This window comes from Bufo bufo, chromosome 5 (genome assembly GCF_905171765.1).
Source record: "Bufo bufo chromosome 5, aBufBuf1.1, whole genome shotgun sequence".
NCBI classification, from domain to species: domain Eukaryota; kingdom Metazoa; phylum Chordata; class Amphibia; order Anura; family Bufonidae; genus Bufo; species Bufo bufo.
In genome coordinates, this window is record NC_053393.1 from 532932008 (window position 1) to 533508723 (window position 576716).

Genomic DNA, 576716 nt, shown 5'->3' on the forward strand with positions numbered 1-576716 from the left:
CTTCCGTTCCTGTGAGCGCGCGCGCCTGTGTGCGCGCGTTCACAGGAAATCTCGCCCATCGCGAGATGACGCATATATGCGTGACTCTGCGCAGGGCTGCCACCTCCGGAACGCGATCCTGCGTTAGGCGGTCCGGAGGTGGTTAAATGACGTTTATAGTAAAAGCTATGACAGAAAAATATCCAGCTTTTTTTTATAGTAAAAGTTAAAAATTTTCTGCAAAGTTATTGATACTAAAAAAACTAAAGCAAAAAACATTAAAAGTTTTTGTAACAAACAGTATGAAATATCACAAAACAGTACTTGGTATGAAGTTGTACAATATAGTGAACATATTATTTATGGTGATTGGTAAATGACAATTTTTTCCCTTCATTTTCCATAATGTGCTATTTATTTATTATGCCTAAAATAACTTTTTAAGCACATAAAATGCATCCCTTTTAACGGAGCAGGTCTATAGTGTAATGGCAATTGTTCTGTCTGCCACACAGAAATCCTAATGAAGACCTGTTAAATAATTTATTTTGTAGAAGTAAAATGAGGAGATTTATTAAGATAAATATAAATTTTAATATCCCCTGCTCTGCTGGAGGATGTGCCTAGTTTATGATGAGGCTCAGGCCTCATCATAAATTAGGCGCATCCTCTTTAACGGTCCATGCACCTAAACAGAAATCTACGGCAGCTCTGAAAACTGGTGTAAATTAAGATAAATTTGTAGTGGCTGCTGGCCAGAAACCCTTATTACCCCCCTTTCTGAAAAGTGGTGAGGACAGCGTAAAAATTTGCGGTTATTTTTTTTGCGGTTTGCAACTTTTTATTGCCACTTTTTGGACACATGGGAGACCATAAATCTCCCCCTATGTACTAGAAGAGGGTCCCTCCCCCAACCCAGCTTCATTCACTGAACTGAATTGTAATGAGGCTGCCAGCCCACTTGGATCTGCGATGTTCCTGCTGGGAGTGGACGGAGGGGCAGAGTCCTGATGCTACAGACACTGCCTGTGAGTGTTGCATCGAAATGTAACAAGGTACAGGTCACAGATTGCAATTACGCTGGAGGAGTCAAAATGCACTTAGAACATCATTTATACACTGCTCAAAAAAATAAAGGGAACACAAAAATAACACATCCTAGATCTGAGTTAATTAAATATTCTTCTGAAATACTTTGTTCTTTACATAGTTGCATGGGCTGACAACAAAATCACACAAAAATAGAAAAATGGAAATCAAATTTTTCAACCCATGGAGGTCTGGATTTGGAGTCACACTCAAAATTAAAGTGGAAAAACACCCTACAGGCTGATCCAATTTTGATGTAATGTCCTTAAAACAAGTCAAAATGAGGCTCAGTAGTGTGTGTGGCCTCCACGTGCCTGTATGACCTCCCTACAACGCCTGTGCATGCTCCTGATGAGGTGGCGGATGGTCTCCTGAGGGATCTCCTCCCAGACCTGGACTAAAGCATCTGCCAACTCCTGGACAGTCTGTGGTGCAACGTGACGTTGGGGGATAGAGCGAGACATGATGTCCCAGATGTGCTCAATTGGATTCAGGTCTGGGGAACGGGCGGGCCAGTCCATAGCATCAATGCCTTTGTCTTGCAGGAACTGCTGACACACTCCAGCCACATGAGGTCTAGCATTGTCTTGCATTAGGAGGAACCCAGGGCCAACCGCACCAGAATATGGTCTCACAAGGGGTCTGAGGATCTCATCTCGGTACCTAATGGCAGTCAGGCTACCTCTGGTGAGCACATGGAGGGCTGTGCGGCCCACCAAAGAAATGCCACCCCACACCATTACTGACCCAATGCCAAACCGGTCATGCTGGAGGATGTTGCAGGCAGCAGAACGTTCTCCACGGTGTCTCCAGACTCTGTCACGTCTGTCACATGTGCTCAGTGTGAACCTGCTTTCATCTGTGAAGAGCACAGGGTGCCAGTGGCGAATTTGCCAATCTTGGTGTTCTCTCGCAAATGCCAAACGTCCTGCACGGTGTTGGGCTGTAAGCAAAACCCCCACCTGTGGACGTCGGGCCCTCATATCACCCTCATGGAGTCTGTTTCTGACCGTTTGAGCAGACATATGCACATTTGTGGCCTGCTGGAGGTCATTTTACAGGGCTCTGGCAGTGCTCCTCCTTGCACAAAGGCGGAGGTAGCGGTCCTGCTGCTGGGTTGTTGGCCTCCTCCACGTCTCCTGATGTACTGGCCTGTCTCCTGGTAGCGCCTCCATGCTCTGGACACTACGCTGACAGACACCGCAAACCTTCTTGCCACAGCTCGCATTGATGTGCCATCCTGGATAAGCTGCACTACCTGAGCCACTTGTGTGGGTTGTAGACTCTGTTTCATGCTACCACTAGAGTGAAAGCACCGCCAGCATTCAAAAGTGACCAAAACATCAGCCAGGAAGCATAGGAACTGAGAAGTGGTCTGTGGTCACCACCTGCAGAACCACTCCTTTATTGGGGGTGTCTTGCTAATTGCCTATAATTTCCACCTGTTGTCTATCCCATTTGCACAACAGCATGTGAAATTGATTGTCACTCAGTGTTGCTTCCTAAGTGGACAGTTTGATTTCACAGAAGTGTGATTGACTTGGAGTTACATTGTGTTGTTTAAGTGTTCCCTTTATTTTTTTGAGCAGTGTATAATGCAGTAAGGTTCAGTGCTGGTGTTTTATTTTTTTGTGTGTGTATGTAACCGGAAAACCCCTTTAATTTATGGAAAGCAGCTATAAGCATATAGAGGTGACAGTCACACAGGACACTGGTGTCTGAGGAGAGCCAGAGGCTCCTGTACCACCTGCGAAACCAGTATTATAAATGGCACATGGCAGGTGGGGCCCCTGTTCTAGATTACTGCATTTAGGAGAGCGTTTCTTCTCTACCCTCCTGTTTTGTTTTGTCCAAGAAACGTAGTTAAAATAAATATGTTTTACCTTTAAAATAAACTTAAAAATGCTAGTAAAGCATGAAAATAACGCCTTCGCTCTACATCTTTTGCTGCAAATGCGGAGCCGCCGGTCTGCAGGACATTAATCTTCAAACGATAAGTGACATCAAAAATCAAGTTTAACCGTTCTAAGCATTTCCTTTGCACAAGCTGAAGTCTGAAGTTTTCTGTCTCTCGACGATGTGGTATATGTACTGTGCTTTTTTTGTGTTAGGCTAAAAAACCATTCAGGCCTCATATATAATCCTACGAAGGAAACGTCAGATCTGTAAGGTATTTCTTAACTATGTTTTATGGGTCTCTCCGGTGTCGTTCTTGGACCACAATCTGTTAATATAACCTTCCATGAAATCAACTGCGCCCAAACGCTTCAAGAAATATAGCTGCAATGCTCTCAAGTAATAGCTATACGACAGCCTACTCCATTCGACTTCCTAGTCCTTGTACAAACAGCCTATTGTAATTCCCTTTTTTGGAGTATTATATCGTCTTTGCAGCAGATTACAGATAAGGCCGGTCTCGTTATGTTCATGGTAAAGAATCGTTTATTATAATCATTTCAAATAAATAAGTTCCATGAAGCCAACCGCAATAAATAAGACGCAGCGATATCCCTGTAGATCTCAAAATTTGAATATAGAGTTCATGAAACCCAAGTGGAAGACCACATCTGAGGTCTTCAGCCTGGTCCAATTTCTGGAAACCACATCTGTATGCAATCATATCTCACTCTGAATGGATTTAATATAACTGTGCTAAGCATGAATTCATGGGCCACAGGCAGGCTAGCTTGCTCTATATGGCTGTTCCAGAGTTTGGGCTTGTTACTTTGCCTACGGCTCTTCTAAGTGCTAGAGTGTGATGGACCTCTAGACCCTTGCATGGCTTCTGATTATGGCTGATGAATTGTTTATGGAGGAAACCAGGGTTACCAGGAGGGCTGTTTCTCTTGTTCTCAGGATTTGGGGGTGTACTATCTCTCCTTGGGGAGAGAGTGCCTTAATCGGCTTGAGGAGACGTATAGGCCATACATGCTCCTCTGGAATTCTGGGAAGAAAGGGCACCCATTTCTTCTCATTCTTAGCACATGGTGGAACACACAGTTTCACTAAGCAGCTCCTACTCCATGTTCTCACCTGATTTTTTTTTTTCCTTTATGATGCTACGACTGCATTCCTACTTGGAGAGTCACTGTTGGAGAGACCATGCCAATCTATGGTCCAACTTGGTGTCAACAGTCCATTACCTTAATCTAATTAAACCTCTTGTTTTATGGGCCTAATTATTATGGTATACATAGTGTGCGGCTAAAAACTTCACATGCAACATTCTCATCTGGTTTTCTGGGTCTGTTATTTGTAGAAAGGGGATGTTTTCTATTGAGAACAGCATTTGTTCAAATTGTTCTGATTACCAGGAAACATGAAGAATATCGATTTACTTCGAACATGTCTGTCACTTTGACTTTGTAGGTGAAGGTTTGTAAAACTTTACAATTAATAGTAGCTGGACTTGTTCTAAACATGTTATCTGGGGACAGAATAGCCTATTAGTGTGGGCCATGTAAGATCCATGGAAGTTCAACCTCTGGGACCACTACTGATCAGAACATGGTTTACACAGCCACAAGATCTTGTGTTCGAGTGACTGTGCTTGATACTGCAGCTCATTCCATTACCTTGCGGAAAGAGGCTGAGTCCTCTTCGTTGTGGTGGTCTTGGAAGTTGGAACCCCTCTGCTCAAACACTGAATGTTCTATCAAGGACAACTTTTGGTTTGATATAATTCCCTTCATGCCTCAGGAGTGACCCCAGACTTCATATTCTCTTTACCACAGGAACACCTGTTGAGTATTGCACATTGTGTGAACTGGCAAGAAAAGTGGGGGAAGAGAAATGACAATAGCTCTGTGCACAATTCTAGCTGATATCAACCTGTTGTCCTAACAAACGAAGTGGAGAATCATGATAATTCTAGGAATGATGCCCACTGTGAACAAGTATTTGGAACTTGTTGCCTGGACCTGCCAGCCATATTGTCCTTTCTGGCCACCATCACCATGTTTCGTAAGAACATTAATGTCATAGGCCTGAATGAGCCAGCACACAATTTGTCTACTATCTTCAGCAATTATTTGTGAATTAGTATGCACATGTTTTCATCCAGGAATAACTAGCGTTCTGGCTGTGATATAATTCTTTTAATTAAAATACTGGCACACAGCGAAATATTAGTACACCAGGGAAGGACGGGAGACAAGGGCTGAGATTGTCTGCACAATACAGAGAGACGACAGGATGTCTCGGCTGGGCTGGCCACTATTTTAACAAGAAGCTGAAGGTGGAGAAGGACTGGCGGCACTTGAAAAGATCACAGCAAAAATAATGGTGACATTGGTACATTCAGTTACAGATTAATGCTGTGCTGGTTGTGGTTGACATTGTGCACTCAGGTTGACAGTTCTACAGCTTCTTCTTCCCCATCACCTCGGTTGGCGCGAATCTCAACCAGAGTACGGGCAAGCCGGCCCCATTCGTCACTGTGTGGAATGGCAAACTGCAGGGAGAAAGGAGAAGATGGTTTGTGAGAGAAAGGGCAAGCGCTACATACATCGTCAGACATGTAGAATTCAGAGAAGCAGAATTCAGAGAAGTTCCTCATTATCTTCCACATCTCACAAAGGCTTTTTATGCCAGAAGCTACAGCTGCTTGTCTCTGCCTGTGGGAGGATCAGCTTGTTTGTCTCCCTGTTTCTAACCCTGTACACCTTATGCAATCTGGTTTCCTTACAGGCTATCGATCAATACAAGGGTTAAGAAGGAAGGTTTATTATCCCACTAATTATTAGAACAATCCCTTGAGTGAAGCACAATGCAGGACCTGGAGATCACCTCATAGACCTGACAAGTCATGAGTTGCTCTATCTCCATCGTGACTTATCAGGCCTACTACTAATGGAAAGATTCACAATTGGTCCAAGTCTTCTCAATTTCTTGAACATGGTCCTAACTTGAGGTCAATGGAGTTTAGAGTTTAACACACTGATTTCTATTTAACGTAACTGGGCACATACTATCTCGCGTATTGATATTGGTAAAAGGATGGCTGAGGAAAGTGAATGGAAGAAAAGTCTTGGCTTCTTTGTTCCCAGGTTTATTTGCAGGACAGTTGCAAGGTGTTTGGGTCAATCTGTCTCAAACAATATTCACACACAGGGAGTTTGCCACCGCTAACGTTTTCCTCTGTCCAAAAATAGTCTCCCGAGTTGGCCAAACTCTCTTATTTTAAGCAAACTGTTACTGTGTGATAATTCGAATCATGCGATCATACAGTAGCAGAATCAGGACAAGACACAATATGCATGTTATAAGTACAAAGCTGATATTCTGAATTATTTGTTCCATAAATGATGTCCGTATTTTATTGCTTGTGGTTACTGTTCAACCAAAGCATACAGTAAGTTGCAGCAGATTTCCATGCTGCGCAACGCTCCACAATCCAAAACCAAAGGTCAGCCCTTCTCTATCTTAACCCTCTATTCACAGAACTGGTCCATCTTTGATTCCTCATGTTAAATAAAAGATTCTCTTTCAACCACATACGTGAAGATATCCTCCTTTCTGTTATCACTCACCTCTAATGATTAACCGTTCACACTGGAACGGGGTTGTAAAAGTACACAATGCGTTCTTAGTCACAGCATGTGTGGTCAGAGCTTCCCTGATCTAATAGGTGGTGACCATATGAGTCATAAAAAGTGCCAGTGGCTAATTGAAAACCTGAAAAGTAATATGCATCCCAACAAGCCAAAATATTGGTGTAATTTAATATGTCTCATAAATGTAATTAACCATCAGGAACATTAAAAGCAAATACAAATGTTGTGGTATAATACCGAAACAGGCTGTCAAGAAGAGCTTGTTTACAGCTAGCTGCGTTTCTCCTGTTGCTGACCTTGCCTTTACTATCAATCTTCCTGCGTAACCCCTTGGATTCTCTCTTGGCACTTGTTCTCCTCGGTTTGACTTCAACTGTGTTCCACACTATGCTCCCATTCTATGTAATCCTGACATTCGTTGTCTACCTGCTGCTGACTCTTGGCATGTTACTGCCTCCAATCTGAACCTACTTCAGGAGTTGTCACCTAGGGATTTCCTGCAGCAACAACCAGAACCCTGTATATGAGTAAAAACCAGGGAATCCCTTAGGTTCCCCAGACAGAGCAAATCAAATTGTGGCTTAGATTGTTCCCCACTACCATTGTCTTCACAAGTACCACTATGTTCCAAAAAAAAAATAATAATCATTTGAAATGCTGCAATTTCCAGAGTTTTCCCTTAGCCAAGAAACTTTCTTTGACTCCTATAGCCAAATGGCCATCTCAACTGTGCACCAGATATGAGTTGCGGTGAGCTGGTTCTTCATTAGTATTGGACTACAACCTAAATGTAGACCAAAATATATCCCCTTTCCCTCACCTCTATTGTACCTTTTTTTCTTTTTAAGATATTTAATTGCCTTGTCGATATCCCAATAAACTCCGTTAACAAAATGATCCAGTGTTTTTTTTAGGTGGGGGTGTAGACAATGGATGAAGCAGTTTTTGGTGGCTTTGAACGCTTGTCTGCTGATGGTATTAGAAAAGCATGTGGACAAAATAATTGGAACCTCAACTAAACTAACAACCTGAATGAATCTTCATCTGAATATATTATGAGAACATGCAGCTCACTGGTGAAGACAAAGATGCTTGGAAGACATGAAAGGAGAAGAGCATGTGGGTGACCAGCAAAAAGATAATCGCTAAAATGCTGAAGCATCCCTGCCATGGCTGACAATATTGTCTTGGCATGAGGTCTAAAGTAAGACCATAGGAATGCATGGCTTTTTCCTTTAATTAGATCTAAATGTACTGCATGACCATTTATTCCATGGAAGTGCCTCGCGCCCAATCAGAACATGTACAACATATGTTGTGAATAGGCATCCTCCACAGGAACCTGAATGGTGGCAAAACTACAACCCTGAATGAGTATGTCCTAACATTCGAAAGTCTGAGGTGGAGTTTCTCTTTAAGAAGCGTGACATTTTATATGACGGAGCACAGCATTTATGGTGAAAAGAATGTAAAGGTGTTTTTTCTTCCCATTTCAATATTCTATCGTAATGAAATTTGGGAAGGAGGTGACCTGCCAAATAGTCTTACCGCTGTCTGGCCGTACATGTCGCAATTCTTATACCTTGTATCTTCTACAGGAAGGAGAAGTCATGTTTCACCCTTGAAATTAATTTTCAACGTAAACCTCCCAAAGATTTTCCGTTTGTAATATAAATATTGCAGAAACTGTGAAAGTGACCACAAGTTTTAATGAATGAGGGCATAAAATATCCTGGTAAGAACTGCCATACGGTGATATGGTTGGTACCTGTTTCTCTGGAGCCAACGGCTCCTATAAAAACGACTTCAAGCAATGGGCTAAAAAAAAAGTCATGCCCTATATGCCTGCCCTTAAGCTGTCTGAACCCACTAAGGTGGTAGGTACTTCAGGTTCAATAGAGGGGGCAATTATACCCACTAGGTCAGCTTTGATAGGACACCATGCAAATTCCTTAATCTAAATGATACCTTTTCTGGTTAAAGGACAACCATTATGTGATGGATTCATAGAATGCTAAAGCCTGTACTACACATCCAGTTTTCCCCCAGAACCCCCTCCAGGATACGGTCATCTGGTTGGGTTTCCTATGACGGTGGTATATAATGGGATCATCATTTGTAGTAAGCGCATCGTTAATTCTATATGTGTTACACTGCGCCTGCCAAGCACACTTCAGCAAGTGGCTAAGATATATTAAGCCCGTTCCAAATGCCAGCACTGACTCAAGAAATTTAATGTGATGAGGTCATGACAACACCATACACATTTCGGTCAGAGGCACAGCTTGTGGCTGGAGTGTCGCAGAATTTTTTACAGAACCCAAGTTGTCAGGTGGGAGGATGTGTCCCTGATTATTACTCTCTGGAGTCCGATTATTCATGGAGAGAGGCCGGACCTGATAGGAGGATGGTGGATTCATGGATGAGACAAGACGTAGTTATTTATAGAGCAGGGTGGAGCAGCTCTCACCCATCTCGTAATTCCAAGCTCCGCCATGTGTCATCATGAAACATTTTTTGGCTCTACTTATCCACCATGGACTAACTTCACCGGCCCCTATGGGATATAAGTATGACGTTGTCTGTGACTGCACCCGTGATGAATGGGTTCTGATCAAAAATGGTTAACACATGTTAAGTCTACTTTTTGTTTTTGCATTATACAACTTTTTGTAAATATTCTGTTGATCTTCTTTGCTGCTTGAGACGTACAGCAGAGCATTACATCCCATTGAAATCGAAAGTCAATGTACTGAGTTGCATCTCCTGATCTATGGAGTATAAGCCGATGTTGTGGGATATGGCGCTGGTACCGTTGAAGAGAGATTTCAGGTCAATGATGCCTGGACAGAACTCTTTCACGGCTGCCTTGGTGTGACAGATGATCATGTACGTTAGGTAACACATGTCTTATAATAAATCCTCCAGACATAAGTTGAAGTAGTGGAGTTTACCAATATGGATCGATGCTCCATGCCCCTTCCTCTAATATCAAGGACTTGTCCTACCTCGACCACTGATGACCTATCCTGAGGATCGGTTATTCATTTTTAATTCCCGAAAAACCCATTTAAATAATAAATGCCAGACTATCTTCGTTGAACGTGCAGACACATGGGGAAGCTTGGACAACCAGTAGCTGAAAGCGATCAAATATCCTTAGTATGTTCCCTACATTGAATTTTCTCTCAACTAACGCCCCACCTCAAGAAGAACTGGAATTCTTACACTTCAGTCAAATGACCTCCACAATTGAGCAACATTTTTATAATGCTGCCTACAGTCTACCTGTAATTACTGGTGCTAGCCCTAAAGGAGGTGCAAGCGTTATGGCTCCCGTAAAAATACAGGCTAAAATATAAAACCCTGTGTAGGTAAGGGCACTGCCGGAAGAATCTGCATCACTATCCGGCTCCATTCACTACAACGGGGACCGGCGGTGATTGTCTGCTATGGCCATAGCAAAGTACCTAAATAGAAAGCCAACAAGCATCCCATAGACTGCAGTAGTATACTACTGCAATCTATGGTAGATGCGATCAAGCTATTGTATGTGCAAGCCTTCTAAGGGGACTAAAAATGATAGGAAAAAAAAAAAATTGCCCTCCCCTTTCCCAAGTTAAACATCTAAAAATAAACACAATTGTTATTGCTGCGTAAGAAATATTAAAATAGAAAAAACATTTCTTACGCACTGGGAATACTGTAGCCTGTGGGTCAGCAGCCTCTGGCGCCCCAGCTGTTTCCCAGCATGCACACTGGCTTGACTGTTCTCTAAACTACCATGAAAGTGAATGCAGCGTGCTGGGATTTGTAGTTACACAACACTGCTGGGGATTGCTGGGGAAAAATAAAAAATGTAAATTCATTGTTTGTTTTTTAATCACCTCACCCCCCACCCAAATAAATACATAAATTAAAGAAAATGTTAACTGAATAAAAGGTTGCAAGGAGTGTGAAACACAGCAGCAAAGCTGGTTGGGATGTTATGCAGGGCTGTCTTCTGTTCCCTAGTGCAGCTGTCCTCTACCGTTAGGGTAGAATTTAGTGAAGTGGATGGAGCCTTAGAACAGAGATCAGCAAGCTGCAACAGCCAGCAGTTTTGCAACTACAACTCTCAGCATGTTCTATTTACCTCTATGTGAGTTCCCAAAACAGCCAAGCAAGTGCATGTTGGGAGCAGTACTTTTACAACAGCTGAATTGCTCAAGGGTTGCTGATCCGTGCCTTAGACTAAGGAACTTAAGATCCATATAAACTCTGTCAGATTATCTCCTGCCCAGAACTAAAGGATTGGGCGTTGAGGTTCAAATTGCTTGTTCCCTCTTTTCCCCTGACAGATAGATGATGTGTTGGGAGCCTCCCATACATTGTATATAGTGGACGGGCACTACCGAAATTATCCAGTTCAACCATCAATAATTGAATGTAAGTAATGTAATGTATGTACACAGTGACTCCACCAGCAGAACAGTGAGTGCAGCTCTGGAGTATAATACAGGATGTAACTCAGGATTAGTACAGGATAAGTAATGTAATGTATGTACACAGTGACTGCACCAGCAGAATAGTGAGTGCAGCTCTGGAGTATAATACAGGATGTAACTCAGGATCAGCACAGAATAAGTAATGTAATGTATGTACACAGTGACTCCACCAGCAGAATAGTGAGTGCAGCTCTGGAGTATAATACAGGATGTAACTCCGGATCAGTACAGGATAAGTAATGTAATGTATGTACACAGTGACTACACCAGCAGAATAGTGAGTACAGCTCTGGAGTATAATACAGGATGTAACTCCGGATCAGTACAGGATAAGTAATGTATGTACACAGTGACTGCACCAGCAGAATAGTGAGTGCAGCTCTGGAGTATAATACAGGATGTAACTCAGGATCAGTACAGGATAAGTAATGTAATGTATGTACACAGTGACTCCACCAGCAGAATAGTGAGTGCAGCTCTGGAGTATAATACAGGATGTAACTCCGGATCAGTACAGGATAAGTAATGTAATGTATGTACACAGTGACTGCACCAGCAGAATAGTGAGTGCAGCTCTGGAGTATAATACAGGATGTAACTCAGGATCAGTACAGGATAAGTAATGTATGTACACAGTGACTCCACCAGCAGAATAGTGAGAGCAGCTCTGGAGTATAATATAGGATGTAACTCAGGATAAGTAATGTATGTACACAGTGACTCCACCAGCAGAATAGTGAGTGCAGCTCTGGAGTATAATACAGGATGTAACTCAGGATCAGTACAGGATAAGTAATGTATGTACACAGTGACTCCACCAGCAGAATAGTGAGTGCAGCTCTGGAGTATAATACAGGATGTAACTCAGGATCAGTACAGGATAAGCAATGTAATGTATGTACACAGTGACTGCACCGGCAGAATAGTGAGTGCAGCTCTGGAGTATAATACAGGATGTAACTCAGGATCAGTACAGGATAAGTAATGTAATGTATGTACACAGTGACTGCACCAGCAGAATAGTGAATGCAGCTCTGGAGTATAATACATGATGTAACTCAGGATCAGTACAGGATAAGTAATGTATGTACACAGTGACTCCACCAGCAGAATAGTGAATGCAGCTCTGGAGTGTAATACAGGATGTAACTCAGGATCAGTACAGGATAAGTAATGTAATGTATGTACACAGTGACTGCACCGGCAGAATAGTGAATGCAGCTCTGGAGTATAATACATGATGTAACTCAGGATCAGTACAGGATAAGTAATGTATGTACACAGTGACTCCACCAGCAGAATAGTGAATGCAGCTCTGGAGTATAATGCAGGATGTAACTCAGGATCAGTACAGGATAAGTAATGTAATGTATGTACACAGTGACTCCACCAGCAGAATAGTGAGTGCAGCTCTGCAGTATAATACAGGATGTAACTCAGGATCAGTACAGGATAAGTAATGTAATGTATGTACACAGTGACTCCACCAGCAGAATAGTGAATGCAGCTCTGGAGTGTAATACAGGATGTAACTCAGGATCAGTACAGGATAAGTAATATAATGTATGTACACAGTGACTGCACCAGCAGAATAGTGAATGCAGCTCTGGAGTATAATACATGATGTAACTCAGGATCAGTACAGGATAAGTAATGTATGTACACAGTGACTCCACCAGCAGAATAGTGAATGCAGCTCTGGAGTGTAATACAGGATGTAACTCGGGATCAGTACAGGATAAGTAATGCAATGTATGTACACAGTGACTGCACCAGCAGAATAGTGAATGCAGCTCTGGAGTATAATGCAGGATGTAACTCAGGATCAGTACAGGATAAGTAATGTATGTACACAGTGACTCCACCAGCAGAATAGTGAATGCAGCTCTGGAGTGTAATACAGGATGTAACTCAGGATCAGTACAGGATAAGTAATGTAATGTATGTACACAGTGACTGCACCAGCAGAATAGTGAATGCAGCTCTGGAGTATAATGCAGGATGTAACTCAGGATCAGTACAGGATAAGTAATGTATGTACACAGTGACTCCACCAGCAGAATAGTGAATGCAGCTCTGGAGTGTAATACAGGATGTAACTCAGGATCAGTACAGGATAAGTAATGTAATGTATGTACACAGTGACTGCACCAGCAGAATAGTGAATGCAGCTCTGGAGTATAATGCAGGATGTAACTCAGGATCAGTACAGGATAAGTAATGTATGTACACAGCGACTCCACCAGCAGAATAGTGAGTGCAGCTCTGGAGTATAATACAGGATGTAACTCAGGATCAGTACAGGATAAGTAATGTAATGCATGTACACAGTGACTCCACCAGCAGAATAGTGAATGCAGCTCTGGAGTGTAATACAGGATGTAACTCAGGATCAGTACATGATAAGTAATGTAATGTATGTACACAGTGACTGCACCAGCAGAATAGTGAATGCAGCTCTGGAGTATAATACAGGATGTAACTCAGGATCAGTACAGGATAAGTAATGTACACAGTGACCTAATTTTGGAAAAATGATGCCGAAAGGTGGGTTCATGTTACTGCAAATTGGACATGTTTTAAGCACAATGCCATTGATTTGAATGGACTGTTACTGTTATTATCAGATGCCAACAGCAGCAACCTCTTAGCAGTTCCATAGGGTCACATCTTTCACGGACTTCACCAATGTCGCCTCCTTGCCTCTATCTATGACCTGATCACTGTGACTGGATTTCCCTTTTACACCCAGTATGACTCCTCGGCATCCCACTCTAATTGCTGTTTATTGTCGCCTGCCTCACACGAGCAGCTATGACATAAATCAGATGAATGAAGGCTCTCGGCGATATTCCACCCTTCTCTTGTTTTTGGAGTGCACGTTCATGAGCCGTCAATGGAAACACAGCTGTGAAATCGTAAGATTCAGAACTGAAAGGAATTACCAGCAAGAAAAGCAAACATTCAATAGTAATAAAGGATTCTGCAGCAATGTCAAATATTCTTGGAAGCGACATTTGAATAGTGTTAAAAAACAGGGGAATGACTGCCAATGGAGGATCGACTTACCAACCAGGCGGTGGGCCTGTACTGAGGGGGCAATATCATGCATTATTACAGGGGGCATCTGGGGACACAGAAAAGGGCAAAGTGGACCTTTTCGCTTTAGTACTCCACCACCCCAACCCCATAAATCAATTTTAGGTAAGGCTACTTTCACGCTGGTGCAGGCATGGCCAACCTGCAGCTCTCCAGCTGTTGTAAAACTACAACTCCCACCATGCCCTGCTGTAGGCTGATCGGGCATGATGGGAGTTGTAGTTTTGCAACAGCCGGAGAGCCTCCGGTTGACCATCCCTGCACTAGCGTTTTGGCTTTCCGTTTGTGAGATCCATTCAGGGCTCTCACAGGCGGTCCAAAACTCATCAGTTTTGCCCTAATACATTCTGAATGGAAAAGCATCCGCTCAGAATGCATTAGTTTGCATCAGATCCGTCTCCATTCCGCTCTGGAGGCGGACACCGAAACTCTGCTTGCAGCGTTTTGGTATCTGTCTGACGAAACTGAGCCAAACGTTTCAAGGGTGTTCAAGACGGATCCGTCATGGCTATAGAAGACATAATACAACCGGATCCGTTTATGACGGATGCATGCGGTTGCATTATGGTAACGGAAGCGTTTTTGCAGATACATGACTGATCCGCAAAAAACCCTAATGTGAAAGTAGCCTAAGACAGCAGACGATGGGTAACAACCACTGATGGAAGCCATTGCATTGGAGTTGTCACTCAATCTTGCTGGTTATAAAAAGTGATATTTTATTACGACTGGACCTTCAAATTGCTCTTCGGTCACATTAACATCGCCAAACCTGGACTTTGATCCTCTGTCCCAGTTCAGTAGAATTATAGGGGTTGTCCCACAAAGAATATTCAGCTATTTTTTTAAACTAACACCTGGATCTGACTACTTATTTTAATTCAATGTAAATAAAAAAAAATATTATAGCCACGTAGTTATTCAATAAAATATCTCTGTACAGCGCCACCTGCTGTCTGTTCTTTTTCTTCTATATCCACTTTGTTGACGTGGACGCACATGCTTCAGCTACCTCCTGAGCTAAGAGAGGGGGAGAGCTGCAGCAAAAACGGCACACCCCATGATCAGCAGCAGAAAGGCCGTGTCTCCTGAGCGGTCAGCAGAAAGGCCGTGCCTCCTGAGCGGTCAGCAGAAAGGCCGTGCCTCCTGAGCGGTCAGCAGAAAGGCCGTGCCTCCTGAGCGGTCAGCAGAAAGGCCGTGCCTCCTGAGCGGTCAGCAGAAAGGCCGTGCCTCCTGAGCGGTCAGCAGAAAGGCCGTGCCTCCTGAGCTGTCAGCAGAAAGGCCGTGCCTCCTGAGCTGTCAGCAGAAAGGCCGTGCCTCCTGAGCTGTCAGCAGAAAGGCCGTGCCTCCTGAGCTGTCAGCAGAAAGGCCGTGCCTCCTGAGCTGTCAGCAGAAAGGCCGTGCCTCCTGAGCTGTCAGCAGAAAGGCCGTGCCTCCTGAGCTGTCAGCAGAAAGGCTGTGCCTCCTGAGCTGTCAGCTTGATATAAATCTAGCAGAACAATAAATGGGGAGATCTCTGGGTCCATGTGAGGTACAGGGCTGGTTCTAGCTGTGTTAGAAAGAGATTGTCGTCTGCTATATGATGCCTGATTTTCAATTTTTTACATTAATCATGATAGAACCCCTCTAAGGGAAATATTTTACTGTAGGGAGCAGGTGTTTTTCTTGGAATGCTGTGTTCTTTTTCCTCCATGCATAAAGCCCCTTGTTATGGCCAAATAACTACATTTTAGTTTCATCAGTCCACAGCACCTTATTCCAAAATGAAGCTGGCTTGTCCAAATGTGCTTTAGCCCACCTCAAGCGGAGAAAAGGCTTCCTCTGCATCACTCTCGCATACAGCATCTCCTTGTGTGAAGTGTGCCGAATGGTTGAACGATGCACAGTGACTCCATCTGCAGCAAGATGATGTTGTTGGTCTTTGGTGCTGGTCTGTGGTTGACTCTGACTGTTCTCACCATTCGTCGCTTCTGTCTATCCAAGATTTTTCTTGGTCTGCCACTTCGAGCCTTAACTTGAACTGAGCCTGTGGTCTTCCATTTCCTCAATATGTTCCTAACTGTGGAAACAGACAGCTGAAATCTCTGAGACAGCTTTCTGTATCCTTCCCCTAAACCATGATGGTGAACAATCTTTGTCTTCAGGTCATTTGAGAGTTGTTTTGAGACCCCCATGTTGCTACTCTTCAGAGAAAATTAAAAGAGGAGGGAAACTTACAATTGACCCCCTTAAATACTCTTTCTCATAATTGGATTCACCTGTGTATGTAGGTCAGGGGTCACTGAGCTTACCAAGCCAATTTGAGTTCCAATAATTAGTTCTAAAGGTTTTGGAATCAATAAAATGACAACAGTGCCCAAATTTATGCACCTGCCTAATTCTGTATAAACAATTATAGCACACTTTCTGTAAATCCAATAAACTTCATTTCACTTCTCAGATATCACTGTGTGTGTCTCCTATATGATATATTTAACTGACATTCTTTATCGTAACAACCAACGATTTATACAGGAAAATCATGACGATTAACAAGGTTGCCCAAACTTTCGCATCCCACTGTAACTTCAAGGGGGTAGCAAACTGTTTGGCGGGTGTTGCCATTGCCATGGTGTATTTAGCCATGGAGAATCCTCCGCCAGCTAAGAGCAGCGGTCATGTGATCTGTTGTCATGGCGTGGTGGCGCGCCCAGTATAGTATAGGTCATGTGATCGCTAATGGTGCGATCACCTGACCTGTTACCTAGGTGAGGGAACGCTAATGTATCGGACTACAAAGGCCATATGGACGAGGTAACGGCAGTAGCTCTATTATAAAAAAAAATGATAAGCGCTCAGAGGGTTCAAAGGTTAATCTCAAACACCTCATTCAGACCATACGGGTTGAAGCGGTTTATAAATCCAGTACATCTTGCGGCGTCTTATACATTGTAGATTCTTGCGCTGATGAACTGGTATTTGTTCAGTGGGGGGTAATTTTAAAACCTGAAAAAACTCACCCATGACAATTTGCAGCATGTCTTAAAACACTGTTTTTGAAATGTCTTTTTTATATTTGACCTGTGTTTGTTTAATCTGTTGTATAGTGTTTTTAATTTTGCACCTAACATATTGTAGGACATTCTAGGACATAGATCACATGCGTGGAGTGTGAATGGTCTCTTTTTATATTTTAGAATATATATATATATATATATATATATAATCACAGTACTGCCCATAATTATTCATACCCCTGGCAAATTTTGACTTAAAGTTACTTTTATTCAACCAGCAAGTAATTTTTTGACTGGAAATGACATCGGTGTCTCCCAAAAGATAATAAGACGATGTACAAGAGGCATTATTGTGGAAATAAAAACATTTCTCAGCTTTTATTTACATTTGAGCAAAAATTGTCCAGTCCAAAATTATTCATACCCTTCTCAATAATCAATAGAAAAGCCTTTATTGGCTATTACAGCAATCAGACGCTTCCTATAATTGCAGACCAGCTTTTTGCAGGTCTCCGCAGGTATTTTTGCCCATTCATCTTTAGCAATGAGCTCCAAATCTTCCAGGTTGGAGGGTCTTCTTGCCATCACCCTGATCTTTACCTCCCTCCACAGATTCTCAATTGGATTCAAGTCTGGACTCTGGCCGGACCACTCCAAAACGTTAATGTTGTTGTCTGCTGACCATTTCTTCACCACTTTTGCTGTGTGTTTTGGGTCATTGTCATGCTGAAATGTCCACTGGTGCCCAAGGCCAAGTTCCTCTGCAGACGGCCTGATGTTGTCGTTGTCAATCCTCATGTATTGCTCTTTTTTCATGGTGCCGTTTACTGTGATTATGTTCCCTGGTCCATTGGCTGAAAAACACCCCCAAAGCGTTAGGTTCCCACCACCATGTTTGACAGTGGGGATGGTGTTCTTTGGGTTGAAGGCTTCTCCTTTTCTACGCCAAATGAAGGAAACATCATTGTGACCAAAAAATTAAATTTTTGTTTCATCTGACCATAACACAGAAGACCAGAAGTCTTCTTCTTTGTCCAGATGAGCTTTTGCAAAGACCAAGTGAGCTTTTGTGTGCCTTATCTGGAGAAGTGGCGTCCTCCTTGGTCTGCATTGTGCAGTGTCCGTTGAATTGTCTGCCTTGAGACATTGCCACCAGGATGGCCTTGGTGGTGATCCTTGGATTCTTTTTCACCTCTCTAACTATCCTCCTGGCCAGCACAGGTGTCACTTTTTGCTTCCGACCACGTCCTCTGAGATTTGACACAGTGCGGAACATCTTGTATTTTTTAATAATACTTTGCACTGTAGCCACTGGAACTTGAAAACATTTAGAAATGGCCTTGTAGCCCTTTCCTGTCTTGTGAGCAGCCACAATGCGCAGCCGCAGGTCCTCACTGAACTCCTTTTGTCTTAGCCACAAACCAACTGCAGAGAGCTGCTGTTTTTCACCTGTTGAGTTGATTAAAACAGCTGTTCCCAATTAATAAGGGTAATTAGGATGCTTTAGAACAGCTTGGACTATTTGGAATGGTATAGAACTTTTGATTTTCCCACAGACTGACAGTTTTTGAAGGGTATGAATAATTTTGGACTGGACACTTTTTGCTCAAATGTAAATAAAAGGTGAGAATTTTTTTTTCCCCACAATAATGCCTCTTGTACATCGTCTTATTATCTTTTGGGAGACACCTACTGTATGTCATTTCCCATCAAAAAATTACTTGCTGGTTGAATAAAAGTAACTTTAACCCCTTAAGGACTTATGACGTACCGGTACGGCATGTTTCCCGAGTCCTTAAGGACCCATGACGTACCGGTACGTCATGTGTATTTCCAATCACCGCCGCCTGGCGGGCTATGATCGGAACCCGGTGCCTGCTCAAATCATTGAGCAGGCACCTTGGCTAAATGCGTGGGGGTGTCCCGTGACCCCCCCGTGTCGGCGATCGCCGCAAACCACAGGTCAATTCACACCTGCGACTTTTACCTGCGGTTGCGGCGGCAGGGTGTGGTGCCATCGGGTCCCCATGCGGCTGTAGGGGGGACCCGATGGCATGGAAGGCAGCGTGATGTCTAAGGAAGGCATCACGCTGCCTTCCTGTGACGTGCCTGTGAGATCCAGCCCCCTGGATTGGAATGCATTGTAAAGGATTAGACCCCCAAAAGTTCATGTCCCAAAGTGGGACAAATAATAAAGTGAAAAAATAAAGTTTTCCCCCCCAAAAATTAAAAGTTTCAAGTAAAAATAAACAAAAACGTAATTTTCCCCAAATAAAGTTACAAAAAATTTGTAAAAAAAATTGTAAAAAATAGGGGGGGGGGGAGGAAAGTATACATATTAGGTATCGCCGTGTCTGTATCGACCGGCTCTATAAAAATATCACATGACCTAACCCCTCAGATGAACACCATAAAAAATAAAAATAAACACTGTGCTAAATAAACCATTTTTTTGTCACCTTACATCACAAAAAGTACAACCGCAAGCGATCAAAAAGGCGTTTGCCCACCAAAATAGTACTAATCTAACAGTCACCTCATTCTGCAAAAAATGAGCCCCTACCTGAGACAATCGCCCAAAAAATAAAAAAAACTATTGCTCAGAATATGGAGACACTAAAACATCATTTTTTTTGTTTTAAAAAAACTGTTATTGTGTAAAACTTACATAAATAAAAAAAAAAGTATACATATTAGGTATCGCCGCATCCGTGACAACCTGGTCTATAAAAATATCACATGATCTAACCTGTCAGATTAATGTTGTAAATAACAAAAAATAAAAACGGTGCCAAAACAGCTATTTCTTGTTATCTTGCCTCACAAAAAGTGTAATATAGCAACCAAAAATCATATGTACCCTAAACTAGTACCAACAATACTGCCACCCTATCCCGTAGTTTCTAAAATGGGGTAACTTTTTTGGAGTTTCTACTCTAGGAGTGCATCAGGGGGGCTTCATATGGGACATAGTGTAAAAAAAAAAAAAACAGTCCAGCAAAATCTGCCTTCCAAAAACCGTATGGCATACTGGTCCCTAAAAATTGGGTTTTTGAAAATTTCTGAAAAATTTAAAGATTTGCTTCTAAACTTCTAAGCCTTGTAACATCCCCAAACATGAAGTAGACATATGGGGAATGTAAAGTAATAACTATTTTTGGAGGTATTACTATGTATTATAGAAGTAGAGAAATTGAAACTTGGAAATTTGCAATTTTTTGGTAAATTTGGCATTTTTTTATAAAAAAAATAAATAAATTTTGACTTCATTTTACCAGTGTCATGAAGTACAATATGTGACGAAAAAACAATCTTAGAATGGCCTGGATAAGTCAAAGCGTTTTAAAGTTATCACCACTTAAAGTGACACTGGTCAGATTTGCAAAAAATGGCCGGGTCTTTAAGGTGAAATAGGGCTGAGTCCTTAAGGAGTTAAGTCAAAATTTGCCAGGGGTATGAATAATTATGGGCAGCACTGTACACATCATTCATTATTTACCATATGGTAACTTTTATTATAGGTATCCATAGCATGTATTTTACAATGGTATTTATTTTATATTATTTTTAAAACATATTTTTCTTTTTTAAAGGCATGTCATTTATCATCATTTTACTTGTGTTTAACTTGCGCAACCCATTCAGGCGTATACATACGTTTTGAACAAATCCTGTCCTTTTTTATATATGTTCTTTCTACATGCGGTTCTATATGTCGTTCTCACCACTATATGTGGAAACTACATTTTGTTTCCCATAGGATCACTGCCGTTACCTCGCCCATATGGCCTTTGTAGTCCGATACATTAGCGTTCCCTCACCTAGGCAACAGGTCAGGTGATCGCGGGTGTTGCGATCACGTGATTTAAACTGAGTTTGCTACCCCCTTGAATTTATATCTTTTTGACACTAAATACAGTGCCTTGCAAAAGTATTCACCCCCTTGACTTTTTTCGTGTTTTGTTACATTACAGCCTTAAGTTCAATGTTTTGTTAATCTGAATTCTATGTGATGGATCAGAACACAATAGTCTAAGTTGGTGAAGTGAAATGAGAAAAATATATAAATAAAACTATTGTTCAGAAATAGAAAACAGAAAATTGGCATAAAAAGCTCTGGTGCAAGCAGTTACCTTCAGAAGTCACATAATTAGTGAAATGATGTCACCTGTGTGCAATCTAAGTGTCACATGATCTGTCATTACATATACACACCTTTTTTGAAAGGCCCCAGAGGCTGCAACACCTAAGCAAGAGGCATCACTGACCAAACACTGCCATGAAGGCCAAGGAACTCTCCAAACAAGTAAGGGACAATGTTGTTGAGGAGTACAAGTCAGGGTTAGGTTATAAAAAATATTCAAATCTTTGATGATCCCCAGGAGCACCATCAAATCTATCATAACCAAATGGAAAGAACATGGCCCAACAGCAAACCTGCCAAGAGACGGCCGCCCACCAAAACTCACGGACCGGGCAAGGAGGGCATTAATCGGACAGCCAGCACAGAGACCTAAGGTAACCCTGGAGGAGCTGCAGAGTTCCACAGCAGAGACTGGAGTATCTGTACATAGGACGACAATAAGCCGTACGCTCCATAGAGTTGGGCTTTATGGCAGAGTGGCCAGAAGAAAGCCATCACTTTCAGCTAAAAACAATAAGGCACGTTGTGAATTTGGGAGAAGGCCTGTGGGAGACTCCCAAAATGTATGGAGGAAGATGCTCCGGTCTGATGAGACTAAAATTGAACTTTTCGGACATCAAAGAAAACACTATGTCTGGCACAAAATCCAACACATCACCCAAAGAACACCATCCCCACAGTGAGACATGGTGGTGGCAGCATCATGCTGGGGGGATGGGAAACTGGTCAGAGTTGAGGGAAAGATGGATGGTGCTAAATACAGGGATATTCTTCAGCAGAACCTGTCCCACTCTGTGCGTGATCTGAGGCTCGGACGGAGGTTCACCTTCCAGCAGGACAATGACCCCAAACACACGGCTAAAGCTACACTTGAGGGGTTTAACCACTTCCCATCTGGGCCCTTTGCCCCCTTCCTGACCAGGCCAAATTTTGCAAAACTGACATATCTCACTTTATGTGGTAATAACTTTGGAACGCCTTTATTTATCCAAGTCATTCAGAGATTGTTTTCTCGTGACACATTGTACTTCATGATAGTCATAAATTTGAGTCAAAATATTTCACCTTTATTTATGAAAAAATCCCAAATTTACCCAAAAATTTGAAAAATTCGCAATTTTCTAAATTTCAATTTCTCTGCTTTCAAAACAGAAAGTGATACCTCATAAAATAGTTATTATTTAACATTTCCCATATGTCTACTTTATGTTGGCATCATTTTGGAAATGTCATTTTATTTTTTTAGGACGTTAGAAGGCTTAGAAGTTTAGAAGCAATTCTTCAAATTTGTAAGAAAATTGCCAAAACCCACTTTATAAGGACCAGTTCAGGTCTGAAGTCACTTTGTGGGGCCTACATAGTGGATACCCCCATAAATGACCCCATTGTAGAAACTACACCCCTCAAGGTATTCAAAACCGATTTTACAAACTTTGTTAACCCTTTAGGCGTTCCACAAGAATTAAAGGAAAATGGAGATCAAATTTTTAAATTTCACTTTTTTGGCAGATTTTCCATTTTAATCAATTTTTTTCTTTAACACATCGATGGTTAACAGCCAAACAAAACTCAATATTTATTACCCAGATTCTGCGGTTTACAGAAACACCCCACATGTGGTCGTAAACTGCTGTATGGGCACACGGCAGGGCGCAGAAGGAAAGGAACTCCACATGGTTTTTAGATGCCATGTCCCATTTGAAGCCCCCTGATGCACCCTTACAGTAGAAACTCCCAAGAAGTGACCCCATTTTGGAAACTAGGGGATAAGGTGCCAGTTTTATTAGTACTATTTTTGGGTACATATGATTTTTTGATCATTCATTATAACACTTTATGGGGCAAGGTGACCAAAAAATTGGTTGTTTTAGCACAGTTTCTATTTATTTATTTTTACAGCGTTCACCTGAGGGGTTCAGTCAAGTGACATTTTTATAGAGCAGATTGTTACGGACGTGGCGATACCTAATATGTATACTTTTTCTCATTTATTAAAGTTTTACACAATAATAGCATTTTTGAAACCAAAAAATTATGTTTTAATGTGTCCATGTTCTGAGAGCTATAGTTTTTTTATTTTTTGAGAGATTTTCTTATGTAGGGGCTCATTTTTTGCGGGATGAGGTGACGGTTTTATTGGTACTATTTTGTGGGACATACGCGTTTTTGATCACTTGGTGTTGCACCTTTTGTGATGCAAGGTGACAAAAATTGCTTGTTTTGACACAGTTTTTTTTATTTATTTTTTACGGTGTTCACCCGAGGGGTTAGGTCATGTGATATTTTTATAGAGCTGGTTTTTACGGACGCGGCAATACTAAATATGTCTATTTTATTTTATTTTTTCTATTTTTTTTTTTTTTTTTTATTCCTTACTTGGGATTTTTTTTTTTTTTTTTACATGTGAACCTTTTTTTTATTTTATTTTTTCAACACTTTATTTTATTTTTATTTTATTTTACACTTTTCGTCCCCCATAAGGTCATACAAGACCTCTGGGGGACATTTACTTCACTTTTTTTTTTTTTTTTTCACAGTTGATTTCTCCTGTAACTGGGGCTGAGATAGTAGCCCCAGTTACAGGACAAATGCACCCCTATAGAGGCTGTACAGCAGCAATCCTGCGCTGTACAGCCTCACAGCAGGGCTGATCGAGGTCTCTGAGAGACCTCACACAGCCCCTGCACTCTCCGGTCCCGGCGGTCACATGACCGCCGGGCCGGAACAGGAAGCGCACAGCGCTTCCTGCTCTGCAGACACAGCGCTCGGCGAGCGCTGTGTCTGCAGCGATCGTGAAGGCAGGGACACCTGGGCACTATCCCTGCCTTATCTCTGGGTTGCCCTGCTGTCACTGACAGCGGGCAACCCGATCAGCAGCTGCACGATTAGCGTGCAGCTGCTATTTCTGACAGGACATTTTAAAACGTGCTGTCAGAAATAGACGTCCACCCATAGGACGTTTATATCCTATGGGCGGACGTGAGGCGGTTAAGGGGAAACATGTAAATGTGTTGGAATGGCCGAGTCACAGCCCAGATCTCGATCCAATAGAAAATCTGTGGTCAGACTTAAAGATTGCTGTTCACAAGCGCAAACATCCAACGTGAAGGAGCTGGAGCCATTCTGCAAGGAGGAATGGGCAAAAATCCCAGTAGTAAGTTGTAGCGACTGCTCATAGAGACTGATCCAAAGGGACTTGGAGCTGTGATTGCTGCAAAAGGTGGCTCTACAAAGTATTGACTTTAGGGGGGTGAATAGTTCTGCACATTGACTTTTTATGTTATTTTGTCCTATTTGTTGTTTGCTTCACAATAAAAAATAAAAAAAACCATCTCCAAAGTTGTCGGCATGTTCTGTAAATTACATGATGCAAATCCTCAAACAATCCATGTTAATTCCAGGTTGTGAGGCAGTATTATAGTAGTTATACTCTTGTACATAGGAGCAGTATTATAGTAGTTATATTCTTGTACATAGGAGCAGTATTATAGTAGTTATATTATTGTACATAGGAGGCAGTATTATAGTAGTTATATTCTTGTACATAGGAGGCAGTATTATAGTAGTTATACTCTTGTACATAGGAGCAGTATTATAGTAGTTATATTCTTGTACATAGGAGCAGTATTATAGTAGTTATATTCTTGTACATAGGAGCAGTATTATAGTAGTTATATTCTTGTACATAGGGGCAGTATTATAGTAGTTATATTCTTGTACATAGGAGGCAGTATTATAGTAGTTATATTCTTGTACATAGGAGCAGTATTATAGTAGTTATATTCTTGCACATAGGAGCAGTATTATAGTAGTTATATTCTTGTACATAGGAGGCAGTATTATAGTAGTTATAGTCTTGTACATAGGAGCAGTATTATAGTAGTTATATTCTTGTACATAAGAGGCAGTATTATAGTAGTTATATTCTTGTACATAGGAGCAGTATTATAGTAGTTATAGTCTTGTACATAAGAGCAGTATTATAGTAGTTATATTCTTATACATAGGAGACAGTATTATAGTAGTTATATTCTTATACATAGGAGGCAGTATTATAGTAGTTATATTCTTGTACATAGGAGCAGTATTATAGTAGTTATATTCTTGTACATAGGAGCAGTATTATAGTAGTTATATTCTTGTACATAGGAGGCAGTATTATAGTAGTTATATTCTTGTACATAGGGGCAGTATTATAGCAGTTATATTCTTGTACATAGGAGCAGTATTATAGTAGTTATATTCTTATACATAGGAGCAGTATTATAGTAGTTATATTCTTGACAATTTTCTTTTTATTGAAAAGTAGCAAAAAGTTGTTACACCAGTGACCTTGCATCATAGTGATAAGGCAAAAAGAATGTACCATTGCAGCACCAGGGTGGATAGGCACATCCCCCAAACATGTCTAAGCAGTATTAATAATGCAATTAAACAGACCAGAGATATAGCATGAGGCAAAGATAATACAGCATAACCTCCATATGATAGGCCCTAGTTAATCCTTGTGGGGACACGCCTTGGACATACATTAGTGTGTACTTGTGTCGGTCACATGGTTTACAGGGACAATTTATCTAATTGGTGAACAGCAAGGCAACGGCCTCACAAAAAACATACATAACCGTAACGTAAATCTCTAAGCACATCTTGTAGAAGTATAAGGTAATCTGGTGTTGGAGGTAAAGTGAAGTAGTTCAGATCGTAAGGGTCAGATGACCTTTATTGAGTAACTGATGTTTGTGACAAGCGATAACGCAACCAAGGGTTCCACATTTTAGCATGCTTCTCATGAGATCTATTCTCCCAGCTGGCTAGTTCCTCCAGGCGCTGTATATGATCTACCTTATTCATCCAATGGGTTAAAGTGGGGGGATCTACACTCAGCCACCTTTGTGGAATGATCAACCTTGCCGCTTGAATCAGTTGAGTGGCTAAGCTATTCTTAGAAGGGGAAAGATCTTTGGTGGGTAACCATAGAAGGACCAACTCAGGAGACAAAGGTATCCTCTTGTGTGTAATAGAGTTAATGGCCTTAGATACCGTCGCCCAAAACGGCTGTATCAGCGGACAGGACCAAAAGATATGTGAAAGTGTACCCACACCATCTTTACATCTCCAGCACTGATCACTGGGACTCAAACCCCTGAGGAACAACTGTTTCGGTGTCATATACCATTGGGTGAGTACTTTAAAAGAGTGCTCTTGTACCTTGACGCACCTGGAGAAGCCGTGCGAGTGTGCATATAATCTAAGAACCTCCGTCTCAGTGAAGGACCTATTTAATTCTGACTCCCAGGTTTTCAGGAACAGAGGAGTGTCATTAGCTCTGGGTACGTTTAGGCCTAAATAGAATAGGGAGATCAATCTACTGTGTGGCGAGCTGGAGGACAGGATTTTCTCGAACCATGTTTGATCCTGTTTAAGAATCTGTTTATCTATTAGACTCTAATAATTAGAGTCTTACTAACTGCCTTAAAATAGTAGTTATATTCTTGTACATAGGAGCAGTATTATAGTAGTTATATTCTTGTACATAGGAGCAGTATTATAGTAGTTATATTCTTGTACATAGGAGGCAGTATTATAGTAGTTATATTCTTGTACATAGGAGCAGTATTATAGTAGTTATATTCTTGTACATAGGAGGCAGTATTATAGTAGTTATATTCTTGTACATAGGAGGCAGTATTATAGTAGTTATATCCTTGTACATAGGAGCAGTATTATAGTAGTTATATTCTTGTACATAGGAGGCAGTATTATAGTAATTATATTCTTGTACATAGGAGGCAGTATTATAGTAGTTATAGTCTTGTACATAGGAGCAGTATTATAGTAGTTATATTCTTGTACATAGGAGGCAGTATTATAGTAGTTATATTCTTGTACATAGGAGCAGTATTATAGTAGTTATATTCTTGTACATAGGAGGCAGTATTATAGTAGTTATATTCTTGTACATAGGAGCAGTATTATAGTAGTGATATTCTTGTACATAGGAGGCAGTATTATAGTAGTTATATTCTTGTACATAGGAGCAGTATTATAGTAGTTATATTCTTGTACATAGGAGCAGTATTATAGTAGTTATATTCTTGTATATAGGAGGTAATATTATAGTAGTTATATTCTTGTACATAGGAGCAGTATTATAGTAGTTATATTCTTGTACATAGGAGCAGTATTATAGTAGTTATATTCTTGTACATAGGAGCAGTATTATAGTAGTTATATCCTTGTATATAGGAGGTAGTATTATAGTAGTGATATACTTGTATACAGAGTGCAGCATTACACTAGTTTTATCCATTAGTTACAGCTCCGGACAATTTAAAGTCATAGTACAATTTCTTTCATTGTCACTATAAAAAGACAGATATGTTGGTAGTATGGTACATTAAAGGGGAAGATCAATATATTTTCAGAATTTTAATTATGAAGTTAAGTTCTGTTTTAATTGCAATCTGATGTATTAATCAGAATCCGAAAATAAAGAATAGAAATGTCACCACTTATGATGGCATAAGACCAGACGAGATAACCTTAATGATCTCCTGCTTTAATGTGCTAAATCCACTAATTATCGTCTTCAGCCTAATACATACCTATAGCGGCTAATGGTTATCATACTGTACTTAAATAATTAGGACAATGTAAGCAGTCCTGCCAATTAAGCGGAGCCTTCATTTTAAGGCTTATTACAAGGACAATTATCAGTGATTCATTTAGCGAATAAAACTTCAAGAGCAAGTAAAAATTATCCCTGCCTTTCATACCCGCAATATTGTGTATTAGGACGGTGCAGTGGGGGTGACATTGGCGCTGACACACAGATCAGGAAAATTACCGCTACAAGAGGTTCTCAGCTGTATAAAAATATACAAGTGGTCATAAAAAGCACAAATACGTACGGAACAGAAACGGCTGCCAATCATAAGAAAGTGCAGTAGTCTCTGAATATTAATACTGCTGTATTTGCCAACTTGTGACTCTCCAGCTCCTGCAAAACTACAACACCCCCGTCCATGCTGGGAGTTGTAGTTTTGCAACTGCTTAGGAACTGCTGGTTGGTAAACACTGCAGTAACAAATGCCTTTTACTCCATCACATGGCGCCACTTTTTACCATCAGGTTAACTCTAACGTCCTGCGCTTTATTATGTATCATTACGGCGGTCAGAGCTCCAAATCCAAGTCAAAGGGTAGGAAATAACAATTAGATCGGTGGGGGGTACCAATCTCTTGGATCACTGTGATCATGAAAAGGGAGGTCCTGTGACCCCCGTACGAATGAAGGGCTGGTTGAGCATGGGCGCTGTTCTACACCTATCTATGGGACTGCTGGAGACAAATGGGGCTACCTTCACACTTACGTTGTTAATTCCGGTATCGATATCTGGCAGAGGGTCTCAATACCGGAATTAAACGGATCCGTTTTGAATTTACACAGGATGCGGTTGTGTGAAATCAAAATGGAAGATAAAGCAGATTCATTACTAAATACATTGAAAGTCAATGGGTGACGGTTAAGTTTTTTTTGTCTCACCATTGACTTACATTGTTTTCAGTGCCCGATCCGTTTTTTTCCCGTTTTCATGACCAGATACAAAAATACAGCTTTTAGCGGTTTTGTGTCCAGTCACAAAACTGAATGCTGCCGGAATGGAAGACATCCTGAACGGATCTCTTTTTATTCAGAATGCATGAGGACTAAATGGAAATGTTTTCTTCCGGTATTGAGATCCTCTGCCGGATCTCAATACCGGAAAACAACAACGCCAATGTGAAATTCGCCTGAGCACAGTGCTTGGCTATGTCCAGCAGTCCCATACACACTGAACGGAGCAGCAGTGTGAATGCTCAAGAGGCGCTCCCATGAAATGGGGGACTTTAGACCCCCACTTTCATGATTGGTAGAGGTCACGGCAGTCATACCCTTACAATTCTAGCATTTATCCTGTAGTGGATATGGGATAATTTGTTGTAACCGGAATACCCCTTTAAGCATGGTGGCTCAGTGGATAGCACTGGTCCTTGCAGAGCTGGGGTCCTAGGTTCGAACCAGAGCAAGGTCAACATCTGCATGGAGTTTGTATGTTCTCCCCGTGTTTCCTCCCACCCTCCAAAGACAGACTGATAGGGACCTTAAATTGTGAGCTCCACTGGGGACAGAGTGATAATAATGTCTGTACAGCGCCACGGAATATAGCAGCGCTATATAAATGCGTAAAATAAATAAATAATTGATAAACTTATGTCTTTTATCATCCACCACTAAAAGGGACTGTCCAGTTGGCAAAAATGATAGAGCAATATATTTGTCCAAATTATACAAAAAATGTAACTAATTCCAAACTATGTTTTGGTCACGTGACACTCTACAATTACCACGAGATGATCACATGATCTCCCCTCCCGTTTGCCCCTTCGAACAGAGCGTAATGGTCAAGCTGTTCTACAGCACAGGATATGCCGGTCAGTTGGCAGGTTGCCCAGATGACCGCTGTGCTCAGCCCTAGAGGGCGAAGCCAAAGGGGAGGTCACATGATCTAAAAACCCATACACCACGTACTCCGCACTCCGAGCACCCAGTCCCCCGCAGAACGTAAACGTCACTACAACATGTCAAGAGTCCTTTAAACGTTTTGCCCTGAATTAAAAAATATATGGCTGCTTTCTTCCAAAAACAGCACGGCAGGCCTAAAGGCTCATGCACACGACCGTATTTCCTTTGCGTGTCGGTTCAGTTTTTTTTTTTGCAGCCCTATGCAGAACCATTCACTGCAATGCATCCGCTAAAATACAGAAATTACTCCGTGTACACTCCGTTTCTGTATTTCCGCAAGTCCGTTCCACAAAAAAAAAAAAGAACATGTCCTATTCTTGTCCATTTTGCACACAGGTATAGGCATTGTTACAAATGGTATAGCAAAAAAAAAAAAAAAAAACGATGCAACACGAACGTCCTGCGTTTTTAGTTTATTTTACAGATGTGTGTTTTTCGGGCTGCAAAATACATACGGTCGTGTACATGAGCACTTAATCTCAGAGCTGTTGTCAGCGCCCTTCTCCCACTCCAGTTGCACTCAAAATGCAGGAGGCGACAGTGAGCACCGGGATGTTACTGGATTCTGTATGTCATGTCACTTGCTGGAAGCAAAGCTAGAAAAGTAGAGCAATGGTACAAGCTGCAGGAGGAAATATACTGGTCAGGAAATCAAAGTCGCATGAAGGTGGAAATCTAAATACCCCGTATTTTTCGCCCTATAAGACGCACCTAGGTTTTTGAGGAGGAAAATAAGAAAAAAAAATTGTAACCAAAAGGTGGGCTTTTAACTAATGGTAGCCTGTGAATGACACTGTTATGGGGGGGTCTGTGGCTGACGCTGTTATGGGGGGTCTGTGGCTGACGCTGTTATGGGGGGGTCTGTGGCTGACGCTGTTATGGGGGGGTCTGTGGCTGACGCTGTTATGGGGGCGCCTGTGCATGGCACTGTTATGGGGGCGCCTGTGGATGGCACTGTTATGGGTAGCCTGTGCATGGCACTGTTATGGGGGCGCCTGTGGATGGCACTGTTATGGGGGCGCCTGTGGATGGCACTGATATGGGGGCGTCTGTGGATGGCACTGTTATGGGGGCGTCTGTGGATGGCACTGTTATGGGGGCGTCTGTGGATGGCACTGTTATGGGGGCGTCTGTGGATGGCACTGTTATGGGGGCGTCTGTGGATGGCACTGTTATGGGGGCATCTGTGGATGGCATGACACTGCTATGGGGGGGATCTGTGGATGACAGATAAATAGCATCTTATGCTATTTGACATCCACAGATCCCCCCCCCCCCCCCCATAACAGTGTCAGCCACTGTGAATGACCCCCAATACAGGGGTTGGGTGCTGGCATCTACACTAGTTTTTAAATGGCAGCGGGGGCCCAGTGCAGTCACTGTATTCTACTGCACCGGGCCCGGCTCACTGTACTAATCGTATCTACTGTAACTGCAGGCAATGTTTAACTATAGATATGTTTGATCTAGCAGCTTGTACTTACGATCATAGCAGGCTGGAGGCAGGAGGCTGGGCGGGCGGGCACTGGCAGCGTAGCTCGCTACGTCACGTGCCTGCGCCGCCTGCTTCATTCATAAAGTGGGCGGAGCAGGCACGTGACGTAGGAAGTTACGCTGCCAGTGCCTGCCCGCCCAGCCTCCTGCCTGCTATGATCGTAAGTACAGGCTGCTGGATCGAACATATCTATAGTTAAACATTGCCTGCCTGCAGTTACAGTAGATACGATTAGTACAGTGAGAGGGGCCCGGTGCAATAGAATACAGTGACTGCACCGGGCCCACGCTGCCATTACAAAACTAGAGGCCGGCCCCCAGCCCCTCCTCCCTCCTTGCTGATACACACGCCGGCCGCGCTGTGCAGCATGCGGTCGGCGGTGTATCAGTGTAAAAACGGCAGCATTCGCCCCATAGGACACACTGACATTTTCCTCCCACTTATAGGGCGAAGAATACGGTAAATGAATCCATTTCAATGCATATGTATTATACTGGCCTGCAGCAGTGCTCCACATGGCGGCTGAGCCAAATATCAGTATACTGTATATGACATATATGTATGGCTCCTCGTCACTTACATCAGTGCATCTGACTTCCACATCCAGCACGATTCTGCTCTCTGAGATACTGTCTGCGTAATGTCCTGCTTCACTTCAGCCATGATGACAGATTTATATTCAGTTGTATTTTCCCTTCTCGAATGTTGTGCTATGTAATTTTCCAGGGCAAAGTCTTTCACATACAACCTTTCGACACCAAGGAGTCACTGCTCTGACTCATCAGGCCACGAAATATATCAAAGCTGCTTATGGATAAAGTGCAGCGTATATGTGACATTTGTATCACGCTACATGTTAGCAGGCTGCGGCGGGTGCCAAAATTCTCATTCTAGTACATGAGCGTCTGCAGAGAGACTCGGAATATGCGCCAGAGAGGGTCGGTGGATGAATTATGTTTTTTTTGTTTTTTATTTAGAAGAAATTGTTTTGCATATGGAAAAAAAATGTTCAAAAGTTAGTAAAAATTAACTAATAGCAAATAAAAAGAAAAGAGCAGTCAAGAAAAAATGGGGAAAAAAATAAAAAATAATTGATAAAAATCTATACGAAATTAAAGTATTCAATGAAAATGAATGAAGCAAAAAATAAAAACAGTAAAAAGTAGTCAAAAATAAAAAAGTTAAATCAGAGAAAAAAAAATAACCAAAAAAAAATAAAACATGAACAAAGTAATAATTGACAGTCAAGAAAAACTTTGAAATTAATAATCAATAAAAAAAGAAGAAATAATGACATAGGGTCAATAAAAATATTCATTAAAAATCAGGGGAAAAAATTGAAAAATAAATAAAACAATAAATATATTAGAAAAAGCAAAATTAAACTAATTGACCAATTAAATTAGTTTTATTTTTAATATTTTATTCATTTCATAACCGGCAAGGAAAGGCAGGGGAGACATGGGTTTTGTCTCCACATTTGTGCGAGAAAATATATAAAAGTTTAAAAAATATATATAAAAATTGAAAGATTGAACAAAAAATGTTTAATTTTTTTTTTATGTTAAAGGGGTTATGCCATGACAGATGTAAAAATGAAAGTCATACATAATCTAGTAGATGACAATCTCTTTCTAACAAAGCTAGAACCAGCCCTGTACCTCACATGAATCCACATTCATTGCTCCGCTAGATTTTCTTCAGCCCGACAGCTCAGGGGGAGTGTCCTGTCTGCTGCAGCTATCTTCGTATCACAGCTCTAGGGAGTGTCCTTTCTGCTGCAGCTCCCTCCCTGCCACAGCTTCTAACAGAACATATGACTGGTGACAGTTGAAGATATTAAATTGAGCACGTGCGACCAGCTTAGTGAGATGGACAAAAAATTAAGGAAGAGAACAAACAGCAGGTGGCGCTACACACATACATTTTCTTGAATAACTTAGTGGCTATACTAAATTTTAAATTCCATGCAATTACTAAAGTATTCAGATCCAGGCGCTGGTTTGAAAAATGTAGACTGTTTTGTGACACGACCCCTTTCAGTTAAGGAAATCTTCCCATAATACATTAGATAAAATACAGAAAGTTTTTATAGTAAAACCAATGGATGTTTGGGGATTTTTAGCTAAATGGAAAACCAACTGGGATACACCAGGTGCGAATGAGTGACCTGTGGGGCAAATCCACTGTGGGTCCCTCTTGTAAGTGAAGCAATAGGTTGGTCTTTGGGGTTTGGCAGTTGCCAGGCCCTCAAGGAGTGCCCGATTGTCCTCAGTCTGACCATGGGGACAAAAAAATGCTTCCAAGGACATAAAAACATTATGACAAGGGGAATCTATAAAATGCCAGAAGATCTATATTAAAGGGGTTATCCGAGACTATAAAAAGCTGTCCCATATGCCTGGGCCCCTCACAATGAATAGACTTACGCCGCTCCCTGCGCGCTCCTGGTCCCCGCACCGCCGCTGCTGCTTCTCCTTGTGAGCGGATGAAAACATCCGGTGTTGGGGGGAGCAGCCAATGGCAGGCGGGGACGAGCCTCCCTAGTGTCACCCGCGAGGCTCGTCCCCGTCTGGGCCTGACTCCCCCCGACACCGGATGTTTTCTTCCGCATACGAGAAGAAGCAGCAGCGGCGGTGCGGGGACCAGGAGCGGGAAGCCAGGGTAGTATATTCATTGTGAGGGCCCCGCATACAGGACAGCTTTTTATAGTTTCGGATAACCCCTCTAAGAAGAACTTGGCATTCCTATGACAACACCTACTGCCCTTTTACTGTAGCAACTCCGTGTTATTATAAGACCTCTGTGACAGTAAAGGAGAAGGAAGTGTTGTCATAGGGTCACATGCACACAAAAAAAAATCCCTGGCTTCTGGATAACCAGGAACCTGAATTGAAACAACCTACGGGTAAACGAACACGTCCAGGATTTCTGGGAGGAGAATCGCACTGAAATCCGCAGGGAAATCCGCGCTGACAATCCGCATAAATTGGTGCGGATTTGATGTGGATTTTCCGCATGCAGATTTTACTCTCCTCGATCAAGTGAATGGAGAAAATCCGGTCAGGAAAAATAAAATAAATTGACATGCTGCGGATTTTAAAATACGCACCGCAGGTCAAAAATCGGAACAGAAAAAATCAGCATCTTGTGCAACAGAGAATGTAAAATTCTCATACAATACAATGTACATGACCTACGCTGCGGATATTTCCGTACACATATCCGCACGCAATCCTGATTGTGTGAATTTAGCCTGCTGGAGACTTAATAAAGATTTTCTTATAGGCGTTTATAATAAGTCCTTCACATTTATTACAATAATATACAAGAAAATTCCTTTAAATCCGCACCCAACAGCATGGATAACTAACGATGATGAGGAGTAAAAAGCGATAGCTTTATGTTTTATGTAAAATTCCTTTTAATCCAGCAGTCACAGGTAAAAATTCTGGATTATCAGAAGGTCACAAAAATAAAATACTTCTCTAAGGGTAGAGATGGGTTTAAAAAGGGCAAAAATAACATTTTAAAATGTCAGATGAAATCTGTGAAATTCTACAAAATAATGCAAAATAAAATTCTAATTATCCTAACTAGGGATCGACTGATTATCGGAAGAACCGATATTATTAGGGCTGCAGCTAACGATTATTTGAATAATCGATTAGTTGTCGATAATTTCATCGATTAATCGGGAAAAAACACCAAAATGACAAAAAAAGGGGTTTATATGATTTTACTTGAAAAATTATGTTCAAAGGCCATATTAAAACAAATTGTGGATGGCACTGTTTTGGGGGGGGGGGGGGGGTCTGTGGATGGCACTGTTATGGGGATCTGTGGGTGACACTGTAATGGGGGGGATCTGTGGATGGCACTGTTATGGGGGGATCTGTGGATGGCACTGTTATGGGGGGATCTGTGGATGGCACTGTTATGGGGAGGGGGATCTTTGGATGACACTGTTATGGGGAGGGGGATCTTTGGATGACACTGTTATGGGGGGATCTGTGGATGGCACTGTTATGGGGGATCTGTGGATGGCAATGTTATGGGGGGATCTGTGGATGGCACTGTTATGGGGGATCTGTGGATGGCACTGTTATGGGGAGGGGGATCTTTGGATGACACTGTTATGGGGAGGGGGATCTTTGGATGACACTGTTATGGGAGGGGGATCTGTGGATGGCACTGTTATGGGGAGGGGGATCTGTGGATGACCCTGCTATGGGGGAGATCTGTGGATGACACTGTTTTGGGAGGGGGACCTGTGGATGACCATGCTATGGGGGGGGGATCTATGGTTGACACTATATAGGATCTTATGCTATATGTGTCATCCATAGATCCCCCTCCCCATAACAGTGTCATCCACAGATCTCCTCCATAGCAGTGTCATCTACAGATCCCCTTTCCATAATAGTGTCATCCACAGATCCCCCTCCCCATAACAGTGCCATACACAGATCCCCCTCCCCATAACAGTGCCATACACAGATCCCCCTCCCCATAACAGCCTCGGCCCCGCCTCTCACAGCAGTATTCCTTAACCGGCAGTAACTTTCACTTTAAATCACCGCATCTTTATCACCTTACAATGAAGCTCCAGTAACAGGCAGAGCGGGCGGCGGCGTAACGTCACTTACTCACATGACGCGCCTGCTCCGCCCACTTTATGAATGAAGCAGGCGGAGCATGCGCGTCATGTGAGTAAGTGACGTAACGCCACCGCCCACTCTGCCTGTTACTGGAGCTTCATTGTAAGGTAATAAAGATGCAGTGATTTAAAGTTCAAGGACCCGCAGGCATAGCGCCTGACCGCCCGCTCCCGCCCGTATAGCAACGAATCGGCCGATTATTCGATAACGGGATTCGTTGACAACGAATCCAGTTATCGAATTTTATCGATAACGTTGATTAATCGTTGCAGCCCTAGATATTATCGGCCGATATTCAGGATTTTGTACATTATCAGTTTCGGCATCTAACCTTGCCGATATACCGATTATGCGCATAAAGCGAATACTAGTGAGTGCTTCCATTATGGAAGCGCGCACTAGTATGCATCGGGTGCCGGGAGTGGGGAAGAAGCGCAGCAAGCACTTCCGATACTCACCCTCCCTGGTCTTCTTTGATAGGGCCCGCGCTGCACTGTCTTGACCCCATACAGCGTCAGGATGTAGTGCGAGCACTATGACCTGACGCTGCACGCTGTCAGGTGACAGCGCAGTGCGGGCCGGAGATACAGGGGAGCAAGACGCCGGACCCGGAGATGAAGAGGAGCCGCGGCGCAGGATAGGTGAGGAGTTTTTAATTTTATTCATCTGAGGTCTGATAGGGGTTAATAAAGGTCTGATCTGAGGTCTGAATCTCATAGGGGTTAATAAAGGTCTGATCTGAGGTCTGATAGGGGTTAATAAAGGTCTGAGGAGGGGTGGATGGTGTGGAAATTGGTATTTGGCACTAGTATATTATAAATGTAAATTATAAATTGACTACCAACTAAGGGCTTTATTAATTTATAATTTACATTTATAATATACTAGTGCTAAATGCTAATTTCCACCACCTCAGTGACTACCAACTGTCATAATATATATTATGAGATATAAAATATCGGTATAAATTATCAGCTATCGGCCTGAAAGTTCACAGATTATCGGTATCGGCTCTAAAAAAAAATCAATATCGGTCGATCCCTAATCCTAACCATCAACCTATTCCACTGCATTTTCCAGATTGTAAGATGCCTGTCAAAAGGAATTTCACAGAATTTATATTTATCGATGACTATCTAATAGTCCAGAATATTTAAAACGTCCCGGTGATTCCAGATTATAGGAAGTTTACGGAACCGGAAATGGACCCGTCTGCCATGGAAGCTGCGTTGAGGTTTTTTTACTGTAATATTCTCAGCTGGAGACAGACCTTCTGGGTCGTGGACGCTCATGTAAGTCGCTAATTAGCTATAGCAGGACCAAAACGCCTGCCCAGAAAATTTAAATTTTGTGAAAACTGAACGGGATGCTTTGAGCGCTCTCTCCATCTTGATAATATAACGTCCTGGGCTGTCACTCTCATCGGGGGTAATAGCACATAACACATGGATTTGATGATCTGCAGCCGCTCACATTTATATGGGAACTGATATTCTAATGAAAAACATGATAATGGTCAGACGAAGCTGCCCGGAGCCCACCTCACCCCCTGCCAAGTCCACCGACTTAAAAGACTGGGCCAGTTCAGTAATAATCAGGGACGGTTAACAGCCTTCATAAAACAAAGTCATTACATTTACAGGTTTCAAAAGAAGGAATTTTCTACAGACATAAATGCAAAGATAATCCGGAGCCACGTCTCCTGACGAACAATATAAAGAGCTAATAAATTCCAATAGTTATATCTCATTATTTATACGTCCTGCAGCCAAGAGCGTACATCCCATAGAAGTGCCGCAGGTAATGTTATAGGGTACTGGTTGGACCCCTTCCAATAGCTGAGAACTTTTCAGAAGAGAAATTACAAAAAGTAATAATTTTTTTAAATATGTCCCACCCATTTAATAGGATACGCCCCCTAACTACATCTTCTGAATCACAAGTAGTACATATGACATCACGTTCCAAAATGAACATAGACCCAAGACCAGACCCCTAAACTAATACAGACCAGACCTCTAAACTTATACAGACCTCAGACCAGACCACTAAACTATTACAGACCTCAGACCAGACCCCTAAATTAATATAGACCCCAGACCAGACCCCTAAACTAATACAGACCCCAGACCAGACCCCTAAACTAATACAGACCCAAGACCAGACACCCCTAAACTAATACAGACCAGACCTCTAAACTAATACAGACCCCGGACCAGACCATTAAACTAATACAGACCCAAGACCAGACACCTAAACCAATACAGACCCAAGACCAGACACCCCTAAACTAATACAGACCCAAGACCAGACACCCCTAAACTAATACAGACCCAAGACCAGACACCCCTAAACTAATACAGACCCAAGACCAGACACCCCTAAACTAATACAGACCCAAGACCAGACACCCCTAAACTAATACAGGCCCAAGACCAGACACCCCTAAACTAATACAGGCCCAAGACCAGACACCCCTAAACTAATACAGGCCCAAGACCAGACCCCTAAACTAATACAGACCCCAGACCAGACCCCTAAACTAATACAGACCCCAGACCAGACCCCTAAACTAATACAGACCCCAGACCAGACCGCTAAACTAATACAGACCCCAGACCAGACCCTTAAACTAATACAGACCCAAGACCAGACACCTAAACCAATACAGACCCAAGACCAGACACCCCTAAACTAATACAGACCCAAGACCAGACACCCCTAAACTAATACAGACCCAAGACCAGACCCCTAAACTAATACAGACCCAAGACCAGACACCCCTAAACTAATACAGACCCAAGACCAAACACCCCTAAACTAATACAGACCCCAGACCAGACCCCTAAACTAATACAGACCCAAGACCAGACACCCCTAAACTAATACAGACCCCAGAACAGACTCACCAAGTAAATACGAACCTTAGACCAAATTTCCTTAATGCAGACCCTATACCACCCCCCCCCCCCTAAACTAATACAGACCCAAGACCAGACCGCTAACAAATACTCCCCTCAGACCCCACATGGATACTCACATTTTCCACTTCCTGCAGTCCTATAAACTCCCAGGAGGTGCCACCCCACACAAATCCTATATCAACCTTGGTGTCAAACGTCTGCAGTGGCATATGGGATTGAGGTGGACTACAAGAATGAGGGGAGTTGAGTATTTAGCCTGATCTTCCGGGCAATCTCTCCTTTTCTCAGAGCCTCACAGTCATATTGGTAGAGGTGGCACGTCCACCCATTCTCTTTACTAAGGTAAGAACCTTTGTAGGACTTTCCACTGCCAAAGGGCCATCAAAAGGTCATGAAAGGAGGAAAAAAAATCATCAGGCCATTCTTTTCTTGATCACGGAACTTTCATAGAAGACCCATTTTGATCCTTGCTATTGTGCCGCACTGCGGTGCATCCTTTTTATGTACGCCTCTGCCTGCGGTGCTGGCTGCATTGGTCAATTCTGTCAATTTCATGGGAGGCCAATCAACCTATTAATATATATATGTGGCCAGCCATATGTTGGATGATACCTTGTAGTATCTTTTGTTGGTGCTCAACCCCAGTGTTAAAAATCCACACAGTATATATAGTGACCAATGGTAAGTGCCACACAGTATGGTACCCACTATGGTGCATACATAAATCACTTCTAGACAATGTCACTACCAGCTGAGAGCTGAACGTTTACTGTAAGCCAATGTACATCTCAGACAAAACCAGATACAAAGGCCTTTATGTTGCCCTTGATGGCCAGAATAATGTATTCTGCTAGTAAAAATGGATCTCATTATAGTTTAATTGGGGGGAGAGGGGATTAGACTGCTGGTACTTCTGGTACTTCCTGTATTCTGACCTTGGCCTCGTTCCCGACCTTGCGTTTGTCTAGCACCTTGAATACCTCGCCTTTCACTGCGTTGTTCTTCCAGTCCTGATCTCTAACTAGCCCATGATTACGCTTCTGGATAATCCCTTGACTTGACGCCTCTGCCTGTACCCCCGCCTAGCACCTGAACTCCTCATTGCCAATTGTGACACTAAAGAGACAATTTGAGACTACTTAAGGGATTGCAACCTCAGGTCCATATCAGTGTACAGGGGTTAAAGGGTCAATACCAGGGACTCCCTTCACACTCCACATCTTGGTTGAGCGAATGCCAATAGAAATGCGGCATCAAGGGTCCTCGCGTAACCAATACAACCCTTAGAATTCTTCACTGGTCCCCCTGTTCTGATGTAGGAATAATGGCCTTGTGGGCAACCGTTGACAGCCTGTCACAACCAGACAGTTGAGAAGCTCTGACAGGAGCTTTCCAGATCCTCCTCCTTGAGTTTCTTTGTTTTGGTTAAGTTCCTCATCTCGTTAGTCTATCTCAGCTGTCATGCAGTTGGACTGATTGCTTCCCCATTTGATTGTTGGCCATCAAGTTGGCTTTTGAGGAATGGCGCCATTGGCTAGAGGGAGCCAGACACCCTATTACCGTGTTTACTGACCATAAAAATCTGGCCTACTTGGAGTCAGCCAAGCGTCTGAACCCGAGACAGGCCAGATGGTCTTTGTTCTTTTCAAGGTTTAATTTTGTTGTCACGTTCCGCCCTGGGGTTAAGAATGTGAAGGCAGATGCCCTGTCACGTTGTTTTCCGGGAGGTGGGAATTTTGAAGACCCGGGTCCCATTTTGGCTGAAGGTGTGGTGGTCTCTGCTCTTTTTCCTGAATTGGAGGCAGAGGTGCAGGCAGCCCAGTCAGAGGCTGCTGACCTTTGTCCTCCTGGGAGGTTGTTTGTGCCTCTCGCTTTGAGACACAAGATTTTTAAGGAACACCACGATACGGTCCTTGCTGGGCACCCGGGGGCAAGAGCCACACTGGATCTCATCGCTCGGAGATTCTGGTGGCCTGCGCTTCGTAAGTCGGTTGAGGGTTTTGTGGCAGCTTGCGAGACTTGCGCTCGTGCCAAAGTCCCTCATTCACGGCCATCAGGTCCTCTCCTTCCCTTACCCATTCCTTCCCGTCCTTGGACACATCTGTCCATGGACTTCATAACGGACTTGCCTCGTTCCTCGGGGAAGACTGTGATTCTGGTGGTGGTGGACCGTTTTAGCAAAATGGTGCATTTCATCCCTTTTCCTGGTTTGCCCAATGCTAAGACGCTGGCGCAGGCATTTATTGACCACATTGTCAAATTGCATGGTATTCCTTCAGACATAGTCTCTGATAGGGGCACGCAGTTTGTTTCCAGATTCTGAAAGGCTTTCTGTTCTCGCTTGGGGGTTCGGTTGTCATTCTCTTCTGCTTTCCACCCGCAGTCGAATGGCCAGACAGAGCGCGTCAATCAGAATCTGGAGACATATCTGCGCTGTTTTGTGGCGGAGAATCAGGAGGATTGGTGTTCTTTTTTGTCTCTTGCTGAGTTTGCTTTAAATAACCGTCGTCAGGAGTCCTCTGATAAGTCACCATTTTTTGGTGCATATGGGTTTCATCCGCAGTTTGGGACTTTCTCGGGAGAGGGGTCTTCTGGTTTACCTGATGAGGACAGATTCTCCTCGTCTTTGTCATCTATTTGGCAAAAGATTCAGGATAATCTAAAGAGCATGAGTGAGAGATATAAGCGTGTGGCAGATAAGAGACGTGTGCCTGGTCCGGACCTGAATGTTGGTGATCTGGTGTGGTTGTCTACCAAGAATATCAAATTGAAGGTTCCCTCCTGGAAGTTGGGTCCTAGGTTTATTGGGCCTTACAAGATCCTGTCTGTCATCAATCCTGTTGCCTACCGTCTTGATCTTCCTCAGACTTGGAAGATCCATAATGTTTTTCATAAGTCCTTATTGAAACCTTATGTTCAACCTATTGTACCCTCGCCTTTGCCTCCTCCTCCGATTATGGTTGATGGAAATCTTGAATTTCAGGTCTCTAGGATTGTGGATTCTCGTCTTGTCCGGGGTTCCCTCCAGTACCTCGTTCATTGGGAGGGTTATGGTCCTGAGGAGAGGATGTGGGTCCCAGTGACGGACATTAAGGCCACTCGTCTCATCAGGGCTTTCCATAGGTCCCATCCTGAGAAGGTGGGCCCTGAGTGTCCGGAGTCCACTCGTAGAGGGAGGGGTACTGTCACAACCAGACAGTTGAGAAGCTCTGACAGGAGCTTTCCAGATCCTCCTCCTTGAGTTTCTTTGTTTTGGTTAAGTTCCTCATCTCGTTAGTCTATCTCAGCTGTCATGCAGTTGGACTGATTGCTTCCCTTTAAGTTCCTCCCCATGATGCATTAGGTTGCGGCTTATACAACTTCCTGGAGTGTGTGTGCTTGCTGTTTCTATTTCCCAGTCCTCTGCAAGATAAGTGCTGTTCCTTTATTTGTGATTTTCTGTCTGCTGGATTTTCAGGTGACCTTGACTCCCTCCGTGTCTAGTGTAGGGAGCCGGTGGTCGTGTCCCTTCACTATTGTAGGGTCTTCAGGTATTAGATAGCCGAGGTACGTGGATATGCGCCCATCCACCTTTGGGGTGTTCGCATAGGCTGAGCAATTAGGGAGAGTGGCAGGTCTCATGTAGGGGTCTCCCTTTTGTTCATTAGTTGTGGATCCAGTGAGTCATTATTGTATTGCATTGTCTCGTTTCCTGTACACCATCCGTGACACAGCCATGGTAACGTGCCAACCCTAAGTTCTCCCGTATATTATCACATATTCCAACATAGGTGACAGATGTATGACTGGCATATCTACCACCGCTCTTGTTCAAGAGATGGCTGGGGATCCGGTCCAATCATACACAACCAGACTTTGTGGGAAAACTCCTTCACTAGGGATAGCATGCCACCACGGTTGGCAGCAACTGGCCATGTGACTTCTTCGTTATGGACATCACATCATTGTAATTGGCTTCTGCCGTCAGGTGCCAAAGTCATTATTGTCGTAAACGCTGAAGCAATGGAGATCAATGAAGTTTAGGGTGAAAGGAAAATAATTTTATGATATATTAGAGAGTTTATTATCTTTTTATTTGGGGATCCGTCAGGGGGTTTCCAACTGGTAAAGGGGTTTAATATTTATGACCGATCCTCAGGTTAGTCATCAATATCATATAGGTGGGGGTCCGACTCCTGACATCCCTGCCGATCAGCTGTTTGAGGAAGCTGCACGGCCTCCTCTCAGCTTATCGGGCACAGCTGCATACATAGTTTAGTGGCTGTACTTGGTATTGCATGGTACTGAACTGCGCCTAGGTCACGTGATCGATGAACGTGCCGTCACTGTCCTAGGAAGAGGCTGGAACGCTCACCAGGAACTGGACCCCCACTAATCTGATATTGATGACCTTGAGGACAGGCCATCAATATCAAGACCTCTTTCATTTCCCTTAATGACGATATTCACATAGGGGGTCCCTGAGATGGTATCCATAAACTTCCCCTTACGTTGTCAGTTAATAACATGACTAATATAAGTCAGTCCAAGATTCAACATTTTCTATTCACGACAAATCAGACTCTGAGCCAATAAAATGCTCCAAATTTTCATTAACTTTATAATCTCCCGGGGAGTGTACGCCTCGTATTATTATAACCATGCTGCAAATTGCAAAGGCTTTTCACCAATTGACAGATAATCAGAATTTCGAAAAATAAAAAATAAAAAAAGTCCAGGGTAGAAAATGGTGACTGTGAAATTACATTGCAGTTTATTTCTATAAACTGCGGCTTTGAGTCAAGGAAGGAATTTACTGTTTCCTTCATTTAATATGCAGTAATTGGGCCCCTGCCTTATAAATAATACCGTATAAGTACAAAGGGAAAACAAGGATTTCACATTGTGCCTTAACAGGGTTTGGTGTTCTTCTACCATATCCAGGTTCTTGTCTGCATTAATTTATAAGAGAGACTTTTCGGGTCATGTTACCCCCGGAGGCCATTTCCTGATCCTTGGGATAAAATACTAATAAATACCTTCAAATACGCTATTAATAAGTATATGAACTTATTTAAAGTCCTACCATTCATTAACATTGGCTCTATAGTCAGCAAATGTAAAATCCAGCTTCTCTGCTATATATCTGCATCACCTGTATAAAAAAAATATGTCTAATTTCTGCTAGCTGGAAACCATCAACAAGCTGCTGTTGATGGATATGTCAGTTTGTGACATATCTGCTTAGTACGGTGGGTGCACAAGGGTGTTCTGAGGTGTCTATCGGTCTGAATGACTTGTTAACATAACGATATGACCTAGAGGGGCATAAGAATCTTACAGTGGATGGAAAAGAGCAGTTCCTGCTCTGAAGGACTCAATACAGCTCCATCCGTATTACAAACGTGCTTTCATTGATTGCCCCGGCTCATTAGCCTATGGATCTGCAAAGTCAGATGTTAATGTACGAGTTGGATGTTCGTGTTTTGATGAACACCAGATATTACGCCATACAAGACGTAATGTAATTAAAACTAAAGTCATACTAGGATCTGTACAAAGCAACTAGCCTTCTTGTTGATGGTTTCCAGATTGCAGCAGATTTTCTTCTAAACTGCGCAATAGGTGATGTAAAAATGGGAAAAACTACCCAGAAATGATTAACGTTGAGGAAAAGGCATAAAATATCCTAGGCTCCTCCCAATACTATGGCCACACCCACTACAATATTTTTTACATGTTACCGTCAACAGTACCTGTGAAATAGTTTCAAAAAGTTCCGCCATAATAGTGCTATGTAGTACATTGTCAGTATTACAAAGTATTTCAGCAATGACCTAATACTGCCAGATAGTGCTTATACTACAGCGCCATACAGTAACCAGATAATACCGCACTCTCTTTATATCAGGAGGGTCTCTACATTTTTGGTCAGTAGGAAGTGTCCATTTCACCTGATGTCTGTGGGTGCAGCTGTCATCACTCTGAGGCTGTGGCTAATACCACTTAGTTTAGATTTGCGCCAGTCTACCACTTTGACAGAGGCTTCTACAGGAATGCATTATTTTATGCAACCGCAACACCAGGCGGCATAAAACTTGTTCTAAAATAGATCTGCACAATCTTACCCATTCAATTCTACATAGAAGCAACTCATTTTTGGAAAAGTTGCTAAAATATTCTAAATGGCGTTAAAGTTGCAGGAGGGTCATATAGGCATATATGTTCCCCCCCCCCCCAACATTAACCAGTCATATTCCAGGTGGCATTTCTCAGGGATATGACTGGACGCCATAGCTCAAAGCCGTCATCTTTCTTGTCTCACTATAAGGCGCTAAGGCTTTTGCAGTCACACAGAGGTTTCTCCAGCTACAGAAACCAGCGCGAGTGTGGGGCTGTATATACAAGCCCAGAACTGACCCTAAAAGGGAGATTTCATGCAGCATAAATAGCGGTGGAGAGTCGAGCGGTGATGTTATTGAGCAGGGACCACAGCCAGGGCCGGCGGCACTATTTTATACACCTATTCTTTCTTAAAACCTACAATGTGTTTCTCATAACGTCGTTCTCATAAATCTCTGCAGCAATAAAAATATTTCGGAAAAGTAAAATGTGTGCAGATTTTTTATTTTATTTTTGTCCAGTTGGCTCCGCGAGCTATGTCTGTAGGGTCTCCATCAGGAGGACTCATGGGATTAATAACGGCTTGTTCCCATGGTCTTAACAATTTCAGGTTGGAGAAATAACTTGGTGACTTATGTTCCTGTACAGATCCATAACTATATGATTGGAAGGTGTCGTGTTGTCATGGGCCTTGTGTTATCCAATGTTAGGACTTTACATTGATAACAGCAACCTACAGCCAGGTTGAGGTACCATAGATTACTGACAGTGGCCTCTAGGTTCCAAGTCACATCTAGATTTGAACCATAATGTAGGAGAATCACAACAGGCCACTGTGAAACCGCTCCAAAAATCCCCCTCTTTGAGAAAACCACCTCTTAGCTAGACCAGATTACCTGTGACAGATTTTACTTCCACTATATATTATCCTATTGGCTATCTTCTTTGAGAAAACCACCCCTCATCTAGACTTGTCCAGAGTTCGCTTTCACCATGTATTATCCTATTGGCTATCTTTTTTGAGAGGACCACCTCTTATCTAGACCAGATGACCTGTCCAGAGTTCACTTCCACCATATATTTTCCTATTGGCTATCTTCTTTGAGAAAACCACCCCTCATCAAGACCAGATGACCTGTCCAGAGTTCGCTTTCACCATGTATTTTCCTATTGGCTATCTTTTTTGAGAGGACCACCTCTTATCTGGACCAGATGACCTGTCCAGAGTTCACTTCCATTATGTATTATCCTATTGGCTATGTTCTTTGAGAAAACCACCCCTCATCTAGACCAGATAATCTGTCCAGAGTTCGCTTCCACCATATATTATCCTATTGGCCATCTTCTTTGAAAGGACCACTCCTTTAGAAGACCACAGAGGTTTCAATGTAGATACCTGGAAAGGGTGCCGTAAAAAAGATACAACTTGTGCGGCAAAAAAAAAGGCCCTATATAGCGGTAAAACTTAAAAAGTTACTGCTGACAGGAACACCTATAAAGGGAGTCTGTCACCTCAATTAAAGGGGTTGTCCAGGATCTTGATATTGATGGCTTATGCTCAGGAAAGGCCATCAATATCAGATCAGCGGGGGTCTGACATCCCACACCACCGCCTATCAGCTGTTGCCTGTAGTTCCGCCACTGGAAGTATGTGCTGGAACTACACAGCTCCATCCATTTCTTAGTGGTCAGAGCTGGTTACTGCAGCACTGCTCCTGTTCAAGAGAATAAGGTCAACATTGCAGTAACCAACTTCATCCACTACACAATGGACGGAACTATGTAGATCTGGAGCTTACTTCCAGCAAAGGAGCTACTACCAAACAGTTGATTAGCAGGGTGCCATGATTTGGACACCTGCTGATCTGATACGGATGATGTATCCTGAAGACAGGCCATCAATATAAAAATACTGGACAGCCCCTTTAAGGACCAGGTGTCTAACAACTTGGAAACTTGTCAAGTGCTCAGAACCTAAATCAGAATGAAAAAAATTATGGTTTACATCAATGATGCTACCAACACAAATATTTTGTAGAACTAGAACTATTTTGTAGAACTACAGAATGATCAAGGAAGTCAAAGTCTAAAGACTGTGGACTTTACTACATCTGGGACAAGGGACATGACTGAGCAACACAAAGTGTCCCCAGTAGTAAGAAGTCCAGGGATGGTATTATCACCATTACAAGTAATCCTTCCTTACCTTCTAGAAAATTGGGCTCATAGCCCTTTTAGGCCCAATAAAAGACATGTCTGAAGCTGAAAATGGAATAGATAACTTTTTATTCATCTTCCAGACTTAGAAACGTAGGAGCTCTGAATTAATGGAGCTGTTCATTAGAATAGTCCCTCTGCACAGTGACATCGTAAGTCCTACCACCACAATTTGCCTCCACCTATGACCAACTAGACTTCTTGGCCAACCATGACTGTGTCCACCACTCTTAAGATTCTGGTGATTTTTCTCAAACTGTCAATAAAATTCCTGTTCCTGACGAGACTCTCACATGTCCATTTGTTCCCCAGTCACCACTTAAAACATGATGACCTCCAGTCATTCCTGCACGGTGTCTCCCAAGAGATATAACATCCCGTGCCACTTTATGATACTGATATTCTTTCAAAAGCCGTGTTTCTCATCCTACCACGCCAACATCTAAAAATCAAACAACTGATGGTATCTAGTCTTCGAGCTAGTGGGCAATGTTCTTCTGTTGTGACTGTAGCTATGAGTCAGAAGCTTTTAACCAGACTCCCACAATTGGAGCTGTGGTGAGAGCCCCCCCCCCCCCCTTGTCTGAAAGTCAGTTAACAAGAGGATGAGGAATGATTTACACAAAAGGGGTCATTGATATAAAAGCAACGGAGAAGTCGAGGAGAACAGCCGGGGTCATTCTACTCTAAGGCGCCTTGTTTCACATGTTCAGTCTCTGCATCGTTTTCTTTGTGGCTTATTGGGAAATAAGAATGAGAAACCCCTTTAAGGACACTTTAATATAACATGGACTCGGCTCTATTAAGGAACTTTTTTTCTTTGTTTTTAAGGCAGAAGGGTAAGTTTTTGTTTCCTCGATATCTCATATCCTGTGCCTCGAAAAACCATTCAAGTTGACTTGGGAATGGGACATTCTCTCATTTGACTTCCTTTTAACAGGTTGGCCCATCTGTGACATTGATGGCATAACGCCTGGATATGCCATCAATGTTAGATAGGTGCTGGTCCCACCTCTGAGACCCACTCTTATATCCAGTCGCATAGCGGTGAATGGAGAGCGCACTGCGCAAGCGCAGCCACGTCTCTATTCCCTACTATGGAACTGCTGGAAAAAGTCAAGCTGGAGCTCAGTTATTTTAAGGGCTCCCATAGTGTGGAAGAAGGGAGGGTGGCTGCACAAAGCCCGGCTGCTCTCTGTTCACTTCAGTGACCCCCATTCTGGAGATAGGAGCGGGTCCTAGAGGTGGGACCTGCACCTATCTGACACTAATCGGATATCTTAATGTGAACATATCCTATAGAGTTCAGGCGCGTGACCCTGGGAAACACGGTCCATGTGCAGCCACATCTTCCAGGCTGAACGCGGCTTCCCCGACTTAGCAGTCGACTGAGCATCTTCCTTGTAATAACAGTTCTGGAATAACTTTTCTTAGGACTGTATGTTGTGCCATTCTTTTATTATTCCTGCTAGAAGTTATGAATGAATTACTAGCGTTACCTTTTGGGGGGTGTCCTTGCACAGTATGACACAATTCAATTTGTGCTGACACTGACAGACCGTGCAGGGACACTGCCAACTGGTAAAACCCATCTGGACCTGAAATTAGAAAAACATGGCTGCTTCTTAAAAAAAAAAGCTACACCTGTCCATGGGTTGTGTGTGTTAATGCTGCTCAGCGCCACTGAAGTGAACGGGGCTGAGCTGCAATACGATACACAACCTTTGGAGAGGTGTAGCGCTGTTTTCTCCTGTACAACCCTTTTGAATGCCAAAATTCTGTCTGTCTTAAGTCACCACTAGAGGGAGCTTGTTAGTTTCTGCATGATGTGTTATTATTGAGTTTAATGTATCAGTAGTGTGCCGTAAGCTTCCAAGGGGACGTTATACTTTACGAAATAAACTCAGCTGCTGCAGAACCTCTTTTTAAGGGGAAACTAAACCTTTATGGAAGGCATTAGTGGCATAACATAAATTGGCCTGGGCCTTTTCAAAATCTGGTTTTGCAGACACTAAGGGGTGTGTATCTGTGGCATCCACAGTGCCTCATGAGAGTTCCAGCCTCAATGTCCCCCCCCCCCCCTCAAAATCTACTAGAAAAACAAAGCTCTGGACGCTATAAAGATATCATTAGAAACGAATCAGCATAGCAGATAAGATCTAGAAGAGGGGTTGTGCAGAATTACAAAAACATGACAACTCTCTTCCAGAAAAAGTGCCACCCTTGTCAGTGGGTTGTGTCTGGTATTGCAACTCCGCTCTTTTGAACTGAATGGGGCAAGATGCAATATCACATACACGGGTGTGGTGGTGTTTTTGGAAGTAAGCTGCCATCTTTTTCTAATCCTGGACAATTCCTTTAAAGAGCACCTGTCAATTAAGGCAGGCATAGGGTTGATCCTGCTGATGTAAAAATTAGTTTTGGAGTTCCCGAGAGAAAAAAAAAAAAAAAGACTTTCAATCTTTATACAAATGAGGGTCGTGGCCAGCACTAGAAAGCTGATCAGCTGAGGTGTACTAATGGTCTCATTTGCATAAGGAATAAAAGTCTCTTTTCTCTGGAACACTGTAACGGATTTTCACAAGACATGGGTCATTTTAATCAGCAGGGTCAACCTCACCATACATTGTCTGGTTTAACAGAGTTGATCATGCTGACAGTTGCACTTTTACTGTCTTGTACTGTGAATACAGAGCAGTTTCAGAAGCAAAGCTTAGAAGGAACCCAAAGGGTTAATACACCCACGCTCCTTGGAAGTGCACCCAGTACAGAGGGATGTGTACAGTAGGAAAACATTAACTGCATCTAATAGGAGCTGTAACTGAAGCGCTGTGATTTTATGGCCGATGGGCGAAATTGTTGCAGTATGACTCACGAGCTGGCGTCCCATGCGGCTGGGGACTCGCCTTCCCTCGCACATGATTGCTGAGCTCCTCAATAAGTCGTTAGCATCATTCTCTGCACTGTCAAAAGCCATTACAATGAAGCATCTTCAGCAGCCGTCGCCAATCCACGGCTTGTTTTGTTGCGGCCTCTTCGTTTTCCTGCCTCTTTTTACATTTGGCACTCATAGTCATGGCCCTGTCAAGTGCCATTTCCTCCTCACTGTGTCACCGCCATTCAGAGGAGTGACGAAAGAGGCCGAGATGAAGAGTGTAACTGTCAGTGCCAAAGCTACGAGACCTGGCGAGGAATTATAGCGGATTCACACACAAAAGAAAGGAAGGTAATTCAAAAACATACAAAAGTTTGCATGGGCTGAAACGGGCAACTGCATGGTTTATATATCAATGAGGATGTCCCAACTGGATGGCAAGTTAGTCACATATTGTTGGCCATACACAGAGGTCCTCCAGTTTGGAAGATGCTCTTGCTCTATCTGGTCTTCATTCTACTGCAGCTAAGAGGAGAGAGAGGATCCGCAAGTAGGTGATCTACCATCTATGATGTTCATACAACCATCATGGAAATCGAAAAGGGGCTATCCAGCTTGGAATTTTTTCAGATACCTCCATACTGAAGACCTATACAGTCACCTTCTGTAATACACACTAGGAGTAATCGAAGCCACCAGCTTTTCTGCAGTATTGAAGGTGACCATGCCGTGTTCCACTAAAGAATGAAGATCCAATGTGTTGACGGGCAAGTAGCCATCTAAACTCATTGGAGAGCTCCTCGAAAACTCCTCCCTTGCAGAGACTTCAAGTGAAAATGATGCGGTCCCCAGAAGCGTATCAGGGAGTTTTAGTCTAAAGGGGTTTTCCAGGTTATTGATATTGATGACCGATCCATAGGTCATCATTAACAGCTAAAACCCCTTTCCATGCTTTGACGTCAATGTGATGTTGAGGAGCTGGAGGGTGGAGGATGTCGATCCGCTATTATTCTACTCATCAATCAATTTTTTTATGGAATAAGTGGAATTGTGGGTAGTAATTAATAATATAAATGGAAACAAATTGCTTGAAGATGCCCAATGAAAGGTGTCCAACTAAAAAGACAGGGATCAAGGGGTGGGCATAATGCAGGCTTCTTGGGAAAAAACTGGTGCTGGAGATGAAGGTCACTCCCTATCAATTTCTTATTCACAACCAGAAAACTCGATTGGGCAACGTCAGTGATTCCCAACAGGAGGAATTTCTTTTCCATTCCAGGGAACCCTCAAAAGAACCTGGGGGTACATACAGCCCATGGTCTTGAAATGACTCCACCCTGCTCTGTACTGATGAACAAGTGTCTGCAGATGGGTTTCCTTTTGGAGAAGGCTCTTGGTTTGACTAATATCCTTAGCTATGTCAGAAGGCCTGTTAGCTACCTCCAACACGTGGCACTACTGAGACAGATTTATTTCTTTTGGAAGATAGCTTATCTGCATGTCCTGTTTCCCAAGAAGCATTGCAAGGTCTTTAAGACTCCCTACCCCAGCTCTGGTGCTCTCCATAAGGACAAACAGTATCCAGTGAGATCTACTGTCTACAGCGGAATCTACCTTTTGTTTCACTCCTATTTCTTCGTAAATTGTAAGCTCTTGTGAGCAGGGCCCTTTTGTGTCTCTGATTTTGTCTGTGCATGTACCCTCTGATTTATAGTGTGATGTGGAATCGGCTTCACTCTATGCACTGTGCATGCGTCGTAGGGCTCCAGTCCTGTTCCTTTCCAATGCCCGTCCTCTGTTCCAGTGTTCCTTGACTGCACAGTTCTTGCACAGTACATACTGTGAAGCAAGGCAAGATTTGGCAGAAGGAAACTGTGACATTAGATGGAAAGGGGGAGGCGCTAGGACTTATTTAGAGGGGAGGGCTTGGGCACTTGGTGCCTTATTAACATATCAAAGACAGTTTTCTGGGTGATTGGAATGCTGCAAAAGGGACAAAGGTATGTTTGACATGATATGTGTCATTTTTAGTCCATGAAAATAAGGTGTCAAGCTCCCTTTAAAGTCTGCCAGTGTCATGATATAGAGCAGGAGGAGCTGAGCAGATTGATATATAATATAATGGAGAAAAATGTATTATAACTTGAAACTTATTGATCTAAACCCCTGCTTCTCATGCTTAGGAGTCCAGTGGGCGGTCTTACTCAATGACCGCCCACCGGACTTCTAAGCATAGATAGAAAAAGCAAGAAAATCAATAAAATTACCCCACAAAACTATGTATCAATCTGCTCAGCTCCTCCCGCTCTCTAAGGCTACTTTCACATTAGCGTTTTTCTTTTCCGGCATAGAGTTCCGTCACAGGGGCTCTATACCGGGAAAGAACTGATCAGGCATATCCCCATGCATTCTGAATGGAGAGTAATCTGTTCAGGATGCATCAGGATGTCTTCAGTTCAGTCATTTTGACTGATCAGGCAAAAGAGAAAACCGTAGCATGCTACGGTTTTATCTCCGGCGAAAAAAACTGAAGACTTGCCTGAATGCCGGATCCGGCATTTTTTTCCATAGGGAATGTATTAGTGCCGGATCCGGCATTCAAAATACCGGAATGCCGGATCCGTCCTTCCGGTCTGCGCATGTGCAGACCTTTAAAAATGAGAAAAAAATAAATACCTGATCCGTTTTGCCTGATGACACCGGAAAAACGGATCCGGTATTGCAATGCATTTTTCTGACTGATCAGGCATTTTTCAGACTGATCAGGATCCTGATCAGTCTGAAAAATGCCTGATCAGTCAGAAAAATGACATGCGTTTGCATACAGTTTGCCTGATAAGGCAGGCAGTTCAGGCAACTGAACTGCCTGCCGGAATCAAACAACGCAAGTGTGAAAGTACCCTTACATACTGCAGGCAGAAAAGTGATGAATCCAAGGACTCAGCTTTACAAAGGTAAATCGGAAAGGTGAAGAATCACTGTACGATGAACCGTGGGTCGCACCCGTTCCATTCTTGACACTGGTGTGGCATGGAAAATGCAGAAGACACTGAGGTCATCCATGGTCTGTGGTGTCTGGAAGAGGAGTACTCGTTCCATGCCGGCTTCTCACATCGACAGCTTTTCAAAATTTCGAACAAAGGGCCCATGAATAATTGAAGGGCGCTTCGCGATTATACCTGGTGGTAAATGTCAGCGGACGTCTTTCTGTCATCCTTCCTGAGGGTAGAGCTGGAACAGACGTAAAAGCCTTAACCCCAGGCATTCCTGTACGTTGCGCTCGGTCTTGCTCGGAGCTGTGGGTGCTCTGGGGTTCCTGAGGTTAATCTCACTCTGCATGCTACGAGCAGATGTGATATCTGCTAGATGAAAGCCACACGCGGCCCGGACAAGCGCTCTTAATTAGCATGCCTTCCTATACATATGCTGCTTCTATATTTTTGGCAGTGAGTAAATAATCTTGTTAACATAACATGGTTGTAAAAATTCATACATCACCTCGTGAACTGCGAGTAAATGAATGCATTACACTGGCAGAGAACATTCCCTTTCCTCCCTAAAGACTAATAATGGACATGTCGTATTTTTTTTTTAGTCAATAAGAGAAGCGGAGGAAGCCGTGAGGGAGCATGACGTCAGCTCATATAGCAGATTATAGACCCGTCACCAGCGGCTGGCGTTATAGGTCGGGATCAGAGCGCTACATATTGGGTAATGGCCAATTAGAACACTGACTCCTATATATAACCCTCCCCAATTAAGGACTCCCATAATGCCACGGCTAAACTCGGGGCTCGAGACGTTTTTTAATTTCGCTCTCCGAGGTAACCCCGCAGGTTCCCATGCTGTAAGTAAAACTTCTGTAGAATATCAAATAAAGCCATGGAACGATTTAACGGGGTTGTACGTCGTCTGCTTGGATCAGGAAAAGAGGGAGCTTTGACGTAATTAATAGCCTAGGCCATACGGGTAATGAATAGTGCAGAATATACATCTACGATTAATTACCCGGATCAGAGTCGACAGGTACGGGGGGGGGGTTAACCATGTCTTCTTCTTCCACCGCTTGTTTTATTTGCTCCTTTTACTGCTTGGTTGCTTGAGAGATTGCTCAGCTATTGCATGTACAGAGGCGTCGATAGCACCAGGCATCCAGACCTGGATTTTTGGACTGGCGCCCTGGAACTTTGGTTAACTGCCACTTACAACTGCATCTCCATCCTCAGGACGTAGATACGGTTGAATACTGTGGCAGAGCTGGGAGCCGTCAGCTCCCTGGTTCTGCCATTCCGTCTTGGGCCGCTTTTGGTCTGCAGCCCCACGAGACACCAGGGTGGCACTCCTCAGTAGCCGTTATACCACATTAGGACGCGAGGGACCGTGTCTCAAAGACTGCAGAATCTATGTTCATCGGGAGGTAAGTATTCGTGTTTTTGTTTGTTTGTTTTTCATTGTGGTGCTATCCCTAGGTGGGAACAATAAAAGTGGGCACTATTATTGAGAGGATGGCACAGAGGGGCACCATAACAAAGAAGGGGGGAGCACTATTACATAGTGTGGAACTCTAAAGGGTGCCAACGTTACATTGTGTAAGACACAATGGGTACACCATAACAAACTGAGGGCACTACGAGGTATCATTACTTACTGGAGGCACTAAGGGGCCCCAAAACAGAGTGGGGTGGCCACCAATATTTAGTGTGGGGCACTGTGTGGGTGCGACTACACTACACTAGAGGACATTAAGTTGGCAACAATACTGGGAGAGGGCACTTGTGTGTGGGGGCACCATTACTGTGGGGGCACAAAGAGTGCCACTACTACTGTGGGGGCAATAAGGAACCATTATTGCTGTGCACTATTACTGTGTGGTGCATTATTACTGTGTGGTGCATTATTACTGTGTGGTGCACCATGGAGTGAACAACTTTTATAGGGGGCACCTGAGGAACCATTATTACTGTGTGGTGCAGCAAACTCTGCAGTTTGAGGCAGTGAGGTAGTGTATCTAAACCTAAAATGTCTTCCATGTTGTTTATAGCTATGCTGTCTTCAATATATTTTTTGGGGTGAGGGCAAACATATACCTCAGGGCTCGTGCCCCTGATCTTATTAGATCTTAGCAATGCACTTGTACAGGTACTTGTTTAACTGTGTACTTATGAAATTATGTTACTCCATGACCGTACATCTTTGGATTATGGGTTGCAGGCGATGCATGGTAGCTGACAACGAGAATGATTAGTTTCTAGCAGGAGGGGTTGCCAGCATCTGAGCATGAGAGCACTCCATTGCACAGGTAGAGGCAGTGGCGGATCCAGAGCCTGGTCTCGGGAGGGGCACTTCCAGATTATTTTCTGTCCGCCGCCACAAAACAATGGTGCTTATAGAACAGACTACACAGTGTAGCGGACATAAACATATTTCACATGAAAACGTACAATTACTTGACTTGGCCCTTGGGGATCTCGGACACCACTTCACCACTTCGCCGGGGGCTCGGTGGAGCTGATGTTGTGTTTTATCCTAATGAGAAAGATTTCATAATAAGGATTTGGAGAAGGGGCAGAGGGATAGCAGAGCAGGGAGAGGCTGGTGCTGCTACTAGGGGGTCATACCATGGGGGAGTAATAAAGCCCATCATAATGCCCCCAGTAGAAATAATTCTCCTTATAATGTGACAGTGCAAAAAATACCCCCTTGTAATGCCCCCAGTTGAGCTAATGTCCCCATAGTGCCCACATAATGTGTCAGTATAAAATACCCCTATATAGTGCCCCCAGTAAATGCCTCCATAGTGCTCCTCTCCCCCTTCCTCCTAGTGCCCCCCATAATGTACCAGTATAAAATACCCCAGTAGATGCCCTCAGTGTCCCCCATAAGTATAAAATAAGTATAAAATACACCTTCTTAGTGCCCCCCGTAGATGACCCCATAGTACTCCTCTCCTCCCTTCCTCATAGTAACCACCATAATGTGTCCCAGTATAAAATTCTACTGTACAGAGCCCCCCATATAAAACACCCCTTCTTTGTGGCCTCAGTAGATGCTCCTATAGTGCCCCCCATCATGTGCCAGTAATGACAGCCCCCCCCCCCTTGTGCCAGTAATGACAGCCCCCCCCTTGTGCCAGTAATGACAGCACCCCATTATGTGCCAGTAATGACAGCCCCCCATTATGTGCCAGTAGCCAGAGACCCCCATTATGTGCCGGTAGCCAGAGACCCCCATTATGTGCCGGTAGCCAGAGTCCCCCATTATGTGCCAGTAGCCACCAGTATTGTACACAAAAAAAAATAAACACTTATACTTACCTCCTTGGCAGGCCTCTTCCGGCCTGTGTCCTGCGCTGTACGGCCTGCGCTGGCCTCTGATAGGCTGCCGGCCTAGTTCCTGCAGCCTATCAGAGGAAGGGAAAGGGACACGCCTCTCCCTCCCCTGCCTCAGCACAGTCATCTGTATCGCTGTCCTGAGGACGGCGATACAGTTGACTATGGAGATGAACGCTTCCACAATGGAAGTGTTCATCTCCCTGTGCCCGCCGCCGCCCCCCCCCCCCCCACACTTCTGAGCAGCTCGGGGGGGGGGGGGGGGGCAATTGCCCCGTTGCCCCCCCCTGGATCCGCCAGTGGGTAGAGGCGGGCTGGAAGCCAAGACGTGTCAAGTGGGGCCTACTGAGTGAATACGAGTGTGACTGGTGGGGTCTGGTAAGGGTTCCTACAGTTATACCGTCAGCCATAACAGCAGTGACATTCTTTCTGAATAATAGAGTTTAAGGGGTTATCCGGGAAATAATACTGATATCCACAGGATAGGTCATAATATCACATTGGCGGGAGCTCCCAGTCCTGGCACCCCCGCCAATCAGCTGTTTCGGGATGCTGCTATGCTCACTGGAGCTCTGGTGAGTGTAGCAACCCCCGGGCGCTTACCAAGCACAGCACTGTACACCGTATAGCAGCTTTGCTTGGTATTGCAGCTCAGCCCCATTGACTTCAAATAAGAGTGCTAACTAGAATGAACTGCAACCATTGAGCTTTAGTGCCCTATATGAGAGTTGTAAACACCTAGCATATTACGCCTCTGTACTGTGAAGAAAGAAAAAGGAAATGTTCTCTTTCTTCAAACACCAATATTACAACAAGTCTGTACTGTTCTTTTCAGCTTCAACATGCCTGTGCTGCACAGTTTGGGAAGGGTCCCCTTAAGTTGAAATGTGGCCCTATTGAATCCATAGCTCGGAGAGTTACACTGTGTAAGCCCATCTCAACCTTTTACAGAGAGATAATGGGGAACCAGGAGTCACCACTGAAACGCTCGTTTGATAGATAGTGTGAAGGAATTGAGCTCTACATGGCGGTCCACGGCAGAGAGTGCTAGAGACCAATTTATTCAGGTTAAGTGGCTACACAGGGTGTACCTGACACCGGTGCGTTTATTCCTTATACGTAGCCTTCCCAATCCTTCATGTACCAGATGTGGAGAACAGAGGGGTTCGCCGTTTCACATGATTTGGTCTTGTCCGGTAATACAGCAGTATTGGAAATGTATATCTGAGTTTATTAGCTCTAAATTGGCACTTCCAGGAGTCAGCTCCCCAAAGGTTTGTCTTTACTGGGATTGGTTACAGATCTGATTCCCGAAACGGTTGTATTGACTATGTGTTCCCGCGTCAACAGATGTTGATCTCAGTACTGGAGGAAAAGGTGACCTAGGAGCCTCAGACACCGAACCCAGCAGCAGAGACCAGGTAGGTATGATCAATACTGTGGATCAGACACTCTGGGAGGCCTGTCTTACTCTTGGATAACCTCTTTAAGGCCTTTATTTGATGTCTTTTTGTGAAAATAGTGTCCATTTTACGGAAGTCTTTTGAGAGGCAACAGGAGGGGTTCTTGAGGGAGAAACGATTAAAGGAGCTGATCTTTTCTGACCACTGTACTCATGGTAACAGGAAAGCAACGAGGGAGGAAAGCTACTGGTTGGAATTATTAAAAATCAGGAATGCTGCGTTGACATTACTGGGATTCGAAACTGTCGGGGAAATGTCCTTTTTAATCAGGAAGATATAAGGTTAGAGTTATAAAGGCCTACAAGTGGGGCCTCTACTAACGAGATGGATTCATATCCGAGTACCATTTCTTTCTCAGAATTGATGGAAGTTTGAAGAACTCTACTTGAGGCGCAGATTACAATGGCCGACCTAGTGAGTGCTGTCAATTCAATTAAGGGTAATACGTATCCAGGCTCTGATGTCCTTCCTTTTGAAATCTATCAAAGATACAGAGAGATGTTGATCCCATGTCTATCGGAGGTTATCATGGAGTCTGCCAAGGTCGGGAGGTTCACAGATTCAATGCGGAGGCGATTATTGCCATTATTTTTTTTTTTATGGTAAAGACCCACTTGACAGGGATTCGTACAGACTGACATCCCAGGTATTAAATTGGTTGAAAAAATTCTGTCTGGAAGGCTGAGCAGTGTGAATTTATCCAAAACAAATACACTTTACGTCTTCTCGTTGCTGGAGGGGGTCCGGCTCCATCCTGTCTTTGGAAGCCACTAAGGAGTTTGAGACGGTGGAGTGGGACTTCCTCTGTAGAGCCATGGACAAGTTTTTTATCGGTTGGGTAAAGTAGTTGTACAGCTCCCCAAGTGCTAAATTAAATAGTAACGGGAGACTTGAATTAACTATTTGTGTATCCAGAGTTACACCTTACGGCTGTGCTTTGTTCCCATTGTTGTTTGACATATTTGATAAACCACTGGCGTTATCTATCAGGCAGAATAGTGAGAATCGTGGCTTCGGTCCCGGTGGCAGTCGTAACAAGACCTCTCCAGGCAAACGGCATTCTGTTTTGTATGAGGGACACTGCCAATACCCCTTCCAAAGATTAAAACAGGCGGTGGAGGAGGTTGGGCACTTATCCGGACGTGAAATTAATTGGTCAAGACTACTCTTCTTCCATTAGAGGAAGTGCCTCTGCCTACCTTCAGTCAATATTTGGGTATCAAAATTACAAAGAATTTGGAAAAAATATGTGAAACTTAATTTGATGCGATTAATTTTCAAGACTAAGGCTACTTTCACACATATATCAAAGAAATCTGCCGGAGTTCTCATGATCCGGCATAGCCGGAGAGTGCTGTATGCGAACTCAACCCCATTGACTATAATGGGATGCGGCAGGGATCCGGCCTCTCGCCGGCACATCAGCTAGGATTCAACGAGGCAAAAATTGCTGAACACAATGGAATTTGCCCAACCGAATCCCCACCGCATTCCTTTATAGTCACTGGGGTCCAGTAGGCTATTCAGCACATGGCTAAGAAGAGCATCGGAGCATGAACTGCTATACTACATTTTTTAATTATATGTAATCACAAAAGTGTTCAGATCCAAGAGCTGGTTTGAAAACTGCAGAATATTTTTCCTGGGACAATACCTTTAATAAGTGTTGGATAACTTTGAAAGAGATGGTTGGTATTAGGAGTTCACCTGGATTTACCCCTTTATGTGGCAATTCTAATTTAAAGGAGATTATTAACATGTCTGATGTGTGGTTTTGAAACAGAATGGGTATATATTATATTTTACCGGTATTTAAACCGGGTGATACTTCTCGATCGTGGGAACTGGCGTAGGAATTATCAATTACCGTATATTCACCATTTCTTAGATCCAGTGACTCCGTGTTGCTGGATATTGAATCCAATGAGTGTATTGATTATTTGGTACAAGAACCAGGAAGTATGGGGAGGACGCCTCAAGTATATAAATTAATATTTTGCGGTTCCTTAGAGGAGATAAGTCACCCTTTCCTAGTCAACTGGGGTGGAGTGGGGATGTAGAGGCCTGAATCAAGAGTATTGGAATAGGACATATAGGAATACGGGGAGAGTATCACTGAATGGTAATCACATTGGGGTGCAATTTAATATTCTTCACAGGTTATATGTTGCTACAGAATTTTTGAGTAACTGAGTATATTTTGGCAAGATTATTACAAAAGTTTGGATGTCTAAAGAGTCTCCAAATTTACAGGCATAACCAGGTACATAAAGTAAGGGATCATGAAAGAATATTATATAAGAGCAGAAATATACAAAGGGTTGGTTAAACATTTGGTCAAGTTGGGATAATTGTTAAATATGCGACAGATATTTCCCCTTCAGAATTATGTGGATGAATCCTTAAAGAGGATAAGTCATTAATCAGATCGGTGGGTGGGTCGGACACCCAGCACCCCTGCCGATCAGCTGCCGGCACCAGAAACTATAAAGAGCGCGGAGCCTTCTGCTTCAAGCTCCGTTCACTCCGTTACAATCTATTACTGTCATCTCTCCCCCTTTACTGCGTCGAGTGAGCCCAGGGTGATGCAGGAACTTTTCTTCATGTCATCACCCCTTTACTACTCACAGCCTGTTAAGGCTACTTTCACACTTGCGGCAGTGTGATCCGGCGGGCAGTTCTGTCGTCGGAACTGCCCGCCGGATCCGCCGATCTGCCGCTGACTGAAAGCATTTGTGAGACGGATCCGGGTGCGGATCTGTCTCACAAATGCATTGCAAGGACGGATCCGTCTCTCCGCTTGTCATGCGGACCGACGGATCCGTCTTGTACATTTTTTCCCATTTTTACCGATCTGCGCATGCCGGAACGACGGATCCGGCATTCCGGTATTCTGAATGCCGGATCCGGCGCTAATTCATTGCTATGGGAAAAAATGATGAATCCGGCGTTCAGGCAAGTCTTCAGTTTCTTATTTTCGCTGGAGAGAAAACCGTAGCATGCTACGGTTTTCTCTTTTGCCTGATCAGTCAAAACGACATCCTGATGCAAACTGAACGGATTACTCTCCATTCAGAGTGCATGGGGATATACCTGATCAGTTCTTTTCCGGTATAGAGCCCCTGTGACGGAACTCTATGCCGGAAAAGAATAACGCAAGTGTGAAAGTAGCCTAAAGTGGTCACACACATTAGTCTAAAGTTTATCAAAACAGATAATTTTAGCCAAAACAAATCTGTTAAAATTCATTGACGAACAATCGTTTTAGCAGCCCAATGACAGACCATCACTGTGTGAAAAGAAGTCGCCCATGTTCAATAGTTTTGTCCGATAGTCAGACGAAAGAACTTTCGTTCAAAGGAAGATCATTTGTGGATGAAAGATCTTTCTTTGAAAGAACGTTTCCAGAAAGATCTTTAGTCCATCGCCCAGTTTCATTGAATGTGTATGGCTAGTTTGAGGAACTGTAATGGCCAACATGTACTACGTGTGGCCATGTCTGTGAATCAATCTTCAACCAGATGACTGTCCAACTGCTGTTCAACCCTCAACCAACTTCTACCTAATGTGTATGGCCACTTTTACAGTTGTCTCTCCTCCTGTACATCCCATAGTGACCTCGAGGGAGGGGGATAGAGGAACTTTTCTTCATGTCATCACCCCTCTTTACCAATCTTAGAGTGTTACGGTCATCATTCATCCTGTACCAGTGACCCCAGAAGGATACTGGAAATGTTACCAAGCAAAGAGTGAAAGCAGCTACTGATCTAATCATCCCCTGTACTTCATCAGGCCACTTGTCAACTCTGTGACTCAGATATTTAATGGCATCTAAATTGCAGAGATTTATTTAATCTCTTTATTTTTGGTGAATATTTGATGATATGTACATGTTGACATATACGTAGATATAAGGGACATGGATGAACTATGGATATCTTGAACTTCTATTTAAGGAAATGATATATATTTAAGACTTTCACAGCTTTAATTCAAAATTGCATGATGACGCCCAAAATTGTATAGTTTTTACTTTTGTGCATCATAAGTAATGAAAATTGTCCTGAAACCACACACCCACACCCCCATAGTGAAAAGGTTGAAGGCACATTGTCATTTGAAAGTTGGCTTAGAAGAAGTGTCAGACGGGCAAAGTTAGACATGGGTATAACACTAACAGTCTACTCTGAGATAATATTATAAGGGATGCAGGACCATGATCAAGGAGGACACATCGACAACCTATGCTAATGAAAAGGAAGAAGAAACAGAGATGGCCCAGTTAACCACAGTCCATATGGTCTATAAGGTCACATCGACGATCATAGGCGATGCTCGGACCTCCCTTTATAAACTAGGACAGAGCGATGCCCTGTACTTGGGGAAATCGAGCCGTCCTTGTATTACATAGATGTCCATTACATGGGCAACCATATAATATTTTATAGTTGGCTGATTTTTGGTGGTTGCCAGGGGCAGGACCTGAAAATATCACCTGACTGGCACGGCAGTTGTTTTCTGAACAGACAATCCCTTTCAAGAAGGTGGTAGGACATCAACTAAAATGCTCCTCTAGCCAAACACGAATACTGGCCAACAGACTCCTTTCGTTGAGTTGTGTTTTCTTCTCATCAGTTTCTGACTACTCCCCGTCAGCCATTTTAGCTCTCAAGGACCTAAATACTCTGTCATCTGGTCACCTCCAAAAATAAAAAAATAAACATAATAGTTCTCCTGAACCCTTATGTATCTATGTTCAGCTTTTCTCTTATCCGCTCATTCATTTGTGTTCCAGACATCTCCTCTCCTAAGTTTATGGTACAAAGGGAGGTTACTTCCTGTCAGCCATTTTTATTCGACAGGGCCTACTATCTGTGTCACCTGTTCCATTTGGAAATTCCTATTTTTGGCACCTTGCGTTGGAAATTTTAGCCTTCAAAAACCCCAAGCTCTGCAGATACAGAGATATAAAAGAGTGCAGAACACCTATCAATCTTTGCTGACAGGCAGTAACTTCTTGTGTAAAAAAAAACAAACTGATGTCTGTAGCATGAAGTGGTCCAGGATCAGGAAAACATGGCTCCCTTATTCTAGAAACAGCGCCACACCTGTGAATGGGCTGTGTCTGGTATTGCAGTTCAGCAAAATTTACGTAAATGTCAACAGATGTGGTGCAATTTATGAACTTAAGTGGTCACGTATTACATACCATGGACAACCCCTTAAAGAAAAGACAAACTTAACACAGTTTCCACCATCCTCAAGCTCAGTAAGGTTTTCATTGTTGGCAGGAGGAGTGCATGGAGTTATATGACAAGCTTTCTTCTCATCGTAATTCTCAGAATTTCCTTTGGGTTTCCTTGGTTTTAGCTATCAGCGTAACATAATAGATATATCCAAGGCTGTTGATGTTTCTTCCTCCAGTCCAGCTTATATCACCACAACTGCCTGGAAGCTGCAGAGAGCAGACCACTGATCTTACCACCACCAACTAGAGAAATGAGGGTGAGGGCACAGAGCTACAGTGAGGCCCCTCCAAATGGCCACCTCCTTATCTAGACCAGATTTCCTGTGAGAGATTTTAGTCCTGTCATATACTTTACCTACTGACCATCTTCTTTGAGAAGACCACCTCTCCAGGAGGCCATATTGAACTGAATTTTGTTTGGTTGTCGCAAAGAGGTTTTACTGTAGTAGAAAGTAATGGATCAACTATCAAAGGGGTATTCCCATCTCAGACAGATAGATAGGTGAACAGACAGATAGACAGACATATATGAGATATAGATAGATAGATAGATAGATAGACATATATAAGATAGAGATATATAGATAGACAGAGACAGAGACAGATATATAGGATATATATGAGATATATAATAATAGATACGAGATAGATAGATAGATAGATAGATAGATAGATAGATAGATAGATAGAGATAGATAAATAGATAGATAGATAATAGATAGATAGCTTTCTATGCTGTAAAATAATGAAGTAATACTCAGCTCACCGATCCTCTGCCCCCCCCCCCATTCCATTGCTTGCGGCACTAGGGACATGTGACGCTGCAGCCAATCCCTAATCTGCTACAGACAGTGATTGGCTGCAGTGGTGCACGTCTGTCTTGAGAGAGACCATAAAGTAGAGACCGTGATGAGATCCAGAAAGCACCGGAACAGGAGTGACAGGGGATCGGTAAGGCGAGTATAGCTTGTCAGGTGACAACGGTCACAAGCTGAAAGAATGTAGAAACCCTACTGCCACCATGATGCAGCATGCGGCCCTTTATTATGGGATTTTTAGAAAGTTTCACCAATGACAATCAATCGTATAACACTGAATGAAAGCTCACCCCTGACTGGTACATATATCACATGCTTCATACCTCTCCGACATCGTAGATCCAGATCCGTCCTTCGGAGTCGCCGACCGCCACTTCTCGGCCGCTCTGAGCCCAGCGGACCCTGTTGAGCGCGGACGCTCCTTCCACGGTTGTGCTCGCAGTGGGGACCTTCCATTTTGTTGGAAAAAGAAAACATAAAAACTATTACTACGGTGGGCGAGGACAAAGATAATACAGACTTGAAAACAGTCAGTGCAGTTAGATGGGTTGCACGCCCCCCTGCAGACATCTCCTGGTAACTCCTGGCGTGGGAAAACAGGGATTTATTGTTCTCGGATCACATCCCCCACTGGGCAAAAAAATTTAATAAAAAAATACAAGGTATATTTTTCCGTAATATATGGCACAGAGTTTTATTTCCCTGTTATTCCCGAAAAGTATGCAGTGCAGACCACAACAGCCTAACATCCGGCCGTGCGGCTCTGAGCACTTGATAACTTGGAACATTCCTTGACTACAACTCCCAGCATGTCTGCCTAACTGACAGATAAACCATCACTCTACACCATTATTCTCCATGCGCAAATATGTCTTCTATGCAACTGCACTCCTTTCGGGAGTGAGTTCTTTTGCCTGTCCTTTAAAGGGAGCCTGTCAGCAAGAAGGTACCTAATAAGATTTTTCCTGAGTGGGATTCGGTCTAAAGCCGGCCTTAAACACATCCCCCGCCCCAGCACTGCCAAGTCCATGGAAAGTTAATGAAGCGATGATTTTGGAATGTGGAAGGGAAATCAAATATAAGAAATTTAAAAGGGGTTGTCCAGTTTAGAAAACCCTTTTTGATGCAGAGGGGGTTCCTCGTTGAGGACCTTCATGTATTATTGCCTACTCCACCTCTGGAGGACCTAGCAGGTCAGTGCATTATATGGACAGTCAACTGATTTCCATGAGAACTGTGTAATACTTAATTTCCCCTGCGGAGGCGCTGCAGGGAAACTGAACACTTCCTGCCAGGCTCCTACATAGATTAACCTGATCACTGTGAATTCTAGCAATGGGACGCCCTGTGGTCAGTTTATCATCAGTAAGCGACTGCACATAGCAGGCTACCCCCTGAGCTGCTCCTACACATCCGATTCAGCTTGCCCAAAATCAGCCATTGTGGGTAGGTGTGGCTTTTAGGTGGCATGCTGTACCCTAACAGTCCTCCCAACAACAGATATCAAGAAAAAACCTTCACCATCCTGATCCTTTCTTGTGCCCCTGTCACCCTCTCCCACTAAAATGGCCCATATTAGCCAAGTGCATCTTCATGTTTACCGAGAAGTTGGGGGTGATGGCGGGCCAAACTGGTACGGCGGTCTCAACTCATAAGCATGGCCAGCATCACTGGATATTGCTGGAGCGCTATGCATTGTACTGACCTAGCGAATAAGCACTGTGTGTCTATGGCCAGATTTGCACATCCATCTAAGGCTACTTTCACACTTGCGTTGTTCTTTTCCGGCATAGAGTTCCGTCACAGGGGCTCTATACCGGAAAAGAACTGATCAGGTATGTCCCCATGCATTCTGAATGGAGAGTAATCCGTTCAGTTTGCATCAGGATGTCTTCAGTTCAGTCGTTTTGACTGATCAGGCAAAAGAGAAAACCGTAGCATGCTACGGTTTTATCTCCGGCTAAAAAAACTGAAGACTTGCCTGAATGCCGGATCAGGCATTTTTTCCCATAGGAATGTATTAGTGCCGGATCCGTCCTTCCGGTATGCGCATGCGCAGACTGAAAAAAAGGTGAAAAAATAAATGCCGGATCCGTTTTTGCCGGATGACACCGGAAAGATGGATCCGGCATTTCAATGCATTTTTTCGACTGATCAGGCATTTTTAAGACTGATCAGGATCCTGATCAGTCTTACTAATGCCATCAGTTAGCATACATTTTGCCTGATCCGGCAGGCAGTTCCGGCGACGGAACTGCTTGCCGGATCTCTCTGCCGCAAGTGTGAAAGTTGCCTAAGGCCGTATTCACACCTGCAGTTTTCGTGCAGTTTTATTTATTTATTTAATTTTTTAGCCAAAATTAAGAAATAAGTACAATAAAGTAAAGCAATGCCTTTTCCGCTCTGTTTAGGATCCACTCCTGGCTTTGGCTAAAAAAAACTGCACCAGAAACTGGACTGAAAATTGTATGTGTAAATACGACCTAAACCTCATCTGTATAATTTGGGCTCACGTAATATTTTGTAGCAGTAAGGGCTCATGCACACGACCGTTTTTCACGGATCCGTTCAGTATCTGAGTTTATTTTTCCTCTAATTTAAGTCCTCTTCCGTTTCGTTATTGCACAAAACATATCCGTATGGTTTCCGTGTTTGATTCGTTTTTTGCGTATCGGAAACGGAAACACTAACTTATTAATCACCAAACACATGAGTAATATGGGCTGGGCAGAGCATTTCTACAGTATGGATGACGTACGGATGTGTTCCGTGTGCGTTCCATATTTTTCGCGGACCCATTGACTTGAATGGGGCCTCGGACAGTGATTTGCGGACAATAATAGGACATGGGCTACTTTTTTGCGGAACGGCCATGTGGACAAACGGAAACGGAATGCACACGTAGTACCTTCTGTATTTTCTACAGCCCCATTGAAGTGAATGGCTCCGCATACGGTCCGCAAAAAAACAAAAAACGGAACGGAAGCGGAAAGAAAATACGTTTGTGTGCCTGAGCCCTAAAGCAGTGTCTGACCATGTGAATACACCCTAAGGGCCCGTTCACAAAACATTTTTTGCCACTGATTTTCATTCGTTTTCTGCGCCAAAAAACACTCCCAATCTTTTTTTTTCCACGCTGAAAAAAACAAACGTGGAAAAAAGAAGCAGCTCGCTGCTCTGTCTTGGAGCGGAATCCGCGCTGATTCTCCCATTGAAGTGAAAGGGAAGCTGGGAAAAAAAAAAAAAACGCCCCAAAAACCAGAAAATCAGCTAATTTTGTCAGCGCGGTTTCAAATCCATTGTGTGAACATTCCCTAAGATTTCTCTCATGAGCCTTTTTAAGTCCTTTACTTGAAACGTCCCTAATGTCAACGCAAGCCATTTTATCCCCAAAAAAAAAAGCTTCAACCAATGTCCAACATCAGGAAAAAAAAAAAAAAAATTCCGGATGTGCCAAATACGGACCGAAAAACTGAAGTAAACACGACCTGTTTTCAAGCTTCATAATTATTTCAGTATGAATGAGGCCTAAGAAAACAGGCGAACATCTGTCCGACCAGACACAAGCCTTACAATACTAGGTCTTAGCCCAATAGAAGTAAAAAAAATTATTTTTAGTTTTTCCCTGTATTCATTTAATTACATACATTCTTTTTGCATTTTTATGCATTTTGTTTTTATAGTTATTTACACAATCATTTATTTACTTTTATGCCTTTATTACAGACGCCTATATAAACCTATATACTTTGCCCTGATGTATCCCTTTCCATTTTTATAACAAAGCCACGTAGCGCGATATATTTTGCCCTACCTTTAAAAAAAAAATTGACGCCCGTCCGCCATACGGAAGGGTGTATAAACAGACCTTTTTGTCTGTACTAAAATATAACTTGGAAACATAAAAAAAATTAAAAAATAAAAATTGGGTAGAACGGGCGTCGGTCCGGATTTCTATGCAGGATGCCAGCTGTTCTAATGGCCGTCCACTCAATACAGAAAAAAAATTCCGGGCTAAATACAGTGTTTTTTTTGGTCTGACACATTAATATCTGGATGCTCATGGCGTCTCTTTTTGTCACAGCTCCCTCAGCGGAGACTATGAAAGTGAACCTCTGTTCCTTGGAACAAAAGCACTCAGCATGGCGAGCCATCAATTCTGCCGACCGGTGAACTGCGACTACTCTACAATTCTCAATGTGAGTTAAACTACTGTACTGACACAGTCCTTTAGCGATTGGACGGGGGTAGCAATTGGCAGAGATGAGACTACTATTTGATTTAATACAAATACTATTGTACCGGGCCGCATTCGACGGGTTGCGGAATACCCCTATTTCTCCATGCAGGGCCCTCCTAACGTATTATTAAATGGCGGATGGGATTTAAGCTCTGGAGAGAAAAGTATATTCATGTAAATGCCATGTACTAAGCTGTTGGCTGGACTGTGTACAAGGAGATTCAATCCTTAACCCCTAGTGGTGCCATGCCAAATGTTAAAAAAAAAAACGTAATCTGGAATGATTTTAAAAAAATATATAATAATTCTCAAAAATTTTCAAAAAATTCACTTAAAAAATTGGAATGAATGAAGCAGGGGATGATTTTTTTTTTTTTTTTTTTGTTTCTACATGTAAATGAAGCTACAGGAATCTGCAGTGTAATTATGGAATTAAATCAGTCTTTTACTGAATGGCTTTGGTCACATGGTTCTTTTATCCGTCCCCCTTTTCAGAAAATATATCAATTCAATTGGCGAAGCCCGCTGTTACCCTACTGACGACCGTTTATTATAACGTAACCAAGAATGAAGAAAAATATATCTAAAAAAAAAATAAAAAATGACACGTCGTTCCTTAAAAATATGGGGCAAATGCACTAAGAGAATGTGTTAAAAAATAACGTGTTTGCGGCTGGCCTGAGTATTATTTTTTTATTGAATGGTATATATTGGTTTAAAAAAATATATAAAGCTTAAAAGCTAAATTTTTCTACTGTTTTTAGAGACGAGAGTAGTCATTTTCTGGAAGTTGGGTAACTCCTTCGCCTATAAGACGTCTTATAGGCGAAGGAGTTACCCAACTTCCAGAAAATGACTACTCTCGTCTCTAAAAACAGTAGAAAAATTTAGCTTTTAAGCTTTATTTTTTTTTTTAACCAATATATACCATTCAATAAAAAAAAAATATTGAGATTAGACAAATTTTCAGACCGTCAAAAATGATCTCCAAGCTCAAACTAATTTCAGGTTTTAATTACCAAGAAATCCTTTACAATGTCATTAAGTTAATAAAGATGTATTACAAGCCAGTCCAAAAAAACAAAAAACAGCAAAAATGACCTGCACTGATTCTTAATAAAATTTACATTTAATATGAAGTCCCTCTTAGGAAGAAAAAAAACAAAGTTTTTTTTTTTTATAGTTTCAATTAAGCTGTTCAGCAAAATGATTAACAGCCTATTTTAATAAGATTATTTCTATATTATAACAAAAGATTTTGGCTGCAATTAATACGGCCTCAAATGTATTTTTTTTTTAAGTTTTTCATTTTAATAATATCTAAAGAATATATTAAACTATTTCCCCCCCCCAAAAAAAAAAAAGATTTTTTTTTTTTCCAGCTCAGTCAGCCTTCTATATCCTCCAGCACTAGGCTTCCTAATTAAAAAGGCTGCCGCACTTCCTGCCTGAAACACTTCAAAAGCTTCTCCCAGGCAGTCTCGATTGAGATACGGTAGCAGTCATTTACCTGTAGCTGAGTAAAAACCACAAAATTGGCAATCCCCTCCAATTATAGAAAATCAAAGAATATTTTTTTTTCTAGAACGTATTTGCAAAAATACATTTTTAGAAAACAATATAAAAAAATAAAATGTAAAATTAAAAAAATTAAAATAATAATTTCTAAACTATTTCAAATGTTATTCAAAATTAGATTTAAATTTCTTATTTGCTATGGAATTTATAAAGGAAAGACAAATCTTTTATTATAAAAAAAAAAAAAATTGTAAAAAAAACAACAAAATTTGCCGTGGCCTTCTAGACCTCCATATTACAACAGGGTGACTGTCACGCTGCCTGATTTCCCTTATTTTATTTTACAATAGCTGAAAATCAAAGCTCCTCCACCAATAATTAGATGTTCAATTCCCCGAACCGCTTCTCGTTCCAGGTGAGGAATGAGCGAATTATAATATCATTATCCGTCAGCCCTCAAACGCTTCATTCATCATTAAATTACAGATGTGATTAAACTTTTATACATTTTACCAATATAATAAAAGCAACCTCCTCAAATAAAAAAAAAATTGTATCATTTTTGGTTCAATGCTGAAACAGAACGAATTAACCTCATCGTTACCAGCGGAAAGTGGATGATTTTAGAAATATTTGGCATTTTTTCCCCCCAAATGGTTCATTATACGACAATATATATTGAGCTTCATCATCAATTGGGGCGATCAATACAACAACGGTGTCAAATCTAATGTAGGGGGTGATGGAAAATTAGCGCGCCCACCTTTAAAAGGAATTCTAAATTTTAGAATTAGATCGGAAATTAACACAAATTTTTTTTTTTGGGGGGGGGGGGGATAAAAATTCTGGAGCCGGATAAAATGTCCATTCAACAAAAGAAATGTAAAAACATTAAAAAAAAAAAAACAAGTCAGTAAAAATCCTTCATTCTGGCAGCTGAATGGTGAGGAACTCTGATAGTCTGGAACAGAATCAGAAAGCTGGGGGGAGATTTAGAGACCCCCAAAGTGTGAGACAGGCGCCCAGTAATCCAGAAAAATGTAGGCTCATATTGTATTCATGCCGGATTAAAGGATTTGTGTTTGTTTTTACATCTTGTATAATGTCACATTAGAATAAAAGCCTAAAAGGGACTAAAAAAAGTGATAAATGTTATGCGCCTTCTGGTGCGATGGCTGATTGACCCTGGGGATTTTTTCAATAATTAAAAAAAAAACAATAACAATAATAATAATATAATAATATAAAAAATATTGATAATAAAAAGGAATCATAAAGAATGATTATGTATGGGAACCAGAATTTATAACCCCCCCCCCCCCCCCCCCCCAAAATTGAGGAGACAGACAAATACCTAAAAGTCATCATCAACATACTGAAGGTATCGGTTTGTGGTAAAATACTGTAATCTAGAAGATACCGCCATTATAAACAAATCATTGGAATAATTAATATGAATAATAATAATAATGTTAATTTTTACTTTGGAAATAAGTGCATAATAATAATAGGTTTTCAACTCATCAAGACAATAAGTGTGATGCACATGCAATAATAACATAAAGATAAATAATGCAAGAAAGATACATGTAAAATGCAGTATTTATGGCACAATGATAAGAGTAGTAGTAGTAATAATAGTTATGATTATTAATATTACATGAACAGTAATATACACAATGTCTTAGAAGTTAACGGCGCGCTAAAATAACTATAAAATGGATCACAAATAGCGATATAGCAGTAGATGTAAATATATAACTATAATATCATGATAATATGGAACACAAAGATAAATGCTAGATATGAAGTAATGATAATATAATTATTATTAGACATTATAATGTGAGGTGGAAAATAAATTACTAAATGTCATCGATGTAAATAGTAGTAAAACAAATTATGTCCAATATGTGTGACTTTAAAACTGTATGAAACATACACAATATAAATATTACATTTTAATTTGCTTTTTTTTTTTTATTAGATGACATTATAACATTTTAACTCAATCATTTAAAAAATGTTAAAAAAAAAAGTATACTAAAAATGACTAATATAGAAGATAAAAATAAAATGTAGAAAAATACAAAAATGGCATAAAACAGAAGGTAAAAATAATCAATATGAAAATAAAAGGTAAGAATAATAACTAGGCAAAACATTTAAAAAAAATAATGAAATAATACTGTTAAAAAAAATATGAAAACGATAAAACCTAAAACAAGACCTGTATAGAGCTAAATGTGGAGCGGCCGGAGGAGAAGCGGTGACAGGCGCCGCTCTTCTCACCTCGGTGTCGTTGTTCAGGTTCCACAGGTCCAGCCGGCCCATCCCGTCCACACAGGCGAAGAGCGCGGGGTGCTGCGGGGACCACATGACGTCGTACACATAGTCTGCGTTATCTTCGAAGGAGTAGAGCGGCTTGTTGTGCTGGAAGAGAGGACAGGGCTGAGCTCGGCGCCATCATTACTAACTTTACACATTTCTCTCATAAAAAGTGCAGAGACGTGAAGGGGCCATACTGGGGCGTCACTGTGTGCCCGGAGGGGGCCCCCCATTATCAGGTACCGGCTCCCCTGCACTATATAGGTGGGCAGGTAGAGGAAGTGCCCACCACAGGGGCACCAGGAGGGCTCCCTGCACGAATGACTCCAGCCGCAGCTGATAAGGAGACGGCTTCCTATGAGAAGACGCTGCGGCTAACGACAGGGCCGGATCTGCTGCAGGCTTCCGGCGCCATCTAGTGGACGCGCGGCGCCATGACAGCCGGTAGAGTTCTACTGAGAGGCGCGCGCCGCCCTCTCCTTCCATCTCCTGACTTCTGCGCTTTCACCCTCCTCAGGCCTAGTTCACATTTCCATTTAGACATTAGGCCTCCTGCACACAAACGTTGTGTGGCCGTATTGCGGCCCGCATACGGCAGGTCTGCAATACACGGGCACAGGCCCTTGTGCACTCCGCATCAGGGATGCGGACCCATTCACTTGAATGGGTCCGCAATCACGGAGATGCGGAATGGAAGCACGGATCGGAAGCACTACGGAGTGCTTCCGTGTGGTGTTTCTGTCCGTGCTTCCGCACCGCATAAAAAATAGAACTTGTTCTATTTTTTTTGCGGTGCGGACGGATCACGGACCCATTCAAGTTGAATGGGCCTCGATCCGTCCCAGGCCACCGCACAGACGTTGTCCCGTGCATTGGGGACCGCAAATTGCGGCCCCTAATGCACGGAACGGATGCACGTTTGTGTGCAAGAGGCCTAATAGGAGATTCTTTGGAAATTAATGTTCAGCTGAGCAACATCAGTGAATTACGGATGATAAAAACGGACACGGTGATCCTTCACGGATGAAACACGTACGCTTTTTTTCACAGACGTGACACTGACACGCAAATGTGAACGAGGCCTCGGTGGTTCCTTCATCCTTTGTAGCTGATGTTAGTTTAGTGTTGACAGGAGTTGTTACCTGAGCATTTGGCTGCACCTTGTAAACCAGGCATCAGAAACTACAACTCCCAGAATGCTCTGTTCACTTCTTCGGCTTGCACGCTGGGAGTTGTAGTTTCACAGCAGCTGACGCTTGCTGACCCCAGTTCTAAACAGTCCAGAGGTGGAACCAGAAGCTCTTGGGCCCCAATTTAAGATCCGACCGTAACCATCATGTGTCTTCTCATGGGACAAAGGAGCCTCTGGTGAAAAAATGGGGAGAGGGGGTCTTATCCAGCATGCCTCAGGTACCCCTGCATTTCACACAAACAGTCAGCTATAACATCCAACCATAGAGATAGACCTCCTGGCCACTCTGGGGTCCTTGGATGGGGGGGGGCTCAGTCCCCTTTTGCTAACCTATGCAGACCTTCTTCTCCAGAAGCAGAGTTGTATCTAGATTCTCCTCCACCATGGCCACCGTTCCGGTTTTCTACACTATTCCTGTATCTAAATACCATGACCAAAGCAGAGCAGCGTCTAGGTGCCCCCCTGTCACCCGGCACTAGCTACGGCCCTGTCCAGAAGAACCGCAATGTTGGCCAGAAAAAAGGGAACGGTAAATTGATCCAAGAGTCAGGAAAATGGGGACGAAAGTACAAGAGGGCGTCCTGTCCTGAGTGCCCCAGCACCATCATGAGCTGAGAACATGTGTGGTCCGCCCAGGAACCCCCACACACATCCAAGGAGCACCCCATTCTATACACCTATTTGGATATGCTTCACCTACTTTGCGACCAAGAACATTAGGACCTCCCCAATAGGGCATCTTATAAAGGGGACACAGGACAATTGTAGTGACACGTGCCTTTAAATGGCTCCTGAAAGCTGATCTGGTGCGGATCCGTGGATTCAAGTCTTATCGCAGTTTGCGGTCCCCAACGCACGGGCAACATCTGTGCGGCTGCTTCAGACGTATCCAACTTGAATGGGTCCGTGATCCGTCTGCACAACAAGTTCTATTATTTGGCGGTACGGAGAGCGCTCCGTAGTGCTTTTGTGGGGTTCCGTGCCTCCGTCCTGCACCAACCTTCTGGATTGCGGACCCATTCAAGTTGCAGGGGTGCATGAGCCCTAATTGTCCTCTGCAGGATACAGCAGCAGCAAAGTGGATGAGATTTTAAGAAATCAGCAGAATGTGGGGAAAAAATCAGCACGGAAAGTGACCTGCGGTGCGGACTTTGAATCAGCAGCATATCAAGTCTTTCTGCGAATTTTCACTACAAATTTCACTCCACATTTGGACGTAGCCAGTGGTAAGGTCATGTTCAGACTGTGGATTTTGGTGCCTTTTCCTCACCAGAGCCCGCCTGGAACCTGCTCTCAATCTGCCCCCTATTCTTTTCCATGGGAAATAATTTTTTTCCCATGCATTAATTGATAATTTGCATCATGGGAAAAAAAATCATTTTAGTGCAAATTCAACAAGGAAAGTCCCATTGAACTCAATGGAGGGCTAAACACGACAGCAAAATCTGCACCAGAAATGGCTACAGAAACATACATAAAAAACAAACAAACTGCTAAACCGTGAGTGGACACCTGCCGAATGGAGCTAAACCGTGAGTAAACACCTGCCGAATGGAGCTAAACCGTGAGTGGACACGTGCCGAATGGAGCTAAACCATGAGTGGACACTTGCCGAATGGAGCTAAACCGTGAGTGGACACCTGCCGAATGGAGCTAAACCGTGAGTAAACACCTGCCGAATGGAGCTAAACCGCGAGTGGACACGTGCCGAATGGAGCTAAACCATGAGTGGACACTTGCCGAATGGAGCTAAACCGCGAGTGGACACCTGCCGAATGGAGCTAAACCGTGAGTGGACACCTGCCGAATGGAGCTAAACCGTGAGTGGACACCTGCCGAATGGAGCTAAACCGCGAGTGGACACCTGCCGAATGGAGCTAAACCGTGAGTGGACACCTGCCGAATGGAGCTAAACCGCGAGTGGACACCTGCCGAATGGAGCTAAAACGCGAGTGGACACCTGCCAATGGCGCTAAACCGTGAGTGGACACCTGCCAAATGGAGCTAAACCGTGAGTGGACACCTGCCGAATGGCGCAAAACCGCGAGTGGACACCTGCAGAATGGCGCTAAACAGCGAGTGGTCACCTGCCGAATGGAGCTAAACCGCGAGTGGACACGTGCCGAATGGAGCTAAACCATGAGTGGACACTTGCCGAATGGAGCTAAACCGCGAGTGGACACCTGCCGAATGGAGCTAAACCGTGAGTGGACACCTGCCGAATGGAGCTAAACTGTGAGTGGACACCTGCCGAATGGAGCTAAACCGCGAGTGGACACCTGCCGAATGGAGCTAAACCGTGAGTGGACACCTGCCGAATGGAGCTAAACCGCGAGTGGACACCTGCCGAATGGAGCTAAAACGCGAGTGGACACCTGCCAATGGCGCTAAACCGTGAGTGGACACCTGCCAAATGGAGCTAAACCGTGAGTGGACACCTGCCGAATGGCGCAAAACCGCGAGTGGACACCTGCAGAATGGCGCTAAACAGCGAGTGGTCACCTGCCGAATGGAGCTAAACCGCGAGTGGACACGTGCCGAATGGAGCTAAACCATGAGTGGACACTTGCCGAATGGAGCTAAACCGCGAGTGGACACCTGCCGAATGGAGCTAAACCGTGAGTGGACACCTGCCGAATGGAGCTAAACTGTGAGTGGACACCTGCCGAATGGAGCTAAACCGCGAGTGGACACCTGCCGAATGGAGCTAAACCGTGAGTGGACACCTGCCGAATGGAGCTAAACCGCGAGTGGACACCTGCCAATGGCGCTAAACCGTGAGTGGACACCTGCCAAATGGAGCTAAACCGTGAGTGGACACCTGCCGAATGGCGCAAAACCGCGAGTGGACACCTGCAGAATGGCGCTAAACAGCGAGTGGTCACCTGCTGAATGGAGCTAAATCATGAGTGGACACCTGCCGAATGGCGCAAAACCGTGAGTGGACACCTGCAGAATGGAGCAAAACCGCGAGTGGACACCTGCAGAATGGCGCTAAACAGCGAGTGGACACCTGGCGAATGGAGCTAAACAGCGAGTGGTCACCTGCCGAATGGAGCTAAACCGTGAGTGTACACCTGCCGAATGGAGCTAAACCGTGAGTGGACACCTGCCGAATGGAGCTAAACCGCGGGTGGACACCTGCCGAATGGAGCTAAACCGCGAGTGGACACCTGCCGAATGGCGCAAAACTGCGAGTGGTCACCTGCTGAATGGAGCTAAATCATGAGTGGACACCTTCCGAATGGAGCTAAATCATGAGTGGACACCTGCCGAATGGCGCAAAACCGCGAGTGGACACCTGCCGAATGGAGCTAAACCGCGAGTGGACACCTGCCGAATGGAGCTAAACCACGAGTGGACACCTGCCGAATGGAGCTAAACCGCGAGTGGACACCTGCCGAATGGCGCAAAACTGCGAGTGGTCACCTGCTGAATGGAGCTAAATCATGAGTGGACACCTTCCGAATGGAGCTAAATCATGAGTGGACACCTGCCGAATGGCGCAAAACCGCGAGTGGACACCTGCCGAATGGAGCTAAACCGCGAGTGGACACCTGCCGAATGGAGCTAAACCACGAGTGGACACCTGCCGAATGGAGCTAAACCGCGAGTGGACACCTGCCGAATGGCGCTAAACAGCGAGTGGACACCTACTTAATGGAGCTAAACCGTGAGTGGACACCTGCCGAATGGTGCTAAACAGCGAGTGGACACCTGCTGAATGGAGTTAAACCGCGAGTGGACACCTGCCGAATGGCGCTAAACAGCGAGTGGACACCTGCTGAATGGAGCTAAACCATGAGTGGACACCTGCCGAATGGAGCTAAACCGCGAGTGGACACCTGCCGAATGGAGCTAAACCGCGAGTGGACACCTGCCGAATGGAGCTAAACCGTGAGTGGACACCTGCCGAAAGGCGCTAAACAGAGAGTGGACACCTGCTGAATAGAGCTAAACCGTGAGTGGTCACCTGCCGAATGGAGCTAAACCGTGAGTGGACACCTGCCGAATGGCGCTAAAAAGCGAGTGGACACCTGCCGAATGGAGCTAAACCGTGAGTGGACACCCGCCGAATGGAGCTAAACCGCGAGTGGACACCCACCGAATGGCGCTAAACCGCGAGTGGACACCTGCCAAATGGAGCTAAACTGCGAGTGGACACCTGCCGAATGGAGCTAAACCACGAGTGGACACCTGCCGAATGGCGCTAAACAGCGAGTGGACACCTACTTAATGGAGCTAAACCGTGAGTGGACACCTGCTGAATGGCGCTAAACCGCGAGTGGACACCTACTTAATGGAGCTAAACCGTGAGTGGACACCTGCCGAATGGAGCTAAACCGCGAGTGGACACCTGCCGAATGGCGCTAAACCGCGAGTGGACACCTGCCAAATGGAGCTAAACCGCGAGTGGACACCTGCCAAATGGAGCTAAACCGCGAGTGGACACCCACCGAATGGAGCTAAACCGCAAATGGACACCCACCGAATGGAGCTAAACCGCGAGTGGACACCCACCGAATGGAGCTAAACCGCGAGTGGACACCTGCCGAATGGAGCTAAACTGTGACTGGACTTCAAGCTGTCCACACACTGCGCCAAAAAAGGAACATGCTTTAAAACGCCAGCCCACCACCGGCTTTACTACCTCTCACTGGGGGGGGGGGGGGGGGGCACGCCAAAATTCTGCCATGTGAATGGGCCCTATAGAGATTTTCTAGGTAAAAACCACTGGCGGCCTTTCCACCACAGGATTAAGTTGCTGGTGTTGTCTTGATAGTATAAAGTTGGTGTCCGGTGGATTATACCCTACGCCTGGTGGTCCAATAATTTGTCGACTGCTCCCGTGCTGGTCACACTTCTTACGTCTACGTGGTCCGGGCTGCGCTGAAGAAGGTTTATAGCAGATCCCCTTGGACATAGATGGGAGCAGCCCATACACGAATCTGAGCCGAGGTCATGTATTGACCTGCAATGTAAAACCGCAGCTAACACACTGAGATCTGCTCCAAGCGACAAACTCGACTCTGCTGCGCCTGCGCAACTACATGCTGTACTGTACATGCAGATTCCAGGAATGGAGAACGCTTATAGTGAACACATGAAAGGATCACGGCAGGGATGTACGAGGAGCCTGCGGTGGAGTCAGTCTGCGTGCTCCGCTGGGAGCATTAACCCTGTCACTGCCGGCCTCTCTATAAATAGCTTCAAGCCATACGATGACAGAAAACGGTATAGGAGAAGCAGGAATCACGGTGCGTAACGGACCGGTGCCGTCCCAATGAGAACGTGTGCTTACACCAATATGGAGTGAAAGCACTAAGTAGAGACACATAATAGGAACAATAGCTCTGTCAGCAGTAGCCTACTGCTTTCTGGAAACAGTCAACAAGAAGGTACAGATCACTTTAACTAATTAATATATGATGTAAATGGACACGATCATCAGGATAGGTCATCAGTATGAGATTTGTGGGGGTCCGACCACGGCCGCCTTGCAGCTTACCAAGCACAGCGCCATACATTGTATAGTGGCTATTCTTGGTATTGCAGCTGAGCCCCATTCACTTGAATGGGACTGAGCTGCGCTGAGGCCACGTGACCTAGGAAGAGGCCACGGAGCTCTGCAGCATCTGTCATCAATATATAAATCCCCGAGAACCCCTTTAATGATATGAGAATCCCTAATACTTGCACTGAGTAAGGACTCATGCACACGACTGTTGCCCGGCCGTGACCGTATTGCAGGCCGCATACAGGGGGTCCGCAATACACCGTGTGCATCACGGATCGCGGACCCATTCCCTTCAGTGGGTCCGCAATCCGGGAGATGCGGAACAGAGGCATAGATCGAAAGCCCAGGGAAGCATTACGGAGTGCTTCCGTGGGTTTACTGTACGGGCCTCCGCACCACAAAAAAAGTAGTGCATGCACTACTTTTTTGCGTTGCGGACAGATGACGGACCCGGGTCTGGATCTGTCTGCGGCAGCCAGACAGATGTTGCCGTGCATTTGTGATCCCCAATGCACGGAGCGGCCAGCACGCGGTCGCGTGCATGAGCCCTTAGTAAGCATGTTGGCAGGGCGTATTAAAGTGATAACGAGCCAGACAGGCGCACCCACAGACCAGGAGGCCAATTTGCACTCAAAGTACTAAATAAAGGCACAGGATCTGTCAACAGCAGCTTTCCAGACAGTTTTTTTCAACCCTATACAGAACACTCGGTGAGAACAGCCCCAGAACGCCACGAAGATGTTCACCTGCCGACAGTAGCGCCAATCTTCATTAACGGTGAAGCGTCCCTTTAAAGGCCTATGGTGGTTTCTCAGCTCTTTATGTGCATTTCCTTCCCTTCTGAAGTGTCGTTAATGTTTGCCCGCGATTCCCGTCGCCCTCAGCTTTCAGAATAAATTCATTTTATTTTAATTATACCTCCCATTAATTTTCTTACACCTTCCCATTACACATATAAACAAACCGTACAATTAATGGATTATTTACAGCGTGTTAAATAGGACGCTATGAAATCCATGTATTATGTGCAGAACAGTGACCCCGTAATATGATCTATGGGAACGGGGATAGAAAACAACTAAACGACTAAAATACTACATAAATATATTTTAAAAAAATAACAAATCTTAATCATTTATATGTAGATATAATATATAATACAGTATATTCAATACTCCATATTATTGTCCATGGTTTTGGAATGAAAAGTACACATGGATGTACTGTTTGGGGGCACATACTTTTATATTGTCATTACATCCTAAAGCAGCTGTCAGCATGATCAACCCTATTAAACCAGGCATGCCACATGGGAGGGTTGATTATGCTGATTAAAATGATACCTTGGTCTGTGTAGTGCACCATTCCATGGAAAACAGCATTTTTATTAATATGCTAATTAGGCAGTTGGAGCACCGAGGGACCGGACAGAGTCCTTGGAGCACCAGCTTGTGAACAACCATGCAGCCTTAGCTACTCCCCCCCCCCCCTTCCCCTGGATTGACAGGGCTGGATAAGTCAGGGGAAGGGGGAGTGGCTAAGTATGCAGGGGTGTTCACAAACTGGTGCTCCAAGGGCTCTGGCTGGCCCCTCAGTGCTCCAACTAACAAATTAGCATAATCATAAAAATTAAGCTTTCTCTGGAACGGTGCATCGCACAGACATAAACAAGGCATCGTTTTACTCGGCATGATCAACCCTACCATGCATTGTGCCTGGTTTAATAGGGTTGATCATGCTGAAAGATGGTCCTTAAGGGAGGCCACCATTAAAGCCCTTTAATGTACACCAAGAAAGTGAAAACTTTTTGATAGGCTTCCAGGCTGAGAAATTATCATTTTGGCTGTGCTACTAAGAAAATCTGATGACTTATTTCTTGCTGATTTCTCTCAGATCCAGTGTTTTAACGAGGATTTTGTGTGGTGACAAATTGCAGTGACCCAGAACAGAGTTACTGCAAAAGGGTAATTGCCATGATGCTATGTTGTTAAGTGAAATGTATGCCTAACAGCATTGTATGGGCAGTTTAGAGTTAACACCTTTGCTCATCCCCTTAGGTTGCCATGAGATGGACTTGGGTCTGCCCCCTGGTTAGTCAGTAGACAGTCTAGTTCTGCCTGAAGAACAGTGAGTACCTACATGTGCAAGTTCCTAAGAGCTAGGCTCAGAGAACCTTTATTTTAGGTGACAGAATGTCCAGAATCTACAAGGCCGTGCATTGGAGACAGTCAGCAAGGTAATATGCACATTTATGGCCATTAGAAATTTTGCTGCTGTGAGAGGGAACATTGCTTGTGCACCCTTCCATACTATGAGATAGTTTGGCCAACCATATCTTAAACCTGCACCCCTCAGCCTGGAAATTGCAGAAAAATGTACAAGGAACCTCACTGCTGCCTGTGGTTCTGTGGAGACACTTTAGAGAGTGAGAGGAGTACTAAAACCTCCATCATGCTGGCGTCCATACATTGCTATTGGAATTGCACTGTGACCTACTTGCTCTACTTGGAACAGTGCCTTGTTACTGCTGGATGTACTACTACTCCTATTCTGCACTTTAGAAAAGAGAGTCTTTATTTACACCCACTGGCCTGGCTATTGACGCCACTATATATCGGCCACTGCACCTGCTCTTCTGCCTTGCACCCAGGTCAACACCTAAGATCAAGGTGCACCCCAACTACCACCAGGCAGGAACCCGAACATCAGAATGTGCCAGAGAGATGAAGGGGTGCACCCTCCATTCACTGCGCAGCCCTAGGGAGTGCAAGTGTGAGGACTGCCATTGTGATTTGTGAGTACAACTATCACTCCCTTCCTCTATCCACTCCTCCTGGACTGCTGCGAAATGACCACATAGGTCAGTGTTCACACATGTAATCACATAGACGTCTCACGACAGCATTGTGACCCATCTCCGATTTAGCTGGTATGAGCTAATTTGCATACTATATAGCAAGCTCAGTGGGTGTGTCCTTTCTGTTGCTGCTCTCTCCCTATCACAGCTCAAGGAGCATGTCCTTTCTGCTGTAGCTCCCTCCCGATCACAGCTCGGGGGACATCCTTTCTGCTGCAGCTCACTTCCTATCGCAGCTCAGGGGAAGTCCTTTTTGCTGCAGTTTTCCCTCTCACATCTCAGAAGGTGTGTCCTTTCTGCTGCTGCTCTCTTCCTATCACAGCTCAGGGGACATAAGCTTTCTACTGCAGCTCTCTCCCTATTTCAGCTAGGGGGGGGGGTGTCCTTACTTTTGCAGCTCTCTGAATATCACAGCTCAGAGGGTTAGTCCGTTCTCAGGGGCGTGTCCTTTCTGCTGCAGCTCTCTTCCTATCACAGCTCAGGGGACGTAAGCTTTCTGCTGCAGCTCTCTCCCTATGCCAGCTTGGGGGGTGTCCTTACTGCTGCAGCTCTCAATATCACAGCTCAGAGGGTTAGTCCTTTTTCAGGGGCGTGTCCTTTCTGCTGTTGCTCTCTTGCTATCACAGCTCAGGGGACGTATGCTTTCTGCTGCAGCTCTCTCCCTATCCCAGCTTGGGGGGGGAGGTCCTTCTGCAGCTCTCTCAATATCACAGCTCAGAGGGTTAGTCCGTTCTCATGGGGCGTGTCCTTTCTGCTGCAGCTCTCTCCCTATCCCAGCTTGGGGGGGTGTCCTTACTTCTGCAGCTCTCTCAATATCACAGCTCAGAGGGTTAGTCCGTTTTTTAGGGGCGTGTCCTTTCTGCTGCAGCTCTCTTCCTGGAACTTTAACTTCTACCAGTAGACTGAGCATGTGCAACCACCTCAGTAGGTGGACATGCACATCACTACACAGATTAAACACCAGGGGGCGCCATTATAAGGAAGTAAAGAGAATATCTCACAACTGGGGCATTTTTGTAACAGAAAGTAAATGACAAACGTATCTTGTTTTTCATGGTGAATTATATTAAAGTAACATTTATCGGCAGAGTGACCCTGGTTCAGAATCAGTGCTCCTCCTGTGATCGCATATAACCTCACAAAGTGATTCATGTCAATATATGGACAACATCCAGGCATTAGGCAGGTGGGATCCCATGAGATCAGCGGTGCCAGCCGACGGTGGCCGCTTATCCACACATATAAGAAGAGTCCAGGGGAATACGGTAAATCACGCAGCAGTCCCTTGTGACCCTGGTCCTCAGCCCTAATAAATGAGGACAATGGAAAATTGGTTCCTTCCAAGACGTCCTTCCTCCATTCTTTCCTATCCACGGACGATACAATGTTACATAACGACGGATACAATGTTCTGATGGTCGGATGCAGAGTCCGGGAGCTGCCAGTGTGCACAGTGACGTGCTCGGTGCCAGGGACTGCCTCCACCCGTCATGGTCCTGTATTGTTTTCTTTCCCTCTTTCCACCCACACAATCCATTAACCACACCAACAGCCAAACATCAGCCCATTGTCGCCTCCTCCCTCCTACACCGACGTGGGCAGTTGCATTGTACGCTCGCTAACAGGCGGCACTTTACCCTCTGGTACTGAACAGGAACTAACAAGGCAGCCTGCCCTGTGGGTGTCAGAACACCCATTCTTCTATACAGATGTAGCAGAGCTGAACGTGTCATTTAACTCTTTCTTTTGTGTGTTCAGATAAGTCGCTGAGATAAAATTCTGTAAGTCTACCTTAAAGGGGTATTCCCATCGCATACAATGGGGGAATATCGCTAGGATATGCCCCCCATTGTCTGATAGATGCGGCTCCCACCTCTGGGACCCGCACCTACAAGGAGAATGGAGCGGGGAAATGAATGGAGGGCACACTGCGCATGCGCAGCCACCCTCCATTCATTTCAGCGCTGGCTCAACTATTTCTGTCTGCCCCATAGAAATGAAAGGGAGCAGGGGCTGCGCGTGCGTAATGCGCTCCCATTCACTTGTACGGGAGCAGCGCTTGGTGGTGGACGGACCCCGGGAAACCCAGGGTTCTCCAGTCACAGCTCTCCCCGCTCCGTTCTCCTGGTAGGTGCGGGTCCTAGAGGTGGGACCCGCACCTATCAGACAATGGGGGCATATCCTAGCGATATACCCCTATTGTATGTGATGGGAATACCCCTTTAACTGCAGATAACACACAGCAAACTCAGGTCTACTACACAGACAAATGCATCCCTGACAAACATACAGAGGGGAAAATAAGTATTTGATACTCTGGCGATTTTGCAAGTTTTCCCACCTACAAAGAATGGAGAGGTCTGTAATTGTTATCGTAGTTACACTGCAACTGTGAGAGACGGAATCTTTAAAAAATCCAGAAAATCACATTGTATGATTTGTAAATAATGAATTTGCATTTTATTGTATGAAATAAGTATTTGATACAATAGAAAAACAGAACTTAATATTTGGTCCAGAAACCTTTGTTTGCACTTACAGAGGTCAGACTTTTTTCTGTAGTTCTTGACCAGGTTTGCACACACTGCAGCAGGGATGTTGTCCCACTCCTCCACACAGATCTCCTCTAGATCTGTCAGGTTTCGGGGCAGTCGCTGGGCTACATTGAGTTTCAGCTCCCTCCAAAGATTTTCGATTGGGTTCAGGTCTGGAGACTGGCTAGGCCACTCCAGGACCTTGAAATTCTTCTTACGGAGTCACTCCTTAGTCGCCCTGGCTGTGTGTTTCGGGTCATTGTCCTGCCGGAAGACCCAGCCACGACCCATCTTCAATGCTTTGACTGAGGGAAGGAGGTTGTTGGCCAAAATCTCGCGATACATGCCCCCATCTAACCTCCCTTCAATACGGTGCAGTCATCCTAACCCATTTGCAGAAAAGCACCCCCAAAGTGTGACGTTTCAACCCCCATGCTTCACGGTTGGGACGGTGTTCTTGGGGTTGTACTCATCCTTCTTCTTCCTCCAAACACGGCGAGTGGCATTGATACCAAAAAGTTCTATTTTGGTCGCATCTGACCACATGACCTTCTCCAATGCCAACTCTGGATCATCCAGATGGTTAGTGGTGAACTTCAAACGGGCCTGGACATGTGCTGGCGTGAGCAGGGGGATTGCATGCCCTGCAGGATATTAATCCATGATGGCATAGTGTGTTACTAAGGGTAATCTTTGAGACCGTGGTCCCGGCTCTCTTCATGTGATTGACCAGGTTCTCCCGTGTAGTTCCGGTCTGATTCCTGGCCTTTCTCAGAATCATCCTTATTCCATGAGGCGAGATCTTGCATGGAGCCCCAGACCGAGGAAGATTGACAGTCATCTTGTGTTTTTTCCATTTTCTAATAATTGTGCCAACAGTTGTTGCCTTCTCACCGAGCTGCTTGCCTATTGTCCTGTAGCCCATCCCAGCCTTATGCAGGTCTACCATTGTGTCCCTGGTGTCCTTAGACAGCTCTTAGGTCTTGGCCATGGTGGAGAGGTTGGAGTGTGATTGAGTGTCTGGACAGGTGTCTTTTATACAGGTAACGAGTTCACACAGGTGCAATTAATACAGGTAATGAGTGCAGAGTAGGAGGGCTTCTTAAAGAAAAACTAACAGGTCTGTGAGAGCCAGAGTTCTTGCTGGTTGGTAGGTGATCAAATACCATATTTTTCGCCTCATAAGATGCCCCTGCGTCTTATGGGGCCAATACTAATGAGCGCTTCCATTATTAGCAGTGATGAGCGGCAGGGGCAATATTCAAATTCGCGATATTTCGCAAATATTTGGCCGAATATTTGTCATGAATTCGAGAATTCGCCATTATTTTCTCGATTGCGAAAATCGGCAATGTAATATATTCAAAAAGTTCCATGTCCTGAACCATGAATCTGGCAAAGAACTTGTTCACCATCATTTATGTCGCAAAAGCGCTCTGACCTAGTCTTATTTTCACATTATTGTTTGTTACAATGTATCAGTGCAGTTCTGTCTGCTTAAAGGTACAATACAGTCATGGTCTTTTCTGACTGCGTTATGCCTGATACAGAGCGTGAAGAGGCGGAGCATGACACAGGGATATTCTCTTCGCTGTAAGCCCTGCATCATAGACTTCCCCCTCAAGTCCAGTGCAGTACCCCAGAGGACTTCTGCAAAGGGTTAGCTAATGCTGAAAGAGTTAATTTAATGTTTCCATGTTATGCTGTGATTCACTGTTAAGGTTTTTAGGGTGAGATCTGCCAAAGGCCGGCATTTTTTTTAGACCTCATGCGCTGCCGGATGATGCGCGGTGTGAAGACGCAGGCCTCATCACATGTAAGGGTACCATCCTCTAGGTTTTAGGCTAGAATTAACTCTACTGCAGCTTTTCAGAAAGTGGCAAGGGCAGTGTAGAAAAACCACTCACGACAAAATTTGTCGCAAGTGTCATTTTAAAAGTCGCAAACACAGTGTTTGCCACTTTTTATGCCACAAAAGTGGCTCAGGGAGATGAAAACTGTTCCTGTTAATTCTTTATTCCTTATGTACACCTAATAGCAATGTATAGGCAATGAACTGTTAATATTAAGACTGGTTACGTTGCCAGGGTGATGAACCAGGTCCTCCTCTGGTTAGTTAGTTGTGAGTCTAGTCTGAGCCGAGGTACAGGAAGGACGTGTGTGTGAGACTTCCTTCAGAACTAGGCCAGAGCTCATAGAACCTTCATCTCTGAGACTACAGCTGCCAGAGAAGACATCTCACTAACATAGTACCCCTGAGAGAAGGAGATGAGACATCTTAGAAAGTCCACCACCAACAAGGCAGCAAGGTATTGCGCTCACCTATGGCATAAAGACTTTGCTGCTGTGAAGAGGGAATATTGCTTAGGCCTCCCCCACACTTTGAGATGTACTGGCCATCCGGATCTTAGTTCTGCAGCCCTCAGCCCGGGATCTGCAGAAGGGGTTAATGAGAACAGGATTGCATGCCTGTGGTTCTTGTGGAGAGGCTGCAATGTGTTTAGAGAGACTCAGGGACTACTACCAACATCATTGCTACTACCACTCCTTCGATCCGCGCCTCCTCTCCTGCACTAGGCCTAAAACAGTGCACCAGTTTAACCTAAAAAACAAGCTATGTGAATGGAAAAATAAAAAAAGCTATCCCCCTTTAAAAGGCAGGGAGGAAAAAATATAAAAAATTATGAAAGTTAAAAAAATCTTATCTACATGCCACGGAAAAAATCTGCAACAAAGTCTGCTTATAACTTGACCTGCGGTGCAGATTTTAAATCAGTTTAGGGTACAACCACACTGTCGTGTCTCGGTTGCGACGTGGCCGCCTTGCGGTCCGATACCGCGCGGCTGCAGCTGGATCGTTTTGTCGGTCTGCATTATTAATGGCGCGCGGCACCTTCAATGCTGCTCGGCCATTAACAATACAGACCAACTAAACAGTGAGGTCTTCATTAGTTAGAAAGAGCCAGCTGTGGCCGATACGACTGCGCGGCGCTTGCCCCGGGCATGGTCAACATGGCCCAACAGTGCCATATAGTGGTACCCCGAAGGTGCGGGTTTTTACGCCCCTCTTCTACCCTCCTTTGCAACGCAGAGGGGAAAATCATCAGCGGCAAATTCCGCAACATTTCCATGACAAATTCCATCCTGAAATCTGCTGCTTTTGATGTGGATTTTGCTGCTGTGGAATTCTGGCCACGTACTCGGGACCCACCACGTATGACCAGTAACTTTTGCTGACCGCGTTGGGGGCTCTGTTTCAACTCGCTCTCACAAACAAGAATGCAACATTGTAACAAGCAGGACGCTCTGTGTAAACACGTGCTGGAGGTGTCTGTGTAGGTCTACCAGTAGACGGAGTCCGCAGATACCACCATGATTACATTCTTGTGGTTTCTTTCAAAGGAAGAACGTTCTTCACGGCTGAGCTTCAAAAATAAATAGGAAAAAAAAAAAAATGAAGGATGTGTTCAGTTGTTATGTCAACATGTTCCGCAGTGCGTTGGGAAAATCTCCCGGCACGTACCCCTAAGAGTAGTAATAGGACCCCATTGACTGTATGGAGACCAAGAGAGTGGCCTTTTTTGACCACCGATGGACTGGGATACCATAGAAAAGAGTTCTTTACTATGCTTTTTCTTTTACCGCAAAGGCATCCCGTAAATACAGTTGTACCACGTGGAGTGGATCTGTAGTCAGTCCGTGCTGTGCGCTCCCATCGTGAACACATTGGACTCATCATGTGTCCAGTGTGTTCTTGGGTCATGCCCATGCATGACTCAGTGGTTACAACAGCGGCTTTGAAATGTTGGGGTCCTGGGTTCAACTCTGCATTGAGTTTGTATGTTCTCCCCGTGTTTGTGTGGGCTTCTTCTGGCTGCTTTGGGTCACTCCCATGGAATAACATAGCATAGAGTTGAATAAAATGTTTACCGACATATACCAACCAGACAGAGGCCAAAACGGCAAGTGGGACCCTACCTATAGTTTGACATATGGGGCTGGAGCTTTTCTGGTGCCTATGCCAAATGGAGACTGCAGTGTGAATGCATCCTTAGGCAGTGACGTAGTTATCGGGGTTGCAGGGGCTGCAACGAGGGGCCCTACCGGTCAGCTTCCTCATCATACCGATTGGATGGGTTTCCAGCTCTATAGCGGCAGCTAGTGGTATGAAAAGAGAACTGCAGTAGAATGCACGACTGACAGGAGCTGCATCGTGTCCTAGGCGAGCAGTGGCACCCCCAGGGTTAAGAGAGCTCTAAGTCAGTAGGCCATGTAAGATATAGGCTGTTTATGTACTGAACCAGTGGCGGAGGTGAGACCCCATATGGTGAGAGTGCTAGGAAGATACAAAACCAGATAGTTAGTTAGGAAGTAGAGGTGAGTGGCGCTCGTAACTTATTGCACAACCTCAGGGCCTAGTGAAGGCTGAACGTCTGCAAGAGGATAGCCTGGAGCTGGGGTTCCTAATCCCTGAAACCTTTGAGCTCACCAGCCTAAAAAAAAGGTAAAAACTAACAAACATATAAGTAGTGCATTATATGAACAGTCCACTGTATGCCAACATGAAGTCCATGTTCACATGGTGGATTCTCCACACGGATTTAGTACATTTTCTGCGCCAACGTCCACGCCAAATTCATCTTCTGTTGTCCACACTGCTGTAGTTCATACAAAGCAATTTTTTTCTCTGCCCACAGATTCATAAGTCGCATCATGAAATAAAGGCAACATGTTTGTGTGGCTCCCATGCTGTATAAGCATGGGTGCCATTGACTGAATCGCACAGGGGGATAGGGAAGGGTTAAATGGCCGTGGAGGGCTCTCTCTGGACCGAGCGCGCCGCAAGGGGGGTATATATAAAGGGTTAACTCCTCCCCTGCTTCCTCTTGGCGTGCGCTCGGCCAGTGAAGAGTTTCCCACCCTCCCTCCCTGTGTGTTTTTTTTCTCGGATTCTGCGGTTGATATGTTAAATATGTTTGTTTTGTTTTTGGTTGGCTCACGATGCCGGTAATTTCAGATGCCACAGCTGGCGGAGGGAGGACCTTGTCTAAGAAGAAGATGGAGAAGTGGCAGTCACCTGAAGTTTCCACAAAGACACGCTCACCGTGGCCAGGCATGCCAGGTGACCCCCCTGTGGCCTCCCCTCCTTTTTACCACAAAGATAAGATTCCGTGTATTTATTTGATAGATAGAGAACCCCCTGAGTGTGTTGGATGGTCAATGTCGCTTCAGTCATTTTTGGGGCAGATTCCGTATGGAAATTTCCATTGAGATGAATGAGAGACCTAAAAAACACATCAAAACGGCTTCAGATGGAAAACGGCATCAAAACTGCTTGATTGGGGAAGGAGGGGTAGGGGGGTTACACACAGTGGGGCACAGTGGGGTACGACAGGTTAAGGCCTCTTGCACATGAACGTTTTACTTTCCGTTTACGGTACGTTTTTTGCTTTACGTATACAGAACCATTCATTTCAATGGATCCACAAAAAACAATGGAAGGTACTCCGTATGTCTTTCATTTCCGTATTTCCGTTCTGTTCAAAGATAGAACATGCCCTATTATTACGGACAAGGATAGGACTGTTCTATCAGGTCCCAAAAAACGGAATGTACACGAACATCATCTGGATTTTTTGCAGATCCTTTTTTTGCGGACCGAAAAATACAGAAAAATCCATACGGTCGTGTGCAAGAGGCCTAATTTGGTCTAAGACTGGTCTAATTAGTATGCGCGTGAAAATGTGGCGCAAGTGAGCTGAAATTAGGCGCATGTCTCCATGAAAGTAGGCAAAATGTGGCGCAGCTCTCCACTAAAACAGACGCAGAATAGTACGCCAGCCCTGGAGTGGAGTAGAAATTAGACAGTTTTTTTTACTAAAACAGGTGCAAAATAATGCGCATCTACAGTCGTGGCCCAAAGTTTTGAGAATTACATAAATATTGGAAATTGGAACAGTTGCTGCTTAAGTTTTTATAATAGCAATTTGCATATACTCCAGAATGTTATGAAGAGTGATCAGATGAATTGCATAGTCCTTCTTTGCCATGAAAATTAACTTAATCCTAAAAAAAACCTTTCCACTGCATTTCATTGCTGTCATTAAAGGACCTGCTGAGATCATTTCAGTAATCGTCTTGTTAACTCAGGTGAGAATGTTGACGAGCACAAGGCTGGAGATCATTATGTCAGGCTGATTGGGTTAAAATGGCAGACTTGACATGTTAAAAGGAGGGTGATGCTTGAAATCATTGTTCTTCCATTGTTAACCATGGTGACCTGCAAAGAAAAGCGTGCAGCCATCATTGCGTTGCATAAAAATGGCTTCACAGGCAAGGATATTGTGGCTACTAAGATTGCACCTCAATCAACAATTTATAGGATCATCAAGAACTTCAAGGAAAGAGGTTTAATTCTTGTTAAGAAGGCTTCAGGGCGTCCAAGAAAGTCCAGCAAGCGCCAGGATCGTCTCCTAAAGAGGATTCAGCTGCGGGATCGGAGTGCCACCAGTGCAGAGCTTGCTCAGGAATGGCAGCAGGCAGGTGTGAGCGCATCTGCACGCACAGTGAGGCCAAGACTTTTGGAAGATGGCCTGGTGTCAAGAAGGGCAGCAAAGGAGCCACTTCTCTCCAAAAAAAACATCAGGGACAGATTGATCTTCTGCAGAAAGTTTGGTGAATGGACTGCTGAGGACTGGGGCAAAGTCATATTCTCTGATGAAGCCTCTTTCCGATTGTTTGGGGCATCTGGAAAAAGGCTTGTCCGGAGAAGAAAAGGTGAGCGCTACCATCAGTCCTGTGTCATGCCAACAGTAAAGCATCCTGAGACCATTCATGTGTGGGGTTGCTTCTCATCCAAGGGAGTGGGCTCACTCACAATTTTGCCCAAAAGCACAGCCATGAATAAAGAATGGCACCAAAACACCCTCCAAAAGCAACTTCTTCCAACAATCCAACAACAGTTTGGTGAAGAACAATGCATTTTCCAGCACGATGGAGCACCGTGCCATAAGGCAAAAGGGATAACTAAGTGGCTCGGGGACCAAAACGTTGACATTTTGGGTCCATGGCCTGGAAACTCCATGGCCTGAGAACTTAAAGGGAACCTGTCACCTGGATTTTGGGTATAGAGCTGAGGACATGGGTTGCTAGATGGCCGCTAGCACATCCGCAATATCCAGTCCCCATAGCTCTGTGTGCTTTTATTGTGTATAAAAAACGATTTGATACATATGCAAATTAACCTGAGATGAGTCAGAGCTTGAAAATATGACTCTTCTCTGGTCACACAAGTAAGATATGACTCTTTTATGTTCATTTGCATATGTATCAAATCATTTTTTTTACACAATAAAAGCACACAGAGCTATGGGGACTGGGTATTGCGGATGTGCTAGCGGCCATCTAGCAACCCAAGTCCTCAGCTCTATACCCAAAATCCAGGTGACAGGTTCCCTTTAATCCTCAAGAGGCGGGTGGACAAACAAAAACCCACTAATTCTGACAAACTCCAAGAAGTGATTATGAAAGAATGGGTTGCTATCAGTCAGGAATTGGCCCAGAAGTTGATTGAGAGCATGCCCAGTCGAATTGCAGAGGTCCTGAAAAAGAAGGACCAACACTGCAAATACTGACTCTCTGCATAAATGTCATGTAATTGTCGATAAAAGCCTTTGAAACGTATGAAGTGCGTGTAATTATATTTCACTACATCACAGAAACAACTGAAACAAAGATCTAAAAGCAGTTTAGCAGCAAACTTTGTGAAAACTAATATTTGTGTCATTCTCAAAACTTTTGGCCACGACTGTACACAAATAAGTCAGAAAATAGGTGCAAAAGTTGGAAAGCTTCTGAATTAGTCTAAAAAATAAATAAAAATAGTCTAAAAATAGGCGACTGGGGCACAAATGCCTCCAAAACAAGCGCATTTTCAGTAGTAAATGAGACTAAAAACATAGGACTGTCTAAAACAGCATCTTTACACCTAAAAACTGGCGCAGACACTATAGTAAATGTGCCCCAGTGCATCAGCCCTCAGCCTGGATATTCTGTAGGAGCAGTGTCAGACTCTTCGCAGTCTGTAGACATTGCCAGGTTTGACAAAAACTGCCATTCTGAAGGAGGAGTAGACAATCTGGGGTCTGACAACTCTGTTCCAACACTATGTAATAGAGAGGCTCATGTCAGAGCGGTGGGAAGGATTCATTAACTGAAGAAAGGGCCATAGTAATTCCACTGAGGACTGAGAAAAATGCAGCATGCAACACGCCAAAGGCATGCAACAACAGCGCCACCCAGTGGCTGGGAAGTAGACTGAGGGGCGTCATGCATTTCTCTGAAAGATGGAATATAAGATTTATCTCACGCAGCCTCGAGTATTTACAACTAGGGATATTATCACCTTAAATGTGTTTTCTAAGAAACTACACTTAGGTTCTGGATTTCAGCATATCACATGGATGGTCTAAGGTCAGACCCTCAGTGTGTATTCCTTTGAAGGCCCCTTAACGGTTGTGGTATTTTTAGGGGTTTCCCACTCAGACATGTATAGTATATCTATTGGATGTTTTTTCTATGTGGGGGGTCCAACCATTGAGTCTCTCATCAGTCCCGAAACTTGGGGTGACCAGCGATCGTGAATGTACATCCTAGTGTAATGTGAGGAAGCCGGGGTGGAGGGAATTAACCCCTGTCCTCCTGACCCCAGGGTGGTGGCATCAACCAAAAAAAACAAGGAGCCTAGCTGTTATCTGTTCACATCTATCTATCTAATATCTATCCGCTTGAGAACGGTCCCAGTAAGTGGACTGAAACGCTGCGTGGGTAAATAAAGGACTACACATTTTTTCACCATATGGAAGTGCCGCCGTCTTTTCCTTTTTATTTATTCTTTGATGTTTGGAAGCATCTAAACTGATGAAAAGATAACTACAAGGGGTGACCTTATTAATACTTAACTTTTAATATAGTTTGCAAATAAAAATAAAAGCCCATAATCAAATAAACATATAGATAAAGGTGACGCGCGCTTGTGCAATGGTTCACAGTGCGGAAATACAAAGCACGGTCTTACCAAAGGGTCGTATGGTGGAACCTAATGAGGGTCTCATAGATCCGTATGCGGGGTCTCTTACCCTGGATTACCCTACTGGACCTGCGCTAATAATGCTGCCCAGGGAGCAATGTGCTCACCCTCAGAAGGGCGACCCCACTGAGGTGCTATGATAGGACCCTTTGGTAAGACCGTTCTATCTATCTATTTCACATCTATCTATCTGTCTATCTCATATCTATCTATTATCTATCTATTTCACATCTGTCTATCTCATATCTATTTCATATCTATCTAATATCTATCTATCTATCATCTATCTATCTATCTATTTCATATCTATCTAATATCTATCTATCTCATATCTATCTGTCTATCTCATATTATTTTTGGGATTTTATTCTTCGACAGGTAGTTCAAAAAATCTTCAAGACAGAGGCAGAAACTTCTCGTCATCCACAGGAGAGAAGAAGGAAAATAAACACCTGACTCTGGGTTTGCGTCTTTAACTTTTTACACAGAAAATGCCTTAATCTTCTCTTCGTGTGGCTGGGCCGGGGCCAGACCTCTGGCTCCAGAGGTAAAGTGGAGGAACTTGGAATCCTGTCTGAACAGGCCGCCCCACCCTCCTCCTTCATGTCAGTTTGGCCTCCTTCCCAAACCTTGTTCTGAAGTGGATTCATTCACAGCCGCAATTTTGGAGCGAGTTCAGGATCCCCGCAAGACAAGCAGAACATTTACACGGAGCGGTTATTTATCACCCTTTTGTTATGGCAAAAAAATAAAAATAAACTGACTTGTGTCAAGTGAAAAAAAAATAAATAACAAACTTGCTCCTGTTGGGCACGGAAAATTGTAAAAACAAATGTGTGTAAAAATGCAACACAAAAAATACTACATAAAAATCTTTATTAAAATAGAACATAAAAGGCAAAGAAAATCTTAACAAAAATACAACAAAAATTCAAGAAGCCTGGTGATTCCCCTGCAGCAAAGTCCAGACCCCTGTATAGGGTTAAAGGGTGAAAACCAGGCGACTACCAGGATGACGCCCTTAGGTTTAGCCAGATCTGTTGGTCCTACACCCACTGCCGTAACATGCTCTAATTGAGTCACTCACCACTCTAACTTTGTGGCCACAGTGATGGTCTGACTGAAAGAGTTAAGCGAGCCTGTATTGCCATGCTAAAAATCCAAACAAAGAGGAAGAAAAGAGCCAGTAAAGGAAGCAAAATACATGGATTAACCTTTAAAAAAAAATACATCAAGAAAACCATCCACCTGTTTTATATAAAAAATTAGAATAGAATATTCACACATAGCTCTTTTTTATGGTAGTGTCCCTTCACTAGATATTTATAACATTCAGATTTTGTGATACAGAGCTCCAAATCCTCAGTATGCACATAAGGTTAGATGATAAAATTCCAGCTGCCTGCAGCCACCACTAGGGGGAGTTTACGAGCTTATTGCACACAGTTTTACTATCGAGTTCAATGAACGAACAGAACTGAGTAACCTCTCCCTAGTGGTGGCTGCAGGCATCTGAAAATTGATCCTTTAAAGGGAACCTGTCATCTGGAAATGTGGTTTATCCTCGCGATACGATCGGTGGGAATCTTTCTAGGCCAGTTACATCATGTTCATTTGACACATGACCTAGGTGCAGCTCAGTCCCAATCAAGTGAAAGGGCCTGGGCTGGAATACCAAGCGCAGCCGCTATAGAATGTACAACGCTGTGTTTGGTAAGCTGTGCTCACCGGAGCGCCATGGCCTCTTCAGACAGCTGATCGGCCTGGGTGTTGGGAGTCAGACCCCCACCGATCAGGCAAGGATGAGAAAAAATGATCAATATAGAACTACTGGAAAACCCCTTTAAACAGGGCATAATGCCTTCTGGAGAAAAACATACTTTTAATCCATATGCAAAAAATCTGTTAAGTGCACCAAGGGCGGCCCAAACAACTCTATGCACCCTTGCTCCTCCTGCCTCCTCTGTCAGTCCCTTACTCTCCTTCTTAATTGACAGGGTCATTAGAAATGGTTATGCAATCAAGTAGGAAAGAGCGGGACTGGCAGAGGAAAAAAGGGTGCGCAGAGTGGCTTGGGGCCCCCTCGGTGCACTTGACTGCTCATTTGCATATCTATAAAGCAGAAAAGGTGTCAAAATGGAAAAAACACTGCAATTGCGAAGTAGACCCTCCTTGTAAAGATATATATATATCATAGTAATAATTTATAAAAGTTATGGACACCTTCGAAGCAATTTTTTATTATTGCATTTCACTCATTTTGGACTAAAAATATGTTATTATATTACAGTGCCTTGCAAAAGTATTCACCCCCTTGACTTTTTTTTCGTATTTTGGTGCCTCACAACCTGGAATTAACATGGATTGTTTGAGGATTTGCATCATGTAATTTACAGAACATGGCCGACAACTTAGAAGAAGTTTTTTAAGTTTTTTTTTATTGTGAAGCAAACAACAAATAGGACAAAATAACAGAAAAAGCCAATGTGCAGAACTATTCACCCCCCTAAAGTCAATACTTTGTAGAGCCACCTTTTGCGGCAATCACAGCTCCAAGTCGCTTTGGATAAGTCTCTAGGAGCAGTTGCCACATCTTACCACTGGGATTTTTGCCCATTCCTTCTTGCAGAACTGCTCCAGCTCCTTCACGTTGGATGTTGGCGCTTGTGAACAGCAATCTTTAAGTCTGACCACAGATTTTCTATTGGATGGAGATCTGGGCTGTGACTCGGCCATTCCAACACATTTACATGTTTCCCCTTAAACCACCCAAGTGTTGCTGTACTGTGTGTTTGGGGTCATTGTCCGGCTGGAAGGTGAACCTCCGTCCAAGCCTCAGATCACGCACAGAGTGGGACAGGTTCTGCTGAAGAATATCCCTGTATTTAGCACCATCCATATTTCCCTCCACTCTGACCAGTTTCCCATCCCCCCAGCATGATGCTGCCACCACCATGTCTCACTGTGGGGATGGTGTTCTTTGGGTGATGTGTTGGGTTTGCGCCAGACATAGCGTTTTCTTTGATGGCCGAAAAGTTCAATTTTAGTCTCATCAGACCAGAGCACCTTCCTCCATACATTTTGGGAGTCTCCCACAGGCCTTCTCCCAAACTCATAACGTGCCTTATTGTTTTTAGCTGAAAATAATGGCTTTCTTCTGCTCACTCTGCCATAAAGCCCAACTCTATGGAGCGTACGGCTTATTGTCGTCCTATGTACAGATACTCCAGTCTCTGCTGTGGAACTCTGCAGCTCCTCCAGGGTTACCTTAGGTCTCTGTGCTGCCTCTCTGATTAATGCTCTCCTTGCCCGATCCGTGAGTTTTGGTGGGCGGCCGTCTCTTTGCTGGTTTGCTGTTGTTCTTTCCATTTGGTTATGATAGATTTGATGGTGCTCCTGAGGATCATCAAAGATTTGGATATTTTTTTATAACCTAACCCTGACTTGTACTTCTCAACAACATTGTCCCTTACTTGTTTGGAGAGTTCCTTGGTCTTCATGGCAGTGTTTGGTTAGTGATGCCTCTTCCTTAGGTGTTGCAGCCTCTGGGGCCTTTCAAAAAAAGGTGTGTATATGTAATGACAGATCATGTGACACTTAGATTGCACACAGGTGACCTCATTTCACTAATTATGTGACTTCTGAAGGTAACTGCTTGCACCAGAGCTTTTTATGGGCTTCCTAACAATTTTCTGTTTTGTATTTCTAAACAATAGTTTTATTTATATATTTTTCTCATTTCACTTCTCCAACTTAGACTATTGTGTTCTGAACCGTCACATACAATTCAGACTAATAAAACATTCAACTTAAGGCTGTAATGTACAAACCGGATTCCAAAAAAGTTGGGACACTAAACAAATTGTGAATAAAAACTGAATGCAATGATGTGGAGATGGCAAATGTCAATATTTTATTAGTAATAGAACGTAGATGACAGATCAAACGTTTAATCCGAGTAAATGTATCATTTTAAAGGAAAAATACGTTGATTCAATATTTCACGGTGTCAACAAATCCCCAAAAAGTTGGGACAAGTAGCAATAAGAGGCTGGAAAAAGTAAATTTGAGCATAACGAAGAGCTGGAAGACCAATTAACACTAATTAGGTCAATTGGCAACATGATTGGGTATAAAAAGAGCTTCTCAGAGTGGCAGTGTCTCTCAGAAGCCAAGATGGGTAGAGGATCACCAATTCCCACAATGTTGCGCAGAAAGATAGTGGAGCAATATCAGAAAGATGTTACCCAGCGAAAAATTGCAAAGACTTTGCATCTATCATCATCAACTGTGCATAACATCATCCGAATATTCAGAGAATCTGGAACAATCTCTGTGCGTAAGGGTCAAGGCCGTAAAACCATACTGGATGCTCGTGATCTCCGGGCCCTTAAACGACACTGCACCACAAACAGGAATGCTACTGTAAAAGAAATCACAGAATGGGCTAGGGAATACTTCCAGAAACCATTGTCAGTGACCACAATCCACCGTGCCATCCGCCGTTGCCAGCTGAAACTCTACAGTGGAAAGAAGAAGCCATTTCTAAGCAAGATCCACAAGCTCAGGCGTTTTCACTGGGCCAGGGATCATTTAAAATGGAGTGTGGCAAAATGGAAGACTGTTCTGTGGTCAGACGAGTCACGATTCGAAGTTCTTTTTGGAAATCTGGGACGCCATGTCATCCGGACCAAAGAGGACAAGGACAACCCAAGTTGTTATCAACGCTCAGTTCAGAAGCCTGCATCTCTGATGGTATGGGGTTGCATGAGTGCGTGTGGCATGGGCAGCTTGCATGTCTGGAAAGGCACCATCAATGCAGAAAAATATATTCAGGTTCTAGAACAACATCTGCTCCCATCCAGACGTCATCTCTTTCAGGGAAGACCCTGCATTTTTCAACAAGATAATGCCAGACCACATTCTGCATCAATCACAACATCATGGCTGCGGAGGAGAAGGATCCGGGTACTGAAATGGCCAGTCTGCAGTCCAGATCTTTCACCAATAGAGAACATTTGGCGCATCATAAAGATGAAGGTGCAACAAAGAAGGCCCAAGACGATTGAACAGTTAGAGGCCTGTATTAGACAAGAATGGGAGAGCATTCCTATTTCTAAACTTGAGAAACTGGTCTCCTCGGTCCCCAGACGTCTGTTGAGTGTTGTAAGAAGAAGGGGAGATGCCACACAGTGGTGAAAATGGCCTTGTCCCAACTTTTTGGGGATTTGTTGACACCATGAAATTCTGATTCAACATATTTTTCCCTTAAAATGGTACATTTTCTCAGTTTAAACTTTTGTTCCGTGATTTATGTTCTATTCTGAATAAAATATTAGAAGTTGGCACCTCCACATCATTGCATTCAGTTTTTATTCACGATTTGTATAGTGTCCCAACTTTTTTGGAATCCGGTTTGTAACAAAACACTAAAAAAGTCAAGGGGGGGTGAATACTTTTGCAAGGCACTGTATATGCCATCAGATGACAAGATCCAAAGAAAACAGAAAATGACAACTTGCACATTTTTAACCCCTGTATCTCAAAAACGGCTGAAATCTTTTAATAAAAAAAAGTCCAGAAGAAAAAATTATTTTTAGCCTAAAATAAATAAAATGCAATCATAGAGGTATACAGAGCCTTTAATTCAAAGAGGTTGTCTCATCTCAGACTATGATGGCATATCACTAGGGATGAGCGAACCCGAACTTCATAGTTTGGGTTTGTACCGAACTTTGCTAGTTCTGGTACCCGGATTTTCACTGAAGTCCGGGTTCGGTGTTCGGGTGATTTTATTATTTTTCGTTCTAACATGGTTTATATCGGAAAATAATAGCATTCTTCAGACAGAATGCAAAACAATATGGCCATTTAAGGGTTTTTAAAAAAAAACTCCCCTCATCCACTCGATTGCGCTGCAGAAACTTCTTCTATCTCCACTGAACAGAACCTGCCAAAGGACCTGCCATGTGCGCGATGATGTGGATGAGGGGAGTTGTTTTTTTTTAACCCCTAAATGGCCATATTGTTTTGCATTCTGTCTTAAGAATGCTATTATTTTCCAATATAACCATGTTTTAACGGAAAATAATAAAGTGAAGTTCAGGACCCCATTGACTTCAGTAGGGTTCGGGGTCAAGTTCGGGTTTGCTCATCCCTACATATCACTGCAATATGCCATCAAAGTCAGAGAGGTACAGGTCCCACCTCTGAGACCTGCACCTATCTCCATTACCCCCCCCCCCCCCATCCCAAAGTAAAGGAGAGCACACCGTGCTTGCGCTGGTATTCTCCATTCACTACTATGGGAGTCCTGAAAATAGCGAAGCGAGTGCACGCGGCTATTTTCAGAAGTCTCATAGAAGTGAATGGAGAGTGCACTGTGCATGCACGGCCACCTCTCCATTCATCTGTAAGGGAGATACGTTGGGTCCCACAGGTGGGACGCGCAACTATTTGACTTTGATGAAATATCCGAGCTACATGCCATCAAAGTCTTTGCTGAGGAATAAGAAGATGTAGGTGGATTACCTGCAGTCCAATGATAATATAGACAGCAAACTATAATGATTTTTGCCAAATGACAAACTCAGATCTGCTACATCTCTATATAAATGCATGTGTACACATATATAACATGTAAGTCCATGTGTTTCTGCCATAGACAACAGCATGGCACCACATATAGCAGCTTGCAAGGTCACAAAGGGTTATGGCGTTCTGAGATGGGAAGGCTAAAGAAGTCATGCATTAATGATTTTAAAGGAGAACACACATAATTATTGTGAACCCTATTATATAATAAGCAGGGTCTCCATTATTATGTACTGTGCCTTGTAGACGGCATAGCAAACCCTTCTCCTAATAGGTTCGGCAAAAGTTATCAACATAAATTACAATTCCTGCTGCTAAGTGATGAAATCCTACTGATTTCCATAGAGAAAACCAGATGTCTGTCATTTTTCTACTATATGAAATGCTGGTTTTTCTGTAATATAAATTAAAAACATCTGATTCAGACTACAGTAATATGCTGCACTGGATTAGGCCAGCCAGAGAATTCCAAGAGGGAAAAGAAAGAAATATGCACATATTGTAAAATCACAGAATGGAGGAGGCTGTTAGCTCAGGACCTTTTCTTTATGAGGTGTGCAGGTTGTATGATTGCTAAGGCATAATTAGGGTTCAAAAATGCAAAAATAATATATTCCAACACAACTCAGAACGGCAAAATGAGCATAACAGTCTGCAAACATGAAATATGATGTGTACAGGAAAATTTCTTCAATCTGGTATCTTTTCAGGTAAAAATTCTGAACTGTAAGAATACAACTACTATAAATACTGCCCCCAATATACAAGAATATAACTACTATAATACTGCTCCTATGTACAAGAATATAACTACTATAATACTGCTCCTATGTACAAGAATATAACTACTATAATACTGCTCCTATGTACAAGAATATAACTACTATAATACTGCTCCTATGCACAAGAATATAACTACTATAATACTGCCTCCTATGTACAAGAATATAACTACTATAATACTGCCTCCTATGTACAAGAATATAACTACTATAATACTGCCTCCGATGTACAAGAATATAACTACTATAATACTGCTCCTATGTACAAGAATATAACTACTATAATACTGCTCCTATGTACAAGAATATAACTACTATAATACTGCTCCTATGTACAGGAATATAACTACTATAATACTGCCTCCTATGTACAAGAATATAACTACTATAATACTGCTCCTATGTACAAGAATATAACTACTATAATACTGCTCCTATGTACAAGAATATAACTACTATAATACTGCTCCTGTGTACAAGAATATAACTACTATAATACTGCCTCCTATGTACAAGAATATAACTGCTATAATACTACTCCTATGTACAAGAATATAACTGCTATAATACTGCTCCTATGTACAAGAATATAACTACTATAATACTGCTCCTATGTACAAGAATATAACTACTATAATACTGCTCTTATGTACAAGAATATAACTACTATAATACTGCCTCCTATGTACAAGAATATAACTACTATAACACTGCTCCTATGTACAAGAATATAACTACTATAATACTGCCTCCTATGTACAAGAATATAACTACTATAATACTGCTCCTATGTACAAGAATATAACTACTATAATACTGCCTCCTGTGTACAAGAATATAACTACTATTATACTGCCCCTATGTACAAGAATATAACTACTATAATACTGCTCCTATGTACAAGAATATAACTACTATAATACTGCTCCTATGTACAAGAATATAACTACTATAATACTACTCCTATGTACAAGAATATAACTGCTATAATACTGCTCCTATGTACAAGAATATAACTATTATAATACTGCCTCCTATGTACAAGAATATAACTACTATAATACTGCTCCTATGTACAAGAATATAACTATTATAATACTGCCTCCTATGTACAAGAATATAACTACTATAATACTGCTCCTATGTACAAAAATATAACTACTATAATACTGCTCCTATGTACAAGAATATAACTACTATTATACTGCTCCTATGTATAAGAATATAACTACTATAATACTGCTCCTATGTACAAGAATATAACTACTATAATACTGCTCCTATGTACAAGAATATAACTACTATAATACTGCTCTTATGTACAAGAATATAACTACTATAATACTGCTCCTATGTACAAGAATGTAATTACTATAATACTGCTCCTATGTACAAGAATATAACTACTATAATACTGTTCCTATGTACAAGAATATAACTACTATAATACTGCTTCTATGTATAAGAATATAACTACTATAATACTGCCCCTATGTACAAGAATATAACTACTATAATACTGCTCCTATGTACAAGAATATAACTACTATAATACTGCTCCTATGTACAAGAATATAACTACTATAATACTGCTCTTATGTACAAGAATGTAACTACTATAATACTGCTCCTATGTACAAGAATATAATTACTATAATACTGCTCCTATGTACAAGAATATAACTACTATAATACTGCTCCTATGTACAAGAATATAACTACTATAATACTGCGCCTATGTACAAGAATATAACTACTATAATACTGCTCCTATGTACAAGAATATAACTACTATAATACTGCTCCTATGTAGAAGAATATAACTACTATAATACTGCTCCTATGTACAAGAATATAACTACTATAATACTGCTCCTATGTAGAAGAATATAACTACTATAATACTGCTCCTATGTAGAAGAATATAACTACTATAATACTGCTCCTATGTACAGGAATATAACTACTATAATACTGCTCCTATGTACAAGAATATAACTACTATAATACTGCTCCTATGTACAAGAATATAACTGCTATAATACTGCTCCTATGTACAAGAATATAACTACTATAATACTTCTCCTATGTACAAGAATATAACTACTATAATACTGCTCCTGTGTACAAGAATATAACTACTATAATACTGCTCTTATGTAGAAGAATATAACTACTATAATACTGCTCCTATGTAGAAGAATATAACTACTATAATACTGCTCCTATGTACAGGAATATAACTACTATAATACTGCTCCTATGTACAAGAATATAACTACTATAATACTGCTCCTATGTACAAGAATATAACTGCTATAATACTGCTCCTATGTACAAGAATATAACTACTATAATACTTCTCCTATGTACAAGAATATAACTACTATAATACTGCTCCTATGTACAAGAATATAACTACTATAATACTGCTCCTATGTACAAGAATATAACTACTATAATACTGCTCCTATGTACAAGAATATAGATACTATAATACTGCTCCTATGTACAAGAATATAACTACTATAATACTGCTGCTATGTACAAGAATATAACTACTATAATACTGCTCCTATGTACAAGAGTATAACTACTATAATACTGCTTGTATGTACAAGAATATAACTACTATAATACTGCCCCCTATGTACAAGAATATAACTACTATAATACTGCCTCCTATGTACAAGAATATAACTACTATAATACTGCTGCTATGTACAAGAATATAACCACTATAATACTGCCTCCTATGTACAAGAATATAACTACTATAATACTGCCCCCTATGTACAAGAATATAACTACTATAATACTGCCTCCTATGTACAAGAATATAACTACTATAATACTGCCTCCTATGTACAAGAATATAACTACTATAATATCGCTCCTATGTACAAGAATATAACTACTATAATACTGCCCCCTATGTACAAGAATATAACCACTATAATACTGCCTCTTATGTACAAGAATATAACTACTATAATACTGCTCCTATGTACAAGAATATAACCACTATAATACTGCTCCTGTGTACAAGAATATAACTACTATAATACTGCTCCTATGTACAAGAATATAACTACTATAATACTGCTCCTGTGTACAAGAATATAACTACTATAATACTGCTCCTATGTACAAGAATATAACTACTATAATACTGCTCCTATGTACAAGAATATAACTACTATAATACTGCTCCTATGTACAAGAATATAACTACTATAATACTGCTCCTATGTACAAGAATATAACTACTATTATACTGCCACCTATAAACAAGAATATAATTACTAGAATACTACTCCTATGTACAAGAATATAACTACTAGAATACTGCTCCTATGTACAAGAATATAACTACTATAATACTGCTCCTATGTACAAGAATACAACTACTATAATACTGCTCCTATGTACAAGAATATAACTACTATAATACTGCTCCTGTGTACAAGAATATAACTACTATAATACTGCTCCTATGTACAAGAATATAACTACTATAATACTGCTCCTGTGTACAAGAATATAACTACTATAATACTGCTCCTATGTACAAGAATATAACTACTATAATACTGCTCCTATGTACAAGAATATAACTACTATAATACTGCTCCTATGTACAAGAATATAACTACTATAATACTGCTCCTATGTACAAGAATATAACTACTATAATACTGCTCCTATGTACAAGAATATAACTACTATAATACTGCTCTATATGTTTAGGAAATACAACTACTATAATACTGCCCTCTATGGATAGATAGAGTTTCTTGGTAATAAATTCCTACTGTTAGACTCTTCATTGTGCGATAATTCTGTTTTCATCAATTCTCTCTTATAACGAGCGCACTGCATTAATCACACCGGTATAATCCTCCAGTGTACACAGATTACGCAGGAAAGTGATGAAGAAATGTTCGAGGAAGTGATGTTCAGCATGAGGTCCCAGGATGCCTTACCTCAGTCATGTCTGGGATGTAATGAGGCGTGATGAGGCATGAGGTATGACCGCTCTCCACGTGTCTTGCAATAGCTGTGAGTCTGTTTTAATCTCTTTTACTACATATAGGAATAGGACAGGAGAGGGGGCTACGGCGACCATGATAGGAAACGGGAAACTCTACTGGTTAGTTGTATGGGAAACTGAACAAGCTTCTTTCGCTCTGGACATCAAAAGATGCCTATTGGAGTCAGCAGACTTCCTGCAGAGTTTATACATAGCTGCCAATCTGCTAAAGCAGAGCTGCAGTGTAAAGCATGGAGGAGAGAATGGAAAATATGTAAAAAGTTGTTATTTTATAACATTTAAGTATATTAAATATTCTCAGACCTGCTGTTAAATGGGCAGTGCACCCCTATCTGCCCTGCTGTGAAGCACCTAGAGGCAAAACATGGACCTATTTGATGTCATGCACACCCCCCCCCCCCCCCCCCCCCCCACCCACAACATCTTGTGACCCACCATTTCTTGTGTGACCCAGCAGAGTAGTGTGACTAGACACAACATTTTGTTCATGGTTTGCCAATAGATTCTGCATATCTGTACTAATTTATGGGCCATACCATTATGCAGTACAAAGACCGGGGTATGCTAGCTTTGTTGTAGGAATTAATTAAAGAGATTTCCAGGACTTAAATATTGATGATCTATCTTCAGAATATGGACCTATCCTGATCAGCTGTTTGAAGGATTTTCCTCAACCAGTGACGTCACGTCCATCAGTCACATGGGCTTTGTGCAGCTCAGTCCTGAGCTGCAATACCAAACACAGCCACAATACATGTACGGCGCTGTGCTTGCTATGCTGTGAAACTAGCACCAGGAAGTGGAAATCTGCAGGGACTGCAGTAGCTTTTGTGTTAGGCAGTGGGTGTGGAACCATTGTGTCAACCGAACAGATTTGACTTGGGGCTACTCCAAAGTGCGTTATTCTGGCAGTCCCCTGGTACTCACCCTTTACCCTTTATACAGGGTAATCTGGATTTCGTTGTAGGGGAACCACCAGACCACTATTTCCTGGAGTAGTTTCTGTTTGGTTGACTGCAGACCCAAAGGTGTCAAGAGACACTGAAATCAGGCATAACCATAGACAGGGATAGGGTCAGAGATCAAGTAGAAGTCAGGTCAGGAAGCAAAAGGATGAAATCCACAAAAGAAGCAGAAGTTGGCACACAAGCAGATACACATAGAGATTGCACATCTTTGCAGGACACTAGAAGAGTAGAACTTATTTCTCAGGCACCCTCCCAGACCCAAAGGTGTCAAGAGACACTGGAATCAGGCAAAACCATAGACAGGGATAGGGTCAGAGATCAAGTAGAAGTCAGGTCAGGAAGCAAAAGGATGAAATCCACAAAAGAAGCAGAAGTTGGCACACAAGCAGATACACATAGAGATTGCACACCTTTGCAGGACACTAGAAGAGTAGAACTTATTTCTCAGGCACCCTCCCAGACCCAAAGGTGTCAAGAGACACTGGAATCAGGCAAAACCATAGACAGGGATAGGGTCAGAGATCAAGTAGAAGTCAGGTCAGGAAGCAAAAGGATGAAATCCACAAAAGAAGCAGAAGTTGGCACACAAGCAGATACACATAGAGATTGCACACCTTTGCAGGACACTAGAAGAGTAGAACTTATTTCTCAGGCACCCTCCAGACCCAAAGGTGTCAAGAGACACTGGAATCAGGCAAAACCATAGACAGGGATAGGGTCAGAGATAAAGTAGAAGTCAGGTCAGGAAGCAAAAGGATGAAATCCACAAAAGAAGCAGAAGTTGGCACACAAGCAGATACACATAGAGATTGCACACCTTTGCAGGACACTAGAAGAGTAGAACTTATTTCTCAGGCACCCTCCCAGACCCAAAGGTGTCAAGAGACACTGGAATCAGGCAAAACCATAGACAGGGATAGGGTCAGAGATCAAGTAGAAGTCAGGTCAGGAAGCAAAAGGATGAAATCCACAAAAGAAGCAGAAGTTGGCACACAAGCAGATACACATAGAGATTGCACACCTTTGCAGGACACTAGAAGAGTAGAACTTATTTCTCAGGCACCCTCCCAGACCCAAAGGTGTCAAGAGACACTGGAATCAGGCAAAACCATAGACAGGGATAGGGTCAGAGATCAAGTAGAAGTCAGGTCAGGAAGCAAAAGGATGAAATCCACAAAAGAAGCAGAAGTTGGCACACAAGCAGATACACATAGAGATTGCACACCTTTGCAGGACACTAGAAGAGTAGAACTTATTTCTCAGGCACCCTCCCAGACCCAAAGGTGTCAAGAGACACTGGAATCAGGCAAAACCATAGACAGGGATAGGGTCAGAGATCAAGTAGAAGTCAGGTCAGGAAGAAAAAGGATGAAATCCACAAAAGAAGCAGAAGTTGGCACACAAGCAGATACACAGAGATTGCACACCTTTGCAGGACACTAGAAGAGTAGAACTTATTTCTCAGGCACCCTCCCAGACCCAAAGGTGTCAAGAGACACTGGAATCAGGCAGAACCATAGACAGGGATAGGGTCAGAGATCAAGTAGAAGTCAGGTCAGGAAGCAAAAGGATGAAATCCACAAAAGAAGCAGAAGTTGGCACACAAGCAGATACACATAGAGATTGCACACCTTTGCAGGACACTAGAAGAGTAGAAATTATTTCTCATGCACCCTCCCAGACCCAAAGGTGTCAAGAGACACTGGAATCAGGCAAAACCATAGTCAGGGATAGGGTCAGTATGGAGATCAAGTAGAAGTCAGGTCAGGAAGCAAAAGGATGAAATCCGGAAAAGAAGCAGAAGTTGGTGCACAAGCAGATACACATAGAGATTGCACACAGGACACTAGTAGAGTAGAACTTATTTATCAGGCACCCTCCCATAGGGGAAGGTGCTTTAGGTTCCAGAAGGTGGCCAACTATTGGCGGGTGCGGATTAGGGTGCTCGCTGGCTCTTGCAGAATTGTAGGGAGTGTGCGCTCTCTTCGGGCAGAGGAGGGAGAGGCGAGAAGCAGGTCGCCTTCTGCGTGGAGAGGCAAAACATCTCCAGTGACAGGGCCTGCTGAAGGAAGGGGAGAGGACAGTGGGTATGCACCACCGGAAACAGATGAGTATTCATTATTGTTATTTTAACCCATTCTGTATCTTTTTGCTGAAAAAAAAATGATTCCACCGCAAAACCCTTTAAAGAAACAAAAAGCAAAAAAAACAACTTCTCCAATTACTTCAGACTTTGGTGGCACTGATGAATTATCAGCTTCCGTTTCGCTTTGTGTTTCCATGCAAAATCAAGTCGAGATGTTACGCGGTACTGTAATTACCTTTTCTGGATAAATATTGAACTGTAAATTTCGATATTTCCTCGGAAACAGTCGACTAGAAGCTGAAACTGCTATTAAGTTCTTTCAGCAGCTTAGAACATGTGTCTAGAGAGTACAATGAGTATTGTGTCCCTGTGACTGCAATTTAGAAATGAAATGAACACGAGGCAGTTTAAATAGGATTAATGGGAGAAGACAAGTGATTTGCTTTACAAGAAATAAAATTAGCACGGCTCTAACTTCAAGTTAAGAAATATCATAAAATATTAGAAAATTCCTTGATGAGCAAATAAAGAAAAAAAATATGATCATGACTGATGCGGAATGGAACTCAGCCACATGAGCTACCAGCACCAGGCAGCTGCTGCCAAGCCAACGGAATTATGTTTACTAATAACGGGCAAAGGGTGACCTTTGTAAGATTCCCTATGTAAAAGCAGAGACATACAGAGGTGCAGTATGGAGCCATAGAAATACATGGACATGGAGATATCTAGACTTTTGTCATCTATGTGAGGCCTAACAAAGGGACATAGAGGAAATATGGTTTCACCATCTGCACACATGGTAGCCAACAGTCCCGAATTTGCAAGGACTGTCCCTAATTTTCAGAGACAGTCCTGGCATTTTAGCCGTTCCCGTCCAAATTTGGGCTCGGGTTTCTATAAGCCCCACCCATAAGTGGGCAGTTCTGTGCGGGATTGGGCAATTCCAAGGGCATGGCTTATACAAAGTTGGTAAGTATGAGTGTCACGGGGCGCCAAAGGCACACTCGGTCTCCATTCAGCCGCAGACCTGCTGCTTAGCTTCGGGAGCGAGGATCTGTGTTTGGCCTCGTTCCCAGGGCGGCTTTGCTAGCTGGGAGGCTCCCTTCTCCTAGGTCTGCCTTGAGCGCCAAGCTGATCACTCGGTGCTCGACTTGTCTGTCTGTCGGTCATGTGACGCTGGCCACGTCACATGACCCTCAGACCCCACTATAAATACAGGCAGCCTGCTGGCCACAGGTTGCCTGTATATTCTAGGTTCCTGGCTATTTGTTGGACTATTGAATACTACCTGATCCTGTTCCCTGACGATCCTTTGCCTGCTCCTGTACTGCGCATCTCTCCTGGTATCCTGACCCCAGATTCCACCTGACGATTCTTTGCGGACTCCTGTTGTACTTCGTTTCTCTCCTGGTATTTGACCTCGGCTTTTCCTGACTATTCTCTGCTCATTCCTTAGTACAGCGTAGCTCTCTAGGTATTGACCCGGTCCGTTCACGTTCCGTTATTTGTCTTGTCTGTCTTCCCAGCACGTATCCTAAGTCAGGGACTGCCGTCTAGTTGTCCCCTGTCATTAGGACTTGCTAGGCAAGTAGGCAGGGCCAGGGGTGAGGGTGGAGCGCAGTGGTCACTATCCTCCCCCCTGTGTGTAGTGTACGTGACCGTCACAATGAGTATAGAAGGGGTTCTTTACTGTAAGAGCAGGTTAGATAATGGGACTCTTCTCAATGTTGTAATGGTTAATTCATGAAATGACTTGGAAGAGTCTATTGCATAATTCTAGAGGCTGGAGATAGACAACCGATCCAGAAAACTAGGACCATAGCCAAGTGCCCACACCCCCCAAAAAAGTCCAGATTGAAAAACATTGAATTTATTTCTATGATCTTATGAGTAGTGTTGAGCGCGAATATTCGAATTTAGAATTTTTATCTCGAATATCGCAATTTCCAGATTTCGCGAATATTTCGAATATAGTTCCATATATTCGCGAAATCGAATATTCTTTTTTTTTTTTTCTTTTTTTTTTCATCTGAAAATATATGATTCCTCCCTGCTTCTTGCTTGTGGGTCAATGAGCCATTGGCCCACAAGCAACTGAATTGAAGCTGGAAGGAATCACGTTTTCAGATGGACCGGAATATTCAAAATAAAGAATATATTGCTGTATATTCAATTTTAGAATATTCGTCCTATTCTAATCTAAACCAATAATCTCGGTTATAATATTCGAGTTCACGAATATTACAACAGAAAAATCGCAATGGTTAATACGTGTGCCCGAGCGCATGACAAAATCGTTATTTAATCAACTTCAGCATACAACAAACACCCCGACAAGCGTCGCCGTCACCATGGGAACGCCTGTGGGTTAGAAAATACCATCGGATCTGAGTTTTCCCTGAGATCGTAAAACCTCAGATCTGATGGTATATTCTAACCCACAGACGTTCCCATGGTGACGGGGACGCTTGTCGGGGAGCAGTATGCCAAAGTGGAATATTATTGCTCTAACTTCGTCTTTTAAAATATTCGTAATATTGTTCTAACTTCGTCTTTTAGAATATTCGTAATATTGCTCTAACTTCGTCTTTTAGAATATTACGAATATTTGTAAAATACACATAGATTGTAATTTAGCTAATATAGTGCTATAATCCTTTTTTTTTTTGTCAAATTTTTTTTGCCTCTTCTGAACTTCAGTTTTGGAAAATATGTACAATATAAAAAAAATTACTTTAGCAGTATATTAGCTAAATTACAATCTATATGTGTATTTTACGAAAATTTGTAATATTGCTCTAACTTCGTCTTTTAGAATATTACGAATATTCTAAAAGACGAAGTTAGAGCAATATTAAGAATATTCGTAAAATACACATACACTGCGTGCAGAATTATTAGGCAAATGAGTATTTTGACCACATCATCCTCTTTATGCATGTTGTCTTACTCCAAGCTGTATAGGCTCGAAAGCCTACTACCAATTAAGCATATAAGGTGATGTGCATCTCTGTAATGAGAAGGGGTGTGGTCTAATGACATCAACACCCTATATTAGGTGTGCATAATTATTAGGCAACTTCCTTTCCTTTGGCAAAATGGTTCAAAAGAAGGACTTGACAGGCTCAGAAAAGTCAAAAATAGTGAGATATCTTGCAGAGGGATGCAGCACTCTTAAAATTGCAAAGCTTCTGAAGCGTGATCATCGAACAATCAAGCGTTTCATTCAAAATAGTCAACAGGGTCGCAAGAAGCGTGTGGAAAAACCAAGGTGCAAAATAACTGCCCATGAACTGAGAAAAGTCAAGCGTGCAGCTGCCAAGATGCCACTTGCCACCAGTTTGGCCATATTTCAGAGCTGCAACATCACTGGAGTGCCCAAAAGCACAAGGTGTGCAATACTCAGAGACATGGCCAAGGTAAGAAAGGCTGAAAGACGACCAACACTGAACAAGACACACAAGCTGAAACGTCAAGACTGGGCCAAGAAATATCTCAAGACTGATTTTTCTAAGGTTTTATGGACTGATGAAATGAGAGTGAGTCTTGATGGGCCAGATGGATGGGCCCGTGACTGGATTGGTAAAGGGCAGAGAGCTCTAGTCCGACTCAGACGCCAGCAAGGTGGAGGTGGAGTACTGGTTTGGGCTGGTATCATCAAAGATGAGCTTGTGGGGCCTTTTCGGGTTGAGGATGGAGTCAAGCTCAACTCCCAGTCCTACTGCCAGTTTCTGGAAGACACCTTCTTCAAGCAGTGGTACAGGAAGAAGTCTGCATCCTTTAAGAAAAACATGATTTTCATGCAGGACAATGCTCCATCACACGCATCCAAGTACTCCACAGCATGGCTGGCAAGAAAGGGTATAAAAGAAGAAAATCTAATGACATGGCCTCCTTGTTCACCTGATCTGAACCCCATTGAGAACCTGTGGTCCATCATCAAATGTGAGATTTACAAGGAGGGAAAACAGTACACCTCTCTGAACAGTGTCTGGGAGGCTGTGGTTGCTGCTGCACGCAATGTTGATGGTGAACAGATCAAAACACTGACAGAATCCATGGATGGCAGGCTTTTGAGTGTCCTTGCAAAGAAAGGTGGCTATATTGGTCACTGATTTGTTTTTGTTTTGTTTTTGAATGTCAGAAATGTATATTTGTGAATGTTGAGATGTTATATTGGTTTCACTGGTAAAAATAAATAATTGAAATGGGTATATATTTGTTTTTTGTTAAGTTGCCTAATAATTATGCACAGTAATAGTCACCTGCACACACAGATATCCCCCTAAAATAGCTAAAACTAAAAACAAACTAAAAACTACTTCCAAAAATATTCAGCTTTGATATTAATGAGTTTTTTGGGTTCATTGAGAACATGGTTGTTGTTCAATAATAAAATTAATCCTCAAAAATACAACTTGCCTAATAATTCTGCACTCCCTGTATAGATTGTAATTTAGCTAATATAGTGCTATAATCCTTTTTTTTTTTGTCAAATTTTTTTTGCCTCTTCTGAACTTCAGTTTTGGAAAATATGTACACTATAAAAAAAATTACTTTAGCAGTATATTAGCTAAATTACAATCTATATGTGTATTTTACGAATATTCTAAAAGACGAAGTTAGAGCAATATTACTAATTTTCGTAAAATACACATATAGATTGTAATTTAGCTAATATAGTGCTATAATCCTTTTTTTTTTCTCTAATTTTTTTTGCCTCTTCTGAACTTCAGTTTTGGAAAATATGTACACTATTAAAAAAATTACTTTAGCAGTATATTAGCTAAATTACAATCTATATGTGTATTTTACGAATATTCTAAAAGACGAAGTTAGAGCAATATTAAGAATATTCGTAAAACACACATATAGATTGTAATTTAGCTAATATACTGCTAAAGTAATTTTTTTAATAGTGTACATATTTTCCAAAACTGAAGTTCAGAAGAGGCAAAAAAAATTAGAGAAAAAAAAAAGGATTATAGCACTATATTAGCTAAATTACAATCTATATGTGTATTTTACGAAAATTAGTAATATTGCTCTAACTTCGTCTTTTAGAATATTACGAATATTCTAAAAGACGAAGTTAGAGCAATATTAAGAATATTCGTAAAATACACATATTAGCCTAGCCATAGTCAATTAGTCATAGAAACGTTGCCTTATACTATCAAAAGAAAAATCGCAATATGCGATTAATTAAATCGCATATTATTAGTGATAAATGGAATAATTACGAATATTCGATTTCGACGAATATAACACGAATATTCAATCGAATATTCGCGAAATATCGCGATATCGAATATGGCACCTCCCGCTCATCACTACTTATGAGCATGTTGAAATGTTCAAGTCGGGAAACTCTGTCACGATACCTACCTAGGACAGCAACTGCCATACTACCATTGTGAGCTACACCAAAGTCTACTTTCATGCAACTTACCATGGATTTCCTTAGGTTATGGCTTTTATAAGTGAAAAAAAATGGTGTCAAGAATTTGAAGCAGAACATAAGTGTACCTAAAGTCATGATAGCTCATATGGGGCTTATCAGTGGTGGTCCACTCCGATGAAGAAATGATTTCTGGGTAGGGATTCCGGTGATGGAGTTCTGCCCTGCAATGTAGGTTCTCCATGTACAGAAGGTCTACAGTTGGACATTACATCCATTCCTCAATTGCTCTTCAGTTATTACTGTCAAAAAGTAGGGGGGCACATTCTTTATGGAGGCATTTCTAGTTACACCCCTGAAGTAGAAGGTTATACATTCTCAAGGCTCCATTCCAACAAAACTAAACTATATTCCCCCACAGGAGGCCAAGAATTCCCCATACCTTCTAAGCTGAACCTTGCAAAGTACCGAGCCTTGATGGAAAATGCCTAGGAGACTTAATGGAAGCCACTTGCGTGGACAGAGGGACGTAACCTCTCATAGAAGTTTAGGGTTTCCACATTTAAAAATAATTTTAAAATCTGCGAATTCGGAACAAAATAGTCCTCAGATCACTAGATGTCATCTTCATGCAAGGCTCTGTCAATGGTATCACGTTGCCATATGTAAGAAATGTGATCTGCAGTAGTACAATATTCTCATTACCCCTGACACATGTTCCATATTAAAAAAAAGGTAAAAAAAGGACCCTTTAATAAAAATAAGATACAAGCCGAACTTTATTATTTTCACACGTCTCTTGGCTGAAGTCCAGCACAGGGATCGAGAACTTTGGTGTCACGAAAAAAAAAAGGGAATTTTTTGAAATCTATGAAAGTCTAGTTATTGGTTGCAGCCCTTACCTTAGTGGTCCACAGCTTGACCGTCCAGTCGAAGGATGACGTCAGGAACAGATGGGAGAAGTCGATGGCTCCCACAGCGCTGTGGCAGTTGAGTCCCGTGATTGGGCCCTGGTGGCCTTCAAAGACTTCACTGATGCCAGCTTTGCTGCACACACATTGCAAAATTCAATTAGTACCTACACGACATCTGCCATCTATTAAGTGGATAGAAAAACCAGCAGAATAGTCAAAAATATGAAACGGGGCCTTGGGTAAATGTTCATGGTATATGCTAATGAGCACATCTAGTACTAGGGCTTAAAGGGCAAACTGGTTGATAGATGAATGCATCATCAAAAAATAATATTATTTAAAATAGGGTTTTCTCATATTTTTTTAAAATTTTGTTGACTTTTTAATTTAATATTCAAAAATAAAAAATATTCCAGTTCTGAAACAGGAGTAGAGTGAGCTAACGCTTCCTGTTTTCTGCAACTCACATTTCAGCTTTGCTGAGTAGACTTTGACAGTCAGCAGTCATCTCATTATTAACAGAAGGCAGCAAATGTAACGCCTTGATGACCAAATTTTTGCAATTTTGCACACATGGTGGTTTAATGTACCTATTTTTTTATTTATTGGGCTACCAAAATCATTTTATGAGGTTTTTCGTGACACATAGGGCTGTTCAGTACTACATTCACACTACATATACTCTTCAGTGTTAGAGCTGACCTGGTCCCACCAGCTCGGCTACGCCCTGGTGAATGGTCTCTATGTAGACTTCAAAAGTGAAGCCAGAAGTGGTGTCATAGTCCTGCTAGGGGCGTGACTGCAGCGACGTTGCTGCAGACTGTGGACCTGCGCTGCCACCTGTCAAAAGATGGTGAGTGGTCGGTAAAGAGTTAATGACAGATGACAGCCCTCTTGTACAGTATATAGCACTATAGGCTGTACACACAGATGAGGGTCTGCATGCAGTTCCCCCGTCACTCCCTGGTCCATGCAGGTGAGGCCTTTTTTAAACCTTTCTGGAGACTGTATTGGTCTATGGACCCTTTCCTGTCCATTAATTCCTATTCACTGCAGTTGTCACAGTCAATGCAGGAAGGATGCATGTTGCTCCAATATGGAGGGATGTTTTAAAAAATTTCAAAATAATTATCGACGTTGCCAAAAAAACAAGAATTTTGGGGTGATTTACTCAGAGGAATTGCAAAATGAGCCATGGGGTGGTGCACAGAAGACCAAAGTATCTGAGATATCTAGAGTAGAGCACCAACTAAAATGATAACAGGACAAATTCCAATGAACTTCCAAATAGAGTAGATTAAAATAAGTGTTCTTTAATCACCAGACAGTGACGTTTCAGTCCTCTTACTCTGACTATTCTCAAGCAGTAGAGTAGAGCGCCAATATATCCTAAAGCGTGCACCATTGTATTACCTCTGGTGGGGTTTCTGCCTGTCTTGTCTAGTTTTAGGCTTCATGCACATATCTATTTTTTGGTCGGCAAAAATCCTGAATCCTTGAAAAATTTACACTTTTTGCATGCATTTATTTTTTTTCTTCACTCCCATCAATAGAAAGGGCTGAAGAAAAATATGGTTGTGTGCATGAGGCCATCTTCTGTTAGTTGCAAAATGTTCCTATTATTTTATCCTCTATATATGCAATTCATTATTTTTTCTGGAAAAAATATATGGAATCTGTGAACCTCAAATAAAGGACCTGTGGAGCTGCCACCCCATCAACTTCCATCGTATTCATTCACTGACTTCTGCAATAGGATGACACTACTTCTGGTGGCTTATGGCTGCATGATTCACAAGCCAATTCGTGTGGCCGTGTGACAATGCGCCTGAGTGTTAGTTCATCCGCACCTTGTCTTCTCTTCCACCTTACAAGTTAATCAATTTCAGTGAAATTTCTGCAGTTATTGTGCTCAACATCAGAGGAACTGCCTAACAAAAGTGAGTTGGCCTGGTGGACAATGTCTTTAAATTTGACTCGATGAAAGACACTTCTCTAATCATTAAATGGGCTTGTCCAGGTTAGAATCCGCATTACGGAATTCTGGGTTAATATAGGGGGGGGTCTACTGTCCAGGATCCTCATCCTTTGGCCAGAGCGGAAAGCAGTTTTAAAGCAGTTTCAAAGAGTTCCTGGACACTACGTATGTAATACTTCATTTCTCCTATGGTGGCACTGCAGGGAAAGCGAACACTTACTGCCAGGTTTCCTCACAGATTACAGCTGATCGCTGGAGGTTCAAACAGGAGGATACTTTTTGATCAGTTTATTGTTAGGACCCTTCTAAAAAAATGAGGGATTATCCAAAGTGCAAGAACCCAGGGTCGGACATATCTTTTGGATCCGCGTGAAGGCAAGCAGCTTTATGGTTAGGTTTACTTGTAGGGTTTGGTTTAGAAATAGAATTTTTGGATTTTATTTGATGCCACAGTTGTGATGTTTGTCTAGTGAACTGATAAAATAATGTAGCATATGACTCTACCTTCCATGGCGGCACGCCGTGTAAACCGTCCCCTCCTCACTCCCGACTACAAAGTTGTTCACGTCTCCTGTAGGAAACGCCATCCCGGTCACTGCTACTGCCTTGGATTTATTATAGACCAGTTCCATACTTTCCTAGAATTAAAAAAGTTGATTATTATGCAGATTTACCATAAAAATCTATAAAAGCTATAATAGTAATAACAGCAACTACACTCAAAACCAGAAAATTTGGGGAGAATGGGCCACAATTAAACCTGAAATCTCGCTCTCCTCATTCCACAATCACAGGTGTCCAAGAAGCTGAGATATGAGGATCTGCTTGGTTGGTTTTTCACACTGTAGAGCGGCTTTCAATATGTTTCGTGTGACATGATGGGAACCAATAATCATTATCGCAACTAGTTAACACGAGCCGCCATTTGTTAGTTAAAATAATCGTTGGCCACCTCACAGGCAGAAATGGGGACACCTATCAAACATCTCCCCACATTTCAGATTCCTAGACCTTTATGTGGAGGAGTGGGATGCTGAGTTTCTAAATCTTCACACCTGCATTTTCAGTGGAGTTGACTTTTAAAGAGAATCTTCCACCAAACAATGGGCTAGATGTGTCCATATGTGGCCCCTTCCAGATGAGTTACATCTTGCCTTAGAGGGTGTTTCAGGAATGAAAACATTGCATAATCCTGTCACCAAATATACAATATATGAAGAGGTAATATAAAAACAAAAGAAAAAGGGGGCTACCACAAAGATCTGCAGTTACTATGGCTTCCATAAACCATACACCTGTATGGCTAGCTTTATATCTTGACCAGTGGTCTCCATCCTATACCTGTCTATTACAAATTATCACCATACCCTGACAGCTGCTTGGTGGGTGTTGTAGTTTTACAACAGATGAAGTGCAATTGGGTACTATTGATACATGGTAGACACATGTTGCCCACATTTTGGGTTTCACGAGACAATCGCACAATGCAGTCTCCCACTGCTATGGCAGTGTATCTCTCTGCAAATGTTTTTTTTTTGTGCATTTCCTGTATTTATGCTTCAAAAGGGTTAACTAAGTGATTTCTCGAGTAATTATGCATTTTCTGTGTACAGACCTTAGCAACCAGTTGCTAGGTGGGGATGTTGTCACCCTCCCCATAGGGAGTAGTAAGAGCATTCAGTGTAGAGACAGTGGATGTTTGTGCAGTGTAGTATGCGGTAAGGCAGCAGATCACATCCCTGAGAAAACTAGTTCACATGACAGCGTAAACATCAGCTAAAGTGGAGAGAAAAGAATTGATATATTTGAAAAGCATTCCAGTGTCAAAAGGAGGTGAGAGCAGAAGCTCTGTGGAGATAAACAGCTTAATAAGAAGCGTGTAGACTCCATAGCAGACATTGTCCAGAAAGTTAAAGGCTTCCAGGTCTGGACAAGCTTAAAAAGGCAGAATCCACCATACTACATCCCGCCGTGGAAACCAGTAGTAACATAAATTGTGAGTACCCCAGAGCTTAGCCTGACGTTGGGGTCCGCCCCTTTGTTGCATAATGAAAAGTGCTGCACCCTTAATTCTATATGTTTGTGCAAAAGTCAGCTAGAGAAGTGCAATGTGAGGAGAATTGCTTTAGAGATACATAATGGCCTATTAACTGTTACTGCAGCCATGTAACATGTAAGAATTGTGGACACTGCACACTGTATAAGAACTGCCAGTCCATGCATGCTAAGAACTGTAACTGGTGTGCTTGAACTTCAGTCAAGAACTGTTTTACTGCAATGCTGCAGGGGACCCTGCCTTGCACCTCACAATTTATCCACCACCAAGGACACCCCGAACCACAATCAGGCAGGAGAATCCCCAGAACCAGGATGTGCCCCGAAGGAAAGAAAGGTGAACCCTTCCCATCACTGCACGGCCCAGAGGAGCGTCAGAGTGTGCAACAACCTACAACCACCATTCTTGCTACTATCACTAGCATCCTTTCTGCTCTCCTCCTGGGTTGCTACAAATAGTCAAGTTGACCCAATAATCCCATATCCATCAAAAAGAATTGTTAATGCAAAATTAGTAGAATTGTACAAAAAGTATCCGGAAAATAAGGCTGGAGAAGTCTTCAGAATTTCTAGAAAGTATCAAGATAGTAAGTAAAAAAGGTGTAAATGTCTTCAGAATTTCTAAAATTGATTGAAAGAAGTGTACAAGTTAAACTGTAAAAATACATCTACAGGTAGCCATACCAGTCTACGTACCATCTGAAGCAGGGGAGGATTGGCCATAGCCCTTACAGGGAAATTTCCCAGTGGGCCGATGCCCAGGGGGCCACCTGGGCCCTCCTCATAGCCGGCCAGTAGAAGTTTTTGGGGATGTATTTTGCGCTGCTGACCGCAGTATTTTATGGACTGTGGTATTTGGTGCTGTTGGGGTGGTATAATGTGCCACAATATGGTATTGCTGGCCCTGCCTTCCATCAAATTGAAACTGACTACAAATCGGGGGCCACTTTTAGTATTTTTTCAAGGGCCACTTAAAGTTCCCAGTCTGCCCCTGACCTGAAGTATGTAGCATTGCTTGCAAAGGGTTTTTCCATTGAGACACTGGAGAAACACCATTCAGAACAGGCTTTAGCACCTTGGTAGATTTTAGGGTAAAAAAGCCTAGGGTAGGGTACTCAATCTGGGGCCACATACAAATGGATCCAGCCCTGCCATTAGTGGTCAAGATAGAGGGACTGACCCCCTCCCACCCTTTCCATACACCACTACCTGAGATACACCCTAGAGATGCTAATTTCTGAAATTTTGATCAGATCCGAGGCTGGATGGACTGAAATTCCCAGATGTTTCTATAATTACTGTTTTCAGAAGCAGTACACAAAAACAAGTTTTCCCTGTTAGCATAAAGTTAAACTTTTCTCCATTTCTTTCAGACCTTGTCCATTAACACATTTGGCAAAGTGGTTCTTATGGAGTGAAATAAACACCCACCTGCGGAGCTGAGAGCATATCCAAACTCCAGGAGCACAATTTACCGTCGGTGGAAACAGTAATAAGGTTGTGCGCGTTCTGCGTCCCCACCACATTCACGCAGTAGATAGGATGCTGGAAAAGAGAAGCACAACCCTATGATAGCCATTATCACTCAGTAATTGAAGGAGGCCACATGTTACATTGAATAGAAGTGGATGCCAAAAAGTTCTCTTGAAATTCTAACCCGAAATGGGGGTCATTTGTCAATGAGGAAACATATAGAGAGATGCTAAATATAGGGAGTCAATATATTGACATGGCGCAGCATTGCTGTCCCACTAGAACCATGCCAAAATCATGACATGTGATCGGTGGGGCATGGACTGCCACAACCCCAACCAATCCTCAAAATGAAAGGGCAGCTGTAAGCGATTGTGCATCGTGGCCAATGAGCTTCAATCCCATTCACTGACAGCATTAAGAAACCGCCACCAAGGTGAGGAACCGAAACGCAAAGTCTATTGGAAAGTTCTAGAAATTTTGATAAATCAGTGATTTACTTAAGAATGGAAACCCCCTTTAAGGACCACCCACAGGGGTAATGAACATGGAATAGTTACACCGATATTAGGGAATGTGGTCTACCTTACTGTCCTATAACCAACATTGAGTTCCAATGGGGGTTTATGATAATATGAACTCTTTGGGGTGATGCCATGATGCATGATGATGTACACGTGTATGTGGGCATACTTTGCTAGACCCCTTTCCAGTATAGATTATAGCAGTGAAGCGATTCATAAGATGATAGATATACCCACCCGGAGGGTATGGAGCTCACCGTGTGCGCTGCGGCAGAAAGCGGTGTCCGCTGAACCGGAGTCCTCCTGTGGCTGCGGTTATCCCACAGTACTATCTGTCCAGAGTATGTCCCACCAATCAACAGATTTGGATGAAAACGTGCAAAGCAGACCGACATCACTGATGACTGCAAAACAGCAGGGGATGGGCTTAAGGTTGGGTTATGCATGTTAGCAAAATTACTGTAAACTCAAAAGACTAAAGCTAAAGATTAGCAGAAAGTGTAAATCAAAAAACTAAACTCACATTATTGTTTACAGGTAGAGGCAGTACTATTCCTATCAACACCATTTATGCTTGAGGGACAGAGAGGTGGTACTATCTGTACCTACATCAATTACAGGGAGAAACAGGAAGGCAGTACTATCTATGTCAGGAGAGACAGGAAGGCAGTACTATCTATGTCAGGATTGACAGGGAGGCAGTACTATCTGTACCCATATCATTTACAGGGAGGGACAGTAGGCAGTACTATTTGTACTGTATCTACATAATTTACAGAGAGAGAGAAGGAGACAGTACTATCTGTACCTACATCATTCACAGTGAGAGACAGGGAGGCAGTACTATCTGTGCCTATATCAATTACAGGGAAAAACAGAAAGGCAGTACTATCTGTGCCTACATCAATCACAGGTAAAAACAGGAAGGCAGTACTATCTATGTCAGGAGAGACAGGGAGGCAGTACTATCTGTCAGGATTGACAGGGAGGTAGTACTATCTGTACCCACATCATTTACAGGGAGGGACAGTAGGCAGTACTATCTGTACTGTATCTACATCATTTACAGAGAAAAAAGGAGGCAGTACTATCTGTACCTACATCATTCACACTGAGATACAGGGAGGCAGCACTATCTGTACCTATATCAATAACAGGGAGAAACAGAAAGGCAGTACTATCTGTGCCTACATAAATTACAGGGAGAAACAGGAAGGCAGTACTATCTATGTCAGGAGAGACAGGAAGGCTGTACTATCTATGTCAGGTATGACAAGGAGGCTGTACTATCTGTACCCACATTGTTTACAGGGAGGGACAGTAGGCAGTACTATCTGTACTGTATCTACATAATTTACAGAGAGAGAAGGAGGCAGTACTATCTTTACCTACATCATTCACAGTGAGAGACAGGGAGGCAGTATTATCTGTACCTACATTATTTATAGAGAGATAGATAGTAGGCAGTACTATCTGTGCATTCATCATTCACAAGGAGAGACATAGAGGCAGCACTATCTGTATCTACATTATTTACAGTGAGAGACAGGCAGTATTATCTGTACGTACATCAATTAAAAAAAGAGAGGCAGTACTATCTTTACCTACATCATTTACAGAGAGAGAGGGAGGCAGTACTATCTTTACCTATATCATTTGCAGAGAGAGGGAGGGAGATAGTAAAACCTATGCCTGCACCATTTACAGAGAGAGGGAGGCAGTACTATTAGTTCCTACACAGTACTATCTATAGCCACATCATTTGCAGAGAGAGACAGGGACACAGTACTATCTGTACCTACCTCATTGACAGGAAGGAAGTACTAGCTGTGAATAAATTATTTACCTCAAGTAACCAGGACGCAGTACTATCTGTGCACACATTATCTACAGGAAGAGGCAGTACTATATGTACCTATTTCATGTGCAGGAAGAGACAGGGAGGCAGTACTATCTGTACCTACATCATTTACCGGGAGGCAGTACTGTCTGTACCTACATCATTTACAGGGAGGCAGTAATATCTGTGTTTACATCAATTACAGGGAGGCAGTACTATCTGTGCCTACATCATTTACAGGAAGAGACAGGGAGGCAGTACTACCTGTACTTACATAATCTACAGGCAGAGACAGGGAGGCAGTACTATCTGTACCTACTTCATGTACAAGGAGAGACAGGGAGGCAGTAATATCTGTGGCTACATCATTTTTTCAGTCAAAGTCTGCAGCAAAATTCAGCCTGAGGCAGACTGTGTGGCGCTATACCAGGGGGAATGACAAATTGCTATGAAGCCCATAGGACTCTAGCTCCACCACTGAAGACTACATTGAATCCTAAAGTTTCTGCCTTAAGTATTTCACACTTTTACACTTTATTTGTCCTAAATTGGCTGAGAAGACCCCCCGTCCCTGGGAGGGGTAGCATTATGTGTAATACATGTGCTGTACTTTAGGCTTTGTTTGCATCTATGAAGATGTAAATGTAGATTTTCCTTGTTCAGCATTTATCTGATTGTGGACTCGTTGTGGAAGCCACTTGAGTCGTAAGTTAAGACGTGTTTTAGAAGATCCCCGCTAAGAAGTCTCTAATGCAGAATGACCGCAGTCTCCCTTACATCATGGTGCTATGCATTCAGGCATGGCAACCCTCATAGAAAACAAAGAAAACATTTGTCTGGTCGTCATGTGGTCTTAATAGAACCGTATCCACAGAGAGACTCCCAGCAGACCCATGTAAGTCTAATCTACCTCCAGTGCTAATATCATCTCAACCTGGGGCTGCCAGTCAGCATTAGCAGGAGTTACATCATCTACACGGTGTATTCACTACTGTACATAACACCATATGAGGTTGTGTGAAAAGTAAACAGCGCCACTGTTATCCATAGGCTGAATTTGGTACTGCAGCTCAGCCTCATGGAAGTCATTCTTTATCAGTTTTATAGGAGGATCTATAGTTTCTGGGCTGTGTTGCCTCTAAACTCTTAGGGCCCCCAGTGCCTGAGGCCCACAGCTCAAAGGGTTTAAGGAGGGCATGGATGATGTCCACTAAAGGTACATAATAGGCCAGGTGATTTAAAAGTCGTTTATGAAACAGGCTGAAGCTGAATAGTGAGTGCAGCTCTGGAGTATAATACAGGATGTAACTCAGGATAAGTACAGGATAAGTAATGTAATGTATGTACACAGTGACTCCACCAGCAGAATAGTGAGTGCAGCTCTGGCGTATAATACAGGATGTAACTCAGGATCAGTACAGGATAAGTAATGTAATGTATGTACACAGTGACTCCACCAGCAGAATAGTGAGTGCAGCTCTGAAGTATAATACAGGATGTAACTCAGGATCAGTACAGGATAAGTAATGTAATGTATGTACACAGTGACTCCACCATCAGAATAGTGAGTGCAGCTCTGGAGTATAATACAGGATGTAACTCAGGATCAGTACAGGATAAGTAATGTAATGTATGTACACAGTGATTGCACCAGCAGAATAGTGAGTGCAGCTTTGGAGTATAACACAGGATGTAACTCAGGATCAGTACAGGATAAGTAATGTATGTACACAGTGACTCCACCAGCAGAATAGTGAGTGCAGCTCTGGAGTATAATACAGGATGTAACTCAGGATCAGTACAGGATAAGTAATGTAATGTATGTACACAGTGACTGCACCAGCAGAATAGTGAGCGCAGCTCTGGAGTATAATACAGGATGTAATTAAGGATCAGTACAGGATACGTAATGTATGTACACAGTGACTCCACCAGCAGAATAGTGAGTGTGGCTCTGGAGTATAATACAGGATGGAACTCAGGATCAGTACAGGATAAGTAATGTATGTACACAGTGACTGCCCCAGCAGAATAGTGAGTGCAGCTCTGGAGTATAATACAGGATGTAACTCGGGATCAGTACAGGATAAGTAATGTATGTACACAGTGACTCCACCAGCAGAATAGTGAGTGCAGCTCTGGAGTATAATACAGGATGTAACTCAGAATCAACACAAGATAAGTAATGTAATGTATGTACACAGTGACTCCACCAGCAGAATAGTGAGTGCAGCTCTGGAGTATAATACAGGATGTAACTCAGGATCAGTACAGGATAAGTAATGTAATGTATGTACACAGTGACTGCACCAGCAGAATAGTGAGCGCAGCTCTGGAGTATAATACAGGATGTAATTAAGGATCAGTACAGGATACGTAATGTATGTACACAGTGACTCCACCAGCAGAATAGTGAGTGCAGCTCTGGAGTATAATACAGGATGGAACTCAGGATCAGTACAGGATAAGTAATGTATGTACGCAGTGACTGCACCAGCAGAATAGTGAGTGCAGCTCTGGAGTATAATACAGGATGTAACTCAGGATCAGTACAGGATAAGTAATGTATGTACACAGTGACTCCACCAGCAGAATAGTGAGTGCAGCTCTGGAGTATAATACAGGATGTAACTCAGAATCAACACAAGATAAGTAATGTAATGTATGTACACAGTGACTCCACCAGCAGAATAGTGAGTGCAGCTCTGGAGTATAATACAGGATGTAACTCAGGATCAGTACAGGATAAGTAATGTAATGTATGTACACAGTGACTGCACCAGCAGAATAGTGAGTGCAGCTCTGGAGTATAATACAGGATGTAACTCAGGATCAGTACAGGATAAGTAATGTAATGTATGTACACAGTGACTGCACCAGCAGAATAGTGAGCGCAGCTCTGGAGTATAATACAGGATGTAATTAAGGATCAGTACAGGATACGTAATGTATGTACACAGTGACTCCACCAGCAGAATAGTGAGTGCAGCTCTGGAGTATAATACAGGATGGAACTCAGGATCAGTACAGGATAAGTAATGTATGTACACAGTGACTGCACCAGCAGAATAGTGAGAGCAGCTCTGGAGTATAATACAGGATGTAACTCAGGATCAGTACAGGATAAGTAATGTATGTACACAGTGACTCCACCAGCAGAATAGTGAGTGCAGCTCTGGAGTATAATACAGGATGTAACTCAGAATCAACACAAGATAAGTAATGTAATGTATGTACACAGTGACTCCACCAGCAGAATAGTGAGTGCAGCTCTGGAGTATAATACAGGATGTAACTCAGGATCAGTACAGGATAAGTAATGTAATGTATGTACACAGTGACTGCACCAGCAGAATAGTGAGCGCAGCTCTGGAGTATAATACAGGATGTAATTAAGGATCAGTACAGGATACGTAATGTATGTACACAGTGACTCCACCAGCAGAATAGTGAGTGCAGCTCTGGAGTATAATACAGGATGGAACTCAGGATCAGTACAGGATAAGTAATGTATGTACACAGTGACTGCACCAGCAGAATAGTGAGTGCAGCTCTGGAGTATAATACAGGATGTAACTCAGGATCAGTACAGGATAAGTAATGTATGTACACAGTGACTCCACCAGCAGAATAGTGAGTGCAGCTCTGGAGTATAATACAGGATGTAACTCAGAATCAACACAAGATAAGTAATGTAATGTATGTACACAGTGACTCCACCAGCAGAATAGTGAGTGCAGCTCTGGAGTATAATACAGGATGTAACTCAGGATCAGTACAGGATAAGTAATGTAATGTATGTACATAGTGACTGCACCAGCAGAATAGTGAGTGCAGCTCTGGAGTATAATACAGGATGTAACTCAGGATCAGTACAGGATAAGTAATGTAATGTATGTACATAGTGACTGCACCAGCAGTATAGTGAGTGCAGCTCTGGGGTATAATACAGAATGTAACTCAGGATCAGTACAGGATAAGTAATGTAATGTATGTACACAGTGACTGCACCAGCAGAATAGTGAGTGCAGCTCTGGAGTATAATACAGGATGTAACTCAGGATCAGTACAGGATAAGTAATGTAATGTATGTTTACAATGGGATTCATTTTCAAAACTAGTATGGCAGTTTTCTGGCATTTAGAGTCACAGGTATTTGCATAAATGGCATTGCGCGCAAAAGTGTTGCATTTTTTATGTTTTTCATCACTATTGTCATTTTGGATGAGAGTTTAGCATTAGGGGAACGGCCAAGACATTTACAATAATTTTCACTCCTAGCTGCAGTAGATTTCAGTTTCTGGCACACAGATAGCAGAAGATGAGACAAATTTATTAAAGGGGTTATCCGATATCACAAACAGCCCCCCTATGTACAGGGCCCCTCAGAGGCAATATACTTACCCAGCCATTGGCTGCTCCCCCTGACACCGGATGTTTTCATCCGTCTACAGGGAGAAGCAGCAGCGGTGTGGGGAGCGGGGTAAGTAGATTGCCTCTGAGGGGCCCGGCACATGGGGGGGGGGGGGGGGGGGGCGGGGTAAGTAGATTGCCTCTGAGGGGCCCGGCACATGGGGGGGGGGCGGGTAAGTAGATTGCCTCTGAGGGGCCCGGCACATGGGGGGGGGGGGGGCGGGTAAGTAGATTGCCTCTGAGGGGCCCGGCACATGGGGGGGGGGGGGGGGCTGTTTGTGATATCGGATAACCCCTTTAAGATGGGCACATCTCTATATAAATTTACCACATCTCACTGCAGTGGACTTTTCTGCTAAAACTATGATTCCCCAGTCTTTGTAAATGATCCCCAGTGACTCTCCCAGCAGAATGGTGAATGTATGGCATCCGGGCTCAGCAGACAGTATCACACATGATGTGCTTAGATACACAAGCTCTACAGACATCACATATAATAAGCTGATTAAACCAACCTGGCTGCACAGTATCATGTATAATGGGCTTGGATACATTGGCTTACCAGCCTGTATCACACATGACCTGCAGCTGGTTAGTAAATGGGATCCTGCACAATAATTTAGGGATCATCCCTCCCTTTTGTCCTTTTTAGACTTTATTTTTCTTACAGCTTCAAAGACCCTGGAAGTTTAGAATAGTAAAAGGGTAAATAGTCAATTTCCATGTGGATAAATGCACTGAAGAGGTTATCTTAGTTCTAGGGCGGGGATGCCCAAACTGCGGCCCTCCAGGTGTTGCAAAACTACAACTCCCAACATGTCTGGACAGCCTACAGCTATTAGGTCATGCTGGAAGTTGTAGTTTTGCAACAGCTGGAGGGCCGCAGGTTGAGCATCCCTGTTCTAGGGCATTAAAGGGGTCAACAGTAAATTCTGGTTGATTCCAAGGGCCCCATACTTGGGGTCCCCAGGAACTGAGGACCCTGTGCAATTGTCCAGTTTGCCACGCCTAAAACTGGCCCTAATAGGATTAGATACCCAGGGCCGTCTTTAACGCGGGGCAAAAAGGGCAGCTGCCCCGGGCCCAGTTCCTCCTGGGGGTCCCAAGGCAGCTGCCTCTTGAGCCCCGCTGGCCAGTGGCATAGCGTGAAGAAGGGGGCGTTGCCCCGGGGGCGCAAAATTCCAGGGGGCGCTAGCAGAGCCGCACCGCCAATTAGGCAAAGTGAGGCGATGGCCCCAGGCGGCGCGGCCCTGGTGACAAGTGGGGGGCGGCGGCAGGGCACAGGGAGATGAGCGCTTCCATTGTGGAAGCGCTCATCTCTAATAGTCATCTGTATCGCCGTCCTCAGGACAGCGATACAGATGGAAATGCTGCGAACGGCCAGGGGAGGGAGAGGCGTCTGCAGCCTATCAGAGGCCGGTGCCGTACAGCGCGGGACACAGGCCGGAAGAGGCCTGCATCGCATCGCTGCCAGCCTGATGGAGGTAAGGATAAGTGTTTATTTTTTTATATGGTACTACTACTGACACATGATTGGGGGGCATCTATGGGGACTCCTGTTACTGGCACATGATTGGGGGGCATCTTTGAGGGAACATGTTACTGGCACATGATTGGGAGGCATTTATGGGGGCACTTGTTACTGGCACATGATTGGGGGGGGCATCTATGGGGGCACTTGTTATTGGCACATGATTGGGGGACATCTATGGAGGTACTTGTTACTGGCACATGATTGGGGGGCATCTATGGGGGTACTTGTTACTGGCACATGATTGGGGGGCATCTATGGGGGCACTTGTTACTGGCACATGATTGGGGGCATCTATGGGGAACATCTTACTGGCACATTATTGGGGGCACTGTGGGGCATCTATGGGGGCACTTCTTGCTGGCACATTATTGGGGGCACTATGGGGGCATCTACTGAGGCCACAAAGAAGGGGTATTTTATATGGGGGAAGGGGGGAGAGGAACACTATGGGGGCTTCTACTGAGGCCACAAAGAAGGGGTATTTTATATGGGGGGCTCTGTATATGGGGGCACTATATAGGAGTATTTTTTACTGGCACATTATGGGGGCACTATGGGAACATTAGATCAACTGGGGGCATTAAAAGGGAGTATTTTTTGCACTGGCACATTATAAGGAGAATTATTACTATTGGGGGGGCATTATGATGGGCTTTATTACTACTGGGGGTCTATGGGGAACATGATTACTAGTATGGGCACTATGGGAGCATTATTACTTCTGGGGCACAGTGGGGACATGTTGGGGGCACTGTAGGAGCACTATTACTACCATGTGTGCTCTAGCAGAGAATTATTCCTATTGGTGTGACATTTGGGAGCACTATTACTGTGGGGGCACCTTGGCACAGTATCAGCAAACCACAATTATTTTTGGGGGACGTTATGTTTACACTATCAGTGTCAGGGGCACTATTTGCTGGGCGCAGTTATTTTAGGGCACTGTCTGCATGGTACTACTATTATCAGGGGGTTTATCTGTTTCTGCAGTATAGTATTGGGGAGCACAGCGGCACAGTATTGGGGGTGGTAGGATGATTTGTCCAGAAGATGGGAGGATGATGGAAAAGTAGTAAACTAAGATTTTGTTTGTCAAACTGCAGAGAAGAGAAATGGCTGAGAAATGGTCTGAAGGTCTAAAAGGAGAAGATGAGGAAAGAGAACATCTACATCAAAGAGACGTCACTGGATGTAAGAGGTATGTGGCGCTGTATTACCCTGTATGTAGGGGTGGATGGAGGGGGTATCTGCACATTGTAAAAAAAATATTGTGTCAGAAGTTGTGCTTTTTTAGTTTTTAGAATAATGATACAGCCATTATATTTGATACTTTTGTGCTGATTTTTTTCCCCTCTATTTTAAGGGACACTATAGTCACCAGAACCACAACATCTAAACGTCGTAGTTCTGGTGTCTATATCATGTCTGTGCAAGATTTTTTATGTAAACACTGCCTTTTCTGAAAAAAAGTCAGTATTTACATTACTGCCAAGGAACAGCTCGAGTGGCCACTCATCATTATTAAGGTTTACTATTCTACGAGGTGTGTGGATTTTTGTGTGTGTTTTGGTGGAGGGCGTGAGTGCATGCTATGGGTGTGGGAGGGCGGGATCCAGGGGGCACAAGTAAATTCTTGCCCAGGGTCCAATCAATATTAAAGACGGCCCTGTAGATACCCAGGCTCAGCAGAAGAGTAGTACAGGTGATAGGCAGTGATACACTTACTCAGGAGACCGTATCACATGTCAGGCTTAGATACACCAACTGAGAAGCAAATCATCACATATGATAGACTTAGACGGAGATTATTTTACTATCTATATTGCTCCATCGTGAGCACAGGCATCAGATTAATACAAATGTTACGTCTGCCTCCCCGCCGAGCACATAACAACCCATGTTTTCCATTAACACAGGAGCTTTTAATGTTTTCGCTTAAAATAAATAAAATTCAGTTATTTGCTATTTTCGAGATCCGCCCGGAGTAAAATTTATCAAATTCTCTGACGCCAGGGTCTTAGTTTAACACATTACCGTACCCAGCAATCTCCTGACTGTGCTCCATTAAAGTGACGGAACTGAACAAAATATTCACAATGCGGACGCTGATTTCTGCCGCCTTCCAGGATGTAATGCACATTAAAAGCTTTTCCATAAAGCCCCTTACCGGGAGGGAGCCTGTTACAGGAGGTCTGGACATGTCAGAACATTTACAGAAACTTCTATTGTAACGGAAGGCTCCGCGACACGACTCACGTCTTGTCACATCGTTACCAAATGCAGAATTTCTAAATAATAAAAAACCATTAGAACCGCGGCTGCCCTTTTGGAAAGCTTAAAGGGAACTTGACGTGTTGGACATGGTGTGTAGGCTGCAGGCAGCATGTTATAGAGCAGGAGGAGCTGAGCAGATTGATATACACTCACCTAAAGAATTATTAGGAACACCATACTAATACGGTGTTGGACCCCCTTTTGCCTTCAGAACTGCCTTAATTCTACGTGGCATTGATTCCACAAGATGCTGATAGCATTCTTTAGAAATGTTGGCCCATATTGATAGGATAGCATCTTGCAGTTGATGGAGATTTGAGGGATGCACATCCAGGGCACGAAGCTCCCGTTCCACCACATCCCAAAGATGCTCTATTGGGTTGAGATCTGGTGACTGTGGGGGCCATTTTAGTACAGTGAACTCATTGTCATGTTCAAGAAACCAATTTGAAATGATTCGAGCTTTGTGACATGGTGCATTATCCTGCTGGAAGTAGCCATCAGAGGATGGACACATGTTCTCATTCTGTTTACGCCAAATTCGGACTCTACCATTTGAATGTCTCAACAGAAATCGAGACTCATCAGACCAGGCAACATTTTTCCAGTCTTCAACAGTCCAATTTTGGTGAGCTCGTGCAAATTGTAGCCTCTTTTTCCTATTTGTAGTGGAGATGAGTGGTACCCGGTGGGGTCTTCTGCTGTTGGAGCCCATCCGCCTCAAGGTTGTGCGTGTTGTGGCTTCACAAATGCTTTGCTGCATACCTCAGTTGTAACGAGTGGTTATTTCAGTCAACGTTGCTCTTCTATCAGCTTGAATCAGTCGGCCCATTCTCCTCTGACCTCTAGCATCCACAAGGCACTTTCGCCCACAGGACTGCCGCATACTGGATGTTTTTCCCTTTTCACACCATTCTTTGTAAACCCTAGAAATGGTTGTGAGTGAAAATCCCAGTAACTGAGCAGATTGTGAAATACTCAGACCGGCCCGTCTGGCACCAACAACCATGCCACGCTCAAAATTTCTTAAATCACCTTTCTTTCCCATTCTGACATTCAGTTTGGAGTTCAGGAGATTGTCTTGACCAGGAGCACCCCCCTAAATGCATTGAAGCAACTGCCATGTGATTGGTTGACTAGATAATTGCATTAATGAGAAATAGAACAGGTGTTCCTAATAATTCTTTATGTGAGTGTATAGTATTATGGGAAAATATTCAGTAAAACTTGTATTTTATTCTTTTAAATTCCTGCTCATTCTGGGCTTTGAAGTCCAGGAGGTGGAGCTATCAGTGATTAACAGCTGTCTCTGTATAGACAGTCATAGAGGGAAGGCTGTCAATCATCTGATAGCCCCGCCTCCTGGACTTCAAAGCCCAGAATGACCAGGAATTTAAAAGAATAAAATTCAAGTTTTACTGAATATTTTCCCATAAAACTATACATCAATCTGCCCAGCTCCTCCTGCTCTATAACATGCTGCACTATATTTTCATGGTGACAGGATCCTTTAAAATGTGTTGGGTTTTGAAAAAAAATAAACAAAAAAAACCCCCATCTAATTGTGCAACTGATTGGCACTGAGCTGCAACAAGCTCCTGTGACCTTTGGACAGGAGTTTGACGTCACAGGGCGAGGAAGAGGCTGCAGCACTTGCCTGAGCACCACAGCCCATCAGGGGGACTGTCAGGAGTCCGACCCCCACCGATCAGATATTGATGACCTGGGGATAGGTCATCAATATTTTAACCCTAACAACCCAAAACTTTGACATTTTCAAGATTTGTTTTTAAATAAAATAAACCCCTTGACAACATGCACATGGTACATGTTGTCCTTTTAAAGATGGCACCCGCTTTGGAGTGGAGCAGACAGCATATCTGCCAGGTTTCTGCTGTTTCACACAGGAGACACCTGGGTCTGATGTCTGCGATCAGAGATAACACCGATCACAGACATTTAACCCCTCAGGTGCCATGGTCAATTGTGACCATGGCATCTGAGAAGGCTTCGCTGCACACCCGGGGCCCAAATGGCTTTCCCGCACTGAGATCATGGAAGCTGTTCGTTGTCTGCAATAGCCTGGGTCTCTCTGGAAAAAAAAAAACTATGTTGTTCCCCATAGTTCTTAGGGAGGCCTACAGGTGGCAGGACTCCATAACAACATAGCGAATTTATTATTCAATTAAAAAATCTCTAAGGGGGCTTAAAAAGTAAAAAAAAAAAAAGAAAAAAATTTGAATTACCCCCTTTCCCCATAATAAAAATAAATAATAAAAAAAAAAACATCATAGGCATTGCCGCATCCCAAAATACCTGAACTATTAAAATATAAACGTATTCATTCTGTACAGTGAACACCATAATGGGTAAAAAAATGGCTGATTTACAGTTTTTTCATCGCTTCACCTCTTAACAAGTGAGCAAAGAGTCACACACACTCCAAAATGTATAAGTTGACCTGCAAACATTATCCCCCACATAGCTCCATAGATGGAAATCTAGAAAAGTAAAAGGCGGTCAGAATATGGCGATGCAAAGAAAAAAAATCTTTTTTCCAAAGTTTTTTTTTTTTCCAGTATTGAAACACAAGAAAAACGATATCAATGTGGTGATGCTGTAATCGTACTGACCCAGAGAATGAAGGTAATAGGTCATTTTTACTGCATAGGGAACGCCGTAGAAACGAAACCCATAAAACTATGGTGCAATAGCATTTTTTCCAGCCGCCCACTACATCGTATGCAACATTAAATGGTGAATGAGAGGGTTGATAACTCCAAAAATAGTCCCTGTGCAGGGTCACCCTTAGGCCCGTTGCCCAGCCGTGGCCGTATTGCGGCCCGCATACAGCGAGTCCGCAATGCACGGATGCGGACCCATTCACTACGGAGTGCTTCCATGGTGTTTCTGTCCGTGCCTCTGCACCGCAAAAAAAATAGTAAATGTTCTTTTTCCTTACGGTACGGACGGATCACGACCCATTCAAGTTGAATGGGTCTCGATCCGTCCCGGCCGCCGCACGGATGTTGCCCATGCATTGGGGACCTTAAATTGCACTGGTCACCAATGCACGGAACGGCCGCACAATGGCCGTGTGCATGAGGCCTTATTGGGAAAAAATTTCATTTTTACTATTTATGCTAAAAGAAAATACATGTGTGATGCATCAAAACTACAACATTAAATGGTGACATTAGAAGATGCAACTTGTCCTGAAAAAAACAAGCCCCATACATCTATCTGAACGGAAAATTAAAAAGTTATGGCTCAGGGAAGGCAGAGAGTAAAAAGTGAAAAAAGAGACAAAAATGGAAAATCACCCTCATCATCCTCTAAGAGTTGAAGACTGAGAAATACAATTTACATAAGTATTTTACCCATACAGACTTGATAGAACCACAGTACTGTACTCCTATATTGTGTCTAATGTTTACAGTGTCAGCAGCTGGATGTGGGTGGAGCTACCACATTGTGATTGACAGTTCTGCCGGAGGTCCTGCTGTATTGTCCATGGCTGGGAGAAAAACTCCTGAGTACCAAAGCAACATTTCTAACAGCCACCTACCTACCATGTCCCATTTGTTACACTGGTATCCTCTTCTGTGGTAGATTTTGGCCGCCTCAAGTACCAGGGCTTTGGTGAAATTGCTGTCTACACCCCCTATAGCAGGCATGCTCAACCTGCGGCCCGAACAGCTGTTGCAAAACTACAACTCCCAGCATGCCCGAACAGCCTACAGCTATCAGCCTACAGCAGGGAATTGTGGGAGTTGTAGTTTTACAACAGCTGGAGGGCCGCAGGTTGAGCATGCCTGCCCTATAGGATCAGAAGGGTAGAGCAAACCAGGAAGGAGGAGGAGACCTAAAAATGATGATGTCACTTTATTATTCATAGGAAGTCAGTGACAGAGACCGATCTGGCCCAACTGTTAAATTAATATTTTTGCATTTGGGATATAGTGAAGTATTTATTGACTATACTGTGAACTTAGATAGGTAGAGAGGCTTGGACAGATAACATAGGGACACAAGGTAGTGTAATGTTATATTGTCAGTTCAGGCAGGTAGCACATATACATCTGAGACCCAGTGCAAATGTTGTTTTTTACGTTTTCCTAAGATACTTGTGGTACGTTTTTGCTTTTCCGTTTTTGCTCAGCTACAGACTTTGGTAAAGTTCTGCTGGTCGGAGGAAGACGTTCCTAGAAAAACCAAGGTCTCAGATCGATGCGGATAACACTGTTTTGCTCAGGGTTTTCGGTAGGGCTGTGTTATACTGGGGACTGGGGCGGACAGACAACATTGGTGTAATGTTGTTCTATGCACTTACTTTCTAGTCCGATCAGGTACCACAGCTCTGATGGGGGTTGGACACAGAAAGATTGGCAGCAGAGTGTGGTCCATGTTTGTGTTGTGGAGTCCTGAAGAGTCAAGGCAGGACTTATGCCATGGATTCTGCTGTCCTCCACAAGACAGGATGACAGGGGGAGATCAGCCTGAGTACACATGAGTAAGACAGGGATACAGTGCCATCAAGAAAAGGATGGTGCTTCATCCACAGCTCCCCTCGGATGTCTTAACCTATTAGGATGGCCATCCTTATCTGTTGGTACAGATGGATGTGTAGCAGAGGACGCGATCCTCTGATAATAGGGTGCTCAGACACCAGTGTTGAGATAACGAGGGGTCCTGTGAGATGAAGGTCAGCCCAATGCCTTTCTCTACTCTTGGGTCAAAGGTATTGGTGCTGGTATTAGACAACTAATTGCACCGTGAGGGGAGAATTCCCCCAGGAGTGTATTGTACTGTCTTTTGTCCTAGGTATGGATACAATGGAGAAGGAGAAAAAAAAAAAAAAACTACGCCCAGCTAAGAAGGTGGCTATCCGACCAGATACCCCTTAGAGCAGTGAGAAAGAGCAGAGAGAAGCTGAGTCTCCGAGAGGTCATGGCAAAAGACTCCGCTGTGTCCTGGCTGCTTTGGATACCATCTCAAAGGGATTTTGCTCCTCAACCTGGCCGTCCACTTAGGTGGTCATACCTTGGACTGTCATTGAACTGTCATCAACAACAGGATGAGAGGACTGGCTAAGTGACTACAACAAGGCCAGTCAGAAAGTCCTATACTGATGAAGTCAGGGTTCAAGGACTTGACTCTGATTTGGTCCTATGATCCCAAAAGTGTTACTTTTTATTTCTATGTCTGTCGATTGTGTACCCATAGGCACTCTAGGTGCAAATGTGTGAAAGCCTATACTCAGGGAAACTCACCCAACGTACAGAGGTGAGTTACAATATGGGTGTACACACATTTGCATCCTATAGTCGTTTCCCATTGACATGTGGGTCTGTGACCTACCTGTGTCTTTGGAGGTGTAGAGAGATATACCTTGTGGCATGAGTCTCTATGGGTACACACACTACCTGTATTTTGTGTGAATGGGGAAGAGAGTAGATCCCCTAGGGACAGGGCCCCTCCTCTACTAAGTTATTTGCCACTTTAACCCCAAGAAAGGTGAAGTTCGTAAGGGAGGGACTGAATGTCAGTTAGGGCGGTGTTCTTTCCCAAAGTTAGAATTTGGGTACTAGGACATCACCTCTTATTCCAGAAATTCTGATCTGCCTTGTAAAGACCTACGTATCTGTCCAGGGGAGAACCTCCTCAACAAGAGATTCTTCAATCAAGATGGAAGAAGCAGTGTCGGAAGAAAACAGGAGGCCATTCCACGGTTGACCGTACTCCAGAAAGGAGGTGCTACGTGGATCGACCTGGAGACCGTGAGAGTGAAGCTATCCCAGAGTCTGACTAATAAAAGACGACAGTTGGAGCGGCGAGTACCTGAAGATCGACACTGACAGGAGAAATGAAAGGAGGCCAGTCTACGGTTGCTATGTGGATCGACCTAGAGACTGTGAGGATGAAGCCATTCCAGAGTCAGGAAAAGACTACATAGGGAGTGGCTGATACATGAAGATCGACACTGACAGACCGCTGTCACCGCCAGTTATGTGAGAAGGTCTGGCAGACGTTCTTCTCTACCTCTTACATGACGTTCTTTGTTTTGGTTTCACTTTCTCATCTCCTTTCCTTCTCCCAGGTGTCACCTATTTAGACTAATTGTCTCCCTTTATATTCCCTCCCATAAAGCCTCACTTTGCGGTTTATACTACTTCTTGGATGAGGTGTTCACTGCTGGAGGCTGCTGCTGCTGTTTGCTTTATTTGTGTTTCCTTGCTGGCTTGATTCTAGGTGACCCTGACTCCGTCTGTATTAAGTGCAGGGAGCCGGTGGTCGTTTCCCCTCACTATTATAGGGTTTTCAGGTGTCACACAGTATTAGGTACGTGGGCATGCAATCGTCTACCATCGAGACCCTTGCATGGGCATAGCAGTCAGGGATCCTTAGTTTGGGATCAAGCCAGTCGGATATTTATTTATAAGTTCCAGCTATCTGCAACATCATCCGTGACATTATAAACCGCCATAACCGTCTTAAGCATGGATCCGGTTTCAGCCTTGATTAACCGCATCCAAGGTCTTTCGCTGGAGGTAGCAGATCTCCGTAAAACGGTGTCTCAGTTTCAGGTGACCGGTTCTGCTGGCGTTTATGGAGTTTGTTCCGAGCCTAAGATCTCACTTCCGGATACGTTCTCCGGGGGTAGTGAGAATTTTGTTTGCTTTAGAGAGGCTTGCAAACTCCATTTTCGCCTACTTCCCCATTCCTCTGGTGAGGAGGAGCAGAGGGTGGGGATCATCATCTCGCTGCTCAGGGATAACGCTCAGTCTTGGGCCTTTTCGCTGCCGGTGGGGGCACGGCCCCTCAGATCGGTGGATGAATTTTTTGTAGCCCTGGGGCAGATATATGATGACCTGGATCGTATTGCTCTGGCTGAATCTAAACTGCGTCTTTTATGCCAGGGTAAACAGTCCGCAGAGATATATTGTTCTGAATTTCGGAGATAGGCAGCTGATACTGGTTGGAATGATGCTGCACTCCGAAGTCAATTTTGCCATGGTCTTTCGGAAAGATTGAACGATGCATTTGCTTTTTATGAGAGACCAGCCTCGTTAGACTCTGCCATGTCTCCAGCTGTTCGTATTGACAGGCGTCTTAGAGAGAGAGAGGAGACTACTCCTTCCTGTCATATTCAGCCCAAGGACAGTGGGGCTGTCTCATTCAGTGCGCAGGGGTCTCAGTCTCTCTCAATCCCCTCTGAGGAGGAGGCCATGCAGCTGGGTTTGCTTGCCTCTGATAGTAGAGGATTCAACTCTCAGAGGAGGGTTTGTTTCTGTTGTGTGGGTATAAATCAATTGGCCAATGTTTGCCCTCTAGGAGATTCATGGTGTTTTCTGAGGGTAATAAAAGAAAAACAAAAAGAAAAAAAACCTCTAAAAACTTTCCATTGGCTACTATTGGCAAGGTTGATGCGGAAATTGAAGGTTTGCCATTTGCTTGTAGTTCCCGTTTTCTCCTACCTGCCAGGGTGGCGCTAGACAGCAAGAACATTGTTTGTGAGATTTTTGTAGATAGTGGAGCAGCTGTCAATCTCATTGATAATCAATTTGCAATAACGCATGGTTTCCAGGTATGCACTTTGGAAAAGGATATACCTGTTTTTGCTATCGATTCCGCTCCACTTTCTCAAAGATCGTTAAAGGGCATAGTTCACAATATCCGTTTAACTGTGGGTGACGCTCATGTTGAGGATATGTCGTGTTTCGTCCTAAGCGGTTTATCTACTCCTCTAGTGTTGGGGCTACCCTGGCTCACTAAACATAACCCCACCATTGATTGGCAAGCAAGGCAAATAAATGGTTGGGGTGAGTTTTGCAGAGAATTGCTTCATGGTATCTCTTTCAGAGGTTTCTACCAAGACTGTACCATCTTTTCTCTCTGAATTTTCGGATGTGTTTTCCGAGAGTGGTGTCCAGGACCATCATCGGGAGTACGACTGCCCTAGTAATCTCATCCCAGGCGCCAAGCTGCCAAAATCACGTTTATACGATCTCTCCCAACCTGAAAGAGTCGCTATGCATACTGATATCTTTGAGAGCCTGAGAAAGGGACACATCCGACCCTCGAAGTCACCTGTTGCAGCTGTTTTTTTTTTTTTTTAAGAAAAAAGATGGTTCTTTAAGACCTTGTTTGGATTTCAGAAGGCTCTGATGCGGTTTTTGGGTTTTGCCAATTATTACAGAAAGTTCATTTTTAATTATTCCTCTGTTGTTAAGCCACTCACTGATATGACTAAAAAGGGGGTAGATTTTTCCTCGTGGTCGGTAGATGCGCTTAAAGCCTTTTCTAGTATCAAAGAGAGTTTTGCTTCCGCTCCCATTTTGGTACAACCTGATGTCTCTCTACCTTTTATTGTTGAGGTGGACGCTTCTGAGGTGGGTGTGGGTGCGGTCTTACCTCAGGGCCCCTGTCCTGCCAAATGGCGACCGTGTGCCTTTTTCTCAAGGAAACTCTCCTCTGCAGACAGAAATTACGATGTGGGAGATAGGGAGTTGTTGGCCATCAAATTAGCTTTTGAGGAATGGCGCCATTGGTTAGAGGGAGCCAGACACCCTATTACCGTGTTTACCGACCATAAGAATCTGGCCTACTTGGAATCGGCCAAGCGTCTGAACCCAAGACAGGCCAGATGGTCTTTGTTCTTTTCTAGGTTTAACTTTGTTGTCACGTTCCGCCCTGGGGTTAAAAATGTGAAGGCGGATGCCCTGTCATGTTGTTTTCCGGGAGGGGAGAACTTTGAAGACCCGGGTCCCATTTTGGCTGAAGGGGTGGTCGTCTCTGCTCTTTATCCTGATTTGGAGGCAGAGGTTCAGGCAGCCCAGGCAGAGGCTCCTGATCTTTGTCCTCCTGGGAGGTTGTTTGTGCCTCACGCTTTACGACACAAGGTTTTTAAGGAGCACCACGATACTGTCCTTGCTGGGCACCCGGGTAGTAGAGCCACAGTGGATCTCATTGCTCAGAGATTCTGGTGGCCGGCTCTTCGTAAGACGGTTGAGGGTTTTGTGGCAGCCTGCGAGACCTGCGCTCGTGACAAGGTCCCTCATTCACGGCCATCGGGTTCCCTCCTCCCGTTACCCATTCCTTCCCGTCCTTGGACGCATCTGTCCATGGACTTCATTACGGACCTGCCTCGTTCCTCGGGGAAGACTGTGATCCTGGTGGTAGTGGACCGTTTTAGCAAAATGGTGCATTTCATTCCCTTTCCTGGGTTACCCAATGCTAAGACGTTGGCGCAAGCGTTTGTTGATCACATTGTTAAACTGCATGGCATTCCTTCAGACGTTTCTGACAGGGGCACGCAATTTGTTTCCAGATTCTGGAAGGCCTTCTGTTATCGCTTGGGGATTCGGTTGTCGTTCTCTTCTGCTTTTCACCTGTAGTCGAATGGTCAGACCGAACGCGTCAATCAGAATCTGGAGACATATCTGCGCTGTTTTGTGGCGGAGAATCAGGAGAATTGGTGTTCTTTTTTGTCCCTTGCTGAGTTTGCTTTAAATAACCGTCGCCAGGAGTCCTCTGATAAGTCACAATTTTTTGGTGCATATGGGTTTCATCCACAGTTTGGGACATTCTATGGAGAGGGGTCTTCTGGTTTATCTGATAAGGAGAGATTTTCCTCGTCTTTGTCATTTATTTGGCAAAAGATTCAGAGTAATCTGAAGAGGATGAGTGAGAGATATAAGCGTGTGGCTGATAAGAGACATGTGCCTGGTCCGGACCTGAATGTGGGTGATCTGGTGTGGTTGTCTACAAAGAATATCAAACTGAAGGTTCCCTCCTGGAAGTTGGGTCCTAAGTTTATTGGGACTTACAAGATCTTGTCCGTCATTAATCCCGTTGCCTTCCGTCTTGATCTTCCTCTGACTTGGAAGATCCATAATGTTTTTCACAGGTCCCTATTAAAACCTTATGTCCAACCCACTGTACCCTCCTCTTTACCTCCTCCTCTGATTGTTGTTGATGGTAATCTTGAATTTCAGGTCTCTAGGATTGTGGATTCTCGTATTATCCGTGGTTCTCTCCAGTACCTCGTTCATCTCGTGGTCGTGAAAAAGATGTTAGTCTGTTTGAGAAGGGTCAAATCATTGGCATGCATCAAGCAGAGAAAACATCTAAGGAGATTGCAGAAACTACTAAAATTGGGTTAAGAACTGTCCAACGCATTATTAAAAACTGGAAGGATAGTGGGGACCCATCGTATTCGAGGAAGAAATGTGGTGGGAAAAATATCCTGAATGAACGTGATCGGCGATCACTTAAACGTTTGGTGAAATCAAATTGAAGAAAATTAACAGAAGAACTCAGGGCTATGTTTAATAGTGAAAGTAAGAGCATTTCCACACGCACAATGCGAAGGGAACTCAAGGGATTGGGACTGAACAGCTGTGTAGCCGTAAGAAAACCACTAATCAGTGAGGCAAACCAGAAAAAAAGCTTCAATTTGCTAGGGAGCATAAAGATTGGACTCTGGAGCGATGGAAGAAGGTCATGTGGTCTGATGAGTCCAGATTTACCCTGTTCCAGAGTGATGGCCGCATCAGGGTAAGAAGAGAGGCAGATGAAGTGATGCCCCCCATCATGCCTAGTGCCTACTGTACAAGCCTGTGGGGGCAGTGCTATGATCTGGGGTTGCTGCAGTTGGTCAGGTCTAGGTTCACCAACAGTATGTGCTCCAAGAATGAGGTCAGCGACTACTTGAACATACTGAATGACCAGGTTATTCCATCAATGGATTTTTTTCTTCCCTGATCGCACGGGCATGTTCCAAGATGACAATGCCAGGATTCATCGGGCACAAATTGTGAAAGAGTGGTTCAGGGAGCATGAGACATCATTGTCACACATGGATTGGCCACCACAGAGTCCAGACCTTAACCCCATTGAGAATCTTTGGAATGTGCTGGAGAAGGCTTTGCGCAGCAGTCAGACTCTACCATCATCAATGCAAGATCTTGGTGAAAATGAATGCAACACTGGATTAAAATAAATCTTGTGACATTGCAAAAGCTTATCGAATCAATGCCACAGCGAATGCGTGCCGGAATCAAAGCTAAAGACGGTCCAACGAAATATTGTGTGTGACCTTTTTTTTTTGGTGGCGACTTTTTTTTGGGACAGGCAGTGTATATCTATATATTGTATTTAACCCTTTCTACCCTGTAGGGACTGTTATTTACGTGTGTGTATGTAAGTGTGCTATTTAGGTGGAATTGTAATTGTGTAGGACATTGTGTATTGTGTGTAGTGTAGTTAGGTTTGTATTGTAGTGTTGTTGGTGTATTACTGTGTGCGACTATAGGTATATATATATGTCCATTGATATAAATATATATAATTATAGCAATAATAGACTGTAGACGTGTAATTGTTTTAATAAATACCTTTTATTATTTAAAGTACAGCGAATAGTCATTTATTGTAGTCGTCGCCGCAGTAGTAGTATAAAGCACATAGTTCAAGGAAAAAGTGTAAGTGCAACAGAGTTAGTTAGTATTTATATTACAAATAGGCGGAGTCATCAATAGACGACTCATGCCTATTTAAGAATATTAATTATTGATATTAACCAAAATATGAATAATTAACATTTTCTTTAACACCCCCCCTATAGGATCAGAAGGGTAGAGCAAACCAGGAAGGAGGAAGAGACTTCATAGGAAGTCAGTGACAGAGACCGATCCTATCTCGGGTCTCTTCATGAGCTGCTGCTTTGAAGAGGTCATCAGACCTTGGTCAAATGACCAAACCATGGATGGTTCAGGGTGGATATTCGCTTTATGCACAGCATGGCACCAAACAGTAGTACAGTGTGATACCGAAGCCCCTGGACACATATGGCTTAAATTTAGACCATTTTCTATGCCTAAAACTGGCCAGGCCCACGCCATGTCTAAAAAATGGGGTGGGTGTGGGCCGAGAAGGGGGCGGGCCCATCTCATTTATCATTTTCTACACCTGTTTTAGGAGTAGCAAATTATCTCAATCTATGGCAGCAAGGGAGCTGGAATAGACTTAGACAGGTGGTGGATACGCCGAAGTCATGCAGACCAAACAGCATCCACCGCCAGCTAAAGGGGTATTAAGACCGGCCTTACTAAATGACCCCCATAGTATGTTTCTCTCCTTAGAAGTAAGGTCAATGACCAACAGTCTTTCCGATGATCAAGATCTGCAAATCCCATTATGGTCTACCAGAAATGTTCCACTTGAAATATTGCAGATAATGTTGAGAGCTGTAGTCCTTTGTCCATCATTAAGCCAAGAAATGCCCTCCAGACCTTGGAGCTTAAGGTTGCTCAAAGGTTCCCATCAGAAGCCATAAGGTGGTGAGAGAGGACTGGTCCATGTCTAGGAGCTCAAAGCTTTTCTTGGGGGTAAAGGAGAACTTCCAGACATGATCTGGTTAAATGAGAAGTATTTATTTAAGAAGAAAGGAAGCAATGTGAACCTATCTGGTTTCTGGTCCTCAGAAATGCTGTGGCTTTCTGGATATGCCCCACAAACCACATGAAAGTCGCAGCATCAGGCGCAGCCGCATGGCTGTTCAAACGCCAGGAGCTGGATTGTTCCACTTAGAACTTCAAACTAGCGAGCTCTTGATACGTGGCCACAAATTACATTTATTTTATTGGAAAAGTACTGAGCCCTGCTTGTGCTTAATGTCTCCCTTCTGTCTCCTCCGCTTGTGATATTCGCTCGCTCTCCGCCGGCAGATTCTGTTATATTTATCAATGGTGGAAGGAACAGACTTAATAAGAATCAGCGACAAATCATAATGAAATTCCAGCAAGTTCAGGCATTTGGCCCTTTAATTTCCACCCAACTTTCCAGGAGTCCTGAGCAGCACATCTGCCAAGCTCTGCAGATGAAGGTTTATCCTTTGGGCTTCATATTGTTGGACAACCATAATGATAATAATAGTTTTGTGTGAAAACCTGGACGACAACCAATATGGTGGCATTACAGTTTCCATATTATTTGGCACATTCATCCAGCTTTCCCAGACTCCTGAATAGCAATTAAAGCTAATTATTATCTAGGTGTCTAGATATACCATGACAACTGACAAAACAATCATATCTCTTATGCTTCATGGAAAAAGGGAGAAAGCTCTGACTATTGGACTGACTACTGGGTTAAGCCCTGCTGTGACTACTGGCGAAAGGAGGAAGCAACCCTGCTGTGACTACTGGTGAAAGGAGGAAGCAGCCCTGTTGTGACTACTGGTGAAAGGAGGAAGCAGCCCTGCTGTGACTACTGGTGAAAGGAGGAAGCAGCCCTGCTGTGACTACTGGTGAAAGGAGGAAGCAGCCCTGCTGTGACTACTGGTGAAAGGAGGAAGCAGCCCTGCTGTGACTACTGGTAAAAGGAGGAAGCAGCCCTGCTGTGACTACTGGTGAAAGGAGGAAGCAGCCCCGCTGTGACAACTGGTGAAAGGAGGAAGCAGCCCTGCTGTGACTACTGGTGAAAGGAGGAAGCAGCCCTGTTGTGACTACTGGTGAAAGGAGGAAGCAGCCCTCTTGTGACTACTGGTGAAAGGAGGAAGCAGCCCTGTTGTGACTACTGGAGAAAGGAGGAAGCAGTCCTGTTGTGACTACTGGAGAAAGGAGGAAGCAGCCCTGCTGTGACTACTGGTGAAAGGAGGAAGCAGCCCTGTTGTGACTACTGGTGAAAGGAGGAAGCAGCCCTGTTGTGACTACTGGAGAAAGGAGGAAGCAGCCTTGCTGTCGCTACTTGAGAAAAGGGGAGTTGTGCTGAAGAGACTACTGGAAAATGCAGCTGGAGTCCTGTTGTAGAAAAGAGGAGTCCTGTTGTGACTACTGTAAAATGGAGGGGAAGTCCTGCTGTGACAACTGGAGATAGCGGTTAGCTGTGTTTTGACTGCTGGTGTTTGTCCTTGGTAAAAGAGGGCAGCCCTGCTGTGACAAGTAAAGGGAAGGGGAGTCCTGCTGTGACTACTGTAAAATGGAGAGGGGATCCTCTGGCTACTACAGAAAGGGATAAGCCCTGCTGTGACTACTGCTGAAAAGGGGATGCCCTACTGTGACTACTGGTTAAAAAGAAAGGTCCTGCTGTGACTACTGGTGAAAGGGAGAAGCCCTACTGTGACTACTGGTGAAAGGGAGACGTCCTGCTGTGACTACTGGTGAAAGGGAGAAGCCCTACTGTGACTACTGGTGAAAGGGAGAGGCCCTACTGTGACTACTGGTGAAAGGGAGAGGCCCTGCTGTGACTACTGGTGAAAGGGAGAGGCCCTGCTGTGACTACTAGTGAAAGGGGGAAGACCTACTCTGACTACTGATGAAAGGGAGAGGCCCTGCTGTGACTACTGGTGAAAGGGAGATGCCCTACTGTGACTACTGGTAAAAAGGAGAGGTCCTGCTGTGACTACTGGTGAAAGGGAGAGGCCCTGCTGTGACTACTAGTAAAAGGGAGAAGCCCTACTGTGACTACTGGTGAAAGGGAGAGGCCCTGCTGTGACTACTAGTGAAAGGGAGAAGTCCTACTGTGACTACTGGTGAAAGGGAGAGGCCCTGCTGTGACTACTGGTGAAAGGGAGAGGCCCTGCTGTGACTATTGGTGAAAGGGAGAAGCCCTACTGTGACTACTGGTGAAAGGGAGAGGCCCTGCTGTCACTACTGGTGAAAGAGAGAGGCCCTGCTGTGAATACTAGTAAAAGGGAGAAGCCCTACTGTGACTACTGGTGAAAGGGAGAGGCCCTGCTGTGACTACTGGTGAAAGGGAGAAGCCCTACTGTGACTACTGGTGAAAGGGAGAGGCCCTGCTGTGACTACTGGTGAAAGGGAGAGGCCCTGCTGTGACTACTGGTGAAAGGGAGAAGCCCTACTGTGACTACTGGTGAAAGGGATAGGCCCTGCTGTGACTACTGGTGAAAGGGAGAGGCCCTGCTGTGACTACTGGTGAAAGAGAGAGGCCCTACTGTGACTGCTGTGATTTCTGGTGAAATGGGGCAGCTCTGCTGTGACTAGTGGAGAAAAGGGGAGCCCTGCTGACTATTGGAAGATGAAGGGGAGGGGAATGGGGAGTCCAGCAAAGATTTTAAAAATGTACTTACTGAAACATCCTGACAGAGGACTGGTTCACTGGTGAGCTTTGTGTTTGGTGCCTTGCATAGTACATAGCAGAGATAGAAATAGATGCTGTTGGTTTGCGGGATCCTGAGTGACAGGGAATCTGATTTCCAGTTCACACGTGGCCCAGGATAAAGGAAAGAATAATACATCTGGATGTGTGTTCATACTGAAATAGCTCTGCATCCTGAGGATACCACGAGACTTCTACTACCACACCGACCTCCCAAGAAGCTCACTGCACCACTCAGAGGATGATAATAGGGTTTATCTCAGGGGTGTCACCACCAACATCTATCACTGCGTCCTACACTATCCAGCCAGGAGTCATCAGGTTAAGTTGTGAGGCAGTGGTATATGCTGAAGATGCACCTGCATCTACAAACTTTAAAGGGTTTCTGTCACCAGATTTAACCCTATTAAAAGGGGTTTTCTCATCTCACACAATGGGGGCATATCGCTAGGATAGTCCCCCATTGTCTTATAGGTGTGGGTCCCACCGCTGGGACATAGAGATGGCCCGAATAGTTCGCCAGCGAATAGTTCCCGGCGAACATAGCTTGTTCGCGTTCGCCGCGGCGGGCGAACATATGCGATGTTCGGTCCGCCCCCTATACATCATCATTGAGTAAACTTTGACCCTGTACCTCACAGTCAGCAGACACATTCCAGCCAATCAGCAGCAGACCCTCCCTCCCAGACCCTCCCACCTCCCGGACAGCATCCATTTTAGATTCATTCTGAATCTGCATTCTCAGTGAGAGGAGGGACAGTGCTGCTGCTGCTGCTGCTGCTGCTGATCTAATAGGGAAAGCGTTAGCTAGGGCAGTGTTCTGTGTCCACAGACTCATCTGCTGTAAGGACAGCGTCCTGACAGCACCCCAAAAAGCCCTTTTCAGGGCTGGTACATCAGTCTGCTTTTATTATTTTATTTTATATATATATATATATTGCAGTTGCCTGCCCGTGTGTGAGAGGCTGCAGGCTCAGTCACAGACAGTACTGTGTGCACACCATTCATACAGGGTGTGACAGAAAATACCTCGCAGATAAAAGAAATTCTATTTAATATTTTTCTGTGATCTAATCCCATTTGCAAGCCCGTGTGTGTCAGGCCCACACAGACTGTATTGTGGCCAGTGGCTAGACCTCCACTCAGGGCCGGCCTTTGGGGTGTGCGGGCTGTGCGGCCGTACAGGGCGCCATAGCAACAGGGGCGCTGGGTGGCCGACAGCTCGCAATGTAATATGCGGCAGGCGAGGCTGCTCTTGTGTTCTCCCTCGGGGCGCCCCCTCCATCTCCCCCTCCCCTGTCTGACCTGATTCCTCCTCCCCTGTGTCTGACCTGCCTGCTGCCCCTGCCGCTGCCAATAAGAAGAGAGACAGGAGGAGGAGGAGGAGGAGGGGCTGTGGCCACTGCGCCACCAATGAAGATAACTGACCTGTAATACAAATACAGGAGGCGGGTGCCGGAATCAAATAGCCGGCACCCGACCTTTGTGACAGAGAGCTGCGATCAGCTGCAGTTGAGTTAACCCTTCAGGTGCGGTACCTGAGGGGTTAACTGCCGCTGATCGCAGCTCCCTGTCACAAAGGTCGGGTGCCGGCTATTTGATTCCGGCACCCGCCTCCTGTATTTGTATAAGAAACGTTGGTGGCACAGTGCACCCCCCCTTCCCCCCCCCCCCAACACCCCAGTATAAGAAACATTGGTGGCTCAGTGGGAAGTGCCAATGAGGGTTAAAAAATAATAAAAAAAATTAACTCACCTCCTCCAGTTGATCGCGTAGCTGCCGGTCTCCTGTTCTTTCTTCAGGACCTGTGGTGACGTCACTGAGCTCATCACATGGTCCATTACCATGGTGATGGATCATGTGATGTATCATGTGATGAGCACAGTGATGTCACCACAGGTCCTTTGACAGGTCATGAAGAAAGAACAGGAGACGATCAATTGGAGGAGGTGAGTTAATTATTTTTTTATTTTTTAACCCTCATTGGCACTGCCCACTGCGCCACCAATGTTTATTATATTGAGGGGGGGGGCGCACTGCGCCACCAATGTTTATTATACTGGGGTGTTGGGGGGGCGCACTGCACCACCAATGTTTATTATATTGGGGGGGTGCACTGTGCCAATGTTTATTATATTGGGGGGGCGCACTGTGCCACCAATGTTTATTATATTGGGGGGGCCCACTGCACCGCCAATGTTTATTATACTGGGGTGTTGGGGGGGGGCACTGCGCCACCAATGTTTATTATATTGGGGGGGCGCACTGCGCCAATGTTTATTATATTGGGGGGCGCACTGAGCCACCAATGTTCATTATACTGGGGTGTTGGGGGGGGCGCACTGCGCCACCAATGTTTATTATATTGGGGGGGTGCACTGCGCCAATGTTTATTATATTGGGGGGGCGCACTGTGCACAACGACGGGTTAGGGAAATTTCACAGCAGAGTGCGCATGCGCTGGGAGCCTCGCCGGCGGTTAGGGTAGGGAAAAATTATGGGCCAGTGCACAGGTGCGGTGATCGGATGGATGTTCTCAGCTGGACACCGGCCGACACTGCGCATGCGCTGGGAGCCTCACCAGCGGTTAGGGTAGGGAAAAAGCACTGGCCCGTACGTAATTTTTCCCTTCCCTAACCGCTGGTGAGGCTCCCGGTGCATGCGCAGTGTCGGCCGGTGTCCAGCTGAGAACATCCATCCGATCACTGCGCCTGCGCATTGGCCCATAGTTTTTCCCTACCCTAACTGCCGGCGAGGCTCCTGGCGCATGCGCACTCTGCTGTGAAACTTCCCTAACCTGTCGTTGTGCGCCTGCGCGGCGCTGCACACCTCCTCACGTCATGTCCGGTGCGACCGGAAGTGACGAAGGTAGGGAAATCTCACGAAGTAGGGAAGTATAACATTACACGGGCCTTTGGGGTGTGCGGGCTGGTAACTACTTGGTTGGATAGTCAGCCAGCCTATGCCATGATGCCAGCAACAAGTTTTTTTTTTTTTTTTTTTGGGGGGGGGGGGGCGCCACAAGGTTAGCTCGCACAGGGCGCCTGGACACCTAAGGCCGGCCCTGCCTCCACTTATACCGTTACAGGGTGTCATTTACTCACAAATACCTCACAGATAAAAAAAAAAATCTATTTAATATTTTGACCCCAGATTGGGGACGTAACAGGGATTAAACTGATGAGAATAGTACTACAGAAAATACCACTCATATCCGGTGGGGCAGTAAATTGCACGGTGCGGACGCAGTGACCGTGGCGTGGATTCAAACAAAGGGGAGGGAGCCAGCATTTTTTTTAACCATTTAACCATCTCCCCGTTTGAAAAATCTATTTAATAAATTGACCCCAGATTGGGGACGTAACAGGGATTAAACTGATGAGAATAGTACTACAGAAAATACCACTCATATCCGGTGGGGCAGTAAATTGCACGGTGCGGGCGCAGTGACCGTGGCGTGGATTCAAACAAAGGGGAGGGAGCCAGCGTTTTTTTTTAACCATCTCCCCGTTCGAAAAATCTATTTAATAAATTGACCCCAGATTGGGGACAGAACAGGGATTAAACTGATGAGAAGAGAGAACTACAGAAAATACCACTCATATCGGGTGGGGCAGTAAATTGCACGGCGCAGACGCAGTGACCGTGGATTCAAACAAAGGGGAGGGAGCCAGCGTTTTTTTAACCATCTCCCCGTTCGAAAAATCAATTCAATTCACCTTTCGGGGACCCTTGGTGTTGTACGTGACGGGACATGGCTAGCTTGGTATCCAACCTTGTGCAAATGCGGTTGGGCAAATGGACTGTTTGCGGTTGTTTGCGGTGCATTAAAAGGGGAGTTTGGTCTGTCAATGTCTGTGAAGCGGGCGTAACCCTTACACTACCTGATCGATACAACATCATACCTGATCGTATACACACACTGGATGTTTTAAACCACGTTGTTCCAAAAAAATTTGGATTGTTAGGTGATTTATGCCCTTTATGGATTAAAATCCAACTCTGCGTCAACTACATAATTTTCCATGGGAGTTTTGCCATGGATCCCCCTCCGGCATGCCACAGTCCAGGTGTTAGTCCCCTTGAAACAACTTTTCCATCACTACTGTGGCTAGAAAGAGTCCCTGTAGGTTTTAAAATTCGCCTGCCTATTGAAGTCTATGGCGGTTCGCCCGGAAAATTTTATGTTCGCGACATCACTACTGGGACACGCACCTAAATCGAGAACGGAGCCCCGAAAGTGAAGGAGAGCACACTGCGCATGCGCAGCCGCCCTCCATTCATTTCTATGGGGCCGCCGAAAATAGCCAGCTGGCTCGGCTATTGCCATCTGCCCCATAGAAGTGAATGGGAGCATGGGCCGCGCATTGGCGGCACACTCCCATTCACTTCTATGGGAGAGGCGGGGATTAGCTCTTGGTGGTGGACGGACCCGGAGAAATCTGGGGTCCTCCAGCCACAAATGGGACCCGCACCTATCAGACAATGGGGGCATATCCTAGCGATATGCCCCCATTGTCTAAGATAGGAATACCCCTTTAAGCTAGCTGACATTAGCAATGTGATAATGTCAGCTAACCCTAACTAGCCTATTCATACTTTTATCTATGCCCCCGTTACGCCAGAAATTTAACTATTATAATAGGCTAATTAGCCTCTAGGAGCGCGGGGGGGGGGGGTGGCGTTGTTCCTGCTCCTAGAGGCTCAGTTCTCCCACCTTTTTCGCCTCCCTCCAAGTCCTGATTGACAGGGCCAGGCCGCGCTCACATCTGTCTGCCAGCCCTGTGCTCTGGTGAAATCTCGTGCCGTTCAGCATTCGGTGCAGGTGCGGAGAGAGAAAGACGCTCGCAGGCTGCCAGCTTCCTCATCACTCCTGCGCCAAATACTGAACGGTGCAAGATTTCCCCAGAGCAGACAGATGTGAGCTCTGCCTGGCCCTGATAATCTGGACTTGGAGGGAGGCGACAAAAGTGGGAGAACGGAGCCGCTAGGAATTCCTTCAGTGACCCGGCCGGCTGCGAGATCTCGCGAGATCTCAGCGGCCGTTCTGTATTAGCTTACCGCATTTCGCGGGCTTTACAGCGCAACGTCCGGTACCTCCGTCACTTCCGGCCCTGCGTCTGCTCCTGTGCTCTGCGGTCGGCGGCTCCTGCTCTGCCTTTAGCAGCGGTCGCTATTTATATCAGGTGCTTTTAGTTTTAGCCTGCGCATTACATTGTTAGGGTGCTTCAATAGCTAGGCCATATTGGGATCATGTCTAACCCTATTCCTCCTGCTATCAATATGCCCCCTTCCTCCCCTGAGGGTCACAATCCCACAGATGTGGATGCACAGACGCTGGCCCTACAGCGCTCTGTATCAGACGCTATCATGGCGGCCATGGGTTCCATGTCGACTATTTTGTCACAAACTATTACCCATGCTCTGTCCGCCCAGCCAGCTAGTAGGTCTTTGCCAGACCATAGTACTTCTCCGCAGCCTACCTATAATGATCCTCCTGTGCCACAGGAGACTTTGACTGGTGCGCATCATGCCACCCCAGAGACCGTGCATAGTTCACGGAAAAGAGCCTTTTCCCGCCAGGCAGAACGGGCGCGGACATGGAAGTGCGCTAGAGCACAATCACCAGAAATGTCTGACTCAGATAGAGCATCAGGCGAGGAGGCTATGGCGGACTTTTACTACGGGTCAGAGGAGGATATCGCCCCCCCAGTGCAGGGTCCCTCTGCATCCGCTACTGCGGCCTCCTCTGCCAAAGATGCGGCATCCTCTTCTAACGCTAATCATTCAGAGGCTTTGCTAGATGCGTCAGGCGAACCCATGTTCGACCCTGAGACTCTGCATCATCCGCGCTCGGCGGAATGGCTCCCCACTGAACATGTGGGGTCCTATTTAGAACATTGGGTACGTCACCCTCTTAACCGTGAGACACGGAACAAGCTTAGGGCCGAGTGCCCCAGGCCAATAGTGCCTAACAAAGTGTGTGACACCCCCATAGTGGACCCCAAGATGTCACAATTCTTGGCCAAAACTGGCTGGAACCCTAAGAAGGGCCTGGATTCAGCTCTGCGCAGCTGCCAGGACAAGGTTTTAGATATCTTTGGCCCGTTGGCAAAGATTTTTGAATTAGCTGAAGCAGCTAGAAATGAGGGCTCTCCAATAGACCCAGAGGAACTGCGGGGTTGGACCCAAAGGGCAATTTGTATTGCCGGTAACGCCAATACCTCCTTGGCAATCGAGAGGCGCAAGGCCATCTTGTTTAAGATCGACCCCAAGTTGGCAAATTTGGCTCTTACTGAGGCGGGGAGGGACGCCCAGGGTCTCCTCTTCGGAGACTCTTTCATTAAAGACATGAGTCGTTTTGTGGGTACCTTTACCGCACTTGACAAGGCCCAAGCCAATATGCACAGAGTATTCCAGGGACGGGTCTGTCATCGGGCCGGCAGTAGTAGGGGCCGCCTGTCCGGCCGTGCAAACTTTTAGGCCCGTGGCACGAGCAGAGGTGCTGGTGGTCAACGACCGTCATTCCAGGACCAGCGCAACCCGTCACCTTTCTTCTCCACCAGAGGAAATCAATGGAGATCTCGTTCCTTCAGAGGAAATCCAAGCCAACGCAGACCCTTGGGTAAGTTCCCCCCAGATTGGGGATTCTATGGTCCCTTGTGTAGGGGGCAGACTCCATCTTTTTTCGCATGCTTGGAGTCTCATCACCTTAGATCCATGGGTACTTTCCACGGTCAGGGGATTTCACATAGAACTCACGGGTTCCACATCCCTAATCCCTCCCCTCCACCCATACCCTTGTCACCCCCAGATTGTGCTTTGGTGGACGCGGAACTGGTCTCTCTCAGGCAAAAACAGGCGATAGAACGAGTGCCCCCTTATGGGGGAGGGGTGGTCAGCAACATCTTCCTCGTCCAGAAAAAAGGGTGTCAGATGAGACCTGTCATCAACCTTCACGCTCTAAATTCGGTAGTACGCTACCGGCATTTCAAGATGGAGGGGATCCACCTCCTTCGGGACTTGTTAGTTCCCGGGGACTGGATGGTAAAACTGGATCTGAAAGATGCTTACCTGACGGTTCCAGTGGCCAGTCATTCCAGGGATCTCCTCCGGTTCCGGTGGAGAGGCGAGATCTGGAGATTCACCTGTCTACCATTCGGACTGTCATCCGCCCCTTGGTGTTTCACCAAGTTGCTGCATCCGGTCGTGTCATGGTTGAGGACACGGGGCGTGCGCCTTATCATCTATCTGGACGACATCTTGTTGATGCACGAGTCCAGGACGGGACTACTGGAACATCTCCAGTGGACAGCGAACCTACTGTCAGATCTCGGTTTCCTCCTCAACAAGGAGAAGTCCTCTCTCATCCCATCCCAGTGGATGGAGTTCCTGGGATTCATGGTGGACTCGCTCTCGGAGTCCCTCAGTCTGCCGGCGGCGAAGTTACGAGCCATCCGCAAGGAGTTGAGGCATGCTCTTCTCATGCCCAGCCTCTCATTGCGTCACCTAGCTCGCATCATCGGTTTGTTGGCCTTATCAATTCAGGCCGTGTTTCCGGCCCCGTTGCACTACCGGGCTCTACAACGGCTAAAGATCGCCCATTTTCGGACCGGTGCCTCCTTTGCGGACGCGGTGGTTTTGGACTCGGAGGCCCGAGAGGAGTTGAGTTGGTGGATCGCCAATCTGGAGGCGTGGAACGGCAGAGCGATCTTTGGATTTCTGCCGGAATTGACCATCGAGTCGGATGCGAGCCTCCAGGGCTGGGGCACCCACTGCAATGGGGTCTCCACGGGGAGAGCCTGGTCGGCGGAGGAATCCCTACTCCATATCAATGCCTTGGAACTACTAGCCGGTTCGTTTGCGGTGAGGAGTTTTTCCTACGGGATCGCCAACGCGTGCATCAGGCTACGGATGGACAATATATCGGCGGTCCAGTATGTCAACCGTTTGAGAGGTACCCACTCGGCAACCTTGGCTCGGTTGGCCAAGGATTTTTGGTCGTTTTGCCTGACCAGGGACATCATGGTACAGGCGGAATACTTGCCGGGACTGAGCAACGTTCGTGCGGACTGGAACTCACGCTACCTAGCGGATGGCAGCGATTGGCAGTTGGATCCACAGATCTTCTCAGCAATCTCGGAGATATGGGGTCCGATGTCTGTCGATCTCTTTGCCTCTCGGCTCAACAGGCAACTCGTCCGGTTTTTCAGCTGGCGTCCAGATCCGGAAGCGGTGGCGGTGGATGCGTTTCTCCAAGATTGGTCGGTATCCCGCCTCTACGCCTTCCCTCCTTTCTCGATGATTCCGAGGACTCTCCTTCAGGTCCAACGTCACCTGGCGGATGTGGTGTTGGTGGTTCCGTTCTGGGGGTCTCAGGTCTGGTTCCCTTCGCTGATGAAGATCCTAGTGGAGGTACCTCTTCTCCTCCTGACCCGACCAGATCTCCTACGGAACCCTCAGGGTCTACACCATCCACTTCTCCTCGACGGATCCCTACGGCTGTTGGCGTGCCGGATCTCCGGACACCTGGAGCTGTCGAGGGCATTTCGGCAGCGACTCGACAGTTATTGGACAACGCATGGGCTCCCGATACCAGAAAGTCTTACCGGGCAGCCTGGAGAACTTGGGCTAATTGGTGCGTGGAACGGGACTTGGATCCCGTTTCGGCTTCTGTAGCCCACCTCCTGGAGTTCCTCACCTCTCTTTTTGAGGCGGGGAAGGCGTATCGGACCATCAACCTTTTCAGGTCCGCTATTTCTTCTTCCCATGCTGGGTACGAGGGTGTTCCGGCTGGTCAACATCCCTCGGTATCTCGATACCGAGGGATGTTGATACCGAGGGATGTTGACCAGCCGGAACACCCTCGTACCCAGCATGGGAAGAAGAAATAGCGGACCTGAAAAGGTTGATGGTCCGATACGCCTTCCCCGCCTCAAAAAGAGAGGTGAGGAACTCCAGCAGGTGGGCTACAGAAGCCGAAACGGGATCCAAGTCCCGTTCCACGCACCAATTAGCCCAAGTTCTCCAGGCTGCCCGGTAAGACTTTCTGGTACCGGGAGCCCATGCGTTGTCCAATAACTGTCGAGTCGCTGCCTGGAGAACTTGGGCTAATTGGTGCGTGGAACGGGACTTGGATCCCCTTTCGGCTTCTGTAGCCCACCTGCTGGAGTTCCTCACCTCTCTTTTTGAGGCGGGGAAGGCGTATCGGACCATCAACCTTTTCAGGTCCGCTATTTCTTCTTCCCATGCTGGGTACGAGGGTGTTCCGGCTGGTCAACATCCCTCGGTATCTCGCCTTTTACGTGGGTCACGGTTGGCTCGCCCTCCTCGGCCTCGTTTTTCCACTACGTGGGACGTCTCCCTGGTCCTATCCTTTTTATCCTCTTGGCCCGGGAATTCCGCCCTTACGCTTAGGCAATTGTCCGCAAAATTGTTGGCATTGTTTTGCCTTATTTCTTGTAAAAGGGTCTCGGATGTCAGGGCCCTTGACTACGACGCTCGTTCGTTTACCCCGGATGGGGTCACCTTTAACATTTCGCGTCGAACCAAGACTAACATTCGGTCAGTCTCCTATCCCAGTTTTCCTTCCTCTCCTATCTTGTGCCCTGTGGCTTGCCTTAAGGAGTACGAGTCCAGAACTTTGCCACACCGGTCTTCCACCGTTTCCCAATTGTTCCTTTCGATTCGGCACCCGTTTGGTCCAGTTTCTAGCCCTACGTTGGCACGTTGGCTTAAATGGGTCATGTCGCTTGCAGGTATCGACACTTCTATATTCACGGCCCATTCTGCGCGGGGTGCCTCTGCCACTGCCTTGGCGGTTTCGGGGGCCAGATTGGAGGATGTCATGCGTTTGGCTGATTGGTCGAGTGTTACCACGTTCAGAGAATTTTATTTTCGTCCTCCGTCTAATTTGTTTGCTTCTATTATAGACGGGCTTTGAACTTGCAATATGAAGCCTCCGTGTCTTGCTGTAAAACTAAATGATTTTCCTATTTCATGACGTAAAGTCATAGTTTTATTAAAGACACGGAGGCGAGTATTGCCCGCCCTATTCCCTCCCTTGGGTTTTTCTTTCGGTTTTTTGTTACAGGGGTCATGTATCTTTGCCTCTATGTATTATTAACCTTTTAAGTTATTTTGTTTTAGGTATTTATTGTCCTAATGTTTGTTTCATTGCCATTGTATTTCATGTTATTTATTGCAATTTATATTGTTTTCTGTCACTTGACGCCTGTTGAGTCAGTTGCGTAGATGGCTTCCGGACATTCTGTCCTGACATGTTTGTTTCACCTAGGCCTATGGTCTGTTTTATTTTCCAGGATGAAGTTCTTTCCGTTATAAGATGCTGTGTTACCGGTTGATGTCTTCTACAGTTTAGCCAGGTTGGCTAGTTGATTGCGCTTCATGGGCGTTGGACTTTCCGTTCCAGTTACAGTTCGGAGTTATCGTTGGGATGTTCGTGATGTCAGCACCAGATTTTCAAAGAAAGAGGAAGTTCCAGAGGAAGAGCGGCCTATTATAGGGGCCATTGGGGAGGGACCTTGGTTGCTATGGTTCCTTGTATGTAAATTTTTTCTCTTTGCTGCTATTGGTGGTCAGTAAAGAAGGAGAAAGCAATACGAAGCCTCCGTGTCTTTAATAAAACTATGACTTTACGTCATGAAATAGGAAAATCATTTAGTTACATCCTGTATTATACTCCAGAGCTGCACTCACTATTCTGCCGGTGCAGTCACTGTGTACATACATTACATTACTTAGGCCTCTTTCACACTTGCGTTGTTGGGATCCGGCATGCACTCCATTTGCCGGAGGTGCCCGCCGGATCCGGAAAAACGCAAGTGTACTGAAAGCATTTGAAGACGGAGCCGTCTTCAAAATGCTTTCAGTGTTACTATGGCACCCAGGACGCTATTAAAGTCCTGGTTGCCATAGTAGTAGTGGGGAGCGGGGGAGCAGTATACTTACAGTCCGTGCGGCTCCCGGGGCGCTCCAGAATGACGTCAGAGCGCCCCATGCGCATGGATGACATGATCCATGCGATCACGTGATCCATGCGCTTGGGGCGCCCTGACGTCACTCTGGAGCGTCCGGGGAGCCGCACGGACGGTAAGTATACTGCTCCCCCGCTCCCCACTACACTTTACCATGGCTGCCAGGACTTTAGCGTCCCGGCAGCCATGGTAACCACTCTGAAAAAGCTAAATGTCGGGTCCGGCAATGCGCCGAAACGACGTTTAGCTTAAGGCCGGATCCGGATCAATGCCTTTCAATGGGCATTAATTCCGGATCCGGCCTTGCGGCAAGTGTTCCAGATTTTTGGCCGGAGCAAAAAGCGCAGCATGCTGCGGTATTTTCTCCGGCCAAAAAACGTTCCTTTCCCGAACTGAAGACATCCTGATGCATCCTGATGCATCCTGAACGGATTTCTCTCCATTCAGAATGCATTAGGATAAAACTGATCAGGATTCTTCCGGCATAGAGCCCCGACGACGGAACTCTATGCCGGAAGAAAAGAACAACGCAAGTGTGAAAGAGCCCTGATCCTGAGTTACATCCTGTATTATACTCCAGAGCTGCACTCACTATTCTGCTGGTGCAGTCACTGTGTACATACATTACATTACTTATCCTGTACTGATCCTGAGTTACATCCTGTATTATTCTCCAGAGCTGCACTCACTATTCTGCTGGTGGAGTCACTGTGTACATACATTACATTACTTATCCTGTACTGATCCTGAGTTACATCCTGTATTATACTCCAGAGCTGCACTCACTATTCTGCTGGGGCATTCACTGTCTACATACTTTACATTACTTATCCTGTACTGATCCTGAGTTACATCCTGTATTATTCTCCAGAGCTGCACTCACTATTCTACAGGCTCTGCAGCTGGAATCTCCCAGCGGTTCTGCTGGCTTTGTGTTTTTAGCTCAGGTGTTTCACTGTATCTATTAATAGAGAGCAGATCTATATACTATGACACAAGCTGGAGGTGGAGCGTTGGACTGTTATAAAATAAGTTGTGTAATGGACAAGGTTAATTTAATGTAATTTTTTTCCACTGTTGCTGAATCAGAATTCAAAACGTGGTTCCCCGTGCACCCAGCAGGTGATTGACTGCCTGGTATCCATCACCCATGTATGTGTCATTGAGGTTATGTACACGGGCAGACTGAAGCGGTGGTCTTCACAGCGCATGCGCGGTGTGAAGGCTTTGCAAATATGCGCATGTCAGGGAGCATGGCGATGTCGGCAGGCAGGCAGTACTAGGAGCGGGGCGGTGTACCGGGCAGGGTAGGCAGGTCACAACGCATTGTAAATGTAGTTTGGTGGAGCTCTGACCCGCCCACAGTGCAGGAAGAAACCAAGTAACCAATGCCGGGCTTTGCTGGGATAAAAAAAAAATACAAAAAAAACACAAATTAGTAGATAATATAGCTCTATTTCATTAGTACTTTGGTCGTCCATCCCTTTTAGGCTACTTTTACACTAGCGTTTTAGTTTTCCGGTATTGAGATCTGTCATAGGGGCTCAATACCGGGAAAAAAACGCTTCGGTTTTGTCCCCATTCATTGTCAATGGGGACAAAACTGAACTGAACAGAACGGAGCGCTCCGTTAAAGGGGTTGTCCGAGATGTTTAATAAAGCAGAGACAGTGTTATAATAGTAATAAAAAATGATACATATCGGCCAGAACCGCCTCCGTTCCGGCACCACTCCTCCTCTCCTCCCGGTGGCTTCAGCCGTGATGTTTCGGCCACAGCTGCAGCCAATCGCTGGTCTCGGCGGCATATGGCAGAAGACCAGTGATTGGTTGTAGCAGTCACGGGCGAAATACCAGCGCGGCCGTCACCTCTCCAGTCTGAACAGGACGGTATTGTATACATTTTTTCAAAATTATTATAACACTGTCCCTGTTGATTTTAAAAAAATGGACAACCCCTTTAATCAGTGTATAAATAAAAAGTTCTACAAACTTTTAAAAACATTTCTGTTTGACTTCTTAATCGTTTTCAAGACCTCCGCTTGCTGTCAGTGAATGAGAACAGTTGTGTCTACATTCAGAAGTGGTAAAACCTGTCTATAGCTAGTACTGCTCTCAGCTGAGGGTTTGTCACATATCGTATCCAGTCTAGACAATGCTCTGTGACGGCAGACTGATGCATTGTAGCAGCTGCTGCGGATGTGTTTAGCTCACAGAGCATTGTCTGGAGCGGATACAGTTGTAACAAACCCTCAGTGGGGACCAGGACTAGCTATGGACAGGATTACTGCCTCTGAATGTAGACAAGAGTGTTCTCATTCAGCAAACACATCGTTTTTAATGACTTTCAATAGTAGCGGAAAAGCGGGTGGGGCTTAGCAGGAGTGGGAGGGGCCAAACAGTTTCTGTCAAATTTAATTTGAAGCCAGAAAATGATGCAAGAAATGGCGCAAGTCTGCAGCTGCTCATAGCAGCCATACATTTAATTTCTTGGCTTAAATACAACCCAAGATGCACCTAAATTTGGTGCATTGCACTCCAGCGCACTTCATTTTAAAGGGGTTGTCCAGGATTAGAGAAAAATGTCTGCTTTGTTCCAAAAACAGCACCACCACTGTCTATAGGTTATACCTGGTACTGCAGCTCAATTCCATTGGAGTGAATGGTGCTGAGCTGTAATACCGCACACAACCTGTAGACAGGGGTGGCGCTGTTTTTCTAGTCCTGGACAATCCCTGGTATAATAAATATCCTTCATAGTATAAAAGAGATTTTTTTGGGGGAAACTGGAAAATCCCATTAAGGGCTTATATTTATAGACATTTTTAAAATCTTTAGACCCCATTTTTGCAGCTCAAGTAAATTCTTGGACGTTACGCTGACCTGGCGAGTCTAGAACGTTCTACCACCCACGGGCTGAGCGTTCCAGAGCGGTGAGTGAGACATGGAACATCTCAGCCCGTGTGCAGAAGGTGTAGAAGGATTCTGCCCTGATTCTTTACATGCCAGGCACATATACGAGGCCGGGTGTGGAAGCCACGAGAAAACATCTCCAGGGAAGGAAGTCATACTTTGTGGTGCAGAAGACGTGGGCTGCCGACTTAACCAACATTTTCCATGGACTTTGTGTATGAAAACAGAAATTGGGACGTTGTCATCGGAGTTGTGGCAAGACAGCGGATGGGGGCCAAGTATCACTAGGGGTAACGCTGCCAGATTCCTTCGGCTTTCCCTTATTGCAGTATATTCTTGAGGGTAAATCAAGGGCGTCTTGGTCAAAGTGGCCGTCATTGTTTACCAAAGGAAATGAACCATAAAAATCAATGGAATGTATGAGAAAATACTATGAGGATAAGGGGAATAGAGAGGTTACATCTCACCTCCAGACAAGCAAGGCATTAGGATAAGGAATTCTTAAAGGAAAATTCCCATAATCATAGCCATATACTGCTGCCGCGTTTACCTGAAACAAATCCGATAGCTGTGTAAGCAGGACAAGGTCAGGAGTTTCCACCAAAGGCTGTATTTGATTACACACATTACTTATCCTGTACTGATCCTGAGTTACATCCTGTGTTATACTCCAGAGCTGCACTCACTATTCTGCTGGTGGAGTCACTGTGTACATACATTACATTACTTATCCTGTACTGATCCTGAGTTACATCCTGTGTTATACTCCAGAGCTGCACTCACTATTCTGCTGGTGGAGTCACTGTGTAAATACATTACATTACTTATCCTGTACCGATCCTGAGTTACATCATGTATTATACACCAGAGCTGCACTCACTATTCTGCTGGTGCAGTCACTATGTAAATACATTACATTATTTATCCTGTACTGATCCTGAGTTACATCCTGTGTTATACTCCAGAGCTGCACTCACTATTCTGCTGGTGGAGTCACTGTGTAAATACATTACATTACTTATCCTGTACTGATCCTGAATTACATCCTGTATTATACTCCAGAGCTACACTCACTATTCTGCTGGTGCAGTCACTGTGTACATACATTACTTATCCTGTACTGATCCTGAATTACATCCTGTATTATACTCCAGGGCTGCACTCACTATTCTGCTGGAGCAGTCACTGTGTACATACATTACTTATCCTGTACTGATCCTGAGTTACATCCTGTGTTATACTCCAGAGCTGCACTCACTATTCTGCTGGTGGAGTCACTGTGTAAATACATTACATTACTTATCCTGTACTGATCCTGAATTACATCTTGTATTATACTCCAGAGCTGCACTCACTATTCTGCTGGTGGAGTCACTGTGTACATACATTACATTACTCATCCTGTACTGATCCTGAGTTTTACATCAAGACACGGAGGCTCCTATTGCTATCCCTTTCTTTACTGTCCACCAATAGCAGCAAAGAATACATTTTATAAAATTGATCAAGAACAAGTAACCATAGTAATCAGGTCCCTCCCTTGACAGCCCCCTATAATAGGCAGATCCTCCTCTGGACCTCCCTCTTTCTTTGCTGCTGGCACCAGATAAGTACACCTGTATGATACCTCTTTTTGCCTTATTGCCGTTTGCTCCCACTCTGTAGCCTCCGCTACCCCTGCCACCGGTCCCACCCGCCATCTTATCTGCAGTTTCTTGCCGTCCTTTATCCCCCTCATCAATCTGCGCTGGTTCGCTTTCCCTTCTTCCATCTTTCCTGGTCGGCCGCGAGATCTCGTGAGATCTCGGCGGCCATCTTGCTCCTCTCATTCGGCCTTTACTCTTGCCGTTTGCGAGATTTTGGCGGCCATTTTGCGCGCCTATTCTGGCGCCGTTGCCCCGAGATCTCGTTGGATTTCGGCGGCCTCTTAAGGCCACCCTCTCGCGAGATTTCGGTGGCCATTTTCCCCTCGGCTTATCCGGTGAGCTCCGTCTCGTCCTGCTGCTGCGCCATCTAGGGTGATTAACCCTGTATAAGTATACCTCCTCTCCCTCCATTTTGTTACTCTGGGCCCTCTATTAGACCTCCTGCCCCTCTATTTGGTCCTTTGGCCCTGTTTTGTGTTTCCCCTTGGGCTATCAATTGTAGTTATGCCTCGCTCTGACCCCCCTCCCAATGCAAATAGCCCCCCCTTATCCCCTGAGGGGGGACCCCTGCACACTCCGAGTGATGACCAGGCGCTGGCGCTCCAGCGCTCTGTCTCTAGTGCCATCATGGCAGCCATGGGTTCTATGTCTACCATCTTATCCCAGAGCATTTCTCAGGCCTTGTCTGCTCACCCTCCTAGAGGGAATTTACAAACCGCCCCCATTATTGATCCGCAGCATAGCAATTTAGATCCTCCTGTATTACAGGAGACAATGACTGGTGCGCATACGGCCACCCCTGAAAACGTGCTGAGTTCACGTAAGAGAGCCTTACCGCGCCAGGCAGAACGGACGCGGCTATGGAAATGCGCTAGAGCTCCGAAAGGGGTTCAGACGAGGAGGCTTTCGCGGATGCACATCATGATTCGGAGGAGGAAACCCCTTACCAATATTCGGCCCCGGCCGGCCCCACTCATTCCACTTCGCTGGCCATAGAAAGTGCTTCCTCCTCCGTCAATAACGTAGCCACCCCCCTGGTAGATCCAGCGGGTGAGCCTATGTTTGATCCAGATGTCCTTCATCACCCAAGATTGGCGGAGTGGCTTCCGGCCGATCAGGTGGGTAAATACCTAGAGCACTGGGTACGTCGCCCCCTCAGTAAGGAGGCATGTAGTAAGCTCAGGGCGGAATGCCCCAGGCCTTTAATCCCCAATAGAGTGTGCGAGACTCCGGTCGTTGACCCCCAAAGTCACGCAGTTCCTCTCTAAGTCCGGCTGGAACCCCCGTAAAGGGTTGGATTCCGCTCTACGCAGTTGCCAGGACAAATTGCTTGATATCTTTGGTCCCCTGGCCAAATTGTTTGAAATGGCAGAAGTTGCCAGAGCAGAAGGCTATCCGGTAGATCCGGAAGAACTTAAGAGCCAACACCTCCCTTGCGATTGAACGGCATAAAGCCATTTTGTTTAAAATTGACCCTAAACTGGTAAACCTGGCCCTAACTGAGGCAGGCAAGGACGCCCAAGGCCTCTTGTTCGGAGACTCGTTCATTAAGGACCTGAGTCGTTTTGTGGGGGCATTTATGGCCCTCGATAAGGCCCAGTCCTCTATGAGGAAAGTTTTTCAGGGACGGGTCTCCACTAGGGCCGGCAGTAGCAGGGGCCGCCTGTCCGGCCGTTCCAGTTTCAACACCCGTAGCGCGGGCAGAGGCTCCTTCAACCAAAGACCTGCTTTCCAGGACCAGAGGAACCCATCACCCTTCTTCCCGGCAAGAGGCGGCCAGTGGCGCTCCAGGTCGTTCAGAGGAACTCCCAACTCCAGGAGACCTTACGGTAAGTCCTCCCCCAGACGGGGGGTTTTCGGAAGATTACATCGGGGGCAGACTCCGTAATTTTTTCCATGCCTGGTCAGCCATCACATCAGACCCCTGAGTCTTGGCCACGGTCAAAGGGTTCCGCATCGAGCTAGTAGACTCCCCAGACCTAGTTCTCCCTCCACCGCCTCTTCTACTGTCGCGACCCCACGGTGCACTCGTAGACAGGGAACTTATGTCTCTATTTTGCAAACGAGCGATCGAGAGGGCCCCCCTCTTCCCGAGGGAGTCCTAAGCAATATTTTCCTAGTGCAGAAGAAAGGTGGTCAGATGCGCCCGGTCATAAATCTTCGGGCTCTGAATTCAGTAGTTCGTTATCGCCACTTCAAGATGGAGGGGATTCACCTGCTCCGGGATCTTCTCCTTCCTGGGGACTGGATGGTGAAACTGGACCTCAAAGACGCTTACTTGACGGTTCCAGTTTCAACCCCATCCAGGGACCTCCTGCCCTTCCGTTGGAGAGGGGAGGTCTGGCATTTCACCTGCCTCCACTTTGGCCTGTCATCGGCTCCTTGGTGTTTCACCAAACTGATGCGTCCCGCCATGTCATGGCTACAAAGTCGGGGAGTGCGGCTGATTGTATACCTGGACGATATCCTCCTCATGCATCAGTCCAGAACGACCCTACTAGAACACTTTCATTGGACTTCAGACCTCCTCTCACGCCTCGGATTCCTCCTCAATCTGGAGAAGTCATGCCCTGACCCCGTTACAACGGATAGAGTTTTTGGGATTCACCGTGGACTCGATTGCAGAGTCACTCAGCCGCCCGACGACGAAGTTACACTCTATACGCAAAGAACTCCGTCATGCTCTGTCAGCGCCCCATCTGTCGCTGCGCCAGCTAGCCTGAATCATCGGCCTGTTGGCCTCCTCTATTCAAGCCGTTTTCCAGGCACCATTTCATTACCGTGCACTTCAGCGTCTAAAGATAGCACACCTTCGTTCCGGTGCTGCGTTTGCGGATACAGTGGTCCTGGATTCGGAAGCAAGAGAAGAACTCCGTTGGTGGATCAACAATCTGGAGGCGTGGAACGGCAGAGCGATTTTCGGTTTCCAGCCCGAATTCACAGTGGAGTCGGATGCGAGCCTCCAGGGCTGAGGGGCTCACTGCGACGGGATCTCTACAGGCGGCCGTTGGTCAGAGGACGAAACACTTCTCCACATCAATGCCTTGGAGCTCCTGGCTGGCTCCTTTGCCATTCGGAGTTTCACCAATGGGATTGCCCACGCGTGCATCAGACTTCGTATGGACAATGTTTCAGCCGTGCGTTACGTCAACCATCTGGGCGGAACCCACTCTACGACTCTAGCACATTTGGCGAAGGAATTTTGGTCTTACTGCCTATCCAAGGATATCATGGTCCAGGCGGAGTACATTCCGGGCCTCCACAACAGTCGGGCAGATTGGAGTTCCCGATACTTCTTGGACGGCAGCGATTGGAAGCTGGCTCCGACGATCTTTTCCGCAATATCATGCGTTTGGGGTCCTCTCGTCATAGACCTGTTCGCCTCGCGACTCAACACTCAGCTCCCTCGCTTCTTCAGCTGGCGCCCGGATCCGGAGGCGGAGGCAGTGGATGCTTTCCTGCAGGACTGGTCCAATTTGCTTCTATATACGTTTCCACCTTTCACTATGATCCCAAGGATGCTACTCCAAACACGTCGCCAGTCGGCCGATCTGGTAGTGGTGGTCCCATTCTGGGGGACCCAGGCCTGGTTCCCGGCTCTTCTGGAACTCATCGTGGATGTGCCTCTTCTTCTGCCGAGTCAAGTGGAGCTTCTCCGCGACCCTCAGGGGCAACACCACCCGCTCCTACTGGACGGATCCCTTCAGTTGCTAGCCTGCCGGATCTCAGGACGCTAGGAGAGGTCGAGGGCATTTCGGACGCAACTAGACGCCTCCTGGACAATGCATGGGCTCCCGGCACCAGAAAATCTTATAGGGCAGCCTGGAGAACTTGGGCTAGCTGGTGCTTGGAACGGGACCTGGATCCCGTTTCGGCACCTGTGAGATACCTGTTACAGTTCCACACTTCCTTATTTGAGGCAGGTAAGGCTTATCGGACGATTAACCTCTTTAGATCTGCCATTTCTTCCAAGCATCAGGGTTTTGATGGTACCCCTGCTAGGCAGAATCCTTCGGTTTGTCGTTTATTGCGTGGTCTCGCCTGGCTCGTCCTCCCCGTCCTCGTTTTATTACGACTTGGGATGTTTCTTCCGTATTGTCCTTCTTTTCTTCATGGCTCGATAATCCGGACCTATCTTTGCGTCAGTTGTCGGCCAAGTTAGTGACTCTCTTTTGCCTTTTTTCGTGCAAACGGGTCTCTGACGTCCGGGCTCTTGATCATGATGCCAGATCCTTCAACATTTCTAGACGCACTAAGACCAACATCAGATCGGTATCGTACCCCAGTTTCCCGTCTGCGCCAGCTCTTTGGCCGGTTGCCTGTTTACGGGAGTACGAATCGCGGACGAGGCCTCATCGGTCTCCTACGGTTCCTCAGCTTTCCATTCGCCATCCTTTCGGCCCAGTCTCCAGCCCTACTTTAGCTCGTTGGATGAAGTGGGTTATGTCCCTGGCGGGAGTGGATACTTCCATTTTCACCGCGCATTCAGTGAGAGGTGCGGCTGCTACCTCTTTGGCGATTTCTGGAGCTCGTTTGGAGGACATCTTACGCCTAGCTGATTGGTCTAGGGACATTCAGGTAATTATATTTTCGGCCTCCCCCTCATGTTTTTTCAGCCATAATTGAACAGCTTTGAACTTGCAATAGGAGCCTCCGTGTCTTGATGTAAAACTGCATGATTTTCCTAGTCTACGACGTAAAGTCATGGTTTTATTAAAGACACGGAGGCGAGTATTGCCCACCCTTTTTTCCCTCCCTTGCTTATTATTATGTGCGTTTATATTTGTATTATTTATTGATATTATTTATTCTTCATGCATCTACATGATTTTGATTTGCCAGCGAGTTTGGTGTCTACGCTCTATTTATTTCCCTATATTCTCTGTTCTTTCTCCTTTCAGGTTGATGTTCCTACCGACTGCGACTTATTGCATCTTTGGTTCGCCTTTCCACAAGTTGGCCAGGTTGGCCCCATCCTACAGTTTTGCTGGTGTTGAGGCGTTTTTTCTCCAGTTGTACGGTTCCAGTTCAGGATTCGGTTCCTGGTTCCTGTTTGCAGTTCCGGTCTTGGTGTCAGAGTCTCAAAGAAAGAGGAAGGTCCAGAGGAGGAGCTGCCTATTATAGGGGGCTGTCAGGGGAGGGACCTGGTTACTATGGTTACTTGTTCTTGATCAATTTTGTAAAATGTATTCTTTGCTGCTATTGGTGGACAGTAAAGAAAGGGATAACAATACTCGCCTCCGTGTCTTTAATAAAACCATGACTTTACGTCATAGACTAGGAAAATCATGCAGTTACATCCTGTATTATACTCCAGAGCTGCACTCACTGTTCTGCAGGTGGAGTCACTGTGTAAGTACATTACATTACTTATCCTGTACTGATCCTGATTTCCATCCTGTATTATACCCCAGAGCTGCACTCACTATTCTGCTGGCGGAGTCACTGTGTACATACATTACATTACTTATCCTGTACTGATCCTGAGTTACATCCAGTATTATACTCCAGAGCTGCACTCACTATTCTGCTGGTGGAGTCACTGTGTACATACATTACTTATCCTGTACTGATCCTGAGTTACATCCTGTATTATACTCCAGAGCTGCACTCGCTATTCTGCAGGTGGAGTCACTGTGTAATTACATTACATTACTTATCCTATACTAATCCTGATTTCCATCCTGTATTATACTCCCGAGCTGCACTCACTATTCTGCTGGTGGAGTCACTGTGTACATACATTACTTATCCTGTACTGATCCTGAGTTACATCCTATATTATACTCCAGAGCTGCACTCACTATTCTGCTGGTGCGGTCACTGTGTACATACATTACTTATCCTGTACTGATCCTGAGTTACATCCTGTATTATACTCCAGAGCTGCACTCGCTATTCTGCAGGTGGAGTCACTGTGTAAGTACATTACATTACTGATCCTATACTAATCCTGATTTCCATCCTGTATTATACTCCCGAGCTGCACTCACTATTCTGCTGGTGGAGTCACTGTGTACATACATTACTTATCCTGTACTAATCCTGAGTTACATCCTGTAGTATACTGCAAAGCTGCACTCACTATTCTGCTGGTGGAGTCACTGTGTACATACATTACATTACTTATCCTGTAGTGATTGTGAGTTACATCTTGTATTATACTCCAGAGCTGCACTCACTATTCTGCTAGTGGAGTCACTGTGTACATACATTACTTATCCTGTACTGATCCTGAGTTACATCCTGTATTATACTCCAGAGCTGCACTCGCTATTCTGCTGGGGTAGTCACTGTGTACATACATTACATTACTTATCCTGTACTGATCCTGAGTTACATCCTGTATTATACTCCAGAGCTGCACTCACTATTCTGCTGGTGGAGTCATTGTGTACATACATTACATTACTTATCCTGTACTGATCCTGAGTTACATCCTGTGTTATACCCCAGAGCTGCACTCACTATTCTGCTGGTGGAGCCCCATAACAGTGCCCACATGATACTGTTAGCCACAGTGCCTCCATAACACCCACAGAGCCCCCAATAACAGTGGCAGCTTCAATGCTCTCAAACTACTGACTACCATAGTGTCCCCATAACAGTGCCAGTATTATTAAACAGGTTGTCTGAGTTAAAAAATTTGCTACATGGCAGGGGAGGGGTTAAAATAATAAAACTAGTTATGCTTGCAGGTTCAAACCTCCTACAATTGTAGCAAACCATCAGCTGTGAGACATGTCAAATCTGTAGAGGATTTCATCTTTTTGATCCATAAAGGAGTATTCCCTTTCTCAGACGGCAAGCAGAACTCTTAAAAATGGTGAGATTCTGAAGCACGAAGTAGATTAGGAAGTTGCAGAATGACTAAGATCTACTTGCATGAAAGTGGAAAAGCCCTTTAAGAATCTGGCAGGGCAGGGAGCACTTCAGCTGCGGCCTCTTTACACATTATGGAAGGTGTCAGTGACCTGGCATGAGCGGTGCCCCGCCAACTTCATTAAGGAACACCTGTAACTAATCTCTTTTGACTACGACTAACCCAAGGCAAACAGGCTTCAATTACCTAAATCTTCACCTTTTTGGCAAAGGAACCTCTATGACCGAAAAGAAAAAATACTATAAAAAGCGATGAAATGTAAAATCTCAGGGCAGCGCCAAACAAACCACACAAGTGAGTCAGCCCTCTTGTCATTAAGAAAACACCCATAATTCTTCACCCAAGCTCACGGCAAAATACTAATCCAACTTCTGCTACATTCTCAGCTGGACATCAACACCTACTACGTGCTCAGAAGGTCGTCACAGAATCTCAGGTTCTCGCTAATATCCTCTGAAAATACTGTCATGGGTGTGTGTTTTTTGCTACAAGGTCATATGGGGGTAGTGTGAGATATAATGGGATGTTTATGGATGTCCCTAGTCTCATAGTTGCCTTGACAGGGCAATGAGACATGTACTTCATGAGATATCTGAGGTCTTCAGATCACCTATGAGAGTGGTATGCCACCTTAAGGATTGGTATTGTTCTATTTTAGGCGGAGAACTAGGCCCAATGGTTTGGCAGTCCTTGAGGACTTGGCAACAATGTGGCCAATGTCTGGTAGCTAAGTATAGGGCAAGAGGTGGACATCTATGTGACGTGTCTTCCACCTAAAAGAAGGCACCTGTACAGGTAACCCCACCTTGCTATAGAGCTTTCCTTCCTTTCGTAGGTCACATCTGCAGTGGTGAATGGACCATGGGCTGCACCATCAAGGGGTCTGCATGAAGGGCCACACACAGGATGGTGGGCAGAAAAGATGGTGGCTTTCATATCAGGTTTAGGGAAGTCCCTAGTCCCACACTTGCCTTGATAGGGCAAGAACGCATCTACAGTACTTGATGAGACATCTGAGTTTTTTAGATCACCTATGAGAGTGGTGTGTCACCTTAAGGACTGGTATTACTTTTAGGCATAGAACTAGACCCAATGGGTCGACAGTACTTGAGGACTGAGAAAAATGCGGCCAATGTCTGGTAGCTATAAATAGGGCAAGAGGTGTACATCTATGTGACGTGTCTTCCACACAAGAGAAAGCACTGGGACAAGTGTCCCCACCTTGCAATGGAGCCATCCTTCCTCTTGTAGGTCACATCAGCAGTGGTGAATGGACCATGAGCTGCACCATCAAAGGGCCTGCATGCAGGGCCAGACTGAGGATGGTGGGCAAAAAGGTTGGTGACCCTCATCCCATCTTTAAGACCAAATCAAAGCAACGTTGCCATCCATTGATGTGCGGTAATCTTCTACCAGGTAATAACCTGGTCCATCTGTCACTCCATAAATGACATTACATTGGTAAGGGGTATGGGGAAAAAAGACATGGTTTTTCCAATGTGATGGTGATTTCAACAAGTGGTTGACAGAAGGGAAGGTGGAGAAGTTGGTGGAGGCCTGTTGATCTCTGTAATGGTGAAGGTCTTGGAGCACATGGCCCATGTGCCCTAGTTATAATCCGGATAATCCGTTTTTATCTACATGGCATTGGTGAGGGCAGGGGGTGCCCGCTGGTCAATAGTAAAATTTTTACATAGCAACAAGCAGCAAAAGCAGAAAGCTGTGGTGAACCTGGCGCAGCAGAGGGCAGGCGTCATCCCACAGCCGAGAAGTCAGATTTGTCATTAATGTTGTGCAGCAGTCAGATGGAAGAGGAATGATGTAGTAAGTATGAGTGGGCAGGGGGAGGCTCGGAAAATCTACGGGTAATCTGCAGGTCTCCGGTTACTATGGCAACCCACAGCAACTTCACCGGGAGGTGTCCAAACAGGAAAGCAAAAAAATATTTTCTAGTATCTACAGACCGCAGGAGTATACTGGTAACATGTTATAATAAAGAGGTTTTCTATCTATCTATCTATCTATCTATCTATCTATCTCATATCTATCTATCTATTATCTATCTATCTATCTATTATCTATCTATCTATCTATCTATCTATCTATCTATTTCATATCTTACCTGTATATCTATCTATTATCTATCTATCTATCTATCTATCTATCTATCTATCTATCTCATATCTATCTATTATCTATTTCATATCTTACCTGTATATCTATCTATTGTATGGATATGTGGAGAGAATCTCTAAATCGCACATCCTCATACCTATGCTTCTGATATACAACTGTTTTCAATTATCAGCATTTCTTATGATAAAACATGGCTGTACAGCGATGCTATCAATCATTTGCTGTGCACTATAAAGAGGCAATTAGTATACAGTTTGATCAAAGCGCATAGGCCCACTTACCGCGACAAGGATGCCTCTTGTTTAAGTGGGAACCTACTCTAACCATGGCGCAGAGCCGTGCGGCGACCACCACGCCTCCACACCGCTCCAGCTTCTTTTCCCCCCTCCCCTGAATCAGCACTCCTCCCCATGTGGCTCAGGTGCTTTTTAATTAGCAGAAGTCTGCAAAGGGTTTATATATTCCTACCACATCTCAGTTGGAGTTCCTGAGAGGCTGTGAACAGGTGAGCCATTTGCACCAGTTCACATGCGGCGCTGGACGGCGGCCGTCTCTGCTTCTGTGCCGTGCTGGTGGAGTGATGGGACCCGGGGCCCATGTGGCCTCACTGTACAGTGGGGCTGCTGTGCGGCTGCTGGATCCCATTGCCTGCTGGAGCGGTGTGGAGGCGTGGTGGTCGCCGCACGGCTCTGCGCCATGGTTAGAGTAGGTTCCCACTTAAACAAGAGGCATCCTTGTCGCGGTAAGTGGGCCTATGCGCTTTGATCAAACTGTATACTAATTGTCTCTTTATAGTGCACAGCAAATGATTGATAGCATCGCTGTATAGCCATGTTTTATCATAAGAAATGCTGATAATTGAAAACAGTTGTATATCAGAAGCATAGGTATGAGGATGTGCGATTTAGAGATTCTCTCCACATATCTATCTATCTATTGTGACACAGTGAGAGGTTTGGTCTGGGAAAACAGGTATTTTCCTCCCAGTATATGCTGCTGGGCTGATTTACAGCCAGGTGAGGTCAAATACCGGACCGGATTTTAAATGCCGGTCCGGGTTTTGGCAGCACCTGGCTGTCCTTAAATAGACAGCTGGGCTCAGAAGCGGGGTCTCTGTGTTGGGATCTGGGAGCCTTGTGTCTGGATGAAGGCTGGCTACCTGTGTGAATAAAACACTGAACTGTTTGATCCAAAGAACTTGTTGTTGCCTCTATACTGCGCCCGCTAATCCTGTCTACCAGAGCGAAACCACACACTATCTATCTATCTATCTATCTATCTATCTATCTATCTATAAATCTATCTATCTCATATGTATCTTTTACCTGTCTATCTATCTATCATCTATCTTTTATCTATTATCTAATATCTATCTATTTAATTTTTTATCTATCATCTAATATCTATCATGCATCTATCAAATTATCAATTATCTATCTATCTATTATCTATCTATCTTCAGGTATCTATCTATCTATCTATTATCTATCATCTATCGATCTATCGATCTATCGATCTATCTATTATCTATCTATTTATCTTCTATCTATCTATCTATTATCTATCTATTATCTATCTATCTATCTATCTATCTATCTATCTATCTATCTATCTATTATCTATCTATTATTTATCTATCTATTATCTATCTATCTATTATCTATCTATTATCTATCTATCTATTATCTATCTATCTATCTATTATCTATCTATCTATCTATTATCTATCTATCTATCTATCTATCTATTATCTATCTATCTATCTATCTATTATCTATCTATCTATCTATCTATTATTTATCTATCTATCTATCTATTATTTATCTATCTATCTATCTATCTATTATCTATCTATCTATCTATTATTTATCTATCTATCTATCTATCTATCTATCTATCTATCTATCTATTATCTATCTATCTATCTATCTATCTATCTATTATTTATCTATCTATCTAGACACATTTTTGTATTCTCACCTGACAATGGAATATATATTCTGGAGTGGTCTTCTTGAACTTCATGTTCCATACTAGGGCGACACCATCAGGTTCATGAGGGGCGTCTTCATTATTATTATAAGATGCCACCATTAGTTCTGGATACTGTAACACAGAAATGTATCCTTTATTCTCTCCATAAGGTGCTGTATATAATAATCCATGTACACCAGAGACTGATTATATATTTTACAGATACATTTAATATTTAAAACATGGACGGAAGGAAAGTGAAAAAAATGAGGAAGGGAGGAAAGACAGATGGAAAGGAGATAAAAGTGAAGAAGAAATGTAGAAAAACTAAAGGGTAGGAAAGAAGAAAGCAGAACAGTAAGGTCATGTTCACATTGGCGTTACAGGAGCAAAACAATGGAAATAACGGGAGCACTGGATCTGTCACAGGACTGTCACAAACAGTGCCAGCTAGACCCCATTGACTATAATGGGGGGCATCAGGTGACCTGGCTGCGGATTTGTCCTGTATTTGAAGACTGACGCAGATGTCAACATGGCCGAAGGAAGGAAGGTATAAAAAATGGAATATAGAAAGGAAGGGAGGGATAAAAGAAAGAAGGAAGAAGGATGGATGATGCTCTAAATTAACATGCATATGCAGTTCCTAAAAATGTCATTCTAAGCCTATGGACATTTGGTTCCACATTTGCCACTGTCACCATCTCCACCCTTCTGAGGAGCTTTACTGCTAGATTGTGAGGTCCATTTACCCGGAAGAGCATAAACCAGCCCCTGCACATCCTTCGCTGTGGACATCATCACACGCTTATCTGTCTTACCTGCAGCGACCAGTCCAGACAAGTGACCACTCGATGTTTTGACCAATGTTCATCATAGAACTGTCGATTAAATGAGAGATTGGCCCCAGCTTGGATATCCCTTTAAGAAAGAAAACACCCTGTGTCACCCATACAAGACATAGATAGTCTGTACATCCTAATACATGCAGATCTAGGAAGCAGGAGAAATATAAGGATTGTTCTTCTGAACATGGTGTTTCAGTGGTTGGTACTGGTCTGGGGTCCTGGATTTAAACTTGACCTGCATCACATTTGTATGTCTTACTCAAGTTCGCATGGGCTTTGACACAGACATTAAAATCCATGTTCTCCTTGACTCTTAGTGGTCAAAGCTCCAAATACCCTCTATAAAACTATTCACAAAAGAAATTCTGACTTCTTCCACCACTAGAGGGAGCTCAGGAGCGTTCTGCATACAGTCCATACTTTTAACATACTTTGCAGTAAGCTCTTCAGCTCCCCCTGGTGGCAGACAAAATATAATGTGCAGAAAAACATGCTGGGTCTGCTATAGAAACAGTTAGACTTTTTGGCACAGCCAGAACTTTCATGACCTCACTTCTCCTAGGGAAGGTTTGAGATTGCAGATTTTACCGCTATTTGTGTAAATTCAGCCATTTCTTTTTACTTCAGGGTGAAGTGTTGGTTAATGGGATTTTCTGACACTTTTTAACTGATGATCTATCTGGAAAGAGTCGGAAATCTTCTTTATGTCTCATATACGTAATATATATTATGAAGACGCTACATATGATACATGTCTTGCATTAAAACCTTATGTAACCACAGAGGTACATCAAAGCTTATCAGCGGCAGCGGTAATAAGAACGCTCATTCATCAGCGGACAGTGACATTTCCTTTAAAGTAAAAAAATATATACTTTTTATAAAACACAGAGAAAATTAACATAAGGGATGTCATCTGTCAGGTTCAGTCTTCATCTGAAGATCTGAAAGAATTAGGTCAGACATTACTAGTAGAATGCCAAAGGTGGGGTATCGGTCAACCGTTCATCCCCTTCGTTATGGACACCAATGGACAGTGAATGCACTACTGCCTTTCTCCTCATTGAAGGCCCAAAACCTGAGGCTGCAGTATTAAATGTTTCTGATGACAATACAGCTTGGGCTTGTCCATCATGAAGGTGTCGGTGGGCTGTAGGCTGTAGTGATTTGTGTCCATAATGGTGGTGTCGGAAAAGAATGATGAGGATCCTGTGGAGATCCATAAGTGAGAGGTGACATCGTGATGTCCCCTAGCAAGGCCTGGAGAATGTCACCAATCAAGCAGATGAAAAACCCCTGGCCATACTTTGCATAGTCGGCAGGATTTTTCGGGATTTTGTAGATAACGACGACTCATGAAAAGTGGTCTTGGGGCTACTTTTGTTCTACCTGATGTTTTGGAGAAGTCCTGTGAGGAACAGATGGATACAGGTCAAGAGAGAACCCTTCCATAGGTGAAAGATGGTGGTGTTGGCCACCTCCCAGACATCTATTTCCATAGTTGACAATTTGAAGAGTGGAGTGGTGAGGACAGAACTCATTATACTGGAGCGAAGTGTAAGAAGAATAGGCAGGGGTGGACTGGCCTTTAAGTTCCCAGTCTGCCAAGGGGAATAGGTCCCCCCCTTAAAGAAAAAAGACTCTGAGTTGTACTTTAAAGGGATGATCAGAACCTACACCTTAATACTTTTGTATTAAAAATTTAGTATAGTCACAGAGTTATTCAGTGATATCTATCTGTATAGCACCACCTGCTGTTTGCACTTTTCCTAATTTCTCTGTCCACTTCAGTAACATCAATGAGGTGGTCGCATATGCTCAGTTACTTCCTTCAACTGCCACCAGATGTATCTTCTTTTAGAAGATATTGCAGTTGCAAGGAGAAAGCTGCACCAGAAAGGACAAGCCAAATCAGCTGTAAAAGGGAGAAAGGGAGAGAACTGCAGCAAAAAGAACACAATCCTGAGCTGTGATAGGGAGGGAGCTGCAGTAGAAAGGACATGCCCCTGAGCTGTTATAGGTGTCGGAGCCGGCTTAGGCATAGGTGACGCTGATACAGTTATGCACGTTTTGACGCTAGAATGCTACACCATAATGTTGGTACGAGAAGCAGACAGGAGCTGATAAGGGGGGTGGTTTGGTGCCATGGAGTTGAAGGCAGATTATTAGGACTGGGCTTGCCTATTGTGAGAATGTTGGTGGTCTGGAGAGTGGAGTGGACTTTCCCATTGTGGGAACGTTGGTGGTCTGAAGGTTAGAGTGGGCTTGTCTATTGTGGGAACCTTGGTGGTCTGAAGGTTGGAGTGGGCTTGTCTATTGTGAGAATGTTGGTGGTCTGGAGGCTGGAGAGGGCTTGTTCATCGTGAAAATGTTGGTGGGAAGCATGAGCTTGACCAACTTGGAAAAAAAAGTTGGACTGGAGGCCGGAGTGAGTGTAAAGATACCTGTGGAAACACTGTTCAGTGGGTCGCCTAGAGTGCTTTTAGGAGGCCCATAAGTGAGAACTGCCATCACTGCTTATTTTTCTTCATTTTTCTTCAGAATAAATTACTAATCTTCCACAGTTGTATGTAAGTAAAATGTTTTAGATGGAGAATGAATGGATAGATAAATAGATAGATAGGAGATAGATAGATAGGAGATAGATAGATAGATAGATAGATAGATAGGAGATAGATAGATAGATAATAGATAGATAGATAGATAGATAGATAGATAGATAGATAGATAGATAATAGATGATAGATAGATAGATAGATAGATAGATAGATAGATAGATAATAGATTGATAATAGATAGATAGATAGATAGATAGATAGATAGATAGATAGATAATAGATAGATAGATAGATACTGTAGATCAGGGATGCCCAACCTGTGGCATTCCAGCTGTTGCAGAACTACAACTCCCAGCAGGGGCGGACTGGGAACTTAAAGTGGACCTGGAAAAAATACTAAAAGTTTTGTAGTCGGGTCCAAATTGATGGAAGGCAGGACCAGCAATACCATATTGCGGCACATTATACAACCCCAACAGAGCCAAATACCACAGTCCTTCACAAAATACTGCGGCCAGCAGCGCAAAATACATCCCCAAAAACTTCCACTGGCCGGCTATGAGGAGGGCTCAGGTGGCCCCCGTGGTATCGTCCCACCCAGCATGCCAACACAACCTACAGCTATCAGCATACAGTATGGCCTGGTGGGAGTTGTAGTTTTACAAGAGCTGGAGAGACCCAGGTTGGGCATCCCTGATCTACAGTATCGATAGATAATGATAGATAGATAGATAGATAGATAGATAGATAGATAGATAGATAGATAGATAGATAATAGATAATAGATAGATAGATAATAGATAGATAGATAATAGATAGATAGATAATAGATAGATAGATAGATAGATAGATATGAGATAGATAGATAATAGATAATAGATAAACAATAGATAGATAGATGATAGATAGATAGATAGATAGATAATAGATAGATAGATAGATAATAGATAGATAATAGATAGATAGATAATAGATAAATAGATAGATAGATAATAGATGATAGATAGATAGATAGATAGATAATAGATAGATAATAGATAGATAGATAGATAGATAGATAGATAGATAATAGATAGATAGATAGATAGATAGATAGATAATAGATAGATAGATAATAGATAGATAGATAGATAGATAGATAATAGATAATAGATAGATAGATAGATATGAGATAGATGGATAATAGATAGATAGATAGATAGATAATAGATAGATAGATATATAGATAGATAATAGATAGATGATAGATAGATAGATGATAGATAGATAGATATTACACAGGTAATAGGTGCACAGATCGCCTCTTGGGTGTTCCCGTCGGGGAATATCTTAATATAAACTAATAATAATAAAAACAAAACCCTCTATGGAGGAACTCCGCTGAGATTTCCAGTCCTTCCTCCCCAGGAGAGGCGGCTCTCTCACCATTTCTCCCACATACTCCCCTCTGAATTATCCTTGTCTGACATCAATTATCGATTCATTTGGGAAATTAGAATAACAAACAATGATGAAGAAGGCTGGAAGGATTAGGAGGGTGGAAGGAGTTGAAGAAGAACTCCGCATCATTTTACCCTTTACACATAAGGGTGTGTGTATTATTGTAACTACGTCACTATGTCTAACTTGACTTACAGTACTCTATTCACATCCAAAGCAGCTCTCTCATTGCTGGTCTCAGGCTGAAGGGGCCCAGATGTGCCCATCTGCCACACACAAAGACGCCAGGGTTATAAATGGAAGGAGGTAGATGGGAACCCCGTGGCCCAGGAGCCTCCAGTTATTGCCCCCCTACCTTCCTATGGCTGATGCTCCGGCTGTAATGCGAATGTGGTTGCATTGTGCTATCTGAAACCAGCCTTAAAGGGTTTGTCCACACCTTCTATGTTACTAACGTGTCCACTCTCCCCGATCCAGCGCTGCATCAGCGTTTCCTGCCATTCGCCGCTGAAGCAAGTGATTGGCTGCATCCGTATATAGAAAAGTATATGCTGGGTAGGAGTAAAGGCTCCATAATGCACTTTCTCCGATCCAGCAGAGCAGGTGCATCATGGGAAGTTTTTAAATTATCTTAGGCTACTTTCACACTTGTGTTTTTGCTGGATCCGTCATGATAATACAGTCGTCTGCATCTGTTCTGAACGGATCTGGTTGTATTAACTCTAAAATAATAGCCAATACGGATCCGGCCCTAAATCCATTGTAAGTCAATGGGGGACGGATCCGTTTTCTTTTGTGTCCGAGAAAAAGGATCCGCACCAATAACTTACATTGTGTGTCCTGACTGGTCCGTCTTGCTCCGCCTTCCCATGACGGAAAGAAAACCGCAGCTTGCAGCAGTTTTCTGTCCGTCATTGGAACGCAACCAAATGGAACGGAATGCATTCTGGTGAACTCCCTTCCGTTCAGTTTTGTCCCCAAGCGTTTTCCTCCGGTATTGAGATCCTATGACGGATCTCAATACCGGAAAGGAGAAACGCGGATGTAAAAGTTGCCTTACATGGCAGCACTGTAGTATACCGTAATTAAAATAAACTTGGACAACCCTAATAACAGGATAGTAGATGAATATCCGATCGGTGGGGAACCCATAATGAGGGTCCTGAGTTCTCTGAAATGAATGGCGCGGTGGTCGAGCATCTGCACTGCCACTCCGGTCCTGATAGCTGAGCACATGCTTGACTACCTCTGGCAGTCCCATTGAGAAGGAGTGGAGCAGCAGAGGGGAATGGGGACCTCCATTCTTGTGCTGGACCCCAACTTTCAGATGCTTACAGCCTATCCTGTGTAGGTTTATGTTTCAGGACAATCCCTTTAAAGTGACCCCTTTAAACTGGCTGACCTGCTGCAGCTGAAGGCACTTGTGTTGGTCCCATGTTCATATGTGCCCGCATTGCTGAGAAAGATGATGCAATTAAACCCTTTAGGAGCAACGGGGGCGTTGCCGTTACACCTAGAGGCTCTGCTCTCTCTGCAACTGCCCCGCCCTCTCCACTCTGATAGGGCCACGCAGGGTAAAATGACCACACCTGGTCCTGTCAATCAAAGTAGAGAGAGCAGAGCCTCTAGGTGTAATGGCACCGCCCCCGTTGCTCCTAGAGGCTCATTTGCATATATTAAAACATCATTTTTCTCAGCAATGCGGGCACATAGGAACATGGGACCAACACAGATGCCTTCAGCTGCCAAGCGCACATGTAACAGGTCAGCCAGTGTCATAGGTATAAAACTGCTGACAGATGCCTTTTAAAGAGAGTCTGTAATCTCCACAATCGATGCATGCATACCAGCATTTAGGGTACATGCCAACCATATCTTTCACCATAGGCGGGGAAAATCTGTTTGGTGCACCTGGATGTCCATTCATTTTACCTATAGGTTTTGAAATAACAAGGTGGCGCTGGATGGCATTACTGGCGGAGTGATGGCGCACCAATTGGAGTGGCCGCACCCATGATGCACCGAAAACCGTATTTGCATAAGAATAAAAAGACGGATTTATCACGATTAGAGGACAGGGTTTTCACAAGAAAAGTACGTTTATTTTCCTGCGCACTTGCCCTACACGGCGGTATGCTTACTTTGAAACCGATTTTGGAGGTGACGGACTCCCTGTAATAGCAGAACCAAATGTATCTGCCTGTACGACCAGTCTACTTGGAGTTTATGGAAGCGCTCCTTCTAAATGATCACGTTCCCCTTTAATTCCATAGATTGGCAGTCTAGACCGTACCTATTTACAAGCACAGGCAAGAGGGATACAAGGGGGCCACATTTCTTGCTTGGAGCCTACGAATGTCGTAAGTGACGCCAAATGTGCTGTGCTGATGGCGGTTCTATAAATACAGCTGTCATCATCCATCACCGGGCCATGTTTTCACGTTGCTCCCCAGCGTCTGATGAATCACAAACGACAGAATGTGCTGGGAGCTGAAGCTCAAGCAGACATGACAAGACCTGGCGAGGATGCCAGAGGCTGCCCATGCTGGCACCCGTGTGCGTTAATGCATGGTCATAGTCGTAGGCGGCTGAAACGTGGGGGGGGGGGGGGGGGGGGGGGGCAGGACTCTAAGGAAATGTCCATAGAGAGATTATCAACGATAATTCCTGGTGCTAATTACTCATTTACAATAGCGCAACGGCTCCGAGCAACCAATCAGCAATCAGCAGCTATTTCCAATCAGAGTACAATGCGATGATTACACCACGTGAAGCCTGATGAATAGGACATGATTGTGTATCAGGAAGCATGAATGAAGGCCCCATGACTATTTAAAATATGGGAAAGTCCTGATGTCTGGGAGTCACGTGGGAGAGAAATGCTGGCATCAGATTGGTCCTGGCACTGCTTAGGTTCCTGGAGGGGAGTAGTAACCAAAAATAGACGTGAAATACGTAATGCTCCTGGCAATGACATCTTTGAGGCAAGTTATATCTAGACAAATGTAGGAACGTCCAAAATTCAGCCCAGATTAATTTCCAAATATATCTTTATAATGGTCAGAGCTCCAAATACCCATAGATACTCAAAGATCTAAAAGTATAAAGAGATACTCATAGATTAGAAAGAGCTAAATGATAAAATTCTGGCTACCTGAAGCCACCACTAGAGGGCGCTTAGGAGTCTACTGCATACTGTTTACTGAATACAACCTGGGGTACACTCCTCCGCTCCCCCTAGTGGTGGCTGGAGACAAAGCATTCGCTCTGCTCATCCTTATCCCTTGCAGCCACTTTATAAATGGTTTACATAATGCAATCCTGGGTTTTGGCTACAGTTCTTTTATTCTGTGGCAGCTGGTTTGGCATGGGTTAATGTGACATCAGATAATGGTGTGGGGATCAATGATGTAGTACATGTAGACCATGTAGCAGTCTGTTTTCCTAAATTGCGGATTATGTGATAATAACATACATGATGTCACCTCCCATTTAAAGGATATGCATACTTTTGCAACTCGTTCTTTTTTTCTTTTTCAAAAGCAACAAAAAGTTTCATCCAAAAAAAAAAAAAAAACCTGGGTAGTCTGATCCTGCAGTCATGTGTCACTTATTTTCATCTGCCTCTTCTTGTACTGCTGGTACAGATGGAGTAACACATGACAGCAGGATCAGACTACACAGGGTTTGTTTGCGGTCTGTTACCATAGAAACACGGTTTTGCTTAGGGGAAACTTGCAGAAAATGGTAGAAAACTTTGCAAGTTTTGAAAGAAATTATTGCAAAAGCGAGCACCCTTTAAGAGCGAGGTGAGGTCATAACTGCTCTTGTTACATAATACATTTCTCTGCTACAAAGCGTTTTATAATATTAATCAAAGTTCTGCACTTTGCAGGCGACAAACCTATCATTCATGTACGGTCAAGATGTTACTATGGAGCGTTATTGAGTGTAACTGGTTATTAATGGTTCTTACATATTTTTTATCATAACTGTATTTTTTTAAAATCTTTATTGTTTTTTTTACAAGTTAATTTTATTAAAGTATTTGTTGACTAATTAGCACAGGGCCGAGCAGTGATTTTTATGCCCCTGAAGGAGGAGGCAGGAATCCCTGTTGTGTCTGGACTATAAATCTAAAAACTAATTACCGTACTAAAAAAGCAAATCTCACTGGAGTTATTATAGATAATATCATTTAGTCACTGCTTATTAGAAATGTGGCAATAATGACGCTGAACTGAAGGAATGTGTAGAGAAGAGCAATTCCTGCTATTATTGAAAGCACTGATATACAGTACAGGTGAAACTCGAAAAATTAGAATATCGTGCAACATTCATTTATTTCAGTAATGCAACTTAAAAGTTGAAACTAATATACAAGATAGACTCATTACATGCAAAGCTAGATATTTCAAGCCTTTATTTGTTATAATTTGGATGATTATGGCTTACAGCTTATGAAACCCCAAAGTCACAATTTTGGGGTACACTTTGCTCAGGGGGTATGGAATAATTAGCTGACTAGAGTGTGACACTTTGAGCCTAGAATATTTAACCTTTTCACAAAATTCTAATTTTAAGATGCATTAATGACCTGTACAAACATTTCTATATGACATAAAAAAAAATTATAATGAAAATTTGCTTTCCTGAATATTGAAGAATATAATTACTATAATACTGCTCTAATGTACAAGAATATAACTACTATAATACTGCTCTAATGTACAAGAATATAACTACTATAATACTACTCCTATGTACAAGAATATAACTACTATAATACTGCTCCTATGTACAAGAATATAACTACTATAATGCTGCCTCCTATGTACAAGAATATAACTACTATAATGCTGCCTCCTATGTACAAGAATATAACTACTATAATACTGCTCCTATGTACAGGAATATAACTACTATAATACTGCCTCCTATGTACAAGAATATAACTACTATAATACTGCCTCCTATGTACAGGAATATAACTACTATAATACTACCTCCTATGTACAAGAATGTAACTACTATAATACTGCTCCTATGTACAAGAATATAACTACTATAATACTGCCTCCTATGTACAAGAATATAACTACTATAATACTGCCCCTATGTACAAGGATATAACTACTATAATACTGCTCCTATGTACAAGAATGTAACTACTATAATACTGCCCCCTATGTACAAGAATATAACTACTATAATACTGCTCCTATGTACAAGAATATAACTACTATAATACTGCTCCTATGTACAAGACTATAACTACTATAATACTGCCCCTATGTACAAGAATATAACTGCTATAATACGGCCCCTATGTACAAGAATATAACTGCTATAATACTGCCCCTATGTACAAGAATATAACTACTATAATACTGCTCCTATGTACAAGAATGTAACTACTATAATACTGCCTCCTTTGTATAAGAATATAACTACTATAATACTGCCTCCTATGTACAAGAATATAACTACTGTAATACTGCTTCTATGTACAAGAATATAATTACTATAATACTGTTCCTATGTACAAGAATGTAACTACTATAATACAGCCTCCTATGTACAAGAATATAACTACTATAATACTGCTCCTATGTACAAGAATATAACTGCTATAATACTTCTCCTATGTACAAGAATATAACTACTATAATACTGCTCCTATGTACAAGAATATAACTACTATAATACTGCTCCTATGTACAAGAATATAACTACTATAATACTGGTCCTATGTACAGGAATATAACTACTATAATACTGCTCCTATGTACAAGAATATAACTACTATAATACTGCTCCTATGTACAAGAATATAACTACTATAATACTGCTCCTATGTACAAGAATATAACTACTATAATACTGCTCCTATGTACAAGAATATAACTGCTATAATACTGCTCCTATGTACAAGAATATAACTACTATAATACTGCCTCCTATGTACAAGAATATAACTACTATAATACTGCTCCTATGTACAAGAATATAACTACTATAATACTGCTCCTATGTACAAGAATATAACTACTATAATACTGCTCCTATGTACAAGAATATAACTACTATAATACTGCTCCTCTGTACAAGAATATAACTACTATAATACTGCTGCTATGTACAAGAATATAACTACTATAATACTGCTTCCTATGTACAAGAATATAACTACTATAATACTGCTTCTATGTACAAGAATATAACTACTATAATACTTCTCCTATGTACAAGAATATTACTACTATAATACTGCCTCCTATGTACAAGAATATAACTACTATAATACTTCTCCTATGTACAAGAATATTACTACTATAATACTGCCTCCTATGTATAAGAATATAACTACTATAATACTGCCTCCTATGTACAAGAATATAACTACTGTAATACTACTCCTATGTACAGTAATATAACTATTTTAATACTGTTCCTATGTACAAGAATATAACTACTATAATACTGCCTCCTATGTACAAGAATATAACTACTGTAATACTGCTTCTATGTACAAGACTATAACTACTATAATACTGCCTCCTATGTACAAGAATATAACTACTGTAATACTACTCCTATGTACAGGAATATAACTACTATAATACTGTTCCTATGTACAAGAATATAACTACTATAATACTGCCTCCTATGTACAAGAATATAACTACTATAATACTGCTCCTATGTACAAGAATATAACTACTATAATACTGCTTCCTATGTACAATAATATAACTACTATAATACTGCTTCTATGTACAAGAATATAACTACTATAATACTGCCTCCTGTGTACAAGACTATAACTACTATAATACTGACTATATATATATAACTAATATACTACTGCCCAGTATAGCCAACACTGTTTGCAACTATCCACCCATCCAATAATCCAACCAACCAACTAAGCATTGATCATCCCTCCCATCCATTCAGTTACTATATCTTCACAATATTTATGATCATAGTGAACATATGGAAATATGAGACTAACCCTTCTTTATCTTCCAGGTCTCTTCCACTGTAGTCAAAGAATATATTACAATCTTCGGCCAGGGCTCTTTCAATGACACGAATTGTTCGATCAAAAAAGATCAAGAATTCCTCCGAGTGGACGGCTTGCTGCTTCTCTTCTTCAGTCAGTTCTCTGGGAGGAACTTTAATAAGAACATAGGAACATCAAATCATAAAAGGTAAATTATTAACTAGGGAGCACATTTATTAAGACTGGCCTTTTAGACTAAGCTGGCGGTGGATCCACCGGACTTTTGAATAGGTGCCGGCCTTATCATAACTTCGGCGGATCCACTGCCGCTTCTAAATGTAAGAAAGCTTCCTTGCTGTCTTACATTTAGACCTTTTTCTATGCCTGACACAGTTGTAAAAAATGGTAAATGAGATGGGTCTACCGGCCCCTCCCCTGCCCACGCCGCGCCCACTTTTTTAGACTTGGAGTGAGTGGAGAGAAGTCACAGATCAGCTTAATAAATAACCCCCTATGTTCGTAATGAAGAGGATGATGGAGAACATGAGCCCATGTGGGACAGAAATATAATGCACAATAACGATGGACCCTTCATATGTGTCACGGTGCGGTTCACCGTGATGTGTGTTACCGTGTAGGCTGGCTGCACATCCCCTTGCGTACTGGCTGCAGGTTTCTGTGTAGGCTAGTTGCTAGGGGCTGCGTGCTGGCTGCGATGTCTAGTGTGTACTCTGCCTGTGTACGTGTGTACCCCTTTGACTGTATCTGCATTTCTGTTCCTATATTCTGGTTCCGTGTTCCTGGTTGCCATGGGCAATGCTCCATACTGCAGGGTTCTGTTTCTCCCAGACCTGAAAGGGTTAATCTCCCTGTGTTGTTTCCTGGGGTGTGTCCTCCCAGGTGCCCTCATTAGGTAATCTTATCTTGCTGTGAGCTGGTTGCTGGGGGGTCAATGTTTGTGCTTTTGTCTGTAGGTCAGTTCTCTGCTCGGTTCTGTCTGTACTCCGTCTATGTGTTGGTTGTTGGGTGTTGTCCCCTTGCTGCTGATCCTAGGGGTCATTCTGTTCGCACTTCGGTGTGGTTTCACCTGATTCTGCATTTATGCCGTTTGTCACGTTTTCTGTGACCTGTTCAGTACTGTATGTGTAAGCCTAGCAGTGCTTAACTGCATCTTATTCTGTTCTGTTCCGTGTCCTGTCTGGCAGTTGTTTCTGCTTCTGATGTTTAGTTCATGTCAGTCTGGCAGTTCCTCCGGAAGGGGGTTCCTGGTTTCCCCGGAGGGGGAATTCCCGTGTTAGTGTATGCCCTTTTGCCTTCCGTGTGCATCTCTGCCTGGGGCCACTTGCTCTCTTTGCTTGCAGCGCAGGTAACTGCTCCCGTCTCTGCCCTACCTGTTGCTGGTATGTCTCTGCCTGTCTGTCTGTGGACTCTACTACTATTGGTATCTTCGTAGGTATCTCCCGGTCTGTCTGGACCAGCTGCCACTGACTCAGTTTACGCTCTGGAGTAGCCCCTGGCAACTACCTTGGCCCAAGCCTATCCTCAGCATCTGAGGCTCTAGTGAATAACAGGTGTTGCTTAGTCACGTCCCTCCAGAGTATTGCCAGTCAGTGGCGCAGTGGGTTCACACCCCTTGTTCCTTGTGTGTACTTTGAGTGCCTCTGTTCCGGTCATGAGACTGTTCTCTTTAATAAAGTTCAGTTCGATTTTCTGTTCTGATGTTCCTGCTTGCCTGACGTCTCGGAGGTCCTTCACGGGATCCCCGGCACTTGACAATATGGATGTAAATGTCTCATCTAATTCACTTCAGAATTCAGAGCTTAACACAAGGAAAATCATAGCCTTCCAAGTTTTTTTATGTTACCATCCAGATCAAAAACCATAATCTTTCTTAGCATAATGTGACAAACACTCTTGATTTCAACCAAAAATTAACCAGGAAGATACCTAACAGTGAAACCACTTTGAGGTGAAATTTCTCAAAAATCTCTCAAAATAGAGGTCCAACATACATAAAATAGTCTAGTTGGCCTAGATTGGGATTACATTTCTCAGGTGTGGCCTTTTGGACAGGTTTCTTTGCATTGTTTGTATACCCTAAAAACAATTAGTCAAGGTGTCAAGTCTAGAAATGGTTGGTAACAATCTTCCTGCAGGATCTCGAACCACCTTTGCTAGTTTCTCTCCCAAGACTAGGCACCAATTAAAAAACGTATCACCTACCAATTTGATAACTGGGACTCCCTCTCCACACGACCCAGAGAATTGGGTCCCCTTGTTCCTGCTTTGAGTGGAGCTGTGCATGTTGGTCTACTGCTCCACTCACTTCTTTGGGGCTGATGGAGAGCTGTCTGGAAAGACATGTGCACCAGTGGCGTCTCTAGCTTTCAAATTTTGAGGGGGCACACTGGGGGCCAAGACAAAAGTAGGGGGGGCAGCTTTAACAACGATACATTTACACAAGTATGCTTAGAAATGCTGCGATACTTTACCCAATACCTAAAACCGCAATGGGGAAGAAAAACCCCATTCACTCAGATTTCAATATGTCCTAGCTGTCTGGGGATCTGTGGATGACACTTATGGAGGGGGATCTGTGGATGACACATACCATTTATAGCATCTTATGCTATGTGTCATTCACAGATCCACCCCATATCAGTGTCATACCGGGATCCCTCTCCCTATAAGGCCCCATTCACACATCCGAAATTTGCGTAACGGAATTGCGTAACGGAATTGCGGACCCATTCATGTCTATAGAGCAGCATGACATGCTGCCGTATACGGAAATGCGGACCCGCACTTCCGGGTCCGCAATTCCGTTCCCGAAAAAAAATGCGGACCCGCACATTGCCACTGTTAGGGATGTCTGAATGGAGCCTAACAGTGTTATCCACAGAGTGGCACAGACCCCCCCCCCCCATAACCGTGTCATCTACAGATCCCCCTCCCTATAACAGTGTCATCTACAGATTCCCCCCCCCCCCCCCGTAACAGTGTCCTGACATCCACAGACCCCCGATCCCCCTCCCTATAACACTATAAGAGTATCATCCACAGATCCCTCCCCCCTATAACAGTGTAATGACTCATGACATCCACAGACCACAGATCACCCTCCCACCGCTCACATTGGAACATGATTTCTCTAAACGGTAAAGTAGTAAACACTGTAATCATCCAGGCTGCACTTTAAAGGGGTTCTGCACTTTCATTTAACTGATGATCTATCCTCTGGATAGATCATCAGCTTCTGATCGGCGGGGGTCAGACACCCGGTACCCCCGCCGATCAGCTGTTTGAGAAGGCACCGGCGCTCGAGCAGCACCGCGGCTTTCTCACTGTTTACCGCCGGCCCACTGACTGACATCACAACTAGTAGCAACTGGCCTGAGCGCGGCTAAGCTCTGTTCACTTGAATGGAGCATAGCCCCGCCCACGCTAGTTGATACTAGTCGTAACTCGTGACATCACTAGGCCGGCAGTAAACAGTGAGAAGGCTGCGGCGCTACTTGAGCGCCGGTGCCTTCTCAAGCAGCTGATCGGCGGGGGTCCTGGGTGTCTGACCCGGTACCCCCACCGATCAGAAGCTGATGATCTATCCAGAGTATAGATCATCAGTTAAATTAAAGTGCAGAACCCCTTTAACTTTTAAATCAGGAAGATTCAGGGGCAGCCGCCAGCCAGCTCTCCGCTCAGACTCAGTCTAATCTCTCTAGTTAGAATAGAAAGAGACTTAGTCAGTCCACTCAGTCACTAGTCACTACTTGTAAGTTGTACCTTATTATTATTAAGTTAACCTGCTACACACCGTCACCACTAGGTCAGGCTCAGTCAGTCTCAGTCCAGTCTGTTCGGTATCGGTAGGTTAGGGTAGGGTAGGGTAGGGCCACGCCACGCCACACACTGTCTGTCTCACAGTCTCTAGTCTGGGCCTGGCTGGCTTATAGGGCTTCTGTCACCCCACTAAAGTCATATATTTTTTTTGGGCAACTTAAATTCCTTATAATGCGATATATCAATATATAATGCTCTTACTCATTTTGGTCGGGCAGTTTCTTCAAAAAATTGACTTTTATAATATGTAAATTAGCTCTCTACCAGCAAGTAGGGCGGCTACTTGCTGGTAGCAGCCGCATCCTCCTTTCATAATGACGCCCCCTCCTCATGTTGATTGACAGGGCCAGTGAACGCGCTCGTCCTCTGGCTGGCCCTGTCTGCGTTCAAAATCTGGCGCCTGCGCCGTACCTGTCTTCAGTCGGTGCAGGCGCACTGAGAGGAGGACGCTCACTCGGCCGCTCCGTCCTCAATACGCCTGTGACGATGACGTCACATCTACACCCGGCGCAGGCGCACTGAGGAAGGAGGGGCCGAGCGAGCGTCCTCCTCTCAGTGCGCCTGCGCCGACTGAAGACAGGTACGGTGCAGGCGCCAGATTTTGAACGCAGACAGGGCCAGCCAGAGGACGAGCGCGTTCACTGGCCCAGTCAATCAACATGAGGAGGGGGCGTCTTTATGATAGGAGGATGCGGCTACTACCAGCAAGTAGCCGCCCTACTTGCTGGTAGAGATCTCATTTACATATTATAAAAGTCTGTTTTTTGAAGAAACTGCCCAACCAAAATGAGTAAGAGCATTATATATTGATATATCGCATTATAAGGAATTTAACTAAATGACTTTAGTGGGGTGACAGAAGCCCTTGAAGCAGCTGCTGCCAGTAGTTGAATGAATCAGAATCAGCTAGTCTCGACTAGCGGTGTGCCGATTTATGCACAGCACGGCCACTGAGTCTGACTTAACTGGTCAGGTCCTGGGGCCGGGGGCGGGGCTGGGGACGCGGTGCGACGGCGGTGGGTGGAGACTAGAGAGTGAGACCGCAATGGCACCAAGTCCGAGACTCAGTCAGATCAGATCATCAGATGTGAAGAAGATGTCCGGTAGGGCTGCCTAGTGCCTACGCAGTGCGCAGCAGCTCAGCACAGACCAACTAGTACCAAAATGAATGGGGGACATTTTAGTTGGGGGGGCACATGGGGGGGCACAGCTTGATGTAGGGGGGGCCGTGGCCCCCTCTGGCCCCCCCCCCCCTGGCGACGCCACTGATGTGCACTACTGCTCCATTTAGACAGGAAACTCAATGACCATTTGTTCTTGGGTGGCCTTATGTCATACTTTCCACAATCTGATCTTTACTATCTGTTGATAGATGATAAATCATCAATTTTTTAATAACCTCTTTAAGATGAGCTGCTATTTGCCAATTTTTCTGACTAATTGTTGGATTTTCCTGGTACCTCTATTTAGTTCCTTGTGCCTGATCTCTGTTACCTAACCATTGACTTGTTTTCTTATGCTCCTGCCTGGTCCGAACTACCCCATACCCAGTTGTACCTGACCTCTGGCTAGTTCAACTAGACTCCTGCCTGCTCCATACTACCACAAACCTGGTTCTGCTTGAACACCATGATCTGACCCCTGGCTTGCTCAATTAGGCTCCTATCTGCTCCATGGCATCCAATACCAAGTCCTACCGGAGCCCCATTACCTGACCTGTGGCTTGCCTGCTTAGGCTCCTATCTTCTCCATGCTACCCGATACCCAGTTCCTGCCTAATCCTTACCTGACCCCCTGGTGTTTTCACTTTCAGTCCTGTCTGTTCCACACTACCCGATTCCCTATGCCTAACCTCTATTCCCAGACCTCTAGTTTATTTGACTATATCCCCAGCTCATCGTAATACTCTCATTGGCACATTTTTACATTGACTATCTACTGTCCTTGCACCTATCAACCATATGTCCAACATATTCCCTTGTATCCAGGTATCACATGTACAAGACATTATCCAGGGAATCAAACAACAGACAAATTTAGGACACCAGTGCCTATTTTTCACCTGAGTACAACAGCCAAGAATTGTGGAAAAGGATCTCAGAGATCAAATGTTGTTACTTCTCTGGGAATTACAGAAATAGGTACAGGTGTAGTAGTGCCCTGGAGAAAGGGTACTTTGGACTATGGACATTTGTACCTATTGCTATTACGCAAAGCCATCAAACTCTTTAGTGAACTTGGAAAGGTTAACTTGCACTATGATTTATGCCGTTGTTTACACTTATACTGAATGTTATAAGTTTATTGTAATATACCTGTACCCTGTTCATTTCCACTGTTATTAGACTATATCTGTATATCAGAGCCAGTTATTATTAAGAAACTTTCGGCCTTTCCATCTATGCACTGAGAAGTTAGAAATCTTCCACAGTTACTATAAAGAACTATGCAACATTTTGGAGGGAGAAAGGACACACTGACCTTTTGACTGCCTGCTTTAGCTCTGTTGTTTATATCCGAAGACTTGTTTTTATCTGGAAAAACAGCTTAGTCATTCCCATAGACCTGTATTGAAACTCTATAAAAGTCTATGAAATTGCAACACTGTTCTGTTTAGGTTGTGTTTCTTCACATCAAAAATATTGCCACGATAACGATATTAAGAAATTTATCGTGATAACAATATATATCGCGATAAATGGCCATTTAGAAAAAAAAACCACTCAAAACATGTACTCGTCTTTCCTTGTTGCCCCCATACATTATAATGTCTCCTTCATGCCCCCATGCAGTAATATCTCTTAGTTGCCCACCAAGAACGGGGTCACCGTTCCCCCCAAATCTGATGGAGCGGCTGTGCCCCCTGGTGCTCCATTCATTCTCTATGGGAGTGCTGGAGATAGCAACCATCAGCTATCTTCACCGCTCCCACAGAAAATGGGACAGCCTAGCGGAAAACACTGATAAGTGGGTTGTCCAGAGTGTGCCCATCATAGGTGCACATTGTCAGGAAGGGCACCTTGGCATCATAAAGATGCCTTTCAGTCAAATAAAACATTGGGGGTTATTTACTAAAGACTGGCGCCTCCCATATGGGTCTTAGTCCCTACAGACTACAGCCATATTACCGCAGCCCCCAGAGCGCAGTGACTGTTCTCAGCCCCGGCCTCTCTGTGCAGCAGCCCCTAGAGTGCAGCGACTTTTCTCAGCCCCGGCCTCTCTGTGCAGCAGCCCCTAGAGTGCAGCGACTTTTCTCAGCCCCGGCCTCTCTATGCAGCAGCCCCCAGAGTGCAGCGACTGTTATCCAGCACCGGCCTCCTGGCTCTGGGGGTTTACAGCCACTAAATGCCATTTCTTTGTGACCTAAAGGACTTATACCCCCGTGACTACGGTTGTCACAATACCAAAATTTTGATTCAATTTCGGTCCAACAAAAAAGTAATGCAATACTCGATACCACGCAAAAGAAAAATGAAATTACAAAAAAAGTGTGCATTCCGCAATTTTTTGGAACTTGCGGCCCATAATAGAACAGTCCTATGCTATTTTTTAGGGGAGAAGGAGACAAAAAAAAAATGGAGAATCGTGTGTTTTTTACATTTTTTTTCTGTTACGGCGTTCACCACATAAGAGATATTTTAATAGTTTGGAATTTTTCGGACATGGCGATACTTAATTTTTTTTATTGTTTATATATTTTTTATGTAAATTGGGAAAGGGGGTGATTAACTTTTTATTTAATAACTATTAGCCCCCTTATGGGGCTAGAACCTGGGACCTTTTCATCCCTTGTCCTATGCATCCTAATAGAGATCTATTAGGGTGCATAGGATCTAACATTGTCCCTGCTGCCCTGTGCTTTGTGCACACGGCAGCAGGATATTACCATCGCAGCCATGTATGGCTTCAGTAGCGTCCTGGCTGCCATGGTAACCATAGAAACATAGAATGTGTCGGCAGATAAGAACCATTTGGCCCATCTAGTCTGCCCAATATACTGAATACTATGAATAGCCCCCGGCCCTTATCTTATATGAAGGATGGCCTTATGCCTATCCCATGCATGCTTAAACTCCTCCACTGTATTTGCAGCTGCCACTTCTGCAGGAAGGCTATTCCATGCATCCACTACTCTCTCAGTAAAGTAATACTTCCTGATATTACTTTTAAACCTTTGCCCCTCTAATTTAAAACTATGTCCTCTTGTAGCAGTTTTTCTTCTTTTAAATATTCTCTCCTCTTTTACCTTGTCGATTCCCTTTATGTATTTAAAAGTTTCTATCATAAATCCCTTTCCTCAGATACTGAGGTTAGGACTGTATCACTGATTTTATATTCTGCTCTTGGGTTTTTACGTCCCAGGTGCATTATCTTGCACTTATCAACATTAAATTTTAGTTGCCAGATTTTTGACCATTCCTCTAGTTTTCCTAAATCCTTTTCCATTTGGTGTATCCCTCCAGGAACATCAACCCTGTTACAAATCTTTGTGTCATCAGCAAAAAAACACACCTTACTATCGAGGCCTTCTGCAATTTCGCTGATAAAGATATTAAACAATATGGGTCCCAGAACAGATCCCTGAGGTACCCCACTGGTAACAAGACCTTGGTCTGAATATATTCCATTGACTACAACCCTCTGACTGTCCCTCAGCCACTGCCTAATCCATTCAACAATATGGGAGTCCACGCACAAAGACTGCAATTTATTGATAAGCCTTCTATGTGGGACAGTATCAAAAGCCTTACTAAAGTCTAGATAAGCGATGTCTACTGCACCTCCGCCATCTATTATTTTAGTCACCCAATCAAAAAAAATCAATAAGATTAGTTTGACATGTTCTCCCTGAAGTAAACCCATGGGATTTTAGATGTTCCACAATCCTCTCCTTAAGTATGGTTTCCATTAATTTCCCCACTATTGATGTCAGGCTTACTGGCCTATAGTTGCCCGATTACTCCCTAAAACCTTTCTTGTGAATGGGCACAACATTTGCTAATTGAACACAGGGAGACCAATGAACAGGGCGGCACTGCTACAGTTTTCCCCCAGGAACCGGGGTCACACTTTCCACTCTCTCTCAGCGGTGACACATGGGCCCAAACGACTTTGGTGGTGCTCAGTCTCAAACACAAAGTCCCGCACACAGTAAGAAAATACGAGACGGCACTCACCAAGAAGATCCAAACTTTACTTTATTCGAGTAAATTAGTAAATTCGAGTAGTTATTCTTACTCTAATAAAGTAAAGTTTGGATCTTCTTGGTGAGTGCCATCTCATATTTTCTTACTATGCACAACATTTGCTAATTTCCAATCTTCTGGTACGACTCCTGTTGCCAGTGATTGGTTCAATAAATCTGTTAATGGTTTTGCTACTTCACCGCTGAGCTCTTTTAATAGCTTTGGGTGTATCTGTCACGGCTGTATGTGGGCAACAATAGTAATACACAGTACAGAGCTACTGACTGGACCCAGAACTAGGGAGGATAACGGGTGACCCCTGTCCGACCCTCAACGCTCTCCCTATTCTGCTAAAGCACATGCCCGGATCCAAATGGCGGAAAGAGGCATGCCCACGTGCCTAAGACTAATGACCACTGTAACCCCTACAATAGTGGAAGGGGCACGGCCACCAGTGCCCTACTCAGTATATGGAGGGAACCGTGGCCACCTCAGATCCAGTCAGAAAATAAACAGGAACACAACAATGTCTGCACACTTAGCTGACGGTGTTGCAGCCGCAGAGAAGATGGATCCAAGGACAGGCTGGCAATATCCGGAGTGCTAGCTGCAGCAGAACACAGGTCCAGTGAACTGATAGCTACAAGTGAAGAAACTAAAGCCAGAGCTACAACTGAAGTGAGAACTATAATCCACATCCTATCATAGGAGGAGGGGTGATATAAAGAGAGGAAAATCAAACACATGAAGGACAGCTGTGGTGAAAGAAACCAAAAGTAAACAGAGTAGTGAGAACTCCTCCCAGCTCTAGTAGTGACATCATCACAGGGGTGGAGAAACAGAGCTGTGAGAACGTCCCAAAGCTCTGGTAGTGACAGTACCCCCCCCTCTACGGGTGGACTCCGGACACCCAGGACCCACCTTCTCAGGATGAGCCCTATGAAATGCCCTGATGAGGCGAGTGGCTTTAATGTCCGACACCGGAACCCACATCCTCTCCTCAGGACCATAACCCTTCCAATGAACGAGGTACTGAAGAGAACCGCGGACCATGCGAGAGTCCACAATTCTGGAAACCTCAAACTCCAGATTGCCATCAACCAAAATCGGAGGAGGAGGCAAAGAGGAGGGTACCGTGGGCTGGACATATGGTTTTAAGAGAGATCTGTGGAATACATTATGTATCTTCCAAACCCGTGGAAGATCAAGACGGAAGGCAACAGGATTGATGACTGACAAGATTTTATAAGGCCCAATAAACTTGGGACCCAATTTCCAGGAGGGAACCTTCAACTTAATGTTTCTAGTAGACAACCACACCAGATCACCCACATTCAGGTCCGGACCAGGCACACGTCTCTTATCAGCCACACGCTTATACCTCTCACTCATCTTTTTAAGATTACCCTGAATCTTTTGCCAAATGGTAGACAAAGACGAGGAAAATCTCTCCTCCTCAGGTAAACCAGAAAGAGCCCCTCCCGAGAATGTCCCAAACTGTGGATGGAACCCATATGCACCAAAGAATGGTGACTTATCAGAAGATTCCTGACGACGGTTGTTCAGAGCAAACTCAGCAAGAGGGAGAAATGAACACCAATCCTCCTGGTTCTCTGAAACAAAACAGCGCAAATATGTCTCCAGATTCTGATTGAGGCGCTCAGTCTGACCATTCGACTGCGGATGAAAAGCAGAAGAGAAGGACAGCCGAACCCCCAGGCGAGAACAGAAAGCCTTCCAGAACCTGGACACAAACTGCGTGCCTCTATCGGAAACAATATCAGAGGGAATGCCGTGCAATTTAACAATATGGTCGACAAAAGCTTGCGCCAACGTTTTAGCATTAGGTAAACCAGGGAAAGGTACGAAATGAGCCATCTTGCTAAAACGGTCCACCACCACCAGGATCACCGACTTCCCCGAGGAACGAGGAAGATCCGTGATAAAGTCCATGGACAGGTGTGTCCAAGGACGGGAAGGAATGGGTAACGGGAGAAGGGAACCTGAAGGCCGTGAACGAGGGACCTTAGCGCGAGCGCACGTCTCACAAGCAGCCACAAAACCCTCCACCGACTTACGAAGAGCCGGCCACCAAAATCTCCGAGCAATGAGATCCACCGTGGCTCTACTCCCGGGGTGACCAGCAAGAACCGTATCATGATGCTCCTTAAAGAGTTTGTGACGTAGCTCAGGAGGCACGAACAACTTCCCAGAAGGACAACGGGCAGGTGTCTCAGTCTGGGCAGCCTGGACCTCGGCCTCCAAATCGGAATATAGAGCAGAAACAACTACCCCCTCCGCCAAAATGGGACCCGGGTCCTCGGAGTTTCCTCCTCCCGGAAAACAGCGAGAGAGAGCATCAGCCTTCACATTTTTTATCCCAGGTCGGAATGTAACAACAAAATTGAATCTGGAGAAGAACAGAGACCATCTGGCCTGTCTCGGATTCATACGCCTGGCCGACTCCAAGTATGCCAGATTCTTATGGTCGGTAAAAACGGTGATAGGGTGCCTGGCCCCCTCCAACCAATGGCGCCATTCCTCGAAAGCCAACTTGATGGCCAACAACTCCCTATCGCCCACATCATAGTTTCTCTCTGCCGGGGAGAGTTTTTTAGAGAAAAAGGCACAGGGTCGCCACTTGGCAGGGGAAGGGCCCTGGGACAAAACCGCACCCACACCCACCTCGGAAGCATCCACCTCAACAATAAAAGGTAAGGAAACATCGGGATGCACCAAGACGGGAGCAGACGCAAAATTCTCTTTAATCTTAGAAAAGGCTGCAAGCGCCTCCTCCGACCAAGAGGAAAAATCCGCCCCCTTTTTTGTCATGTCAGTGAGGGGTTTGACAACAGAGGAATAATTCAAAATGAACTTTCTGTAATAGTTCGCAAAACCCAGAAAGCGCATCAATGCCTTCTGATTCTCAGGAAGCTCCCACTCAAGTACAGCACGGACCTTCTCGGGATCCATGCGAAAACCAGAAGCAGAGAGGAGAAAACCCAGAAATTGAATCTCCGATACCATAAAAAGACATTTCTCCAGCTTGGCGTACAATTTATTTTCCCGCAGAATCTGCAGAACCTGAAAAAGATGATCCTGATGGGTCTGAACATCAGGGGAAAAAATCAAAATATCATCAAGATACACCAATACAAATTTCCCCATTAAATGATAGAAAATACTATTAACAAAATGCTGAAAGACGGCCGGAGCATTCATCAGGCCGAAAGGCATAACGAGATTCTCGAAATGCCCGTCAGGGGTATTAAAGGCCGTTTTCCATTCATCCCCCTCTCTGACCCTGACCAGGTTGTACGCGCCTCTCAAATCCAATTTGGAAAACACCTTGGCCCCAACAATTTGATTGAAGAGGTCCGGGATCAGAGGAAGGGGATAGGGATCGCGAATCGTGATACGGTTCAGCTCCCTAAAATCTAGGCAAGGTCTCAGAGAGCCATCTTTCTTTTTAACAAAAAAAAAACCCGCGGCCACAGGTGACTTTGAGGGACGAATATGCCCCTTTTCGAGACTCTCGGAGATGTAAGTTCGCATAGCGATTCTTTCCGGTTGTGAGAGATTGTAGAGGCGTGCTTTTGGCAGCTTGGCGCCGGGAATGAGGTTAATGGGACAGTCAAACTCCCGGTGAGGAGGTAGCTCCTGAACACCGCTCTCGGAAAACACGTCCGAGAAATCAGAGAGAAATGATGGCACCGTTTTAGTAGACACCTCTGCAAAAGTCGCTGTGAGACAATTCTCTCTACAAAAGTCACTCCACTCATTTATTTGCCTTCCTTGCCAATCAATAGTGGGGTTATGTCTAGTGAGCCAGGGTAACCCCAAAACTAGAGGAGACGGCAATCCGTTAAGGACAAAACAAGATATATCCTCCACATGAGTGTCACCTACAGCTAGCCGGATATTGTGAACAATGCCTTTCAGAGATCTCTGTGAGAGTGGAGCAGAGTCAATAGCAAAAACAGGTATATCTTTATCTAATGTGCAAACCTGAAAACCATGCATGGCTACAAATTGAGTGTCAATAAGATTGACGGCCGCTCCACTATCGACAAAAATCTCACAAGAAATGACTTTGCTCTCTAGCGCCACCCTGGCAGACAGGAGAAAACGGGAACTGCAGGTCAGAGGAAAAGCATCAAATCCTACATCAACTTTGCCCAAAGTAGCAGATGAAGCAGAACTTGATGATTTACCTTTTGAGATTTTTCTCTTATTATCGCTCTTAGTACGGTTCAAGAATCTCCTAGATGGACAAACATTTGCCAAATGACCTATGCCCCCACAACAAAAACAGACCATACTCTGAGGACTAAATCCTCTTTTATCAGGGGCAAGTCGAGCTAGCTGCATGGGTTCCTCCTCAGAGGGGAGCGAGACAGGATGAGGCCCCTGCACACTGAATGAGTCCGCACCACTTCCCCTAGACTGACAATGGCTGGACAGAGAGGTCTCGTTTCTTTCTCTTAGACGCCTGTCAAGGCGTACCGCCAATGACATGGCAGACTCTAAGGACGTTGGTCTCTCATGGAAAGCAAACGCATCTTTTAATCTCTCCGAGAGACCATGACAGAACTGACTCCGGAGTGCAGCATCATTCCAACCCGAATCAGCTGCCCATCTCCGAAATTCAGAACAATAAAGCTCCGCAGACCGTTTGTTCTGGCATAAAACACGTAGGTTAGATTCGGCCAGAGCAACACGATCCGGGTCATCATAAATCTGCCCCAGGGCCACAAAAAATCCCTCCACGGATCGAAGGGAGGGATCCCCTGATGGCAGCGAAAAAGCCCAAGTCTGAGCATTACCCCTGAGCAGGGAGATGACAATCCTCACCCTCTGCTCTTGATTACCAGAAGAGTGAGGACACAAGCAAAAATGGAGTTTGCATGCCTCTCTGAAACGAACAAAATTCTCACTGCCCCCGGAGAACGTCTCCGGAAGTGAGACCTTTGGCTCGCAACAGACTCCATGAGCCGGAGCAGGGCCCAATGCTTGAAGCTGAGTCATAGTTTGACGGAGATCCGCTACTTCCAAAGAAAGACCCTGCATGCGGTCAACCAGGCCAGAAAGCGGATCCATGTCAAAAAAGGACGGTTTTGGTGGATTATAATGTCACGGCTGTATGTGGGCAACAATAGTAATACACAGTACAGAGCTACTGACTGGACCCAGAACTAGGGAGGATAACGGGTGACCCCTGTCCGACCCTCAACGCTCTCCCTATTCTGCTAAAGCACATGCCCGGATCCAAATGGCGGAAAGAGGCATGCCCACGTGCCTAAGACTAATGACCACTGTAACCCCTACAATAGTGGAAGGGGCACGGCCACCAGTGCCCTACTCAGTATATGGAGGGAACCGTGGCCACCTCAGATCCAGTCAGAAAATAAACAGGAACACAACAATGTCTGCACACTTAGCTGACGGTGTTGCAGCCGCAGAGAAGATGGATCCAAGGACAGGCTGGCAATATCCGGAGTGCTAGCTGCAGCAGAACACAGGTCCAGTGAACTGATAGCTACAAGTGAAGAAACTAAAGCCAGAGCTACAACTGAAGTGAGAACTATAATCCACATCCTATCATAGGAGGAGGGGTGATATAAAGAGAGGAAAATCAAACACATGAAGGACAGCTGTGGTGAAAGAAACCAAAAGTAAACAGAGTAGTGAGAACTCCTCCCAGCTCTAGTAGTGACATCATCACAGGGGTGGAGAAACAGAGCTGTGAGAACGTCCCAAAGCTCTGGTAGTGACAGTATCCCATCAGGCCCCTGTGACTTATTTGGATTAATTTTAGACAGCTGACTTAGAACCTCTTCCTCTGTAAAGACACATGCATCAAAAGATTCATTAGTCTTCTTTCCTAACTGAGGTCCTTTTCCTTCATTTTCCTTTGTAAAAACTGAACAGAAGTATTCATTCAGGCAGTAAGCTAGTTCTTTATCTTCTTTCATATACCTTCCTTCTTTTGTTTTTAATTTGGTAATTCTTTTTTTTAGTTTCCTTTTTTTATTTATGTATCTGAAGAATGTCTTATTGCCTTTTTTCACTGACTGAGCTAATTTCTAACCAATCGGAGCCCTGAGATTTCACTGCTGGGGCACCGATCATAAGCTACCACTGCACCACCAATGAAGAGGGGAGGGGACCCTGTGGCCACTGCTACCAATGATCATAATACTGGGGGGCTTGGGTGCACTGCGCCACCAATGATTATAATTTATAATACTGGGGTATGGGGGGGCGCACTGCGCCACCAATGAATATAATTAACCCCATAATACAAATATAGACTGCGGGTGCCATTCATATCACACAGCCGGCACTCGGCCTCAATGACAGGGATCCCACCGAACCATGCTAATATACCCCTCAGGTGCAGCATTTGAGGGGTAAATTGCCTCGGTTCGCGGGATTGCCGCTTCCTGTCATTGAGACCGGGTGCCGGGTATGTGATACGGCCAGCACCCGCAGTCTATATTTGTATTGAGGGTAATTCTCATTGGTGGCACAGCAGCCACAGCTCCTCCCCTCCTCCTCACTATTACCTTCACATTGGTGGCGCAGCGGCAGCCGGATCACAGTGGGGAGGGACTCGCTCCTTCTCCACTGTGCCGGTTGTAATGTGCACCGGACGTTTTAGAGGCGATGTGACGTGTGTCTGCTCCTATGACGTCACTAAAATACCACGGTAATTAAGAAATGGCGATATTTCTTAATGTGGGGGGTTCAGTCAGCACAACCCTGTATGCAGGTGCACATCGCTATGGCGAAATACAGATACAAACGCAAAAACACAAATGCAATAGCACTCTGCAACCAGCACTCTGCCCTGCCTCTATGCTGGATGTTGAATGAGGCATTAGTGTACATTTTGGCCAAAGCGTAATAAGCCACTCACCACGTCAAGGTCGCCTCTATGAGTGGTCCCTAACACTAGTTCCTACCTGTTATGGGCCATGATAGCCACACAAAGTCCAGGGAGCGCAGGTACAGCATGCACGCCAGGCACACTCTGCTTTTAACCCCGTCCGGTGCCGTGACAGCTTTCATCGGATCCAGGGATGTGCTGACTGAACCCCCCACATTTTTTCTTTGTAGTATATATTGGAGGCGTGGCGATCTCCATGCAGTCATGCACACCTTACCAGTTAGTCTGCCCTGGAGGCTGGTTTTAAAGTCAGTATAAAACTGAGTCTGCTTTTACAGCGCCTACCAGTAGCCATTTGGCTCCAGGAGAAGTATATAGTGGGCTCAGCATGAATGTTGGTACTTGCATCCCTGGATCCGATGAAAGCTGTCACGGCACCGGACGGGGTTAAAAGCAGAGTGTGCCTGGCGTGCATGCTGTACCTGCGCTCCCTGGACTTTGTGTGGCTATCATGGCCCATAACAGGTAGGAACTAGTGTTAGGGACCACTCATAGAGGCAACCTTGACGTGGTGAGTGGCTTATTACGATATTTCTTAATACCGCGGTATATCGTTAATACCGATTTATTGCCCAACCCAAATTTCTGTTAGAAACTGTATAAAAGGAGAGCCCCTGGTTGTCTGTAGATAGGGACCAGTGTTTAGTAGAAGAAACTTTGCCAGACTGTGCCAGACACATGAGTGACCAGAAGAAGATGATGAGATGGGGATACTCAGCCACAGACCACAGGGCCACCTGCTCTTTGGCCAGGTTACTAGTCTTCTGAGAGAGGGACAGCTAGCTCAGACCTTTCCTTAGCACAGAACCATCTTCTGCCGGGAGAAGACTGGAGAAGCCAGCTCAGTGCATTTTCTGTATTGTTTTGAACTTGAGTTCCTCCAGTAAAGATGTGCCCTGGTTTACTGCAGACCCTAATTCTCTGGACTTATTTCCCTTCAGGGTTCGCCACGCCTTACCTCCTCTACTGACAGCAGCAACACGTAGTGACATCTCGACAGTGTCCAATGGAAATCAGTTTACCTGATTATCTGGGAACTAAATTCTACATAATGTCACTCATGTCATCTTGCATTAAATTTTCCTCCCATACCTAAGACTTAATGGTTGATTTAATTATGGTGGGATCCTTCTGATGTTTTTAATTAGCTATTAAAGCAGAAATGGAAGCAATCACAGTAACTGTTTACCTTCTTTCATATCTTGCTTCTCCTCTTGGTTTTCCTCTTGGTCGTGGTCTCTTTTAAGTTCCCCCATTTCGTCATCCTCGTCTTCTTCTGTGTAACAAAAACAAAGAGTTAATCCTTCAAAACTAAAAACCTTATAGATATAGGAATTTTTCTCTCAAACATCCATATTTATACAAAACATACAGTAGTATTGGGCGACAAAACGGTGCTTATTTACCACTCTAAGGAAACAGGACCGTTCTGTTTGCAGGCGATGATTAGAGCATTTATATAAATCCAATCTTCTGCGCCGACATAATAAATAAAGTCTATCAAAAACTTTTCTTAAGAGTAAATAAAATAAGTTGTGGCGTGTCACAAGTATTATTGACGATTTCACTGTTTCCTCTTCACCCAACCCGTCTGCTTTCTATTCCGTTCAATACTGTAAACATAATTAAATGTCCTACCATTATTTAGTGGTTCTATGTATTTATACCGGGAACAATACGCATATGAAGTCCAAAAACAAGTCCATTTCAAAAACATCTCAAGATAAAAAGTAGACATAAGATGAAGATCGATATGTTAAAAGACTAAACCTAAGATATGCAATGTAAAAACCAACCAATCAGGTGTTGGAGAACAAAATTTCAATCTTAAACTAAGAACATGATAACAGATCATGAGATATAAGGAATTGTCACCGAGATCAGTTTTATTGACCTCAAGCTCTCTATAAGGATATGGTTAAAGAAGACCTTTGTACGAAACACTAGAGTTTTCTTGACCAAATTAAGCCAAACCTTCCCCTGGTACCAAAAAATGACCAGGAGGAAGATTTATCATATTCTGGATATAATATGATTTGGGTAGTGTAAAGTTTTATGGACCTTCAGAAAAACAAACTAGATAATCCTTGACTAAACAAAGCTGAACCTTCCACTAATACTGAAATGACGTGGTCTTCTAGCACTGAGGTCACCTTGATAAACTGAAAGTCCTCCATAACAACATTGTTTGAAAATACTTTTGTAGAACAAAAGCCAAACCATCCACAAATACTAAAAACGACTTGGTCTTCCAGCCCTGAAGTCACCTTGATAGGTCCTCCATAATGACACAGCTTGAAAAGACTTGTACAAGACAAGCAAAAACTTTGTAAAAGGTAGAATCTGAAGATTATATGATTTCTTTGGAGTAGACCTTCATCAAACTGAAGGAAAAGAATCATACAGTATATGTAACCAATCCAAGCCTGAACCTTCCATGAAAAGATGAGTCTGGTGGAAGGGTTGAAGGTAAAACAAGAAGAAAATGGACAAAATAATGATGGATTAGTGATGAGCGGGAGGTGCCATATTCGATTTCGCGATATTTCGCGAATATTCGCATGAATATTCGTGTTATATTCGTCTAAATCGAATATTCGCAATTATTCCAATTATCGCGAAATTATTTTTTCGCATATTGCGAAAATTTATCTTGATAGTATAAGGCAACGTTCCTATGCTAATGACTATGGCTAGGCTAATATGTGTATTTTACGAAATTTCGTAATATTGCTCTAACTTCGTCTCTTAGAATATTACGAATATTCTAAAAGACGAAGTTAGAGCAATATTAAGAACATTTGCAAAAGTCGAAATTGCGATGCGAGTAATAGAACACGAAATAGTCGCATGAAGATTTAAACTTAGCACTGCTATATTCCATATTCTAGCCTAATATGGAATATAGCTGTGCTAAATTAGCACTGCTATATTCCATATTAGGCTAGAATATGGAATATAGCTGTGCTAAGTTGAAATCTTCATGCGACTATTTCGTGTTATATTACTCGCATCGCAATTTCGACTTTTGCAAATGTTCTTAATATTGCTCTAACTTCGTCTTTTAGAATATTCGTAATATTCTAAAAGACGAAGTTAGAGCAATATTACGAAATTTCGTAAAATACACATAGATTGTATTTAAGCTAATATACTGCTATAGTAATAATTTTTAATAGTGTACATATTTTACAAAACTTAGGTTCAGAAGAGGCAAAAAAAAATTACAGGAAAAAAAAGGGATTATAGCACTATATTAGCTAAATTACAATCTATATGTGTATTTTACGAAATTTCTTAATATTGCTCTAACTTCGTCTTTTAGAATATTCGTAATATTCTAAGAGACGAAGTTAGAGCAATATTACGAAATTTCTAAAAGACGAAGTTAGAGCAATATTAAGAACATTTGAAAAAGTCGAAATTGCGATGCGACTAATATAACACGAAATATTCGCATGAAGATTTCAACTTAGCACTGCTATACTCCATATTCTAGCCTAATATGGAATATAGCAGTGTTATATTACTCGCATCGCAATTGCGACTATTGCGAAATTTCGTAAAATACACATATAGATTAGATTGTAATTTAGCTAATATGGAATATAGCAGTAAGTTGAAAACGCCACTGACTGGAGCAGCCAGGAAGCCAGGAATCCAAAGGACAGGTAAGAACAATTTTAGGGAAGTGGGAAAGAAAAAAATATAATAAAAAAAAAAACGAATATTCGATTTCGCGAATATATAGAACGATATTCTAAATATTCGCGAAATCTCGAAATTGCGATATTCGAGAAAAAAATTTGCAATTCGAATATTCGCGCTCAACACTATGATGGATAAAGATAATCATAAAAATATACCATTGAGGTTGAAGATAAATAAGTTAATACACTAAGGCAACATTCACATGTGCAGCACGGCTTTCTTGAAGGCTGATCCGGCACCTGGTATACTGTTGCATGAAGCAGCATTTCTCCAGCTGAATCCCAGCATATTTGCTAGGGAGCTGCTGGATCTCTTTAATGGGATCCAGTGGGCAGGCGGGACTATCCAACAACACTGGATCTAGAGATCTCTGGCAGGCTGTCCACTTCTGGAACTGCCTACTGGAGAGATGTGCCACAGATGTGAAACTAGCCTAAACCTCCAAGATTAGAAATGTACGAATCAACGTTCAGGTCTCCCTGACCTCAGATCCTTCTATGGCTACAGAAGACTTTGAGAACATAATAAAAACAAACTAGAGTATTAATTAAACTATAACCTTCCCAATGTGAAAAATAATATTGGACAGAAGCTTTATTTTATCTGGAAGATTACACTGTTAGAGCAGACTCTAGTAGAGTATGTTAGACCAAACTAAGCTGAAAAGCTGAAGACTCCATTTGCACAAACATAACTTATGTATTATAATAGTGAAATGCTTGTCTACAGCAGTATTATAGTAGATATATTCTTTATATAGGAGCAGTAATATAGTAGCTATATTCATGTACATAGGAGCAGTATTATAGTAGTTATATTCATGTACATAAATAGGAGCAGTATTATAGTAGTTATATTCTTGCACATAGGAGCAGTATTATAGTAGTTATATTCTTGTACATAGGAGGCAGTATTATAGTAGTTATATTATTGTACATAGGAGCAGTATTATAGTAGTTATATTCTTGTACATAGGAGCAGTATTATAGTAGTTATATTCTTGTACATAGGAGCAGTATTATAGTAGTTATATTCTTGTATATAGGAGGCAGTATTATAGTAGTTATATTCTTGTACATGGGAGCAGTATTATAGTAGTTATATTCTTGTACATAGGAGCAGTATTATAGTAGTTATATTCTTGTACATAAGAGGCAGTATTATAGTAGTTATATTCTTGTACATAGGAGGCAGTATTATAGTAGTTATATTCTTGTACATAGGAGGCAGTATTATAGTAGTTATATTCTTGTACATAGGAGCAGTATTATAGTAGTTATATTCTTGTACATAGGAGCAGTATTATAGTAGTTATATTCTTGTACATAGGAGCAGTATTATAGTAGTTATATACTTGTACATAGGAGCAGTATTATAGTAGTTATATTCTTGTACATAGGAGCAGTTTTATTGTAGTTATATTCTTGTACATAGGAGCAGTATTATAGTAGTTATATTCTTGTACATAGCAGCAGTATTATAGTAGTTATATTCTTGTACATAGGAGGCAGTATTATTGTATTGATATTCTTGTATATAGGAGGCAGTATTATAGTAGTTATATTCTTGTACATAGGAGCAGTATTATAGTAGTTATATTCTTGTACATAGGAGCAGTATTATAGTAGTTATATTCTTATACATAGGAGCAGTATTATAGTAGTTATATTCTTATACATAGGAGGCAGTATTATAGTAGTTATATTCTTGTACATAGGGGCAGTATTATAGTAGTTATATTCTTGTACATAGGAGCAGTATTATAGTAGTTATATTCTTGTACATAGGAGCAGTATTATAGTAGTTATATTCTTGTACATAGGAGTAGTATTATAGTAGTCATATTCTTGTACATAGGAGCAATATTATAGTAGTTATATTCTTGTACATAGGAGCAGTATTATAGTAGTTATATTCTTGTACATAGGAGCAGTATTATAGTAGTTATATTCTTGTACATAGGAGCAGTATTATAGTAGTTATATTCTTGTACATTGGAACAGTATTATAGTAGTTATATTCTTGTACATAGGAGGCAGTATTATAGTAGTTATATTCTTGTACATAGGAGCAGTATTATAGTAGTTATATTTTTGTACATAGGAGGCAGTATTATAGTAGTTATATTCTTGTAAATAGGAGGCAGTACTATAGTAGTTATATTTTTGTACATAGGAGCAGTATTATAGTAATTATATGATTGTACATAGAAGACAGTATTATGCTAGTTATATTCTTGTACATAGGAGCAATATTATTTTAATTATATTCTTGTACATAGAAGACAGTATTATAGTAGTTATATTCTTGTACATAGGAACAGTATTATAGTAGTTATATTCTTGTAGATAGGAGGCAGTATTATAGTAGTTATATTCTTCTATATAGGAGGCAGTATTATAGTAGTTATATTCTTGTACATTGAGGCAGTATTATAGTAATTATATTCTTGTACACAGGAGAAGTATTATAGTAGTTATATTCTTGTACACAGGAGCAGTATTATAGTAGTTATATTCTTGTACATAGGAGGCAGTATTATAGTAGTTATATTCTTATAGATAGGAGCAGTATTATAGTAGTTATATTCTTGTACATTGAGGCAGTATTATAGTAGTTATATTCTTGTACATAGGAGGCAGTATTATAGCAGTTATATTCTTGTACATAGGAGTAGTATTATAGTAGTTATATTCTTGTACATAGGAGTAGTATTATAGTAGTCATATTCTTGTACATAGGAGCAATAATATAGTAGTTATATTCTTGTACATAGGAGCAGTATTATAGTAGTTATATTCTTGTACATAGGAGCAGTATTATAGTAGTTATATTCTTGTACATAGGAGCAGTATTATAGTAGTTATATTCTTGTACATTGTAGCAGTATTATAGTAGTTATATTCTTGTACATAGGAGGCAGTATTATAGTAGTTATATTCTTGTACATAGAAGGCAGTATTATAGTAGTTATATTCTTGTACATAGGAGCAGTATTATAGTAGTTATATTCTTATACATAGGAGCAGTATTATAGTAGTTATATTCTTGTACATAGAAGGCAGTATTATAGTAGTTATATTCTTGTACATTGAGGCAGTATTATAGCAGTTATATTCTTGTACATAGGAGCCAGTATTATAGTAGTTATATTCTTGTACATAGGAGCAGTATTATAGTAGTTATATTCTTGTACATAGGAGCAGTATTATAGTAGTTATATTCTTGTATTTAGGAGGCAGTATTATATTAGTTATATTCTTGTACACAGGAGCAGTATTATAGTAGTTATATTCTTGTACATAGGAGCAGTATTATAGTAGTTATATTCTTGTACATAGGAGCAGTATTGCAGTAGTTATATTCTCGTACAGAGGAGCAGTATTATAGTAGTTATATTCTTATATATAGGATCAGTATTACAGTAGTTATATTCTCGTACATAGGAGCAGTATTATAGTAGTTATATTCTTGTACATAGGAGCAGTATTATAGTAGTTATATTCTTATATATAGGATCAGTATTGCAGTAGTTATATTCTCGTACAGAGGAGCAGTATTATAGTAGTTATATTCTTATATATAGGATCAGTATTGCAGTAGTTATATTCTCGTACAGAGGAGCAGTATTATGTGTTATGTATTATGTGTATGTTCTTCTGTATTGACAATAGTAATAAAGTAGTTAGTATTGGTGTACAAAGGTACTGAACATACATTCTGTCTGACTTCCTCTCTAGGTGACCACCATGTAAGTACATATTTATACATGTCTACATGTGCAGTACAAGAGTCTAACGCCTCTTAGACCCTTCTTTTAGGCTCCTCTCATGAGACTAATATGGATGCAACACTGCAGCATGATTGGCTGTCGTGGCCAAGAAACTCAAAGGACATGATGTCTCTACCCCGAGGACCAGTGCTAATGAAAACAGTTATTTTCTTCCACTTAGCACGTTAAAGGGGTTTTCTAAAATTCATCCATAGCTCAGAAAACACCTTTAAAAAGCATCACTTTTTACAGCATTCTTTAGCTGGCAATGGTCCTTGTTCCACTTCTCATGAACTGAACCACATTGAGCAATATGATCATTTCAACATTCCAAGAAGATGCCCATCAACCAATGTTATCCAAATTCCATGAAATTAAATTTAATAAAAATAACATTTTTCCCACCCAAGAATTAGGAATGGACATGGTGGAATGAACTACGTAAAGTGCTGCATCACCTATGAATCACGAAACCGAAAATATGAGGTAACTCAAGTCGTGTGGGTGTAAGGGTGAGCCTCACCGAGGATTACCAGACTTTTAGAAATAGTCCTTTTCTTCTTCTGACTGTCAACATCCATATGTCTAAGAGTTACCAGGTCTGTTTCTGTCCTCCCTTAATTTATGTATGTTCAAGGTTGTCATTACAAGTCAAGAGCAAATCAAGCTACAAGTCTGCCTGCCAGGGGTGAAGAGGTTAATTTGACTGTAACGAGGGAGGAAGCTGACTCATGTGAAGCCGCTGCAGCCAGATGTTGTGGTGCCCCCAACCCCAGGCCTAACAAATGCATCTCACCGAATTCTCTGCTTTATAGACCTTTCTGCAAAATAATAGAAGATTCCTCAAAGTGATGGAAACTTTGTCCTGGTGTCATAAAGGATGTAAGGACCAAAGGGTAACTGCAAAAATAATCTTCTGTGCAGAACTTCCCGATGATTGTGAAGGTTCCTATTAAAGGCTTTCAAGTTTATTTCGAAAAGTTAAAAACGTTGAAAAGGCATGGTAAGGAAAGAGGAGAACTTATTAGAAAGAAGCGCAGATGAAAGATACAAATGGATTACTATCGGTGGATAAAAAGAAAAGACCATTGTTCAATGGTGCAATAGAAATTAGATAGATAGATAATAGATAGATAATAGATAGATGATAGATAATAGATAGATAATAGATAATAGATAAATAATAGATAGATAGATGATAGATAGATATGAGATAGATAGATAATAGATAATAGATAGATAATAGATAGATAGATAGATAGATAGATAATAGATAGATAATAGATAGATAGATAGATAGATAGATAGATAGATAGATAGATATGACATAGAAAGAAAGAAAGAACCAATTCAGGAATGATGCCTCACTTTTCATTTTGGTCATGCTTTGACCTACAACCTACAGTTTTGGGTGGATTTTTTTCTATGTAGTGACAGTGCAGCTTAATTTTCCTGTTTTAGTAGATAGATAGATAGATAGATAGATAGATAATAGATAGATAGATAGATAGATAGATAATAGATAGATAGATAGATAGATAGATAGATAATAGATAGATAGATAGATAGATAGATAGATAATAGATAGATAGATGATAGATAGATAGATAGATAGATAGATAGATAGATAGATAGATAGATAGATAGATACAAAAAAACAACAGCAGCACACTCTCTTTAAAAGTGAAATTGGGTGCAATCCCTCATGGATTTCAGGCACGAATCTACAGACAATGTCCAAAGAACAAATAATAAGGCAGCACTCCAAAGAAGGTGAGGGTGATGGACCCATTTATTACCCCAGTCGCAACGTTTCAGCCCAACACAATGAGGCCTTTCTCAAGCCTCTTTTTTGTTCTATTGATAGATAGATAGATAGATAGATAGATAGATAGATAGATATGAGGTAGATAGATAGATAGATAGATAGATAGACAGATAGATAGATAGATAGATAGATAGATAATATAGATAGATAGATAGATAGATAGATAGATAATAGATAGATAGATAATTAGATATGAGATAGATAGATAGATAGATAATAGATAGATAGATAGATAGATAATAGATAGATAATAGATAGATAGATAGATAGATAGATAGATAGATAGATAGATAGATAGATAGGAGATAGATAATAGATAGATAGATAATAGATAGATAGATAATAGAAAGATAGATAGATAGATATGAGATAGATAATATAGATGGATAGATAGATAGATAGATAATAGATAGATATATAGATGATAGATAGATAGATAGATAGATAGATAGATAATAGATAGATAGATAGATAATAGATAGATAGATAGATAGATAGATAGATAGATAGATAATAGATAATAGATAGATAGATAATAGATAGATAGATGATAGATAGATGATAGATAGACTCTTCTACTCTGAGATTGTTTTGTTCAAAGCAACAACACATTTACAGACTTTACTTGATCTATAGTTTCATGTACAAGTGTAAAGAATCACAATTACAGAGAAAAGAATCCACAGAGGTTGTATCAGCCCTCGATGTTCGATGTATATTTTTTGCTCATACATATTTATATTGTGTGAATACAATTAAAAAGGACTTCTGGGACTCTTAATAAATCGATGTAAATATATAATAAATATATAAGTGTAGAACAATACAAAAATTAAATTGTATAAAAATTCACCATATTGTAAAATAAATGTTGATTCTTTTACTAACCACAAGCTCATATTCGGGTTAAAAATGTGTTACTCTGCAAATATTTATCCGGATTATCCACACATAACCATCCAGATTACCAGGGTATATATTTTCTTTAGTATTTACGTTCTGTCTGGCCCCTTCATGGTTGTTCGATATATCACGTGTCAGATGCTGATTTATTCTTGTACAATTTATAGAATGTACATGCAATGTTTCTCTAATTCTCAACTTGGTGCACCTGTAGAGAAGCTGAACAGTCGACAGTGTGAGTTATATCGGCCTCCAGGGGGCTGGATTTACACCTCAATATGTACAATCCACAGACTCCTGTGTATTGTCAAAAAATGCAGACACTGATTCAATGCTCAAAACAACACAAATGCGCTTAAAAATACATTTGTTTTAAGTTGCTCTGTTAAAAAGTAATTCTAACCTTAACTGATGTAAGTGCAACACGATCACTACAATAAACATGGAAAACATTTTGATTGTCACTTCCATCAGGAACTGGAGCACAGAGTTATATTACTTTCATCCTTAGTAAAGATTTATTTTGTGTTGGCTGTCACTCCCTGTCAGTAATGCACATTTTATGAACATTTCTATAATACAACCTCTAAGTCTGACAATATAACTGCGGATTGCCGCCAAGGTTGCAGAAGATTGGAACTACTATAATACTGCTCCAATGTACAAGAATATAACTACTATAATACTGCTCCTATGTACAAGAATATAACTACTATAATACTGCTCCTATGTACAAGAATATAAGTACTATAATACTTCTCCTATGTACAAGAATATAACTACTATAATACTGCTCCTGTGTACAAGAATATAACTACTATAATACTGCTCCTATGTACAGAAATATAACTACTATAATACTGCCTCCTATGTACAAGAATATAACTACTATAATACTGCTCCTATGTACAAGAATATAACTACTATAATACTGCCCCCTATGTACAAGAATATAACTACTATAATACTGCTCCTATGTACAAGAAGATAACTACTATAATACTGCTCCTATGTACAAGAATATATCTACTATAATACTGCCTCCTGTGTACAAGAATATAACTACTATAATACTGCTCCTATGTACAGAAATATAACTACTATAATACTGTCTCCTATATACAAGAATATGACTACTATAATACTGATCCTATGTAAAAGAATGTAACTGCTATAATAGTACATACCGATCACCTGCAAAAAAAGCATTTTTTCCCTATCACTGTCCCGTGTATAAAAAAGCGCAAAGCTTCCTAAAGGGTTGTGTGGATGAACTTAATGCCCCGTCCGGATGTGGTATCGGCTGCAGAGGGCTGGTTTCCTGCACACCCTCCAGCACTCAGCAGAGGTATACTAGGCGGTCTTACTCAGTGGGGAGTATATTGAATTCAGAATTGGTATCAAACCTCTCGTTCTTTCACTTAGTTGCTAAGCTAAGGTTTTATCAGATGTCCCGAGGTTTTGTTAGTAGATGCACACTTCAGGGTTTGATGACGTGTCGCTATTATGACTAAATCTACTCACATTTTGTAACCTATTCAATTTCTCAAAACTATACCCTTTCCTAAACCGGCGAGCATGGCGCACAGACTGGTGAATTTGGCTAAAGCCATTGCTAAATGTACCAAAAAAGTGGCGCAACCAAGACTTTGGTGCATTGATACATTTTCCCTAATGTAGGCCAAAAAAATTACCCAAAAAATTTCCCCTTTATCATTACAGAGCACATAGCCGGGCTTCAACCTCCCCCCAGATATGACAGCTCCGACCTAAACGTCTCCCCGAAAAACGTAAAGTCTGAATACGTCTTTTCCATGGAGAGCAATGAGAACACGTCTGACGAAGGACGGTCCCGGAGCAGACGTGTTGAACTGTGGTGTTCACGCCTGCAGAAAATTAAGCTCCGAGTGAAGTTCTCAATTTTGACAGCGGATTTATAATAGGAAAAACCCAGCAGGAACGAAGAGAACGAAATCCCAGACACTGACTTTTTTTTCAGGAAGGCTTGTCTTGATTTAACTGCTCGGACGAAAAGCAGAAAAAGGGGGCAAAGCAGCGGAGGTAATCCTATCATCTTCACTCCAGCCGGCACCGCTCTCCTCGCTGCTTACATGAATTTAAATCGTCTGTGTTTGGAGTTAAAGCTCCTGATTGACGGATGCTTAACGGGTCAGCTCTAGACTGAACATTATTCTAGATAGCTATCGCTTATTACAATGAGCTCCGTGTGAAATTTCTTCCCCGCCGCGAAAATAGTGCTTAACGGAGCAAGTGGAAAATATTTAAAAAATCCTAACTATTACCAGGTGAATGAAATCCGCGCTTTATTCGCCGGTAGCTGTGCATTTTTAGAATGGGGTTGTTGACTTTTGTCGACGGGAACCAGAACTGATTAAGTCATTTTCCTGGTTTTTAATGTGTAGGTTTCTATTGCCAGATGATAAATGGATGCGGGAAAGCACCAAAGGACGAAGAATATATACCTAGTGGCAAAAAAAATACCGCACCGAGGAGTTGTTGGAAGGAAATGTAATGGTTATATATGGAAGTGATTACAATATTAGAGGAAAGGAGAAGTTCATTGGGGAAAGCTGTACAATTAAAGGAGGCTCTACGATCCTTTTGGGTGCCTCTAGCATGGATACAAGATGAGATACGGTTTCTAGACTGGATACAAGATGAGATACGGTCTCTAGCCTGAATACAAGATGAGATACGGCCTCTAGCCTGAATACAAGATGAGATTCAGCCTCTAGCCTGAATACAAGATGAGATACGGCCTATAGCCTGGATACAAGATGATATACGGCCTCAAGCCTGGATACAAGATGAGATTCAGCCTCTAGCCTGGATACAAAATGAGATGGCCGTTGGCCTGGATACAAGATGAGATATGGCCTCCAGCCTTGATACAAGATGAGATACGGTCTCTAGCCTGGATACAAGAGATGAGATATGACCTCTAGCCTGGATGCAAGATGGGATACAGCCTCTAGCCTGGATGCAATTGAGATACGGCCTCTAGCCTGGATACAAGATGAGATATAGCATCTAGCCGGTTTACAAGATGAGATACGGCCTTTAGCTTGGATAAATATGAGACACGACCTCTAGCCTGAATACAAGATGAGATATGGCCTCTAGCCCAGATACAAAATGAGATACATCCTCTAGCCTGGATACAAGATGAGATACGGCCTCTAGCCTGGATGCAAGATGAGATACAGTCTATAGCCTGGATACAAGATGAGGTTGGGCCTATAGCCTGGATACTAGATGAGGTATGGCCTATAGTCTGTATACAAGATGAGGTACGGCCTATAGGCTGGATACAAGATGAGGTGTCATGGTCCCTCAGGTGACTGGTGTCAGATCAGAGAGACTGGCTGAGCGTGGAGGAATCTAACAGCCTCCTTGATTTCTCTTTATTCAGTGTTGATAGGGTTAATGACCACTTCCCTTTTCTCAGCTGTTGCTCAGTGGTCATCACTTTTACCCTTTATAGTCTGACCCCATCCTTCTGACTATGCGGTAGATAGCTTCATTTGGGTTTGGCTGAGCTGGTGTCAGTTCTTCTCTGGTGTTCCTGTTCTTCCATCTCTATAGAAGTTTAGTGTCGCGTTTGTTTGTATTCTCTGTTGTTGTATCTGGGCCTGAGACAGAGACTTCCATTCGTCCATCTGGGGAGGAATGGGTTGTCTCTGGTCCTAAACTTATTCCAGTGCCTTATAGGAAAATCAAGGCCTAGGTATCCTGCATATGAATACCTTCAAGGTCTATTCATATTGATAGGTAGTCAGGGCCCGGATTAGGGTTGTCTAGGAGGTGACCTGCTTCTTCCCTAGTTTTCAGGCCCAGTTACTGTTCCCCTTCCCTCCTGTGTTCAGTGTGAAGTCCGAAGTGTCGTCCCCCCCCCCCCCCCCACACACTAATCGTGACATGAGGTCCGGCCTATAGTCTGGATAAAAGATGAGGTACGGCCTATAGCCTGATACAAGATGAGGTACGGCCTCTAGACGGGATACAAGATGAGGTACGGTTGGGCATGGAGGCATACAGGTTTTGTATGGCATCCTGAGGCACATTTGCCCACAGATGATGTAGCTGGGCCTGTAGATCCTGCACACTCGTGGTCAGGGCCGTCTTTTCGAATGGGCACGCTGGGCAGTTGCCCGGGGGCCCCACTTGCCTGGGGGCCCGCCTGCCCAGTGAACCCACCAGCCAACTTCCCAACCGTCATTTAGCAGCGTTGCCGCCAGGGCCGTCTTTACCAAGGGGCAAAAGGGGCAGCTGCCCTGGGCCCAGTTGCTCCTGGGGGGGCCCAAGGCAGCTGCCTCTTGAGCCCTGCTAGCTACTGCCCCGGGTGTCAGGCTGTCGGCTACACAGGCATCATGATCGTACTGTGTTAATGATCTTAATTCTAGGACCTTAATGAGTTTTGATCTAGGACCTTAATGACATCATTACCATGTGACCAGTAACCTAGCAATTACTGGTCACATGGCTATGAAGTCATCACAGGTCCTATCAGGAGTGTTGCAGAAGTTAACTGTGGAGCTTTTCTGTGTAAAGATTACATCAGAAAAAGGTGACATGGGGTTGTTATTTTAATATACTGTAAACTACTGTATAGTGGGGTGCTGTGTACTGTGTGGGGGGCTGTATACTGTGTGGGGGCCTGTATACTGTGTGGTGGGCTGTATATTGTGTGGTGGGCTATATATTGTGTAATGGGCTGTATATTGTGTGGTGGGCTGTATACTGTGTGTGGGGGGGGGGGGGGTGGCCTGTATACTGTGTGGTGGGCTGTATAGTGTGGGGGGCCTGTATAGTGTGGGGGGCCTGTATAGTGTGGGGGGGGGGGGGGCTGTATAGTGGGGGGAGTGCTATACTGCTGTACTGTATAGTGTGGGGGGCTGTATACTGTGGGTGCGGTATAGTGTAGAGTGCTGTACTGTATAGTGTGGGGGGCTGTATCGTGTATAGTTTGGGGTGCTGTATACAGTGAGGTGCTGTATAGTGTGGGGGTCTATACTGCTCTACTATATACTGTGGGGTACTGTATAGTGTGGGGTGCTAAACTGCATACTGTGTGGTGCTGTATACTATAGGGTGCTATACTGCATACTGTGTGGTGCTGTATACTATAGGGTGCTATACTGCATACTGTGTGGTGCTGTATACTATAGGGTGCTATACTGCATACTGTGTGGTGCTGTATACTATAGGGTGCTATACTGCATACTGTGTGGTGCTGTATACTATAGGGTGCTATACTGCATACTGTGTGGTGCTGTATACTATAGGGTGCTATACTGCATACTGTGTGGTGCTGTATACTATAGGGTGCTATACTGCATACTGTGTGGTGCTGTATACTATAGGGTGCTATACTGCATACTGTGTGGTGCTGTATACTATAGGGTGCTATACTGCATACTGTGTGGTGCTGTATACTATAGGGTGCTATACTGCATACTGTGTGGTGCTGTATACTATAGGGTGCTATACTGCATACTGTGTGGTGCTGTATACTATAGGGTGCTATACTGCATACTGTGTGGTGCTGTATACTATAGGGTGCTATACTGCATACTGTGTGGTGCTGTATACTATAGGGTGCTATACTGCATACTGTGTGGTGCTGTATACTATAGGGTGCTATACTGCATACTGTGTGGTGCTGTATACTATAGGGTGCTATACTGCATACTGTGTGGTGCTGTATACTATAGGGTGCTATACTGCATACTTGGGGGTTTACATCCACTTTAATCATACAACTAAAAAAACGAAATAAATATAGATATATATATAAATGTACACACACTCTGGTGCTGGTGGGTAATGCTGGTGTGGGTACTGCTGGTGCTGGTGGGTATTAATGTTGGAGTGGCGTGTGTACTGCCTGGGTACTCTACATTGTGACATCACAAAAAAAAAAAATGTTTGGGTTTACATCCACTTTAAGTTATTAGTGCCCCTCAAGTTTTGACTGTAATATCTTATGTGTCCCCCTTATATAGCAATCTTAGAGTTGCCACTCGTTCGAGGAAGTGTAAAAAAGGTGAGGAAAAATAAAGTTTATTACGTGTTGGTGAAAATAACCTTTAGTGCAGAAATGAAACGTAATGTTTTGAGTGGAGCACAGAAGAGCAAAAAGGCTGCAGAGGAGAAAGAGAAAATGTGCAAACTTCCAAAACTAACATCTTGGCTCAATCCAGGTGCAACGTCAGCCAGTAGTTCTGCTCCTCCAGATGTAGCATCCACATCTACATGCACTCCAATTCCAGCAGAAATACCAATGGTATCATTACCTGATCCTACTGCTGGGGAAAATCCACAAGAGGAAATGCCCAATAAATATCGCCTTATTGATAATTTGCATTTTTATTCTAGTGCGTGATTGTGTAGACAGGGCCCCAGTGCACTGTATTGCCCGGGGGCCTATAATGCTCTTAAGATGGCACTGCTCGTGGTTGCTAAAGCGGCTGTCCCAGCTGGTCCCATAGATGCTGCATTGATGATAAATCTGGTGACCGGGCAGCCAAGGAAGTGTTGTAATCTGGTGGAGACATTCCTAGGAAACCCTTGCTGTGTGTGGGCGAGCATTATCCTGCTTAAAAATGCCAGTAGGAAGCCCTGCCATGAGAGGAACACATGTGGCAGCAGGATGTCCAGCACATATCACTGAGCTGTTAGTGTCCCTCGTACCACTACTAAGGGTGACCGACTATCATTTGCGTTGGTTCCCCAGATCATCACACTAGCAGTTGGGGCAGTGTCTGGCTCCACAACAAAGGCAGGATTAAAGCCCTTACCACAAGGCCTCCATACTTGACCATGACCTTCATCATATCCCAAAAAGATCCTGGATTCAAAGCTAAAGACGATAAAGTTCCATAGCAGTGCAGGTTTCTCGTTCATGTCAAAACTGCAAATGAAGGTGACGCTGTGTGGCTCTAAATGGCAGGACACGTAATGGGCACAGTATCACCAAATTTCCTTCTGCTAATTTCCTGGAAATGGTCCAGGCAGAGACAGGAGTGTAATGGAGGAGCCACCTGTATCTGGATGGTGGAGAACAAAACTGTGGGAGCTGCTTAGGCTTGACGGCAGAAATCCTCTCTACTGGTGGCCTGCCTGGACCATCCAGAGCCTGTTTACCATATGGGTGCCCTCATGTAATTACTGCTCACAACACCTCCTAACAGCTAGATCAGAACAGACTAGATGGCGGGCAAAGCAATGAAACAACCATCCTGCTTCTCTCAGTCCAGTGATGCACCCCCTCTCAAAGTCTGCCAACTGGACAAAATGTCTTGTATTGTATCACAGAGGCATGTCTAGCAGTCCTCTATCTCCCATCAAGATGTACACTACCCAAAAGAAGCCTCTGAGAGCCTTTCTATAGGGCAACATCTAAATCACTTTTACGCCCTCTTGTTCGAAGACCAAGTGTTTAACCCCTTAACGACTGCCATACGGCTATATACGTGCTATTTGCACATACCCCGCGCAGATAGCACATGTATAAACGTCATGGCAGCTCTTTAATCCAAGCTCTGCAATCAGCAGGGAGGGTCAGCTGACAAGTATGCTGACACTCTGCTATAACCCCTTAACCATGGGGTTAATAGAGGGAGGGGGCTCCCTCTCTTAACCATCGGGCTGCCGCGATGCGATGGCAGCGGCCCGATGGTTGCCATGGCAACCGGATGCTTTGCAAAGGCGTCCGGTATTGCCATCTATCAGGAAACCTGATAGTACTATATTTTGCAATGCAAGAGCATTGAAAAGTATAGTACAGCCATCAGACCCACTGGATCTTCAAGATCCAAGAGGGACTTGATAAGAAAAAGTGTGAAAATAATTTTTTTTTAAAAAAATAAAATAAATAAAAATGTAAAATAAAAAAGAATAAATTGCCTTTTCCTATATCCGCTCATTTATAAGAGATAAAAAAATTAATTATATTACGTATCACCGCGTCCATAACGACCGTCTCTATAAATATATCACATGATCCACCCCGTCCAATAAACACCATAAAAAATAAAAAATTGTGTCAAAAAAGCCATTTTTGTCACCTTACATCACAAAAAGTGCAACACCAAGCGATCAAAAAGGCGTATGTCCAACATAATGGTACCAATAAAACCATCACCTCATCCTGCAAAAAATTAGCCCCTACATAAGAAAATCGCTTAAAAAATAAAAAAAAAACTATAGCTCTTAGAACATGGAGACACTAAAACATTTTTTTTGTTTCGAAAATGCTATTATTGTGCTAAAGTGAAATAAATAAAAAAAAAGTATACATATTAAGTATCGCCGCGTCCGTAAAAACCAGCTATATAAAAATATCACATGACCTAACCTCTCAGCTGAACATCGTAAAAAAATTAAAATAAAAACAGTTCCAAAAAAGGAATTTTTTTTCACCTTACATCACAAAAATTGCAACACCAAGCGATCAAAAAGGCAAATGCCCCCCAACATAGTACCAATCAAACCATCACCTCATCCTGCAAAAAATGAGACCCTACTTAAGACAATCAGTCAAAAAATTTAAAAGCTATGACTCTTAGACTATGGAGACACTAAAACATAATTTTTTTTGTTTCAAAAATGCTATTATTGTGTAAAACTTAAATAAATAAGAAAAGTATACATATTAGGTATTGCCACGTCTGTAACGATCTGCTTTATAAAAATATCACATGACCTAACCCCTCAGGCGAACGTTGTAAAAATAAATAAATAAAAACTTCCAAAACAACCTATTTTTTGGTCACCTTGCCCCATAAAGTGTAATAATGAATGATCAAAAAATCATATGTACCCAAAAATGGTACCAATAAAAACATCAACTCTACCTGCAAAAACGAGCCACTGCACAAGACGATCGGCAGAAAAATAAAAAAAATAAGGCGTTCAGAAAATGGAGACACAAAAACATAATATTTTTTTCAAAAATGCTTTATTATGTAAAACTAAAAAAAAACAAGAAAGTAGACATATTTGATATCATTGCGTCCATAACAACATGCTCTATAAAAATAGCGCATGATCTAACCTGTCAGATGAATCTTGTAAAAATGAAAAACTGTGCCAAAACAGCCATTTTTTGGTTACCTTGCCTCACAAAAAAGAGCAATTAAAAATCATAGTACCCAAAATAGTACCAATAAAACTGGCACCTTATCCCCTAGTTTCCAAAATTGGGTCACTTTTTGGGAGTTTCTACTGTAAGGGCGCATCAGGGGGGCTTCAAATGGGACATGGCATCTAAAAACCAGTCCAGCAAAATCTGCCTTCCAAAAACCATATGGCGTTCCTTTTATACTGCGCCCTGTTGTGTGCCCGTACAGCAGTTTACGACCACATGTGGGGTGTTTCTGTAAACCGCAGAATCAGGATAATAAATATTGAGTTTTGTTTGGCTGTTAACCCTCGAAGTGTTAAAGAAAAAAATTGATTAAAATGGAAAATCTGCCAAAAAAGTGAAATTTAAAAATTTCATCTCCATTTTCCTTTAATTCTTGTGGAACACATAAAGGGTTAACAAAGTTTGTTAAATCAGTTTTGAGTAACTTGAGGGGTGTAGTTTCTGCAATGGGGTCATTTATGGAGGTTTCCACTATATAAGCCCCACAAAGTGACTTCAGACCTGAACTGGTCCTTAAAAAGTGGGTTTTGTAAATTTTCTTAAAAATTTTAAGAATTGCTTCTAAAATTCGAAGCCTTCTAACGTCCTAAAATTTTTTTGTGACATTTACAAAATGATGCCAACATAAAGTAGACATATGGGGAATGTTAAGTAATAAATATTTTATGAAGTATTACTTTCTGTTTTAAAAGCAGAGAAATAGAAATTTTTAAAATTGTGAATTTTTCATTTTTTTTTGTAAATTTGGGATTTTTTCATAAATAAAGGTGAAATATATTGACTCAAATTTATGACTATCATAAAGTATAATGTGTCAAGAGAAAACAATCTCAGAATGGTTTGGTTAAGTAAAAACATTCCAAAGTTAATAGCACATAAATTGACACGTCAGATTTGCAAAATTAGACGTAGTCACAAAGGTGAAAAATGGCTTGGTCTTGAAAGGGAGTGGGCCACGTACACAATTCAGATATTCTGTACGTCTAGATCAGTAAGGTAATATATTTTGGTATCAATATTTGCATTTGTACCTCTATTCAAGGGAGTGTAGTGGCCAAATTAACAAAAAAAAGTAAAAAAAAAAATACTTTCTTTGCTATTTATCTGCTCATAATAAATAAAAAAATACAGTAATTTATTAAATCAGTCAAGAAAATAAATACTCTATGTGTCTTGGAAAGTCAAAACAGTTATGATATGCAAAGCACTTGTAAAGATATTATTTAAAACAGTGCATACCAGAACTGTAAATTTTGACTTGGACCCCGGGGCATCAACGACCCTTTGTCATGAAAGGGTTAATCAGACCACACCTGTAATCATTTACATATCTGCCTGATACATAACTACATACTTGTGCTATCACCCTTAGTCTTCTCACAGCAAAAGCCTTCAGGCTGTAATTCAGAAAATAACCACTGGGTGGCCACATATAGACACATATAGGATAAACAACTCCGGACAGAGTATCATGAAATCGTGTTTTATTCCCAAAGCTAGCTCATTTGCACCATACATATTTATCTTGAGATATGTTGAGGCATGGTAAGGAAGGAAACATCTGAACATATAATATAAAAGCAGCCCGGCCAATAACGACACCACATTCAATGTGAGTACCAAACCCAGAACATCGCTGAGGAACCTGCCATAGAGACCTGTTTCTCTACTAGCAAGTTAACCCTGACCTTTAACACATGCCTCACTCACTATGAGCAACCAAACCAATCCACCAACCCTTGTCTCCTAATTTTCCCACCATCTTTACTCCATCATTCCCATCGTGATGCCACCCTTAGAGGAAAGTCCAAGTAGGCACTTCCTCTAAGGCACCTTCCCAGTAGACCCTATGTAAGGATCTTTTCAGGACTATAACTTTGATGGCATGTTCTTAGGGAGTTGGACTACCAGCACCCTGACCGATCAGGGCAAACACTGCGTCCCTTTATGGCTTACCCAGCACAGTGCCATGCACTCAGTTGTGGCTGTGCCTGGGATTGCAGCTCAACATGTAGATGTCGATCCTAGTTGTCCCGCAAACTGACATCTGTCATCGGGTATGGGCATCGGACCCCCTTACACATAGACATGGGCAGCTTCAGTAGCCAGTTTTAGTAAGGACCTGTCCCTTCTCCTGACATGTCTGTGCCTTTCTTCTATTATTCCTGCTCGAAGTTATGAATGAATTGCGAACAGTCTGCAACAAAGGTCCAGATGGGTGTTACCAGTGGTGGGTGTATCCCTGCATAGTCTGACGCTATCCAACCAGTGCTACCAGTGTCAGACTGTGTAGGGACACACTCCCAACTGGTAACACGCATCTAGACCTTCATTGCAGAGTGCAACTTCTAGCTGGAATGATAGAGGAATAGCACAACATAGAGCCATAACAATAGATGTCACAGAATTGTTATTACTAAAACAAACATGTCAGGATGGGGTGGTCATGCTCTCTTTAAAGGCTATGTACAGAGGCAATTTTTGTTTATGATTGCATTTTACAAATTTCTGGCTAAAAATCATATTTTCAATTGGCCTTTATTAAAAATATTGAGCCATTCTGTCACAAAGAGTTAACTGTTTTTCTAGCTGTGTGACTGGTACTTTCACTTTGTCATCTAATAACCCTTATCTCTAACCTACTAAGAGGTCATAAACACTTATTTAAGTCACATTCTTATCAGTCAGATAAGAACTAAGCTATAATGAGTGTTTATAAGGTCAGAGAGCAGAGATAAGGAGCCTGTCAGCTTCTGGTCTGACGGAAAAGACAGAAAATCCACAGGCAGCTTGTAGAGCATCTCAGCTCTGTACACAAAAAAAGGATTCCATATTTTTAATAAAGACCAATTGAAAAAATTATTTGTAGCTCAAAATAAGTAGAAATGCAATAATAAAAAAAATTGACCCGAAAGGTGTACATAGCCTTTAACATCGGAGCCTATAAACTTAAGCCAGGGTCGGACCGGCCCACCAGAGCACTAGAGGATCCTCCGGTGGGCCCAGGCTCTGATGTCATAGTGGGCCTCAAAGTTTCAGGAAAAAACAAAAACATTTTACTGTTTTTGGGGCGATAACTTGTCACCAGGGTCTATTTCAAAACCCATTCAACTTTATTGATGATTTAGAGGTTGGGCCTCGGAGAATACGTTTTCTCTGGTGGGCCCCAGGAACCCCAGTCCAATGCTGAGCTGATGCTGAGCCTAGGGGCAACTTTTAAGAGAACACCACAGCGCCCCCCACTGGTACCAAACTTTATGTCAAACTCAACATAACCCTGGAAGATGTGCCCTTGAAGCAGACTTTATGGCACACTGCTTGGCTTCCCACGGTAATGTCATGAATGCGTTCTCATGTAAATAGAAGCGCTAATAGGCACGTTAGTAATTGTGGCACTTAAGCATATTAGCAGATGTCTTAGAGAACTTCAGAGCGGTGCAGCAAGCGGAGCTTTATTCTGGCGTCTTATTCTTCGCATCCTATGAGGAAATCTTTCATAATTGTTTTTTCATTTAATCCGGGGCTCAGCATGTGCTGATTTATAGTCGGCCAGCAGGAGGGAACCAATATACTGACTGCATTGACTTCTGACGACTTTATTTTTGCTTCCTTTTATGATGCACATATATATTTTTGTGCGTGTTTGCTTTTTTTAATATATAATTTCTTCCTTCGGCCCATAAGCAGCGATCGGTGCTTTATGTGGAAACTATCGTCACATGTTCCATCTCTCTTCTTCAATTTTTTTTCCATTTCTCACCTACAATGAAATTGTTTGTTTTCTTGTGTTATATAAAAATGTAAAGAATCGGGAGAACAAAACGGCTTTTCAGGCGGCGAGAAGCTGAGCCGAGTACGGCGGGACTATTTCTGGCCTGAATGCAGAAAAGAAAATTTACGGGCTGAAAACATCCAGTGACGCAATAAATTATATCATTGTGCAAGCGCTCGGCTCCAGGGGGGTTGTATAATGACCCCATTTAAACGCTTTTCTGCCAGAATATTAAAACTTGTGTATGAGGTCTGCACAGTACCTCACTTGCTACGGCAGCAGTTTGTGTCCTTACTGTTGTCAGCCATTTTGGAGTCCATGGAGTTGAATCATCTGGCCAGCTGGTCACGCCTTCTACGCGGCACAATTGAGGGAACGCTCTGAGGATTACCGCTAATTGCCGGGGTTGCACCTGTACTGGCAACTTAAAGAGGTTATCCGGGATTTTGATCTTGATGGCCTATCCTCAGGAGATTGGAGATTGTCAGGGGTCCAACTACTGGCGCACCCACCAATCAGCTGTTTGAAGAGGCCTCAGAGCTCGAGTGTCTCCTCAGAGCTTACCAAGCACATTTTTGCAATAAAATGTACTTAAAGGGGTTCTCTGAGAATTTTTAACTGATAACCTACCCTCTTGATAGGTCATCAGTATCTGATTGGTGGGGGTCCGATACCCGGGACCCACGCCGATCAGCTGTTTGAGAAGGCACTGCTCCCCCTGTGAGCGCCGCTGCCTTCTTGCAGTTTACCAAGCACAGCACCGTCCACTGCGCCTAGGCCATGTGACTTATGTATGGTGATGTCACAGGTCTAGGAAGAGGCCTAAGCACCTGCGACAACTGATGGGTAGGGGTGCCATAAATCGGAACCCTTGAGGATCAATATCAAAATCCATGACAAGCACAGCCTGGCAATTAGCCGTCATCCAGGCCGCACTGTGTACTTGCGCCCCATGTCTAGAAAAGCTAGGAAACAAGTATTATTAAATGTTCTCCAATTTTGTAATCTACTTGGCATATAAAATTCCTCACCGCTCTGCTTGCTGACCGCAAATAAAACGTTGTCTACATGCAGAGGTTGAAAAATGTCGCATTCTAAGGCTACTTTCACACTTGCGGTAGCCTTTTCCGGCAGGCTGTTCCGGAGGGGGAACAGTCTGCCGGATCCGTCCTAACGCAAGCCCACCGTGCCGCCAGAAGACCGCTCCGGTGCTATTGACTATAATGGTGGCGGGCTGGAGGTCCGACCGCAGCGCGGCAAACATCCAAGGAGGCGGCCGGACAAAAATGACAGCACGTTTTTGTCTGGCCGCCTCTCGGCCTGTTTGCCGCGCTGCAGCCGGACCTCCGGCCCCGCTCCCATTATAGTGAATGGAGCTGGAGCGGACTTCCGGCGGCACGGTGGGCTAGCGTTAGCACGGATCCAGCAGGCTATTCCCCCACCAGAACAGCCTGCCGGAACCTGCTGCCACCAGTGTGAAAGTAGCCTATCCTTGCTGGAGCCTTGCTACAAATAGTCGAGCCAGTTCCCTGTAGTTGGACTTCAGGCTGATACATTGTAGCAAACAAAAGACGCTAAAACGATTTGTGCTGCTGTATATCAGAGGCACATAGTATGGTCTGAACTGGATACGATTGTAACAAACTCTAGGTGTGAGTATTAGGCCTCATGCACACGACCGTAGTTTTGGTCTGCGTCCTATCCACTTTTTTTGCTAATCGCACCCGCACCCATTCATTTCTATAGGGCAGCAAAAAATGCAGACAGCATATGGATGTCAACCAAATTATAAAACATCTCCTATTCTTATCCATTTTGCGGACAAGAAGAGCCATGTCTATAATAGGGACTGAGGAAACTGCGGGATGCACACGGCCAGTTTGTGGACCTGCGGTTTGTGGACCTCAAAATACATGCAGTCGTGTGCATGAGGCCTTAGTATAAGGTTTGTGCTGATTTCAGTCGCTTGATGTATACGGCAGGTTCGCCATTCTTTGAAAACAAGAACTGATCTTGAAAATGGCCAGGATTTGTGTATTAGAATATTACTGATGATTTTGCGATACAATGATTAAAAGGAGCCTGTCAGCAGGAAGGCCACTGGTGAACCAGACACAATGCCTTGTAGACCTAGATCAGCTGAATCTAATAATATCTTTCGCATGGTGATCTGTTGCTTCATTCTGGAGAAAAATGGATTTTAAATCTATATGCAAATGAGCAGTTAAGTGCAACAAAGGCGGACCCGAGCCTTTTTGAACAACCTTACTCCTCCTGCTTCCTCTGCCAGCTCCTCCCTCTCCTTCTTGATTGACAGATTCAGATTCCTGCATAGTAACCTCCCCTGGCCAATTGATCCTAAATCTTTTCCCCAAAAACTATACATCAATCTGCTCAGCTCCTCCTGCTCTGTAACGCCTCCAGCTCAGACACCATTTTCAGTGTCATAGGTCGTATAGACTATAATAAGGCTAAGACAGCCATTTTTAGAACTCTTACCCCTCACTGGGTGTCACAGACGTTCCCGTGACAGGTACCAGGAGATCAGTGAGACTGGCAACACGTGGTTTGATCTGACAGGTTCCTTGGGGATCAAATCTTGTCTGTGTTGTTTCTGGTAATGGCCACGCCCTTTTCTCAGGTGTTGCTTATGTGGTCATTTTACCTTCCATATTTATTGTGGCTTCCCCACCATGCTGTGCGGTTTATAGCTTCAGTCTTGTTGTGGATTTCCTGTACTTCCATAGCCATTTGAAGTTAAGTGTCTCCTTCCCCTGTTGTTTTATTGTTTGGGTTTTCTTGTGTTGCTCTTTTCCCTGCCATTTGTGTTTAAGCCTAAGGGAGACTCCTGTTCGTCCTACCGTTTGGAGGAACAGGTTGTCTCTTGTACTGACATTAGTACCAGGGTACTACAGGGTGAGTTAGGACTCTAGGTTCCTGTGTATAAACTCACCTAACTCTGAGGTCAGTTCATACATGCAGACAGTCAGGACTTGGATTAAGGTTTCTCTATGAGGTGACCAGCTCCTTACCTTAGTTTCCAGGCCTTTTCCCCTCACCCCTTTCCCTCCTACGTTTGGTGTGGGTTTCCCTCCCACACCCGAACTTGACACTGGGACTTCGGAGTACAGGCGATTTGTATTTATGTGTCAGAGCCCGTGCAGCAGAAATCAGTGAAGGTTAGATAAGCTTATGACCAAATAAAACAAAGTTCTGGTGGGCCCCAGCTCTGATACCATAGTGGGCCCCAAAGGTCCAGGAGAAAAAGTCATTGGCAACTGCCTTTGGAGCCAATAACTTGCCACTAGTGTTTATTTTGTTAAATTTAAAAAAAATTGACTTTTTTTAATTATATGGGGGTTGGGCACCCGTGAATAATTTCCTCTGGTGGGCCCCAGAAACCCCAGTCTGACCCTGTGTAAGACAGCAAGCAATGAACTGAAAAGATTTGCACTGTCCTCTCTTGCCAAGTTTTCAAAACCATGTTCAAGTCTCCTGTAATGACAGGTTGCCAGTGAATTCTACAAGGAAAGAAAATGATTGAGAACAAAGAGCAGTATACAAGACTGAATGTGGAGATATGTGCTGAAGACTCCCTATATTACAGCGACAATATATTCTGCTAAAAAATTAAAAAAAATAATACTTGTTGTCTTTATAACTTTTATTTCAAAGTATTAAAAGTTTTTATGCTCTAAAATATGAAGACAAATGTACAGTATATTCATTGTGATAGCTTTTAAAGCCTTTCCCAACCAGTGTGCCTCCAGCTGTTGCAAAACTACAACTCCCAGCATGCCTGCACAGCCAAAGGCTGTTCGGGCATGCTGGGAGTTGTAGTTTTGCAACAGCTGGAGGCACATTGGTTGGGAAACACTGGTATAGAGGATCTGTCAGCTCTTCTGTGTGGTGTAGTATAGAGGATCTGTCAGATCTCCTGTGTGGTGTAGTATAGAGGATCTGTCGGCTCTCCTGTGTGGTGTAGTATAGAGGATCTGTCGGCTCTCCTGTGTAGTGTAGTATAGAGGATCTGTCAGCTCTCCTGTGTGGTGTAGTATAGAGGATCTGTCAGCTCTTCTGTGTGGTGTAGTATAGAGGATCTGTCAGCTCTCCTGTGTGGTGTAGTATAGAGGATATGTCAGCTCTCCTGTGTGGTGTAGTATAGAGGATCTGTCAGCTCTCCTGTGTGGTGTAGTATAGAGGATCTGTCAGCTCTCCTGTGTGGTGTAGTATAGAGGATCTGTCAGCTCTCCTGTGTGGTGTAGTATAGAGGATCTGTCAGCTCTCCTGTGTGGTGTAGTATAGAGGATCTGTCAGCTCTCCTGTGTGGTGTAGTATAGAGGATCTGTCGGCTCTCCTGTGTGGTGTAGTATAGAGGATCTGTCAGCCCTGCTGTGTGGTGTAGTATAGAGGATCTGTCAGCTCTCCTGTGTGGTGTAGTATAGAGGATCTGTCAGCTCTCCTGTGTGGTGTAGTATAGAGGATCTGTCGGCTCTCCTGTGTAGTATAGAGGATCTGTCAGCTCTCCTGTGTGGTGTAGTATAGAGGATCTGTCAGCTCTCATGTGTGGTGTAGTATAGAGGATCTGTCGGCTCTCCTGTGTGGTGTAGTATAGAGGATCTGTCGGCTCTCCTGTGTGGTGTAGTATAGAGGATCTGTCAGCTCTCCTGTGTGGTGTAGTATAGAGGATCTGTCGGCTCTCCTGTGTGGTGTAGTATAGAGGATCTGTCAGCTCTCCTGTGTGGTGTAGTATAGAGGATCTGTCAGCTCTCCTGTGTGGTGTAGTATAGAGGATCTGTCAGCTCTCCTGTGTGGTGTAGTATAGAGGATCTGTGAGCTCTCCTGTGTGGTGTAGTATAGAGGATCTGTCAGCTCTCCTGTGTGGTGTAGTATAGAGGATCTGTCAGCTCTGCTGTGTGGTGTAGTATAGAGGATCTGTCAGCTCTCCTGTGTGGTGTAGTATAGAGGATCTGTCAGCTCTCCTGTGCGGTGTAGTATAGAGGATCTGTCAGCTCTCCTGTGCGGTGTAGTATAGAGGATCTGTCAGCTCTCCTGTGTGGTGTAGTATAGAGGATCTGTCAGTTCTCCTGTGTGGTGTAGTATAGAGGATCTGTCAGCTCTCCTGTGTGGTGTAGTATAGAGGATCTGTCAGCTCTCCTGTGTGGTGTAGTATAGAGGATCTGTCAGCTCTCCTGTGTGGTGTAGTATAGAGGATCTGTCAGCTCTCCTGTGTGGTGTAGTATAGAGGATCTGTCAGCTCTCCTGTGTGGTGTAGTATAGAGGATCTGTCGGCTCTCCTGTGTGGTGTAGTATAGAGGATCTGTCAGCTCTCCTGTGTGGTGTAGTATAGAGGATCTGTCAGCTCTCCTGTGTGGTGTAGTATAGAGGATCTGTCAGCTCTCCTGTGTGGTGTAGTATAGAGGATCTGTCAGCTCTCCTGTGTGGTGTAGTATAGAGGATCTGTCGGCTCTCCTGTGTAGTGTAGTATAGAGGATCTGTCGGCTCTCCTGTGTGGTGTAGTATAGAGGATCTGTCAGCTCTCCTGTGTGGTGTAGTATAGAGGATCTGTCGGCTCTCCTGTGTGGTGTAGTATAGAGGATCTGTCCGCTCTCCTGTGTGGTGTAGTATAGAGGATCTGTCAGCTCTCCTGTGTGGTGTAGTATAGAGGATCTGTCAGCTCTCCTGTGCGGTGTAGTATAGAGGATCTGTCAGCTCTCCTGTGTGGTGTAGTATAGGGGATCTGTCGGCTCTCCTGTGTGGTGTAGTATAGAGGATCTGTCAGCTCTCCTGTTTGGTGTAGTATAGAGGATCTGTCAGTTCTCCTGTGTGGTGTAGTATAGAGGATCTGTCGGTTCTCCTGTGTGGTGTAGTATAGAGGATCTGTCGGCTCTCCTGTGTGGTGTAGTATAGAGGATCTGTCAGCTCTGCTGTGCGGTGTAGTATAGAGGTTCTGTCAGCTCTCCTGTGCGGTGTAGTATAGAGGATCTGTCAGTTCTCCTGTGTGGTGTAGTATAGAGGATCTGTCAGCTCTCCTGTGTGGTGTAGTATAGAGGATCTGTCAGCTCTCCTGTGTGGTGTAGTATAGAGGATCTATCAGCTCTCTTTTGTGGTCTATGATGACACACTGTTATGGGGGATCTATAGATGACACACTGTTATGGGGGATCTATAGATGACACACTGCTATGGGGATCTGTAGATGACACACTGTTATGGGGGATCTGTGGATAACACACTATTATAGGGTATCTATAGATGATCTGTGGATGACACTGTTATAGGAGATCTGTGGACAACACATTGTTATGGGGGATCTGTAGATGAAGCACTGTTATGGGTCTCTATGGATGGACCAGTGTTTTGGGGGATCTGTTGATGACACACTGTTATGGGGGATTTGTGGATGGTACAGTGATTCGGGGGACCTGTGGCTGGTACCAGTGGCGTAGCGTGGGGGGGGGGGGTGTTGCCCCGGGTGCAAAATTTTAGGGGGCGGCAGCAGAGCCGCACCGCCAATTAGGCACAGTCTGATATTCTGCTCCTCCATTTCTGCCAGCCCAGGTACCAGCAGAGAGGTGTTGTGTGCCTGGTCCTGAACGTCTCCAGTCCAATATTCCATTTGAGAACCAATTTGGTTCCTTCAGCCCTGGATTAAATCTCCGTCCTCACAATAGAATAATGCCTCCGTACATGTGATTGTAATTTGGACAAGCAAATGACAGCTCCCGTCCCCAGACACAAATGCAATCCTTTCTGTATTGTGCCCGCGCTGTAAGAATAGTGTGCGGCACAATGAGCTATTCAGCTCCAGCAGTTTGAAACCAGACTCCGGCATATCCTCCCCAGAAGCTGATTATACCGAAATCCACAGCTCCCTTTGTCCGTAGTCCATCTGCTCGCATAATAGTCTGAGCCTAACATTGCAATCATGTAGGCGTCAGGTACAGTACACTGCGCTGCGCCTTCCAGTGTTTACCGCACAATATAGGCCCATTATTTAATATAGGCCGGCGCAGGCAGAAATCAGGGTGCAGGAAACAGGGTGCAGTAGAGAGGGGGCAATATGTTAACCTTCATGTATTGTTATCATGTTATACAGGACTATTGGCCCTATGAATGAACAGGATATATTAGAGGATAGATAGACAGATATGAGATATAGATAAATAGATAGCTAGATAAATAGATAATTTATAGAGATAGATAGATAGATAGATAGATAGATAGATAGATAGATAGATAGATAGATAGATAGATAGATAGATAGATAGATAGATAATAGATAGATAGATAGATGGATAAACTGATATAGATATATAGATACACTAGCTGAAGGACCCGGCTTCGCACGGGAATATTTAATCTATTTCATTTAATGTTTGTGTGTGTCGTTAAAAGATAGACAGTATCCACTATAACCACAGCCCCTGTCTCCTTAAAATGGGACCTCCACAGCAGCCCACCCGCTTAACTTTGACCTTTACAGCAGCCTGCCCTTTTAACAGTGAGTTCCACAGCACCCCACCCCTTGACAGTGACCTCCACAGGGGCCCGCCCCCTAACAGTGACCTCCACAGCACCTGCCCCTTAACACTGACCATAGGTTACAGTCACCTTAACTGACCTCCACCATTCCCGGCCCCCTTAACAGAGACCTCCACAGCAACTGCCCCTTTAACAGTAACTGCCACAGTACCCCACTCCCTTAACCACCTCCGGACCGCCTAACGCAGGATCGCGTTCCGGAGGTGGCAGCCATGCGCACAGTCACGCATATATGCGTCATCTCGCGAGACGCGAGATTTCCTGTGAACGCGCGCACACAGGCGCGCGCGCTCACAGGAACGGAAGGTAAGAGAGTTGATCTCCAGCCTGCCAGCGGCGATCGTTCGCTGGCAGGCTGGAGATGTGTTTTTTTTAACCCCTAACAGGTATATTAGACGCTGTTTTGATAACAGCGTCTAATATACCTGCTACCTGGTCCTCTGGTGGTCCCCTTTGTTTGGATCGACCACCAGAGGACACAGGTAGCTCAGTAAAGTCCCACCAAGCACCACTACACTACACTACACCCCCCCCCCCGTCACTTATTAACCCCTTATTAGCCCCTGATCACCCCTGATCACCCCATATAGACTCCCTGATCACCCCCCTGTCATTGATTACCCCCCTGTCATTGATCAACCCCCTGTAAAGCTCCATAAGACGTCCGCATGATTTTTACGGATCCACTGATAGATGGATCGGATCCGCAAAACGCATCCGGACGTCTGAATGAAGCCTTACAGGGGCATGATCAATGACTGTGGTTATCACCCCATATAGACTCCCTGATCACCCCCCTGTCATTGATTACCCCCCTGTAAAGCTCCATTCAGATGTCCGCATGATTTTTACGGATGCACTGATAGATGGATCGGATCCGCAAAACGCATACGGACGTCTGAATGAAGCCTTACAGGGGCATGATCAATGACTGTGGTGATCACCCCATGTAGACTCCCTGATCACCCCCCTGTCATTGATTACCCCCCCTGTCATTGATCACCCCCCCTGTCATTGATCACCCCCCTGTCATTGATTACCCCCCTGTAAAGCTCCATTCAGATGTCCGCATGATTTTTACGGATCCACTGATAGATGGATCGGATCTGCAAAACACATACAGGCGTCTCCCTGGAGCCTTCCAGGGGGAGTGATCAATGACTGTGGTGATCACCCCATATAGACTCCCTGATCACCCCCCTGTCATTGATCACCCCCCCTGTCATTGATCACCCCCCCTGTCATTGATCACCCCCCTGTAAGGCTCCATTCAGACATTTTTTTGGCCCAAGTTAGCGGAATTATTTATTTTTTTCTTACAAAGTCTCATATTCCACTAACTTGTGTCAAAAAATAAAATCTCACATGAACTCACCATACCCCTCACGGAATCCAAATGCGTAATTTTTTTTAGACATTTATATTCCAGACTTCTTCTCACGCTTTAGGGCCCCTAGAATACCAGGGCAGTATAAATACCCCACATGTGACCCCATTTCGGAAAGAAGACACCCCCAGGTATTCCGTGAGGGGCATATTGAGTCCATGAAAGATTGAAATTTTTGTCCCAAGTTAGCGGAACGGGAGACTTTGTGAGAAAAAAATTAAAAATATCAATTTCCGCTAACTTGTGCCAAAAAAAAAAAATTTCTATGAACTCGCCATGCCCCTCATTGAATACCTTGGGGTGTCTTCTTTCCAAAATGGGGTCACATGTGGGGTATTTATACTGCCCTGGCATTCTAGGGGCCCCAAAGCGTGAGAAGAAGTCTGGTATCCAAATGTCTAAAAATGCCCTCCTAAAAGGACTTTGGGCACCTTTGCGCATCTAGGCTGCAAAAAAGTGTCACACATCTGGTATCGCCGTACTCAGGAGAAGTTGGGGAATGTGTTTTGGGGTGTCATTTTACATATACCCATGCTGGGTGAGAGAAATATCTTGGTCAAATGCCAACTTTGTATAAAAAAATGGGAAAAATTGTCTTTTGCCAAGATATTTCTCTCATCCAGCATGGGTATATGTAAAATGACACCCCAAAACACATTCCCCAACTTCTCCTGAATACGGCGATACCACATGTGTGACACTTTTTTGCAGCCTAGGTGGGCAAAGGGGCCCATATTCCAAAGAGCACCTTTAGGATTTCACAGGTCATTTACCTACTTACCACACATTAGGGCCCCTGGAAAATGCCAGGGCAGTATAACTACCCCACAAGTGACCCCATTTTGGAAAGAAGACACCCCAAGGTATTCCGTGAGAGGCATGGCGAGTTCCTAGAAATTTTTATTTTTTGTCACAAGTTAGTGGAAAATGCTGATTTTTTTTTTTTTCATACAAAGTCTCATATTCCACTAACTTGTGACAAAAAATAAAAACTTCCATGAACTCACTATGCCCATCAGCGAATACCTTGGGGTCTCTTCTTTCCAAAATGGGGTCACTTGTGGGGTAGTTATACTGCCCTGGCATTCTAGGGGCCCAAATGTGTGGTAAGGAGTTTGAAATCAAATTCTGTAAAAAATGACCAGTGAAATCCGAAAGGTGCTCTTTGGAATATGGGCCCCTTTGCCCACCTAGGCTGCAAAAAAGTGTCACACATCTGGTATCTCCGTACTCAGGAGAAGTTGGGGAATGTGTTTTGGGGTGTCATTTTACATATACCCATGCTGGGTGAGAGAAATATCTTGGCAAAAGACAACTTTTCCCATTTTTTTATACAAAGTTGGCATTTGACCAAGATATTTATCTCACCCAGCATGGGTATATGTAAAATAACACCCCAAAACACATTCCTCAACTTCTCCCGAGTACGGAGATACCAGATGTGTGACACTTTTTTGCAGGCTAGGTGGGCAAAGGGGCCCATATTCCAAAGAGCACCTTTCGGATTTCACAGGTCATTTTTTACAGAATTTGATTTCAAACTCCTTACCACACATTTGGGCCCCTAGAATGCTAGGGCAGTATAACTACCCCACAAGTGACCCCATTTTGGAAAGGAGAGACCCCAAGGTATTTCGTGATGGGCATAGTGAGTTCATAGAAGTTTTTATTTTTTGTCACAAGTTAGTGGAATATGAGACTTTGTAAGAAAAAAAAAAAAAATCATCATTTTCCGCTAACTTGTGACAAAAATAAAAAGTTCTATGAACTCACTATGCCCATCAGCGAATACCTTAGGGTGTGTACTTTCCGAAATGGGGTCATTTGTGGGGTGTTTGTACTGTCTGGCCATTGTAGAACCTCAGGAAACATGACAGGTGCTCAGAAAGTCAGAGCTGCTTCAAAAAGCGGAAATTCACATTTTTGTACCATAGTTTGTAAACGCTATAACTTTTACCCAAAGCATTTTTTTTTTACCCAAACAATTTTTTTTTATCAAAGACATGTAGAACAAAAAATTTAGAGCAAAATTTATATATGGATGTAGTTTTTTTTGCAAAATTTTACAACTGAAAGTGAAAAATGTCATTTTTTTGCAAAAAAAATCGTTAAATTTCAATTAATAACAAAAAAAGTAAAAATGTCAGCAGCAATGAAATAGTGTAGTGAAAGTAGTGTAGGTCAGAAGTGTAAAAAGTGGCCTGGTCTTTCAGGGTGTTTAAGCACTGGGGGCTGAGGTGGTTAACAGTGACCTCCACTGTACCTCACCCTTTTAACAGTGACCTCCACAGAGATCCATTTGCTTAACCCTTTAAGGACTCAGCCCTATTTCACCTTAAGGACTTGGCCATTTTTTGCAAATCTGACCAGTGTCACTTTAAGTGCTGATAACTTTAAAACACTTTGACTTATCCAGGCCATTCTGAGATTGTTTTTTCGTCACATATTGTACTTCCTGACACTGGTAAAATGAAGTAAAAAAAAAACATTTTTATTTATAAAAAAATACCAAATTTACCAAAAATTTATAAAAAATTGCAAATTTCCAAGTTAAAATTTCTCTACTTTTTTAATACATAGTAATACCTCCAAAAATAGTTATTACTTTACATTCCCCATATGTCTACTTCATGTTTGGATCATTTTTGGAATGATATTTTATTTTTTATGTAGTATGAGACTGGCACTCCCTCGCATGGAAATAGAGCAATAGTAATAGTGTTGTTACACAATGTTTAATTGGCAAAATATATTAAAATACAACATCACATATATTTTAATATTGTATTGTGATGTTGTATTTTAATATATTTTGCCAATTAAACATTGTGTAACAACACTATTACCATTGCTCTATTTCCATGCGAGGGAGTGCCAGTCTTATACTACATAATATATACTTTTTATTACGCTTTTGATTGATTTGAGTGAATCAATTTGAGACTAGAGCACCCAATCCAAAATTGTAAGGGGAGTGAGTGGTTTGTCTATACTACTTTTTCCATATTTTTTTTTTTTGGGATGTTACAAAGCTTAGAAGTTTAGAAGCAAATCTTGAAATTTTTCAGAAATTTTCAAAAACCCAATTTTTAGGGACCAGTTCAGGTCTGAAGTCACTTTGCGAGGCTTACATAATAGAAACCACCCAAAAATGACCCCATTCTATAAACTACACCCCCAAGGTATTCAAAACTGATTTTACAAACTTTGTTAACCCTTTAGGTGTTCCACAAGAATTAATGAAAAATAGAGATACAATTTCAAAATATCACTTTTTTGGCAGATTTTCCATTTCAATAATTTTTTTCCAGTTACAAAGCAAGGGTTAACAGCCAAACAAAACTCAATATTTATGGCCCTAATTCTGTAGTTTGGAGAAACACCCCATATGTGGTCGTAAACCGCTGTACGGGCACACGGCAAGGCACAGAAGGAAAGGAATGCCATACGGTTTTTGAAGGCTAGGTTTTGCTGGACTGTTTTTTTTGACACCATGTCCCATTTGAAGCCCCCCTGATGCACCCCTAGAGTAGAAACTCCAAAAAAGTGGCCCCATTTTAGAAACTACGGGATAGGGTGACAGTATTGTTGGTACTAGTTTAGGGTACATATGATTTTTGGTTGCTCTATATTACACTTTTTGTGAGGCAAGATAACAAGAAATAGCTGTTTTGGCACCGTTTTTATTTTTTGTTATTTACAACATTATCTGACAGGTTAGATCATGTGATATTTTTATAGACCAGGTTGTCACGGATGCGGCGATACCTAATATGTATACTTTTTTTATTTATGTAAGTTTTACACAATGATTTCATTTTTGAAGCAAAAAAAAATCATGTTTTAGTGTTTCCATAGTCTGAAAGACATAATTTTTTCAGTTTTTAGGCGATTACCTTGGGTAGGGTATGATTTTTGCGGGATGAGATGATGGTTTTATTGGCACTATTTTGGGGTGCGTGTGACTTTTTGATCGCTTGCTATTACACTTTTTGTGATGTAAGGTGACAAAAAATGGTTTATTTAGCAGTTTTTATTTTAAATTTTTACGGTGTTTATCTGAGGGGTTAGGTCATGTGATATTTTTATAGAGCCGGTCGATACGGATGCGGCGATACCTAATATGTATACTTTTTTTTAATTTATGTAAGTTTTACACAATCATTTCATTTTTGAAGCAAAAAAAATCATGTTTTAGTGTTTCCATAGTCTGAGAGCCATAATTTTTTCAGTTTTTGGGCGATTACCTTGGGTAGGGTATGATTTTTGCGGGATGAGATGACGGTTTTATTGGCACTATTTTGGGGTGCGTGTGACTTTTTGATCGCTTGCTATTACACTTTTTGTGATGTAAGGTGACAAAAAATTGTTTATTTAGCACAGTTTATATTTTAAATTTTTTACGGTGTTCATCTGAGGGGTTAGGTCATGTGATATTTTTATAGAGCCGGTCGATACGGACGCGGCGATACCAAATATGTATACTTTTTTTTTATTTATGTAAGTTTTACACAATAATATAATTTTTTAAACAAAAAAAAAATCATGTTTTAGTGTCTCCATATTCTGAGAGCCATAGTTTTTTCAGTTTTTGGGTGATTATCTTAGGTAGGGTCTCATTTTTTGCGGGATGAGATGACGGTTTGATTGGCTATATTTTGGAGTGCATATGACTTTTTAATCGCTTGCTATTACACTTTTTGTGATGTAAGGTGACAAAAAATGGTTTATTTAGCACAGTTTTTATTTAAAAATTTTTCGGTGTTCATCTCAGAGGTTAGGTCATGTGATATTTTTATAGAGCCGGTCGATACGAACGCGGCGATACCAAATATTTTTATTTATGTAAGTTTTACACAATAACAGCTTTTTTCAAACAAAAAAAATGATGTTTTATTGTCTCCATATTCTGAGCCATAGTTTTTTATTTTTTAAGCGATTGTCTCAGGTAGGGGCTCATTTTTTGCGGGTTGAGGTGACGGTTAGGTTGGTACTATTTTGGTGGGCAAACGCCTTTTTGATCGCTTGCTGTTGTACTTTTTGGAATGCATTGGCTGTATGAGTAATACTGTGTGTATTACTCATACAGCTTCCGGGGCCTGTGAGATCCAGGGGGCTGGATCTCACAGGCTCTTCACCGGAAGGCATCGCGCTGCCTTCCATGCCATCGGGCCCCCCCCCCCACAGCCCCATGGGGACCCGATTGCACCACCGCCGCACCAGGTAAAAACCGCAAACCGCAGCTCTGAATTGACCTGCGGTTTGCGGCGATCGCCGACACGGGGGGGGGGGGGGGGGTCACGGGACCCCCCCGCACATTTAGCCGTGGTGCCTGCTCAATGATTTGAGCAGGCACCGTGTTCCGATCACCGCCCGCCGGGCGGCGGTGATCAGAACAACACATGACGTATCGGTACGTCATGGGTCCTTAAGGAGTCGGGAAACATGCCGTACCGGTACGTCATGCGTCCCTAAGGGGTTAAAATGTGATTTCCACAACACCCCACCCCCTTAACAGTGACCTCTACAGCACCCCGCCTCTTAACATTGACCTCCATAGCAGACCGTCCCCTTAACTGTGACCTCCACCGTTCTTTGCCCCCTTAACAGAGACCTCCACAGTGCCCGCCCCTTTAACAGTGACCTCCACAGCATCCCACCACCTTAACACAGTGACCTCCTGTCACAAACCAGCGAATGTGAACCCATCGTGCCACGTGTCCTACCTCCTCTAAGGGCGTTGTCTAAGTGAACCCCTCGATCTTCACAGTACCCCTGATGGTGGGGACAGACTTTCCCGAGGGGAACACCAGGTCGCTACCTCTTGAGGAGGATAGGCACACGAGGCAGCTGGTCCAGGCGGACCAGGAGGTATCTGAGCAAGGTACCAGAGGTACAGACATAGTCAGCAGGCCGAGTCATAACCAGGAGCAACAGTGCAGGACCGAAGGATGAGGCAGAGGCGAAGTCAAACAAGCAATAGGTCAGGGCAGGACAGCACAGGTACAGGTCAGGCAATCTTGGTCGGCAACAAGAGTCAATGCAAGCAGGCAGGGATCAAACAGGTAGCAGAGTCCAGAAACACAAACATGGGTCAGGTAAACAGGAATACAAGCAGAGATAACAGCAACCTAGCAGGAGACAAGGACCTTGACGCTGAGGCATCTGGAAAGGGGGCTGAGCCGCTATATATATATGTGCAGGAGGGCTAGGATTGGTCAGCGAGGTCATATGATCTAACCCATAAAGCACAGGAAGTGACGTGCGCCAGCCCTTAAAGGGAACCTGTCATCAAATTAAATTAGTGACAGAAATGCTGATCTCAGCGGTGTGTCGCTCATGAGCTAAAAGTAAGTGGTTGCTGAGAACCAGCATCATAATCATTGCAGCCCAGGCCTTGAAAAGAGTCAAATCTACCTGAGAAGAGTCCTGGGTATTTATAATCTCCTGCTCTCTCGTCCATCTGCTGATGATTGGCAGTTCTCTCCTAGAGAGAAAGGGAGAAAACTAGGTAGAAGACTGTAGGTCATCAGCAGGAGAGCAGGGATTCATGAATAACCAGGACTCTTCTCAGGTGGCCGTGACTCTTTTCCAGGCCCAGTCTGCAATGATTGTGATGTTGGTTCTCGGCAACCACTTACTTTTAACTTATAAATGACTGAAATCAACTCACCTGTCTCTACTTTATTCTGCCGTTAGTATGGGCACCATGAAGTTGATGACAGGTGCTGCAGGAAACAAGCAGCAAGCATACTGTGGCCAGGGCTGAAAGGAAACTGTGGAGCGGTTCCCAGAACAACAGTACCTACACGGACAGAGCCCAGGACTGCAGCGGTGAATGGGAAAGCACTGGCAGCAGATCATCGCTGAACATGGCGCCCGGGATCGCGGCGGTAAGCAAGGGAACAGCGGCGCACAGCAGCCGCTGTTACACCTCCACAGTGGCTGCCCCTTTATTAGTGACCTACACAGTGCCCCATCTCCTTAACAGTGATTTCCACAACACTCCACCCCCTTAACAGTGGCCTCTACAGCAATCTGCCCCTAACACTGACCTCCATAGCGGACCGTCCCCTTAAAGGGAACCTGTCACCTGGATTTTAGGTATAGAGCTGAGGACATGGGTTGCTAGATGGCCGCTAGCACATCCGCAATACCCAGTCCCCATAGCTCTGTGTGCTTTTATTGTGTAAAAAAAAAGATTTGATACATATGCAAATTACCCTGAGATGAGTCCTGTCCCTGACTCATCTCACATACAGGACTCATCTCACGTTCAGGACTCATCTCAGGTTAATTTGCATATGTAGGTTTTTTTTATGCAATAAAAGCACACAGAGCTATGGGGACTGTATATTGCCATCTAGCAACTGGGTATTGCCATCTAGCAACCCATGTCCTTAGCTCTACACTGCGTGCAGAATTATTAGGCAAATTAGTATTTTGACTACATCATCCTCTTTATGCATGTTGTCTTACTCCAAGCTGTATAGGCTCAAAAGCCTACTACCAATTAAGCATATTAGGTGATGTGCATCTCTGTAATGAGAAGGGGTGTGGTCTAATGACATCAACACCCTATATCAGGTGTGCATAATTATTAGGCAACTTCCTTTCCTTTGGCAAAATGGGTCAAAAGAAGGACTTGACAGGCTCAGAAAAGTCAAAAATAGTGAGATATCTTGCAGAGGGATGCAGCACTCTTAAAATTGCAAAGCTTCTGAAGCGTGATCATCGAACAATCAAGCGTTTCATTCAAAATAGTCAACAGGGTCGCAAGAAGCGTGTGGAAAAACCAAGGCGCAAAATAACTGCCCATGAACTGAGAAAAGTCAAGCGTGCAGCTGCCAAGATGCCACTTGCCACCAGTTTGGCCATATTTCAGAGCTGCAACATCACTGGAGTGCCCAAAAGCACAAGGTGTGCAATACTCAGAGACATGGCCAAGGTAAGAAAGGCTGAAAGACGACCACCACTGAACAAGACCCACAAGCTGAAACGTCAAGACTGATTTTTCTAAGGTTTTATGGACTGATGAAATGAGAGTGAGTCTTGATGGGCCAGATGGATGGGCCCGTGGCTGGATTGGTAAAGGGCAGATAGCTCCAGTCCGACTCAGACGCCAGCAAGGTGGAGGTGGAGTACTGGTTTGGGCTGGTATCATCAAAGATGAGCTTGTGGGGCCTTTTCGGGTTGAGGATGGAGTCAAGCTCAACTCCCAGTCCTACTGCCAGTTTCTGGAAGACACCTTCTTCAAGCAGTGGTACAGGAAGAGTCTGCATCCTTCAAGAAAAACATGATTTTCATGCAGGACAATGCTCCATCACACGCGTCCAAGTACTCCACAGCGTGGCTGGCAAGAAAGGGTATAAAAGAAGAAAATCTAATGACATGGCCTCCTTGTTCACCTGATCTGAACCCCATTGAGAACCTGTGGTCCATCATCAAATGTGAGATTTACAAGGAGGGAAAACAGTACACCTCTCTGAACAGATCAAAACACTGACAGAATCCATGGATGGCAGGCTTTTGAGTGTCCTTGCAAAGAAAGGTGGCTATATTGGTCACTGATTTGTTTTTGTTTTGTTTTTGAATGTCAGAAATGTATATTTGTGAATGTTGAGATGTTATATTGGTTTCACTGGTAAAAATAAATAATTGAAATGGGTATATATTTGTTTTTTGCTAAGTTGCCTAATAATTATGCACAGTAGTAGTCACCTGCACACACAGATATCCCCCTAAAATAGCTAAAACTAAAAACAAACTAAAAACTACTTCCAAAAATATTCAGCTTTGATATTAATGAGTTTTTTGGGTTCATTGAGAACATGGTTGTTGTTCAATAATAAAATTAATCCTCAAAAATACAACTTGCCTAATAATTCTGCTCTCCCTGTATACCCAAAATCCCGGTGACAGGTTCCCTTTAACTGTGACCTCCACAGAAGCCTGCCCCTGGGGTAGCCAGAGGTCCAGTTTTGGGCCAGACAGTTCGACTTTCAAACTAAGTCCTTTTGAACAGCTCAAGGTACTTTCACACTTGCAGCAGAGGATTCCGGCAAGCAGTTCCGGACGCAAACTGATGGCATTTGTCAGACGTATCCGGATGCGGATCCGTCTGACAAATGCATTGAAATTCCGGATCTGTCTATCCGGTGTCATCCGGAAAAACGGATCCGGTATTAATTTTTGTGCATTTTTAAAGGTCTGCGCATGCGCCCGTTCCCCAGACCTGAATCCAATTGAGCACATCTGTGACATCATGTCTCGCTCTATCCACCAACGTCACGTTGCACCACAGACTGTCCAGGAGTTGGCAGATGCTTTAGTCCAGGTCTGGGAGGAAATCCCTCAGGAAACCGTCCGCCACCTCATCAGGAGCATGCACTACTGAGCCTCATTTTGACTTGTTTTAAGGACATTACATCAAAGTTGGATCAGCCTGTAGTGTTTTTTTCTACTTTAATTTTGAGTGTGACTCCAAATCCAGACCTCCATGGGTTGAAAAATTTGATTTCCATTTTTTAATTTTTGTGTGATTTTGTTGTCAGCACATTCAACTATGTAAAGAACAAAGTATTTCAGAAGAATATTTAATTAATTCAGATCTAGGATGTGTTATTTTTGTGTTCCCTTTATTTTTTTGAGCAGTGTATATATTTAACAGAAAATATGGCCATGAGATATCCCTACCCCCACACTGCGCAGGCGCGGAGACCGGATGGATCTTCTTGGGTTAGCCGCGCTTGCGCACTGGGCCGTAATATTTCCCTACTGAGGGAATGCGCATTGTCCCGGTGTGCAGCTGAACTCCGCTGTGAGATTTTCCCTAAACTGTCCGTTTGCGCATGCGCAGATCGTCAAAACTCAGGAACACCTCCTCACGTCATTAGCGGTGCGACCGGAAGTTAGGAGGTAGGGAAATCTCACGAAGTATGGTAATGTAACGTTACACCGGATCCGGCACTAATACACTTCAATGTAAGTTAATGCCGGATCCGGCATTCCGGCAAGTGATCAGTATTTTTGGCTGGAGAGAAAACTGCAGCACACTGCGGTATTTTCTCCGTCCAAAAAATGTAAGAGGAACTGAACTAATGCATCCTGAATGGAATGCTCTCCATTCAGAATGCATTAGGATAAAACGGATCAGTTTTTTTCGGGTATTGAGGTCCTGTGACTCAATACCGGAAAACAAAAACGCTAGTGTGAAAGTACCCTCACTCTCAGACAGCAGCACTTTGCTGTCTGAGTGTGAGCTGCAGGGAGAAAGTCACCCTCCTTCCCACCCCTGCAGCTGACATAAGTTGATTTTTACCTTTATTTTTTCAATATCCGTCGGCTGCGGAATGGGAGGGGGCGTGACCTGAGTCAGGGCGTGGCTTGGTGGGGCCTGGGGGCGGGGTTTTTAAGTTCATCTCAATGGCCACCCTACCTGCTGCCTTAACTGTGACCTCCACAGCACTCTGCTCCCTTAACAGTGTCACCCACAGCGCCCTGCCCCTTTAAAGTTGACCTACAGCAGTGAAGAAAAATGGCTGGGTTGTTATGGAAACCTGGTGTAAAACTGTGTGTATGTGGAGACTAAGGGCCTGCGAGCTTCTATTGGCTGATAAGGGACATGTGACTGTGTGTATGGCAGTTGGGATATAAGGAGAAAGACCTGCAGGCTTCTATTGGCTAATGTGCCATATTTGCATTATTATCATAATTTTTTTTATATCTCAGGAACAGTACGTGCTAGAGAGCTGAGACCCGGTCTAAAACCTTCCTGGACACCTGATGTACCTGTATGCCAAATTTCGTCATTGTAAATGCGACGGGGTGGATTCCTTTAGAGTTAGAGGACATACACACACACACACACACTCAGCTTTATATATTAGATATTAGATAGGTATGGGCTGCCTTACAAGTACTGTAGGTGGAATTCCATATCAACAGCAGAAACACAGCATTTTGGGTATGACAGGTGGTCATTATGGGGGACATCGTCTCTCCCTCCATAAGTTATCTTATAATAATAAAATGTATCCCCCCCCCCCCTCTTCCCGAATCCCCTCTGTTCCAATGTCACGGCTGCTTCCTCCCTGGGCTTTTCTGTCGTGTCGTGTCCCTATACCACTGAGGCCAGTGATTGGTTGCAGCGGCCATGTGCGGTAAATGGGCATGTCCTCCCTGCAGCCAAAACATTATATTGTGACTGTAGTACCGTGAGGATGCGAGTGGTGTAGCCGGAGCTGAGGGGGCTCGGGGCGGTGGGTGTCATTTTTTTTAAAAATTACCCCCATTACCCCTTTAAAAATAAAATAAAAATGTATATAATGGAGAAGGGTCACTTCCTAGAACTTCTCCACTGTAATTTGTACATTATGCACTTTAATGACAGCAAGAAAATGGAAATAAGTCCGAAACGTGTTGAAAGCTTTTCAATAAGTGAAAGTATTTGCTGGATTAGGCAGCTGAATGGTAATGATAGACAAGGGATTATCTGCGGTGAGGGCCAGAGATGTCTATTCATGTGTGGGCCAAAGAGGAAGAAATACCCAGGTGCTTTATATCCCGAAAACCCTGCGTCTCTCCAGATCATTTTCTGCCCTATTAAGCTCATTATATCTGTAACTTCAGGCAAACAGCGAGGAAACTGGCGCAACTTAAAAGCATAGAACACGGAGGAAACCTACATTGTATATGCTGCACATGCTTACACATGGAGGTCCTTTTAAGGGTTAAAGGGGTATTCCTTTAATATTAAGGTATACCTATATATTAAATTGGTGGGGGTTCTACGGCTGATCACAAGAAGGGGGGAGGGCCCCGTACCCTGTGGATCCCCCAGAATTGAACGGAGTGGCCGATTGGGCATGCGCTTAGCCGCTCCATTCATTCCTATGGGCGCTCCGGAGATAGCTGAGCGCTGTACTTGGCAATCTCTGGAAATCTCATAGAAATGAATTGAGCAGCTGAGCCCATGCCCAAGAGGCTGCTCTGTTCATTTTGGGAGGCTCCAGGAGGTACGGTGCCCCCTTTCTCATGATCATGGGCGTCCCAGCGGTAGGACGTCCACTGATCTAATAGTTATCTTGTGAATAGGGAATAACGTAAACAGATTGTGTCACGAAACATATTCTACATATTTTTCAAACCAGCCCCTGGATCTGACCGCTTTTGTAATTGCATGTAATTAAAAATTTTGCATAGCCACTGAGTTACTTAATAAAGTGTATCTGTATAGCGCCACCTGCTGTGTCTTCTTTTCCTTATTTTTTGTCCATCTCACTGAGCTGGTCGCACACGCTCAGTTTAAATCTTCAACTGTCACCAGCCATATGTTCTGTTAGAAGCTGTGGCAGTTAGAGGGAGAGAGCTGCAGCAGAAAGGACACGCTCCCTGAGCTGCCATGCTGAAGATAATCTTGCAGAGCAATTGGAACAGTGAATGGGGAGATCTCTGGATCCATGTGAGGTACATAGCAAGACCCAATAATATAACTGGAATACTGCTTTAAAGGGAAACTGCGCTGAGGCCAGGACCCTTTAATTTTCCGAACCTTAGTTCCAATAAAAGGGCTCGCTTACCTCTCCATCTAAGTTACAGTCTCTGCTCTCTATGTTTACCAACCACAACAAGTTTCTGATCAGGGGAAACTTTGTGCCCCCCATGTAATGCCTTTGTTTTCAGACTACTCTGTTCTTTACTGTTTTGATCTGTTGCTACCAGCAATCACTTGCTGCTTTACCTAGGAGGGCTTTTTATGTTCTTCACTTTTTGCAACCCTTTGCCTCTGATAAGTGTCGGGTTTCCAATTTTCCGAACAAAAAAATATAGGCCAAGTTAAGCCACACACCGCAAAGGGGTGTGATTGTGGGGGGATGGCGTAACACGGGGTGTTAAGTCGTTAAGTCCTAATGTGGCTCCCAGTATTAATAGTGCCCCTATTAGTGCCCACCAGTAATATTAATGCCTCAATTGGTGCCCCCCAGAATGGATAATGCACCCCATTAGTGCCCCCCAGAATTGATAATGACCCCCATCAGTGCCCTGGTAATAGTAATGCCCCCTTTAGTGCCCCCCAGAATTGATAATGCCCCCATTAGTGACCCCGGTAAAAGAAATGCCTCCATTAGTGCCCCCCAGAATTTATAATGCCCCCATTAGTGCCCCCCAGAATTAATAATGTCCCCATTAGTGCCCCCAATAATAGTAATGCCCCCATTAGTGCCCCCCAGTAATATTAATGCCTCCATTGGTGCCCCCAGAATAGATAATGCCCCCCATTAGTGCCCCCCAGAATTAATAATGTCCCCATTAGTGCTCCCAATAATAGTAATGCCCCCATTAGTGCCCCCCAGTAATATTAATGCCTCCATTGGTGCCCCTCAGAATAGATAATGCCCCCCATTAGTGCCCCGGTAATAGTAATGCCCCCATTAGTGCCCCCCAGAATTGATAATGCCCCCCATTAGTGCCCCGATAATAGTAATGCCCCCCCGAATTGATAATGCCTCCATTAGCGCCCCCCAGAATTAATAATGCCCCAATTAGTGCCCCCCAGAATTAATAATGTCCACATTAGTGCCCCCCAGAATTAAGAATTAATAATGCCCCCATTAGTGCCCCCTAATAATATTAATGCTCCCAGTAGTGCCCCCCAGTAATAGTAATGCACCCATTAGTGCCCCCAATAGTGCACTCCAGTAATAGTAATGCCCCCATTAGTGCCCCCCAGTGATAGTAATGCCCCCATTAGTGCCCCCCAGTGATAGTAATGCCCCCATTAGTGCCCCCCAGTGATAGTAATGCCCCCATTAGTGCCCCCCAGTGATAGTAATGCCCCCATTAGTGCCCCCCAGTAATAGTAATGCCCCCATTAGTGCCCCCCAGTGATAGTAATGCCCCCATTAGTGCCCCCCAGTGATCGTAATGCCCCCTTCTCATATCTGTGCAAGAAAAAAAAACACCTCCTCCATTTGATGGCGCCACTGTAAACGCTCACTGGAAGCTCAGAACAGGACAGGCGCTCCAGAGTGATGACGTCCCGCAAATCCTGTCCTGAGCTTCCAGCGAGTGTTTACACGGCGCCATCATATAGAGGAGGGGAGTTCTTTTTTTTCTTTTCTTCTTAACACAAAAGGGAGGGGTCAGGAGTTGGAGGCTGTACTAATGAGCCTTATAGGAAAATACCGGCAATTAGTATTGGTAGAAAAAATCACCGGCATCGGCACTAAAATATCAGCTCGGCCAGTGAGATACTGGCAGTGTGACAACCCTGGATACATGTCACCTGCAGGGCCGCAGTACAAGTAGTACTGATATCAGTGGCCCTGTCCTGTGGGTCGTCATCCACCCTTAGGCCTCATGCACATGACCGCTGTTTTATTCCGTGTCCATTGCGCCGTCTTTCGTGATTTTCTGCGGACCTATTGATTTTCAATGGGTCCGTTGAAAACTCGGCTAATGCACCGTTTGCCATCCGCGTCTGTGATCCGTGGATCTAGTCCGTCAAAGAAATATAACCTGTCCTATTATTTTCGCGGAAAACGGTTCGCAGACCCATTCAAGTCAATGGGACCTCTAAAAAACGTGGAGGCACAGAAGATTGTCATCTGCGTCCGCGCGTCCGCTTCCGTTATTTTCCTATCATTTGCATGGCAAACCTGTCTTAGACTTTTTTTTACATTCCTTTACGTCTGGTGGTCCTCCAAAAATAAAGGAAGACACACGGAAACAAAAACGGAAACGGATCACGGAACAACGGAACCCCATTTTGCGGACCGATAAAAACAACGGTCGTGTGCATGAGGCCTTACCCGTAGCTGCAAGGAAAATATGAATTGTCCCTTTAATAAGAAATAATGTGCAAACCCGGTTTCCAAAATGGTGCCCTTGCAGTCCAAAAAATGATACCTCAATGCTTTGCACAGATTGCCTACCCATGATACTGTATGTGTGGCCCAGGGGGGTAAGTGTCTTCACTTTTTGCAACTTTTTGCCTCTGATACAGTGTCCTCAAGGCTAGATAACATATATTGTCACACGACCTTCCACCTTCCATCTCTCAAATGTTGTGGTCACAACTGACTACAGCATCTGAAGGGATTAAACGTCTGTCATCGGTGTTATCGCCGATCACAGACATTAGCTGAGAAGCTGAAAGTGAGCGGGCACCATGTTTAAAGATCCGACTTAGGCTACCTTCACACCCCTGGTGTGAATTCTGGCAGAGAACAACCTCCCAGTGTTCACCGGATCCGGCACGGCCAGATGTGGACGGAATGTCCGCCAGCTCGATTAAGTATAATGGGGTCCAGCGGAGATCTGTACGAGGTTCCGTCAGACAAGCGGAGAGTCGGCCGGACACAAACAGCTGCATGATGCGGTTTGCGTCCGGACGAGTCTTAGTTTGTCTCCCGAAACAGCGTGTTGGAGGTTATGCCGTAGATATACTGTAGAGGCTGGAAAAGGGGCCAGATCATAACCCTGTGGGCCTATCACGGCAGGGTTGGACTGGCCCACCAGAGGCCCAAGCTCTGAAAATAATGGACTCTAATACAACAGGGCCCTTAAGGTCCTATATAGACAGATGGTGGGCCCTCAGAATTATTTCCGCTGGTGGGCCGATAGGACTTCAGTCTGACGCTGTATAACGGTAGCCATATTGGTTGTCACTCAGCTTTCCCAGGAGCAGAACCACTCGAGAACCTTTCCTAAATTTACTTTAGAGTTTAGTGAGAAATTCTCTCTAACCTCAATGATTTCAGCGCAGAGGAAATTGATTAACTTTCTGTGATCCTTAAAGGAACTCTGACCACTTAAATAAGTCCTTTTATGAACTGCATCATCCCAAAAAACCCCAAATGCAGGCCCGTCCAGGATTTACTAAGTCAACGCTACTGGAAACCCTAGACTCCTCGTGTTTGTTTTTATGACTCTTTATACCGTCGGAATTACAAGAAGACGAAAGCTTCCTGCCATCGTTTTACCGGATTCGGTTTCCACCATGAATCACTGTGTGGCTTTTTATGGGCTCAGTTAAGTTCATGTCGTTGGAGCCTCTCGATTTTTTTTTTGTTTTTTTTTCATCCCATTGCAAAAATACTGGCGCCCCCTCCCGTGTGATACATTGTAACAAGACGAGGATAAACTGACCTGATGTGTATATATAGAGATAGATAGAGCCAGCTCTGGTTTCCAGAGAGGCTCCGCTCTGTTGTAGACGGTAGCCCGCCGTCACCCCCATCTGCAGGGCACGCCAGTTGTGGGGAGGACTGCGGTGAGTTTGAAGTGGAAAAATGTCAGGCAGAGACTAAAATAAGACCACCAATGTATTCCTGTTCTAACCGAAAACATTTTCCCTCTGTATATGAGATGGGGCTACTGTGAAACATCATCCGCCACATTAGTGACTCCAGCCGGCTACCGGCTTTCAATGTGATTGTACACAATGAGAAACACTGGCGGGCTAATATCGGCCAGATGCAGCGGCGAGAGTGGGCGACTCCGCTCCCTGCATTATGCGGACATTCCTCCACATTTCCCGAATGCAACGTACAAGAACAAGATGTCACATGAAAGTCCGTCTTATATTCAGTTTCCATTTGGAGGGACATGAGGGGGGGGGGGGAGCGACAGCAGATAGCATTTAGAGCGTTCTGGCTTGGGAGGGGCTCTCCAGCGATTGTGAAACTACAACTCTCAGCATGCTATGATATCCCTTTATGACTAGAGTGGTCTGCAGCCTGTGACTCTACAGCTGTTGCAAAACTACAACTCCCATCGTGTCCTAACAGACTTTGACTACTGGTATGGTCTGCAACCTGTTGCAAAACTAAAACTCCCAGCATAGTGGTCATCACTCTGTGGCTCTCCAGCTGTGGGGCAATGTAAGTAGTGGGTGCATAATGGTGGCATTATAACTATTTGGAGAACTACAGGGGGGGGGGGGGGGGGGGTCATAAGCACTGAGCCACTATAGGGGACATTATGAGTACTGGGGTCAGTATGGGGGGATTCTAAGTATAAGGACCACTATGGCAGTATTATAACTACTGGAGGCACTAGAGGCATAATAAAACAACACTATAGGGCAGTGGTGGCAAACCTAAGGCACAGATGCCAGAGGCGGCACTCTGAGCGCCCTCTCTGTGGGCACCCACACCCTGGAAAAAGTCTATGGTGTACCAATATGCCTTAGACTTTTCCTGCCATTCATCATGAACGGCACAGGCGGCGCACTGAATGCAGGCAGACTATTATATCTAATGATAAAGTACATGGAAGATATACCGTACTGGACTGTAGTATTCAGGGGAAATTGCCGTGTTGGCACTTTGCAATAAATAAGTGGGTTTTGGGTTGCAGTTTGGGCACTCAGTCTGTAAAGGGTTTGCCATCACTGCTATAGGGGGTCATTTTAACTATTGTGAGCAATATAGGGGGGCATTATAACTACTGGGCCACTATAGGGGAGCACAATAACTACTGAGGGCACTATAAGGGGTATTATAACTACCGCAGCACCTTTGAGGATAATAACTACTGGGGACACCTTAAGGAAAATAATTTCTACGGGGGGGGGGGGGTATTACTACTATAGATACTATGGGGGGGGGGTTATTATTGGGCACAATATGAAAGGCACTGTAGGAGGCTCTGTAATGGGGGCACTCTAAGGGAGCACTGTCACTATTAGGGGCACTGTAGGAGGCTCTGTAATGGGGGCACTAAGGGAGCACTGTCACTATTAGGGGCACTGTAGGAGGCTCTGTTAATAATAAAGGCACTCCGGATCTGGAAAAAAATGCTATCTGTTTGCCTGCCGGATTCCTCTAATGCTAGTGTGAAAGTACCCTAACTACTGTAAAGGGGCACAATGAAGGGATAACTACTGTGAGGGGGGAAAGTGTTTTAAAGTATGGGGGGCCATAAAAAGGACCCACCCCAGTTGCCAAACACCTTAGGCACGCCACTGTTCTGCCTTATACACTGCTCAAAAGAATAAAGGGAACACAAAAATAACACATCCTAGATAATTAAATATTCTTCTGAAATACTTTGTTCTTTACATAGTTGAATGTGCTGACAACAAAATCACACAAAAATAAAAAAATGGAAATCTAATTTTTCAACCCATGGAGGTCTGGATTTGGAGTCACCCTCAAAATTAAAGTGGAAAAACACACTACAGGCTGATCCAACTTTGATGTAATGTCCTTAAAACAAGTCAAAATGAGGCTCAGTAGTGTGTGTGGCCTCCACGTGCCTGTATGACCTCCCTACAACGCCTGTGCATGCTCCTGATGAGGTGGCGGATGGTCTCCTGAGGGATCTCCTCCCAGACCTGGACTAAAGCATCTGCCAACTCCTGGACAGTCTGTGGTACAACGTGACATTGGTGGATAGAGCGAGACATGATGTCCCAGATGTGCTCAATTGGATTCAGGTCTGGGGAACGGGCGGGACAGTCCATAGCATCAATGCCTTCGTCTTGCAGGAACTGCTGACACACTCCATCCACATGAGGTCTAGCATTGTCTTGCATTAGGAGGAACCCAGGGCCAACCGCACCAGCATATGGTCTCACAAGGGGTCTAAGGATCTCATCTCGGTACCTAATGGCAGTCAGGCTACCTCTGGCGAGCACATGGAGGGCTGTGCGGCCCTCCAAAGAAATGCCACCCCACACCATTACTGACCCAATGCCAAACCGGTCATGCTGGAGGATGTTGCAGGCAGCAGAACGTTCTCCACGGCGTCTCAAGACTCTGTCACGTCTGTCACATGTGCTCAGTGTGAACCTGCTTTCATCTGTGAAGAGCACAGGGCACCAGTGGCGAATTTGCTAATATTGGTGTTCTCTGGCAAATGCCAAACGTCCTGCACGGTGTTGGGCTGTAAGCACAACCCCCACCTGTGGACGTCGGGCCCTCATATCACCCAGATGGAGTCTGTTTCTGACCGTTTGAGAAGACACATGCACATTTGTGGCCTGCTGGAGGTCATTTTGCAGGGCTCTGGCAGTGCTCCTCCTGTTCCTCCTTGCACAAAGGCGGAGGTAGCGGTCCTGCTGCTGGGTTATTGCCCTCCTACGGCCTCCTCCACGTCTCCTGATGTACTGGCCTGTCTCCTGGTAGCGCCTCCATGCTCTGGACACTACACTGACAGACACAGCAAACCTTCTTGCCACAGCTCGCATTAATGTGCCATCCTGGATAAGCTGCACTACCTGAGCCACTTGTGTGGGTTGTAGACTCCGTCTCATGCTACCACTAGAGTGAAAGCACCGCCAGCATTCAAAAGTGACCAAAACATCAGCCAGGAAGCATAGGAACTGATAAGTGGTCTGTAGTCACCACCTGCAGAACCACTCCTTTATTGGGGGTGTCTTGCTAATTGCCTATAATTTCCACCTGTTGTCTATCCCATTTGCACAACAGCATGTGAAATTGATTGTCACTCAGTGTTGCTTCCTAAGTGGACAGTTTGATTTCACAGAAGTGTGATTGACTTGGAGTTACATTGTGTTGTTTAAGTGTTCCCTTTATTTTTTTGAGCAGTGTATAATATGTTCTTTAAAAAGCACCACCCTTTCATGTTTGTGTCTGCCTCTAGTTATATCACAAGCTTCAGTCCGGTAAGCTGCTGTGACATCACAAGAGAGTATTAGATAACTAAGCTCTTATGACATCAGTGGTTTTGAGTCAGTTAAGCTTCTGTCACATCACCAGTGGGTTTCAGACAGGTCATTAGGGAAACTACTATGACATAACAGCAGGGTTTTCCTTAGGTAAATGCTGTTATTGCAAAACTTTTCTCATTCAAGTAAGCTATAGTGACATCACAAGTGGTTCTAGTCAAATAACATTCTGTGACATCACAAATATGTATCACTCAGGAAAGCTGCTTTGATATGACAGCTCTGTATCCGTCTGCTAAGCTGCCGTGATATTACAGTTTAAATTTAGACAAGCAGCAGTGACCGCAACTGGTTGTAGTCAGGTAAGCAGCAATGACATCACAATTTCTTCTAAGCAGCAGTGACATCACAACTGGTTTTAGTCAGATAAGAAGCAATGACATCACAACTGGTTGTAGTCAGGTAAGCATCAGTGACATCACAACTGGTTGTAGTCAGGTAAGCAGCAGTGACATCACAACTGGTTGTAGTCAGGTAAGCATCAGTGACATCACTACTGGTTGTAGTCAGGTAAGCAGCAGTGACATCACAACTGGTTGTAGTCAGGTAAGCATCAGTGACATCACAACTGGTTGTAGTGAGGTAAGCAGCAGTGACATCACAACTGGTTGTAGTCAGATAAGAAGCAATGACATCACAACTGGTTGTAGTCAGGTAAGCATCAGTGCCATCACAACTGGTTGTAGTCAGGTAAGCAGCAATGACATCACAACTGGTTGTAGTCAGGTAAGCATCAGTGACATCACTACTGGTTGTAGTCAGGTAAGCAGCAGTGACATCACAACTGGTTGTAGTCAGGTAAGCAGCAATGACATCACAATTTCTTCTAAGCAGCAGTGACATCACAACTGGTTTTAGTCAGATAAGAAGCAATGACATCACAACTGGTTGTAGTCAGGTAAGCATCAGTGACATCACAACTGGTTGTAGTCAGGTAAGCAGCAGTGACATCACAACTGGTTGTAGTCAGGTAAGCATCAGTGACATCACTACTGGTTGTAGTCAGGTAAGCAGCAGTGACATCACAACTGGTTGTAGTCAGGTAAGCATCAGTGACATCACAACTGGTTGTAGTCAGGTAAGCAGCAGTGACATCACAACTGGTTGTAGTCAGGTAAGCATCAGTGACATCACAACTGGTTGTAGTCAGAAGCAGCAGTGACATCACAGCTGGTTGTAGTCAGGTAAGCAGCAATGACATCACAGTGTCACAGCCAGACAGCTGAGAAGCGCTCACAGGAGCTTTTCAGATCCTCCTCCTTGAATTTCTTTGTTTTGGTTTAGTTTCTCATCTCGTTAGTCTATCTCAGCGGTCATGCAGTTGGACTGATTGCTGCCCTTTAAGTTCCTCCCCATAATGCAGTAGTGTGCGGCTGATACAACTTCCTGGAGTGTGTGTGCATGCTGTTCCCAGTTCCCAGTCCTCAGTCCTCAGTCGTCTGCAAGATAAGTGCTGTTTATGTATTTATGATTTTCTCTTTTCTGGATCCAGGTGACCCTGACTCCCTCCGTGTCAGTGTAGGGAGCCGGTGGTTGTGTCCCCTCACTATTGTAGGGTCTTCAGGTAATAGATAGCCGAGGAACGTGGATATGAGCCCATCCACCTTTGGGGTGTTCGCATAGGCTGAGCAGTGAGGGAGAGTGGCAGGTCTATTGCAGGGGTCTCCCTTTGTTCCTTAGTTGTGGATCCAGAGAGACATTGTTTATATGGTATTGTCTTGTTTCCTGTACACCATCCGTGACATTATCAGCCGCCAAAACCGTCTCAAGCATGGATCCGGTTTCACTTTTGGCTGAACGCTTTCAGGGTCTTTCTTTGGAGGTAGCTGATCTCCGTAAGACTTTTTCTCAGTTTCAAGTGACCGGTTCAGCTTGCGTTCATGGAGTTTGTGCTGAGCCTAAGATCTCGCTCCCGGATACGTTCTCCGGGGGTAGTGAGAATTTTGTGCGTTTTAGAGAGGCTTGCAAACTCCATTTTCGCCTTCTTCCCCATTTTTCTGGTGATGAAGAACGGAGGGTGGGGATCATTATATTGCTGCTCAGGGGTAACGCTCAGTCCTGGGCCTTTTCGCTGCCGGAAGGGGCACGGCCCCTCCGTTCAGTGGATGAATTATTTTTAGCCCTGGGTCAGATATATGATGATCCGGATCGTATTGCTCTGGCTGAGTCTAGACTACGTCTGTTATGCCAGGGTAAACAATCCGCAGAGATATACTGCTCAGAATTTCGGAGATGGGCAGCAGATACGGGTTGGAATGATGCTGCACTCCGAAGTCAATTTTGCTATGGTCTTTCAGAGGGATTGAAAGATGCATTTGCCTTTCATGAGAGACCTACCTCCTTGGATTCTGCTATGTCTCAGGCCGTTCGTATTGACAGGCGTCTTAGAGAGAGAGGAGAGATCTCTCCTTCCTGTCATACTCAGTCCCGGGACAGTGCAGCGGTCTCATTCTGTGCACAGGGGTCTCAGTCGCTGTCAGCCCCTTCTGAGCAGGAGCCCATGCAGCTGGGGTTGATTGCCTCTGACAATAGAAGATTCAGCCCGCAGGGGAGGGTTTGTTTTTGTTGTGGAGGTATAAATCATCTGGCAAATGTTTGTCCCTCTAGGAGATTCAGGCAGTTTTCTGGGAGTAATAAAGAGACAAAAAGGAAAAAATCTTTTAAAAATGTTCCGTCTGTTACTATTGGCAGGGTTGAGGCGGAAATTGAAGGTTTTCCGTTTGCTTGTAGTTCCCGTTTTGTCCTGCCTGCTAGGGTGGCGCTAGAGAGCAAGAGCATTTTTTGTGAGATTTTTGTGGATAGTGGAGCAGCTGTCAACCTCATTGATAATCAATTTGCAATAACTCATGGTTTCCAGGTATGCACTTTGGGAAAGGATATTCCTGTTTTTGCTATTGATTCAGCTCCACTTTCTCAGAAATCATTAAAGGGCATAGTTCACAATATCCGTTTAATTGTGAGTGATGCTCATGTTGAGGATGTGTCATGTTTCGTCCTTAGCGGTTTGCCTACTCCTCTAGTGTTGGGGCTACCCTGGCTCACTAAACATAACCCCACCATTGATTGGCAAGCGAGGCAAATAAATGGTTGGAGTGACTTTTGCAGAGAGAATTGCCTCATAACATCTGTTTCTGAGGTTTCTACTAAGACTGTACCACCTTTCCTCTCTGAATTTTTGGATGTCTTCTCTGAGAGTGGAGTTCAGGTTTTGCCCCCGCACAGGGAGTACGATTGCCCTATTAATCTCATCCCAGGCGCCAAGCTGCCTAAATCTCGTTTATACAATCTCTCCCAACCTGAGAGGGTCGCTATGCGTGCTTATATCTCTGAGAGTCTGAGAAAAGGACACATACGACCCTCGAAGTCACCTGTTGCCGCTGGTTTTTTCTTTGTTAAGAAAAAAGATGGTTCTTTAAGACCTTGTCTGGATTTCAGGGAGCTGAACAGTATCACTATTCGTGATCCTTATCCGCTTCCTCTGATCCCGGACCTGTTTAACCAGGTTGTTGGGGCTAAAGTCTTTTCCAAATTAGACCTAAGAGGGGCATACAACCCAGCCGTTTTTCAGCATTTCGTCAACAGCATTTTTTATCATTTAATGGGAAAATTTGTATTAGTGTATTTGGATGACATTTTGATTTTTTCTCCTGATTTCAAGACTCATAAGGAACACTTACGTCAGGTCTTGCTCATCCTGCGGGAGAATAAATTATACGCGAAACTGGAAAAATGTGTGTTTGCGGTTCCAGAAATTCAATTTCTGGGGTTTCTTGTCTACGCTTCTGGTTTTCGCATGGACCCCGAGAAGGTCCGCGCTGTGCTTGAGTCGGAGCTTCCTGAGAATCAGAAGGCGCTGATGCGTTTTTTAGGCTTTGCCAATTATTACAGGAAATTTATTTTGAATTATTCCTCTGTTGTTAAACCACTCACTGATATGACCAGAAAGGGGGTAGATTTTTCTTCCTGGTCGGTAGAGGCGCGTAAGGCCTTTTCTAATATCAAGGAGAGTTTTGCTTCCGCTCCCATCCTAGTACAACCTGATATTTCGTTACCCTTCATAGTTGAGGTTGATGCTTCTGAGGTAGGGGTGGGTGCGGTCTTGTCTCAGGGTTCCTCTCCTGCCAAATGGCAACCGTGTGCCTTTTTCTCAAAGAAACTCTCCTCCGCAGACAGAAATTATGATGTGGGAGATAGGGAATTGTTGGCCATCAAGTTGGCTTTTGAGGAATGGCGCCATTGGCTAGAGGGAGCCAGACACCCTATTACCGTGTTTACTGACCATAAAAATCTGGCCTACTTGGAGTCAGCCAAGCGTCTGAACCCGAGACAGGCCAGATGGTCTTTGTTCTTTTCAAGGTTTACACTGCGTGCAGGATTATTAGGCAAATGAGTATTTTGACCACATCATCCTCTTTATGCATGTTGTCTTACTCCAAGCTGTATAGGCTCGAAAGCCTACTACCAATTAAGCATATTAGGTGATGTGCATCTCTGTAATGAGAAGGGGTGTGGTCTAATGACATCAACACCCCATATTAGGTATGCATAATTATTAGGCAACTTCCTTTCCTTTGGCAAAATGGGTCAAAAGAAGGACTTGACAGGCTCAGAAAAGTAAAAAATAGTGAGATATCTTGCAGAGGGATGCAGCACTCTTAAAATTGCAAAGCTTCTGAAGCGTGATCATCGAACAATCAAGCGTTTCATTCAAAATAGTCAACAGGGTCGCAAGAAGTGTGTGGAAAAACCAAGGCGCAAAATAACTGCCCATGAACTGAGAAAAGTCAACCGTGCAGCTGCCAAGATGCCACTTGCCACCTGTTTGGCCATATTTCAGAGCTGCAACATCACTGGAGTGCCCAAAAGCACAAGGTGTGCAATACTCAGAGACATGGCCAAGGTAAGAAAGGCTGAAAGACGACCACCACTGAACAAGACACACAAGCTGAAACATCAAGACTAGGCCAAGAAATATCTCAAGACTGATTTTTCTAAGGTTTTATGGACTGATGAAATGAGAGTGAGTCTTGATGGGCCAGATGGATGGGCCCGTGGCTGGATTGGTAAAGGGCAGAGAGCTCCAGTCCGACTCAGACGCCAGCAAGGTGGAGGTGGAGTACTGGTTTGGGCTGGTATCATCAAAGATGAGCTTGTGGGGCCTTTTCGGGTTGAGGATGGAGTCAAGCTCAACTCCCAGTCCTACTACCAGTTTCTGGAAGACACCTTCTTCAAGCAGTGGTACAGGAAGAAGTCTGCATCCTTCAAGAAAAACAAGATTTTCATGCAGGACAATGCTCCATCACGCGCGTCCAAGTACTCCACAGCGTGGCTGGCAAGAAAGGGTATAATAGAAGAAAATCTAATGACATGGCCTCCTTGTTCACCTGATCTGAACCCCATTGAGAACCTGTGGTCCATCATCAAATGTGAGATTTACAAGGAGGGAAAACAGTACACCTCTCTGAACAGTGTCTGGGAGGCTGTGGTTGCTGCTGCACGCAATGTTGATGGTGAACAGATCAAAACACTGACAGAATCCATGGATGGCAGGCTTTTGAGTGTCCTTGCAAAGAAAGGTGGCTATATTGGTCACTGATTTGTTTTTGTTTTGTTTTTGAATGTCAGAAATGTATATTTGTGAATGTTGAGATGTTATATTGGTTTCACTGGTAAAAATAAATAATTGAAATGGGTATATATTTGTTTTTTGTTAAGTTGCCTAATAATTATGCACAGTAATAGTCACCTGCACACACAGATATCCCCCTAAAATAGCTAAAACTAAAAACAAACTAAAAACTACTTCCAAAAATATTCAGCTTTGATATTAATGAGTTTTTTGGGTTCATTGAGAACATGGTTGTTGTTCAATAATAAAATTAATCCTCAAAAATACAACTTGCCTAATAATTCTGCACTCCCTGTAATTTTGTTGTCACGTTCCGCCCTGGGGTTAAGAATGTGAAGGCAGATGCCCTGTCACGTTGTTTTCCGGGAGGTGGGAATTTTGAAGACCCGGGTCCCATTTTGGCTGAAGGTGTGGTGGTCTCTGCTCTTTTTCCTGAATTGGAGGCAGAGGTGCAGGCAGCCCAGTCAGAAGCTCCTGATCTTTGTCCTCCTGGGAGGTTGTTTGTGCCTCTCGCTTTGAGACACAAGATTTTTAAAGAACACCACGATACGGTCCTTGCTGGGCACCCGGGGGCAAGAGCCACACTGGATCTCATCGCTCGGAGATTCTGGTGGCCTGCGCTTCGTAAGTCGGTTGAGGGTTTTGTGGCAGCTTGCGAGACTTGCGCTCGTGCCAAGGTCCCTCATTCACGGCCATCAGGTCCTCTCCTTCCTTTGCCCATTCCTTCCCGTCCTTGGACACATCTGTCCATGGACTTCATAACGGACTTGCCTCGTTCCTCGGGGAAGTCTGTGATTCTGGTGGTGGTGGACCGTTTTTAGCAAAATGGTGCATTTTATCCCTTTTCCTGGTTTGCCCAATGCTAAGACGCTGGCGCAGGCATTTATTGACCACATTGTCAAATTGCATGGGATTCCTTCAGACATAGTCTCTGATAGGGGCACGCAGTTTGTTTCCAGATTCTGGAAGGCTTTCTGTTCTCGCTTGGGGGTTCGGTTGTCATTCTCTTCTGCTTTCCATCCGCAGTCGAATGGCCAGACAGAGCGCGTCAATCAGAATCTGGAGACATATCTGCGCTGTTTTGTGGCGGAGAATCAGGAGGATTGGTGTTCTTTTTTGTCCCTTGCTGAGTTTGCTTTAAATAACCGTCGTCAGGAGTCCTCTGATAAGTCACCATTTTTTGGTGCATATGGGTTTCATCCGCAGTTTGGGACTTTCTCGGGAGAGGGCTCTTCTAGTTTGCCTGATGAGGACAGATTCTCCTCGTCTTTGTCATCTATTTGGCAAAAGAGTCAGGATAATCTAAAGAGCATGAGTGAGAGATATAAGCGTGTGGCGGATAAGAGACGTGTGCCTGGTCCGGACCTGAATGTTGGTGATCTGGTGTGGTTGTCTACCAAGAATATCAAATTGAAGGTTCCCTCCTGGAAGTTGGGTCCTAGGTTTATTGGGCCTTACAAGATCCTGTCTGTCATCAATCCTGTTGCCTACCGTCTTGATCTTCCTCAGACTTGGAAGATCCATAATGTTTTTCATAAGTCCTTATTGAAACCTTATGTTCAACCTATTGTACCCTCGCCTTTGCCTCCTCCTCCGATTATGGTTGATGGAAATCTTGAATTTCAGGTCTCTAGGATTGTGGATTCTCGTCTTGTCCGCGGTTCCCTCCAGTACCTCGTTCATTGGGAGGGTTATGGTCCTGAGGAGAGGATGTGGGTCCCAGTGACGGACATTAGGGCCTCTCGTCTCATCAGGGCTTTCCATAGGTCCCATCCTGAGAAGGTGGGCTCTGAGTGTCCGGAGTCCACTCGTAGAGGGAGGGGTACTGTCACAGCCAGACAGCTGAGAAGCGCTCACAGGAGCTTTTCAGATCCTCCTCCTTGAATTTCTTTGTTTTGGTTTAGTTTCTCATCTCGTTAGTCTATCTCAGCTGTCATGCAGTTGGACTGATTGCTGCCCTTTAAGTTCCTCCCCATAATGCAGTAGTGTGCGGCTGATACAACTTCCTGGAGTGTGTGTGCATGCTGTTCCCAGTTCCCAGTCCTCAGTCCTCAGTCGTCTGCAAGATAAGTGCTGTTTATGTATTTATGATTTTCTCTTTTCTGGATCCAGGTGACCCTGACTCCCTCCGTGTCAGTGTAGGGAGCCGGTGGTCGTGTCCCTTCACTATTGTAGGGTCTTCAGGTAATAGATAGCCGAGGAACGTGGATATGCGCCCATCCACCTTTGGGGTGTTCGCATAGGCTGAGCAGTGAGGGAGAGTGGCAGGTCTATTGCAGGGGTCTCCCTTTGTTCCTTAGTTGTGGATCCAGAGAGACATTGTTTATATGGTATTGTCTTGTTTCCTGTACACCATCCGTGACACACAGCTGGTTTTAATCAGATGAGCAGCAGTGACATCACAATTAGTTTTAGTTCAGGTAAGCAGCAGTGACATCACAACTGGCTTTGTGTTTCAAAATATCTGATTGCTTTCACTGACAGGAGACAAATAGGGTGCAAAGACTCAGTTTACTAACCTAGCCCTGTGTCTAAATGCCCCGGCCAAGTTTCTCTGCAGCTGCTGCACCCTCGGCACACTGATTGACAGGGCCAGGCAGTGTAAACGTTATAATGCCTGCCAGGCCCTGTCAATCAAAGTGCAGAGGTCGTGGTAGTTGCAGAGAGAGCAGAGCCTCTAGGTGTAATGGCAACGCCCCCGTTGTTCCTAGAGCAGGAACGTACCACCAATAGAGGAAGACCAGGCAGTCGCCATGGGGCCTGCGAGGTTGGGGGGCCCAGGGAACCTGCTTGGCTGACTCTGAGGGAGGCGGCAGTTTATGGCGGGATCTCTGCGCAAAACGGCATAGGAGATCGCAATGACATCAATGCAACCTCTTGTGGCGGGTCTCGCGGTCGTCAAGTCATATCGTGAGACCCAATGCAGTAGGGTATAGTGATTTCATCGTGACCACCTGCGCCGGGACGTGGGAGAGCAGAGGGAAAGCAGATGGCAGCGGAGAGAGGGCACAGTTTTTTTTTTAATGTATGTATGCTGACCATACTGGGGGGAGCATTATATTTATTACAAAGCGGGCCATTCTACAGAGGAGGGTGTTCTATATATTACAGAGGAGGGCATTATACAGAGGGGGGAATTCTACAGAAGGGGACCAGTCTACAGGAAGGCCATTCTACAGAGGAGGGTGTTCTATATATTACAGAGGAGGGCATTATACAGAGGGGGGGAATTCTACAGAGGGGGGAATTCTACAGAGGGGGGAATTCTACAGAGGGGGGAATTCTACAGAGGGGGCATTCTACAGAAGGGGACCATTCTACAGGAAGGCCATTCTACAGAGGATGGCATTCTACAGAGGGAGGCATTCTACAGAGGGAGGCATTCTACAGGGAGGCCATTCTACAGAGGGGGGCATTCTACAGAGGATGGCATTCTACAGAGGGAGGCATTCTACAGAGGGAGGCATTCTACAGGGAGGCCATTCTACAGAGGGGGGCATTCTACAGAGGGAGGCATTCTACAGAGGGAGGCATTCTACAGAGGGGGGCATTCTACAGAGGGGGGCATTCTACAGAGGGGGGCATTCTACAGAGAGGGGTATTCTACAGAGGGGGGTATTCTACAGAGGGGGGCATTCTACAGAGAGGGGTATTCTACAGAGGGGGGCATTCTACAGAGGGAGGCATTCTACAGAGGGGGGAATTCTACAGAGGGAGGCATTCTACAGAGGGAGGCATTCTACAGAGGGGGGCATTCTACAGAGGGGGTATTCTACAGAGAGGGGTATTCTACAGAGGGGGGCATTCTACAGAGAGGGGTATTCTACAGAGGGGGGCATTCTACAGAGGGAGGCATTCTACAGGAAGGCCATTCTACAGAGGATGGCATTCTACAGAGGGGGGCATTCTACAGAGGGGGGCATTCTACAGAGGGGGGCATTCTACAGAGGGGGGCATTCTACAGAGGGGGGCATTCTACAGAGGGGGGCATTCTACAGAGGGGGCATTCTACAGAGGGGGGCATTCTACAGAGGGGGGCATTCTACAGAGGGAGGCATTCTACAGAGGGGGCATTCTACAGAGGGAGGCATTCTACAGAGGGGGGCATTCTACAGAGAGGGGTATTCTACAGAGGGGGGCATTCTACAGAGGGAGGCATTCTACAGAGGGAGGCATTCTATAGAGGGGGGCATTCTACAGAGGGGGCATTCTACAGAGGGGGCATTCTACAGAGGGAGGCATTCTACAGAGGGAGGCATTCTACAGTTGGGCATATTCTATATACTACACCGCAGGCCATTCTATACACTATCAATACAGAGGGGGCAAATTATATATACTATCAATACAGAGGAGCATTATACATATGGGCACTACATGGGGCATTATATGTAGTGGCACTACAGAGGGCATTATAATACAGGGGGCACTGCAGTGGGACTTTATAAATACTGGGGCTACTACAGGGGCATTATAACTACTGGGAACACTATAGGGGGCTTTATTACTACTGTGGGCTTTATAGGGTTGCGTTATAGATCAGCCTTATTACCACTGTGGGCTCTTAATGGGTGTCTTATAGAGGGGCCTTGTTACTGCTGGGGGCACTATAGGGGGATTTATTTATACTAGGGGTTCTATGGGGGCATTATGAATATCGGCGGTACTTGGAGCCTCGTTTCCTTTACTGTATTAAAACTTCGTTTTTTTCAGCAATGTGAACACATATGAACATGGGACCAACAGAGATGCCTTCAGCTGCCAAGCAAACATGTAACAGGTCAGCCAGTGTCATAGGTACAAAACTGCTGACAGATGCCCTTCAAGCTTTGCTCATAGAGGAATAAAACCCCTATTATTGGGGGGAGGGGGCATAAACATTCAGCCATGCAGAGTGCATTTTATACATCATTTACGTGTTACTTCCTTGTATTATTAATAGTTACTTTCCGGCCATTATAATGATGAGTCCATGTCAGGAAGCTTCCCATAGAACATAATGCACATTAGCCATAAAAGCTGTACCCTCATCATGACAGCAGACGCATCTCATGGCTATTTATACTTCAAAGTAAAGAACATTGAACTATTACGATGTGCTCCTGACTAATAGCAATGCAGAAGAAAGGTAAATGATGTCTTAGGGCAGTGTGCAGTCCGGAAATCCCTCTTTGTGTGTACGCGTGATCCTCCGTTCTGGACACTGCTCGTCTTGCAGGAGCGCATGGCATAATACTGATTTATAATGCTGCGTGCCTCTGCGTTACCTTACTGATACAGAATCATACATACAGCTTTATGTCACTATGATCCTGTAGAAATAAAGTCATTGCTACAGGATCGGTAAAGTGGATTAACAGTGAAGTCCATGGTGGTCTGGAGCAATGAAGAAGTTAATGGGTAAGTCCATGGTGGTCTAGGGTTGATGTGGTAAAGCCTCTAGTGGGTATAGGGAAGACTAGGTTAGTGTTTATAACCCTGCAGGTCTGGAGCAGTGAAGAGGTAAAAAATGATTTCCCTGGAGGTCTAGGGCCTGGAAAGTTTTCATGATTAAAGAACATCAGTCAGCATGATCAACCCTATTAAACCAGGCATGTTGCCTGGTAGGGTTGATCATGCTGAGAAAATGATATATTTCCTATTTTCTGTAGGCTGCACTGTAGCAGAGATATCGAGTACCAAGGCGCTGTCCTCATTATAATCTGGGATCTGAATAATTTTTGGTATCTGGTCTGGAGCCAAAGGGGTTATCCTTGCAATAAAAGAATCATCTGAGACCCGTTCCCTCTAATACTGGAGGAAAAAATGTGTATTCTGATAAACCCCACCCACAGCAAGCCACATCACGACAAACCCCACCCCATTACAGGCCATGCCCTAACAAACCACATCCCATTGTAAGCCATGTCCTGACAAACCCCACCCCATTACAGGCCATGCCCTAACAAACCACATCCCATTGCAAGCCATGTCCTGACAAACCACACCCCATTACAGGCCACGCCCTAACAAACCACATCCTATTGCAAGCCATGCCCTGACAAACCACACCCCATTACAAGCCACGCCTAGACAAACCATATGCTATTACAAGCCACTCCCTTATAAACCACAACCCATTAAAAGCCACGCCCTGACAAACCACACCCCACTACAAGCCACACCCTGATGAAGCACATACCATTACAAGCCACACCTCGACAAACCACACCCCATTACAAGCCACACCCTGACAAACCACACCCCATTACAAGCCATAGCCTGACAAACCACCCCCCATTACAAGCCACATCATGACAAACCCCACCCCATTACAGGCCACGCCCTAACAAACCACACCCATTTACAAGCCATGCCCTGAGAAACCACCCCCCATTACAAGCCATGTCCTGACAAACCACATCCCATTGTAAGCCACGCCCTGACGAACCACACCCCATTACAAGCCACGCCCTGACAAACCACATCTTATTATAAGCCATGTCCTGACAAACCCCATCCCATTATAAGCCATGCCCTGACGAACCACATTTTATTACAAGCCACACCCTGAGAAACCACACCCCATTACAAGCCACGCCCTGACAAACGACAACCCATTAAAAGCCACGCCCTGAAGAACCGCATCCCATTACAAGCCACGCCCTGACAAACCACTATCCCTTGCCAAGTCAAAGTCTCCCTAGAGTAACTTTTCCCATCTCACGGTGTCTGTGAGCAGAAGGACTTACCTTAGATTCCCACAAACTAAGAGAACATTTCTCAGCCGCCTCCTGTTTGTCTTGTAAGTTATAGAAACCCTGCAATTAAGGTGTCAGGCGCCAGCTACCTCCGGCATTGTATTACTTACCTATCTAGTTAAGTGCTGTCATGTCCGCGCTGACGTGTGGATTTTCGAAATATGTCAATCGCAGACATTTCAGCGTAAAAGTTCCCGGAGAATAAAGTGGTCATTACAGACCGGGCTGTTATAATTTACTGAAATACAAACGCTGCCTCTAAATGGACGGACATTATCCTGTCAAGACTCCGAGAGGGGGGGGGGAGATCACCTATACTCCAGTCTGTTATGACATTTCGGCAGAACGTTAAGCTATATGTCGTACCTAAGAGACCTGTTAAGACTTCCGCCAGTGTTTAATAGCGGCACTTTAACGCTGACCCAGGTCGGAGATATGACATTCCTCTCTTTTAGTTCACTTTCCTTTTTAACAAAGTTGTAGGGCGTTCACCGAGGTTCTGTGCGGGAGATAGGTAAGGAAAACTACAACTCCCAACATGACCCAAACCGTGGACATGACCACAAAGGGAATCTATTATTTTCTATACGTAGGACACTACAACCCACGACCTCTGGACATGACCATAATACAACTCTATCATACTCCATATATAGGTCATGTTGGGGGTTGCAGTGATCTACCACTGGACATGACCATAATACAATTCTGTTCTACCCTATACATAAAACACTACAACCCCCAACATGATCCGAACACTGGAGATGAATCTCATAGGACACAAGTTTGTGGCAGTAAAGTGGGAGCAGCTGTAGGGATCTATGGGGGCAGTGTAGTCGGCATCCCGCCGCCCCCGTCCACAGCGAGCGCTAATCACCGCTCACCGTAAGCAGGAGGGTGAGTTCTGGTTAGGATCAAGCTGCACCCCAGCTGCCAAGAGCATGCACAACACAGCGTATGTTTTCAGACTGTGACACTGGGTCACGCTGTAACTGGCAAGGTCAATTGGAAAATTAGAAGTGTAAAATTTTTTGGATCTTCATGAATGGCTGTTTTTGAGAGAGGAGGCTGAGCAGAGCCGAGAAATTATCATAATGATGAAACGAGCGGCATCCACTGCGAGCGGCTCACATTTCAACGCAGGTCAATGGCAAGAAAAAATAAAACGCTCTGCAAACACCAGGCGCTGCCCGACCAAACACGAGAGGGAAAGCTTGGCAGGAATGAAGTCCTGTGAGAGAGCGGCATCTTATACCGCAGATATAGCAGAGCTGAGACAGGCATATAGCACTGAAATATTACAGGAGGATTCCAACTCGGCGTAAAACCCTCACAACACTGCAGAATACATGGACTGAAAAGCTTTTCACTCCAGATTCACCCCTCACCAGACATTTCATTTCCGTTAGAAGAATTAGAGGAGCAGTATTATAGTAGTTATATTCTTGTACATAGGAGCAGTATTATAATAGTTATATTCTTGTACATATGAGCAGCATTATAGTAGTTATATTCTTGTACATAAGAGCAGTATTATAGTAGTTATATTCTTGTACATAGGAGCAGTATTATAGTAGTTATATTCTTGTACATAGGAGGCAGTATTATAGTAGTTATAGTCCTGTACATAAGAGCAGTATTATAGTAGTTATATTCTTGTACATAGGAGGCAGTATTGTAGTAGTTATATTCTTGTACATAGGAGGCAGTATTATAGTAGTTATAGTCCTGTACATAGGAGCAGTATTATAGTAGTTATATTCTTGTACATAGGAGGCAGTATTATAGTAGTTATAGTCCTGTACATAAGAGCAGTATTATAGTAGTTATATTCTTGTACATAGGAGCAGTATTATAGTGGTTATATTCTTGTACATAGGAGCAGTATTATAGTAGTTATATTCTTGTACATAGGAGGCAGTATTAAAGTAGTTATATTCTTGTACATAGGAGCAGTTTTATAGTAGTTATATTATTGCACATAGGAGGCTGTATTATAGTAGTTATATTCTTGTACATAAGAGCAGTATTATAGTAGTTATATTATTGCACATAGGAGGCTGTATTATAGTAGTTATATTCTTGTACATAAGAGCAGTATTATAGTAGTTATATTCTTGTACATAGGAGGCAGTATTATAGTACTTATAGTCCTGTACATAAGAGCAGTATTATAGTAGTTATATTCTTGTACATAGGAGCAGTATTATAGTGGTTATATTCTTGTACATAGGAGCAGTATTATAGCAGTTATATTCTTGTACATAGGAGCAGTATTATAGTAGTTATATTCTTCTACATAGGAGCAGTATTATAGTAGTTATATTCTTGTACATAGGAGGCAGTATTATAGTAGTTATATTCTTGTACATAGGAGCAGTATTATAGTAGTTATATTCTTGTACATAGGAGACAGTATTATAGTAGTTATATTCTTGTACATAGGAGCAGTATTATAGTAGTTATATTCTTGTACATAGGAGCAGTATTATAGTAGTTATATTCTTGTACATAGATGCAGTACTATAGTAGTTATATTCTTGTACATAGGAGCAGTATTATAGTAGTTATATTCTTGTACATAGGAGCAGTATTATAGTAGTTATATTCTTGTACATAGGAGCAGTATTATAGTAGTTATATTCTTGTATAACTAGTAGTTATATTCTTGTACATAGATGCAGTACTATAGTAGTTATATTCTTGTACATAGGAGCAGTATTATAGTAGTTATATTCTTGTACATAGGAGCAGTATTATAGTAGTTATATTCTTGTACATAGGAGCAGTATTATAGTAGTTATATTCTTGTACATAGGAGCAGTATTATACTAGTTATATTCTTGTATATAGGAGCAGTATTATACTAGTTACAGTTGAAACCAGAAGTTTTCAGTGTCCAGTATTCAAGAAAGCCTTTAATTGTGGAATACTGGATAGGGAGAGAGCAGGGACAGTGCAGGGAGAGTTTTCGGACACTGTACGGAGAGCATAGGCAGACTGCAGGGATAGTGCAGGGGCTGTAATCTGAAGCTGAAGGGATCCATATCAGACAGCGCAGTTTGCATCAATCCCTGTGTAGGGCACAGAGCTATCTATTGTTTAATAGATAAGCAATTCTATTAGGCATTGATTATCAAATTGGGGTAAATAACATGTCAAGTTCTACTGTTATTGGGGGCTTCATCACCATCATCAAGGCGTGAATCTGGCAGCTTGCTCGCGAGGCGGAGGCAGGGTGGCAGTGTGCCGCTAAGCCAGCAGGGTGGCAACAATGTGAGATCTGGAGCCAAATGTGCCCAGGGTAGACCATCTGCTATTCAGGAGCCTACCTGTTTGAAAACAACTAGCAGTCCATGGCTTCATAGAGGCAGCGGCAGGCAGTCATCACAGAGTGGTGGGGGTAAAATACCCTGCTCACCGGTGTGGGAATTTTTCATCAAGCCGCTGTAAGACATCAGCGTGGCTGTATGTAGCATGTTCCCCCCCCCATTTCCCCCTTTTTCCCCCCTCTCCCCCTCTCCCCTCCCCTCCGGAATAGGTTCATGAGTCTTACATATCCTCCGATATTGTGTATCAATCCGAGATATCTAACTACTATCATAAGCATTCCAATCAAATTTCTGTATATAATTGCAGGGTTTCTATAGTGTTAATGGCGAAATTAGACTGATCGCAGCAACTAACATAAGTGATGCACGATGCGTTCCACAGCCGGCTTGGCTTGCGTTCCACAGAGAGGAAGTAGTGATCATGTGAGGTTGAGCTCCCGATCACATGACCGGACATGACGCTTAGGCTTACCGGCGTTCTCGGAGGAAGCTAGCAAGCGGGACTGGCTGACAGGTATGCCACAATCCCAGAACCCTGACCCTAGACCAATGATATAACTAGCATAGTGGGGCATCACTAACGATTGGCCATTTTAGACTTCAATCACTCCCAAATCCAAAAAAGGGGCGGCACCGTTTATCCGGCGCGAAAACTCTGCTATTTAAACCCTGCATTTAGACATAGAGGCTGCGCATCATCAGCCACTGCCAGCATATAGCCACCATCCTTCGGCTATGTGAATATAACCAGCATGGTCCCCTGAGGAACCAAGGATTCCCTTGGGGAAACGCGTCGGGACAACTACAAACTTTTATCATCTAGGACTGACATCTTTATCCTATCTAACAGAGGAGAACCATTGAACCCACCGTGAGGTAACATCCAGGGTCACGTGAGGGTAAGAAAAGGGTTTAGCCACCGAGAGGTGGGGTCGCCCCTTTCGGGGCGGGTGCTCTGCCTGTAGGCAGGGGTAGACACCTTAGGGCATCAATAGGGATATTTATTCCTCCTGACCTCACCGGATCTGATTTATGAAACATCCAACTGTAAGTGCTACACCTCTTACCTTCTTTATTATATGACCTACTGCCCTGAAGTCCACAGTGGATCTTGATTCTACCTTCATTCTGGCATTTGATAATATATCAAGAAAATTTTTGGGAAAATTATACCTCTCTTAATATTATCTATTAAAAGTTAAATTTTAATTAAATGGCTTATATTTCTGTGACATATGTATGTAGCATGTGTAGACAGAAGGTGAACTGCGGCCAGGGTGCCAATGTTGGCACCACGGCCCTGCGTCACCATAAAGTGGCCTGGGAAAGCAGTGGCGCTATTGTTGTGGTACAGCCTGACACATCTCCAGCAGTCAAGGCTCCACCACCTCAGCAGAAGGGAGCTGTGTTTCCTTCCCATTGTATACTGGTCCTGATGCTCCTCCTCCTCTTCATCATGCGTTTTGCCAGCAATCGATCACTTAGGCAATTGCAAAGAAACAACAGTATGTGTGCACTCATCCAATGGTGCAGAAGTTGAACATGCTCCTGGCCAAGTTGCTGGTACTACAGTCCCTCCCTTTCCATGTGGTGGTCTCTGCACATTTTAGAGAACAAATGGCTTGAGCCGAACGAAGGTGGAGAATCCCAAGCCGTCACTTCTGCAACGGACGGGTTCCTACCAGGAAGGAACTAAAGTGAAAGTGTCCCTGGCCTGTCGTGACGCCACTTGCTTTGCAGCGGGCGGTTGACAGCGTGTGGGCTATCCCTTTGCTCTTAGGAGGTTTCTACAAAATATGTCCCTGTTATAGAGCAAGTAAACGTGATGCCAGTTGCGGTTAAGCAACGAGGACATGGAGTCCCCTTTGTGGATGGTAATGTTGGTACCCAGGGTAGTATTGCCAGAGTGGTGTAGAGTAGCCTACAATGTCTCTGTAGATGTTGTATACACATGTCACGGTGTTCCTACCTGGATGTCCTTGGATCCCAGACATCGTGTAGTCCGAAGCAGTGCAAAAAGGGTAGTTGAACTTGGGTGATGAATAAGTAGAATAAATGAAGTCCAGACTTTGTTAAACGTTGAACAGTTGCTTTTACTTGGCATAACTGGTGATCCAAACAGTTTCCAAACGGTATCTTGGTCATCAGCAGGTAATGGCATAATTTGGCAGGCAAATATTTCTCAGCAAAAATCTCAGCACTGCTATGCTAACTTCCTCTTCTGCTGGAACTTAGTTTAGCTGTAGTCTGTCTCTTACTTTAATCCTAAGAACTTCTTGTCCTGGCTTTGGAGTACCTCAAGCTCACTTATGCTTGGATGTGCACAACCTCCAGTGATAAGGCTGGCGTAGGAATAACAGAACCTGTCCAGACAGGACCAGGGCTGCTGCCTTCTGTAACTGGCCAGCTAAGACCTGTCCTAGGTTGCTAATTTAGCTTATATGTTTATACAGCTAGAACTGCCAATAACCTTAATACAGTTCCTATGTTTGTGTGTTAAAGACAAAAGCAGAGTTATTTACAGTGACTTCATGTTTGGATGTCATGTAATAATTATATTTTGTGTCCACGGAAGCAGAAAAAGATAATGTGCCTTTAAGATTTATTATATAATGTAAGGTAAGCTCAATAACACAGCAGAAACAACAGAAAGAATAGAGTTAAACTGTTGTTGCTGGGCAGGAGTCTAGACCAATCACAACCAGCCTCACACACACAGCAAGAGTTTTGTCACGGATCAGACTGGGGGTAACTCTAATCCGTGGGATGTCAATATGCAAGATAGCTGCTAGGCCAGGACAGGAATCAGGGAGCAGGTCACCTCTTATTACATCCCTAATTCTGACCCTGTCTCCTAGCCGTATGAGCCGACCCTGATGGTAGGAGGGCTCATACTCAGGAACCTAAGATCCCTACTAGCCCTCAGAGTGGCCCTGGACTAGGAGCAGAGTAAGACGACCTGTTCCTCCACATCACGGACGAACAGGAGTCTCAGTGGCCAGGCTGCAAGGAAAGGGGCACATGTACAGCATATGGCAATGGCAGGTAAGTAAACTAGAATTACACGTACCTGCCACTGACACACACAGCCTGGAACCCATGCACGAGAGCTGCTGTCCACAAGAACACAAACGGACACAGCCCACACCACACATCACACAGGAACCCAGGACCATAAACTGCAATAAAGATACAGACACCACTAGACATATAACAATACAAGAACAATAATGTCTAACATAACTTATGACCACAAGGGTGGCCCTCACTGGCAGATGGTATATAACCAGGAGGATGACTCCAGCTAACCATGGCTGAAGTACCCCTCAGAGTCTGGCATCCAGCAGGAGCTAAATAGCCCCAAGTGGCCACATCCACACACAAACACACCCAGTGGTCACACACAAAGAAGGGAGTTAACCCTTCCTACACCAGGCAAGGGAAGATTGCCACTTAAAGGGGAAGTGTACAAACAACTATCAAACTGCAGCTGTTACCGTCGGCAAAGACATGCGTGGCAACTATGTCCTGGGATACAGCCAGAAGGCAGAGACACTGCCACCACATGTACACAACACCACACGTTGCCACGGGCAACCGCAAGTGACCTAAAGTGTCACAATGCACACATACAACCTCGTGCACAACAAACCGGGAAAGTGCACACATACAAAGAGAGGTTGCCAGGTGTACCCGCATGCACCTGACAGCAAGCTGCCTAGCAACAGCTCAGGCTGCTATACTGCCAAGTACAAACATGTTGCCAGCGGCAACCACATGTGAGGCAACATACAAGCAGCCCTCACCATGTGGTTGACAATATAGTGATTAGAACTGTATACTGAACCAGTTATATGTGTGTTTACTTACAGTTCCACCAATTCAAACTACAAAGTTCACAATCCAAATTCAAATTCCATATTGCAATCCAAAATGGCATACAACCATACCAGATCATACTCAACCAATCTGTAAATAGTTACTGCTAACTGCATATTGAAAATTACGACCAAATTCAGCAAGTAGAACTATTAGTTAGACCTCAGATCTACCTCTCAGAGAGATCATAAAGTGCTTAAATAACTTAAAGTGAGAGTACAGGTACTCAAGAGAGAAATATATCCACCATTTTATGTTGAATGACAAGATTGAACAGTTAAACCACCATCTTATGCATACCGCCATTTTGTGATATCTTTTCAACACGTGTTTTGTACATGGACTATCTACTGCGGAGGTGGCAATGGTATATATGAAGAAAAGTTAATAAAGAAGTTATTTCAAGCATTTGGTGTGCTCTTTAAACCTACTGTTTCCATAGAACGGCGCTAGAGGAATTACAGAGTAATTGACAGTCTGGTTAGACTAAAAGTCAGAGATATCAAAATTCTTCTAATGCCACAGCGCAAAAGGCACTTCATAGTGCTGCGCCTGCCACACCTTCCCCTAGCAGGGGTTAAGTCAGACAAACTCCTCACACAACCTCTCCCCACGAGGGGGTAGGGTAGACTGACCTACTCACTAACTAAACTCCTCCCTCTCTAGAGAGGGCTGGAATGGAACTAGGAGGTTCCTCTCCAGGGAAACTAACCTTGCCAATGTTGCCGCCATCTGCTGGTAGACCAGGCAATTACATGAACATAACTAGTTAAAGGAACATAAATATGCACATTATGAGAAGATGACATGAAGCACATTAGGTGATATAAATTAGCACATAGGAGAAAGTAGAAAGGCGCCAAAAGAAGTGGTAATGGCACTCCGGGACATTACAACTACTTCTCTAAAAAAGCTGTAGCAGCCCTGCTACATACATACAGAAGGTGGGCCAGTCCTGGAGCCTGTCAGTGTCTGGCACAGTTCATGACAGCATCAACATGTGGAGCTGTAACTATAGTCAAGCACAATATGTGTTTTTTTTACAGCCTACTGAGTAAATATGGTCCCTGCCCAGCCACAACGTCAACTTGGCCAGGTGCTAGCAATGCCTCTTCTGCGTTCTCATGCTGTGATTCCAGCGCTAATGTCCTCCTCTGCCTCCTAATCCTTCACCTTGTCCTCAGCCTCCACTGCAGGCACAGTTAGGAGGGGTCCTCCAGCATACTCGCTATGCAGAGCACGGCAGTTTCACGCTGTTCTGCACCTAGCCGGCCTGGGCAAACTGAGTCAAACCGGGGAGGAAATGCTCCGCGTCCTTCATCAAGAAATCGAATCCTGGCTGTCTCCTCACCAACTGAAGATCGGAACCATGGTCACCGATAATGGGAAGAACATTCTGTCAGCGCTGCGTCAACGAGGGCTGACCCATGCGCTCTGCATGGCACACGTCTTTAATCTGGTTGTAACCCGGTTCCTGAAGTCTTCCACCAGAAAACTGTGCATGCACTTCAGCCACTATTACAGTGCAAAATACACCCTCCTTGAGCTGCAAAGGCAGAATGGTGCTCCCCAACATCGCCTTATATGTGACAATTCCACCCGTTGGAACTATTGTACACTCTCGACATGTTGGACCCACTATATGAGCAGAGGAAAGCCGTGAATGATTTCTTGATGATGCAGGAGTACTTCCTTGTGTAACTTCGACATTAGCCAGTGACATCTCATGCATGACACCTGCCGTTTGCTCAGGCCCTTTGAGGAGGCCAATTTATTAGTCGCCAGGACTACGGGATGGATGATGTCCTGGAGCAGATGCTGATAAATCTGACTAGCTGGGGGACAGGAGACTTGGCGCCTACATCTCACAGCCACCTGAGCCCTTTGGGGGCTGAACTGGAGGAGGAGGAGGAGGAGGAGGAGAAGGACATTGACGCCCAGGAATTCTATAGGAAATAGGTGGTTTATTTGCCCAAGCGACAGGAGAGGAGCATGAGGAGCTGGAGGGTGATGAGGAGGACCAGGCAGATGACCCCGACAGACCATGGCAGTACGCAGTGGGGATGGAAGCAGGGAGTCCCTCTAATTCCCTTGTACAAATGGCCAGACGCATGCTGAGTTGCTTGCCTAGTAACTGCCGTATTATCACTATTCGGCAGAGGGATGACTACTGGCTCTCCACAATGTTAGACCCTTGCTACCGGGCCAAAATGGGGGCGTTTTTTTACACCTGCTGAGAGGGATGATAAACTCAACTATCATCGAGACATCCTATGTAGTCGGTTGGTTGCTGCCTAGGTGCACCATGGTCTATCCTCACAAAGGTCTGACCGGGGGGACCCTCTGCGCTTATTGTCCACTGCCATGACTGCTAGAGGTGGGGGAGTGGCAGGAGCAGCAGTAGCTCCGTCAGCAGGCTCTTGAGTCTTGAGTCTCTAATGAGCACTTTTCTTTGGCCTGCCATCTGAAGAAACCACACAGCTGCAGCAGCAGGACATGGAGCAAACCCTGAACCAGCATGTAGTGGCATACTTGGACTGCACCCTGCCACCCCAGATCCAAGATCCACTGGACTACTAGGCAGCCAAAGTAGAATTGTGGCCGCAACTGGCCGAGTTTGCCCTGGACAAGCATTCCTGCCCAGCCAGTAGTGTGGCATCAGAGCAGGTGTTCAGTGCAGCCGGAGACATAGTTACCCCAAAGAGAACTCGCTTTTCCACACAAAATGTTGACAGATTAACCTCTATAAAGATTAATCAGACGTAGAACAACCAGGATTTCCACGCGCCGGCACCTGATGCTTCAGACTAGTTCATTTTGGCAGTAATGTTCTGACTGCAGTGTGCTGCCACACCAGAACATTGTGAAAAATGTCCCGTTACTTCTGGCCACGTGCTTGAGCCACTATTCTGATGCTTCCACCAGCCTGACGCCATACACCTGCTGCCTCTGCTGTTATCTTCTACTATTGCCACCATCTGTTACCACCTGCTGTTACTGCCACTGCTGTTTCCCCTCCACACTCTGTGACTGGGCCACTATGTTGACTCCTCTTGCTGTTGCTACCCTCACCAGATCTGACAGAAGAACCGAAAAATGGAAAACACAACGGATCCTGTCTTTGGAGCATCCATAAGGCCTCGATCACACGGTCAGTATTTTGCATCAAGACTTGCTCATGATTTGGAAGCCAAAAGCAGAAGTGGGTACAAAACACAGAAGACATGCAAATATTTCCATGTTATCTCTGTTTTGGACCCACACCAGTTTTTGCCTTACAAATATTGATCAATTACTGACCAAATACTGATCGAGTGAAGGTAGATACTCAAAAGACAGGATCCGTTTTTTTGGGGTTGTTCTTTTGACGAATCAGAAGAAGGGAAAAATAAACTGTGATGTCAACACAAACTTACTGCTGACAACCTCTCCACTCATGGGGTCATGGGGCCACTACTTGTATCAGTGGCTAACAGAATAGCTTATCTTATTATATCGATGTGGACACCACACAAACAGTGAAATGAGAACGCACTTTCCCGCTATATTAGAATCTTGGGCCACTGCACGGTTAAGTACATTATACCTGACGCTAACATTGACCTGTAAGGCTGTGTTCACACTTCAGTTATTTGGTCAATTAATTCCAGCAGTTACTATATGGTGAGCCAAAATTGGGAGCCAATCCTACTCTCAGATAAGGTATGATGAAAAGAACTGAACCTGTTCTGTGTTTTTGACCCGTAAGTGGCCAAATAAATGGAGCGTGAACTGAGCCTAATAGTGACACACAGTCATTCTACAGCTTTTCGCTACTACTTTATTAGCGCTGCCTCCATGTCCTTCTTTTGGTCCACTAAAGAGTCATTGGGACACAGTTCCTGCAGGGGCTCACAGTGTTTGTTTTACCCTTTACTAAAGGCTTCTTTTGGTTTAGCTATGGGTTAGCTAGGACTGTAGGTGGTCTGCAAGACGAGGCACACGTCCATATACTGTATGGGACATCCCTGTAGTACTGATGCACAGTAACTGTTTTACTACCAGAAAGGGTGGGATAAAGCTGAATTACCGCGCTTCGTGACTAATTAATTCGGAACGAAGCAAATTTCTTGGAGAAATTTGGCTAATCGTCTGCATCAATTTTTTTTTACAATTTGCACATCTCTAAATATAGTAGTTATAGTTTTGTACAGAGGAGAAGTATTACAGCAGTTATATTCTTGTACACAGGAGGCAGTATTACAGTAGTTATATTCTTGCACATAGGAGCAGTATTATAGTAGTTATATTCTTGTACAGTGGAGCAGTATTATAGTAGTTATATTCTTGTACAGTGGAGCAGTATTATAGTAGTTATATTCTTGTACATAGGAGGCAGTATTATAGTAGTTATATTCCTGTACATAGGAGGCAGTATTACAGTAGTTATATTCTTGTACATAAGAGGCAGTATTATAGTAGTTATATTCTTGTACATAGGAGGCAGTATTATAGTAGTTATATTCTTGTACATAGGAGCAGTATTATAGTAGTTATATTCTTCTACATAGGAGCAGTATTATAGTAGTTATATTCTTGTACATAGGAGCAGTATTATAGTAGTTATATTCTTGTACATAGGAGCAGTATTATAGTAGTTATATTCTTGTACATAGGAGACAGTATTATAGTAGTTATATTCTTGTACATAGGAGGCAGTATTATAGTAGTTATATTCCTGTACATAGGAGGCAGTATTACAGTAGTTATATTCTTGTACATAAGAGGCAGTATTATAGTAGTTATATTCTTGTACATAGGAGGCAGTATTATAGTAGTTATATTCTTCTACATAGGAGCAGTATTATAGTAGTTATATTCTTGTACACAGGAGCAGTATTATAGTAGTTATATTCTTGTACATAGGAGCAGTATTATAGTAGTTATATTCTTGTACATAGGAGCAGTATTATAGTAGTTATATTCTTGTACATAGGAGGCAGTATTATAGTAGTTATATTCTTGTACATAGGAGCAGTATTATAGTAGTTATATTCTTGTACATAGGAGCAGTATTATAGTAGTTATATTCTTGTACATATGAGGCAGTATTATAGTAGTTATATTCTTCTACATAGGAGCAGTATTATAGTAGTTATATTCTTGTACACAGGAGCAGTATTAAAGTAGTTATATTCTTGTACATAGGAGCAGTATTATAGTAGTTATATTCTTGTACATAGGAGTAGTATTATAGTAGTTATATTCTTGTACATAGGAGCAGTATTATAGTAGTTATATTCTTGTACATAGGAGCAGTATTATAGCAGTTATATTCTAGTACATAGAAGCAGTATTATAGTAGTTATATTCTTGTACATAGGAGGCAGTATTATAGTAGTTATATTCTTGTACATAGGAGCAGTATTATAGTAATTATATTCTTGTACATAGGAGGCAGTATTATAGCAGTAATATTCTAGTACATAGAAGCAGTATTATAGTAGTTATATTCTTGTACATAGGAGTAGTATTATAGTAGTTATATTCTTGTACATAGGAGCAGTATTATAGTAGTTATATTCTTGTACATAGGAGCAGTATTATAGCAGTTATATTCTAGTACATAGAAGCAGTATTATAGTAGTTATATTCTTGTACATAGGAGGCAGTATTATAGTAGTTATATTCTTGTACATAGGAGGCAGTACTATAGTAGTTATATTCTTACACATAGGAGGCAGCATTATAGTAGTTATATTCTTGTACATAGGAGCAGTATTATAGTAGTTATATTCTTGTACATAGGAGGCAGTATTACACTGTGTGCAGAATTATTAGGCAAATGAGTATTTTGACCACATCATCCTCTTTATGCATGTTGTCTTACTCCAAGCTGTATAGGCTCGAAAGCCTACTACCAATTAAGCATATTAGGTGATGTGCATCTCTGTAATGAGAAGGGGTGTGGTCTAATGACATCAACACCCTATATTAGGTGTGCATAATTATTAGGCAACTTCCTTTCCTTTGGCAAAATGGGTCAAAAGAAGGACTTGACAGGCTCAGAAAAGTCAAAAATAGTGAGATATCTTGCAGAGGGATGCAGCACTCTTAAAATTGAAAAGCTTCTGAAGCGTGATCATCGAACAATCAAGCGTTTCATTCAAAATAGTCAACAGGGTCGCAAGAAGGCGCAAAATAACTGCCCATGAACTGAGAAAAGTCAAGCATGCAGCTGCCAAGATGCCACTTGCCACCAGTTTGGCCATATTTCAGAGCTGCAACATCACTGGAGTGCCCAAAAGCACAAGGTGTGCAATACTCAGAGACATGGCCAAGGTAAGAAAGGCTGAAAGACGACCACCACTGAACAAGACACACAAGCTGAAACGTCAAGACTGGGCCAAGAAATATCTCAAGACTGAATTTTCTAAGGTTTTATGGACTGATGAAATGAGAGTGAGTCTTGATGGGCCAGATTGATGGGCCCGTGGCTGGATTGGTAAAGGGCAGAGAGCTCCAGTCCGACTCAGACGCCAGCAAGGTGGAGGTGGAGTACTGGTTTGGGCTGGTATCATCAAAGATGAGCTTGTGGGGCCTTTTCGGGTTGAGGATGGAGTCAAGCTCAACTCCCAGTCCTACTGCCAGTTTCTGGAAGACACCTTCTTCAAGCAGTGGTACAGGAAGAAGTCTGCATCCTTCAAGAAAAACATGATTTTCATGCAGGACAATGCTCCATCACACGCGTCCAAGTACTCCACAGCGTGGCTGGCAAGAAAGGGTATAAAAGAAGAAAATCTAATGACATGGCCTCCTTGTTCACCTGATCTGAACCCCATTGAGAACCTGTGGTCCATGATCAAATGTGAGATTTACAAGGAGGGAAAACAGTACACCTCTCTGAACAGTGTCTGGGAGGCTGTGGTTGCTGCTGCACGCAATGTTGATGGTGAACAGATCAAAACACTGACAGAATCCATGGATGGCAGGCTTTTGAGTGTCCTTGCAAAGAAAGGTGGCTATATTGGTCACTGATTTGTTTTTGTTTTGTTTTTGAATGTCAGAAATGTATATTTGTGAATGTTGAGATGTTATATTGGTTTCACTGGTAAAAATAAATAATTGAAATGGGTATATATTTGTTTTTTGTTAAGTTGCCTAATAATTATGCCCAGTAATAGTCACCTGCACACACAGATATCCCCCTAAAATAGCTAAAACTAAAAACAAACTAAAAACTACTTCCAAAAATATTCAGCTTTGATATTAATGAGTTTTTTGGGTTCATTGAGAACATGGTTGTTGTTCAATAATAAAATTAATCCTCAAAAATACAACTTGCCTAATAATTCTGCACTCCCTGTATAGTAGTTATATTCTTGTACATAGGAGCAGAATTATAGTAGTTATATTCTTACACATAGGAGGCAGCATTATAGTAGTTATATTCTTGTACAAACTGTAGGAGCAGTATTATAGTAGTTATATTCTTGTACATAGGGGCAGTATTATAGTAGTTATATTCTTGTACATAGGAGCAGTATTATAGTAGTTATATTCTTGTACATAGGAGCAGTATTATAGTAGTTATATTCTTGTACATAGGAGGCAGTATTATAGTAGTTATATTATTGTACATAGGAGTCAGTATTATAGTAGTTATATTATTGTACATAGGAGCAGTATTATAGTATTTATATTATTGTACATAGGAGGCAGTATTATAGTAGTTATATTCTTGTACATAGGAACAGTATTATAGTAGTTATATTCTTGTACATAGGAGCAGTATTATAGTAGTTATATTCTTGTACATTGGAGCAGTATTATAGTGTTATATTCTTGTACATAGGAGCAGTATTATAGTAGTTATATTCTTGTACATAGGAGCAGTATTATAGTAGTTATATTCTTGTACATAGGAGCAGTATTATATTAGTTATATTCTTGTAAATAGAAGCAGTATTATAGTAGTTACCGTATTTTTCGCCCTATAAGACTCACCGGCCCATAAGACGCACCTAGGTTTTTGGGGAGGAAAATAAGAAAAAAAAAATTTTAACCAAAAGGTGTGCTTTTGGTGGGTTTGGAACTAATGGTGGTCTGTGGGTGGCACTATTACTGGGGATCTGTGGATGGCACTATTATGGGGGATCTGTGAAGGACACTGTTATGGGGGGATCTGTGAAGGACACTGTTATGGGGGGATCTGGGGATAATGCCCACAACCTCAGCAAATCAAATGTAATGTCCCAGATTAATTCCTAGAATGGCCGAGATCCTAAATCGTTACCCCCGACATGTAACACTAAAATGTCTGGGGAACGGTCTAACCTCACAAAACGATAAAACTCCCGCAACACCGTCCCCCCCCCATAACATACCACTGATACCTAGCCACCGCAACACTGCCACGTCCCGCCCGAAACCAAGTTGTCGACCATTTTGCCTAACGTCCGCCCTTTTCCCCCCCCCCCCCCCCCAGAACACAAATGAATGCCCCAAGATCCACACCAACGCAGCTAGGAAACCTAGGATCAATAAAAGAAAACAAGAAAACATTAACCATTACCATGAACATCACTCACAACCTCCCCACTCTAACATAAGAGTGAAATCTAATAGATTCCCACTGACCTATCCGTTTTATCATCTCATCACTCAAACCTAAACGCGCCGCCTCAGATGCTGCCCCAATTCTAAAAGAATGCCCCGTATAACCCTCATCGCAAATCCCTAACACCTTCAAGCATCTCCTAAAACTAGCCAAAAATGTAAAACGCGACAAGAACGAACTGTCCTCGTGCCTAAGAAGAGGAACGGAGCCCTCCCCACACACCCCCTTATATTCCTGTAAAAATTTTACCAGACAAAAGGCACAGCCTGGGACCTCAAAAAAGCTAATGGCCTACCCTTACCTTAATGGTCTGTTTTAGACTTCCGAGTCCGAACCTCTACCCTATCTGCATACACATCTACATCCTCCAGCTTCAACCCCCCAGCTCTATTAACACTTTTACTCACTAATTCCCCCAGCCTAAACGCCCCAAAAAACGCCAGTGAAAACGCAGTCCTAAACAAGCCAACTTACCAAGAATACCTACACACCGTCCCTAACTTAAAGCCAATATCCAACAACAACTTAAATGAGATCGGCCTTCTCCGATCCTTCGCCCCCCTGTCCCCATCGATAACCTTTTAGAACCTGCCTGACCAAAAAAGTATTTGCATAATCCGGGACTCTCCATAAACGAAAACCAAACGCCATCCCCGCAACGCACCTATTTAAACGAGACACAGACCACCCTTCCTCCCTGCAATGACCCAACAGCAGTAATAACGCCATTTCCCAATCCTCCTCTCCCACTCCCAACTGCACGCACCACCGATCCCACATATCCCAAGCCTTACCATAAGCAGACCAAGTGCTCGGGTTCAAAGACACCTGCAAAAGCCCCATTACCTTTCCTCCAAGATTTCTCACATCCAATCCAGACACCCCAGTCCAACGTTCTCTGCCTCTGGCCGAAAACAGTCCCACTGTGAATGAGAAAGGGCATCCGCCACGCCATCAGAAGCACCCGGAACATGGACTGCCACTATCCAAGCAATAATAGACAAACATCTCAACACCAAAAATTCCAACAACCGAACCACCTGGGGAGAAGATGCCTTCAAACCTTTAATTGCTTGCACTACCCCCATATTATCACAGTGGAAGCGGACTTTCCTATTCTCAAAACGTCCCTCCCACAACACTACCGCCAAAACAATTGGAAACAACTCCAGAAGCGCCAAATTTTTTACCCAACCCCTTACCACCCAAGACTCCAGCCACCGACCTGCACACCATTGACCCTGGCAGTAAGCCCCAAAACCAACCCCCCTGCAGCGTCCGAATACAATTCGAAATCGAAGCTGTCACAAACGTCGCCCATGAACAAAGTCCTCCCGTTATATACCCCCAAGAAATTCGCCCAAACCTCCAAATCCCCTCCTTAATTCTTTTCCCAACCTAATGAAATGATGCGGCGTGGCTACGCCCGCGGTACCGGAAGCCAAGCATCTACAAAATATACGCCCAATCGGCATAATCCTGCAAGTGAAATTGAGTTTACCCAACAAGGACTGCAAATCTCGCAACCTAATCTTCGCCAATTTCCTCGCCCTACCCAGTATTTGCCGGAAATCCGCCAACTTGTCTTCTGGCAACCTACACTCCATTTTGACCATGTCAATCACGATCCCCAGAAAACACAGCTCCGTCGCAGGCCCCACCGTCTTCTCCGCTCCCAAAGGTACCCCAAACTGATCAAAACCGACTGTACAGTGTGAAACAAAAGCGAATAAACCTGAGACCCTGCCTGCCCGGTCCAAAGACAATCGTCTAAATAATGAATAATGGACGAACAACCTGACACGTCTACCACCACTCATTCGAGAAACGAACTAAAAGTCTCGAAATAGGCGCAAGATAACGAGCACCCCATAGGAAAACATCTGTCCACAAAATACCCCCCTTCCCAAAAACAGCCTAACAAATGCAGACTATCTGGATGAACCGGTAACAAGCAAAACGCCGCTTCAATGTCAGTCTCCGCTAGCAACGGGCCTGAACCCAACTTCCTTACCCAAGACACAGCCGCATCAAATGACGTATAAACCACCGAACATAATTCAGGATCTATACCGACATTGACTGACACCCCTTTCGGGAAGGAAAGATGGTGAATGAGACAAAATTCTTAGGCAATACCCACTCTAAAATTGACTGATGGCGGCTCCCGAAACGGGCCCGCCATACAACCCAATAAGACTTCCTTGGCCAATTTTTCAGAAACTACCGCCCGTTGTTCTAGCGCTGACCTCAAATACTTATGTACAATCTTACCCGCCAAAGGAGCTGAGGGAATACGGAAACCCCACCTAAAACCCTCTTCCAACAAAGTCGCCGCCTCCTGGTTTGGATACCTATCTAGAAACCCCCCCCCCCATCCTTTCTACTCGTACCGGCGTCAGACCCTTTTCCAGCATTTTCCCACCCTTTTTGTCTATCCCCTTAAAAGCACTGAGTGGCTCCGTGGTGCACTCATGTTTAAATTTACACTTCGTCCCGAATTTACAGTTTCCTTAGTTAAATAGGAAACACAAATCTCTCGCTGATGCCGTCGCAAAACCCCCCTTGCCTAGACCCCCCCAGCCTCCCCCCGAAAGGGCTGCCCCGGTCGCGTTAGCACCGTCACCCTAAACCAGAGCGCAATATCTTTGTGGTCCCAACGCATACTGGGTCGTACTGCCTTCTGTTGCCGAAATTGCTCATCATACCGGAGCCAACCTATACCGCCATACACCCTATACGATTCCTTTATTGCGTCTGTAACGGATCACCTGGTACACCGACCGGGTACCTCCGTTGAATGAATGCTCCTAGTGCTTTCCGAGGACTCCAAGCACTCCACTTGACGCCGTACGCACTGCAGACCCCACGAACCGCCGAAGCTTGGTTGAGGTCTCACCGTCTCCTACCCACCCTGGACCTACGACAAGGCTCCAGGCTCCAGTGGGTGGACCTCTCCTAAAACCAGAGATCAGGAACAGCCCTTAAAAGAGCTAGTAGTTATAGCCAGGGGAGTATACACGTATAGCAATCCCCACACACATGAGACGAGGCTCTATGTTGAAGGTGAAACAGGAACTGACTGTACTTCACGTACAGCCTCTTTTATTCACAAACCAAAAACATAGTACTGCCCACAGGGGTTTGAAATACAACCAATCAGTAATTAACAACACATACAATGCAACTACAGCAACCAATCGTTCACGCCCCCAGAGGACCAGAATGAAGACTGGGACATAGGACAACATATCCCCACAATGCATCATGGTCTCCTCCCCTCTGTCTGGAGACAACCTGAGGAGCAATCCAATTATCTCTCAGAACAAAGGGAGATCGCCAATACACATGTAGATACAACAGGACAGACATCACCATTTAAACACACAATGGGACAATGGCACAATAGAAACACACCCAGCATTTTCCTCCCAAGCTGACAAGTTACAATTATTATAGATTGTTACAACTTTGTGAGTTTACATTGGCCATACATATAACTTACATTAATTCAAACAGTATAACGTGGGGACAAACCTATCCAAAATTCACTTGAATCGGTTCAGGGGTTTAAAAGTTAGTATATGGCCCATAATCCTGGGGCAAGAGGCCAGCAGCCAGTCCTCTCCAAAACCCAGTGGCGAGGTTGGTTTCGCCACACATCTCCCCCTCCCAGGGAAGACTAACCAGATACCTGACCTCACGGTCAGTACCGGAGTTAGTCTGGCAGTCCAACCACAACCCAATACTGGACCTGTTGAATCTTGGGGCCTGGCTCTGTTCTGTATGTCCCCAGCTGTTGAGTGGGCATCTGCTACTCCTCGCTTCCTTGTGGTTCTCCAGCTTGGAGCTGTAGGTACTTGGTGGGCAGAGGCCGACTGCGCTCTGCCCAGATGCCAGCTCTTCTGCTGGGGTAGCCTGTGGGAAGTCCGGCTCTGGAGAAGAGGATAGGGGAGGGCAGAGGCCGACTGCGCTCTGCCCAGATGCCAGCTCTTCCGCTGGGATGTGGTCAGGGAATCCTATCCCCAGGACCTTGTTGCAGATCGGCTGTGGAGAGGAGGAATCGCTTACCTCCTCCTCCTGGCATTCCTGCAGGGTTGGTGGGGGATCTGAACCGGCCGTCCAGTATCTCGGTAGGTCTGGTGCAGAGACCGTGGTCCCATCTGCACCATCGGAGTTAGGGGTGCTGTCCCCCTGTGGTTGGGGAGAGAGATCAGTGGATATCGCAGGCTCATCCCCTGCCCCCAGAACTCGGTTGGGAAGTACCTGGGAAGGGGAGGGCTCGCTTACCTCCTCCTCCTGGTATCCCTGCGGAGATGGCTGGAGATCTGGACCAACCGTCCAGCATCCCTGTAGGACTGGTAGAGAGACCTCGGTCCCATCTCCACCTGCCATCTGTGGGTCCTCCCAGGACCAGTCTGTGAGGTCCCTCAACAGTTGCGAGTAAGAACCACCTGCGTCCACACCTGGCAACTCCGGCTGCTGTTGAGCGTCTGGGCCAGCTGCCCAGCATCCCGGTGGAGAGACCTCGGTCCCGTCTCCACCTGCCTGTTGTGGTTCCTCACAGGACCAGTCTATGAGGACCCCTACTTCGGGTTCCTCTGGCCGCCTCAGGGGGAGACTGCTAACCTCCTCGGATGCAGCCTCTGCTCGGCTGCTGTAACACTCCTTCCGCTGGGCAATTTCGCTCTCTTTCGCCAGTCGGAATTCTCGTTCCATCCTTGCATGTCGCTTGGCTGTGACCTGGTTCCAGATGGCCTGGTATATATCCATGGACACATTACCTCCATACTGGGCCACTCGCTGCCTCACCTCGGCCAGCCAGTCATCTTCAGAGCCTTCCATACTTGTCTGCTCCAAGTCGCTGGATACCTCTGCTCCCAGGGGCGCTGTACGGATACTAGCGTTGCCCTCAATTTGTAACTCCACGAACGGTGTCTCCGAGCTGCTTCTCCTCACACTAGGACGCCATCCCACCGCTGCCACCAATGTAACGGATCACCTGGTACACCGACCGGGTACCTCCGTTGAATGAATGCTCCTAGTGCTTTCCGAGGACTCCAAGCACTCCACTTGACGCCGTACGCACTGCAGACCCCACGAACCGCCGAAGCTTGGTTGAGGTCTCACCGTCTCCTACCCACCCTGGACCTACGACAAGGCTCCAGGCTCCAGTGGGTGGACCTCTCCTAAAACCAGAGATCAGGAACAGCCCTTAAAAGAGCTAGTAGTTATAGCCAGGGGAGTATACACGTATAGCAATCCCCACACACATGAGACGAGGCTCTATGTTGAAGGTGAAACAGGAACTGACTGTACTTCACGTACAGCCTCTTTTATTCACAAACCAAAAACATAGTACTGCCCACAGGGGTTTGAAATACAACCAATCAGTAATTAACAACACATACAATGCAACTACAGCAACCAATCGTTCACGCCCCCAGAGGACCAGAATGAAGACTGGGACATAGGACAACATATCCCCACAATGCATCATGGTCTCCTCCCCTCTGTCTGGAGACAACCTGAGGAGCAATCCAATTATCTCTCAGAACAAAGGGAGATCGCCAATACACATGTAGATACAACAGGACAGACATCACCATTTAAACACACAATGGGACAATGGCACAATAGAAACACACCCAGCATTTTCCTCCCAAGCTGACAAGTTACAATTATTATAGATTGTTACAACTTTGTGAGTTTACATTGGCCATACATATAACTTACATTAATTCAAACAGTATAACGTGGGGACAAACCTATCCAAAATTCACTTGAATCGGTTCAGGGGTTTAAAAGTTAGTATATGGCCCATAATCCTGGGGCAAGAGGCCAGCAGCCAGTCCTCTCCAAAACCCAGTGGCGAGGTTGGTTTCGCCACAGCGTCCAGATAACAAAATAACGCCAACATTCCGGCGTCTTTTCCCCAATTACGCTTGTTAAAATTGCGAACGCCTGCAGCCAATTGAATCCAAATTAAACCGCTCTAAAGGAAGTAAGGAAAAAATATCCATGTACTCCCCTTTCCAAATCCGCTCCTTAACCTCCTGTTTCAAATGTCTCCCAAAACACACATACACCTCACCCTTTGCCCCATCATCTACCTGCGGCCTGTCCTCAACCCCGCCGCCTCAGTCTGCACCACCACAGACGCCCCTGCCCTACCAGCTAGCTCCCCCACTGGCAGCCCACTCCCTGGACCCGCTCCCCAAGCCGTCAGCGGTAACCCCCCTCCGTCACCTAAATCCATCAACCACCCAGCCAGACCGCCCAAAAATTGCCCAAGACCCCTCCCCATCTCTCCCGGGCGTGCCCCTCCCCCGACACCCCCTGGAGACCTAAGCGGTGCTAAAGGGGGACCCCATGATATCACCAGACTGCACAGGTGCTGTGAAACCCGCCGCCACTGGTCCTGCACAGTGGTGTAATAGCCTATAATGTCTCTATAGGGTGGTGATAATTGTGTCAACAGTGTCTCCTACCTGGGTACGGCTGGACTCCTGGCTCCTGGCTCACTTGCAATAAATTTGAGTGTAGTGATAGTAGGAGTAATAGAGGAATTTTGCAGCAGAAATGATGTCCAGACCTTTAGATGAGGTTCAAACGTTTCTTTACTGAAGATAACTTGTATCCAAGCAGTATACAGCTTTGGTCTTTGGTCCAAGCAGGTTTTAGCAATGATTGGCAAGAATCGAATGCTTCTGCTTTAAACTTGGAGCTTGCAGGATAAGTCGTCTGCTTGGTATCTCTGTAATTATGACAGGAATTAATCTTCTGCACTTTTTTATAACTTCTGCTGTATGGGGACAGACTAGCTGAAGAGGAATGGCTTCTCCTAGGTCTCTGGACTTATCTCTCAGATGGTTTCTCAGGTGATGCTTTCTTCCTGGAACTCTGGAGGTTGTCTGTAGCTTTCTGCTTCTTCATCCAGCTGAGGCTGAAGGAGCTTAGACTGGGAATATGATCAAGTCTCAGCCGAGACAAGAACCTTGCTGTCTTCCCTATATCGGGGGAAAACTCAACCTGAATCTAACTGGTTTTTCCCTCCCTTGCTGCAGGAAGATGGAATCGTCCACCTCTCTTCAGCAGGGGGGCAGAATAGAACAGGATTGTTCCACTCTGAACTGCCATAACATCTCTACCAATGATGCTGCCACCTGCTGGTATAGCAGGAAAATGACTTGAACAATGGTATTTAACATGGTTTTAGATGCACATTTGTGGAGAACATAAGCAAAATCATATCAGATGACAGTGTGAAAGCTCTTAGAAGATAGTAGCGGGGTAGAGGCGTGTACTAACACAACTCTGGGGTGTTACACCTCTGCTTTCCTCCTGAACTCAGAGAGGAGCTCCTCAAGGGACATGGTGAGCTAGTTAGTTACCTCAGCTCATAACTAAAATGGCTCTCCTTCACTCCCCATGCCTCCTATATAAAGCCCCCCTATTGACCACTCCCCTGTTACCCCAGCAACTCCCTCTCCCTATCTGACTATTGGACCTGTTACTCCCTTCCTGCCCCCTCGCTCACCAAACCATCGTCATGATGGCCTCCCCTAAGGTCTACGTCCCCCAGTCCGGTCTCACTATATTATGAGCCAAAATAATGGTGCACACCAGACGTCAATCTGGTGCATTTTTCAACTCCTGTTAGCCACATCAAAACGGTCTTCAGAGGTGTAAAATTGAGTTGTAAAATAGGTTTAGAACACATAAGCAATGTGACATAATATGAGCTAGTATTCTGCTGCATATTCCTTAGTAAATCTCCCCCAATGTGGTTTGCTTTGTGTATCAATGAAGCCTACCTTTGCCATCATGCCTCCGGCTTTGCAGAAACAGAGAGGTTGGAGTTTCAACACACCAACAGCAGAAAGTGATAGGTCAGTGACATAGAAATGTTGCTCCCTAATTCACACTGCAGAGTCTCATTGTTTTCCTATGTAATGAAACTTCAGCCTGTCTCTCCTGCCTCCTGCTTGTGATGGGTTCCTTCCTCTCAGCTCATACAAGCAGAAGGCAGGGGAGAGCAGTGTGAAGCTGCATCTCATAGGAATACATTGGAGAATATACCCGCAGCACTCATAGATACTATATAAGGCCCCTTTTCACATGAGCAAGTTTTCCGTCCAGGTGTGATGCGTGAAGTGAACGCATAGCACCTGCACTGACTCCTGACCCATTCATTTCAATGGGTCTGTGCACATGAGCGTTGTTTTTCACGCATAATTTCTGCATCGCGTGAGAATCGCAGCATGTTCTATATTCTGCATTTTTCACGCAGCCCTGGCCCCATAAAAGTGAATGAGGCTTAAGTGAAAAACGCATTGATTCCGGATGTAACCTGGATGCAGTCTGGATGCAATGCGTTTTTCACTGATGGCTGCTAGGAGATGTTTTTTGTAAATCTTGAGTTTTTTTTCACCGTGTGAAAAACGCATGCGGAAAAAACTGAAGGCAATCGCAGACAAAACTGACTGAACTTGCCTGCGAAATGGTGCGAGTTTCACTGAACGCACCCTGACACAATCTGTATAGTTTGTGTGAAAGAGGGCCTAAAGGGGAAACAAGGAGGGTGAATCTGCATGTGGATGGGGAGGTGTCTGAGATCTGCCAGGAAGGAATTGAAAGGTGATGATGTCATCATATAGCTTGCAGGAAGTCAGCCACACAGGAGAGACTGACAACCAGTTTACACTGGTAAATGTGCATTAGACTGGTGTTCAAAATGGAAAGCTTTAAAATGGATGGAATCAACAGGGCTAGGATGAAAGAAGTCACTGTTGGAATATTGGTGGTGAGTGAGCGTTATATGTGCACTAACAATATTGTCAGGGTGCTTCTTTAACTTTCACTGCCAGGGGTGTTTGTCCTGGCTACCAGAGGTGGAAAATGTCCAATCTTTGAAGTTTTGATATGTACAAATAAAACCTACAGTAAATTACAAAAAAATAATAATAATAGTAACCCCCATACCCATATATTTTCTGTAAGTAGACACCTGCAACATTGTCAATGTTTCACTAAGTGCTTTATACACACAGACACCTTCATGCAAGTTTGTGCCAAAGTGTAATTTTTCATAAAAATTGCATAAAAGTTTATATTAGTGGGTAAATATGTGACCCAAACAGAAAGTTATATGCACCACACTTTTTCTTAAAAAAAAGCTCAAGATGTGAAGACTTCATACATACCACATAAGCCTAAATTTACATGCACTTAACATGAAATCACCAGAACTGGAAAGACCAAAAATCTGGGAAATGTTAAAAAACTATCAACCTATAAAATACTATACAGGCATCGTAAAGCAAGTGAACCAGCAAAACCCATATATTTCCTGAAAGCAGACAACCTGACGTTGACCACCGTGTCCACCGTCAGGTAACGTTGTGACAAACAGGAATTTTTATATATTTTTTTAAATGCATCAAAACAAACATTTTGCACTTAAAATGCACATCCAAGGAGAACTTTACACATAGAAACAAGGTAAATGTAATATATTAAAGTGTTCAAATCTCATATCTACAACAAGTGTATGCATCAACAAGAGCAGAGGCCAAGCAACATATTGTCATCATCCACATATGTGTTAAAAATGTATAATGTACACTGCAATTCGCTTCTAGGTTACTAAACGCTCCATTTTCTGAGGGCACAAAACATAACATGCATAAAAATATAGCCTAATAATTAATATACACAACCACCTTCATGCAACTTTGTAGCAAAGAATGATTATCAGCAAAAATTGGGCAAAAATTCAAATTTACAACTAAAATGCATGCTCTAGCTAAGTTCTTATGCAAATACAATAGAGTCTACAAAAGACTGTAATATGTGAGGAGTTCATGTATTTTACATGTGTCTACACTTAATGCTGCATGTGTTAAAGAAATGCAAAAACCGCAGGAAGGGTCAACCACCTTTTGTATGCAGGCACTGGGAATTATATAGTAGGTAATTTGCAGCACTATATGCCGAATGTAATCTAAAATAACAATGTTAAAATTCCTAAACCTGAGGCCGCTTTCCAATAGGTATAATATGGGGGCCTTATTGCTCCATGATTCTGGACACAGGACCTGAACTTCCTGTAGGTCATGAGAAAATGAGTCAGATCGCCATACTTCTGGCCCTGATACTGTGGGAGGTCCCATAATAGGGACACAAAAAAAGTCCCTGCATTACACCTGTCTGAAAGGCGTCGAAATATAGTTTAGGAAAAATTCAATTTGCAATGAATCTGAATTTCCTCGCACTTTGTGGTAACGAATTACAAGTTACAAAGTGACAGTACGAAGCCCGGGAAGGCGAGATCACTCATAATGCCTTGCAGCCAGCCAATCAGCAGCTAGACAGCCCCTGTGATGTCACAGCCCTAGAAAACCCTCATCCCGCCATTTCACTATGAGCTGAGCAGAGATAGTGATGTGACAAGGGACAATGTTTCTGAAAGCTTTTAATTGTGGAATATTGGATAGGGACAGTGTAGGGAGATCGTAGGGAGAGTTTTTACACACTGAAGGGAGAGCATAGGGAGACTGCAGGGACAATGCAAGGACTGTAATCTGAAGCTGAAGGGATCCATAGGAGACAGCGCAGTTTGCATCAATCCCTGTGTAGGGCAGAGAGCTAGCTAATAAAACAGTGTCCTCCTGGTTTAATAGATCAGCAATTCCATTAGGCCTTGATTCTCAAATTGGGGTGAATAAACTTTCTAATTCTACTGTTATTGGGGTGTCCACTTGTCACAGTAACTGTTTCACTACTAAAAAGGACTAGCTATGCGTGTTGCTGCAAAGCACAGTGATGTACACAATTCATTTGGAACAAAGCATATTTTTGGAAAAAATTCAATAAAGCGTCCAAATCGAATTTTTGAAAACTTCGCTCATCTCTAGTGATAATCGTTATCACTATTACTGCAGCGTGCAATGGGTATCACTAGAGATGCAGTCTGTATACTTGACACTATATATCAGGTAGGGACAGTGTAAAATGTAAACTTTATTTTGCACTTTGCTTCAACTTGGATGCTTGTGTTACTTGTGGATTTGTTGCAGATTTTGATGCAGTTTTGCCCCTTTGCATTGCAAAAAGTGAAATCCACACTAAAAACCCTAGGTAGCCTTATAGTGACACAGAGGAGAGAGAAGGCTCAGTGGTTGTCACTTCTCTGTGTAGTCTGTCAGCACTACCCCCACTGCCCCCATCCTCTTCTACGCTGGCGGACATCTCAGCCGGCTGAGGAAGGGGGGGCTGCCTTCTGCTGACATATCTCGGGCTGTGTAACAGCTAGAGTCGTGCCAGGTCTTATCTCGGTCTTTAAAAAAAAAAAGATCTGAGGCTCTAGTACTGATATATGGGGTCGGGAATAAAAGATGCAGGCATATGTAACTTGCACTGCGACACATTTCTAATATAAAGTGACTAGAGCCTCCAACTTGGTCTTGTTTTAAAGCTGAGATTTTCAGCTATAACACGGCTTGAGATCCAGCCATCAGTTTCAAAGACGTGCCTGGTACATCCTTGGATACCGAACTGACACCCTGCAAGGATGTATGACATATGTCCTTGACAGGGAAAGGGTTAAAGAAATACAACTGCCTGATTTCTTGATTTCTGTAGGTGATTGTCACCGATGCCAGCCACAGTGACCCTTACACAAGACATGATGCCCTTATGGCACATAGCATCCTCCTTCATTTGTGCCAGCCACAATTTCTGCTAGGACATGATCCTGTCCTAAACCCATTTTCCCCTTTGACCTGGCAAGTTTCACTGATAAACAGACTATTATGGTATATTTTCATGCTCACTTAAAGAGGTTATATAGAATTAGAAAAACATGGCTAGACTCTTCCAGAAACAGCGCCACCGCCGCCACGCCTATTCACAGGTTGTGTGTGGTATTTCAGTTCAATCCCATTAACTTCAATGCAATGGAGCTAAGCTGCAGACATATCTGGAAGAATACAGGCATGTTTTTCTAATCCTGGACAGTCATTGATAGATAGATAGATAGATAGATAGATAGATAGATAGATAGAGAGATAGATAGAGAGATAGAGATAGATAGATAGATAGATAGATAGATAGATAGATAGATAGATAGATACCAAAAATACTTAGAAGTGAGGGGCACTCACTTCAGGAGACTGTCTGATCTCTGCCCAGACTTCACCTCCATGGAGGAGGAGGAGAGACTCTCCATACTGCTGGGGAAGAGGAGAACATAGCGGCCACAGCAGCACAATATATTACTGCCTGCCATAGACTGAGAGGAGCCTGATACCCCCACCCTGGATGTGTCCCTATCCCCATCCCTCACACCTACCCATTGATTTCCCATTTGCTTTGGCAATGCTAATATTTACTTAGTCCTGCCAATAGATAGATAGATGGATAGACAGACAGACAGATAGATATCATTGCTATATTTCTCTGTCAATTTGTGTAGTGTAAAAGCATCTTGTGATACAGGAAACCATCAGTAAGCAGGCTAGATGCTGTTCATGGATCTTAACATGACTTTCATTGCCCCTACAGCTCAGATGGGTAACACATCAATATCTGATACTCATTAAAACTGGATATTGAATCACTGCATTGAGCATTCATGTGTCAATGATCAGGATTTTAGGGAATTGGGGTATTAAGGTGTTAATGAGCCAATCACATCCACAGATTGTTCACAGCAAGACTCACTATGTTGATCCGTCAACAGCAGCTTGTTGAAGGTTTGCAGAAGATATTCGATTCTTCTACGCTCCGCAAAGAAAGCACAGTATGAATATATAAGAGATGAGGATATTACAAGATGCCAGATTATATCGTTTTACATACTTAAACCAAATAATTTCAAGATTTTCCTAAAATATGACGGAAAGTCATGATTTTATTAAAGACACGGAGGCGAGTATTGCTTAACCTTTCTTTACTGAATCTACCATAGCAGCAAAGAAAAATGGTACAACAAATGGAAACCATGGTAACAAACTCCTCCCCTTATCCCAGTATATCAGTCCTTGTCTGCCTGGGAACCTCCTCTTTCTTTGCGCCCCAACCAGCGCTGATCAAAACCGTAACTATCGACGTTGTAAAACCGGACAACGACAATATCTCTTGAAAACTTGTCGGCTTGGACCGCGAACAACAAACGGACATCCGACTCATCAGCAACTGCATAACTCGAGTGATGGAATCTTTAGCCTCTCAACCTAGGAGGGAAAAGAAAAAACAAACATCCTAAAACCATGATCCAGTGAATCAAGCAGAGAACAACCTGTTTAGAGGAAAATCAAATAACTCGACATTTTGATCATAGAGTAAACAGTCGTTAGATACTCACCCATGGTAAACAGTCGGTACATACTCACCCATGGTATACATTAGGGCGGGTCCAGGGAGGGCAATACTCGCCTCCGTGTCTTTAATAAAATCATGACTTTCCGTCATATTTTAGGAAAATCTTGAAATTTTATTACAAGACACGGAGGCCTCGTATTGCTAGTTTAAAGCTGAGCCATTACCGAGTCAAAAGCGTGTGTTGTTGGTCTAAAATAGAACTCACGAAATGTGGAAGTCCTGGACCAGTCTGCCAAACTCAACACGTCCTCTAAACGTGCTCCCGATGTTGTCATAGAAGTAGCCGCCGCACTGCGAACCGAATGTGCCGTGAAAATGGTCGTATCAATCCCGGAAAGGGAGAGGATCCATTTAACCCAACGAGATAAAGTAACGCTGGTGACTGGAGAAAAAGGGCTACGAAAGGAAATGAACAAGTTGGGAACAGAAGGCAACCGGACGGAGCGGGTCCTCTCCTCGTATTCAAGTAGACAAGCTACAGGACATAGTTGTGGCGATGCTGGAAATCGGGGGTAGAAAACTGACCGAATATTGGTCTTAGTGCGACGAGAAATATTAAAGTGAACTCCCTCAGGGGTGAAAGATCTAGCGTCACAATCCAAGGCACGCACATCTGACACTCTTTTGCAAGAGATAAGACAGAATAAGGTGACCAATTTGGCTGATAATTGGCGTAAGGATAATAGGGTATTAGAGGGCCAGTCGCTCAAAAAGTTTAAAACCCCGGACACATCCCAGGTTGAAGTGAAACGCGGTCGAGGCGGTCGAGCCAAGCGTGAACCTTTAAGCAAACGACATACCAAAGGGTGTTGACCCGCTGGACGCCCTTCGAATCCGGCATGCCTGGAGGAAATAGCCGACCTAAAAACATTGATGGTACGGTAAGCCTTCCCCGCCTCAAACAGGGAGGATAAGAAGGCTAAAATAGAATTCACAGTTGCTGTAGTGGGATCCAGAGTCCGCTGGACGCACCAGCGAGACCAAGAGTCCCAGGCGGCTCCATAAGCCCGTCTAGTTCCGGGTGCCCACGCGTTGTCCAGTAAGAATCTAGTCGTTCCTGAAAAGCCAGCGTGTCCTCCTGAATCCCCGAGATCTTGCAGGCCAGGAGCCGTAACGATCCGTTCTGGAGGAGCGGATGAAGCTCTCCTGACGGACCTTGAAGCAGGGACAACTGATCGGGAAGAAGAATCGGAAAATCCACCAGAAGCTCTAAGATCTGAGGGAACCAAGACTGTGTTTTCCAAAAAGGCACAATCAGAGTCAATTTCGCCAGCTGTTGACGGACTTGAAGTAAAACCCTGGGAATGAGTGTGAAAGGAGGGAATGCATACATTAGCGCGCCTCCCCAGTGTTGTAACAGAGCGTCCACCGCTTCCGCCAAAGGATCTGGCCTCCAACTGAAGAATCTGGGGAGCTGGGTATTCAACCGGGAGGCGAACAAGTCGACCGAAAAGGGGCCCCAAAGAGAAGAAATAGCAGAGAATACCCTGACGTCTAACTTCCAGTCGCTGGAGTCCGAGATGTAGCGCGAATTCCAGTCCGCCAGGGTATTGTGAAGCCCCGGAAGATATTCCGCTACCACTGAAATGTTCCGATCTAGACAAAACTCCCAAAAATCTTTCGCCAAGTGGGAAAGAACCACAGAGCGGGTTCCTCCCATACAGTTGACATATCGGACAGCCGAAATATTGTCCATGCGTAGTCTGATAGCTGTACTGATCACCCCGTTGGCAAAACTGCGAATGGCAAACGACCCTGCCAGAAGCTCCAGGGCGTTGATATGCAGACGGGATTCGTCCTGTGACCATGGACCTCCCGTGGATACTCCGCCGCAATGCGCTCCCCAACCGTGAAGACTCGCGTCTGATTCTATGATCAGGTCCGGTTGAGGACCCATGATAGCCCTGCCATTCCAGGCCGAGAGGTTGTGAATCCACCACCTCAATTCGTCTCTCGTTTCTGCATCCAACGTGACTGAATCGGCATAAGAGGCCCCCGTTCGCAAATGGGCGATTTTGAGGCGTTGCAACGCCCGATAATGGAGGGGGGCTGGAAATATGGCCTGGATTGAGGCGGCCAGAAGACCGATAACTCTCGCTAAATGTCGCAAGGACATCTGGGGTAAACGAAGAGCATGTCGCAGTTCTTTGCGAATGGCCTTGACCTTGGAGAGAGGGAGACTGAGGGATAATTCCACCGAATCTACCTGAAACCCTAGGAATTCCATAGACCTGGCGGGGTTCAGACAAGATTTCTCCTGGTTGATAATAAAACCCAAATTGGAAATGAGGGATACCGACATGTGAAGATGTTTCAGCAGGAGAGCATGTGATTGGGCCATAATCAGTATATCGTCCAAATAGACGATCAGACGGACTCCTCTGCTGCGGAGCCATGCCACCACTGGACGCATGATCTTGGTGAAGCACCAGGGGGCGGAGGAAAGGCCAAACGGAAGGCATGTGAAACGCCACGTTTGACCGTTCCATAGAAACTGAAGTAGGTCCCTCGAGGAAGGAGACACTGGAACCGTGAGGTAGGCGTCTTTGAGGTCTATTTTGGCCATCCAGTCGCCTGGAAGAAGCAGATCTCTCAAAAGATGGATTCCCTCCATCTTGAAATGGCGGTACTGTACAAAAGCGTTTAAGGCTTTCAAATTGATAACGGGCCGCATCTGGCCCCCTTTCTTTTGCACCAGGAAGATATTGCTGACCACTCCCCTTAGATTCTCGGGTGCACGTTCTATCGCGCCTTTGCGTAGAAGATCTGACATCTCCTTCTGAAAGAGGGATTGTGTCGATATGGGTAACGGAATTGGCGGGGGGTTCGGGATGGAACTTGGGTCGGCAATCAAATCTATCGTGAACCCCTGCACGGTAGAGAGAACCCAGTGGTCGGAGGTCACGCCTGACCACACATGGGTAAAGAACCGGAGTCTGCCTCCGACACAGTGGTCTAAAAAAGGTAACTGATGAAGGATGGAACTTACCAAAAGGTCGTCGGGCACTTGGATTTCCTCTGAAGCCACGGGAACGATAGGGGGCGCCTCGTGATGGGAAAAAGGCCGGCTGGTGTCTCTGATCCTGGAGAGATGCCCGATAGGAAAAGGAGCCTCTGCCAGAACCTCTGGCATGGAAATTGGAACGGCCGGACAGTCGGCCCCTTGAACTGCCGGCCCTGTTGGAGAAACGCCCTTGAAAGACTCGACGCATCGATGTCTGGGCCTTATCGAGAGCTGTAAAGGCTCCTACATACTTGCCCAACTCTTTAATAAAAGAGTCGCCAAATAGCAAACCTTGGGCCTCTTTGCCCGCTTCTGTCAGAGCCAGGTTGGATAATTTAGGCTCTATTTTTATAAGTATCGCTTTACGTCTTTCGATGGCGAGTGAGGCATTTACATTGCCTGCCACGCAGATGGCTCTTTGGATCCAACCCCTTAGTTCTTCAGGGTCTACTTGGCCACCTGCCGCTTTAGCGGATTCAGCTATGTCAAATATTTTAGCTAAAGGACCTGTAATGTCCAGTAACTTATCTTGGACAGCCCTTAAGGCAGCGTCCAGTCCTTTGCGGGGATTAAATCCCGTTTTAGCTAAAAATTGGACCATCTTTGGATCCACTGATGGGGTATCACACACTTTGTGTGGTATCAATGGGCGCGGACATTCAGCCCGTAGTTTATTTCGCGCCTCCTTACTAAGAGGATTGCGAATACGAGCCTCTAAATACTGCGCCACATGTGTGGCGGGCATCCATTCCGCAGAGCGGGGATGGTGCAGCTCATCGGGGTTGAATAATGGCTCTCCGGAAGGATCCTTTAAGAGATCCACTGATGACCCCTTGTTTAGTAAGGATTCTGGGCAAACATTACTAGCTGGGTCAACAGCTACATCAGCCAAATCATCCTCCACGTCATAAATCAGATCATCCTCCTTATCAGGTGCCTCTTCCTCTGACTCTCTATCAGAGTCTGATAGTGGCTCAGGAAGTGACCTGGCAGTCTTCCATGCCCGCGTGGATTCTGCCTGGCGGGTACAGGCTCTTTTACGCGAGCGATGCGCGTTGTCATGGGATGGGGAAGGCCCATCAATCTGAGGCGTTCTGGAGGTAGACGGGAGTAAACCTATAGATGGAATCGGGGCCTGAATAGTGGTATTAGGGAGAGCTATGAGGGCCTGCGATATAGAATGGGTTAATGCAGATGACATTGAACCCATGGCGGTGATAATAGCATTTGATATAGATTGCTGCAGCATCAGATTAGGATCATCCGGGTGCAGTACCTCGGATCTCCTATCCTCAGCAGGGGACCCCTGACCTACAGGGGGAGGATCAGTGGGGGCTGCAGAGGCAATGGAGATTTTCCTAGTGGACATGGTAGTATAAGAGAGAGATGGCAGGAGTTTGTCACCCCAGCCAGAGCAGAAGAAGAAGAGACCTAAAAGAGAAGAAAACAGATATAGCTGTAGAGATATATATCCTGTCGGTAAGCGATCATGTAAAAGTAGGGAATAAGGCACTTACAATTGAAATATATATGCGGCCGAACGAACAGGCAAGGCGGTGAATGTCCGGTGCGCTCAAACCTAACAAATCTCAGAAGAGGCCGAAGTCTCGCGAGATCGCGGAGCCCGCGAAAAGGACGAGATAGAGGTAACTGAAGCAAGCGCCCGAAATCTCGTCTCGCGAGATCTCGGGCGGAGAAGAAGACGGGCCGCAATGTTCGGAGCGCGCGAAATGGCGACCGAAAGGTAAATAGAGTGGCAAAAAACCCAGAGGGGAAACCTGGAGATGGCGCGCCCCACGCCGGAGGACAGAGGGGCCGCAAGTGACAGCAAGGGAAGGAAAACACAGATAAGAAAAGATTGCAGGGAAAACCTGTAGGTAAAAAACGTATATGAATATACAAATAACGCCAGGAAACCCAAATAATAACAAGCTATGAAGGAAAAGGCAATAATCCTGAGAATAAAGGATAAACACAACTAAGTAAAAACTATATACCAGACCCTGAGTCAAAGTTCAGAGCTGGAAGGTACTTATCTGCCTGGTAGCAGCAAAGAAAGAGGAGGTTCCCAGGCAGACAAGGACTGATATACTGGGATAAGGGGAGGAGTTTGTTACCATGGTTTCCATTTGTTGTACCATTTTTCTTTGCTGCTATGGTAGATTCAGTAAAGAAAGGTTAAGCAATACTCGCCTCCGTGTCTTGTAATAAAATTCACCGCCATAATAGCGGAGTGTGGAAGAAAAGAGGATTACCTTCCACATTACTGAAGCACGACGAGAACGGTGCAGAACGGGGAACCCCTTGCCACACCTTGTTGTAATTTTAACATATGTATTCAGTTCCCTTTGATAAATGAATGCAAATCCAGATATAAATCAGAATATCTCACAATCCTGGTAATCTCATCTGGCAATCGTTCTTACAGAATAAATTAATTTATAGCACTGGAGGGAACGATATTTCTGCTTGTATTTTCCAAAGAACAAGCATTATAAATCCTAGAGGTTATATAACAAGTTGGACTTCATCTGTAATTCTTGCACGAGAGAGATTATTTGTTATTTATATTTTTTTTCGCTATGGCACTAAAACTACAGCACAGCAGCTCTATCTAGTGGTAGATTGAGTGCACTACAGCTTGGGATTTAAAGGGGTATTCCCATCACAACGATCACTGTTCAATCTGTTAATGATGTGACAGTGATCATTTTTGTAAATATGTTGTATTGGCAAATCCCCACCCTTCTTGATAAAATTCTTTCCCTTCTACCACATTGTTGTCATATGGTATCCAATAGATACGGCCACCGCTCGCCTCCCGAATTCATGGGCTGCGCTTGCGCAGAAGACACTTTATTTTCACCCAGCCGGCCACTCATTGCAGTCCTGAACGCGCACGCTGTCGCGCATGCGCAAGGCTTATTTCTTCAGTGCCGTGTCTCATACAGAGCCGCGCGTGCCCAGTATGCAGCGCGGTTCTGAATGAGACGCGGCACTAAAGAAATAAGCTTTGCGCTTGTGTGCCAGTGTGAGCTCTAAGGGCTGCAATGAGCGACCGGCTGGGTAAAAAAAAAAAATTCTTCTGCGCAAGCGCGGCCCAGGGATTCGGGAGAGAAGCGGTGCCCATAGGAGACACATGAACGAGCACGCAAAGAGTGTGATGTCAGAAAGCGGCGTGGCAGGGCTTCACTCAAACTGCCTAAGCCCGCCCAGCCTTAGGCCCCTTGCAGACAAGCGTTCCTCCCGCAGCGAGTCCGCATCGCAGCACCCGGCTTGAACTCCCATCGCTGCTGGGGATCGCATAATGCTGCCAGTGTTATCCAATACATTCCAAAACTGTAAGGGTTACATAGCATCATAAATCAATATAATGCTATGTGAATCCCGTCAGTACTGGGAGGTCAGGCCGCGAGCTGCGGGAGCTGCGATGCGGACTCGCTGCGGGAGGAATGCTCGTCTGCAAGGGGCCTTAGGCTGGTTTCACACGGGCGTTGCGGGAAAAGGTGCGGGTGTGCGTTGCGGGAACATGCACGATTTTTGTAATGCGTTTTGCACGCGCGTGAGAAAAATCGGCATGTTTGGTACCCAAACCCGAACTTCTTCACAGAAGTTTGGGTTAGGTGTTCTGTAGATTGTATTATTTTCCCTTATAACATGGTTATAAGGGAAAATAATAGCATTCTGAATACAGAATACGAAGTACAATAGGGCTGGATAAAATAAAAAATAATTTAACTCACCTTAATCCACTTGATCGCTCAGACGGCATCTCTTCTGTCTTCTTCTTTGCTGTCCACAGGAATAGGACCTTTGATGACATCACTGTGCTCATCACATGGTCCAATAACATGGTTCATCACCATGGTGAGGGACTATGTGATTGGATCATGTGATGTGACGTCACCACAGGTCCTTAGCCGGCAGCTCAACATTACAGAAAAAGACAGAGATCCGCAACTACGCGATCAAGTGGACTCGGTGAGTTAATTTATATATTTTTTTTAACCCCTCCATCTCTATTTTACTTTGCATTCTGTATTCAGAATGCTATTATTTTCCCTTATAACCATGTTATAAGGGAAAATAATACAGATCGGGTCCCCAGCCCGATCGTCACCTAGCAACCATGCGTGAAAATCGCACCGCATCGGCACTTGCTTGCGGATGCTTGCGATTTTCACGCGGCCCCATTCCCTTCTATGAGGCCTGCGTTGCGTGAAAAACGCAGAATACAGAGCATGCTGCGATTTTCACGCAACGCACAAGTGATGCGTGAAAATCACCGCTCGTGTGCACAGCCCCATAGAAATGAATGGGTCAGGATTCAGTGCGGGTGCAATGCGTTCAACTCACGCATCGCATCCGCGCGGAAAACTCGCCCGTGTGAAAGGGGCCTTAGAAGCATAAATCCAGGAAGTGAACAGCAGAGCTGGCTGCAGGTGAGGATGAATTAGCAAGATGGGAAAATCACACCCTTTAAATCACAGGGTAATACACAATGCTAATAAAATAGGCTATAACCTAAAATCACATGTTATAACCTGTGTAAGAAAAGTTCAACTTTTTTCTAGAGCTATGGGAATGTACACCTCTAAAAATGTTTAGATTTTTTTTATTTTACAGATTTATAGATTATCGCTTACTATTCTTTAAAGAAAGTTCTAAAGAAAAAACACAATTTGTTAAATTATTATTTAATTAATAATAATAAAATCATGTCTTGGAACAACTAAACCAACACCATCCAAATTGTAATAAATGGTTTAATAAGACTACATTCACACAACCGTAAGTGTTTTGCGGCCTGCAAATTGCGGATCCGCAAAACGCGGATACCGGCTGTATGCGTTGCGCATTTTGCGGAATGCATACGGCCAGCAGAAATGCCTATTCTTGTCTGCAATTGTGGACAAGAATAGGACATGCTCTATCTTTCTTGCGGGGCTGCGGAACGAAACTACGGATGCGGACAGCACGCCGTGTGCTGTCTGCAGCTTTTGCAGCCCCATTGAAATAAATGGGTCCGCACCCGTTCCGCAAAATTGGATGCGGACCTAGAAATACAGCCGTGTGGATGTACCTAAGTTTAGGCTATGCTGCTCTATACAGGGATTCTGTCAAGTAGGTTTATTTATCAGGCATTGCTGAGATCAGAGCCTTCATTGTAAAGTAAATTAAGTAATATCATCATAGGCTGCACACTTAACAAATGTCGTCATATAGATAATGCTGAAATCTGCACATATAAATAATGCCAATAATAGGGTAGATAAATAATGCTGCCATACTGTACACTTAATAATTTGCACCACACATTATACATAAACAGTTCTATCATACTGTACAAATATTAAGTATCGCTGTACAGCATTTCCCAATGCTATACAAAGTGTCTAATGCTTAAAAAGTAATCAAGAAGGAATATGGTGGAATTGAACACATGTTGGAGTGTTTTAATAGTCATATCCCCCAGCAGTATTATAGTAGTTATATTCTTGTACATAGGAGCAGTATTATAGTAGTTATATTCTTGTACATAGGAGCAGTATTATAGTAGTTATATTCTTGTACATAGGAGCAGTATTATAGTAGTTATATTCTTGTACATAGGAGGTAGTATTATAGTAGTTATATTCTTGTACATAGGAGGCAGTATTATAGTAGTTATATTCTTGTACATAGGAGGCAGTATTATAGTAGTTATATTCTTGTACATAGGGGGCAGTATTATAGTAGTTATATTCTTGTACATAGAAGGCAGTATTATAGTAGTTATATTCTTGTACATAGAAGGCAGTATTATAGTAGTTATATTCTTGTATATAGGAGCAGTATTATAGTAGTTATATTCTTGTACATAGAAGGCAGTATTATAGTAGTTATATTCTTGTACATAGAAGGCAGTATTATAGTAGTTATATTCTTGTACATAGAAGGCAGTATTATAGTAGTTATATTCTTGTACATAGGAGTAGTATTATAGTAGTTATATTCCTGTACATAGGAGCAGTATTATAGTAGTTATATTCTTGTACATAGGAGGCAGTATTATAGTAGTTATATTCTAGTACATAGGAGCAGTATTACAGGGAGTGCAGAATTATTAGGCAAGTTGTATTTTTGAGGATTCATTTTATTATTGAACAACAACCATGTTCTCAATGAACCCAAAAAACTCATTAATATCAAAGCTGAATATTTTTGGAAGTAGTTTTAGTTTGTTTTTAGTTTTAGCTATTTTAGGGGGATATCTGTGTGTGCAGGTGACTATTACTGTGCATGATTATTAGGCAACTTAACAAAAAACAAATATATACCCATTTCAATTATTTATTTTTACCAGTGAAACCAATATAACATCTCAACATTCACAAATATACATTTCTGACATTCAAAAACAAAACAAAAACAAATCAGTGACCAATATAGCCACCTTTCTTTGCAAGGACACTCAAAAGCCTGCCATCCATGGATTCTGTCAGTGTTTTGATCTGTTCACCATCAACATTGCGTGCAGCAGCAACCACAGCCTCCCAGACACTGTTCAGAGAGGTGTACTGTTTTCCCTCCTTGTAAATCTCACATTTGATGATGGACCACAGGTTCTCAATGGGGTTCAGATCAGGTGAACAAGGAGGCCATGTCATTAGATTTTCTTCTTTTATACCCTTTCTTGCCAGCCACGCTGTGGAGTACTTGGACGCGTGTGATGGAGCATTGTCCTGCATGAAAATCATGTTTTTCTTGAAGGATGCAGACTTCTTCCTGTACCACTGCTTGAAGAAGGTGTCTTCCAGAAACTGGCAGTAGGACTGGGAGTTGAGCTTGACTCCATCCTCAAGCCGAAAAGGCCCCACAAGCTCATCTTTGATGATACCAGCCCAAACCAGTACTCCACCTCCACCTTGCTGGCGTCTGAGTCGGACTGGAGCTCTCTGCCCTTTACCAATCCAGCCACGGGCCCATCCATCTGGCCCATCAAGACTCACTCTCATTTCATCAGTCCATAAAACCTTAGAAAAATCAGTCTTGACGTTTCAGCTTGTGTGTCTTGTTCAGTGGTGGTCGTCTTTCAGCCTTTCTTACCTTGGCCATGTCTCTGAGTATTGCACACCTTGTGCTTTTGGGCACTCCAGTGATGTTGCAGCTCTGAAATATGGCCAAACTGGTGGCAAGTGGCATCTTGGCAGCTGCATGCTTGTCTTTTCTCAGTTCATGGGCAGTTATTTTGCGCCTTGGTTTTTCCACACGCTTCTTGCGACCCTGTTGACTATTTTGAATGAAACGCTTGATTGTTCGATGATCACGCTTCAGAAGCTTTGCAATTTTAAGAGTGCTGCATCCCTCTGCAAGATATCTCACTATTTTTGACTTTTCTGAGCCTATCAAGTCCTTCTTTTGACCCATTTTGCCAAAGGAAAGGAAGTTGCCTGATAATTATGCACACCTAATATAGGGTGTTGATGTCATTAGACCACACCCCTTCTCATTACAGAGATGCACATCACCTAATATGCTTAATTGGTAGTAGGCTTTCGAGCCTATACAGCTTGGAGTAAGACAACATGCATAAAGAGGATGATGTGGTCAAAATACTCATTTGCCTAATAATTCTGCACGCAGTGTATAGTAGTTATATTCTTGTACATAGGAGGCAGTATTATAGTAGTTATATTCTAGTACATAGGAGCAGTATTATAGTAGTTATATTCTTGTGCATAGGAGGCAGTATTATAGTAGTTATATTCTTGTACATAGGAGCAGTATTATAGTAGTTATATTCTTGTACATAGGAGCAGTATTATAGTAGTTATATTCTTGTACATAGGAGGCAGTATTATAGTAGTTATATTCTTGTACATAGGAGGCAGTATTATAGTAGTTATATTCTTGTACATAGGAGCAGTATTATAGTAGTTACATTCCTGTACATAGGAGGCAGTATTATAGTAGTTATAGTCTTGTACATAGGAGCAGTATTATAGCAGTTATATTCTTGTACATAGGAGGCAGTATTATAGTAGTTATATTCTTGTACATAGGAGGCAGTATTATAGTAGTTATATTCTTGTACATAGGAAGCAGTATTATAGTAGTTATATTCTTGTACATAGGAGGCAGTATTATAGTAGTTATATTCTTGTACATAGGAGCAGTATTATAGTAGTTATATTCTTGTACATAGGAGCAGTATATAGTAGTTATATTCTTGTACATAGGGAGCAGTTTTATCATACTTGTATTTTTGTACATAATAACAATTATTATTGCAGTTATTTATATAGTGACAAGTATTATACTACTATTCTTGTATATAGGGTTATATATGGGTTCACACAGTGGTTACCCCTGCGCTGGACTTTCCATCAGGGTATACATTTGAATACAGAAAACAATATTCAAACATTTACCCGTGACGGATCCATGTACTTCACTGAAGCAAATAGAGTCCAAAGGATTCATCTTTGTTTGATCTGCTTTCTGCTTGTTTGCCTCTTTTATGGTCTCCCGCACTATCCTGTCTGGCAGAAAAAAACAATATGGAAACGAACAGAGAAGTGAATATAGCCACCTCATTAAATGTTTGAATCCCATTGTCTTTAAATGTAAAGTACCATCATATAGCATTGTATTGAAATGTGTGAACTCAGGCTAAAGCTGGTTTGTGATGCCCCATTAACACTGACATTTGGCAGATTCCATTGCTCTCTAATGACTTTCTCTGTAGCTTCTGTTCTTGTGATTATGGTTGGATCAGTAATATTTTATTAATTATCCTCTTTTTAGCCCTCGACTAATCTGCTGGAATTTACATTTTAACACTTATAGCCTCAATAAATCCGACCAGAGACGTCAATGGAGCCTGTATTATCCGTCCTTTAATGTACGATGTAAACTCTGACACTCGGGATCTCTCGTCTACAAAACACTGGATCTCATTTCCCTGGTGGATTAGAGCAGCTGTTTAGAGCAGGTGGCGGAGGGTCTAAATGGGATGTGGACGTTGACGCTGACTCCCCATCTCCGCCACATAAATACTGGGTTTAGCTTCTGAAACAATTAGGACATGGTGATATGGGAAAATAGAGGCAGTTCATCATCTGTCAATCATTGCTTACCAGCCATGAAGTATCATTTATCAGCTGCCAATTATCGCTCATCACTAGTCAATCACTGGACCATTGTTTCTCAGCCAATAATCATTATATTAGGTCATTGTTTATTATCAGAGATGAGCGAATCAATGGTAAATGTATCAACTTTGTTATGATTTTCCCCAAAAGTTTGAATTGTAGCGAATCCGAAATTTTTTGCAATTCATTTTGGCCAAATCATTGAAAATGATGTCCACCATTTTACGGATCAGAAGACAGCACAACAGGGAGGGGAAGATGAAGAAGGAGCATCACATGACCTCGGACGCCGCTAGGGCTGGTGGGCTTGCCCATAATGCCTTGCGATTATCCTCAGCCAATCAGGAGGCATTATACTGGCACATGTCATAGGCACTATATAAGATCCTAACCTGGAAATCCATGTGTATTCTGGAGGTATACATTGGTGAGAAATCTTATCTTTAAACGCAGAATTGCTTCAGCAGCATTTAAAGCTATAGTACTCAATTTTTTTTTATTAATGTGTATCATCTCAATATACATCACATAATTCACTTTCACAGGAACAGATGTTTTGCAAGATTACTCCTGGCGCTGATAGTATACCGCCTGATGTGTTCTTCTCTTTTATAGTTGCCGTATATTATACTGCACTCTAACTGACCCTTAAAAAAAGTTAGCAAATTTTCTTTAAAAAAAATCTGTTGATCACAGAACTAGAAGTTGTCTTAGTAGTTGTCTTACAGCTTTCCAAAACTCCTGAATCCACCTATTCAGTGATATGATGGAGGAGGTATATATTACTCCATAACTAGGCAGGAAAGCTGGGTGACAGCCCATATAACTAAGGCTACTTAACACCTGCGTTAGGTGCGGATCCGTCTGGTATCTGTACAGACGGATCCGCACCTATAAATGCAAACGATGGTATCCGTTCAGTACGGATCCGTCTGCTTACACTTAGTCAAAAAAAGTCTAAGTGTAAGTCAAACGGATCTGTCCTGACTTTACATTGAAAGTCAATGGGGTACGGATCCTTTTACAATTGCACCAATATTGTGTCAATGTAAACGGAACCGTCCCCATTGTCTTACATTGTAAGTCAGGACGGATCCGTTTGGCTCCGCACCGCCAGGCTTGCAGCGTTTTGGTGTCCGCCTCCAGAGCGGAATGGAGGCGGAACGGAGCCAAACGGATGCATTCTGAATGAATCCGCATCCATTCAGAATGCATTGGGGCTAAACTGATCCGTTTTGGGCCGCTTGTGAGAGCCTTGAAACGGATCTCACAGGCGGACCCTGAAACGGCAGTGTGAAAGTAGCCTTAGGCTGAGTTCACATCACAGATGAGTTTTTCTGTTCTTCTGATCCGTTAGAAGAAGACAGAGGGGGAAAAAACAGGATCCTGTAAAAAAAAACAAAAAAAAACGGATCCTGTTCCATCAGTTGCCATCCGTTTGAGTCATTTTCGTCTCAGATCCGTTTTTTGAGAAGGAAAAAAAGTCCTGCATGCAGAATTTTTTTTTTTCGTCTGAAAAAATGGGTCTCAGACAGTAATGGCTCGAACGGATGACAACTGATGGAACAGGATCCAATTTTTTTTTACAAAAAAAGGATCCTATGCAATCCTATGGATAAGGACAAGTTCGCATTTGCGTTATGGAATTCCATTATAGGCTCCGTTATAACAGAGTTATAACGGAATATAACGGAATTTTAGGACGGAATGCAAAACGGAAGCCTTTAAGAGGCATTTCGTTTTGCTCCGTCCTAATACAGGTCTATGGGGACAAATAACGGTTCTGTTTGGTTCCTTTATACATGACGGAAAAAAATAGTCCCGTCGACTCTTAAAGGCTTCTGTTTTGAATTCCATCTTAAAATTCCATTATAACTCTGTTATAACGGAACCTATAACGGAATTCCATAATGCAAACGCAAACCCGTCCGAACTGACTCAACAGGATCCGTTTTTTTTTTTTTTACAGGATCCTGTTTTTTTTTCTCTTCTTTTGAGGGATCAGAAGAACGGAAAGCCAAATGGTGATGTGAACTCATCCTAAGCAATTCCACTCCCTTCTGGGGTCCCACCCGCCTGTCCTAAATGACAAATAGTCCTCATTATGCATGGGATCGGAGGTGGTATCACTGCATTACTGGGTAGAGTAGTCCTTTCAAAGTCTAAGGAAACTTGGTGACAGCGACTATGGGATCAATAACGGTGGCCATATTGCTCGCCATCCAGCTTCCCCGGATTCCTGCATTTGAAATGTGCCTTGTTGCATATCAGTCTGGGATTCGAAGTTGAATCAGTGCATTACTAAGTAATACTTTCCTTTACTAAATCCACTACAACTTAAAACGTGAGACTCCCATAATTTTATAGCCAATCATCTCATACATAAATTGGACGTGCAGCTATTTAGGATATGATTAGTCCTTCAGATTCTTCTCATGTAACTGCATTGTTACTGTTTACTCCTGGTGGTGGAACAATCTTTTTCTTCTTGTAGACTTCAAATTACAATCTGTTCTCATATTCCCTAATAGCTCAGTGTGTTATTAGGTTGATTTCCAAGTGAAAGATCCCTGGTTCGAATCTAGGAGCAGCCATGAAGAAGATTTCCCAAGAAAAGAGAAACTGAATCATCCAGCTCAGCGATAGCGGTATCTCGGCCAAGAAAATTGTCAAATTGCATCATCTGATTATGACAGGTGGAAGAATACAAAATGAAATCCGTCCATCCATTCCAAAGCCAAGAGGTGGACGTCCAGGAAAAATATTGGCGTCAACAGGTCGACTCATGACAAGGTCTATTAGTTCTGGTGCTACAAACACCACAGTGGAGGTGACTCGTATGCTTCGTAATAGTGAGACCACAGATGTCCATGCAAGCACCGTGCAACGCACATTACACAAGTCTAGAATGGGGGCCCAAAAAAGGTGAAGAAACCTCGACTTCAATATCATCATAAGAAGTGTTGGCTCGAGTTTGCAAAAAAGTACGAACAGTGGACAGTAGAAGATTGGAAGCGGGTGATTTGGAGTGATGAGACAAAAGTCAATAGACTAGGTGCAAATGGGTCTGGAAGCAACCAGGGAAAAGGGGGCTAATGGATTGAGAAATTGAAGGAACTGTCAATTCTGATAATATGGGGTTATTTCACAGGCAAAGGTGTTAGATACTTGACCAGGATCAATGGTGGTCTCCATGCTGAGCTATATGTGAGTATCCTACAAGATGAGTACACGCGAGTACTATGGGTATGAAAAGGACGACATAGTGTTCCAGCAGGACAACGACATGAAGCATACGTCAAGATTGGCGAAGAAATGATTAGATGACAATGAAGTAGAGGTGCTGGATTAGTCCCCAGACCTCAATCCAATGAAACTATTGTGGTTAGAGCTGAAGAAACAGCTGGATTTGTACCCAAGTGAGTCGACCAGTATGCACCAACATTGGGAACGTGTAGAAGAAACCTGGGGACAGATTTTGGTCGAGACATGCTTGAATCTGATCGAGAGCATGCCCAGAAGGATTCAGGCAGTGCTGAAAGCTAAAGGTGGATTTACAAAATAATAAAAATTTTAATTTAGAATTTTAGGAGCAAAACAGTAACAATGCAGTTACATGACAAGAATATGAAGAACTAATAATATGCTAAATAGTTTCAAGTCCAATTTATGTAAGAGATAGCCAAGCTGTAGTGGATGGTCAGATATGGAGCCTTAAAGTCAAAAGTTCAAAACATTGTTACTAGTGTTGATCGAGCACCAAAGTGGTCGCGCATCAGGGTCAGGGTGCTGGCGGGGTGAAACAGTCTCAGGCCTGGGAGAGTGTTGCCCTGCCTCTGTTGGAACTGCTATGTGTTCCCCTCGTCTACCCTCCTCGGTTGCCCAAGGAACTACGTACTCTGCCGTCAGCGTTGTCAGATGGAAATTTTTGGAGCAATTTTTACACAAGGACCTTCTGGTATTGCACCGTTTTGCTCGTCCTCTCCACCACAGGAATGAGAGGTGAGAGTTCTCTTTGTGGCGGGGGGTCGAGAAGGGTGAACAACCAGTAATCGGTGTTGGCCAAAATGCATATAACGCGCGGGTCACGGGAAAGGCAGCCTAACAAAGTCAGCCATGTGTGCCATACTCCCAACAGACAAGACTTTGCTGTCCTCATCAGGAGGATGACTCTCAATATCCTCATCCTCTTCTTCTGCCCATCCACGCTGAACCGATGGAATAAACCTGCTATGGGTACTACCCTCTGTAGCGGAGGCAACCGTCTCCTGATCCTCCTCCTCCTCATCATCCAATCTGAGAAGACGAACTGAGGGTGGTCTGGCTATCACCCTGTGTAATGTCTTCCCCCATTTCCACCTCTTCCACATGCAAAGCATCCGTCTTCATAGTGAGCAGCGAACGTTTGAGTAGACACAGAAGTGGGATGGTTAAGCTGATAATAGCGGCATCGCCTCTCACCATCTGTGTTGATTCCTCAAAGTTGTGTAAAACCTCACAGAGGTAAGAGGTCAGAGGCCCACTCCTCGCTTGTGAATAGCGGAAGCTGACTAGAAAGGCGACAACCATGTTACAGCTGGTATTCCACTACTGCCCTCTGCTGCTCACAAAGCCTGGCCAACATGTGGAACATCGAGTTCCAGCGCACAACAGTCGGTGAGCTGGCAATTGCAAGCGTTGCCAGACCGGCGGCAGCTATAGATGACTTTTGGAAATGGGCACACACGCAGCGCACCTTCACCAGTAGCTCTGGCAAATTGGGGTAGGTTTTGAGAAACCGCTGAACCACTAGGTTGAACACGTGGGCTAGGCATGGGATGTGTGTGAGCTTGCCGAGCTCCAAAGCCACCACCAAGTTAAGGCCATTATCAGACACAACCATGCCTGGTTCTAGGTTGAGTGGCGAGAGCCACAGCTCAGTCTGGTCCCTTATCCCCTGCCACAGCTCTGCAGCGGTGTGCTGCATGTCCCCTAAGCATATCAGCTTCAGCACGGCCTGTTGGCGCTTCCCCACTGCATTGCTACACTGCTTCCAGCTACCGACTGATGCTGACTGGTGCTGCAAGATGAGAATTCAGAGGTGGAAGTGGAGGAGGAGGTGGAGGAGGAGAAGGGGGGGTTGCGCAGGTAATGTCACTGTCCGCAGCAGACACCGTCTACGGAAAAAGTACACTGGATGTCACAGATATTTTTAGGCTGCGCACACGTTACATAGGAGATGTAGCGCAAATGATGTCGCTGTCTGCAGCGGCCAAACAATTGCAAGCTATTTAGTGCAGGTTGCGCTAAAAATATATATTGCTGCCAGATACAACAATAGTCCTTAAAAGGACTTCTGGGTCTCTAACACCAACCCTGCCTAACAAAAAAACTAAATTTAATTGAATCAATTCCCTACACTATCTGTCCTTTCCTAAGCGCAGCTCTCCCTGACTAACACTGAGCCAAACCCGCGTGATCGGGTGCTATATATTCCGTCCAGCCAATCATTGTAATGCCAGTAACCAACATGGCTACGGCATTACAATGAGTGGTAGTACTTACCTGAACGTTTATTGGCTGCGTAGCAGCCAACAAACGCGCAGGGAGAAGACTCGAGCATTGTGCTCGAGCACACACGGTATTCGGCCGAACACCGCGATCTGCCCAGCATGCTTGATCAACACTAATTGTTACCCTTTTGTTCGTCAGTGTATTGGTGGTCATATTGCCTGTCATCCAGCTTTCCCAGACTCCTGAATAACATATGGCAGTGATATGGAATGAGAGGTAGGTTGTATTGCTCCATTATTAGCTGACAGACTGTATGGCAGCTACATCGCCTATTACCCAGCTTTCCTAGAAAAATATATGGCAGAATAAGACGACTCAAGGATCCTTTTTTCTGCTACGCCGTCTTCGTGTATTGTGTTCATTTTAACCTTTCAGTCTTGGAGACAGTATCCAGATCTCCTCCACTCCTGTAGCGATGACTGAAGAGAAGCCATGGCGCATATCAGATAGTCGCCTAAGCCAATAATCCTGCCCTGCGCCTGTTTAACCAACACAGGAGGCTCTGCCTAGAAAGCACGGCAATCAGTGACACTCGGCCGCTGCCACCGCAATGACTCCGAATCACTTAATCTCTTTAAGTACTTGATCTATTTTAGCTTCCTTAAAATTATCCTCTGATATCAGCCCAGTCTCAGAGGACTCAAGTCCTCCCAGGATGCACCTCTTCCTTCATATTAACCCTGAGACAATCTTTTGAAAGTGAGTTATATGCCTTATATGACAGCGGCATGCTTTCTGCAAAATGTGTTGGTCATCCGACATCTATGTGCATTATATCTACTGTATTAGCACCATATTCCTCAGTGTACTAATTCTAGAAAGCTGGTATAAATACATTAATAAATCCCCTTCCCTACAGTCTATATCTCTTTGATATCATACATGATAAAACCGATTGTCTGCAGCCACCGCTAGGAGGAGCTGAGTGTATAGGAATTTATACCGTTACCATCAATCTCAACAGAAGCTGTAAAATATATTTGCACTGAGCTCCCCCTGGTGGTGGCTGAAGGAAACCCCTTTGAATGAGAAGCAGGAGAAATAGTTCAGCATCAGGCCCCATAGCCTGTGTACCTTCAAGGACCCCCGCCCATCGCCGGACCCCATCCCCTGTTACCTCCAACTGCAAGACTGTGGCTAGGAATTGTTCGAATTGAGCGCCTTTTGAACATGCACCCCGCTCCTCCGTTCACAGTCTACATGACACTGATGGAAAAAAGCCAAACACAGCACATTCACGGGGAAGGGGCCACATACTGTAGGACTATGCATAAAATCCGGGACTGTGGTCATCGTTGGGTCTATCTTGTCTAGCAGATATCGTGGATGTTTCGCTCCTCTGCACAGCTGCAGGAGCATCCAGTGTACCTACAGCTGAGGGTTTTCACTACCTTCAGATCCGCCACTATGTGATCACTACCTTTGGGTATCCACAGGTGTCACTCCCCACCACATTTGAGCTTTTGGGCCGACTGGGCACCGGGACGAGAGGTCTGATTTGTCTCATCTATCGGCTCCTCACCATTCCGATAAGGCTAAATGGGCTAATGTCCTTGGGTCGACCCTCTCTCGCACCGCTTAGCAAACTATTCGGAATAGGGCAGCTGAGTCCTCCGTTCGCACCACGTATAGGGAGACCCAGTACAAGCTGCTTATGCACTGGTACCACACTCCTGCCCTTCTACACTCCATAAACCCCACTATTCTGCCTGTTTGCAGTGATGTGGGCTCCCTATACCACATTTTTTTGGACATGCCTCCACATCACTCAATTTTGGGAAGAGGTTAGGGATGTGGCTCGATCCCTTTTTAGATCCCCAGTACATACTTACTAACATTTGATTTGGTAAAATCGTGGCATATATACCATGACCTGAGGGGCTGAGAGGCCTGTAGTATGGAGTCAATATCATTCTCAGTTAGATCATTATGATGCAAATGGACAACCTGTAATAGGGGCCAGAGAGACAATTAAAACAGAGGGTATGCATATATAGAAAGAGGATAATATAAGCGGGGGCCAAGGATGTAATAACCAATAACCCACGAATCCCCATGGATGACAATAAAACGCACTGGACCTATATTGGTCTGATGAGAAAGGCAGATGAATATACATAAGAGGCAGGATAAATGAAACACCAGGGCAGTTACGCAGAGGTGTGTTCTCAGAGAAAGCAGGCAAAAGATATCTGTTCATTTAGGCCGGAGGGAGACACCGATTTGAGACGGTCGATCCATTGAGCCTCTTTACGTAGAATTTGTTTGTCCCAGTCACCGCCACGAGCGGATTTACGTACAACCTCAATAATCATAGTTGAGGGGACAGGTGCAAGTACAGAGATAGACTACACCCTGTGTCTTACAGTTTGCAAAGTCCCTAATTTGATACATTTTATTAGTACAGACACTGCAAAAAGTAGAGATACCTTTGGATTAAATACTAAATCAGGCGGATTTTCCTTTATATCTGCACACATACAGTATATGCACTATTTGTTTTGAGGGAATATCTATTTTATTCTCATATTTAATAAAAGTTATATTTTAAGGGTAATTTACTTCTGAGACCTTCTACTTATTTGCCCTAATTAGTGGAATAGCAATTGACATTGTCAAAGGTATATTTACCTCATCTCCCACCTCAGGGGCCGGGTAAGCGTTCCTCCAGGCTAGTCCTTTCATTGTGCACCGCGGCTGAATCCCTGATTGCCCTCCTACAAAGTCCATGCTGCTGGATAGGGTCCCGGGTGTCAGACCCCTGCAGATCAGATGCTGACAACCTATCCAAAGGATAGATCATCAGTAAGGTAGAGAACCCCTTTAAATAGAAAGATGAATATCAGATACTGATAGATAATATTTATATGGCACCACCAAGGGCGTCGCTAGGCACCTAGATCCAGGGCCTAGGCCCCGGATTACAAGCATTTGGCCCGGAACCTCTGGTCAGCACTTTCTCCATTGCTCTGCACTGAGCCACCAGTGTGGAGCTGGGAGGCACACTAAACATATAACTAGCAGCTCCATTAACTGCCAGTCTAGTGTAGGTCAATGACCAGCATGAAGAACGTCCTGTAGTTATACTGGGCCCTTAAAGGGAACCTGTCACCGGGATTTTGGGTATAGAGCTGAGGACATGGGTTGCTAGATCGCCGCTAGCACATCCGCAATACCCAGTCCCCATAGCTCTGAGTGCTTTTATTGTGTAAAAAAAAAAGATTTGATACATATACAAATTAACCTGAGATGAGTCCTGTCCCTGACTCCTCTCACGTACAGGACTCATCTCAGGGACAGGACTCATCTCAGGGTAATTTGCATATGTATCAAATCTTTTTTTTTTACACAATAAAAGCACACAGAGCTATGGCAACTGGGTATTGCGGATGTGCTAGCGGCGATCTAGCGACCCATGTCCTCAGCTCTATACCCAAAATCCCGGTGACAGGTTCCCTTTAAACAGGCCTAGCAGCTGAGCACCGTATCCCAGACAGGACAAGCAGATAACAGAGCTGCTGTGTCCTGTCCTCACCAGTGCTGGTACCAGTGAGGCTACTTTCACACTAGCGTTCAGAGCGGGTCCGTCTGATGTCTTCACAGACGGATCCGCTCCTATAATGCAGACGTTTGCATCCGTTCAGAACGGATCCGTCTGCATTATAACTTAGAAAAATTTCTAAGTGTGAAAGTTGTCTGAGCGGATCCGTCCAGACTTTACATTGAAAGTCAATGGGGGACGGATCCGCTTGAAGATTGAGCCATATGGTGTCATCTTCAAACGGATCCGTCCCCATTGACTTCCATTATAAGTCTGGACGGATCCGCTCGCCTCCGCACGGCCAGGCGGACACCCGAACACTGCAAGCAGCGTTCAGGTGTCCGCCTGCTGAGCGGAGCGGAGGCTGAGCGCTGGCAGGCGGATGCATTCTCAGTGGATCCGCCTCCATTGAGAATGCATTAGTGTTGGACGGCTGCGTTCAGGGCCGCTTGTGAGCCCCTTCAAACGGAGCGCACGAGCGGACACCTGAACGCAGGTGTGAAAGTAGCCTAAAAGGGATGTGTAAATTGCCTCTTCCAGCCCAGCAGCAACCAGTGCCAGTGTGAAGGAGCACAGAGAAGTGCAAGCAATGCAGGGAAGCGACATGGAAGTCCACTTTCATCCATGTCTGTTTATGGGCCCATCAGTGTGTTACACTATAAACTGCTTCTAGGAGCTGTACATATACTGTATACTGTGGGTGGAGGAGCTGTGCATATACTGTATACTGTGGGTGGAGGAGCTGTGCATATACTGTATACTGTGGGTGGAGGAGCTGTGCATATATACTGTATACTGTGGGTGGAGGAGCTGTGCATATACTGTATACTGTGGGTGGAGGAGCTGTGCATATACTGTATACTGTGGGTGGAGGAGCTGTGCAGATACTGTATACTGTGGGTGGAGGAGCTGTGCATATACTGTATACTGTGGGTGGAGGAGCTGTGCATATACTGTATACTGTGGGTGGAGGAGCTGTGCAGATATTGTATACTGTGGGTGGAGGAGCTGTGCAGATACTGTATACTGTGGGTGGAGGAGCTGTGCATATACTGTATACTGTGGGTGGAGGAGCTGTGCATATACTGTATACTGTGGGTGGAGGAGCTGTGCATATACTGTATACTGTGGGTGGAGGAGCTGTGCAGATACTGTATACTGTGGGTGGAGGAGCTGTGCATATACTGTATACTGTGGGTGGAGGAGCTGTGCACATATACTGTATACTGTGGGTGGAGGAGCTGTGCAGATACTGTATACTGTGGGTGGAGGAGCTGTGCACATATACTGTATACTGTGGGTGGAGGAGCTGTGCGTATACTGTATACTGTGGGTGGAGGAGCTGTGCATATACTGTATACTGTGGGTGGAGGAGCTGTGCACATATACTGTATACTGTGGGTGGAGGAGCTGTGCAGATACTGTATACTGTGGGTGGAGGAGCTGTGCGTATACTGTATACTGTGGGTGGAGGAGCTGTGCAGATACTGTATACTGTGGGTGGAGGAGCTGTGCAGATATACTGTATACTGTGGGTGGAGGAGCTGTGCACATACTGTATACTGTGGGTGGAGGAGATGTGCAGATATACTGTATACTGTGGGTGGAGGAGCTGTGCAGATACTGTATACTGTGGGTGGAGGAGCTGTGCAGATACTGTATACTGTGGGTGGAGGAGCTGTGCATATACTGTATACTGTGGGTGGAGGAGCTGTGCACATATACTGTATACTGTGGGTGGAGGAGCTGTGCAGATATACTGTATACTGTGGGTGGAGGAGCTGTGCAGATACTGTATACTGTGGGTGGAGGAGCTGTGCAGATACTGTATACTGTGGGTGGAGGAGCTGTACATATACTGTATACTGTGGGTGGAGGAGCTGTGCATATACTGTATACTGTGAGTGGAGGAGCTGTGCATATACTGTATACTGTGGGTGGAGGAGCTGTGCATATACTGTATACTGTGGGTGGAGGAGCTGTGCAAATATACTGTATACTGTGGGTGGAGGAGCTGTGCAGATACTGTATACTGTGGGTGGAGAAGCTGTGCAGATACTGTATACTGTGGGTGGAGGAGCTGTACATATACTGTATACTGTGGGTGGAGGAGCTGTGCATATATACTGTATACTGTGGGTGGAGGAGCTGTGCATATACTGCATACTGTGGGTGGAGGAGCTGTGCATATACTGTATACTGTCGGTGGAGGAGCTGTGCAGATACTGAATACTGTGGGTGGAGGAGCTGTGCATATACTGTATACTGTGGGTGGAGGAGCTGTGCATATACTGTATACTGTGGGTGGAGGAGCTGTGTATATATACTGTATACTGTGGGTGGAGGAGCTGTGCAGATACTGTATACTGTGGGTGGAGGAGCTGTGCAGATACTGTATACTGTGGGTGGAGGAGCTGTGCAGATATACTGTATACTGTGGGTGGAGGAGCTGTACATATACTGTATACTGTGGGTGGAGGAGCTGTGCATATACTGTATACTGTGGGTGGAGGAGCTGTGCATATACTGTATACTGTCGGTGGAGGAGCTGTGCAGATACTGTATACTGTGGGTGGAGGAGCTGTGCATATATACTGTTTACTGTGGGTGGAGGAGCTGTGCAGATACTGTATACTGTGGGTGGAGGAGCTGTGCAGATACTGTATACTGTGGGTGGAGGAGCTGTGCAGATACTGTATACTGTGGGTGGAGGAGCTGTGCAGATACTGTATACTGTGGGTGGAGGAGCTGTGCATTTATACTGTATACTGTGGGTGGAGGAGCTGTACACATATACTGTATACTGTGGGTGGAGGAGCTGTGCATTTATACTGTATACTGTGGGTGGAGGAGCTGTGCAGATACTGTATACTGTGGGTGGAGGAGCTGTGCAGATACTGTATACTGTGGGTGGAGGAGCTGTGCATTTATACTGTATACTGTGGGTGGAGGAGCTGTGCATTTATACTGTGGGTGGAGGAGCTCAGTTTTGAGGGGGGGTTGGGGTAGACATATGCCTTGGGCTCATGCCTCTGATGTTTTAAGACCCAAGCAACACCCCTAAGCACCACTATATTCCGCAGCACTTTGCATTTTAGAGATAGATAGATGCAAAGTATTTATCCTCTTGGACTTTTTATCCTGCAGAATAAAAAGAAAAGCAGGGGCACAAGCTTTAATCTCCCGTCCTGGGTGCACAGCACATGTTCCCATTTGACAGTGATGTTCCTTCTCCCTATAAAATATTAGACAGTAGTGGAGCAAAGACTTCAAAGCCAGGCGTTCTAGAACACTAAGACTCATGTAAATCTCTTGATGCCTCCCTAATTCTAGGGAAAGTACCGGCACAAATGCACAATAATCACTTGCGTCCTTTGTTCCCTATTTGCCACCAGGAGCTGTAATCAGTAGGAACCTGAAGATGAAAGTCATCCTGATGCAAACCAGAAGCCCCCAGATCAGTGATATCACAAACTAAGAGCATCGCAGCAGTGATACAAATGCAAAATTCAGGCAAATGTCCCGCTATCCACATCTTCATATGTTCCATAAAACAACAAAGTATGGTTCATTTTAAATGTGCAAATGCAACGTGAACAACAAAAATTAGCTTAAGACTTTGTTGTCTCAGATATCAATCCTGCTGTAAAACCAAACTCCAGCTTCTAAATAGACTGGTGTCCATGGCAGAGATGGTACAATGCCCCGACCTGCACAAACTACAACTGCAGCTAGCGATAGGCTGATTATGTACTAATACCTAATATACCAGGAGGTCGAGGGCAGTTATGTACTAATACCTAATATACCAGGAGGTCGAGGGCAGTTATGTACTAATACCTAATATACCAGGAGGTCGAGGGCAGTTATGTACTAATATCTAATATACCAGGAGGTCAAGGGCGGTTATGTACTAATATCTAATATACCAGGAGGTCGAGGGCGGTTATGTACTAATATCTAATATACCAGGAGGTCGAGGGCGGTTATGTACTAATATCTAATATACCAGGAGGTCAAGGGCGGTTATGTACTAATACCTAATATACCACGAGGTCAAGGGCGGTTATGTACTAATACCTAATATACCAGGAGGTCAAGGGCGGTTATGTACTAATACCTAATATACCAGGAGGTCAAGGGCGGTTATGTACTAATACCTAATATACCAGGAGGTCGAGGGCAGTTATGTACTAATATCTAATATACCAGGAGGTCGAGGGCGGTTATGTACTAATACCTAATCTACCAGGAGGTCGAGGGCAGTTATGTACTAATATCTAATATACCAGGAGGTCGAGGGCAGTTATGTACTAATACCTAATATACCAGGAGGTCGAGGGCAGTTATGTACTAATACCTAATATACCAGGAGGTCTAGGGCGGTTATGTACTAATATCTAATATACCAGGAGGTCGAGGGCGGTTATGTACTAATATCTAATATACCAGGAGGTCAAGGGCGGTTATGTACTAATACCTAATATACCAGGAGGTCGAGGGCAGTTATGTACTAATACCTAATATACCAGGAGGTCTAGGGCGGTTATGTACTAAACCTAATATACCAGGAGGTCGAGGGTGGTTATGTACTAATATCTAATCTACCAGGAGGCCGAGGGCGGTTATGTACTAATATCTAATATACCAGGAGGTCGAGGGCGGTTATGTACTAATACCTAATATACCAGGAGGTCGAGGGCAGTTATGTACTAATACCTAATATACCAGGAGGTCTAGGGCGGTTATGTACTAAACCTAATATACCAGGAGGTCGAGGGTGGTTATGTACTAATATCTAATCTACCAGGAGGCCGAGGGCGGTTATATACTAATATCTAACATACCAGGAGGTCTAGAGTCGTTATATACTAATATCTAATATACCAGGAGGTCGAGGGTGGTTATATACTAATATCTAATATACCAGGAGGCCGAGGGCGGTTATGTACTAATACCTAATATACCAGGAGGTCTAGAGTCGTTATATACTAATATCTAATCTACCAGGAGGTCGTGGGCGGTTATGTACTAATATCTAATATACCAGGAGGTCGAGGGCGGTTATGTACTAATACCTAATATACCAGGAGGTCGAGGGCAGTTATGTACTAATACCTAATATACCAGGAGGTCGAGGGCAGTTATGTACTAATACCTAATATACCAGGAGGTCGAGGGCAGTTATGTACTAATACCTAATATACCAGGAGGTCGAGGGCAGTTATGTACTAATACCTAATATACCAGGAGGTCTAGGGCGGTTATGTACTAATATCTAATATACCAGGAGGTCGAGGGCGGTTATGTACTAATATCTAATATACCAGGAGGTCAAGGGCGGTTATGTACTAATACCTAATATACCAGGAGGTCGAGGGCAGTTATGTACTAATACCTAATATACCAGGAGGTCGAGGGCAGTTATGTACTAATACCTAATATACCAGGAGGTCTAGGGCGGTTATGTACTAATATCTAATATACCAGGAGGTCGAGGGCGGTTATGTACTAATATCTAATATACCAGGAGGTCGAGGGCGGTTATGTACTAATACCTAATATACCAGGAGGTCTAGAGTCGTTATATACTAATATCTAATATACCAGGAGGTCGAGGGTGGTTATATACTAATATCTAATATACCAGGAGGCCGAGGGCGGTTATGTACTAATACCTAATATACCAGGAGGTCTAGAGTCGTTATATACTAATATCTAATCTACCAGGAGGTCGTGGGCGGTTATGTACTAATATCTAATATACCAGGAGGTCGAGGGCGGTTATGTACTAATACCTAATATACCAGGAGGTCGAGGGCAGTTATGTACTAATACCTAATATACCAGGAGGTCGAGGGCAGTTATGTACTAATACCTAATATACCAGGAGGTCGAGGGCAGTTATGTACTAATACCTAATATACCAGGAGGTCGAGGGCAGTTATGTACTAATACCTAATATACCAGGAGGTCTAGGGCGGTTATGTACTAATATCTAATATACCAGGAGGTCGAGGGCGGTTATGTACTAATATCTAATATACCAGGAGGTCGAGGGCGGTTATGTACTAATACCTAATATACCAGGAGGTCGAGGGCAGTTATGTACTAATACCTAATATACCAGGAGGTCGAGGGCAGTTATGTACTAATACCTAATATACCAGGAGGTCTAGGGCGGTTATGTACTAATATCTAATATACCAGGAGGTCGAGGGCGGTTATGTACTAATATCTAATATACCAGGAGGTCGAGGGCGGTTATGTACTAATACCTAATATACCAGGAGGTCGAGGGCAGTTATGTACTAATACCTAATATACCAGGAGGTCTAGGGCGGTTATGTACTAAACCTAATATACCAGGAGGTCGAGGGTGGTTATGTACTAATATCTAATCTACCAGGAGGCCGAGGGCGGTTATGTACTAATATCTAATATACCAGGAGGCCGAGGGCGGTTATGTACTAAAACCTAATATACCAGGAGGTCTAGAGTCGTTATATACTAATATCTAATATACCAGGAGGTCTAGGGTGGTTATATACTAATATCTAATATACCAGGAGGTCGAGGGCGGTTATGTACTAATATCTAATATACCAGGAGGTCGAGGGCGGTTATATACTAATATCTAATATACCCGGAGGTCGAGGGCGGTTATGTACTAATATCTAATATACCAGGAGGTCGAGGGCGGTTATGTACTAATATCTAATATACCAGGAGGTCGAGGGCGGTTATATACTAATATCTAATATACCAGGAGGTCTAGGGCGGTTATGTACTAATATCTAATATACCAGGAGGTTGAGGGCGGTTATGTACTAATATCTAATCTACCAGGAGGCCGAGGGCGGTTATGTACTAATATCTAATATACCAGGAGGTCGAGGACGGTTATGTACTAATACCTAATATACCAGGAGGTCTAGGGCGGTTATGTACTAATACCTAATATACCAGGAGGTCGAGGGCAGTTATGTACTAATACCTAATATACCAGGAGGTCGAGGGTGGATATGTACTAATATCTAATATACCAGGAGGTCGAGGGCGGTTATATACTAATATCTAATATACAAGGAGGTCGAGGGCGGTTATATACTAATATCTAATATACCCGGAGGTCGAGGGCGGTTATGTACTAATATCTAATATACCAGGAGGTCGAGGGCGGTTATGTACTAATACCTAATATACCAGGAGGTCGAGGGCAGTTATGTACTAATACCTAATATACCAGGAGGTCGAGGGCAGTTATGTACTAATATCTAATATACCAGGAGGTCGAGGGCGGTTATGTACTAATATCTAATATACCAGGAGGTCTAGGGCGGTTATGTACTAATATCTAATCTACCAGGAGGCCGAGGGCGGTTATGTACTAATACCTAATATACCAGGAGGTCTAGGGCAGTTATGTACTAATACCTAATATACCAGGAGGTCGAGGGCGGTTATGTACTAATATCTAATATACCAGGAGGTCGAGGGCAGTTATGTACTAATATCTAATATACCAAGAGGTCAAGGGCGGTTATGTCCTAATACCTAATATACCAGGAGGTCTAGGGCGGTTATATACTAATATCTAACATACCAGGAGGTCGAGGGCGGTTATGTACTAATATCTAATATACCAGGAGGTCAAGGGCGGTTATGTACTAATATCTAATATACCAGGAGGTCAAGGGCGGTTATGTACTAATATCTAATATACCAGGAGGTCGAGGGCGGTTATGTACTAATATCTAATCTACCAGGAGGTCGAGGGCGGTTATGTACCAATACCTAATATACCAGGAGGTCAAGGGCGGTTATGTACCAATACCTAATATACCAGGAGGTCTAGGATGGTTATGTACTAATATCTAATATACCAGGAGGCCGAGGGCGGTTATGTACTAATACCTAATATACCAGGAGGTCTACAGTCGTTATATACTAATATCTAATATACCAGGAGGTCTAGAATGGTTATGTACTAATATCTAACATACCAGGAGGTCGAGGGCGGTTATGTACTAATACCTAATATACCAGGAGGTCGAGGGCGGTTATGTACTAATACCTAATATACCAGGAGGTCTAGGGCAGTTATGTACTAATACCTAATATACCAGGAGGTCAAGGGCGGTTATGTACTAATATCTAATATACCAGGAGGTCTAGGATGGTTATGTACTAATATCTAATATACCAGGAGGTCTAGGATGGTTATGTACTAATATCTAATATACCAGGAGGTCTAGGATGGTTATGTACTAATATCTAATATACCAGGAGGTCGAGGGCGGTTATGTACTAATATCTAATATACCAGGAGGTCTAGGGCGGTTATGTACTAATATCTAATATACCAGGAGGTCGAGGGCGGTTATGTACTAATATCTAATATACCAGGAGGTCAAGGGCGGTTATGTACTAATATCTAATCTACCAGGAGGCCGAGGGCGGTTATGTACTAATACCTAATATACCAGGAGGTCTAGGGCAGTTATGTACTAATACCTAATATACCAGGAGGTCAAGGGCGGTTATGTACTAATATCTAATATACCAGGAGGTCTAGGATGGTTATGTACTAATATCTAATATACCAGGAGGTCTAGAATGGTTATGTACTAATATCTAATATACCAGGAGGTCGAGGGCAGTTATGTACTAATATCTAATATACCAGGAGGTCGAGGGCAGTTATGTACTAATATCTAATATACCAGGAGGTCGAGGGCGGTTATGTACTAATATCTAATCTACCAGGAGGTCGAGGGCGGTTATGTACCAATACCTAATATACCAGGAGGTCAAGGGCGGTTATGTACTAATATCTAATATACCAGGAGGTCGAGGGCGGTTATGTACTAATATCTAATCTACCAGGAGGTCGAGGGCGGTTATGTACTAATATCTAATATACCAGGAGGTCGAGGGCGGTTATGTACTAATATCTAATATACCAGGAGGTCGAGGGTGGTTATGTACTAATACCTAATATACCAGGAGGTCGAGGGTGGTTATGTACTAATATCTAATCTACCAGGAGGTCTAGAGTCGTTATATACTAATATCTAATATACCAGGAGGTCTAGGGTGGTTATATACTAATATCTAATATACCAGGAGGTCGAGGGCGGTTATGTACTAATATCTAATATACCAGGAGGTAGAGGGCGGTTATATACTAATATCTAATATACCCGGAGGTCGAGGGCGGTTATGTACTAATATCTAATATACCAGGAGGTCGAGGGCGGTTATGTACTAATATCTAATATACCAGGAGGTCGAGGGCGGTTATGTACTAATATCTAATATACCAGGAGGTCTAGGGCGGGTATGTACTAATATCTAATCTACCAGGAGGCCGAGGGCGGTTATGTACTAATACCTAATATACCAGGAGGTCTAGGGCAGTTATGTACTAATACCTAATATACCAGGAGGTCAAGGGCGGTTATGTACTAATATCTAATATACCAGGAGGTCTAGGATGGTTATGTACTAATATCTAATATACCAGGAGGTCTAGAATGGTTATGTACTAATATCTAATATACCAGGAGGTCTAGGGCGGTTATGTACTAATATCTAACATACCAGGAGGTCGAGGGCGGTTATGTACTAATATCTAATATACCAGGAGGTCGAGGGCGGTTATGTACTAATATCTAATATACCAGGAGGTCGAGGGCGGTTATGTACTAATATCTAATATACCAGGAGGTCGAGGGCGGTTATGTACTAATATCTAATATACCAGGAGGTCGAGGGCGGTTATGTACTAATATCTAATCTACCAGGAGGCCGAGGGCGGTTATGTACTAATACCTAATATACCAGGAGGTCTAGGGCAGTTATGTACTAATATCTAATATACCAGGAGGTCTAGGGCAGTTATGTACTAATACCTAATATACCAGGAGGTCGAGGGCGGTTATGTACTAATATCTAATATACCAGGAGGTCGAGGGCGGTTATGTACTAATATCTAATATACCAGGAGGTCGAGGGCGGTTATGTACTAATATCTAATATACCAGGAGGTCGAGGGCGGTTATGTACTAATATCTAATCTACCAGGAGGCCGAGGGCGGTTATGTACTAATACCTAATATACCAGGAGGTCAAGGGCGGTTATGTACTAATATCTAATATACCAGGAGGTCGAGGGCGGTTATGTACTAATTAGGGGTGCACCGAAATTTCGGCAGCCGAAAATATCGGCCGAAAATGCACCTAATCCACTTCGGCCGATATTGTTACATATCGGCCGAAAATATGGGGTGTGGGATTTGTCACCCACCATCTGCGGGCGGGCGCCAGGCGGGCGGTTTACTTTGTCACTGCATCTTTATTTTACCTTACAATCGTGAGGCTCCAGTAACTAACAACTCTGCAGGCAGAGCGGAGGCCGGCGTAACGTCACTTACTCACGTGACGCGCCTGCTCCGCCTCCTTCATTCATAAAGTGGGCGGAGCAGGTGCGTCACGTGAGTAAGTGACGTTACGCCGCCCTCCGCTCTGCCTGCAGAGTTGTTAGTTACTGGAGCCTCACGATTGTAAGGTAAAATAAAGATGCAGTGAGTGATGCTGTGAGCAGCAGGGCCGGGGCTGTTATGGGTAGGGGGATCGGTCTATGGCACTGCTATGGGGAGGGGGGATCTGTGCACTGCTATGGGGAGGGGGGATCTGTGCACTGTTATGGGGAAAGGGATCTGTGCACTGTTATGGGGAAAGGGATCTGTGCACTGTTATGCCCATAACAGTGCACAGATCCCCCTCTCCATAACAGCGCCACCCACAGATCCCCCTCTCCATAACAGCGCCACCCACAGATCCCCCTCTCCATAACAGCGCCACCCACAGATCCCCCTCTCCATAACAGCGCCACCCACAGATTACCCTCTCCATAACAGCGCCACCCACAGATCCCCCTCTCCATAACAGCGCCACCCACAGATCCCCCTCTCCATAACAGCGCCACCCACAGATCCCCCTCTCCATAACAGCGCCACCCACAGATCCCCCTCTCCATAACAGCGCCACCCACAGATCCCCCTCTCCATAACAGCGCCACCCACAGATCCCCCTCTCCATAACAGCGCCACCCACAGATCCCCCTCTCCATAACAGCGCCACCCACAGATCCCCCTCTCCATAGCGCCACCCACAGATCCCCCTCTCCATAGCGCCACCCACAGATCCCCCTTTCCATAACAGCGCCACCCACAGATCCCCCTCTCCATAACAGCGCCACCCACAGATCCCCTTCTCCATAACAGCGCCACCCACAGATCCCCCTCTCCATAACAGCGCCACCCACAGATGAATTTCATTCATGAAAAAGAATTATTAATAAAATCATTAAAAAAAAAGTATTTTAAAAGTATTTGGGCAAAAAGGCAGTTTCGGTTTCGGTTTCGGTTTTCGGTCAAGGGCATCCTGAATTTTCGGTTTCGGTTTCGGACCAGAATTTTCATTTCGGTGCACCCCTAGTACTAATATCTAATATACCAGGAGGTCTAGGGCAGTTATGTACTAATATCTAATATACCAGGAGGTCGAGGGCGGTTATGTACTAATATCTAATATACCAGGAGGTCGAGGGCGGTTATGTACTAATATCTAATATACCAGGAGGTCGAGGGCGGTTATGTACTAATATCTAATATACCAGGAGGTCGAGGGCGGTTATGTACTAATATCTAATATACCAGGAGGTCGAGGGCTGTTATGTACTAATATCTAATATACCAGGAGGTCGAGGGTGGTTATATACTAATATCTAATATACCAGGAGGCCGAGGGCGGTTATGTACTAATACCTAATATACCAGGAGGTCTAGAGTCGTTATATACTAATATCTAATCTACCAGGAGGTCGTGGGCGGTTATGTACTAATATCTAATATACCAGGAGGTCGAGGGCGGTTATGTACTAATACCTAATATACCAGGAGGTCGAGGGCAGTTATGTACTAATACCTAATATACCAGGAGGTCGAGGGCAGTTATGTACTAATACCTAATATACCAGGAGGTCGAGGGCAGTTATGTACTAATACCTAATATACCAGGAGGTCGAGGGCGGTTATGTACTAATATCTAATATACCAGGAGGTCTAGGGCGGTTATGTACTAATATCTAATATACCAGGAGGTCGAGGGCGGTTATGTACTAATATCTAATATACCAGGAGGTCGAGGGCGGTTATGTACTAATACCTAATATACCAGGAGGTCGAGGGCAGTTATGTACTAATACCTAATATACCAGGAGGTCGAGGGCAGTTATGTACTAATACCTAATATACCAGGAGGTCGAGGGCGGTTATGTACTAATATCTAATATACCAGGAGGTCGAGGGCGGTTATGTACTAATATCTAATATACCAGGAGGTCAAGGGCGGTTATGTACTAATACCTAATATACCAGGAGGTCGAGGGCGGTTATGTACTAATACCTAATATACCAGGAGGTCTAGGGCGGTTATGTACTAAACCTAATATACCAGGAGGTCGAGGGTGGTTATGTACTAATATCTAATATACCAGGAGGTCGAGGGCGGTTATGTACTAATATCTAATATACCAGGAGGCCGAGGGCGGTTATGTACTAAAACCTAATATACCAGGAGGTCTAGAGTCGTTATATACTAATATCTAATATACCAGGAGGTCTAGGGTGGTTATATACTAATATCTAATATACCAGGAGGTCGAGGGCGGTTATATACTAATATCTAATATACCAGGAGGTCGAGGGCGGTTATATACTAATATCTAATATACCAGGAGGTCGAGGGCGGTTATGTACTAATATCTAATATACCAGGAGGTCGAGGGCGGTTATGTACTAATATCTAATATACCAGGAGGTCGAGGGCGGTTATATACTAATATCTAATATACCAGGAGGTCTAGGGCGGTTATGTACTAATATCTAATATACCAGGAGGTTGAGGGCGGTTATGTACTAATATCTAATCTACCAGGAGGCCGAGGGCGGTTATGTACTAATATCTAATATACCAGGAGGTCGAGGACGGTTATGTACTAATACCTAATATACCAGGAGGTCTAGGGCGGTTATGTACTAATACCTAATATACCAGGAGGTCGAGGGCAGTTATGTACTAATACCTAATATACCAGGAGGTCGAGGGTGGTTATGTACTAATATCTAATATACCAGGAGGTCGAGGGCGGTTATATACTAATATCTAATATACAAGGAGGTCGAGGGCGGTTATATACTAATATCTAATATACCCGGAGGTCGAGGGCGGTTATGTACTAATATCTAATATACCAGGAGGTCTACAGTCGTTATGTACTAATACCTAATATACCAGGAGGTCGAGGGCAGTTATGTACTAATACCTAATATACCAAGAGGTCGAGGGCAGTTATGTACTAATATCTAATATACCAGGAGGTCGAGGGCGGTTATGTACTAATATCTAATATACCAGGAGGTCTAGGGCGGTTATGTACTAATATCTAATCTACCAGGAGGCCGAGGGCGGTTATGTACTAATACCTAATATACCAGGAGGTCTAGGGCAGTTATGTACTAATACCTAATATACCAGGAGGTCGAGGGCGGTTATGTACTAATATCTAATATACCAGGAGGTCGAGGGCAGTTATGTACTAATATCTAATATACCAAGAGGTCAAGGGCGGTTATGTCCTAATACCTAATATACCAGGAGGTCTAGGGCGGTTATATACTAATATCTAACATACCAGGAGGTCGAGGGCGGTTATGTACTAATATCTAATATACCAGGAGGTCGAGGGCGGTTATGTACTAATATCTAATATACCAGGAGGTCAAGGGCGGTTATGTACTAATATCTAATATACCAGGAGGTCGAGGGCGGTTATGTACTAATATCTAATATACCAGGAGGTCGAGGGCGGTTATGTACCAATACCTAATATACCAGGAGGTCAAGGGCGGTTATGTACCAATACCTAATATACCAGGAGGTCTAGGATGGTTATGTACTAATATCTAATATACCAGGAGGCCGAGGGCGGTTATGTACTAATACCTAATATACCAGGAGGTCTACAGTCGTTATATACTAATATCTAATATACCAGGAGGTCTAGAATGGTTATGTACTAATATCTAACATACCAGGAGGTCGAGGGCGGTTATGTACTAATACCTAATATACCAGGAGGTCGAGGGCGGTTATGTACTAATACCTAATATACCAGGAGGTCTAGGGCAGTTATGTACTAATATCTAATATACCAGGAGGTCAAGGGCGGTTATGTACTAATATCTAATATACCAGGAGGTCTAGGATGGTTATGTACTAATATCTAATATACCAGGAGGTCTAGGATGGTTATGTACTAATATCTAATATACCAGGAGGTCTAGGATGGTTATGTACTAATATCTAATATACCAGGAGGTCGAGGGCGGTTATGTACTAATATCTAATATACCAGGAGGTCTAGGGCGGTTATGTACTAATATCTAACATACCAGGAGGTCGAGGGCGGTTATGTACTAATATCTAATATACCAGGAGGTCAAGGGCGGTTATGTACTAATATCTAATCTACCAGGAGGCCGAGGGCGGTTATGTACTAATACCTAATATACCAGGAGGTCTAGGGCAGTTATGTACTAATACCTAATATACCAGGAGGTCAAGGGCGGTTATGTACTAATATCTAATATACCAGGAGGTCTAGGATGGTTATGTACTAATATCTAATATACCAGGAGGTCTAGAATGGTTATGTACTAATATCTAATATACCAGGAGGTCGAGGGCAGTTATGTACTAATATCTAATATACCAGGAGGTCGAGGGCGGTTATGTACTAATATCTAATATACCAGGAGGTCGAGGGCGGTTATGTACTAATATCTAATCTACCAGGAGGTCGAGGGCGGTTATGTACCAATACCTAATATACCAGGAGGTCAAGGGCGGTTATGTACTAATATCTAATATACCAGGAGGTCGAGGGCGGTTATGTACTAATATCTAATCTACCAGGAGGTCAAGGGCGGTTATGTACTAATATCTAATATACCAGGAGGTCGAGGGCGGTTATGTACTAATATCTAATATACCAGGAGGTCGAGGGTGGTTATGTACTAATACCTAATATACCAGGAGGTCGAGGGTGGTTATGTACTAATATCTAATCTACCAGGAGGTCTAGAGTCGTTATATACTAATATCTAATATACCAGGAGGTCTAGGGTGGTTATATACTAATATCTAATATACCAGGAGGTCGAGGGCGGTTATGTACTAATATCTAATATACCAGGAGGTCGAGGGCGGTTATATACTAATATCTAATATACCAGGAGGTCGAGGGCGGTTATGTACTAATATCTAATATACCAGGAGGTCGAGGGCGGTTATGTACTAATATCTAATATACCAGGAGGTCGAGGGCGGTTATGTACTAATATCTAATATACCAGGAGGTCTAGGGCGGGTATGTACTAATATCTAATCTACCAGGAGGCCGAGGGCGGTTATGTACTAATACCTAATATACCAGGAGGTCTAGGGCAGTTATGTACTAATACCTAATATACCAGGAGGTCAAGGGCGGTTATGTACTAATATCTAATATACCAGGAGGTCTAGGATGGTTATGTACTAATATCTAATATACCAGGAGGTCTAGAATGGTTATGTACTAATATCTAATATACCAGGAGGTCTAGGGCGGTTATGTACTAATATCTAATATACCAGGAGGTCGAGGGCGGTTATGTACTAATATCTAATATACCAGGAGGTCGAGGGCGGTTATGTACTAATATCTAATATACCAGGAGGTCAAGGGCGGTTATGTACTAATATCTAATATACCAGGAGGTCGAGGGCGGTTATGTACTAATATCTAATATACCAGGAGGTCGAGGGCGGTTATGTACTAATATCTAATCTACCAGGAGGCCGAGGGCGGTTATGTACTAATACCTAATATACCAGGAGGTCTAGGGCAGTTATGTACTAATACCTAATATACCAGGAGGTCTAGGGCAGTTATGTACTAATACCTAATATACCAGGAGGTCGAGGGCGGTTATGTACTAATATCTAATATACCAGGAGGTCGAGGGCGGTTATGTACTAATATCTAATATACCAGGAGGTCGAGGGCGGTTATGTACTAATATCTAATATACCAGGAGGTCGAGGGCGGTTATGTACTAATATCTAATCTACCAGGAGGCCGAGGGCGGTTATGTACTAATATCTAATATACCAGGAGGTCAAGGGCGGTTATGTACTAATATCTAATATACCAGGAGGTCGAGGGCGGTTATGTACTAATTAGGGGTGCACCGAAATTTCGGCAGCCGAAAATATCGGCCGAAAATGCACCTAATCCACTTCGGCCGATATTGTTACATATCGGCCGAAAATATGGGGTGTGGGATTTGTCACCCACCATCTGCGGGCGGGCGCCAGGCGGGCGGTTTACTTTGTCACTGCATCTTTATTTTACCTTACAATCGTGAGGCTCCAGTAACTAACAACTCTGCAGGCAGAGCGGAGGCCGGCGTAACGTCACTTACTCACGTGACGCGCCTGCTCCGCCTCCTTCATTCATAAAGTGGGCGGAGCAGGTGCGTCACGTGAGTAAGTGACGTTACGCCGCCCTCCGCTCTGCCTGCAGAGTTGTTAGTTACTGGAGCCTCACGATTGTAAGGTAAAATAAAGATGCAGTGAGTGATGCTGTGAGCAGCAGGGCCGGGGCTGTTATGGGTAGGGGGATCGGTCTATGGCACTGCTATGGGGAGGGGGGATCTGTGCACTGCTATGGGGAGGGGGGATCTGTGCACTGTTATGGGGAAAGGGATCTGTGCACTGTTATGGGGAAAGGGATCTGTGCACTGTTATGCCCATAACAGTGCACAGATCCCCCTCTCCATAACAGCGCCACCCACAGATCCCCCTCTCCATAACAGCGCCACCCACAGATCCCCCTCTCCATAACAGCGCCACCCACAGATCCCCCTCTCCATAACAGCGCCACCCACAGATCACCCTCTCCATAACAGCGCCACCCACAGATCCCCCTCTCCATAACAGCGCCACCCACAGATCCCCCTCTCCATAACAGCGCCACCCACAGATCCCCCTCTCCATAACAGCGCCACCCACAGATCCCCCTCTCCATAACAGCGCCACCCACAGATCCCCCTCTCCATAACAGCGCCACCCACAGATCCCCCTCTCCATAACAGCGCCACCCACAGATCCCCCTCTCCATAACAGCGCCACCCACAGATCCCCCTCTCCATAGCGCCACCCACAGATCCCCCTCTCCATAGCGCCACCCACAGATCCCCCTTTCCATAACAGCGCCACCCACAGATCCCCCTCTCCATAACAGCGCCACCCACAGATCCCCTTCTCCATAACAGCGCCACCCACAGATCCCCCTCTCCATAACAGCGCCACCCACAGATGAATTTCATTCATGAAAAAGAATTATTAATAAAATCATTAAAAAAAAAGTATTTTAAAAGTATTTGGGCAAAAAGGCAGTTTCGGTTTCGGTTTCGGTTTTCGGTCAAGGGCATCCTGAATTTTCGGTTTCGGTTTCGGACCAGAATTTTCATTTCGGTGCACCCCTAGTACTAATATCTAATATACCAGGAGGTCTAGGGCAGTTATGTACTAATATCTAATATACCAGGAGGTCGAGGGCGGTTATGTACTAATATCTAATATACCAGGAGGTCGAGGGCGGTTATGTACTAATATCTAATATACCAGGAGGTCGAGGGCGGTTATGTACTAATATCTAATATACCAGGAGGTCGAGGGCGGTTATGTACTAATATCTAATATACCAGGAGGTCGAGGGCTGTTATGTACTAATATCTAATATACCAGGAGGTCGAGGGTGGTTATATACTAATATCTAATATACCAGGAGGCCGAGGGCGGTTATGTACTAATACCTAATATACCAGGAGGTCTAGAGTCGTTATATACTAATATCTAATCTACCAGGAGGTCGTGGGCGGTTATGTACTAATATCTAATATACCAGGAGGTCGAGGGCGGTTATGTACTAATACCTAATATACCAGGAGGTCGAGGGCAGTTATGTACTAATACCTAATATACCAGGAGGTCGAGGGCGGTTATGTACTAATACCTAATATACCAGGAGGTCGAGGGCAGTTATGTACTAATACCTAATATACCAGGAGGTCGAGGGCAGTTATGTACTAATACCTAATATACCAGGAGGTCTAGGGCGGTTATGTACTAATATCTAATATACCAGGAGGTCGAGGGCGGTTATGTACTAATATCTAATATACCAGGAGGTCGAGGGCGGTTATGTACTAATATCTAATATACCAGGAGGTCGAGGGCAGTTATGTACTAATACCTAATATACCAGGAGGTCGAGGGCAGTTATGTACTAATACCTAATATACCAGGAGGTCTAGGGCGGTTATGTACTAATATCTAATATACCAGGAGGTCGAGGGCGGTTATGTACTAATATCTAATATACCAGGAGGTCGAGGGCGGTTATGTACTAATACCTAATATACCAGGAGGTCGAGGGCGGTTATGTACTAATACCTAATATACCAGGAGGTCTAGGGCGGTTATGTACTAAACCTAATATACCAGGAGGTCGAGGGTGGTTATGTACTAATATCTAATCTACCAGGAGGCCGAGGGCGGTTATGTACTAATATCTAATATACCAGGAGGCCGAGGGCGGTTATGTACTAAAACCTAATATACCAGGAGGTCTAGAGTCGTTATATACTAATATCTAATATACCAGGAGGTCTAGGGTGGTTATATACTAATATCTAATATACCAGGAGGTCGAGGGCGGTTATATACTAATATCTAATATACCAGGAGGTCGAGGGCGGTTATATACTAATATCTAATATACCCGGAGGTCGAGGGCGGTTATGTACTAATATCTAATATACCAGGAGGTCGAGGGCGGTTATGTCCTAATATCTAATATACCAGGAGGTCGAGGGCGGTTATATACTAATATCTAATATACCAGGAGGTCTAGGGCGGTTATGTACTAATATCTAATATACCAAGGAGGTTGAGGGCGGTTATGTACTAATATCTAATCTACCAGGAGGCCGAGGGCGGTTATGTACTAATATCTAATATACCAGGAGGTCGAGGACGGTTATGTACTAATACCTAATATACCAGGAGGTCTAGGGCGGTTATGTACTAATACCTAATATACCAGGAGGTCGAGGGCAGTTATGTACTAATACCTAATATACCAGGAGGTCGAGGGTGGATATGTACTAATATCTAATATACCAGGAGGTCGAGGGCGGTTATATACTAATATCTAATATACAAGGAGGTCGAGGGCGGTTATATACTAATATCTAATATACCAGGAGGTCGAGGGCGGTTATGTACTAATATCTAATATACCAGGAGGTCGAGGGCGGTTATGTACTAATACCTAATATACCAGGAGGTCGAGGGCAGTTATGTACTAATACCTAATATACCAAGAGGTCGAGGGCAGTTATGTACTAATATCTAATATACCAGGAGGTCGAGGGCGGTTATGTACTAATATCTAATATACCAGGAGGTCTAGGGCGGTTATGTACTAATATCTAATCTACCAGGAGGCCGAGGGCGGTTATGTACTAATACCTAATATACCAGGAGGTCTAGGGCAGTTATGTACTAATATCTAATATACCAGGAGGTCGAGGGCGGTTATGTACTAATATCTAATATACCAGGAGGTCGAGGGCAGTTATGTACTAATATCTAATATACCAAGAGGTCAAGGGCGGTTATGTCCTAATACCTAATATACCAGGAGGTCTAGGGCGGTTATATACTAATATCTAATATACCAGGAGGTCGAGGGCGGTTATGTACTAATATCTAATATACCAGGAGGTCAAGGGCGGTTATGTACTAATATCTAATATACCAGGAGGTCAAGGGCGGTTATGTACTAATATCTAATATACCAGGAGGTCGAGGGCGGTTATGTACTAATATCTAATCTACCAGGAGGTCGAGGGCGGTTATGTACCAATACCTAATATACCAGGAGGTCAAGGGCGGTTATGTACCAATACCTAATATACCAGGAGGTCTAGGATGGTTATGTACTAATATCTAATATACCAGGAGGCCGAGGGCGGTTATGTACTAATACCTAATATACCAGGAGGTCTACAGTCGTTATATACTAATATCTAATATACCAGGAGGTCTAGAATGGTTATGTACTAATATCTAATATACCAGGAGGTCGAGGGCGGTTATGTACTAATACCTAATATACCAGGAGATCGAGGGCGGTTATGTACTAATACCTAATATACCAGGAGGTCTAGGGCAGTTATGTACTAATACCTAATATACCAGGAGGTCAAGGGCGGTTATGTACTAATATCTAATATACCAGGAGGTCTAGGATGGCTATGTACTAATATCTAATATACCAGGAGGTCTAGGATGGTTATGTACTAATATCTAATATACCAGGAGGTCTAGGATGGTTATGTACTAATATCTAATATACCAGGAGGTCGAGGGCGGTTATGTACTAATATCTAATATACCAGGAGGTCTAGGGCGGTTATGTACTAATATCTAACATACCAGGAGGTCGAGGGCGGTTATGTACTAATATCTAATATACCAGGAGGTCAAGGGCGGTTATGTACTAATATCTAATCTACCAGGAGGCCGAGGGCGGTTATGTACTAATACCTAATATACCAGGAGGTCTAGGGCAGTTATGTACTAATACCTAATATACCAGGAGGTCAAGGGCGGTTATGTACTAATATCTAATATACCAGGAGGTCTAGGATGGTTATGTACTAATATCTAATATACCAGGAGGTCTAGAATGGTTATGTACTAATACCTAATATACCAGGAGGTCGAGGGCAGTTATGTACTAATACCTAATATACCAAGAGGTCGAGGGCAGTTATGTACTAATATCTAATATACCAGGAGGTCGAGGGCGGTTATGTACTAATATCTAATATACCAGGAGGTCTAGGGCGGTTATGTACTAATATCTAATCTACCAGGAGGCCGAGGGCGGTTATGTACTAATACCTAATATACCAGGAGGTCTAGGGCAGTTATGTACTAATACCTAATATACCAGGAGGTCGAGGGCGGTTATGTACTAATATCTAATATACCAGGAGGTCGAGGGCAGTTATGTACTAATATCTAATATACCAAGAGGTCAAGGGCGGTTATGTCCTAATACCTAATATACCAGGAGGTCTAGGGCGGTTATATACTAATATCTAACATACCAGGAGGTCGAGGGCGGTTATGTACTAATATCTAATATACCAGGAGGTCAAGGGCGGTTATGTACTAATATCTAATATACCAGGAGGTCAAGGGCGGTTATGTACTAATATCTAATATACCAGGAGGTCGAGGGCGGTTATGTACTAATATCTAATCTACCAGGAGGTCGAGGGCGGTTATGTACCAATACCTAATATACCAGGAGGTCAAGGGCGGTTATGTACTAATACCTAATATACCAGGAGGTCTAGGATGGTTATGTACTAATATCTAATATACCAGGAGGCCGAGGGCGGTTATGTACTAATACCTAATATACCAGGAGGTCTACAGTCGTTATATACTAATATCTAATATACCAGGAGGTCTAGAATGGTTATGTACTAATATCTAACATACCAGGAGGTCGAGGGCGGTTATGTACTAATACCTAATATACCAGGAGATCGAGGGCGGTTATGTACTAATATCTAATATACCAGGAGGTCTAGGGCAGTTATGTACTAATACCTAATATACCAGGAGGTCAAGGGCGGTTATGTACTAATATCTAATATACCAGGAGGTCTAGGATGGCTATGTACTAATATCTAATATACCAGGAGGTCTAGGATGGTTATGTACTAATATCTAATATACCAGGAGGTCTAGGATGGTTATGTACTAATATCTAATATACCAGGAGGTCGAGGGCGGTTATGTACTAATATCTAATATACCAGGAGGTCTAGGGCGGTTATGTACTAATATCTAACATACCAGGAGGTCGAGGGCGGTTATGTACTAATATCTAATATACCAGGAGGTCAAGGGCGGTTATGTACTAATATCTAATCTACCAGGAGGCCGAGGGCGGTTATGTACTAATACCTAATATACCAGGAGGTCTAGGGCAGTTATGTACTAATACCTAATATACCAGGAGGTCAAGGGCGGTTATGTACTAATATCTAATATACCAGGAGGTCTAGGATGGTTATGTACTAATATCTAATATACCAGGAGGTCTAGAATGGTTATGTACTAATATCTAATATACCAGGAGGTCGAGGGCGGTTATGTACTAATATCTAATATACCAGGAGGTCGAGGGCGGTTATGTACTAATATCTAATATACCAGGAGGTCGAGGGCGGTTATGTACTAATATCTAATCTACCAGGAGGTCGAGGGCGGTTATGTACCAATACCTAATATACCAGGAGGTCAAGGGCGGTTATGTACTAATATCTAATATACCAGGAGGTCGAGGGCGGTTATGTACTAATATCTAATCTACCAGGAGGTCGAGGGCGGTTATGTACTAATATCTAATATACCAGGAGGTCGAGGGCGGTTATGTACTAATATCTAATATACCAGGAGGTCGAGGGTGGTTATGTACTAATACCTAATATACCAGGAGGTCGAGGGTGGTTATGTACTAATATCTAATCTACCAGGAGGTCTAGAGTCGTTATATACTAATATCTAATATACCAGGAGGTCTAGGGTGGTTATATACTAATATCTAATATACCAGGAGGTCGAGGGCGGTTATGTACTAATATCTAATATACCAGGAGGTAGAGGGCGGTTATATACTAATATCTAATATACCCGGAGGTCGAGGGCGGTTATGTACTAATATCTAATATACCAGGAGGTCGAGGGCGGTTATGTACTAATATCTAATATACCAGGAGGTCGAGGGCGGTTATGTACTAATATCTAATATACCAGGAGGTCTAGGATGGCTATGTACTAATATCTAATCTACCAGGAGGCCGAGGGCGGTTATGTACTAATACCTAATATACCAGGAGGTCTAGGGCAGTTATGTACTAATACCTAATATACCAGGAGGTCGAGGGCGGTTATGTACTAATATCTAATATACCAGGAGGTCTAGGATGGTTATGTACTAATATCTAATATACCAGGAGGTCGAGAATGGTTATGTACTAATATCTAATATACCAGGAGGTCTAGGGCGGTTATGTACTAATATCTAACATACCAGGAGGTCGAGGGCGGTTATGTACTAATATCTAATATACCAGGAGGTCGAGGGCGGTTATGTACTAATATCTAATATACCAGGAGGTCGAGGGCGGTTATGTACTAATATCTAATATACCAGGAGGTCGAGGGCGGTTATGTACTAATATCTAATATACCAGGAGGTCGAGGGCGGTTATGTACTAATATCTAATCTACCAGGAGGCCGAGGGCGGTTATGTACTAATACCTAATATACCAGGAGGTCTAGGGCAGTTATGTACTAATATCTAATATACCAGGAGGTCTAGGGCAGTTATGTACTAATACCTAATATACCAGGAGGTCGAGGGCGGTTATGTACTAATATCTAATATACCAGGAGGTCGAGGGCGGTTATGTACTAATATCTAATATACCAGGAGGTCGAGGGCGGTTATGTACTAATATCTAATATACCAGGAGGTCGAGGGCGGTTATGTACTAATATCTAATATACCAGGAGGTCGAGGGCGGTTATGTACTAATACCTAATATACCAGGAGGTCAAGGGCGGTTATGTACTAATATCTAATATACCAGGAGGTCGAGGGCGGTTATGTACTAATTAGGGGTGCACCGAAATTTCGGCAGCCGAAAATATCGGCCGAAAATGCACCTAATCCACTTCGGCCGATATTGTTACATATCGGCCGAAAATATGGGGTGTGGGATTTGTCACCCACCATCTGCGGGCGGGCGCCAGGCGGGCGGTTTACTTTGTCACTGCATCTTTATTTTACCTTACAATCGTGAGGCTCCAGTAACTAACAACTCTGCAGGCAGAGCGGAGGCCGGCGTAACGTCACTTACTCACGTGACGCGCCTGCTCCGCCTCCTTCATTCATAAAGTGGGCGGAGCAGGTGCGTCACGTGAGTAAGTGACGTTACGCCGCCCTCCGCTCTGCCTGCAGAGTTGTTAGTTACTGGAGCCTCACGATTGTAAGGTAAAATAAAGATGCAGTGAGTGATGCTGTGAGCAGCAGGGCCGGGGCTGTTATGGGTAGGGGGATCGGTCTATGGCACTGCTATGGGGAGGGGGGATCTGTGCACTGCTATGGGGAGGGGGGATCTGTGCACTGTTATGGGGAAAGGGATCTGTGCACTGTTATGGGGAAAGGGATCTGTGCACTGTTATGCCCATAACAGTGCACAGATCCCCCTCTCCATAACAGCGCCACCCACAGATCCCCCTCTCCATAACAGCGCCACCCACAGATCCCCCTCTCCATAACAGCGCCACCCACAGATCCCCCTCTCCATAACAGCGCCACCCACAGATTACCCTCTCCATAACAGCGCCACCCACAGATCCCCCTCTCCATAACAGCGCCACCCACAGATCCCCCTCTCCATAACAGCGCCACCCACAGATCCCCCTCTCCATAACAGCGCCACCCACAGATCCCCCTCTCCATAACAGCGCCACCCACAGATCCCCCTCTCCATAACAGCGCCACCCACAGATCCCCCTCTCCATAACAGCGCCACCCACAGATCCCCCTCCCCATAGCGCCACCCACAGATCCCCCTCTCCACAGCGCCACCCACAGATCCCCCTTTCCATAACAGCGCCACCCACAGATCCCCCTCTCCATAACAGCGCCACCCACAGATCCCCTTCTCCATAACAGCGCCACCCACAGATCCCCCTCTCCATAACAGCGCCACCCACAGATGAATTTCATTCATGAAAAAGAATTATTAATAAAATCATTAAAAAAAAAGTATTTTAAAAGTATTTGGGCAAAAAGGCAGTTTCGGTTTCGGTTTCGGTTTTCGGTCAAGGGCATCCTGAATTTTCGGTTTCGGTTTCGGACCAGAATTTTCATTTCGGTGCACCCCTAGTACTAATATCTAATATACCAGGAGGTCTAGGGCAGTTATGTACTAATATCTAATATACCAGGAGGTCGAGGGCGGTTATGTACTAATATCTAATATACCAGGAGGTCGAGGGCGGTTATGTACTAATATCTAATATACCAGGAGGTCGAGGGCGGTTATGTACTAATATCTAATATACCAGGAGGTCGAGGGCGGTTATGTACTAATATCTAATATACCAGGAGGTCGAGGGCTGTTATGTACTAATATCTAATATACCAGGAGGTCGAGGGCGGTTATATACTAATATCTAATCTACCAGGAGGCCGAGGGCGGTTATGTACTAATACCTAATATACCAGGAGGTCAAGGGCAGTTATGTACTAATATCTAATCTACCAGGAGGCCGAGGGCGGTTATATACTAATATCTAATCTACCAGGAGGCCGAGGGCGGTTATGTACTAATACCTAATATACCAGGAGGTCAAGGGCAGTTATGTACTAATATCTAATCTACCAGGAGGCCGAGGGCGGTTATGTACTAATACCTAATATACCAGGAGGTCAAGGGCAGTTATGTACTAATATCTAATCTACCAGGAGGCCGAGGGCGGTTATATACTAATATCTAATCTACCAGGAGGCCGAGGGCGGTTATGTACTAATACCTAATATACCAGGAGGTCAAGGGCAGTTATGTACTAATATCTAATCTACCAGGAGGCCGAGGGCGGTTATGTACTAATACCTAATATACCAGGAGGTCGAGGGCAGTTATGTACTAATACCTAATATACCAGGAGGTCGAGGGCGGTTATGTACTAATATCTAATATACCAGGAGGTCTAGGGCAGTTATGTACTAATACCTAATATACCAGGAGGTCAAGGGCGGTTATGTACTAATATCTAATATACCAGGAGGTCGAGGGCGGTTATGTACTAATACCTAATATACCAGGAGGTCGAGGGCGGTTATGTACTAATATCTAACATACCAGGAGGTCGAGGGCGGTTATGTACTAATATCTAACATACCAGGAGGTCGAGGGCGGTTATGTACTAATATCTAACATACCAGGAGGTCGAGGGCGGTTATGTACTAATATCTAATATACCAGGAGGTCGAGGGCGGTTATGTACTAATACCTAATATACCAGGAGATCGAGGGCGGTTATGTACTAATATCTAATATACCAGGAGGTCTAGGATGGTTATGTACTAATACCTAATATACCAGGAGGTCGAGGGCAGTTATGTCCTAATACCTAATATACCAGGAGGTTGAGGGTGGTTATGTACTAATATACTAGCTCAAGGGGAGCAGTAGTAATTACTAAAATATAACTTTTAATATGACTAATAAAAAAATCAAGAACTGGATAAAAACACTCTAAAAGTGTGTGAAGCCTCGAGTACAAAAAACAAAGTCCAAAAAAAGACCACACATAAAAATATGAAAAGAACACAATCAGGGCCCTGCATAGCGTATAAACATAGAGCCGGTAAGAAATAGATATTTCTTACCAAAATGTTGGTTCCACAGCATATGGACCTAGTCTCAAAGTGTGGCAGGTGGGCGATGATTCCGTCCCATTTCTGTCATGCCCTTCTCAGTTGTCTCACATCATATCATTCATGGAGTCGGCAAGATATGGATAAGGCTGCGGGACAAGTCGCATCAGATAAAGTCCCGTCTTGTTGATGATGTTTCCAACGGATAGAATACCTGGTAAGTATAGGCAAGGGGTCTGATTCTAAAATGACCCTGATGTGCCCTACACGGAGTCATCGCCCTGATAAGAGCGGCCCCGTCCGCAACCTTTCCCTGCTGTCGCACCCTGGACACCCCTATCACCGTGTAAAAAATATATATATCAAGTGGGAAAACAGTGCCCAAAAAGTGAAAAATAAATACACATAAAAAAATTTCATCGTGCAAAAAACCTTACTCAATAAAAAGGTAAATAAAGCGCTGTAGTGTCCCAACGCGTTTCATCCGAATATAGCCCCAGATTCATCAGGGGACACGGGGATCAATGTGTACTATACAAAGATGAATATTGTAAGACACTATAAAGCCGGGGATCTCACCACAATTGTATATAATAATAGGATCCCTTTGCCTGATAGAAATGGATACCCCAGCAACAACAAGATTATAGGGGGGACAAAGTCACAGTCCCTACCCAAAACAGGGATGACACCATCCCAACTAGGGGACACTACCTGGTCCTAGCGCCCCGGCTTAACGCACAGTAGTATCGGCGGGTGCGTGTGGGCCGCTATGGTATAGGTTAATATGTACTAGAATCTAGAATCTCCAACCTTAAATCCTCATACTTTATTCATTTTGCGTCACCTATAAGGTCATATTTTATTGTTAGATTTAGGCCTCAATCACACGACCGTTGTGTGCATCCGCGGCCGTTGTTCCGTTTTTTTTCGCGGACCCATTGACTTTCAATGGGTCCGTGGAAAAATCGGAAAATGCACCGTTTGGCTTCCGCGTCCGTGATCCGTTTTTCCAGTCCGTGAAAAAAATATGACCTGTCCTATTTTTTTCACGGACAACGGTTCACGGACCCATTCAGGTCAATGGGTCCGTGAAAAATCACGGATGCACACAAGATAGTCATCCGCGTCCGTGATCCGTGTCCGTTTTTCCTATCATTTTCAATGCAAACTTGACTTAGTTATTTTTTTTCACTTTTCATGTCTGTGGATCCATCAAAAATCAAGGAAGACCCACGGATGAAAAAACGGACACGGATCACGGAACAACGGAAACCGTTTTTGCGGACCACAAAAAAAAACGTCCGTGTGCATGAGGCCTTACTGGTTACATAGGTGTTCTCCCCCATAGTATCACGCTGTAGTGCGCTTTCATCAGCCATTTTCCGGTAGCCCGTGGTGAGCCAGGCATACTGTGATTAGTATCAGGTTATCCATCAGACAGGGAAGGATGTTGGCAGTAAATTAGACACATCAGAATGTGACATTTCCCAGAAGTTCCAGATCATGATGGACACAAAATATTCCGCCTGAACAATCCCCCGCTTATAGCGCCCCACCGCACGACTATATTACATCCAACACATGCCAGGGACAGAGCAGCTCCACACGTTAGCACCGCCGCACTAATCAGTTTGGTAATATTGTTAGCTGGCCCTGGTGAAAGAAACCAAAGACATGCCGTAAATCCCGGGAAACATGTGGCGTAAGTGCTGCTTATCCTGCAGAATATCATCCTAACGAGAAGTGAGGTCAACAGGCAGCTAAAGTCAGCACAGCAAGTAGACTGTTCTCTATATATCTAGATAAACAGAAAGATAGATAGATAATAGATAGATAGATAGACAGATAGATAGATAATAGATAATAGATAGATAGATAATAGATAGATAGATAGATAGATAGATAGATAGATAGATAGATAGATAATAGATAGATAATAGATAGATAGATAGATAGATAGATAGATAATAGATAGATAGATAGATATGAGATAGATAGATAATAGATAGATAGATAATAGATAATAGATAGATAGATAATAGATAGATAGATAATAGATAGATAGATAGATAGATAGATAGATAGATAGATAATAGATAGATAGATAATAGATAGATATGAGATAGATAGATAGATAGATAGATAGATAGATAGATAGATAGATAGATAGATAATAGATAGATAGATAGATAGATAGATAGATAGATAGATAGATAGATATGAGATAGATAAATAGATAGATAGATAATAGATAGATAGATAATAGATAGATAATAGATAGATAGATAATAGATAGATAATAGATAGATAGATAGATAGATAGATAGATAGATAGATAGATATGAGATAGATAGATAATAGATAGATAGATAGATAGATAATAGATAGATAATAGATAATAGATAGATAGATAGATAGATAATAGATAATAGATAGATAGATATATAGATAATAGATAATAGATAGATAATAGATAATAGATAGATAGATAGATAGATAGATAGATAATAGATAATAGATATATAGATAGATAATAGATAGATAGATAATAGATAATAGATAGATAGATAGATAGATAATAGATAGATAGATAGATAGATAGATAATAGATAATAGATAGATAGATAGATAATAGATAGATAGATAATAGATAGATAGATAGATAGATAGATAGATAATAGATAGATAGATAATAGATAGATAGATAGATAGATAATGAGAGGTGCTAGCAGAAAGATGACCAGGAAAGTCCAGATCCAATACAAGACGCAGTGTTTCAGTCCTATCATATGACCTTTTTCATGCTTGAGGTCCTGTGATAGGACTAAAATATTACATTTGTTTGCACATGGATCAATAAACTCCCTTTTCCCAAATTTTACATTTTGAGTGCTGCAGAAATAGATAGATAATAGATAGATAATAGATAGATAGATAATATAGATATGAGATAGATAGATAGATAGATAGATAGATAGATAGATAATAGATAATAGATAGATGATAGATAGATAGATAGATAGATAGATAGATAGATAGATAGATAGATAGATAGATAGATAATAAGAGGTGCCAGCAGAAAGATGACCAGCAGTGTCCAAATCCAATAAAAGATGCAATGTTTTTTAAATGCTGCGGAAATTCTTTTCTTTAGATAGATATGAGATAAATAGATAGATATGAGGCCGAGTTCACATGAATGTGTGTGACCCGTGCCCGTGCTGCGGGCCGCAATGCACGATCCCCGGCCATAGGTCAGCCGCATCGGATCGCGGACCCATTTACTTGAATGGGTCCGCGATCCGCCCGTTCCGCTAAAAGATAGGACATGTTCTATCTTTTTGCGGAACAGAAGTACGGGACGTAACCCCACGGAAGCACTCCGTAGTGCTTCCAAGGGGTCCCATCCCGTGCGGCCGTTCCGCAATTCCGGATTTGCGGACCCATTGAAGTGAATGGGTCCGCATCCATGATGCGGAATGCACACGGAACTGTGGCCGTGTTTTGCGGCCCGCGATTTGCGGGCCACAATACAGCCACTGATCGTGTGAACTTAGCCTGAGATAGATAGAAGAGAGATAGATAGATGAAAAAGAAAGGTGGATATTGTCATTTTGAGTGCTGCAGAATTTTTTTTCTTTAGATAGATAGATAATAGATAGATAATAGATAGATATATAGATAGATAGATAGATAGATAGATAGATAGATAGGAGATAGATAATAGATAGATAGATAATAGAGAGATAATAGATAGATAGATAATAGATAGATAGATAATAGATAGATAGATAATAGATAATAGATAGATAGATAGATAGATAGATAGATAGATAGGAGATAGATAATAGATAGATAGATAATAGAGAGATAATAGATAGATAGATAGATAGATAGATAGATAATAGATAGATAGATAGATAGATAGATAGATAGATAATAGATAGATATGAGATAGATAGATAGATAATAGATAGATAGATAGATAGATAGATAGATAGATAGATAATAGATAGATAGATAATAGATAGATAGATAGATAGATAGATAATAGATAGATAGATAGATAGATATATAATAGATAGATAGATAGATAGATAGATAGATAATAGATAGATAGATAGATAGAGATACTGTAGATAGATAGATATATGAAAAAGAAAGGTGGATATTGCCATTATTATTATTACTACCACTACAACGAGCCAACCTAGCAGCTGTGGCCACCAAGGCCCGGTCACTGGACCAAGTCACTTCCAGTCCAGTGGGGACCAGAAGAGTCCAGGAAGGGTGATCGGCGGGGGAATGGGTGGATCACATACAGGTTATGACCATTGGGGTTGTCAGCTACTCGTCCAGACAACTTCTTTAAGAGATTAGAAACTATAGCTGGAATTTGTCCTGGGGTCTGAAACTGAAGTGAATGAGGCTGAGCTGCAATACCAGACACGGCCTGTTGGCAAGGGTGACGCTGTTTTTGGAAATAAAATAAAAGTCTCTTATTTCCAATCCTATCACAGAAGATAAATCTAAAAAAAAAATCTAAAACTAGTAACTTCTACAAAGATTATGGGAAAAAAAACACTGTAATGCTTCGCTAAACATGGAACCACTCTGACCCTTTCAACTTTTCGCCTAATCCATGAAGCCGTTTTTAGAGCAATGAAATCCCGCCTAAGTCGCGCTGCAGCATCTGCGGTCGACTGCCTGTAATTACAGCCTCAGTACTGTTAACGTGGCAGACCCGTGGCATGTGCCCACTTGACTGCCACTGCCTTTAAGGACATCTCAGGCTCCAGCCAGTTGGGGCTGAACTTGGCAGCGTGTGCGGAGAGCCAGTTAAATTCGGCTCGTGCCTCTGCCAGGAAGACCCCCGTCCAACCCAGCGGCCGGCGCACAGTTACTGCGGAATATCATTGAGGGCTGAAACCGATACTTATCTCGTGAATGAAATCAGTTTATGTTATGTCAGCATTATACTTGTCCCGGATCCCACACTCCTTCTGGTTTGGCTCCCTCCGCCTGGGACGATTACGGGCCAAACTGACGTGGCTGCTTAAAATCTTAAATATGGAGTAAGCAGTGCCAAGATTGTGTGATGTGGAAGAGCTAACTTTGTGAAATGTAGCAGAGTCTAAGATGTCACGTGCACGAAAGCCGAGCTTGTTGTTCTCATTGAAGAGACTCAGCGGTGCAGGCAATGCTTCATGGGAAAAAGCATGCAAATTAACCCATATAAGACATATCTGTAGACCGCTGTTTCTGGGTTCTTGCCCCTCATCAGTACAGACCAGAGTACTGGTTAGGTGGACAAGATGCCTTAGATGCACCTCGGGGGAGGTACTGGTTACTACTCAACAGTATATGCAGACTTATTTTGGGGGAAAAAAAGTATGCAAATTAGCTCATACAAGATAAATCAAGGGCACAACTGTTTTGGGGGTTCCTGCCCCTTATCAGTATGGAGCAGAGTACTGATTAGGTGGATGAGAGGCCTCAGATGCAGCTCGGGGGTGGTACTTTTTCTGATTAAAGAGACTCAGCAGGGTATGGAGACTTATGTGTCAGGCAATGCTCCATGGGAAAATATGCAAATGAGCTCAAACCAAAGACACACCCATATGTAGACAGCTGTTTCGGGTTTTCTTCTGCTCATCAGCACAGAGCAGGGCACCGACTGGATGGATGAGATGACTTAGATGCAGCTCAGGGATGGTTTTCCATTGAAGAGACTTATTTTTCAGGCAATGCTCCATAGGAAAAAGATTATGCAAATTAGCTCATACCAGCCAAACCAAAGGGTTGCTGCAGCACCGGCGGGCACCAGTTGACCACCCAAACTGCCCATTTTATAATCCACCGCTGCTCATGAGGGGCAAGAACTCAGAAACGGTGCTGACTATAGATGAGTGTCTCTGGTTCGGCTTGAAAGAGCAATTTTGCATGCATTGTACATAAAAATCCCCAGTAAGCTATTGTTGACTGATTAGTTCTTTTTGTTGCATCTCTATTTAATATGTCTACGAACTGAAGTGTCATGTGGTTTATCTTCATTTATTTTTGTTTTTGGATGATATTTTTGAGCATTGGAACTAATTGCTAAATTTCCTTAGAGTTAAAGTCTCAAATGACAATATGTTTAACTTTCTTAATAGTCGTCCAAGAACAAATTAATAAAGTAATTTGAGGAACCACTGGGATTGTCCAATCCTGAACAGAACCAGGAGATGGTAGTCAGGACAGAGAGACTGGAATGGAGCCCAGTACTAAAGATGCTGATGTGCATGGAAGTCGGGGCTAGTGTCAGTATGCACTGACTGAGAAAAGATAAAGTGCAGTGAAGCTGCAGTATGAATTCAATTTCTCATTGAAAGCTTTTAGATTGCTACACAAAAGGAGTTGTCCACCCCTTTTATATTGATGGCCTATCCTCAGGTTAGACGGGGGTCCTGGGTCCGACACCCTGCATTGCCACCGATCCGCAGTTTGGGAAGTTGTAAATCATTTTCTATTACGAGGACTCAGGGTTCAGTACCTGGTTTTCAAAGAAGCTTCTCATCCTGGCACAGGTAAAAAGCAGGACATGTAATACCGCGCTGTACTGCAGAGAGGTGCTACTGGACAGCCAATCGGTGCATGCACTTCAGGTGTTTTACCAGTCAAACGCCCATGATGAGTGACTGGATGTTCCAGCCTGTAATGGGGAAAGTCCTTAACCAGGATCTTTTTGGCCAGTGAGTGGTATAGGTGGCTCCATAGACAAGGATGGCGGAATGAAGCAGGTGGACAGAAGATCAATGGCTTTTACAGAATTCATGAGTGACACACTCTCAACAACAGCTATCTGAGCTGACTGACTAGCTCTGTTTAGCATAGTCCAGTCCACAGGTGTTTTCTCTGCGGCAAGCTGGCTGGTCTGCTCCTCTTGACCTGGGCTATCACAGGTCCTCTAAAAACTCGTGGGTATGGGGGTTAGGACACGCTACGGTTGGCTGTCCAACTCTGGGTGTCACTTCTCCAACCTCTATCAAGATTTCATGACTAGTCTGCTAATTTGTAAGCGTCACTCACCTCTACTTGCTAGCTAACTGACATGCCATGCAGCTGGTTCTTTGTATCCCAGTGGCTGCAGCATTCCTCCAGGGTACCTCTGTTTATTCACTACAGAACATTCTACACAGCGTGGGACTGTGTGACATATATACGCTCACCTCTTACTCAGCCCAGCATTGTGGCCTGCATGGCAATTAACCCTTGGCTTACAGGCACATGCCTACAATTTACAGTGCAATTTCTCAATATACACGGTGTAGTATACATCAATTACTGGAACCAGAGACTGTATCTCACCACTGCACTTGGGCCACCATTATCTTCCCTGTTCTCATCCACGGCAAAGAGAGCGGTACAACGTCGGACAGCAGTACTGCTCATGGTTTTGGGGGAGCGGTGAGTACATTTCACTCATTCGATAAAAAGGAATTTTGAGGGGGCTTTCTTGGGGATATTGTGGCTGTCATGAGGGCACAGTGCCTGGCAAAGAGATATTGTAGCTGATATAGCAGACATTGATGTTATTGTGGCTGGCACTGGAGACATTGTGACAGTCTCGGCGGCAGTTGTTGGCTGTCCTGGGAGGTATGTTGTGTAAAAGCCAGGAAACTGGGAAGTAATCTCTGCAGAACTGTGTCATAGGTGAAAGTAGCCTTCATGCTGGTGGGACACATTTAAAGAATAAAAATATTGGGCAGTACAACTTAGCATACAACCCTTATATTTTCAGAATTACACGCTCCCCCCCATTTGTATTAAGAGAACCAATGACCACCGCTACAGTATGTATTAAATGTCTCTTTGCAGGTCAGTTTAGGGGGAAAGGGAAACAGGACAAAAGGTGTTCCTGTTTGGGGACTGAAGCTTTTACATGTGGGTTTATAATCAGATTTACTATAAGGAGTGATGGAGAGGCTGTGAACGCTGGTAGATGTGCTGGAAAGGTGGAATCTACACATTGTGGGCACCAAGTATAGCTGAAGGCATTCCAATCAAAGCGCTGGACGGGAAGACCGGACGGGCAAATGAGTTTCGGAAACAGAAACAAGGATTTCAATTCTGATCAGAGGAAGCAAATGACACATAAATTACTCTGACAGAAAGGTTCACAGTCACATGGGAAACAGCTGCTGCCAAGTCCCAGGCCAGTGGACACGGTCCTGCGGTGGATTTTAGAAGGAGGATGTGGTAATGCCTAGAGTGCTGGGAGGAAATATATACTTTATAAGGAAACTGTTGCCCTTGTTCATTAACTGTTAAGAAGTGCAGAAATGTCTAAACTAAACTGTAGTATACCGAGACATATTGTACGGTAAAGCAGAATGTACAACAGTGTGACAACCATAACACTGCCCCTATGCACAATAATATAACTACTATAATACTGCTCCAAGGATATAACTACTATAATACTGCCTCTATGTACAGGAACATAACTAATATAATACTGCCTCCTATGTACAAGAATATAACTACTATAATACTGCTCCTATGTACAAGAATAGAACTACTATAATACTGCTCCTATGTACAAGGATATAACTACTATAATACTGCTCCTATGTACAAGAATATAACTACTATAATACTGCCCCTATGTACAAGAATAGAACTACTATAATACTGCTCCTATGTACAAGAATATAACTACTATAATACTGCTCCTATGTACAAGAATAGAACTACTATAATAGTGCTCCTGTATACACGAATATAACTACTATAATACTGTATAATCAAAGTATAATCTACAAACCATGCTTATTACGGCAGCTCGACTGCTGATCCCTCTATTGTGGAAAAATGAATCAGCTCCCTCGTTCTTGATGAGGAGGGAAAAAATTGACCAACTATATCGGTTTGAAGAATTAGCCCACTGGGAAAATCACTCTAGAGCAGTTTTTGTAAAACTATGGTCTCCTTGGAAGCTATACCGCAAATTCTAGGCTTAGATATGTCTTGACTTAAGATTTGATTGGCATCCAACTCTCCCCCTCCCCTCTCTCTCCCAACCCACCTTCCTTTGTCTTGTCAGCCCCCCCCCCCCCCCTCGTCAGATATTTGTTTACATTTGTCACTTTATTATTTGAAGTCGTGTATGCAACCATCTTGAATGTATTGTGTTTGCTGACTATGCACTTATCCAGCTGCGTCTGGACACAAAATGTATGACTCTCTACATGACTGTGTATTTTTCTCAAATAAAAAGAAATTTGATAAAGAATATAACTACTATAATACTACTCGTATGTACAAGAATAGAACTACTATAATACTGCCTCCTATGTACAAGAATAGAACTACTACAGGGAGTGCAGAATTATTAGGCAAGTTGTATTTTTGAGGATTAATTTTATTATTGAACAACAACCATGTTCTCAATGAACCCAAAAAACTCATTAATTTTAAAGCTGAATATTTTTGGAAGTAGTTTTTAGTTTGTTTTTAGTTTTAGCTATTTTAGGGGGATATCTGTGTGTGCAGGTGACTATTACTGTGCATAATTATTAGGCAACTTAACAAAAAACAAATATATACCCATTTCAATTATTTATTTTTACCAGTGAAACCAATATAACATCTCAACATTCACAAATATACATTTCTGACATTCAAAAACAAAACAAAAACAAATCAGTGACCAATATAGCCACCTTTCTTTGCAAGGACACTCAAAAGCCTGCCATCCATGGATTTTGTCAGTGTTTTGATCTGTTCACCATCAACATTGCGTGCAGCAGCAACCACAGCCTCCCAGACACTGTTCAGAGAGGTGTACTGTTTTACCTCCTTGTAAATATCACATTTGATGATGGACCACAGGTTCCCAATGGGGTTCAGATCAGGTGAACAAGGAGGCCATGTCATTAGATTTTCTTTTTTTATACCCTTTCTTGCCAGCCACGCTGTGGAGTACTTGGACGCGTGTGATGGAGCATTGTCCTGCATGAAAATCATGCTTTTCTTGAAGGATGCAGACTTCTTCCTGTACCACTGCTTGAAGAAGGTGTCTTCCAGAAACTGGCAGTAGGACTGGGAGTTGAGCTTGACTCCATCCTCAACCCGAAAAGGCCCCACAAGCTCATCTTTGATGATACCAGCCCAAACCAGTACTCCACCTCCACCTTGCTGGCGTCTGAGTCGGACTGGAGCTCTCTGCCCTTTACCAATCCAGCCACGGGCCCATCCATCTGGCCCATCAAGACTCACTCTCATTTCATCAGTCCATAAAACCTTAGAAAAATCAGTCTTGAGATATTTCTTGGCCCAGTCTTGACGTTTCAGCTTGTGTGTCTTGTTCAGTGGTGGTCGTCTTTCAGCCTTTCTTACCTTGGCCATGTCTCTGAGTATTGCACACCTTGTGCTTTTGGGCAGTCCAGTGATGTTGCAGCTCTGAAATATGGCCAAACTGGTGGCAAGTGGCATCTTGGCAGCTGCACGCTTGACTTTTCTCAGTTCATGGGCAGTTATTTTGCGCCTTGGTTTTTCCACACGCTTCTTGCGACCCTGTTGACTATTTTGAATGAAACGCTTGATTGTTCGATGATCACGCTTCAGAAGCTTTGCAATTTTAAGAGTGCTGCATCCCTCTGCAAGATATCTCACTATTTTTGACTTTTCTGAGCCTGTCAAGTCCTTCTTTTGACCCATTTTGCCAAAGGAAAGGAAGTTGCCTAATAATTATGCACACCTGATATAGGGTGTTGATGTCATTAGACCACACCCCTTCTCATTACAGAGATGCACATCACCTAATATGCTTAATTGGTAGTAGGCTTTCGAGCCTATACAGCTTGGAGTAAGACAACATGCATAAAGAGGATGATGTGGTCAAAATACTAATTTGCCTAATAATTCTGTACAGGGTGTATAATCCTGCTCCTAGGTACAAGAATATAATTACTATAATACTGCCTCCTATGTACAAGAATATAACTACTATAATACTGCTCCTATGTACAAGAATATAACTACTATAATACTGCTCCTATGTACAAGAATATAACTACTATAATACTGCTCCTATGTACAAGAATATAACTACTACAATACTGCCTCCTATGTACAAGAATATAACTACTATAATACTGCTCCTATGTACAAGAATATAACTACTATAATAATGCTCCTATGTACAAGAATATAACTACTATAATACTGCTCCTATGTACAAGAATATAACTACTATAATACTGCCTCCTATGTACTAGAATATAACTACTATAATACTGCTCCTATGTACAGGAATATAACTACTATAATACTGCTCCTATGTACAAGAATATAACTACTATAATACTACTCCTATGTACAAGAATATAACTACTATAATACTGCTCCTATGTACAAGAATATAACTACTATAATACTGCCTCCTATGTACAAGACTATAACTACTATAATGCTGCTCCTATGTACAAGAATATAACTACTATAATACTGCTCCTATGTACAAGAATATAACTACTATAATACTGCTCCTATGTACAAGAATATAACTACTATAATACTGCTCCTATTTACAAGAATATAACTACTGTAATACTGCTTCTATGTACAAGAATATAACTACTATAATACTGCTTCCTATGTACAAGAATATAACTACCATAATACTGCTCCTATGTACAAGAATATATCTACTATAATACTGCTCCTATGTGCAAGAATATAACTACTATAATACTGCCTCCTATGTACAAACATATAACTACTATAATACTGCCTCCTATGTACAAGAATATAACTACTATAATACTGCTCCTATGTACAAGAATATAACTGCTATAATACTGCCTACTATGTACAAAAATAAAACTACTATAATACTGCTCCTATGTACAAGAATACAATTACCATAATACTGCTACTGTGTACTGCCCCTTATGTAGACAGTTGAGGTTTAGCACGTGGGTGTGGCCTCCTGGGGACCGACAACTTTACTACAATTTACAACAGAATCTCTTTTTGCCTTTCTGGTGCACAAACCCCGGCATATAAAGCACTTGTTTTAATAAGTTCCCCCTCCCCCACTGGGGCAGATTTACTAATGAAGATGTGCCAGAATTCATGCTTTGTGCCACATTTATGAAGTGTTATGAGCCTTGTTCTTCAACTGACTCGGGGGAAATTTAGCATTGCCCTTTTTAATCTTTTTGGCATAGAAAAGTCGCAGATCCACCGGTTTTTGGATTTTTCAATGTATTTGCGACTTTTTTAGTCGCAATCTCAATTTTTTGCCGCCCTTACCAAGTTTACGCAAAAGGGGCTTGGCAAGGGTGGAATGAGCGCGTTCCAATGGCCTCGGATAATTCCTCATTATTTACCCTAGAAATTGGAGATTTACCTAGAACTGGAGGTTCTAGGCCTGTACACCCCTCTCCATCTCTGGGTGCATATTATCCGTTCACTCACTGGATGTCAGTAAGTTCACTGTGAATTTGCACCAGTCATATCAGGACACCTGTTCTGATGCCTGACTGCATTATCATAGGGAGAACAGCGCAGCAACAGCTGCATGGTTCTCTCTATCCCCTCCCTGCACTCATCTCTAGGATCCGTGCACAGAGGAAACAGGAAGCTGTACAATCAATATTCAGCCTCCTGTTACAGCCCGGACAACACTAGAACCTGGAGAGGCGAGTAACCCACCGGACCCAAGGTAAGCAGCATTAACCTTCCACTGCCTTGCATCAGGAATCTTAAATTTACTCATTAGACTGCCCTAAACTATAAGGGATTTATAGACATTAACTCCACTGCCTAGACCACCAGGATTAACCCTTGTACTGTACTAGACCACAAGCTATATTGACGGTAATCCTGTCACTGCCCTAGACCACCAGGTGTGCTAACATTAATCCCTTCACTTCCCTAGACCACCAGGTGTGCTAACATTAATCCCTTCACTTCCCTAGACCACCAGGTGTGCTAACATTAATCCCTTCACTTCCCTAGACCACCAGGTGTGCTAACATTAATCCCTTCACTTCCCTAGACCACCAGGTGTGCTAACATTAATCCCTTCACTTCCCTAGACCACCAGGTGTGCTAACATTTATTTTTTTTTATAATTTTTATTTGAAGCAAAATAACAATGACATAATTAGACATAAATATCATTTTCTCCCCATATCCACCCCAATCACCCAAACCTCCCAATCCTGTGATGCGTCTCATCCTATTCATCAGATAATAAAGTTAGAATTAAAATAAATAAATGGCGAGTCAGGGGAAAAGAAGGAACCTACCACTTCCATTCTCCCCATATCTTGGACCATTTTTGTTCAGAATTCCTCTGATTGTACAGGATGTTCTCGTATCTCTTAACCTTCTTTACTACACATAACCAATCATTGAATTTTGGAGTGTTTTGAGAAAACCATACTCGGATAAGTCTGGCAAGGAACAGAAATTTAGCCAAAAAGATCTTTCGGTATTTATGACAAATTAAATTAGAAAGATCATTCAATATCCAACACTCAGGTATCGGCGGGATTGCTATCTTTAGTTTTTGAGTAATAAAATGACAAATTGATTCCCAATATAATTTTAAATCTGGACACAACCAAATAAGATGGAGAAAGTCAGCGCCCTGTGACCCACACCGAGGGCAATTCGAGGGTTCTCGTAGACCACATTTATTAAGCCAGGTCGGAGTGATATACACTCTCTTTTATAAATTGGATCATAATATGATTAAAATTGTGTGAAACTAATTTTAAATACCGTATTTTTGTTCCATAAGACGCACTTTCCCCCCCCCCAAAAGTGTGTGGGGCGGGGGGAATGCCCCTGCGTCTTATGGGGCGAATGCTGACATTTTTACTCCGCTAACACTGATACATCGCCGGCTGCGATGTATCAGTGAGGAGGGGCTGGAGGCCGGCAACTCGCAGCGGGGCCCCGTGCAGTCACTGTACTCTAATACACCGGGCCCCGCACACACCAGTATTCATATGTAAACTGTAGGCAATCCATATGTAAACTGAAAGGTAGCGCAATCCACATAGTACTCACTATGAAACTCCCGTACTAGCAGGCAGGCTGGTCAGTCACTCACTTCCTCACGCGCCTGCTACTTCCACTTTATTAATGAAGCAGGCGGAGCAGGCGCATGAGGAAGTGTGTGACTGACCAGCCTGCCTGCTAGTACGGGAGTTTCATAGTGAGTACTATGTGGATTGCGCTACCTTTCAGTTTACATATGGATTGCCTACAGTTTACATATGAATACTGGTGTGTGCAGGCCCTGGAGTAATTGATTACAGTGACTGCACCGGGCCCCGCCGCGACTCCAACACCAATTGCCTGCCTCCACCCCCTGTATTGGGGTCACTATTTACCATAAACAGGGACACTGTTATGGGGGATATCTGTGGATGACAAATATATAGCATAAGATGCTATATACGGTATGTGTCATCCACAGATTCCCCCCATAACAGTGCCATCCACAGATCCCCCATAACAGTGCCATCCACAGATGCCCCTAACAGTGCGCCATCCACAGATCCCCCATAACAGTGCCATCCACAGATCCCCCATAACAGTGCCATCCACAGATCCCCCATAACAGTGCCATCCACAGATCCCCCATAACAGTGCCCTCCACAGATCTCCCATAACAGTGCCATCCACAAATCCCCCATAACAGTGCGTCATCCACAGATCCCCCATAACAGTGTCATCCACAGATCCCCCCATAACAGTGCCCTCCACAGATCCCCCATAACAGTGCGTCATCCACAGATCCCCATAACAGTGCGTCATCCACAGATCCCCATAACAGTGTCATCCACAGATCCCCATAACACTGTCATCCACAGATCCCCATAACAGTGCGTCATCCACAGATCCCCATAACAGTGTGTCATCCACAGATCCCCCATAACAGTGTCATCCACATACCCCCCTAACAGTGCGTCATCCCCAGATCCCCCCATAAGTTCAAAACCCATTAGTTCAAAACCCACCAAAAGCACACCTTTTGGTACAATTTTTTTTTTCTTATTTTCCTCCTCAAAAACCTAAGTGCATCTTATAAGCAGGTGCGTCTTATAGGGCGAAAAATACGGGTAGGTGAAAATGTGTCCCCATCCCTGTGAAATAACCATCGGACAGTCGTTTTCCCAGGCCCTCTGGCCCGGTGAAACAACCCTAGAAAAAAGTGAACTACCGTAATTAATAATTTATAAAGTTGGGAAATCTTACCCTTTATAACCAGAAGTTCCCAGCATAACACTGAAAGGTGAGGAAGTGTCTATCTCCAAAAGTAAAACCTCTTTTACCCTTGACAAGGCAGAACGTAACTGAAAATACCGAAACCAACTTAAATTACCTAAATTTCCCACTAGTGCTAAACTCGAGGGAGGGACTGCCTCTCCGTGCTTCACCACCTGTGAAAGATACATAATATTGCTTTTTTGCCACAATCTATCAACAGTGCCTTCAGTGCCATAGATTCCCATGCATACAGAGATTAACCCCCTTTACTGCCCTAGACCACCAAGGATGTAAACAACTACATAGACAATTACTACTATTACCCTGGATGCTATGTGGTCCTGTGCATCTAGTTGCTATAGATAATTATTAGGGTGCAGTATGCTAAAATGTATTTGACGTGGTTTTGGATCACCCAACTTAGAGGTAGCAGAAGGCAGCACTTGGAGAGCTTAATATTATTACAGCAAGGTCAGGATGATTAAAACTAAAAGGAATAAAATCACTAGTGAAAAAAAAATGAATATCAGGTAAATACCGCACATACTGTAGACTGAAGCAAATGAGCCCTAACAAAGGGAAACATGGATATCCCCTTAAAATTCTGCAGTATACATTCCCTTTTATACTCGCATTGCTTCGCATTATCTGTGTTTTAAAGAGATCTGCTGCCATCTATTGGTAAAAATTCATAATTACAATAAAGAAATTTGACAGAAACGCCAAGAAAATACAGTCAGGGTCAGTGTTTCCATTACTACATTCCTCCTAATTCAATTATCACTTCAACCTGGCATCGCAAGGCAAAATGAGACCCTACGACATAATTTATCATCTGCAGACACAAATGGAGTTGTTACACTATAGTAATAATTACAATATGACATAATGTCATCACAAAGAGAAAAGAAAAAACAATCCCGAACCCCGGGAGAAATAATCAATGCCAGAAAATCTGAACCCATGTATCAGTCATAGGGTACGGATTGTAATATGAAACCTACCTTCTCCCATAGAAAAATAATGTATTAGTGTTATATATTCAACAGAAGGGGGCGCCACACAAAGAACAGAGCCACAACTGCACTCATTTAGAAAGTAGTACTAAAAAGGGAGACTCTCATGGAAACTCCTTAGACTGTCTATCCTCCCACCATGTCTAATGTCTATCCTCCCACTATCTCTACTGTTTATCCCCCAGTGTCTTTACTGTCTATCCCCCAATATCCCTACTGTTTATCTTTCCAGTTACTCAACAATATTTCTACTGTCTGTCCTCCCAGTATCACTACTGTCAATCCTCCCAGTATTTCTACTATGTATCCTCTCTTTGTCTATGCCTATGATGGCTAACCTCCGGCACTCCGGCTGTGGTAAAACCAAGACTCCCAAGATGTACACTTGCTTGATTGTTCTCAGAACTCCATAGAAATGAATGTAACAACTGGAGTGGTTAGCCATCACCGGCTATATCCCCCAAAATTCTGCTTTCTATTTCCCAACATCTCTACCAATTATCCTATACTTCTCTTATCCTCCTATTGTTCTGCTATCTATTCGCCAGTCGTTCCTCTCTATCCTCGCAGTATCTCCACGGTCTATCCTTCCAGTGTCTCTACTGTCTATCCTCCCAGTATCTCTACCATCTATCCTCCCAGTATTTCTACTATCTATCATCCCAGTATTTCTACCATGTATTCTCCCAGTATCTCTACCACCTATCCTCCTAGTATGTCTACCATCTATCCTCCAAGTATCTCTTTTGTCCAATCCTCCTTAATCTCTACCATCAATCCTCCCAGTATCTATACTGTCTATCCTCCCAGAATCTCTACCATCTATCTTTCTAGTATCTCTACCGTCTATCATCCCAGTATCTCTACCGTCTATCTTCCCAGTATCTCTACCATCTATCCTCCCAGTATCTCTGCCATCTATCCTCCCAGTATCTCTACAATCTATCCTCCCAGTATCTGTGTCTATCTTTCCAGTATCTCTACCGTCTATCCTCCCAACATCTCTACGTCTATCCTCCCAGTATCTCTACCATCTATCCTCCCAGTATCTCTGCCATCTATCCTTCCAGTATCTCTATCATCTATCCTCCCAGTATCTCTACCATCTATCCTCCCAGTATCTCTACCATCTATCCTCCCAGTATCTCTACCATCTATCCTCCCAGTATCTCTACCATCTATCCTCCCAGTATCTCTGCCATCTATCCTCTCAGTATCTCTACCATCTATCCTTCCAGTATATCTGCCATCTATCCTCCCAGTATCTCTACCGTCTATCCTCCCAGTATCTCTACCATCTATCCTTCTAGTATCTCTGCCATCTATCCTCCCAGTATCTCTGCCATCTATCCTCCCAGTATCTCTGCCATCTATACTGCCAGTATCTCTGCGATCTATATTGCCAGTATCTCTACCGTCTACCCTCCCAGTATATCTACCATCTATCTTCCCAGTATCTCTGCCATCTATCCTCCCAGTATCTCTACCGTCTATCCTCCCAATATATCTACCATCTATCTTCCCAGTATCTCTGCCATCTATCCTCCCAGTATCTCTGCAAACTATCCTTCTAGTATCTGTACCATCTATCCTCCCAGTGTCTCTGCCATCTATCCTTCTATTATCTCTGCCGTCTATCCTCCCAGTTTCTCTGCCATCTATCCTTCCAGTATCTCTACCATCTATCCTTCTAGTATCTCTGCCGTCTATCCTCCCAGTATCTCTACCGTCTATCCTTCCAGTATCTCTACCGTCTATCCTCCCAGTATCTCTACCATCTATCCTTCCAGTATCTCTACCGTCTATCCTCCCAGTATCTCTACCATCTATCCTTCCAGTATCTCTACCGTCTATCCTTCCAGTATCTCTACCGTCTATACTCCCAGTATCTCTGCCGCCTATCCTTCTATTATCTCTGCCGTCTATCCTCCCAGTTTCTCTGCCATCTATCCTTCCAGTATCTCTACCATCTATCCTTCTAGTTTCTCTGCCGTCTATCCTCCCACTATCTCTACCATCTATCCTTCCAGTATCTCTACCGTCTATACTCCCAGTATCTCTACCGTCTATCCTTTCAGTATCTCCACGGTCTATCCTTCCAGTGTCTCTACTGTCTATCCTCCCAGTATTTCTACTATCTATCATCCCAGTATTTCTACCATGTATTCTCCCAGTATCTCTACCACCTATCCTCCTAGTATGTCTACCATCTATCCTCCAAGTATCTCTTTTGTCCAATCCTCCTTAATCTCTACCATCAATCCTCCCAGTATCTATACTGTCTATCCTCCCAGAATCTCTACCATCTATCTTTCTAGTATCTCTACCGTCTATCATCCCAGTATCTCTACCGTCTATCTTCCCAGAATCTCTACCATCTATCCTCCCAGTATCTCTGCCATCTATCCTCCCAGTATCTCTACAATCTATCCTCCCAGTATCTGTGTCTATCTTTCCAGTATCTCTACCGTCTATCCTCCCAACATCTCTACGTCTATCCTCCCAGTATCTCTACCATCTATCCTCCCAGTATCTCTGCCATCTATCCTTCCAGTATCTCTATCATCTATCCTCCCAGTATCTCTACCATCTATCCTCCCAGTATCTCTACCATCTATCCTCCCAGTATCTCTACCATCTATCCTCCCAGTATCTCTGCCATCTATCCTCTCAGTATCTCTACCATCTATCCTTCCAGTATATCTGCCATCTATCCTCCCAGTATCTCTACCGTCTATCCTCCCAGTATCTCTACCATCTATCCTTCTAGTATCTCTGCCATCTATCCTCCCAGTATCTCTGCCATCTATACTGCCAGTATCTCTGCCAGTATCTCTACCGTCTACCCTCCCAGTATATCTACCATCTATCTTCCCAGTATCTCTGCCATCTATCCTCCCAGTATCTCTACCGTCTATCCTCCTAATATATCTACCATCTATCTTCCCAGTATCTCTGCCATCTATCCTCCCAGTATCTCTGCCATCTATCCTTCTAGTATCTGTACCATCTATCCTCCCAGTGTCTCTGCCATCTATCCTTCTATTATCTCTGCTGTCTATCTTCCCAGTTTCTCTGCCATCTATCCTTCCAGTATCTCTACCATCTATCCTTCTAGTATCTCTGCCGTCTATCCTCCCAGTATCTCTACCGTCTATCCTTCCAGTATCTCTGCCATCTATCCTTCCAGTATCTCTATCATCTATCCTCCCAGTATCTCTACCATCTATCCTCCCAGTATCTCTACCATCTATCCTCCCAGTATCTCTACCATCTATCCTCCCAGTATCTCTGCCATCTATCCTCTCAGTATCTCTACCATCTATCCTTCCAGTATATCTGCCATCTATCCTCCCAGTATCTCTACCGTCTATCCTCCCAGTATCTCTACCATCTATCCTTCTAGTATCTCTGCCATCTATCCTCCCAGTATCTCTGCCGTCTATCCTCCCAGTATCTCTGCCATCTATACTGCCAGTATCTCTACCGTCTACCCTCCCAGTATATCTACCATCTATCTTCCCAGTATCTCTGCCATCTATCCTCCCAGTATCTCTACCGTCTATCCTCCCAATATATCTACCATCTATCTTCCCAGTATCTCTGCCATCTATCTTTCCAGTATCTCTGCCATCTATCCTCCCAGTATCTCTGCCATCTATCCTTCTAGTATCTGTACCATCTATCCTCCCAGTGTCTCTGCCATCTATCCTTCTATTATCTCTGCTGTCTATCCTCCCAGTTTCTCTGCCATCTATCCTTCCAGTATCTCTACCATCTATCCTTCTAGTATCTCTGCCGTCTATCCTCCCAGTATCTCTACCGTCTATCCTCCCAGTATCTCTACCGTCTATCCTTCCAGTATCTCTACCGTCTATCCTTCCAGTATCTCTACCGTCTATCCTCCCAGTATCTCTACCGTCTATCCTTCCAGTATCTCTACCGTCTATCCTTCCAGTATCTCTACCGTCTATCCTTCCAGTATCTCTACCGTCTATACTCCCAGTATCTCTGCCGCCTATCCTTCTATTATCTCTGCCGTCTATCCTCCCAGTTTCTCTGCCATCTATCCTCCCAGTTTCTCTGCCGTCTATTCTTCTAGTTTCTCTGCCGTCTATCCTCCCAGTTTCTCTACCATCTATCCTTCCAGTATCTCTACCGTCTATACTCCCAGTATCTCTACCGTCTATCCTTCCAGTATCTCTACCGTCTATCCTTCCAGTATCTCTACCGTCTATCCTTTCAGTATCTCTACCGTCTATCCTTCCAGTATCTCTACCGTCTATCCTTCCAGTATCTCTACCGTCTATCCTCCCAGTATCTCTACCATCTATCCTTCCAGTATCTCTACCGTCTATCCTTCCAGTATCTCTACCGTCTATCCTTCCAGTATCTCTACCGTCTATCCTTCCAGTATCTCTACCGTCTATCCTCCCAGTTTCTCTGCCATCTATCCTCCCAGTAGCTCTACCGTCTATCCTTCCAGTATCTCTACCGTCTATCCTTCCAGTTTCTCTGCCATCTATCCTCCCTTTGTCTTTACTGTCTATGAAAACAGATGACAGTATCTACATGTGGTATGGCTTGCTGTACAGCAGCATTTTTGTAGAGATAAGTAATCAGACATAAAGTAATGATAGCAGGTAGAGTCACCTTCCGCTTGGTGCGTGGTCACTGGCGTCTGTGTCTCCTTTGAATATGACACAACCTCACGAGGCAAGAAATCCACTTGTGTGACCTTTGAGACTCCAAGTCTAATCATCCTCCGTCTGTGAAGAAGAAAACATTATAATATTTGTTTGGCGTTACTATAATCAATGAGCACAGAAACGGCATGAAAATGGGATGGAAGTCCGTCAGGGTTGGTGAGCGTCTATGAGATGACAAATCTAACAATAACTGGGATATTATTGAAAGCCGATTGTAAAGGTTGCAATCAAATACAGATGCAGCAGAGCTGAATTGGTCATTGAACTCTGGCTCCTTTTTGCCTGTGCATCATCTGCCATAGTTAACGTTTTTGTACCGTTCTTTGTATAGAGCATTGTGACAGAACAGGAACTTGTGTCTATCCACAAACTTAGCTCTGCTACATCAATATATCCAAAGAGAGTTTAATATGGAGCCCTTATCAAAGATGACCGATAAGTCTGACTAAGAACTCCATGGCCCACATGTATTAATAATGTCATATTTGTTACCAATGAAATTGATACATAGTTATTTGGGGGGAAATTCTGTCTAACCTGTAATGTGCCGATAGAAATTCCTGCTTGCTCTGGCCAGTGGGCGGTCCTACTGAAGCCTCAGCCCGCCCACCCAACTCCTAAGCCCAGAGCAAGCAGGAATTTAACTCAATTTGTCAGATTTGTTTTAAAAGGCGAACCCAGCAGAAAATAATTTTTTTGAAGTGTGATGAACACAGGTCAGAAGATCACCAGGGTGTGAACACAAATGTCCACATCTAAAGGGCTGAGCCACCCAATGCCTTTCATATTGGGGTGGGAGGAGGAACTGGGTCGGATTTTTTAACAAACTTTGCTTCGCTCTCATGGATTCTCCTGGTGTGTCCGTACGCAGGAGAATTCCTATAAGACCCTCGCTGGTACAAAATCCCTGCCTTACTTCATTCTCAAGGATTTTGTCCCAGGGATCGCTACTGGAGATGTGGTACAGATCGAGGGACTATGTCAGATATTTGGTGGGAGTGCGCTGTTATCAGGCATTTCTGGAGGGAGGTGGCGGATACTATACGTCAGGTCTTTGGTCTGTCACTAAGTCTATCTAAGTTTCTTTTGTGGCATGGTGAGTGGGCTTATGCCTTTTTGATTCAAAATGTACACTAATGCCTCATTCAGCGTGTAGCATATGAGGCGTACACATGCGCTATTTAGTGCTGTCTCCTGCAGTAGTAGCAGTGGATGTGCGATTCATTTCTTGTCTTTTCTCCCTTTATTACTTAAGATTCTTTTGTGGATGGATTCTCCTTCCTTTAGGCCCCGTAAGAGCTTCCTTCCAACTCCGGCCAAGTTACTGATACCGCCAAAACGGCTTTGCCCTGAACCACCCACGAAACGTCAGTGGATGGACAGGTTTGATCAAATCTTCAGATTGGAGGAACTCACTGCATGGATTGATGTCACCCATGACCGTTTTGAATGTTTATGGCTTCCTTGGTTGCTTTTCAAAAGATCCGTGCCTTAGTAGTTCTCTTCTTAAAGGGGTATTCCAATCTCAGATAATGGGGAGCATATCGCTAGGATATGCCCCCATTGTCTGATAGGTGCAGGTCTCACCTATCTCGTAAAAGCAGCCGAAAAACGAAGCCAGCAAAAGTGGTGGCCAGCAGTGCCGGGTCTGGCCACCACCAAGAGTTCCTATTGGCCAGCGGCGCGCTAGACTATTTTCGGAATCCCTATAGTAATGAATGGGAGCTCACCATGCTTGCGCAGCCACCGCTTCCATTCACTTCTAAGAAATAGCCTAGACAACCGTCGACTATTTTCGGAATTCCTATAGAAATGAATATGAGCGCACCGCACTTGCGCGGCCACCACTTCCATTCACTTCTATGGAGCCAACGGAATAGCCCTTGGCTATTTTCGGCGGCCCCACAGAAATTAATGGAGGACTTTCCCAGCTGCGTTTACGAGATAGGTGTAGGTCCCAGAGGTGGGACCTGCACCTATCAGACAATGGGGACATATCCTAGTTATGTCTGATATGGGAAAACCCCTTAACTGTTCTGCCTGGGTCCTTCTCTCCCCTGTTTGGGGGGTTTAGGCTGTCCTCCACCTCTCTCCTGCTATAGATGGATCATGTGTGGTGCCTCTGGCGCCTGGGTTCTGTGGACTCCTTCGTGTATATGGCATGCTTGGCATTATCTATGCTAGCTTTGTTATTCTTAAAACTGCATGTAACATCTTATTGTGCATTTGTGCCTTATCGCATCGATTGTTACTGACTGACCAATCCTTCCTTTTTTGTTTCTAGATATTTGCCTTATTTGTCTACGTTTATGTCTTTTATGTTAAAGGGGTTGTCTCATCTCGGACAATGGGGGGCATATCGTTAGTATATGCCCCCATTGTCTTAAAGGTGTTGGTCCCACCGCTGGGACCCGCACCTACAGTACAGACCAAAAGTTTGGACACACCTTCTCATTCAAAGAGTTTTCTTTATTTTCATGACTATGAAGGCATCAAAACTATCAATTAACACATGTGGAATTAGATACATAACAAACAAGTGTGAAACAACTGAAAATATGTCATATTCTAGGTTCTTCAAAGTAGCCACCTTTTGCTTTGATTACTGCTTTGCACACTCTTGGCATTCTCTTGATGAGCTTCAAGAGGTAGTCCCCTGAAATTGTCTTCCAACAGTCTTGAAGGCGTTCCCAGAGATGCTTAGCACTTGTTGGCCCTTTTGCCTTCACTCTGCGGTCCAGCTCACCCCAAACCATCTCGATTGGGTTCAGGTCCGGTGACTGTGGAGGCCAGGTCATCTGGCGCAGCACCCCATCACTCTCCTTCATGGTCAAATAGCCCTTACTTTCAAAGTTTTCCCAATTTTTCGGCTGACTGACTGACTTTCATTTCTTAAAGTAATGAAGGCCACTCGTTTTTCTTTACTTAGCTGCTTTTTTCTTGCCATAATACAAATTCTAACAGTCTATTCAGTAGGACTATCAGCTGTGTATCCACCTGACTTCTCCTCAACGCCACTTCTGACTTCTCTCCCAACCCCATTTATAAGGCAAGAAATCCCACTTATTAAACCTGACAGGGCACACCTGTGAAGTGAAAACCATTTCAGGGGACTACCTCTTGAAGCTCATCAAGAGAATGCCAAGAGTGTGCAAAGCAGTAATCAAAGCAAAAGGTGGTTACTTTGAAGTACCTAGAATATGACATATTTTCAGTTGTTTCACACTTGTTTGTTATGTATATAATTCCACATGTGTTAATTCATAGTTTTGATGCCTTCAGTGTGAATCTACAATTTTCATAGTTATGAAAATAAAGAAAACTCTTTGAATGAGAAGGTGTGTCCAAACTTTTGGTCTGTACTGTATATCGGGAACAGAGCCCCGCAAGGTGGTGGCTGGAGGACTCCGGTCCGGCCACCACCAAGCCGGCTCCCCATAGAAGTGAATGGGAGCGTACCGTGCATGACCGGCCGTGCATGACCGGCCACCGCTCCCATTCACTTCTATAGGCTCGATGGAAATAGCCGAGTCAGCGCTTGGCTATTTTCGCTGGCTCCATAGAAAATAAATGGAGGGCAGCTGCGCATGCGCAGTGCGCCCTCCTTCCCTTTCAGGGCTCCATTATCTATATAGGTGTGGGACCCACACCTATAAGACAGTGGGGGCATATCCTAGAGATATGCCCCCATTGTCTATGATAAGACAACCCCTTTAATAAACATATATTAGATTAAAAAGCTGAGCAATGCTATAGAGCTCTTAAATCCAATTGGGACTGCTGATTTCAGATGGTCTAAGCCAGGGATGCTCAACCTGCGGCCCTCCAGCTGTTTCAAAACTACAACTCCCAGCAAGCTTGAACACCCTACAGCAGGCATCTCAAACTGGCGGCCCTCCAGCTGTTGCAAAACTACAACTCCCAGCATGCCCGGACAGCCTACAGGTATCAGCCTACAGCAGGGAATTGTGGGAGTTGTAGTTTTACAACAGCTGGAGGGCCGCGAGTTTGAGATGCCTGCCCTACAGCTATTAGGGCATGCTGGGAGTTGTAGTTTAGGGCCACAGGTTGGGCATCCCTGGTCTAAGCTGACACACTCCACTGATACAACATTCAGGGTTTCATTTCGTGGTGACCGATACTTGTATTGGGTATCCATTCTACAGAGAGTATTCTGGTGTGCTACGGGCAGAGTGTGGACCCACTGTGCCAACCAAACGGTTTGACTTTGGGTTAGTCCTGAGTGGGTTATTCTGGCGGTCTCCTGGTCTTCCCCCTTTAAGCTCTATACAGGGATCTGGCCTTCACTGCAGGGGAGCCACTAGGCCACTACCTCTTGGAATAGTCTTAGCGTGCTTGCCAGCAAACCAGTCACAGACACCGGTGTGAAGCACTGAGGGATCAGGCAATACTCGTAGTCAGGAAACAGGCAGAAGTCAGAATCCATGTAACAGTCCAGAGCTCAGGGCAGAGTCATAAAGCTGAATAGGCACAATGGCAGAATCTAGAAATCAGGCAGAAGTCAGTACACAGGGAGACAAATGGATTATAGCTCTTTTACATGGCGTATCAAGCTAGAGTAACCTAGGGGATTGTTCAGGCAAGGGGTTGAACAAACAGCCCAACATATACAGGAGAGCTGATTAGCTCATTAGATAAGCAGCTGCACACAGAGCAAAAGAGGAATTAACCCATGCAGCACTGCTGAGTGAGCTTCAATGAATTGACTCTAATACACACAGGAAGACACCAGACTGCGGCCTCAGTGTGGAACAGAAGCCAAGCCACGCTCACCCTGAATAGCAGCAGGCACATGACATGGTGTACATGAGTCCATCTAATTCACATATTACTAACAGCAAGACAGCATTACTAAACACAGACACCAAATAAAAATGACAGACCCGTCAATAGCACCTTATTGACTGTTTCCAGACACAATTTGTCTCTTTAATGGCACAGAGTAAAATGAACGAAAAGAAAGGCCATGAAAGATGCAGTTTCACATACTCTTGGGATTATATTCCCTATGCTCCCTGTATGACGCATTCTCACATTCATTTCTACCATAAAAGCTGGAACGTACCCGAGTTCAGACTCTGAATGGAGCTGCAACACGGAAGGGTCAGTGTCCCACTGCAGGGTCCTGTACATAGCCAAAAAAGTAGATGAATGTGAAAATAAAAGAGAACACAAAGACAATAATACCACAAAATATAAGAGCAATTTAATCTGAGGGGTATATAAAGAAGAACATGCAAAAACTGGTCATGTGATGGAGAGATGGTATGGAGACAGGCAGTGATACCATGCAACATTCACAAATAAAGCACTTCATGCAGGAAGAAATTGAGTTGGCAGTATTATAGTAGTTATATTCTGGTACATAGCAGCAGTATTATAGTAGTTATATTCTTGTACATAGGAGCAGTATTATAGTAGTTATATTCTTGTACATAGGAGCAGTATTATAGTAGTTATATTATTGTACATAGGAGCAGTATTATAGTAGGTATATTCTTGTACATAGGAGGCAGTATTATAGTAATTATATTATTGTACATAGGAGCAGTATTATAGTAGTTATATTCTTGTACATAGGAGCAGTATTATAGTAGTTATATTCTTGTACATAGGAGGCAGTATTATAGTAGTTATATTCTTGTACATAGGAGCAGTATTATAGTAGTTATATTCTTGTACATAGGAGGCAGTATTATAGTAGTTATATTCTTGTACATAGGAGCAGTATCATAGTAGTTATATTCTTGTACATAGGAGCAGTATTATAGTAGTTATATTCTTGTACATAGGAGCAGTATTATAGTAGTTATATTCTTGTACACAGGAGCAGTATCATAGTAGTTATATTCTTGTACATAGGAGCAGTATTATAGTATTTATATTCTTGTACATAGGAGGCAGTATTATAGTAGTTATATTATTGTACATAGGAGCAGTATTATAGTAGTTATATTCTTGTACATAGGAGCAGTATTATAGAAGTTATATTATTGTACATTGGAGCAGTATTATAGTAGTTATATTCTTGTATATAGAAGGCAGTATTATAGTAGTTATATTCTTGTACATAGGAGCAGTGTTATAGTAGTTATATTCTTGTACATAGGAGCAGTATTATAGTAGTTATATTCTTGTACATAGGGGCAGTATTATAGTAGTTATAATCTTGTACATAGCGGCAGTATTATAGTAGTTATATTCCTGTACATAAGAGCAGTATTATAGTAGTTATATTCTTGTACATAGGAGCAGTATTATAGTAGTTATATTCTTGTACATAGGAGCAGTGTTATAGTAGTTATATTCTTGTACATAGGAGCAGTATTATAGTAGTTATATCCTTGTACATAGGAGCAGTATTGTAGTAGTTATATTCTTGTACATAGGAGCAGTATTATAGTAGTTATATTCTTGTACATAGGAGGCAGTATTATAGTAGTTATATTCTTGTACATAAGAGCAGTATTATAGTAGTTATATTCCTGTACATAGGAGCAGTATTATAGTAGTTATATTCTTCTATATAGAAGGCAGTATTATAGTAGTTATATTCTTGTATATAGAAGGCAGTATTATAGTAGTTATATTCTTGTACATAGGAGCAGTATTATAGTAGTTATATACTTGTACATAGGAGACAGTATTATAGTAGTTATATTCTTGTACATAGGAGCAGTATTATAGTAGTTATATTCTTGTACATAGGAGGCAGTATTATAGTAGTTATATTCTTGTACATAGGAGGCAGTATTATAGTAGTTATACTCTTGTACATAGGAGCAGTATTATAGTAGTTATATACTTGTACATAGGAGCAGTATTATAGTAGTTATATTCTTGTACATAGGAGCAGTATTATAGTAGTTATATTCTTGCACATAGGAGGCAGTATTATAGTAGTTATATTCTTGTACATAGGAGCAGTATTATAATAGTTATATTCTTGTACATAGGAGTAGTATTATAGTAGTTACAGTATATTCTTGTACATAGGAGCAGTATTATAGTAGTTATAATCTTGTACATAGGGCGCAGTATTATAGTAGTTATATTCTTGTACATAGGAGGCAGTATTATAATAGTTATATTCTTGTACATAGGAGCAGTATTATAGTAGTTATATTCTTGTACATAGGAGCAGTATTATAGTAGTTATATTGTTGTACATAGGAGCAGTATTATAGTAGTTATATTGTTGTACATAGGAGCAGTATTATAGTAGTTATAATCTTGTACATAGGAGCAGTATTATAGTAGTTATATTCTTGTACATAGGAGCAGTAGTATAGTAGTTATATTCTTGTACATAGGAGCAGTATTATAGTAGTTATATTCTTGTACATAGGAGCCGTATTATAGTAGTTATATTCTTGTACATAGGAACAGTATTATAGCAGTTATATTCTTGTACATAGGAGCAGTATTATAGTAGTTATATTCTTGTACATAGGAGCAGTATTATAGTAGTTATATTCTTGTACATAGGAGCAGTATTATAGTAGTTATATTCTTGTACATAGGAGCCGTATTATAGTAGTTATATTCTTGTACATAGGAACAGTATTATAGTAGTTATATTCTTGTACATAGGAGCAGTATTATAGTAGTTATATTCTTGTACATAGGAGCAGTATTATAGTAGTTATATTCTTGTACATAGGAGCAGTATTATAGTAGTTATATTCTTGTACATAGGAGGCAGTATTATAGTAGTTATATTCTTGTACATAGGAACAGTATTATAGTAGTTATATTCTTGTACATAGGAGCAGTATTATAGTAGTTATATTCTTGTACATAGGAGCAGTATTATAGCAGTTATATTCTTGTACATAGGAGCAGTATTATAGCAGTTATATTCTTGTACATAGGAGCAGTATTATAGTAGTTATATTCTTGTACATAGGAGGCAGTATTATAGTAGTTATATTCTTGTACATAGGAGCAGTATTATAGTAGTTATATTCTTGTACATAGGAGCAGTATTATAGTAGTTATATTCTTGTACATAGGAGCAGTATTATAGTAGTTATATTCCTGTACATAGGAGGCAGTATTATAGTAGTTATATTCTTGTACATAGGAGGCAGTATTATAGTAGTTATATTCTTGTACATAGGAGCAGTATTATAGTAGTTATATTCTTGTACATAGGAGGCAGTATTATAGTAGTTATATTCTTGTACATAGGAGCAGTATTATAGTAGTTATATTCTTGTACATAGGAGCAGTATTATAGTAGTTATATTCTTGTACATTAGAGCAGTATTATAGTAGTTATATTCTTGTACATAAGAGCAGTATTATAGTAGTTATATTCTTGTACATAGGAGCAGTATTATAGTAGTTATATTCTTGTACATAAGAGCAGTATTATAGTAGTTATATTCTTGTACATAGAAGCAGTATTATAGTAGTTATATTCAGTTACCGATGGATTTGAAGGTATCAGTTTGTACACACAGTAATGACATGAATGGCTAGGACTGGGCAGATACTGTATCAGGAAATTATTATGTTGTTGACTTTCTGCAGTAAAAATCTAATGAAGAAATTAATTTTATGTGCAAGATATCTATTTTTACGATGATCTTCCTATAGGAACTACAGACAAAACATAAAAAAGAATACAACATGGCTCGGCAGTATTGTAAGTATGTATTGATACTGTCATGCACAAAAAGCAGAACATAGCAAAGAAAGTGCTGCAGGGGAAAATGCTATATTACAAATCATATCATATTCTGATCTCATCTGTGAATTCTGACCATCTGACGGTCTAAAGATCACACATGATGTGCTTAGCTAAGCCCCTTCGCACCCAGCACAACAACTGTGCTGACATAGGAAATGCTGTGTTAAGCAGAAGCCAGAAGTGGATCTGCCAGGACCAGGAACGAAGCGGCTCTTGAATATATTTGACGTATATTAGTATATAATCTAACTTGCATTGTTTTACCATTTTATACCAGAAACCTCCTTAAGGCCACTCTAAACTGTAGCTTCAATATAAAAATAATGCAATATTTCTTGCATACCACCATGGCTGTTATCTTAATATCAAAAATGCTGTGCTTATTAATTTCTTTACATTTCCATAGCTGTCAGAGATTTGTTTGTCTAAGGCCTTATTCACACGTCCGTTGTTTCTTTCCTGATCTGTTCCGTTTTTTGCGGAACAGATCTGGACCAGATCTGGACCCATTCATTTTCAATGGGTCCTGAAAAAAAATCAGACATTGAGCTGTCCGTTTTTTTTCAGGACCCATTGAAAATGAATGGGTCCAGATCTGGTCCAGATCTGTTCCGCAAAAAACGGAACAGATCAGGAAAGAAACAACGGACGTGTGAATGGACCCTAATACTGAGCTCCAAATCCCCTTTATAAACATAGATAAAACATTAAAAACTTATCGATCTGTCTGACACCACTAGGGGGAGCTTTACTGAATACTATACATTTAACTCAGTAATACTCCTGTGCTCCTCCTAGTGGTGACTGCAGCTAAAATGTTATATTTTTTATGTATGTCTATGCAGAGGATTTGGAGCTTTGTATCAGAAAAACAAAGCTCTGACCTCCATAAAGATATATTAAGAAATTAATCTCCACAGAATTTAGAGCTTAAAAGGAGATGGTGTTACAGGGAGGAAATTTTACTTTAAAGACTAATTTCACGTTGCTTTGATGTTTTATCCAGTCACATTCAAAGCTACTACAATTCTGCTGGTTGCCCTTGGAAACAGACAACGGTGTGTCTCCACTCCGCTGTCAGACATGTGACTTAACGACTGAGTTGTAACTGTTCCCACAATGCACTGTTCTCTGAAAACTTGTAGACTTTTACACTGAGCTTTGTATGTGAGTGGAGGAGAAATGAAGGTAACTCGAGATCAGTAAATCTGTGCGGCTACAAAGCTCCTCAACATCTTATGCAGATTTTTAGGTTCTACATCGGGGGTTCCTATGCAGAGTTACACAAAACTTTGCCATTCAATAATTGCACAACACACAGACGCTTTCTTACCCCATGAGGCTGCCCGGAATATTCCTGGGAATAGGAAATAAAATTTATTTTATAAAGCGCCAACATATTCCGCAGTGCTGTACATAGATTGTCATCTCTTGTGCTGGTGCCTGTCACCATTAATAGGTTTCTAAGAGGAAACCGGAGTACCGGACGGAAACCCACCAGACACGGGAAGAACATACAAACTCCATGCAGGGGTCTGGATTCGTACCCAGGACCCCAGTGCTAACCACAATATTACACATGTGTTATGGGAGCGCCCCCACCCTTGTACCCAAGTGTTACTATTGAACAGGTTCTCTGTTTTCTGCATAAATTCCCAAGAAATGCCTACATCTAAATGCCTGAGTCTATGGATGTCGTGGCTTGTTTACACCGCTCCCCATAGGCTCCGAGGGGGTGGGCTTCTCCATCCAGGCTCAGCTAAGCCCAGAAGCGATTTGCTATTTGCAAAATTTATGCAAAAGTGGACAACCCCTTGAATAGTCTACAAGTATAATTTACACGTTGTATTTGAGCACTGTATGGTGGTATTTACATTGTATGGTACAGTACGTATTATATGTTTGCGGTATACAGTGGTGGTATGGTAGCATTTTTATTTAGGCATGTGTGAAAATGTTATCTGGTCGACCTATTGCACTTTTTACCTGGCCATCGTACTGTATGGAGATTTAAATTAGACATTACATGGTATGGTTAATTGTATACTGTATGGCCATACACCACATGGGCGGCACAACAGGTAGTACTGCACAGAGCCCTGCCCATGAGCATCCATCTACCTAGTGGTATCTAATAACTGTCTGTAATAATACAACAGGCCACATTGTAAGGGCTCGTGCACACAGCTGTAGCCCTTTTTTGTGGGAGGCAAATTGCGGATCCGCAAAACACGGATACCGGAACGTCCTGCCATCTATAGAACAGTCTTATCCTTGTCTGTAAAATGGACATGTTGTATTTTTTGCGGGTGCCATGGAACAAACACGGATGTGGACAACACATAGAAGTGAACGGATCAGCATTCGACCCGCAAAAAACACGGCCGTGTGCATGAGGCACCCAAAGGTAGTGCTGATGCATATTTCAATTAAAGGGCATTTCTAGACTGGCTCACGGCTCCTAAGTTTCATTCAAAACCTTCATATTTGCTAGTCAAAAAAGTCTTAAGGAGAAAAAGCCACACCCCCTACATAACCATGACCCCCCCTCTCTCCTCCCCCGCTGTAACATCTATCCCAGCCTTCTTTCCCTTGACTTCTTTATGGATAGTAAGTACCTACCTCTCTTGGTTTAAAGAGGACCTGTCCCCTCTCCTGACATGGCTGTTTTAGTGACGACTTGCATTCTCCATGTAATAACAATTGTGGAGCATCTATTCTTGCAACACTATTGTGGTAAAGTGTATAAAAAAAAGTCTTGGAAGGGGTGTATATCTCACCCAGGTTCCTCAACTGGGTGAGGTAAGTATAATCCAGAAAAGGTAAAGTGGTTTCAGCAAGGTGTAGCTTGCTGAGACAGTTTTGTTAAAAGTTTAAGGGCTGAATTTTATTTGGACTGGAAAGGTAGGTTTGGTAATGGTACCTCCCCAGTCCACACCCATTCCAGGGCCGGTTTTCCCCTAGCATGAGGGATCCCCAGGTGTAGCCAGCTGGGATCGTTAGGGGGAAATAAAAGCACATCCCAGGCTGTCAGTCAGGAAGAGTTATGCCTGGAAAAGTCTAAAACGCTGGCTGCCTTGCTGGCTAAAGACGCCGGATTCTCTGTGTGTGACCTCTGCTCAATAGGTGAGCTAGAAACAAATCTGTATTAGTTAGAGCCCAGACGGGCAGGAGTTTATTTTGTTTGGCTTTTGTTTTGTGGTGCTGGAACTTCACTGTACCTAGTGAATTATAACTGGGTTTGCCTGTAAATTGCCGGAGTGTCATAAAATAAAGCATCAATTTGGACTTTAATTCTGTTGTCTGCAAACAAATCTGTCACCGCCGCCCTGCTTGAGAGAGCAAACCCTTACAATTGGTGGAGGATGCGGGCAACAGCAAGTTGCTGGGGGCAACGGTGTGGCAGTTGATGCTTTAATATCCTGGGTGAAAGCTGCTGCAGCTTTGCAACGTCGACTGCAATGGAGGAAATCCTGAAGCAGCTGGTACCGGCCCAGGCCCAGCAGCAGGGAACCAATCGGTTACTGGTGGAGCAGATTTCTGTATTGAGAGAGATTGTTGTAGCTCCAGCCCAGTAAGCGCCCCAGGGACTTTTAATGTAAGGAGGGCTGTGCAACAGGCCTTGCAAAAGCTGACGCCCGATGACGACATTGAGGCCTACCTGACCGTGTTTGAGAGGGTGGCGGAGAGATTGAGACTGCCAGTAGAAGAGTGGACAGAGGTCCTGGCACCCTTTCTGTCCGGTGAACCACAAAAGGCCTACTATGGCCTCAGGGAGCAGGATGTCCGGGACTATGCCAAGTTAAAAATGGATGTCCTGGCTTGCTTGAGCGTTACGCCAGCTGTTCGTGCCCGGAGGGTCCACACGAGCAGCTACACCATGGATAAGCCTGCCCGATCTCAGATATATGACCTCATCCATCTCGTACGGAAGTGGCTGGAACCCGAGTCTTCTATACCAGCCCAGATTGTGGAGAAAGTAGTGGTGGATTACTACTTCAAAGCCCTCCCTGCAGAGCTACAGCGATGGGTCGGACATGGAGACCCCAAAACTGCTGACCAGCTCGTTAAACTGGTGGAAAGATTCCTGGCAACTGAAGACTACCTCCATGATGTCACGGCCGCACCAACACCTCACCGGGGTAACTGACCCGTGTCATCTGTGGGTAAGAGAGTTCTGGCTGTTGGGGGTGTATGGAAGGGTGCCAAAGGGAGAAAGGCTCTAGAGGTTGGGCGTGGGCATAAGACTGAGTCCCACGGGCAGTCTGGTCCCAGAGAGGTCTTCCCAATGAGGAGACCTTGGATGCTCCAGTGCTGGAGGTGCCGTGAGGGGGGACACATTGCTGCCCATTGCCCTCTTACCTCAGAGCCCATCGAGTGTGGAGCTAGCTGGAGACAGTCGCTGTATGCGGTGCCAGCTTGTGCGGCCTCACCAGGACTAGAGACTGAGCCGCAGATATGTACTCTGGTGGTAAACAACTTCTCCATCAGGGCTCTTTTGGACTCCGGTAGTCTGGTCACCTTGGTGCATGCCAGCTTCGTGGCTGGGAATTATGTGCCGGACAAAAGCATAAATGTGCTGTGCATCCACGGGGATGCTAAGTCTTAACCAGTGGCTCGGGTTAAGCTAGTGACTCCGGCTGGGACTGTAACCTATGAAGTCAGGGTAGTCAAAAGACTTATACATGATGTGATATTGGGCTAGGACTTCCCATTGTTTTGGAAATTGTGGGAGAAGAAAGACTCTTCTGCAGCCAGTGAAGAAACTCTGGCAGAATCTGTGCCTTCTCCTTAAAATGGTTCAAGTGAAATGCACGTTGATGATGACACTTTTCCGTTGCAGGTGTTAGCGGGGGAAGAGGAAGATTCCTCATCTGGGCAAAATGCGTTGGACTTCTATATCTCGAGGTAACTTTGGTACGGGGCAATTGAGAGACCCCAATCTCGTGAGTGCTCGAGGAAATGTTACGGTGATAGATGGTGTACCACAGGAACCAGAAGCTGACTAGAAATTTCCGCATTTTGCAATGAATGGAAAGCTACTGTATTGAGTTACTAAATGCAATGACAAAATTGTGGAGTAGCTTCTGGTACCACAAACCTTTTGCCGTATAGTTCTAGATCTTGCACATAACCACTTACTTGGGGGTCATTTGGGCGCTAGCAAAACACAAGAGCGGGTACTACAAAGGTTTTACTGGTATGGAGTGTATGAGGAGGTAAGATTATACTGCGAGTCGTGCGCCATCTGTCAGTTAAGTGCCCCGGCCCCACATTTTCGTAGTCCTTTAGGGCCTCTTCCCATCACTGAGGTACCTTTTGAAAGAATTGCGATGGATTTGGTGGGTCCCATTGTTGTCGTCTAGGGGACACCAGTATATCTTGGTTGTATTGGGCTATGCCACTCGGTACCCGGAAGCAGTGCCCCTACGAAACATGGCGGCCAAAAATATTGCCTGGGAGTTGTTTTTCATGTTCTCCCGCACGGGGATCCCTAAAGGAATTCTCACAGACCAGGGTACCCCCTTTATGTCAAAGGTCATGAAAGAATTATGAACATTTTTGAAAATCACCCAAATACGTACATTTGTGTATCACCCCCAGACAGACGGGTTGGTCGAGAGATTCAACAAGACCCTGAAGCAAATGTTAAAAAAAAGTGGTAGAAAAGGATGGTCAGGACTGGGATCCCCTCCTACCCTACTTTATGTTTTCCATCAGAGAGGTGCCCCAGGCTTCTACAGGTTTTTCGCCGTTCGAGTTAGTATGTGGCCGTTACCCACAGGGTTTACTAGATGTGGCCAAAGAAATCTGGGAGACTGAGGCTACTCCCTATTAAAGCGTCATCGAACATGTGGCTCAAATGCAAGACAGGACATCGACCGTGATGCCCATAGCTAAAGAGCATCTGCAAAGAGCCCAGAAGGCTCAAAGCAGAATCTATAACAGGACTGCCAAGGTAAGGGACTTTAATCCCGGGGACAGGGTCCTGATCTTAATTCCCACAGTCAGTAGAGAGTAAGTTTCTGGCAAAGTGGCAGGGTCCCTACGAGATTGTGGAAAAAGTGAGTGAGGTGAACTATAATGTGCCCTAACCAGGAAGGAGAAGACCCTTCCAGATTTACCACGTAAATCTGATCAAGCCGTGGAAAGATCGGGAATCCTTGGTGGCCACACAGATCATGACTAAGGAGGGGTCGCAATCAATTTCCCCAGTAAAAATTTGTGAGGCATTGTCAGGGGACCAGAAATAAGAAGTAACAGAGTTTCTGCAGAAAAATAGAAGGAGGTTTTCTGACCTACCAGGCCGTACCCACCTGATAAAACATTACGTGAGAACTGAGCCCCACAGTAATGTGAATCTAAAGCCCTACAGGATACCAGAAGGACACAGAAAAGCGGTATCCTCTGAGGTCAGGCGCATGCTTGAGTTAGGGGTCATTGAGAAATCTACCAGTGAGTGGTCAAGATTTATTGTATTAATCCTGAAGCCCAATGTAATGATTTCCGGAAGCTAAATGAGGTGTCAAAATTCGATGCGTACCCTATGCCCAGAGTAGGTGAACTAATTGAGAGGCTTGGGCAAGCAAGGTACATCACGACCCTTGACAAAGGGGTTTTGGCAGATACCATTGTCAGATGGGGCTAAAGAAAAGACGGCATTCTCCACTCCAGAGGGGCTGTTCCAATACACAGTGATGTAGTTCGGGTTACATGGAGCCCCTGCTACATTTCAGAGCTTGATGGACCTAATCTTGAGGCCACATCGTGACTATGCTGCCGCTTACCTTGATGATGTGGTCATTTTTTCACCTGATTGGAAAAGTCACCTCTGGAAAGTGCAAGCCGTGATAGACTCCATTAGTGATGCTGGCCTAACCATAAACCCTAAGAAGTGTGCAGTAGGGCTAGAGGAAGCAAAATAATCGGTAAAGGGCTGGTTAAACCCCAGGTAGATAAAGTAGAGGCGATACAAAACTCGCCTAGGCCCTTAACTAAAAAACAAGTCAAGGCCTTCCTTGGCATAACAGGGTACTACCGCTGGTTTGTACCGAATTTTGCCTCGATGGCAGCACCATTGACTGACTTAACGAAAAGCCCTAAGTCAGTAATGGTGAAGTGGACCCCAGAGGGAGAAAAGGCCTTTCAAAGCCTAGAGTCCGCTCTCTGTCCACAGCCAGTGCTCATTTCCCCGGATTTCAGAAAAGAGTTTCTGGTCCAGACTGATGTATCTGAGACAGGCTTGGGAGCGGTCCTGTCACAAGTGGTAAATGGGGAAGAGCACCCAGTGATGTATCTAAGCAAGAAGTTGACCCTGGCAGAGAAAAATTATGCCATAGTGGAACGAGAGTGTCTAGCCATTAAATGGGCTCTGGAGTCGCTTAAATATTACCTGCTGGGTAGGAAATTTCTGTTGGTGACAGATCACGCTCCTTTAACTTGGATGAAACAAAACAAGGAGAAAAATGCAGGTGGTTTCTCTCCCTGAAAATTTTTAATTTTAAAGTATAACTGTCGTATATATTTTTTTTGGAGTATTGGATTGTGGTGATTATTATCACCTTGGTGGCCCTATTTCAACTTTTCACTGTGTATTACCCCTTAATTCCACATTTTTGTTCCCTGTACTGCCTACTTTTACCTGTGCTTAAAATAGGGTTGCTAGGCATGGTCCGTCTATCTGTTGAAGGACGGAGGACGCAGAAGCACGCAGTGTGCAAGGTCACATTACTGACAGCCAGGGACTGTAAGTAAATGATTAAAGCCAGGTCCTCCCCAGCAGCTGATAACAGTGCCTGGGCTGTGTGCACTTCTCCCTGTCCCTGCACTTGGCAGACGCTCCCTCACTCAGCAGAGCTGGAGAAGGCAGAGTTGAATCAGCGCAGACCAGGGAAGGGAGATCTGCCGTCTGCTCAGTGTATAAATGAAAGCAACATGTAGTAAGAGGACCCCTTTGTGCTGCAGGAGATTAACCCTTTAGGGGGGAGGGCTCTGGTTACTGACACTTTTGGGGGGCTATTGTTACTGGCTAGTGAGGGCAGGCGGGATTAGCCTCAGGGTGAGGGCAGTGGCGGCCATCTTAACTGAATAGTGAAATTGCAGTTTTATGCAGACTGGTTGCTAAGGGCTGAATCTTATTAAATATGGGGTAAGTCAGTCTAATAGTGACTGATTCTAGAATATCATATTATTAGTAACTACATATATGAAAATTGAAATTAGGGTCTAAATGTGACAGTTATCCTTTAAGGTTGACCATATGCCGGGGAAATTGCACGGAAATGCAGATGCTTTGTCCAGGATACACTGTATGGTTGCTGAAAGTGCCCAGACTTACGGTCTGGAGAAGAGGGGGATGCGATATGTGGTAAAGTGTGTGGAAAAGTAAAATCCAGAAAAGCTAAAGTGGTTTCAGCAAGGTGTAGCTTGCTGAGACAGTTTTGTTAAAAGTTCAAGGGCTGGATTTTATTTGAATTGGGAAGGTAGGTTTGGTAGTGGGACCTCCACAGTCCACCCCTATTCCAGGGCCGGTTTTCCCCTAGCCTTATGGATCCCCAGGTGTATCCAGATAGGATCGTTAGGGGGAAATAAAAGCACATCCCAGGCTACCAGTCAGGAGAGTTATACCTGGAAAAGTCTAGAACTCTGGCTGCCTTGCTGGCTAAAGATGCCAGATTCTCTGTGTGTGACCTGCGCTCAATAGGTGAGCTAGAAACTAGTCTGTATTAGTAAGAGACCAGACGGGCAGGAGTTTATTTTGTTTGGCTTTTGTTTTGTGGTGCTGGAACTTCACCGTACCTAGTGAATTATAACTGGGTTTGCCTGTAAATTGCCAGAGTGTCATAAAAAAATGCATCAATTTGGACTTTAATCCTGTTGTCTGCAAACGAATCTGTCACTGCCGCCCTGCTTGAGAGAGCAAACCCTTACACTATGTTGTGCTGTTCCTCCATTATTCCTGCTAGAAGTTTATGAACAAAAGTCCCACTGGACATTGCCAGCTGGGGGTGCCACTGGCTGCACTGAGCAAGACTGTGCAGGTACACACCCTTATTGGTTTTACCTATTGGGAGATTTAGTCATAAAAATCTAGAAGGAATAGAATTCTAGAGGAACAGCGCAAAATAGAGTAAAGTTGATGCTCCAGAATTATCACTTCACGTCAAATAAAATTATTCACTAAAACAGACATGTCAGAAGAGGTGATGGGTTCTCTTTAAGGCCCCTTTCACACGAGTATGACGGATTAAGTCCAGGTGCGTTCAGGGTGCGTTCAGTTGTTCAGTTTTTCAGCGTGGGTGCAATGCGTTTTGATGTGTTTTTCACGCGCGTGATAAAAAACTGAAGGTTTAGAAACAACATCTCCTAGCAACTATCAGTGAAAAACGCATCGCACCCGCACTTGCTTCCGGATGCAATGCGTTTTTCACTGAAGCCCCATTCACTTCTATGGGGCCAGGGCTGCGTGAAAAACACAGAATATAGAACGTGCTGCGATTTTCAAGCAACGCAGAACTGATGCGTGAAAAAACGCTCATGTACACGGCCCCATTGAAATGAATGGGTCAGGATCCAGTGCGGCTGCTATGCGTTCACGTCACGCGTTGCACCCGCGTGGAAAACTCGCTCGTGTGAAAGGGGGCCTAACCCACTTGTAGTCCAACAGGCATACTAACGGGGAAATCGGAGACGGATATTTGGCCAAATATCTTACTTATCTTAAATATCATACTTATGACCATCCAGAGGAAGATGCAGAAGATTTAGGGGGGAAATAAATGAAAAAAAAAATCATAGTATTGTGTTTTATGTTAATCTTTTTATTCTGGGTCAGGGACTTATTTAAGCCACATTCTTATCCGCTTGATACAATTTTAGCTATAATATGTGTTTATGATGTCAGGAGATAAGAGCTATACATGAGCCATCAGCTGACGGGACTCACCCTGCTTTCACACCTGAGCGTTCTGAAACGAGCGCTCTGTATGCGCGATTGTACCGGCGTTTACAATCGCGCATACAGAGACAAGCGAACGCCCATTGTCACGCGTTCCCGAAAGTCTATGTACGGGAACGCGCGACAAACGCTCAAAAAAAAGCTCAAGTACTTGTTTGAGCGTCGGGCGTTGTACAGCGCGATCGTACGCGCTGTAAAACGCCCAGGTGAGAACCATTCCCATAGGGAATCATTGGTTCTTGCCTGTTGTGCGTTTTACAGCGCGTAGGAACGCGCTGTAAAACGCTCAGGTGTGAACCCAGGGTCAGAGTAAGCAGTAAGGCTCAATTCACACCTGAGCGTTCTGAAAGGAGCGCTCTGTATGCGCGATTGTACGGACGTTTACAAGCGCGCATACAGAGACAAGTGTGCACACAATGTCGCGCGTTCCCGAAAGTCTATGTACGGGAACGCGCGACAAGCGCCCAAAAAAACGCTCCTGTACTTGTGTGAGCGTCGGGCGTTTTACAGCGCGATCGTACGCGCTGTAAAACGCCCAGGTGAGAACCATTCCCATAGGGAAGCATTGGTTTCTCCTTGTTGAGCGTTTTACAGCGCGTAGGAACGCGCTGTAAAACGCTCAGGTGTGAATTGAGCCTAAGTGACAGTCTGTAAACAGACTGAAATTTAACCCCTGTATCACAAAACAGCCGCATATTTTTAATAAAGCAATAATTGTAAAAATGATTTTTAGTCCCAAAATGAGTAAGTGCAATCATAAAAAGGTGTCCATAGCCTTTAAACAATAGGTTATTTTCTGATGACATAGATCTGAGCTGCATTACCAGGCACAGCCACAAAAAATACAGTGGTTACAGTGAGGGGGATGTGAACGCTTCGACCACCTGATCGGTGGGGTGCCAGGAGTCAGACCCCAACCAATCTGATACTGAAGGCTTATTCTAAGTGTAGAAAAATCCCTTTATGTTAATGTCCACCATTCCATTTTTTAGGTTCGAAATTGCGTAATATATCTGTATAAGGGGACCCTGTGTTCATAATTGATATAATTCTGGCTGTATGCAGCCACCACTAGGGGGAGCTAGCTACAGATGGATTAAAGGGGTATTCCCATCACAATATCGCTAGGATATGCCCCCATTGTCTGATAGGTGCGGGTCCCACCTCTGGGACCCGCACCTACAAGGAGAACGGAGCTGGGAGAGCTGTGGCTGGAGGACCCTGGGGTCCGTCCACCACCAAGCGCTGCTCCCAACTGCTCCCATACAAGTGAATAGGAGCGCACCGTGCACGCGCAGCCCCTGCTCCCATTCATTTCTATGGGGCAGACGGAAATAGCCAAGCCAGCCCTCCGCTATTTTCGGCGGCCTCATTGAAATGAATGGAGGGTGACTGCGCATGCGCCCTCCATTCGTTTCCCAGCTTCGTTCTTGTTGTCTGCACCTATCAGACTATGGGGGCATATACTAGCGATATGCCCCCATTGTATGTTATGGTAAACCCCATTAACACAGCTAGTACTGAACTTCAATGGGCCCCTTATAAATCTGTATCCTGTAGGCTCCGCTTAGTGGAAGCTACTATGTACCAGTACACCAGCGGGCCCCTTCCAACCATGGGCCCCCTATCAGTCATGTGCTCTTCAGGGCTGTCTGCCCTAAGGCTCTCTATCCTTGCAAATATATTTATTGAGGGTCATCTAATAATCCAGAAAATGAGGATCGGATGCATTAGGCCTTACACTGCGCCATTCCCATCTCTCCCATTCCTTCTACAGTAGAACAGGCTAATATAGGAGGGCGGACGCTGCTTTAGCTGTGAGTGGAGCATTGTGCTGCTGTAATCTGCCTCCATTGTGCAATAAATTGGCCTCATCATGGGCGCCATTGTCTCTGTGTGGTAATGACGGGGCGCTCCTGCCTTGTTGATATCAAGATTTTATGAGCGCCGTCATTTCATAAACCTCCATAATAACATAATGCCGCTCTATTACATCTGCTGCTTGGCTCCCTGGGAGATTTCTTATCCTGGTAAGACGTGGTATATAAGACCCAGGCGAGAACGGATAGAATCGGGGGACATCCCCCACGATATCTCCTCCAGACCTGTCCAACCTCGGTTGTTGTCATTTCATTTGCTTGCTGTCAGTGAATGAGAACACTCTTCTTGTCTACATTCAGAGGCAGTAAACGTGTCCATAACTTGTCCTGCTGAGAAGTGGATACAATTGTATCCAGTCCGGACAATGCTGTATAAATCTAGACTGATACATTGTAGCAAACTGGCAGAGAGATTGCTGCTGCTGATATGCTTAGCTCACAGAGAGTAGAGTCAACACTGGATACAATTGTAACAAACCCTCAGCTGAGAGCAGGTCTGTGTTAGGCTACATTCACACGTGAAAAATAACAGGTGTTGAAAATGGACTGTCAGTTTTTCATGGCCATTTTGCATCTGTGCGTGCATCCATTTTCTGGCTGTTTATCCATTTTTAACGGCGCTTTTGTGTCAGTTTTTAATGGTCGTTAAAAATGGCCATTAAAGAAGGATGAATTTCATAGGCTTTTTATTTTTTTTAAAATCCCAACCCCTGCAGTGCCCTCACTCTGTAGTGCCCCCAGTATATATAATGGCCCCACAGTGCCCCCAGTATATATAATGGCCCCACAGTGCCCCCAAATATATATAATGGCCTCATATTGCCCCCAGTATATATAATGGCCTCATTGTGCTCCGAGTATATATATGTCCCCATAGTGTCCCCATATCCGCCCCAGTATATATAATAGCCCCATAGTGGCCCCAGTATATATAATGGTCCCACAGTGCCCCCATGATATATAATGGTCCCACAGTGCCCCCAGTATATATAATGGCCCCACAGTGCCCCCAGTATATATAATGGCCCCACAGTGCCCCCAGTATATATAATGGCCCCACAGTGCCCCCAGTATATATCGATGTCCCCATAGTGCCCCCTGTATATATCTATGTCCCCATAATGCCCCTTATATATAATGGCCCCATAGTGCTCCCAGTATATATATGTCCCCACAGTGTCCCGATATCCACCCCAGTATATATAATGGCCCCACAGTGCCCCCAGTATATATAATGGCCCCACAGTGCCCCCAGTATATATAATGGCCCCACAGTGCCCCCAGTATATATCGATGTCCCCATATTGCCCCCAGTATATATAATGGCCCCACAGTGCCCCCAGTATATATAATGGCCCCACAGTGCCCCCAGTATATATCGATGTCCCCATAGTGCCCCCTGTATATATCTATGTCCCCATAATGCCCCTTATATATAATGGCCCCATAGTGCTCCCAGTATATATATGTCCCCACAGTGTCCCGATATCCACCCCAGTATATATAATGGCCCCACAGTGCCCCCAGTATATATAATGGCCCCACAGTGCCCCCAGTATATATAATGGCCCCACAGTGCCCCCTGTATATATCTATGTCCCCATATTGCCCCCAGTATATATAATGGCCCCATAGTGCTCCCAGTATATATATGTCCCCACAGTGTCCCGATATCCACCCCAGTATATATAATAGCCCCATAGTGGCCCCAGTATATATCATAGCCCCATAGTGGCCCCAGTATATATAATAGCCCCATAGTGGCCCCAGTTAATATAATGGTCCCATAGTTCCCCCAGTATATATAATGGCCCCACAGTTCCCCCTGTATATATAATGGCCTCACAGTGCCCCCAGCATATATCTATGTCCCCATAGTGCCCCCAATATATATAATGGCCCCATATTGCCCCCAGTATATATAATGGCCCCATAGTGCTCCCAGTAAATATATGTCCCCACAGTGTCCCCATATCCACCCCAGTATATATAATAGCCCCAGAGTGGCCCCAGTATATATAATAGCCCCATAGTGGCCCCAGTTAATATAATGGTCCCATAGTTCCCCCAGTATATATAATGGTTCCATAGTTCCCCCAGTATATATAATGGTTCCATAGTTCCCCCTGTATATATAATGGCCCCACAGTGCCCCCAGTATATATCTATGTCCCCATAGTGCCCCCAATATATATAATGGCCCCATATTGCCCCCAGTATATATAATGGCCCCATATCCACCCCAGTATATATAATAGCCCCATAGTGGCCCCAGTATATATAATGACCCCACAGTCCCCCAGTATAAATAATGGCCCTAAAGCCCCCAGCATATATATATGTCTCCATAGTGCCCCAGTATATATAATGGCCCCATAGTCCCCCAGTATATAAAATGGCCACACAGTGCCCCTAGTGTGCATAACGGCCCCATAGTGCCCCCTGTATCTATAAATAGCCACCATAGTGCTCTCAGTATATATAATAGCCCCATAGTGTCCCCTATAGTGGCCATAATAGTTTCACCCAATAATGTCCAATAATGGCAAAAAATTCCCCCCACCCCAGTTGACATCTGTGTGCTGTCCTCATTTTTTTTTGCAGATCCATAGAAATGAGTGAGTACATGGATTGGGCGCGGACCTAAACTACAGTCGTGTGGATGAGGCCCACATCCTTGTCGTGTAAACTTGCTTCATCTCAAAAGCTAAAAAATGGTTCAGACTGAATACTTCTCACAGCTGAGGGTTTGTTAAAATTGTATTCACCTGCACTGATACACTGTAACAAACGGTGAGATTTCTGCCTCCGATGTATTTAGGGATGTACAGGGTTCCAGCTTCTCGGCATAAACAAGAATGTCCCCGTTCACTGACAGCACGCAGAGATCTTGATGAGAAATGGAAACAAGGTACATAAGGAAATCTCACCCTTTTAACCCTTCATGGGCATCTTGGAGAGGCTGGACCAGCTTTATCGATGCGCCGCACAAAAAGTAGCGGAAAATCCAAAACAAAGTCTGCAACAAAATCGGCGTCTAGATGTTGCTGTGGATTTCACCCCCTGCATTGCAATCGGCAGCATATTCCGCATTCTGTTTGTTCTCAGTATGGCTTTCCTATTCCCCACACATGCATGCTCGGCCAAGCTGAGCATGCATGTGTATGGGGTGTTCAGGTGAGACGGCTGTCAGCTGAACAAGGGTATGGCCGATGGGCATCTCATGGGTATGGCCGCTCTGCACTGTACAAATTAAATCAGTTGCCCTACCCCAGTATTGAAATGCTTGGCATCGCCCCCACCTCCCATGGTTTACACAGGGGGTCACAGCTCGGGTAAAGCTAGCCCTGTGTAGACAGAAGTGCCTCGGTCTACGAAAAACAAAAAGTAACATTTAGCCTCAAGGTTCGGCCCCCGTCCTTTAACTCCCTCCCCCGTTCATTGGCTTTAGGCCTACAGCACAGTCCCGGATGGACCCGGATAAATCCTGACATAAGGGTGAGTATAAAAAGCAGGAAGACATTAGTATGGCGGTGGGTGAAGGGCGACGTGTGCGGTATGACTGTAATGCATCGTGTGGGGTGTTACAGCGGCATGCAAGGCGGCAGTACAGACGCTTACCGTCCCATGATGGCGCCATCCACTGAGTCCTGGCTGCCGGCCTCGCTGGGCGTGCTCAGTGATTTGGAGGAAGGTGACATTGGGGTTGGGACTGGAAAATAATGGGCATTCCAGGTTATTACACCGACATTTACTATACAGATGTAGCAGAGCTGAATGTGTCATGGAATCTTTCTTTGTGGATTGTAGGGTTTTCCCGCATTCCTACGGTAGGAGATTGTGACAACACCATGATTGGGGTTAATGACAAACTCAGCACTGCTACATCTGCAGCATATACATTGAAGGGAGTAGGGACAGGACCCTCTCCTCTCTGCTACTCCACACCAAATACTCTCGTGATTTAACCCCAAGATTACAGATTACCCCCAATCCTCTGGAAATGTCATCTATCATTAGCCAAGTCTCTGGATCTACTGTATTCGGGCTCCTGATAGATTGCAAGCTCCTGTGCACAGGGTTTTCTATCCACTGTGTGCCCCTCGAAGTCAAGGTTTTGTTGCACTAAATATTGATGCCATTGATTTGTGAAGAGCGCCCCCAGTGCGGGGGGCAACAATCCCAGCCCTTAGAAGTGGCCCCTTCTTTCTAACATTAGTGGGGGAGTCCCGCCATCCTATGCCTCCCCCCCCCCATGCTGCTCTAACAGGAGTACCTAAGGGTGGCTCCGGGGAGATCCCAATGCTCTGTAGTAAAGCCTCCGTCTCGCGTCTTTTGCGGTCCAGGTCCGTGTCTTCATGAATGGGTTCTGTTTTTTGTTGCTGTTCGGCCTATAGAAAACAATGTACGGTTCAGGGGCATAAACAGATATCATAGGGCCCCATAGCAAAACTTAGTATGGGGCCCCCAGTGAGATTTCTGATGAATTTACACATTTTTGACGTTTTTTTAAATTCTTTAATAAATTTAAAAAAATGCATTTTTGCCCATTTTCCCAACTTTTAACGTTGCAAAAAGTAGAACGCTATGGGGGGAATTCATCAGGAAAGGAATGTTTGGAGTCAGTTGCGTTGCCGCAATTTGCACCAAACGTATCCAATGGCACATCTTTAAAGGCTATGGGCACCTTTGGGGCAATTTTTTATGATTGCATTTTACTCATTTTGGGCTAAAAATTATAATTTTTTCAATTGATCTTTATTAAAAATTTTCAGCAGTTTTTGTGATACATGTGGTTAAAAATCAGTCTATTTGCAGAATGTCCCTCCTGAGCTCCGTCAGCTGATGGCTCATATGAAGTATTATCTCTGATCTCCTGACCTCTGAAAAACGCTCATTTAAGCCATATTCTTATCAGTTTGTTAACAGTTTAGCTATAATTAGCGTTTGAGGTCAGAAGCTCAGAGATAAGGTCTTCACATGAGCCGTCAGCTGACGGAACTCAGGAAGGTCAGTTCTGCAAATACAGTAGACTGATTTTTAACCACATGTATCACAAAACCTGCCGAACGTTTTTAAATAACGACCAATTGAACAAATTATTTTTATCCCAAAATGAGTAAAATGCAGTCATAAAAAAAAATTGCCCCCGAAGGCGTCCATCGTTTTTTTTGACTCCGCCCACTACTGGAGTAAGATTGTGACATTTTTTGTGAAGGGGTTGTCCCATCTTGAACATTGGGGGCATATTACTAGAATATGCCCCCAATGTCTGATAAGTGCAGGTCCCACCTCTGGAGCCTGCACCTATCCTTAAAACGGAGTCCGCAAAGTGACCGAGGGCGCACCGCACATGTGTGGTCACCCTACAATAATTTTTATGGGAGCGACAAAAATAGCTGAACGCTGGCTCATCTATTTCTGTAAGCCCCATAGAAGTGAATGGAATGGTGGCGGCGCTTGTGCGTTGCGCTTCCCATTAATTTCAATGGGACTTCCGAAAATAGCTGAGTGTGGCGCTTAGCTCTTTTCAGCACGTCTATAGAAATGAATGGAGGGCGCCACGCATGCCACTTTGCAGGCTCTGTTTTAAGGATAGATGCGGGTCCCAGAGGTGGAACATGCACCTATCAGCCTATCAGACATCAGGGGGCATATCCTAGTGATATGCCCCCAAATGTTCAAGATGGGACAACCCCTTTAAATCGCGCTTGGTAAATCTGGAGAGCACCTAATTAACATAGATGACCACACCCACTTTTCTAAAGCGCTGAGAGCATTGTGAAATCACAAAAGTTGCAAGATTATTTTAGCTGCAAAATAGCATGCTTCAAAATTTGCAACTTTTTTTTTCCCACCAGAATTCTGCCACAAAGGAAATACTAAATTCCTAACCCCCAATTTCTCAATGTACTTACACTCAACCACTGGCATAGCCTTCCTAACACAGCCATAGATCCACTGCTGCCCTTCAAACAGCATGTGATAAAACTGGCTGCCTGCAGACACCACTAGAGGGAGCTAAGCACACAGGAATTTATATGATTACCATTGAACTCAATAGAAGCTGTAAAAATCTATGCACTGATCTCCGCCTAGTGGCAACTGCAGGAACAAAAAGGGAAATGCCCCACCTTTAAATATACTGGTCACACCCCCGAACTAGGGTGATGATCTTGGAAAGGGGGAGGGGCTTTACACAAAGATTTTTTGTATGATTTAATAACTATAGACTAGTTACTTGTGTATCTGGTGGGGACCCCTAGGACCCTCTCGTCAGACATTAGTCCACAGTTTGCTTCAGACCAATCAATATGGCTGAATTATAGGGTCAGGTTGAGGACAAATGGACCCCCCTCAATTCTACTGACGAGATTTGAAATGACTGTCGAACACGTGTAGGATTACTTTAGACCAATGTATACCTTTAGGGTCCATTCACACGTCCGCATCCGTTCCGCGATTTAGCGGAACGGGTGCGGACCCATTTATTTCAATGGGCACGCAAAAGATGCGGACAGCACACCGTGAACTGTCCGCATCCGTAGTTCCCTTCCGCGGCCCCACAAAAAATATAGAGCATGTCCCATTCTTGTCCGCAGCCACGGACAACAATAGGCATGTCTATCATAGGGCCGACCATGTGTGATCCGCAAGATGGGGAACGCACACAGGGGCGCACCTAGCCTTTCTGCTGCCTGAGGCGAAAACTGAAACAGCGCCCCCCCTTCCCTCCCTAATGCCAATTTCTTAACCTAACCCCTTCCCTTCAGTCCATGGCCCTTTGGCTGCCCCCCTTCCCCTCTTGCTCCTACCTGGTGCCGCCTGAGGCGATCGCCTCACCTGGCCTCATTGGTGGTGCACCCCCTGAACGCACATGGCCGGTGTCCGTGTTTTGCGGATCCGCAATTTGAGGGCCGTAAAACACTTGCGGACATGTGAGAGGGCCCTTAGTCAGGCCTCAGAAGTGGAGGAGCCATGGAAGAAGGTATGGCTGAAGGATCAGACTACACTGGGTTTGTTTGTTGTCTGTTACCATGGATACACATAGGCTTGCATTGGAGCTGCATAAAAATAATTAATTTTTAATCAGAACTAGTGCAAAATTTCTTCATTTTTTTATGCATTGGCCTAATAAAGGTAGACACAGACTTTAAATTCTCATTCATTGGACAAGTCCTGCCCCGATCCAATCAGGAGCATCTGAAAGATGTCATGGACACGCTCAGGGTCGTGCAAAATGGCCCATTTATGAGGTGTGCTAGACCCTATATTTGATGGTCTGAAACAAACTCTGGACTAATGTTTGACTCCATCTAAAAATTTAAAAATTCAGCCACCTAAATGTTATTTTTCCTGACTTTCCATACAGAGGTCTAGGAAGCTGAGATATGAGATGCTGTTTGGAGCTGCCCAATGGTTACCAGGGGTTTTCATCACAAAGGTCTGTATAAAACGACAGAGACGAGTGCAGCATCACAAACCTCTTTCTTCTTCCTCTCCTCCTCTTTGCGTTTCTTCTCCTCTCGGATTTGGGCTAGGCGCTGCTTCTTCCTTTCTAGTTCCGCCTTCAGGTCACTTTTATCAGACATTATGGATTCCTGCGGGGATGAGAGCGTCCAGAAGTCGTCATATTTGCAGTAAATCACATTTGCACATGCAGAACATTGAAGTCAAGCTCCACCTTTGATGATTGATGATGTCGTAGACCCTCATCATAGTTTTTTCATGCCTTTTTTTCAGTTTTTATTTGGGGAAATGGACAAATAAAATCAGTTTTTGCTACATTGACTGATCCATTCTTTGTGTTATCTGTCTTTTTTTAGCACTTTTATTTGTGTTACATACTTGCTATGGCACCCCCTGGTTTTATATACCTGTTATGGCACCCCCTGGTGTTACATACTTGCTATGGCACCCCCTGGTTTTATATACTTGCTATGGCACCCACTGGTGTTACATACTTGCTATGGCACCCCCTGGTGTTACATACTTGCCATGACACCCCCTGGTGTTACATACTTGCTATGGCACCCCCTGGTGTTACATACTTGCTATGGCACCCCCTGGTGTTACATACTTGCTATCACACCCCCTGATGTTACATACTTGTTATGGCACCCCCTGGTTTTATATACTTGCTATGGCACCACCTGGTGTTACATACTTGCCATGGCACCCCCTGGTGTTACCTACTTGCCATGGCACCCCCTGGTGTTAAATACTTGCTATGGCACGCCCTGGTGTTACATACTTGCTATGGCACCCCCTGGTGTTACATACTTGTTATTGCACCCCCTGGTGTTACTTGCTATGGCACCCCCTGGTGTTACATACTTGCTATGGCACCAACTGGTGTTACATACTTGTTATCACACCCCCTGATGTTACATACTTGCCATGGCACCCCCTGGTGTTACATACTTGTTATTGCACCCCCTGGTGTTACATACTTGTTATCACACCCCCTGATGTTACATACTTGCCATGGCACCCCCTGGTGTTACATACCTGCTATGGCACCCCCTGGTGTTACATACCTGTTATCACACCCCCTGGTGTTACATACTTGCTATTGCCCCCTCTGATGTTACATACTTGTTATTGCACCCTCTGCTGTTCTTTTGATTCCCACTCAGAATGTCCACCTAATGTGTTCAGTGCCGGTGGTTCAGTGTGCCCAGTAAATCTGTCCAACTCTCCCAGAATGTCCGGAAAACTAGCGGAAAAAGTGATATCTCTTGGACTCTGGTAAGAGCCAGAAAATCTCTCAGCTGACCTGTGGGAGCCCGGAAGTGAAAAGAGGTAAGTATCTGAATGTCTAGTCTGCGGTCGGTAAAGGGGTTGCTTGTGGTCTACATTATGGAATGGTCTGAGGTCTGGTCTGGGACTTGAATACATGAACTGTGGTCAAGGATCTGTAAACAGAAAGTGTGGTCAAAGGTCTGTAAACAGGGTCTTTATTAAGGTTGTCTCTGTGTCTGGGGTCTGTATAAAGACAGATTATTTGTACACAGGTGGGTCTGGTCTAGGGTCTGAAAACAGCGGAGTTAGTATATAGGTGTCTGGTATTGGATCTGTACAAAAGCATATCTGGGAATGGTGCGCTAAAGGAGATCTAGTTTGGAGTCTGTATACAGTGTGGTGTCTATACACAGGGGGTCTGGTCTGGAGTCTGGAAACATGGGCATCAAGTCTGGGGTCTGTATACCATGGTCTGGTCTGGGGTCTGAATACAAAGATTCTGGCCTGAGGTCCATAAACAGGGCACATAGCTCTGGGGTCTTTATTAAGGTCTGATCTGGGGTCTGTATGAGGGCTGGTGGGGAATTTATATTAAAGGGCATCTGTCAGCAGTTTTGTCCCTATGACACTGGCTGACCTGTTACATGTGAGCTCAGCAGCTGAAGGCATCTGTGTCGGTCCCATGTTCACATGTGTCCGCATTGCTGAGAAAGATAATGTTTTAATATATATGCAAATGAGCCTCTAGGAGCAACGGGGGCGTTACCGTTACACCTAGAGGCTCAGCTCTCTCTGCAGCTGCCGCGCCCTCTGCTCGTTGACAGGACCAGGTAGTGTAATCGTGATCACAGCCTGGCCCTGTCAATCAAAGTGCAGAGGAAGCGGCAGTTGCAGAGAGAGCAGAGCCTCTAGGTGTAACGGTAACGCCCCCGTTGCTCCTAGAGTCTAATTTGCATTTATTAAAACATCATCTTTCTCAGCCATGCGGTCACATATGAACATAAGACCAACACAGATGCCTTCAGCTGCCAAGTGCACATGTAACAGGTCAGCCAGTGTCATAGGGACAAAACTGCTGACAGATGCCCTTTATGGGAGATCTGATTAGAGCCTGTATGCAGGGGGGGGGGGGGGGGGTGCTTTGAAGTTTCTATTAAGGGTGATCTGCTCTGGGGTCTGTATACAGTAGGGTCTGGTCTGAGGTCTATATAATGGCTGATCTGAGCTCTATATTTGTTTAGGGGTCTGGTCTGGAGCCCCTATTTATTTCGGTCTGATTTGGTCTCTATATGGGGTTCTGGAGCCTATGTTTATTTAGGGGTCTGGTGTATGGTCTATATCAGGATGTGATCGCTGGTTTTAGCTGCTGATACCCGGCTTGTACACATGACGAGATCAGGTCGTGTAGCACACGGCACCCCTCTAACTAGAGCAGCATACTACACTGACAGATCAGCCTGAAGAAGGAGGGTTTGTACCTCTTGACGGGTTTATTTTTGTCACTTCTGTTCTCAGTCACATTGCTTTTATCTACATAGAATAATGTCCCTATGACAGTGATTACTGTCACACCAGGCACCAGCCCCAACATCGTGAATTTTAATGTGGAACCGTTCTGACTCCTCTTTCAGGGAGACCAAAGAGAATTAATTACTAGGAAAGCCTCATGTCATAGAGAATGAAGTATGGAGAAAGCTGCAGATACTCCCCGCCACCAGATGATAACCGCTCAGATCTCTCTGCATCAGAACAGCAAAAACTAGACACAATGCTGCAACAATATTGACATCAGGGCTTAAAAGTAGAAAAAACTGAGACCTGAAGAAGATGGACTCTGATTGGCTGCTGGGGGACAAGGTCACGTTTGTGATGCTAATGTCTGTAAAGTGCTGTCGAATATAGTAGCGCTATATCTATATATATAGGACGTATGTATGTATGTATGTGTGTGTGTATGTATGTATGTGTATGTATGTATGTGTGTGTATGTATGTATGTATGTGTGTGTGTGTGTATGTATGTGTGTGTGTATGTGTGTGTGTGTGTGTGTGTGTGTGTATGTGTGTGTGTGTGTGTGTATGTGTGTGTGTATGTGTGTGTGTGTATGTATGTGTGTGTATGTATGTATGTGTGTGTATGTATGTATGTATGTATATATATATGTATGTGTGTGTATGTATATATGTATGTGTGTTGTAGGAAGGCGCAAGGGGCCGTCATTGACAGAAGATATGTGTCACGAGGTTCCTGGTAATTTTAAGTGTCAGCGGCAGATAGTGCTGACTGACACTATTGTTTATTTATTATGGCTGTAGAGCCGATCCGGGCCGGCTCTTACTGGGAGCAGCCAAAGTGCAGGGTGGGTGGTTGCTCCCCACGCTCCAGGCCGAGTTTTGGCTGGGGATATAAAATGCAGCCAGCAGTCTCAGCTGTGTGGAGTTTACCTCCATCTGACAGTGAAGCTTCTGTGCTGAAGGCTGAAGACTGCAAACAGGCGTTCAGCCAGGTGTGAACTGAGACCTAGGATTCCAGGTGAACACTGTTTTGCTGTGTGTGAACAAGCACCAAGACTGTTGTGTTTTTGTTGAGTGTGAATAAAACACTGAAGTTGATTTACAGCCTGGCTCCTTGCTTCTATACTGCGACCGCTAACCTGTCTACCAGAGCAAAACCCCACAGTGTGTATGTACGTTCCGTGAAAACTCAAAAACGCAACCATCCATTTCAACAACACTAGGTGTACACATCCCTTGCTACCTGGAAAGAAATCTTGCGGGGTCTCAGCTCTCTAGGACGTACCGTTCCAGATATATTGCCATGAAATGACCTTCATTAGCCAATACAAGCCTGCAAGTCTTTCTCTCCATATCCCAACTGCCATACACACGGTCACATGTCCCTTATCAGCCAATAGAAGCTCTCAGGTCCTACTCCAGGTTGCCATAACAACTGATCACAGGTTTTAGCAGTTCGTAGGTCCTGAAATATTCAGTCATAAGGGCCGGTCACTAGGAAAGTCACTGTTAAAGGGGCGGTCACTATGAATTGTCACGGTTAAAGGGGCGGCCACTGTGAAAGTCACTGTTAACCACCTCCGGACCGCCTAACGCAGGATCGCGTTCCAGAGATGGCAGCGCTGCGCACAGTCACGCATATAGGCGTCATCTCGCGAGACGCGAGATTTCGCTCAAAGCCGGCCCGCGCATGCGCATCGCGGGCCGGCAAAAGTTAGAGGACAAGTTCGTCACCAGCCTGCCAGCAACGATCATTGGCTGGCAGGCTGGCGATTTTCAAAAAAAACAAATCACAAGCCGTATAACAGATTATATTAGTAAATATGATCTGTTATATGGCTTCTCTGCTCCTCTGCTGGTCCTTTTCGTCGGTTGGATCCAGCAGAGGAGCAGACATCACTGTGAGTAGCACCAACACCACACTTTAGCCCCAGATCACCCCCCTGCACCCCAATTAACCCTTTGATCACCCCTTTGATCGCCCCTGTCAATCACTTAGTGAAAGACAAAAAGTGATCAGTGTAAACTGTCACTTTTTTTTCCCACTAGTATTGGCTGTTAGGTTTTAGGATAGTTTATGCCCCCTGGTTAGGTAGTTTAGCGTCAGTTAGCGCCCACCCCACCGCACCGCAGTCATTGATTCGCTGATTAGCGTATCGCTAATCAGCATTTGTACTTTTATAGTATCTGTAAGTGATCAAAACTGATCACGGTCAGATCTATAATAGTATTAGTGTCACCTTAGCTCGCCCTCCACCCAAAACGCAGTGTTTGCCCGATCAGGCCTGATCGGTCGCCCACACGTGCGTTCACCCACGCCCGCCCCACCGCAGTGACAAAAAATATTATATTTTTTGATCACTGCACAATCACTTTACACGCACTGCGGCGATAAAAAAAATCAGTTTTGATATTTTTTATCAACCGCAGCGGCCTCCGGTACTTCGCTAGCCTCCCCTTTGTAAGACAGGCTTGCTCTTTTTCTTGGGTAGTCTCAGGGAATACCCCTAAATTTAGTAGTCCAAATGTCAAACAGGGGGTATTCTTCTGAAGAGGCCTACAGGATTCTGACCCAGTCGGATGAGGAGTGGGAACCCTCATCTGACGAATCTAGCGGGTCAGAATATGAACCTGTGGAAAGCAGTGGCTCTCTGACCCAAAGTTCAGACGAGGAGGCTGAGGTCCCTGGCAGCACCAGGCGTACCCGGCCCCGTGTCGCTAGACCACAGGTTACGCAGGATCCGCTTCAAGAGCAGCAGAGTGGGGCTGTCGCTGCCGGATCACGTGGTGAGGCATACACCAGCAGCGCAGCCCTCCCTGGACCTAGTACCAGCACTGCCGTACAACATGGTGAAGTGGCGAGCACCAGAAGGGCAGTTGAAGCTGGTACGGTGGCACGTGCAATAGTTACCCCGTCGCAGCCACCGCAAAGACAGGCCCGTAGAGCCCCTAGAATCCCTGAGGTGCTGGCAAATCCTGATTGGCAGTCACCAACTTCAGCTGCACCATTAGTTCCCCCTTTCACCGCCCAGTCTGGAGTTCGGGTTGAGACGGCTCAGATCGGTTCGGCCCTGGGATTTTTTGAGCTGTTCTTGACTGCGGAGCTCTTGGACTTAGTCGTGGCAGAGACAAACCGGTATGCCACACAATTTATATCCGCCAACCCGGGAAGCTATTATGCCCAGCCTTTCCGGTGGAAACCAGTCCAAGTTTCCGAACTTAAAATTTTTCTGGGCCTTCTCCTCAACATGGGTCTAACTAAAAAGCATGAATTGCGGTCATATTGGTCCACGAACCCGATTCATCACATGCCCATGTTCTCTGCTGCTATGTCCAGGGCACGATTTGAGACCATCCTGCATTTCCTGCACTTTAGCGACAACAGCACCTCTCGTCCCAGATGCCACCCAGCTTTTGACCGGCTCCACAAAATTCGGCCCCTCATAGACCACTTCAACCAGAAATTTGCAGATTTGTATACCCCCGAGCAAAACATCTGCGTAGACGAGTCCCTAATACATTTTACCGTGCGCCTTGGCTTCAAACAATACATCCCGAACCTACTGCCCGGTATGGGGTCAAATTGTATAAGCTCTGTGAAAGGGCCACAGGCTATACCCACAAATTTCGTGTCTATGAGGGAAAAGATCAGACCCTGGAGCCGGTCGGTTGCCCTGACTACCTGGGGAGCAGTGGGAAGACAGTCTGGGACTTGGTGTCACCCTTATTCGGCAAGGGGTACCATCTTTATGTGGACAATTTTTACACAAGTGTGCCCCTCTTCAGGCATTTGTTTCTAGAACAGATTGGCGCCTGTGGCACCACGCGAACTAGTCGCCGGGGCTTTCCCCAACGGCTCGTTACCACCCGTCTTGCAAGGGGGGAGAGGGCTGCCTTGTGTAACGAAGAACTGCTTGCGGTGAAATGGAGAGACAAGCGTGACGTTTACATGCTCTCCTCCATTCACGCAGACACGACCATACAAATTGAAAGGGCAACCCGTGTCATTGAAAAGCCCCTCTCAGTCCACGACTATAATGCGCTCATGGGAGGGGTGGACTTCAATGACCAGATGTTGTCTCCCTATTTAGTTTCCCGACGCACCAGACGCTGGTATAAGAAGGTGTCTGTATATTTGATTCAATTGGCGCTGTACAATAGTTTTGTTCTCTACAGTAAGGCTGGGAGAACAGGATCCTTCCTCAAATTTCAGGAAGAGATCATCGAGAACCTCCTGTATCCAGGAGGTTCCGTGGCCCCATCCACCAGTGTAGTTAGCCGTCTACACGAGCGACATTTCCCCAATGTCGTTCCTGGTACCTCAACCCAACCGTCACCCCGAAAAAGATGTCGTGTCTGTAGCAGGAGTGGAATAAGGCGTGACACTCGCTATTTCTGTTCTGACTGTCCTGACCACCCTGCCCTATGCTTTGGAGAGTGTTTCCGGAAGTACCACACCCAGGTACACCTAGCATAGGGATTGCATCTCACAGGACAGGCACACAGGGCTATTAGGGCCCTTTCACTCACAGCTGCTGCAAACCTCTCCTTTCACCTGGGATAAAGTGCATAACGTACTTTGCCACATCTTTGGGCGATTTGCGCTTTGCACATTGTCCCATGGGGAAGGAGAGGTTTGTTCTATAAAGGTAAAAAAAACTAAACAAAAAAAAAATTACCGGTAAGTAAAAAAGTTAACGTTCAGTTAAAAAAGTTAAAAAAAAGTTTATATGTTCTGTTCAAAAGTTATTATAAAGTTAATAAATTTATTGTGTTGCGGCCTGGTTTTTTCTTTTTTGTTTTGTTTTTTTTACCTTCCAGGTGGACCAACCGATCGACTAGCTGCAGCACTGATGTGCATTCGGACAGAAGCATTGCGCTGCTGTCAGATTACACGCAAGTCGGTGTATGCGGCGATGCAAGATGAGATTTCTCCTCTGCAGTAAAAGATACGTTTGCCGAGGCATATGAGCTGAGGAGGTGGCGGTGTTCATATGCTTTGGCAAACACTTTGTATATATAAAAAAAAAAAATCCCGGCAATGATTTATTCATCCACATCGATTGATGTGAATGGATAAATCTGGTTTGCCAGGGCATACGGGCTAAGTGGGTTTGGATGTTGGGCGGAGCTCCTATGTCCTGGCAGACGCCTTTCCCCTCCTTTTTTTTTTTTGGCAGAGATTTTTTCATCCACATTGATCGATGCGAATGAAGAAATCTGTGCCGTTCATTTTTTCTTTCAGCCCAGAGGCTGAACGGAAAAAAAAAATCTCATTACCCGTATGCTCAATATAAGGAGAATAGCAGAAACTCCTAATGCTGGCCATACATGTAATGATTGCGGAGACCCTCAAATGCCAGGGCAGTACAAACACCCCATTTTGGAAAGAAGACACCCCAAGGGATTCGCTGAGGGGCATATTGAGTCCATGAAAGATTGAAATTTTTGTCCCAAGTTAGCGGAAAGGGAGACTTTGAGAAAAAACCCCAAAAAATCCATTTCCGCTAACTTGTGGCAAAAAAAAAAATTTTCTATGAACTCGCCATGCCCCTCATTGAATACCTTGGGGTGTCCTCTTTCCAAAATGGGGTCAGATGTGGGGTATTTATACTGCCCTGGCTTTTTAGGGGCCCTAAAGCGTGAGAAGAAGTCTGGGATTCAAATGTCTAAAAAGGCCCCCCTAAAAGGAATGTGGGCCCCTTTGCGCATCTAGGCTGCAAAAAAGTGTCACACATGTGGTATCGCCGTACTCAGGAGAAGTTGGGGAATGTGTTTTGGGGTGTCATTTTACATATACCCATGCTGGGTGAGAGAAATATCTTGGTCAAATGCCAACTTTGTATAAAAAAATGGGAAAAGTTGTCTTTTGCCAAGATATTTCTCTCACCCAGCATGGGTATATGTAAAATGACACCCCAAAACACATTGCCCAACTTCTCCTGAGTACGGAGATACCACATGTGTGACACTTTTTTGCAGCCTAGGTGGGCAAAGGGGCCCACATTCCAAAGAGCACCTTTCGGATTTCACCGGCCATTTTTTACAGATTTTGATTTCAAACTCCTTACCACACATTTGGGCCCCTAGAATGCCAGGGCAGTATAACTACCCCACAAGTGACCCCATTTTGGAAAGAAGACACGCCAAGGTATTCGCTGATGGGCATAGTGAGTTCATAGAACTTTTTATTTTTTGTCACAAGTTAGTGGAATATGAGACTTTGTAAGAAAAAAAAAATCATCATTTTCCGCTAACTTGTGACAAAAAATAAAAAGTTCTATGAACTCACTATGCCCATCAGCGAATACCTTAGGGTGTCTACTTTCCAAAATGGGGTCATTTGTGGGGTGTTTGTACTGTCTGGGCATTGTAGAACCTCAGGAAACATGACAGGTGCTCAGAAAGTCAGAGCTGCTTCAAAAAGCGGAAATTCACATTTTTGTACCATAGTTTGTAAACGCTATAACTTTTACCCAAACCATTTTTTTTTACCCAAACATTTTTTTTTAGCAAAGACATGTAGAACAATAAATTTAGAGAAAAATTTATATATGGATGTCGTTTTTTTTGCAAAATTTTACAACTGAAAGTGAAAAATGTCATTTTTTGGCAAAAAAATCGTTAAATTTCGATTAATAACAAAAAAAGTTAAAATGTCAGCAGCAATGAAATACCACCAAATGAAATCTCTATTAGTGAGAAGAAAAGGAGGTAAAATTCATTTGGGTGGTAAGTTGCATGACCGAGCAATAAACGGTGAAAGTAGTGTAGGTCAGAAGTGTAAAAAGTGGCCTGGTCATTAAGGGTGTTTAAGCTATGGGGGCTGAAGTGGTTAAAGGGGCATTCAGTTTTAAAGGGGGGCCACGGTAAAAGTCACTGTTAAGGGGGCAGTCACTGTGAAAGTCACTGTTAAAGGGGCGGTCACTGTTAAAGGGACAGTCACTGTGAAAGTCACTGTTAAAGGGGCGGTCACTGTCAAAGTCACTGTTAAAGGGGTGGTCACTGTAAAAGTCACTGTTTAAGGGGCGGTCATTGTTAAAGGGGCGGCCACTGTGAAAGTCACTGTTAAAGGGGCGGTTACTGTTAAAGGGGCGGCCACTGTGAAAGTCACTGTTAAAGGGGCGGTCACCGTGAAGGTCACTGTTAAAGGGGAAGTGACTGCGAAAGTCACTGTTAAAGGGGCGGTCACTGTTAAAGGGGCGGTCACTGTGAACGTCACTGTTAAAGGGGCAATCACTGTGAAAGTCACTGTTAAAGGGGAGGTCACTGTTAAAGGGGCGGTCACTGTAAAAGTCACTGCTAAAGGGCGGTCACCGATAAAAGGGCGGCCATTGTAAAAGTCACTTTTATTTAATATAAAATTGCAATAAATAAATACCCGAGCAACACCGGGTCATCAGCTAGTAAGTACATAAAATAAATATAAATAAATTTGTATCTCAGACAGCTTTGATACTTGAGGTCCAATGTGTTTCCATTTCTAGCCACCAGGTGGCACTGCACTGGTATAATGCGGCGCTGTCTGGCAGCACTTCACAATACTAGAAATTCAAGGCATGGGCTATTAACCCTTTAAGGACACAACCTATAACAAACTGTTATTCCGTTTTTTGGGGGCTAGTATTTGCTGTGAAAAAAACAGCAAATCCACCATTGTTTTTATGGCATTCGTCGTGCCATACATGTGACATGATAACTTTATTCTGGTGGTCAGTACGATTTTGAAATTTTTTTTTATATGGGTTTCATATATATATATTTTTTTTTTATTAAATTTTTTTTCTACTTTATGAGTGTACACTGTATGGAATAAGAAATGTGATTATCTTATTGTACCATACCAGTTATGTATAGTTGTTTTATTTTTACATTTTTTTACACACAAAGGGGTTAGAAAGCAAAGATTTTATTTAATTCATTACTTCTTTTTTTGTATTTTAAAAAAAAATAAAAAATGTATTACTTTATTTTTTTCAAATTTTTTTTTTAATTTTAACTTTTTCCAACAAGTCCCACCATGGGGCATAAAGTTTTTTTTTTTCACTTTAGCAAGTGGCATTTATCATCTAGAGAAAGTTAATACAATGCCGGGCTCTCTGGTGCCCAGGACCATGGGAACTCACATGGGCTGGTGTTTTTTTTTTTATAGTATGCAAGCACGGCCACCGCTGATGGATTACTAAGTGGTCGTAACCATGGAAACGAGCAGTGTATAATGTAATAGAAAAATTAATCCAGCCAGCAAAAGAAGCAATATGGACAATAACAATACATTAGTAAGTGTCTTGTATTAACTTTCTCTACATGATATACACTCACCTAAAGAATTATTAGGAACACCTGTTCTATTTCTCATTAATGCAATTATCTAGTCAACCAATCACATGGCAGTTGCTTCAATGCATTTAGGGGGGTGCTCCTGGTCAAGACAATCTCCTGAACTCCAAACTGAATGTCAGAATGGGAAAGAAAGGTGATTTAAGCAATTTTGAGCGTGGCATGGTTGTTGGTGCCAGAGGGCCGGTCTGAGTATTTCACAATCTGCTCAGTTACTGGGATTTTCACGCACAACCATTTCTAGGGTTTACAAAGAATGGTGTGAAAAGGGAAAAACATCCAGTATGCGGCCGTCCTGTGGGCAAAAATGCCTTGTGGATGCTAGAGGTCAGAGGAGAATGGGCCGACTGATTCAAGCTGATAGAAGAGCAACATTGACTGAAATAACCACTCGTTACAACCGAGGTCTGCAGCAAAGCATTTGTGAAGCCACAACACGCACAACCTTGAGGCGGATGGGCTACAACAGCAGAAGACCCCACCGGGTACCACTCTTCTCCACTACAAATAGGAAAAAGAGGCTACAATTCGCACGAGCTCACCAAAATTGGACTGTTGAAGACTGGAAAAATGTTGCCTGGTCTGATGAGTCTCGATTTCTGTTGAGACATTCAAATGGTAGAGTCCGAATTTGGCGTAAACAGAATGAGAACATGTATCCATCCTCTGATGGCTACTTCCAGCAGGATAATGCACCATGTCACAAAGCTCCAATCATTTCAAATTGGTCTCTTGAACATGACAATGAGTTCACTGTACTAAAATGGCCCCCACAGTCACCAGATCTCAACCCAATAGAGCATCTTTGGGATGTGGTGGAACGGGAGCTTCGTGCCCTGGATGTGCATCCCTCAAATCTCCATCAACTGCAAGATGCTATCCTATCAATATGGGCCAACATTTCTAAAGAATGCTATCAGCACCTTGTTAAATCAATGCCACGTAGAATTAAGGCAGTTCTGAAGGCAAAAGTGGGTCCAACACCGTATTAGTATGGTGTTCCTAATAATTCTTTAGGTGAGTGTATGTCATTTGCTGAAGTGAGAGAACCCCTTTAAACATCAGATCCTTTGATCGTCCATACTGTAGTACTTCTGTATGGCAGAATATTATATCAGTCACAGAGATACAGTAAAACTGACACTATGCCAAGGGCAGGGCCTAATAGACATCTGTGCATGGCATGCCTGGGGGCCATTCTTATGCCCCTGGCTGCCATGAAAACCCCTTGGTATCCTGTAATCGCACTGCGGGGGGCCAGTGGGGTGGAAGAGGGAGAACCCTCCTTTTTTCTAACCACTTAGATGCCAGGTTCAGCGTTGGCCACAGAATCTCAACTCTGATCCTGGCAGTTTAATCATTATCTCCGATCCCGTCAGTGAGTGCAGAGTGGCAGCTGTACAGCCAGCACATACAAGTGATAGCTCCTGAGCCTGCGTCATCGCTGAGCTGTAATAGTGCACCAGCTGCTGGTCATAATGCACTATTAAAGCCTGCAGGCACTCTGCAAATACCCAAAAACACTCATCCTTTGTAGCGCTGAGGGGGAGGTGTATGAGATTTATACTGTGAGGGGGGAGTAGGAGCAGCCCTGACAACTCTCCTGTATCTTGTCAGCTTTTCTACTGACTTCTTCCTCCTTCAGTAGGGAGTAGGCAAGTTACAGCATCCATTTTTAGCACCTGAAGAGATTTTCTATAGTCACATAGTCACCCTTGTTTCTGAGAATTGCATAGTCCCTGCTTTCTCTCTAATTTCATATCCCATTTTAGAGTAAACCATAGGATCAAACAGGTCAGCGGCACGACTCTCCTACCTGAACTTGCTCAGCAGCACTGGTGTGAGTAACTGGGGCAGACTCCGGAACCTTCTCTCTGACACGTCGTTCTGGACCTCTGGCTGGCGCAACCCGCACCAGCTTCTCCTGTGGTTTGGCTGACCTTTCCTGGCTGCTGCTTGATGCAGCCGAAGTGTTCTCAGGCTTCTTCAGATCTTTCTTCTCTTTTGAAGGTCTTCTTTTAGGGGGCATCACAAAAACCTGCTGTTATCAACGAGAAAATACGAAAAAATCATTGCAACAGGGTCAATAAATATTGTGTGTATAAGGCCTCATGCACACGACCGTTGTTGGGTTCCGTGTCCGTTGTTCCGTTTTCCGTGATTTTCTGCGGACCCATTGACTTTCCATTGACGGAAAATGCACCGTTTGTCATCCGCGTCCGTGATCCGTGTTTCCAGTCCGTGAAAAAAATATGACCTGTCCTATTTTTTTCACGGACAATGGTTCGCGGACCCATTCAAGTTAATGGGTCCGTGAAAAAACACGGAGGCACACAAGATTGTCATCCGCATCAGTGATTCGTGTCCGTTTTTTTCCTATCATTTTCAAAGCAAACATGACTGAAGATTTTTTTTTCACTTTTCATGTCTGGTGAGCCTCCAAAAGTCAAGGAAGACACACGGAAAAAGAAACGGATCACGGAAACACGGAACCCCGTTTTGCAGACCGTGAAAAAATACTGTCGTGTGCATGAGGCCTAATGAAGAAGAATACAAAATTAGTCACATTTTTATTCGGCCATAGTATTATAGTAGTTATATTCTTGTACATAGGAGCAGTATTATAGTAGTTATATTCTTGTACATAGGAGCAGTATTATAGTAGTTATATTCTTGTACATAGGAGCAGTATTATAGTAGTTATATTCTTGTACATAGGAGCAGTATTATAGTAGTTATATTCTTGTACATAGGAGGCAGTATTATAATAGTTATATTCTTGTATATAGGAGCAGTATTATAGTAGTTATATTCTTGTACACTGGAGCAGTATTATAGTAGTTATATTCTTGTACATAAGAGCAGTATTATAGTAGTTATATTCTTGTACATAGGAGGCAGTATTATAGTAGTTATATTCTTGTACATAGGAGCAGTATTATAGTAGTTATATTCTTGTACACAGGAGCAGTATTATAGTAGTTATATTCTTGTACATAGGAGGCAGTATTATAGTAGTTATATTCTTGTACATAGGAGCAGTATTATAGTAGTTATATTCTTGTACATAGGAGCAGTATTATAGTAGTTATATTCTTGTACATAGGAGCAGTATTATAGTAGTTATATTCTTGTACATAGGAGCAGTATTATAGTAGTTATATTCTTGTACATAGGAGCAGTATTATAGTAGTTATATTCTTGTACATAGGAGGCAGTATTATAGTAGTTATATTCCTGTACATAGGAGCAGTATTATAGTAGTTATATTCTTGTACATAGGAGCAGTATTATAGTAGTTATACTCTTGTACATAGGAGCAGTATTATAGTAGTTATATTCTTGCACATAGGAGCAGTATTATAGTAGTTATATTCTTGTACATAGGAGCAGTATTATAGTAGTTATATTCTTGTACATAGGAGCAGTATTATAGTATATATATTCTTGTACATAGGAGCAGTATTATAGTAGTCATATTCTTGTACATAGGAGCAGTATTATAGTAGTTATATTCTTGTACACAGGAGCAGTATTATAGTAGTTATATTCTTGTACATAGGAGCAGTATTATAGTAGTTATATTCTTATACATAGGGGCAGTATTATAGTAGTTATATTCTTGTACATAGGAGGCAGTATTATAGTAGTTATATTCTTGTACATAGGAGCAGTATTACAGTAGTTATATTCTAGTACATAGGAGCAGTATTATAGTAGTTAAATTATTGTACATAGGAGCAGTATTATAGTAGTTATATTCTTGTACATAGGAACAGTATTATAGAAGTTATATTCTTGTACATAGGAGGCAGTATTATAGTAGTTATATTCTTGTACATAGGAGCAGTATTATAGTAGTTATATTCCTGTACATAGGAGGAGTATTATAGTAGTTATATTCTTGTACATAGGAGCAGTATTATAGTAGTTATATTCTTGTACACAGGAGCAGTATTATAGTAGTTATATTCTTGTACATAGGAGGCAGTATTATATTAGTTATATTCTTGTACATAGGAGCAGTATTATAGTAGTTACATTCTTGTACATAGGAGCAGTATTATAGTAGTTATATTCTTATACATAGGAGGCAGTATTATAGTAGTTATATTCTTGCACATAGGAGCAGTATAATAGTAGTTATATCCTTGTACATAGGAGCAGTATTATAGTAGTTATATTCTTGTACATAGGAGGCCGTATTATAGTAGTTATATTCTTGTACATGGAAACAGTATAATAGTAGTTATATCCTTGTACATAGGAGGCAGTATTATAGGAGTTACATTCTTGTACATAGGAGGCAGTATTATAGTAGTTATATTCTTGTACATGGAAACAGTATAATAGTAGTTATATCCTTGTACATAGGAGCAGTATTATAGTAGTTATATTCTTGTACATAGGAGGCAGCATTATGGTAGTTATATTCTTGTACATAGGAGCAGTATTATAGTAGTTATATTCTTGTACATAGGAGGCAGTATTATAGTAGTTATATTCTTGTACATAGGAGCAGTATTATAGTAGGTATATTCTTGTACATAGGAGCAGTATTATAGCAGTTATATTCTTGTACATAGGAGCAGTATTATAGTAGTTATATTCTTGTACATAGGAGCAGCATTATAGTAGTTATATTCTTGTACATAGGAGGCAGTATTATAGTAGTTATATTCTTGTACATAGGAGCAGTATTATAGTAGATATATTCTTGTACATAGGAGGCAGTATTATATTAGTTATATTCTTGTACATAGGATGCAGTATTATAGTAGTTCTATTCTTGTACATAGGAGCAGTATTATAGTAGTTATAGTCTTGTACATAGGAGCAGTATTATAGTAGTTATATTCTTGTACATAGGAGCAGTATTATATTAGTTATATTCTTGTACATAGGAGCAGTATTATAGTAGTTATATTCTTGTACATAGGAGCAGTATTATAGTAGTTATATTCTTGTACATAGGAGGCAGTATTATAGTAGTTATATTCTTGTACATAGGAGGCAGTATTATAGTAGTTGTATTCTTATACATAGGAGCAGTATTATAGTAGTTATATTCTTGTACACAGGAGCAGTATTATAGTAGTTATATTCTTGTACATAGGAGCAGTATTATAGTAGTTATATTCTTGTACATAGGAGCAGTATTATAGTAGTTATATTCTTGTACATAGGAGCAGTATTATAGTAGTTATATTCTTGTACATAGGAGGCAGTATTATAGTAGTTATATTCTTGTACATAGGAGGCAGTATTATAGTAGTTATATTCTTATACATAGGAGCAGTATTATAGTAGTTATATTCTTGTACATAGGAGCAGTATTATAGTAGTTATATTCTTGTACATAGGAGCAGTATTATAGTAGTTATATTCTTGTATATAGGAGACAGTATTATAGTAGTTATATTCTTGTACATGGAAACAGTATAATAATAGTTATATCCTTGTACATAGGAGCAGTATTATAGTAGTTATATTCTTGTACATAGGAGGCAGTATTATAGTAGTTATATTCTTGTACATAGGAGGCAGTATTATAGTATATTCTTGTACATAGGAGGCAGTATTATAGTAGTTATATTCTTGTAGATAGGAGCAGTATTATAGTAGTTATATTCTTGTACATAGGAGGCAGTATTATAGTATATTCTTGTACATAGGAGGCAGTATTATAGTAGTTATATTCTTGTACTTAAGAAGCAGTATTATAGTAGTTATATTCTTCTACATAGGAGCAGTATTATAGTAGTTACAATACAGACCAAAAGTTTGGACACACCTTCTCATTCAAAGAGTTTTCTTTATTTTCATGACTATGAAAATTGTAGATTCATACTGAAGGCATTAAAACTATGAATTAACACATGTGGAATTATATACATAACAAACAAGTGTGAAACAACTGAAAATATGTCATATTCTAAGTAGCCACCTTTTGCATAGATTACTGCTTTGCACACTCTTGGCATTCTCTTGATGAGCTTCAAGAGGTAGTCCCCTGAAATGGTTTTCACTTCACAGGTGTGCCCTGTCAGGTTTAATAAGTGGGATTTCTTGCCTTATAAATGGGGTTGGGACCATCAGTTGCGTTGAGGAGAAGTCAGGTGGATACACAGCTGATAGTCCTACTGAATAGACTGTTAGAATTTGTATTATGGCAAGAAAAAAGCAGCTAAGTAAAGAAAAACGAGTGGCCATCATTACTTTAAGAAATGAAGGTCAGTCAGTCAGCCGAAAAATTGGGAAAACTTTGAAAGTAAGGGCTATTTGACCATGAAGGAGAGTGATGGGGTGCTGCGCCAGATGACCTGGCCTCCACAGTCACCGGACCTGAACCCAATCGAGATGGTTTGAGGTGAGCTGGACCGCAGAGTGAAGGCAAAAGGGCCAACAATTGCTAAGCATCTCTAGGAACTCCTTCAAGACTGTTGGAAGACCATTTCAGGGGACTACCTCTTGAAGCTCATCAAGAGAATGCCAAGAGTGTGCAAAGCAGTAATCAAAGCAAAAGGTGGCTACTTTGAAGAACCTAGAATATGACATATTTTCAGTTGTTTCACACTTGTTTGTTATGTATATAATTCCACATGTGTTAATTCATAGTTTTGATGCCTTCATAGTCATGAAAATAAAGAAAACTCTTTGAATGAGAAGGTGTGTCCAAACTTTTGGTCTGTACTGTATATTCTTGTACATAGGAGCAGTATTATAGTAGTTATATTCTTGTACATAGGAGCAGTATTATAGTAGTTATTTTCTTGTACATAGGAGCAGCATTGTAGTAGTTATATTCTTGTACATAGGAGCAGTATTATAGTAGTTATATTCTTGTACATAGTAGCAGTATTATAGTAGTTATACTCTTGTACATAGGAGGCAGTATTATAGTAGTTATATTCTTGTACATAGGAGCAGTATTATAGTAGTTATATTCTTGTACATAGGAGCAGCATTGTAGTAGTTATATGCTTGTACATAGGAGCAGTATTATAGTAGTTATATTCTTGTACATAGGAGCAGTATTATAGTAGTTATATTCTTGTACATAGAAGCAGTATTATAGTAGTTATATTCTTGTACATAGGAGGCAGTATTATAGTAGTTATATTCTTGTACATAGGAGCAGTATTATAGTAGTTATATTCTTCTACATAGGAGCAGTATTATAGTAGTTATATTCTTGTACATAGGAGCAGTATTATAGTAGTTATATTCTTGTACATAGGAGCAGTATTATAGTAGTTATATTCTTGTACATAGGAGCAGTATTATAGTAGTTATATTCTTGTACATAGGAGCAGTATTATAGTAGTTATATTCTTGTACATAGGAGGCAGTATTATAGTAGTTATATTCTTGTACATAGGAGGCAGTATTATAGTAGTTATATTCTTATACATAGGAGCAGTATTATAGTAGTTATATTCTTGTACATAGGAGCAGTATTATAGTAGTTATATTCTTGTACATAGGAGCAGTATTATAGTAGTTATATTCTTGTATATAGGAGACAGTATTATAGTAGTTATATTCTTGTACATGGAAACAGTATAATAATAGTTATATCCTTGTACATAGGAGCAGTATTATAGTAGTTATATTCTTGTACATAGGAGGCAGTATTATAGTAGTTATATTCTTGTACATAGGAGGCAGTATTATAGTATATTCTTGTACATAGGAGGCAGTATTATAGTAGTTATATTCTTGTAGATAGGAGCAGTATTATAGTAGTTATATTCTTGTACATAGGAGGCAGTATTATAGTATATTCTTGTACATAGGAGGCAGTATTATAGTAGTTATATTCTTGTACTTAAGAAGCAGTATTATAGTAGTTATATTCTTCTACATAGGAGCAGTATTATAGTAGTTACAATACAGACCAAAAGTTTGGACACACCTTCTCATTCAAAGAGTTTTCTTTATTTTCATGACTATGAAAATTGTAGATTCATACTGAAGGCATTAAAACTATGAATTAACACATGTGGAATTATATACATAACAAACAAGTGTGAAACAACTGAAAATATGTCATATTCTAAGTAGCCACCTTTTGCATAGATTACTGCTTTGCACACTCTTGGCATTCTCTTGATGAGCTTCAAGAGGTAGTCCCCTGAAATGGTTTTCACTTCACAGGTGTGCCCTGTCAGGTTTAATAAGTGGGATTTCTTGCCTTATAAATGGGGTTGGGACCATCAGTTGCGTTGAGGAGAAGTCAGGTGGATACACAGCTGATAGTCCTACTGAATAGACTGTTAGAATTTGTATTATGGCAAGAAAAAAGCAGCTAAGTAAAGAAAAACAAGTGGCCATCATTACTTTAAGAAATGAAGGTCAGTCAGTCAGCCGAAAAATTGGGAAAACTTTGAAAGTAAGGGCTATTTGACCATGAAGGAGAGTGATGGGGTGCTGCGCCAGATGACCTGGCCTCCACAGTCACCGGACCTGAACCCAATCGAGATGGTTTGAGGTGAGCTGGACCGCAGAGTGAAGGCAAAAGGGCCAACAATTGCTAAGCATCTCTAGGAACTCCTTCAAGACTGTTGGAAGACCATTTCAGGGGACTACCTCTTGAAGCTCATCAAGAGAATGCCAAGAGTGTGCAAAGCAGTAATCAAAGCAAAAGGTGGCTACTTTGAAGAACCTAGAATATGACATATTTTCAGTTGTTTCACACTTGTTTGTTATGTATATAATTCCACATGTGTTAATTCATAGTTTTGATGCCTTCATAGTCATGAAAATAAAGAAAACTCTTTGAATGAGAAGGTGTGTCCAAACTTTTGGTCTGTACTGTATATTCTTGTACATAGGAGCAGTATTATAGTAGTTATATTCTTGTACATAGGAGCAGTATTATAGTAGTTATTTTCTTGTACATAGGAGCAGCATTGTAGTAGTTATATTCTTGTACATAGGAGCAGTATTATAGTAGTTATATTCTTATACATAGGAGGCAGTATTATAGTAGTTATATTCTTGTACATAGGAGGCAGTATTATAGTAGTTATATTCTTGTACATAGTAGCAGTATTATAGTAGTTATACTCTTGTACATAGGAGGCAGTATTATAGTAGTTATATTCTTGTACATAGGAGCAGTATTATAGTAGTTATATTCTTGTACATAGGAGCAGCATTGTAGTAGTTATATGCTTGTACATAGGAGCAGTATTATAGTAGTTATATTCTTGTACATAGGAGCAGTATTATAGTAGTTATATTCTTGTACATAGAAGCAGTATTATAGTAGTTATATTCTTGTACATAGGAGGCAGTATTATAGTAGTTATATTCTTGTACATAGGAGCAGTATTATAGTAGTTATATTCTTCTACATAGGAGCAGTATTATAGTAGTTATATTCTTGTACATAGGAGCAGTATTATAGTAGTTATATTCTTGTACATAGGAGCAGTATTATAGTAGTTATATTCTTGTACATAGGAGCAGTATTATAGTAGTTATATTCTTGTACACTGGAGCAGTATTATAGTAGTTATATTCTTGTACATAGGAGCAGTATTATAGCAGTTGTATTCTTGTACATAGGAGCAGTATTATAGTAGTTATATTCTTGTACATAGGAGCAGTATTATAGTAGTTATATTCTTGTACATAGGAGGCAGTATTATAGTAGTTATATTCTTGTACATAGGAGCAGTATTATAGCAGTTGTATTCTTGTACATAGGAGCAGTATTATAGTAGTTATATTCTTGTACACTGGAGCAGTATTATAGTAGTTATATTCTTGTACACTGGAGCAGTATTATAGTAGTTATATTCTTGTACACTGGAGCAGTATTATAGTAGTTATATTCTTGTACATAGGAACATTATTATAGTAGTTATATTCTTGTACATAGGAGCAGTATTATAGTAGTTATATTTTTGTACATAGGAGCAGTATTATAGTAGTTATATTCTTGTACATAGGAGCAGTATTATAGTAGTTATATTCTTGTACATAGGAGCAGTATTATAGTAGTTATATTCTTGTACATAGGAGCAGTATTATAGTAGTTATAGTCTTGTACATAGGAGCAGTATTATAGTAGTTATATTCTTGTACATAGGAGCAGAATTATAGTAGTTATATTCTTGTACATAGGAGCAGTATTATAGCAGTTGTATTCTTGTACATAGGGAGGCAGTATTATAGTAATTATATTCTTCAGCTCTGGGGTCTTTATTAAGGTCTGATCTGGGGTCTGTATAAGGGGTGGTTTGGAATTTATATTAAAGGGCATCTGTCAGCAGATTTGTCCCTATGACACTGGCTGACCTGTTCCATGTGCACTTGCAGCTGAAGGCATCTGTGTTGGACCCATGTTTATATGTGGCCACATTGCTGAGAAAAATGATGTTTTATTATATATTAATGAGCTTCTAGAAGCAACAGGGGCGTTACCATTACACCTAGAGGCTCAGCTCTCTCTGCAACAGCCGCACCCTCTGCACTTTGATTGACAGGGCCAGGCCGGTGTGATCATTCTTTCACTGCCTGGCCCTGTCAATCAAAGAGCAGAGGCCGCAGAAGTTGCAGAGAGAGCAGAGTCTCTAGGTGTAATGGTGACGCCCCCGTTGCTCCTAGAGGCTCATTTGCGTATATCAAAACACCATTTTTCTCAGCAATGCGGGCACATCTGAACATGGGACCAACACAGATGTCTTCAGCTGCCGAGCTCACATGTAACAGGTCAGCCAGTGTCATAGGGACAAATCTGCTGACAGATGCCCTTTAATAAACCTTCAGCTATGTTCACACCTGCTACTTCAGGGATGTGCTTGTGTCATTGAAAGGACAATTCTGGAGAAAAATCTGTACAAATCCAGTATTAAACTATCAACAAACAGCACATGATCCACAGTAACATGAGTTGTATCATCCCGGCCCCATAGGCTGCTGACTCTGACATTCTTCCTCATCCTGTTAAACAATCATCTCCTAAGCCGCATCCTTCATGGCGCGGATGACACTGCGAGCGGCTGCAGCTCCTAATATCGGTGAAAGTTTCATGACAGCGGGGTGGACCATAGTACACGACATCCTACTATTAAGAGCAATTAGCATGATAATAATCAGCTCTTATTCTGCCTTCTTCTCTAATTATATGGTATGAGAAGGCAGTGGGCTACAAGTCACAGGAACCACGAGAACATAGCTTCTAGGAGTCAAGTTCTATGAAGACTGAGCTGCATGTGCGGCTATGTTCACACTTGGTTAGTGCACTACATTTGGCGCATGTGCCAGGAAAGATCCCAGCACATACACCAAATGGATCCATAGGACCCAATTCATCAGGTGTATGCCAAAACATCCCAATTGGTTGGCATCATTTTTTAGGAGGTCCAATGGGCAACTTCTGCCATGTACTGTTGCCTACTTCTGAGCCTTCAACATTCTCTCGAATATCATTGTTTTCCCATTTGTGTAGACGGATCCCTTGGCAATAGGCAGATCTCAAAGAGCCCCCATGTTGTAATCCCTGGAATATGTGAAGAAACCTGGTAGCAAGTGTTCAATTTCCCTGCAGCGCCACCACTAGGATCCTGAACAGGGGACCCCTTTTGGAGAATCAGTTCCCTAAATAGGGTGTATGAAAATGGGTTTCCTAAACTGGACAATCCCTTTAACATTATGGAAAATGTGTCACGACGACAACTGTTTCCCATTTATCCTACTAGAGCATATGTCATAGAACCCTCTTTTGCTTTGGTGGACTTAACCCAGACTAGGAATTCATGGTTGCCCCTGAATATGAATGGATGGCATGTAATACCACTTTTCGCCTTTAGTGGCCACTGCAGAATAGATTTGTTTCTGGAGATGGATCTGTGTCGATCAAGTGATTGCAGAAAACATGAAAAGGTAATTAGGATACATTCACATGTATTGGTTCTAGTCAGGGGCGTAGCTATAGGGGGTGCAGAGGTAGCAGTCGCTACCGGGCCCAGGAGCCTGAGGGGGCCCAAAGACCCTTGTGGTGCATAGGAAGACACCAGTATTATAGAAAGTCCATGCTGGTCAAGTTACACCTCTGGCTCAAGGGAAGGGGGTTAAATCAAGAATTTGGCATGGGGGCAGGGGTGCCGTTCAATTTTAGCCCCGAGCAGCACGAAGGCTATGCGCTTCCTGCCCTTGGCCACAAAGCACTGAGGGAAGAGGGCCCCAAGCTGAACTCTTGCACCAGGGCCCATGAGCCATTAGCTATGCCCCTGGTCCTAGTACTGCCCTGGAAAAATGACAGCAAACCAGTCTCATGTGAATACAGCCCTATTGTGCAGAAACTGGGCCATTCGAGATGCCAGGTCTTCCAATTTTTTATTTATTTTTGTAAATTAGTGACTCCATCCTGATTGACACTAAGTACTCCCAGTACAGCAACAACTTTGCATAAATTAATCCCGGACTGAGCACTTTCTCCGATAATCAGCCGTGGTAGATTTATTCTTATTATTCTCACTCTTCATTTCTAGGTCTGGTTTGCAGAGATATGATTAAGAACTGAATACAATGGCAGCCATAGGTGGATATTTTTCAAATCTGTCACTGATCCTGCACTTTTTTTTATGCCATGTGTTTGATATTCCATAGGTCAAGTATAATTTTACAGAAGTTGATATTTCCAATACTTGTGCTTTTTGGAAAATGTCAGCATTAAAGGGGTTCTCTGTTTTGGAAATCCCTGCTTCTTAGAAGGGCTCCTTGACCTCCATTGATAAGCTGCCATCTGTAAGGAGACCTGGCAGTAAGTATTCAGTTTCCCTGCAGCGCCACCACAGGACAAAACATGAATTACATAGGGCCCGTTCAGATCAAGGGGATGTAATGCAGGACAGGACAGGATCTCCACAGCAAGGGGCGTTCTTTGTAATCACTCTCCACAGTAGCCAAAAGATGAGAATCCTGAACAGAAGGACCCAGAATTCCTAATAGGTTATATGGAAATGGATATTGAAACAGGAAAACCTATTTTAAACCATTAATGTGTAAATCACATACATGTATATGATCAGCATTAATTGATTGTACTGAGCGGGCTCACAGGCTGAACTCACTCCATACATAGCGGGTGACGGCCGTGATGCCGATCCGGTCATTTAACCTCTCAGATGAAACCATCAATAGCACCCTCGGCACCTTCTGTCCTCCGATCAGTTGCTATAACGGCCAGAGGACCTGTGAAGGGTCCCAGGGCTTGTCACAGCAAGCTGCCTGCAAAGCTATATCTGAGCCATAGCTTGGCAGGCAGCCTGTCAGAATGCCATGGACTACAAAAGTATTCTACTGCAGTCTATGGGACAAGTGATCAGACGATCTCAGGTACAAGTCACCTAAGAGAACTAAAATGTACAATAAAAAATTTGAGAAAAGATAAAAAATAAAAATAAATATTAAAACATTCAAATCATCCCTTTTTACAATATTGCATATAAAAATAAAAATAAATATATGAAAATGTATGATTTGTTTTGATCACCTTGTCTCCCCCCAAAATGGAATAAAAACTGATCAAAAAGTCATATGTACCCCAAAATGGTACCAATAAAAACTACAGTTCACCCTGCAAAACAAAAAAATAAAATAAAATGCCTTCTGGTGACGAAAAGATAAAAAAGTTATGTGTGTCTAATAGTAAATGGCAATGCAAGGAAAAGTTTTATTTTTCAAACATTTTTATGTTTTAAAAAGTAGTAAAACTTAATGAAAACTATACAAATTTGGTATCGCTGTAATAAAAAAAAACATGGTGGAATTGTCTTTTTTTTTTTCAACGTTACCCTACAAAGATTTTTTTCCCGTTTTCCAGTACAAGATATGGTAAATTAAATGGTACCATTAAAAAATACAACCTGTCACACAAAAAGTAAGCCCTCATATGGCTATGTGAACGAAAAATGTAAAAGGTTGTGGCTTTTGGAAGCCAGAAAGGAAATAACGAAAAACCAAAAACCAAAATTGGCCCGGTCCTTAAAAGGGTATTTTATTTGTATTAAGTTATTCCCTATCCAGAGGATAGGTGGGGTTCCTACCACTGGGATACCCACTCATCATGAGAACGGGGGCCCGGTACCCTGTGGAGCCCCCCCCCCCCCCCAAAATAAAGGGAGTGGCCGGTTGGGCATAGGCTCAGCAGCTCCAATTATTTCTAGCTGAGCGCTGTACTCGTCTATCTACAGAGCTCCCATAGATATGAATTGAGCTGCTGAGTGCATGCCCGACCAGCCTCTCCGTTCATTGGGGGGGGGGGGGCATTTTTGTGATTGGTGGGGATCCCAGCGGTAGGGACCCCCACCGATCTAATAGCTATCCTCTATCCCAGTAATTGTGAACCTTTTAGAGACCGAGTGCCCAAACTGCAACTCAAAACCCACTTACCGTATTTATCACAAAGTGCCGACACAGCAATTCCACCTGAATACTACAGTCCAGTACGGTATATCTTCCATGTACTTTATCATTTAGCTATAATAGCCTGCCTGCATTCAGTGCGCTGCTTGTGCCGTTCAGAGCGTGCCATGCACTGACTGGTACACCTTAGACATTTTGCAGGGTGTGCGGGTGCCCACAGAGAGGGCTCTGAGTGCCACCTCTGGCACCCGTGCCATAGGTTTGCCACCACTGCCCTACCCTGTGGATAGGAAATAACTTAAAGGGGTTAACCGACTCTTTGAAACTGATGATAGGTCATCAGCATCTGATCGGTGGGGGTCCGACACCTGGGACAGCACTAGCGCTCCTGCAGTCGTCGTGGCCTTCTCACTGCTCACCTTAGGCCAGTGACGTCACGATCATCGATCACGTGGCCCAGCCGCAGCTCAGTTCCAGGAGAACCCCTTTAATATAACTGGAACATCCCTTTAAGTGTCATTTCCCCATATACACTCTTGCTCCTTTTGTCACTACAGTTGTAGAGTCCTGGCATTATATTCACAGCGTAACAAAGGCAGCGGTGCTAGGAATAACTGGGCAAAGTGGGAATCTGGAAGTGATAAAAAAACCCTTGGAGAGGGAGCTGTCACCTCTCCTGACATGTCTGTTTTAGTAACTGTAGTAACAAATTACTATATTCTTATGACTTGTGTTGTTCCTCTATTACTCCTACTAGAATAAATGAATTGCTAGCAGTCTGCAATAAAGGTCCATATGGGTGTTACCAGTAGGGGGCAGGGCCTAGCTATAGGGGAAGCAGCTGCTTTGGGGCCCACCCAGGAGGAGGACTAAAAGATTGTATTGTCAGGGACCCCTAAGCAGTGTTATAAAATGATATTATATACAGTGACTCTGTAGGAAATCGACGGAGCGGCTTCCGGGCCTCGTCTGAGAGAGCGATCTAGACTAGCCACAGGAGCGGGAGGATGCACGGGAGGAGGGGGTTGCGTTCAAAAATCTGCTGTGGGGCCCAGTCATTTCTAGCTACGCCACTGGTTGGGGGTGTGTCCCTGCACAGTCCGACACTATCCAATCAGTGCTTACAGAGTCAGACTGTCCAGGGACACACCCTCTAAATGGTAACACCCATATGGACCTTTAGCAGACTGCTAGCAATTCATTCATAACTTCTAGCAGGAATAATACTGGAATCGGACAACACATAATCATAACAATAGGTGCTCCTGTTATTACATGGGACCTGTCAGGAGAGGGAATGGCTCCTCTATTAGATAACCGTATAATCTACACAAAACATTGGGTTACATTGTAAACACTTTGGAACTTACAGGTAACCCACAATTTTGGAAATGGAATATCAAAAGGCAGGACTTAAATGAACTGGATCATTCTGGTCATTCTCAGAGCAGGAGCTGCCCAGACACTGAACCAACAGAGGCTGCTGGGAGATGTGAGCTCAGAAGATGGCAAAATACTCAATGCAGCTCTAGATATGAATATAGGCTATTCCTCTGCACTTCGATTGACAGGACCAGGCTGTTTAGAAAACATCACATGTAGCCCCCTGTCAATCAAAGAGCAGAGGGCGCGGCAGTTGCAGATAGAGCTGAACCTCTAGGTGCAATGGTAACGCCCCCGTTGCTCCTAGAATCTCATTTGCATATAATAAAACATCATTTTTCTCAGCAATGCGGACACAAATGAACATGGGACCAACACGAAGATGTCTACAGCTGCCAAGCGCACATGTAACAGGTCAGCCAGTGTCATAGGTGCAAAACTGCTGACAGATGCCCTTTAATGCCATGTATTCATAAAGTTATTATAAATAATAACATTTAAAATAATAAAATAATCTAAAATTATGCAAAAAAAAAAAAACTGATGTAGGTCTGAAATGAAAGATGACAAGAACACATTTAAAATAATAAGGCAGGACTCTGCATGAAAAGTTTCTCCGCTTTGGAAATCCTTACTGGTTAGAAGGGTCCCTCGACGGGAAACAAAGGCCCAGATTTACTAATGTGTCCCACCGCCACATCTAGGGTTTGTACACTTATTTCTGACAGTGGCTCAACGTGTCAGTGTAATGGAACAGGACGTAGCTTTGTGGCAAATGAGGCGGGACTAAGATGCGCCATTTTGTAGCCACAATTTGGGTGTGTATATCTGTCTCGGAGTAAGCCAAGCCATAGTATAGAGTCAGAGAGAAGCGTCCGTCCCTGCTCCAGATTTATCCTCCAGCCTGAGCCCCTGTAATAAACCTGGTGCAGGTCTGCACAGCCGCTAAGATGGCACCATCTATGGGCCATAGAGTTCTTCTGCTGAGACCCCCGGCAATCAGCTATAAGCTGGGGGTAACATTTCTCTGCAGCATCACCACAGGATGATTGAAGTATTACACAGTGTCCATTCACATCAATGGGTTATCTGTGTGAGGACAGGTCCTCCAGAGCCAGAGGGAGGAGAGAAAAGAAAAGAAAAGAAAGAAAGAAAGGAAAGAAAGAAAGGAAAGAAAGAAAGGAAAGAAAGGAAAGAAAGAAAGGAAAGAAAGAAAGGAAAGAAAGAAAGAAAGAAAGAAAGAAAGAAAGAAAGAAAGAAAGAAAGAAAGAAAGAAAGAAAGAAAGAAAGATTATTCTTTAGCTATTGATATTACATATATATACACTAGATAAATAGATAGTAGCAAGAAAGAAAGAAAGACAACTTAGGGTAATCTATTTATTTTACATAGATATATATTAGATAGATAGATAGATAATAGATAGATAATAGATAGATAGATAGATAGATAGATAGATAGATAGATAGATAATAGATAGATAGATAGATAGATAGATAGATAGATAATAGATAGATAATAGATAGATAGATAATAGATAGATAGATAGATAATAGATAGATAGATAGATAGATAGATAATAGATAGATAGATAGATAGATAATAGACAGATAGATATGAGACAGACAGACAGATAGATAGATATGAGACAGACAGATAGATAGATATTAGACAGACAGATAGATATTAGACAGACAGATAAATAAATAGATAGTACAACAGTCTATAATCAGACATTCTGCCTATTTTACCCCACCCCCCACCCTACAATATTCAGACTTTCTGACATGATAAGATGTATATTTCCGCCATATGACTCCATGATTACATTACAAACTCAGAAAAACTAATTACGAAGCATTGAACCCATAAGAAGAGACGCCCCATCACACAGATCACCCACCACATATGATACAGCATTACAGTGATGAGCCCGTGCTGGCACCACCAGGCTCCCTGGTACTGCCCAGGTCGGTAGGGCACAGCACCAGGGACCTGTGTAATGCACGCTGCAGACATGTACTGTACCTTGGTCCTGGGTGGTGTGATGCTTCTGGGGGAGGACTGGGTGGGGTACGGCAGCTGGTAGGAAGCAGGGACGAGGCTGGAGTCCCTGGTACGGCAGAACAGATGCTCTCAGTAACTACTGCATGATGCTACTCCAGAATCCGCTGTCTCATGCTGGCCCAGGCTCAGCCTCATCAGCATCAGACCATAAGCCATCCCTCTCCTCTCCACCTCCCCTTTCCTCTGCTTGGGAGGGGGACACTATATCTGCCAGCGCTAAGTGAGATGGGCTCCGATTAACAAGACTGCCAGGGTGAGGGCACAGCTGTGACCATGGAGGGATGGAGGGGTGGACAGATAGATGAATGGCAGATGGACGGACAGATAGATGAATGGGCAGATGGACGGACAGATAGATGAATGGGCAGATGGATGGACAGATAGATGAATGGGCAGATGGATGGACAGATAGATGAATGGGCAGATGGATGGACAGATAGATGAATGGGCAGATGGATGGACAGATAGATGAATGAATGAATGCACGACCAAGTAGATAGATAGATGAATGGAGGGGTGGACAGATGGGTGCACTGATGAATGAATGGCCAGATGAATGGATGGATAGATAGACAGATGGATGGATGAATTAGTGGACGGACAGATATATGAATAAATGAATGAATGGATGGAAAGATAGATGAATGGGCAGATGGACAGACAGATAGATGAACGAACGAATAAACAAATGAATGAATAAATGAATGAGCAGATAGATGAATGCACGGACAGATAGATGATTGGCCAAGTAGATGGATAGATGAATGGAGGGGTGGACAGATGGGTGCTCTGATGAATGAATGGCTAGATGAATGGATGGATGGATGGATGGATGGATGGATGGATGGATGGATAGATAGATAGATAGATAGATAGATAGACAGATGGATGGATAGACAGGTGGATGATGAACAGATGGATGGATGGACAGATGGATGGATGGGTAGAAAGACAGTTGAATGGACAGGTGGACAATTAATGAACGGACAGATATATGCATGGACTGACAGATGAATGGATGATAATTGGTTTGATGAGGAATGGACAGACAGATGGATGGATAAGTAGTTTAATAGATAGGTGGATGAAGGATAGACAGGCAGACAGATAGATGATCGGATGGATAGGTAGCTGAATGGATGGATGGAAACATAGATGAATGTCTGGATGGACAGATGGATGGTGTCATGGCCTATGGTGTACGCTGTGACACTGTTGCTACACTTGCAGTTGCCTGCGGCAACGTGTTGCTGTGTGTGCATGCGGTGGCAGTGTCTCAGCCTTCTGGGTGATTGCTGTGACATGGTTGCCACGCATGTTGTTGCCTGCGGCAGGGTGTAGCTTTCCATGCTTGTGTGTGCACTTCCCCTTTAAGTGGCTTCCTCCCCTTGTCTGGTGTTGGAAGGGTTAACTCCCTTCCTAGTGTTTTGTTAACACTGGGTTTATGTGTGTGTGGGTGCGGCTGCTTGGGCTATTTAGCCTCTGCTGGATGCCTGAAGCTGAGGGGTACTCCAGCCATGGTGTGTGCTGGAGCTATCCTCCTGGTCTTTATATTCCATCTGTCCAGAGAGGGCCACCCTTGTGGTCATAGGAGATGTTAGATGTTTTTATGGTGTCTTATGTTTATTGCAGCTATGGGTGTCCTGGGTCCCTGTGTGGTTTGTGGTGTGTGCTGTGCCCTTAATGTTGGTGTGGACAGCAGCACTTGTGCACGGCTTCCAGTCTGTGTGTCTGTGGCAGGTAAGTGTGTTACTGGTTTCACTTATCTGCCATCTCCTTATAGCTGTATGTGTTCCCCTCTCCTTGCAGCCTGGCCTCAGATAGAGACTCCTGTTCCTCCGTGTTGTGGAGGAACAGGTCGTCTTACCCTGCTCCTAGCCCAGGGATTTCCTGAGGGTTAGTAGGGCCCCAAGGTTCCAGAGTATGAGCCGTCCTACCATCTGGGTTGGCTGATACGGTTAGGAGTCAGGGTCAGAATTAGGGACGCATTAGGAGGTGACCTGCTCCCTGATCCCGGCGTCCTGGCCTAGCAGCTACCCGTTATCCCTTTGATACCCCACTCCCCGCCTGTCACGCCCATGGTTATGGTCGTGACTCCTTGGGAGCCGCATGCAGTTGCCCGCGGTCTGGGTGTTGTTTCAACCGCAGCTGGGGGCACTTACTTGTTTGCCTCAAGTGCGGTTGCCACGGACAACAGGTATGCGTGCGGTTGCCTCTGGTTTTGTGTGTGTGTACAGGTGTGCACTGTGTCATTTTCCTTCACTGGTGGCTGTCCGTGGCAGCGTGTGGTGTGTTACATGTGGTGGCAGTGTCTCGGCCTTCTGGCTGTTTCCCAAGACATCGTTGCCACGCATGTCGTTGCCTGCGGTAACAGCTTCAGTGTAAGGTTTGTTTGGACATTTCTCCTTTAAGTGGCAGTCTTTCAGTGCCTGGTGTAGGAAGGGTTAACTTCCTTCTTTGTGTGTGTACACTGGGTGTGTCTGTGGCCACTTTGGGCTATAAAGCCTCAGTAATGACCTGTAGTCTGAGGGGTACTCCAGCCTTAAGTGTAAGCTGGAGTCATCCTCCTGGTTATTACCATGTGTCAGTGAGGGCCATCCTTGTGGTCATAAGTTTTTACGTGATGTCAAATGTTTATATGTGATGTTAAGTTGATGTTGTTTTCCTTTCATGTTTAATGCAGCTATGGATCTGGGTTCCTGTGTGTGTATGTGTGTTTGCTGAGTCCATTTATTTATAGTGTGGACATCAGCTGTGAGCACGGGATCCAGTCAGCAAGGCTGTGGCAGGTAGGTGTGAACTAGTGTAGTTCTCCTGCCATATCCATAGGCTGTTCTGGTTCCTATCCCCTTGCAGCTTGGCCACTTTAGACTCCTGTTTCTCCGCGTCCAGGAGGAACGGGCTGTCTACCCAGCTCCTAGCTCAGGGATCTGCGGAGGGTTAGTAGGGATCCGAGGTTCCGGAGCATGAGCCCTCCTACCATCAAGGTCGGCTCATGCAGCTAGGAGTCAGGATCAGATTAGGGATGCGCTAGGAGGTGACCCGCTCCCTAATTCTTTGGTCCTGGCCAAGTAGTGACCTACCATCTCCTGGCATCGCACGGCTGAGGGTTTCCCCTATCCTCAGCCGTGACAGATGGATGAATGGTTGGATGGAGGAATGGATAGATGGACTGATGAGTGAATGGATGTATTAATGGATAGGTAGTTGAATATATGGATGGTCAGATGGAAAGATGGATAGATAATGGATGAATGATTGGATGGAAGAATGGACAGACAAGGGGACAGAGGAACGAATGGATGTATGGATGCATAGGTGGGTGGAAGGATGGATCTATAGTTGCCATGAAGCTGTGATGCTATACCAGATCCATCACATGATAGATACCACCGCCGCCCCACAGACCCTATTAAAGGGGTTTTCCAAGTGTTTGGGTCATCAATATCTGATCGGCCGATCAGCTGTGTGGTAAAGCAGTGGTGGTCACAGTAGTGCCGTGGCCTTCTCTCAGCTCACCAAGCACCGTACATTGTATAGAAGCTCAGCCCCATTCACTTCTATGGGACTGAGCTGCGCCCAGGCTATGTGACTGATGAATGTGGCGTCACTGGCCTAGGTTAAACTGGAGAAGACACCTGTGTTGGTCCCATGTTCATATGTGTCCGCATTTTTGAGAAAAGTGATGTTTTAATATATGCAAATGAGACTCTAGGAGCAACGGGGCGTTGTCATTACATCTAGAGGTTCTGCTCTCTCTGCAAAAGCTGCGCCCTCTGTACTTTGATTGACACGACCAGTCAGTGTAAACGTCATCACACCTGCCTCGCCCTGTCAATCAAAGTGCAGAGGGAGCAGCAGCTGCAGAGAGAGCTGAGCCTCTAGGTGTAACGGCAACACCCCCGTTGCTCCTAGAGGCTCATTTGCATATATTAAAACTTACATAGGTACATAGTTGTTAAAGCATATGTACACCTTTGGGGGCAATTTTTTTTTATTATTGCATTTTACTTATTTTGAGCTAAAAATCATTTTTTCAATTGGTCTTTATTAACAATATGGAATCCTTTTTTGTGTACAAAGCTGAGATGCTGTAGTAGCAGCCTGTGGATTTTCTGTCTTTTCTGTCACTTGGGGAGCAGGGCTCCTTATCTCTGCTATCTGACATTATAAACACTCATTATAGCTCAGTTCTTATCTTACTGATGAGAAGGTGGCTTAAATAAGTGGTTATGACCTCTTAGTAGATAAGGTTTATTAGATGACCAGCACAAAGTGAAAGTGAAAATACCAGTGTCACGGAGGGTAGGATACAATATACAATAAACACACAAAAAAACTCAAAACAAGCATCTAGGCCAGAAGCTGGGGATAAAGGTCACCTCCTGACAATTCCCTGCCAGCTCTCCCTGGACTACTGTGCCCACGTTCAGACCCTAAAGGTGAGAATCAACGTGCCCCCGTGCCTAAGGCAGAAGACTCCCTAAAGTCCCTGAGATAGTGGAAAGGGGGAAAGAGGAGGAGGCAGGTGTCTATCAAACAGCCTAGACAGAACACAAAAAGGTAACCAAAACCAAATTATCTTGTAGCAGAGCAGAAACAGCAAATCCACCTTTCCACAGAGCAAGATAGAAGCTATAACCCGCACAGGACACTGGGAAGGGGCTAAATTTAAACTCACACAAACGACCCCACCCAGTACACCTGAAGGGAGGCGGATACAGCTCAACTCCAAACCCAAAACAAACAAAAAACTACACACGTGCTGCTAACCTGGCAGACCTCCGCACATAACCTGAGCAGGGCATGACAGTACCCCCCCCCCCCCCCCCCCTTCTACGGGTGACCTCCGGACACCCCAGCCCAACTTTATCTGGGTGGGCACTGTGGAAGGCCCTCACCAATTGGTTGGTACTAACATCCACAGCCGGAACCCACATCCTCTCCTCGGGGCCGTATTCCCTCCAGTGTACCAGGTACTGAAGGGAACCCCGAAGAAAACGTGAGTCGAGAACCCTAGAGATCTCGAACTCTAAATGGCCATCAACCAGAACAGGGGGAGGAGGCAATGGCGATGGTTTCACATATCTCTTCAGTAAAGACCTGTGGAACACATCATGGATCCTCCAGGTCTGCGGAAGATCCAGACGAAACGCCACTGGATTGACAACCGCAGATATTTTGTAAGGTCCAATAAATCTTGGACCCAGTTTCCAAGTTGGTACTCTCAGTTTAATATTTTTAGTAGATAACCACACCAGATCACCCACACACAGGTCCAGACCAGTCATACGTCTCCTGTGAGCCATTCGCTTATACCTCTCACCCATCTTCTCCAAATTAACTTGGATCCTCCGCCAGATAGAAGACAAGGCAGAAAAAAATCTCTCCTCCTCTGGCATCCCAGAGGAACCAGTCCCAGAAAAGGTACCAAACTGAGGATGAAAACCGTATGCGCCAAAAAATGGCGACTTACCCGTGGACTCCTGCCTACGGTTATTCAAAGCGAACTCTGCTAGAGATAGGAATGAGGACCAATCCTCCTGCTTCTCAGCCACAAAGCACCTCAAGTAGGTCTCCAGGTTTTGGTTAGTATACTCTGTCTGCCCATTCAACTGCGGATGAAAAGCCGAAGAGAACGAAAGTTGAACACCAAGACGAGAGCAGAACGCCCTCCAAAACCTGGAAACAAACTGCGTGCCCCTATCAGAAACCACATCCGAGGGAATGCCATTGTAACGGGGTTCCGAAGGTGCACTCGGTCCCCCATTACCCGCAGACCTGTTGCTTAGCTTTGGGAATGAGGATCTGTGTTTGACCTCATTCCCAGGGCGGCTTTACTGCTGGGTGGCTCCCTGCTCCTAAGTCTGCCTTGAGCGCCGAGCTGATCACTCGGTGCTCAACTGGTTGGTCTGTCGGTCATGTGACGCTGGCCACGTCACATGACCCTCACTCCCCACTATAAATACAGGCAGCCTGCTAGCCACAGGTTGCCTGTTAATTTCTAGGTTCCTGGCTATTTGTTGGACTACTGAATACTCACCTGATTCCGTTCCCTGACAATCCTTTGCCTGCTCCTCCTGTACTGCGCATCCGTCCTGGTATTGTGACCTCGGCTCCCACCTGACTACTCTCTTAGGACTCCTGTTGTACTTATCTACTCTCCTGGTATTTGACCCTGGCTTCTCCTGATCATTCTTTGCTTAACCCTTTGTACTGCGTAGCTCTCTTGGTTCTGACCCGGTCCGTTCATGTTCCGTATTTTGTCTTGTCTGTCTTCCCTGCACGTATCCTAAGTTAGGGACTGTCGTCCAGTTGTCCCCTGTCATCAGGACTCATGAGGCAAGTAGGCAGGGCCAGGGGTGAGGGTGGAGCGCAGTGGTCACTATCCTTCCCCCTGTGTGTGTGTGGACGTAGATACGAGGGGAAAAAAAGAGGGGATTAGTCACAGACTCCTTAAGGTAAAAAGAGTCCGGGATATCCAGGCAGGGCGCCAAAGGGAAAGACCGTTAGTAAATGGTTTAAAATTCGGGTGTAATACGGGTGTGTTTGATTACTGGAGAGGTGGTAGGCAGCCACAGGTCTAGTGTCCAGACAGGGGAAAGCCTGAAATGGACACATTGTGAGTATAGGGAAAAAAACGTAAGAAAAAATAGACCTGTAACGGGCGCCAATAACCTCAAATGTGTGTGGACGTGACAGTTACAGCCATGTAATTTCACGATGTTATTAACAAAAACCTGAGCAAGAGTCTTAGCATTGGGCAGACTAGCTAACGATACAAAGTGAGCCATTTTGCTAAAACGGTCCACAACCACCAAAATCACAGTTTTCCCGGAGGAACTCGGCAAGTGCGTCCAAGGACGAGATGGAATAGTCAAAGGAAGAAGTGAACCAGAAGGTCGAGTGTGAGCAACCTTTGACCGTGAACAGGTCTCACAAGCTGCTACATAATCCTCAACACTCTTACGTAACCCGGGCCACCAGAACCTCCGAGAAATAAGATCAAAGGTGGACTTGCCACCAGGATGTCCAGCAAGGACAGTATCGTGATGTTCCTTGAATACATTGTATCGCAGTCCAGCAGAGGGACAAGAATCAGGAGCCCCCTCCTGGGCTCCCAACACTTCCATCTCCAACTCGGGGTTCAGAGCGGAGACCACCAGCCCATCAGCCAAAATCGGAGCAGGATTCTCTGAATCACTTCCCCCAGGAAAACTGCGAGACAATGCATCTGCCTTGACGTTTTTAACCCCCAGGCGAAAAGTAACCACAAAATTGAACCTAGTAAGGAACAGTGACCATCTAGCCTGTCTAGGATTCAGACGCTTGGCAGATTGCAGGTAAGCCAAATTCTTATGATCAGTATATACCGTAACGGGATGAGACGCCCCCTCCAACCAGTGACGCCATTACTCAAAGGCCAACTTGATGGCCAGCAATTCCTTATCTCCTACATCATAATTCCTCTCGGCGACCGAGAGCTTCTTGGCAAAAAAAGCACACGGACGCCATTTGCCAGGAGATAAACCCTGCGACAACACTGCTCCAACCCCCACCTCTGATGCATCCACCTCCACCACGAATGGCTGAGACACATCGGGCTGCATCAGAATGGGAGCAGACGCAAAACATTCCTTAATAGCCGAAAAGGCCTGCAATGCCTCATCCGACCAGACAGAGAAGTCGACGCCTTTCCTAGTAATATCGGTCAAAGGTTTTACAATGGTAGAGTAGTTCAAGATACATTTTCTATAATAATTGGTAAACCCCAAAAACCGCATCAAAGCTTTGTTATTCTCCGGTCGGTCCCATTCCAGAACCGCCCAGGCCTTTTCGGGGTCCATACAAAAACTAGAGTCAGAAAGCAGATATCCCAGAAACAGAAGCTCCTGAACAGAAAACACACATTTCTCCAATTTAGCATATAATTTATTCTCCCGAAGGATCGGCAAAACCTGTCTTACGTGATCCTGATGGGTCTTTGGATCAGGAGAGTAAATTAGTATGTCATCCAAGTAAATTACAATGAACCTTCCCACAAAATGATGGAAAATGTCATTGACAAATCGCTGAAATACCGCTGACCAATTGTCCGAACAAAATTCACTCCAACCAATGATCTGCCTTGCCTGCCAATCAATAGTAGGGTTATGTTTTATCAACCACGGTAAACCTAAGACCATAGGAGCGGGCAAGTCCTTCATGACAAAACAAGAAATGATCTCAACATGTGAATCACCCACCCTTAACTGACTACCATGAGCAATATGAGTGAGACTCCTTTGAGAAAGAGGGGAAAAATCAATTGCGAACACCGGAATCTCTCTTTCTAAAGAGCAAGTACTTAAGCCCAGATTTTGAAGAAAAAGAAAATCAATAAGGTTTACCCCAGCACCACAGTCAATGAATACTTCAAAATTAAATTTTCCTGAGTCTAGCGCCACCGTAGCTGGAAGGAGAAAACGATTATTGCAGGGAGATTGCATACCTGCTTGCTCCGACACCCCATTCACACTACCAAGAGTCAGGGATGTTTTTGTTTTTCCGTTATGTAAACCTCTTTGTGGTTCTTTATCATCAACTTGCGGTTTAACAAAAGGACAAGCATAAACAAAATGACCACTTTCTCCACAGTAATAACATAGCTTATGCAACCTCCTAAAGTTCCTATTACCAGAACGGAAAGACACCTGACCCAGCTGCATGGGTTCCTCCCCTACCCCAGAATTACATGTCATATTAGCCTGGGGAATCGGTGAGACGAAACCACTCCCAGAAGGGATCCTTCGCGCGGAAGGAACCTCACACCTCTCTCTAATGCGTCTATCTAACCCTACTGCTAGACATAGCATTCTCTAATGCATCTGGATACTCATGAAAAGCGAGGGCATCTTTCAATCTCTCAGACAACCCCTGACAAAACTGACTACGTAGCGCGGGGTCATTCCACTCAGACTCTGTAGCCCATCTCCTAAACTCAGCGCAGTACGCCTCTGCAGTTTGTTCTCCTTGTAATAAATTACGCAACTTAGATTCCGCCATCGAGACCCGATCTGGGTCATCATAAATTAATCCCAAGGCCTTAAAAAATTCATCCACCGACCGGAGAGCCGGACGGCAGAAAAAAAGCCCAGGACTACGCTGCCCCCTTAAGCAGAGAAATGATTATCCCTACTCTCTAACTCTCATCACCAGATGAAGACGGCCGCAGCCGAAAATACAGCTTGCATTACTCTCTAAAGCGGATAAAGTCATCCACACCTCCTAAGGGTAGGATACAAGATACAATAAACACACAGAAAACCTCAAAACAAGCATCTAGGCCAGAAGCTGGGGATAAAGATCACCTCCTGACAATTCCCTGCCAGCTCTTCCTGGACTACTGTGCCCACGTTCAGACCCTAAAAGTGGGAATCAACGTGCCCCCGTGCCTAAGGCTGAAGATTGCCTAAAGTCCCTGAGATGGTGGAAAGGGGGAAAGAGGCAGCCTGCTTCCTCAGGTCCTGGAGGAGGCAGGTGTCTCTCAAACAGCCTAGACAGAACACAAAAAGGTAACCAAAACCAACTTATCTTGTAGCAGAGCAGAAACAGCAAATCCACCTTTCCACAGAGCAAGATAGAAGCTATAACCCGCACAGGACACTGGGAAGGGGCATAATTTAAACTCACACAAACAACCCCACCCAGTGCACCTGAAGGGAGGCGGATACAGCTCAACTCCAAACCCAAAACAAACAAAAAACTACAGACGTGCTGCTAACCTGGCAGCCCTCCGCACATAACCTGAGCAGGGCATGACAACCAGTCACACAGCTAGAAAAACAGTTTTTTTTCACAACCCTTTGTGACTGAACAGCTCAATATTTTTAATGAAGGCCAATTGACAATATGATTTTTAGCCAAAAATAAGTTACTGTATTTTACAACCTATAAGATGCACCTAAGTTTTAGAGGAGGACAATAAGAAAAAAATATTTTTCATTAGACCTCAGGTCAGACCACCAATCAGACCCCCAATGTTAATAAGAACTCAGATTGGACCCTCAATCAGACCTCAGCTCAGACACCAATGTGAATGACCCCCAATCCGACCTCAGATAAGAGTCCCATGACTCTCATCAGCCGCCATATCAGCCCCCATGCCTCTCATCAGCCCCCATTGCCATATTTCAGCCCCCATTGCCATATTTAAGCCCCCCTATCAGCCCCATTGCCATATTTCAGCCCCCATTGCCATATTTCAGCCCCCATATCAGCCTCCATTGCCATATTTCAGCCCCCATATCAGCCCTCATTCCCATATTTCATCCCTGTGGCGAAACCAACCTCGCCACTGGGTTTTGGAGAGGACTGGCTGCTGGCCTCTTGCCCCTGGATAATGGGCCATATAGTAACTTTTAAACCCCTGAACCTATTCAAGTGAATTTTGGATAGGTTTGTCCCAAAGTTATACTGTTTAAATTGATGTTAGATATATGTATGGCCAATGTAAACTCACAAAGTTGTAACAATTTATAATAAGTGTAACTTGTCAGCTTGGGAGGAAAATGCTGGGTGTGTTTCTATTGTGCCATTGTCCCATTGTGTGTTTAAATGGTGATGTCTGTTCTGTTGTCCTCACATGTGTATTGGCGATCTCCCTTTGTCCTAAGAGATAATTGGATTGCTCCTCAGGTTGTCTCCGGGACAGAGAGGAGGAGACCATGATGCATTGTGGGGATATGTTGTATCTGTCCTATGTCACAGTCTTCATTCTGGTCCTCTGGGGGTGTGAACGATTGGTTGCTGTAGTTACATTGTATGTGTTGTAAATTACTGATTGGTTGTATTTCAAACCCCTGTGGGCAGTACTATGTTTGTGGTTTATGAATAAAAGAGGCTGTACGTGAAGTACAGTCAGACCACTGCTTGACCCTCAACACGGAGCCTTGTCTCGTTATTGGGGGGGATCCGCTGTATGCTGTTAGAGGCTGATTGCCAGGAGTGTAAGCTGATTCCTGTTCGTCTGCTAGCAGCTATTCGTGAGGTTCCAGTTTGGACTGCTATTTTGTATCCAGTTCGGGAGTTTGGTGTATCCTGCAGTAGCTGTGCCTGTCTCTCAGAAAGGGGCTTATCGCCTAAACGGATTTTAACCCCTTGTCTGCTGAAACGGTCCGTTACAATCCCCAATAGCCATATTTTAGGCCCCATTTCCATATTTCAGCCCCATGCCTTTCATCAGCCACAGAACACATAATACAAAAAAAACATTTACATCTCCTGCTCCGGACGCCGCCGCTCCTCTCCTCCTCGATCCTCTTCATCCTGCTGCCAGCTTTGCTGTGAACTGACACGCACAGCGTGAGGTCACACAGCGCACTCACGCTGTGCGCAGCCACAACACAGCCGGCAGCCGAGGACCAGGAAGCGGTAGGTACATAGCCTTCACCGCTTCCTGGTCCTCCGGTACTAATGACCGCTTCCATAATAGAAGCGCTCATTAGTATTCACCCTATAAGACGCAGGGACATTTCCCCCCACCTTTTGTCTTATGGGGCGAAAAATACTGTAAATGCAATCATAATTTTTTTTTTACTCCAAATGTGTAAGGTTAGAAAAAGACAACCTGTAATCCTCCTATATCGATCCACAGAACAAATCCTTGGATCAATGTCCATCTTCCTTTTAAGGCCAAAGGGAAAGGGTGTGTAGAACAAGATTTATATACATTGTCAGAAGCCTCAATGTTATTTTGAATTAAAAAGTATTCTAAACCAATTTTGAAGCCATCTCCTGTATTTGCTGTGACCAGCTCCTGTGGCTATTCCAGACATTCACAGCCCTTACTATAAAGAATGCTTGTCGCCTCTTATGACTGAATCTTTTTTTCTCCAGGCTAAGGGAGTGACCCCTTGTTTTTTGAGGGGGTTTAACACAGAATAGCTTCCCTTGATATTTTTTGTATGGTCCGTTTATATATTTGTACAGGTTAATCATGTCCCCCTTAGACGTCTTTTTTCAAGGCTAAACAAATTCAGTTCATTTAATCTTTTGCAATATAACAAAATAATAGCAAAGACAGGTGCACTCTGCGGTCTTACTATAAACCCTCAAACTGATTTTAAAATTGAGAGATTAGCCACGGTGTAGGACATGTCTGAGCCCGAGCACCGCGCCAAGGTTTCTCAAGTAGCTCAGGACCTAACACTCACCTACCTGTGCCATGTGGGCAATACCAGGGGCCAGTGGGCAAATTACAGGAGCATGAGACCGACAACTCACCAGTTACCTCCAGCCAGGGCCGGTGCAAGGATTTTGCACACACAAGCGAAGCTACATTTCGGCGCCGCCCCCCCCCCCCCCCCCCCAGCTCGGTGGGGGTGATGTAAAAAGGAGGGCGTGATGTGACATGGAGGGGGTTGAAATGTGACATGGAGGGGGGAGAAATGTGACATAGGGGGGTGATGTGACATGGAGGGGAAGAAATGTGACATAGGGGGGTGATGTGACATGGAGGGAGAGAAATGTGACATTTCTCCCCCTCCATGTCACATCACCCCCTTTGTGTCACATGTCTCCCCCCCATGTCACATTTCAACCCCCTCCATGGCACATTTATCCCCCCATGTCACATCACCCCCTTTGTGTCACATTTCTCCCCCCCCATGTCACATTTCAACCCCCTCCATGGCACATTTATCCCCCCATGTCACATCACCCCCTTTGTGTCACATTTCTCCCCCCCCATGTCACATTTCAACCCCCTCCATGGCACATTTATCCCCCCCATGTCACATTACCCCCCCAACATGGCACATTTCCCCCCTCTATTAATGTTGTGTAAAAAATTATGCTCCTCACCTGGGCCTGCTCCCGTCTGCAGCAGCTCCCCTTCTCCTCTGTGTCCTGGTATCTTCTCTCTGTGCTCCCAACAAGACTTTGAGGACCTTTCCCACTCAGCCAATCAGTGGCTGCAGCTGTGTCATGTGTCAGACCAGTGATTGGCTCAGCGGGAAATCACTGCCCTGACACGTGACACAGCTGCGGCCACTGATTGGCAGAGTGGGAAAGGTCCTCAAACAACTTGTCAGGATTCGGGAGCCCAAAGAGAAGATATGAGGACCACTACACAGAGGAGAACAGCCGCAGGAGGCCGGCGGCATGCAAGTGATTAATGAAAAAAAAAAAGTTTCATTTTTCCGCCCCCCCCCCCCCCTTCTCAGCGCCCTAAGGCGGCCGCTTGGTCTGCCTTATTATAGCATCGGGCCTGCCTCCAGCATGTAACCATGCTAGCAATGGGAGGAGGGAGGAGTCTGCGAGTCCCACTCAAGACTGGCTGATAAGGCCCAGGCCTCACAGGTACACCTAAATGTAGATGGAAAACAGGCACATTTAAATTGGAGTTTATACACCTCCAGACATCTCTATATATACAAACTGAAAAGAATGGCGTGGTATTAAATAGGCAGGAAATAACTAAGATCTTCCAGGCCCCTTATCAGTTTAGTCGCTCTCCTCTGTACTTTTTCAAACTCCAGGGCATCCTTTTTATGGACTGGTGCCCAGAACTGAATGGCGTATTCCAGGTGAGGCCGCACCAACGCTTTGTATAGTGGTAGTATTACATCACTGTTTCGGGAGTTCATACCTCTTTTAATACAAGACAAAATTCTGTTGGCCTTAGAGGCAGCTGACTGGCATTGTATGCTGTTATTTAGTCTATGATCTACTAACACTTGTTGAGAAGGATCTGTTCGTGATTCTCCCAGTTTTGCTCCCCCTGGGACATATGCTGCATGCAGATTATTAGCCCCTGGGTGCATAACTCTACATTTATCTATATTGAACCTCATTTGCCAAGCGGAGGCCCAAACAGTAAGTTTGTCCAAGTCAGCTTGTAACTTATTAACATCTTCCATAGACTGGACTGTATTACAAAGTTTGGTGTCATTTGCAAAAATAGAAACAGCACTACTACTCCCATTCTCTATGTCATTAATGAATATGTTAAATAATAGCGGGCCCAGCACAGAACCTCGGGGTACACCACTTATAACCGGGGACCATTCAGAGGAGGAATCATTGACCACAACTCTTTGAATACGATCGTGAAGCTAATTTTCAATCCAATTACAAATTATATTTTCTAGACCAATAGATCTCAATTTATTCATTGGTCGTCTGTGTGGGGCAGTATCTAACGCCTTTGCAAAGTCCAAAAACACTATATCCACAGCCGCCCCTTTGTCCAGGCTTCTACTTCCCTCCTCAGAAAAACAAATCAGGTTAGTCTGACAGCTTCTGTTCTTAGTAAAACCATGTTGGCTATCACTTATTATATTATTGACAGTTACATAATCCTGTATGTAGTCCCGTAGAAGGCCCTCAAACATTTTTCCCACTATGGATGTTAAGCTTACTGGTCTATAATTTCCTGGTGAACACCTAGCACCCTTTTTGAAAATGGGCACCACATTCGCCGTCTCTTGGTACAATGCCTGTCATTAAAGAATCTGTAAATATTATGAACAGAGTCAAAGCAATAACTGAACTGAGCTCCTTTAGAACTCTAGGGTGTAATCCATCTGGACCCGGGGCCTTGTTCACTTTTAATTTTTTTAGCATATAAAGGACTAGTTCTACAGTCAGCCAGGTAAGTATGTTATTTGAGGTATTTCCACCAGTGGCACCACCCTCATGAGATGCCCTCTCTTTTGTATATACAGAGCTAAAAATCCATTTAGTAGCTCTGTCTTCTCTCGATCCCCAGTTACCAACACCCTGTTACCATAACTTAATTTTTCTCAGCAATGCGGGCACATATGAACATGGGACCAATACAGATGTCTTCCAAGTGTGCAGCGGACCGGACTGCAGGGACAACATGTGAGGCTACGGTGGGCCGATGGGGGTAGTAGTAGTTGGTACTCACGGTTAGCAGAGCCTCCCTGGGCTGGTGTGCAGTGGGAAGTGTAGGGTATCGCTCTGGTAGATAGGCTAAGCGGGCGCAGTACAGAGGCAAAATACAAGTTCTTAACTCAAAACGTCAGTGTTTATTCACACTTGAGGCAATTTCACAAAACAGCACGTAACTTTGCAGTCTTGGTGTTAATTCACACACAATGGAAAGTTCATATAACACAAGTCACCTGGCTGGCAGTTCTGCCTCCAGTAGTCCACAGCAGGCTTTAGCGGGCCTGTTTCCCTAGTGTGTGGCTCTCAGCCCTCCAGCACGGCACAAAGCCTGAGATCCCAAAAACGGAGACCTCTCTGCCGAGCCCAGCTGCCTATTTAAGGACAGCCAGGTGCTGCCAAAACCCAGACCGGCACTTAAACTCCGGTCTGGTATTTGACCTCACCTGGCTGGAAACCAGCCCAGCCGCACATGCTGGGAGGAAAATACCTGCCTTAACAGACACAACCCCCCTTTTGTTTAACCCTGAGTAGGTGGAAACATGCCAGACAATGCACTCGGGACAGGGCATCCACGTTTTCCTGCAACCTGCTCTGTGTTCTACCGTTCAAGTTCTGCAGAGACAAAAACCATCTGGTGACCTGGGCATTCCTGTCTTTGGCCTGGCTCATCCACTTGAGAGGGGAGTGGTCGGTCACCAGGTGGAACTTTCTCCCCAAGAAATAGTAGCGGAGAGACTCAAGTGCCCACTTGATAGCCAGGCACTCTCTCTCCACTATACTGTACCGGGTCTCGGCTGGGATGAGCTTGCGGCTTAGGAAGACAACGGGATGCTCCTCCCCGTTGATGTCCTGAGACAGTACAGCACCGAGGCCTACTTCGGAGGCATCCGTCTGTACCATGAACTCCTTCTTGAAGTCGGGCGTCACCAAAACCAGGGACCAACACAGGGCCGACTTCAAAGCAGCAAAAGGCTCTTCCGTCCGATCATCCCAGCGAACCATCACTGATTTTCATCCCTTCAAGAGCCCTGTCAAGGGCGCGGCTAAAGTAGCAAAGTGGGGAACAAACCTCATGTAATAGCCCACTATTCCCAGGAACGACTTTACTTGTCTAGAGGTAGCAGGTCGGGCCCAATTTCGTATTGCCTCTATTTTGTTCACACACTAGGACGGTCAAATACACACAGGGACAGATACACACACAGGGACAGACACACACACACACACACACACAAAGGGGCGGTCAAATACACACAGGGACAGACACACAGAGGGAAAGGCAGACACACACACAGGGACAGATGCACACAGGGACAGATGCACACAGGGACAGATGCACACACAGGGAAAGACACACATAACCAGGGACGGACAGACAGACACACACACAGGGAAAGACACACACACAGGGAAAGACACACACACAGGGACAGACACACACACAGGGAAAGACACACACACAGGGAAAGACACACACACACAGGGAAAGACACACACACACAGGGAAAGACACACACACAGGGACAGACACACACACAGGGACAGACACACACACAGGGACAGACACACACACAGGGACAGACACACACACACACAGACACACACAGGGAAAGACACACACACAGGAAAAGACAGACACACACACAGGGACAGACGCACACACAGGGAAAGACACACATAACCAGGGACTGACAGACAGACACACACACAGGGACAGACACACACACAGGGAAAGACACACACACACAGGGAAAGACACACACACACAGGGAAAGACACACACACAGGGACAGACACACACACAGGGAAAGACACACACACAGGGAAAGACACACACACACACAGGGAAAGACACACACACAGGGACAGACACACACAGGGACAGACACACACACAGGGACAGACACACACACAGGGACAGACACACACACACACACACACAGGGAAAGACAGACACACACACAGGGACAGATGCACACACAGGGAAAGACACACATAACCAGGGACTGACAGACAGACACACACACAGGGACAGACAGACAGCTAGGCCTCACCACATTCCAGCCAGGGTCCTGTCCCTACAGGAACACAGCTCTCTGCTCCTCTGGATCCTCCCCCACTGGTCACATGGGCGGATGACATCAGGAAGGTCCTTTAGCCCGGTAGGAAACTCCATCTACCCTGTTCTGAGTCCTGGGGCCGCCCACCCCAGCAGTGCACATGGCGAAAATTGTCTGCATTGCTGGGGTAAGCCCTAGAATTCAAAACAGGATTCAGAACAGTCAGTTTAATGAAGACCAGGACATAGCTGCAAGAGTGAGCAGGCACATTGGACCCCCCAGGGAGCAGTGGGCCCCAGCACTTGCCCTGGTGTGCCGGGTGCTGACGCCGGCCCTGGTTAGTGGTTAGGCCAGCTTTCCGAAGGGAGTCCACTACAGCCTGCACTTTGGGTAGGTGACTTTCCCAGTCGGTACTGTGGATGACAATATCGTCCAGGTAAGCTGAAGCGTACTGACGATGTGGACGAAGCACAATTTCCATTAGTCGCTGAAAAGTGGCGGGGGCGCCATGCAGACCAAAGGGTAAGACCTTATATTGATACAGCCCCTCAGGCGTGATGAAGGCAGTTTTCTCTTTGGCAGCCTCCGTTAAGGGCACCTGCCAGTACCCTTTCGTGAGGTCCAAAACAGAAAAATACCGGACTTGTCCTAACCTCTCGATGAGCTCATCCACATGGGGCATGGGATACGCATCGAATTTGGAAGCCTCGTTAAGTTTTCAAAAGTCGTTAAAAAACCGCAACGTCCCATCCGGCTTGGGTATCAATACTATAGGACTGGCCCATTCACTTTTTGACTCCTCAATGACGTCTAGCTGCAAGATTAGCTGCACCTCCTCCGATATGGCTTGTCACCGAGCCTCGGGAACCCGGTATGGTTTTAATCAGACTTTTGCCTGAGGTTCAGTGACAATGTCATACTGGATTATGGAAGTGCGTCCAGGGAGGTCCGAGAACTCATCCTAGTTCCGACTAACGAACTCCCTGGCCTCCTGAGTCTGTTTAGAGGAGAGGCTGTCAGCAATTTTTACTGTGGCAGCCGCCTCTCTTGCATCAGACAGAGGGGCCGGTACCTCTTCTCCTAGAAAACCCGACCGTGGGCTGTCTTCTGTACAGGTTTCCCTATCTTTCCACGGTTTAAGTAAATTCACATGGTAAACCTGCTCCGGCTTTCGCCGCCCTGGCTGGTGTACCTTGTAGTTTACATGTCCAATTTTCTCGAGTACCTCGTAGGGCCCCTGCCACCTAGCCAGGAACTTACTGTCCACGGTCGGCACCAGAACCAAAACCCGATCACCCGGGTTAAAGATCCGGACCCAAGCCTGCTTATTATAGACCGGACTCTGGGCTCGCTGAGCTGCCTCCATATGCTCCCTAACAAGAGGCAACACTATCTCTATCCGATCTTGCATCTGGGTAACGTACTCAATGACACCTTTACATGGAGTGGGTTGTTGTTCCCACACCTCTTTGGCCACATCTAAGAGACCGCGAGGGTGTGTGCCATATAGCAGTTCGAAGAGCGAGAACCCACTAGAGGCCTGGGGTACCTCTCGCACTGCGAACATGAGAAAGGGCCGAAGGAGGTCCCAGTCCTTTCCATCTTTAGACACTACCCTTTTCAACATATTTTTTAATGTTTGGTTAAACCGTTCTACCAGACCGTCCATTTGAGGATGGTAAACGGACGTCCGTAGTTGTTTTATGTGCAGCAACTTACAGAGTTCCCTCATCACCTTGGACATCTTTTGGTAGTCCTACTCGGGAAAACATCTCCATTAACTCCTTAGCTATGAGTTTGGCCAAGGTATGTCTCAGTGGCCCCGCCTCCGGGTACCGAGTGGCGTAGTCTAGAATGACTAAGATGTATTGATGCCCTCTGGCGGACTTCGGTACTGGGCCTATGAGGTCCATAACTATTCGATCAAACGATACTTCGATAATCGGGAGAGGTACTAGGGGACTACGGAAATGTGGCTGGGGGCTAGTTATCTGGCAGGTCGGGCAAGACTTGCAAAACTCTTCCACTTCTTTGAATATGCTGGGCCAGTAAAACCGCTGTAGAATACGATCCTGAGTTTTCTGCAGCCCCAGGTGACCCCCGAGAACGTGTTGGTGGGCTAGAGCTAACACAAGCTTGCAATAAGCCTTGGGGACCACCAACTGTTCAATAGGCTCACCCCCTAGTTAGTTTACCCGATACAACATATCCTGATGAACTACAAAACGGGGAAACACTGACTCTGCCCCAGGTTGTTGTGGTTCACCATCTACTATTAACACATTTTCCCAGGAGCGGGATAGGGATGGTTCCCGATGTTGGGCGATACCAAAATTATCCCCGGAGACATTGAGGTCTGCCAATTCAGGACACGGCGGGAAGTCCTCCACGTCTCTCACCATCACATTTAGCGGGGTTGTCTTCCCCTCTTCCACCAAAGTGGCGGTCACCACTACCGCTGGCCCTTCGGTCTCAGGGTTCTGGTCTCCCCCCTGAGCCGGGCCACTCTGCTAGGGTTACCTCTGTCTCATGGGAATCAGTCACTCTCATAGCAGGCCACAGTGCCGGGAAGCCCAGGAAGTCTCTCCCTTATACGTTCGTAGTGTAAATTTGGGACAACTGCCACTTCGTGAGTCCATCTGCCGGCCCCTGTGGTCAGGGCCGATCCTAGGGTCACAGGCGCCTGGGTGCAGAAATATTTCTGGCGCCCCCACATGGGCGTGGTTATCTTACTAACTCCTCCCCTTTACAATGTTTCTATGGCAACAACTTCAGCCCCACCAATTTGCTTTGACAATAACTTAGTCAACGGCTTTGACAAGTCAAAATAAATGTCATGTGCCAGTAGCCAGAGCCCCCCCATATCATGTGCCAGTAGCCAGAGCCCCCCATATCATGTGCCAGTAGCCCCCCTTATGTGCCAGTAGCCCCCCTATGTGCCAGTAGCCCCCCTTATCATGTGCCAGTAGACCCCCTTATCATGTGCCAGTAGCCCCCTTATCATGTGCCAGTAGCCCCCCTTATCATGTGCCAGTAGCCCCCCATATCATGTGCCAGTAGCCAGAGCCCCCCCCCCTTATCATGTGCCAGTAGCCAGAGCCCCCCCCCCCATATCATGTGCCAGTAACCAGATCCCCCCCATTATCATGTGCCAGTAGCCAGAGTGCCCCCATATCATGTGCCAGTAGCCAGAGTGCCCCCATATCATGTGCCAGTAGCCCCCCATATCATGTGCCAGTAGCCCCCCTTATCATGTGCCAGCCCAGTAGTCCCCCCTTATCATGTGCCAGCCCAGTAGTCCCCCCTTATCATGTGCCAGCCCAGTAGTCCCCCCTTATCATGTGCCAGCCCAGTAGCCCCCCTTATCATGTGCCAGCCCAGCCCAGTAGTCCCCCCTTATGTGCCAGCCCAGTAGCCCCCCTTATGTGCCAGCCCAGTAGCCCCCCTTATCATGTGCCAGCCCAGTAGTCCCCCCTTATCATGTGCCAGCCCAGTAGCCCCCCTTATCATGTGCCAGCCCAGCCCAGTAGTCCCCCCTTATGTGCCAGCCCAGTAGCCCCCCTTATGTGCCAGCCCAGTAGCCCCCCTTATCATGTGCCAGCCCAGTAGTCCCCCCTTATCATGTGCCAGCCCAGTAGTCCCCCCTTATCATGTGCCAGCCCAGTAGCCCCCCTTATCATGTGCCAGCCCAGCCCAGTAGTCCCCCCTTATGTGCCAGCCCAGTAGCCCCCCTTATGTGCCAGCCCAGTAGCCCCCCTTATCATGTGCCAGCCCAGTAGTCCCCCCTTATCATGTGCCAGCCCAGTAGCCCCCCTTATCATGTGCCAGCCCAGCCCAGTAGTCCCCCCTTATGTGCCAGCCCAGTAGCCCCCCTTATGTGCCAGCCCAGTAGCCCCCCTTATCATGTGCCAGCCCAGTAGTCCCCCCTTATCATGTGCCAGCCCAGTAGCCCCCCTTATCATGTGCCAGCCCAGTAGCCCCCCTTATCATGTGCCAGCCCAGCCCAGTAGTCCCCCCTTATGTGCCAGCCCAGTAGCCCCCCTTATGTGCCAGCCCAGTAGCCCCCCTTATCATGTGCCAGCCCAGTATTGTACCTATATAAAAAAATTAAAAAAAATAATACACTTATACTTACCTCCAGCAATGCGATGCGATGCAGGCCGCCTCTTCTGTCTGTGTCCCTCGCTATACGGCTCAGGCGACGCGATGACGTCATCGCGCCGCCTGCACCGGCCTCTGATAGGCTGCCAGCACTAAGCCGGCAGCCTATCAGAGGAACAGGAGGGGACACACCTCTCCCTCCTCTGCCGCAGTACAGGCATCTGTATTGCCGTCCTGAGGACGGCAATACAGATGACTATGGAGATGAGCGCTTCCGCAATGGAGGCGCTCATCTCCTGCTCTGCCCTGCCGCCGGCCGCCCCCACTTGTCACCAGGGCCGCGGCCTTGCGGCACTCAGGCTTGCCGGCCCACCGGGAAATTTCCCGCTATCCCGGCAGGCCAGTCCGGCCCTGCGCTCGGCGCCTTTCGGGTGACAGCGCTGGGGTGCGGGGCACCCACTGCACCCCGTGTAGGATCGGCCCTGCCTGTGGTTAGAGACACCAGGGCGGTGGGATAGTCTTTTAAGTCTGCATGGATGCACATGACCCTGACTTTCCGGCCAGTATACTCCGCTGACTGTACCAGGGGAGCCCTTACTAGGGACACCAGACTCCCTGAGTCCAGCAGAGCCTCCGCTGGAGTGTCTCCTACCTCCACCTGGCACAGGTGGTTTAGAGTTTTTGGGGTACCTGCTGCACACAGCTTCCTGGCATATAGCGACTGATGGTAGCCAAAGTTAGTATCCATAGGTTCCACCTGATGGGGACAGTCAGCTCTTACATGGCCTGACTCCTGACACCGCCAGCAGACTATCGGAGCCAGGTCTGTAGAGGGTACACCCCGGGTGGGTTTGGTTGGTACAAGTCGCCGGGTCTGGGATGGAGATTTACGGGGTTTAACTGCCGCCCTCCTAAAAGAACCCCCTGTAACAGTCTTAGTAGCCTCGTAGCACTCCACCATTTCTAGGGCGTTGCCAGGAGACACCTGGCCGATCCAGTACTGCAGAGGCGGTGGCAGAGCCCTCCAGAACATATCAGCCAATAGTCTATCCAGCATAGACGTGGGACTCAGCACGTCAAGCTGTAGCCACTTTTGCACACTGGTCATGGGGTAGCTTTTCCCTGATGGCCACTTCCTCGTACATCGCCAGGTAGGTTTCGATGTTGTCTGCGTGGAATCGCGGCATGGAGTGATTTCCGGGCATTGTGGACGCTCGGGGTTGCTCCTGCTATCTGCAAAGCCATCACGTGTTGTAGCAGCACTGGTTAGTCTCCTGCTGTTGCTTATTAGCCTTGCGTTGCTGCAGGTTTGTCTCTCGCTGCTGCAGATTAGCCTCCATGAGGGCCTTCACAACAGCCTATATTTTGTCATGGGGCACTGGTTGTAATACAGCTGGTTTAATGTATGGCATACAACAGTGCCTGAAAAATGCAGAAACCAAAAATATCGCCGTTCACGCCAGCCTCACTGCTCTTGCCTGCATCCTCCACCAATTGTGGGGTTTCGCTCTGGTAGATAGGGTAAGCGGGCACAGTACAGAGGCAAAAACGTCAGTGTTTATTCACACTTGAGGCAATTGCACAAAACAGCACGTAACTTTGCAGTCTTGGTGTTAATTCACACACAATGGAAAGTTCATATAACACAAGTCACTTTGCTGGCAGTTCTGCCTCCAGTAGTCCACAGCAGGATTTAGGGGGCCTGTTTCCCCAGCGTGTGGCTCTCAGCCCTCCAGCACGGCACAAAGCCTCAGATCCCAAAAACAGAGGCCTCTCTGCTGAGCCCAGCTGCCTATTTAAGGACAGCCAGGTGCTGACAAAAGCCAGACCGGCACTTAACCACCTCCGGACCGCTGTACGCAGATTCGCGTTCCGGAGGTGGCAGCCCTGCGCTCAGCGACGCATATACGCGTCATCTCGCGTGAGCCGGGATTTCCTGTGAACGCGCGCACACAGGCGCGCGCGCTCACAGGAACGGAAGGTAAGAGAGTTGATCTCCAGCCTGCCAGCGGCGATCGTTCGCTGGCAGGCTGGAGATGTGTTTTTTTAACCCCTAACAGGTATATTAGACGCTGTTTTGATAACAGCGTCTAATATACCTGCTACCTGGTCCTCTGGTGGTCCCCTTTGTTTGGATCGACCACCAGAGGACACAGGTAGCTCAGTAAAGTCCCACCAAGCACCACTACACTACACCCCCCCCCCGTCACTTATTAACCCCTTATTAGCCCCTGATCACCCCATATAGACTCCCTGATCACCCCCCTGTCATTGATTACACCCCTGTCATTGATCAACCCCCTGTAAAGCTCCATTCAGATGTCCGCATGATTTTTACGGATCCACTGATAGATGGATCGGATCCGCAAAACGCATCCGGACGTCTGAATGAAGCCTTACAGGGGCATGATCAATGACTGTGGTTATCACCGCATATAGACTCCCTGATCACCCCCCTGTCATTGATTACACCCCTGTCATTGATTACCCCCCTGTAAAGCTCCATTCAGATGTCCGCATGATTTTTACGGATCCACTGATAGATGGATCGGATCCGCAAAACGCATCCGGACGTCTGAATGAAGCCTTACAAGGGCATGATCAATGACTGTGGTTATCACCCCATATAGACTCCCTGATCACCCCCCTGTAAAGCTCCATTCAGATGTCCGCATGATTTTTACGGATGCACTGATAGATGGATCGGATCCGCAAAACGCATCCGGATGTCTGAATGAAGCCTTACAGGGGCATGATCAATGACTGTGGTTATCACCCCATATAGACTCCCTGATCACCCCCCTTTCATTGATTACCCCCCTGTAAAGCTCCATTCAGATGTCCGCATGATTTTTACGGATCCACTGATAGATGGATCGGATCCGCAAAACGCATCCGGACGTCTGAATGAAGCCTTACACGGGCGTGATCAATGACTGTGGTTATCACCCCATATAGACTCCCTGATCACCCCCCTGTCATTGATCACCCCCCCTGTCATTGATCAACCCCCTGTCATTGATCACCTCCCTGTCATTGATCACCCCCCTGTCATTGATCACCCCCCCTGTCATTGATCACCCCCCCTGTCATTGATCACCCCCCCTGTCATTGATCACCCCCCCTGTCATTGATCACCCTCTGTAAGGCTCCATTCAGACATTTTTTTGGCCCAAGTTAGCGGAATTTTTATTTTTTTTTCTTACAAAGTCTCATATTCCACTAACTTGTGTCAAAAAATAAAATCTCACATGAACTCACCATACCCCTCACGGAATCCAAATGCGTAAAATTTTTTAGACATTTATATTCCAGACTTCTTCTCACGCTTTAGGGCCCCTAGAATGCCAGGGCAGTATAAATACCCCACATGTGACCCCATTTCGGAAAGAAGACACCCCCAGGTATTCCGTGAGGGGCATATTGAGTCCATGAAAGATTGAAATTTTTGTCCCAAGTTAGCGGAACGGGAGACTTTGTGAGAAAAAAATAAAAAATATCAATTTCCGCTAACTTGTGCCAAAAAAAAAAAAATTCTATGAACTCTCCATGCCCCTCATTGAATACCTTGGGGTGTCTTCTTTCCAAAATGGGGTCACATGTGGGGTATTTATACTGCCCTGGCATTCTAGGGGCCCCAAAGCGTGAGAAGAAGTCTGGTATCCAAATGTCTAAAAATGCCCTCCTAAAAGGAATTTGGGCCCCTTTGTCCACCTAGGCTGCAAAAAAGTGTCACACATCTGGTATCGCCGTACTCAGGAGAAGTTGGGGAATGTGTTTTGGGGTGTCATTTTACATATACCCATGCTGGGTGAGATAAATATCTTGGTCAAATGCCAACTTTGTATAAAAAAATGGGAAAAGTTGTATTTTGCCAAGATATTTCTCTCACCCAGCAAGGGTATATGTAAAATGACACCCCAAAACACATTCCCCACCTTCTCCTGAGTACGGAGATACCACATGTGTGACACTTTTTTGCAGCCTAGGTGGGCAAAGGGGCCCACATTCCAAAGAGCACCTTTCGGATTTCACTGGTCATTTACCTACTTACCACACATTAGGGCCCCTGGAAAATGCCAGGGCAGTATAACTACCCCACAAGTGACCCCATTTTGGAAATAAGACACCCCAAGGTATTCCGTGAGGGGCATGGCGAGTTCCTAGAATTTTTTATTTTTTGTCACAAGTTAGTGGAAAATGATGATTTTTTTTTTTTTTTTTTTCATACAAAGTCTCATATTCCACTAACTTGTGACAAAAAATAAAAACTTCCATGAACTCACTATGCCCATCAGCGAATACCTTGGGGTCTCTTCTTTCCAAAATGGGGTCACTTGTGGGGTAGTTATACTGCCCTGGCATTCTAGGGACCCAAATGTGTGGTAAGGAGTTTGAAATCAAATTCTGTAAAAAATGACCTGTGAAATCCGAAAGGTGCTCTTTGGAATATGGGCCCCTTTGCCCACCTAGGCTGCAAAAAAGTGTCACACATCTGGTATCTCCGTATTCAGTAGAATTTGGGGAATGTGTTTTGGGGTGTCATTTTACATATACCCATGCTGGGTGAGAGAAATATCTTGGCAAAAGACAACTTTTCCCATTTTTTTATACAAAGTTGGCATTTGACCAAGATATTTATCTCACGCAGCATGGGTATATGTAAAAAGACACCTCAAAACACATTCCCCAACTTCTCCTGAATACAGAGATACCAGATGTGTGACACTTTTTTGCAGCCTAGGTGGGCAAAGGGGCCCATATTCCAAAGAGCACCTTTCGGATTTCACTCGTCATTTTTTACTGAATTTGATTTCAAACTCCTTACCACACATTTGGGCCCCTAGAATGCCAGGGCAGTATAACTACCCCACAAGTGACCCCATTTTGGAAAGAAGAGACCCCAAGGTATTCGCTGATGGGCATAGTGAGTTCATGGAAGTTTTTATTTTTTGTCACAAGTTAGTGGAATATGAGACTTTGTAAGAAAAAAAAAAAAAAAAAAATCATCATTTTCCGCTAACTTGTGACAAAAAATAAAAAGTTCTATGAACTCACTATGCCCATCAGCGAATACCTTAGGGTGTGTACTTTCCGAAATGGGGTCATTTGTGGGGTGTTTGTACTGTCTGGGCATTGTAGAACCTCAGGAAACATGACAGGTGCTCAGAAAGTCAGAGCTGCTTCAAAAAGCGGAAATTCACATTTTTGTACCATAATTTGTAAACGCTATAACTTTTACCCAAACCATTTTTTTTTTATCAAAGACATGTAGAACAATAAATTTAGAGCAAAATTTATATATGGATGTCGTTTTTTTTGCAAAATTTTACAACTGAAAGTGAAAAATGTCATTTTTTTGCAAAAAAATCGTTAAATTTCGATTAATAACAAAAAAAGTAAAAATGTCAGCAGCAATGAAATACCACCAAATGAAAGCTCTATTAGTGAGAAGAAAAGGAGGTAAAATTCATTTGGGTGGTAAGTTGCATGACCGAGCAATAAACGGTGAAAGTAGTGTAGGTCAGAAGTGTAAAAAGTGGCCTGGTCTTTCAGGGTGCTGAGGTGGTTAAACTCCGGTCCAGAATTTGACCTCACCTGGCTGGAAACCAGCCCTGCCGCACATGCTGGGAGGAAAATACCTGCCTTGCCAGACACAACCCCTCACTGTGTCACAGAAGACAGCACTAAATCCTCCGGAGCATTCTCTATTGCAGGGAACACCAGCCAGATGGTGGTTGAGGTGCCCTTGATGGTAATGGGTATTTAAGGCGCTTTGGTGGCTGGGCCCCTGTGTTGTTCGTGACGCCAGCACCGTAAGGTGCAAATGTTGAGGGTAGTAGAAAGGATGAGGAGTCAGTTATAATGATTTACTTAAATCAAATGTCTCAAGACCGTTGGTACAGTTCATCAGTACAGTGCACTTGTATGGCATAAAGGAGGATTCAGAAATTAGTTTAGCTGTAATCCTTACAACAGGTCTGGCAATTGTCAGTTGAGGGGTTTTCCTAATGCTGTTACTTTACAGGCAAGACAAAAGTTTTCTTCTTAGATAGTTCTACTTTAAGTCCAATCTCTAGCACTCAGGTACTGAATATAATGGTTTCCTTACTTTATATTGAGCAATCCAATAAGGGCGTTCTCCCTCCTGGCAGGCAAACACTTTGCTACATTATTTGATGCAGGATGCTCTCCTGAAATATTCAGATTCACTATGTCTCGGAAGGCATTTAGTGAAAAAGGATAATTCTGGCCTTTAATCATCCGGCTGTGTCCAGGTATCTTTAAGTTCCTCCTGATCACTGGTGCTTGTGAAGTCCCTTGGCTAGACTCAGCTCTAATCTTCACTAGACTTTCTCTATATTCGTACATAGACTCACTTGTCTGTGCTGGGCTGCTGTGACTACCTGGTCTGTCCTCTCCAGGCTTGATCAGGGCCCAGAGGAAAAAATGGCAGCTACATCATGGACTGAGCCTGCTCTGCTCCTCTATACACTTCCTTCTCCTCTTTCTGACTCTCACACACTGACGTACTACTTCCTCTCTGTTCTGTCTAAGTAATGACAGCACCACCAAGGGGTGAATAGATGTAATGACAACGCCAGCCTGAACTTAGGAAGTACAATACATTAAAAGGGTTGTCCGAGTTATTTTTTTGTTCTTTCTATGTTCCTAACTGGGCAAATATAACAGCTTTCCAATTCACTCACTTTATCTGCAGTGGCTGGTTTCTCAGATTTCACTGAGGGTCACATGACCTGTGATGTCAGCTTTTCTCCCTGCTCTGATAATGTTTGTTTACAAGCCTGTAAACCAGATGTCACTGTGCTGGCCACGCCCCCCTACACTGCCTGCTCTCTCCTAGGATTCTTAACCCCTTCAGCTGAACACACTGGGTATCTGCAGCAGTGACAATTCTGGGCACAGGAGTTGAAGGACTAGAGAGAGCATTGCACAAGAAGGTAGGGGGAAGATCCTGTGTGTATTAGCAGTGTCATTATACAGCTGGGACTTGTAGTCCTACACATACAACATGCTGCTGAGTCTCCCAGCAGGCAGACATGTCACTCAGGGCAGCACTTGTATCCACTCCCTTAGCAGAGGAGGGGGAGGGGCAGAGATTGTTTTTATTGCATGTAAACAAAGGGCCAGAAAAGAACCAGGGAAATTAGGAAATATATATTTTTTTTTTGCATAAAACTTGCTTAGCTTAGTTATATATTGCTGCCCATCAGATTTTCAGTGCTATATTATTATTTTTTCATAACTCGGACAACCCCTTTAAATACATATACAGAAATTTAAGGGGACCACTTATACACAAATAAATGGGACACTGCAAGTGCAATAACAGGTCAGCAAGTTTCATAGCAACAAACCTGCTGGTGAACTTTAAATGCACTTCTGACTCAGTCACAGGCACATACGATTTCTACTATTACTTATACGAAATAATTGCCTGTGACTTGTAGGAATTCCCAACTGTATAAAACTTTCAGGGAAAAAAAAAGGGGGGGGGGGCTGTTCTAAGCTGTTTTCATAACTCCCATAGACTTCAATACTCCTTCCACCACATCCACATGAATGGGGCCATGCATACCAGAATATAAAAACAGGGCACCACGTGGAGCGCCATATGTAGTCCATATAAAAATGTTCCACCAGATGCCATATATCAGACTGAATTTTTCTCTAGAACATGTCCGATGGACACCTCAAATAATATTTAACCTTCTTCCTCCAATTCAGCGGAGAATAACTTTTATTTTACTGTAGGCTGCAAAGTGAGATTCTTTCTGTTTTTGCTGGGTATTTTTACTACTTATTGTACTGACATCTAGTGGCCAATGTGGAAACTGCAATATTTCCCAATTTATTTTTGCATTAGAGACTCTTTCTAGTTCATCTATCTTTTCAAAGACCTATATATTTTGCGTAATAACAGTGTAGACTGGGACTTGTAGTGCCTCAGACTATTTTGTTCTTCTTAAAGAGGACCTTTCACCGATCCTGACATTGTGAACTAAGTATCATGACATATACAGCGGCGCCCAGGGATCTCACTGCACTTACTATTATCCCTGGGCGCCGCTCCGTTCTCCCGTTATGTCCTCCGGTATGTTCGGGGACTTGGTTATAGTAGGCGGAGTCTGCCCTTGTTCTGCTGGGCGTCTCCTTCTTCTAGGCTGTAGCGCTGGCCAATCGCAGCGCAGAGCTCACAGCCTGGGAGTTTTTTTCTCCCAGGCTGTGAGCTCTGCGCTGCGATTGGCCAGCGCTACAGCCTAGGAGAAGGAGACGCCCAGCAGTACAAGGGCAGACTCCGCCTACTATAACCAAGTCCCCGAACATACCGGAGGACATAACGGGAGAACGAAGCGGCGCCCAGGGATAATAGTAAGTGCAGGGAGATCCCTGGGCGCCGCTCTACATGTCTGTATACATGTCTGTATACTTAGTTCACAATGTCAGGATCGATGAAAGGTGATCTGTTGCTGACCAACACCTACATTGATCACTCCTTTATCCAGCGGTGTAGCTGTGGGGGTGCAGAAGAAGTAGGCAGAGGCTGTGGTGCCCGATGGACCCCATGTTGAATTCCAGGAGCCGAAAGAGTACAGTGAAGTTCTACGAGAAGGGGGAAGGTGAAAACCAAAATCAGTGTGGATACTATTTCTGGACAACCCAAATCATTAGCAGGACATTATATTTAATGCATGAAGGTGTGATGGCACACTCACATTTGGTATACACTTGAGATGGTGGATATCTTTGATTGTAATAAAATAATATTTATTGATAGTAAAATAATCTGTTATAGAGCCACAAGTAGATAGTGTATATGGAGGTCAATTCAAACTGGATATACAAGGACATTATATTAGCTTGGAGTGTGTACCACCTTCTGCCATCTGACTTTTGCACCTTCACTATAACCTCTGCACAGTCTAATGATTATGCTGCCACACTCTCCATTGCACTCTGACTCCTGGTTCCCATCTCCAAACTAGTGACAGCTGACAAACCATCCCAAGGGCTTCTACAACTAAGCCAAACGCAGAGTTCCCCACTGAATACCAGACAGCCTAGTAAACTATGTGCCTCGATTATGGGCAGTTAGGTAGTGTGAGGAAGTGCACTTGTACTCCACCGAGTAACAGTAGACTTGAGGTGCACAACCTGAGGCTCTCGGATCACATGCAGTCTGTGATGCCCCTATGTGGCTTCCAACCATTTGGACACATGTTTGTCTGTGTCCAGTGGATGTTCAAATGTAGTTTTCATGTCAAGGAGGAGTGGCACACAGTCTAATAGTACCAGGTGTGTAACTTCCTCTATAGCAGCTGCTACAGGACCCAGTCAGGCAGTAATTTTGCCTTCAGTAGCTGAGACCACAGCTGGCTGAAGGGCGAGGTTGCCTTAGCCTGCTCTGTCTCAGGCTGTATAACAGAGATATGAGCCACGTCATGTTTTAATGCTGATAATCTAAGCTTTAAAACAAGACCAGTGCTGGCCAGCATACAGGCAGAGATAGAGCCTGAAACCAGGTGGGGAGTAATATCTGAAAGTAATATCTGCAGATCTAGCTCCCAATCTAGCTGCTATACAGCCTGAGATAGAGAAGGGTAAAGCAGTCCAGTCCCTTCGGCCAGAGATGGTTTGAGCCAGCGTGGAGAAAGAGGAGGAAGGCCAGTGGGGTGGTGCCGACAGGCTGCAGGGAGAGGACAGAGATATAGATCCTACTCTTCCGGTGTAACTGTTGTACATGTTATCTCTCCCTTCCTCCATCAATCAGAGAATATACTTGCTAATTTAGTATTCATCATTTCGCTTCTCTTCTTTATGGTAGAGGAACAACTCTCTACTCTGCAATTTCTCCACATTCCTACATGAACTAGGTTCACTTCTTTCAGTTCCTTCCAGACTATTGTGCATCTGATAAACTAACCAAACTGTTGGTCAAAGACATATGAACATAAGGGTATCACTCTCTTGTGCAACATTATGGCAACTCCTTTCTACCTCCGTATACACAATAGGAAGAGTCCGGACGAGTCTACGACCTTGCTGTCCAAATTCTTCAAGCCATGTGATTCTCAAGGCCATCAATCCGGTGGTTCAGGGTCATCATGGCTTGTTTGGGGAAGTGCACAAATTCTTTCTTGGGGCTATATTTCAAGGCTGTTCTTCATAGACATTTCACTCCCTGTGGATCTTCTAGCATGTATATCGACCACCCAGCTGGTCCTGCCTCCAAAAGTGTTTAGTCTTCTTCTTAAACATAAGGCCACTTGACCCGTGCAACTCTCTTGCCATTTTCCAGCATTTTGTGAACAAACTTTCACACTAGCTTATCAGGATTTATTTTTTGGTGATGGCTTTCTTCTTGTTCAAGTAGAAATGGGAGCCAACACTGGCCCTCAGAGGATGTCGAAGCTTTCTGTAAGTTTAAGAGGCGTTTGCACCCACATCCACAGTTCTGATCCTGACCAACCCTGTATTCAGGAACAGAGTTCCAGCTATAAATTGCAGAGAGGTAGTAAGAGCTCCTAGGTCTTGGTGGCTTAGGAGGAAAAGAGCACCACCATCACCATATAGAAGGACTCCAGTGTTATTTATAGTACATGGTAGATGGGGGGTGCCATTGGGGCACAGGAATTTCAAGTTACGCCTCTTGTCTGGAAGTTTGGGACTGTTCTGTTCCAGTATCAATCTTCTGACAAAGCAAAATCTATGGATTGTGGTTATGAGACTGAAGACCAAGAGCTTTTTGCAATTATGCTAGCTGAAGACATTACTACGAGGCATCTTATTTCTAGCAACCATTTTCACAGCCCATGAACCGAGGGTGGCCGGGATTTTGTGTTGCGCCCTTGTTCACTTTGGTGGTCCCATACTAGAGGTGGGATCCACATATCCTAGCAATATGCCACCAATGTGTGAGATATGCCAATCCCTTTCATCTCTGCCATGTCTGATCACCCACCAGACTCAGTATTTGCTCGTGTTTGACTCTTCACGTACATCCGTTTCTCAGTTTGCTGAAAATTGTGGAACCCACCAAACCATTGACCTTATCTCTTGAACTTACTGGTGGCCAATGTTATGTACAGGAACCAGGTCTTGTCTACACACAGAGAAAGAAGTCCTTGTCAAACTCCTGCTCCTGCCTACTGTCACAGTGAGGTCCATAATCAACTGGACATACTATTCACCTATAGGAACCCTTTGCCCATGACTTAAAAGGGTTTTCCTTTTTAGCTTAATAAAGCTTAAAGGGGTCCCTCATCCACAGGATAGAGGAAAAGTGCCTTATCGCAGAGGGTCCCGTCGGTCTACCATAGTTCCATTCACTTATGTGGGACTGCTGGAGACAGCGCCGAAGAAGAGAATGGCGGTCATGCATGTGCACCACCAATCGATTTTCATCGTTGACTCTGGGACCTCCATTTTCGTGTTTGCATGGGATCTCAGCTGTCGGACCCTTCGCGATCAAACACATCACACTGACTTGTCCCCTTCTCAGTGTGATGTGTTTGATCGCGAAGGGTCCGACAGCTGAGATCCCATGCAAACACGAAAATGGAGGTCCTAGAGTCAACGAGGAAAATCTATTGGTGGTGCACATGCATGCACGTGGCCGCCGAGGCCAGTGAATGGCTGCAGAAGATGACGATGGTCCTCATACTATAGGGGTTATCCAACCCTATAATGACCCCCCCCCCCATTGCCCATCGTATACATTATACTTGCCTGCTCCCCGGCACCCGCTTGGCTCCGAATCGCTGTACGGTCGCTGCTGCATCTCCCCGCCAGCCAATAGCAGGCCGTGACAGGAACGAGCCTCCCTAGCATCGCGGGTGATGCAGCAGCGGCCGTGCAGGGATTCGGAGCGAAGCAGGCAAGTATAATGTATACGGGGCGGTCATTTGGGACAGTCATTATAGGGTTTGGATAACCCCTTTATCATTTAAGTTGGAGAATTTGGGGCATCTAAACTCTGTCCCCTGAACACACTCTGACTCTGCCCGGGAACGTCCCAAATTTGCCGGGACTGTCTATAAAAAAAACGGGGACAGTCCCAGCAAATGCGAGGCAGCTGGCAACTATGGGCCCATACGGTAGATGTACAAGGCCTCGTTGTTTGCCTACTTAATTAGTTCATTTGATCGCCACTGTTTTGCCAGGAGTGGATCGGCCATCAGAATATGATGTCATGGAAATATCTGCACTATTTCGTTTCGGTCGGATTATAGTCGCTGACTACACAGTGACGTGTGAATAAGGACAAAACATGTTCCAGTTGCCAATAGCAACCAGAATTCTTTTTATATATATATATATATATATATATATATATATATATATATATTCCTCAGCCAATCAGATGCCAGCTTTCATTTTAACAGTACTGGATACAAAATGAAAGCTGGTATCTAATTGGTTGCTATAGGAAACCGCTCCTTTGCCCGTACGAGGCCTATGCTCGGTAAACCTTGGCTGACCGCACAGTATTATAATGCTATTACTGTTTGGTACTGTTTATACCTGGGTGTATAGCGAAACTCCAAGCACTATTCTGGTCTATTTGCATAGCCACGCCCCCTCACCGGCAGGACGCGAGAAGCGTGATGACGTACACGGCGTAGGCTCCCCGTAGCCTGGTCAGGTGGCCTGAGCGCTCGCCTGTGACACGGACACCGACACCGACACCGACACCCTGCTGCCCCGGGGCGGCGGGGACCTGCTCTTCCCCCTGTGGAAGGTAACGTGGGGCCAAGGCTTTGGTTTTGCAGCCAGTAGCGCTGTGAGTCCCAGAATGCATCGGGAGGCGGAGACTGCAAAGCATCCTGGGACTTGTAGTTCTTTCACGGCTGTTTCTGGGTGTACGTGTATGGGCTGGACGACACCGGGGCTGGAATTTGAGCAGTTTAATAATTGTGTTTCCAACTCCTGCAGAGTACCCAGTAATCCGGCACTGGTGGTCGCTGAGCTGCCAGACTAGTGGAAGTGGGCAAATACAGATCACCAGCAGGAGCCTCCCAGTACCGGGCCATATACAGGATTACTGGTTATTGAAGTAAGTGGTTAATGCTGTGCACCAGTATCAAATACAATGGGCCATATTCACTAATACTGATAACAGCAGTGCACCAACCCTCATCATCTATGTATCTGGAGCGCCGCGGCACGTTACCGGGCAGATAAGTGGCCATGTTTTCTATTAAAGGAGTGGGACGGCTTGTAGCTATAAAGCCGTAATTCCTTCTCCACCCCCAAAAATAATGATGTTGCGGTTGATTAATATATTCAGTTTGAATCCCGTTATTTAAAGTGCAACTACACCAGAGTTACACTATACTATACTCCAGAGCTGCACTCACTATTCTGCTGGTGCAGTCACTGTGTACATACATTACATTACTTATCCTGTACTGATCCTGAGTTACATCCTGTATTACACTCCAGAGCTGCACTCACTATTCTGCTGGTGCAGTCACTGTGTACATACATTACTTATCCTGTACTGATCCTGAGTTACATCCTATATTATACTCCAGAGCTGCACTCACTATTCTGCTGGTGCAGTCACTGTGTACATACATTACTTATCCTGTACTGATCCTGAGTTACATCCTGTATTATACTCCAGAGCTGCACTCACTATTCTGCTGGTGGAGTAACTTTTTACAGACAGAATGTAAATCACCAGAGCAGTTTCTGTGCTGAACAAGTAGCAGGACCCGAAGAACCCTTTTAATAATGGATGTTCATTACTTTGATTCTACCTTTTCGTAATTCATCTACTTCTATTTCTTTTTTTATTTTTAGTGTTCTCTGCTCCGTGAAAAATGAGCGGCTCCAAGCCGGACATCCTGTGGGCCCCCCACCACGTGGACAGGTTTGTGGTGTGCGACTCTGAGCTCATCCTCTATCACATAGAATCCAGGGCCAACGCCAACTCCGAACTCAAGGCGGGATCTCTACGACTGTCAGAGGAGACCACCGCCACCCTCTTGGCCATCAACTCGGACACGCCCTACATGAAATGTGTGGCTTGGTACCCAAAATACGACCCAGAATGCCTCTTGGCGGTTGGCCAGGCGAATGGCAGAGTGGTGCTGACCAGCCTGGGCCAGGACCACAACTCCAAATGCAGAGATCTGATCGGTAAGGAGTTTGTCCCTAAACACGCCAGGCAGTGCAACACCCTGGCCTGGAATCCCCTGGATAGCAATTGGCTGGCCGCTGGCTTGGACAAGCACAGGGCCGACTTTTCCGTATCGGTCTGGGACATCAGCAGCAAGTACACCCCCGACGTCACTGTCCCCATGGAGAAGGTCCGCCTTTCCACCGGTGACAACGAAACAAGCTTGGTGGTGACAAAGCCCCTGTATGAACTGGGCCAGAACGACGCCTGCCTGTCCCTCTGCTGGCTCCCTAGGGACCAGAAGTTGCTCCTGGCCGGGATGCACCGTAACTTGGCCATCTTCGACCTCCGAAACACCAACCAGAAGATATTTGTGAACACCAAAGCGGTGCAAGGCGTGACCGTGGACCCCCACTTCCACGACAGGGTGGCTTCATTCTTTGAAGGACAAGTGGCTATTTGGGACCTTAGAAAATTTGAGAAGCCGGTTTTGACCCTTACGGAGCAGCCCAAGCCTCTGAGCAAAGTCGCCTGGTGCCCGACCAGGACTGGGTTACTTGCCACCTTGACCCGGGACAGTAACATCATCAGACTGTACGATATGCAGCACACCCCCACACCCATCGGGGACGAAACGGAGCCCACGATAATAGAGAGGAGCGTCCAGCCTTGCGATAATTACATTGCCTCCTTCGCTTGGCATCCGACCAGTCAGAACCGGATGGTGGTGGTGACCCCCAACAGGACCATGTCCGATTTCACAGTGTTTGAGCGCATCTCTCTGGCCTGGAGTCCCACCACGTCGCTGATGTGGGCGTGCAGCAGGCAGCTCTACGAATGTACGGAGGAGGGGAAGGACAGTTCCCTCGAGAGGGATATCGCCACTAAGATGAGGCTCAGGGCTTTATCGCGGTACGGCCTGGACACAGAGCAGGTCTGGAGGAACCACCTGCTGGCGGGCAAGGAGGACCCGCAGCTTAAGTCTCTCTGGTACACCTTGCACTATATCCTTTAAAGGCCAAGGTGCTAAAAATTCTGCAAGGAGATTCCAATTTTTATTAAAAACTTGGGTGACAACCAATATAGCCACCCCGGAGTTGTCAGACTGGTAAATTATGGCGTTAGGCCTCTTTTACACGGGCGTTGCCGGAGCGTTACGGAAACACCCGCGATTTTTCCGCGCGAGTGCAAAACATTGTAATGCGTTTTGCACTCGCGTGAGAAAAATCGCGCGTGTTTGGTACCCAAACCCGAACTTCTTCACAGTCACAGAAGTTCGGGCTTGGGATCGGTGTTCTGTAAATAGTATTATTTTATCTTATAACATGGTTATAAGGGAAAATAATAGCATTCTGAATACAGAATGCATAGTAAAACATCACTGGAGGGGTTAAAAAAATAAATAAAAAAAATTTAACTCACCTTAGTCGACTTGTTTGCGGCCCGGCATCTCCTTCTGGCTTCATCTGATCTCTGTGCGGCAACAGGACCTGTGGTGACGTCATTCCGGTCATCACATGGTACGTCACATGATCTTTTACCATGGTGATTCACCATGGTAAAAGATCATGTGACGTACCATGTGATGACCGGAGTGACGTCATCAAAGGTCCTTGACCTATAATTAATGCTCACCACAGGTCCTATTCAGTAAAGGGGACAGAAGTAGATGCCGACATCGCGATCAAGTGGATTAAGGTGAGTTAAATGATTTATTTTATTTTAACCCCTCCAGCGCTATTGTACTATGCATTCTGTATTCAGAATGCTATTATTTTCCCTTATAACCATGTTATAAGGGAAAATAATAATGATCGGGTCTCCATCCCGATCGTCTCCTAGCAACCGTGCGTGAAAATCGCACCGCATCCGCACTTGCTTGCGGATACTTGCGATTTTCACGCAACCCCATTCATTTCTATGGGGCTTGCATTACGTGAAAAACGCACAAAGAGGAGCATGCTGCGATTTTCACGCAACGCACAAGTGATGCGTGAAAATCACCGCTCATGTGAACAGCCCCATAGAAATGAATGGGTCAGGATTCCGCGCGGAAAACTCGCTCGTGTGAAAGGGGCCTTAGGCTAGGGCTCTATGGCGTCTTGGGTCACGCAACACGAAGGGGCGTTACTAAACGCATTCGCTGTAGTCACGAGCTGCTGGATTACGACTTTTCTGTATGTTCACGTGGCCTCACAGCGTCCTTCAAATACTGCGATGCATCCACGTCAAGAAGTGATTTCTCCCTTCTTGAGGCGGAGTTTGTGGCCGGGCAGCCGCCTTCGTATTGGCCCCATTCGGGTGGTCAAAATCTGTGGCATGACGAGCAGATCCACTGCACAAATCCAAAGGGTCAGCCGTGGATTTCAGCCACGGCTTCCACAGCGATACATGTGTTGTTTTTGGCTGTGTGAACATATCCTTAGTTGTGTACGACTGTGGCCCGTTAGTGGTTTAGGTGGTCCAGTTTGCAGACATCACAGTGGGCAACGCTGGAAGCCGGAGGCTCTGTCTATCGTGTAGCAGCATTCACTTGGGAGCTGGGCTGCAGCACGTCCTCGCCACGGTGGACGGGGCCTTCAGCTTCCACCTCCTTCCACTGTTTCCAGAGCTGATAAACAGATGGTCGGTGGGGGTGTCGAACCCTCACCAGTCTTATATTGATGACCTATCGTCAGTATCCAAGAGGTGGACAACCCCTTTAAGGATCAGCAGATAATTCATTGCAGAACTGAATATTCCTCCCATACATGCGAAAGGGACTTTTTCCCAGATTCGTAGATTTCTGCATGAAACCTGCTGAGTGTGAACCTAAATTCTTAAAGGGGTTTTTTCCGACATACAAAATCCACGGCTTAATCGGGTACATAAGCCATAAATGTCTATGAACGCCAGGAGACCCACCATAGAAAGCATTAGTGCGCAGGGGACTCGGCTGCAGCGCCGTCATCCTGGGCAATGGTGGAGGTCCAGGGCGTTCACATACTGATCAGTCGGACATTGGTGATGTATCTTCTCCATATACTGTCAGTGTTATGGTAGGATATTTCCCCAGTGTTTAATATTGATGACTTATCCTCAGGTGAGGTCCACCACCCTGCACCCGCCTCACAAATCCGCTGTGGTGCGCCTGTGAGCGCTGCAGCCTCCTCCCAGCTTACCAAGCACAGCGCCGTACGTTGGATAGTGGCTGTGCTTGGTATTGCAGCTCAGCCACAATTATTTGAAAGGTCATGTGACCAATGAACATGACATCACTGGCCTAGCCGGAGGTGTCGGGAGTCGGGCCCCACCGATTAGGGTATTACGCAACCCTGTTAAGGAGTAGGGTCTATTAAAGGCCCTTTTACATGGGACGTCGATCGGGTGGAAGCGTCGTCTAAACACCCCAGCTGATCTATCGCAGTCGCCAGCACGTTCCTCCATGTAGACAGCGAATTCGCTAGCAACAATATGCAAACGGTGTGAGGGAAGAATGATCGTACATGTGATCTTTGCCCCTCACAATTTCCATCGTTCTGCAACGAGCGGCGATTGGCTTCTTCTATTATTGATTGGTGCTCGTTCAGCCCGTTAAAGGGACCCTTAGAGGAGGGGCCACTTCCTGTTACCCTAAGAGTGGAGTGCGGTAGCACCCAACGACAGTGCCCAGAACTCCGGGCAAACCCTTGCCGTTAACCATGTAGAGTGGATTTGGGCCTCTTGCTGAATGCAAGCCTCCTGATGTGCATACTGGGGGTAGTAGTAGCGACGTCCTACCTGTAGTGTTGAATCTGAGGCCCATGAGCCTTCAGCAGCACAGAATATACTCAGCAGTTTTAGGCTCTACGGCGCCACCTAGTCCAGCATTTTTATAATATACAGTAATAAGTTCCGTGCTGTAAGCCAGTAATAGGAGCCTGGAGTCTACAACTCCCAGCATGCCCCTGTAGTCTCTCATCTGGTCGCTGACCACCGCTATGGACATGTCTCGCCCATCCACACACGACAGTGATGTCGTATGTTCTGTATGACACACGTGTACTTTTTTTAAATTTCCTATACCCGTTAATACTTATGAAGCAGTACGCTGAAGACATAGAGCAGAAATCTTCCAGCAACAAAGGATCGTTGGTTTACGCCGGGATCAAGGCGATAGTGAAATCCTCGCTGGGTAAGGAGAGATGAGTGTGCGGATCATACTGCCGGCTGGGTGGCGGTGTTGTGTCGTTGGCTGCAGGCAGACCACCTGATGGCTGAAAATAGTCACAGAATTTTGTGTACTCGTCTGATCATCATAGATCAGCGGCGCCATAGTCTTCTCTCCACACTACACCCTAACACACTCCTAATAGTAGGGTGCAAAATGACCATGAAAGGGGTTAGGATAGTCCATCGGTGTATGATCACTGGGGTGAAGTGGACTGAGCTGCAGTGCCAGACATATCGGCACAGTCGTAGGGCGCTACAGTGAAGACGCCGCTGCTCCTTTCTTCTGCTTATCAGTAGAGATCCCAGTGGTTGGACACCGACCAATCCTACATTGATATAGCCCGTCCTATGGCTTACTTAGGTTTTCCAAGGCCCAACGGGTCCTACAAACGCCCCTGTAGAAGAAAGTTTGTAATATACCCACCACCGTGAAGCTGCGCGGATCGGCCGCTCAGGATCCCAGTCTCCTGCATTTGCCGACATGGTGTCTTTTATCAGGTGTCCAGTTTGGTCAATGGACGGGGACGTCCCTTCTGCTGTGAACCATTCCTCTGCCTGACGCATGCACAAATTAGGTGGATTCAGGAGTTTGCACATGCGCCTGGGAGAGTAATAGCTCTAGTCCCGTCCGCAGCAGAAGTGACGTCCCCGTCCATTGACCAAACTGGACGCCTGCTAAAGGACATTCCAAACTTTTGTCCAAAGGCAGTATATGGAAAAGTGGGTTGGCGGGATCCACGGTTTCCTGGAAAACCAATTTAAAGGGGTTGGCCCATCTTACACGAGCCACCAAAGTGAAGCAGAGCCGACCGCGCATGTGCAGCTGCCCTGAAAATATCGGACCTTGGTGGCATATCCTAGTTAGATGCCACCACGGTCTGATATTTGCAGGGCAGCTGCACATGCGCGGTCACTCTCTTCTTAACTTTGGAGATGGGACCTGCACCTCTCAGACATTGGGGACATATCCTAGCAATGTGCCACCTGAGACGGGCCAACCCCCTTTAATTCTGTAGTATCAGGATGAAAGAAGCAAGGCTGTATAGATCAGCAACAATAGGTTTCCAGATCTGGAATCCCAAAAATTATTTCATTCACTATTTTACAGTCCTCAGAGCTGAAATCTCCCAGCCTTCCATGATCATTCAGTGGCTGCACAGAGCATTCGCTGGGGATTTGCCTTCTAGGTCATTTTTTTTCTTCTTTTTCATACCGGGTACTGGATATAATTGTGAGAACCTCTTCAGAAGTGTTAGGCCCCTTTCACACGGGCGAGTATTCCGCGTGGATGCGATGTGTGAGTTGAACGCGTTGCACCCGCACTGAATCCTGACCCATTCATTTCTATGGGGCTGTTCACATGAGCGGTGATTTTCACGCATCACTTGTGCGTTGCGTGAAAATCGCAGCATGCTCTATATTCTGCGTTTTTCACGTACGCAGGCCCCATAGAAGTGAATGGGGCTGCGTGAAAATCGCAAGCAAGTGCGGATGCGGTGGGATTTTCACGCACGGTTGCTAGGAGACGATCGGGATGGAGACCCAATCATTATTATTTCCCCTTATAACATGGTTATAAGGGAAAATAATAGCATTCTGAATACAGAATGCATAGTAAAATAGCGCTGGAGGGGTTAAAAAATAATTTAACTCACCTTAGTCCACTTGATCGCGCAGCCGGCTTCTGTTCTGTCTCCTTCTTTGCTGATCGTAGGAACAGGACCTGTGGTGACGTCACTCCGGTCATCACATGATCTTTTACCATGGAGATGGATCATGTGATGGACCATGTGATGACCGGAGTGACGTCACCACAGATCAAGTGGACTAAGGTGAGTTAAATTATTATTATTATTTTTTTAACCCCTCCAGCGCTATTGTACTATGTATTCTGTATTCAGAATGCTATTATTTTCCCTTATAACCATGCTATAAGGGGAAATAATACAATCTACAGAACACTGATCCCAAGCCCGAACTTCTGTGAAGAAGTTCGGGTTTGGGTAACAAACATGCGCGATTTTTCTCACGCGAGTTCATAACGCATTACAATGTTTTTCACTCGCGCGGAAAAATTGCGCGTGTTCCCCCAACGCACCCGCACATTTTCCCGCAACGCCCGTGTGAAACCAGCCTTAGGGATTCCCTTTCACTGCCAGCAAGCAGAGATCTTGCAAATTAAAAGACATTGCATCAAATGTACCCTAACAGTCTGCGATGTGTCCGTTTCACAGGGACGACAGAAAGCGTCTGCTGCAGCTGGAGCGGCTCCGACCGGCAGGCAGACGTGGTCCATTACGTGAGCCCAGAGCGGAGTTTGGCGCTGCAGCTTTGCGGCTGGAGAAAGAAAGGATCGGACGCCGATATCGGATTGTTCCTGACCTCGTTGGAACAGGAAGGCGAATGGGAGAGAGCGGCGGCCATCGCGTTGTTTAACCTGGATATCCGTCGTGCCATCCAGATCCTGAATAAGGGGGCGTCCACCGGGAAAGGTTAGAGCCTATAATCTCATTGACTCCTTTATCACCTCACCCTTTACGAACAGGTTTTCTCAGTGCAGGTGTGGGTGGCATATCTCCAGGAATTGGCACCAGTGTCCTATCGATGGTGGTCTGACCTCGGTGACCCCTGCCCAATGCTGTGAAGGGCAGTGGCATTAGGAAAGTATGTGCCTCTTTGTCTTCTGTCAGCTCACAAAGCCAAGCAGGAGGCTTTCTGAGCTGATAGAAGACAGAGGCAGAGGCACTTCATTCTGGGGTCCTGGAGGGCAGATCACTAGCTTAAAGGGGTTATCCAGGTAAATATAACGATGACCTATCCTCAGGATAGGTTATGGCAGTGATGGGCAAACTGCGGCTCTCCAGCTGTTGTAAAACTACAAATCCCATCATGCCCTGCTGTAGACTGATAGCTGTAGGCAGACTGGGCATACTGGGAGTTGTCGTTTTACAACAGCTGGAGAGCCGTAGTTTGCCCATCCCTGGATTATGAGTATCACATCGGCGCAGGTCCGAGTCCTGGCACCCCAGTCCTCCAGCTGTTATAGGGAGTCGCTGTGTTCACCAAAGCTCTAGGGAGTGCAGCCGGCTGCCGACAGCTCTCCAAGCACATCGCCGTACATCATATATCGGTTGCGCTTGGTATTGCAGCTCAGTCCCATTCACTTCAATGGAGCTAAGCTGCAACTAGGCCACGTGACCGACGTATGATGACGTCACATGGCATAGGAACAGGCTGCAGTGCTCATGGAGCGCCCACCTCTTCTAATTGCCGATGGGCAGGGGTCAAATCCAGAGGACAGGTCATAAATATAAATGACCAGATATAAGCCCATGGAGGGTATTTGGATGCACGCCGCCCTCCCAGGTAGTATCTCTGCCATCTGCGCCATCATCATTATCGTCATTCAGGAGATTCAGCGTTCCTAATGACTTACCTTGATATTTTTTGATACAGGAGATCTGAATCTCAATGTTGTAGCCATGGCGCTCTCCGGATATACAGACGAAAAGAACTCTCTCTGGAGGGAGATGTGCAGCTCCCTCCGAAATCAGCTGAGTAACCCTTACCTTGCCGTCATGTTTGCGTTCCTCACCAGTGACCCCGGCTGCTACGACACCGTTCTGGTAGGTTGGTTTCATCACAGGAGAACACAACTTGTCAAATGACCCAGCAGAACTTGGAAGAGGTTAGTAGTCAGAGTAGTCGAAGCCTGCACGTCGGTGATTGTGGGCGTCTCAAAGGAACCAAGACATGTCTTTAATAACAACTTGACCCTTCACGATCCCTCACTGTTCATCAAGACAGCTCCTGCCCCAAGGACGTTTACCGTTCTAATACAGACCTGCGCGTCTCCATGGTTACAGACTACAAACAAACCCCATGTAGTCAGATCCTGCAATTAGCTGTCCCCCCTACTTCTTGATAACCTCCCGAATAGCAAAGCAAGAAGTAGGTGGACAGAAAGTGTGGCTGCAAGTTCAGACTACACAGGGCTTGTTTGTAGTCTGGAACCACAGAGACAGAAGTCTGTATTGGAGCTGTAGGGACAAAACAGTAGGAGTTTTCTTTCTTTTTTTTTATGTAGACTGCACAAAATTGCTTCATTTTTTTAATTTTAAATAAATAAAAAAAATCCTTGGTGGCAAAAGTATAAAGTGGGTTTTGGGCATGAGTAATATAGTATTAATATATATATAATTTATTAATATTTATTATTCATGCTCTGCCTTCGCGTTGTATTTGTAATAACTCAACATTATAAAATCTCTGTGCAGCCAATCATGTTGGATGTATATGGGATCCATGGATCGGATTAGATCGCTATGGGGATCAGTGGGACAGAAGGAGGCCATGGATGTCTATGGTATGTACTAAGAGAGGTTCTCATTTCTTCTCATTCTTTCAGTTTGAATGCGCCATGGCTGTGAGGGATCGCGTGGCCTTCGCCTGCTTGTTCTTAAATGACGCTCAGGTGAGACATCAAAAACTTCAAGGCATTAAAAAGTCACAGGGTATTAACCCTTTAAGAAGTGGGCCTATTTGGGGCCTCTCCATAACTTCGGCGCATCCGGCGCCAGTTCTAACTGTAAGACCGCTTCCTCGCTGTCTTACATTTATCCATTTTCTACGCCTAAAACAGGCGTAGAAAATGATGAATGAGACGGTCCTGCCTTCCCCGCCCCCACACCACACTCACAATTTTAGACCTGGCGTGAGAGAGGTGGGGGTTTAGGGAGTCGCAGAAATCTTTGCTTGAAAGAAAGACACCTAATTAAGGCGTGTTTTCGATTAATAAATGATCTTTATTCTGTGGCTTGCTGTGATTATAGCGATATCAAATATACAGTGCATCTGAAAACTCTTCAGACCCTTTTCACTTTTTTTACATTTTGTTATGTTGCTCCTTTATTCAAATTTTGTAAAAGGGAAAACTTAAATTTTTCTATCATTCTGCACGCAATCCCCCATAATGAGAAAGTGAAAACTGCATTTTTAGAAATTTTTGCTTTTTTTTTTTTTAAAAAGGATTAAAAAAAAATTCGCCTGGACATGAGTATTCAGACCCTTTTGCTTTGACGCTTGACATTTAGCTCTGGGGCCTCCCATTTCTCTGGATCATTACTGCGATGTTTCTCCCCCTTGATTGGAGTCACCTGTGGTAAATTCAGTTGATTGGACATGATTTGGAAAGACACAGCCCTTTATCAGTCTTTATAAGATCTCACAGCTGACAATGCATATCAGAGCAAAAAACCAAGCCATGAGGATGAAAGAACTGCCTGTAGAGCTCAGAGACAGGATTGTGTGGAGGCACAGATCTTGAGAAGGGGACAAAAACATTTCTACTGCATCGAAAGTTCCCAAAAGCACAGTGGCCTCCGTAATTCTTACATGGAAGAAGTTTGGAACAACCAGGAATCTTCCTCACCAAACTGAGTAATCAGTGGAGAAGGGCCTTTGTAAGAGAGATGACCAAGAACCCAACGGTCACTTTGGTTGAGCTCCAAAGATCCTGTTTGCAGATGGGAGAAACTTTCAGAAGGTCAACCATCACTGCTGAACATGGGCTTATAGCAGAGTGTCCAGAAAGAAGCATCTCCTCAGTAAAAGCCACCTGGAGTTTAACAAAGCGCCTGAAGGACTCGGGCTGTAAGAAACAAGATTCTCTGGTCTGATGAAACCAAGATTGAACATTTTGGCCTCAATTCTAGATAGCTGGAAGTTATGAATAAACGTCCGACTGGCTTGATCCCAAACTAAGGAGCATAAAGGTGACCCCTATAAAACCCTAAGAGCTCACCCTGACTGCTAAGCACATACAAGGGTCTCAGAGGTAGATGATTGCATGTCCACGTACCTAAGACTGAAAACCCTATAATAGTGAGGGGACACGACCCCCGGCTCCCTGCACTTTATACGGAGGGAGTCAGGGTCACCTAGAATCAAGCCAGAAAGTAAACACAATACATGAAAGGACTTATCTGAACAAGCAGCATCAGAAGCCTCCAGCAGTGAACACTTCAATCCAGGAAGTAGTATAAACCGCAAAGTGAGGCAGTATGGGAGGGAATATAAAGGAAAGAGGATTAGTCTAAATAGGTGACACCTGGGAGAAGGAATTGAGATGAGAAAGTGAAACCAAAACAAAGAACATCATGCAAGAGGTAGAGAAGGACGTCTGTCAGACCTTCTCACAGAACTGGCGGTGACAGCATGGTGGTGGCAGCATCATGCTGGGGGGACAGGGAGACTGGTCAGTGTGGAGGGAAAGATGAATGGAGCAAAGTCCAGAGGTATTCTTAATAAAAACCTGATCTAGAGTGTTCTGGACCTCAGACTGGGCCGAAGATTCACCTTCCAACCAGACAATGACTCTAAGCACACGGCCAAGACAACACAGAGGCTTAGGGACAACCCTGTGAATGTCCTTGAGTGGCCGAGCCCTGAACCCAAACATCTCTGGAGAGACCTGAAAATGTCTGTCCACCTATGGCCCCCATCCAACCTGACAGAGCTTGAGGGGATTCGCAGAGAGTCCCCAAAGGGGCTTCAACTAAATCCTCATTTAGTGCAAGATTTTAGTTTTTTCTTTTCAATAAATTAGTAAAGATTTCTAACATTCTGTTCTCACTTTCTCATTATGGGGGACTGAGTGCGGAAACATGGGAAAGCTGGATTTTTTTTAATTTTAGCACAAGGAGCAACATAAAATATGAAAAAAGTGAAAGGCTCTGAAGACTTTCTGAATGCTCTGTATTTTTTATGTTCTAGTACTTTTGCTGAACAAAGAACCTATTTTATTAGAATGCATTTTTTTTTTTGTGTTTCTGCTTTTCATTTTATTAAAGTTTATTGATCTTAATTTCACTTTTCTTTTGATCACCTCTATCGTGCATTGGAATATTGGGTATTTGTGTTACTGGCAGAGCGTAGTAAGCTTTCATCCGTGGCAGACCTGGGGTATTTTGTAAGGTCCCCGGCGGCCATGGTAACCCATTGGCATCATGTGATCCTGTCACGAGGCACCAGTGGGGTGACAGAGGAGCCTCCTTTCACTGTGTTAGACATTTTGGTTACAGCAATAGCTATGGATTGTGGCATCTAAGGCATTCAATTGCCAGGATTGGAGTTATCTCCAGTCCCAGCAGATCCAGTAGAGGCATGGCTGCATATACTGGCCGTACCCATGAGATCATTGTGATCGATACCTCACAGCATTAAGGGGTTAAAGAGTATGAAAGCCAGTAATGATGCCTGTAAGTAAGTAAACCAGTAGTCACCAGTGTGAAGATTTAGTATTGATGATGATGATGATGACATTTGGTGGAGCAATGGGTGTCCCTTGTGTGAACCATCTGTCTCTACCGCGCAGGGTTATACGCGGTGGTATATACATGTGCATGGAGCTGTGATAGGTGCAGATATTCAGGAATAGAAATCTCTGCACAGTGCCAAAGGGCTAACATTTAAACTCTCTATAGACTGGTTTTATTCTGGAAATCGCTGGCGTTGGGCCGTGATTTCCTCTCGTGTGACACTTTTAATTGTTGCAGTTAATTAAGTACATTGACAAGCTGACGCAGGACATGAAGGACGTGGGGAACCTCGAAGGGATCGTCCTGACCGGACTGACAAAGGATGGAGTAGATCTGATTGAAAGCTATGTGGATAGGACAGGTGACGTGCAGACGGCGAGTTACTGCATGCTACAGGTAAGTACTGTGATCTACCTAAATCGGATTGGCCATAGACCTTAAAGGGGAATTTTCCCAGGGGGCTGCATGAGCCATCCCCACCACCGGCTGGTGGAAGTTTTTGGGGATGTATTTTGCGCTGCTGGCCGCAGTATTTTGTGATGGACTGTGGTATTTGGCTCTGTTGGGGCGGTATAATGTGCCACAATATGGTCATGAACGGATCCGCTTGTATTATCTTTAACATACCCAAGACGGATCAGTCATTTACTCCACTGAAAGTCAATGGGGGACGGATCCGTTTTCTATTGTGTCAGAGAAAACAGTTTGGGGGCAAAACTGAAGCGTTTTTTTTCCGGTATTGAGCCCCTATGACGGAACTCAATATCGGAAAACTTAAACGCTAGTGTGAAAGTAGCCATACCCAGTGTGTTACCATTTAGTATGTACGGGTGACTTGCATTATTCCTTCCCATGTGCATAACCTTACATTTGTCAGTGTTAAACCTCATCTGCCACTTCTCTGCCCAAGCCTCCAATCTATCCAGATCCATCTGTCGGTATACTGTCCTCTGTAGTATATATACAGTATACTGTCCTCTGTAGTATATATACAGTATACTGTCCTCTGTAGTATATATACAGTATACTGTCCTCTGTAGTATATATACAGTATACTGTCCTCTGTAGTATATATACAGTATACTGTCCTCTGTAGTATATATACAGTATACTGTCCTCTGTAGTATATATACAGTATACTGTCCTCTATAGTGTATATATACAGTATACTGTCCTCTATAGTGTATATATACAGTATACTGTCCTCTATAGTATATATACAGTATACTGTCCTCTGTAGTATATATACAGTATACTGTCCTCTGTAGTGTATATACAGTATACAGTATACTGTCCTCTGTAGTGTATATACAGTATACTGTCCTCTGTAGTATATATATATGTATATACAGTATACTGTCCTCTGTAGTGTATATACAGTATACTGTCCTCTGTAGTATATATACAGTATACTGTCCTCTGTAGTATATATACAGTATACTGTCCTCTGTAGTATATATATATATATGTATATACAGTATACTGTCCTCTGTAGTATATATATATATATATATATATATATATATATATATATGTATATACAGTATACTGTCCTCTGTAGTATATATACAGTATACTGTCCTCTGTAGTGTATATACAGTATACTGTCCTCTGTAGTATATATACAGTATACTGTCCTCTGTAGTATATATACAGTATACTGTCCTCTGTAGTATATATACAGTATACAGTATACTGTCCTCTGTAGTGTATATACAGTATACTGTCCTCTGTAGTGTGTATATATATATATGTATATACAGTATACTGTCCTCTGTAGTGTATATACAGTATACTGTCCTCTGTAGTATATATACAGTATACTGTCCTCTGTAGTATATATATATATATATATGTATATACAGTATACTGTTCTCTGTAGTGTATATACAGTATACTGTCCTCTGTAGTATATATACAGTATACTGTCCTCTGTAGTGTATATACAGTATACTGTCCTCTGTAGTATATATACAGTATACTGTCCTCTGTAGTATATATACAGTATACTGTCCTCTGTAGTGTATATACAGTATACTGTCCTCTGTAGTGTATATATATATATATGTATATACAGTATACTGTCCTCAGTAGTGTGTATATATATAGTATACTGTCCTCAGTAGTGTGTGTATATATATATATATATATATATATATATATATATATATAGTATACTGTCCTCTGTAGTGTGTATATATATATAGTATACTGTCCTCAGTAGTGTGTATATATATACAGTATACTGTCCTCTATAGTATATATACAGTATACTGTCCTCTGTAGTATATATACAGTATACTGTCCTCTGTAGTATATATACAGTATACTGTCCTCTGTAGTATATATACAGTATACTGTCCTCTGTAGTATATATACAGTATACTGTCCTCTGTAGTGTGTGTGTATATATATATATATATATACAGTATACTGTCCTCTGTAGTATATATACAGTATACTGTCCTCTGTAGTATATATATATATATATGTATATACAGTATACTGTCCTCTGTAGTGTATATACAGTATACTGTCCTCTGTAGTGTATATACAGTATACTGCCCTCTGTAGTGTATATATACAGTATACTGTCCTCTGTAGTATATATACAGTATACTGTCCTCTGTAGTGTATATACAGTATACTGCCCTCTGTAGTATATATACAGTATACTGCCCTCTGTAGTATATATATACTGTCCTCTGTAGTATATATATACTGTCCTCTGTAGTATATATACAGTATACTGCCCTCTGTAGTATATATACAGTATACTGCCCTCTGTAGTGTATATATACAGTATACTGTCCTCTGTAGTATATATATACAGTATACTGTCCTCTGTAGTGTATATACAGTATACTGTCCTCTGTAGTGTATATACAGTATACTGTCCTCTGTAGTGTATATACAGTATACTGTCCTCTGTAGTGTATATACAGTATACTGTCCTCTGTAGTGTATATACAGTATACTGCCCTCTGTAGTGTATATACAGTATACTGTCCTCTGTAGTGTATATACAGTATACTGTCCTCTGTAGTGTATATACAGTATACTGTCCTCTGTAGTATATATACAGTATACTGTCCTCTGTAGTATATATACAGTATACTGTCCTCTGTAGTATATATACAGTATACTGTCCTCTGTAGTATATATATATATATGTATATACAGTATACTGTCCTCTGTAGTGTATATACAGTATACTGTCCTCTGTAGTGTATATACAGTATACTGTCCTCTGTAGTGTATATACAGTATACTGCCCTCTGTAGTGTATATATACAGTATACTGTCCTCTGTAGTATATATACAGTATACTGTCCTCTGTAGTGTATATACAGTATACTGCCCTCTGTAGTGTATATACAGTATACTGCCCTCTGTAGTGTATATATATACAGTATACTGTCCTCTGTAGTATATATACAGTATACTGCCCTCTGTAGTATATATACAGTATACTGCCCTCTGTAGTGTATATATACAGTATACTGTCCTCTGTAGTATATATACAGTATACTGTCCTCTGTAGTATATATATACAGTATACTGTCCTCTGTAGTATATATATACAGTATACTGTCCTCTGTAGTGTATATACAGTATACTGTCCTCTGTAGTGTATATACAGTATACTGTCCTCTGTAGTATATATACAGTATACTGTCCTCTGTAGTATATATATACAGTATACTGTCCTCTGTAGTATATATACAGTATACTGTCCTCTGTAGTATATATACAGTATACTGTCCTCTGTAGTATATATATACAGTATACTGTCCTCTGTAGTATATATATACAGTATACTGTCCTCTGTAGTATATATACAGTATACTGTCCTCTGTAGTATATATATACAGTATACTGTCCTCTGTAGTATATATATACAGTATACTGTCCTCTTCAGTGTTAATTACTTTAGAGTTTAGTGTCATCTGCGAAAATTGATATTTTACTGTGCAAGCCTTCTACAAGATCATTAATAAATATATTGAAGAGAATAGGGCCCAATACTGACCCCTGAGGTACTCCACTAGTGACAGTGACCCAATCTGAGTATGTACCGTTAATAACCACCCTCTGTTTTCTATCACTCAGCCAGTTACTTACCCACATACAGACGTTTTCTCCCGGTCCGATCATTCTCATTTTATATACCAACCTTTTATGTGGTACAGTGTCAAATGCTTTGGAGAAGTCCAGATACGCGACATCCATTGATTCGCCGCTGTCAAGTCTAGAAATTACCTCCTCATAGAAACTGATTAAATTAGTTTGACATGACCGATCCCTCACGAAGCCATGCTGATATGGCGTTATTTGCTTATTTCCGTTGAGATGCTCTAAGATAGCATCTCTCAGAAAACCTTCAAACAGTTTACCCACAACAGATGTTAAACTTACCAGCCTATAGTTACCAGGCTCTGTTTTTGGACCCTTTTTGAATATTGGCACCACATTTGCCATGCGCCAATCCTGTGGGACATTCCCTGTCAGTATAGAGTCTGCAAATATCAGAAATAAGGGTCTGGCTATGACATTACTTAATTCCCTTAGGATACGGGGGTGTATGCCATCTGGTCCTGGCGATTTGTCTAGTTTGATCTTTTTAAGTCGCTGTTGTACTTCCTCCTGGGTCAGACAGGACACTTTTAATGGCGAATTTTTTTTTTTTTTTTGAATCAAATCGTTTTTATTAAACAATAAATACATATTATAACATAATACAATACGTTGACTTTTTCTTTCTTTACATTATCCACAATGCGGATTCAGTGAACAACATTACTCATATGTATATCACCACTCAGTATTATCATGAATCCATACAATACATATACCTTTGCTAAAACATATTATGGGCAAAAAATACCAAAAACTTGACCTTTCTAAACTCCCTCCCCCCCTTACCCTACCCTAACCCCCCAACCCTAACATTGGTCTTGACCATCACATGTCTATATAACCACGTGGGTATTAGATAACCATTCAGTCCACATTTTTTCGAACCTCTGAGGGCACCCTCTCTTCACAAACACCCCTTTTTCAAGTACCAGCATGTCATGCACCTTCCGTTCAAACTCACTCAGTGTGGGCGGACTTCCCTGGATCCACCTCATAGCAATCAGTTTCCTGGCCACATATAGCAATCTCCCCATAGCGACCCTAACCGGTTCATTCCCTCCAATTTCAGACACATACCCCAGAATACACACCTTAGGATCTTTTTGAATTCTTAATGTCAATTTACTATTAATCATCTCTACAACTTCCTCCCAATAATTACCAACTACTGGACAAGACCACAACATATGTAACAAGTCTGCACCATCTTCCATACACTTTGGGCACTTGTCATCACCTCTTACTCCTATCTTTTTCAGGAACACCGGTGTTTTGTACACTCTGTGTATAATAAATAGTTGGGACAGTTTGCCCTGTTCACTTAGAGACACCTTGGGGACTGCTTCTAAAATATCTTCCCACATATCCTTAGACATATCCCCCACATCAGCCTCCCACTTTTTCATTCTTGAAAGCGGATATCCCTCTAAGAATTTTTCCATTAGAAGAGCGTACACCTGTGATATTAACCCTCTTTTTCCCCCTCCCGACGGAAGAACAAGCTTATGGACCACCTCCATTTGAGCTATCTCACATCCCTTCCGCATCGTGACCCCAAGGGCATGTCTTATTTGAAGATATTTATAAAACCACTCCTTGGGGATATTAAATTCCTGCTGCAGGTTTTGAAATGACCTACATGTCTTATCCTTAATTAATTGTCCAATTCTCGTCACTCCATAAGTTTCCCAGTTCCTAAGTCCTGGTATGGCCAATAGTTCTGGCAACAAGTGGTTCTTTCCAATAGGGGAAAGTTCACTAATACCTCCCACTCCTCTTAGCAGCTTCACTTTTGCCCAAACTTTTTTCATGAGTTCAATCAGAGGAAGTTTTTCCCTCCCTGCATGCATTCCTAAACCTTCCAGAATGCCCATGAGGTCACGACTGCCCAGCCAATGCTGCAATATCTGCCCAGTCATATCCGGTGCTTGTAGATCAATCCATCCCTTAAAATGCTGACATTGGGAAGCCAAAAAATAAATCCATGCGTTAGGGACAGCTAAGCCCCCTTCCGACTTAGAATACTGCAATGTCTCCAGTTTGATCCTAGCCTGTCCATACTTCCAAGTAAGATCTCTAAATATAGAGTGAATTTTCTTAAATCTATCCAGAGGGATCCAAACTGGAGCATTATTCAGTATATATAACAGTTGGGGCATCATAACCATTTTTAAAAGGTTAACTCTACCTACCATCGAAAGAAAGAGCCTACACCATGACCTCACTTTAAGCCTAAAAGTAGCTAGCAAAGGGGATAGATTTAGTTCTTCAAAATCCGCTAGTCTCGGTGTTATATGTAATCCCAGATATTTAAATTTATCCACCCAGGGCACCAAACTGTCTACTTGTCTGCCTGTCAGAGCTTGCCCGTCAATTGGCATCAAAGAGGATTTCTGCCAGTTTATCCGTAGTCCGGAAAAGCTACCAAATCTGTCAATCAATGCCATGGCCGCATCCAGGGACGCACCAGTATCGCCCAAGAAAAGTAGGGTATCATCAGCGTACATAGCCACTTTATTATGCAGTTCACCATATCTAAACCCCTCTATACTTGTAGATAAGCGAATATGCGCCGCCAACGGCTCTATTGCAAGAGCAAACAATAAGGGCGACAGTGGGCATCCCTGTCTGGAACCCCTGGCGAGGGGAAAACAGTCTGATAATCCTCCATTGGCTCTAATTCTCGCCTTAGGGCTAGAATACAGAACCTGTACCCACTGAATGAACCGTTCACCAAAGCCCATAATTCTCAGGACCCCCCACAAATACCTCCATTCCACACTATCAAACGCCTTAGCGGCGTCAAGCGCAAGCAAGGCCCTGTCACCACCATTGTCCGCCGGAATATTTAAACTAGTGTACAGCCTACGAAGGTTAATAGCCGTCGATTTTCCTGGCATAAATCCCGTCTGGTCCGGATGTACTATGGTCAGAATTACCTTGGACAGCCTGTTCGCCAACACCTTCGCCAGTAGCTTAACATCAGCCGTGAGAAGTGAAATTGGCCTGTAGGAATCCGGTATTTTAGGATCCTTCCCAGGCTTAGGCAGAACCACAATTATAGCTTCCTGCATCGAATGTGGTAACGAACCTGCCTCCAATGAGTGCTCAAACACCTTAAGTAATTCAGGGAGTAATATCCCCTGCAGCTTTTTGTATATCTCTACTGGGAGACCATCAGCTCCAGGGGCCTTACCACTTGCCATGTCCCCAAGTGCAGCTTCCAGTTCCTCGAGTGTAATCGGCTCCTCTAGCCTCTCTCTATCTTCTTCTGACAGCACCGATAACTGCGCCTCCTCTAGGAAATCCTTCAGGGCCTCATCAGAACTAGATCCAGTGGAAGTATATAGAGATACATAAAAGCTTTTTAAAATTCCTAATATTCCTTTTGTGTCCTGACAACTGTTCCCCCTGTCATCTCTCAACTCCTGAATACAGGAGGAGCCTCTCTGAGCCTGCGAGACCACTGACAACAGATGACCCACCTTCTCTCCTTCCTCAAAAGATCTCTGACGGTAAAAGCTTCTCTTTCTATCTGCGGCCTGTACCAGATGACATCTCAGCTGCTCCTGAGCAACCTCCAGCGCCTCACTACTAACCATGGTGGGGGATCTACTAAACTCTCTCTCAGCCTCGGCCACTAGTACATGCGCCTTGACATCCGCCTCTCTGGTCCTGGATTTATGTTTGTTGATTTCTTTCATCAGAACTCCCCTCAGAAATGCTTTCATGGCGTCCCATACACCTGGTATCGAAGCCGACCCTGTATTGATATCAAAAAATTCCTTAATTTCCATAGAAATCCCAGATAGGTCACCCAACACATTCAACCAATGAGGATTACACTTCCACAGCCTCGGTCCCTGTCTGAGCACCCCCAGGCACAAGTCAATCTGCACCAGAGAATGGTCAGACAACGACCGAGGATGATAAACAACATCCCTAACTAGTGGTAGCATTATGTCGTTAACAAGGGCCAGATCTATACGCGATAGTGAATGGTGCGTGGCGGATCTACATGAATATTCACGCTTATCCGGGTTACGCCATCTCCATACATCTTGTACTCCTACCTCACCCAAAATATTCCTGAGAGCCGCACTCCCCGGTGAACCACCTGCTCCCTCCACCCGGCATCTATCTAGGGAGTCATTCATCGTGCAATTAAAGTCCCCAACCAACAGCCACGGCAGCCCAGGGAAGTCCGCCACAAAGCCCATGATCTCTCTTATTAATGGGGAAGCAAACGGTGGAGGCACATACACAGACACCAGCACCAGCTGTATTCCATCCACCTTACACACCACACATACATACCTGCCCTCAGCGTCCACACACTCCTGCATATGTTCATACCTGATACTCCTATGCACAATCATACTTACACCTCTAGAATGAGAGGAATGAGTTGAATGTAACGCATGGATCACCCAATTTTTATTCATCCAGTGTAAATTTTCTCCTGTCAAATGCGTTTCCTGAAGACAACATATAGCCGGCTGAAACCGCCCCAGATACTGAAAAATACACTGTCTTTTCCGTGCTTCAGCCATCCCTCTCACATTCCAGCTTAAGATTCTAATCGCCTGTGACATGGTAAAACTTTAGACCATATTTGAATCTCACACCCCATTCAGATAACACTCGCTCATAGTTCAAGACCTTAACCTTCCCCCCCAACCTTTTCCCTACCCCCCCACCCCCCTCCCTCCCTCTCATACTCAGGTTACTGTAGCTGGGGATACCTTTCCCCTCAGTATCCACTTCCCACATTAAAACAGGGCAATCCGAGAGCAACCATCCCTTTAACCTACAATAAGCATAACAATTTATAACACTTTTCCTCAGGTAGAGAATCCTCCCCACAACTGAGAAATACATTTTACTATCATTACCGCCTGCTCCCTCCTCAGGAACTACCATTTGGTAGCATTACATAATACACTCCCTAACTGGTGCAACATTTAAAGCAATCCTAGAGTGTAAATGCATATATAACTTGAACATAAGAAACGTATATCTGCCTCCTTCAAGTGTCCAGGGCACCACTTCTCAATTGTCGCTCGTGGACGTCCAGCCACTGCGTCGCCTCCTCCGGATCTTCAAAAAATCTGGTGGATCCCAATGCCACCACACGCAGTTTAGCAGGAAACAGCATAGCGTACTGGACTTGTAAAGCTCTCAGCCTTTTCTTTATGTCCATAAATCTACTTCTCCTCCGCTGCACTTCGTTGGAATAATCCGGAAATATGGATACTTTCACCCCATTCAGGACCATCTCCTCATTATCCCTAGATTGTCGCAGGATAGTGTCCCGGTCTTTAAAATGGAGTATCTTCGCCAGTATGGGACGGGGAGGTCTGCCAGGCGGAAGCGGCCGCATGGGGACTCTGTGCGCCCGCTCCACCGCATATAATGAGGATAGACCTTTTTCATGAAATAATTGGTGCAGCCATTTTTCCACAAATTCGGTGGCATTATCCCCCTCCGTCTTCTCTGGCACACCCACAATCCGCAGGTTATTCCTTCTGGACCTGTTCTCCAGGTCATCTGTTTTGGCGTATAACGCCGCTATATCTTTAGCAGATGATTTTGCCGCCATTTGCAAAGGCTGGATAACGTCCTCAATAGTGGACACCCTCTTCTCCAATTCAGAGGTGCGTTCTGTGATTTTATGTAAGTCATGCCTAATTAAAGACACGTCTGACCTCAGACTGCCAACCTGTACTGTAAGCACCTTCAGTGTGCTGTTACAACTGGCCACAGCGGCCATAATATCTTTTAGAGTAGGCTCTGCTCCATCCACAACTTTAGGGCCTACCGCGTCTTTTGCCGGCCGTGCAGGGGTTAATGGCGGCCAATTTACCGCGTCCAGGGTCTCCCCGTCGGTGGATTCATCCTCTTGTCCAGAGGAAACCTGAGCGTCCATCTCCTTCTCCTCAGCCCAGTCTCCCCCAGCACTCTCCGTGCGAGCAAACCTGCTCAGCTTTGCGGCGGCCGTCTGTCTCGTCTTGGGCTGTAAGGCCGGCCCCTCTTCTTCCTCGGCGCCATGCCGACTCTCCTCTGGCCTGTCACAGCGCGGCCCTTTACCGGACTTTCTAGGCATATCGGGACTCAAAAGATCAGCACCACACTCTCCTGTCTCCTCTCAACCACCAGGTAGGCTAGGATCTGCGATATAAGGGGTTGCTACCACTCTAAAATCAGGATGTCTGCAGGAGCTCAGTGCGGTGCGACCTACTCCATGCGCTCTCAGGCCACGCCCCAAAAATCAATGGCGAATTTATTTTTGCATTCTGCATTACATCTGACAGTTTATATTCCTCAGTGAATACATTGGATTCGGCCAGCTTTGCTTTCTCCTCGTCGCTGTCTGCGACTCCCCCCTCATTACTTTTTAAAGGGCCGACACCTTCAGATTTATACTTTTTAACATTTATATAATTGAAGAACATTTTTGGGTTAGTTTTGCTTTCTTTGGCAATTAATCTCTCGGTCTCTAGTTTGGCCGCTTTTATTAGTTTTTTACATGTTCTATTTTTTCCTTATAGTTTTTCAGTGCTTCCGTGCTACCCTCCTGTTTTAGTGTTTTATATGCTTTCTTTTTGTCATTTATTGCTTTCTTTACAGTTCTGTTTATCCACATTGGTTTCTTTTTGTTCCTTAACCTTTTATTCCCATACGGTATGTACCTCTCACAATGAGATTTTAGGATGCTTTTAAAGATATCCCATTTTGTGGCTGTATTTTTGAGGACTCTTAGTTGGCTAAATTTAGCTTTTTTGAAGTTTAGTATCTTTGTTCCTCCCTGTAGAAACGCTCTTTTGAATGATAATTGGAAGGTTATTACTTTATGGTCACTATTTCCCAGGTGTCCCCCGACCTGCACGTCTGTTGTTCTGTCAGGTCTATTGGTTAATACTAAGTCCAGTATGGCCGCCCCTCTAGTCGGGTCCTGAACCAGTTGGGAGAGGTAATTGTCTTTGGTTATTGCCAAGAACCTGTTTCCTTTATGAGATATACAGCTCTCAGTTTCCCAGTCTATATCTGCGGAGTTCCCCCATAATAACCACCTCATTATGATTTGCCGCCTCGTCTATCTTGTTTAGTAGTAGATTTTCTGTGGACTCTGGTATATTAGGTGGTTTATAGTAAACTCCTATTAGTAATTTATTATTGTTTTTAGCTCCATGTATCTCTACCCACAGTGACTCCACATGTCCATGTCCCTCACTTATATCTCCCCGGGGTGTGGGCTTTAGACAGGATATTGCATAAAGGCAGACCCCTCCCCCTCTCCGGTTTTGACGATCCTTTCTAAACAGACTGTAACCCTGTACATTAACTGCCCAGTCATAGCTATCATCCAGCCATGTTTAGTTATTCCCACTGTCATAGCTATCATCCAGCCGTGTCTCAGTTATTCCCACTGTCATAGCTATCATCCAGCCATGTCTCAGTTATTCCCACTGTCATAGCTATCATCCAGCCATGTCTCCGTTATTCCCACTGTCATAGCTATCATCCAGCCATGTCTCAGTTATTCCCACTGTAATAGCTATCATCCAGCCATGTCTCAGTTATTCCCACTGTCATAGCTATCATCCAGCCATGTCTCAGTTATTCCCACTGTCATAGCTATCATCCAGCCATGTCTCAGTTATCCCCACTGTCATAGCTATCATCCAGCCGTGTCTCAGTTATTCCCACTGTCATAGCTATCATCCAGCCATGTCTCAGTTATCCCCACTGTCATATCTATCATCCAGCCATGTCTCAGTTATCCCCACTGTCATAGCTATCATCCAGCCATGTCTCAGTTATTCCCACTGTCATAGCTATCATCCAGCCATGTCTCAGTTATCCCCACTGTCATAGCTATCATCCACCCGTGTCTCAGTTATTCCCACTGTCATAGCTATCATCCAGCCATGTCTCAGTTATCCCCACTGTCATATCTATCATCCAGCCATGTCTCAGTTATCCCCACTGTCATAGCTATCATCCAGCCATGTCTCAGTTATCCCCACTGTCATATCTATCATCCAGCCATGTCTCAGTTATCCCCACTGTCATATCTATCATCCAGCCATGTCTCAGTTATTCCCATTGTCATAGCTATCATCCAGCCATGTCTCAGTTATTCCCACTGTCATAGCTATCATCCAGCCATGTCTCAGTTATCCCCACTGTCATATCTATCATCCAGCCATGTCTCAGTTATCCCCACTGTCATATCTATCATCCAGCCATGTCTCAGTTATTCCCACTGTCATAGCTATCCTCCAGCCGTGTCTCAGTTATTCCCACTGTCATAGCTATCATCCAGCCATGTCTCAGTTATTCCCACTGTCATAGCTATCCTCCAGCCATGTCTCAGTTATTCCCACTGTCATAGCTATCATCCAGCCATGTCTCAGTTATTCCCACTGTCATAGCTATCATCCAGCCGTGTCTCAGTTATTCCCACTGTCATAGCTATCATCCAGCCATGTCTCAGTTATTCCCACTGTCATAGCTATCATCCAGCCATGTCTCAGTTATTCCCACTGTCATAGCCATCATCCAGCCATGTCTCAGTTATTCCCACTGTCATAGCTATCATCCAGCCATGTCTGTTATTCCCACTATGTCATAGTCCTCCTCACACATCACTAATTCCAGCTCCTCAGTTTTATTAGTCAGGCTTCTGCCATTAGTATACATACAATCTAGGCTACTTTCACACTGGCGTTTTGGCTTTCCGTTTCGGAGATATGTTCAGGGCTCTCACCGGCGGTCCAAAACGGATCAGTTTTGCCTTAATGCATTCTGAATGTAAAAGGATGCGCTGAGAATGCGTCAGTTCCGTCTCCATTCCGCTCTGGAGGCTGCCTGCAGCGTTTTGGTGTCCGTCTGATGAAACTGAGCCAAACGGATCCGACACACAATGTAAGTCAATGTGGACGGATCCGTTTTCACTGGCACAATAGAAAACGGATCCGTCCTCCATTGACTTTCAATGGTGTTCAAGACGGATCCCATCTTGGCAATGTTACCGATAATACAAACAGATCCGTTCTGAACGGATGCAGACGGTTGTGTTATCTGAACGGATCCACACAAAACGCGAGTGTGAAAGTAGCCTAAGAGGTTTATGTATATTTTTTACCGTACACCTTTCCTTCTGAACTGTTCTAGTCCCTCCTTCCATTCCTCCCCCAGCCCCACTACCTCACCCCCGGTCTCTATCTGCACTATCTTCCCCTCCTATAATGTAATTACCCTCCCCCCCAGTCCCTAGTTTAAACCCTCCTCCGACCTTCTAGCCATCGTCTCCCCAGCACAGCTGCCCCTTCCCCATTGAGGTGCAGCCCGTCCCTACGATAGAGCCTGCAGCCGACACTAGGTTCACATTGGCTTTAGGCGGCTGTTCCTGCATAAATGCAAAAAGCGCTGCCTGCTGCAGTATTTATCTGACTGAAACCTGCCATTTATGCTGGAAAGCGGCCGAATCCCATTCTAGTCAATGGGGATCCGGTGGTTTCCGGTATTGACACTGATGAGAACGTACCCTTAGAGGCTTTACAGCAGCCACCATGGACATAGGCGCAGTGGACAAGAGCTGACCCCACAGACTTCTAGGCCTGCTACGTGACCTGTGCGGAGGTCAGGGGGGAGCAGATAAGCTGAGCTTATTGGGGGCCCAAAGTGTAAGGGGGGAAAAAACCACACAGCGGCTTCTAGTTCCACCTCCTTCTACTATAGACCGTATATATCCCCTGCCTGTTTACTGAAAAGGGGCACATCTTAAAATATATCCTAGTTACAAGTTGTGCTATTGCGACTAAAGTCATAGGGGGACATTTATGAAGTGCAGGGTATTACACGGCAGTGTCGGTCTCTCCCCCCGCTGGCATCAGACGCACTACAATCATTAATAAGGGTCCATTCACACGTCCGTATGTGTTTTGCAGATCCGCAAAACATGGTTGCCAGCAATGTGCGTTTCCGCATTTTGCAGACCGCACATCGCCAGCACTCTCCTAGAAAATTGCAGACACGAATAGGACATGTTCTATTTTTTTTTTTGCGGATCAGCAAATGCGGACAGCACATTCCGACCCCATTTAAAATGAATGTGTCTGCACATGTTCTGCAAAATTGCGGAACGGATGCGGACCCATTTTGCGGACCCTAAGTGTACACCTCTTAATAATTGGGGTGCATCTGTGCAGGTCCATGCGACAAAACTGTGATCTGCACTAGCAAGGGAGGATTAGAATTCAAATCCCGGGCCCAGCGTAGCCGCTCCTGCCCTGATCTGCCCACTTTTTCGGAGAAGCGTCAAGCTGGGCTCTGAACCCCCCCCCCCCAGAGAATGGCCGCTAGCTGGGTGTGGCACTGGGGCGAAGTCATCAAACAGCAAGTAATAGGGCAGTGCCATGGAGCATAAGGGGCAGGACCTGGATGATATATGGTAGTGTCCAGAAATAAAAGGATACGAGTCAATACCCTGAAATTTCCGGCACACCGCTCCATTCCGGCATCTGCAAAAAAAGTTGTCGAGTATGATATCGATATAACCGTTATAGACATGATAGATGGGACCTTGGAGTCCTCGGTTGTCCTCAATCCTTCGTAAGGAAGTTGCATTGAATAAAACCCCGATATTAACCCTCTGCTTTTCTCGCGGACGTGTGTAGGGATCTCCATCGGAAGTGATGAAGGACGAGCGGGTCCAGTACTGGATAGAAAACTACAGGAACTTGCTGGATGCCTGGAGGTTTTGGCATAAAAGAGCGGAGTTTGATATCCACAGGAGTAAACTGGACCCCAGCTCCAAGCCCCTCGCACAGGTTGGTTGCTACGAGAAAGCTGGCTACATACCTACAGGCTGCGAGGGGGGGGGGGGGGGGTCTTACATCCCCTGTTGGAATTCAGTTCCCCTTGCTTACGCGAGGGCCATGTGAGCAAATAACTACTGCGCATGTGGCGCTGCTATATCTGTGGTTGTCGCTGCCTGACAGCAGAGTGTAAATGGCTGTAGCCAAGCAGTGTGGACTCCGGGCTGAAACATTCATCCTGCCCTGACACATTGTAACAAACCATGGCTGTAATTTAACAGTGGCGGAGAAGGAATGTAATGCATGACAAGACTACGGGCTGCGTCATAAATTACCTGCCTCCTCCAGCTCTCCTTGCACAGGGGTAAATAATGAGTTAGCTGAGGCCGATGCCCCCCCTTCTCCTCGCCAAGACCCTTTTTTGTAGACTTGGAGAGGGTGACTAGAAAAGTCACAAATGCATCGCATCCGGTGGATTTCAGACTTTTCTACACCAAAAAGAGGCGTAAGTAGAATGATGATAAATTTCCCCCTAAAGAAACCTCCACTCTGGTTGTAAATGTTTCCAGTCACTGACAGCAAGCAGACATTTTACTGAAGAAACATAGCAGGCAGATGAGAATTTTGTATTGTGCCATCATTAGATGAAGCTCCAGTAATGGCCTGTGGTGATATTTTCTTAGTTGTGGAGTCGCCGGAGCTGAAGATTTTATTCCGTTGGGTTTTATTTCCCCCCCCCAGGTATTTGTGAGCTGCAATTTCTGTGGGAAATCCATCTCTTACAGCTGCTCCTCGGTGCCGCACCAGGGCCGGGGGTTCAGTCAGTACGGAGTCAGCGGGTCGCCAACCAAGTCGAAGTTCACCAGCTGCCCCGGCTGCCGGAAGCCTCTTCCGCGCTGCGCTCTGTGTCTCATCAACATGGGAAATCCGGTGTCTAATAGTCCAGGTAACCTCCGCCAAATAGGGGTGAAAATGAAAAGTCCTACAGCTTTCTAATAGACCTTATACTTCAAATGGAAAATGTCGCCAGAGGGAGCGTAAACTGGTGGCGCAGACCCCGATTTAACCCCTTAAGGAACAGGCTCATTTTTAATTTTTTTGCATTTTCATTTCTTTCCTTCCTGCATTCCAGCAGCCATGACTTTTTAAATTTTCCATTCACATTAGCCATAGGAGGGCTTATTATTTTTGCAGGATAAGTTCTATTTTCTAATGGCACCATTTAATTCATTATGTCCGGTGAAAAAATTCTTTGTGGGGTGAAATTGAAAAATAAAACCTCACCCAAAACAATTCAGGCAAGTACGGCGTTCGCTATGTGCTAGAAATGACGACGTCCTTATTCTGCGGGTCAATACCATTACATTTTAACCCCTGGACTTCTGATGCACATGGACAGAGCAGTCCTGAAGGGGTTAATCGGGGTCCCTGTCACTAGTTTCTGCTGCCCACAGACTGAGCAGCCTAGAACTGGTGACAGATTGCCTTCCAACTTTTCAGAAATCTTTGCTGTCAGTGAATGAGAACGCTCTTGTCTACATTCACAGACAGTAAGTCTATACGTAGCTTGTTCTGCTCTCAGCTGAGGGTTTGTCGCAATGGTATCCAGTCTTAGACAATGCTCTGTGAGCTGAACACATCCCTCTGCTACAATGTATCAGTCTGGAGTCGCAGAGCATTGTCTACACTGGATACATTCTGCAGAAACGTGCGTGTATTCATTAATAGAAGCCAGATAACCCCCCTGTAACGGATCCGTCCTCTTCCTAGGAGCCTCCAAGTCTGATGAGAAGATAGACCTCAGCAAGGAGAAGAAGGTGGCGCAGTTTAACAACTGGTTCACTTGGTGTCACAACTGTCGACATGGAGGTCACGCCGGGCACATGATGAGCTGGTTCAGGTGAGTGAGTGGCTGGTATAATCACTGTGACCACCACATCGGGGGGAACCAGACAAGATTAGCGAGGAGGTGTTGCTAAAGCCTGCATTAGACAGGCAGATAAGTAAGCGTTCCCTCCCGGTAATCGCCTGCTAGCTAGTGGAGGAGACCACTGCTATTACAAGCAACAATCTCCTCCACTAGGCCATCACTCGTCCCCGTACTGTCTAGTGGTGTCCTGGCGGCAGATCGCTATTAGACACCACGATCTGCCGCCGGCAAGCGCTCAGTTTTAAGCCTTCTTAAAAATCTGAATAGCTCGATGAAAAAGTGTTTGCTCGTTCATTGGGCAATCGGCGCCGGTATTACACTGCAAGATGGTCGCTAACGAGCATGTATGCAAACGCGCGTCAGCGATTATCGGCCGACACATCGGCCTGCAGAGGGAGACAAGTGTGTATCTGTCCCTTACCATGCGGAAGTAATGGCATGGGGTAAGATCAGAAGTCCAGCTTGTCATCTGTGCCCATAGACATGAATAATGTAAACAGGTTGCCCATTTTCCCATATTACGTCATTTTCTCAGCCGGTATCAGCCAAAGCACAGAGCCACATAGTGGATGAACACGTATTAGACAGCCACCCAGTTAAAGGGAATGTGGCATCAGAAAATGACCTATTAATTCAATCACTTTTTTTTTTTCCTTTTTTTCTATCGTTTTTTTTTATTTTCCGTTTTTCCCATGTCAATTTTTTTTTTTTTTTTTATGTGGCCACTAGGTCTGATAATAGGTCCTGATTTCCTGTTCTGTACAGTTAACACTTCAGTAGCCATTATCACAGACAGGATAACAATGACAGGTAACACCCCTGTATAGATAAGATAGGATCCACCGTTCGCAATAGGTGATATCACAGCTTTTCTGCTCCCTCCTGACCTCTGCACAGGTCACAGAGCATGCCTAGAAAACGCTCCCATAGAAGTCAATGGGATCTGCTACTGTCCATTGCGTCTATGGCCAACATGGCTTCTCTCAAAAGACAGGAAGTCTTAACGTACTTTAGGCCTAGTGACCAGCGTGAAAACTGCAGGATTATATACATTTAATTTTAATATAGTGGTATGGAAAAATGAAAAAAAAATATATAAAAACGTAGGTCGTTTTTCGGATGACACATTCCCTTTAACATGACACCTGGTCAACCCCTTTGATGGCTATGGCCAGCTTTAGCCCCTTCGTGACCTGTGCCGTATATGTATAGCGGAAGCTGCTTCTTTAAACATGGCGCCCACTTGCGGGTGCCATAGCAGAGACCCGCAGCACATGTATGCCATAAGGCTGATTGCATACATTTCACCCCTCAGATTAGTGAAATAATTGGATTTTGTGTTACCGTAAGATCCCTTCCTCGTCTCGTTCATTGGAGGACACGGCAAATACCTTGGGTATAGCTGCTGCCACTAGGAAGTGGACCTCCCGCTATACCGCTCCTGCAGGCACTGAGCTCATCAGTTTGTACGGAGGCAGTAGGAGAAAAAAACACGAGTAATAAGGAAAATGACCCTATGCAAACAATAACATATCCGAACCAAGGGGGAAAATAACCCATAAAGGGCAACCATGCACCGTGCAGAGAACAGATGATATACAAGAGGGGGGGGGGGGGGGTGCTGTGTCCCCCAATGAAGGAGACACCGCAAAGACCTTGGGACGTTCTAGAGCAGTCCCTATGGGTGGGAAGACAAAGCATGAGAGCTGTCAATGCATCGCTGCTTGCAGCACCCTGTGACCACGAGCTGCATCAGAGGATGCAAAAGTATGCCCTAGAGAACTTCCAAAAAAGTGCAAAGGGAGGACCAATTAGCTGCCCTGCACACTGGCAAAGGGTTAGGCCTTGTGCTGTATCGCCCAAGAGGCCATCACCCAAAGGGGTGGAACCGGGACCTTAGAACGAGAAGCTTCGCTGATCAACATCTAGATCCAGGGACTGACAGTGGACTTGTCGGCCGCTAGGCCTTGCCGAGGGTGCTCAGGGACCATGAAGAGAGAGTGTAGTGTAAAAGCAAGCAAGGTGCCCCACAGCTAGTGCTGGCGATATGTGCCAATAGGCTTGCTGGGGACAGTAGTACCCCAGCAGTTACATGCATGGATGAGCCACGAGGGAGGGGGGTGTAATATACTCTTCTAACTCCCGTTCCCAGAAGACTAGTGGCTTGGTCGGCCTCGATTCCAGCAGGCTCTTTCAGCTTCCAGAGCATTGAAGGCCTATGGCTGGCTGGCGGGCGGGCTCTGGAGGATTTGGTGGTCCTCCACGCCACCTTTTCTGGCTGCTAGGGATGTTAGGGGACATTCTGACGCATGCCAGTTGGGTAACCGGGAAATAATTCCACTCTGGACCCAGTATGTGATCATCTTTAAAATAAAAAATAAAGAGAAGACAGGACCTTCAGAGCAGATGTCTGCCTCCTACAGACACTAAGCTAAAACTGATGAGCTCAGTGCTGGTGGGAGGAGTATAGCTGGTGGGAGGAGTTAACAGTGTCCGCCTCCTATACCCAAGGTCTCTGCTGTGTCTCCCAATGACATAGACGAGCAATACCAACACATGCCACCAGGTGGCAGCACTGTATTTTTATATTGAATAAGAAGTGTTCAATGATGGCTATATGGCCATTAGAGATCAGCGAATTTCATGTTATGAAATTCGTTCACGCTTCGTTTGGTGGTAAAAGCAGAATTGCGTTATGGATTCCGTTACCACGGACCATGACAGAATGTATAACAGAATGCCTTTAGAGGCATTCCGTCATAATAGAAGTCTATGGCCTGCTTAACGGATCCGTCCCATTATGCAGGAGAGGAAACGGGACGGATCCGTTTTGCAGCCCATAGACTTCTATTATGACGGAATGAATAACGCATGGTCCGTGGTAACTGAATCCATAACGCAATTCTGCTTTTACCACCAAATGAAGCGTGAACGAATTTCATAACATGAAATTCGCTCATCTCTAATGGCCATCAATGAACCCAATTGGCAATCTAATGATTGCCAGTTATAGGAACCCAGCGTGACTTAAAAAAAAAAAAAAAAAAAAAAAAAAGTAATTTCTAAAAATATAAAGGTTCAAATCACCCCCCTTTCCTAAAGTTAAAATTCTTACCCAATAAAAAAAATAATACATATCATGGGCTTCGACATGCGAAAATGCCTGTACTATTAAAATAGAACAATATTAATCCCATACGGAAAAAAAAAAAATAAACTGACAGTTTGCGGTTTTTTTTGTCACTTCAACTCCCCAATTATTTTTTTTTTTTAAGTGATCAAAAAGTCAGGCCGCTATTGAAGTACAGCTCTGTGCCATAGAAATAATATAGAAGCTGAAGTGCCGCAACCCCTTTAATCAATTGGCTTGTCGAGAGACGCAACCTCAGGGCTCATGCACGTGACCGTGTGCCAGCTGGCAAACAGCGGGTCCACAATGTACTGGCACCGGCTGTGTGCACGCTGTTTCACGGATGTGGACCCATTCACTGGAATGGATCCACAATCTGGAAGGCCATGGAAACACTAACCGAGTGCCTCCGCACCGCAAAAAAAATAGAACATGCTCAATTTTTTTGCAGTCCAGACGGATCATGAACCCATTCAAGTCTCCATCCAGCCACACGGACAGGGCACTGGGGACCGCAATGCATAGCCCATTCGTGTGCATGAGCCCTAAATAATCTGATACTAACTCACACGCGGTGCGATCTTATACCACGGAAAATTGCTCGGCAAAATCTGAACTTCTCACCTCAGAACTCTGATGAAGGTTTAGATGCAGAATTGCTGAGGATTTCAGGGTGCGAGATGTGCGACCAGCAGCCATTGAAAGCCACACATGAACCCACCCTTAGGCCCCTTTCACACGAGCGAGTTTTCCGCGCGGGTGCAATGCGTGACGTGAACGCATAGCACCCGCACTGAATCCTGACCCATTCGTTTCAATGGGTCTGTGTACATGAGCGTTGTTTTTCACGCATCAGTTCTGCGTTGCAGGAAAAACGCAGCATGTTCTTTATTCTGCATTTTTCATGCAGCCTTGGCTCCATAGAAGTGAATGGGGCTTCAGTGGAAAACACATTGCATTCGGAAGCAAGTGCGGGTGCGATGCGTTTTTCACTGATGGTTGCTAGGAGATGTTGTTTGTAAACCTTCCGTTTTTTAATCACGCGCGTGAAAAACGCATCAGAACGCATTGTACCCGCGTGGAAAAACTGAACGCAATCGCAGACAAAACTGACTGAACTTGCTTGCAAAATGGTGCGAGTTTCACTGAACGCATCCGGACCTAATCCGTCACACTCGTGTGAAGGAGGCCTTATCGTATCGCCTGATCCCAACCCGGCAGGCATTGAGTGGTCACCGCTCAGTCGCATGTGTCCCCTTATGTTTTGCAGAGATCATACGGAGTGCCCAGTGTCCGCCTGCGCCTGTAAATGCATGCAGCTGGATACAACAGGCAACCTCGTTCCTGCAGAGACCGCACAGGCCTGAGGTGGGACCCTCACAAGAGACTTTTGGCCAAGACGTGTATTTGTGAGCTACCTGACAGCAGGAGACCTTCTGCCGCATCACGGATGGTGCAGCTTACACAGTGTTGTCAGTCATGAAGGACTGACTCAAGGAAATGTTCTGTCCTCTGCTCAAAAAGATTTGCTAAGAAATAAAAGTAAAAAAAGTTGTTTATTTTTAAAGGAAAAAATGTAATTTCTGAATTTATCACTGGAGCCGGCCATGGACTGAAGCATTGGGATCTGTCACTCAGCTGGTTGAAGGCTGTGCACGTGTTGTTTTTTTTTGGGGGGGGGGGGACTTGAGAAGCGTAGTGCACCATACATCTCCATCATCCAGTTAAAAATGTATACGTTTTTTTACAATGGAACTCTATGGTGACGGATGCAGCTATATGACATACATTTAATGTGGGATGTAAACCCCGCCTAAGGGGCTCACGCACACGACAGTCTGTATTTTGCGGCCCACAAAAAATGCGGATGACGTCGGTGTGCATTCCATATTTTATGGAACAGAACAGATGCCCCTAATAGAACAGTCCTCTCCTTGTCCGTAATGCAGACAATAATAGGACATGTTCTGTTTTTATACGGAATGCGCACGGAGTAGCTTCTGTGTTTTTTTTTTTTTTTTTTTGCAGACCCATTGAAATGAATGGGTCCGCAAAAAACGGAACAGACACGGAAAGAATATACGTTCGTGTGCATGAGGCCTTACTCCCAGTAGTCGCCTATTATTTGGTAACATTTTATCATTCAAGCCCTGAAGGATAATCTGGGGAAGTTGATGTTTTTTTCGCTCCCCCCCATTCACACTGCAGTGTTGTGGATAGTACTTTCTGGAGTAGAATGAAAGAGCTGCACTACTGTTTTTGGTAGCCAATATTGACAAATACTCCATGAAACACGCCTTAAAGGGCAGGGCCAGGTGTGATGAGGTGTTCACTGCCAAAGAGAAGAGAGAGCAGAGCCTCTAGGTGTAATGGTAACGCCCCCGTTGCTCCTAGAGACTCATTTGCATATAATAAAACATCATTTTTCTCAGCAATGCGGGCACATAGGAACATGGGACCAACACAGCTGCCGAGCGCACATGTAACAGGTCAGCCAGTGTCATAGGGACAAAACTGCTGACAGATGCCCTATAAAGGGGTTAGCTCATCTCATACATAAATATCCAATAGGTGGGGATCCCACCCCTAGAATCAGAACAGGGCCTCCAAACTGAAACGGCGCACGCGCTGCCACCTCTCTATTCACTGCTATGGGACTACTGGAAGTAGCTGAGCCAGACCGCCAACAGCTGTGAATAAAGGGTGCTCACAGTGTGTTCTGCCTCACTTTTCCATCACATTATACACCGCTTGGTTCCAGGGGTCCCGCAATTCAGCCTTTTCCTATAGTGTGCAAGCACGACCACCGCTTCTGGATCGCAGGGTGGTCATGATCTCTGGAAACCAGCCATGTATAATGTGATGGAAAACAATAATTGCTCTTACCGGTAATTGTTTTTCTTGAAACCCATGACGGCACCCATATGACTAGGACCTCCCATCCAGGACAGGAAACCTGAAGCGATAAAATGGTTCACACCCCCACCACACCGCAGTGATTATAATAAACCGACCTCCGGAGGCCTGCCAACCACCGAGCTAGAAGAGTTGAAAACGACACACATATTGGTAAAGAAGAGAACCTATCTGGTAACTCCTCTAATTTCCCTTTTTTTTTAAAAATATATTAGGGAGCGAATTTTTGGGGTGCAGTAAAAAACAATTACCGGTAAGAGCAATTACGGTTTTCCCCTCACCCATGCGATACTAAACTGTAAGACAAAGAAAAATTAGGCGGGGGGGGGGGGTGACGACTACAGCTTGTAGCACTTTCCTCCCAAAGGCCGCAGCTGAATCAAGATACAGTCTGTAATGTCCAAAAAAAAGTATGGGGAGAGCTCCAAGTAGCGGCTCTACAAATCTGGGCCAAAGAAGCATCTGCCCAAGAGGTCGCAATGGCCCTGGTAGAATGAGCCCCAAACCCAGTCTGATGAGGCAGGCTAAGGGAAGAATAGGCAAGAGAAATAGCATTCTAACGTATTGACTGGATCTGGGTAAAAAGAGGGTAGTATCACATCCTGGCTTCTGTGAAAGTCTGAGACCACCTTGGGCTGGAAAGATGGAATTGGTCTAATGATCACTTGATCCTCCAAAATCGTGGTATAGGGAGGGAAGGCAGAAAAACGCCAGAATCTCAGATACCCATCTAGCCGAGGTTATTGCTAGAAGGAAGGCCATTTTAAAAGGAAGCATATTGATAGAGATTTCGCTTAATGGTTCAAACGTCTTTTGAGATAGGGCTGAAAGAACAGCATTCAAATCCCAGGGCGGAGACGATGGTCTTAAGGAAGGATTCAAGCTGGAGGCTGCTGACAAGAATCTTTTAATCCATGGATGATCAGCTAACCTATAATCAAAGAAATAACTTAGAGCAGTTATCTGAACCTTTAGTGTGGAAGCCTTAAGATTCCTATCTAGCCCTGCTTGTAAAAAATCTAGCATCCTCTATTTCTGGAGATTTAAAGGGATCTGGGTTCTGACCTAGGAAGGTAGAAAAAGATTACAAATTTTTATATATTTTTTTTTTTTTAGAGGTAACCGCCTTCCTACTTTTTAGCAAGGTGAAAACCACATTGTCCGACAATCCCCTTCCCGACCAGACTCTCCTTTCAAAATCCATGCAGAAAGATGAAGGACTTCTGGGCTGGGATGAACTAGCGGACCCTGGTAAAGAAGATCCTCTCTCAATGGTAGGGACCATGGAGGCTGTACTGCCAACCTCAGAAGATTCGAATACCGGGACCTCTTGGGCCACTTTGGAGCCATCAGAATAACCGAGGCATCCTCTCTCTATTTTCTTCAATACTTGTGGGATAAGCCAAAATGGAGGAAAGGCGTACCCCAACTCTTGGCTCCTGTCCTGATGGGCTGTCCAAATTATTGAGGGAGAAAACATTTTCTACCTTCCTGTTGGCTCTTGAGGCGAAAAGGTCCACTGTAGGAAGACCGTACCTCTGGACTATTCCTTTGTTCAGACACTATTCTCCCTGTTTTATGGAAACTCAACTGAGGAAGTCCGCTATAACATTCTCCTTCAGATGTACTGCTGAAAAGGAAAAGGATTCTTCTTTCTGCAATGCAAAAGATCTCCTGGCAGATGTAGGAGGGAAGAGACTCTCGTTCCTCCTCGACAGTTTATGTAGGCCACCACTGTTGAATTGTCCGAATAAAATACAATCTTCCTGTTTTTTTATTTCCAGAAGAGCCACCGTCAGTTCCATCTCTACTGCTTTTAACTCCTTGAAATTGGAGGATGCTTTTCTCGTAATCAGATCCCACCTCCCTTGCCAGTATCTGTTCTGGGAGTGGGCTCCCCAACCCCAAGGGCTGGCGTCTGTGGTAATTATAGTCTGGAAATGTCCATGGAACTCCTGCTGATAAATGTTCTGGTACCATCCACCACAACAGGGAGCATCTTTGCCTTTGAGGAAAGGTGGAATTTTTGATCCAAGGAATAAGGGGAGCCGTCCCACAATCTTAGGATGTCTGCTTGAAGATCTCTGGAGTGGATCTGTGCATAAGGTACTGCTGGGATTGCTGATGTCATCTGCCCTAGTACCAACATTGCTTCCCTGAAAGTACACTGGTAGGACAGGAAGACTGACCATATGTGTTCCATAATCGACTCTCTCCTTTGAGGTGGAAGAAAACTTTTTTGTAAACAGGAGTCCAACTGAATACCCCCAAAAAACGCAAACTTGAGAAGGAATCAGATTATATTTTTTCCAATTTCTAGATTTTCTAAAGTGGAGCAGAGGAATTTCATATCTTTTTCTAGCCCTTCTTTTGACTGAAACACAAAAAAAAAAAACGTCCAGATAGGGCACCAGAGTAATTCCTGACTGTCCTAAAAAAAGCCGCTAACTCCGCTACCACTTTGGTGAAGACTCTTGGAGCTTGCGCTACACCGAAGGGAAGCGCTCTGTATTAGAGATGCAGGAACTTCCCCTGAACCCAGACTGCTGTTCTTAAAAGTTTTTGGGAGGAGTAATGGAATGGAACATGGTAATACGCATCCTCCAGATCCAGGCTGGCCATCCAGCAATCCTGGAAGACGAGGTTCACAGTTGTTTTTATCGTCTTCATTTGAAATTTCTTGTAGACAAGGGATTTTTTCAGATTTAAAATAACCCTGAATGTTCCGTTTGGTTTCTTCACCAAAAATAAAAGGGAATAGAAACCTTTGCCCCTCTGTGTCTTGGGGACTGGACAAACTACTCCCTTGTCCAAGAGAGAAAAAAATCTCAGATTCCAAAGCTTTCCTTTTTTCCGGATTTTTGGGGCGAAATGCCTGAGTGAAAAAAAAATTTGGACGAGAAATGACATCCAGACGGAATCCGTTTTCTATTACACTTAGGATCCACTTGTTCTGAGAAATGGACCTCCAGGCTGGGAAGAACTGAGACAGTCTTCCTCCCACCTGACTTCTGGCGTCATTGCGGTTTGTCTTTTAGTCTGTTTTCCTGGGTTTTAAACAAAAAAAAAAAAAAAACACAGATCTTTTAGGAAACGTTTCTCTTTCACTTCTATTACTTTGCCTACTCCTTTGCCTTTTAAAACTGGCCTGGCGTTTACAAAAAGGAGATTTTTGTGAAACTCACCTGTAAAATCTTTTTCTCGTAATTTCCATTGGGGGACACAGACCATGGGTATAGCTTAGAGATATTACTAGGAGGGACACTATGCAAAAAAAGAAGCTCCTCCTCCTCGGGCTATACCCCCAGGCACCTCCAGGAGAACTTCAGTCGTTGCAAAAGCAGTAGGAGAAGGAGAACGGAAACAAAACATTATGGAAACCATCACACAGCACACCCTAAGGCGTAAACCAAAAAAGGGGGCAGGAGCTGTGTCCCCCAATGGAAATTACGAGAAAAAGATTTTACAGGTGAGTTTCACAAAAATCTCCTTTTCTCGTTCATTCCATTGGGGGACACAGACCATGGGACGTCCCAAAGCAGTCCATGGGGTGGGAAAAAAGAACAAATCCAACACCGCCAGGAATAAACGTCCAGTAGTCAAACCGGAACCACAGCCTGCAATACCCTGCGCCCAAGAGCAGCATCAGCCGAGGCCAGAGAGTGTAACTGATAAAACTTTGTGAAAGTATGTAAGGACGACCAAGTGGCCGCCTTACACAACTGGGAAACGGATGCGCGATTGCGTCTAGCCCAGGAAGCACCCACTGCCCTTGTGGAGTGAGCGGTAATCCGCGACGGCGGAACGTGGCCGCGAGCGCGATATGCCGCAGCAATAGCGGAACGGATCCACCGCGCCACGGTGACCTTGGAAGCCGCCAGGCCCTTACGGGACCCTTCAGGAATCACAAAGAGAGAGTCTGAACGCCGGAAGGAAGCGGTAGCCCCCAGGTACACCTTCAGGGCCCTGACGACGTCCAGGGAGTGGAGAGCACATTCCTTGGGGTTCACCGGAGAAGGACAAAAAGAGGGCAGGACAAGATCCTCGTTAAGGTGGAAGGGAGAAACCACCTTGGGCAAAAAAGAAGGCACCGGCCTGAGCACCACCTTATCCTGGTGAAAGACCAGAAAAGGTTCCCGGCAGGAAAGTGCGGCCAGCTCCGAAACTCGCCTGATGGAGGTTATGGCCACCAGAAAAACTACCTTCCAGGTGAGTAAAACCAGAGAGATCTCCCTCAGAGGTTCAAAAGGCGCCGCCTGAAGGGCGCGCAGAACCAAGTTGAGATCCCAGGGGGGCAAGGGAGGCACATACGGAGGAACCGAATGCGCCACCCCCTGCAGGAAGGTTTTTACAGGTCTCAAAAAGGCAATGGACCTCTGAAAAAAGATAGCCAAAGCAGAAACCTGACCCTTTAAAGAACTGAGCGACAGACCCATGTCGAGGCCGGACTGGAGAAAAGACAGCACCACTGGGACAGAGAAACGTAGGGGCGAGTAGCCCGATTTCTCACAAAACACCAGGAAGGCCTTCCAGGTGCGATAATAGATTCGTGAAGAAGCCGGCTTTCGAGCCCTGATCATGGTTCTTACCACCGCATCAGAGAAGCCTCTCTTCCTCAGGATGGCGGTCTCAACAGCCACGCCGTTAAACGCAGCTGCCGTGAACTCTGGTGGAAGAGCGGCCCCTGAGACAAGAGATCCTCTCTGTCGGGCAGAGGCCACGGGACGTCCGCCAACATACGAGCGACGCTGGAGAACCAGGCGCGACGAGGCCAATCCGGAGCGACGAGAATGGTTGGTATCCCCTCCGCCTCGATCTTGCGCAGCACCTTCGGCAACAGAGGAATCGGAGGGAAGACGTAAAGGAGGCTGAACCGCTGCCATGGAAATACCAGCGCGTCCACCCCGTCCGCCCGTGGGTCTCGAGCGCGGGCAAGATACACCGGCACCTTGTGGTTGAGCCGGGAAGCCATCAAATCTACGTCCGGACGGCCCCATCGGTGGCAGATGTCCTCGAACACCTCCGGATGGAGAGACCACTCTCCCGGATCCACCTTGGTGCGACTCAGAAAATCCGCCGTCCAATTGTCGACTCCCGGGATGTACACTGCCGACAATACTGGAACATGAGACTCCGCCCATAAGAGGATCCTCGCTACTTCCCGCATTACTGCCCGACTGCGAGTCCCGCCCTGATGGTTGACATAAGCCACAGCCGTGGCATTGTCCGACTGAACCCGCACCGGGCGAGTCGCCAGGAGAGGAGTCCAATGGGAGAGGGAGTGGAAAATCGCCCTCAATTCCAAAACGTTTATCGGGAGACGGGATTCCTCCGTCGACCAGACACCCTGAACTGTGAGGTTCCGGAGAACACCTCCCCAACCGATGAGGCTGGCGTCGGTGGTGACTATCGTCCAGGAGAACGGAAGGAAGGACTTTCCTGACGATAGGTTCAGGGGAGACTGCCACCAAGGGAGAGACGCTCGAACTTGCCGGGACAGACGAACAGGAGTGTCTAGACCCCGAGGGTTCTTGTTCCAGAGGGCAAGGATCATCTGTTGTAGCGGACGAGTGTGAAATTGGGCGTACGGAATCGCCTCGAAAGAGGAGACCATAAGGCCCAGCACCCGCATGCACTCCCGAATGGTGGGACGTGGAGAGCGTAGAAGGAGCACCATTGCCAGACGAATCTGGGAAGCCTTGGAATCTGGAAGAAACACCCGAGAAATCGAGGTGTCCAAGATCATCCCCAGGAACGAAAGTCTCTGGGAGGGGTGCAGAGAGGACTTGGGGAGATTGATCAGCCATCCGAACCGTTCCAGGGATTGAACCGTGATTCGGATGCTGTCCTCGGCCTGTGGAAGAGACGGAGCTTTTATCAAGATGTCGTCTAGGTATGGTAACAAAGAGATGCCCCTGGTGCGAAGAAGCGCCATGAGAGGCGCCAGAATCTTCGTAAAAACTCGAGGGGCGGTTGCCAACCCAAAAGGTAGGGCGACGAACTGGTAATGACGCCCCCCTATGGCAAAGCGCAGAAAGCGATGGTGGGACTCTGCAATAGGGACGTGCAAGTAGGCGTCTTGAATGTCCACAGACGCGAGAAATTCTCCTGGACTCAGAGAAGCAATAACGGAGCGAAGGGACTCCATGCGAAACTTCCGCACCCGTAGAAACTTGTTGAGAAGTTTTAGATCCAAGATTGGACGTACTGACCCCTCTTTCTTTGGAACAACGAACAGGTTTGAGTAAAAACCTGTCCCTTGCTCTTCTGGGGGAACGGGGGAAATGACACCACGGTCCAGAAGAGAGGAGACCGCAAAAAAGAGGTCCGAGGCCCTGGCTGGATCCCCCGGAACGCGAGAAGGGAAAAAACGTTCCGGCGGGCTGGACGCGAACTCCAACTTGTAGCCGGACGTCACCACTTCCAGAGCCCAGGCGTCCTGAACGTGAGCCCTCCAGACCTGTTGAAAGGAGAGCAGACGGCCCCCCACCACGAGGGGTGGGGGCACCCCTTCATGCGGAGGGTTGCTTGGGAGCAGGAGGACGGGCTGACTGCGCCCGAGGCCGCCAAGAAGGCTGGGGCTTGAAGAAAGGCTTCTTGCGGGAGTCCTGGGACCCCCCTGCCGATGAGGATGACGGCGTCCTGGCAGTGGAGAAGCGACGAAAGGACTGGCCCCGGAAACCTGAAGGCCGAGACCGAAAGGGACGCTTGGTCCTGGGCTGGGGTAGATGAGTGCTCTTGCCCCCTGTTGCGGCAGAAATGAATTCATCTAGTTGAGCCCCAAAGAGCCTGGACCCTTCAAAGGGAAGGTTAGCGAGGGATCGCTTGGATGAGGCATCAGCATCCCACACCTTCAGCCAGACCTCCCTGCGCTGAATGACAGAGAGGGCCGAAATACGGGCAAAGAGGGAGCCGATGTCCATTGAAGCCTCACAGAGATATTTAGACGCTTGAGACATCTGGATGATAAAATCCAGAGTATCTGCAGAGGCGTCCTGCTCTGACAGATCCTGGTGGTGGCGCTGCAACCACGTTGTAAGGGCTCTGGCGACCCAAGCCGACGCAAAGGCCGGTCGCAGGGAAGCGCCCGCCAGCGAGAAGATGGACTTGGAAAGTGAATCCAAACGTCTGTCCACCGCATCCTGCAGAGAGGAACCGTCTAGGACGGGAAGGGCCGTGTTCTTGGCTAACCTGGCCACCGGAGGATCTACCTTAGGGGAAGAAGTCCACTTTTCCACTGTGTCAGCTGGAAAAGGATAAAGCGTATCCATACGCTTGGTGGCCGAAAATTTTTGATTAGGTCGATCCCAAGCTTTTGATAGGACCGCAGTGAATTCCTCGTGAATAGGGAACACGGCGGACTCCTGTTTCTTGGGTGGAAAAAGGGAGAACTCCCGACTAGTGGAGGGAGGAGAATCCCCTTGTATATTAAAAGTGTCACGGACAGCTGCCACCAACTCGGTTACCATGGTGGAAAGCTTAGGCAGGGGTTCCCGCTCCGTGACTTCGTCTGATCCGGACAATTCCCCATCGGATTTGCGCTCCCTGCGAGGGGGGAGAGTCAACCGGGCATGCCTCAAGGCGAGGGGGAGAAGCGGAGTCATCCGAGGAGGAATGCTGCCGCTCACGCTGCCTTTTAGAAGTCAGACGCCCTCTGTGAGAGTCGCTGAGAGGGGATGGAGTGGTGGATGCCACTGGAGTAGTAGCCGCCATGCGCTCCATGAAGGACATGGCTGCCTTGGCAACTAAGGCCAGATCAGCTGCCGCATTAGACATGGCGGAGGCCCAGGCGGGTACCGCTGGATCCGCAGGGGCAGAGGGAGGACCGGGCTGAGCAAGAGAAGGAGGCTGATCCTGTCCGGGAGCAGGGCATGAGTCACAGGAACCAGTGACAGAAAAAGGCCTAAGGCATATTTTACATGACTCCAGTGGAGCCTGAGAGGAAGCCTTGGAAGGCTTAGGGGCCCCAGGTTTAGGCATGATGGTATTCCAAAAAAGATTTCCTACCAGGTTGCTGCAATTCCTACCACCCAGGCAACAGCAGAAGTCTCCGGTCACCGAGAACTGAGGAGCTGCACGGCCGCAATCCAGCAGAGTCTCCGGCGTAGGGAGAGACAGAGCTGGACGCCGAGGCTCCGCCCCCTTGGACGCGTCATTGCGGCGCGAAATAAGCGCGCGAAATAAGCGCGCGCGCGCGCACTTCAAATACACCCCTTCGCCAGAAACGGCGCAGCGGGGGTTAATATCGGGAGGAGCAGGCCGGCGGGAGCTGCAGAGAGCGCAGCGGCCATAAGATAAAATACACTCCTTCAGTGCCAAGATTGCCGCCGGTGCGGCCATAGTCTGAGCTGCAGGCAGGTATCAGTGGAATCACCAGCCCTCCCCAGAAGGGCCCCCTCCCAACGGGAAAAAATGCCCCCAGCCGGTCCTTCTCTAGCTCACCTCAGGTCACAGAGCGCCAGACAGACGACATGAAGGGGTGGGGGGAGGGGGGGGAAAGGAGGGAGATTGAAGCAGGCAATACTTATCTGCACAGCATGCTCCCTCGATGTCCAGACCAGCAGGGATTCACCTCTTCAGACGTCTGACTCCAATCAAGGAGAGCAGTGCTCTGGTGGAGGGTAGGCAGCAGGTGTCCCAGCAGCTGGTGGGATGCCAGAGCTAACATGTCGAGCCTGGATCCACTTTTCTTCTGTGGGGGAATGGGAGGTAGCCAGGAACCTTCAGAAGACCGTGGCAGACCCTCCACAGGGGCCAGGAAAGCGCAATGCTGACCTGCGTCCCCATCTGAAACCAGAAAAAAATAACAAACAGGAGAAGAATAAATGTCAACCTCCTTGAACGGACACTAAGCAAAGACTGAAGTTCTCCTGGAGGTGCCTGGGGGTATAGCCCGAGGAGGAGGAGCTTCTTTTTTTGCATAGTGTCCCTCCTAGTAATATCTCTAAGCTATACCCATGGTCTGTGTCCCCCAATGGAATGAACGAGAAAAAAAAGTTTTCTGGGGAACAGACAACCCCTTCTTTTTGTCAGAGGCTCTAAGATGTCCTCCAGAGAGGAACCAAACAATCTAGAACCTTCACATGGGAGAGAGCAAAGTCTAGACTTGGACCCTTAAGATCCCCTTTCCATGATTTAAGCCAAATAGCACGCCTTGCTGCATTTGACATGGCAGCTGCTCTGGCAGAAAAACGGACATCAGTAGAAGCGTCTGCAAGGCAATCTGCTGCCTTGAGGAAGGTTGGGAGGTAGGATAGTAAGTCCTCTCTAGTTTTGTCTCTACTATGAGATTCTAGTTGACCTAACAATAGCCTTAATGACCTGGAGACCCAAGAGGCGGCAATGGCCGACCTGAGACTTGTAGAGGCACATGCCCAAGTACGTTTAAGATAAACGTCTGCTCTTTTATCTAAAGGATCTCCTAAAGCCTCAAACGGAAGAGCCGATTTTTTTGGCTATTTTAGCTACAGGGGCATCTACAGAAGGAGCTCTGTCCCATGCGCCCACCACAGACTCTTAATATGGATATTTCCTCTTAACAGAATTCGCTATAAAAAAAAATTGTCAGGGTTTTTCCATTCTTTCTTAATCAGTGCTTCTATGTTCTTATAAACGGAGAAAAAAATGGCGTTTAGGGCCAAGGCCCTCAAAAACCTGGTCAGCGAAGGTCTTAGGCTGTTTTATACCCTCCAATTGTATCGTGGTTTTTATGGCTTTTAAACAAAGGCTCAGTATCTTCAGGTGGAAATAGCGCTTTCCCCGCTGAATCCTCATCTGATTCTATGTCTTCCCCAGAAAGATCAGAATCAGAGTCCATGTTATGGGTACGCTTTTCCGGTGATTTCGGACGGCCCCGACTGAAAGATTTAAATTCAGATCGTACCAAGGCCTTAATGGTTTTAGATAAGTTAGTCACGAAAGAATCCCATAGCTTATCTATACAAGCTTGACACAGTGGTTTAGCATATGAAGCTGACCACGCTACTCTACAGCCTCCACATTCTTTATGTTTAGTTTTGCTGGAAGATTTCTTTTTGTAGGTAGCAAAAACACCTAATACCCAAATTTATTAGTAGAGGATCAATCTCACCAATTCATAGAGTCAAGCTTCCCCACTCCTCAAGTCCAATACCGGGCTTGTGGGCCTCGAGGGTTCTAAGGGATTGGCACATCCGGCGTCAACTGGTTCCGACATGTTTCGTGGAGGCTTCAGATCCTGCACAGCACTGTGTACGCACCATGGATGGCTGTCCCCCTCCTGCTGCCGATTTATTACGAGCCTCGGCATCTTTTACACCAGGCCCAAAAAAACACTTAATCCATGAGGCAGGTGAGCCCTCCCCCCCTCCGGTCAGCGCTGCCAGAAACAGCCTCAATGCGCCTGAGCACGCTCCGCCATTTTGGAAGTAGGACACCAGCCACGGCACTACTATGGACCTGGAGCCGCCTGAACACAGCCACCGTGACTCCCCAATGAGGCTTGGGAGGAAGCAGGACAGACTTAGGCGACGGCTCCCCCAGGAGACTTACGCCGCCATGGATAGGTCCCGTTACGTTGTTGTAGACCCGATCCTTCCCCAGCCCCCTAAAAAAAAAAAAGAAAAAGAAGGGAACTCCTCAGGTACCTCCTATAGGGACAGGAAACCTGAACTGAGGTGTGAACCATTTTACCTCTTCAGGTTTCCTGTCCTGGATGGGAGGTCATAGTCTCATGGGTGAGGGGAAGAATGAATAAAGCCAGCAAAAGGAGGCCATATAGACAATCACAATAAGTGCCTTGTATTAACTTTCCATACATGATAAAGGCCATTTGCTTAAGGGTACTTTCACAGTAGCGTTTTTGGTTTTCCGACATTGAGTTCCGTCACAGGGGCGCAATACCAGAAAAAAAACTGATGAGTTTTATCCTAATGCATTCTAAATGGAGAGCATTCCATTCAGGATGCATCAGTTCAGTCCCTCTTACATTTTTTGGCCGGAGAAAATACCGCAGCACGTTGCAGTTTTCTCTCCAGCCAAAAATCCTAAACACTTGCCGGATGCGCCATTCATTTCCATTGAAATGCATTAATGCCGGATACGGCCCCGGTTTCGCGGTCTGCGCATGCACAGACCTTTAAAAATAAAGAAAAAATGAATAAATACTGGATCCGTTTTTCCAGATGACACCAGAGAGACGGATCCGGTATTGCAATGAATTTGTGAGACGGATCCGCATCAGTCTCACAAATGCATCTGTTTGCGTCCGGATTGCCGGCGATGGAACTGCCTGCCGGAATCCTCAGCCGCAAGTGTGAAAGTACCCGAAGTCGGACAACCTCTTTAAAAAAGTGTTTATAGGCTGTTATAGGGATAGCGGCCATACACAGTCACTGAAGCAGTCAGCCCAACAGCTTTCTCTCCCGACTCCCCCCCCAAACACAATACACATTCAGTTCACGTTTTTTTTTGTTTTTTTTATTCCACTCCAGAGCCTTGTTCTCCTGTAGGCTCTTGTGTTTGTCCTCAGCACAACAAGGACTTTGCTCCCATGAAAGAACAGGAGACACCCTATGGACAACAGTCACTTGCTTCTAGCGAGTCCACCTACAGCAGCAGAGGGGCCCCAGTTGTCACAATGCAGTTCTATCCTCAGCTCACCCAACAGCTGCAGACTCCTAGTTTAAAAAAAATAATATATTCCCAACATGAACACATTACGTGAGATTTACAGAAAATCCCCGACAGTCCGGCTCCCATCGGAGCAGGCCGAGGGGGGAGGGGGTCTGTAACAGCCTGCAGTTCCTGATAAACATCAATGAATTCAGGTAAAAGCAGAAGCCAAACCCGGCTGCTGGAGTAAAACGATATAGGAGGAGGTGACAGGCTGCAGAATCCAGATTCCTAGTGGGTAGAAGAGGAAAAACTTATTCCAGTCCTTTCTGTCCAAAGGGATAATACTGAGGAAATTCCTGAATGATCTTCACAGCTTCATCATAAAGGCCCAGATCTGGAGAAACATACAGAGAAGAATAAGGCAAGAGAGTCAATCTATACACGAGACCGCTTTCATTTACTCAGTCAAGCATAAGGTCATCTCTCCCCAGAGGGCACCCATAAGTTACCCCAGTGTCCTCAAGGGGTGCCTAGGGCTCTGCAGAAAGTCATTCTGGGGGCCAAATGTACAGCTACATGCAAATACTACCTGCTCACACAGCAAGGCGCCCAAGATGACCGTTTATGGGGGGTCCTTGCAGTGACTTCGAGAAGGCAGGTCCATGGAGAAAAAGAGGATACAGGCTGTCCTGCCTCTGTGGCCATAAGTAACCTCTGCCACCTAATGCATCTATAACAGGGGTCAGCAACCTTAGGCTCTCCAGCTGTTGTAAAACTACAATTCCCAGCATGCTCCATTCATTTCTATGATAGTTCTTAGAAGAGCAGAGCATACTGGGAGTTGTAGTTTCACAACAGCTGGAGTGCCGGAGGTTGCCTACGCCTGGTCTATAATAATAAACTGGGTAAACTCTTTAAAAATCTACCCAGGATTTTATATAACATTTTTATATGCTGTATGCTGGCTATTTGTAGTACAAAGAAGGACCACAAGTAGCAGCACACCGCTGTATGCACTGAATAAAGAGACTGCACTGCTGCTATACTTACTATATGAAAATTAGAAGCTCTTTGCGCACCCTAATGATCAGGAATAGGTCAGGCCCATCTACCAGCGACAAGGTGAGGCAAGACTGTAGGTCCTGTCTGATAGAAGCCACCTTGTCACTGGTAGATGGGCCCCGACATATTCCTGATCTTTAGTGTGTGCAAAGAGCTTCTAATTTTCCTATAGTAAGTATAGCCGTGATGCAGTCTATATTTATGTTTTCAATGTTTGCATGTCTTTGTGCATAAAGCAGTGTGCTGCTACTTGTAGTCCCTATTAGTTTTTGCATTGCAGCCATGGTGGTGTGCACCTGAAACTCCATTATACTTAGTTTGGAAGCGCTGGTCTATCTTTTTGTGGTACAGTCAATCTACTATGCCATGTGCCGCTTGTGCAGGGGGTGGGAGACTTGGGATTCACCAGGGGATTTCCCTGTGGGCGAGTCCATGGTGTACCTGCCTGTGCTGTATGTTAGCGAGACTGGCCCTGGGAAACTGAGAATGTATTCCCGAATGAGCCATGCCAGTGCAACAGATTGCCCAAAAGGGCATAGGACAAAAAAAAACTAAACCACAGCCCAACCCAAAAGGGGGGTCATCCAGTTTGTTGCACTCAGCGCAACAATCCAGGGGTGATCATAAGCAGCTGCAATGTCGGTATGTATCGAAAGTGATCACAGGATACAAAGAGGATGACACCGGCCACTTCATCTTGTTCCCTGCTCTGCTCTACAATACAATATCCCATAGGTGCTGCTCCTTCATTCTGAGGACAAATGGGGGTCACTACAGTCTGACCGCCCCTACCAATCGGCAAGTGAGGTCCTATCCCTTACCAAAAGAGGCGACGTCTTCTCTGAAAGGCAAGTAGGACACCCCCATGATTGTGGCTTTCTGGGTCACTTTGCCGACAACTTCAATCACACCGGATAATTCTTCGTCAAGCTGAGAAATGAAATAAAGCAAACGGTCATTGGGATATGAAAAGTCCATCTTCTAACATCTCTGTACCTTCTTTCAAATGCTTGTCAGGATCTCTGCCTGCTGTCACTGTATGATAATCTCTGCTTACTGCTAAAAGATAGAAGCTAAGACTCCCATGGCAAGGTTCCCATTCAATGACAGCAAGTAAAGTTCTTGCAAACTGAGGAATTTATAAAGTATATTAGAAGAAAAAAAGAAAAAGAAAGATGTTTCATTAGACCAGGGATGGCCAACCTGCGGCTCTCCAGCTGTTGCAAAACTACAACTCCCAGCATGCCCAGACTATCTACAACTATCAGCCTACAGCAGGGCATGGTGGGAATTGTAGTTTTACAACAGCTGGGGAGCCGCAGGTTGGCCATCTCTGCATTAGACCATTAATAAGCTTCATCTGATGAAACTGGAACACCCCTTTAAGAGCTCTTTCCTGACCAAAGTCAGCCCCTATAGGATATACTTACTGGTTCTGCTAGTTCCACCGTGGTGTTCTTTCCAGCTCCATCAGAAAGGACAAATGACGTCCCCGTTGGGTGAACCTGTCACGGACAAGAACAATGTCAGTCAGGGATCTGTACAGGCAGCGGGCAAAGAAAAATCCTGTACAACACGATGTCAGAGTTCTGCTCTAAGACCCAGGAGATACCAGCACTGATACAGCCCTATACCAGTGCGCTATGATCACTTGGAAAACTACAACTCCCAGCAGGATATACACTACAAACTCCACATACTCAGATACTGGAATTGGATTATTCCCTTGCTAGTAGAAGTATAGAGGATCTGTCGGCTCTCCTGTGTGGTGTAGTATAGAGGATCTGTCAGCTCTCCTGTGTGGTGTAGTATAGAGGATCTGTCAGCTCTCCTGTGTGGTGTAGTATAGAGGATCTGTCAGCTCTCCTGTGTGGTGTAGTATAGAGGATCTGTCAGCTCTCCTGTGTGGTGTAGTATAGAGGATCTGTCGGCTCTCCTGTGTGGTGTAGTATAGAGGATCTGTCAGCTCTCCTGTGTGGTGTAGTATAGAGGATCTGTCAGCTCTCCTGTGTGGTGTAGTATAGAGGATCTGTCAGCTCTCCTGTGTGGTGTAGTATAGAGGATCTGTCAGCTCTCCTGTGTGGTGTAGTATAGAGGATCTGTCAGCTCTCCTGTGTGGTGTAGTATAGAGGATCTGTCAGCTCTCCTGTGTGGTGTAGTATAGAGGATCTGTCAGCTCTCCTGTGTGGTGTAGTATAGAGGATCTGTCAGCTCTCCTGTGTGGTGTAGTATAGAGGATCTGTCAGCTCTCCTGTGTGGTGCAGTATAGAGGATCTGTCGGCTCTCCTGTGTGGTGTAGTATAGAGGATCTGGCGGCTCTGTGTGGTGTAGTATAGAGGATCTGTCGGCTCTCCTGTGTGGTGCAGTATAGAGGATCTGTCGGCTCTCCTGTGTGGTGTAGTATAGAGGATCTGTCAGCTCTCCTGTGTGGTGTAGTATAGAGGATCTGTCAGCTCTCCTGTGTGGTGTAGTATAGAGGATCTGTCAACTCTCCTGAGTGGTGTAGTATACAGGATCTGTCAGCTCTCCTGTGTGGTGTAGTATAGAGGATCTGTCAGCTCTCCTGTGTGGTGTAGTATAGAGGATCTGTCCGCTCTCCTGTGTGGTGTAGTATAGAGGATCTGTCAGCTCTGCTATGTGGTGTAGTATAGAGGATCTGTCAGCTCTCCTGTGTGGTGTAGTATAGAGGATCTGTCAGTTCTCCTGTGTGGTGTAGTATAGAGGATCTGTGGCTCTCCTATGTGGTGTAGTATAGAGGATCTGTCAGCTCTCCTGTGTGGTGTAGTATAGAGGATCTGTCAGCTCTCCTGTGTGGTGTAGTATAGAGGATCTGTCAGCTCTCCTATGTGGTGTAGTATAGAGGATCTGTCAGCTCTCTTGTGTGGTGTAGTATAGAGGATCTGTCGGCTCTCCTGTGTAGTATAGAGGATCTATCAGCTCTCCTGTGTGGTGTAGTATAGAGAATCTGTCATCCCTCTGTTATTCCTCCTGGAAGGCTATAAACAGGATACCGCCCACATTAACAGATGTGGCAAAAAGATTTGAGTGCCGCAGATTTCGCTGCTTCCGTTTTTATGGCAGGATCTGCATTAACTGGACTCTAATGAAGAGCGACCTGACGAATTAGAATTCATTGTAAAGTCGTTCCTCGCCATGAAAATTAACCTACTCCCTTCATTGCAGCCACAATATGACCCGTCGGCCTCATCTCAGGAGAACGTGTGGCCGAGGACGAGGCGGGCGATATCCGGCATTCTGATGAGGTGTGAACACGGCCTGAGAACAGTCTGCCAGGAGGTGACATCCAGCACGTGGGGGCGAACCGCAGACGTCTTCAGAAAGAAGGGTGAACACTGGAAATTCTGAAGGCCAGTTATTAAGATGGCTGCCAGCAGAGTGCACCCCAAAAACATCGACAAAAACACAGCAAACCCCAAAACCTGCGCCAGTCTCAGAACCTCTACATTACCGCACAGGCTGGGTGACATCTCCATGGACAGAGGCGAGGATCCCCCCCCCCCCGGCTGTCAGTGTTCTTACATTTCCAGGAGGAATAACAGAGGACAATGAGAGCAAGGTGACGGAATCTCAAAATGCTGAAATTCAACCCTAAAAGATGTGTAGGTGCAAGGACTACTACTGCTGCAGGAAAGCTACCAAAAGAGCCGGCTGGGCGTTGTAGTTCCAGGAAAGGGGCGATTATGAACACACGGCGCCATTACCTTCTCCACGCGGCCCACAAAGCACACCGGCTGTCCGATGTACTGGGCCAGCATGCTGGTGTTAATCCGAGGCCGCGGCACCTCGCACAGATCTCCCATCATCTTGGTCAGCCAAGCCTAGCCCGCGCAGCAAGCTTTCTCTGGCGGGAAACCAGTGACAAGACCACCTGACACGGAGCAGCCAATCAAAGCGACACTGTGACGATATCGACCAATCAGGACGAACCTGCCTGACTGATTAGCCAATAAAAAAGTAATAATAAAACGCCTCAGACGAGGGTGGAGAGTTTGGGCTCAGCTGCCGCCATGTTTGTTATGGGCACTGTTCTATTACTGTAGCGTTTTTACAGTTCAGCTACACTTGGTGGGGGGAGGAGGTTACAGAATAGATTTGAAACATGAACCCTAGTAAAATGATGGTGACTTTGCGTTTTATGGTAGGAACCATATGCGACGCGGAAAGATGGAGGGAGGGATATCTGTGCTGGACCAAAGCGCATGCGCAGTTTGGGATTTTTTTAACGGTGTCGTCGTACTGATTAGTCACCTGATTGATCGCTGAGGGGGGCGTGGTCAGTGGTTTCAGAGGCTTGTGGTCGGTTACTATCGATCTGGCGCTGAGGTAAGTGGGTCTGGGCTGCGGTAGGTAGTATTTTTGGGGGCGGCTAACAGATATGGCAGCCATTCCTAGCAGGGGGAGGTAGTGATGTGTTGTGAACCCCCTGCCTTTAGAGGATTGTGATATCCAGGTGATAACTCTTCACAAATGCCTTCGTATTTTTAGACTTTTGCGCTCTGCCTTTTCTACCCCCACAGCTTGAGCGAATAGGAAATGTGGCGCAGTTGCCGTATTGGACACCGGCTTTGGTAGGGAAAGTCACATGACCAGAAAGTCTCGCCAAAGTTACGCCAACCTCCTCTTTTAGGTTGTGGACAAATTGCGCGGACGCGGCTGTCTGGTGTCTAGTGAAGAGCGCCACGTTGTGTCGCCGTCTAAAATGGTTTCTATGACAACATTGTAAATGTCTTTTAAGTGCACTGAGGGCGGGTCCTGGTTACTCTGTGCACCCTGCTCCTCTGTCAGTGAAGGAGGAGAGGGAGGGGCAAGGGTGCACCGAGTGGCTTGGGCCCGCCCTCAGTGCTCTTAACTGCTCATTTGCATATGGATTAACCCTTAGGATACCAGAGTTTTTTGTTTTTGCGTTTTAATTTTTCTTCCCTATCTTCCTTGAGCCGTAACTTTTATTTTTCCGGTCACACAGCTGTAGGAAGGCTTATTTTTTGCGGGCGCTGGTTGCACTTTCTAATGCCACCATTTTATTATGGCACACCGTGTAGTGGGAAGCGGTAAAAAAAAAAAATTGAAAAGCAATGTGTGTGGTTTATTTTTTATTTTTTTTTAATCGCCATATTCTGATCCCCATAACTTTTTTTTATAGTTATATCTACTGAGCTGGGGGAGGGGGGGGGCTCATGTTTTACAGGACAATCTGTAGTTTTTATTAATACCATTTTGGAGAGTGTGTGACTTTCTGATCACATTTTATTAATTTTTTTTGGGTGAAGTGATGAGAAAATGGCAAATTGGCCATTTTGACCCTTTTTTCCGTTAGCCATTAGCCGTAATGGAAAAATATTTTTATATTTTAATAGCACAGGCGTTTTTGGATGCAGTGATGCCCATCATGTTTGTTTTTTGTTATTTAGGTATTAAATTTTTTCTATTCTATGGAAAGGGGAGTGATTTAAACTTTTTATATTTTTTTATATATTTAACAGTTTGTTTTTTTTAATGATTTTTGAATCTGATATTTGAGCCTACAAAATATATATATATATATATATATATATATATATATATATATATATATATAAAATTTATTATAATTATAATTTTTTTTTCTGAATCCACTTTCAGACCCATGATTTGTACAGAATTGCTCATTTCTTACGTTGGTCTGCAACCTGCTGGCCAAAATAAGAATTGCAGCTTCAATACCCTGGGTCTCTTCAGCGAGACCCAGTGTATTGAGTTCAATTACCGGCATCCTCATTGGGTTTTTCACCCTTTAGATGCCGTGATCCCACTTGATCACGCCATCCGAAAGGCTTTAATGACCGCAATTGGCATTATTGCCTTTTGCGGTCATTAGCCGCTGGTCTCTGCTGTTTGAAGCAGCAGAGACCTGCTGGCCATGTCACCCACTGCACGAGCGGGCGCCATGTTGGCACTTCGCTCCAGCACAGTACATGTATGGCACTGGTAGCAAAAAGGTTAAAAATACTTTTTCTCCAGAATGAAGCAACGGTGACAGGTACCATTACATTTAGCAGAGCAAGGCCTTCGGTGACCTTCCTGCTGACAGGCTCCCAGGTTGTCCGTGATGATTAATAATCTCAGACAAGCCTCAAACTGGTGTAAAATAAAGGATTCCATACTCGCCTCTTGATTTTTATATATATATATATATTTTTTTTTTTCCCTGCAGATCTGTTCCTCCTGAGAGAGAACAGCGCTGGAGAAAGAGTTAAGGATAGCATCATTTTTATTTTGCACCATTCTTGTCTGAAATTTTTGGACAACCCCTTTAAGTAGGTCCCTTAGAATGGGAGCAGCCACTACACAATGTATGGTGCTGCTGTGTGGTTCCAGGGGCTGATCCGTGGGGGTGGGGATGCTGGGAGTCTGACCCTGCCGCTCTGCCATTAACGACCTATCCTTAGGGTATGATATGGCAGCACGGTGGCTCGGTGGATAGCACGGGTCCTGGGTTTGACTCCGACCAAGGGCGACATCTACATGGAGTTTGTATGTTCTCCCCGTGTTTCCTCCGGGTTCTCCGGTTTCCTCCCACACTCCAAAGACATCCTGATAGGGAACTTAGATTGTGAGCCCCATTGGGGGACAGCGAGGGATGATAATGTCGGCGATATAAATGAGTATAATAAATAAATCTGACCACATGGGGTTAGGGGCTAGGACACAGCCGTATAAGCCGTAAGCTGCAGCAGTATAAAAATAAAGGGGTTGTCCAGCTTTTTATCCTCAGGATAGGCCATCGGTAGCTGATCGGCGGAGGTCTGACACTCCGCACCCCGCCGATCAGCTGTTTGGGTGTAGCTCCAGAAGTCAACGCCAAAACCACACAGCACTGTCCGCCGTGTAAGGGGCAGAGCTCGTCGCTGCAGCAATGTAGTCATTAGCTCCCCGGACAATCCTTTTGACTAATTGGAACCAAATAGTTTTTATTTTTTATTGTTGTTCATGATAACATATAGCTGGGATGTGCCCCCAACTTCAGATGGGTGCGGGTCACACCTCTGAGATCAGCTCCTATGTACAGAACGGGGCCCCGAAGTGAAGGAGAGCACACCGCGCATGTGCAGCTTCTGAAAATAGCTAATAGAGCACGTGCTCAGGTAGCAGTGACCGGAGAGCGTTCTGTGCGTGTGCCATTTTCAGAACTCCCTGAGCAGTGAATGGAGGGCGGCCGCGCATGCGCTGCTGCTGATCCCTGTTCACTTCGGAGGTACTGTTCTGGAGAGAAGTGTGGGACCTACTCCTATCTGACATTGATAACATATCCTGACAATGTGCCATCAACGTCCCAGAGGAGACAACCCCTTTAATGGCAGTTTTCTTGTTCCTGCGCAGTCCCCAACAGTGAACCCTGAGCAAATGATTTGGTTCCAGTTTGTTATTTTGCTCCCATTGCAGATTGTACGGTTGCCGCCACCACAGCCCCACCGCACCTTGTGGCCGCACCCTAAGGGTATGTCATCAGTAGGTAAATACTGGAAAAACCCGTAAATATTACAGCCGTGACTCCTCACTTGTTATTTTCAGATGTATCAGTGGTCTAAAATATAGTATTTTTTTGCTATTTTTAAAGGTCCGGCGACAAAGCTCCGCAATGTTCAGCTTTTTCCGGAAAAGCCAAGATACAAAGAAACATCCGGTGTCGGACAAAGAGACTGATGGTTTTGTTTTCTTGGGTAAGTGCCTTAAAGAGTCGGTCGGTCGGTCCACTCCGGACAACTACTGTCCCTATTCCATTCCTATTCCTCTCCATTAGCCAAAGGGAACAGCCTTGGCCCCAACCTGGTTGCCAGAGGTATCCCAAAAAGTAGATTCTTCCACCACTCACCACACACTGTAATATGGAAAGAGATGCTGGAGAATCCACAAACCCGTGCCGTCCAGGACGCCGCCTTCCCCCCCATGTAACCGGTCCAAAAGTACCAGACCCCCTGTCATGGTGAGGGTTAATGTTGTGTCTACACCGAAGCAAAAAAATTAGGAGAAACCAGAAGGACAAGATATTTTCCGGGCACCCGATTTACACCCAGGAAACACTACAGGGTGCTGAGGGTCTCCTCTTTTTATTTAGATTGCTCTGTAGGGCTATTCAGAGCCCCAAAATCTTCCACGAAAAATTTGACAATTCCAGTCACATGATGGGAGGGTTGGTTATGTGTCGGCCCTGCTCACCCGTGTGCTAAAAGGAAGTATATACTGTCACCTTCCCATAGGTTTCTATGGAGCCAGTGCGTGACCAAGGAGAGTCCTTTTCTTATGTATTGGACGGGTTCTTTTATGCCTGGATACGGTTTATTTTATGATGCTGAATAGTGTAACCCCTGCAAAAAAAATATAAAAAATCACCCACTCCGCTCTCCATGAAGCCATCTGACTGTTGGGCAACTGTCTGCAGCAGGAGCTCTGCCCCACTCCAGGCTAATTATTGCATAGCGTCTGTTTTAGCGTTTTTGAGTGTGGAGGCTCTTTTTTTATGTAGATGTTTGTGGCATATATGAGCTTTGCAGATACTCGTATAGCGGATTGATATTTGGCTTGGCTGTATTTCCTTATGTCCCAAGGCTTGTTAAAAAATCTGACTTTAAGGCCTCTTTCACACTTGCGTTGTCCGGATCCGTCGTGCACTCCATTTGCCGGAAGTGCCCACCGGATCCGTAACACCGCAAGTGAACTGAAAGCATTTGAAGACGGATCCGTCTTCAAAATGCGTTCAGTGTTACTATGGCACCCGTAGTGGGGAGCGGGGAAGCAGTATACTTACCGTCCGTGTGGCTCCCGGGGCGCTCCAGAATGACGTCAGAGCGCTCCATGCGCATGGATGACGTGATCCATGTGATCACGTCATCCATGCGTGTGGGGCGCCCTGACGTCACTCGCTTCAGCCCGGGGAGCCGCACGGACGGTAAGTATACTGCTCCCCACTACACTTTACCATGGCAACCAGGACTTTAGCGTCTTGGCAGCCATGGTAACCATTCAGAAAAAGCTAAACGTCGGATCCAGTAATGCGCCGAAACGACGTTTAGCTTAAGGCCGGATCCGGATTAATGCCTTTCAATGGGCATTAATTCCGGATCCGGCCTTGTGGCAAGTGTTCAGGATTTTTGACCGGAGCAAAAAGCGCAGCATGCTGCGGTATTTTCTCCCGCCAAAAAACTTTCCGGTCCGGAACTGAAGACGTCCTGATGCATCCTGAACGGATTTCTCTCAATTCAGAATGCATGGGGATAAAACTGATCAGGATTCTTCCGGCATAGAGCCCCGACGACGGAACTCTATGCCGGAACACAACAACGCAAGTGTGAAAGAGCCCTAAATCATGTCCAGTCTTTAAAAATAGCACCTTCTCGCATAGCCATGAGGTTTCTGCTGTTTTACACAGCATAGACTCCGGGCTAATGTCTGCGATTAGCGATAATGCCGATCACATATATATATCCACTCAGGTCAAAAGTGACCACACCATCTGAGTGGTGAAGATGGGGGAGCCACATGCTCCTGAGACCGGGGAAGCTGTTTATATTCCAGTGATAGCCCAGAAAAAAAATCATGGGCAACGCCACACGTAAAAAATTAACTATTAAAATATAAAGATATTTATCCCATACGTCAAATGGCGTAAAGGAGAAAAAAAAAAATCGAAATGGCCAATTCAACATTTTTTCGCCACTTAACCTCTGCAAAAAAATAAATAATACAAAGTGAACAAAAAGTCATACACAACCCAAAATGATATGACTGAAAAGTACAGATCAAAAAATCAGCCCTCATACATCTGCTAGACACAAATCTAAAAAAGTTATATGGGACAGAATATATGCTAAAAATAAAAAAATAATTATATTTTTTTTCAGTGTGAAAACACAGTGAAAACAGTATAAATGTGGTATTGCTGTAATTGTACTGACCCAGAGAATGAAGGGAACAGGTCAGCTTTACTGCATAAGGACTCATGCACATGAACGTATTTTCTTTCAATGTCCTCTCCGTTGTTACTCCATGTGCATTCCATTTCCGTTCCGCAAAAAAATAGAACATGTCCTATTATTGTCCACATTAGGGACAAGGATAGTACTTTCTCGCCCAATTTCCTTGGGGGACACAGAAGACCTTGGGTATAGCTCATCTCCCTAGGAGGCGTGACACTAAGTGAAGACTGTTAAGCCCCTCCTCCACAGCTATACCCTCAGCCTGGAGAGAGAGACTGCCAGTTTTTGCTTAGTGTCCAAGGAGGCAAGACACTCCCTGCTCTGCAGGGCTGGTTTCTCCTTGTTTCAATTTTAGATTTTTACTTTGTTTTATTTTCTTTTTGTTCCAGATCATCAGGGATAACAGAGACGCACTAGACCTCTCTGTTCTCCCGGGGTTGAGCTGCGCCAGTGCCGGTCACCCGCACGGCTGCCTCCCCCACAGAAGGCAAGGTGGACCAGGGCAGCCTAGCTCCCCTGCATCCCGCCAGCCCAAGGGTCGCCCGTACGCCAAGTCCCTCCCCCGGCGTCCTGCCACTACGGTGCCAGTAGCTGAAGGGGCGACCCTGCTGGAACGGACCGAGGGTGAAGACGGCTATGGTGAGAGATTGGCTTCTCCAGCCCTACGTCCCCCCCCACCCCCCCCCCCCCCCCCCCTCGGTCTCCTGCGTGCCTGACCCTTACCTGGGCCTATGGACCCTTCTGTCCCTGCTAGACCTAGGCTGGCCCTGGGCTGCCGCAGGGCGACATCTGCTCCCTCTCTCCTGGCCTCCAGGACATTGGCACCCTTGTTCCTACAAGAGGAATGCCTAGGGAGCTGCGGAGGTCCGCACCTAGCTGCCCCTGACGGAGGGGTCATGCAGGCGTCCCACCCTCACAGACCCGGTCTCAGGGTCCCCCTCCCTCTTACCGGCCACTACTTCAGGGCCAGAGGGCCCGCGCCTTGCTGCCACTGACCCTCCCTGCTCTCACGGGCACCGGTCCAGGGGAAAGGTGGTTGTAGCTGCCGGCAGGGGTGAAATCATATGGAGCGCTGTTCTAGGCCAGGGGCCCGCTCCAGGGGTAAAATGGCTGCCGGGTGCAGGGTCCCGACTTCCGGACACCTGGGTGGGCACCGCGGCCTGCAAAGGAGCGCTTCAACAGCCCCGGCCGACCGTCGGAACCTTCCGGTCGGCCGGGCGCCGAAGTCTTGTGTTCCACTTCAAGACGATCCCGCTCTATCCGGGTCCCCGGCTCGCGGGGTGGGCACCCGCGGCCGGTATGTGCCGCTCCGTAGGCCCGGCTGGTACTTTAAGTACTTGCGGCCCCGGTCAGCCGGGCGCCGCTAAAAATTTAGGCCCCGGCTCTTCCGGCCCGCGGGGTGGGCACCCGCGGCCGGTATGTGCCGCTCCGTAGGCCCGGCCGCTACTTTAAATACTGTGCGGCCCCGGTTCGCCGGGCGCCGCAAAAAATTTAGGCCCCAGCTTCACGGCCTACTAGGCCGCAAAAATTCAGGCCTCTGTTGGAGGGGGCTGGAACTTCTCCAGGCGCGAATTTTTCCCGCCTGGAGGTTCCCCCGCCCACAGAGGATGGGCCTGTATGGGTGGATCTGTGCCCTGTAGGTGGCATCTGCCTCAGTGAGGCTGTGTGTTAAAAAAAAATAAAAATAAAATTTTTTATTATATATATGACTTGTGGGCTGCGCAGGACGCTGCAGCCTCATCTCTGAGTGCTGCCTGTATACATGCCCCCCTTCCATAGGCGGCATGGTGTCGTGCTCCCCGGCTGCGGCGCTGCCAGGTTCTTTTTTCCCCTTCTGGGGGTTTTTTTGCCCTCTCCGCGCTACGGCGCTGGTCAAGGTGCATGCCTTTTCTGTAGGCAACATTCGTCACCCTCTCCAGTTATGGTGCCTGCCATGTGCAGGACCCCCCTCCTGGGCGGGATACTGCACTCTCCCTAACTGCGGGTTGGCCTTGTGCATGATCCCCCTTTCTTTGGCGGCCTACTGCAGTTTCTCCGGATACAATGCTGGCCATGTGCACGTCCCCCTTACATAGGTGGAACACGGCACTCTCACTGGATTCGCTGCTGGCCATGTGCGTGCCCCCCTTCCATAGGCGGAACGCTACACTCTCACTGGATTCGTTGCCGATCATGTGCATGACCCCCCTTTTTTAGGCGGAATACTGCACTTTCACCGGATACGGTGCTGGCCATGTGCACGACCCCCTTCCTTAGGCGGAACTCTGCACTCTCACTGGATTAGCTGCCGGCCATGTGCGTGCCCCCCTTCCATAGGCGGAACGCTACACTCTCACTGGATTCGTTGCCGATCATGTGCGTGACCCCCCTTTTTTTAGGCGGAATACTGCACTTTCACCGGATACGGTGCTGGCCATGTGCACGACCCCCTTCCTTAGGCGGAACGCTGCACTCTCTCTGGATTCGCTGCCTGCCATAGGCATGACTCCCTTCTGTGGACGGCATTCGGCACTCTCACTGGATTCACTGCCAGCCATGTGCATGACCACCTTCCATAGGCGATATGATGTACTCTCATTGGATTCACTACCAGCCTTGGGCATGCCTCCTTCCCGGGTGGCGGCATACATACACTCCCTCGGTCGGTGGTTGTTCTCTCGCCTGTACATTGTTGGCCATGTGCATGACCCCTATACATGCACTCTCTCTGGATCCACCGTCGGCCACATCATGACCCCCCTTCCGTGGGCGGTGTACGCACTCTCACTGGATTCGCTGCCGGCCATGGGCATGCCTCCTTCAGGTGGCATACACACATTCTCACCGACTGCTCGCATTCTCCCTGAATGCGATGCTGGCCTTGTGCATGATTTCCCCCCCCCCTTCCTTTTCTGGGCGGCATACTACGCTCACCAGATACGTTGCTGGCCTTGAGCATGGCCTCTAACATGGGCGGAACGCTTGCGCTCCCCTTGGATACGGTGCTGGCCTTGTGCGTGACCACCCCTCATTCCATGGGTGGAATTTTGCACGCTCACAAGATTCAAGGCTGTCCTTGTATGTGCTGTACTGGACTTGCACATGTTTCCCTTCATTGGCGGAGTAGTTACACTCTCACGAAATTTCGGTGTTGGGTGAATTGTTGCACACTCACTTAATGCTAGGATAGCCCTATGCATGTCCCCCTTTTCCCTAGGTGGACCTCCTGCGTTTCCGCTGGATACTGTGTGGCCATGTGCATGGCGCCTTTCTGGGCGAAGTATGGTATGCCCTACTTCTCTGACGTAGGTACGGCCTTGGGCATCTCCCCCTTTTTGGGGCAGGCCTTTGCATTCTTGCCCACTGCAGTTTGCCAGGTACATTTCCTCCCTTTCGGGGCGGTCAGTTTGCGTTCCATCGCATTCCATATTAGTCTTGTGCATAACTCCTTTCAGTTTGCACTCCCGTAGATACTGTGGCACTCTGTGGCTGGCCCTCTTCGCGGTGTTATATTTTTGCAGTGAGCGGACGTTCTTGTGCGTCGTTTGGGCCGTGTATGCCTTCTCGTCCTGTAGGTGGGTTGGCCTTCTCACTGCTTACGGGGCTACTCGTACGTAGCCTCCTTCCTCCTGCGACATTCTTTTTCTCTTGGGATACGATGATTGCCGCAAGCCTTGCACTATTCTCTAAGGAGATCATTCTGGTGCAGGGTGGTATGATTCTTTCCGGATTGGCGCCCTCGGTGCTTCAGTCTGATCTGCTACCAGGTTCGGGCCGCTCTTCTTGGGAAGGTCACCCAACTTCTCTTGGGTGCTCGCTTATACAGGTCCGGGGGACCTCCACCTTGGGTTCTTCAGGGTATTCGCCTTCTGCGTGGCGGTGAACCGGGCGTCTCTGTGTAGCGGTGTTCTGCTTTTGAGCTGTCCTATGGCCTCTCTGTTGCCCACTCCCCCTTTTTTTGTTGGAGGGTGTTATACCGGCCTCTGTCTCGCCTGCCTTTTCTCGCCGGCTCTGTTTGACTCCCACTCGGTACAGATCATTCCGATGTGGCGTCTGTTCCGGCCACGCTTCAGAGGCTGTTCCTTCACTGCCCTTCCCTCTGGGGAGAGCATGTTTGTTCATTTGGATGGTTATGGTGTTCCTTTTCAGTCTCCCTTGTCCACACTGGCTGTACTAGCTGTGTGCCTAGTTACCGGGTCTACCGCTTTCTGTCCTCCCGCTGGGTGCAGATTGCGTTTTTTCCATTCTAGGCAATGTTTCGGCTTTGGATTCACCTTCTCGGTAACTTGGGGGGACTACCATTTGGTCAGGATTGTCTTTTGATCTCCCACACCGGAACTGTAGTCTGTCTTCCTGTGGTGGCTACATTGGCTTCGGCTTTAGCCTGTCTTGTCCTGGCGGTTGCTGGGCGGACCCTTCGGTTCCTGTCCGTTTGTCCTTCTGCTTCCCCACTCTGGGGGGATACGGGACAACCTTGCTCGGGGGCCGACGGGACCAGTTCTACCGACTGTTCTACCCGTGTTACTGGTCCGCGCCTGATCATTGGGTTTTCACCCGCTTGCCCAGGCGACTCTAGTGGGCTCGCTAGTGTTCGCTTCTAGCCGAGTTTTTCGTCCAGGATCTGTGGTAGGACTTAGGGCTTTACCTGGGGTTTTGTGGGAAGCTGGGCGTTCCCCCACTCTGCCTTTCTCCATGGTTCTGTCTTTCTCCAGTCCGGCCTGGACCTGGGGCTGGGACTCTGTTGCTTGAAGTATCAAGTGTCATTCCTGTCCTTCCTCTTTCAGCGTTCCCCGTCCCTCTGGGCCTGTCAGGAACTTCTTCCATGGAGCGGCTCTTGGGTTCCTTTGTACTGCCCTCCGGTACCGTCCTGGGAACTACATACTGGGCTCTTGGCGCTCCAATTTTTCCTTGGAGCCGTTACAGAAGTTCTCTCTACTCCTTCTGTCCTGTACGGTTGGGTTTCTGTAGCCATCGTGTCTCTGACGGGTGCCTGAGTGGCGGCCCTTCTTGTTCCGAGCCTTCTGTCTTCCCCCAGGACAGGACTGTTCTCCATTCCGTCTCTTCCTTCCTTCTGAAGGTGGTATTTGTCCTTCATTTCATTGAGGCAGTCGTCCTCCCCTTCCCCCCCCCCCCCCCCCCCCGGGAACGGACACTTCACCGATTTGGACGTTGTTTGGGCCTTGCAGTTTTTACTTGGAGATCTCCGACTCTTGTCGACGTTCGGTCTCTTATGTTTCCAGGAGGTCCGAGCAAAGGGTTGACGGCCTCCAGGGTGGCTTTCTTCCGCTTTCTCAGAGTGGCTCTTGTTGTGGTTGCCGCACCAAGGGCAGGGTTCTGCTTTTGGTGTCACCATTCATTTGGCCAGGGCCGTCGGTTTTTTCCTGGGCCGGAGGCTTTAGGCTTCGGCCATCCATTTGTGCAAGGCGGTCACTGGTCTTCCTTGCACACCTTACCGAGTTCTACAGGGTGCATACTCGGGCTTCGGCGTATGCTGCCTTGGGCCGCCTGGTCTGCAGGCGGCGTTTTTTTTTTTGATGCCTTCGGGTGCTTCGCCTTGGTGCTGTGGTCCCTCCCCCTTTGGACTGCTTTTGAACGTCCCAAGGTCTTCTGTGTCCCCCAAGGAAATTGGGCGAGAAAACGAGATTTTTGTATAACTTACCAGTAAAATCTCTTTCTCGCTCTTTCCTTGGGGGACACAGCACCCACCCATTCGTTGTTCTTCTCTGACTGTTTCCGAGTTTGTTTTACCCTTAGGGTAGTTGGCTTGTTGGTTCCAATTTTTTGGGACTTTGCCTTTTCTCACTACTTGGACACGCAACTGGCAGTCTCTCTCTCCAGGCTGAGGGTATAGCTGTGGAGGAGGGGCTTAACAGTCTTCACTTAGTGTCACGCCTCCTAGGGAGATGAGCTATACCCAAGGTCTTCTGTGTCCCCCAAGGAAAGAGCGAGAAAGAGATTTTACTGGTAAGTTATACAAAAATCTCGTTTTTCTATTAAGGGCCGGCTGTTCTGTTCCGCAAAATACGGAATGCACACGGACGTCCTCTATATTTTTTGCGGACCGCAAAATACATACGGTTGTGTGCATGAGCCCTAACAAAAACTGTGAAAACGAAAACTGTGGCCGAATTGCTTACAACTTGTCTTTCAAAGAACAAGCCATTGTACGGCTTTGTGAATAAAATTTTTTAAAGTTATGGCTCTGGCAAGGCAGGGAGTAAAAAATGAAAATGGAAAAATTGAAAATCGCTGAAGGTGTTGAAGGGGGTTATCCGCTGAGCATTACTTCAGCTATGCACAGGATCTCCGGTCTAGAGAGAGAGATAGAGCTGGATATTGCTATGGATTTGAAAGTAGGGGTGAATAAACACTGCATTTTTGTAGTTTCACTTTCAAATAGATTTGTGACTTTTCCTTTGTTGGCATGTGTGTGTTTTTTTTTTTTTTTTTTTTTGTTTGTTTTTTGTAATTGCAGCATGCTCTGGGTGTTTTTTTTGTTTGTTTGTTTTCCCCCCCCCCCCCCCAGCGTTTTCCCATTGATTCCTCTGTAGAGATTAAAAAAAAAGAAAAATCAGCAAATAACACTCGGAACGGTGCAGCTGGCCCATAATAGAACAGTAGTATCCTTGTCCGTAATGTGGACAATAATAGGACATGTTGTATTTTTTTGTGGAACAGCCATAGGCCTCATGCACACGACCGTTTTTTTTTTTTTAAGGTCTGCAAAAACGGGGTCCGTAGGTCTGTGATCTGTGTCCGTTTTTTCTTCCGTGGGTCTTCCTTGATTTTTGGAGGATCCACGGACATGAAGAAAAAGTCGTTTTGGTGTCCGCCTGGCCGTGCGGAGCCAAACGGATCCGTCCTGACTTACAATGCAAGTCAATGGGGACGGATCCGTTTGACGTTGACACAATATGGTGCAATTGCAAACGGATCCGTCCCCCATTGACTATCAATGTAAAGTCAGGAGTTAATATACCATCGGATCAGAGTTTTCTCCAATCCGATGGTATATTTTAACTTGAAGCGTCCCCATCACCATGGGAACGCCTCTGTTAGAATATACCATCGGATTTGAGTTAGATCGTCAAAACTCAAATCCGACAGTATATTCTAACACAGAGGCGTTCCCATAGTGATGGGGACGCTTCAAGTTAGAATATACTAAGAACTGTGTACATGACTGCTGCCTGGCAGCACCCGATCTCTTACAGGGGGCTGTGATCCGCACAATTAACCCCTCAGGTGCCTTAGGGGGGGAGAGGGGAGGCCGCACTGGCCACCAATGATGGGGGGGGGGGGGGGGGGGGGGAAGTGATTTTAATTAGGTGGGGGGGGGGGGAGAGGGTAGGCCGCACTGGCCACCAATGAATATAATACTGGGGAGGGAGGGGGGCCGCACTGGCCACCAATGAGTTAAATACAGGGGAGGGAGGTCTGCCAGCACCTGATCTCTTACAGGGGGCTATGATACGCACAATTAACCCCTCAGGTGCGGCACCTGAGGGGTTAATTGTGCGTATCATAGCCCCCTGTAAGAGATCGGGGGCAGTCCTGTTCAAAGTTCTTAGTATATTCTAACTTGAAGCGTCCCCATCACTATGGGAACGCCTCTGTGTTAGAATATACTGTCGGATTTGAGTTTTCACGAAGTGAAAACTCAGCTCTGAAAAAGCTTTTATGCAGACGGATCTGCGATCAGTCTGTGTGAAAGTAGCCTGCGGCCATGGCTCACGGACGCGGATGCCAATCTTGTGTGCATCCGTGTTTTTTCACGGACCCATTGACTTAAATGGGTCCATGAACCGTTGTCCGTCAAAAAAATAGGACAGGTCATATTTTTTTGACAGACAGGAAACACGGCTGCGGATGAACAACGGTGCATTTTCCGAGTTTTCAACGGACCCATTGAAAGTCAATGGGTCCGCAGAAAATCACAGTAAACGGAACAACGGCCACGGATGCACACAACGGTCGTGTGCATGAGGCCATACGGACACAGATTAACTTCAGGTTTTTTTTGCGGACCCATTGAAATGAATGGTTCTGCATACTGTCCTAAAAAAAAAAAAAACGGAACGGACAAGGGAAGAAAATACGTTTGTGTGCATGAGCCCATTGTCCCAGAGGTGCAAAATGTCTAGAAACCCTTGGAAGCGAAGGGGTTAAGCCGTCAGATATTGAGCGTGGGACCATTTGTCAGGTTTCTACAAAGGTCCCCTTGGCTGTCTGTACATTAAAGTGGTTTTTCTATCTGGGACATTGATGGCATGTCGCTAGGATATGCTAAAGATGTCCGATGGGTGCGGGGCCCATTAATTGAGGGAAGGCACAATGCGCATGCGCTCCTTGCTCTCCATTCACTGCTCTGGGACTGCTGGAAATAGCAGAGCCAGCGCTCGGCCATTTTCAGAGCAATGCGGTAGCAATGAACAGAGGGTGGGCTCGCATGTGCAGCTGCTCTCCCTGCACTTCAGGGGCCCCATTCTGGAGAAAAGAGCTGGTCCCAAAGGTAGGACCCGCACCTTCTGACATTAGTGGCATTTCCTGGCATTATGCCATCAATGTCTTAGATGGGAATACCCCTTTAAAGGAGTTTTCTGAGAATTAAATATTGATGACCTATCCTTCTCAAAAACTATATAAATGTGGTATCGCTGTAATCGTACCTCCCCGGAGAAGAGAGCCGGTCAGTGCTACCAATGGGGAACGCGTAAAAATGAAACCCATAAAACTATGGCAGAATGGTAGTTTTTTTTTTTTGTTTGTTATTTTTAGGCAACTCCATCCCATTTGGAATTTTTCTTTCCAGCTTTCCAGCTCATCGTATGCAATATTAAGTGGTGCCATTAGAAAGTACAACTTGTCCCGCTTAAAACAAGAAACAGAACAGAAAAATAAAAAGGTTACGGCTCCAGGAAGACTGGGAGTAAAAAAAATGAAACAAACTAAACTGTGGTGGAATAGTGTTTTATTTTTTAACCACTTCTACCCCATTTGGAATTTTTTTCAGCTTCCCATTTTATATGGTGCCATTAGAAAATACAACTTGTCCCTTTAAAAAACAAGCCCCCTTAAAGGGCTCCTGTCACCCCACTAAACTGTTTTTTTTTTTTTTTTTTTTGTGTACTTATAATCCCTATACTGCGATTTATCCATACATAATGTGATTAATCATTTTGGTTCAGTAGATTCTGCTAGAAACGTACTTTTATTATATGAAAATTACCTCTCTACCAGCAAGTAGGGCGGCTACTTGCTGGTAGCAGCCGCATCCTCCTTTCATAATGACGCCCCCTCCGCATGTTGATTGACAGGGCCAGCAGACGCGCTCGTTCTCTGCTGGCCCTGTCTGCATTCAAAATCTGGCGCCTGCGCCGTACCTGTCTTCAGTCGGCGCAGGCGCACTGAGAGGACGCTCGCTCGGCCGCTCCATCCTCAATGCGCCTGCGCCGGGTGTAGATGTGACCTCATCGGCGCAGGCGCATTGAGGATGGAGCGGCCGAGCGAGCGTCCTCTCAGTGCGCCTGCGCCGACTGAAGACAGGTACGGCGCAGGCGCCAGATTTTGAATGCAGACAGGGCCAGCAGAGAACGAGCGCGTCGTGCTAGCCCTGTCAATCAACATGCGGAGGGGGCGTCATTATGAAAGGAGGATGCGGCTGCTACCAGCAAGTAGCCGCCCTACTTGCTGGTAGAGAGGTAATTTACATATTATAAAAGTACGTTTTTAGCAGAATCTACTGAACCAAAATGATTAATCACATTATGTATGGATAAATCGCAGTATAGGGATTATAAGTGCACAAAAAAAAAAAATAACAGTTTAGTGGGGTGACAGAAGCCCTTTAAGGCTAGTTGAACAGAAAATTAAAAAAGTTATGGCTCAGAGAAAAATAACGAAACCGCAACAAATAAAAAACTCCTGAAGGGGTTATATGTATAGAAAAAATATACAATTTCTTCCATATAAAAAAAGTCTCATGCGGCAGCGTCCATGAAAAACTTTGAAAAAAAAAGTTATGGCTGCTGAAGGGCAGAGAGGCATAAAGGAAAAATATCAGGTCATTAAGGGGTTAAAGTTTGCAACCAGTGCTGCGCGGTCTTTAGCACATGCTGCAGGTTTTCACGTCACCACCATAAGCTCCCGTTCACACGGTAGTCACGTAATGTCCGCCTTTCCGTTGTGTGCAGCTCTGCCGTTCGAGCACCCAGCAGTTTTAAAGCCAAGACCCCGCCAAGCAGCAGTGTCTGGACAGACGCCACGATGGGTGTTTACGCCGGGGTTAAACTGCGAGCGGGTCCACTGCATTCAAAGTGAGAAACCACAGCCGCTTCTGACACGGAATACACAGTGTGAACATACCTGAACTGTTAATGTCACGCATTGCGTTTGCCATGCAGAATCCTTATGTTGCTGCAGGCATCCTCAAACTGCGGCCCTCCAGCTGTTGCAAAACTACAACTCCCAGCATGCCCGAACAGCCTACAGGTATCAGCCTACAGCAGGGCATGGTGGGAGTTGTAGTTTTACAACAGCTGGAGGGCCGCAGTTTGAGGATGCCTGTGTTGTTGCTGCTATAGCATATTGCTTTAAGGCTATTCTCCTGGGTTCCACAAGGTGGCACTATTCTTTCTGCTATTTCCTGTCCTATTCTACTGTAAGTGTTTTTGGTTCTTTCTATAATTGTTTCCTAGAGGTTCCGGGGGGAGAGAGCGCCTTAATCAGCGTAAGGAGACGTATAGGCCATACATGCTTCTCTGGATTTCTGGGAAGAAAGGGAAGCGAATGAGCTCTTAACAAGCTCTGCCTCTAATGCCACCAGCTGTAAGGCAGCTATCCTATAAGTCAATGTTCAGCTGTTAAAATAAGCCTTGAGACATGACTTGGATATTAAATAAGCCAGCACCTCATCTGCAGACTGCACTGATGAGGGGCAATCACCCCGAAACTGCTGAGTAAAGAGTACTGGCTTAACTGGGTGAGAGGAGGTTCCTTAAAGGGGTTGTCTCATCATGGACAATGGGGGCATATCACTAGGATATGCCCCCATTGTCTTATAGGTGCGGGTACCACCTCTGAGACCCGCACCTATATCGAGAACGGAGCCCCGCAAGGTGGTGGTTGGAGGACTCCAGTCCGGCCACCACCAAGCCGGCTCCCCATAGAAGTGAATGGGAGCATACTGCGCATGCGCCGCCCCCGCTTCCATTCATTTCTATGGGGCCAACGGAAATAGCCGAGCCAGCGCTCGGGACCCGCACCTATAAGACAATGGGGGCATACCCTAGCCCCCCATGGTGACTACTTGGTGCCGAGAAACTTCGGATACGTTTACATCCACATATGTGACTGCCCCTCTTAGGTGACTGATGCCTGCCGGCCGCCCCTCTTGGGTGACTGATGCCTGCCGGCCGCCCCTCTTGGGTGACTGATGCCTGCTGGCCGCCCCTCTTAGGTGACTGATGCCTGCCGGCCGCCCCTCTTAGGTGACTGATGCCTACCGGCCGCCCCTCTTAGGTGACTGATGCCTGCCGGCCGCCCCTCTTAGGTGACTTGTGCCTGCCGGCCGCCCCTCTTAGGTGACTGGTGCCTGCCGGCCGCCCCTCTTAGGTGACTGGTGCCTGCCGGCCGCCCCCCTCGGGGGACTGATGCCTGCCGGCCGCCCCCCTCGGGGGACTGATGCCGGCCGCCTGTCATATAACGCTGCCCCTCTACTATAAGCGGCAGGCACCTGGCCCTAGTTTGCATTGTGCAAGTTGGAGGAAGTGGAGGCAGAAATTTGCTCCTGTTTGTGTTGCAGTCTATTACATTGTTAGAACCTGTTTGTCCAGGAAAGGAATGGCTTTGCACATTGATCTTCCCTGGCACGGACCGGACAGTGTCCATTTACTCTAATCCATTCAGTGGTTTCTTAAAGGCGATGTCCACCTTCGCAGCCTAAACAAAGCAACTTTTAACAGATCTCAATTAGAAAATTTCCCGGCATTTTCATTTTCTCTAGCTCCTGTGTAGACTATGCATCTCCATGGTAACCAGAGGTCGCAATAATGCCTATACAAGCGTCATAGATGCCCGTTCAGACCATTTTACACCTAAGGCGTACCAATATCTCTGTTAGATAAGCAGAACAGTAGAAATAACGGAAGTGTTGGAGCGGGCACATAACTGACCCGAACAGACTCTACTTGGTGCTAACGCGCACACTTCATAGGTTAGCCAACAGTAGAGGACATGCAGGATATGACCGCAGGATCAAACTACACGTGGCTAGCCAGGGATGTGAGCGGCCGCTTGTCTGCTGAGCTCCCGTGCACTCTCTGCTGTTTATCCTGAAATTTCGGAGTCCCCTTGCTGCAAAAGTACTTAACCTGCACCTGACCTCTTAAGGATCCCTCTGGTACCTGGCAGGAACAATGCCACCTTGCCATGACTAAGAAAAAGGGGACGAAAGGTGCTGATAAGGACATTCAAGATGTCGCCGGATCGGCAACTCCTGGGCCATGCAGTGGGAGGCCGCGGCAACGTTAGAAAAAATATGCCCGCTCGACTTCAACACTAGCTGCAAAAGGTGCTCACAAGAAGCGGCTGCCTCCACAAGATGTCAGGCCTGGACTCCGATAATGAGGCAGTCGGTGCCAGAGCAGAGGCCATATGTAGCCCCAATAGATGCAGCGTCTTGCAGACACGTGGCGCAGATGTGGTATTTGGGGGGCCCAGGAATCGGACTTGGAGGAGCCAACCCTTAAAGATGTAATGCATGCTATCGCCAAATCCGGCAGTACAGGTGGGAGCAATAAGAGGACATTACCGTTGTTAGACACGACTTAAAGAAACTCGCTGAACGCACAACAGCCCTAGTAGAGGACGCCATACAACCACTCAAAAGAGGTGTAGTGGAACATGCACGAAGGTTGGACTCAGTGGCAGCCAAGCAAGATGACTTAGAAAACCTTCTATTCGCTGTTGAAAGAGCCCACGGAGTCCCAACTCGCCCATTACCACCGGTCGCGCCACCTCGGCCTGTACTAATGAAGATATTACACTATAGAGATCGAGACATTATTCTTAGAAAAGCTACAGACTTGCCTGAACTCTCCATCAATGGTCACAAGGTGTCGCTCTTTCCTGATTATTCCCTAGCGGTACAGAAGAGAAGAGCGAGATTTCTGGACGTAAAGCGTCGCTTGAGGGCGCTCAACATCCCATAGTCCATGCAGCAAAACTTAGGGTGGTTGCCCTAGGTTCCACCAGCTTTTTTTGAAGAATCAAGAGGCGATGAGATGGTTGGATCGGCATGATTGTGTGGGGGATTTTTGTGTAGGGTTAACATGGTATGCTGACAGGGTCCTAAAAAGGGAGAGTATGGCTAGAACAGACCGCAGCGGGGAGTATATAGGACATATTACCAGACATCCCGGTAATATTACTTGGGGACTTTAAAAATGTAATTCACCCGGCTTTAGATAGATTCTGCCCTAATATCCAACCAACGACTGGGGAAATTACCCCATTTGGGAGATTATTGCAGGAGGTCCTCCTGCTGGATTACTGGAGGTTGAGGAACCTGCAGATAAAACAATACTCCTGCTACTCTAGTACTTATGGGTTACTATCCAGGATAGACTTAATACTGGGCAACACTGCGATGGGACGACTAATTCCGGACATGTAATATCTTTCCTGTAGAATATCTGACCATTACCTTGTGCTCGTCACGGCCAGCTTCCTTCCTCCTGTATTGTGGGGATGCACGGTATGGCTTTGTGCTGGCGGATGTGGCGTGTATAGGGGGAGGGTGCATAGTCTCCCCTCGGCACCCCAGCTCGTAGTTTGGGACACTATGAAGGCTTTACTACGGGGGGTGCTAATTACAGAGGTAAACGAGACTAGGGCCAAAGTAAAAGGCCTCCTACTAGATGTAGAGAGGGCTGAAGCCTGGTATATTGTAAACCCATCTATTGAGCAAGAGGAAGAATGGCGAGGAGCACAACAGGGGCTGAATGAACGCAAGAAATAAACGTTTCTTTCAGAAACAGACTTATTATGAGGAAGGAGAAAGGGCGGCTAGATTACTGGCTATGGTTTCTAAGGCTCAGCAATAATCGGCCCATATAGCTGCTCTCCGCAGCCCTGAAGGAGAACTCCGTACAGCTCCTGAGAAGGTACCTGAGATTATGCACTTGTTTGGTTCCTCCCTGTACGAGTCTAAAACTTCTGCATCTGAAGCGGAGACCCAGGCGTTTCTCGACCCGCTGAGACTTCATACCCTTACTACGGAGCAGAGAAATATGCTAGATGCCCCTATTACTCTAAAAGAAATGGAGGAGGCGGTGGGTAGTATGGAGAGTGGACTGCCAACGGAGATATATAAAACCTATTCCTCAATTTCTTTTACCCCATTTACCCGAGGTTTATAATGAGGCCACAAAGCAGGGTAGATTACCAACCTCCATGAATGAAGCCATAGTGGTGGTGCCGCCTAAACCGGGTGAAGACGTCCCAGCAGCGGAGTCCTATAGACCCATATCCCTACTCCAGGTAGATGTTAAAATATTAGCGAAAGTATTGGCAAATCGCTTAAACTCGGTAGTAACGTCACTTATTCACACAGATCAGGCTGGCCTTATGCCGAACATGTCCACAGCAGTAAATATCCGGCGATTATATTCAAATATTCAGGCTAGCCAGGTCCACGCCTTGAATGCGGCAGTTGCATGCGTGGAATGGCGATACCTGTGGACAGTGATGGGAAAGATGGGTTTTGGACCTGAGTTTATTAAATGGATACAACTATTCTATGCCTGTCCCACGGCCCGAATATGGGGGAATGGAAGACTCTCAGACCCCTTTCCCTTGCACAGGGGGACTAGACGGGGCTGTCCTCTGTCGCCGCTACTATTTGCGGTGGCGGTGGAACCTCTGGCGGCGGCGCCTAGAACAGCAGCAGCAGTAAGAGGCTTCCCATATGGGTCCTTATCCGAAAAGGTCGCCTTATACGCAGATGATCTACTACTGTTTTTTGGATGAACGGGCTTCTTCTCTTCCAGAGGCCATGTCGATAATAATATCCCTTTGGTAAGCTGTCTGGCTTGGTCATTAACTGAGCAAAGTCTGTATTGATGCCATTGTCTAATAGTACAAACAGTGACGTTAACCCCACTGCAGGGCTACAGGTATTCAGGTGTCGGCCAGGACTTTGGGCAGTTGAATCTTGTCCCTCAAATCTATTCAAAATGATTCCCATGCCCCAGCTTCTCTATGTATTGCATAATGCCCCGATTTGGATACCACTCCAATTTTTCTATAAAATTAATGCGATCTTCAGGGATCTCCTCTGGAAGAGGGGAATACCGTGTATGAAACTCACAACGCTGCATAGGCTGAAAACGCAGGGGGGGGGGGGCTCATGGTACCGGATCCGTGGATATATTATTTGGCGGCCCAACTACAACACCTTTAGGGGATGGGGATAAGGTCAACACGACTGGACGGATTGTACGGCATCTCCTCAATGGCAAATGCCTAATGTCAGCCCTGGAGGATGGACCTTTCTATACACTGGGTAGTCACTATCGGCTATTGCGCACCATACATGGAGTATGGTGGAAGGCTAGAGAACTGGCTGGAATTACAGGGTATACAGCACATACCCCAGTATGGCCGAACCGTATGTATCGGGAACTAGGTAAAGTGTCAAATGTGCAGGCACGGGAGGTATACGGGGGCAGATGCATCACCCAACTATCTGCTAACGGTAATCTCAAGGCATTTACTCAGCTGCCGCAGGAATTTAGCCTACCGAAGACCTGCAAGTAAGGCCTCCTGCACACGAACGTGCTGCCCGTTGCTGTATTGCGGACCGCATTTGCGGTTCCGTGGGCATTCCGCATCACAGATGCAGACCCATTCACTTGAATGGGTCCGCAAATCCGGAGATGCGGAATGGAAGCACTACGGAGTGCTTCCGTGGGGTTTCTTGCCGAACGGCCGGATTGCGGACCCATTAAAGTGAATGGGTCCGCGATCTGCTGCAGCTGCCCCACGGCCGGTGTTCGTGCATTGCGGGCCACAGCCCGGCCACGTGTGCAGGAGGCCTAAGACATGGCATACAGTCCCAAGAGAAACCAGCTGCTATAACACCATCATAGACCTCGCTGCCACGCATGGAGACACTAGTGGTGGAATCTTACTCCATTATAGAAGTCTTATGGAAATGCAATGTAAGAAACACCCCATGCAGCTAGATGAGAGATGGAAGCTAGACGTGACCGAGCAGATGTGGGGCGAAGTGTTACAGGATTTCCCTGAGGTGGCGGTAAGTGAGGCTCGCGGGGTCTCCATAGAGTATATAGAACCCCGGTAGCGATGAAGAAAATGGGATATCGAGAAGATGACTTGTGTCCGAGATGTGGGGTACCAAATGCGGATTAAAAAAAAAACTCATGTGGAACTGTCCACGGCCAAGACTCTACCGGCCAGACGACGTGGGAGTGTTGACCACAGTGTTCCGCATAAAAATAGATCTGTCAGCTCCGATATGTATTATGGGTTGTGTGAAAACAAAGTAGCCATTGTACGTATTCTATACCAGGCAAGGAAACTTATCGCATACTATTGGGTTGCTTCAAACCCCCCAAAAGGTGCCAGGACTTGTAGATCAGGTCCATCATCTGATACAGTTGGAGAGATTCGTACACCAGAAGAGAGGCGGAACTCGCGGCCGACACATTACAATATTACTTAACACCCTTTCGGTTTAATAGGGCAATCGGTCTGCAGGGTGAGGAGGTTAAGGAGTGAGACTCTGGCAGGGCCTGTAGTCTAGAGATGATGGGGGTTGCATAGGAAATGTCGAGCGAAGGTGGCAGCTAGGCAGGATTGGATGAGAGAGGGGATGGTCTGCTAGCCTTAAATGGTACACGATGAGTGCGATGGGAGGGTTAATGTGTGCGACAGCAGAAGACCCGATGGAAGAACCACACAGAGTCAAGAGAGGATATGAATCCGAACTTTAATGGAGAACCCCCTAACAGGAACATTACTATGGACCATCTCTATGTTGCAGACCTGCAGTGAGGGGGGTGTGGGTGGTCGGGCGGGGGGAGGGGGCCTGATTGCTTGTATTTCGTTGTTTTTCAAGAAAAATGTTTAATAAAAATGATCAGATTTTTATTTTATTTTTTTTAAAAGCCTACACGTGGTTTGTGTGTAGTCTGTTACCATGGAGACGCATAGTCTGCATTGTAGCTGCAGGCCGAAGATGGTGGGACGTTTTTATCCAGTTGCTTTATTTTCTCATATAATTTGGATTAAAAGAATTAATAAGAAATTACTGTGAAGGTGAAAATATCCTTTTAAGGGGGTTTTATCATCTGAGACTTTGGCATATCTCTAGGACCTCCGGGAGACGTGCTCTTCATTCATTTCTATGGGCATTCCGAAAATGGTCTCATAGAAATGAATAGGGGGTACACTGCGCAAGCGCAGCCACCGCTCCAGTCGCCTCCATGGGACTGCGGGGAATAGCGGAGCGCGCTCACACGGGTATTTTCGGAACTCCCTTACAAATGAAAGAAGGCTGGTCGCGATATGAGCAGCACGGGAAGACCCCTGCAGCTGTCTAATATACCGTGTGTGTCTCAGGCCCAGGCCAAACCTTCTTGCTGTCAGTGACTGGGAACCGTCTTGTTTACATCTAGAGTCTGGAAACCTGTACAGGTGTAATACTTCTCACAGCTGAGGGTTTGCTACCATTGTGTCCAGGCTAAGCAGTCCTCTGAGCTAGACATGGGGGGACTCCAGACTGACCTCATGTCTACCTGACGGGGGCGCAGCTTCGTGATGGGCGACTGTTTTATAAGACTCTTGACGTGTCAGGGGGACGGTCCAGATGCTGGGACCCCCACAATCGCCCCTCATTGTAGCAGTCAGTGGAGGTCTCAGCCCCCGGACCCCCGCCATACAGATCTGACCTGTCAAAAGTTTGATAAAGCATCCGCTAGCCTTTAAATCCTAGCCTAGATCTCTCTTGTAACGTGCCTTTCTGCATGGGATCAAATTGTAGCAAACTCTCAGCTGTGAACAGTATTCGGGCTCATGCACACGAGCGTATTTTCTTTCCATGTCTGTTTAGTATTCGCAGAACCATTCATTTCAATGGGTCCGCAAAAAACAAAAGGCAAAGTTACTCCGTGTGAATTCCATTTCCGTATTTCTGTTCCCGCAAAAAAAAAATAGAACCTGCCCTATTATTGTTCTATTAGGGGCAGGCTGTTCCGTTCCGCAAAGTACGGAATGTAACAGACGCCGGCCGTATTTTTTTTCGGATCTGTGTTTTGCGGACCGCAAAATACCATACGGTCGTGTGCATGAGCCCTTAAAGGTGTTTTTCCATTTTGGCCTTTTTTCCATGGCAGAATGCAAGCGGTTGGTGAGCTCCACACTGAGCTCCACCACAGCAAGGAGATCCAGGGTGGTCGCCAGTGGGCACTGTTGCTAGGCAACCAATCAAGCATACTTGTTTGCATTATATTGCCTTTTTCGGGGGAAGGGGGCATTTACCCACCCTTAGGGCTTATGCGCATGACCGCTGTCGGCCAGTGCCCGTATTGCAGCCCGCAAACATTGGAGTCCGCAATTATACAGGCACCGTCTGTTTGTGCACCGCATCATGGATGCAGACCCCATTCCCTTGAATGGATCTGCAGTCTAGAAGGTGCACTACTTTTTTGCATTTAGGATTGCAGACCCCATTCAAGTGACTGGGCCCTGCATCCGCATACGGCGGCCCTACAGTTGGTGCCCATGCATTGCTGACCGCAATTTGCTGAGTTCACACGTCATTTATTTGATCAGTTAGGCCTCATGCACACGAACGTTGTTTGTTTCCGTGTCCGTTCCATTTATTTTTTTTTTTTGCAGATAGGATGCGGACCCATTGTCCATTCCGTAGCCCCGCAAAAAAATAGAATATGTCCTATTCTTGTCCATTTTAGGCATTGTTACAATGGATCCGCAAAAAAAAAAAAAAAACGGATGTCATCTCGGTCGTGTGCATGTAGCCTTATTGTGAGCCAAAACCAGTAGCGAAGCCTGATTTGATTTGCACCAATTCTATGTTTTTATCCTGGTTTTGGTTCACTATAAAGGTACATTCACACGACCGTATGGTTTTGGTCTGCATCCATTCTGCAAAAAATGCAGACGGCACACCGTGTGCTGTCCGCATCCGTTGTTCCGTTTCACGGCCCCGCACAAAGTATAGAGCATATCCTTTTCTTGTCCACAATTGCTGACAAGAATAGGCATTTTCTATATAGTGCCAGCCCTGTGCAAAATGCGGAACGCACACGGCCGGTATCCATGTTTTGCGGATCTGCAATTTGCCGACCACAAAACATGGCATGGTTGTCTAAATGCACCCAAACTGATCAGAATAATAGAAGTATTTATAGTAGAGCGGGTGGGTCAGGTCTTGATATCGAGATAAATGATTGAGTTGTCAATGCCCCTACTGTACATTAAAGGGGGACCCCCCTATTAGATATGCTCAACTCATTTCCTCAGAACTCCCATAGGAATGAACGCAGAAAGCAGCCCATGTGCGTCCACCCCTCCATTCGCAGTGGCTCTGTCCGGGGCGGTGGTCGGGAAGCCCCGTTCTGGAGATGGGTCCCCGAGATGGATATTCCATAACTGTCCAAGATGGATACATACCCTTTTTAATACGATGTCCTTAAAGGGATTTTCCCATCACATACAATGGGGGCATATCGCTAGTATGGGAGCAGCACTTGGTGGTGGACGGACCCCGGGAAACCCAGGGTCCTCCAGCCACAGCGCTCCCCGCTCCGTTCTCCTTGTAGGTGCGGCTCCCAGAGGTGGGACCCGCACCTATCAGACAATAGGGGCATATCCTAGCGATATGCCCCCATTGTTTGTTATGGGAATACCCCTTTTAAAGGTTTTTCTTCTGAGGTCATCAGTATCTGATTGGTGGGGGTCCGACACCCGGGACCCCCATCAATCAGCTGTTTGAGAAGGCACTGGCGCTCGCAGTAGCTTCTTGGCCTTTTCGTAGCTTTGCCTAGTCCATGTGATGTCACGTTTATCGGTGACATGGCCTACGCGCAGCTCGGCCCCATTGAAGTGAGTGGGGCTGAGCTGCGATACCAAGCGCACTCACTGTACAATGTACGCGCTGTGCTTGGTGCGGAGGTGCCTGGTGTTGGACCCCCACCGATCGGAAAGCCCCTTTAATGTGTGCAGCCAGAGCAGCGTACGCCAAGGCCGTTTTACCGAAGGTCACAAACCTTTCACCTTAAAATTGGAATGACATTCTTGAAATACCGCCCTGTGATTAAGGATCCGATGCCACTGTCACTGGAAACGTACCGCAGCGTACTAAGCTGAACCATGTGAAATAGCTGAAATAATTGGACATATTAACTTTTTATCATCTGCTTCACCCCTTAACGCGTTCCTGTAATAACATAAACTCAGAAATGTAGACGTCCTTTAACCCGGCCCGTTATAGACCCGTACGGCAGGCAGCGGCCCCCGGGGCCCGTACGTGTAGACACCGAGACGTGCATGAAGGACGTCACCGGACACAGTTTCCCTGAAGCTTTCCTTATTGTTGTCATTGAGAGAAAAACAGATTTGTGGTTTTGCATGTGGAACTGTCTGCATAGAGGGGTCGGGAGCCTCCTTTATTACTGTATTCAGACGGAGAGCCACCCGAATCGTATGTGCATTACATGAATGTCCATTGATTTCTATGAGATCCACAAGCGGTGTATCAGATGTCCTCTTGGCTGCTCTTCCTCCCCTCTCACAGCAGAGTCTCAGATACAGATTGTATCCTGACCTTCCCCTCCCTCTCGCAGCATGAGCTTTAGGCCTCATGCACACGACCATTCCGTTTTTTGCAGTCCGCAAATTGCGGATCCACAAAACACGGAAGCTGCCCGTGTGCCTTCCGCAGTTTACGGAACGGAACAGGCGGCCCATTGTATAAATGCCTATTCTTGTCCACAAAACGGACAAGAATAGGACATGTTATATATATTTTTTTGCAGGGCTGTGTAACGGAGCAACGGATGCAGACAGCACACGGAGTGCTGTCTGCATCTTTTGCGGCCCCATTGAAGTGAATGGGTCCTCACCCGAGCCGCAAAAACTGCGGCTCGGATGCGGTACAGAACAACGGTCGTGTGCATGAGGCCTAACACTAGTGTGTAATGGTATGAGAAGCTGCTAAATCGCTTCCAAACTATCCACATATAGTTGTCAACCAACCTCCCCTTCCCCGATCCTCATGGGTAGCGGTGTAAAGTAGCATCCATAGCCTTTCCAATATGGCAGTGGTGGACAGCGGCATCCATAGAATTTCCCAGATAGGACTTCTGCCCTCTACTATGCATGCACTTGTCAGCGCAGATGCGGGGTGTTCTCTCGCCTCCCTGGATGTCCTGCGCCTGCGCTGACCACTTGGAGAACATGCGCAGGAGAGGGCAGAACTGCTATCTTGGAAATTCTATGGATGCCAGTGCCTGTTTATGTTGCTACCTGTGGGGACTTACCTTACAATAAGTGAAGTCTAGAGGCACTCTATGAAAATTGAAGCTAAAATGTTGGTAGAAAGCAGATTACCCCTTTTAATGATGTATGGTTTATTGGACCCCAGTCTGTTAGTCTGGGAGGAGAGCTGCCCCCGTTTTTCAGGACTCCGCAGGACTGGATATTACGTGGTCACCCATGGCCGTCCATGGGCCGAAATGATCCCCTATAATAGTCCCAGGATATACAGTCCTGATCAAAAGTTTAAGACCACTTGAAAAATGGCAAAAAATCCTATTTAGCATGGCTGGATCTTAACAAGGTTCCAAGAAGAGCTTCAACATGCAACAAGAAGAAATGGGACTGAGACAAAACATTTTTTGAGCATTCAATTTAATGAAAACAACGAATAAACTGAAACAGGCTGTTTTTCAGATGATCAAAAGTTTAGGACCACACCTCCCAAAAAAAAACTAAACCCCCCCAAAACAGAAATACAACTTCCAAACATGAACTCAGTAATGAGTAGCTCCGCCGTTATCGTTTCGGCATGCTTGATGCAAGCGTTTCCATGAGGTGAGTGGGAACATTTCTCCAAGTGGTGAAGACGGCCGCACGAAGGCCATCTACTGTCTGGAACTGTTGTCCATTTTTGTAAACTTCCCTTGCCATCCATCCCCAAAGGTTCTCAATTGGATTTAGATCAGGGGAACACGCAGGATGGGCCAAAAGAGTGATGTTATTCTCCTGGAAGAAGTCCCTTGTCCGGCGGGCATTGTGTACTGTAGCGTTGTCCTGTTACCACACAGACGAGGGCCCTCAGTCATGAGGAATGCTCTCTGCAACATCTGGACATGGCCAGCGGCCGTTTGACGCCCCTGCACTTCCTGAAGCTCCATTGTTCCACTGAAGGAAAAAGCACCCCAGACCATTATGGCGCCCCCTCCACTGTGGCGCGTAGAAAACATCTCAGGTGGGATCTGCTTGTCATGCCAGTAACGTTGGAAACCATCAGGACCATCAAGATTAAATCTTTTCTCATCAGAGAATAAAACTTTCTTCCACCTTTGAATGTCCCATGTTTGGTGCTCTCTTGCAAAGTCCCAACGAGCAGTTCTGTGGCGTTCAAGGAGACGAGGTCTTTGAAGACGTTTTTTGTTTTTGAAGCCCTTCAGTCTCAGATGCCGTCTGATGGTTATGGGGCTGCAGTCAGCACCAGTAAGGGCCTTCATTTGGGTCGAGGATCGTCCAGTGTCTTGACGGACAGCCAATTGGATCCTCCGGCTCAGTGCTGGTGACATTTTTTTGGGTCTTCCACTTGACTTTTTTGTTCCATAACCCTCAGGATCATTTAAGAAATTCTGTCTTAGACTGTCTTACTGCGTCCCACCTCAGCAGCGATGGCGCGCTGTGAGAGACCCTGCTTATGCAGTTCAACAACCCGACCACCTTCAAAAAGGGAGAGTTTTTTTGCCTTTACCATCACAACGTGTGACTACCTGACAGAAAATGACAATGAATCCACATCTTTGCACAGATTTGGCCTTTTAAAGGCATGTGGTCCTAAACTTTGGGATCAGCTGAAAAACAGCCTGTTTCAGTTTAATCGTTATTTTCATTAAATTGAATGCTCACAAAATGTTTTGTCTCACTCTCTTTCTTCTTGTTGCATGTTGAAGCTCTACTTGGAGCCTTGTTAAGATACAGCCATGCTAAATAGGATTGTTTGCCATTTTTTCAAGTGGTCTTAAACTTTTGATCAGGACTGTATAAATAATACCGCCCCATATGTGCTCCCCCAGTATGGCAGATACAGTATAAACTAATCCCAGCTAATCAACGCAGATTGCAAACAAATGTGCCTAATCTTAAATAAATTCTTTCGGAGACGTCTGATCCGGAGATTAACCGTTCCGATGATCTGCAGATTATTTGTCCACTTTCCGATGTGAATGTGTGTTTTTTTTTTTTGTTTTGTTTTGTGTGAAGAATTTGAAGTAGTTGGCGGATTTACCTACAGTATAATCCCAGGCAGAGGCCGTTTCTTTTTTTTCAGCATCGAAACCCAATGACTTTATGGTCACGTCAAGCTTAAAGGGGCGTTATTTCTATTTGCTCCCTGTTATCAGCCGGCAGATTTGCGTGCAGTGGTCTCCTAGTCCGGGATGGCTGCTTCCTTCCATGGTTTGCATGTGGTAATACAGTGCTGCTCCATTGACCTGAAAGTGCAGTACTCCACACGACCTGTGGACGGGGGTGGCGCTGTTTGTGATTTCCTGATCCTGTACATTAGCAAGGACTTTCTTTCCACAGTGATTGAAGGGAATGACTTTTCAGATATTCTGACCTGATTTCTTTCTTCATATATCGGTCAAGAGAGCTGAGCTTATTTTTTTTTTTTTCACTGAGACAGAGCTCCAGATCCTCTGCATAGACAGATTTAAAGGGGCTAGTCCCATAATACGCCCCCTATCCATGTACTTTATTAGGGAGCATGGACGTAATAATGCAGGGAACCCTGCCCAGCCATTTAGTCGGTGTATTAGATCCTTCTCTAGGATGAGTGCCGTGTAATACCGCACTTCTCCTGCAGTGGCCGCCGTCTGGTTCAGAAATCGGCGTTACTACTAGCTGGTTATCCTTTAGAAAATGGCTTGTCCAAATAGGATAACCCCTGAGTGGTGACCGCTTATCTACATGCAGCCACCATTAGAGGGAGCTGAGGAGCTAACTATTTATACATGAAACTTACTAATAAAATAGTATGCAGTGAGCTCCCCCTAGTGGTGGCTGCAAGTAACCAAGCATTGTTCTACTTGCATTCCCCATGTGATAATAATTCTGGAGCATCTCTTCTTTTCACTCTGCTGTGCCGTTCCTCTGTTATTCCTGCTAGAAGCATATGAATAAAGGTCCAACTGAGTGTTTTACAGTTGGTTGGGTAATACTGCACAGTCTAACACTATCCAATCATTCCTGCCAGTGTCAGACTGGGCGAGAGCAACTTCCTTCAAACTGGTAACACCCATGTGGACCTTCATTGCAAACTGCTAGTAATTAGTGCTGAGCGAACTTTTGGTTTGAAGTTCTGTGTACTAGGTTCGGTTTATCTAAGAATTCCATTACGGATTCCGCTACCACGGATTACTTGCGGATGAAGTCGACGGGGAAAATGTAAAATTTAAAGTCAAAATCCATGCGGGAAATTTTCTCAGCTGGTAGAGGAGATTTTGCACTTAAATCTGGAGCCTAAGAGGTGAAATCTGTGACAGCGTATATAGGGTCAGGGCGCTGACAGGCGACACCAGAACAGTCCTGCTGGAGCGGGATGGCGGGGGAGTCTGTGTATGCGTTGCATTGTATGTGTAGGGGTCACGGTTTTGTCTGCTAACTGCCCAACCTGCGTCAGACCCGAGGGCAGGGCTTATTATGGAATGTATACATGAGACTATACTTAAAGGGCCACTGTCAGGAGCAGCAGACATTACAGCCCCTGAGCGAGCAGGCTAACAAGCCGGCAGTGCGGGGCTCATTACTAGAGCAGGCTCTGATACATTATAATGAGCCCTGCCCTCGTGTCGATTCTGTCCAGCCTATAAATGGCCATTCACTGACAGCAAGCAGAGGTTTTAAAATGGCGAGGAACCAAAACGCAAACTATATCGCAGAGTTGTATTACTTTACACAATACGATCTAGATCAACCCCAAAAAAAACACTAATTTTAAAGGCACCACACTCAAGCTAAAATGACCGCTATCTATTGCCTGCAGTACCCAGCGCAGCCACTTGGAGGAGAACCCTTCTTTCAGCAGATTGTGGGAGTGCAGGGGGGGGTCATACCTCCCGTACGCCCACCAGTCTGAATCTCTAGTTAAAGGGGTTGTCTCTCCTGGCAGTATTGAGCCATCTGAGTGGCCAGAGCCTGACTGGCGCAGCTTCCCCGATTCTGATTCCCAGTAGCAGGACTTGGACGATCTCCTCGGGGGCTGCATTTGAAAAGAGGGATCTCAAATCCCTTTTTTATATATATAATCACACATTTGTAATGAGTAGGAATCTTCATCTGTCAGTCGGGTGTGCAGAAAGAGCCAAGCACCGTCACCGGGGTTTAGGCGGAGGAGGCCCCAGCGCTAGGACCCCCCCCCCGACATAACCTTCATCTTCTATTCTGTAGATACGTGAAGAATGCTAACTGATCTAATGCCCCTTTTAAGCGGGTATTCCCATTTTCTAAAGTGACCATTATATACCGCCTAGTAATCCAGAATATCTCGGAGTCGTCTTGTACATCAGATTTTGCATTTACCCTAAGAACGTCTCTTTGTGGTTTTTTTTGTACAGGACAGACCCCGGCTGAGCGGAGGGACTCCACTCCCCCATTTCCTAGCAGTGATCTACCCTACAATCTACCCTACAATCTGCCCTACCAGGTAATGTAGCCCCAGAGCTTATACTTGGGGTCTCCAGCGATGCTTTTGGCTTTGGTTGGCTGCCAGCTTCCCCGAACCTTTCACACAAGCGCTGGAATCCTAGAAAGGTAAATGGGTGTTAGGGCACTTTCACACTAGCGTTATTCTTTTCCGGCATAGAGTTCCGTCAAAAGGACTCAATGCCGGAACAGAACTGATCAGGCATATCCCCATGCATTCTGAATGGATAGAAATCCGTTCAGTTTGCATCAGTATGCCTTCCGTTCAGTCACTGTCAGGCGTTTTGGCCGGACATAATACCGCGGCATGCTGCGGTATTATGTCCGTCCAAAATGCCTGATCAGTCGCCGGAATGCCGGATCCGGCATTAATAACCATTGACTTGCATTAGTGCCGGATACAGCATTGCAAAACAACTGAAGGACGGATCGCAGACCGGGAAAACTGTGAAAAAGACTGCAAGACGGATCCGTCCATCCGCATGACAAGCAGAGAGACTGATCCGTTCTTGCAATGCATTTGTAAAAGGATCCGCACCCGGATCCGTCTACAAATGCTGTCAGTTGTCACACTGATCGGAGGATCCGGCAGGCAGCTCCGACTACGGAACTGCCTGCCGGATCACACTAACACTAGTGTGAAAGTACCCTTAGAAAAGTGTGAGGTTCGAGAGAGCAGCGGCACCCGGAAATCTTATGTAAAGAGGGCTCTGCATAGTGTTCTGGTGTGCATATGGCATAGAGGAGTAAACATGTAGTGCAGCCTGCAGATCACACGAGAAAGTGCAGTGACTGTCCATTCTAAGAATACTTCTTCTCTGTTCTATCAAATTAAAGGGCATGTCCATTTATTTATTATATTATAAAGTTTTACAGAATTGTCACTGTGTACATACATTACTTATCCTGTACTGATCCTGAATTACATCCTGTATTATACTCCAGAGCTGCACTCACTATTCTGCTGGTGCAGTCACTGTGTACATACATTACTTATCCTGTACTGATCCTGAGTTACATCCTGTATTCTACTCCAGAGCTGCACTCACTATTCTGCTGGTGCAGTCATTGTGTACATACATTACACTACTTATTCTGTACTGATCCTGAGTTACATCCTGTATTATACTCCAGAGCTGCACTCACTGTTCTGCTGGTGAAGTGGATGCAAAGCAGGGGCAGTACAGAATAGGTATGTGCAGATTAGCGAATGCAGCTCTTGAGTATTATACAGGATCAGTACATAGGAGCAGTATTATAGTAGTTATATTCTTGTACATAGGAGCAGTATTATAGTAGTTATATTCCTGTACATAGGAGCAGTATTATAGTAGTTATATTCTTATAGATAGGAGACAGTATTATAGTAGTTATATACTTGTACATAGGGGCAGTATTATAGTAGTTATATTCTTGTACATAGGAGCAGTATTATAGTAGTTATATTCTTATAGATAGGAGACAGTATTATAGTAGTTATATTCTTGTACATAGGGGCAGTATTATAGTAGTTATATTCTTGTACATAGGAGCAGTATTATAGTAGTTATATTCTTGTACATAGGAGCAGTATTATAGTAGTTATATTCTTGTACATAGGAGCAGTATTATAGTAGTTATATTCTTGTACATAGGAGCAGTATTATAGTAGATATATTCTTGTACATAGGAGCAGTATTATAGTAGTTATATTATTGTACATAGGAGGCAGTATTATAGTAGTTATATTCTTGTACATAGGAGCAGTATTATAGTAGTTATATTCTTGTACATAGGAGCAGTATTATAGTAGTTATATTCTTGTACATAGGGGCAGTATTATAGTAGTTATATTATTGTACATAGGAGGCAGTATTATAGTAGTTATATTCTTGTACATAGGAGCAGTATTATAGTAGTTATATTCTTGTACATAGGAGGCAGTATTATAGTAGTTATATTCTTGTACATAGGAGCAGTATTATAGTAGTTATATTCTTGTACATAGGAGCAGTATTATAGTAGTTATATTCTTGTACATAGGAGCAGTGTTATAGTAGTTATATTCTTGTACATAGAAGCAGTATTATAGTAGTTATATTCTTATACATAGGAGGCAGTATTATAGTAGTTATATTCTTGTACATAGAAGCAGTATTATAGTAGTTATATTCTTATACATAGGAGCAGTATTATAGTAGTTATATTCTTGTACATAGGAGCAGTATTATAGTAGTTATATTCCTGTACATAGGAGCAGTATTATAGTAGTTATATTCTTGTACATAGGAGCAGTATTATAGTAGTTATATTCTTATAGATAGGAGACAGTATTATAGTAGTTATATTCTTGTACATAGAAGCAGTATTATAGTAGTTATATTCTTGTACATAGAAGCAGTATTATAGTAGTTATATTCTTATACATAGGAGCAGTATTATAGCAGTTATATTCTTGTACATAGTAGCAGTATTATAGTAGTTATATTACTGTACATAAGAGACAGTATTATAGTAGTTATATCCTTGTACATAGGAGCAGTATTATAGTAGTTATATTCTTGTACATAGGAGGCAGTATTATAGTAGTTATATTCTTGTACATAGGAGGCAGTATTATAGTAGTTATATTCCTGTACATAGGAGCAGTATTATAGTAGTTATATTCTTGTACATAGGAGCAGTATTATAGTAGTTATATTCTTGTACATAGGAGCAGTATTATAGTAGTTATATTCTTGTACATAGGAGCAGTATTATAGTAGTTATATTCTTGTACATAGGAGCAGTATTATAGTAGTTATATTCTTGTACATAGGAGCAGTATTATAGTAGTAATATTCTTGTACATAGGAGCAGTATTATAGTAGTTATATTCTTGTACATAGGAGCAGTATTATAGTAGTAATATTCTTGTACATAGGAGCAGTATTATAGCAGTTATATTCTTGTACACAGGAGGCAGTATTATAGTAGTTATATTCTTGTACATAGGAGCAGTATTATAGTAGTTATATTCTTGTACATAGGAGCAGTATTATAGTAGTTATATTCTTGTACATAGGAGCAGTATTATAGTAGTTATATTCTTGTACATAGGAGCAGTATTATAGTAGTTATATTCCTGTACATAGGAGGCAGTATTATAGTAGTTATATTCTTGTACATAGAAGCAGTATTATAGTAGTTATATTCTTATACATAGGAGCAGTATTATAGTAGTTATATTCTTGTACATAGGAGCAGTATTATAGTAGTTATATTCCTGTACATAGGAGCAGTATTATAGTAGTTATATTCTTGTACATAGGAGCAGTATTATAGTAGTTATATTCTTATAGATAGGAGACAGTATTATAGTAGTTATATTCTTGTACATAGAAGCAGTATTATAGTAGTTATATTCTTGTACATAGAAGCAGTATTATAGTAGTTATATTCTTATACATAGGAGCAGTATTATAGCAGTTATATTCTTGTACATAGTAGCAGTATTATAGTAGTTATATTACTGTACATAAGAGACAGTATTATAGTAGTTATATCCTTGTACATAGGAGCAGTATTATAGTAGTTATATTCTTGTACATAGGAGGCAGTATTATAGTAGTTATATTCTTGTACATAGGAGGCAGTATTATAGTAGTTATATTCCTGTACATAGGAGCAGTATTATAGTAGTTATATTCTTGTACATAGGAGCAGTATTATAGTAGTTATATTCTTGTACATAGGAGCAGTATTATAGTAGTTATATTCTTGTACATAGGAGCAGTATTATAGTAGTAATATTCTTGTACATAGGAGCAGTATTATAGTAGTTATATTCCTGTACATAGGAGGCAGTATTATAGTAGTTATATTCTTGTACATAGGAGGCTGTATTACAGTATTTATATTCTTACTGTATAGATAGGAGCGGTATTATAGTAGTTATATTCTTGTACATAGGAGGCAGTAATATAGTTTGTGTGATACAGATATATGGTGTCACTTCCCTTCCCCACTCTTATAGCTGGTTTACATTTCTGTACAGCAGGAGGCCACAGTGAGCACAATAGAAATGTTATCTATCAGGACGCGGTATGATGTATGATGTATGTACCTTCTCTAAGGCATGATGGGAGTGCCCTGCAGTTTCAGCATCTACATTTCCATCAGTCACATTGTGGACGTTCTGTTTGGTGTCACTGTTACCCGCAGTTTACAGCGATACAATGTGTGTATCTGATGGGTGTGATGTGTGTAATTTACTTCCATGTGCGGAGAGGGAAGCCATTTATCTCCACTTGACAGAATTTCCTCCAGCTGTCATGAATAGGAAACCAAAACTGTTCCCAGTAATAAATTTGGTTCTGCATCCCCGGTGAAATTATTTTTACCGTAAAATGCAGAGACTCCAGCACTCGATGGTTTGGATAGAGGTGTAATATTTAGTAGATTTCCTATAATCGGGCCGTAGCTGATCCCACAGACACTGGTGTGAATACTTCTGTATCAGGATACGCAGTTGGTGCAGCATTTAGTGCGTTCCTAACCTGATTCTACCTTTTGTTTTTAGCTGCCGCCAGGAAACTTCTCACAAGTGAACAGCCCTGACTCTGGTTCTGCCAAGGTGGCCAGTCAGATCGCAGAAGGGAACTCGACCATGGCCGACTTGCTGAACGACATCCCCTTTATCCTGGCCCCCCAGGTTCAGGAGGTACAGAACATCTGCCATGAACTTCCGGAGCCGGTCGCCGTATACAGCCTGGATGAGACGTTCGCCAGATTCCATTATGACTTCACCCTGGAGAACTCTGTGCTGTGTGGACTCTGAGCCCTCGCTGCCTCCGTTCTCACCCGTTCAGGCACTTTAAGATTTTTTTATTTTTTATTTAATTTTATCCATTTGTATGGCGCAGACACATGCTGCAGCGCAGTACAGAGAGGGTCATCACTCACATCGGCCCTGCTCTCTACTGGGGCTCACGTTCTAGATTGTGATCACTTCTTTTCACGTTTGTGATGCTGCTATTGAAGAAATATTACCACCCACTAACAGCCTGATGGCACCGCCATCACGGACTCCCTACACATCCTCTTCTTCACCAACAGTGATAAATGTTATGTTTTCATTAGACTATGGTGTAAGTGACAGAGGTGGTGGACAGCGTCTTTATATGAGTTTCAGTGGTAATGGATTGGATCACGTTATTTTTAGCTGTCTGCAGAACTGAAACCGCAATCGTTATTTATTCAATATAGAATTCATCTACATAAATAGTTCAGTCACTGTGTGCATGTGTTACTGATCCTGTATTATACTCCAGAGCTGCACTCACTATTCTGCTGGTGGAGTCACTGTGTACATGCATTACTTATCCTGTATTATACTCCAGAGCTTCACTCATTATTCTGCTGGTGAAGTCACTGAGTACATACATTACTTATCCTGAGTTACATCCTGTATTATACTCCAGAGCTGCACTCACTATTCTGCTGGTGGAGTTACTGTGTACATACATTACTTATCCTGTACTGATCCTGAGTTACATCCTGTATCATACTCCAGAGCTGCACTCACTATTCTGCTGGTGGAGTTACTGTGTACATACATTACTGATACTGAGTTACATCCTGTATCATACTCCAGAGCTGCACTCACTATTCTGCTTGTGCAAATGGAAGAAGTTTGGAGCCACCAGGTTCCTTCCTCGAGGTGGCCGCCCCACCAGCCTAGTGGTCACCCTGGCTGAACTCCAAAGGGCCTGTGTACAGATGGGAGAAACTTCCAGAAGGTCAACCATCACTGCAGTACTCCACCAATCTGACCAGAAAAAAAACCTCTCCTCAGTAAAAGACCAATGTAAATCGCCTGGAGTTTGCAAACATAAAAAAAAGCTCCTGGTGGACTCTCAGACTGTAAGAAACAAGATTCCATGGTCTGATGAAACCAACATTTGCCCTGCTCATCACCTGTCCAATACCATCCCTACAGTGAAGCATGTTGGCAGCATCATGCTGGGGGGTCGGGAGACCGGTCAGTGTGGAGGGAAAGATGAAGAGATATATTCTTAATGAAAGCCTAAACCAGAGTGTTCTGGACCTGAGACTGGGCCAAGGGTTCACCTTCCAACAAGACAATGACCCTAAGCACATGGCCAAGACAACACAGGAGCGGGTTATGGACAACTCTGTGAATGTCCTAGAATGGCCCAGCCAGAGCCCTGAACCCAGTGGAACATCTCTGGAGAGACCTGAAGATGGCTGTCCACTGACGGCCCCCATCCAACCTGACAGAGATTGAGGGGATCTGCAGAGAAAAAAAGGCAGAAAATCCCCAAACCCAGGTGTACACCTTGTGGTATCATCCCCAAGAAGACTGGAGGCTGTAATCACTGCTAAAGGGGCTGAATACTTCTGTCAACGTGAGATTTTAGCTTTTCCTTTTCAGTAAATTAGTAAAGATTTCTCACATTCTGTTTTCACTTTCTCACTATGGGGGACTGAGTGCAGAAGGATGGGGGGAAAATTAGAACTTTTAGTATTTTAGCATAAGGAGCAATATGAGAAAAGGTAAAAAAAAAAAGTGACAGGGTCTGAAGACTTTCTGAATGCACTGTATCATCCTTCTCCGTTACCTTCCACTTACATGTCGGCCATTCTGGATATGGCAGCGTGTCCTGGTGGCTCTTTCGGAGATGGGCCTTTCATCATCCCTAATATTAAATATGTTTACGGGTTGTCACGATTTTATGCACTACAGAATATGTCAGCACTATATAAATAAAGTATATCATTATCCTTTTTCTTATTATTTTATATAAGAAGGACCCCTTTGATATTATCGGCGGGGGTCCCAGAGATGGAACTCCAGCAATCAACACCTCACCCATGTATATTCGTTTAAAAAAAAAAGTTCGTCTATTTAAAAAAACATTTTGTCTACAGCACCACGTGTTTCCATGGTAACAGACTACAAACACCCTGTATGTAGTCTTAAACTTAAAGGGGTATTCTGGTTCTAGCCCCTATTCACAGGATGGAGGATAAATATTATATCGGTGGGGGGACCTACTGCTGGGAACCCCACCGATCCTCCCTGGGGAGCCCACAAAATGAACGGAAAAGCCGGTCAAACGTGTTCTTGGCCGCTCCACTTGTTTGTATGGGAGTTCTGGAGATAGCCGAGTACAGCGTTCAACTATCTCCGGGACTCTAAAAGAAGTAAATGAAGTAGCCACATGCAGGTCTAACAGCTGCGCCAGTTATTTTTAGGGGCTCCATGGGATACGGGATCTCCGTTCTTATGATTGGTGGGCATCCCCACGATCTAGTAGTTGTTCCCATAACTTTATATAACTGGGATTCCCCTTTAAGTCACCTCTCACTCCGTACCGTTTTTTTTTGCTTGCTAATATTCTTGTTATACATCTGTATATAGTAGCTCCCCCTGGTGGTGGCTGCAGGGAGACAGAATTTTATAGTTTTAGGGGGCTTGGGTTCTGTTGTTTCGATTATTGATGGCATAAGTGCTGAGGGTTTCCGATCTTTAGAAACCCCAATCATCTCCAGAAGAAGGTACAGCACTAATAAATTAATATGCGGTGGGGCCACCATTCGGCCTCTGGTCTGCAGATATGAAAGGAAGTGCTCTGAGGAAGCTCACTCTTCATCTGTGTCTGTAGAAGTGTCACGGTTCTTGCTTCTGAACATAAAACGTGTACTATGTCCCTGTGTGCCAAGCGTTATCTTGTGCAATCAGATAGCATTATGTAGATTGAGATCAATGCACTCGGCTGAAAGAGGATGAAGGTGCAGTCAGACGTTAAACAGCATTTCGTCCTACCCGAAGACGACTCCAGTAGATTAAGTCCTCTGTCAGGATGGTCAAAATTGTAATTTTCTGCTTTGCTTGGATCCTGGAAAAGCTGGGTGACAACCAATAAGGTAAACTCCCAGGCGCTGTTACCCAGTTTCATGTGACTCTAATTGCAATTTGGCCTTACTGTGCAGTGATATATCCCCACTCTCATACAGAATTATAGTCTGTGTGTGTATATGTATATGTATATATATATATATATATATATATATATATATATATATATATATACACTGCTCAAAAAAATAAAGGGAACACTTAAACAACACAATGTAACTCCAAGTCAATCACACTTCTGTGAAATCAAACTGTCCACTTAGGAAGCAACACTGAGTGACAATCAATTTCACATGCTGTTGTGCAAATGGGATAGACAACAGGTGGAAATTATAGGCAATTAGCAAGACATCCCCAATAAAGGAGTGGTTCTGCAGGTGGTGACCACAGACCACTTCTCAGTTCCTATGCTTCCTGGCTGATGTTTTGGTCACTTTTGAATGCTGGCGGTGCTTTCACTCTAGTGGTAGCATGAGACGGAGTCTACAACCCACACAAGTGGCTCAGGTAGTGCAGCTTATCCAGGATGGCACATCAATGCGAGCTGTGGCAAGAAGGTTTGCTGTGTCTGTCAGCGTAGTGTCCAGAGCATGGAGGCACTACCAGGAGACAGGCCAGTACATCAGGAGACGTGGAGGAGGCCGTAGGAGGGCAACAACCCAGCAGCAGGACCGCTACCTCCGCCTTTATGCAAGGAGGAACAGGAGGAGCACTGCCAGAGCCCTGCAAAATGACCTCCAGCAGGCCACAAATGTGCATGTGTCTGCTCAAACGGTCAGAAACGGACTCCATGAGGGTGATATGAGGGCCCGACGTCCACAGGTGGGGGTTGTGCTTACAGCCCAACACCGTGCAGGACGTTTGGCATTTGCCAGAAAACACCAAGATTGGCAAATTCGCCACTGGCGTCCTGTGCTCTTCACAGATGAAAGCAGGTTCACACTGAGCACATGTGACAGAGTCTGGAGACGCCGTGGAGAACGTTCTGCTGCCTGCAACATCCTCCAGCATGACTGGTTTGGCATTGGGTCAGTAATGGTGTGGGGTGGCATTTCTTTGGAGGGCCGCACAGCCCTCCATGTGCTCGCCAGAGGTAGCCTGACTGCCATTAGGTACCGAGATGAGATCCTCAGACCCCTTGTGAGACCATATGCTGGTGCGGTTGGCCCTGGGTTACTCCTAATGCAAGACAATGCTAGACCTTATGTGGCTGGAGTGTGTCAGCAGTTCCTGCAAGACGAAGGCATTGATGCCATGGACTGGCCCGCCCGTTCCCCAGACCTGAATCAAATTGAGCACATCTGGGACATCATGTCTCGCTCTATCCACCAACGTCACGTTGCACCACAGACTGTCCAGGAGTTGGCAGATGCTTTAGTCCAGGTCTGGGAGGAGATCCCTCAGGAGACCGTCCGCCACCTCATCAGGAGCATGCACAGGCGTTATAGGGAGGTCATACAGGCACGTGGAGGCCACACACACTACTGAGCCTCATTTTGACTTGTTTTAAGGACATTACATCAAAGTTGGATCAGCCTGTAGTGTGTTTTTCCACTTTAATTTTGAGGGTGACTCCAAATCCAGACCTCCAAGGGTTAAAAAATTTGATTTCCATATTATTTTTTTTGTGTAATTTTGTTGTCAGCACATTCAACTATGTAAAGAACAAAGTATTTCAGAAGAATATTTAATTAATTCAGATCTAGGATGTGTTATTTTTGTGTTCCCTTTTATTTTTTTGAGCAGTGTGTATATATATATATATACTATGTAATATATATGTGGATTTGTGCTTGTATATTATAATCTATGTGTATATACAGTACAGACCAAAAGTTTGGACACACCTTCTAATTCAAAGAGTTTTCTTTATTTTCATGACTATGAAGGCATCAAAACTATGAATTAACACATGTGGAATTATATACATAACAAACAAGTGTGAAACAACTGAAAATATGTCATATTCTAGGTTCTTCAAAGTAGCCACCTTTTGCTTTGATTACTGCTTTGCACACTCTTGGCATTCTCTTGATGAGCTTCAAGAGGTAGTCCCCTGAAATGGTCTTCCAACAGTCTTGAAGGAGTTCCCAGAGATGCTTAGCACTTGTTGGCCCTTTTGCCTTCACTCTGCGGTCCAGCTCACCCCAAACCATCTCGATTGGGTTCAGGTCCGGTGACTGTGGAGGCCAGGTCATCTGGCGGTGCACCCCATCACTCTCCTTCATGGTCAAATAGCCCTTACTTTCAAAGTTTTCCCAATTTTTCGGCTGAATTACTGACCTTCATTTCTTAAAGTAATGATGGCCACTCGTTTTTCTTTACTTAGCTGCTTTTTTCTTGCCATAATACAAATTCTAACAGTCTATTTAGTAGGACTATCAGCTGTGTATCCACCTGACTTCTCCTCAACGCAACTGATGGTCCCAACCCCATTTATAAGGCAAGAAATCCCACTTATTAAACCTGACAGGGCACACCTGTGAAGTGAAAACCATTTCAGGGGACTACCTCTTGAAGCTCATCAAGAGAATGCCAAGAGTGTGCAAAGCAGTAATCAAAGCAAAAGGTGGCTACTTTGAAGAACCTAGAATATGACATATTTTCAGTTGTTTCACACTTGTTTGTTATGTATATAATTCCACATGTGTTAATTCATAGTTTTGATGCCTTCATAGTCATGAAAATAAAGAAAACTCTTTGAATGAGAAGGTGTGTCCAAACTTTTGGTCTGTACTGTATATGTGTGGGCCTCCAAGCAATCTTGAGTTCAGTAGGGCACATCTGGATGATAGGTACTGCCATGGGGTCCAACATAAGGCCCTCACTAATTATAATTGGCTACCCGTGATGGGTGCATTATGTGGTGTTATGGAATTCACCAGTGTATGAAACCTCTTGTACCATAACCTTGAGGTTGACCAGAGTCCTCATTGTAAGCCTTTCATCCTCTTAAATAGGTGGGCGGTCCTTAGGCAACAGTCCAAGTAGTAGTCACCATTTGTCAGCAGGTACACCGCTAAAGATTTCAGGCAGAAGTTCCAGGAATGATCGGCGATGTAGCAAAAGAGGTTGACAACAAAGAGTTTAATAGAGAAGGTAACAGGTATATATTCAAAGGGCAAGGCAGGTGCAAAGGTGAGGACGTAGTGAAACTTGAAACAATTGCAATACTGCAAGCGGTCGGGGGTCATTAACCTGAGGTTTGGTGTGGGCTGGAGGGGTGACTGAGGCCGCACCTTTTGCTGTAACCAGACATGAGCAAGCCTGCAGGTTAGGAAGCCATCTGCATTGAACCGGATTGTGGTGCTAGACCAAAAGAGTCTAAAGATTATGCCTGTTGCCTGGAGCTAGACCCCATTACAACCCCTCGAAGTGTCACTTTACGGCTATGATCTAGGGATTCCCGCCGATCCCCTGGCAGACTGCAGCTAAGGCTGGTTTGAGGCAGCTGTATTAGGGTTGCGGGACCCGGACTCCTTGTGGTTTCGCAGAATTACATGGGACCTTCTTGCCGCTTCTGAGCCCTAGTGGCCACATGTCTATAGCCACAACTTGGTGCATAAATGTATCTACCAAATATCTAATGGTACAGAATATGGGAGTGTAGGAACAGAGTACTAGGGCGTGTATATAAGCAGCTCGCAACATTGTACCTAATAGTGTATTGTGTTTTTATGTTTTATATGTATGTGTGTTTGATCTTGTATGAAGCTTTTTGTATGAGAGATCTATCTCCATATCCTCCTCCCCATAAATAAGTACACAGATACGTTTACCGTTAAGCACTCAGTCTATTACTTTGCACCTGCAAGTGGCTTTTGGAAAATTTTCAATTTTTATTTTATTTTTTCATTTGTGGTTTTTACCATGTGAATTTCAAGAAGAAAGCAGGTCAACAGGTCAGAGAACAGCGCCACTGCAGATGTTGATGGATGGCGATATAAAGGAAATCGTTCCGGTTGCAGAATGAGAGCTGCAAAACTCTTATAAACATCTGTTCTGCTCTCACAGTCGTGTATTAGCTTCCTGCTCACCAGTGAATGCACCGACATCTACACTTGCTAGCAAAATATAGGCCTCTATCTTAAAGGGCAGTTTCAATGCTTAGGTACATGAAACAGCATGCATGTACTAATATGGCATCAGGGAGTATGTGTCTCAACTACTGTAATGGTGGACGTGCCCACCCAGGAGGACAGCTGTAATACACCAGGCCTGTCAACATGATCTACAGGGCCGACATCACTATGCAGACAACTTGGGAGAGGTTAACGCACACATACAAAATGTGTTGCAGCCACTGACACTGGATCCGAATTGGGGCATTCATGGAAAAGTGGCCACATATCACAGCTGTCCCATTTATTTAGGAGTTATGAAAAGAGCTGGCCACGCTTAATTCCTCATCTGGACATGGAAGCTGCTGGCCGCCTCACGAGGTGGGTTGGAGAACCACCTTTCTATGGCATAAATGTCTATGATGGGAATATCCCTTTAAAGAGGAAAGACTAATAAAGCATAAACGTGGCTGACAATAAAGGGTAAAAATGTGGTCATCTTCCAAATCATAATTGTAACGGCATACAAGGCAATGCTCCAAACTCCCGAACGGAACCTCACGAATAGCTGCTAGCAGACGAATAGGAAACGCACCCAAGCAGCTTACACTCCTAGCAATCAGTCTCTAACAGCATACAGTGAATCCCCCCCAAGAACGAGACGAGGCTCCGTGTTGAGGGTCAAGCAGTGGTCACACATAGCTGTGTGTTTATTGATCTTATATAACATTGGTACACATCAGTACCACCCACAGGGTTTTGTAAAAACAACCAATAACCACGTACAATACAGTAAAACACTCCCACACAAAATCCTCCCCTCTGCCTGTGATATAATTATGGTACAATGGGTTGATGTAAGTATCACAGGCAGGAGAATACACAATGTCCTCTGTCCTGGAGACAACCGAGGAGTCATTCAATTATCTCTCAGGACAAAGGGAAATCGCCAATACACACGTGGAGACAATAGGACAGACATCACCACTCAAACATACAATGTCCCACCCTTTACAGTAACATAGACATTTAACATATCCCAAATTGGCACGAATTAGACCAGGGGTTCAAAAGTTAGTAAAAGTCCTTTGTGAACAAAGGAAGCATGGCTGATGAGAGGGCCCATAATCCTGGGGCAAGAGGCTGGCAACCCGGCCCCTCCAAAACCCAGTGGCGAGGTTAGTTTCGCCACACATCTCCCCTTTTCCAAACGGACTAACAGGGTATCTGACCTTCTGCCGGTGCCCTTGTTAGTCCAGCAGCCCACCCACAAAATAGAAACAGCAGTACAGCCCACCCACAATAAATGGTTACTACACTTGAGCAAGGGATAAACTTGTCCATGTCCAGGTGCCTCACCACAGCTGTGTGGGGGATTGGTAGACTGCCTTGGTGAGTTGCTGAGTGGGCAGAGACCAGCGGTACTTTGCCCTTGTGCCAGCGCTACCACGGAAGAAGCCTGGTTGTTGGAGGGGGAGACCGACTGTCTCCCCTTTAGATACACCGCTCTGCTGTTGTAGGGAGAGACCGACTGTCTCCCCTTTAGATAGACCACCATGCTGCTGTGGGGGGAGACCGACTGTCTCCCCTTTGGCTAAATAGCCCTATTGCTGGGGGACAGGACTGACTGTCCCTACCCCCTGTGCTGTGAGTGCAGAGACCATGGTCCCATCTGCACGGTTGTGGGGCTTACTGTCTGCCCCTGGTGCGTTAAACTGCCGCTGGCGGATGGAGACTGGGCTCCCAATTCCCTGTACATCACACGGCCGCTGGGGAATGGAGACTGGGCTCCCAATTCCCTGCATATCACACTGCCGCTGGGGAATGGAGACTGGGCTCTCAATTCCCTGTAGATTACACGGCCGCTGGGGAATGGAGACTGGGCTCCCAATTCCCTGCATATCACACTATCGCTGGGGAATGGAGACTGGGCTCCCAATTCCCTGCATATCACACTGCCGCTGGGGATTGGAGACTGGGCTCCCAATTCCCTGTACATCACACGGCCGCTGGAGAATGGAGACTGGGCTACCAATTCCCTGCATATCACATTGCTGCTGGGGGACAGGACCGACTGTCTCTGCCCCCTGTAACTCAGCCTGCCGCTGGGGAATGGAGACTGGGCTCCCAATTCCCTGCAGGACTGGTGGAGAGACCTCGGTCCCATCTCCACCGGCCACCTGGGGTTCTTCCCAGTAAACCTCCACAATATCCTCCCAGCTGAAGAGCTCTGGACCTGGGTCTGTCATCTTGCTTTCCTGCTGAGCCTTCCCAATGGAGTGGAAGAGATCTCGGTAGTCCTGCTCCATTTCCCACTCCAGGGTTGCTAGGTGAGCCAGGTCTTTCTCTACCTCATGGGGGTCATCCCAATCCTGCCTAGCATTTCTCTCATAGAAAATGTCCTGAAGTCTGGACTGTGCAGGGCTCCCGAAGTCAGGCTCTGCAAAGGACTCCCATAACAAGCCAGGACCATCAAACTCCTCTCCCTCTGGCTTGTCATGCTCAGCTGTCCAGGGTATATACTGTGCATATACCACAAGAGCGCCTGGTAGGCATCCTCCAGCCATAGCTCCTGCCATATCCGGTGCTCTAGTTCCTTCACCCATTCCTCCAGGGGCTGCTCTCCCAGGAAGGGCATCCGCAGGGCCACTTGCTTCTGCAATCGCTGCTCTTCACTGGGGAGACTCTCGCCTTGCTGGTATTGTACATTACCCAGGGCCTGGTACCAGATGTCTTTCCTTAATGCATCCCGGCCATCCAGGTCTTCCTCATCGTATGCCTTTGCTGGTTCCATCCTGCTGCTGTCAGGGACGCTGTACTGGGACATGCGTTGCCCTCAAATTGTAATTCCAGAGAATGATGTTACTTTGTAGCTGTCCTTCTGGGCTGTGAGAATGATCCCGCCGCTTGCCACCAATTGTAACGGCATACAAGGCAATGCTCCAAACTGCCAAACGGAACCTCACGAATAGCTGCTAGCAGATGAATAGGAAACGCACCCAAGCGGCTTACACTCCTAGCAATCAGTCTCTAACAACATACAGTGAATCCCCCCCAAGAACGAGACGAGGCTCCGTGTTGAGGGTCAAGCAGTGGTCACAGATAGCTGTGTGTTTATTGATCTTATATAACATTGGTACACATCAGTACCACCCACAGGGTTTTGTAAAAACAACCAATAACCACGTACAATACAGTAAAACACTCCCACACAAAATCCTCCTCTCTGCCTGTGATATAATTATGGTACAATGGGTTGATGTAATTATCACAGGCAGGAGAATACACAATGTCCTCTGTCCTGGAGACAACCGAGGAGTAATTCAATTATCTCTCAGGACAAAGGGAAATCGCCAATACACATGTGGAGACAATAGGACAGACATTACCACTCAAACATACAATGTCCCACCCTTTACAGTAACATAGACATTTAACATATCCCAAAATGGCACGAATTAGACCAGGGGTTCAAAAGTTAGTAAAAGTCCTTTGTGAACAAAGGAAGCATGGCTGATGAGAGGGTCCATAATCCTGGGGCAAGAGGCTGGCAACCCGGCCCCTCCAAAATCCAGTGGCGAGGTTAGTTTCGCCACAATAATTAGTCAACAAAAAATAAACCCTGACAATAATGAACATTAACCTATGGAAGATTGAGAATGACCCCATAAAATAATGAGACTGGCCCCATAATGCGAGAATGACTATATCAATGCATTAGAATTATCTAATGAAATAATGAGAATGGACCAATCAAAGAATGAGAAGTCTACAAAATGAGAATGACTCCATGAAATAATGAGAATAATGCTATAAATGGGACCTAATAATCCTATGAAATAACAAGAATTACCATATAAAGGAATAAAAATGACCCCATAATATATGAATGACCCTATCAATGGAAGAGAGGGATTTTATGAAATAATGAGAATGATCACAAAATATTATGAGAATTACCTTATCAATGGAAGAGACTGAGCTTATGAAATACCGAGAATGACCATATAATGGTATGAGAATACCTACCAATGGACAAGAATTATATTATGAAATAATGAACCGACCAATGGACGAGAATTGATCCCATGAAATAACAAGAATCACCATATGAAAGTGAAACTCGAAAAATTAGAATATTGTGCAAAAGTTCATTTATTTCAGTAATGCATCTTAAAAGGTGAAACTAACATACGAGATAGACTCATTACAGGCAAAGCGAGATATTACAAGCCTTTATTTGTTATAATTTGGATGATTATGGCTTACAGCTTATGAAACCCCAAAGTCACAATTTCAGAAAATTTAAATATTACATGAAATCAATAAAAAAGGGGGTTTAATAGAAAAATGTAGGACCTCTGTAAAGTATAATCATGCATATGTCCTCAGTACTTGGTTTGGGCCCCTCAATGCGGCGTGGCATGGATGCTATCTGCCTATTGCACTGCTGAGGTGTTATGGAAGACCAGGATGCTTCAATAGCAGCCATCAGCTCTTCTGCATTGTTCGGTCTCATGTCTCTCATCTTTCTCTTCGCAAGATTCTCTATGGGGTTCAGGTCAGGTGAGTTTGCTGGCCAATCAAGCACTGTAATCCCATGGTCATTGAACAAGGTTTTGGTACTTTCGGCAGTGTGGGCAGGTGCCAAGTCCTGCTGGAAAATGAAGTCACCAACTCCATAAAGCTCGTCTGCGAGCATGAAGTGCTCCAAAATCTCCTGGTAGACGAACCAACACCAACAGATGACATGGTTCCCCAAATCAACACAGACTGTGGAAACTTCACACTGGACTTGAAGCATCTTGCATTGTGTGCCTCTCCATTCTTCCTCCAGACGAATTTTAGAAATTTAAGTCCCTGTCACCAGAGCAGGGGTTTTTCATCTGCAAAAATGGGTTAATGTCACCCACCAATGGAACAGATGATTTTTAAAAATTTCGATCCCTGTCAACTATGCAGGGCAGGGGTTTATTCACGGCAAAACTGGGTTCATGTCACCCACCAATTGAACAGACTATTTTACAAAAATTAGTTCCCTGTCACCTATGCAGAGAAGGGTTTGTATACGGCAAAATTGGTAAAATGTCACCTGACAATGTAACAGACGATTTTTTGAAATTTAGGTTCTTGTCACCTATGCAGAGCAGGGGTTTATTCACGGCAAAAATGGTAAAATGTCACCCAAGAATGTAACAGACTCTTTTGCACCCTGCTCCCTTTTTTGCTGTGCTGGTGCCTCTGTGCGACCACCGCCTCTTCCTCCGAACTAGACAGGTCACTCGCATGACCTTGATTCCATGTGGGGTCTAGTACCTCATCATCCTCCACATTATCTTCCACCCACTCTTTACCCCTGTTCTCCTTGTCGGTCTGCAGACTGCAGAAAGCCACAGCAGTTGGCACCTGTGTTTTGTCATCATTAGAGACGTGCTGCGGTAGTCTTCCCATGTCCTCATCCTGAAACATAAGTGGTTGGGCATCAGTGCACTCAATCTCTTCCACTTCTGGTGCAAGGCTATGTGGATGGCCCACGGAAACCCTGCCAGCAGAGTCATCAAAAAGAATAACAGACTGCTGCATGACTTGGGGCTCAGACTGCTTGCCTGATTTGCAAGGGGGTGAGTTGAAAGACAGATGCCTATGGGCTGTAGGTGCCAACTCTGATCTTTCAGCAGGGGACTAGGTGGGAGACAATGCGAAGGAACTGAAGGCACTGTTAGCCCCCCAATCTACCATAGTCTGTACTTGTTCTGGCCTCACCATTCGTACTGTCCAAAATGCACTGTAAGCCGCAAATGTACTTTCTAGCGCAAAAGATGAGCATTTGTCACCCAACAATGTAACAGATGAATTAGTGAAATGTATTTCCTTGTCCACTAGGTAGAGCAGGGGTATATCACAGCCAAAAATTGGTGAATTTCACCCAACAATGTAACAGACAAATTAGTGAAATGTATTTCTCTTTCCACTATGTAGAGTAGGGGTATATCACAGCCAAAAACTTGGGATATGTCACCTCACAATGTAACAGACAAATAAGTGAAATGTATTTCCCTGTCCACTAGGGTATAGCACAGCCAAAAATTGGTGAATTTCACCCGACAATGTAACAGACAACTTAGTGAAATGTATTTCCCTGTCCACTAGGTAGAGCAGGGGTATATCACAGCCATAAATTTGTGAATTTCACCCGACAATGTAACAGACAAATTAGTTAAATGTATTTCCCTGTCTACTAGGTAGAGCAGGGGTATATCACAGCCAAAAATTGGTGAATTTCACCCAACAATGTAACAGACAAATTAGTGAAATGTATTTCCCTGTCTACTAGGTAGAGCAGGGGTATATCACAGCCAAAAATTGGTGAATTTCACCCAACAATGTAAAAGACGAATTAGTGAAATGTATTTCCCTGTCCACTAGGTAAAGCAGGGGTATATCACAGCCAAAAATTGGTGAATTTCACCCGACAATGTAGCAGACAAATGAGTGAAAATTATTTCCCTGTCTACTAGGTAGTGCAGGGGTATATCACAGCCAAAAATTTGTGAATTTCACCCGACAATGTAACAGACAACTTAGTGAAATGTATTTCCCTGTCTACTAGGTAGAGCAGGGGTATATCACAGCTAAAAATTGGTGAATTTCACCCGACAGTGTAACAGACAAATTAGTGAAATGTATTTCCCTGTCCACTAGGTAAAGCAGGGGTATATCACAGCCAAAAATTTGTGAATTTCACCCGACAATGTAACAGACAAATTAGTTAAATGTATTTCCCTGTCTACTAGGTAGAGCAGGGGTATATCATAGCCAAGAATTTGGGAATTTCACCCAACAATGTAACAGACGAATTAGTGAAATGTATTTCCCTGTCCACTAGGTAGAGCAGGGGTATATCACAGCCAAAAATTGGTGAATTTCACCCGACAATGTAGCAGACAAATGAGTGAAATTTATTTCCCTGTCCACTAGGTAGAGCAGGGTTATATCACAGCTACAAATTGGTGAATTTCACCCGACAGTGTAACAGACAAATTAGTGAAATGTATTTCCCTGTCTACTAGGTAGAGCAGGGGTATATCACAGCCAAAAATTGGTGAATTTCATCCGACAATGTAACAGACAAATTAGTTAAATGTATTTCCCTGTCTACTAGGTAGAGCAGGGGTATATCACAGCCAAGAATTTGGGAATTTCACCCAACAATGTAACAGACGAATTAGTGAAATGTATTTCCCTGTCCACTAGGTAGAGCAGGGGTATATCGCAGCCAAAGATTGGTGAATTTCAACCGACAATGTAACAGACAAATTAGTGATATTTATTTCCCTGTCTACTAGGTAGAGCAGGGGTATATCACAGCCAAAAATTGGTAAATTTCACCCGACAATGTAACAGACAACTTAGTGAAATGTATTTTCCTGTCCACTAGGTAGAGCAGGGGTATATCACAGCCAAAAATTTGGGAATGTCACCCAACAATGTAACAGACAAATTAGTGAAATGTATTTCCCTGTCTACTTGGTAGAGCAAACAGACAAATTAGTGAAATGTATTTTCCTGTCTACTAGGTAGAGCAGGGGTATATCACAGCCAAAAATTTGGGAATGTCACCCAACAATGTAACAGACGAATTTGTGAAAGGTATTTACCTGTCCACAATGTAGAGCAGGGGTATATCACAGCCAAAAATTTGGGATATGTCACCCAACAATGTATCAGACAAATTAGTGAAATGACATAAAATAAAATACGTAAAAAGGTGGAGGTCCATATGGATTAGGAGTTTGAGGAGGCGGTGGACGTAGCGGTGTAGGTGGAAGCGGCGGAGGAGGAGGAGGTAGCTAACACTGGTTTTTGGTTACATTTTTTTATTTTTTTTGTTTAAATTAGGGTACACCCCAAAAGAGTGAGAAATATCAAAAATACAAGAATGAGCAATTGCGCTGTAGTATAACAATGGCTGGGTAAGGCCGGTATACATGTCTATTCTGCACAAGGTACGGACAAGTCCTGTGGGATCCATGTATGGTTCATTTTAATGAGTGAGCTTGTCCACATTGGCTGTGGACAGGCGGCTGCGCTTGTCTGTGATAACGCCCCCTGCCGTGCTAAACACACGTTCAGACAATACACTGGCTGCAGGGCAGGCCAGCACCTCCAAGGCGTAAAGGGCAAGCTCAGGCCATGTGCCCAATTTGGAGACCCAGAAGTTGAAGGGGGCAGACCCGTCATTCAGTACTTGTAGGCGTGTGCACACATACTGCTCCGCCATGTTGCTGAAATGCTGACTCCTGCTAAGACGTTCCATATCAGCTGGTGGTGCTGGTTGTTGTGGCGTGCTGCCAAAGCTTTTCCACATTTTGCCATGCTAACCCTGCCTTTTGAGGTGCTGGCGGTGCCCCAGCTGCGTTGGCGACCTCTTCCTCATCCTCTGCCTTCACCTTGTGCTTCCACTGTGCCCCCCACTGGAATGCAACCAGCAGCGCGTCTACCAGCGTGCGCTTGTACTCGAGCATCTTACGATCACGTTCCAGTGAGGGAATTAAGGCCGGTACGTTGTCCTTGTAACAGGGATCCAGCAGCGTGGCCACCCAGTAATCAGCACAAGTTAGAATGTGGGCAACTCGGCGGTCGTTGCGGAAACACTGCAGCATGTAATCGCTCATGTGTGCCAGGCTGCCCAGAGGCAACAACAAGCTGTCCTCTGTGGGAGGTGTATCGTCTGTGTCCTCTGTATCCCCCCAGCCACCCACCAGTGATGGCCATGAGCTGGTCTGGGTGCCACCCTGCTGTGAACACGGTTCCTCCTCCTCCTCCTTATCCTCCACCTCGTCATCCTCCAGAACTGTGCCCTGGCTGGACAATTGTGTACCTGGCGTTTGTGGGTGCAGGAACCCACCCTCAGAGCGACTTGTGAATGACTGGCCGGAAACCCTTGGAAATGACCCCTCTTCCTCCTCCTCCTCCTGTGCCACATCCTCTTCCATCATTGCCCGAAGCATTTTTTCAAGGAGGCATAGAAGTGGTTTAGTAACGCTGAGAACGGCGTCATCGGCACTGGCCATGTTGGTGGAGTACTCGAAACAGCACAACAAGGAACACAGGTCTCGCATAGAGGCCCAGTCATTGGTGGTGAAGTGGTGCTGTTCCGCAGAGCAACTCACCCGTGCGTGCTGCAGCTGAAACTCCACTATCACCTGCTGCTGCTCGCACAGTCTCTCCAGCATGTGCAAGGCGGAGTTCCACCTGGTGGGCACGTCGCATATGAGGTGGTGAACTGGAAGGCCGAAGTTACACTGCAGTGCTGACAGGCGAGCAGCAGCAGGGTGAGAACACCGAAACAGCGCACAGGCGGCCCGCACTTTCTGCAGCAGCTCTGACATATTGGGGTAATTTTCAAGGAATTTGTGCACCACCAAATTCAGCACATGCGCCAGGCAAGGGATGTGCGTCAAACCAGCTAGGCCCAGAACTGCTACGCGATTTCGCCCATTATCGCACACCACCAGGCCGGGCTTGAGGCTCACCGGCAGCAACCACTCATCTGTCTGTTGTTCCATGCCTGTCCACAGCTCCTGCGCGGTGTGGGGTTTGTCCCCCAAACAGATAAGTTTCAAAACTGCCTGCTGTCGTTTACCCCTGGCTGTGCTGAAGTTGGTGGTGACGGTGTTACGCTGACCGGATGAGGAGCTGGTAGAGGATGAGGAAGTAGAGTAGGAGGAGGAAGCAACAGGAGGCAAACTGAAGCGCCCTGCAATCCTCGGTGGTGGAAGGACATGCGCCAAACTGCTATCCGCCTCCGGCCCAGCCGCCACTGCATTTACCCAGTGTGCTGGTATGGAGATATAACAGCCCTGACCGTGCTTACTGGTCCACGTATCCGTAGTCAGGTGCACCTTGCTACAGATGGCGTTGCGCAGTGCACACCTGATTTTGTCCCCTACTTGGTTGTGCAGGGAAGGGATGGCTCACCTTGAAAAGTAGTGGTGGCTGGGCACGACGTACTGTGGGACAGCCACCGCCATAAGGCTTTTAAAACTATCCGTCTCCACCAGACGGAATGACAGCATTTCAAAGGCCAGTAATTTTGAAATGCTGGCATTCAGGGCTAGGGGTCGCGGGTGGGTAGGGGGGTACTTCCTCTCCCTCTCCAGCGTTTGGAATATGCTTCAGTGGGACATTGTGGAGATGCTTGGTGACCCCGGTGTTGGTGTTGGTGTTGCTGGCAGATCTTCTGTTTGCGGGGTGGCAGGTGGCACTGTCACTCCAGAGGTGGATGAAGAGGCCAAGACTGCAGCAGAAGAGGAAGCAGGAGGAGCCAGAGACCTTTCTTGGTTTTTGAGGTGCCTACTCCACTGCACTTAAATGCCTGGTCATGCAGGTTGTGCTCAGGTTGAGAACGTTTATGCCTCGCTTCAGGCTCTGATTGCACAGCGTGCAAACCACTCGTGTCTTGTTATCAGCACATTGTCTGAAGAACTGCCACGCCAGGGAACTCCTTGGAGCTAGCTTTGATCTGCTCGGTCCCTTGCTGTGGTGGGCAGTAGGAGGCGTACTGTCTAGAGGATGGCCGCTTCGCTTTTGCACCCTGCTCCCTCTTCTGCTGTGCTGGTGGCTCTGTACGACAACCGCCTCTTCCTCCGAACTACATCGGTCACTCACATGACCTTGATTCCATGTGGGGTCGATGACCTCATCGTCCTCCACATCATCTTCCACCCAGTCTTCACCCCTGACTTCCTTGTCGGTCTGCACGCTTTCGAAAGCCCCAGCAGTTGGCACCTGTATTTCGTCATCATCCGAGAAGTGCTGCGATGGTCCTCCCATGTACTCATCTTGAAAGATAAGTGGTTGGGCATCGGTGCACTCAATCTCTTCCACTTCTGGGGCAGGGCTAGGTGGATGGCCCTGGAAAACCCTGCTAACAGAGTCATCAAAAAGCATAAGAGACTGCTGCATGACTTGGGGCTCAGACTGCTTGGCTGATTTGCAAGGGGGTGAGGTGAAAGACTGATGGCCATGGGCTGCAGGTGCTAACTCTGATCTTTCAGCAGGAGACTGGGTGGGAGACAATGTGAAGGAACTGGATCCACTGTCAGCAACCCAATCTACTATTGCCTGTACTTGTTCAGGCCTCACCATTCGTAGAGCAGCATTAGGCCCGACCAAATACCGCTGTAGGTTCTGTTTCCTACTCGCACCTGAGGAAGGTGTTTCACTTGTGCGTGTAGCTGCCACAGATCGACCACGTCCTCTACCTGCAACAGGAGTTCCACCAGCAGCACCACGACCTGGGCCACGTCCCTTATTTGACGCTCTCCTCATTCTTTGCGTTCACCCACTAAACTAACAGATGGTTTATGTCAGGCGACAATGTAACCGCCAAATTCAACAATTAAGTTTGTGCCGGTGTCATAAAGAGGAAACATTTATTGAGGTCACACAATAGTGTCACAGGCGAATTTAATACAATTACTTCACGGTCACAAAAAATGATAATTTGTCAACCAACAATGTAACTGCAGTATTGACTGGTTGTATTTGACTGTGACAAATGCAGCAAAGGCCCCAGATGTAGGGTCTTGCACAAAATGGGTGTTTTTTTTAAACCAGAATATAACAGCTGTATCTAACGCTTGTATTTGACTGTCAGAAATGCAGCAAAGGCCGCAAATGTATTATCTTGCCCAAAGTGGGTGTTTTTTTAATATCAGAATATAACAGCAGTATCTAACGCTTGTATTTGACTGTGACAAATGCAGCAAAGGCCCCAGATGTAGGGTCTTGCACAAAATGGGTGTTTTTTTAAAACCAGAATATAACAGCAGTATCTAACGCTTGTATTTGACTGTCAGAAATGCAGCAAAGGCCGCAAATTTATTATCTTGCCCAAAATGGGTGTTTTTTTTATATCAGAATATAACAGCAGTATCTAACGCTTGTATTTGACTGTGACAAATGCAGCAAAGGCCTCAGATGTAGGGTCTTGCCCAAAATGGGTGTTTTTTTAAACCCAGAATATAACTGCAGTATTTACAGCTTGTATTTGACTATCACAAATTCAGCAAAGGACCTAAAAATTTATTATCTTGCAAAAAATGGGGGTTTTTTTAAACCCTGAATATAACTGCAGTATTTAAACCTTGTATTTGACTGTCACAAATGCACATATGCTGTGCTGATGCACTGAACCTGCACAAAATGGCCGCCGACGTCCACCTAACTAACAGACAGATAAAAGTTATTTTTCTGTGTCACTGGGCTCAGGGCAGGGTAAAAAAAATGGTGTACTGCACCCACACAACAAAATCGCTTTAGATCGCAGAGTTAACAAGCACTTCAGATTTTTTGCTATTCTCTCCCTCACAGCAGCATCATCCTCTCCCTACACTGATCAGAGCAGAGTGACGTGCAGCGCTACGTGACTCCAGCTTATATAGAGGCTGGGTCACATGCTGCACTGGCCAATCACAGCCATGCCAATAGTAGGCATGGCTGTGATGGCTTCTAAGGGCACAGAGTTAAACGCTTGTTGATTGGCTTTCAAAAAGCGCCATTAATTCACCGAACTCGAACCCGAACTTTTACTGAAAAGTTCGGGTTCGGGTTCCGGGGTCCAAAAATACTAAAGTTCGGTACAAACCCGAACTTTACAGTTCGGGTTCGTTCAACACTACTTTTGAAGCTTTCCCTCCTTATGGATGATGGTTTTCTGCACAACTGTCCGGTCAGCAGTCTGTCCCATGATTGTGATTCCTACGGAACCAGACTGAGAGACAACGTAAAGGCTCAGGAACCCTTTGCTCAGGGAATATGGATTAATTAGCCGACTGGAGTGTGAAACTTTGAGCCTAAAATATTGAACCTTTTCACAATATTCAAATTTTCAGAGATTGTGACTTTGGGGTTTCATAAGCTGTAAGCCATAATCATTCAAATTATTACAAATAAAGGCTTGAAATATCTCGCTTTGCATGTAATGAGTCTATCTCATATGTTAGTTTCACCTTTTAAGTTGCATTACTGAAATAAATGAACTTTTGCACAATATTCTAATTTTTCGAGGAATGAGAATGACCTGATGAAATCTATCTCATGACATAATGAGACTGATTATATAAAAGAGTAAGAACAACCCCATAATATAATGAGAATGACATTATTTATAGATGAGAACGATCCTATGAAATAATGAAAATGACCATAGAAAGCAAAGAGAAGGACTCCATAATAATGTGTAATGAGAAAGACACTATAATGGTGCTGTGAAATAATACTCTGCCAATGGAAACTAACAACCCTATGAAGTAATGAGAATGGCCCCAAAATATGATGAGAATAAAGGAAATAACTATATAAAAGAAAGAGAATGATCCCATTAAATAATGAAATTAATGAATCCTATGAAAACAAGAGAACAATCCTATTTGAAAATGAGTTTCATCTCCGCTGTCTCCATTACTGTACATCACGGAGCCCCAGGACTGTAACTGGCAGAAAGGGGGACCATGTCCTGTACCTACCTGCGCTGCATGGAACAATCGTAATACCTAATTCATAGCAGATCATGGATCGTACAACAAAAATCTTACAAAGTTATGTCAATTGGATCTCCGATAAAAATGCATGCAAATTTTTCTACACGGTATTCGAAAATGTGTGAAAAACAAATGTCCTCATAATAACCTGATTTTAATTGATTTTGCGCTTCCAGGGCTTTTTTTACATTAGGAGCCACAGAGAAAGTACGGGGAGAGGACAGGAGGGGCTATGCAAGTCTATGGAGCCTTGGCTGCTGTAACACCTCTGCTCCCTTACTTCAGTTACTAGGGAAAAAAGAAGAAAACTAGCTGACGCAGGACCACAAAATTACTTGTGTTATTCCTCCTGGAAATACATTAATACAAGTCATGGCTTGTTAAAAGAGGGCTGTTTTAGCAAATATTTGCATTCTTTTTTTAAATGGCGATTCTGGAGCATCTCTTCTTATAATTCTGCGTTGAGCCATTCCTCTGCTATTCCCCCAGGAAATCTTGGCAACTACGGGCGAATCTAAATTCCCCTCGGTCACGAGGGGAATAGAGAGACAAGAGAAGAAGGTGGGGGGGGGGGGGCACACAATAGGGTAGTACGTTCAATACAAACTGAATAGATTGACAGATAAGGGTGCTCACCTTTTAGGGTTGTGCAAAAATAGACACAACTCTATTGTAGATTTATAGGTATATATAGACCTTTCGGATCCAGGAATGCAGCCGCAGAAGAAGTGTCTTTGGGATCGGGTGCCCAATTCCCCAAAGGGTGCTTGTAGTAAAGGAAATTCTGATCAGGCGCAAAATCACTGGTTCCAGCAGGTCTCTGTAGGTGAATCCTCTTTATTTACATAATAAGCATATGTGCATAGAACAACGCGTTTCGGGGCTCAAACTGTCCCCTTCATCAGGTTAACATGTAGTCACACTAACTAGTAATAGTTACAAGTTTATAAAGATGTAAAAAACCGCCAAAAAACGGATTTACCTGAGGGCTGCCCACAGGTAGGAGGGGCTAGCCCCAGGTATAATGTCATATATTAAAATATAACCATTTTCAGCCCTTTTACAACATCAAAATACATATCATTCCATACTGGTATTGATTCATTTATTAAACTATTGAAAAGATGTAGGCAAATGTATGAAACTAGAATAAGTATAATCCATGCGCTCTGCTTCCCTGCATTTACTCTGTAGACCGCTCGGTCATGTGATCGCCAGACCTGCGGTCACATGGCCGGTCTCCACGACAGCAAGGACGCACATATGCTTATTATGTAAATAAAGAAGATTCACCTACAGAGACCTGCTGGAACCAGTGATTTTGTGCAGCGTACTCAAGTTGTGTTTAATAGAGTTTCTGGGTGTAGTAGTGCAATGACACTAACCTGAGACGGCTGACTCTCTGCATAGGCAGGTGATGGTAAGAAATTGTTCGTGACGCCAGTGCCAATTAAACGGTGGCACGCCGTTTGCGGATAGCAGGAATAAATGAGGAACACCGTGAGGTTAAAGCAGAACTCCAACTTTAGTAGGTTTCATAGAGACAATAATGGAATCGCAGTTCCTTGGCATACAGTCGATTTTGCAATACGGTTGATGCAGGCAATACAGATTGAGCAAGGTGATTACAGAGTGTTAAACACAGGACTTGCAGTACAGGAGCTTGCACTCTATCTCTGACTGATCCTGGAATATAGCAAATCTTCTCCAAGGCCCAATAACCTAGCTCTGGCTTTATATCCTTGGTTTTAGCTTTCTAGAGTACCTCCTCTGTTCTCTTGAGTACCTCTTGCTTCCTTTGATCTTTGCCTCTGTCTCGCTCTCAGCTTCCTCAGGCTCTTTAACTTCAGTATTCCTGTTTCTGCATAAGGGAATTCAGGAGGGGGACCTTCTCCTGAAGGCAGGCTTCAGGCCTGGACTGGTTTCTGACATTGTCTAATCTCCAACTGTAGACTACAGACACTAGACTCCATCTCCCCTTCACTTCCCTGACTGGGCCTTATATAGACTAGGGCTCTCTAGCTCCCTCTAGTGACTAGAAGCTGGAATGACACCCCTAGCAGGCCTGTACATGCAAGTTTCACAGCAATAGGGAAATACATAACATTACATTACATGACATTTTATAAAACTGACATATACCAACTTCCCCATAATTAAGGGGGGGACGACAGCACACCAAGTGACACTTTTGTAGTGACGGGCATTACAGTCCCCGTACACTACATACCCCACTGCTTTAAGCTGAGTACGACCTCGTACTCCATCAGGGCTCGCCCAACTGGAATCTCTACCTGAAATAGAAAATAGAGACATGCAGGCATACATACATGTAATTCATCTGCATTTACATTCATATCAGGTCCAATTGGCAAAGGTGAAGGGTGGTGACAAGGGGCGTCGTTCTCTTCTCCTCAGGATAGTGAATGGAACGGGGGCGCTGACCTGGCACAGCGTAACATTATAACCAGGATAGTCCATGACAATGAATAAGTCCATAATAGAACAGCAAAATAGATAAAACAGTATAAAAGTTCTTGGAGGCTCAAAGAACAAACATGAGTCCGTACCCAGGTTACTTTCCTATAAATCACAGAGGCTCTCATGCGGTGGAGTCCATCTCTGGGCACATTTCCTTTAAAAGAGCAAAAATCTCAGAGGCTCAGGTTCTTTTGAGTCTGTCTCCAGGCACGGTCCCTTAGTATGAAGTTGCACAATAAAAGGACAGCAAAGGCAAGTGCTGTAATACCCCTGATCAACCTGAAAAGGGGGGTGAAGGGTAAAAGGTGCAACTAAGGAACAGGCACAACTTGGCGTGGGGTAGCAAAAGCAGGCAGGAGGTCCTGAAAACAAACGTGGCCTTGTTGACTTTGTGATTTCAGTGGTCAACACCTACCACTGAGCCGTGGACAAACTGGCAGCCGCAACAAAGGACCAGGAAACGTAGGACTCCTGTCCTGGAAGGGTTAACACCATATTTCTTCAGTGAAATAAATCAAAGGCCTAGCAGGCTGATTCACAGTGGCATATCATAACCACTTGGCTCTGCTGGCAAGTACGGCCTGTAGTAGTCCTCTACAGGAGGGTGTGCCCACATAACTGTATTAGGGGGCAGCTGCAAGGTGAAGGGGCCCCTAATAGGTATTGGCCCCATGGGCCTAGGGGTAAACCCTTGGGTGGACCGTACCGGTCCCGGCATAATGATTGTGGGGTGTAATGGTGTGGTTACCGCCGCCTCAAGCGGTCCGGTGGGCTCTGCGCAGCTATTCACAACAACCGGGGGTCTCCTTTGGGGCACTGACGGAGCGGTGGCAACAGAAGGTGGTCTACGGGTGGTGACAGGCACCCTTACCTCGTCCTTCTTTGGCGGCGTCTGGATCCTGGCGGTCGCGATCTTGCGCAGCTCCCGCAACTTCTCCTCCAGCCGGACAATCTGCTCACCGATGCTCTCTGTGTCGGAGTCGCTGGCATCTGCTGGCGCCGCCGGCGCAGGTACAGTCACCGATGGAGCGAACTCGGCCTCTGCAGGTTCTGGCGATGCGTCTGGTCTCCGACCCCTCCGGATGTTCTTAAAGGTATTTTGAAGTCCTTTTAAGTTTTCCATATCTTGTATGGTCTTCTCCCGACGAGGCAGCTCGGGGGACGGATAGGGGCTCACCCATTTCTCCAACACGGTTGGCTGCCAGAAGACGTTAGGCCCAATGAAGGAGCTCCGCTCCTGAAAGGCGTGATGGGCCGGCTCTGGAGAGCGTTCCGGTTCCCGCTCGCAGCCAGAGTAGTCTTCTCCTTCTTCTGCCTCCCAGTCCTCAGGTTCTCGCTTGGGACGGGTCACAGCAGTCGCATACGGGCCTCGCAGGCTCTCGGCAGGGGTGTACTCCACTTCCTCTCCCTCACGGAGGCTGTGCTGATAAGAAGGGAGGTAGTCTCTTTTGACAGACCTTCTATTCACATTTAGGTCTCTGCCAGTCAGATAGTCTTGGATAAACCCGTAGCCACGGATTTTGTCGAAGGACACCACCACTCCCTTTCTCCTTTCCAGGTGGGGTTGGGTGTTAGTGTGCTTTTCATGGATGGTTTTAGTCAATTCTTCATAAACAATTTTGGTCTTGGTATTCCGCTTTATAGCGGCCTCCCGGATCTCCGCCATTAGTGAGGACCATTTGAAAGAGGGCTGAAAAAAGTCTCTCAACGAGCCATAGCAGGGCTCTGGTTCTTTCTCCCTTGGGCGGCAGGCGGGTTTCTCCGGTCCCGGAGAGTAGGCCGGTGGAGCCTCCTCTGGCTCTACACCAATATCAGTCATCTCTGGTATGTCAGGCGCGGACGCTGCAGCAATGCTCTGTGCACTTTCCAACATGCTCGATCCTTCTCTGGAGAGCGATAGGGTCGCGTCAATTAGATCAGCCAGCTCCTCCCCTTGCACGGGGAGGCCGCCCCCCAGGTACTCCAGTATATGGAAGGCGGTGTCCATGCTGGCAGACATGCAAATGTCCAGATAAGCAGTGGCGCCTGACCTTGAACTCCTTCCCGCTATTTCCTCAGAAAGGCGCCAATTTTTCCCGCCTTTTCGGGATGAAGATGACGCAGCAGTTATTTCAGTAGCCTCAGCGGCCATCTTTAGCAAGACGCTGTCCATTCACTGACAGCAAGCAGGATTGTAAAAAGTCCACAAAACCACACTCCAATGTGGCGATTTTCTTCCTCTTGGTAGCGCAACACTGCACAGCGCTTTTTAGAGGTTTTAGGAACACTTTGGGTATGATTTTCAGTTCACAAAGTCCACTTTAAATAAACAGGCAATTTGTCACTTTGGTCACAGGGCAACTGTATAAGGCACAAAGTTCACGCTTCTTGCACTATAAAGCGTGCGTATCCTGTTCGTGACGCCAAAAGAGAGGTGCAGCGTACTCAAGTTGTGTGTAATAGAGTTTCTGGGTGTAGTAGTGCAATGACACTAACCTGAGACGGCTGACTCTCTGCATAGGCAGGTGATGGTAAGAAATTGTTCGTGACGCCTGTGCCAATTAAACGGTGGCACGCCGTTTGCGGATAGCAGGAATAAATGAGGAACACCGTGAGGTTAAAGCAGAACTCCAACTTTAGTAGGTTTCATAGAGACAATAATGGAATCGCAGTTCCTTGGCATACAGTCGATTTTGCAATATGGTTGATGCAGGCAATACAGATTGAGCAAGGTGATTACAGAGTGTTAAACACAGGACTTGCAGTACAGGAGCTTGCACTCTATCTCTGACTGATCCTGGAATATAGCAAATCTTCTCCAAGGCCCAATAACCTAGCTCTGGCTTTATATCCTTGGTTTTAGCTTTCTAGAGTACCTCCTCTGTTCTCTTGAGTACCTCTTGCTTCCTTTGATCTTTGCCTCTGTCTCGCTCTCAGCTTCCTCAGGCTCTTTAACTTCAGTATTCCTGTTTCTGCATAAGGGAATTCAGGAGGGAATCTTCTCCTGGACAGCAGGCTTCAGGCCTGGACTGGTTTCTGACATTGTCTAATCTCCAACTGTAGATTACAGACACTAGACTCCATCTCCCCTTCACTTCCCTGACTGGGCCTTATATAAACTAGGGCTCTCTAGCTCCCTCTAGTGACTAGAAGCTGGAAGGACACCCCTAGCAGGCCTGTACATGCAAGTTTCACAGCAATAGGGAAATACATAGCATTACATTACATGACATTTTATAAAACTGACATATACCAACTTCCCCATAATTAAGGGGGGGACGACAGCACACCAAGTGACACTTTTGTAGTGACGGGCATTACAGTCCCCGTACACTACATTTGCGCCTGATCAGAATTTCCTTTACTATTCCCCCAGGAAATGTCTGACTATATTGACAACTGGGGGGTGGATATACCCTCACATAGTCTGAACAGAAACAGAGAGAAAATTTAAGATCTCACCGCCTGCTTTAAGAACTTACAACTGTATAGCCTCGATACATCTGCCTATTTGTATAAAACAGAAACGCGTTTCGGGGCTGAACTAGACCTTTCCTCAGGCATCACCCTCACGTCTGACAGTATCCAATGAGCCCTGCTAGACCGTGTAGAGACACGCCTCTTTGACAGGGGGAATGGGAAACCCAGTTTATTCATACATTTCTAGGAGGGATAACAGAGGGACGGCACAATGCAGAATTGTTAGAAAAGATGCACGTTTCAGGCCCATGTCTCCCTGCACGTGCTCAGTGTCTTTTCCTAGGCCATGGTGCACACAGTTCCTTATCTTCACTCTCATACTTCTATAAGGGCCATTGAGAAGCTGCAGTTCCACCCCGGACTGTGACTATTGACTTTACACAGTTTGCATTCCATGGAAAGGATACTTGTTCGTTTTGCCAAAGCAACCTCTCAGCTTAAGCGCCTAAAATAGCTGGGACATTAGTCATGAGAGTTTGCTGGTTTTTACACAAAGACAGATGGTATGGCACCAGCATGAAAACTGTAAACACTTGCTGTTGCCGATTCCTTCTGACGTATTCGGCATGTACAAACAAGCTCGATGTAAGGTCACCGGCGGAACGGATTCGATTCAGTATTGCAAGAATGCTCTTGTGCAAATATAAGACCCACAGGAGGGCAATGTTTATTCCATCACTACCGGGGCCAGATAATTGCACCCTCACCGGCCAATCACATGTGGGATTTCATCAGCCTGGTGCAAACGACTTCAGTGAGCAAATCCAGTTATAACGGAGGACAACAAACACGTATATGGGAAAGAAAAAGGAGGATTCTGTTAAATACCGTATTTCATTTCATTATCTTCATGCCTCAAGATGGAGCACAGATTTAGGCCTCATGCACACGAACGTATTTTGTTTTTTCCGTGTCCGTTCCGTTTTCTGTTGCGGACCGTAGGCGGAACCATTCATTTCAATGGGTCCGCAAAAAATAAAAGGGAAGTTACTCCGTGTGCATTCCATTTCCGTATGTTCGTATTTCCATTCCGCAAAAAAAAACAGAACATGTCCTATTATTGTCCGCATTAAGGACAAGGATAGGACTGTTCTATTAGAGGCCAGCTATTCCGTTCCACAAAATAAGGAATTCACGCGGACGTTATCCGTATGTTTTGCGGATCTGTTTTTTTGCTTACAGCAAAATACATACGGTCGTGTGCATGAGCCCTTAACGTGTATAACTAAGGGCAGCATAAACTAGTGATGGATCCCATCAATAAAATGCTGGGTCACATTTTTTAATTACCCGAACATCTTGTATTGCACAGATCCAGAGTATGCGGATAAGTCCTTATATTCATGAGCTCTCACCTCTCCCCTCCCCCAGAGCTGATAACAGTAGGAAAAAAAAGTCAGCAGCAGGGGGAGGGGAGAGCTCAGGAATATTAGGACTGCTCTGCATGCGCTGCCGCTGTTCAGACTTAAGATCTAGGGCAGCGTAAAACAGGTGAAAGATTCCCTTTAAAATCCTCCCCTAACTACAAGAATATATGTACTATAGTACTACTCCTATGTACAAGAATATATATACTATAATACTGCTCCTATGTGCAAGAATATAACTACTATAATACTGCTCCTATGTACAAGAATATAACTACTATAATACTGCTCTTATGTACAAGAATATAACTACTATAATACTGTCTCCTATGTACAAGAATATAACTACTATAATACTGCCTCCTATGTACAAGAATATAACTACTATAATACTGCTCCTATATACAAGAATATAACTACTATAATACTGCTCCTATGTACAAGAATATAACTACTATAATACTGCTCCTATATACAAGAATATAACTACTATAATACTGCTCTTATGTACAAGAATATAACTACTATAATACTGTCTCCTATGTACAAGAATATAACTACTATAATACTGCCTCCTATGTACAAGAATATAACTACTATAATACTGTCTCCTATGTACAAGAATATAACTACTATAATACTGCCTCCTATGTACAAGAATATAACTACTATAATACTGCTCCTATATACAAGAATATAACTACTATAATACTGCTCCTATGTACAGGAATATAACTACTATAATACTGCTCCTATGTACAGGAATATAACTACTATAATACTTCTCCTATGTACAAGAATATAACTACTATAATACTGCCTCCTATGTACAAGAATATAACTACTATAATACTGCCTCCTATGTACAAGAATATAACTACCATAATACTGCTCCTATGTACAAGAATATAACTGCTATAATACTGCCTCCTATGTACAGGAATATAACTACTATAAAACTGCTCCTATGTACAAGAATATAACTACTATAATACTGCCTCCTATGTACAAGAATATAACTACTATAATACTGCCCCTATGTACAAGAATATAACTACTATAATACTGCCTCCTATGTACAAGAATATAACTACTATAATACTGCTCCTATGTACAAGAATATAACTACTATAGTACTGCTCCTATGTACAAGAATATAACTACTATAATACTGCTCCTATGTACAAGAATATAACTACTATAATACTGCTCCTATGTACAAGAATATAACTACTATAATACTGCTCCTATGTACAAGAATATAACTACTATAATACTGCTCCTATGTACAATAATATAACTACTATAATACTGCTCCTATGTACAAGAATATAGCTACTATAATACTGCCTCCTATGTACAAGAATATAACTACTATAATACTGCCTCCTATGTACAAGAATATATCTACTATAATACTGCTCCTATGTACAAGAATATAACTACTATAATACTGCTCCTATGTACAAGAATATAACTACTATAATACTGCCTCCTATGTACAAGAATATAACTACTATAATACTGCCTCCTATGTACAAGAATATAACTACTATAATACTGTCTCTTATGTACAGGGATATAACTACTATAATACTGCCTCCTATGTACAAGAATATATATACTATAGTACTGCTCCTATGTACAAGAATATAACTACTATAATACTGCTCCTATGTACAAGAATATAACTACTATAATACTGCTCCTATGTACAATAATATAACTACTATAATACTGCTCCTATGTGCAAGAATATAACTACTATAATACTGCCTCCTATGTACAAGAATATATATACTATAGTACTGCTCCTATGTACAATAATATATATACTATAGTACTGCTCCTATGTACAAGAATATAACTACTATAATACTGCTCCTATGTACAAGAATATAACTACTATAATACTGCTCCTATGTACAATAATATAACTACTATAATACTGCTCCTATGTGCAAGAATATAACTACTATAATACTGCCTCCTATGTACAAGAATATATATACTATAGTACTGCTCCTATGTACAATAATATATATACTATAGTACTGCTCCTATGTACAAGAATATAACTACTATAATACTGCTCCTATGTACAAGAATATAACTACTATAATACTGCTCCTATGTACAAGAATATAACTACTATAGGGGGCGGAGCCTAGCCACGCAGCTGAATGGCCGCACGAGCTTGAGCTCCTCCAGCATTCCGGCTCACTAACCCTATATAAGCCTATAATTTACTTTATTATGGGGAAACCTGGCAAGGAGAAGATCAGAGGAAGTTCAGAGTCGACCCCACGGCACTCCAAACAGCCAGAGATGGAGAAGTTTCTCCGGAAAACGCCGAGAGCTGCCACACAGAAAGGCGCCAATATGGCGGCGTCTAATGCTCATGACTCCGACGCAGGAGAACTCTCTGACGCGGGCAGCGGCTCTGATATTTCAGATAGAAGGCCCAGAGATCCGCCTCTATCGGAGCGGACCCTTCGCCGGGTTCTTGAATCGGCCCTTACGCCTCTCAAACAAGATCTGGCGGACATCAAAGACGACATAAAACATCTAGGCCAGAGAGTGGTCACATTAGAAGGCACGCAAGAAGCCATTTTGACCTATGAAGGCAAAGCATCAGAGGTGCTAGCATCTCACAAGGCCCTATTGAACGATGCCTTCTTGAAACTGGAAGACCAGGAGAATCGAAGTCGCCGGCGCAACATACGCATCCGCGGCTTACCTGAATCTATTGCGACGGAGGCCTTGCCGACAGTGGCGCGTGAGTTATTTTCCATGATGCTTGAACCGGAAAGAGCAGAGGGAATAGTGGTGGAGCGCATACACAGGGCGCTGCGCCCTAGGCCCAAACCTCAAGAACCGCCACGTGACGTGATTTGCGGCCTACTAAGTTTTGTAGATACCGCGGCACTGTTGAAAAGGCAAAGAGAAATGGAGGTACTAGAATATGAGAATACGCCGATTCAGATGTTCCAGGATCTAGCGCCATCTACCCTGGCTAAGCGGCGCTTATTTAAGCCCTTACTGGAAGTCCTCAGGAAGACGTCGACCCCGTTCAGATGGCTATATCCCTTTGGGCTGGCGATCTCCAGGAATGGAAAGCTGCTTACAGTTCGCTCTCCCGCAGACCTAGAGTCAGTTTGGAGGTCCCTGGATGTCCCTCCGGTGGAGATCCCCTCGTGGCTACCAGCCGATCAAGATGGCCCCCTGCCTATCCCGCCACGTGTGTCCTCCTGGCAGACGGCATCTGCAAACAAGTCAGATCGTTTGGGTCGCAGCAGGATGGACGGAGCCCTTACCTGAGCTCAAACCAAGGTGACATTGGTACTATTTGTCTGCTAACATAGACTGCCAATATTAGGTCCTACCTCATTTTTCTACTATAAGAGATGACTGTCTCCCGGCCCCTCGGCATAGTGTTTTATGCGGAAGGTAGTGGCCTGTTCACGATTGTTCTGTTTTTGAGCCAATTTTTTACTTTTTTTACTTTTTTACTATTGGCTTAGAGTTATGTATGAGACGTCAGACCTTAACCGGGACACTCTTCTGCTGTTTTGGAACTCTGCCTCCATGAAGGCAACTTTTTCTTTCCCTATTTGCAGGGTAATGTCCGGATAGATTCCGGTGCTGGAAGTATTTCTTGTTGTTGGTCTCCCCTTTTTGTTGTAGACCAAAAGGTGCTTTACCTGCCCCCTCGCCAATCCAACCCTGTCTTGGATGGTGATAGGTAGGCACCTACTTTTCTCTAGATGAATATTTCATCTGAGCTGGTTTTATACCAGCCTAACATGTTGTTGGTTATCTTTCTCATTTTATATTATTTTATTTTATTCTATTTTACTTGTTCCCCTTTCCCCTCCTTTCCTCATCCTGCTCATATATGCTATGCTCTCTCAGATATTTCCATGGATAATATATGCTTTTTCTACTTAGTATATATATTGTCATGTCCTCAATTGTAGTCGCCTCTCTAAACGCACACGGGCTGAACGAGCCATGCAAAAGGTCTCAAACCATCTCTCTCCTTCTGAGGGATAAAGTTTCGGTAGCCTTCCTGCAAGAGACACATTTTAGGACAAATAAAATCCCTAATCTTCCTCCCAGGAAGTTTGCTCAGTGGTTTCATAGTACACATGAATCCGCCAGTAGAGGTGTCAGTGTAGCTATACACAAAAACCTTCCCTTCAAGCATACCGCTACTTCAGCGGATCCTGAGGGCAGGTATATTTTTGTAAAGGGGGTAGTTGGTGACTCTCCAGTTACATTCGCCAATCTATATGCGCCTAATAGAGGCCAAGTACCATGGCTCGTTCAGACCCTCGCTTTATTGTCATCTTTTTCTGATGGACTGTTAGTTTTGGGAGGCGACTTCAATGTCGCTCTTGAACCGGCAGTAGACACGTCAGTAGGTAGACCGTCTGTGTCCTATAAGCTTTTGAAAAGGCTTAAAACTTCCCTGAGAAAACTGAAGGTCCGTGATGTTTGGCGTACTATAAACCCCAATGGCCGAGACTACACATTTTATTCACATGCCAAGATGTCATTCCATAGATTAGATTATTTGTTCTTGTCTGACTCACATATTCGTAATGTCTCTGGAGCCCGGATTGGTAGTATTACGTTATCTGATCATGCCCCTGTTATCATTAACTTCTCCCTGTCCGGACCACAGAGAAAAGAACGCCTATGGCGTTTGAACGACACCTTGATTTTGGACCCCACCCACGCGTGCAAAATCAAGGCCTCGCTTTCCGAATTTTTCGCGCTAAATGATACACCAGATTCCCCGCCTTCTCCTTCCATACTATGGGAATCCCATAAGGTAGTTATAAGGGGGGAACTAATTGCACTAGGGGCCTATGTAAAAAAGCAAAGAACACAGGCATTAGACGCTTTGCTAGCGAAGATTGCTCGCCTTGAATCCTCTCACAAGGAATCACAGGCTAAGCGCACCCTGACCGAACTAACTGAAGCCAGAGTACACTTAAAAAACCTATTAAATATAACCTCTGCAAAGCTGATCCTACGCTCACGATTTAAAGCCTATGCACATGGGGATAGAGGAAACAGACTGATGTCGGCGATTGCCAAGAAGCAGTTCTCTGACTCCTTTGTTTCCTCTATTAAGGACCCCAAAGGCAAAATGCATAAATCTACCCCAGATATAGCTAAGGCATTCTGTGCTTTTTATGAGACCCTATACAATCTACCCCCCCCAGATGGTGCATCTGTTAGTGATCTCTCAGAAGCTACTGATAAATTCCTACAGAATTTAGATCTCCCTTCCATAGCCCCGGCCAAGGCATCTCAATTGACTAGACCTGTCACTGATCTAGAGATTCACAAAGTACTCATGTCCATCCCCTCGGGCAAAAGCCCAGGACCAGATGGGTTCCCCATCACTTATTATAAATCCTTCAAAGATGTTCTAATTCCCCGTTTCAGGAACCTGTGCAATCATCTTCTCACTGGTGGCTCCCTTGCCCCTCATTCCTTATTGGCACACATTACTGTCCTACATAAGGAGAATAAAGATCCGACATGCTGCAGCAACTATAGGCCGATCTCTCTGCTAAACTGTGATGTGAAGTGGTGGGCGAAGATATTGGCCACTAGGCTTCAGGATGTGCTGCCTGACATCGTCCATGAGGAACAGGTGGGTTTTGTCCATGGCAGACAGGGGTCAGAAAATACAATAAGGCTTCTTCATCTTGTAAATTGGGCTAAAAGATCATCTAAGCCCTTGGTGCTAGTAAGTACGGACGCGGAAAAGGCCTTCGACAGGGTCAGTTGGCATTATATGTCGCGGACCCTGTTGAGATTTGGCCTACCTGACCAATTTATTACTGCCATTTATACGTTATACTCGACCCCCTCTGCCATGGTCAAAGTTAATGGAACACTGTCACCACCATTTCGCATCACTAACGGGACAAGGCAGGGATGCCCTTTATCTCCTGCACTATTCATCTTAGTGATGGAGACCCTTTTATGTAGAATAAGAATGGACCCAGAGATAAAGGGCTTACAAATAGGATCTTGTACACACGTTGCTGCGGCATTCGCGGATGACCTTTTAATCATGACCTCAAACCCCAGGGAAGCCTTGCCCAGATTGCTGTTCATATTTGAAGATTTTGGGTTTATATCGAATTTTAAAATTAACTATGGGAAATCCATGGCTCTCAATATCTCTTGTCCACAAGCAGTGATTAATGATCTGAAGCGTGCTACTCCATTCACTTGGGCCTCCAGAGACATTGTGTATTTAGGTACTCATGTTTCGGCTAATGTCCAAGATCTGGCTTCCCTTAACTACCTGCCGCTCCTTCAAACGGTCCGGACACATCTTCAAAACCTGAAACTCCCATTTGTCTCTTGGGTAGGACGAAAAAATTACATCAAGACCTTTATCCTTCCCAAATTTCTGTATTTGCTACAATCCATACCTATTTGGCTTCCAAATTCATATTTTACTGAAATACGTAGGGTATTCACACGCTTTCTTTGGAATGGCAAGTCACCACGTATTGCTTACTCTGTCCTCACAAGGGATAGGAGGTTCGGAGGCTTTGGGATGCCAGATGTGA

At 44.6% G+C, this 576716-nt stretch overlaps 5 protein-coding genes across 8 annotated transcripts; 2 read left to right on the forward strand and 3 right to left on the reverse strand.

Moving 5' to 3' along the window:
* Nucleotides 1–3923: 3923 nt before the first annotated feature.
* LOC121000660 (cytoplasmic dynein 1 intermediate chain 1) lies at nt 3924–386245 on the reverse strand. Its single transcript, XM_040431238.1, has 15 exons — nt 386218–386245; nt 372092–372115; nt 367126–367185; nt 361984–362099; nt 200910–200996; nt 183752–183914; nt 172709–172808; nt 171894–172019; nt 120414–120560; nt 119591–119704; nt 116609–116742; nt 114115–114259; nt 72100–72240; nt 64373–64498; nt 3924–5521 (listed from the first exon to the last, which is right to left on the reverse strand). Exons 1-15 carry the CDS (start codon nt 386223–386225, stop codon nt 5414–5416), a joined length of 1599 nt encoding a protein of 532 aa, XP_040287172.1. The 5' UTR covers nt 386226–386245; the 3' UTR covers nt 3924–5413.
* Nucleotides 386226–390188, reverse strand: LOC121002620 (cytoplasmic dynein 1 intermediate chain 1-like; the record flags this gene model as incomplete). Its single annotated transcript, XM_040434061.1, has 3 exons — nt 390081–390188; nt 386873–386987; nt 386226–386308 (listed from the first exon to the last, which is right to left on the reverse strand). Coding segments are annotated over exons 1-3 (306 nt in total), but the record flags the coding sequence as incomplete, so codon positions are not given.
* A 62519-nt stretch (nt 390189–452707) lies between these two features.
* MIOS (meiosis regulator for oocyte development) lies at nt 452708–487281 on the forward strand. 2 transcript variants are annotated; one of them, XM_040431239.1, is made up of 12 exons: nt 452708–452850; nt 453045–453165; nt 453918–455240; nt 458291–458389; nt 460662–460919; nt 461884–462053; nt 462836–462901; nt 465984–466142; nt 480572–480724; nt 481454–481658; nt 482483–482612; nt 487043–487281. In XM_040431239.1, exons 3-12 carry the CDS (start codon nt 453938–453940, stop codon nt 487137–487139), a joined length of 2640 nt encoding a protein of 879 aa, XP_040287173.1. In that variant the 5' UTR covers nt 452708–452850; nt 453045–453165; nt 453918–453937; the 3' UTR covers nt 487140–487281. The 2 variants fall into 2 exon arrangements, with proteins under 2 accessions (XP_040287173.1, XP_040287174.1); XM_040431240.1 differs by lacking the exon at nt 453045–453165 and having other exon boundaries at nt 452741–452850.
* A 12848-nt stretch (nt 487282–500129) lies between these two features.
* RPA3 (replication protein A3) lies at nt 500130–505305 on the reverse strand. Its single transcript, XM_040431244.1, has 4 exons — nt 505068–505305; nt 502776–502850; nt 502167–502275; nt 500130–500677 (listed from the first exon to the last, which is right to left on the reverse strand). The coding sequence occupies exons 1-4, from the start codon at nt 505167–505169 to the stop codon at nt 500595–500597; spliced, it is 369 nt and encodes a 122-aa protein (XP_040287178.1). The 5' UTR covers nt 505170–505305; the 3' UTR covers nt 500130–500594.
* A 210-nt stretch (nt 505306–505515) lies between these two features.
* UMAD1 (UBAP1-MVB12-associated (UMA) domain containing 1) lies at nt 505516–542548 on the forward strand. 3 transcript variants are annotated; one of them, XM_040431242.1, is made up of 5 exons: nt 505516–505689; nt 508786–508855; nt 508961–509063; nt 537203–537291; nt 541831–542548. In XM_040431242.1, the coding sequence occupies exons 3-5, from the start codon at nt 508982–508984 to the stop codon at nt 542086–542088; spliced, it is 429 nt and encodes a 142-aa protein (XP_040287176.1). In that variant the 5' UTR covers nt 505516–505689; nt 508786–508855; nt 508961–508981; the 3' UTR covers nt 542089–542548. The 3 variants fall into 3 exon arrangements, with proteins under 3 accessions (XP_040287176.1, XP_040287177.1, XP_040287175.1); XM_040431243.1 differs by having other exon boundaries at nt 508786–508840; XM_040431241.1 differs by lacking the exon at nt 508786–508855.
* Nucleotides 542549–576716: the final 34168 nt, after the last annotated feature.

What these genes read in the sequence shown, in the direction of transcription:
- LOC121000660 (XM_040431238.1), bottom strand. An exon ending in GACCTGGAAGATAAAGAAGG is followed by an intron (nt 172,809 to 183,751) that starts GTTAGTCTCATA and finishes TCTTTCTTAAAG; the next exon opens with GGATATCCAAGCTGGGGCCA. An exon ending in TTTCTGCCGCAGCGCACACG is followed by an intron (nt 119,705 to 120,413) that starts GTGAGCTCCATA and finishes TCTCTTTTCCAG; the next exon opens with CATCCTATCTACTGCGTGAA.
- MIOS (XM_040431239.1), top strand. Translation starts at nt 453,938, where the DNA reads ATGAGCGGCTCCAAGCCGGACATCCTGTGGGCCCCCCACCACGTGGAC. An exon ending in GATAGTGAAATCCTCGCTGG is followed by an intron (nt 458,390 to 460,661) that starts GTAAGGAGAGAT and finishes TCCGTTTCACAG; the next exon opens with GGACGACAGAAAGCGTCTGC. An exon ending in TGTTCTTAAATGACGCTCAG is followed by an intron (nt 462,902 to 465,983) that starts GTGAGACATCAA and finishes TAATTGTTGCAG; the next exon opens with TTAATTAAGTACATTGACAA.
- RPA3 (XM_040431244.1), bottom strand. Translation starts at nt 505,169, where the DNA reads ATGATGGGAGATCTGTGCGAGGTGCCGCGGCCTCGGATTAACACCAGC. An exon ending in TTGTGGGCCGCGTGGAGAAG is followed by an intron (nt 502,851 to 505,067) that starts GTAATGGCGCCG and finishes TGTCCGTGACAG; the next exon opens with GTTCACCCAACGGGGACGTC. An exon ending in CGGTGGAACTAGCAGAACCA is followed by an intron (nt 502,276 to 502,775) that starts GTAAGTATATCC and finishes TTCATTTCTCAG; the next exon opens with CTTGACGAAGAATTATCCGG.
- UMAD1 (XM_040431242.1), top strand. Translation starts at nt 508,982, where the DNA reads ATGTTCAGCTTTTTCCGGAAAAGCCAAGATACAAAGAAACATCCGGTG. An exon ending in TGATGGTTTTGTTTTCTTGG is followed by an intron (nt 509,064 to 537,202) that starts GTAAGTGCCTTA and finishes TTTTTTGTACAG; the next exon opens with GACAGACCCCGGCTGAGCGG. An exon ending in CCTACAATCTGCCCTACCAG is followed by an intron (nt 537,292 to 541,830) that starts GTAATGTAGCCC and finishes TTTTGTTTTTAG; the next exon opens with CTGCCGCCAGGAAACTTCTC.